General features: G+C 40.8%; 5 protein-coding genes and 5 long non-coding RNA genes across 25 annotated transcripts; 5 read left to right on the top strand and 5 right to left on the bottom strand.

The window, feature by feature from the left end:
- Positions 1-18,053: 18,053 nt before the first annotated feature.
- LOC138757701 (uncharacterized) lies at positions 18,054-36,831 on the bottom strand. Its single transcript, XR_011353839.1, has 3 exons — positions 35,436-36,831; positions 21,379-21,449; positions 18,054-18,951 (listed from the first exon to the last, which is right to left on the bottom strand). It is a non-coding gene; the product is annotated as an uncharacterized lncRNA (long non-coding RNA).
- Positions 36,119-42,704, top strand: hnrnpd (heterogeneous nuclear ribonucleoprotein D). Of its 3 annotated transcripts, XR_011353838.1 has the most exons (9): positions 36,120-36,667; positions 38,765-38,933; positions 39,051-39,209; positions 39,544-39,675; positions 40,009-40,126; positions 40,203-40,355; positions 41,133-41,229; positions 41,533-41,639; positions 42,320-42,704. XR_011353838.1 is itself a non-coding variant. In XM_069925414.1 (8 exons), the coding sequence occupies exons 1-7, from the start codon at positions 36,456-36,458 to the stop codon at positions 41,198-41,200; spliced, it is 1,011 nt and encodes a 336-aa protein (XP_069781515.1). In that variant the 5' UTR covers positions 36,121-36,455; the 3' UTR covers positions 41,201-41,229; positions 42,320-42,704. The 3 variants fall into 3 exon arrangements, 2 of the variants coding, with proteins under 2 accessions (XP_069781516.1, XP_069781515.1); XM_069925414.1 differs by lacking the exon at positions 41,533-41,639 and having other exon boundaries at positions 36,121-36,667; XM_069925415.1 differs by lacking the exons at positions 41,133-41,229; positions 41,533-41,639 and having other exon boundaries at positions 36,119-36,667.
- Positions 42,705-50,001: 7,297 nt separating this feature from the next.
- LOC138757698 (vesicle-associated membrane protein 8) lies at positions 50,002-110,832 on the bottom strand. Of its 2 annotated transcripts, none has more exons than XM_069925413.1 (3): positions 110,813-110,832; positions 56,444-56,602; positions 50,002-50,288 (listed from the first exon to the last, which is right to left on the bottom strand). In XM_069925413.1, the coding sequence occupies exons 2-3, from the start codon at positions 56,525-56,527 to the stop codon at positions 50,145-50,147; spliced, it is 228 nt and encodes a 75-aa protein (XP_069781514.1). In that variant the 5' UTR covers positions 56,528-56,602; positions 110,813-110,832; the 3' UTR covers positions 50,002-50,144. The 2 variants fall into 2 exon arrangements, with proteins under 2 accessions (XP_069781514.1, XP_069781513.1); XM_069925412.1 differs by lacking the exon at positions 110,813-110,832 and adding an exon at positions 91,512-91,642.
- A 924-nt stretch (positions 110,833-111,756) lies between these two features.
- Positions 111,757-122,467, top strand: ostc (oligosaccharyltransferase complex subunit). Of its 2 annotated transcripts, XM_069925410.1 has the most exons (4): positions 111,763-111,954; positions 115,476-115,569; positions 116,977-117,174; positions 122,332-122,467. In XM_069925410.1, exons 1-4 carry the CDS (start codon positions 111,816-111,818, stop codon positions 122,348-122,350), a joined length of 450 nt encoding a protein of 149 aa, XP_069781511.1. In that variant the 5' UTR covers positions 111,763-111,815; the 3' UTR covers positions 122,351-122,467. The 2 variants fall into 2 exon arrangements, with proteins under 2 accessions (XP_069781512.1, XP_069781511.1); XM_069925411.1 differs by lacking the exon at positions 116,977-117,174 and having other exon boundaries at positions 111,757-111,954.
- An 11,261-nt stretch (positions 122,468-133,728) lies between these two features.
- Positions 133,729-134,339, bottom strand: LOC138756272 (uncharacterized). The gene is made up of 3 exons (XR_011352936.1): positions 134,226-134,339; positions 134,036-134,137; positions 133,729-133,908 (listed from the first exon to the last, which is right to left on the bottom strand). It is a non-coding gene; the product is annotated as an uncharacterized lncRNA (long non-coding RNA).
- Positions 134,340-189,863: 55,524 nt separating this feature from the next.
- LOC138757693 (ethanolamine-phosphate phospho-lyase-like) lies at positions 189,864-240,520 on the bottom strand. 2 transcript variants are annotated; one of them, XM_069925407.1, is made up of 13 exons: positions 240,255-240,520; positions 233,554-233,672; positions 227,800-227,959; positions 226,881-226,955; positions 223,491-223,581; positions 222,652-222,768; positions 213,592-213,674; positions 212,613-212,838; positions 201,555-201,709; positions 200,777-200,866; positions 198,643-198,773; positions 195,030-195,121; positions 189,864-194,302 (listed from the first exon to the last, which is right to left on the bottom strand). In XM_069925407.1, exons 1-13 carry the CDS (start codon positions 240,311-240,313, stop codon positions 194,195-194,197), a joined length of 1,506 nt encoding a protein of 501 aa, XP_069781508.1. In that variant the 5' UTR covers positions 240,314-240,520; the 3' UTR covers positions 189,864-194,194. The 2 variants fall into 2 exon arrangements, with proteins under 2 accessions (XP_069781508.1, XP_069781509.1); XM_069925408.1 differs by lacking the exon at positions 233,554-233,672 and having other exon boundaries at positions 240,255-240,519.
- LOC138757696 (uncharacterized) lies at positions 201,561-236,639 on the top strand. Of its 2 annotated transcripts, none has more exons than XR_011353836.1 (3): positions 201,561-201,724; positions 234,259-234,401; positions 234,611-236,639. It is a non-coding gene; the product is annotated as an uncharacterized lncRNA (long non-coding RNA). The 2 variants fall into 2 exon arrangements; XR_011353837.1 differs by lacking the exon at positions 201,561-201,724 and adding an exon at positions 233,648-233,711.
- An 11,834-nt stretch (positions 240,521-252,354) lies between the features above and the next one.
- On the top strand, positions 252,355-294,055 carry LOC138757694 (uncharacterized). Of its 3 annotated transcripts, XR_011353832.1 has the most exons (4): positions 252,355-252,601; positions 257,647-257,713; positions 267,784-267,924; positions 293,679-294,055. It is a non-coding gene; the product is annotated as an uncharacterized lncRNA (long non-coding RNA). The 3 variants fall into 3 exon arrangements; XR_011353831.1 differs by lacking the exon at positions 257,647-257,713; XR_011353833.1 differs by lacking the exons at positions 252,355-252,601; positions 257,647-257,713 and adding an exon at positions 257,746-258,054.
- Positions 272,453-292,279, top strand: LOC138757695 (uncharacterized). 2 transcript variants are annotated; one of them, XR_011353834.1, is made up of 4 exons: positions 272,453-272,511; positions 284,876-285,062; positions 290,258-290,318; positions 292,093-292,279. It is a non-coding gene; the product is annotated as an uncharacterized lncRNA (long non-coding RNA). The 2 variants fall into 2 exon arrangements; XR_011353835.1 differs by having other exon boundaries at positions 272,503-272,573.
- On the bottom strand, positions 284,968-458,590 carry LOC138757692 (collagen alpha-1(XXV) chain). 7 transcript variants are annotated; one of them, XM_069925400.1, is made up of 33 exons: positions 458,503-458,580; positions 458,345-458,371; positions 434,068-434,145; positions 433,689-433,805; positions 432,738-432,773; positions 422,831-422,857; positions 413,397-413,441; positions 409,005-409,049; positions 399,483-399,509; positions 399,334-399,369; positions 377,492-377,524; positions 377,351-377,386; positions 372,618-372,662; positions 359,545-359,607; positions 359,042-359,110; positions 356,544-356,588; positions 346,148-346,192; positions 345,976-346,053; positions 341,905-341,949; positions 340,977-341,021; positions 340,790-340,861; positions 337,699-337,770; positions 330,176-330,226; positions 326,350-326,376; positions 324,156-324,236; positions 312,821-312,856; positions 311,829-311,882; positions 305,397-305,450; positions 295,675-295,701; positions 294,484-294,528; positions 291,126-291,212; positions 286,510-286,548; positions 284,968-285,300 (listed from the first exon to the last, which is right to left on the bottom strand). In XM_069925400.1, the coding sequence occupies exons 3-33, from the start codon at positions 434,143-434,145 to the stop codon at positions 285,298-285,300; spliced, it is 1,563 nt and encodes a 520-aa protein (XP_069781501.1). In that variant the 5' UTR covers positions 458,345-458,371; positions 458,503-458,580; the 3' UTR covers positions 284,968-285,297. The 7 variants fall into 7 exon arrangements, with proteins under 7 accessions (XP_069781501.1, XP_069781500.1, XP_069781506.1 ...); XM_069925399.1 differs by lacking the exon at positions 284,968-285,300 and having other exon boundaries at positions 286,433-286,548; positions 458,503-458,582; XM_069925405.1 differs by lacking the exons at positions 284,968-285,300; positions 434,068-434,145 and adding an exon at positions 436,534-436,593 and having other exon boundaries at positions 286,433-286,548.
- Between the last annotated feature and the right edge of the window lie 4,384 nt (positions 458,591-462,974).

Here is a 462,974-nt window from a genome sequence, read left to right as displayed (position 1 = left end):
GCCTTGAATTTATCAATTAGCAATTTGATGACTAAAAATCTTGAGGGAATTATAACTCTTAATTTACAATTGTGAATGACCTTGAATTTTATATTAAAATAACTTTATAGGCTTGAATGTTAACTAGTGAAAAATTTGTTCTGATGAATTGGATTCCCCTTTCAGTGATTGAATTAACCCAAGTCATTGATACTGTCTTAGACAGGGTTGGTTTATAATTGTTAAAATAATCTGCATACCACGTGTGACAACAGAATTACTAAATTTCATTCACAGCCTTGGTAAAATGGAAGCATTATCAATAATGTACTATAAACGGGCATAAATGCATTGATAATAAGAAAAATGTTTTCTATAAGTAACTATTCAGCATATGAAACCTTCACTATGGAGCTGATCTGCAGTGAAAATGTGCTTCTGGTAAGTGAAGGGAGGTGAGCGCAAGGAATTAAAAAAAATTTAAATGTGACCTCACTTTTTTTAAGATGCAATGGACCTTTATTAAAGGCAGATGAAGTAAAATTGCAATTCATTCACGTACTTTTGCAGAACTGTCAGTCATTTCATATGTTTTAGGATGTATTGTAATTAGGAAAGCTTTCAATAAGGTTGCATACAGCGGTTGATCAATATACTACACTGAAGTAGGGATAATACTAAATATTGATCTAGATTGAGAATGTTATTGGACAAGAGGGAATAAATCTTGGATTGGCATGCTGTGGTATAGGATTGTTTTGTTAAATTGAAAAATGGCTTTTATATTATAAATTGGATACAAGAACCCCCAGCAGTCTGACATTGGTAGGGAAGAAGGAAGGACGTCGAGATGATTTGAGTCCTTGGAAAGAAAGGGTCTGAAACTTCTGTGTCATTGATTGAGGACAAGGTGACTTTATCCAGTGAGTAAATTTTGACCCTCAGCATGAATCACCAGTAAGATATTGGAGTACCTAGCATTTTTTTTGATTCATCAGATACAATTTCTTTGAAGTGGAATTGTAATATAACTTGGTCCAATCTTGCACACAAAAAAATGCTGAGAGCACGTACTTTAACATCATGGCCCAATTTTTTCTAATCTTAACTGGAGGCTACTGTTTTATCTGATGGCTGATGGGCAGATAAAATAAGAATTTTCAAATCTACTTGGAGATTGGGTAAAATAATGTCAAAAATATTTTAACTTGGACATGCAATCAATGGTCATGACCAGCAAAAACTTGTAGGAAGTGATGGTGAAAATACTTAAAGATCAAGGTTTGGATATAATCATTCAATTTCAAAGTAAATAGTGAAGTTTTAGCCTCACCAAAGGGAAAGAAATTCATTTGGAACCAATTGGTACAAATCATGCATTTTGTCTTTGTGAAATTGGATGAAGTGCTATTTAACGGTTTGTAAAAGGACTACAAGAGTCAAACACAGCTTTTATCTACTTGAGCTAAATGTTGTACCTGTTCAGAAGAGCATAGATGTAGAAGTAATTTGATATATATAATTATAAATATAATAAAAATAATAATAAATGCTGATGTATAAATGCAAGTGATTATAAAAAGCAACCCCTACCCCCCACCCTTTCACAGTATAAATCCACACACTGTCAGAGCTCACATTTATGTTGATCATCAAAAATTCTATATGGGGAAATCACTTGCATTTATACATCAGCATTTATTATTATTTTTATTATATTTATAATTATAATAGGGCCCCTATATGATCCAAATATGGCTGCCAATTCTTAATAAATGTCATATTTGTTCTTTAAGCTGTGTGTAATTTTTTTCCATAGATATACAATTATTCATCTCAGTGGTCCATCATTCTAGATTTCCTAATAATTGCAATACATTACTTGGCCGCTGCTATGGCTATTTTAACAAATGAAATTTAGAATTTAGTTAGTTTATTACTTATTGCAATGAAGTTGTCCAAAAGATAAAGCTCGGGGTTGCCAGTAAAGGCCTCCCCAGTTATTGTTAATATTTCAGTAATATCCTTCCAGAAAGGTCTCACCTTCTAACATGGCTACGTAGTATGTAAGAATGTTCCTATTACTATCCCACACCTAAAACATATTTCAGATTTTTATTTATGCAACTTCTGTGGTGTGATACAATTGGTGTAGGAAATTATATTGTGCTAATGGTATCTAACATTTATAATTGATGTCATGTTATCCAAACTCCAATCAGACCAACATCTTTACATTATTGCAATGCCTAGATCCGGCTCCCATCTCGATCTCTGTAAACCTTGTTTTGCACTTCATTCTGGAGAGCCTAGTACGTCTTGGTTATAAATGTAGGTGCATTCTCTAGCCAAATCATGCATTCCGTTTCACTGTTTTCAAATGGGGCCAGACTTGGCCCCCATTTTTCTCTTGAGAATGATCTTAGCTGGAGTAAACAAAAAGTCCCATTAGTTACTCCATATTTATTTCTTAATTGTTCAAGAGACATTAGATTCCTCCATATAATAATCATCAATATATCTTTCTTTCTCTACCATTAATTAATAATTTTGTTACTCGGATTCATAGGCAGCAGTACATTGTTACATAATGGTGTTCTTAATGATGTACCTGCTTTTTTCCAATACACTTATTTCTTGCCATATTCTAATCAAATGTTCTAATATAGGGTTATCTGTCTTTTTTGTTACTAACATTCCACTTACAAGTAAAGTCCTTTGTTTCTTCTATTGAATTCAGTCCCATTTGGATCCATGAAAGGAGACTGTCTTCAAAAAAGAATGATAAAAATCTTGCTTGTGCTGATAAATAGTATTTCTTAAAGTCCGCAAGTCTTAAGTCCTCCCAATTTATAGTCCCGTGTTAGCTTTTCCAATAAAATTCTTGGCACTTTGTTATTCTATAGGAATGGCCTTGTAATAATTCAAAAATTTAAAGAAAATTTTAGGTAGTGCAATAGGCACTATTGAAAAAGATACTGTAATCTAGTCATCACCTTCATTTTAAGACTATTTAATCTTACCACTCCAGTAATCAGCAGGTCTTTCCATTTCTGTAAATCTTTTTTTCTAAACTAGGAGTGTAATTAAATTTATAAGTTCTGTTAATTATTTGTCATTATTCCTAAATATTTGATTCCATCTATCTTCCATTTAAATCTACTACCTTTTTTATATCCTTCATAGTTAAAAAAACATTAAATGGCATTATCTCATTCTTGTCCATATTTATTTTATAACCTGATATTCTTCCACATTTTTCTAATGTTTATGACTTTATCAAGGATTCAGTCAGGTCAGACAAATTAACGAATTTTATGTTCTTCCTGTCCATCTTTGATCTCCTTATAATCTCCGCCAGAGGTTTAATAGCTAGAATAAAAAGTGGCAAAGACAGAGGACATCCTGTCTGCTCGGACGACTCGAAGGAAAACCCGCTGACATCTGATTATTAGTTATCATTTTGGCATGAGGTTTATGATAAGAGTTCTTACCCAGTTTATAAACTATGCCTGTACCAAATGTTTCCATTGTTTTAAATGAAGACCATTCTAATCGGCTGAATTTGCATGGAGGAAAATGATTATACTTGGATTCAACTTTGATTTTTGCCATTTGTATTGTATTAAACAGTCTACTTGGACTATTTGAAGAGTGTTTTCCTTTGACAAATCCCATCTGATCAGTATGTATTAATTTTGGTAAATATTGTCCCAGACTATTAGCTGATGCCTTTGCCAATATTTTATAAACGGTGTTGAGGAGTGATACAAGTCTATATGATGATGTTTTTAATGGGTATTGCATAGGCTCCTGACTCCCTTGGTTAATTAGTTTTTAAAAAGTGATAATGAAAAAGTGTTTTGAAGTTACTAATATTTTAAAGATACTTCTACTTTCTATTTACAATGCCTTCTGAAAAAAAGAAATTTCTTTACAATAGTGTCTGGTGCCCGACGAGAGGAAAAGAGACGAGGCTGATGTCGAAGCATGGACCTGGCACTTGGGCTCCACCCACCCCGATCATGAGTCTCTTGAATGGCCCTCTGTCAGCATTTCCCATCTGCAACAAAGCAGAGATGGCATCGGAGAGGAACCTTCAACTGAATCGTGCTTGTGTGAGAAGTCACACAAGCACGGTATGGGTGTGCACAAAGCATGACGGAGTAGGGCAGCAGAGTGTTGAAAAGTCTGGAACTTCTACCTCAGCTCCTGATGAAGACTCAGGCTCCAGATTGGTGGCTGAATTTGAGGAGGAAGAAGAAGAATAAGAGGGGGTAATTGAAGAAATTAAACTTATTTCACAACCTAAAGTAGAAGAATTAACCACATTGATAATGCATCTGTTTAAAGTAATGAAGGAAATGAAAGAAGGATCGAAGGCAGAAATGGAGGAAAGTAATAAAGTCCGAGATGTGAATAAAATGAGAGGTTGAAGAAAATGGATGAGTAAATTAGAAGAGTACAGTATGATGTGCAACATGTTGAAGACTACTGTGAAAAGTACAACTAATTTAATTTGTCTAAAGCTTTTAGACAAAATGGATGTATTGGAGAATTTCAGCAGCAGAAATAATAATAAAATAGTTGGCCTTCTGGAAGGAAAAGAAGGTCCTGATGTAATTCATTTTTTTGAAGATGGGATTCCTAAAGTTTTGGGAGAGCAGAATTTTGAAAATCCAATTGAAATTGAAAGCTCGTAGGGCTCTGAGACCATACCCTCTTCCTAATTAAAAAAAATCATGTTCTATATTAATTACATTTTTACGTTATCAAGACAGAGAATGTTTTAAGTCTTGCTGTGAAAGGGGTGAGGGAACAGCCAGACCCACTGCAATGGGAAGATTTCAGTGAAGATTTGTTGAAGAGAAGGAATGTAGCCTAGTTAAGAAAATTTATAATTTTTTTTATTAGTCACCATGGGAACTATGAAGACCAAAATAGATTCTTTACTAACTTTGCTCAAGCAGATGAATTAGCTCGTAGTCTCCCTAGAACGCAGCCTCGGGGATACATTGTATCTTTGATAGAATGAATTACTTCCTTTTGCTTTTCTCATTTTATTATTATTGGAAATGGGGAAATTGAATAACAATTCTTTTTCTCTTACTTTTTTAGTATGCTATTTTAAATGTGGTAAACTAATTAAATATTATGCATTGAATGTACCAAGGGAGTTGGGAAAGTGGTGTGGGGGGGTTGGTGGGCTGATTACTGTGGGATTATTTTTGTTTTTTGTGACTTTTGTCACAACTTGTAAAATGGAAGAAGGTAGTGTATAAGTATGGGATTCCATATTTGAATTTCCTTTTCTTATTGGATTACAGGAGGAAATGCGTGCTGGCACATGAAATATTACTTAATGGATAAATCTCCGGGATTGGACAAAATATTCCCAAGGACACTCAGGGAGGCTTGTGGACAGATAGTGGGACCATTAACAGAGATATTTAGGATGTCACTGGTCGCGGGGGTAATGCCAAAGGATTGGAGGGTGGCGCATGTGGTTCCGCTGTTTAAGAAAGGGTCCAAATGTAAACCTGGGAATTATAGGCCCGTGAGTCTGACGTCTGGTGGGTAAGTTGATGGAAAGTGTTCTGAGGGATGGTATTTACAAATATTTGGAGGTACAGGGATTGATGGGGAGTAATCAGCATGGTTTTGTCAGGGGTAGATCATGCTTGACAAACCTGATTGAGTTTTTTGAGGGGGTTACAAAAAAGGTTGAAGGGAAAGCTGTGGATGTTGTCTATTTAGACTTTCGTAAAGCTTTTGACAAAGTTCCCCACAGGAGGTTAGGAAAAAAGGTGGAGGGATTAGGTATAAATGAGGTAGTGCAATGGATTCAGCAATGGTTGAATGGGAGGTGTCAGAGAGTAGTGGTCAAAAATTTTGTCCAATTGGAGGCCGGTGACTAGTGGAGTTCCTCAGGGATCGGTCCTGGGTCCACTATTGTTTGTTTTATATATATATTAAAGATCTGGAAGTAGGGGTGGAGAATTGGATAAGCAAGTTTGCGGATGATACAAAGATTGGTGGTGGTGTGGACAGTGAGGAAGATTACCGTAGATTAAAAGGTGATTTAGGAAGGCTGGAGGTGTGGGCTGAGAAATGGCTGATGGAATTTAATACAGATAAGTGTGAGGTGTTACATTTTGGAAAGGCAAATCTAAATAGGTCATATGCATTAAATGGTAGGCTATTGAAATGTGCAGAGCAACAAAGGGATTTAGGAGTGATGGTAAATAATACCCTCAAGGCTGATACTCAGGTAGATGGTGTGGTGAAGAAGGCATTTGGAATGTTGGCCATCATAAATCGGAGTATGAATTCAAGAGTAGGGAGGTTATGATGAAATTGTACAAGGCATTGGTGAGGCCAAATTTGGAGTACTGTGTACAGTTTTGGTCACCAAATTATAGGAAAGATATAAACAAAATAGAGAGAGTGCAGAGAAGGTTCACAAGAATGTTGACAGGATTTCAAGGTTTGAGTTACAGGGAAAGGTTATGCAGACTAGGGCTTTTTTCTCTGGAGCGTAGAAGATTGAGGGGGGACTTGATAGAGGTGTTTAAGATTTTAAAAGGGACAGACAGAGTAAATGTGGATAGGCTTTTTCAATTAAGAGTGGGGGAGATGCAAACTAGAGGGCATGGTTTAAGATTGAAGGGGGGAAATTGTAAAGGGAACATGAGGGGAAATTTCTTTACGCAAAGGGTGGTATGGATGTGGAATGAGCTTCCGGCAGACGTAGTTGAGGCGGGATCATTGGTTACATTTAAGGATAGACTGGATAGTTACATGGAGAGGAGGGGACTGGAGGGGTATGGACCGGGTGCTGGTCAGTGGGACTAGGAGGGTGGGAATTTGTTATGGCATGGAGTAGTAGGGCTGAACTGTGCTGTAAGTGGTTATATGGAATTGGAGGAGACTTGTAGGGGGAGGTGATGGAAGGGGGGGTTGATTATATTTTACCTATATAAGTAAGTTATTGAAGTTGGTAAATTTTAATATAAATGTGTTAAGCAGAAATGTAAAAAGAGTATTAGCATATATTAAGATAGGAGCTGATGTTGCCTTTAAGAAACTAATTTAACTGAAAGAACATTTTAACTTAAAAAGGGACTGGTGTTGGACACAAAGTGTCTGTTTAATTCTAAGGCAAATGGTGTAGCAATTTTGATTTTAAAAAAAATAAAAAAATCTTCCATTTGAAATTGTTGTGACAGATTCAACAGGGAGATAATAATAGTGCAGTACCAAATGATTTCTGAATTGTGGACTTACAATTTTTTTTTTATGCTCCGAATATTGACAATGAGAGATTCATTCAAGAAGCATTTCTTAATCTAGCAGAGGCACATGACAAGATTTTAATGGGAGGGGATTTTAATTTTTGTTTAGATCCATTGTTAGATAGATCCACTTGAGTAACGACAAGAACAAAAGCAGCTAAAGTTGTATTGGTTTTGATGAAAGATTTGAATTTAATAGATAAATGGAGAAGGATTCACCCAAGAGAGAAAGATTATTCATTTTATTCAAGTAGGTATGATTCTAGAATTTATATATTTTAAATTTTGGCACAAATGAAAGTTAGGATTCTGAAGCTGATTTATAAAGTGAGGATTTTATCTGACTGTCTTTGTTAATAATGATGAAAATGCCAGATTAGAAGACTATTTATAGATGGAGATTGAATTCTTTGTTATTGAAAATATTTTTTTTGAGTTTGTACACAAATTTGGATTTTTGTAATCCAAATTTGAATTTGGTAAATGATGTTTATTATATGATGCTTTAGTATTTAAGAGGTCAAATTATAAGTTTTACTTCCAAAATTAAAAAAGAGTATATGAGAGAGATTGACCAGTTAGAACAAGAAATAAAATTTTTGGAAAAAGATCTTAAAGTCTTCTTCTGAGGATAAATATAGACAATTAATTTAAAAAATTTCAGTATAATAATTGCAAACTTATAGAACTGAGAAAGCAATCATAAGAATGAAACAAGGATATTATGAATTAGGTGAGAGATCACATAAAATATTAGTTTGGCAATTAAAGGTGGAACAGACTTTGAGAATAATCAATGCAATTAAAAAGGATACTAATGTGATTACTTATAAGCCTTAAGAAATAAGTGAATCATTAAAAAATTATTTGAAATTATATAGTTCAGAATCTTTAAAAATGAAAATAAAATAAGTAGTTATTTATTACAGATAATCTTGCCTAGATTAAATTTGGAAGAGCATACTGAATTTTATGTTCCTCTTACTGAGTTAAAGGTGAGGGAAGCCATGGGTTCATTGCAGAATCATAAGTCCCCTGGAGAAGATTGATTTCTGCCTGAATTTTTAAAGAATTTAAAGATTTGTTGACCATTCCTATATTTGTGCAAGTATTAGATCAGATCTCGGAAACTTGTACTCTCCCAGAATCTTTTTTAATGGTAATAATTACAGTGATTCATAAAAAAAAATAGAGATCCTTTAAAACATGCATTCTATTTCACTATTAAATGCAGATTATAAAATTGTTGCAAATCTTTTGGCAAATAGAATGAATAAATTGTTGCCTAAAATAATAAATATGGATCAGACAAGTTTAATTAAAAAGAAACAATTGTCAGAAAATGTAGCTAGATTATTGAGTATAATTCATCTAGCACAAAAAAAAGGTGAGTGTTGCAGGATCCTAGGATGCAAAAAGACGTTTGATAGATTGGAATGGGATTTTTGTTTAAAGTGTTGGAGAAATTTGGATTGAATTTTGTTTGGATTATGGCATTCTATAATTATCATGAAGCTAAAGTAGTAACTAATGGACAAATATCTGCACCGTTTCAATTAGTAAGATCAAGTAGGCAAGGATGTCCTTCATCTCCAGCTTTATTTTAATTTTAGAAGGACTTGCTCAAATAATCCAGAAAATTTTGAAATTAAGGGATTTGGGGTAGGTCAAGAAGAACATAAAATTAGTTATTTGTAGATGATGTTTTAATATACTTGTCTGAACAGGAGAAATCTTTACATAAATCATAATGTCCATTGGTAAAGTTTCGGGTTATAAAATAAATTGGGATAAATGTGAAATTATTCCATTAATGGAAGGTGATTATATTCAATGTCAAAGGAATACTCAATTTAAATGGGCAAAAGATGGTATTAAATATTTAGGCATACATACAGATAATAATTTGAAAAATTTATAGAAATTGAATTATTTACCTTAAAAAATTGAATATATATTTAAAAAGGATGAATTTATCTATAACTTTAATGGGAAGGGTTAATTGCATTAAGATGAATATATTTCCAAGAATACAATATCTTTTTCAAATATTACCTATTTTAGTATCTCAATTTTCTTTTCAAGAATTGAATTAAATATGAGGAAATTTATTTGGAAAGAGTAAATGTCAAGAGTTTCTATGGAGAAGTTAACATGAATTGGGAGGCTTACAGCTTCCTAATTAAAAAAAAAAATTATTGAGCAGCACAAGTTAAGGTTTTTTGCTTCCCTCTTTGAAAATGAAAAATTGGTATGGGTTAGTACAGAATTGAATAAAATAGAAAGGAAAGCTGAAGAATAAGTGGGAATCGAAAGTGATGGTTGGTGATAAGGATGCTCCCATTATTAAAATATTTAATCAATATTTAGAACAAGATGAATGCCTTTGATTCAAAATCCCCTTATCTTTTTCAAAGGATTATCAATTTTTGAATATTTGGTGTCATAAGGGGATTATAAATGTTGACGATTATTATTAGAGCAATTGAGAAATATGGCAGAACTCATAATACCCTTTTCTGCTATTTTCAATGTAGAGCATATTTGAGAGATAAGTTAGGATCAAATATATAACTGAAGTAGAACATTGTTAGGAGAGAAATTGTTACAAAGTTTACTTCTATGGTATATTGTTCATTACAAATAGGAACTCTTAAATGAGGAATTTATAAGTCCAGACAGGTGGGAAACATTTGAATATTGTAATTGATGAGCAAGTATGGGCAGACTTTTGTATGGATTGTATGACAATGCTATCAATGTGAGATATAGATTAGTTCAATATAATATTTTTTGCACCAGTTATATCTGAAATCAGATTTATCAGACCAATGCTTTGGGTGTGGTGAAGATGTAGGAACTTGCATTCTACTTGGTCTTGTTCAAATGTAAAGCCCTTTTGGGCAGATTTACAACATTTTCTGGAACAAGTTACAGAAACTGTTTTCCCACAAAATCTGGATTTATTTTTATTAGGAAATGTTGAAGATATAAGACCTAAATTAAAATGATCAATATATCAATTGGAATTTGTTAAGTTAGCATTGGCAGTGCAAGGAAATGTATTGCAATTACGTGGAAATCTGATACATTTTTGTGTATGCCAAGATGGTATGCAGAAATTCAAAGTTGTATCCCTTTGGAAAAAGTTTCATGTAGCTTGAGAAACAAATATGCTCTATTTTCACAAATTTGGCACCTGTGTGCCAAAATATAAGGATTTAATTTGTAATAATGTCCTCTATGCCTCTAGACTTATGAGCTTCTCTGAATTGTAATGAAGAATTCTTGTATATGTGTTAGATGACATCTCTCTGGGTAATCCTAAAATAATTCTTCTTTTCTATGTTTATATAGCTATATTATATCTTAACTGTTTTTTTTGGTGGGGGGTGGGTTTGGTGTAGGGGTGAATACCATCATGTATGTAACCTTAATTTGTTTTTTTTTTCTGAAACTTTTATAATTTGATTACAACATGTAAGGAAATTTTTAAAATAAAATATTTTTATAAATTTATTTAATAGTTCTCTACCTTTCTTTGGTAGCACTGTAATTATAGCAGTTGAGAAAAATTCAGGGAGGGTCTAGGTCTCTACTACCAGTTCAATACATCCATCATAAGAGGTATCTATAAGTATTTAAATCGTTTGTAGAACTCAGCTTGTAAAGTACCCTAGGCTTTCTCAATTTCTTCTCTTGTGAAGGAGGTGTCTATATCAATTTATTCTCTATCTTCTAATTTTGGAAGTTCAACATTTGTTAAAAGTTTGTCCATCTCTTTTTCAACTTCTAAAATTAATTTTTTTTCTGTTCTGTATGTTTCAAATGAGTTGTATTTCAATTTTTTATTCTCTTAATAATCTATTTATCTTGTGACCCTGTTCTCTGGTATTTTTCCAATTTTGATTTATTTTTCTATAGACCATCTAATTCTGTCAAATACTCAAGATTTTTTGGATAGTAAAAAAATTGTCCTATTAGATAAGCTTTAAGTGTATCCCTTATTAAAAAGCTATTAGCAGTAGACAAAAGATTGGTTTCACAAAATAGTTCTACCTGTCTCTTAATAAACTCTTAAAAGTCCTACCTTTTCAACAGTGTGGCATTGAGATGCCATTTGTATACATTTTCTTGTTCCATTATTACAATAGTTAGTGTGATCAAATGAAGTCTCACCAGATATTGTTTTTACTACTCTTTAACTGGGCAGACATTGAGCAAATCAATACTTGTATGTGAATCATGTACTCTTGAGTAGAATGAGTAGTCTCTATGGGGTTAAGCTGCCTCCATATATAAAATTTAAATACTTAAATTATAGTATCGCTTTTGCCCTTATCACTGTTCTGGCCTTCTGGCCTCCTCCAACCTGTATATTTTGTTGTGTTTCTACTTTTAAAAAAAAAACTTTCATAAAGGCTTCATCATAATTTGATGCATAGATGTTTATGTCCATGATTCTGCATAAATTTTATAATGTGCTATTAAAAATCTTATTGCTTGGTCAGTCAGTGTCTTTTCTATTATTATTGGTATATTTTTATTGATTAGATTAACTCCTCTTGCTTTTGAGCCAAATGAAGTTGATATTACTTGTCCCACCTATCTTTTTAATTTAGCATGTTCCAATTTGGTAAGATGTGCTTTCTGTAGAAAGACTATAATCTGCCTTTAATTTATTTTAGGTGTGCCAAGATCTGACTCCTTTTCATCTGACTCCTTTTCACCAGCCAGTTTATATTAACATTAATTAAGACTAATAAATTTTAATGTTCTATCTATATTGATTTTTGAAACAAATGTTATATAACAATGAAACCTTTTTGATTGTTTAAATGATGGTGATCTTTCCCTTTATATTAAAAAAAAACATACAATGTCCCTGCCCTGATGGTGACATAAACAGGAAACTCCAAAAGCCCGTGGGGAAAAAAGCCTGTGGAAACTCTCAAAGTTCAACCCCTCCCTTTAGTTCCATCTTTTATAGATACACTACTGTTCCCAAGGTTTTCTCTCTTTTCTGGGCTCTCTGAACATTTCAATTAAGTTTACTTTTCAATAATAAATACAAGATGTTTTCTTTTAAATACAACTTTTACTTAGTCCCATTGTAAACATTCTTCACAGCCTTCCTCTTTGCTAGCCTTAGCCTTTTCATAAGCCTTGCAGGAAATCTTCCATCTTGTTCTTAGTCTTGAAAAATTGACAATTACCTTCTGCTATTTCAACCCTCAGAGTCACAGGGTATATCATCAAATATTTCAAGTTTTTGGAATGCAGTAGTCTTTTTACATCGTTAAACTCCTTTGCTTAATCAAAGTAGGACTAAAATCTTGAAAAAGTAGCACTTTTTCATGGTCAATCTCGGGAGGACCATTATTTTGCTTGAGTATTCATTTGCTGCTCTCAGAATTGTCTCCATTTCTAGATCAGGACTGGCTGTGGTCACTGATCGCCAGCTCTCTTGGGTCCGAGGGTCTGGTGACATGCTGTTTTACTCTGATTTTGTCTTCTCCCAGCACCTGCAGGATCCATGTTTCGAAGTTCACTGGATCTCTTCCCTTGATTCCTTCTTTCAGTCCAATAAGTCGGACATTATTTTGTCTGCTAAAATTCTTGTCCCTCAGACCTTGTCTGTCTGACTTCCATTGCTTTGCATCTTTCTCTGAAAGTTTTAGCTTATCATTCAGTGATGTGATCCATCTCTCTCCTGTATGCGACCTCATTGCTGTTTGTGAGTCTGCTGACAATCTCATGAGTTTATGGATTGTATAATAGATTATTTAACTTTGACCCTTGATTAGGAATAGATTAGTACTTTTCCTAGGATTATGAACCATGGAATATGTTGACAATTTGTGCAGTCAATGTTGACTTTGCACACTACAGGAAGAACATTGTCTAGTTGTTGGCCTTTGTTCCCAATGCTCTCAGACATCAGCAAATACCATACATACAGTAAATCAGATAGGATGCATGTATACTGGCATCCTGTGATGGACCACAGGAAGAAATTTGTTCTTTGCTGCAATTACCACATTTCTTTTAACAATTCCTGCAATTGCTCAATGGTATTCCATTGACCTTAACATTGACAGTTTTTTGTTTTGTTCTGATTGCAAGACTAATTTGGAGAGGAAAAACTTAACCTCAGTTGGCTGGCAAAGCTTCCATCTAGCTGAGAGGTTTGATGGATACATATCTATCAGGAACAAAATAAAGCACCTTTACAAAGGTGGCCCATTATATGTCAAAATGAAAATGTTAATGGATATTAATGAAATTTTATAATATGATAATGTGATTATGCATTTCCAATGACTAGCTTAAAATATTTATTGTGGAGCTGTCAAAAATCACAGTGATTGTACATTTTTGCCAAACACCCAATGTTTCAATTTGCTTCTTCCATACAACTGATTGGTGTTAAATGCTTTCAATAACTTTCCATGTATTGATTGGGGCTCCCATGTTGTAAAAGGGCTGGATGGTTTAGAGTTTGTCAAATGTGTTCCGGAAAGTATTTAAATCAATATATTGAGGTACTCCAGAGAGGGTAATGCTGTATCTCATTTTGGGGAATGATACAGTACAGGTGACAGGTACACCAGGTCCTCACTTAATATTGTTCATAAGTTCTTGGAAAATGTTACTTTAAAGTGAAACTATGTTAAATGAAACCAAATTTACAATATTAAGCTTAATGATTAAAAACAAGAGTTAAGTTCTTATTGTTTATTACTGGTCACAAAAATAATCACCAGACTTTTTTAAAATCTGACCCAAAAACACTTCTGATATTGAACATTGAAATCAAAGTGCGCTATACAACATTTAAGAAAGATTAATAAAAACAAATACAAATTATTTAATTAATTTTGGTGGATCAGAGGGTGACAGTGGTTGTAGTGGTGGTGGCTTCTTTGCTGGCACTATTGGACTTGCCTGTAATATGTATGCTATGGAATTTTGAGTGATTCTTAAAACACTCAAACCAACCACAACTTGCCACAAAGGTTTCACTCTCAGCACTGGAACCCTATTCTTCAAATAAACTTAGCTTTCCTGTGTATGCCATTAGTGAACATGGAGAGTTACACTGATGCATGTCTTCCATCTCGATATTCAAAAGTCTTCCGATATTTTCCATTTAGCTGCTTCTACTCAGCTAATTTTGTAGCAGCTGAAGGTGTTAGATTTTGGCATTACTGCAAATTATTTGTAAAGTTGTTGGTTGTAGACCAAGCTCTTCCAATATCCACACCTTGCTGTTCATTGCAAATCTCCTTAACACTTCTAATTTTGTTTCCAATATAACTTTTTGTTTTTTGTGGCCACAGTCAGCAGAGGTGCATAGTGCATGTTTAGTGCTCATTGCAACAGGGATAAATCAGATTAATGATTGAAAATTTAAAAATTGTAAGAGGTAGTACCAGCATTTGGTTCAAACCCAAACAATAACAATCTGTGGTGTTCATTTTCTCATCATGTAATAACAAAACAATGTTATTCAAGGACACTGTGCAGGCAAACACTTTAGGTCCAGTGATCCTAATGGTGTTAGTTTCAAGATAATTTTGGATAAGGATAGGTCTGGTCCTCGGTTGAGATTGTAAATTGGAAAAAGGCCAATTATTTTGAGGAAGGATTGAGAAAGCATGGATTGGCCTAGATTGTTTTCTCACAAGGATGTGCTCAGTAAGTGGAAAATCTTTCTCCACTCATCTTAAATGCATGTCTTCTACCATTTTGCCCTGTGACTACCCTCTGCCTCATAATTTAATAAACTATTATCAAGTCTTCCCATATCCTCAAGTTCCAGAGAAAATCACTCAAGTGTGAGTCTGGTGTTGTAGCTAAGAAGTGAAGGTGCGAGCTGTAGTGATAAGTAATTCCATAGTTAAGGGGACATAAAAGAGCTTCTGTGGAAGAGATTGAGAATCCCGGATGGTTTGTTGCCTCCCTGGTGCCAGGGACTGAGATATCTCAAATTAAGTTCACAGCATCTTCAAGAGGGAGGGTGAGCAACCTGATGTTGTGGTCCATGAAGTGATAGCCCAGGGACTGATTAGGGATAGCTAACATGGCTTTGTGTGTGGTAGGTTGTGTTTCAACAATTTGTAGAATTGTTTTAAGGTTACCCAGGAAAGTGAAGGAAAGGCAATGGATGTTGTCTGCATGGAGTTGAGTAAAGCCTTTGACAAGGTCCCACGTGGGAGGTTTGTCAGGAAGGAAAAAAAATGATAGCATTGGTGTGGACCCATGAAAGTGGAGAGGGGAGGCAAAGCCCTCCCAGGAGGTCCAACTGATATCAGTTCTGTACAGGCTTTGAACTGTCCTTTAAAGGACTGATGGTAGTTTAATTTCCAATCCTGTTACCACAGAGCCTAAGGCCGAGATAGCATTACCTATGATCGCCAGTAGCCACAAGAGGTGGTAGACTCTAGGCAAGCAGAGGACTAATGCAGGGCATCAGAAAATGGGGAGACCACCACCCTCCCCACCCAGGTCTGAGAAGGTTATGACCCACAGGTTGGTGAGAATGGCGGCAGACCAGTGAGGGGTCCTTCTGTGGCTGAAGGACCCACACAGACAGCAGACTGCTGGTGACTTGAAGTGAGGAACCCATGGGGGCTGCAGGATACTGGTCAGGGGGCTTGCACCAGGCTGCAGACTGGCTCAAAACTGGCTGAAGGTGTACCAGGTATCTGAACCAGGATGACAGAGAGTGCCAAAGTTTAAATCTGGAACTTGGGTTGCTGATGGTTTGGACTGGACTCTTTAGCTGTGAAGACTGATGGAGCACTGGGGTGAATCTACAGACTCTCAGTGACTGGGGGAGGGGGACTCTCTTTTGTTTCTTTTTCTCTGAGGAGCTTCAGGCAATTTCTGCCAATGGCAAATGTGTCTGCCTTACAACAGACAAAAGCAATTTTGTGTGATATAACACTTCATTACATGATAATAAATTGAATCTTGAAGGTTCTGATTCTCAGTATTTATGGTAAGGTACTAAACTGGATTTGACATTTGCCTTCATAGAAGAAGCCAGAGAGTGGTAGTGGATGATTGCTTCTCAGTCTGGAGGCCTGTGACTAGTGATGTGCCTCAGGAATCCGTGCTGGGACTATTGTTTGTCATCTCTATCAATGATTTGGTCAATTGGATCAGCGAATTTGCAGATGAGACGAAGATTGGAGGTGTGTAAAATAAGGAAGGCTTTCAACACTTGCAGAGGGATCTGAACCAGATGGAAAAATGGACTGAAAAATGGCAGATGGTATTTAATGTAGACATGAAGTGTTGCATCTTGGAAGGACAAACTAAGGTAGGACATTTATTGTAAATGGTAGGGCATTGAGGAATGCAGTAGAATGAAAGGATCTGGGAATACAGTTACATAATTCCCTGAAAGTGGCATCATAGGTGAATAGGGTTTTAAAGAGAGCTTTTGGCATATTGGCCTTCATAAATCAAAGTATTGACAATAAGACATTGGTGAGGCCAAATTTGGAGTATTATTTGCAGTTTTGGTCACCTAGCTACAGGAAAATATCAAGATAAAGTGTTTAGAGATTTACTAGGGATTTTGCCAGGACTTCAGGAATTGTGTTACAGGGAAAGATTAAACAGCTTTGGACTTTATTCTCTGAAGTGCAGAGGGTAGATTTGATAGAGGGGTATAGATAGATTACATGCAACTAGGCTTTTTTCACCGAGTTTAGGTAAGATACAAACCAGAGGACATGATTAAGGGGGAAAAATCTTCACACACAATGGTGGGAGTGTGGAATGAGCTGCCATCTGAAGTGAATGCAAGCTCAATTTTAACATTTAAGAATTTGCACAAGTACATGGATAGGAGGGATATGGCAGTCAGTGGGACAAGGCAGAATAATTGGGACAAATTTAAAGGACCATTTTTCTGTGCTGTAATGTTCTAGTAAGGCTCAACTAATTAGTTAACAAAGACTATCTGGAGGCACAGTATGATTTTTAGAGTGGGAAGATCCACATATGAATTTCAGCTTCTGTTGGCTCCAGGACCATTGCAGAAAACAGCAAACACTGCTCTAACTTCCAGCAAACACTAGAATCAACCAAAGTACACTGAGCAGGATAGGTCATGACTTGATCTGAGAGAAAGTCACAATTTTTATTATAAAGTTATGATAAACCTTTAAAAAGCAATTGCTGTGTCTAAATTGGACAATTTTTTTTGGTTTGAAGCAAGCATTTTAGAAAGAATATTAAGGCCTCTTCCTTTGGTACTTGTAACAGTAATTGTAGAAAGCACAAACTTGTCCCTACATTCTCTCCCTCATCTCCATCCAGTGCCAAGACTTTCCAGGTGAGGCAGAGCTTTACCCCCACATTGTTCAACCTAATCTGCTACAATAGGTGTTCTCAGTGTGGCCTCACTGTTTGACCACTTTGCCAAACATCCATGTTCTGTTAAATTGACAAAGGGCTCCTGCCCAATACGTTAGTTACATTTTGCTTCCCTTTGGTGCTGCATGACTTTCTACAGCACTTTTGTGCTTTGCATCTATGTTGTTTGTGGATTTCTGCTTGATCTTGATCAACTCCCCCAATCATTCCTATAAGTCCAATGTCCTCAGTCTTCTCCATTGTGAGGAGCAATACATTCCTCCTTGACAGCCTTAAACCTACAGGGAAGAACAGATTTTTCCAACTTGGAGTTGCTCCTGTTTCCATTTTTACCTATTCCTATTCTTTTTTTTCTCTTCCCCCCCCCCCCCCCCTTTTCCTGGTGGTCTTTCCCTCTACCTATCTCTCTACTGCTCACATCTTCTATCTTATAACTCATTGTTTTGGCCTCTACCCCAGGTTCCTTCCCGTTTTACACATGTAATGGCATTTACTTTCTCTTTAGTTATGATAAAGAGTCCAGACCCAGAACATGGAACATTTCTACCAAATACTTTGCAAAATCTTGGTGTTCTCCAAATGTTTGCTGTTTTGATGAAAAGGCCAAATTCCCTCCTTGCAAGCAGTAATTTCAAAAACTCCAAATAGACACCTTTAACAACTCTGAGGTGATTTCTGTCTATAATGGTTCCTGAATTACACAGGCTATATTTTTCACTGTTGTTGAAACTCTTAGGGTCAAATTATTTCAGCCCTCTTCATACTAGATTGAAACTTGTACCTCCAACAGCTGTGGTCTTAAACTGGACAATTCCTTCTATGAAAATACCCAAATCTAATATTCTATTAGAAATACTGCATGATTTGCTGAGCTTCCCCAGCAATTTTGTGTGAACTCTCATTTTCTCTCATTCTTTTAAAATGTGCTTCAAACTTCTCCAAGCCTTTATTATCTAATTTGCTGAGGGGATATTATCAATTTAGGTTGGATAAACCTCTTGGAATGTTTTACAAGCTTCAATTGGGGTCTGTATATATTCACTGATGCTCCACTTCACTTTATTTTAGAGTTTGCTGAAAAATGCAACATCAAAATGAAAGTGCTATCAATCACATATGATTTAAATCTGCATGATCCACCAGAGATGAGTTTTTGACATTGAAGTTGGTATCTGGGTAACAGAAGTTCTGATTTCAAAAGTGATAGTTTCACAGCTTCTTTGTTTTCCAGGCATGTCAGCCATCCCAAATCTTTTAAATAAGATGAATAATACTGCAGGCGCTTAAAAAGAAACGGGGAAAAAAATCATGTAGGAAATAGGCATAGAAATAAAATTAACAATTCCAATGAATGACAGCAAAAACTAAGCAATTAAAGCAAATTGTAGAACAGAGAGCATAGGTTGTGCCAACCTATATTCCTTAAAATACTCAACCCTCCCTACCCTGTAACCTAATTTTCTTCCATCCATGTGCCTGTCTAGAGTCTCTTGAATGTTTCAGTCTTCACCACCATCCTTGGTATGCATTTCAGGCACCCTCTTTTTATATATTAAAAAAAACACCCCTAATGTCTCCCCAAAACTTCCCTCCCTTCACTTTGTACATGTCCTCCGGTGTTTGCTATTCTTGCCCTGGGGGAAAAGGTGTGGCCTGTCCTCTCTGTCGATGCCTATCATAATCTCGTAGGCCTCTATTAAGTCTCATCTCATTCTTCTACACTCCAAAGAGAAAAGTCCCAGCTCTGCTAACCTTGCCTCATGGGACTTAATTTCCAATCCAGGTAACATCCTGGTAAATCTCCTCTGCACTCTCTCCATAGCTTCTACATCCTTCCTAAAATGAAGTGACCAGAACTGAACACAATAAGTGCTGTCTCACCAGAGATTTGTAGAGTTGCAACATAACCTCTCGACTCTTGAAGGCAATCCCCTTATTAATGAAGTCCAACATCCCATAGGCCTTCTTAACTATCCTATCAACCTGTATGGCATCCTTGAGGGATGAATGGATTTGGACCCAAGGTCCCTCGCTTCATCCACTCTCCAAAGTAACTGACCATTCACCCTGTACTCTGCCTTCTGGTTTATTCTTCCAAAATGCATCATCTCACATATATCTGGATTGAACTCCACCTGCTACTTTTCTGCCCAACTCTGCCTCCTGTCTATATCCTTTTATAATCTACAACAACCTTCAGCACCATCCACAACTCCAACCTTTGTGTCACCTGCAAACTTACTGACCCATCCTTCTACCTCTTCATCCAGGTCATTTATAAAGATCACAAAGAGAAAGGTCCTAAAACAGATCTTTGTGGAACTTCATTAGTCACTGACCTCCAGGCAGAATACTTTCCTTCCAGTAATACTCCCTGCTTTCTACATGCAAGCCAAGGTTCCATGGATCCCATGTCTCATCACTTTCTGAACAAGTCTCATGGGGAACCTTATTCAATGCCTTGCTAAAATCCATGTAGACCATATCTACTGCCCTACCCTCATCAATTTCCTTTGTTATCTCCTTTAAAAAAAACTGAATTAAACTTGAGACATGACCTTCTCTTCACAATGCCATGCTGACTATCCTTAAGTAGATGGTATTTCTCCAAATGCTCATAGATTCCATTCTTAAGGATCCTCTCTAATAGTTTGCACACCATTGACATAAGACTCACCGGTCACTAATTCTCAGGGTTCTCCCTATTACCTTTTTAAACAAGGGGACCACATTTGCCATTCTCCAATCCTCTGGCACCTCCCCTATGGCCAATGAGGACTCAAAGATCATAACCACTACTCCAGCTATCTCTCCTCTCACTTCCCACAATAACCTTGGGATATCGCACTTGGCCCCAGGGACTTATCAGTCTTAATGTTTTTAAGATGATTGAACACTTCCTCTTCCTTAACCTCAACATTATCCAGCATACAAGCCTGTTCTATTCCAACCTCACCCTGATCCAGGTCCTTTTCTTTTGTGAATACTGAAGCAAAGCATTCATTAAGGACTCCTCAACCTCCAGGCACCTGTGCCTCCTCTATCCTTTAACCACCCCACCTTCATTCTCATCATCTTTCTGTTCTTCACATACACTTCGAACACCTCAGGGTTCTTCAATCCTACATGACAAGGCCTTCTAATGCCTCCTTTGAGCTCTCCCAATTCCTTAAGCTCCTTCCTGGCTAACATATACTTCTGAGCCCTTCCTGGTTCCTATATCTAATGCATGATTCCTCCTTAACAAAATAAGAAACTAAATGAAAATTATATTTCCTAATGCCTTAGGTCAAATGGCCTTCTATCAAATGTGTTGGCTGTCAGAAAAATCCCATTGATTTTGCATGCATCCATAATTTTTCATATATCCATTAAACACCCCACCCCCTCCTTTCTAAAATCCACAAACTTCATGAGCAAGTTAGTGTCCAGTTTGCCTTGGACCTTTTGGGATGTGGGAGGAAACTCGTGCTGTGACATGAAGTTACAAATCAAGGGGACATCATGTGATGCCATGAGAAGCAGCACGCACCCTAACAACTCCCATGGGATTAATTTAAAGTCCATTATAAGAAAAGTTTTATATAAACATTTTTCTAAAGTTAATTTAAGGTTATTAACAAGAAAAAAAAATGTCTCCTAAGAAAGAAAAGACCCCACAATTAACACTTACCAAAAAATCGGAGGAGGAGAAAGAAGTTGGGCCTACCTTGTCAATGAAACAGGCCACTGAAGTTCTCTCTGCATCCACTGACAAGGACCATGGAGAGGGACCTTCCTCTGGAGCCGAAAAAAAAGTTAAAATTATCGCAAATGCGCGAGAAGTCAGGCATGCACAGTACTGAAGGAAAAAAGTTGGGGAAAAAAGGTCTCTTAAAGGGACAGTCCATTCTCTCAACACCTGAACAAGAAAGAGATACATCTCCAATGGAAGAGGCTTCAGCAGAATGAGAATGAAGAAGAAATGTCAGTTCAGAAGAGAAATGATTTAGAGGCAAGAAAAAGATTTTTCAGAAAGAAATGAATAAGATTGAGACAAAAATAGATGGGCTTTGACTTTGGAAAATAATTTTAAATTGCTGACTGCTGAATTGAAGCAAGTTGAAACATATTTGACGGTAATAATGAATAATGCTTTAAAAGTGATAAATAATCTCTCACAAAAATTTGATAATTTGGAAAATAAGGTTCAAGATGTTCGAGAAGGAGTACAGCGTATTGAAGAGAGATTTAATATGTCTGAAGATACAATGACCAGTTTGATTTCGATGATTGAAAAATTGTTGGAAAAAGTTAATATTCTGGAAAATTTTAGTAGAGGAAATTATGTTAAAATAGTGGGAATGTCGGAAGGTAAAGAATGAGAAGACGTGATTCACTTTTTTCAAGAATGGATACAGAAGATATTTGGAGAAGAACATTTTGAGGACAAGATTTTCATTGAGAGAGCTCATAAAGCTTTGAGACCAAAGCCGGGTCCAGGTCAGTGACCTCGATCTATCCTGGTTATATTTTTGAACTACCAGGATAGAGAGAGGCTTCTAGGTTTGGCGATGAGAAGAGCTAGAGAACATGGACCTTTAAGTTATGAAGGGGATAAGATTTTTAAAAAATCCTGATTTGAACCAATTTCTATTAAAGAAAAGGAGGGAATTTGTATCACATCAGGTTTTTTTTTACAAACTGTGTATAATCCGAAGAGTATGCTCAGAATTTGTCTAAAATTCTAGTAACAGAGCATACCAATTTGTTGCAATGAATTTGATGTATAAAGAGAGGGGATGTTATTTTCTTCCCCCCCCCCCCCTTTTTCTCTTCTCTTGATGGATGAAGAATTTCTATATTGGATGGAATTGTTGGTTAGATAAAAAGCTTTTTTTTCCATGCGGGGGTCGGGGATGTGGTAATTTGATTTCTGGGGGCTGCGTGAGTTTTCGTAGTTTGGCCATGACCCGTAAAAAGGAGGGAGGTAATGCTAGCTTTTTTTTAGCACTTGGGAGGGATTTTTGTTTTGCTTTTGTTATGGACCCAGAAGACCCCAAAACCCAGCAGCAATAGAAATTCACCAAGACAAATGGTTACTTCAACAAACTTTGCTTTTAATCATCTTTAAACATGAAAACAGGATCAACCTATTTCTATGAACTTAACCTCCTTCTAATTCTAAGCACATGTGTATGTAATGATTTAGTTCAGAAAGTGCTTTGATTCACGGTTTAATCTCACTTCTCATTCCTCCAAGTTCACTGGCTGCAGTCAATTCTTATATTGTGCACAGAATTTAACATTTATGAATTTCACAAGGCTTTGGTGCTTGAAAGGTAAATGGTTACTGCTCAGGAAGATTCTTCAGTTTTCTGAGAGATTTGTTGCTTGTTGGACACCCACAACTGATCCTTTCCGATCAGCCACTTCAGTGTCTTGCTGAAGAAATTTGCCCCTTCAGGGTTTTACCTCTTTCTTTCAGGTCACCACATTTCAAGTGAAACATTATATAGCCAGCCATCTCCTCTTGTATGGAACACAAGGGCTTTGGCCAGGCTGAACAAAGACCTCACAACCCATCTTCAAATTGGGGTTTTTCCACAAGCTTGCCAGCAGAACTGAATTCTCTCTCTCACTTTCACACACTCTCACTCAGAACAGCCAACTGCACTCAGACAGACTTCAGCTCCGGACCTAATCTTCTGACTTTGTTCATCTGTTGCTTTCTGAAACAATAATTCATTACTCCACAACATGTCCAATTAATATCTACTTGTGAAGTCCTTCTAGGCATTTTTCAAAGTTTTTCAAAGGCACTCAGAAATCTGGCATTTTAAATGAGATCTGTTTTGAAGTGTTTGCATATGACACGCACTAAAAAACCTGCCACAATTTATCTCCTTTAAAACATATCTATATACAATATAAAATATAACATAATCTGTCACTTTTTTCTCTTATTTCTTTCTTTTTAGTAATTAAGTATAATATATTTAGTTTGAATAATCTTGATGTTTTGGATGGCAGATGATGGCATTCAGGACCAAATTATTTAGTGGCAATGCTTCCTGGATAGGAGTGATGAAAAGGAATTTTATAAATAAAGAAAATTAATAAAGTAATTAAGGTTATGGGTTTTAATATTAATGGGATTAATGTGAAAATTAAGAGAGCAAAAATTTTGTCTTGAGTAATTGGGAGTTGAATTTTTTTTTGTAAGAGACTAATTGAAAACACTTAAAATTAAAAAGAGATTGAGTAGATCAAGTAGTTTTTTTCTTCATTTAATTCTAAGGCTAGAGGAGTGGCAATTCCATTTAAGAAAAATCTGCCAGTTAAGATTCAAAATGCGACTACAGACCTGGCAGCTCGATATATAATGGTAAATTATCAAATATTTTCAGAGGAATGGATTTTCTTAAATATATATGCACCAAATGTAGATAATGAAAAATTTATACAAAATACTTTTTTGAATTTGGCAGATGTTCATGAAAATATTTTAGTAGGAGGAGATTTTAATTTTTGTTTGGATCCTTTATTAGATAAATCAAGAACAATAGTTAAATCTAAGACAGCTAAAACTTTGTTATATTTAATGAAGGATTTAAACTTGATATATGCAGAAAGATACATCCTTGAGATAGAGATTATTCTTTTTATTCTAATAGACGATACATATTCTAGAATTGTTTTCTTTTTGCTGTTGGCTCGAAACCAATCAAGAGTTTTGAATATTGAGTATAAAATGAGAATATTATCTGATAATTCTCCATTTTTGATTGGATTGGAATTTGCTGAAAAACAACAGTTAGTATATAAGTGGATATTAAATTCTTTATTATTGAAAAGAAGATTGTTGTACTTTTAGAAGACAACAGAATTATTTTGTGATACAAATTTACATTTAATAGATAAGTTTATTTATTTGGAATGAGTTAAAAGCTTACTTATGATGACAAATTATAAGATACACCAGAAAGGTAAGACAACATTCAAGTATAATCTAGAACATTTTCCTTCAAATTCTACTCCTTTATGTTTCCTACTGCAGGTAAACTTTTGGCAAATTCAAGTGCTTCCTTTGGGTCTGCAATAAATTTCTTGTACCCCCTGGCCACGATACCTTTAGAGTGGCTGGGTACCTCAATACACAGTTGTAATCTTTTAGTTTAACTAATCTTTTAGCTGGTTCTAATGCTTTTCTTGCCTTCAGGAGTGTCGCGCTAATGTCCAGGTAGAAAAAAAACTTTGTTGTCTTCTATCTCTAGGGGGACCCTCTTCTTTTCATTTTCATCACTACTGCCCCCAGTATCTTTTCTCTGTCCCAGTAATGTAGCAGTCTCACCAGGACAGATTGCAGCCTTTGTCCAGGTCCAGGGAAAAGAGATCCATGCACCCCCTCCACCTTCCCTCCCAGCACTTCCCTACCCAGCATCTTAGGCATCCAAGTTTGGAAGAAATGTGTCAGACAGTGCCCTTCCACTTCTTCTTTTAACCCCACCACCTTAATGTTATTTTTTTCTGCTAAAATTTTCAAGGGCATCCAATTTTTTTCCAAACATTTTCCCTTTCCTTTAATAATATTTCTACCTTATTATTTATACTGTGTATAGTCTCCTCATTCCAGCTGACCCCTTCCTCCAGCTCAGCTACCCTACCCATTAGCCCAAATAGGGTACTCTGGACCCTGTCTAGCTTCCCCACCCCCATGTCTTGGGCTCTTTCATCCACAGCTCTGAAGAGCCACCTTTCCATTTGCCCAATCTTGTCAATAACATCTTGCAGGGAGGGGCTCTGAGCCCCTCCCCCCCACCCCTACTTGCTCTTCTTTAGCAGAGTTCTCCTTCTGGGTCTCCCCACTCCACAGGCCTGTCTTCATCGCTGGAGTCTTGTTCTTGTAGATTTCTGGACCCTCTGCCGCTGCAGCTACCTGTATTAGAGATCTCTTCTAGAGCAGTGCTGCACCTGCCAGCTGGTCTGTTTGTTTCAAAGCAGTTTGCTGTCAGGGCTCCCGCAGCACCCTGGAACTCAATGCTGGACTTGCTTCTGGGGCAGAGGCAAGTATTAAACTCGCCCCTGTTGTCGGCACCGACGCCCGCTGCTCTGCGGGACTCTATCTTGGACCCGCTACTGGGGCAGAGGTGAGTATTAAACTCAACCCTGTAGTCGGCACCGACACCGATTTCTTGGCGGTTCCCCTTCTGTCGGGCCACTCTGATGTCTGCGAGGTTCAGCACTGGTGCCCCGCGACCATTGCTAACACCGACCTCTTTGCGGGCCTAGCACTCCCCACGAGCACGCCCAGTCCGACGGCCCCGATGAGGAAGGGGGGGAACCTGACCCTTTCCCCATCCTCAAGGCTTCAGGGGATTTTTCTTCAGGTACTTGCTGGCCATTTCCATCGGAGTCCTGCTCTTCCTGTCTGGTAAGCTTCATGTTTGAAATTTCATCTTCCAATTCTGGCCCCTGGACGGCCCCACCATTTTTCCCACTATGAGGCATACCTTGCTTCGTCTCTTGTTTCGGGGAAGATTCTATCATATTTTTACTTAGCTGCCTGCTCTTTTTGGTCATTCTGTGTTCTAAATACTTTCTAAAGCCCTTTCCTAGTATTTTAAATACTCAGCTGAGGATTTTAAACCCCAAATTTACTTAAAAATCCCGGGAGCTTTCGGGTTCTGCCTCCTCCTACTCTCCCCACATCACGTGACCTAATTTCCACCAATTTATAATTTAATTTTATTCCAAATATTAATCAAATGTTTCAAAAATGGAGCATCTATTATCAGTAGTCATTAACCTTGGTTCCCATTTGTAAATACATTTTTCAGGTATAGTTTCTCCAATCTTATTCAATTTCAACCCATATTGGTTTAACTTTCTCAAATAAAGAAACAAGAAATCTTAATTGTGCTGCTTTATAATAGTTCTTAAAAATTGGAAGCTGTAATCCTAATTCATATTTCCATGTTAATTTTTCTAATGATTTTCTTGCCATTTTCCCTTTCCCAATAAATTTCCTAACTTGCTAATTTAAATATTTTGAGAATATAGAGATGGGTAAAGTTTGAAATAAATATTGAATTCTTGGAAAAATATCCATATAGATGTTGTCCACTGCCCTGCCTTCATCAATACTTTTGGTCACTTCAAAGAACCCATCAAATATGAGAGATGATTTCCCATATACAAAATCATATTGGGCTTTGCAAATTAGTCCTTGCCTATCCAAATACTGGTGGACAAAATGTCCTTCAGAATCCTCCTCAGTAATTTGCCCACTGGAGGTGTCAGGCAACCAGCCTCTTGTTCCCTAGCTTATTCTTGCAGCCTTTCTTAATTAAAGGCACAACATTAGCCATCCTCCACTCTTGACACTTCAACAGTGGCCAAAGATCCAAAAATCTCTCCAAGATTCCCGACATTTTCTTCCAAGCTCCTCTCAATGTCATTGGATACATTTGGTCAGGATTTATCCACTTTAATATGCTTTTACTGCTAGTACCTCCTTTTCTGTAATGAGGATATGTTTCAAGACATTGTTGCTCATTAGCCTCACTTGGCTTCCATGACTGTCTATGAAAAATACAGGTGAAACCTATTCAAAACGCAATCCATTTCTTATGGTTCTGTATATCCACATTGATCCTTAATGGGACCTGCTCTTTTCCAATTTACCCCTAGTTATCTCAAAAAGAAAGTATATTGATCTTAAAATACCTCTATTGCCTGTGATTATCCTTAACTTTGTGTGCCAAAATCTCATGTCTTTTTGCCCTCCCACTTTCCTTCCCTCTTAATTGCACGTTGCTATATTTCTCAAGGGATTCGCTTGATCCGAGCTGATGATATCAAGCCAGCAGAAGATTGCTCTCAAAATGCACTCCCATAAAAACAATTTTAAACTGATAAAGCTGATGTGTTAAATTGTGCTTGATGTCTCCTCTTACACAATCTGACACTGCATCTGTTCTTTAAAAAAAAATTAAAGAGACAGATCTATTTCGATGTTGTGGCTCTGTCACTGAAACACTTCACACGATATTTTATTTTTAATTATCCAGGATATTTGGTAGATGACTTTTGCCATTTAGGCCCCAACATCTGAGTTTCTTTACTCTATTTCTTGCTTCTCCATTCAAGATGCTTTAAGCCAAGCACTTGAAGCAGGCTTATAAATCCCTGTTCTTATGGATTTGGCTCAGTGCCAAATTTTGTCTGATTATGTTCCTGTTGTCTCTTTAGCTGTCTTACTGCATTAAAAGGGATAGATAATTTGAAATTGTTGTAGCTGAGCAATGGTTGCTGACCAACGCTATTGCTGTGATAAAAGTGTGTACATCCTCAATTAATAACCCAGTTTCCACAGGGATGGCAGTTTCGCTTAAATTTAGCCTAACTACCAAGATAGTAATAATTGAAAGCGACCATAATACATTAGTTAACAAAAAAACAATGCTGGAAGTTCTCAATGGGATTTTCTCTTCAATGCATTTGTTAAATATGCATGTTAACTATTTAACTTAAATAGTAAGATGAAAAGAATTGAGGAGTTGCAGTAAGACCTTTACTTGCCCTTTGGGATACTTTGCTGTGGAATCTAGTTGCTGTTTTTGCCCACAATTCCAACAGGATCCAAATGAACTGGGAAAGTGGGCAAAGGAATGGCAGATGGGCAAATGTGAGGTGTGGCGTTTTGGTAGGATAAGCAAGGGTAGGATGTACACAGTAGTGGTAGGGCCCTGGAAAGTGTTATATCAGAGAGACTCGGGGGTACAGGTACATAGTCCCTGAAAGTGATAACACAGGGAGACACGGTGGTGAAGAATGTTATTTTGCATGCTTACTTTCAGTCAGAGACATCATGTTACAACTGTGCAGGAAGTTGGTGAGACAGCACTTGGAGTATGGTGCACAGTTTGGCCACAGCAATGAGAAAGATGTCATTAAGTTGGAGAAGGTGCAGAAAAGATTCACAAGGATGTTAGAGGGAACGACAGGCTTTAGTTATCAGGAGAAGTTGGATAGATTGGGAGTTTTCCTTTTGGAGAATTGGAGGCTCATAGAGAAATTAGCAAAGATTTATAAAATAATTTCGGGCATGCACAAGGTAAATTGTCATTTTTCCATAGGTAAGGGAGTTCAAGCTGATAGAGGAAAAGGTTAGAAGGAAATGAAGGGCCTTTTTCTCACTAAGGACAGTAGGTATGTGGAATAAGCTGGCAGAGAAAGTGGTAGAGTTGTACAATTGTAACAGTTAAAACACATTAGGAGAGCCACATGGATAGAGGTTTAGTGGTACACGGGCCTCATGCAGACAAATGGGATGAACTCAGATCAGCAACTTGTTTGGCATGGACATTGGGCCAAAACTCTGATTCTATCATTCACAACACTAACTATACCTTGAAAATAATTTATTTTAAAATGGTTCAGGACATGAAAATTTTATTGTTATCTCAATAAATGCTCATCATGCCAATTATTTATGATTAATGAGCTGTATTCAGTGTGAGTTGCTTTGATGGAGGGAGTACTAGAATCAGATAGTTGAAAATCATGCCAAAATTAATAAAATGGCAGGACTTGCACAGTTCAAGCCTCAACCACATAACTGTTTGACTTTCCTGTTAACTCAGTCAAAAATAAATTTTTCTTCATGCAGCCGCTTGGAGTTTCTGCAGATTGACTAAAATTATGGAAAAATTGTGCAATGGCTTTTTCCAATGTGTCTGAAGAGTTTCCAGTACTCTTTCATCAAAACCATCTCCAGATCTTAAAAATGTAATAATCTGATTTAATGCTGGATATGCAAATTACAATGCATGTTAAATAGATATTTATGATGATATTCCTTTAACAATTGAATAGGCTTCCATTGATCATGCAGTTTGAACAGATAATGGGAAGCACTAGTTATTAGGCTTTAGTTATCAGGAGAAGTTGGATAGACTGGGAGTTTTCCTTTTGGAGAAATGGAGGCTCATAGAGGAATTAGCAAAGATTTATAAAATAATTTCGGGCATGCATAAGGTAAATTGTCCTTTTTCCCTAGGTAAGGGAGTTCAAGGTGAGAGAGGAAAAGGTTAGAAGGAAATGAAGGGCCTTTTTCTCACTAAGGACAGTAGGTATGTGGAATAAGCTGGCAGAGAAAGTGGTAGAGTTGTACAATTGTAACAGTTAAAACACATTAGGAGAGCCACATGGATAGAGGTTTAGTGGTACACGGGCCTCATGCAGGCAAATGGGATGAACTAAACCATTTAGCTAAAGTGTAAAATACATTTCTGCATGACCTGCAGAGACTGAGGGGGGGAAGAGGATAGTTATTGAATTTATCAAATTCTTTAATGTGGGATGTGGGCTGCTGAAGCTCAGTTGCTGACTGAGAAAGACATGGTATATTAGATAAATGAATTAAGAGAAGTAGAGTTCGTACAGGAAAGAGACCCTGAAAGGGTAGCACAGTGTAGCAGTTAGTGTAATGCTATTACAGTGCCAGCGACCCGGGTTCAAATCCAGCACTATCTGTAAGGAGTTTAAACATTCTCCTAGTGACTGCATGGGTTTCCTGTGGGTGCTTCGACTTCCTTCAAAAAGGTTTGGGGGTTGTAGGGTATTTGGGTGGCACATGCTCAAGGGCCTGTTATCATGCAGTCTGTCTAAAAATTTTTATAAAGTAGATCATCTGAATGGTGGAGAAATCAAAGAATAAATTACCTATCCTTGCTTCTCTTTCTTGTATTACATTCCTAACTTTAATGAGGAAACAAATATATTTTAAGCAAAGAGGATTAGAGTAATAATCCTCAAACTGCATGAGATTCAGTCTATTCCACAGAATTGGGCCCTTTGGTCCAACTTGTCCATACAGACCAAGTGAGTGTCATTTATCTCTGTTCAACCCTTATCCCTCTAAACCTTTCCTACCCAGATATCTGTCTAAATCTAATTTAAATGTTCCATTGGTCACTAATTGACCACTTCCTCTAGCACCTTGTTTCAAACAACCATCACCTTGTGTAAAGAAAGTTCCCCTCAGTTTTTAAAATCTTTCCCCTCTCATCTTTAATCTATGCCCACTATATTTTGTTACATCTGCCCTGGAAAAAATAGATGGCAACTATTTACCTTCTCTATGCCCCTCAGGATTTTAGAAATCTCTAAGCACTATCCTCCCGTTCAGCCTCTTACATACCAGGGAAAACAGCCCCAGCCTATCCAGCTCCTTGTAATTAAAGGTTCCCAGATTAGATAACATTATTGTTGATCTTTTAAGTTCCCTTTCCAGCTTAATGATATCCTCCCTATAGGTGGGTGAGCACGGTGCACAATATGCCAAATGTGGTCTCACCAACGTCTTGTACAATTGTAACATTCAAATTCCTGGGCGTCAACATCTCTGAGGATCTATCCTGGAGTCTTCTAAATCAAGGGCACCAGACTTCATTCCATCAAGGACATCTACAAGAGGCAATGTCTTAAAGTAGCCTCTATCTCCACCACCCAGGCCATGTCCTCTTCACTCTGCTACCATCGGGGAAAAAGATACTGGGGCTTGAAGACAAGCACTCAGCAGCCAGCACAAGGACAGCTTCTTTCCCGCGGCCATCAGACTTCTGAATGAACAATGAACCACAGATACTGCCTTTCTTTGACTTTTTCTTGCACTTTGAAAAAAAATTGTAAGGTAGTCTACATTAATGTTTACGCTATGATGCTTCTACAAAACAATGAATTTTATGACATGTTAATGACAATAAATTGATTCTGTCATCCCAGTTCCTGTACTCAGTGCCTTTCTAGCTGAAGGCAGGCGTAACAAATTCCATCTATGTCATGTCCACCTGTGCTTCTGCTTTTATGGAACAATGTACTAGCACTCCAAGGCATTTCTATTCCACAACACTCTTGGAGCGCCCTACCATTCACCATTGAAGTCCTGGGCTGATTAGAATAACACCACACTTGTCTGAATCAAATTCCATTTGCCATTCCTTCATCCACTTTCCAAGTTCACTTGATTTTGTTGTAACTGTAGGTAACTTTATTTTTGACTATTTTACTGTCAATTTTGGTGTCACCCACAAACTTATCAATCATGCTAACTTCATTGTCCTCTCTATCAACAACTTGAATGACAATGGACCCAGCAGAGATTCCTGTGGAACATCATTGGTCACAGGCCTCCAATTTGAGGCACAGTCCTCCACTATCATTCTTTGTCTCCTTCCAATTCACCTACTGCACAGATGCAATCTCTCTGCCTCTCCACTCAGTCCTGGATCACCTGGACAACAGCAACATATACCTCAGGCTGCTTTTCATCAATTACAGGCCAGCTATCAACACCGTCATCCCTTCAGTACAGGTCAACAAGCTTCAAAACCAAGGTCTCTGCACCTCCCTTTACAACTTGATCCTTGACTTACTCATTGAAAGACCAGTCAGTGTGGATCGGCAACAATGTCTCATTCTCACTGACAATCAACACGGCCGCACCTCATGGATGCATGCTTAGCCCACTGCTCTACACCCACGAATGTGTGGTTAGGCACAATTCAAATGCCTTCATCAGGTGGCAGTTAGTGTAGCAGTTAGTCCAACTCTGCAAGGAGTTTGTACGTACTTTCCCATGTATTCATGGGTTTTCCCCGGGGGCTCCACTTTCCTTTCCACCCTTCAAAACGTACCAGGGTTGTAGGTCAATTGGGTGTAATTGGGCAACACAGGCTTATGGACTGAAATGGCCTGTTACTGTGCTGTAAGTGAGATAGATCAGCTAGTTGAGAGGTCACAACAACAACCTTGCATTCTAGGAAGTTCACTAAGGAACTGACTGTGGACTTAAGGAAGGGAAAATGCAAACCAGTTCTAGTCGAGGGGTCAGCAGTTGAGAGGGTAAAGAACTTCAAATTCCTGGGCTTCAATATCTCTGAAGATCTTCCCTGGGGCCACCATTTCAATGCACTTATGAAGAAGGCTCACTAGTGCCTATACATCATTAGGAGTTTGAGGGGATTTGAGATGTCACCAAAGATGCTCAAATTTCTACAGGTGTACCAACGTTCTGACTGGTTGCATCACGGGTATGAAGATGCTAATGCACAGGCTGGGAAAAGGCTGTGAAGGTTGTGAAATCAGCCAGCACCATCATGGGCATCAGTCTTCACTTCATCAAAGAAGCTCACCACCCATGCCATGTCCTCTTATCACGGCTACCATCAGGAACAGGAGCCTAAAGACGAACACCCAACATTACAAAAAACAGCTTCTTCCCCTCGGACATTAGATTTCTGAATGATCAATGAACCACAGACACTACCTCACTTTTTTCTCTTCGTTTGCACTAATTACTTAGTTTTAAATAGTGCATTTATGGAAATGTAATTTAAAGCTATTTTTGCATCTGTAATGCACAATACTGCTGCGCAAAACAACAATATTCATAACAACACTCCTGATTCTGCTATCATCACGTGAACTGATTTTACAAACAGCTATTTCATCCTGGATCCTGTGCAATCTGACCTTCTGGACCAGTCTACCAAGCAGAACCTTATCGAAGGCCTTGCTAAAGTCCATGTAGATAATATTTACCGGCCTGCCCTCTTAGTCACCTCTTCAAAAAAGCAAATAAATTAAAAAATATTGTATAATATTCATCAGTCTTACTGCAGTTAAAATACATGGTAGGTAAATTCAAATATTATGCAATTATATTATGACTGTATATAATGCAATTAACCTGCATTGTTCAAGGTAAAATTGTAGCATCTGCTATGGCAGTGCTACGGAATAAAGAGATGTCCACACGGTGTGAGGTGAAACAGTAAACTGATTTTATTGTTTGAATTCACCATGTTGTGCGAAGGGGACGCCCACTTCCGGTCACTCCTTGGCCGGTCAGAAGCGGAAAGTTCCCTTAGTCCACATGTAGTGTCAACCTTGGGCCTCTAGGAAGTGAAGGAGTCCTGTGGAATCTTGGGTTGGCCAACTGGTGCGGCGATTCGGCCTGTCTAACTGCACAGTCGCTCGGCCTCCTACAACACCTCCCCCTCCCCCCAGAATCGCCACTGCCACCTGAGCAGGTTAACTTGCATTCTCTGGTGTTCGGCCTCTGGGTCAGGCAGGTTGGAGTCCAGGTGCACTGCCTTGAGGCGGTTGATAGTGAACCTGTCCTGTCGGCCGCCAATGTACAGTGTAAACATAACACTGTCTCTGCAGCAACTTGAATGGGCCTTTGTATGGACACTGTAGGCATGTTCCTTATTGTCCTTTCCGCATGAAGACATAGTGAGTGGACTGCAGGTTTGTTTGCATCTTTACCTGATTCAAGGGAATTCAATAGCATTGTCAGAAGCTGGAGGGTTGATGTGGAGTATCCAGATGATCATTTTTGTTCCTCATAGTTACCAAATTTTTTCACATAATAACAAGGACTATCAGAATTTTTTTATCTTGAGATCTTTCTAAAGAAAAATTCAAAAAACAGTCAAAATATGCTCCATATGTCATTTTTCACCTGTGATTTTGAAACTTCTGGAGTGCTAGTTTCATGAAGAGGTTACATCACTTGGTTGTGAATAACTCAAAGGACGTTCTGACACTGAAATTGTATCTGTGCTGTAATGAAATTGAGGTATGAAGAGATTAAATGCATTCCACTGGGTTTAACCTCTCAGAAGTATCATTCTGCTTGGTGGGAAGAGGCAACTGTGGAAATCATTGCAATGTCCAGGTACAAGAGAATGGGTCTCATCACTAACCAGGACTTGTGGTCCCAAAATTTAAACTAAAGCACTAGAAACTCTGTAGCTTATCTGCTGGCAACAGGAACCTGTTGGTGCTAACTCGAGTCACAGATTAACACAACATGTACCCGATTAAACGAATATTTACAATGACTTGAAAACCACTATTTACAATGCATTAAATCACTTAATGTTTACTCTTTTCAACTCTGCACTGCACCCAGGACATGCTGAAGGCTATTACAGTGGCATCAGGACTCTAGATTGTGGACTGTCTCCCTACAAGACTTTGTTTTCCATGCACAGAGTTTCAGTGCGTCGTTCAGAACCTATTTCTGAGCCAGTGGACAAGATTATGTTCCACTGAAGTTTCAAAGTGCGTTTTTCACCAAACTGATCTTTCCGTTTGTCTGAGCATGAGAACCTGGGAATTGCCATGTTATAAGAGAGTTCTGTATTATGCCAATAGTCAAGAAAATAAAAACTTTAACGAGGGCTTTCTTAGGAAATATACACTTGGATTAATGTTGAAGGAGTGGCGATGCCGCGGAGGTATTCATGAACGTGAGTCAGTCAGAGACCGAGCTCATTTGTCTGTCCAACATCAAGTATCTGAAGGATACCAGCACAGCAATTCAGGCACCCGTTTGCTGTTTGCTCGAACCTTGATGAAGGGCTCATGCAAAAAGTTAGTTATTTATCTTTGCCATCAAGACCGCTGCAGGACCTGCTGAGTTCCTCCAGCATTTTTTTTGTGTATTTAAACTACAATCACAGCGTCTGCAGCAGACCTTGTTTAACAACCATGTAAAGTCATCACCACCCACTATGTGGTCTGGAATGAGCAGTTTCAAACATAACCACCTATAGAAAGTTTTGAACAATTGGCGAAAACGGCATTAAATTCTCTGGTAAATTTAAACTGTAACAACAATTCTCTACCATGAGGTACTCGAAGTGAGAGTCAAGAAAAGCGCTAAACATTAAGTCATGAATGCCACTGACATGTGAAATACAGACCTACCTCCTTGGAATTCCTTACGAAACCATCGCGGAGAGATATAGTATCACCAGGGCAACATCGTATCTGCAGCGCGACGAAAGCCCCACGGCATGAAGATAGTCAAGTCTTTCTGAAGACGTCAATGCATCTAATTCCTTTCCCTCCGTTATTTGAGGATCGGGGTCGATATCAGACAGACTTCACAAGGTAACAATTGGTTAAAATGTGTCTGACATTATAATGCTGTAGTTGCAATCACCACAGTTCTGCACGAATTCTAAAAGAGGTGAGCCACCGATCACTAGGTGGGCATGAGTTGAGAGTAAGAAAAGATTGTAAGCACAAGATACGAGAGGAAATTGAGTTTTGTTTCCACGGTAGGGAAGTTTAAAGCTAGACAGTCTCTTGTCTCAGCAGGTCCAGATCGGATATATTGGGTTGCAACATCTCAACTTGATATCTTGAAGATTGTGAGCAACCCACAAAAGAAATTTCTGAATGTTGCGATTCTCCACATTTCACCCGGCAACACACAGATACTTTATTCCTCCCCCTCCCTTTCGCCTTCGACAGGGTTACCTCTTGACCACAGCCACAATCTCACTGGTTACATTCCAGCTCCTCCCTCCCCCTGACTTGGGCGCCGGCGCCATCCGGCCTCCTATTGGTTAGAGCCCGATCTCACGTGACCCGCCTTTGAGGCGGGGAGGGGGGGGGGCCTTGGTCCCGGCAGCCATTTTGTCGGGCCACCATTATTCCAAGGAGAGGAGCGTGCGCTGCCGCTCTCCCTGCCCGCTTCTTTCTCTCTCTCTCTGCATCCGCCTCGGGCAGAGGGCCCCAGCGCGCACTCCCCCCCCCCCCCCCCGCGGATCCACGCTCGGGCTCCCGCCGTCTCTTCTTCAGCGACCGAGCATCGTCTTCCGGCGGCGCAGCGCCAGGTGGCTCCCTTCCTCGCTGCGGCCTGCGTGCGCGTGAAGCTCTCCTCTCTGTTCCCCCCCCTTGGTCCAGGGCGGCGGCGGCGGGTTCCCGGGTTGCACCGTCATGTCGGAGGCCGTGCAGTTCTCCGAGATAGAGGCCGAGGCTTCCGAACAAGGCCTGGGAGCGGCCACGACGGCGGCGACCGACTCGGCGGCGGCGGCTCTGAGCGATGCGGTGTCGGACGCCAAAGCGGGCGAGGGCGGCGACAGCTCGGCCGCAGTCATCGAGACGGAAGGGGCCAAGATCGACGCGAGTAAAACGGAGGAGGACGAAGGGTAAGGGAATCGGCGGCGGCCCCCCGGGCTAACAAGGTTAGGCTGTCTGTGCCCCGTCCCCGCCAATATGAAGCGGAGGTATTGTGGCCCGGCCTGACTCCTCTCACCGCTGGAGCCTTGACTCCCGCCGGGACGGGGGCGAGATAATTGATGTGGAGCTCTCCTGCCCGGGCCGTCTTCCGGTGGCGGCTCTTTGTGATCGGAGGCGCTTCTTGCGGGCCAGGGAGTGGGGGGTGGGGGGGAAGGACCATTGTGAGTGGCGGGAGGCTTGGACCATGGGCTGGGGATAGGCAGAAAAGAAACAAGCTGGCGGGTTCCCTGCTGTTGGCCGCGAGCAATCCTCAGTAAGTTGCATTTCCGCGTTTGCGCTGCAAATTTCCGCCTGAATTAGTCCCTCTCCCATGTGCTCGTATCTTTCCCGCGGATACTTTTTATAATTAGTGGGAAGTGGATCTGGTACTTTTAATTGTTTTTGTTTTAATCGCCTGAATCGGTGAAGGAAAATGTTCTTGGGGTAACTTCTGCAAAGTGTTGCTTTTTTAAAAAAACTTTAGTTGACACGATAAAGACAGACGCACATCTGAGTGGTTACATGTCACATTTTTAGTTGTAGTATTAGGTAGATTCTGAGTTTTTTTAAACGGGGTGGGGTGATAGCCAGTCTGGGCACTTGAGTGATCTAACACTATCTATATTACCCTTGTGAATAATCTCAGGCTTGTATTTAAATTTTACCTATTTTATGTCCCAACTCACAGATTGGAAGTTTTACTTTTGATTTGTTTCTTTTGGACAGCATTAGAAGTTAATTGTAACGTCTGAACTTAATCTTGTATAAAACAATCACTAGTGTGTCTAGTGTGCACTACTAAGTCTTGGATGTGTAGTTACTTTCTTGTCATTTCTTTTGTGGTACTTGAGAGAATTGTTTCACATGTTGGCAAAAACTTAAATCCTGCTTGTATCTTGGGACTAAAGTTTCTAGGGAAAGCCTATAACACATTGTGAGTCCCACAAACCAGAATTGGCCATGCCATATTTCTGCTGTTTGATAAGTTAGGTTTCCATAAACAGGATAGTGGTTTGTGTGTTCTCTTTGAGGTGTGGCGAAAAATGAGCCACTGTTTCAATTCCTGATCCGTGACTCCTGTTAAGTTTGACCAAATGTTTAATGTCAGGATGTGGTGGCACAAATAAAGTTTAGACTTTGGGGAATGGTCATTGGAACCGAGCTTGTAGGAACAGATCAATTTTAAAGAGAGAATTAAATTTGGGCGTTAATTTCCCCCCCGCCTCACCCCATGCCTCGTTTTTTTCCCTGTTACCATTATTGTGGACAGCTCGTGGCCAGAACCACCATCATGCATTTTTTTGGCAGAAATTAGTGTAAAGTAGTGTGTAATGACTTTCAAGTGCAGTTTAATGTTGGTTATTATAGTCCAGTGCAGATATTTAATTTTGGTGTTTTTGATCAGATTCAGTAAATTTGGAACAAAATGTAATTTTGTTTTGGCTAAGTATGTGGTCATAGTCCTCCATTTGACACTCAATTATGGTGTTCTCTAAGCATCACTTTCCAAACAGCAAGTAAATTAATCTTGGTTGAAGCTAAAAATTCAAGATTTGTAGATGCTTCCCTGGAAATTCCAAGATGCTCAGTGTTGGAGGAGGTTATTCTCAATTGTAATAGGTGGGGTGAGTCAATCATAGCCAGGAATTAATATTGAGAGTTTCTTAGAATAGCTTCAAGTCCTGAGGCAGGTAAACAATCCATTATGGATGCTATTTAGACTTTTGAGAAACTCTGGACTCCAGGCTAGAATTCTGATTATGAATATTTTGTGTAGACTTGTATCTTGATTTGCTTTGGAATACTTGACTGTAAAATGCAAGGCCCTAATCTTATGAACCAATTGCTTAAAATTAATCTTGTGCATCTACTGTAATGTTGTCTTGAAAAATAAAATTGCTGAATGTGCACACTAAATGGAGTTTTGCATGTACTCTTGAAGGTGCACCAGGGAATATGGTTATTGTGTGAGGCAGCTTAAATTTTGATTTGGCTACTGATGTGTATATACTTCACTGTTTCTGCAGAAAAATGTTTGTGGGTGGCCTCAGCTGGGATACCACAAAGAAAGATCTGAAGGACTATTTCTCTAAATTTGGAGAGGTGGTAGATTGCACATTAAAGTTGGATCCCATTACAGGGCGTTCAAGAGGATTTGGATTCGTCCTGTTTAAAGAGGCTGACAGTGTGGATAAGGTATTTGATCATAAAAACTTGGGCTTAAAAAATGGGTAAAAATAGATAATGGCTTAATGAAATTTGCAATATTTTCTTGGAGTGATATTTTGAATATTTTGTTCCATTTCCATGCAGGTTATGGAACAGAAGGAGCATAAATTGAATGGCAAGGTGATTGATCCCAAAAAAGCCAAGGCTATGAAAAAAGAACCCGTAAAGAAAATTTTTGTAGGCGGCCTTTCACCTGATACAGCTGAAGAAAAGATCAGGGAATACTTTGGAGCTTTTGGGGAAGTATGTACCTCGTGTTGTAATCTTTCCTGGTTGAATGATTAAAAAGTCTTTTGCCTCAAATTGTTAGGCCTTGAGAAGTGTGGTGGAGGGAGGGATTGTTGTGATGAATGGCATGCAAATACATCCTTCATGTGAATTATTCATGCACAAGGATGAATGAGACTTGGTTGTTAAATTCATGGTCGAGGTTTGCAGATTATAGGTATGGATGTCAATGTAACTTCCTAATGTTCCTGTAGTCGGTGATGTGAGGATCTGCTGGTCTGATGTCACTATTTAGGCTGATGGAATAGAACATAGTTATGAAGTGTTAATGATGTCGCATTCAATTTAGGTGGAATCCATAGAACTTCCTATGGACAACAAAACAAATAAGAGGCGTGGTTTCTGTTTCATAACTTTCAAGGAAGAGGAGCCAGTTAAAAAGATTCTTGAAAAGAAGTTCCATAATGTTGGACTCAGTAAGGTACGCTACCATGAAATGCATCCAGTTGGAATAACCTGGTTGTATGAAATCTAATGCAGTAAAATGATGGTGTTTATTTTAATTGTAAATGCAGAATTAGTGTGTTTACCAATTAGCCATATCAAAATGTAACTGTGGTCTTGATCAATATTGTTTTGGGTGCTTGACTATCCTGTGTTCATTGGATTGCTTATTTGCAAAACAAAATGCATGGTTGTTTAAGTTGTCCTTTGATCCGTGAGGAATGAATTTCAGTTAGTATTTTAGCTAGATTTAGATTCATCTTTTTGTTGAAGTTGGGTGAAAAGCTGAAACTGTTCTTCTGTTTGACAGTGTGAGATCAAGGTGGCAATGTCAAAGGAAGTCTATCAACAGCAGCAGCAGTGGGGAGTTGGTCGAGGTACTTTTGCAGGCCGAGGCCGTGGGAGAGGAGGAGGGACAGGTGCTGGAGGTAATGTATGTTTTTGATCTTCAATGGGGTTGTTGTAAATTTTCCAGTTGCTGAAAATCTTCTTTGCGCTTTACAGCCCCAAGTCAGAACTGGAACCAAGGATATAATAACTACTGGAATCAAGGCTATGGCAGCTATAACTATGGCTACAATAGCCAGGGTTATGGAGGTTATGGTGGCTATGATTATCCTGCTTATAATAACTACTATGGATATGGTGACTATGGCAGTAAGTGCTTGTTCAACTTTTTCCAAACACAATTGCATGCATTGAACTTTTAATTTTAACTTTAGATTGTTAAAGTGTTTGTTTTTGAGCACTGCATGACCTGATGAAACAAATTGGCATGATATGCAAAGGCTGGATTACTGCATGTTCCATCTTAATTTTTCTGCTGCTTCTCCCTTCCATGCTTTTTTCTTGCAAAGAGGGTGGGGCAATCATTGAAGGGGTTGGGGGGGGTCTCTCTGGTCCGCTGATCAGGATGTGCGCTCCTGTGGGATGGAACTGGCCTACTCGTTCCTGCTGTGGGCCCCTCTTTCCCATTGTGGCAGGAGTGCTCTGTGTTAGTGCACTGTTCCCACTTGGAGGCCTGGCCAATAACTTGAGAAACCTAACACTGAATATGAACTTAAAAATAATTAAACCACATATTGCACCATCCAAAATTAAAAATAATCAAAATCAGGTATTTTTTAGACAGGTTGATATTCAGGTGTATGCCATCGAGAAACTAATTAAACCAAAGGGCGAGATGCAAATCCCACAATCAGTGATGTAGTGCTTGAGTGATTGTGTTTCATCTTAATGGATTATTAAAATAACCCCATATAACCCAAATGGATTATTAGTAATCGGCCCAACTAAAGCCTGTCCAGGATGAAGATCTTTTTGATGAGAGTTTTTAAACAAAATCAAGTTTTCCAGGATACATTTGTGAACTTTTTTTGGATGAGTGTGAAATGGATCATTGAGCATCTTGTGTAAATGCTAAAAATGTTACAGATCAACAGAGTGGTTATGGGAAAGCACCACGACGTGGAGGTCATCAGAATAGCTACAAACCATACTAAGATTTGTCCCTGCAGCCCATTGGAAGCAGGTATGTTAGCTATTCATTTAAATTTCATTTGAACATTATTTAACTTTTGTTAAAATTATATTTATAATTAATTTACATATTTAAAAAATTTACAGCACTCATGTGCTTTTTTTTAAAAAAGTAGACACTCGGAGTTTTGTAATGCAGATGCTGTAAGAAGCTTTATGGCTTTTGCCCTTTTTTAACAAGTTTGTAAATTTAAACAGGTAAAGTACTGCTAATGGGTACAAATAAAGGACACTTCAAGACAAAAAGAAAACCATTGTCTGCTAACTGACATTATACCTTGTTTGTACCCGCCAGCGGGAACTTCATTGCAGGCCATGTGTCACCCTGACCACACGATTCTCACAGGCCCGCTCAATGCGGACAGAGTACGAGACGCTCGCGCTCTCGAATGCTGCCGTTTGGTATGGTCTCTTCCAACATCCTGTATCAGCATTAAAATAAAATGGATACTTCAAGCTTTGCCTTCACTTATTTCTTGCTTATTATATTAATGTAATTTAATGCATTTTTTACAGGCCCCAGTAATGGTTTAAATACGACTGCTTACAGAATAATTCATTCTTCTATGGATACAGCTTTGTCTTTGGACTTTCCAAGTGTATTAATATATATTTTCTAAATCCAGTTTATTAAATGCTTGCTTTCCTCCCTACCCCATTTTAATAGTCCTGTAGTCGTAATTGCAAATAGTCCATGTGCTAAACCCAGATCATTCCTGAGACTGACATTAGCTGTTCACTGGGGAAACCTACACTAATGCACACAGTACATTCACCATCTGAGAGGATTTTTAATCTCATGCTCGTTATTCACCTTTTTAAACATATGTGGGTGTGGAAACAATTTGGAATACAAGTTTTCAAGTTTCTCTGGATTGTTAGTTCATGGACTATTAAGCATTTATCTATAGATTTACGTAGTAAATATTTTGGTGGTTGAATTAACTGTTGAATTTAAAGCTCTAGGTTTATATGGGTGGGTATTTGAGTTTTGTAAATCTTGTTTTCAATGATTTGCTGATAATTTAATCTGTTGATTCTGACCTTCTCCCAACATCCATTCTCTGTTTGGTTTCTTTTAGGTGAAGGAACAGTATTTTACTCCAGATAGAAGATTCATAGGAAGTGGTGTTTAGGCCTCTAAAGCAGCATTTAACTATTCAGTACATTTTTTTTTTGTTCTGTATCATTCGCCAACTCCCCACCTCTGCTATCTCCACAAGAACTGCTGCCTCCTGTCCCCTCTCATTGAATTCGGTTTTGATTTAAAAAAAAAAGTATATTGCTTTTATTATTTTTACCTGGTAGATGTGTTTTCTGTGACCAACCATTTTTTGTACATTTTCTCCCCATATGGATTGTTACATTGGATGCCAATGTGCTCAATTCATTGTGATGACATTTAGATATGGTACATGTACCCTATTGGATTGTTGGTTTTTTTAATAAAAATTTTTGTATAATAAATGTTGTCTCTTCTGTATAGTTCAATGTGCTGTAATTTGAGAATATTTAATTCTAAACATCAGCTTTCCCAAAGTTATCTAGTGGTATTTGTCCTTGATTCCTTGGCAGATATCACTTGACATTTTATATAAAATACATACCTATTGTAATTTCTACTTTGGCTGCTTTTTTTTTTAAACTCTTTGAATAATTTGAATGTTGACTGTCGAGCACCTTTGAATGTATTTATCTCAAATTTGTTTGTTCTTTTTGACCACCTGTCCATATAGGACCTATATAGGAGGCTGGAGTCTAGAACCAAATGCTGGATGAACTTGGCAGATGAAACCTCTGTGGAGGCAAAAGCTGTAAATGGATGTTTTGGGTTGAGAACCTGCATCAAGACTGATGGGGAGTCTTGATCCAAAATATCGACTTGTATCTTGCCTCCACAGAACTGTACAGAGTAGGTACATTTCTCCAAAGCAAAATGTTACTATTGGTTTAAGGTGGAGTTATGCATTTTCATTGTCTGTCAACAGCCTGACTTGTATCTCTGATTTTACATAACAGGTGTCGATCTGCATTCGTCACCATCATCAAGTCGTTTATTGTCATCTGATTGTGCAAGTATCACCTGATGAAATAGGGTTCTCGGTCCTCCATGCAAAACACGTAGACATGCAGACAAAGTTAATATATATATTCAGGAAGAGGAAAATTTGAGGCATTTACCATAAAAGTTCTTAGCAATGCATCTAGGTATTCATATCTGGTCAAAGGCCACTTCCTTTTCAGTACAAAGTAGAATAGCTCTAAAGTTGTTACTCAGTTGAAATTGACATTGGTAACACAGCATGCAACATCTCCATTCTCCTTCAGGAGAAACCAGATCAATATTTTCAGTAAATTTTAAACTGATCACTGGTTTCTTGATGCTCTGTAACTTTGTGCCTAGTCTTGAGTCTGGATGCCAATGGTTGCCTGCTTGTGCTTTGCTGTCAGATTGCTTGTTCAGCCACTCCCAAGATGACTTGGCAGTTTTGTTTCTGGGGAATATGGCCTTGTCTCCAAATTGGTGTAACAAGCAAGAGCTTTGGGATTTATTCATCTTTGAGTAATAGAGAAACGCCAGCATGTCCTTTGAATCACTGCCATCAGCAGACAGACATCAGTGATGTAGTTGCAGCTTTTGTTAACTCTCAGCTCTTGAGCTTTGAGACACACCACACTAACCCCACACCCATAATTCATTTTGTGTTCCATTTGTATACGCATTAGTGGACATTTCATTGATCCTTATGAATTGGTTACAGGTTTTTATCATTTCTATTTCCTGTATTGATCCCTTTAAGGAAGTTGCAAAGGAAGCATGCGTGGTAAATGCAGGTCCATATATCTTGCTCTTAATGTTACAGAAGTCCAAAAATCCAGACCACCTGACAATCCGGACTTTTCAAAAACTCAAAACTTTTAAAATTTAGCAGTGGCAACAAGAGGCCACTTAATTTTTCTTTAAAACTTATTTTGATCAATGAAGCATGCTGTATTTGCCAATGAATAAACTATCAAAATTTACCTGTTCATCTCTTTACTACTTAAATTTGAATTTTTAAACTACTGCCTGAGGACCTGGAAAATCTGAACGACCCAATCCCCAAGCAGTCTGGATTTTTGAACTACTATAATGTTGAGATCTTGGGATTAAGGAAAAGTCATCAATGGGAGATTCAAAGGAATTGCAGAATGATGCATTAAAAGGAACACCAGATACTAATTTGTGATGAGGCAATTGAGTGTTCACAAGCTTGGTGACCTATAAAAGGGTTGAGGAGTAAAGATAAGCTTTTGACGTCCTGTGCCAGCCGCCCTGCCAGACATTGGTGAGTGGCTGCTCCTGCCCCGACTCGGGAGCTGGCATTTGCTCCGCGGCACCTCTCTCTGCTGCGGACCTTTCAGGTGGCAGAACACCGCCTTCAGCGCTGCCACCTGAATGTCCCTTCTCAGACACCGGGAGCCGTATTCTCCCGGCGATTCCACCTGAAAGTGGCCAAGTTGGGATGTGACTAAGCAAAGAAAAATGGTGAAATATTTCATTCATGTGTAGGCAAAAACTCAGCAGATCAGCAGTGTACTTTAGCAAAAATAAAGAGACATTGCCAAAGTTTTGGGCTTGAGCTCTTCAAAATATGAGCAAAGTATAGGCGAATATCTAAACAAAATAGCGGGGGCAGAAGGGGTAGGGGTTTGGTTTATGTATAGAAAAGGGAGTCATATCTCAAGTGCAGCGTAGGTGAGCCTGAATGTGGGGTGAATGAGGATCAAAAACGGCTGGCATTATTGTCCCACTATACTTTTGAGTGAGAGGCAACTCGGAGCAGGTGTCATGAGTGCTGCCTCTTTCAAATCCTTTGGAAGGCCAAATGCATTAATGTCCGTGTCCGTTAGGCCAATGACCTCACAACCCACAGAATCTGAGAGTATATCAGTCGTCCTCTCTTTCTTTTTCAATCTTTTTATTATTATTATAATTTAAAAACACATACAGTTCAAAGAAATATAAAAAATACATAGTAAGTAATGAATTAATACAGAGATATTAAACAATAATATTACAGAATAAAAATATATCATAAGAAAAAAATTTTAGATCAGTTTAGGGTGTGAACTATCTCTAAAAAAAAGATATAATTAATAACAATATATGAAAAAAGAGAAAAAAAACCCAAAAAAGAAGAAAAAACAAATCTGAATTAAAAAAAACCTACAGATATAGCTAAACCACGCCGATCACTCCGATCTCATCTTACAGCCCAATTATCATACATAATCATAGAAAGAAATCAGAGCCAGATCAACTCACCACAAATGAAAATATTGAATAAATGGTCGCCAGGTTAACTCAAACTTAGAAGGGGATTCATAGACAGAGTTTCTAATTTTCTCTAAATTTAAACATAGTATAGTTTGGGTAAACCATTGGAAAGCAGTGGGAGGATTAACCTCTTTCCAATTCAATAGTATAGATCTTCTAGCCATTAGTGTAAGAAAAGCAATCATACGATCCGCAGGAAGAGATAAATAAGTCAAATCTATCATAGGTAATCCAAAAATTGCAGTAATGGGATGTGGTTGTAAATCAATATTCAAAACAGTAGATATAATGGAAAAAATTTCCTTCCAATAATTCTGTAAAGAGGGACAGGACCAAAACATGTGTAAGGGAAGCTATTTCCAATTGACATTTATCACATATAGGATCGATATGAGAATAAAAGCGATGGAGTTTATCTTTAGACATATGAGCTCTATGAACAACTTTAAACTGTATTAGTGAATGTTTTGCACATAAAGAAGAAGAGTTTACCAGTCGCAGAATTTTATTCCAATTTTCATTGGAAATATGAAGGTTGAGTTCTCTTTCCCAATCATTTTTAAACTTTTCAAAAGTCCCATAATTTATTTTTGTAATTATATATAATTTAGATATCACACCTTTTGGAGGGAATTTTGAATATAGTATATCCTCTAAAACAGTCGTAGTCTCCCGATTGGGAAAAGAGGGTAAAGTCGAAACTAAGAAACTCCTAATCTGCAAATATCGAAAGAAATGAGATCGAGGTAAATCATATTTCATGGATAATTGTTCAAATGACATGAAAGAGTTATCCAAGAATAAATCCGAAAAGCATGTTATACCTTTAACTTTCCAGGTAAATAAGCTTGATCAATTAGAGAGGGATGAAAAAGGAAATTTAATACAATAGGAGTTTCGAAGATAAAATGACTTAGGCCAAAAAATCTCCGGAATTGAAACCATATACGTAGTGTATGTTTAGCCATTGGATTATCAATTTGTTTATATAATTTAGTAAGAGTAAAAGGGAGAGCAGCTCTCAAAATAGAGCTAATTGAAAAATTTTGTATCGGTTTAATTTCTAAATTTACCCAATGGGGATTTAGAGATAATTCTGAATAATTCAACCAATACCTTAAGTAACTAATATTAATTGCCCAGTAATAAATTCTAAAGTTGGGTAATGCCAACCCTCCCTCTAGTTTAGATTTCTGTAAATATTTTTTCCCCAATCTAGGATTCTTGTTAGTCGTCCTCTCTTGAGGGACTGCATGAGAAGGGGACACTGGCTGTTGTGAGATTTTTGAAGTCTTACCTTCTCAAATCCTCCACAATTTTGTCAGGTTCCACACTCCACTTTGCCCACCTCCCCTCCAGCACCTTGGACCTTGAAAATGCCTGCTTTTCTAGCTGGTCTCTTGTTCATCTGCTAAGATTGTATCCCAACCCTTTCTTAAGCAGTTCAGTTAAAGCAGGTTCTTACCTCGAGTGATAACACGTGAAGTGTTTGAGACATTTAATCTGTTAAAGATGATAGTGGTTAGTGTACTTGATTTATTCTTTTCATCAGTGCCACCCTGCAGCAAGAAAAGTTTGAGCTCCAATTGAGAAAATCAATCCATCGTTGGTTTGACTTCTTGTCCTGTTCACCTTGAGTTCAGATAACAATATTTGTACTACATTTATGTAGGGAGCTTGTGTTTACAACAAATGCCATAAAATGTTTGATAGCTGGTAATCTGGAATGCTCTGCTTGAAGCTATGGTGGAGGCATTCAATAACAAGATAAATTTTGATATGCATGAAGCAAGAATTTTGGAGAAAAGATTTACTAGGTAATTGGAAAATGGCAAGGACGTTGAGGCTTTTGGAGAAACCAAGGGCTAGGTGGTCTCTTAATCAAACATTTTACATAATTATCACCTTAACAACATTGCAGAACAGTTTCTTTTGTATGGGACAAAGAATTGCAAGCTCAGCTGAAATGCAAAGATACAATAGCGCAGGGTGACCAAACCACAGCTCTCGATCCACATGCAGCTCTTTGACATAGCAGTCATTCGAGCCAGTCTCTCACTGGTAGTTTTAGTGAGCATAGCTTGTGATTGAAAATAATTTGGTATGTGTACCATGTATGGGAGTAATAGTCGATACCATGTAAAAGTCAACCCTCTATTTTTGGCCCTGGTCACTGCCCATCTGAGCTCCCGACCACCATCTCCTGCCTAGGCTGCCTGCCCTCCAAGCTCCTGGTGCCCCGACCACAGACTCACATCTAGGCCCGAGGCCACCTGCCCATTGGGGCTCCTAATGACTCACACATTGGCCCCGGCCTCCTGCACATCCGAGCTTCCGACCCCTCCCTGAATGATACAGGTACTTAGTATAGTCAAAAGTAAGTAGTATGTGTGTAATAGCTGACCCAAACTTTACCCTAAAAATTGGTCCACAAAATTCAACTTGCACGTGCATATTTGTGATGTGCACTTATTGAAACTAATACAAATGAGCAGTTTAAAAACTACAGGCATAAATATTGCATGCATGTCTTAATATTTATATAACATATTTGTAACAATGTTCACGCAAGTAAAGACATGTATGTATTTTTCATATCTTGTGGCTCTCAAGCATCTGAAGTTTATAATGTTTGGCTCTTATGTTAAGCAAGTTTGGCCACCCTGCTTTAGAAATTTAGCACCTGTGTCCTTGTTATTTAGCAAAGGAGACTGTTTTAGGTTCAACATAATACTGCTGCGATAGTTCTGCATTGCTATTGTGAAGTTTGAGCTAGCGTGTGATGCATGTGTTTTTGGATATCTTTAATGTGGAGTGGCATTTTGATCTAGTGTTTTATATATCCTGCTGCTGCATACACTTTACATTTTTATTTAGTAGTTCTGTACTGTATTTCCTATATATATATATATATAGGAAATACAGTACATATATATATAGGAAATACAGTACAGAACTACTAAATAAAAATGTAAAGTGTATATGAAATACAGTACAGAACTACTAAATAAAAATGTAAAGTGTTTGAAGCAATATGCAGGATCTATAATGACTTTACAAGTGTATATATATATATAAATTGAAAATATCTTTCAATCCTGATAGGGGATTCAACACTTGGTAAAGTCATTATAGATCCTGGAGATGTTGGGATCCACAAGAAACTAACATTGTGTTTAGACATTTCTGACAATGAATTATTTTCTACATTAATATCTTAGAAACTCGGGCAGCTGGACAAGTAGCCCGAATTGTACAATAATGTATCTGTTTAAAATAGTTCATATTCTTTCTGTTTTCTACCTCCTTACTTATTCTATTTTGCTTACACCAAGAAAACTATAGAAACAATGAAGCCAAGTTCACATTTTTTTGGGTGAGTTCTTACATGAAGTTTAATTCAAGGTTATAATGTATCATTGCTTGATATTTCCTTCCTTTGCTACTCTTGTTTCTTTCTCTTCCTCCTCCCACCTTATGTTACAGCATACTAGAAATCCCCTGTTATATCACCAGGTGGGTAGAAAAAGAAACAAACTATACATCAACTCATTGAATGGTGCTTCATCTACAGCAAGACAATGATCTCAAACATACTGCTAAAGTAACAAAGGAGTTTTTCAAAGCAAAATACTGCAAAATTCTTGAATGGCCAAGTCAGTCACCTGGTCTAAATCCAATTTCATGTGCTGAAAAGAAAACTTACGGGGATTAGCCCCCAAAATAAGCAGGAGCTGAAGATGGCTACAGTAAAGGTTTGACAGAGCATCACCAGTGAAGACACTCAGTACCTCGTGGTGTGTATGAATCACAAACTTCAAGCAGTCATTGCCATGCTCCAAACATGGTGCCCTGAAATGAGGGAACTATGTATAAAAAGTACTGTAATTTCTACATGGTCAAACTAAAATGTACACAAATACTCCTTAATAAAATCTGGATTGTGCATTTTAAACGGGAATTGGTTGACTACAAATTTAAAATGAGCACAGTGACAAATAAAGAAAAAAAAGTGGCTTTCATTTAACATTACAGAGGGCACTGTATATGTGTGTTTTCCCTCCCTAGACCATCAAGAAATAAGTTCTACAAATTCATTTGATTTTATCTAGTTTAGTTATTTGGCTGTTGCAACTGGTCTTGACTCCCAGCCTACCTGTGATTTTGTGTATTTTTGAATGCCCCATGCTGTAAAGTACTTCACCAAGGGGCATCACGAGGATCAGTTAACTTTGGTGTTGGCAGAGTTCACTTGGTTTTGAAAAACAATAGTGTTGCAATTGGAAATAAGCTTGTGAGGAACTATCTCAACTGCACTTGAATCCCTTAGTGAAATAACTTGATTCTAGGAGAGAAGAAAATTTAATGCAGCGAGAGGGTAAAATATTTCTAATGAAAATTCTAGTTGGCACAAATCTAGAAATAAATAATTCAAATAATAGCTTTAGTACCCATTTTCTAACATTTATTTTAAATATTTTTGCTTGTAAAGCTTCCTCATTTAATATGCATTTCTAGAGGAAGAAAGCTTTATATACATGGAGATGAAATTAGTCTTAACTAGTTCTATTAGTAGGTCGATGGACTTAACTTGGGATGACATCAGTAGCAAAGAGAATGATGAGAATGACGACTGCAACCACAATTACTACAATAATGATAATCATTTTTTTGTTTCTCCACCACATCTTTCTTGCAATTTTTGTGGATGTTTTCTGAAAAGAATCAGCCTGAAACAAACCGGATAAGAGAATTCAGAATGTGCCAAAAAGTCATCCGTCGAATAGATAAAAATCAGCAAAATGTCAGGCTAGCCAAATCCTATGAGTAGCCTGTCGATGTTAAATGTGCATTTATTCTCATTAATGTAAGCACAATGTACAGAAACGCAAAGTTTTACTTCAGCCAAACATGTGCTGGTGAATAAATCATTCCCAAGGAATAATCAGTGTTACTGTGCCTATTTTTGATTCCCTGGTGAGTTTAGTGGTGTCATTTGTAAATCCTCTGATTTAATGGGCCTTTTTCTCTGCAGGAAATGAGGCCATCTTCAGATTGGTATGACCAGTATTGCTACAAATAACACCTGTCTAGGTAGGGACCCTTGAAATGAACTTCTTGCAAAGAGCAATTTCATCTTAACAGCACACTGGATTCCTTGCACTGTGAATGAGTACATGCTGGAAAGTATTTTAGTAAGGACCTTTGAAACCATCTGTACTGGCTCAGTTGTGCTCTTAAACATGCTTAAAAATGACCCGCATCCAAAAATAGCATTTCCAGAGATTTAACAACTATATAAGAGTTATTCATTCATATAATTCCATATTAAACAATCTGAGTCTGATTCATTGAATTGTACAGCCCACAAATGGGCCATTTTGCCCATCACGGTCCTACTGACTCTTCCCCCATCTACATCAATCCCATTTGCCCAAATTAGGTCTGTATCCTATTCCTTGCCTAATTAAGTGTTTAAATACCCCTTAATTTGTACCTGATTCTACCAAGTCCTTTGACAGTGTATTTCAGATATCAACATTCTTTGGGTAAAATATTTACCTCTCAGGTTTCCTTTAAAACTCCTTCCTCACTTGGGTTTAATATCCCTACTATCGACATCTCTGGAGTTTTATACACTTCCATCAGCTCACCCCTCAGCCTCCTTCATTTGAGGGAAAACAAGACCCAATTTATCTAATCTCTCGATAACTAAATTCATCCATTCCAGGCAACACCCCCCAGTGAAACTCCTCTGCATTCTTTCCAGTGCAATGACATCTTTACAATTCCGTTGAATTAAATCGTTTAAGTAGGAATCACAGATGAAACCTATCCTGATAACTAACAAGAAATAAGTGGAATAATTTCCATTGGGATTTACTGGCAAATTCATAAATCATTATTTTTTCTAAATGACAACACATCCTGTTATTAAATGTATAATGGTGTGGCGGCGCACATGTAGTGAACCGGCCCCGCTGGTACCGCTGCACTGGCGGGCAGCTGCAAGTACATGGCGCTGTCGGGGGACTGCCTTGAATTGAGCACGTGCCCCAGGCAGTGATGATGTCACTGCTCACGCTGCCTTTAAAGGGGCATGCGCATGTTTTGAATTAAACTGCCATTGAAACTCCCAACGTGGTGGTGGAGAGACTTTCCTCTTGGCTCCTGCTACAATGGCATAATCTTAAAGTTTAATCCCACATCTAACTGGAAAGCAATATTTATTTTCTATAAGGCTTGATTTTATTTTCCCAGTTCAATGTATGGAGGCAGTGGAAAGGAGGAGCGGCAAGACTTTAGCTTTTACGCTGACAAAATCTTGACCCCAGAAGAACATGGAAGAAGCCTAATTTTAATGGGCTCAGCACATATCACAGTGTATGAAAGGGTATCTGCTAGATTGCTGCAGAAAATTTGGATGTCTATGGTCCTCATGGTGTTACATACATATATATATAATGTATGTTTCAGCTTGATTGGTTTATGAGATATGAAAATAGAATGTTGTTTACTCTGTACCAACCTCCCCAGGGGAATGCAGGATATTTTGTAGGAGGCGAGAGGAAGCAGGCGCAACAACATATGGAATATGAACAGTAACCATAATCCTTTGTGCTTGCCCCAACATTCACAGCTGATCTGATTCTTGGCGTCAATTTCATTTTCCTCCTTCAATATAATTTAATCCATTGCTGTAAATCCCACATGTTTAGGGAAAATTTGCGTAAATATTGACTGAAATGTTTGTTGAGGTGGGGAAAGCATGAGTGGAAGGGCCATCTTCAATGCAGGAGAATATTTTGGTGCATGCTTGAATATGTGACACATGGTCACAGTCTTGATTAGGGGTCTCCAAAGTGGTCAATATTGACCAATGGGACCATCCAAGGGGTTGATTGAAAATGGCCCTTATGGTAGTGTTGGCCAACTTCTCATGAGAGTGGGTCTTGGTGGCAACCATGTTGTAATTGACTTTGACATTTAAATTTAGAGTAAATGGGAGGATGGAGGATGAGGTATGTATTCTATGTTGGGGGGGGGGAAAAGGGGGGTGGTCGACTTACATAGGGCAAACTTTTGACCTCTTGAATACCTGTGTCGTTCAAGGTGTCAGGAGCTCTGATGGCTGGGATTGGGTGGTAAGTTCATGGTTGGGGCATAGGTAGCTCAGATAGGTGGGTGGCCAGAATGAGGATATGTGGTCAGGAGTTTGGATGTGTGGGTGGCTGAGGCCAAAAATGGGGGGGGGGGTTGATTTTTATATGGGATTGACTATTACTTGAATATATACAGTACCTATGTTAGTGCCACCACCCCCCATCCAGTCCAGTGCCAGGATTTCATACCTGGGAGTTGATAAAGGATCAAGTATTTCATGAAGGGGGTCAATGGTCTAAAAGGTCTGGGAGAATTTCTGGTCTTGATGAAGGGTTTCAGCCCCAAACATCAACCATTCCTTTTCTCCCACTGGTGCTTTGATCTTCTAGTGTTCAACAGGGCAGGTTTATTTTTCCAAAAATAAACTTTATTCACAATAAATTACAAAATAAAATAGTTCAAAGTCCTTTAACATTCTAAGTGCGACATACATTTCCACCAATGTATATTGTTACATATGTTCTCTATTTTGCACCATTGCCCCCTCTGTGGCCTCTTGTAGTTTCTTCAGCCCCTTAATGCCCAATGTCGATAGGACTCTAGACTGGTCATTCCCTACAGCATCCTCCCATTAGCTGCACCAAGGATCAGTGCATCCTTCAGTATGTACTCCTGCAGTCTGGAATGTGCCAGCCGGCAGCATTCCCTCACTGATATCTCTGTGCTGAAAGACCATCAAGTTTTGGGTAGACCAAAGAACTCTGTATCTTCCAACTGTTCTGGATATCTGTCTCTGCATGAATCCCTGGGAACAGTCCATAAATCAATCACCATGCTGGTGTGGATGAACCGTGGCAAGGACCCTGGCATCCTTCGAAACACACCTAGTAAATCTGCATTCTGCATTAAGGTGGGTGATTGTCTCTGCTCCACTGCAGTCATCTTAGGGACAATGTGATAAATCCTGTCATACAAAAAGGATCTGATGGGGAGGGCTCCTCTCACTGCTATGTCCTAGTGCTTTTTCATGAGGACTGCTGATGAGGCCTTCAACCAGATGACCAGGACCATTTGCTCAGGGAGCCACCTCCCACCATCAATTGAGTCCTTGTCCTTCAGTAACTATAAGACATTCTCTGCTGACCACTGCTGCTGAATTTGTGGTCAAAGGTGTTTGGAAAAACAATGTCCAGCTGACTGGATGGAGTCCGTCAAATCCCCCAGAGAAATTGGCTGGTCCAGACTCTTCCGCTTGCTGTCTTTTAAGACCTGCATCAGGAATTTCTGGAAGGTCTTTGATTTCAATATTCCTTTATTGTCATGTAATAATACAGAAAATGTAATATTACACAAAATTTTCTTCTGCCTGCCATCAGTAAGATAGAAAGAGTAGCAAAAGCTTGTCTTTCAAGAGGCCCCGAAAGTCATTGGCTTTGCTAATTCCTGCAGCCTCTGCAAGCCCACAGACCCCTGTTCAATCCATCACAACCCAAGCTCCAGTTCCAAAGCTCTGACACAATCAGAAAGCCTTCAGTGACTGATGCCCTTTGGGAGCCCTTCTCTCTCAGCACCCTCACAAAACCCAATTCTATGAGCCTTGGACTGCTATTTGCTGACTGCCTGTGGCCTGTGTGGGTCCTTCAGCCTTGGACCCCTTGCTGGTACTCTGCCATGGTTACCGTCCTGTACGGTCGTCTCCTCTGCTTCTCTTTTTCAATAGGGGGTGTTCATCTATTTGTGATGTTCTGTGCTGGTCTGCTGCTCCTTCAGAGTCTGCAACTCCTTGTGGCCACTGCTGTGAATAGGAACTGCCATCCTGGGCATAGACCCTGTGGTTGCAGTATTTTAAAACACCATCGGCTCCTTTAACAGGCCATTTAAAGCTTGTACAGAACTGTTTTCGTTGGGACCAGGTGGTTGGACTCTGCGGAGCAGCACTGTGTCTCTGCTCTCCACTCTCCTGGGTTCACACCAGGTAGAGTGCTGTTGTTACAGCCTATAAGGTCACCATTGTGACTACCACTGATGGTTCCTGAGATGCAACAGTGCACACTCCTGTATGATTATCACATCTACCTTGGCAAGGTATTGTAAGGCATTAACACATCATATAGTGTGTTTGACACCATGCACGGTGAATGTTGCTATTTTAAACTCCATTGGGGTTTATTGGGGTTTCAAGTTGTAATCCTTACAGTCTAATGTCAAGGAGCCTAAGCCCTTATGCCCAACGCTTCGGCATTGAGACACACTGGGAACCCAAGCAAGAAGAAGAGGTGTTCTCTTCTGTTTCAACCAGATTCCACACAAATTTAAGGAATAGAAGAGCTTACATTATCAGTCTGTTTCTATTCTGCATGCAATACCTAATCCACATCCCAGTTTACCATTTCCATGAAAGTGCTAAGCTATCATGGTACCCTGCACTCAGGGCTTAACGGCAGCTGAGGTGGATACCTGTCCCACCAAATTTTACATAAAACTGTGCAATCAGGTCCAGTTTATTCCCTGGCTTCACCCTACTACAAACTTGGCGAAGCAATGTAGATCTTGGGCCCTTGCCAGTACTCACTCCCCCCTCCTCCCCCCACCCCACGCTTCTTTTACTTGCTATCTTCACTTTCCACTTTAGTCTCTGTTTTCTCATTGTTCACTGACTATTTTATCTGCAACCAATGGATGTCTGAGATTTTGGAGATGACTGGAAGCTGGATCTGTTTCAGTCATACTGGATCATGTACCACCACAAGTCTGTTGAATAACCCCTATTTAGATATCTGATGATTATTCTGCAATTTGCATTATCTGGAGAAACACAGGAACTGCAGATGCTGGAATCTTGAGAAAGGAATGGGAAGCTGGAGAGAGAAATGATCCATCTGAGTTTCAGCTTAATCATTTCTCTCCATGGATGCTGCCTAAACTGTTAAGTCTTTCAAGTTTCTCATTGTTTGCAATGTTTAATTAATCTGAGCCAGGCCCTTTTTCTCTCTCGTTACACTGAATTAATTTCTAGTTAAAAAGAATGTATCACTTTTCAATCTGCATTTAATAAGTAATGAAGCCCATCGTCTATATCCCGTATGTTATCCTGACACAGAACACAACTAGCATTGCACCTTGCTTGTTGATTATGCAACACACAGTTCAAATGATACCGAAGGAGCTTGAGAACCCATTCCCTGATTTTTATTGTGAAAAGTTTGTTGTAACTTGTCACCAATTATTCATTCTGCTCATATATATGGAAACTTTACTTCAGACAAATGTGGTCAGACAAGTTTCCCTTGTACATCTAGCAAAGGGAAGGAGATTGGTGGGAATGCACTCAATTATTGGGCTTTTTGAATTATCAAAACATTTATTTCAACACCAATATGACAAAACACAAACTATACACACAACTACATCTAACAAACTACTTGCAGTAATAGAGAGAAAACTTCCAATCAGCAGTACCACCCTCTAACACGTACTTTACATTTCAAATTAAAATCCCATTATTCTTATTTATGACACACATGATTCCCTGGGGGCCTACTGTTTGTGAAACTTGGCCACCATCCCCTCGGATACCCCATATTCTAATGACACATGGGCCCGGACATTACCCCAAAAGAGGGGCAGGTAGTCAGCTTGTCCTGAACCCTCGACTGCCCATTGTCTCTACCTGTGAATGGCCAGTTTGGAAAGGGCCAGCAACAACCCGACAAGAAGATCCTCTCAGTGCCCAACCCCCTCTGCACCAGGAAATGCATTGATAACAATCTTGGATACTTACTGTAGCTTGAAGATCATCTGTTTTAATGATGAGATCGTCCAGCTTCTCTCCTCTGTCCAGAACCTTCTCAATATTTTGTGTCATAATTCCCTTTACATCATCCACCTGACATTGTAGGTTAGATAATTTATCTGGCCCCGGATCCAAATTGTAGCTGGCCTGAAGTGGAAAAAAATCTCATTAAAAAAAAATCTAACTGATTTTTCAATCACTTTTCAGAAAGCCCTGTAAAAATATGAGAGAATAGTTTCAAAACTATCAATGCTGATTGGTCATTTTAAAATGGAGCTATGTGCATGTTGAGCTTATAGCCCAGGAATGTTGATAAAATTAAACAAGAAAGTGTGCGGATGCTGTGATGGTAGTTTAATACACAAAATTGCTGGAGAAACTCAGCAGGTCACATCGCATCCATAGGAAACAAAGATATTCAACAATGTTTCAGGCCTGAGCCCTTTGTCAAGGAATGAACATTCAGCAGGTAAAGCACTGGAATAAAAAGATAGGGGAAGAAGGAGCAGGGAGAGGAGTGCAGGCTCACAGCCAAAAAAGATGGATAAGGGTGGGAGGGCACAAGAGTAAAAAAATGCTAGCTGAGAAGTGATGGGGGCAGGCATAGCTCTCTGAATGGAGAGGGAAGGGGGTGGAGAGCTGGAAGAGAGAAGTCAGAGGGATGGGGAAGAGAGAGAGATGGTGGATGGGCCTAACAGAAACCAGATAAGTCGATGTTAATGCCATCCAGTTGGAGACTGTCCAGACAGAATATTGGGTGTTGTTATCCAATCTGCAGGTGGGCTTGATTTGGCAGTGCCCGAGGCTATGGACAGACATGTCGGTATCTATATGGGTAGAACTGAGGAATAGCAAGGGGCGGAAAACGTTAGTGGGGGTGGTATATAGGGCTCCAAATAGTAGTGTAGAGGTGAGGGAAGGCATTAAAAGAGAAATTAGAAAAGCGTGCAATAAGGGAACAGCTGTCATCATGGGAGACTTTCATTTGCATATAGATTGGACTAGCCAAATTAGTAAAAATACTGAGGAGGAGGAATTCCTTGAATGTTTACGGGACGGTTATCTAGACCAATATGTCGAGGAACCACCTCGGGAGCAGACCATTTTAGATTGGGTATTATGCAATGATAAGGGGCTAATCAACAATCTTGTTGTACGAGGCCCTTTGGGTAGGAGCGATCACAATATGATCGAATTCTCACTCGACATGGAGAGTGATGAAATTAAAACTGAGACTAAGGTCCTGAATTTAAATAAGGGGAATTATGATGGTATGAGATGGGAGTTGAGTAAGATTGATTGGGTGGTGTTTATGGGGGAGTTGACTGTAGATAGACAATGGAAAGCATTCACAGATCTAATGGAGAAATTGCAAAAATCGTTTATACCGGTTTGGCATAAAAATAAACCAAAAAAGGTGACTCAACCGTGGATAACAAGGGAAATTAGAGACAGCATTAGGTCCAAAAAGAGAGCATATCAATTGGCCAAAAATAGTACCACAACTGAAGACTGGGAGCAGTTCAAGATGCACCAAAGGAGGACAAAGGGATTAATCAAAAGAGCAAAAATAAATTACGAAAGTAAGCTTGCGGCAAATATTAAAACCGACTGCAAAAGCTTTTATAAATATGTCAAGAGGAAAAGATTGGTGAAATCCAGAGTAGGTCCTTTGCAGTCGGAATCAGGGGAATATATAATGGGGAATAAGGAAATGGCAGACCAATTAAATTCTTACTTTAGTTCTGTTTTTACAAGAGACGATACAAATAACCTCCCAAGGATGTTGGGAAACATAGAGACTAATGCAAGGGAGGAACTGAAAGAAATCAGTATCTCTAAGGACATGGTCTTGGGGAAATTGATGGGATTGAAGGCAGATAAATCCCAAGGGCCTGATAATCTACATCCTAGGGTACTTAAGGAAGTGGCCATTCAGATAGCAGATGCTTTAAGAATTATTTTCCAGAACTCGATAGACTCAGGATCAGTACCCATGGATTGGAGGGTAGATAATGTTACCCCACTATTTAAAAAGAGGGGTAGAGAAAAAGTGGGGAATTATAGGCCGGTGAGCCTTACATCAGTAGTGGGCAAAATGATGGAATCCATTATTAAGGATGTAATAGCGGAGCATATGACTAGCAGAGAAGGGATCGGACAGAGTCAACATGGATTTACAAAAGGTAAATCGTGCTTGACAAATCTATTGGAATTCTTTGAGATGGTGACAGGTAAAATAGATGGGGGAGAGCCAGTGGATGTGGTGTACCTGGACTTCCAAAAGGCCTTCGATAAGGTCCCGCATAAATGACTGGCTTCCAAAATCAAGGCTCATGGGATTGGGGGCAAAGTATTTTTTTTTTTTTTTTTTTAATTTTTTTTTATTTTTCACACCATAAATCACATTAGCCATGATATACACAATTTCTTTTTCACACATATACAGTGACTTTTTTTCCCCCCCCCCTTTCCTCCCAAACCACCCCCCCACCCCCCCTCTCATCCATTTTAGGTATACAATCTAGGTTGCATTAATCCAGTCAGACAATGTCATTCAACAAAATTACACCAGAAATTCTACTGAGTCCATTCTTTTCTTTCCTTCTCCTTCCATCAACTTAGGTAATGTTTGTCCCCGGTAGGTTTTCGCTATTGTATTTAATGTAAGGCTCCTATACTTGTTCGAATATTTCAATATTATTTCTTAACCAATATGTTATTTTTTCTAATGGAATACATTTATTCATTTAAATTTGGTAGTTTATTCCTTTTAATTTGGTTATGTATTCCATTAATATTTAAAGACATATAGTTCAGCGTAGCCCTTTTATATTTTGTTTATCTTCTCTTTCCGTTTTTCCATCATTACCTTTCCTCCTTTTCCATTTCTGTTTTCTTATTTTCAACTCTTTATAAGACAACATTCCTACAACATCCAACATTTTCCTTATTCTCCTATTTCTATCTTATTTATTCCCAATCTCCCATTCACCTCCTGAGTTGTCCTTTATCCCTTGTCGGACAACCACATCTCCCCTCTCCATTTGGATTTGCGAATCCACTCGCAAGCGTCAACTGATTTTGCAGTGACCGCTATTTCCCCCCACCCCGCCTCCCCCAGAAAAGATTTCACTTTTCATATGTCACAAAGGTCACTCTTTTAATTCCCTCCTTATTCTCTCTATTCCATTACCTTCCCTTATTAATTCTTGTCTATACTATCTATATTTTCCTCTAAGTACAGATACATTCACGTATGCTCCTTGTCTCTATTCACTCTTATACCTCTTTACCCGCATACATATCAATCGTGATCATTTTTACTCTCATTACCCGTCTTCTTCCCTCAGTCTATTTTTGTCTTTACCCACATACATATCAATTGTGATCATCTTAACTCTCATTACCCGTCTTTCTCCCTCAGTCTATTTTTGTAATTGTTCTGCAAATTTTCGTGCTTCTTCTGGATCCGAGAATAGTCTGTTTTGTTGTCCTGGAACAAATATTTTCAATACCGCTGGATGCTTTAGTATAAATTTATACCCTTTCTTCCATAAAATCGCCTTTGCTGTATTGAACTCTTTTCTCTTCTTTAGGAGTTCAAAACTTATATCTGGATAAATGAAGATTTTTTGCCCTTTATACTCCAGTGGTTTGTTGCCCTCTCTTACTTTTTCCATTGTCTTCTCCAGTACCTTTTCTCTTGTAGTATATCTTAGGAATTTTACTACAATAGATCTTGGTTTTTGTTGTGGTTGTGGTTTAGAGGCCAATACTCTATGTGCCCTTTCTATTTCCAATTCTTGCTGTAGTTCTGGACATCCTAGGGTCTTAGGGATCCACTCTTTTATAAACTCCCTCATATTCTTGCCTTCTTCATCTTCCTTAAGGCCCACTATCTTTATGTTATTTCTTCTGTTATGGTTTACCATTGTATCTATTTTTTGAGCTAGTAGTTCTTGTGTCTCTTTAGTTTTTTTATTAGATTTCTCCAATTTCTTTTTTAAGTCTTCTACCTCCATTTCTGCTGCTACTGCCCGCTCTTCCATCTTGTCCATTTTCTTTCCCATTTCTGTTAAGGTCATCTCCATTTTATTTATTTTCTCTTCTGTGTTGTTTATTCTTTTTCTTAAATCCTTAAATTCCTGTGTTTGCCATTCTTTAAATGATTCCATGTATCCTCTAATAAGAGCAAGTATATCCTTTACCTTGCCTCTCTTTTCTTCTTCTATTTCACCATACTCTTCCTCTTCTTCTTCCTCTGGGTTGGCCATCTGTTGTTTCTTTGTTGCCCTTTCCTCCTCTTCTTTCTTGTTTCTGTTGTCTTCTGTGGTCTCTTCTTGCTGCAGGTGTTCTGCAGCTGTCGTTGCCGGCTGTGGAGATCGACTCCCCAGCTGGTCCCCCCTCCCGTCGGTGTGTTTTTTTTCATTCGCATCGCGCATGCGCGAAACTTCGCGCATGCGCGGTTGCGCACTTTTACTCGGCTCTGCGAGCCATTTTTGTAGTCCATTATTTACCGACCTGAGGGAGCGGGTTTCTCTCTCCGCAGCGGGCCTCTTCGGACAGGTAAGGCCTTCACCTTTTTCCTCCTTTGTCTTCTCTTCCTCTCTTCTTACCGTTGCTTTCGACTTTTCTTTTTTTGTCGCCATCTTCTTTCCACCTTTATACTCACTTTTCTGTAACTTTTATTTCTGTGCCTTTGTGTTTTCTTTTGTTTTTCCCGACTTTTCTGGAGAGGGCTGGAGTTCACCGTCCGGCCACTACTCCATCGCGTGACTCCTCTCTGGGGGCAAAGTATTGATGTGGATTGAGAACTGGCTGGCAGGTAGAAGACAGAGAGTTGGGATAAATGGCTCGTTTTCTGAGTGGCAGGCGGTGACCAGTGGGGTGCCACAGGGATCTGTACTGGGACCCCAGCTGCTCACAATTTACATTAATGATCTGGATGAGGGGATTGGATGTAATATCTCCAAATTTGCAGATGACACTAAGCTAGGAGGGGTTGTGTGCACGGAAGAGGGGGTCAGGAAGCTCCAGTGTGATTTGGATAAACTGAGGGACTGGGCAGATACATGGCAAATGCACTACAATGTAGATAAATGTGAGGTTATCCACTTTGGTAATACAAACCGGAGGGCAGATTACTATTTGAATGGCAATAGATTAAGAGATGGGGAAGTGCAGAGAGACCTAGGGGTACTTGTTCACCAGTCTCTGAAGGCGAGCATGCAAGTACAGCAGGCGGTTAAAAAGGCAAATGGTATGTTGGCCTTCATATCAAGAGGGTTTGAGTATAGGAACAAGGATACCTTACTGCAGCTGTACAGGGCCTTGGTGAGACCACACCTGGAGTATTGTGTGCAGTTTTGGTCACCTTATCTAAGGAAGAATGTTCTTGCAATGGAGGGAGTGCAGAGGCGATTCACCAGGCTGATGCCTGGAATGGCAGGAATGACTTATGAGGAAAGATTGCGCAAATTGGGATTGTACTCGCTGGAGTTTAGAAGATTGAGAGGGGATCTCATAGAGACATATAAAATTCTGGCAGGACTGGACAGATTGGATGCAGATGGGATGTTTCCAATGATGGGAAAATCCAGAACCCGGGGCCATGGTTTGAGGATAATAGGCAAACCATTTAGGACCGAGATGAGGAGGAATTTCTTTACCCAGAGGGTGGTGAATCTGTGGAATTCATTGCCACAGAGGGCAGTAGAGGCAGGTTCATTAAATATATTTAAGAGGGAATTAGACATATTTCTTCAGTATAAGGGTATGAAAGGATACGGAGAGAAGGTGGGGACGGGGTACTGAACTTTAAGATCAGCCATGATCTTGTTGAATGGCGGAGCAGGCTCGAAGGGTCGAATGACCTACTCCTGCTCCTATCTTCTATGTTTCTATGTTTCTATGGTATGGGAATGGGGCACAGAGTTGAAATGGTTGGTCATTTGGAGGTCCCTGCTATTGCAGCCATTAGAGAGAAGATTCTCAATGAAACAATTTCACAGACTGCTTCCAGTATTTTCAATGTAGAGGAGGCCACAACAGGAGCACTGGATACACTTCACTTGAAAGGACTGTTTGGGGTCCCAAATGATGGTGAGGGAGGAGGTGTGGGTGCAAGTGTGGGAAGGCATGAGTGGAGTCATGGAAGGAGTCATGGAGGAACCAGTCCCTGCATAAGGTGGAGAGGGGAATATGGATCTGGTGCTGGGATCATGCTTTAGGTGACTGGTGGGGTGGGAGGTGAGAACAAAGGGAATTCTGTCCTTGTGTCTTGGGGTGGAAATGTTGATGGACTCATTCAAGGAAACTGGGATTTCTCACAAGAAAATACCCCTCAGTAAATGCCTATGAATGTTAATGCAATATTTCAGGAGATTTGAGCAAGTATTTTGTAGTTTTTGATTTCAGAATCTGATTGGTGCTTTTGAGAAGTGAATTATGATATGATTATGAGCATTTATTATTATAAATATAAGTACAATAGAGAAGCACTGAAAATGTTACTTGCTGCAGCCATAGGTACATAAAATAAATTAATACCAATGATATAAATTAAATTGCCATGAGACAGAAAAAAGATAATAAGTATATAGATAAATAAATATTTGCAGTTATAGTTTATGCAAAAAAGTGACGTTTCAATGTTCAGACAGATTTTTCGGTTGTCCTGATGCAGTTTATGGTTAGGGGGAGTTTGGGGAGATAGTTGTTGGCAAAAACTGCCTTTCAGATCAATAAAGCAGAAATTAATATTACACAAAGTTGCCATAAAATTCGCCATTAGCATTAGAATTGTCTGGTTGCCTTACAGTCAGAGAAAAAGAAGTTAAAAAAAATTCCTCCCCACCACCCCCCACCACCACCCCAGAGTCACTGAGTGTCTGAAGATTTTCTTCCAGACTCCAGTTCAGTTCACGTCATTGGCAATGCGAGCCTACATCCAAACCTCCACCATGATGAGGAAGTCTTCAGCAACCAGGACCCTCATTGACCTCAGCATCCTTGTTACTGGTGCCCTGCACCAGACTGCTGCTCCCGCAGAGTCTGCAACCCATCAAGGCTGCTGCCAAACAAAGATGCCACTATTTTTTTGGCCCAGACCCTGCAGTTGGAGGCTATTTAAATAATGCACGATTTTTGACTCCTTTAACGAGCCATTTAAAGCCTGTATGGAGGTGTAGGCAGTAGGACAGGGTGGAAGAACACCACAGAACAGTGCTGTGTCTCTGCTCTCCACTCTCCTAGGTCTGTCTCGGTGGTAGTGCTGATGTTACAAGTTGTCAACTTTATTTATCATTCATACAATGTTCTCACGGTCAGACTATATAGCGTTTCTCTAGGACCATATTTACATAAATATAAGTTAGGAAAGCAGTTAATACATTAAAATATTAAGGTATACACTGAAAGTCCAGGGTGCTCTATGCACATCTGTACTGGGAGTTCAGAAGCCTGATGGCTTGGGGGAGAAAGCTGTTTCCCACTCTGGATGTAAGGGCCCGAGTGCTTTAGTACCTCCTGCCAGATGACAGAAGGTAGAACAGTTTACATGTGGGATGTGTGGAGTCTTTCACAATGTTTATTGCTTTCCACTTGCATCGAGTGTAGTAGATGTCCTTCATGCTATGAAGAGGTTCCCCAATGGTCTTTTCTGCTGACTTCACTGCAGGGATTTATGGTCGGAGGTTCCAAACCAGGTGATGATGCAGTTGCACAGGATGCTCTCAATACATCCTCTGTAGAATGTAGTGAGGATGGAGGATGGGAAATGGACTTTACTCAGCTTTCGCAGGAAATAGAGGCACTGCTTGGCTTTCTTAGCTATGAAGCTGGTTTTAAGGGACCAGGAGAGATTTTTCTTGATGCTCTTGATGACTTCAACAGAGATCCGTCGATGGTCAAAGGAGTGTGGTCTCCCCGGGCCCTCCTGAAGTCGACAACCATCTGTATTTTTTAATGTTCAGATACAGGTTGTTTGTTCTGCACCAGTTTGTTAGTATCTGCACTTTATATACTGCCTCCTTGTTCTTACTGATCAGACGTGTCGTCAGTGAACTTGATGATGTAGTTTGAGCTGTGTTTGGCTGCACAATTGTGGGTCAGTAGAGTGAACAGCAGTGTACTGAGCATACAGCTCTTGGGGGGGGGGGGATGGGCGTGTGCTCAGTAAAGCTCACAAAAATTCCAGCAGGGCCATCATTTTTTTTGACACTAGAGATGGCTAATTTTAGGCTTTGGTACATTCTGGCTGAAAGTATCAGTGAGAAGAAGTTGTGACCAGAGTAGGGTTAGGAATCCTTTTCGATGTTGGCCACTTTTTTGAGACACTGCCTCACATAGGCTCGCCAAATGGAATTAAAGGAAAAGATGGTCAATACAAAAATGAGTTTAGTCAAATAGAGGAGGGCAGTGGTGGAAAAGGTGAGATTGTAACTCTGCTCAAGGGCCACCAAGCCACCCTAGCATTGGTTATGAAAACAAGCCAGTGGGAATCAGAAAACTGTAGACTGTCAAAGTTAAGGAGGACATTAGAGGTGCCCCATAAAGAAAAATGATGATGAAGGAAGAAATAAGCCCTGTGGGAAAGAATAGGCTGAAAGGATTGGTCACCAAGGACATTCCCCTTTGTGGATCTCGAGGTGAGGGTGGAAAGAGGAAGCTGGGAAGATCTCCAGTGGAAATGAGGCCAGTGACTGATGTTCATTGGATATGGTCCACAGGATGTGTCAAAGTGCTGACATTCAGTCATGAGGAAGAGGTTGGTTCACTGAATCGAAACTGCCACAATCTTTGGTGAAAACGCCAAGGTTGGTCCTTGGTAAGCAGATGGATGCCAATTCAGAGGGGGGCTGGGGCTGAGGGAAAATCGAGATGGTGAACATCACACTGGCAATTAGCAATGAATAGATCCAGACGTGAAAAAATGGCAAGAAAAAGGTTCCAGGTGGAGCAGAAATTCTGAAGGTGAGGGAGATATTCCGCAGTCTGGGATGATGATTTCAACCAAAGGAGATTGAAGCAAAGGCATTAGGAGAATACAAAATCATGTGAGGAATAGATCAGGTAAATGCAGAGAGTCTTTTGCCCAGAGTAGGGGAATCAGTAACAAGAGGACAGAAGTTTAAGATGAGGGGAAGAGATTTTACAGGAACCTGGGAGATAACTTTTTTTTAAACACTGAGGGTGGTGGGTATATGGAATGGGCTGCTGGAGGAGGTGGTTGAGGCAATGGCTATGTTTAAGAAAAATTTGGATAGATACGTGCCTAGGATGGGTTTAGAGGGATATGGGCTAAACACAGGCAGGTGGGAGTAGTGTGGGTGGGACATTTTGGTTTGGACAGTTGAAGGGCCTGTTTCCACATTGTTTACTCTGTGATTCTAAGAAGAGCTCAATATCTTGCTGGTGTGCATTGTTCTAAGAAAGGCCAATGTTAGCTTGAACAGTTCCTTATTCCAGACAAACACTTTTCAGCCTCAGGACTCAACACAGAATTATAATTTCAGATAACAAGCTTTTCTAGTCTGTCAGAACCACCCAATTCTGATGAAGTAATTTATTCATAATTTATTCATATTTCTTCCTCTACCAATGATGGCCAAGCTCTGAATATTTGCTTTTCATATTTCCTAATGTCAGAGATGGAGCCCATTCTGCCCATATATCAGTTCTCAAAGTAATCCCATCATTCCCAGAGCCCTGCTAATTTCCATTAACCCCATCCCAATTTCTCCTGCAGGGCAACTCCAATGCTGCCCGCATCATGCGCCCTCTTTTCGCGCTAATCACGACAAAAGAGAAGAGCCTGGCCTGGTCGGGGAAGGTGGACAAGGCCTTCGCTGCAACGAAACAGGCTCTCACAGAGGTGACTTTGTTGGTGCACCTGAGCCCGGAAGCACACACGGCATTCTCGGTTGACGCTTCTGCCATGGCTGTCGGGGGAGTACTGGAACAATGGCTGGATGGGCAGTGGTGCCCGCTGGCCTTTTTCAGTAAGCATTTGCGGCCGCCAGAGCTTAAATATAGTGCGTTCGACTGGGAGCTTCTGGCACTGTACCTGGCCATCCGCCACTTCCAATACTTCTTGGAGGGCAGAACCTGCACCGTTTTTACCCATCACAAGCCCCTCACCCAAACACTGGCTATGGCCAAGGACCCGTGGTCAGCCAGGCAACAGCGCCACCTGTCCTACGTGTCCAAATTCACTACAGACATCTGACACCGGGCGGGCAAGGACAATGTAGTCACAGATCCTCTCTCCCGCCTGGCCATCAGCACGCTAGCTCACGGCCTCGACTACGCGCAACTAGTGCAGGCCCAGCAGCATGACGCCGAAACTCAAGCTCTCCAGACCGCCATCTCAGGTCTCCAGCTTGAGGATATCCAGCTTCCTGACTCCGCCCAGTCGCTGCTCTGTGACACCTCCACTGGCTCACCGTATCCGGTAGTCCCACAGGAGTGGTGGGCTAGAGTCGTCAGATCATGGATCAGTCCATGATCTCACCCACCACTCAGTAAAGACTACCGTGCATATGGTGGTGCAGCGATTGGTCTGGCATGGCCTCAAGAAGAAGGTAGCAGTGCTAACCTGCAACTGCATCAGGTGCCAGATGTCTAAAGTCCACAGGCACACGCAGGCTCCTGTTCAACATTTCAACTCGGCAACGTGGAGGTTCCAGTATATCCACGTGGATGTCGTGGGCCCCTTGCCAGTGTCCAGGGAGTTGCAGTACTTGTTTACCATAATGGACAGAGAAACCAGGTGGCCAGAAGCCATCCTGGACTGTGAGGCATCAGCGGAGACCTGTGCTAGAGCCCTGGTCAGTCAGTGGATCGCTCGTTTTGGTGTGCCAGCGCACATCTCGAGTGACAGAGGTGCCCAATTTACATCTGCACTATGGTTGCAGCTGGCAAGGCTTTTAGGGGTAACACTGCACTACACCACGGCCTACCACCCACAGTCTAACGGTTGGTAGGGAGGTTCCACTGACACCTAAAGTCCGCTCTGATGGCAAGACTTTCCAGCCCCGACTGGGTGGACGAGTTGCCCTGGATTCTCCTTGGGATTAGGACAGCATCCAAGGAGGACCTGCAAGCCTCGTCAGCAAAAATAGTTTACAGCGCAACACTCTCCCTGCCAGGTGAATTCTTTGGCCCGGAGGCTGAGACGACACACAACGAAGGTGAGCAGCTCACGGACTTCCATAAACGACTGGGCAACCTAACCCCACCGTCCCCATCGCACCACAGCACCTGACCATCCCATCGACCGAAAGATCTAGATGTGGTGCAATTAGTGTTCATCCAGAGAGGACCTCAGAGGGCCCCACCACAGCGCCCATACGAAGGGCCGTACAAGGTTCTCCGGTGGTCTGATGGGACTTTTACTTTAGATGTGGGGGGCAGGGAAGAACTGTTTATTGTGGACCGGTTAAAACTGCTCATTTAGACTTATCACAGCCGGTGCAGATGGCTGCACCCAAGTGCCAGGGCTGGCCGCCAAAGCAACAGGATGCGTAGCTGGTTGTGGTGGGGGTGGGTGTTGTGTGGCGGCACACATCCTCATGGCGAACTGGCCCCGCTTGTATAACCACATGGTGGGGCAGACATAGGGAAATGGCGTCGTCAGAGATTTTTCTCTGACTCTAGCATCCCTTCCAGCGCGCGCTCCAGGCAGCGATTATGACGTCACAGTGCACCAGGTGACTGAGCTCATGCTGCCCTTAAAGGGGAGCGCTGAATTTGAATAAAAACAGTTGCTAACAACCTTCAGTGTGGCAGCAGTGATTTCCTTCAGCTTCTGCAATTGCCACAATGAACTTTTTTGCTGCTGCAAGCGTAGTCATAGTTAATCTTTTCTGAGCCCTATCTAATTTTAGACCAAATTCTTTGTCTTTTTTTGTTGTTTAACAGGAAGATTTTTGGGTTTTTGGTATCCTATTTTTTGTATTTCTATTTACTATTAGGTTTAAATTCTCCCAAAATATTTTCACTTTCGTACATGTCCAAATTACGTGTACTGTTGATCCAATTTCTTGTTTACAATGGAAGCATCTGCCCGATATTGTTGAATTCCATTCTTTTAACTTTTGAGGGTAACATAAAATCTATGTAGCCGATTGTATTGTATCATACGAAACCAAGTATTTATTGTATTACTCATGGTCCCTGAACATCGTTCCTTCCATGTTTCATTCTTTATTTGCATATTTAAGTCTTTTCCCAACCTAGTTTGGGTTTATATATTGCTTCATCATTATCCTTGTATTGCAGTTTGCTGTACATGTTTGTAATAAAAAAAATTTCTATTGCAGTGTCTGTAATTAAGTATTCAGAGCAGCTACTCTCAGGTAATCTTAGACTAATTCCCATCTTTTCTTTTAAATAAGTTTACACCTGATAGTATGAAAATATTGTACTATGTGATCTTCCGTATTTATTTTTTAACTGTTCAAATGTCAATAAATTATTTCCCAAAAAGCAATCTTTTATTCTTTTAATTCCTTTTCTTGCCCATTCCTTAAAAAATAAATTGTCTACTGTAAAAGGAATTAATGAGTTTTGCGTTAGTAGCATTTTTGGTATTTGATCATTTATCATCTTTCGCTACAGATGTATTCTCTTCCATGTTTTTAGTATGTGATGTAGTATTGGTAGTATCGGATGCCCCCCAAAGTTCCTCAATATGGTTATCCAACTGCACGAAAACCAACAAGGTCGGGTCAGATACAGCAATGAGCTCTCTGAACCCTTCTCCACTAACAATGGCGTGAAGCAAGGCTGCGTTCTCGCACCAACCCTCTTTTCAATCTTCTTCAGCATGATGCTGAAACAAGCCATGAAAGACCTCAACAATGAAGACGCTGTTTACATCCGGTACCGCACGGATGGCAGTCTCTTCAATCTGAGGCGCCTGCAAGCTCACACCAAGACACAAGAGCAACTTGTCCGTGAAATACTCTTTGCAGACGATGCCGCTTTAGTTGCCCATTCAGAGCCAGCTCTTCAGTGCTTGACGTCCTGTTTTGCGGAAACTGCCAAAATGTTTGGCCTGGAAGTCAGCCTGAAGAAAATGGAGGTCCTCCATCAGCCAGCTCCCCACCATGACTACCAGCCCCCCCACATCTCCATCGGGCACACAAAACTCAAAATGGTCAACCAGTTTACCTATCTCGGCTGCACCATTTCATTGGATGCAAGGATCGACAATGAGATAGACAACAGACTCGCCAAGGCAAATAGCGCCTTTGGAAGACTACACAAAAGAGTCTGGAAAAACAACCAACTGAAAAACCTCACAAAGATTAGCGTATACAGAGCTGTTGTCATACCCACACTCCTGTTCGGCTCCGAATCATGGGTCCTCTACCGGCATCACCTACGGCTCCTAGAATGCTTCCACCAGCGTTGTCTCTGCTCCATCCTCAACATTCATTGGAGCGACTTCATCACCAACATCGAAGTACTTGAGATGGCAGAGGCCGACAGCATCGAATCCACGCTGCTGAAGATCCAACTGCGCTGGGTAGGTCACATCTCCAGAGTGGAGGACCATCGCCTTCCCAAGATCGTGTTCTATGTCGAGCTCTCCACTGGCCATTAAGACAGAGGTGCACCAAAGAAGAGGTACAAGGACTGCCTAAAGAAATCTCTTGGTGCCTGCCACATTGACCACCGCCAGTGGGCTGATATTGCCTCAAACCGTACATCTTGGCGCCTCACAGTTTGGTGGGCAGCAACCTCCTTTGAAGAAGACCGCAGAGTCTACCTCACTGACAAAAGACAAAGGAGGAAAAACCCAACACCCAATCCCAACCAACCAATTTTCCCTTGCAACTGCTGCAACCGTGTCTGCCTGTCCCGCATCGGACTTGTCAGCCACAAACGAGCCTGCAGCTGACGTGGACATTACCCCTCCATAAATCTTCGTCCGCGAAGCCAAGCCAAAGAAGAGAGTATTGGTAGATTGTTGTGTTGCACTAGTTTCTCAATTCATTTATAGAGTAAATGTTCTGGGACTTTTTCTTCTAGTTTGTATAAATCCATCTTGAGCCAGTCTGGTTTTTCTCCCATCTGATAAAAATCTGATAGATATCTTAATTGTGCTGCCCTATAATAGTTTTTGAAATTTTGTAGCTGCAATCCTCCTTGTTTATACACCCATGTTAATTTTTCCAAAGCCACTTGATTTTTTATTCTTCCATAAAACTTTCTTATTAATTTATTTATTTTCATAAAGAATTCCCCTGTCAAGGGAATCAGTAGCATTTAGAACAAATACTGTAGCCTTGGAAATACATTCATCTTGATGCAGTTTACTCTCCCTATTAATGTTAATGGTAAATCTTTCCATTTCTCTGTCTTCCTGTATTTTTTTTAATAGCGGTTGTTAGTTTAATTTATACAAATTGTTATCTATTCTGATACCAAGGTAATGTATGGCCTGTGATTGCCATTTTAAAGGGGATTCATTTTTACATTTTGTACAATCAATTTTGTTCATTGGGCATCACTTCCACTTTTATCAATATTAACCTTGTATCCTGGCATTTCTTTTTCAGGCTCTGCAAGCCAATGTTCCAGACTGCCCCAGGGGACGTCACCGCTGAGCTGCCTGCTTACCGGCTTCACTGCTGGGCCATCCTCTGTGGGAGAGTTCCCTGCTCATGGACAGTGGTGAGGCTTTCCTCATCTCTTCTTGTCATTGTAGTCTTTTCCTTCTTTTGGAGTCATCTTCAAGTTCTTATACTTTTTATCTTGTGACTTTTTATGTTTTTCTTCTCTGCCTTGTTTTTCTACTTTTTTTCCAACTTTCTCTGTGGAGGGCTAGTTTTCCCTAAACAGCCACTACTCCATCATGTGACCCCCCCTGTGCTCATGTTTCATCTAACCTGAAGTTCCCTGGATGAGTGGATGGGGAGAGGGGCTTTGGGCACAGAAGACAATGAGCCAAATATTCCTAGTACCATTGGGTTTGGTTGCTCCTTTACTTTGAGGGGGCAGCATTTCTAATCTGGACTTTGCCTGATGTGGTGGGAGGCTACAATTCGAGCTGGAAGACATGACAAGAAGATGGGGGCCTAATGTGGACAATTGGTAACCATTATGTTAGCCAAACTGAAAAGAATCATTAAGTGAATTGCGTTTACATCAGGTAACAAGGTCCTAATATTTAATTCATGCTTCACATCTCCCAGGAATCACTCACCAACATTGATGTTGATAAATTGCATTGTCAACTTCACTCACATTCATTGGATACATGAATGAAGCAACAAAGGTTTCCCACATCTGTGGGGTTATTCCATGATGAATCCAGTATGGGAAATAAATAGGAGAAAATAAATGAGCAACTGAGAAATTACCTGGCACATTAATCAGCAACTGGCTCTGAAGTCTTTACAACTTTAATTGACAATGTTATAGAATTAACTTTGTGCACTTTCTTTGGTCATTGTTTGCACTGCACTGCATGATGTGGAGCCTGATGCAGGCTGAGGTTCCACAATGCTTGCACGGACTGCAAGTTCTCTTTACCAAATGAAGCGCTGTGCAAGTCCCACTCATTCTAAACCCAATATAGAATTCTATGAATCACCATCCAAGAATGGCTACCCCTCAACATTCAGCAGGTCAGGGAGCATCTGTGACAAAAAGAAGCAGAGTAAGTGTTTCAGATGCAAACCTATTATCAGAACTGGGAAAGAGATTAAATAAAACTGTAGTGTACCAAGATACAGTGAAAAGCTTTGTTTTGAGTGCTACCCAGATGATTCAGCCTGTATGGCAGGTAGTGCAAAAATAAAATACAGTGCATTGTATAGTATCAGCAGGCCAACATGCAGGGTTGATAACAGCAGGTGAAAAATAACTTGTTAGTTTTCAGTTGGTGAGAAGGTAGGGAAAGAGGTGGATAGGACAAAGGGAATATCTGATAGGATGAGGCTAAGGTTACCTTGATGATTAGTTGCCAAGATAATCTGGTAAATGGGTTAATGGTGGCAGTTAGAGAAGGACAATTCAAGCAAAGGAGCCTAGTGTGTTACAGAGTGAGCAGGACAGTGAACATGCTCTGCAAGACAGTCTGTGCTAACTGAGAGAGGAAAACTGAGCCAGTATCATGGATACAGGCAAAAAAAGCAAGTTACCTAAAGTTGGACGATTTGCGATTAAGTGCAGAATGTTGCAGGATGCAATGTCAAAGAGGAAGTTACTCCTTGAACTTGCACTGGGCCTTGTTACAGCAGAGGTCAACAAAGGAAGGATTGGTGTCGGGATGGGATGGGAATGATTGAGTCAGGGAATAGGCAGCTCAGGGTCACTCCTGTGGACTGGATACAGGAGGTGTGCAAAGTGATGACCCAATCTGCCATTGCAGAGAAGACTGTGGCATGAACAATAAATGGAGTTCACTAGACTGGATGTGCCAGTGAATTGCAACTTCACCCGGAAACACAGCTTGGATCCCTGCGTGAGAGAAAGAGAGGACCCAAAAGAAGAGGGGTTGCAACTTAAGCATTCGTCAACACACTCCCTTATGTCTTGCAGTGGGAAATAATGCATACTCATCAGCAGTAAACCATTCGCTGTCTCACAGAGGTGATTTCAGGCCAATACTATGGTAGCTGTAACTGAGCCCGGTGCAGAGACACCACACAAATGGGTGTCTGCTTGCTTCCCATCTTTATTCTCACATCTGGCTTTCTTCTTCACTCTCGATGCCCTCCAATTTACATGCAAGCTGCCGATGACGTAGGCACTCATCATCTGAAGCCTTAACAACTTTAATTGACAAGGTTATAGAATTAACTTTATTTCCCACCCTCCCTCCCCATGATTAACCACTCTTGTGCCAGCCTCAAAAATTTGACTTTGCAATTGAGTTGAGACTAAAAACAAATCTATTCTAGGAAAGGAATCATGGTGTAATGAATAAAATGAAAAATCTTTTTCCTTAGGATTCAATTTCCTCCATATATTTATAAAAATTTATGTCTTTCATTAACACCATCAACTGCTTAGCCATTTTAGTTTTAATTACTGATTTGGGGGATTAATCCAATAATGGATCGAAACAACAATTAAAATCACCTCATACCATAATTTTTCATAAGCCTGATTCAAATTAAGAAAAGAGTCCACCATAAATTGTTCATCATCATTATTAAGGTCCAACACTCAGAAAAAAAGTGTACAATTAAAAACAAAATTCTACCAGTTGCTGCAAAAACTGATTCCAATTTAAAAGGTAACTTCTTATTCATCAAAATGGCAACCCCCCCCCTTGCTTCAGAATTAAAAGAAGATGATATAACCTGCCCAACCCAATCTCTTTTTAATTTTTGATATTCTTTATCAGTCAAATGGGTCTCCTGCAAAAAAACCCACATCAACCTTCAATTTTTTTAATATAAGCCAATACTCTCTTTCTCTTAATCAGGTTATTCAGCCTGTTAACATTAAAAGTAGTAAAATTTAAATTAGCCATAAAGTATCTCTATAAGCATCTCACCATAAATGGTGAAGCACCTCCCTATGACATCAATACACTAAAAAACTAAAGATCTCCTCCAAGAAAGAACAAAAAGGAAACCCCATAGAGAAAAAAATAACACAAAAAGAATACTCAATTGTATTACCTCTCTCATTTACACAGGAGTGACAAATGCCACAAAGTGGCCAACGATTTCAAAAGGGGTCAACAGTTGGACCACCCCCTCCCTGAACAAAATAATCAAAAATAATACAAAAAATTATCTCAAGTGTGAAATACTTCTTCTAAATCTCAATTAACTTGATCATCATCAATGCCAATATCAATCAACTGCTGAGATTCCATCTCTCGTTTACCATTCTTCCCTTTTAGAATAACCACAAGCTGCTGAGGAAATTTATCTGAATTTTGACCCTGCTTATTATCGGGTAAAGAATTAGCAAAATCCAAAGCTTCAGCATCATCAGAAAAAAACTGAGACTGATAATCTCCATAAAAAAGTTTTAACACAGCAGGGTAACGAAAAGCAAATTTATAACCTTTCTTCAAGAGAACATCTTTAGCTGAATTAAATTCTTTATGACGTTTAATTACAGCTTGACTCAAAATAGCACAAAAAAACACCCTATGGGCAATGGGCTCTGATTATTTCTCACATTCTGTACCACAAGTCTCAAAATCAGTTCTCTATCTTGTTAACGCAGATCATATAACCATATAACCATATACGGAGCAGAAACAGGCCATGTTGGCCTTTCGAGTCTGCACCAGTTCACTGATTTTGTGCGCCCTCTTCAGGCATTGATGATTTTAAGTGTAGTGTATCTTTGAGAATTTTAACATCTATCCATAGGTACTCTGTACTTTGGATGTGAAATCTCATATTAAAATATTCAAAAACATTGGCTGTGTGGGAGAAGCCAGTGAGTGGCCGTGGACAATAGCTTCTCAGACTGGAGGCCTGTGACTAGTGGTGTGCTGCAGGGATCGGTGCTGGGACCAGCGTAGCTTGTCATCTAGATCCACAATCTGGACAACAATGTGGTGATTGGATCAGCAAGTTTGCAGACAATACTCAGATCAGAAGCAACGAATCAAAATAGACCATGGTGCTTGGCCAGGAAATGACTTCCTTTGCATTGCTCGATGTGGACTAATAGATTGTAGCAAAGGTTCTGGCTAATAGATTGGCTAAATGTTTACCTGATTTGGTTCATGTAGATCAGGCAGGTTTTATCAAGAACCGTTATTCAACGGACAATGTGGTAAAGTAGATTTCTTTAATTAATATTTCTTGGCAGCAATCTGACCAACCAATGGTAATCTCTTTGGATGCAGAAAATGTCTTTGACAAAATGGAATGGAGTTTTTTGTTTAAAGTCTTGGAAAAGTTTAATTTTGGGCCTCTTTTTACTGGTTGGATTAAGACTTTGTATAAGAATCCCACTGTGAGAGTGCTGACAAATGGACAGATCTCTTTACCATTTACATTATCTAGATCAACCAGACAGGGCTACCCTTTGTCACCAGCTCTGTTTGCATTAGTCATTGAACCTTTGGTGCATAATGATTTGGCAGGATAGTCCTATTAATGGTATTAAGGTGAATTGTGATGAATATAAGATAAACTTGTTTGCAGATGATGTCTTGATATATTTAACACATCCCTTGCAATCTTTGGAGATTTTGCATAAATATTTGGAACAGTATGGTGCATTATTGAGATATAAAGTAAATTGGGAAAAGAGTGAAATTATGCCTTTAGTTGATTTGGACTATTCATCATGTAGACAAGTTGTAAAGTTTAAATGGTCTGATTGTATTAAGTATTTGGGTATTATTATTGATAGTAACTCCAATCATTTATTTGCATTGAATTATTTACTCTTATTGACTAGGATTAAATGTGATTTGAATAAGTGGAAGGATTTACCTATAACATTGATAAGACAGGTGAATTGTATTAAAATAAATATCTTCCCCTGAATTCAATATTTGTTTTAATCTATTCCATGTAAGATCCCTCATAATTTTTAAAAAGATTTGAATACTTTGGTGAGAAAATTTCCGTTGAAAGATAAAATGGAGAGGGTATCATTGCAAAAGTTAACTAGGAAATATGCATTAGGAGGTTTACAACTTACTAATTATCAAAATTATTACGAATCAGCTCAGTTAAAATTCATTAATAGGACGTTTCAAGAGGACAACCCTCAGATATGGGCTAATATTGAACTATCTCAGATAGGTGAAAAGAGGATGGATCAATTTATTTATCAATGGAACTCACAGTTATAAAGTAATTATAATTTGCTAGTGCTGAAACACTTGATGGAGTTATGGAGTAACAAGAATGAAATTATAGGTACTCAAGGGAAAATTTCGGCTAAAACGCCTTTGTTCCAAAATAAGCTTTTCCCCTTTACAGTTAATAATCAACTTTTCAAGTTATGGGAGCAAAAAGGAATTAAATTGGTACAAGGTTGTTATGAGGTGAGTTATTTTATTTCTTTTCAAAATGAAAGAGAAATATGAAATATCTTTGAGTACTCATTTTTCTTATTATCAAGTTAAAACATTATTGTTAGATAATTTTGGATGCACTTTGAGGCTTCCTAGAAGGTCTAAATTGGAAACTTTACTTACCGATGGTGGTAAGAAAGGTTTTATATCTGATATTGTAACGAGTCCAGAGGACCCCAAAATCCAGCTGCAATAGATATGCACCACAAATAAGGTCCAATCTCACTGGTTGCAGGCAATTCTTATACTGTGCACAGAAGTTAACATTAATAAAGTTCACCAGGCTTTGGTGCTTAACAGGTAAATGGTTACCACTCAGAAAGGTTCTTATTGGTTTTCAGAGAGAGAGTTTTTCTTATTCCAGGACATCCACAACTGATTCCTTTTTAATCAGCCACTCCAGTGTCTTACTGATGGAACTTGTCCCCTTCAGGGTTCTCCAGATGATAACCTCTTTCTTTAAGATCACCACAGAGTTTCTTTCTTTTTCTCCTTTTCCAAGGGAAACACCAGACAGCTAGTCCTCTCCTTTAACCAGGCTGTTTCCCAAAGCTTGCCAGCTTGTGTCTCTGGAACCAATGTCTCTCTCTCTCTCTCTCTCTCTCTCTCTCTCTCTCTCTCTCTCACTCCCTCCAACTCTGAGAGCAAAATCTGTTTTTTTCTCCTCTCCACCTGCAAAGATCACAAGACCTCTCAGAGAGTAAATTCACTTTTCCAGACAAAGCTGCCACTGCATGTTGTTACATTTGTTGCCTTTTGCAAATAACAGTCCACCATGAGTCTCTGAGCATCTTATAAAAGCTCCTGCAAAAATTCTGCGTTTTAAAGTGTTTGTGTGTGACCTGCTCTAACAAACCTTTCCCAATTTATTTCCCAAACACCTCTATATACTCTGTCACAATATGTATACCTTATTGCAGAGTAAAATGCCTGAACCAGATGTTGATAGAACTAGAGTGAAATGGGAAAAAGATTTGGAAATATCTATTTCCCCAGATGATTAGATGTTGATATGTGAGGAGAGTATCACTAAAATTCTAAATGTAAGGTATAGATTAGTCCATTATAATTTTATTCATCAATTATACTTGACTCCAGAGAAATTAAAGAAATTTAAATATGTTTCTTCTGATTTATGTTTTAGAGGTCATAAGGAAATGGGTAGTTTAAATTAAAAATTCCACTTGACCCAAAGATATTTTTATTGGGTTATATTAAAACAATGAGTTTGAAAATAAAATTAGATAAATTTCAAATTGTTTTTTTAAGGCTGGCTTTAGCAGTGGCTAGGAAATGTCTTGCAGTTACATGGAAAAACGAGACCAAATTGAACATTCATTGATGGCAGGTGGAGATTAGATCATTTATTCCTTTAAAGAAGATAACATATGAGGAGTCACGTGATGGAGTAGTGGCCGGACGGTGAACTCCAGCCCTCTCCAGAAAAGTCGGGAAAAACAAAGGAAAACACAAAGGCACAGAAATAAAAGTTACAGAAAAGTGAGTATAAAGGTGGAAAGAAGATGGCGACAAAAAAAGAAAAATCGAAAGCAACGGTAAGAAGAGAGGAAGAGAAGACAAAAGAGGAAAAAGGTGAAGGCCTTACCTGTCCGAAGAGGCCCGCTACGGAGAGAGAAACCCGCTCCCTCAGGTCGGTAAATAATGGACTACAAAAATGGCTCGCAGAGCTGAGTAAAAGTGCGCAACCGCGCATGCGCGATACTTCGCGCATGCGCGATGCGAATGAAAAAAAACACACCGGCGGGAGGGGGGACCAGCTGGGGAGTCGATCTCCACAGCCGGCAACGACAGGTGCAGAACACCTGCAGCAAGAAGAGAACACAGAAGACAATGGAAACAAGAAAGAAGAGAAGAAAAGGGCCACAAAGAAACAACAGATGGCCAACCCAGAGGAAGAAGAAGAGGAAGAGGAAGAGTATAGTGAAATAGGAGAAGAAGAGAAAGGCAAGATAAAGGTTGTACTGTCTCTTATTAAAGGATACATGGAGTCATTTAAAAAATGGCAAACACAGGAATTTAATGATTTAAGAAAAAGAATAAACAACACAGAAGAGAAAATAAATAAAATGGAGATTACCTTAACAGAAAGGGGAAAGAAAATGGACAAGATGGAAGAGCGGGCAGTTGCAGCAGAAATGGAGGTAGAAGACTTAAAAAAGAAATTGGAGAAATCTAATAAAAAAACTAAAGAGACACAAGAACTACTAGCTCAAAAAATAGATACAATGGAAAACCATAACAGAAGAAATAACATAAAGATAGTGGGCCTTAAGGAAGATGAAGAAGGCAAGAATATGAGGGAGTTTATAAAAGAGTGGATCCCTAAGACCCTAGGATGTCCAGAACTACAGCAAGAAATGGAAATAGAAAGGGCACATAGAGTATTGGCCTCTAAACCACAACCACAACAAAAACCAAGATCTATTGTAGTAAAATTCCTAAGATATACTACAAGAGAAAAGGTACTGGAGAAGACAATGGAAAAAGTAAGAGAGGGCAACAAACCACTGGAGTATAAAGGGCAAAAAATCTTCATTTATCCAGATATAAGTTTTGAACTCCTAAAGAAGAGAAAAGAGTTCAATACAGCAAAGGCGATTTTATGGAAGAAAGGGTATAAATTTATACTAAAGCATCCAGCGGCATTGAAAATATTTATTCCAGGACAACAAAACAGACTATTCTCGGATCCAGAAGAAGCACGAAAATTTGCAGAACAATTACAAAAATAGACTGAGGGAGGAAGACGGGTAATGAGAGTTAAAATTATCACGATTGATATGTATGTGGGTAAAGACAAAAATAGACTGAGGGATGAAGACGGGTAATGAGAGTAAAAATGATCACGATTGATATGTATGCGGGTAAAGAGGTATAAGAGTGAATAGAGACAATGAGCATACATGAATGTATCTGTACTTAGAGGAAAATATAGATAGTATAGACAAGAATTAATAAGGGAAGGTAATGGAATAGAGAGAATAAGGAGGGAATTAAGAGTGACCTTTGTGACATATGAAAAGTGAAATCTTTTCTGGGGGGGGCGGGGTGGGGGGAAATAGCGGTCACTGCAAAATCAGTTGACGCTTGCGAGTGGATTCGCAAATCCAAATGGAGAGGGGAGATGTGGTTGTCCGACAAGGGATAAAGGACAACTCAGGAGGTGAAGGGGAGATTGGGGATAAATAAGATAGAAATAGGAGAATAAGGAAAATGTTGGATGTTGTAGGAATGTTGTCTTATAAAGAGTTGAAAATAAGAAAACAGAAATGGAAAAGGAGGAAAGGTAATGATGGAAAAACAGAAAGAGAAGATAAACAAAATATAAAAGGGCTACGCTGAACTATATGACTTTAAATATTAATGGAATACATAACCAAATTAAAAGGAAGAAACTACTAAATTTAAATGAATAAATGTATTCCATTAGAAAAAATAACATATAGGTTAAGAAATAATATTGAAATATTCGAACAAGTATAGGAGCCTTACATTAAATACAATAGCGAAAACCTACCGGGGACAAACATTACCTAAGTTGATGGAAGGAGAAGGAAAGAAAAGAATGGACTCAGTAGAATTTCTGGTGTAATTTTGTTGAATGACAACATTGTCTGACTGGCTTAATGCAACCTAGATTGTCTACCTAAAATGGATGAGAGGGGGGGGTGGGGGGTGGCTTGGGAGGAAGGGGGGGCGGGAGAAAAAGTCACTGTATATGTGTGAAAAAGAAATAGTGTATATCATGGATAATGTGATTTATGGTGTGTGTAGAGCTCGTCGAAAGAACCAAAGACTTGTTGATCCAAACCAAGGCTTTTATTAGCAAAAGACCGGAGCTCTTCACAGGTGGCCGACCAGTCCGGAATGATCCGACCTGGCTAGGGACACAACCCTTTAAGGCCCAAACAATAGGTGTGGCTTAGCTCTCAGCCAATCGCTGTAAGCACAGTCTAGATACAGTAACTATATACACTATGTACATTGGTGATAGATCTGTACTATCACAGTGTGAAAAATAAAAAATTAAAAAAAAAAAGATAACATATAATCTACAAAATAATTATCCCTTTATTATTAAAACTTGGAGCCCGTACATGGAATGGATGCGATTAAATTATTAATACTTTCTTTCCCATACATTGGCGGTGCGGTCCCAATCCATGGCATATAATTGAATGTATTGTTTTAGTAGATCTCCTCTTTTCTACTGTTATTTGAATGTATGATTTATTATTGTTTATAAATAAAATTTTCAAAATAAAATTCACTCTTGTGCCTTTCAGAGAGGCCAGGAACACTCAGACTGAGCCAAACTGTAAAGGCTCCTGATCCACACACGAGGAGTTATTGAGTAGGGAAATGTGTTTCCCCAAGTGCCAACTGTTCGGAAGCAAGGTTGCATCATGTGGCTGACAGACAGACATATATGATCCAGTGATCCTTGGGTGGATCAATGGTGGAGACGGTGAGCAAATTTGAATTCCTGGGAGTCATTATCTGGGTCTTTCTTGGACCCAACACATTAATGTCATTGTGAAGGAAGTACTTCAGAGCGTCTACTTCCTCAGGAGTTTGCGGAGGTTTGGTATGACATTAGAAACCCTGGCAAACTTCTACAGATATGTGGTGGTGGAAAGTGCGCCACATGGTCTGGTCTGGAGGCACTAATACATCTGAGCCCTGCAAAAGGAAGTAGAACAGCCCAAGAGGTCACTGGCAAAACTCTCCCCACCATCAAGAACATCTACAGGGAACGCTGCCATTAGATCATCGTGGATCCACACCACCTCTGATCTCACAGCTGTCATCTGGAAAGAGGTGACCCAAGACTCATTCTACAAGGTTCAGGAACAGGTGCTACCTCTCCACCATCAGACCGCTAAACAAAAGACTCAGAGACTACTTAAAAATTCTTCTTCTGCATATTATTTATTATTGAATATTTATTGTATAATGTACAGATAGTCTATTTATATTTCTCTCCCTATTTACATTTCTCTCTTTTGTATACAGACCTTTTTTCTTGAGTATAGTTTACAGTTACCGATAAGTAGAAATTTTGCCTGCCCCACAGGAAAAAGAATCTCAGGGTTGTATATGATGTTCTCTGACAATAAATTGGAACTTTGAACTTTAGTGCTTAGTGCTTAAGCAGGTCTGACTGAGAGCTTGTGTTAAGCATTAAGTAGCATAGCTCCCCAGTAGTCCAGCTCTGCTGTTGTGTTGGATTTGCCTGGAACCCATCCCTTCAAACGTGAATGTGGTTGCCAGTAACCTGCTGTCCACCTGGCCCTTGGGCTCTGGGTATATTCAACATCATATTTATCACAGTCATAGGGTCTTACAGCACAGAAAGAGAACCACAGGCTCAGCTCATCAATGTGACCTTCTTGCCCTCATTAGGCCCAACCTCAAACTGAATTACATTTGTGAACTCTATTGACTTGTATTATGTTTTTATAAGAATGTCACAACATCAAGGAAGCAGGAGGAAGTCATTTGGCCCATTGTTGATATTTTCTCAGTGCAGCTGACTTGCTCTAACCCCAAGTCCTTGTAATTCTTACTGTATATACGCTTGTAATAGTTTAATTTTGTGGACCAATTTTTAGGGTAAAATTTATGGCGCCAACAATAACATGCATACTATTTTTTTACCACAGTAAGTACTTTCGTCAATCAGGGCGTCAGGAATTCCGATGAGCAGGTGGCTGGCTGAGACCGAGTGCTAAGTTTGCGTTCAAGGTCTCAGGAGTTTGGATGGGCGGATGGGCAGCCAGATCGGGTGATAAGTCTGTAGTCAGAGTGTCAGGAGCTCCGGTGGACAGGCGGCTGGGGCATAGGTGAGAGTCTGTGGTCGGGGAGTTGGGAGCTTGGATCAGCAGACATTTGGGGTCTAGGCAAGAGTCCATGATTGGGAGGGCAGTCAGGGCATCAGGAGCTTGGCTAGGCAGGCAGCAGGGGCTGAGGAGAGAGTCTGTGGTCGGGCTGACAGGAACTCGGCCGGGGCCTAGGAGAGAGTCCGTGATTGGGAGCTCGGATGGGAGGGTGATCAAGGCATCGGGAGCTCCACACAACCAATGTTTCAGGCTTGAGCCCTGCATCAATATACATAACCACATTTCAGGCTTGAGGTTGTATCTTTATCTTTGCTACATAAAGTACACTTTTTGACCTGTTGAGTTTCTCCAACATTGTGTTTTTACTGTTAACATAGTGGTTAGCGTGCTATTACAGAGCTAGCGACCTGGGTTCGAATTTGGCGCTCCCTGTAAGGAGTTTGTATGTTCTTTCTGTGACTGTATGGGTTTCCTCTGGGTACTCTGGTTCTTTCCCATCCTCCAAAAAACACCTACTGAGTTTGTAGGTTAATTGGTATATTTGGGCAGAATGGTCTTGAGGAAAATTGGGTGAGTGCCTACCACACAGTTACTAAATCATAGCAGTATAAGGTCAAGTAGAGCATGGTTTTCTGAAAAATAAGAATTGTGCAATGAATGTTAATCTCTGGAAGAAAGGCTGACTTGGCCGCACAAGCTACACATCTCAGGTTGTGAGGTAATGAGAGCAGCCTTACAGGAGGTGGCGCTACACCTCCCCATTGCTCTCGAGTAGGGAAAGCCAGCAGCAACCAGAGCAAAGGGGACAGTGAATATGTGCTTACTTCCATTCTTCATGACAGGGCTAATTGTACACCACTTCCTTATAATGTTGGATGAGATAAAAATGTAAGCAATAGAGATTCACACAAAGAAGGCATTGTTTCCTCTGTAGGCTGTCCCTCCAAAACCCTCTCCCTCATTTCAAGCCACATCTCCAACAGTGGCTCAAGGTCCAGTTTACCAGGAGGAAAGGTACCATTTCCCCGACTTCCAGCTGAATCTCAAGCTGCTTCTTGCACCAGGGATCCACTTTTCTTTTCTGTAGCCATTGCTCTTGTGTGACTATTGTTCTATCTCGGCTGCCACACCAACATAACCAATTCTATACATGATGTGACCCTCTCACTCCCTAACTCTCATTCCCACTTAGCTGCAGCCTGATACAGAACATTGTATTGTCTTCATTCACATTTGCTTCCAATGGGCCAACATGTCAGCAATTCTTTGAGTCTCAAATATTCCATAAATGATAAACTTGAGAGGTTATTAGGCAGAGTCATATCCCTTAGAGTCAGGGCCTGAGCTCTTCCACAGGTAGGCACCTGAAGAAAATGGTGGGAGTGGGGTGAGGAGGAAAAAGCACAGGATAAAAGGTCATAGGTGATACAGGTGAGAGGGTAGAACCATAGAAACAGGCTTTTTGGGCCTTTGTACCAAACTTTTAACCTCCGTAGTCCAACTGACCTGCTCCCCGACTATACCCCTCCACATCCATGTACCTGTCCAAATTCTTCTTAAAAATTAAAATTGAGCCTGTATTCACCACTTCAGCTATCAGTTCGTTCCACACACCCACCACTCTCTGTGGGAAGAAGTTCCCCCTAACTTTTTTCCCTTTCAACCTAAACCCACATCATCTGGTTTGTATCTCACCTCAAGATTCAATTTATTGTAAAGGGGATTAATGGGTTTTGTGTCAATAACATTTTGGGTATTTGATAATTTTTTTTTTCTTCCAGGTGTATTCTTTTCCATAATTTAAGTATGTGATGTAATACTGGTGAATTGTTGTATTGCACCAATTTTTCATCCCATTTATGAAGTATATGTTCCGGGATATTTTCTCCCAATTTGTCTAATTCTATCTTAGTCCAATTCAGTTTTTCTCCTCTCTGATAAAAATCTGATTATTACCTTAACTGTACTGCCCTGCAGTAATTTTTGAAGTTTTATAACTGGAGCCCTCCTTGTTTCTAACTCCATGTTAATTTTTCTAGCGCTATTCTTAATTTCTTACCCTTCCATAAAAATTTCCTTACTATTTTCTTCAGTTTTTCAAAAAAAAATTCTGTCAGGGGAATTGGTAACATTTGGAATAGATATTGCATTCATGGGAACACATTCATCTTAATACAGTTTACTCTCCCTATTAAAGTTAATGGCAGTTCTTTCCAGTTCTCTAAATCTTCCTGTATTTTTTAAATTAATGGTTCATAGTTTAATTTGTATAAATGTTTTAGGTTGTTATCTATTCTGATATCAAGGTTATGTATCACCTGTGATTGCCATTTAAAAGGGGTTTCTTTTTAAAATTCTGATTAATCAACTTTGTTCATTGGCATCACTTCACTTTTATTAATGTTAACCTTGTACCCTGATATCTCTCCATATTCTTTTTTTATTGATCTATCTGGCTCTGTTAAATATACTATGATGTCATCTGCAAATAGACTGATTTTATATTCTTTCTCTTTTATTTTCATTCCTTTTATCAACTCCACCAATGGTTCTATAACCAAAGCGAACAGTGAAGGGGATAATGAGCATCCTTGTCTTGTTGACCTGCTTAATTTAAAGTGATCTGATACATATTCATTTATTATTACCTTTGCTAATCCAGTGAATACATTTTTCTGGTAGTTTAAATTTCTGTAACATTTTAAACAAATAATTCCACTCTACCCTGTCGAAGGCTTTCTCTGCATCTAGCGTAACAGCTACCATTGGTGTTTTATTTATTTGTGCCGTATATATTAAATTAATAATTTGCAAACATTATCAGCTGCCTGTCTTTTTTTTAACAAATTCAGTTTGGTCTTGCCTTACTAGTTTAGGTACACAGTCATTCAGTCTGTTTGCTAGTAATTTTGCTATTAATTTATAATCTGTATTCAATAATGATATTGGCAATATCAGTATGATGTTGGCAATAACGGGTCTTTTCTCTCTTTCGGAATTACTGTGATTATTGCTGTTTTACATGATTCTGGTAAGTTTTGGGTCTCTTCCACCTGATTCATTACTTCAAGGAGGGGCGGGACTAATAGATTCCTAAAAACTTTATAAAACTCAATAGGGAATCCATCTTCACCTGGTGCTTTATTGTTTGGTAGTTTCATTAATATACCTTGTATTTCTTCAGTCTTAAAAGGTTCTGTCTATTTATTTTAATCCCCTTTACAATAGATAATTTATCTTTCAAGGAATGGGCTAGAAAAAGAATCAAGGAAATAGAAGATTGCTTTATGGGAAATAATTTATGAACATTTGAGCAATTAAAAGGAAAAATATGGAATAATACAAGGTACAATGTTTGCATATTACCAGTTGAAAAGATAAATTGGGAAATAGCTTGAGATACCAGAAAGTAGCAGCTATGAATATTTAATCACAGACACAATGATAATTAAAAAAATATAACCAACATGTACATCAAACTTCAATATAAGGAAGAGGATGAAACAAAGTATAAACCAAAACAAAGTTGGGAAAAACATTTAAACACAGAGATAAAGAACGAAACATGGGAGGAGTTATGTAGAGGAACAATGAGGAACACGATAAATACTAGATTACTTATGATACAATATAACTGGCTACATAGATGATATGTTACTCCTCAGAAATGAAAAGGGTGGGACCCAACACCATCGGATCGATGCTTTCACTGTAAACAAGAGCCTGGAACAACATACATGCAATTTGGACATGTTCAAAAATGAAAACTTTCTGGGAAGATCTAAACCTAATATTAAACAAAATCACAAAAAATAATATACCAAAAAATAAAAAAAAATTCTGTTAAATAATATGAGACAAAAAAATTGGACTAAAATTAGACAGAGCCCAGATAAGATTTATTATGATAACACTAGCAGTAGCAAAAAAGTGCATTATGACAACTTGGAAAATGGAAGCAAGCCTTAAACTACAACAGTGGTATACAGAAATGAACACGTGTATTCCATTAGAAAAAATTACATACAATCTGAAAGACAAATATACATATTTGAACAAATTTGGAACCATATATAAAATATGTTAGACAATAGAGACCACAGACCTCCATCTCTTAAAATGACATGATAGAAACATAGAAACATAGAAAATAGGTGTAGGAGTAGGCCATTTTGCCCTTCAAGCCTACACCACCATTCATTATGATCATGGCTGATCAGTACCAGGTTCCTGCCTTCTCCTCTTACCCTCAATCCCCTTGGTCACAAGGGCCAAATCTAACCTACACTTAAATATTGATAGAGAACCGCCCTCAACTACTTCCTGTGGCAAAGAATTCCACACATTTACCACTCTCTGAGAGAAGAAATTTTTCATCATCTCAATCCTAAAAAACTTCCCCCTTATCCTTAAACTATGGACCCTGGTTCTGGTTTTTCCCAGCATTGGAAACAATGCATCTAGTCTGTCTATACCCTTAAGAATTTTATAAGTTTCTATAAGATCCCTCCTCAATCTTCTAAATTCCAGAGAAAACAAGCCTAGTATTCTTCATATGTGAGTCCTTCCCTCCCCAATATCAGCCTAGTGAACCTTCTCTGCACCCCTTCCAAGGCAAGGATATCCTTCCTCAGATAAGGTGACCAAAACTGCACACAGTACTCCAGGTGTGGTCTCACCAAGGCCCTGTACAGCTGCAGTAGGATCTCTCTACTCCTCTACTCCAATCCTCTCGATATGAATGCCAACATACCATTCGCCCTCCTCAGCGCCTGCTACACCTGCACCCCCACTTTCAACGACTGATGCACAGCCACACCCAAGTCTTGCTGCATCTCCCTTTTTCCTAAACAGATACCATTTAAATAATAATCCTCTTTCCTGTTCTTACCTCCAAAGTGGATAACCTCACATTTATCCACATTATACTGCTTCTGCCATGTCCTGGCCCACTCGCCTAACTTGTCCAAATCACCCTGCACTCTCCTAGCATCCTCCACACAGCTAACCCTGCCACCCAACTTCGTACTGTCTGCAAATTTCAAGTTACTGCTATCTATTACCACATCTAAGTCATTGATATATATCATAAACAACTGCGGCCCCAGCACAGAGCCCTGCGGAACCCCACTAGTCACTGGCTGCCATTCTGAAAAGAACCCATTTATTCCTTCTCTTTGCTTCCTTTCCCTCAACCAATTCACCTTAATACCATACTTCCTATACCGTGCTCTTTAAGTTTATACGCTAGTCTTCTGTGTGCGGAACCTTATCAAATGCCTTACTAAAGTCCAGGTATACCACATCCACTGGTTCTCCCCTATCCACTCTACTGGTTACATCCTCAAAAAACTCTATTAGATTCGACAGACATGATTTCCCCTTCACAAAACCATGCTGACTCTGTGCGATGATACCACTACTTTCCAAATCCCTCCTTTCTTAAAGAGTGGGGTTACATTGGCCACCCTCCAATCCTCAGGAATTAATCCAGTATCCAAAGAGGTTTGAAACATTATCACCAACGCATCCACTATTTCCTTCAGCACTCTTGGATGCAGACTATCTGGCCCCAGGGATTTATCTGCCTTTAATCTCTGCAATTTAACTAATACAACTTCTCGACTTACAATTGTTTCCATTAGTCCCTCTGTCACAATAGATCCCCAATCCTCAATAATTTCCTGTAGATTAGTTATGTCTTCCTTGGTGAAGAGAGAACTAAAATAGTTATTCGAACAGTCTGCCATACCCTTGTTCCCCATAATCAACTCACCCGTTTCTGTCCTCAACAGACCCACATTTGTCTTAACTAACCTCTTTCTCTTAACGTATCTATAAAAGTTTTTACAGTCATTGTCATTTTTTTATGTTCCCTGCCAGCTTCCTCTCATAATCCCTTTTACCTTTCCTAATTAATCCTTTTGTCCTCCTCTGCAGAACTCTGAATTTCTCCCAATCATCAGGGATATTATTCTTTTTGGCTAATTTGTAAGCTCCTTCTTTGGATTTGAAACTCTTTCGGATCTCCCTTGTTAGCCATGGATGCGCTACCCTCCTCGAGTTATTCTTCTTTCAAACTGGGATGTACATTTTCTGCACTTCTTCCAAGCTATCCTTAAATGATTGCCATTGCATTTCTACCATTAGTCCTTTAAGTACCATTTGCCAATCTATTTTAGCCAATTCACATCCCATACCATCAAAGTTATCTCTCTTCAAGTTCAAAACCTTTGTATCCGTATCAACTCAGTCACATTCCATCCTAATGAAGAATTCCACCATATTGTGGTCACTCTTCCTCAAGGGGTTCCTCACAACAAGATTGCTAATTAACCCATCTCCATTACTTAATACCCAGTCTAGAATGATTATGAGAACAATAAGATTTAAATATGTGAAAGTGGACGATTCGAATTCTTTGTTTTTTGTTATTTCTTTGTTTTATGTGTTTTATTATTTATTGGCTTTTGAAGAGGGGTGGAGGAGGGATGAAAGGGGAAAAAGAAAAAAATGTCACTGTATGTATTAGTGATGATTATTTGTGAATGTTGTTATTGATATGATTCATGGTGCAAAAGTTTTTAAAAAATTTAAAAAAGATTCAATTTATTATCATGCTTTAAAAAAAAGTGTCATAATACACGGAATTGCTTTTGGCTGCTGTAAGGCAGATAGATTGGTCTTCGGCAGAAATTGCCTGAAGTGCCTCTGACAGTTAAAGAAAGAGAAGCTAAAGAGAGTTCCCTCCAGAGTCATCAAATATCCATGGATTCGCCCCAGTGCTCCTGCAGCCTCCACAACCACACTGAGTCCAGTCCAAACCTTTTGATCCCTTTTCTCTCCCATTCTCTAAAGGAAAGGTTATCTATTGGGAAAGAGATTAGTTGATTTTGCATCAATAATAATTTTGGTAGTTGATAATTTGTTTTTTTCCTTTCTACGTGAATCTTCTTCCAAATGTTGAGTAAATGATGCAGTACTGGTGAACTTCTATGTTGCACCAAAGATGCACTCTTCCTGAAGAAGGTTTGGGGAAGCAATTTTGTTTGCTTATTCACAAACATACAGTGAGGTAATTGGACAGCATTGTCATTGCTACATGTATCTGTTCCCACTCTTTAAAACTCTTCAAGTTTTCCAACTTGTTTTCAGGCAGACTCTCTTGTTTAAGCACCATTCTCCCTTCCCACTCACCTTGGCCCACCCAACATTGTTTCTCTTTGCAGTCCGGTGGAACTTCAATGGCAAGAAGAGAATGAATAAAACCTCCTGAGTTTATTCACTGATTTGGTACTTCTTAACTTCAAGGTACATGTACTTTGTGAGAAGGCAAGAAAATGGAATATTAATCAGCTTAAGTACACAAACTTCTTTGTTAGAAGTGTAAAGAATGATGGAGTCATAGAATTACAAAATTATATAGCATAGAAAATGGTCCTTTGTCCCATCACTTTCATGCTGACCTTTATTCCCAACACTACTAACTTCATTTTCCCAAATTAGGTCCTTATCCTTCTATGCCTTGTCCATTCAAGAGTCGGTCTAAATGTCTCTTAAACACAATGATTATATCAGACTCCTCCACCTCCTCTGGCAATCACCCTCTGTGTTAAATATCAAACCCCCTTTAAGACTAATTTCTCTCATTTTAAACCAGCACCCTCTTGTTTTTGACAACCTATTATGGTAAAATGCTTCTAACTTGGTGAATTTCTCCAGCGCTTTTGAAAACTGCACCAGTCCCCAGCATCTGCAGATTTTCTTGTTTACCTCCTTCTGACTCTCTATCCTATTTATATCTCTTTATGTACCTTTCATTGGTTGCCCCCCCCCCCCCCCCCCCACCGCAACAAGACTCCTTCGTTCCAGGAAAAAACAAGCCTTGCCTACCGCATTCCTGGCCATAACTGAAGTCTTTCACTGCAGGTAAATTCCTGGTGAATCTCCTCTTGCCATTGCAACCACATCCTTCTGACAACAGGTCAAATAGGCAACTACTATGTCGCACAGAAATATATGGAGGAACGGCTTTTGGCACTGCAGCACATACAAATGTTTTAATTTTTGTTTTATGTTGATATTTTCTGCAGCTAAAATGAATGACAAAGTGACCAAAATAGAAATGAAATGCAGACAAAAAGGGAGGAATCCTAAAGAAAGGGGCTCAGAATGAAAAATAAGTTGAAATAGTTCATGTGACACTGAAGTTTCCTGGGTTGATCCAAATGTGAAATCCATATTTGTAATCCATTACTTGTATTTTGTTTATCAAAATCACAAATAAGTGTTTAGTCTCCAGACCCTCTGCTTTGGCTTTCAGGTAACTTCATCTTGTAACAGGATACCATACGGATCAGAACGATTTTTGTATCAATCTGTGCTCTGACTGATCTAACTGGGCCACTGCATGGGGGAGGGGAACCACTAAAAGCCACACCAATGTCTCCAGGGATGGGTAAAGAAAACAAATTACTAGCAATCCCTGCTCCAAAAAGATTCAAGTTTTTCCAACAAGAAACCAGGTTAGTCATGACTCCCTGTCAGCAAGAATGCCCACTTAGACCAGGTCTTGGATGAAAATCACTCCCAACTTAAAGCAACAGCCTCAGGAAGCACAATTTGGGAAGAATAATTATTCTTGAAGCAGAGAAAAAAATGGAACAGCATCTGCTGTGTTAATAGTTTCTGACATTTGAATAAAGGGTCAATAAACTCTGCTTGACTTGGTGTTTCTGAATGGGCAAGGGTGAGCTGTAAACACTCATTATTGCCTGGGCAGGGAATAGAGGGGTTTGAGTGGCAGCAAGCAATCTTTCGGTAAACCACCTTTTCTCAGCCAGATGTTTGCTAACTTATTTGTGCAAGTCATGGCTAAATATCTTGTACAAGAACTTTACATCTGTGTTCCTAAAATAAGAATGAAAGTGGTAACTTTTTTTCTGAACAACGAGTAAGACTGATGTCGAGCCTGAAACGACCATTTCAGACCACAACCTAGTTACTGCACCCAGCTTTACCATATTCTTCTTCAATCTCATGAGAAAATTCACTGCTTTCTGCACACAGCATTGTAAACCTCATCAAAACACTTGCAGTTCAAAATTATCCACGTATGGAGACAAACCTTTTGATATTTAACAAAAATAACCCATATACTTACCATTGCTGCCTGTGAAGCAGTCCCTGCTCTTGCCAATGAGTGCAATTAATGACAAAATGTTGAAACCTTTGTTTAATATTTAACTCATTACAAAATACTTAATCGAAAGCCAGCCTGTGAGCAGTTGACATTGAACTCTTTCCCCTCCTCCTTTCACTGAACCTAATGGAGCATAGATATGGGTACAGCCTGTCAATGAGTGGAACCATAGCAACGCAGAAACAGGTGAGGCTCTTCCTGCTTGGCAGGTGTTTACATTACTGTATAGGTTTCGCTACATGCTGGAGTGTATCCCATCCATACTTCAAATGGCCTGTCGTGTAGTGGGGCAGCTGATTCTAATTGGTCATCCCACATATTAGAAATCTACCTGAATGAAAAGGGCAGGGCAAAGTTTGCCCTCCAAGGTTGGGGATCACAGAGAGGCAGCAAACAAACCTAAGGCAACAAAGAAATGTGAGTCATATGACAAATTCCAAGTGAAGGTGAAGCTGAGAGAGGACATCAAAGGGTACATCATCCACCCTCCCCTCAGTGTTTGTGACTGGAGTGAACTGTGGGCATTTGGTCTATGGTGGACAGCCCAGGGTGTGCAAGAAATCTAGGCATCTGGCAGCCCAGTGCAGCACTGTTATCTGGAAAAAATGCAAGCAGGAAGGGCTGTGCAGAGAGTAAGTACTGTAATTTGTGTGGGGAAATAGGCCACCTCTAGGGAGCCAGTCCAAAACAGGTAGCCACCTCTGCACAGATGACAAGAGGGGAAATGGCCAACATACTATCCCAAGCAAGATCAACACCACTTCAACTTCAACTGACAAAGACCCCGGTAGAGACCAAGGTGACCGAGGAGACCCTAAACACGTCCAGCTCCAACCCCCAGTCACTAGGCTGGAGGCCCCTTCTGAGCTGGCAGAGTCGATGGAGGAGGGAGCTGTGGAGTAATGGCCGATGGTGAAGAAAAGAAAGAAAACCCTAAAAGCCCCACAGAAGGAACTGGCAACCGACATTGTAAACAGTGGGTAGAAAAGGGTTAAGGCGCAACCAGAAGCCAGCAACCTTTTGTTGTCTGAGGACGAAGCCAGACTGAGTGCCGGACGAAGGCAGAGCAAGTCAAATTTATTGTCATCTGGGCGTGGCCATGCGAAGGACTTAGACAGACATGTTTAGGTTGAGCTCTCCGTGAAGAGTATCAAAAAGATGGTTAACATTTTAAAATTAAGAATTTTTCACTAAAAAATTGACAAAACAAATACTAATAAACCAAGGCAACCGAGAACAAAAAATGAAGAAGTTTCTACTCAGCCAAAGCTCGAAAGGGAGCGGCGCAAGAGTGGCCTCTGGACCTGTGGACCACAGCAGAGCTGGGGCGTCAGGACAAGAACTAAATATTATTCTGGAGAAAATGAAAAACTTGACCAACCAATTTGTTGGTGTTGAAAATGTCATGAGAGACATGACTGAAAGGATGACTGAAATTAAAGAAATCATTGAAAACAATGAAAAGAATAACCCAAGCAGAAAAAGAGTTAGTAAAAACACAAGATCAGCTAAAAGCTTTGGAGGAAGATGCAAAGCAATAGGAGTCGGACAGACAAGGTCAACCACACAGAGAATTTTAGCAGATGAAATAATGTCTGAATTATTGGACTGAAAGAAGGAATCAAGGGAAGAGATCCAGTGAACTTCTTCGAAGCATGAATCCTGCGAGTGTTGGAAGAAGGCAAATTTAAGAAAAACTGCAGATTGAAAGGGCTCATCTGGATTTCAGACCTAAGAGAGCTGGCGATCAGTGATCATGACTGTTCCTGGTAAGACTTTTGAGTTACCAGAATGGGAGACAATTCTGGGAGCAGCATATGAATACTCTAAGAAAAATAGTGGCCGACCTGAGATTGACCAAATAAAAGTGCTTTTTTTCAAGATTTTAGTCCTACTTTGATTAAGCAAAGGAAGGAGTTTGATGATGTAAAATGGCAACTGCATTCCAAAAACTTGAAATATTCAATAATAAACCCCTTGACTCCGAGAGTCGAAGTACCAGAAGGTAATCGATGTCTTTCAAGACTAAGAACAAGATGGAAAATTTCCTATGAGGTTTCTGAAAAGATTAAGGTTAACAAAGAAGACTGTGAATAATGTTTACAATGGGACAAAATGAAAGTTGTATTTTTAAAAAATCTTGTATTTATTGTTGAAATGTAAATTTTATTGAAATGCTCTCAGAGAGCTCAAAAAAGAGAGAAAACTGGGAATAGTAGTAGCAAGGTGGAGGTTCCGTTCTAATGGGGAGAATGCTGCCCAGAGAGGAGGGGGGAAGATTCCATGGACTTTATTGAGGGCTTTTGGGGTTTCCTTTTTATGTCACCTTCAGGGCAGGGACTTTGTATGTGTATTTTAAAGGGGAAAGATCACAATTATTTAAACAATCGTACAGGTTTTATTGTTAAACAATATTTGTTTAAAAAATCAATATGGACAGAACGTTAAAATTTATTAGTCTTAATATTAATGTGATAAATGGGGTGGTAAAAAGGAGGTGGGTCTTGACATACCTAAAAAAAATTAAAGGCAGATTAGAGTCTTTCCACAAGAAATGCATCTTCCCAAACTGGAACATGCTAAATTAAAAAGAGTTTGGGTGGGACAAGTAATATCATCTTCATTTGGCTCAAAAGCAAGAGGAATAGCGATTCTAATTAATAAAACTATATCAATAATAATAGAAGAGACACTGACTGACCAAGATTTGTAATGGCACGTTGTAAAATTTATGCAGAGTCATGGATGTTTATGAACATCTGTGCACCAAATTATGATAACGAAGCCTTTATGAAAAAGATATATATATTTTAAAAGCAGCAGAGAAAAGACAAAATATACTGGTCGGAGGAGACTTCAATTTCTGTCTAGATCCAATACTGGATAAATCAGCCAGAACAGTAACAAGGGCAAAAGGTGCAAAAACAACACTTTCCTTTATGAAGGGTTTAAATTTGATTGACATATGGAGGCAGTTTAACCCTATAGAAAGATACTATTCATTCTACTTAAAGGTACATGATTCACATACAAAGATTGATTTGTTTTTAATGTTTGCCCAGTTAAAAAGTAGATTGGTAAAAACAGAATATTTGGTGAGACTTTTATGAGATCATTCGCCATCAACTTTAACTATTACAATAATGGAAAAACAAGAAAATGTGTACAGGTGGCATCTCAGTCCCATACTGTTGAAAAGGAAGGACTTTTGTGAGTTTATCAAGAGACAGATAGAACTATTCTGTGAAACTAGCCTTTCTTCTACTGATAATAACTTTTCAATATGGGATACACTTAAAGCTTATCTAAGAGGACAAATTATTTCTTATACAAAGCATCTTAAGAGAGAATATGCTACAGAACTGGATGGTCTTGAGAAACCTATAACAAAATTGGAAAAAGATTATCAGAGAACAGGGTCACAAGAAAAATATTGACTGTTAGAGAATAAAAAATTAAACTACAACATATTACAAATGTAAAGGATGGAAAACAATATATTAAAAACCAAATAAACAATATCATGAGTTAGGGGAAAGGGTGCATAAAGTTCTATCTTGCAGTTAAAGGCAGAGGAGTCATCTAGAATGATAAATGCAATAAAAACAGAGGCCGATATTATACCATATAATCAAAAGAAATAAATAATTTTAGACAATATTATGCAAAACTAGATAAATCAGAAATATTAGGAGAAAATGAGATGGACTAATTTTTAACAAATGTTGAACTTCCAAAATTAGAAGATAGAAAACAAGTTGATTTAGATGCCTTTCACAACAGAAGAAATCGAGAAAGCCTTGGGTACTTTACAAAGTAACATAACTCCAGGGTTTCCCCCTGAATTCTACAAACAATTTGAAGATTTATTGATACCTCTCATGATGGATGTTCTGGACTGGGCATTGGAGACCCAGACCCTCCCGGAATCTTTCTCAACTGCATTAATTACACTGTTACTGAAGAAAGGTAGAGAGCCATTAAAAATGTCATCATATAGACCTATATCACTTTTTAATTGTGATTATAAAATATTGGCAAAGACTTTAGCTAACAGACTGGGACAACATCTATCAAAATTAATACACATGGACCAGGTGGGGATTTGTCACAGGAAGACACTCTTCCCTGTCTACCTAGGTAGACTATTTAATATAATACATATGGCAAAATCTAAGTTGAATCCAAGTATAACCATCTCCCTAGAAAAAGCATTTGATTGATTAGAATGGTCTTTCTTATTTAAAACACTGGAAAAATTTGGTACAGGCAGAACATTTATAAACTGGATAAGAAGTCTTTATCATAAACCACAAGCCAAAATTATAACTAACAATCAGATGTCAGCAGGTTTTCCCTTGAGTAGATCGAGTAGACAGGGGTGTCCTCTGTCTCTGGCACTTTTTATCCTAGCTATTGAACCTCTGGTGGAGATAATAAGGAGAGACCCAGATATTAAGGGCTTCTAAGTTGGACAGGAAGAACATAAAATTAGTTTATTTGCTGATGATGTGCGATTATATATGTCTGGCTCAGCTGAATTCTTGATAAAATCACAAACAATATTAGAAAAATATAAAAGAATATCAGGTTATAAACTGAATAAAGACAAAAGTGAGATAATGCCATTGAAAAATTTTGTTTATGAGATATCAAAAAGGTAGTAGATTTAAATGGAAGATAGATGGAATCAAATATTTAGGAATAATGACAGATAATTTACAGAACCTATAAATTTAATTACATTCATCTTTTAGAGAAAAAAAAGAAACATTTACAGAACTGGAAAGACCTGTCAATTACTCGAGTGGAAAGAGTAAATTGACTTAAAATGAAGGTGATGACTAGATTACAGTATCTTTTTCAATTGTTTCCTATTGCACTATCTAAAAATTTCTTTAAATTATTGAATAATTACACAAGGCAACTCCCATGGAATAACCAAGTACTGAGAATTTCATTGAAAAAGCTAATTTGGGACTATAAATTGTTGGGAGGACTTAGACTTCCAGACTTTAAGAAATATTTATCAGCAGAAGCAAGATTTTTATTATTCTTTTTTGAAGATAGTCTCCCTTCTTGGATCTGAATGGGACTGAATTCAATAGAAGAAAAAACAGTGAGGGATTTTATTTATGAATGGAATGTTAAGTTAATAACAAAAAAGAAGGATATCTCTATATTAATACATATGATTAGAATATGGCAAGAAGTAAATGAGTGTATTGGAAAAAAAAAAGCAGGTATATAATTAAGAACACCATTATGTAAAAATGCGTTGTTAACTATGAATCTGGGTAACAGATAGGTTGTCGGGTCCCATTGCGTGCATTCACTTTGGATAGGGTTCCTCTCACCTTGGTCACAGCTATGCAGGGGACCAGTTCATCAGGGGGACATGGAGCTTTTTTTGGCATCATTCTGTTCTTCTCATCAAACCGTGCATAGAAGTTGTTTAGTCTGTCCGGAAGGGAGATGTCATTGTCCTTAACTCACAAGGTCGACTTGTGATTTGTAATAGTCTTGATCCCTTGCCATATGTGCCTGTGTTGCCAGGATTGCACAGCTGTCTGTGGATCTTCTATGCATATCCTCACTTAGCCTTCTGGATTGCACAGGAGACTTCACCCCTGGATGATTTTAGTGCCATCCTATCCTCTGTCCTGAAGACAGCATCACAAGCTCTGAGAAGGGCCCAGACCTCTGTATCCAACCATTGTTTCTCGTTAGCCCTGGTTGTGAAGCATTTGATTACAGTAACACCCTCAATACACTTGCTGATGAAGCCACTCACTGAGCTTGTGTACTCGACCGATGTGGGTAGCGGCCTCCCTGAAACAGCGCCAGTCCATGGTCTCAAAGCAGTCTTGTAGCGCTTCTATCCACTCCCTCCCCCCACCCAGCCACATCCTGATCTCCCTGCGAACTGACCTAGTTTGCTTTGCCAGCTGTCTGTATGCCGGGGTTAGCAGGACAGATATGTGATCCGAGAAACCAAGTGTCAAGATGAAGTGGAAAGAAAGAAGAATAATGGATTATGAATAAGCTGTCAGTGGGAAACCCCCAGGTCCAGGAGACTGGGAGTAGTGCAGAGTCGATCAACCCCACCCCCAGCTCCAGGAGAAGAATACAAGCCAGCCAGGTAACAGAGAAGCAGCATCACAGTCGGATCTCTCCCCAAGTGACACCACCAGCTTCACCTGAGGAAGCCCCACTCCCAGAGGAAGATCACCCCTGTTCTTGAGCCCAAAATCAGTGCTGCGGTTCACCAAAGCAGTGGGAATGAGGGCTCAGTCTGATTGACTCTGGATTGTAAGAATTGCAAGTAAAAATACAAAACTGGAGAAACTCAGCAAGTCAAACAGTGACCTTTACATAGCAAAGGTGAAAATACATAACAACATTTTGGGCTTGAGCCCGTCAAGGTATGGAAAAATGTTGGTAGGCATCCGAACAAAAAGGTAAGGGGGGAGGTGTGTCGCAAAGGCAGGAGGTGATAGGTGGTGAAGGGAGGGAGGGCACTGCAGCAAGCAAGGGGAGGAGGGATGGCTGAGTGAATAGAGAGGGAAGGGAGGTGGAGAACTGACAGGGTGAAGGGAAGGGCGAGAGAAAGGAGAGCAGTCTAGGAGAAACTGGAAAAGTCGATCTGGAGTGTGCCCAAATGGAAAATCAGGAGTTGTTCCTTCAATTTACAGGTGGTCTTGGTGGGATAGTACACAATCAAATGAGTATGGGAGTGTGATACAGAACTGAAATGGTTGGCCGCTGGGAGACCTGTGTCACTGGTGTGGATAGAGCAAAGGTGCTCAGTGAACATCTTCCAAGCAGTAAGAATTGCAAACTGGAGACTCCTATAAACAATAATGGAGATTAAAATAGCAAACCTCAATGTATACAGTGTCAAAAGCATTACCCAATGTGAAAATACTTTGCAATACCTGGCCAAGGTCAAGTCAGATGTAACTTTCATACAGGAGTGTGGACTGCCACATCTCAGGAACTATTAGAGATGGTCGTGATGGTGGCCCCATGAGTGGTCTATATGGTCAGGGGGAATGATTGTTGCGCATCTGGTCTGGATATCTTGCTGCAGGGAGGCAACTTTGTAATCACTGAGGTTAAGGAGGTGGTTGGGGGAATCTCTTCATGGTGGATCTAACCTACTCTGACATCTCACTCTGGCTGATCAATGTGTGCACCTGAGTGGAGTGAGAGCTGGCTGTCTTCCAGCAGCTCCCACCATTTCTGGTGACGTTCAAGTCAATTGTTCCAGCTGGTGACTTCAAATGCATCATCAATGCAGCTGAACAATCTGGTGGTGGTGGACAACAGACTGGATGGCTCTTCCAGGCTCCTGATAGAGATGGTAAAGGACACGCAGCTATGCAAAGTCTTCAGCAACCCAGCAGGTGAGGCACAGCTGCAGCCAAGATGGTTGAAATCAGACAGTCTTAGATAGACTTCATCTGTGTGTCAAAGGTCATCACAATCAGAACCATCAATGTTATGGCGGTGTTCTTCTCTGACCGCTCCCTCCTTTGATCCTCTTGTCTTTTACAGGAGGACCAGAGGGCAGGCAGGGGAACATGGAAGCTGAACGTGAAGTTGTTCACTCCTGAGTGCATAGAGGACCTAAAGAAGGAAAATATTATTTAGAGACCAATGAAACCCTTCTTTGACTCCCCAGTGACCTGGGGGGAAGTGACCAAGGAGAACATCAAGAGGTTCTTTATCCTAAAAGGTGTTTAGAGGGCAAGACAGAGGCAGAGGGCACTGAGCCAATTCCAGACCTGCAGCAACTCCTCCTTCTGCAGTTGAGAGGGGTGGAGAATCTCCAAAAGGCAGAGGCAGCAAGCCTCATCTGGATCATCTTCCAATCCAGTGTCTGCAAGGTGGAGGAGAATGGTCCTTCTTCTTCCAAAAGGCTTACAGATGGTTCTCTGAGATCCACAGCCTGAAGGAAGAGGATGACTCAGTAACACCCTTGCAGATGGGCAGACAGAGGATCGATGGATCCTTTTATATCAAATTGTACGACAGTAAGGCTACAGACAGAAATTTCCCAAAACTTCTTGACTTTTTATCACGGGGGACTTAGCTGACAGTAAGTGGGAAGATCTGGACCAGCTAATCATACTGGAGGAGCTGATGGACTCCAATCATTCCTTTGGGTCAAGTAAGACACCTTGCTGAGTTGCACATGGCTCTGTGGAATTGGATGTGTCCAGATGTGCTGGAAGTACACAACGCTGGCAGGCAGCATGCCAGACTCCATGAAGAAAGGCATCATCACCCTCATTTTCAAACAGAAGGGAGAGAAGGAAGATATCATGAATTGGAGACCCATATCATTGTTATACATTGACTACAAAATCCTGTCCAAGGCCATCACTAATTGAGTCAAGTCTGCCCTAGGAAAGGTGATCCACCCAGACCGAAGCTGCACTGTTCCAGGCAGGAAAATCTCTGACAGCCTCATGCTGCTCAGGGATACCATTGCCCACATGCAGGTTGGGGGATAGACACCTGCCTTGTCAGCTTAGACCACGAGAAGGCTTTTGACTGGAAAATTATGTGATGGATGTGCTCTCCAAAATGGGGATAGAATCAAAATTGGATTAAATTACATGAACATCTGCAGCGCAATCCAAATCAATAGTTGGAGAACAGATAGATTCCCCATCAACCCTGGAGTCAGGCAGGCCTGCTCCCTCTCTCTGGTCTTACTTGTGTGCTACACAGAACTTTCACTGAATTCATCAGGAAGGACAACAGCATAAGGTTGCCAGGCAGTGGAAGCACCCAGATCAAGGCCTCCTTGTACATGGATGATGACACTGTCTTCTGTTCAGATACACGATCGTTCCACAGACTGATTGGCATCTGCAGTTTGAATCTGCATCGGGTGCCAGGGTAAACCAGAAGAAGAGCAAGGCAATGTTCTTTGGTAACTGGTCCAACCAGTCCACCATCCCCTTCACAATCAAGTCTGACTACCTGAAGGTATTGGGGATCTGGTTTGGAGAGGCTGAGGTGTGCAATAAGAATTGGTTGGAGACGATTGCAAAGGCCAACCAGAAATTGGGTCTATGGGCATAGCGCTCCCTCTCAATAACCGGGAAGAACCTGATTATCAGGTGCGAGGGGGTTTCAGTTCTCCTGTATAGGGCGCTGGTGTGGACCATCACCTGCTCCCTGTCACCAGATCAGGTTTCTGGTTCATACAGGAAACTGGAGCACCCAGAGGAAACTCACATGGTCACAGATAGTTTATGGCTACCAGCTCACTATTCTATAGTTCCCTTATTGTTATTTTTAAAATAATGATAGATTAGCCACTTCTCAGATTTCTGGTGCTTAACCTGAGGCCAAAGATGATGCAAATAGGGGGAGCAAATTGGCAGCGGTAGAGCAGTAGAGGGTTAGGAGAGCTCCCCATGATGAGATTTAGGAAAGATAGTAAAAATAGATAACCCCCCCCCATAGAAATCAGCAGAATACAGACCAGAGAGTAAAGAAAATATAGAGAAAACAAGAAGATGGGAAGAAAGGAAAAGCAAAAATCAGCACGAGAAAAGGACGAGAAAACCTAACCTCGTGAAAAGGGCTTGCTGAGTGGTGTGTGGGAGAAGGACAGGCCTAACACATCGGTGGAAATGGTGGCGATGATGGTGGCACTGATGGAGCCTGGACCCCCCACCCCCCCCGAGTGAGCAGAGGTCCCTGAGGAGATCAAGGTTGGATGGCCCCAAGGTGGCAGGATCGCAGGGGTACCGTGAGGAGGCCATGAGGGAAAAATCAGGAGTGCCAGCAGGCATGAGGAAGATGGCAGGAGAGGCCCACGATTGGAAAAGGGACGTGGAAGCAGTGGTGGCAGCAACGGAGATGGGGGCGGCAGCAGAAGAGGAGAAAAGAATGCTTACTTGGTAGGGGAGTGCCGAGAGCATTCTGGGTAGAGAGCAATGACGAGGCGCTGTCAATGGACAGAAGTGTTGGACCCGGTAGTCATCGGGGTTTGTGGAGAGCGGGCTGGTTGGAGGATGTGCACTTTGGATACAGAGAGAGCCCTCTGGTCTCTAATCCCCCACCTGGCCCCAGGTGAAAGGCCCTCTCAGTCCTGGTCAAGCTTCTTTGCTACCAGGATAGAGAGCAAATTTTATGGGCAGTGGCTGAGAGAGCTGGGGGTGGTGGGGGGGGTGGGGGGGAGAAGGAAACAGCAGTGTTGGATGGGGATAAGGTATTCTTTTCCCTCTTATTAGCGCTGCGCTTCTTAAGTGCAGGAAATAATTTGATCCAATAAAAAGTGTTGAGACAAAAAGGGATAGAGTAACCCTCCTCCACCCTGCCAATAGTAAGACTGGGAAGGGATAAGAAATTTTTTAAGGATGCAAGGGAGGCGATGGAATATGATAAAATGGGATATCCTCATGGAACTAAAAGAAATTAAGATTGGGGAAGAAAGTAATGGATTGTGGGGCTGTACATATTGAATATATTGTGTAAGAAATTGATGTTTAAGTTAATTTAGGAAGTGATAAGGAGAGCTCGAGGTGGGGGGAGGAACCTAGTAGGAGGCAGGTGGGTGTATTGGGCACGCATTACAAGAAGGGGGTAGTTGGCACCAGTTGCATGGATATGGATGCAGGGAAAGGAAGGGGAAGGTGAGATGGAGGGAGAGGAGTGGAGGGGTATTGAAGATTTTTTTTTCTTCTTTGGTTTTAGCTTCTTTAGTTTGTTTAAATTCTATGTTGAGCACGGATACCAGCATTGGAGGCCCATGGAAGAGAAATTGGACAAAAGTTAAGTATCAAGAGAGGAGAAGGAGGGGGGAGAAAACAATGGAAAGTCTTTGGGTAATGGATAAAACAGTCAAATTTGTGAATTTTAATGTAAATGGAATAAATTGCTAAATAAAGAAAAAGAGAGTCTTGACAAACCTTAAGAAAATGCAGGCCAACTCAATTGCTGGAGACCCATCTAACAAAACAAAAACACCAAAAGAAGGGATGGGTGGGCCAAGTGACAATGTTCTCCTTCAACTCCAGAGCAAGGGGAGTGGCTATCTTGATAGGGAGAAATGTTTCAGTGAAGGTCCTGGAGATGGTCGCTAACAAGGTGGGGAGGTTTGTGCTGATTTATTATCAAATATACTTGGAACCTTGGACACTCATCAATATATATGCCCTGAATTTTGATGACGAAAAGTTCATACAAGACATATTCTTGAAAGTAACCGAAGGATGTGAGAACATCTTGATTGGAGGCAATTTTAATTTTTGTCTGGATCTGGTCATGGATAAATCAGCAAAGAAGATAACAAGGGCCAGGGCGGCTAAGTCCACCCTGTCCTTTATGAAGGAACTAAATCTCATAGATGTCTGGAGGAGGCTGAATCTGAGAGAAAGGGATATTCCTTTTACTTGAGACATGATTCCTACACCAGAATTGATTTATTTTTGGAGTCAGCCCAATTAGAGGGTACAATAGTAGAAACTGAGTACATGATGCAGCTATTGTTGGATCATTCACCTTTGATTTTATCTATTATAATGCCATGTAAACAGGCCTCAGTGTATAGATGGTGCCTGAATACATTGTTGTTGGGAAAACCATAATTTTGTAGCTTTGTTGGAGCTCAGATGAATTTGTTCTGTGAGACGAACTGCCGCTCTACTGAGGATAACTTCCTAATATGGGACACATTGAAGGCTTACTTAAGGGGCCAGATAATTGGATACACCAAGAACATTAAAAAGAAGCACATGAAGAAGATTAATGATTTGGGACAGGAAATAGCCCAATTGGAAAATGAATACCAAAGATCGGGCACAGAAAAGAAATACAGGAACTTGGTGAATAAAAAGCTGAAGTGTAATGCACTACAAACATATAGGACAGGAAGGTTGATTTTAAGACATATTATACATTTAGAAGGTTTTATAAAGAATTATATGAATTTCTTGCTCCCATTGAAACTATCAAATTTGGGACAGGAGGAACAAGAGGGGCTGAATGCCCCTTTCACCGAAGATGAGAAAGCAGGCTGGCAAGTCGCTGGGAGAGGATGGTTTCCCTGTTGCATTTTATAAGGAGTTCAAAGATCTCTTAAAGCCCCTCCCTTTGAAGGTGATGGATCAGGGCGGTGGAGACGCATACTGTCCCAGAGTCTTTCTCAACAGCGATTATCACAATGTTTCCAAAAAAGACAGGAACCCATTTCTTTATTGAATAAAGACTATAAAATTATTGGAAAAGCTTTGGTTGGCAGAATATTTGCTGAGATTAACAAACCTGGATCGAGTAGGTTTTGTAGAAAAGAAGCAATCAACATAGCTAGAATGCTAAATCTGGTACACCTTGCATAATCAGGGGCAGATCTCAGAGTAGCTGTAGCTTTAGATGCGGAGAAGACCTTCGACAGATTGGAGTTGGATTTTCTGTTCAAGGTACTGGAGAAATTTGGATTGGGACAAACATTTATTAATTGGGTTAAGGCACTTTATCACAAGCCCCAGTGAAAATTATAACAAATGGGCACATATCTCCAGTATTTCCACTGAGCAGGGCACGTAGGTAAAGTTGCCCATTGTCCCCAGTGCTGTTCATATTAGCCATGGAGCCACTTGCGGAAGCCATTTGGTGGGATCTAGACATAAAGAGATTTAAGGTGGGCCAGGTGGAATATAAAATCTACCTTTTTGCTGATGATCTGTTAGTATATTTGATGGACCCCAGGGGGTTGTTGGCCAGAGTAAGGATTACTGGAAGATTTCAGGCTATAAGGCCAATTTGGATAAAAGTAAGATAATGCCTTTGAAGAATGGTGATTATGAGCAGTACCATCAAAGACGTCAATTCAAATTGCCACAAGAAGGCATTAAATATCTGGAGTTTAAAGTAGATAAAGATTTACATTACTTATACAAAATTAATTATCTTCTTTTGCTCTGGAAGATTGAGGACCTGGTTTCATGGAGGACTATGCCCATAACATTAATGGACAGATTCAAGTGTGTCAGAATGAAGGTGATGCCAAAGCTTCAATATCTTTTCTAATCATTACCCATTTCATTTCTGGCGAATTTTAAAAAAGTGCTTAATGAGAGGATCCTGTGGAATGGGAAAGTGGCTAGAATCTCCATGGAAAAGGTGACAATGGGATTACAATTTGGGGAATTTAAAATTACCTGATTTCAAAATATATTACTGGGCAGCCCAGACGAGATTTATCATCCTACTTCCCTTCATGGGAAGAAATTGGACTACACTTGGTAGGTGAAGTGATAGTCGAAGAAATTATATATAAGTGGGATACCAAATTACTCTCAAAGAAAACAGATAGCCCCATCCTAAAGCATGTACTCCAGACATGGAAAATAGTAAAGCAATGCATTGGATGGAAGGTGGGGATATTCCCCAAAACAACCTGACCCAGAATAATTTAACTCTGGGTAATAAAATCCTGGACACCTGGTGCCAGAAAGGGATCAGATGTATCGAGGATTGTTACAAAAGGGACAGCTTATGTTATTTGAGCAGTTGAGATTAAAACATGATTTGTCCAACAGAACATTCTTCTGCTATCTGCAAATAATATCCATCTTAAAGGAAAAATTGGGATAATCTCTGACCCTACTTGACTGTGATGACATGGAGATTCTAATTTGAAAGGGGAATTTGTGTAAATTTATCTCTAAGATCTATTACAAACTGAGGACCCGAAGCCAAGCTTACACAGGTTGAGGGAGAGATGGGAGTTGGATTTGGTATAACAATCAATGAAGTGTGGTGGTAGGACCTGTGTCTGGACAGTGTGATGGGGGTTATCAATGCCAGATACAGGATGGTACAGTACAATTTCTTGCACCAATTATATCTCACACCACAAAAATGACACAAATCAAAGCCAGAAATTTCAGAACTGTGCTGTAGGTGTGGGGAGGATATTGGAACTTTTGTCCACTCCATGTGGGACGCAAGAAGGTGAGACCCTTCTGGGAAGACCTGGGAGACATTCTGAAAAAAAAATGACAAAAGTGGATTTTCCACAGGATCCAGAGTTGTACCTTCTGGGAGATATTGGGGACATGAGTTTTAGATTTACCAAAGATCAATTTCCGTTCATGAAGGTAGCCTTGGCAGTAGCCAGGAAGTATATACGAGTTTCATGGAGGTCTGACTCCCAACTAAATACCACGCAATGGAATGTGGAAATGCAGAGTTGCATTCCCCTGGAGAAAATCACATATGAAGGAAAATGACAGATTCGTTAGAGTGTGGCAACCTTACTTGAAATATATTGGCACACAGATTGATTAGCTCCACCCCCTTTGAATTTGGAGTATGACAAAAGTGATGAAGAAAGAGGGACATGGTGCAGGCAACGTGCTTTTTAAGTTTAGTTTTAGGAATAAGCGAGAGAGAAATCAGAAGGGCATAAAAATGACATGAGTTGGAGCTGGTGGGGAGGATAAAATAAAAACTCAAGAAATTCTGTACATTTATTAAGAGTAAAAGGGTGGCAAAGGAGAAAATTGGTATAACTGAAAATCCACATGGCTGATTTCTATGTTTGTGCAGGATGCACATCTACCAGAACAATTTTAGTATGTCCAACTCATCCATGAATAAATGGAAATAAATGCTTTGAAGATAAGCTCTACTCAAACATGATGATATATGGCATCCACCACATATACTGGAAGACAATATCCTAGAACCGAACCAATTGCCAGAGATGCTGTCACTTGTTTGCATGCTTAGATATTGAATGGTTTAGTAAAATCTTGTCATAGGAAATGAGGGGGGTTACTAGTGGGAGTAATAAGAATATGAAGATCTGCCATTCATCATCCAGATTCTGTTTAATGCTTCTTGTGGTTCTTTTTTTATTATTTACATTGTCATTATGACACAAGGAAGGGTGGTGATGTTTTCCATGAACAACTTACAAGCTGCAGCATTTTTGCAGCATATTCAACTTTACAAAACAGGAGGTAACCCTTCTCCATTCCTGAGAGGTCATTTTTCCAAGGCTGATAGGCATTGGTTATATGCATTAATAATTCAAACCTTGAAATTGAATTAAATACCAGGTCTAAGTATCATCCTTGGAAGATTCATCTGCACTGAGCTATCCTTTCTTTCTATCTTCAACCGTGACAAAATTGTAAAGTCTAAACACTACTTTCATCAAAGAGAAAAATTATAACAAGAGTGAAGGTATTTGCAAATACAAGAAGACATTGACCATTTCAAACTGCAATATTTATCCTTTGGTGTTTTTCTTTTCATTGCTCAGTGATATGTATCTAATGAATGGCTGCTCACCACCCAGACTTTTCCTTGATTTTTATTTAATGTTCCCTTGGGTAATCCGTAGATTTACCCAGTTTAAGATTATTTTTAAGATTGGCTTTTAGAACATAGGTGAACTTGATTATTATATTATATACATATATAATTATAAATATAATTATAAAATCTAATTGTCGAGCAAGAGTCTGTACAACAGTAAAACTAATTTTTTAAAAGTACAAAGGTTAACAATGGGGAAAGATTTCTTTCATTACTGATAAGTAATTCTCTTCTTTTGCTCTGGAAGATACTTATCAGTAATGAAAGAAATCTTTCCCCATTATTAACCTTTGTACTTTAAAAAAAATAGTTTTACTGTTGTACAGACTCTTGCTTGACAATTAGATTTTATAATTGAAACCTTGAGGTTTCTGAGGTGCTGAATGTTACCACAGGGCTATCATGGACTTCATTAAAACAGCTGTGGATGAGTGTGTCCCCACCAAATCGTTCAGGGCTTTTGCTAACCAGAAGCCCTGGATGAACAATGAAATGCTGAGAGCCAGATCACAGGCATTTAAGTCTGGAGATCCACACTACACAATGCACAACACAAATCTTAAGAGATAACACTGGATTTGAACATGGGTCGCTGGTGCTGTGATAGCATTGAGCTAACTGCTATGCTAACCGTGTGGTCATTATGCTAACTGTGCTGTCCTGGATATATGTTGATAGTTTCAAAACCCCACTCCAGCAGGGCTTGGTACCCACCTGTTTCAAACAGACCTCAATTGTACTGGTGGCTAAGAAGAGTGTGGTATCCTGCCTAAATGACTACCAACCAGTGGTACTCACATCTACAGTGATGAAGTGTTTTGAGAGGCTGGTGTTGTATATCAGCTCCTAAGTGGTGTTTCAATATGCCTACCATAGCAACTGGTCTATGGCAGCTATCAAATCACTGGCTCCACATGAATCACTGGAATACCTGGCGCATAAAGGATGCTCTTTATCGACGACATTTCAGCATTCAACATCATCCTCCCCCTCAAAACTAATCAGCAAACTCCAAGATCTGGGCCTCAATACTCCACTGTGTTATTGGATCCTGGATTTCCTCACCTCAATCAATGTGAATTGGCAAGAATGTCTCTTCCACAAACTCCACCAGAGCATTGAAGGGCCACATACTTAGCCCCCTGCTTTACTCGCTCTACACTTGTGACTCTGTGGCTTGATATGACAATGCCACCATTTACAAATTTGCTAACAATACCACATTAGTGGGCTGGATTAAAAAAAAGAGGGGATGAGTCAGCATACAAGGGGGAGATTGAAAACTTGGCTGAAAGGTGCACCACCACCAACCTCGCACTCAATGTCACCAAGACCAAGGAGCTGATTGTAGACTTTAGGAAAGGAAAAACAGAGGGGTATGATCCAGTGATCTCAGGGGGATTAGAGGTGGAGATGGTGAGCAGATTTAAATTTCTGGGAGTCACTATCTCAGAGGACCTGTCCTAGACTTATCATACCAATGTCATCGGGAAGAAAGCATGTCAGTACCTCTACTTCCTCAGTTTGAAGAGTATGTCATCAGAATCTTTGGCAAACTTCGACAGATTTGTAATGGAAAGTGTGCTGACTGGCTGCGCCACAGCCTGGAATGGGGGTGCCAATATTGCTGAGTAGAAAGTTCTGCAAAAGGTACTGGACACACTCCAATATATCAAAGTCAAAACTCTCCCCACCATTGAGAATATTTACATGGAACATTGCTGTTGGGCGAGCAGCAGCAATCAGCAAGTATCCTCACCACCCAGGACATGCTGTGTTTTCACTGCATCCATCAGGAAAGAGGTACATGTGCCACAGGACTCATACCACCAGGTTCAGCAACAATTGCTACTCCACCACCTTCAGATTCCCAATACGAGACTGCATCAGTGACTCATTTAAGGACTCTTATAACTTCAAATTATTTATAACTGAATATTTTTTTCTGTATTTGCAGTCAGTTTGTTTACATTTCTTTCCTTGTTTACATTTCCCCCTTTTGTATACAGATCTTTCTTTTTAAATAGTTTGCAGTTACCGATAAGTTGAAATTCTGCCTGGGCCACAAGTAAAAGAACCTCAGGGTTGTATGTGATGTCATGTATGAACTCTGGAAATAAATTTGAACTTTGACTTTGATTTCTGATTATTCCCAACTGAATATTCGGTGCACAAACTTTCTGTGGATTGCATCTCACAGCTTTATATTCTGAAAGATATGAAGACAGAAATTAGAGTCCATTGTAAGCCTATGAAATGGATGTGCTGGTTTGTAACATGAGTAGAAGTTTATAACTTCAGGATTTTTTTTCAGAAAGCACCCATGTTGCATATCCCATAGGAGATGGCTATTAAGCTCGTGTCTATGCTTACATGTTTCAAAGCTTCGGAATAGGTGCAGAAAAAGATATTCTTAAAAGAATTGCCAAGATCTCGGCATTCAGTTGTACCAGGCGGTTAGTTCAAATAAACATTGTTGGTGTACATTTCATTTTACATTTATTGATGGTACTCACAAAATCAATGGGTGATACAAGTCTTTAATTACTGAGCATGCATACTTTATGAGGATAGACATTCAAATTCAAAGTGGCGTCAGAACACTTGCTTCTTAAATTCAGAAAGTTGTTCTAATTCATACCTTTCACTGAAATCAAGTCAGTTATCCAGCAACGTCTGCCATTGCATCTTGCAAGATGCTTGGGAAATGATCTAGGGAAAATGTCATCACTTACAGGACAAACCTGGGGATCACTTCCTGGACTCAGTATCTGTGTTACCCTATAGGAAGATTTTATACTCGTAAATATTTAACTGCTAAACATTGAGTAAAGATGATAGGACAAGTGACTACATTGAGATTGTAATCAAAATCTAATTTAGAGGAAAATATCATGTACATTTTGTAACAACTGTATTTTAGGCAGGCAGATGCTCATGTAACTCAACATTTAATTAATGCAAAAAAATTAAAAAATGCACTCAGTATAATCATAAAGATGTAGACCATGGTGTTACAGTAATAGTGGAATTGTCTGGATGGCACTCTTAAGCATCCCCTGTACAGGACTAGAATATGCAATTATCCACGACGGTTGCTTTCAATGCTTTTCCTACAATTATTTAAATGCTTAAAATAATGAGCTGAACGTAGTCCATCAAATAAATAGATTTTACATGACACTGCAAAAATACCACCTCCAATATATTCTCACCTTCAACAACAGAAAAACATTAATAGATTTTCACATTCCATTAAGGCAGTATTGCCTATGTGGTTAAAAACACCTTTGTAGCATTAAAGTGTATGGCAGGAGAGCTTTACATTGTTCCTTGATAATACCGAAAAAGGCTCTCACTACTCCTCCATTTGTGGTTAAGTGTATACCTGGAAACAGAACTTGTGCTCAACCAATTGGCTATGAACGGAATATTCACTTTAATTTAAAATTAATACGCATTTTTTCTGAAATTTCAAAATGTGCACAAATATTACTTTTGATTAGATTACACACTTTACAGACTAATTCCACTGTCCCCAACGAGTGACTCCAAACATTGACTGGCAACCTATGCAGAATATTCAAGCAAACCACTGACATCTTAACAAAAACCATTGATTCGAAAAATCAGCATAAACATCTAACCCGGCCCTGCTGCCCTGATCATGGGCATTAACACTGGTGTTGAGCCAAATCTATGATCACACAAACCGTCCTCATCACCAACACAATCATTGGCTCTGGCCAGGTATTGAAGACAGATGACAAATCTTGGCTGTAATTATAGACCCTAACCAAATTCAATGATCTCATTCACTGGCCCCCAATCATGGCCCTCCAGTACCAATAATCTCACTCACTGGCCCCTAATGACTGGCCCTGCAGCCCAATGATCTCACTCACCGGCCCTCCAGCACCAATGATCTCACTCACCGGCCCTCCAGCACCAATGATTTCACTCACCGGCCCTCCAGCACCAATGATCTCACTCACCGGCCCTCCAGCACCAATGATTTCACTCACCGGCCCTCCAGCACCAATGATTTCACTCACCGGCCCTCCAGCACCAATGATCTCACTCACCAGCCCTCCAGCACCAATGATCTCACTCACCGGCCCTCCAGCACCAATGATCTCACTCACCGGCCCTCCAGCACCAATGATCTCACTCACCGGCCCTCCAGCACCAATGATCTCACTCACCGGCCCTCCAGCACCAATGATTTCACTCACCGGCCCTCCAGCACCAATGATTTCACTCACCGGCCCTCCAGCACCAATGATCTCACTCACCGGCCCTCCAGCACCAATGATCTCACTCACCGGCCCTCCAGCACCAATGATCTCACTCACCGGCCCTCCAGCACCAATGATCTCACTCACCGGCCCTCCAGCACCAATGATTTCACTCACCGGCCCTCCAGCACCAATGATCTCACTCACCGACCCTCCAGCACCAATGATCTCACTCACCGGCCCTCCAGCACCAATGATCTCACTCACCGGCCCTCCAGCACCAATGATCTCACTCACCGGCCCTCCAGCACCAATGATCTCACTCACCGGCCCTCCAGCACCAATGATCTCACTCACTGGCCCTGCAGCCCAATGATCTCACTCACTGGCCCTGCAGCCCAATGATCTCACTCACTGGCCTTGCAGCCCTATGTTCACGTCCACCATGTGCCACCCATTGGCCCCATCCCTCTCTGCCATCAACATTCGCCGCTGAGCACTGCTGTGGGGCACGTCAAGTGGTGATGTCATCATTCGCCGGGAGGCCGTTGAAGCACGTGAGCCTATAAAAGAGGCCAATGACTGCAGGACGAGACGTGGCGCGGAGCGCCGGAAGTGCTCGTTGGTGTTTCCGATACACGTCGCAGTCGTGGTGGCTGGTTGGTTGACGATGGAAGTGGTGTTCGGGCTGCTGTTTGCGCTGCTTGAATGTCCCAACATCAAGCTGAAGAAGCCGGGATGGCTCCACATGCCGTCTGCCATGACCGTATATGCGTTGGTCATCATCTCCTACTTCCTGATCACCGGCGGTGAGTGAGCCGGCTCCGGGCTTACCATTGATGCCCCCTCCGCCCGGGACGATGGGCAGTCTACTGTCTGTCTGTCTCTCACTCCCACACATTCTCTCCCCTTCCTCCCCCCTAGGAAAGGAGAGATTGATTAGGTAATGAGAGGCTGGGGGCAAACTGAGGTCCATGCAGAGATATGGGCAGTCAGTGTTTTGGATGATGGCTAATGTGGGGAGGGACCATAATGAGCATAAAAAGTGGTGGGGAGGGCAGGAGGTGATGATGCAAAAACGAAGGTAGTGACTCGTTGTTTGCTCAAGATTGTTCTCCTGTTTGATTAACGTTGATGGTGAGTGGCCATTCTGCTTTTTGAACCCCCCCCCCCCCCCCACCTTTTCTGAACCTGCATTTTTTTTTGGAGTGAAACACAAAAGTCTGATCTTGTAATTGTAGTAAAAACACACAGAAATGTTGAAGAAAATCAGTGTCTATAGGAGGCAAACGTATATAACTGACATTTCAGGCTGTTCTCAGAGTTTGAGGCAATACCTTGTCTAACTTATCCACCTTTCTTTGCCTTAAGACATCAATCATTACCTCTTTATATAGGTTCCATGCCCTTACTGCTTGTTTGGCTCTCTTCCTTAGTCTCTGTGCCATTAAATACTGATGAGAACAGCCCATTTAATATCTCCTCTGACTCCATACATGGTCAATCTCTCTGAACTTCAAGAGGACCAATTGTGTCCCTTACTATCCTTTTGCTCTTAATATGTTTGTAGAACCCTTTAAGATTTTCTTTCATATTATCTCCCAAAGCAACCTCATGTCTTCATTTAGCTCTCCTGATTTCCCACATTTTTTTTCTTGTATGCTTCTCAAGTACCTCATTTGCTTTTTGTTGCCTATACCTGCTACCCTGCTCTTTTAACCAAATCCTCAATATCCTTCAAAAATCAAAGTTCCCTATGCCTGTTAACTTTGCCTTTAATCCTAACAAGAGCATAGAACCTCTGTACTCTCAAAATGTCACCTTTGAAGGCCTTCCACTTACTGAGCATATCCTTACCAGAAATCAATCTGGCCCAAACCACTCTTTCTAGATCCCTTCTCATTTCCTCAAAATTGGCTATTCTCTAATATAGAATCTCAACCCAGTGGCATTAATGTGATTGTACCTTTCCCATTCCTCAGTTCCACCCATATAGCCTCAGTACATAAGCCCTCTGGTCTGTCCTGTCTGAGCACAGCTGTGTTATTTTCCTTGACGAGCATCACTACTCCTCCCCTATCATCCCTTTATTGTGGCTGAAACAACAGAACCCCTGAACATTGAGCTGCCAGTCCTGCCCCCTTCTGCAAGGAAGTTTCACTAATTGCCACAATGTCATAGTTCCACATATTAATCCACACTCTAAGCCGGGGTGGGCAACCTTTTAATTTTTAATTTAGACATATAGCTTGGTAACAGGCTGCTTCAGCCCATGAGTCCATGCCGCCCAGTTAATCTACAGCCCCTAGTGGGCTGAAATGGCCTGTTAACATGCTGTATGTTTAAATTAAAAGGTTGGCCATCCCTGCTCTAATCTTGTCTATGTTTTGTACAATACTCCTTGCAATCAAATAGATGCACCTGAGAACATTTTTTCCATCATGCAAACTCTTTGATTTCTGCCTTTATGCAATCTTTATACATTGTCTTTTTCATCCTCGACTATACTATTTGCTGTGGCGTTCTGATTACTATCTCCCTAAAAATCCAGTTTGAACTCCCTGGAGCAACACTAGCAAACCTTCCCACAAGGATATTAGTCCCCCTCTAGTTCAGATGTAAATTGTCCAGGTAGTACAGATTCCACCTTCCCTGGAAGAGAGCCCAGTAATCCAGAAATCCCTCCTGCGCCATCTCCTAAAAGGACAATCAATTCTGTTGAATAACCTTTGAACTGGAGTGTTAACTATCTGTTTCCACAAATCCTGACCAGTTTGCTGAATGTTTCTAGCATTTTGTTTTTATTTCAGATTAAAACTGCATCTGGGTTTTTTAATTTATCCTCAAAATGAGACTAGGATTTATTTAAATCGCACTGCAGTGTGCATCCTGTAGGCATCTGAGCATGAGCCTGAATAGTTAATATTGTTAGCTTGCGGCTATTGTACTTGAGGAGGGATAGTTTGGAATGTTTCCAGTCCTTTGAGCCTTTATCAACTTCACTTTCAGCTGTTGCTTGATAAGAACTTGCCTTTGGCTTTAAATCTGAGGGAAAAAAAATTATAATTGGACTAATCAATCATGCTGAATATGTCTGGAAGGTATGTTGTGTTCAGAATAAGCTCAACCGGTTCAAAGAGAATCAAGGCCAGAAATGTGTTATTAATGAACCGTGGGCTTTATTTGTGTACAGGAGAATTCACAAAAGGGCATACTCACACAGACCACATTGGGTGCAAATAAATCGCTGCTAAACATTCTCAACTCCTGATTGGGAAGGCGAGCGTTATACACACACACAATACCCACTACCTCTCTCTGTCTTCAGCAATCACAGCGTACTAATAAACAGTAAATTAATTACAACTAACAAATACATCAAATGAAACTGGTCTTCAGCATTGCCCACAGACAGGGATCCAAGACTGGCCCCTCAGTTGCTCTCATGAGTTGGCTGTTGCCTGGAGTTCAGTGATGGTCTCCATGCAGCAGCAAGAATGGTGAAAGTGAGAAACTCCACGTGCTGTTTATTCAATCCAGGGTCCATCCACGTGACCTGTGAGGACCAATTGTGCATCAGCCTCACCTGTGTGCTGCAAGGGCCAATCACACAGCATCCTCAAAGGTGGGCAGATCCAATCACTGATTGACAGTTGAGGTGACACTCTGCAATCCACATTCTGACCAGGGTCCAGAGGTCACTTGATCACAATCCAAACAACAAGGTGAAATATTTAATTAACAGAAATGCTGGAAAAATTCATCAAGCAGCATTTGTGGAATGACTAACCTGTTAACACTTTAGATCAGGGACCGATCCTAAGAAAAATGTAGTAAAACCCATGTTGTCTGGAATTCAAGTAAATGGCAGTCTCAAGCAACCAGCAAAAAATATCTAAGTTTAAAATTGGTGGGTCTCACCATTAGTTTGCCTATCATGCAACATTCAATATCATGCAGCAAGAAAATTCACATATCTGGCATCTAACAATCCCAAATGGTGCCAGATACCAGGAGTTTTATTGTAATTAGCTTGGCTGCTATCACTCTGTGATAGTATGTATGTGCACTCAGACATAAGACTTATGTTAATGTAAATAATTCCTGACATAAGAATATCTGGTACTTGTAGAAAGAAGCATTTTCATGACTTGAAATGGTCAATACTGCAACTCTGAATTGTATTGTAGTTTCTATGATAAAATGAAAATTTGGTTTGATCCTTCCAAGATAATTTGTACATTGAGTGAAATGTTTGTGCAGAAAGCTCTATGAAGTGTGCTGGAGAGGTTTTATTTATGGTGTTCATAAAGGTCTTTGATATTTGCAGGTATCATTTATGATGTAATCGTGGAACCTCCAAGTGTTGGGTCAATGACAGATGAACATGGTCACCAGAGGCCTGTTGCCTTCTTAGCGTACAGGTATGACTAGAAAGCTACTATCAATTTGATTTCTCTTGTGTGTTTACTCCTTATTCTCTCTGTTAATGACTTTGATTTCTCTTCTGGGTTATGGTTCCATGGATGGTGGATGCCCTCCAGTTTATGTACCAAGTAGACATTCGTGTGTAGGTTTTTCTGACTTCCGCTCTATTAGAATTGAATTGCGTGTTGTTGTGCTTTTCTCTGTGATTATGATTGCCTCGATATGGAAAATATTCATTATACCTTAATTGGATTAGATTTCTACTTAAGATTAAGTTATTGTGAATAAGATGAGGGTACTGAGCCCTACTGATCCAGAGATAAAATCTCAGTCTATTTCTGGTTTAATGAATTAACAACTGGCTCAGTAGGACGAAACCTCATTGCAGAATCAAAATTTGGCTGATTTCTCTGTCCTTACACATTGGTGTATTGCTTACACATCTGTTTGGTTGTGCTTTCTTTTTTAGAATCTGTTTAGTTTTAATGCTTGATGAGTAAGATTCAAATGAGAATAGTGGGAGAGAGATTTATGACCTTGTAATTTTTTTTCGTTCAGTATTCACTCAACTATGGGGAGTGACTGGTTGCATGAGAATTGCACAAAAATCACTATTTTGTTTGCTATATTTCAAAATTTTAATGAGAGAGAGAGAGCGCATGCTAGAGTCTTTCACGTGAAATGAGGAAAACAGAAAGGAGCTCTGTGGAGACCTTCAGAAAAAGAGGTTATCATTTGGAAAACCCTGATGAGGCAAGTTTCTTCAGCAAAACACTAGAGTGGCTGATCGGAGGGAATCCATTTGTGTGTGTCCAATGAGCAACGAATCTCTCTCTGAAACCAACGAGAACCTTACTGAGCTATAACCAATTATTTTTAAACACCAGAGCTTGGTGAAAATTCATAAATGTTAAATTTTGTGCAAGTACAAGAATTGCCTGATACCAGTGAACTTGGAGGAGTGAGAAGTAAGATTGGACTGTGAATCAAATAGCTTTTCTGAACTTGTACACATTACATACACGTGCACTTAGAATTAGAAGGGGGTTAAGTTAAGGTAATAGTAATAAGTTAAAGTTTGATTTTTTAAATTTATTTAAAGAAAATTAAAAACTTCTTTTAAGGAATCATTTGTTTTGGTGAATTTCTATTGCTGCTGGGTTTTGGAGTCCTGTGGGCCCATAACAGTACCTGTGGTTAATGGATGGAATTAACCATATAAGATCTTTATAGTACGAATTCGATCTGAATCTACTTTTTAAAAATCAAATAGAGAGCAAAAAATCCTTTCATTAAAGTACCTGCAATGCTCTAATGTTTGTGGTGATTTGTATCCATGTGTTCTTTAATTTGGAACCACAGCAAATTGGAACTGATGTTATTTTCTTTATGCTTTTGTGCAGAGTGAATGGACAGTACATAATGGAAGGTCTTGCTTCTAGTTTTCTGTTTACAATGGGAGGTCTAGGGTTTATAATCTTGGATCGCTCAAATGCACCCAATATTCCAAAACTGAATAGATTCCTGCTGCTGTTCATTGGTTTCGTCAGTGTCCTATTGAGCTTTTTCATGGCCAGAGTGTTTATGAGAATGAAATTGCCGTAAGTAATAATCTTTCAATCTGTTACAAATATGGACCTTATTGATTTATGCTTGAATGTTAAATACTGCTGGTTTTTTTTTTAATTGTCTTTAACTTTAATAGTTAACAGTTTGACAATTTCCATCCAAGAAGAATTATCCAGCTACTTTGTGAACATTCTCAACATAAGTGTATCTCGATACGTTGAGAATGCTTAAATGGAAATTACATACAGCATATTGATAAGGTCTTATTTTTTAAGCCCTACACCATAAGACCTGGAAACTATTTTCCATCTGAGGAGATTTCTCTGATCCCATTGAGTCTAGGAACACTTATGTTAATGTAAATAATTCCTGTCTGTTAGTATGTTCCCAAAATTCTCAAGAAAATTATTCCCAAGTCACTGGTTAGAATATAAACTTTATCTAGATTCCTTGACCTTGTGTAGAATGGCAGTTACTGGAGGACTAGACCTAGAAGTGCTAATTGAAATGGTTACTTTTTGAAATGTTTAGTTACGTAAGGAGTAGGAGGGGTTGATTATTTCCCCGAGTGCCTGTCACTGAGATCATAGCTGATTATTACCTCAGTGCCACTTACCCCACACTAACTCCATTTCCCTTGATTCCTTTAATATCCTAAAATATTATGATTTCTTTTTTGAATATACTTCTCAACTTGCTTAGAGAATTCTAAAGATTCTCTACTCTGGATAAGAAATTTATTCATGTCTTTATCTTGAATTCCTGACCTCTTTGTATACCATGGTAACTACATTGACCCTGTCAAGCCCTTAAGAATTTTTATCTTTCTGTTTGATCACCTCTTGAGAGGTAGTCCAGCTATTCTCAAAGTGGCTGCAGCGCATTTCGGGGGGGGGGGGGCGTTGGGGGGGGGGGTGCGGGGGAGGTTACAGACTGAAGGGGGCCCATAAACTTTGGGCAGAGTCATAAGGGGGAATGGCTGGTCTCGTCCACTTCATGTATGAAACTTGTTCTAGGCATTAATCTTGTAAATCTTTGTGGCATTTTCCATGTTACAGGTCACCCTTCAGTAAGAAGTTCAGACGTGTATACAGTATTCCAGATCTGGTCCTATTAGGACTGTATATAATTTGATTGATACACATGCACTCAGATTTTTGTCTTGTTAATTGCTTACTGAATCTGCATGTTAACTTTCAGTGATTTGTGTACAAGGACACCCAAATTCTTTTGAAGATTAACACCTTTCAAACTCCATTTAGAAAAATATCCTGCCTTTTTATATTTCTTCTAATGCGATTTTTCACAAAGTATCCCAGTTGCTGTTCATTTACTGATGTTTGCCTGCATCTTCCTGGCAGCCCACATTGCTACCAATTTTTTGTGTAGTCAGTAAATTTGAACACAGTACCCTTGATTACCCTATCCAAATCCTAGATTGTGAATTGCATTGATCTCTGTGACATCTGTCTGCTCATAGCATCCTAAACCAAAAATAAATTGTTTCCTTTTTGTTTTCTGTAGCATGTAACCAATCTTTAATGCATGTTGATATATTATGCCCAATACCATGCATTCCAATTTTATTTGGTAATCTCTTGTGATGTTTCATCAAAGCCCTTTTGAAAGTACAAATGGCCCTCTGGTAAATGCACTAATGAAATAAAGGGCAGCACAACAGGACAGGTGGGAGCTGATGGAATCTAACCTGATCCAGAGCAATTAGTGTGCAGTCAGTATGTGTAGCTTGAGCTACTTTGGTTTAGAGCTGGTCAGAGATTTAGATTCATGTGCATCAGAGAGATTGAGAATTATCTCGAAACTTTACTCCAAGTTGAAGTAGAGGAATTGCTGTAATGTCAGCGCTGCCGCTGGTGCAGGGCTGTGGGGAGCAGAGACACAGTGCTCCCCTGTGGTGTCCTACTGCCTAGTCCTCTGCCAACAGCTCCGTACGGGTTTTAAACGGCCTGTTAAAGGAACTAATGGTGTTTTATTTAAATTCCTGCAAATGCAGGGTGTGGGCCCAAGATGGCAGTTCCTGTGCATGTTTCCTTTTTGTTTTCTGTAGCATGTAACCAATCTTTAATGCATGTTGATATATTATGCCCAATACCATGCATTCCAATTTTATTTGGTAATCTCTTGTGATGTTTCATCAAAGCCCTTTTGCAGATTTTGGGAGAATAGTGGACTGGTGCAGGGCACCAGTAATGGGAAGAACAAACCCACTTTGAGAAGGAGAGGCAGAGGAGACTAACCCAAGAATGATGACCATGGTGGTGGACCAGCAAAGGGCTGTGTGGCTGAAGGGCACACACAGGAGGCGAACTGTTGGTGACTTGTAGGCAAGAAACCCCCACAGGCTGTTGGGTGTTGGCAGCTTGAGGTCAAAGGACCTGCACCAGCCTGGGGGCTGCAAGAGACCTGTTCATGAGAATCTGGTATTGGAACAGAGATTCAAGAAGGTGCCGAGGGCAAGAAGGGCCCAAGGTGCTGATGACTTCCTCATCGTGTCAGGTTTGGATCTATGCTTGGGTTGCTGATGGTTTGAACTGAAATGGAGTCTTGTGTGGTTGCAGGGGAGCTGGAGGTGAATCCATATAGTGACTCTAGGGGGACTCTCTTGCTTCTTTTCCGACAATAAGGGACGCCCAGCAATTCTTTGTTGGACTTGTGCAAACTTAAGGCAATTTTGTTCAGTATTACATTTCTGCTTTATTACATGACAATAAGAGTATCTAATCTTTTGCAGGTATGGGAATCTAGAAGGTAGTGCTGAAGTAATCTCAGACCTTGGTTGTTCAACAGATACGTACTGTAATTCTTGCAATCTTTGTGGTCAAGGGCAGTGATTGCAGAGAGGATGAGCAAGCTCATTTGGGGGGGTGGGGGAAGAGTTGGGATGGTGGTATATTCCAGTTGGAATTGAAAAGGAATAAATTAGTGGCAGTATAGTTATACGGATAGAAATTGTTCTCTGTAAGTTTGAAAGTGATTCCTGAAGGTTGTGTTTTCTGTCAGATTAATGAGTTATTGGGGGGGGGTTAAAGATTCATACCCAAGCTTCTACAAATTGCATTGTTGGATTATATCATTGAATAACTAAAAATAAAATTTGATAACATATTTTGTTACTTTTGTATTTTGTTTATTTTTCCCCCACGTAGAGTAAGAGCCATTTTATTTTTCATCTCCAGTGTTTTGAGTGATTGAATTCCACAATAGCAAATTTCCGTAATGAGGGGGTTGCTTGTAGTCTCCCCTAGAGACTTATGAAAGCTATGTTGCTGAGTAAATCCATGTTAGCAGTCGATTGACATTTTGTACAAGGAGGGAAATCAATGGATAAAAGTTGGAGGGAAATGATTAATGGTCTACTTTTTCTTGTGTTCTACCTCTGTTATTTAAATTGGTTATTATAAGAACACTTTGAAGGTGGAGAAAAGCAATTTTATCTTTACTCTGTCCTGATGTATCTTGTATATTTAATACCTTGACATCCGTCTGGAGCCTTGAGGTTTTTGATAATGCTGGAAAAGCAGATTTTCTAGGCTATTGAATAGCCAACGCATTTTCACTGCAGTTTTTCTATCTTGTGCAGGGTGTAACAAATTTTCCAGTGAACCCAACTGGTTTAAAGGGAGAGGGAAATGTGCAAGCAGTCCTATCTCCAGCTCCAAACCATCTTGCAGTCCTACCTCCAGCTCCAAACCATCTTGCAGTCCTACCTCCAGCTCCAAACCATCTTGCAGTCCTACCTCCAGCTCCAAACCATCTTGCAGTCCTACCTCCAGCTCCAAACCATCTTGCAGTCCTACCTCCAGCTCCAAACCATCTTGCAGTCCTACCTCCAGCTCCAAACCATCTTGCAGTCCTACCTCCAGCTCCAAACCATCTTGCAGTCCTACCTCCAGCTCCAAACCATCTTGCAGTCCTACCTCCAGCTCCAAACCATCTTGCAGTCCTACCTCCAGCTCCAAACCATCTTGCAGTCCTACCTCCAGCTCCAAACCATCTTGCAGTCCTACCTCCAGCTCCAAACCATCTTGCAGTCCTACCTCCAGCTCCAAACCATCTTGCAGTCCTACCTCCAGCTCCAAACCATCTTGCAGTCCTACCTCCAGCTCCAAACCATCTTGCAGTCCTACCTCCAGCTCCAAACCATCTTGCAGTCCTACCTCCAGCTCCAAACCATCTTGCAGTCCTACCTCCAGCTCCAAACCATCTTGCAGTCCTACCTCCAGCTCCAAACCATCTTGCAGTCCTACCTCCAGCTCCAAACCATCTTGCAGTCCTACCTCCAGCTCCAAACCATCTTGCAGTCCTACCTCCAGCTCCAAACCATCTTGCAGTCCTACCTCCAGCTCCAAACCATCTTGCAGTCCTACCTCCAGCTCCAAACCATCTTGCAGTCCTACCTCCAGCTCCAAACCATCTTGCAGTCCTACCTCCAGCTCCAAACCATCTTGCAGTCCTACCTCCAGCTCCAAACCATCTTGCAGTCCTACCTCCAGCTCCAAACCATCTTGCAGTCCTACCTCCAGCTCCAAACCATCTTGCAGTCCTACCTCCAGCTCCAAACCATCTTGCAGTCCTACCTCCAGCTCCAAACCATCTTGCAGTCCTACCTCCAGCTCCAAACCATCTTGCAGTCCTACCTCCAGCTCCAAACCATCTTGCAGTCCTACCTCCTGCTCCAAACCATCTTGCAGTCCTACCTCCTGCTCCAAACCATCTTGCAGTCCTGATCCTTAGTGTCCAAACCCCAACCTTGCTCCTGCTCACACTCTGAACCCCTGGCTCACTTTCTAGTCAGTACTGAATTGTCAGGATTTCCAATCAATCAAATTATTGGAGGTTTACTGTAGATATGTACTTGTCTTACCGAATGAAGACTGATGGATAAGCATACATTTTGGGAGTATACAAACGGCCAGAGGCCATCAGTTTCTTCAGATTGTGGTAGCCAATTGGAATCTAACTATTAGGCAGGCATATCTGCTGTGCAATCCTTCATTTCGCAGTTTCTCCTTTGAGACCAGTGCAAATTTTGGTGGGGCAACATGGATTAAATCATTCTTGTGTTTTGTTGTGAATGTATACTTTTTTTTCATTCATACTGATGTTCAGGATATTTAAGCATTTGATTGGCATGGTATGTTTATGGGATATAATTTTTTCTTTTTCAGAGGTTACTTGATGGGCTAATTTCAAGGTGAGAGTCAAACTTGCAACTCGCAATGGAGGAAATGGACTCACAACTGTAATTAAAAAATAGTGTGATATGAACATTTGTAAAGAAAACAATAAATTTTTTTACAAGAATTGTGTTAAATATGGTGGTGTAGCTTTATTAGCTACTGAGAATCAATTCAAAGAATACCACTATTTGAAGAGTAGTTGGGAGAAGAGTGTATATACTCAGTCTGTGGCTGTGCAAGTACCAACTAAGAAAGAGTTATTTGTATGGTACCCTTCCTTAAATTAGGATGTTCCAAACTTTTTTTTTAGAGTTTGTCTGAAGAGCTGACATTGTTCTAATGCAAGAAAACAGCAGCTAATTTCTTCACATCAAGAGCACACAAATGGCATCATATAAAATAATAACTGTTTTGGCTTGGCTACCATTGAAAACTTTTCCAGCTCATAAGATTAATGAGGGCTTGTGCGTCCAGCTAAGAGTTAACTGCCCCATATCAAAAGATGATGACACCAATAGCACAGCTCTAAAGTGTAAGCACATAGAACATGTTCTTGTCACTGGGGTGGAACTTGTACTTGAATGCTTCTGGCTCTGGAGTAAGCATGCCATCTGCTGACCTACAGTTGATTGATAGACTGAACCTACAATGTTGAGGAAAGAATATGACTTCCAATGTTATGTTTCTTTTACTTGAATCACCTATTTTGCTAGGATTGTTCAAGATTTTAAAGAAAGGATTGCATGAAATTGTAACTTGTAATTGGAACTTGGTGGTGAGGCAGACTAGAGAATTAACATTATACATTTGTAATGAAATTGCAGAGTTAAATTCTGATCATAAATCTGAGTTTTTGATTTTGCGAATCTGCATTGAATTAAGTTTAAAAATGTTTGGCTTGAATTGGTTGCCATTCAATTTCTCTAAAAACACTGGTTAGATTTTCAGGAAAGAATGCAGGCAGGTGACATCATTGTTGAATTTGCATGTTAAATTCAAAGAAGTCTGTCCAAACAAATGATCAAAAAGGTCAAATTAAATTTTTGACTATATTTACCAGTATTTGGTGCAGAAATGAATTTTGGAAATTTGGTTGCTTGAATTTAAAAAAAAAAGATTGCACTCGGCCTGTTAATGAAAATGGTAGAGAAAGTAATACAAAGGATCCTTGCTGAAACCTCCTGGAAAGTGAAGCAATTGCTTTTCTTGGCTGTCTCACTTCATAGTATGTTTCAGGTTTGAAGTTGAATGATTCAGTGCATTTAATAATTTTTTTCTGTACTATAATTTTCCTTTTGGAAAGGGAAATTAATCTTTTTGAGATTGTAACAATGTAAAATTGAAAACTAATCTTTAATGTGGCTTTGGTATATATTTTGGTGTACAATTTGAGAACACCCTAATACATAAAATGCACCAGCATGTGTTTTGGGATGCTTTATAATTTTAGCAGGTAAGTACAGTTTTTGCAGTGTTATTTCTCAATTTCACCAGATGATATGCTTCCTTAACCTCTTATTGGGCATTGCTGTCCAATACATTATGCAGTAGAAAAGATTTTAATTTAAAATTCATGGCAGTTGCAGTGTTGGGGAAGAGTGAAAACCATTAAATGATGTGCTGCTGTTCACAGCTTCAGTATCTCTGGTTCAATCTTGGGTGTCTGTATGGAATTTACCTGTTTTTCATAGAATACTGTACAGGACCTTTGGCCTTCGATGTGGTGCCGACCTATATATTGCTACCAAAAAAATGAAACCTTTCCCACCTCATCACCCTCTATTTTTCTTTTATCCATGTGCCCATCAAACAATCTCTTCAGTGCCCCTAATGTTTCAGCCTCCACCACCACCCCTGGCAAGGCATTCCAGGCACCCAGAACATTGCAAAAAAACCCACAAAAACTTGTGTCTGATGTCTCCCCTAAACTTCCCTCCCTTCATTTTGTACAGATGTCCTCTGGTGTTTGCTAATCCTGCCCTCGTCCTTCTTCACTCCAAAGAGAAAAGCCCTAGCTCTGCTAACCCAGCCTCAAGATTTATTTTTTAAATCCAGGCAACATCCTGGTAAAACTCTCCATAGCTTTCACATCCTTATAATGAGGTGACCTGATCTGAATACTATATTCTAAGTGTGATCTCACCAGAGGTTTGTAGAGTTACAACATGACCTCTCAACTCTTGAACTCAATCCCCCTACTAATGAAGTCTAGCATCCCACAGGCTTTCTTAATTATCCCTCAACCTGTGGAACAACATGAGACATGTATGGATTTGGAACCCAAAGTTCTTCTGTTCTTCCACCCTGTACTTGGCCTTCTGGTTTGACTATCCCAAATACATCATCTCACAATAATTCAGATTGCACTCCATCTGCCACCTTTTTGCCCAACTCTGCATCCTGTCCATATCATTTTGTAACGTATAATAACTTTCATATCCTCTGCAAACTTGTTGATTGGGACTAGGGTTCGAATCCTGCGCTGTCTGTAAGGAGTTTGTACATTCTCCCAATGTCTGTGTGACTTTTCCTGGGGGTTCTGGATTCCTTCCACTGTTTGAAATGTACCAGGGTGTAGGTTAATTGAGTATAAATTGGGCAGCCTGAAATGGCCTGTTACTCTGCTTTATGTCTAAATTAAATTTTAAAAAAAATTAAAATATTACTTCCAGGACAATGATGTTTAGGGATTTCATGTAATTTTTTTTGAAGGGGGAACAAATTATGCTGATTGTACTTAGAAGTTGAGGGAAGTTTGAGGTGTAAAAACATCAATGTGAACCAATTTTACTCTGATAATACAGGAAAATTCAATTGTGTGCATCAGACAAACCTTGAAAAGACCAATGTGTTTCATCTTCTCGCCTCTGAAAGGCAAAGGCCTCATCATAGGGAATACCCTCAATGTTTTTTGACAAACATTTTGCATAGACTTTCCCTTTTATAATGAGTGCAGAAAGCTCACTGCTGTCAGCAGACCCTGCCCATTTTTGTCTTTGATGGAGCTGGCTATGTTTGCTAACTTCAGCAGCCTTCTGTATTTCTGGGCAGTTGAATTTCCAAATCAGTTTGTGACGTAGCAAAGTTGTAATGCAACCAGTCAACATATTTTCTTCAGTTCTCCTGTACAATATGTTCAGCAACATGACAAATCTCAGACTCCTTAGGGTGTAGAGGCATAGGTGAGTTTTCTTCACAGTTGGCTCAATCTACTAGCTCCAGGAAAGGCCATCTTAGCTATAAAGTCCGCTGTTTGACTTGCTGAGTTTCTCCAGCATTGTGCTTTTACTTCAATCGTGGCATCTGCAGACTTCCGTGGTTTACTCCTCTCTTTAAGGTCTTTGGTAATGTGGACTCCCAGGATCTTTGTTTCTGACTCTCTCCACCTCCTTCCCATCAATGCAACAGATATGTGGTCTCTTGGCCTCTCCTTCCCAAAATTAATTCACTGTAATTCTGCAATGGCGATCCCCACCATCCTTCCAGGGTATTACTGATAATAATGCAATGGACAGCCAAGTACAGATAACTAAAGTCTCTTCTTTTGGAAATGATCATTTGCTAGTTATCAACCCAGATTTATATGTGGCCTATATCTTTCTACTTTGGCTCGAATATCTTATGAGAGAAGGAAGGACATTGATGAAGCATTCAAAGATGAGGTTATTTATCTTCCTTTATTGAATGTAACAGTATATATAGATATGTTTTTGGGAGATAAATTGGGAAAGATTAGATTAGGTTACATACAAGCACTTTAAAATTGATCTTATTTGAAATACTGGAACTCTGCTAATGCTAGACATGTCATCTCCACAGCTTTTGCAAAAGCTTTGGAGAGTGTCCAAGAGACTTCACTAACGGGTTATTGTTTACAAAAGGCAACACTTGAAAGATCTTGTTGGAGCTGCAGATTGGAGTTGTTTACAGGACAAGCTGGCAAGCTTGTTGAAAGCGTTATTTGGAAGATGGGTTTGTAAGTGCTTTGTTAGCCTGGTCAAAGCCCTTGTGCTTCATGCAAGAGGAGAGGACTGGCTGTTTAATGTTTCACTTGGAATAAGTGAAACAAAAAGGAACTCTGTGGTGACCTGAAAGAAAGAGGTTATCATCTGGAGAACCCTGAAGCAGCAAGTTTAGTCAGCAAGACACTGAGGTGACTGATGGAAGTACATCAGTTGTGGATGTCCTGGAACAACAAAAATTTCTCAAAACAGACAAGAACCTTCCAGAGCAGTAACCATTTACTTTTCAAGCACCAAAGCCTGGTGAACTTTATAAATCTTAAATTCTGTGCACAGTATAAGAATTGCCTGCAACCAGTGAACTTGGAGGAATGAGAAGTGAGATTGGACTGTGAACCAAATAACTTTTCTGAACTTACACACACATTAAATATGCTTAGAATTAGAAAGGTGTTAGGTTAGTTAAGTTAAAGAGTGTGATTCTGTTTTCATGTTTAAAGATAATTAAAAGCAACTTTTGTTTAAGTAACCATTTGTCATGGTGAATATCTATTGCTTCAGGGTTTTGGGGGCCTCTGGGCTCAACATGATGCACAAGCCACATCAATAATAAGAACTTCCCTTTAACATAGAAAATCTTCAAGATCATTTGAAAGTGGAGAATGCTTTTTTTAAAAAACAAACAAAATGAAGGAATAATTGCCAATGTATGATAGGTACATTGGGACCAGGAGGATGGGTGGTGAGCTTAATTTTGATCGAAAAATGTGGGTCTGGAGAGCTTTATCAAGCAGCAAGGTTTTTATAGAAGAGGAATGGAGGCTTTGTGCTCTTTTTATTCAATGGAACAACCATAGTTCAAGAGGCATAAATGGTGAACAGTCTAATCCAGTCAAAAGTAAACTGTGGGTAGGAATTGATATTGTGAAATTGGCTCCTGACTGAAAAGGGCACCAAGATTTTCGACTATCTGGTCTAAGATTCTGGTTATGTGGGGCAATTGAATTTTGTGACAAAAGATTTTTGTGTTAGAGTTGAAAGATGATTGCTTTAGAAGAATGTTAAATTTGAGAATATTTTGCTGTCTTTGGCTAGATGGAAGGTAATATGGTTCATGCTTTGAAACTTGGTATATAGATGTGATAGTTGAGAAAGGTGATGGGCAACATTCTGAAATGACACTGTGAATAACAGGATTCATTGTGTATTGCAGTGGAAACCAGAGAAAAAGTTCAAATACTATTTAAGGAGAGATTTGGGATGCATTGGATGGGTTGCAGCAGAAGAATTGAACTTGGAGAAGAGCTTCAGAGTTCAGAGGGAGTGTGGAATACCTGCCAGCTGGAGATCCTGGTTACCAGGCATTTTAATTCCTCTTTCCATTCCAACTGAACTGTCTCCAGAACTATAGCTCTAGTCGAATAGTCAGACCCTTGCCTCACATTATAGACTAGTGAGTGAGCTAGGTACCAAGACACCACAATTACTAATCAGATGTTGGATTATTAAAGGGTACTGTAGAACCCCCTCCATAAATCTTCGTCCGCGAAGCCAAGCCAAAGAAAGAGAAAAGAGAACCCTTTAATAACTGAAGCCATGGTTGCGACTTATCTGACCATTTGCACTTCCAAAACCATAGATGGCAGCACTATATTAACATAACATATTTTTTTAGTAGCTTTAAAACAGCTTTCAGAATTGAAGTATCAGTGACTTCAGGGCAAGGTGTTTTACTAAGATCTATCTTTTAAAGCTATCCTGTGTCTGATCCAGACTGTATTGCTGCTGCAGTGGCTGAGATGAAGTTTAAAGACACATTTTGACATGGTGAACATGTGAACCCACTTGCCTATTCTGCACGGCCACTTCCAACAGGTGACAAGATTATTTTTTCTGGGTGATTAATTTTATTTCTTCATCAAATAGAGGCAGCAAACAAAATAGTTTGATCAGAAGCAATACTACTGTGTTCTTAGCACAAGCATGAGAAAGGCATTACAATCTTCATAAAGCAAGAAAAAAAAGCTAAGGGTTATATGTGATGTCATGTATGATGATAAATTTAACTTTGAACAATCTACAAAGGTACTGGAGAAACTCAGTCGGTAATGCAACATCCATATGAAGTAAAGGTTTCAGACCTGAGCAGTCAAGGCATGTTTGTGTATTGCACTGGACACCAACACCTGCAGATTTTCTTGTGCAAGATCTTCATAGAGTTAGTTAATGGATCTCCTTCCCCATTCTTTCAGTTAGGTCTACAGGGAGGAAACATTTTTTACAGATGTGAAAATTACATATCACCAATTTTAGAGTTGGAATGAATATAATTTGGTTCAGATTTTAAAGTTAATGCCCAATCATGAGGAATTTTTTTTTTTTACCCACAAGGAAAATGGAATGTCTGAAGACTACAGATGCAATTTTCAATATTTTGAAGGAAAATTATGCTTGGATAGTAGGAGCTTTGAATATGGAGAGAATATTGAGAAGGATGGATGAATCAAAGTGCTAAAGGAGATGTGAACAAATTGGAAACTACCCTTTTATGTCTAAGGTACCCTTGAGCCAGGTGCCTAGTGCCTCACCACAAGCAAGCCATGTGGCAGTGCTGTACTCTAAATGATAAGCAATGTCAGTGCAAATGGCTGCATGGGTGAAACTGCTGGACATTCATTCTATTTTTGGGCAAAAGGGATGTGGATATGAGGGTGTCAGGTTGCAGCTGGAGGAAAGTAAGTGTCTGCTGACTCCACTCGCAGTCCTGCTGTTCAGAATCTTGGCATGTGGTAGAAATAATGTGAAGGAGGTAAGATTTGGCACATGGATAGTCATCTCATCAGAGGCCTCTTAACTGCGGGGCCACCAGCCTTCCCATTGTGTGCACCAGAGTTAAAAAATGGGAGCTTTCTATCTCATTTCAATGTGTGCTTCCCCAAAATACTAACTTGGCAGCTTAAAACAGAACAAGCTAAAAGATTGGTATTGGCATCAAGGAAAAAGGACAAACAAATTACATTATAACCCAACAGAGATCAATGAAAACTTTAAGGAATTCAATGAACAATTATACCGAACTGAGAACGAAGGGAAAGAAGACTAAATAGATGAGTTTCTAGATAAAATTGATCTACCAAAATTGCAAGGAGGAGCAAAACAAATGGATAAAACCATTTGAAATAGAGGAAATACAAGATATATTAAAAAAGCTACCGAACAATAAAATGGCTGGAGAGGATGGACTCCCAATAGAATTCTATAAAACATTTAAAGACTTATTAATTCCTCCTCTCCTGGAAGTAATGAACCAGATTGAAGAAACACAAAACATAACAGATTCATGTAAAACAGCAATAATTACAGTAATACCAAAGACAGGGAAAGATCCACTAACACCAGCATCATATAGACCAATATCTCTACTTAACTCAGATTATAAGATAATAACAAAACTATTAGCAAACAGATTGGCTGACTCTGTACCAAAAATAGTAAAACTGGATCAAACTCGATTTATTAAGAAAAGACGAACAACGGACAATATCTGTAAGTTCATTAACTTAATCCATGCAGTACAAGGAAATAAGAAGCCAACAGTGGCGGTTGCTTTAGATGCAGAGAAAGCCTTTGACAGGGTAGAATGGAATTATTTATTCAAAGTATTACAGAGGTTCAACCTAGCAGAGAAATATATTAATTGGATTAAAGCATTATATAAGGGACCATTGGTGAAGGTGACAGTAAATGGATATATATTGAACCAATTTAAATTAAACAGGTCAACTAGGCAGGGATGTCCACTATCTCCCTCACTGTTCACTTTAGGTATAGAACCCTTGGCAGAACTGATAAGAAACAAGGGATAAAAATAAAAGAGAAGGAATATAAAATCAGTCTATTTGCAGATGATGTCATAGTATATGTAATAGAACCAGAATTACATAAGAAATTGAAGGAATATGGAGGTATTGGGGTACAAAATCAACGCAAATAAAAGTGAAGTGATGCCAATGAATAATGCGGATTTCATAAAGTTTAAGAAAGAATCACCATTTAAATGGCAAACACAAGCAATCTGATACCTAGGTAATAATAGACAAGATAATAATCTAGGCCATCTATACAAATTAAATTATCAGCCATTAATGAAATTACAAGATGACTTTTAGAACATTGGAAAGATTTACCACTAACACTGATAGGAAGGGTAAATTGCATTAAAATGAATATCTTCCCAAGAATACAATACTTATTTCAATTGTTACCAATTCCCTTAACAGAGAAATTCTTCAATGAGCTAAAGAAAATAATAAGGAAATTCTTATGGAAAGGGGGGAAACCAAGGATAGTGCTAGATAAATTAACACAATGGTACAAACAAGGGGGCTTACAGCTACCAAACTTTAAGAATTATTATAGAGTAGCACAATTAAGATCTATCAGATTTTTATCAAACCAAGGGAAAAACCAGATTGGACCAGGTTAGAGCTAGATAAAATAGGGGCGAAGGTACCAGAACATATACTTTATAAGTGGGATGAAAAGCTGGTGCAACATAGAAGTTCACCAGTACTGCACCATCTGCTCAACATTTGGAAGAAGATTCAGTAGAAAGGAAAAAAAACAAATTACCAACTACCAAAATTATTATTGATGCAAAATCAACTAATCCTTTTCACAATAGATAATCTTTCCTTTAGAGAATGGGAGAGAAAAAGGATCAAAAGAATAGAAAATTGTTTTTTGGGAAATAACTTATTATCTTTTGAACAAATGAAGTACAAATATGGTATAACTCATGGTACAATGTTTGCATATCATCAATTGAAAACCTACTTAAAAGACAAATTGGGAAGCAGGCTGAGGTTACCAGAAGGAAGCAGCTTTGAATATGTGATTATGGACACAATGATAATTAAAAGATTTATAACAAACATGTACATCAAGCTGCAAGAGAAAGAGAAAGATGATATAAGCTGTAAACCCAAACAAAAGTGGGAACAAGATCTAAACAAAGATAAAAAATGAAAAATGGGAAAATCTATGCTCTGGAACTATGAGAAATATAAACACGAGGTTATGCATGATACAGTATAATTGGTTACACAGGTTATATATCATGCCCCAAAATAAATGTGACCCAACAGTATCAGATAGATGTTTTCGTTGTAAGAAGGAAATGGGAACAACATTACATGCAATTTGGGCATGTGAGAAAGTGGAAAAGTTTTGGGAAGATCTAAATCAGGTATTAAAGAAAAATCACAAAAATCAACATACCAAAAAATCCAGAGACTTTTCTTCTAAGTAATATAAGAAGTAAAGAACTAGGCCTCAATTTGGATGAAGCACAAAAAAGATGTATTATGATAGCATTAGCTGTAGCAAAAAAAATGTATAATGTCAACCTGGAAATCAGAAGAGAGCCTGACAGTACAGCAATGGTACATAGAAATGAATAAATGTATTCCATTGGAAAAAATAACATATAATTTAAAAAATAATGTCACAGTATTCGAACAATTTGGGAACTGTACATGGAACACAACAGAGAGGGCCTACTGCGGACCTCCACCCCCTAAAATGACAGAATGAGAAGAAGACGAAATGAACTGATCCAGTATGTAAAAGTAGATGACACAATTTTCTTCTTTATTTTCATTGTGTGATGACATTGTTTAATGGGTTTATTGTACTGTATATGTTGAACGTTTAGTGGGTAGGAAGGCGGGTGGGAAAGAGGGAGGGAAGGGAGGGGGGAAAAAGGGGAGAAAATGATACTGTCTTTTCAAGAGGGAAATGTTTGTGTGTATTTTGGTTAATATGGTTCATAGTGTGAAAAATAAAAGAATTAAAAAAAAATGTATGCTTCCTTGTCCCAGAAACAAAAAAAGTGTAATTGACTTGGTTGAATAGCTCCAAGTGGGGGAAAGCTGTGATTAGCACATGCAAGGCTTGCAACTATGTTCAGCATGAGCGTTTAAAGGGAAGCACATAGGTGTTGAGTCTGGATTGAGATATTTAGTGGGTGGATGATGTTTGGATATGGAATTCATGGGCCTTGGTCCCTATTTAGAACTTCCTTTTTAGAACTTCATTCAGATCCTTGGATCCAGGACCTGGCACTCGTGTCTGCTGTTGTCCAGCTCTCATGTTTGGAGGTCTCCCAGACAAAAGAACATGGATAAAAGGACAATGCAGAACCTTCCTCCACCAGGTTTGCTGGTCCTTGTGTTTTAAAACCCTGGGTGTTTCTTTTCCCTCCTCCCCTCTTTGGCCACCATTGTTCAGACTTTTCCCAGATCTGTTGCAGAATGGCCAGAGTAGGGAGTGGCGATTAAGGTGAACGTCCTGTTTAAGTGATGCAGGCAAATTCTGTGAAGTGGCTATATTATTTCCTTAATTCCTTGTGATATAATTTGGCTGAATGTGCTCTTTCTGAGTCCATTCCAGTTCTTAGAGCAATCCCATTAAACACACTCCCCCAATTATTTTCTTTCTCTCTCATGCTCAACAACTTGGGACTGATTCTCTGGGCACCCACCTACTTGAAGGTCAATTCAGCCATTTAACCTACCAACAAGCATATCTTTGGGATGTGTGAGTAAACAGGAGCACTCGTGGGAAGCAGATGGTGCGAGTAGTTAGTGAATGCTGTGGTTAGTAGTGGTCTTGGAGGGCGGGGGTCGGTCATTGAAATGAACAGGCAATAGGAGGTTGCAATGCTGCTCATGTTGCATCACAAACACCACCAGCAAAGTTTTAGTTCCAGTATATACCTGAGTTATCAGACAGGCAGGTAGCTTCCTGAACTTGGTGATTGTGAGCACGTTAATTGACCTCTGAAATGCCAGTACACACATGGACATGACCTGCTTGAGTTGGGTCAACTAAACATCAGTAGGAGGCTGGGCCACGACATTTTTGGGGGATCTCTTTTCTGGGCCAAGAGGAGCAAGAAAGTGAATGCAGTCCCATTTAAAACAGAATGCGTTTCAGCTTGCCGCACCTCATGATTTGCCATCTATCTCTGATCGGTAAACTGCTTTGCAGTCAATTTAGACAAATAGCATGGTAAAAGCCTTTCTGGCTGCCAAAAACACTAATTAACCTACAATTCCTGTACATTTTGAAGGGCTGAAGGAAACCAGAGCACCCAAGGGGGAACCCACATAGAGGAGAAAGTAAAAGCTTACAGACACTGCTGGATTCAAACCCAAGTTGCTGGTGCAGTTTAACCGCTATGCTAACTCTTCCCCCATAACTGTTCAGCTGAAGTCTGAAAATTTCTTCTAAAGTGGGTACAGAGCGAATCAGTTTTATAGCAGGAGAAACAAGATGCATGATTTTCTTGTGATGTAGGCTGACCAGATGAAATGGCCTACTTGTAGCCTGGACACTCTAGGGAGTACAATACCTGACTGACGTTTAGCAGTTCTTTCACTTCTTTGCCCAAGGTTTGTTTGAGGATGTTTAGTCACACCAACTTCGAAGAGGCTCTTTCATAAATAGCACATCTGTTGGTAATTTAAGACTGCAGCTTACATTTTGCCCTCTTCTCCTTTTGTGTGCTTTACTGAGATTTACTTCATTACATCTAAAGCTTGAAAAACACATTGCACAATTTATTTATTAATTTCAGGGCTGAGAGTGTGTCTGACAAAGTTAGAATTATTTCAGGATTCTTGGATAGCTGATGAGGCCAGAATTTATTGCCTGTTCCTACTTACCGTTGAGAAGGTGGGTGAGCCAACTTCTTGAACTGATGCTTTCCTTCATTTGAAGATGTTCCTTACTTGCTGTTTAATAGGGAATTTCAGGATTTAGGCTCACTGGCAAAGAAAGAATGGTGATATATTTCTAAGATAGAAGAATGTGTGATGAGAAAGCAAACCCTACAGTGGTGGTGCTCCCATGTACCTGGTGTTCTTGTTCTTGGTGGTAGAAGTTGAGGGTTTGGTTGTTTAACATCAATCCATCTTGCTTCTCCAACTATTCAGCTGAGGATAATACATGGAGTCCAATTTGCCTACCAATCCACCAGTCTTTGGGATATGGGAGGAAAATGGAGACCTTGGAGGAAATCCACATAATTATCAAGAGAAGCTGGAAACTTAACACAGATAGAACCAGAGGTTCAAACCAAACCAAGGCCGCTGGAACTAAGAAGTAGCTGCGTACCAGTTGCACCAACTTGCTACTCAAAAGCCAATGCTGGATTAATCCCATTCAATGGAGAAAATTTTGGTTTTCTACTTCAAAATCTTCACACTGCTTTGTGTGGCTCAAAAGGGAAGGATGGAGAAAAGGAGAGCAGTGGTGATAGGGGAGTCAACAGTTAGAAGGGCAGATGGGAGATTCTACAAACACCTGGATGGTTTGCCACCTCCCAGGTGCTAGGGTCAGGGATTGGATCCTGAAAATGAATGGTGAGTAGCCAGACGTTGTGGAACATATTGGTATCAATGTCAGAAGTATGAAAAGAGGTCGGAAGAGAGAATACAGGGAGCTAGGTAGGAGCCTGAAAGATAGGATCTCAAGGGAAGTAATCTCAAGATTTCTCCTCTGCCACGAGCCTAATTTACCTACTACTGATGTCAAGATCACCAGCCTATAATTTCCCAGATTATTCTTAGAGCTTTTCTTAAATGACGGAACAATGTTAAGTGTCTTCCAATCCTTTGGCACCTCACCTGTGGCTGATGACATTTTAAATATCTTTGCCAGGACCCTTGCAATTTCTACACTAGCTTCCCTCCAGGTGTGAAGGAATATCTTGTTAAACTCTGGGTATTTACTTGGCTCAAGACAGCAAGCACCTCCTCTGTAATCTGTATAGTCCATGGGCTCACTTCCTTAGACTCTTAATCCCTCTCTCAAAGAAATACAAATGCAAAAAATGTATTTCTCTCTCATCACTTTGGTCCCATACATAGATGACCACTCTGATTTTCAGAAGGACCTGTTTAGTACCTTGCTATCCTTTACTGTAAAAGTTCTTGGGATTTTCTTTCATCTTGCCTACTAAAGCAATCTCGCGTCTCATTCCAGCCCTCCTCATTTCTCTTGTGTTTTCTTTAATTTCTTACACTCCTCAAGTACCTTGATTGTTCCTTGCTGCCTATATCTGCTACACACCTCCTCCTTCTTAACTGGAGCCTCAATAGCTTTGAAAAACCAAGGTTCCTTATTCCTGTTAATTCTGGCAGGAACTCTGTACTCTCATAATTTCCCTTTGAAGGCCTCCCTCTTCTCAAGCAGAAAACCTGGCCCAACCCACACATGCCAGATCCCTCTCCACCATTTCTTCCCGTGGCAGCACTTTAACTTCCATGTGGGCACGTCACAGCTTTCTAGACGATATCCAAATCTGTGATTGCTGTTGGTACCAGAGCTGGTCAGTTCTGCAACAAGGTTATATGTTATCCATCTGTAATATTGGCTCTGTTTTTCTCTCTCTGTTAGCACCACCTAATCTACTGGGCATTTCTTGGAGCCCTGAATTTCATAGCTTCAATGTTTCTTTGTTCATGTTCTCTTTTGAATAGGCTGCCTTGACCATTCAACCTGCACCCTATTCCCCATGGCAACCCTGACCTCACTCATCCATTTTGTTCTAGTCTTTGTTCTAGTCATCCCTCCCCATCTTTTCTGCAACTTGTAATTGACTTGTTTTCTCCCCTTCCCTTCAACTTGCAACAGAGGTGACCGGAGCTGCTGCATGTTTGCCACGTTCCCCAGTTATATTTCATTATGAAGCTAGTGCTGGCTGTGTAGCTTATGGCTGAAACCAGGGAGTACCACTGAGCTTTGAATAGCTCAAGTATCCTTTCATGAAGAGTTCTGCTAGCCAGGTTTCAAAGATACTTGATGCTGGGGGCATGGCATGATGGCGTAGGAAGAAGATGTGTAATTCCTCCTCTCCCCAGTTGGACTAATTAATGCCCGATTTATATTAAAAAAAGTTTTAGGAAAGTTTTAAAAAGAATCTTTAAAGGTGTCAAGATTGAAGGAAGAAAATGGCTACTAATGTGAAGAAACCAAAAGCTCAATTACAGAAGAAACTACCTTACAAGAGTGCTGAAGAAACAGGTCCTTCTGAAAATCAGAGTGGTCATCTATGTATGGGACCAAAGTGATGAGAGAGAAATACATTTTTTGCATTTGTATTTCTTTGAGAGAGGGATTAAGAGTCTAAGGAAGTGAGCCCATGGACTATACAGATTACAGAGGAGGTGCTTGCTGTCTTGAGCCAAGTAAATACCCAGAGTTTAACAAGATATTCCTTCACACCTGGAGGGAAGCTAGTGTAGAAATTGCAAGGGTCCTGGCAAAGATATTTAAAATGTCATCAGCCACAGGTGAGGTGCCAAAGGATTGGAAGACACTTAACATTGTTCCGTCATTTAAGAAAAGCTCTAAGAATAATCTGAGCACCAAGCTGAAACCAGAGTCGACGGTTCCAGCTTCCAAGGCACAACGAACTCCTGGTCGGATTAGTATGACACCAGCGCCTACCTTGTGGTCGCAAGATGGCGCTGGCACTGCTGTCGGCCCGGCCGACTCTAACACGGGCATGCGGGTGAGATGGCCGAGTGATGTCTTCCGATTACACTGCGTGACCCTGCAGCTGTGCCTGGCGGCCCTGAAATGTGCAGAGGCCGGTCTGAAGACACGCCTTCGTGATCGGTGGTGCTGCTGGGCATGCACGGTGCATCAACAGGTTCGCGACTTGTTGGATAGGGTCTGGGCTATGGGGGGACCCGGCTGGCAAGGAGCTGAGGAACTCGACCCTGCGTTGGTGGGGTTCCAGACCCGCAGCCGAGCAACCCGGCCAACGAGGAGCTTTTGTTCACTTAGCATGAGCAGTAGCATGGATTACTTGGAAAGTTGATGTAGAAGTAAATATAAATCGATGGCACAATGAATTGAAATCTTATATTTAGATGGAAAAAATAACATAATTTGCATGATAACTATTTTTTTTTGTTCAAATGTGGTCACCTTATTTGGAATATATGAGTTTAGAAATATCTTAAGATATTATAAAATCTATGTTTGTAGCTGGTTGATATGTTTTTTTTTGCTCCCCTTGCGGGGCATGCTGAGGGTAGTAGGGAGGGTGGGGTGGGTTTATATTGTTTTAGTTTAGTTTATTTTGTTACTATTTTTATGTAATTTGAAAATCTTAAAGTTTTTTTAAAAAAAGATACTTAATGCTGGCTCACACAACTGGTGATACTCATAAAGTACTGGTGGGGAAAACAGAAGAAAGCAGCTTTATTTATCATTTTGTTAGATTGTTGCTCCTGTATTTCCAACTTCTATCCACCAATGTTTCACACTGTTTTATACACCTACCAATCAAAAATCTTTCATTTCCTGTTTTGAAAGTTTGTTTAGACTCAGATTTGGATTTCCTTTCTTTTGAAAAGTGCTTCCTGATGTCTCCCTTCAACAGGCCAGTACTTATTTAAGATGACTCACCTTGCCAGGGGAAATAGTTTATGCCTAACCTCTCAGTCCCTTTAATACTTTAATCCATTGCATCCAAATGAATCTGTTCTACCCTTCTCCATGCTAATATCACTTATTTTCTTTTATTAGGTATTCTGTTTGGTAACAGGCCCTTCTAATGCACGAGTCTGTGTCACCCAAATATACTAATCAACTATAACCTTCATATGTTTTGAAAGGTGGGAGGAAACTGGAGCACCCAGGGAAAAGCCATGGATACACGGGACAAACACACAAATTCTTTACGTAGAGTGCCTCAAACTGCAGGCATTGTTTTAGAGAGTGGGGGTGGGGGGTGGCGGGGGAGTGTCAGACGATTGATTTGTCTGCCTCCTTTTTTTTTAAACACCAACTTCCTTATTAAACATTTCAACATCCTTCCTCAATGTTCTTTTGAGTTTTATATGCCTGCTTTTATTTCTTCTAGATTTTCAGTTTTAGAAATCTGTACTTAAGAAATAGGAGGAGGCTGCATCATGGAAGTGTGTCAGAAAGAATGATTAGATCAATTAAGAAAATTCTTAATTCCATTTTGAATAGTCAAATACTCAATAGTGACAATGTTCAGACAGTTTTGTGTGAAATCGAAGCTATTTTAAAAAGTTGTCCAATAATGAAAATTTCTGTTGATTCAAATGATGTCGAGGCACTTACACCGAATCATCTTACAACTCAAATCAAAACCTTTAATGCCTCCAGGTCAAATTCAGAAAGAAGATATTTATGCAAGATGCAGATGGTGACAAGTGCAGTTTATTGCAGATTTATTTTGGAAAAGATGGATAAAAATATCTTTCATTATTACAAGAAGGACAAAAATGGTCAAAAACTAAATGAAATTTTGTATGTGGAGACATTATCATGGACGATTCTGCACCAAGAAATTCTTGGTTGCTGGGGAAAATCATGGAAACAGTTTTGAACAAAAAAGGTTTTGTTTGGCAAGTACGTATTAAAACCAAAACTGGTTACTTAAATTGACCTATAATTAAAATCTGTCTTTTACAAGAAGCAGAAAGTTTTGATTTCTAATCTTGTATTTACCATATTTACTTTTATATCTGTAATAGTAATTATTATATATTGGTCATTTTCTTCTTTGGCTTGGCTTCGCGGACGAAGATTTATGGAGGGGGTAAAAAGTCCACGTCAGCTGCAGGCTCGTTTGTGGCTGACCAGTCCGATGCGGGACAGGCAGACACGATTGCAGCGGTTGCAAGGGAAAATTGGTTGGTTGGGGTTGGGTGTTGGGTTTTTCCTCCTTTGCCTTTTGTCAGTGAGGTGGGCTCTGCGGTCTTCTTCAAAGGAGGCTGCTGCCCGCCAAACTGTGAGGCGCCAAGATGCACGGTTTGAGGCGTTATCAGCCCACTGGCGGTGGTCAATGTGGCAGGCACCAAGAGATTTCTTTAGGCAGTCCTTGTACCTTTTCTTTGGTGCACCTCTGTCACGGTGGCCAGTGGAGAGCTCGCCATATAATACGATCTTGGGAAGGCGATGGTCCTCCATTCTGGAGACGTGACCCATCCAGCGCAGCTGGATCTTCAGCAGCGTGGACTCGATGCTGTCGACCTCTGCCATCTCGAGTACCTCGACGTTAGGGGTGTGAGCGCTCCAATGGATGTTGAGGATGGAGCGGAGACAACGCTGGTGGAAGCGTTCTAGGAGCCGTAGGTGGTGCCGGTAGAGGACCCATGATTCGGAGCCGAACAGGAGTGTGGGTATGACAACGGCTCTGTATACGCTTATCTTTGTGAGGTTTTTCAGTTGGTTGTTTTTCCAGACTCTTTTGTGTAGTCTTCCAAAGGCGCTATTTGCCTTGGCGAGTCTGTTGTCTATCTCATTGTCGATCCTTGCATCTGATGAAATGGTGCAGCCGAGATAGGTAAACTGGTTGACCGTTTTGAGTTTTGTGTGCCCGATGGAGATGTGGGGGGGCTGGTAGTCATGGTGGGGGGCTGGCTGATGGAGGACCTCAGTTTTCTTCAGGCTGACTTCCAGGCCAAACATTTTGGCAGTTTCCGCAAAGCAGGACGTCAAGCGCTGAAGAGCTGGCTCTGAATGGGCAACTAAAGCGGCATCATCTGCAAAGAGTAGTTCACGGACAAGTTTCTCTTGTGTCTTGGTGTGAGCTTGCAGGCGCCTCAGATTGAAGAGACTGCCATCCGTGCGGTACCGGATGTAAACAGCGTCTTCATTGTTGGGGTCTTTCATGGCTTGGTTCAGCATCATGCTGAAGAAGATTGAAAAGAGGGTTGGTGCGAGAACACAGCCTTGCTTCACGCCATTGTTAATGGAGAAGGGTTCAGAGAGCTCATTGCTGTATCTGACCCGACCTTGTTGGTTTTCGTGCAGTTGGATAATCATGTTGAGGAACTTTGGGGGACATCCGATGCGCTCTAGTATTTGCCAAAGCCCTTTCCTGCTCACGGTGTCGAAGGCTTTGGTGAGGTCAACAAAGGTGATGTAGAGTCCTTTGTTTTGTTCTCTGCACTTTTCTTGGAGCTGTCTGAGGGCAAAGACCATGTCAGTGGTTCCTCTGTTTGCGCGAAAGCCGCACTGTGATTCTGGGAGAATATTCTCAGCGACACTAGGTATTATTCTATTTAGTAGAATCCTAGCGAAGATTTTGCCTGCAATGGTGATGCCACCATCATCACCCTGTACAAAAACAAAGGCGAGATTGGTCATTAATGTCTATAATAATTATTAGGGGCCGGAATGTTAAGGTTAAAACCTTGTGTTTTTACTTAGTTAATTTTGTGCCTTTCCCTTTATGAAATTGTTGTTTGTAATGTTACCATTAATTACTCTGATGTCCTATATTATACAGAGAGCTTGCATCTCATTCTTTGAAGAATGATGGAGGAGATGTAAGCTCGAGATACTTTGAATTCATCTTGACTCATCTTCATCATCTTAATTTTGGCTTATATCTGTTTAAAGTGGAATATCGTTATATTATTATACAGTATGCTTTGTTTATTCATCGTTTTGAAAATCTCAATGCAAAGTTATGCAAAATGTTTATTTGTTTTATCAATGAATTAAAGCTACTTACAGCTGCAACTACAAAGTTTGATTTATTGAATTAATAAAATATTAATTCAGAATATCATTGCTCACATTTCCTTTAAGATGACATGTTTTGACATTGGAAAATATTAGAACTTGGAAAGTGTCACTTATAGCAGTATCATAGTGCAAGTATTGCTATAAAATTACATTGAAAAATAAATAAGTGGGGATGACATGTGATGACACGTGACTCTCATGGAATTAACTGAAAAAAGTACATCTTGAAACATTTTTTAAAATAAAAACTATTTTAAAGTTATTCTAGTGATTAACAGAAGAAAAACAGATGTCACCAAAAAAAAGCTACAAAGTTACACCAATGAAAAAATCAGAAGAGAAGAAAAAGAGAGAAGTTGGGCCTACCTTGTCAATGAAGCAGGCCACTGAAGATGGTTCTGGATTCACTGGAGGTCCCAATGGAGGGACCTTCCTCTGGAGTTCTCTTTGCAGTGCCTCATAGAGATTGTGCTGGAGGAAAAGTTAAAACTGCATCATGCATGCGCGCTGCAGAGGGGAAAAAAATGGGGAAAAAAAAATCAAGACTCTTAAAGGGCTTCTCCAGCGTTTCCACTTCTTAACAGGAAGGTGACACTCTTCTAGTAAAAAAGGACTCAGAAGAGTATGGAAGTGAAGAAGAAATGTCAAGTTCAGAAGAAGAAAGATTCAGAGGCAAGAAAAGGATTAAAAAAAAAGAAATGAATAAAATTGAAACTAAAATAGATAGAATTTCTGATGCATTGGAGAGTAATTTTAAAGTTTTAACTGCAGAATTGAAGCAAATTAGAACAAATATGATGAAATTGATAAAAAATGTTTCACAAATAGTTGATAAAGTGGAAGAGAAAATCCAAGTTGTGCATGAAGAAGTACAACATATTGAAGAAAGGTCAAATATAAATGAAGATACAATGACTGGTTTGATCTCTATGAATGAAAAATTGTTTGAGAAAGTTTACATTTTGAAAAATTACAGCAGAAGAAACAATCTTTAAATTGTGGGGATGTCTCAAGGCAAAGAAGGTCAAAATGTGATCCATTTTTTATCAAGAATGGATACTGAAAATATATGGAGAAGAATATTTTGAGGATAAGATTTTAATTGAGAGAGCTCATAGAGCCTTGAGATCAAAGCTGGGTCCAAGCAAGAGACCTTTATTTATCTTGATTAGAATTTTAAACTACCAGGATAAAGAGATGATTCTTCGTTTAGTGATGAGAAAAACTAGAGAAAATGGATCCTTGAAATATGAAGGGGAGAAGATTTTTTCAATCCAGATCCAAGTCAAACTCTACTGAAGAAAAGAAGAGATTTTAATCTGGTCAAGAAGGTCCTATATGATAAAGGTTATAGATTTGTTCTCTGCTATCCAGCTACTTTGAAAGTATTTCTACAAGATCAGCAGAATGTTATTTACAACTTGTGTACTGGATGAAGAGTATGTGGAGAGTTTGTCTAAAATTCAAGTAACAGAAGATACTGATTTGTTGCAATGAATCTGATGTATAAGAGAGGGGATGTTATGTCCTCTTTTTTCTTTTTATCTTCTCCTTGATGGATGAAGAAATTTCATATTGGGAGGAATTGTTGGTTGAATAGAAAAGTTTTTTTCCCTCTCATGGAATCATTGATTTCTGGTGGTTGTATGTGTTTTTGTTTGACTACAACTCAAAAAATGGAGGGTGGTAATCTCTAGCATTTTGGAGGGTTTTTTTGTATCTTTCTTTTATCTCTCTTTTTATATATAATAATTACTTATGATGTGCTTACTTTGAATAACTTTGATGTTTTTTGACTGCAGATTAATTTGTGGGAATTCTTCCTGGATAGGAGTGATGGAAAGGAACTTTCTAAAATTTACAGATATTGAAAATGAATAAAGCAGTTAAGATTATGAGTTTTAATATCAATGGGATTAACAAGTCAATAAAAAGAGAACATTTTGTCTTGTATTAAGAAATTAGGAGTAGATATCTTTTTTTTTACAAGAGACTCATTTAATTGAAAAAGAACATTTGAAATTAAGAGATTGGGTAGATCAGGTAGTTTTGCCTTCATTTAATTCTAAAGCTAGAGGAGTGGTAATTTTATTCAAGAAAATTTACCAGTTAAAATTCAAAATGTAATTACACATCCAGCTGGTAAAATGGTAAATTGTCAAATATTTTCTGAGGAATGCACTTTGTTAAATATATATGCACCAAATACAGATGATCAGAAATTTATACAAGACACATTTTTGAATTTAGTAGATGTTCATGAAAATAATTTACTAGGAGATTTTAATTTTTGTTTGGATCCTTTGCTGGATAAATCATCAAGAACAATAGTTAAATCAAAAGTAGCTACAACATTGTTAAATTTAATGAAGGATTTAAACTTAATTGATATATGGAGAAAGATACATCCTAAAGAGAGGGACTATTCCTTTTATTCTATTAGATTTGATATATATTCTAGAATTGATTTTTTTTGTGCTTTTGGCTCAAAATCAAGCAAGGGTTTTGAATATTGATTATAAAACAAGAATATTATCTGATCATTCTCCATTGTTGATTGATTTGGAATTTGCTGAAAAACACAGTAAATGGATGGAGATTGAATTCTTTATTATTGAAAAGGGAAGATTTTTGTTCTTTTATAAGACAACATGTAGAATTGTTTTGTGATAAAAATTTACATTCAACAGAAGATTAGTTTATTATTTGGGATATGTTTAAAGCTTATTTATGAGGACAAATTACAAGTAATACTTCAAAAATTAAAAAGGAATATATGAAAGATATAGATAAATTAGAAAAAGAAATAACAATATTGGAAACACCTGAAAATGAATAATAGTCTTTGGAAAAATGTTCTTTTTGGGATCCGCAAGCATCATCTGAAGCAATCCAAATTAATATATAGTTATGTTATTATGTATTTTAGATTTAGATTCTAGTTATTGGGGTTAGTAAGGGTTGGGAGAAGGGTTTTGTTGGTTTTAAAGGGTTTTCATTTTTTTTCTTTTTACTATATATCAATCAACATATATTTGTAAACACTGTAATATTGTCATTTGATACTAACATGGTCTTTGCCTTCAGACAGCTCCAAGAAAAGTGCAGAGAACAAAACAAAGGACTCTACATCACCTTTGTTGACCTCACCAAAGCCTTCGACATCGTGAGCAGGAAAGGGCTTTGGCAAATACTAGAGCGCCTCGGATACCCCCCCCCCCCCCCCACGTTCCTCAACATGGTTATCCAACTACATGAAAACCAACAAGGTCAGGTCAGATACAGCAATGAGCTCTCCGAACCCTTCTCCATTGACAATGGCGTGAAGCAAGGCTGCGTCCTTGCACCAACTCTCTTTTCTATCTTCTTCAGCATGATGCTGAAACAAGCCATGAAAGACCTCAACAATGAAGACGCTGTTTACATCCGGTACTGCACGGATGGCAGTCTCTTCAATCTGAGGCGCCTGCAAGCTCACACCAAGACACAAGAGCAACTTGTCTGTGAACTACTCTTAGCAGATGATGCTGCTTTAGTTGCCCATTCAGAGCCAGCTCTTCAGTGCTTGACGTCCTGTTTTGCGGAAACTGCCAAAATGTTTGGCCTGGAAGTCAGCCTGAAGAAAACTGAGGTCTTCCATCAGCCAGCTCCCCACCATGACTACCAGCCCCCCCCCCCCCCCCCCACATCTCCATTGGGCACAGAGAACTCAAAACGGTCAGCCAGTTTACCTACTTCGGCTGCACCATTTCATCTGATGCAAGGATCGACAACGAGATAGACAACAGACTCGCCAAGGCAAATAGCGCCTTTGGAAGACTACACAAAAGAGACTGGAAAAACTATGTACAAATAGGGAGTGATCTCTTTTTTTTGACAACATAATCATTGATTTGTAAGAATAAAGTCAGCACTATGAAGTATTATGTAGTTAAACCATTTTTCCCAGTATGGATCAAATTGTCCCAACTTATGATTAACAGATGCTGTTATCTTCTCCATTTTTATAAATGTCCATTATTATTTCCTTTCATGCACTTAAAGTTGTGCTCTCCTGTGATAACCATTTCCTGGTAAGGGTCTTTTTTTTAACCAGCCACCAGCAGCATGTTCATTAAATATTTATCTTTTTTCAACCATTTTTGAGGTACATAACCAAAATATATGGTTTCACTTTCTAAGAGTATTTCACCCACTCCAATAATCTTTGATAATATATGGTAATGGTTTGTACATTGATTGTCACAATTTCTCCAGCAAACAGGGATTTCTGAGAAGGTGTAATAAAGTATCTTATCAGGTTTCTCCATGTCTGTGAATTTATCACATTATTGTTTATTCCCCCTCTGATATAGTTATCCCTCCTTCCTTTTCCCATTTTGTTTTAATGTATGAAGTTGAGTGTGTTTTAAGATTTAATAGACCCTTATAAACACTTGAAATGATTTAACTACCATTTTCTGAATTATGTGCTTTACCAGGCAGTTCTATCAAACATGTACTTCCCTTTGTTGCATTTTTAACTCTATTAACATAATGTTGCGTCTGCAAATACCGATAAGTCTTGTTTTTCTACTAAGTGTTTCTGTTTAAGCCTTTCAAAACTGAACAGTCTTCCTCCTTTCACTATATTACAAAGAACTATTATTCCTTTAGCTATCCAGTCCTTAAATCTACCATCCAATTTATCTGGTGTGAAATCAGAGTCACATGTACACCATTACAATATCTCCCTTTAGTTTATATTCTTTTATAGTATTTTCCCATATTTTAAGAGTGAGGTAGGGTCCATCGTTCATTGCCCATTCAGAAATTTGATGGTCGAGGGGCAGAAGCTGTCCTTGTGCTGCTGGATGTTTGTCTTCAGGCTTCTGCAAAGTAGAGGGCATGACCTGGTTGGTGGGGGTCCTTGAGGATAGAGGCTACTTTCTTAAGATGCCACCTCTTGTAGATGTCCTTTTTTTTAAAATTTTTTTATTTTTCACACCATAAACCACATTAACCATGATACATACTTTTTTCCTTTTCAAATATATACAGTGCCATTTTCTCCCCCCCCCCCCTCCTCCCATCCCACCCTCCCTACCTCCCACCTCCCATCCATTTAAAGTACAAAATCTAGGATGCATTAAACCAGTCAAACAATGTTGTCATTCAATAAAAATAAACAAGAAATTCCACTGAGTTAATTCTTTTCATTTCCTTCTCCTTTCGTTAATTTAGGTAATGAATGTCCCCGGTAGGTTTTCGCTATTGTGTTTCATGTAAGGCTCCCATATTTGTTCAAATATTTCAATATTATTTCTTAAACTATATGTTATTTTTTCTAATGGAATACATTTATTCATTCCTATATACCATTGTTGTATTTTCAAATTATCTTCCGATTTCCAGGTTGACATAATACATATATTTGCTACGGCTAGAGCTATCTTAACAAATCTTTTTTGTGCATCATCCAAATCAATTCCAAATTCTTTGTTTTTTATGTTACTTAGGAGGAAGATCTCTGGATTCTTTGGTATATTGTTTTCTGTAATTTTATTTAATATTTGGTTTAAATCTTCCCAAAATTTTTCTACTTTCTCACATGTCCAGATTGCATGAATTGTTGTTCCCATTTCTTTTTTACATCGAAAACATCTATCAGATACTGTTGGGTCCCATTTATTTAACTTTTGAGGTGTAATGTATAGCCTGTGTATCCAGTTATATTGTATCATACGTAACCTCGTATTTATTGTATTTCTCATCGTTCCAGAACATAACTTCTCCCATGTTTCCTTTTTTATCTTTATATTTAAATCTTGTTCCCATTTTTGTTTAGTTTTACCATTTGTTTCCTCATCTTGCAGTTTAATATACATATTTGTTATAAATCTTTTGATTATCATTGTATCTGTAATCACATATTCAAAGTTACTTCCCTCTGGTAAACTCAGTCTGCTTCCTAATTTGTCCTTCAAGTAGGATCTCAATTGGTAATATGCCAGCACTGTATCTTGAGTTATATTGTATTTATCTTTCATTTGTTCAAAGGATAATCTATTTCCTGAAAAACAATTTTCTATTCTTTTGATCCCTTTTTTCTCCCATTCTCTAAAGGAAAGGTTATCTATTGTAAAAGGGAGTAACTTATTTTGCGTCAATATTAGTTTTGGTAATTGATAATTTGTTTCATTTCTTTCTACATGAATCTTCTTCCAAATATTGAGTAGATGATATAATACTGGAGAACTTCTATGTTGTACCAATTTTTCATCCCATTTATCCCATATGTGTTCAGGTATCTTTTTCCCTATTTCATCTAATTCTAATCTAGTCCAATCTGGCTTTTCCCTTGTTTGATAAAAATCTGATAGGTATCTTAATTGTGCGGCTCTATAATAATTTTAAAAGTTTGGCAGTTGTAAGCCTCCTTGTTTATACCATTCTGTTAATTTATCTAGTGCTATCCTCGGTTTCCTCCCTTTCCATAAAAATTTCCTTATTATTTTCTTTAACTCCTTGAAGAATTTCTCTGTCAAGTGTATTGGCAATGCCTGAAATAGGTATAATATCCTTGGAAAAATGTTCATTTTAATACAGTTTATCCTTCCTATTAGTGTTAATGGTAAATCTTTCCAGTGCTCTAAATCGTCCTGTAATTTTTTCATTAGTGGATAATAATTGAGTTTATATAGTTGGCCGAGATTTTTATTTATTTGTACACCTAGGTATCTTATTGCTTGCATTTGCCATCTGAATGGTGATTCCTTCTTAAATTTTGAGAAATCCGCATTATTCATAGGCATTGCTTCACTTTTATTTACATTAATCTTGTAACCCGACACTTCTCCATATTCCTTCAATTTCTTATATAATTATTTTATTGATAGTTCTGGTTCTGTTAAGTATACTAGAACATCATCCGCAAATAAACTGATTTTATATTCCTTGTCTTTTATTTTTATCCCTTTTATATTATTTTCTGTTCTTATCAATTCTGCTAGTGGTTCTATAGCTAACACGAACAATAAGGGTGATAGTGGGCATCCCTGCCGTGTTGACCTGCTTAAGTTAAATTGCTTTGATATATATCCATTTACTGTCACTTTCGCCAATGGTCCCTTATATAATGCTTTAATCCAATTAATATACTTCTCTGGTAAACTGAATTTTTGCAATACTTTGAATAAATAATTCCATTCTACTCTGTCAAAGGCCTTCTCTGCGTCTAAAGCAACTGCTACTGTTGGCGCTTTACTCCCTTCTACTGCATGAATTAAGTTAATAAATTTACAAATATTGTCTGTTGTGCGTCTTTTTTTAATAAATCCAGTTTGGTCTAGATTTACCATTTTCGATACATACTCTGCTAATCTGTTTGCTAATAGTTTAGCTATTATCTTATAATCTGTGTTAAGTAAAGATATTGGTCTATATGACGCTGGTGCGAGTGGATCTTTCCCTTGCTTTAGTATTACTGTAATTATTGCTGTTTGACATGAATCTGGTAAGCTTTGTGTTTTATCAATCTGGTTGATTACTTCCAGGAGGGGAGGAATTAATAAATCTTTAAATGTTTTCTAGAATTCTATTGGGAATCCATCCTCTCCTGGTGTTTTATTATTTGGTAATTTTTTTATTATCTCTTGTATTTCTACTATTCCAAATGGTTCTGTTAATTTATTTTGTTCCTCAATTTGTAGTTTTGGTAGTTCAATTTTAGTTAGAAATTCATCTATTTTCCCTTCTTTCCCTTCGTTTTCAGTTTGGTATAATTGTTCATAGAATTCTCTAAAGTTTTTCTTGATCTCCGTTGGATTATATGTGATTTGTTTGTCTTTTTTCCTTGATGCCAATACCATTTTCTTAGCTTGTTCTGTCTTAAGCTGCCATGCTAGAATTTTGTGCGTTTTTTCCCCTAGTTCATAATATTTCTGTTTTGTCTTCATTATATTCTTCTCCACCTTATATGTTTGTAGTGTTTCATATTTTCTTTTTTTATCTGCCAATTCTCTTCTTTTAGTTGTATCTTCCTTCATTGCTAATTTTTTTTCTATATTTACTATTTCCCTTTCCAACTGCTCTGTTTCCTGATTATAGTCCTTCTTCATCTTGGTTACATAACTTATTATTTGCCCTCTAATGAACGCTTTCATTGCATCCCATAGTATAAACTTATCTTTCACTGATTCCATATTTATTTCAAAATACATTTTAATTTGTCTTTCAATGAATTCTCTAAAATCCTGCCTTTTGAGTAACATGGAGTTTAATCTCCATCTATACATTCTTGGAGGGATGTCCTCTAACTTTATTGTCAATATTATGGGTGAATGGTCCGATAATATTCTAGCTTTATATTCTGTTTTTCTTACTCTATCTTGCATACGAGCTGATAACAAAAATAGGTCTATTCTTGAGTATGTTTTATGTCTAGCCGAGTAATATGAATATTCCTTTTCCTTTGGGTGTTGTTTCCTCCATATATCCAAAAGTTGCATTTCTTCCATCGATTTAATTATAAATTTGGTTACTTTGTTCTTTCTGTTAATTTTTTTCCCAGTTTTGTCCATATTTGAATCCAAATTAAGGTTGAAATCCCCTCCTATTAATATGTTCCCTTGCGTATCTGCTATCTTCAAAAAAATATCTTGCATAAACTTTTGATCTTCTTCGTTAGGTGAATATACATTGAGTAGATTCCAAAGCTCCAAATATATCGGACATTTTATCATTACATATCTCCCTGCTGGATCTATTATTTCCTCTTCTATTTTAATTGGCACATTTTTACTAATTAATATAGCTACTCCTCTTGCTTTTGAATTATACGACGCTGCTGTTACGTGTTCTACCCAATCTCTCTTTAATTTCTTGTGCTCCAATTCAGTTAAATGTGTTTCTTGCACAAATGCTATATCAATTTTTTCTTTTTTCAGTAAATTTAGCAGTTTCTTCCTTTTAATTTGGTTATGTATTCCGTTAATATTTAAAGTCATATAGTTCAGCGTAGCCATTTTATACTTTGTTTATCTTCCCTTTCCGTTTCTCCATCATTACCTTTCCTTCTTATCCATTTCTGCTTTCTTGTTTTGAACACTTTATAAGACAACATTTCTAAAACATCAAACATTTTCCCTATTCTCCTATTTAAAACTTCTTTAACCCCATTCTCCCCTCCCCCTCCTGATTTGTCCTTTATCCCTTGTCGGACAACCACATCTCCCCTCTCCATTTGGATTTGCAAATTCACTCGCAAACGTCAGCTGATTTTGCAGTGACCGTACTCCTCCCCACCCAGCCCCCCCCAGAAATGATTTCAATTTTCATATGTAACAAAGGTCACTCTTTTAATTCCCTCCTTATTCCCTCTATTCCATTTCCCTCCCTTATTAATTCTTGTCTATACTCTATATATTTTCCTCTAAATACGGATACATTCATGTATGCACACTATATATATATATATATATATATATATATACACACATATACCCCTTTACACACATACATATAGATCGTGGTCATTTTTACTCTTATTACATGTCTTCATCTCTCTGCTTGTTTTGTAGTTGTTCTGCAAATTTCCTTGCTTCCTCTGGATCCGAGAATAGTCTGTTTTGTTGCCCTGGAATAATTATTTTAAGTACCGCTGGGTACCTTAACATAAACTTATATCCTTTTTTCCATAAGATCGTTTTCACTGTATTGAACTCCTTCCTCTTCTTCAGGAGTTCAAAACTTATGTCTGGATAGAAAAAAAATTTTTGACCTTTATATTCCAGTGGCTTTTTGTCCTCTCTTACTTTCTTCATTGCTTTCTCCAATATATTTTCTCTTGTTGTATATCTTAAGAATTTTACTAAAATGGATCTTGGTTTTTGCTGCGGTTGTGGTTTCGGGGCTAAAGTTCTATGTGCCCTCTCTATTTCCATTTCTTCCTGTAATTCTGGTCTTCCCAGGACTGTGGGGATCCAATCTTTTATAAATTCTCTCATATTCTTGCCTTCTTCATCTTCCTTAAGGCCCACTATCTTTATATTATTTCTTCTATTATAGTTTTCTATTATATCTATCTTCTGAGCTAACAGCTCCTGTGCCTCTTTAGCTTTTTTATTAGATTCTTCTAATTTCTCTTTTAAGTCTTTTACTTCCATATCTAAAAATGTTTCTCGTTTTTCCATATTTTCCACTCTTTTTGCCAATTCTGATATGGCCACTTCCATTTTATTCATTTTTTCTTCTGCATTCTTAATTCTTCTTTTTATCTCATCAAATTCTTGGAATTGCCATTCTTTCACTGATTCCATATATTCTTTAAAAAAAGATACATCCAGTGTCTTGCTTTTCTCTTCTTCTTCCACTTCTTTCTGTTCTTCTTCTTCTTCCTCTGGGTTGACCATCTGTTGTTTCCTTGTTTTCTTTTTACCCTCTTCTTTCTTGTTGTCGTTATTGTCTGTGTTCTGCACCTGCTGCTGTGCTGCAGGTGTCTCTCTCAGCTGTGGAGATCGACTCCGCAGCTGTTCCCCCCTCCCGTCAGTGTGTTTTTTTTAATGCGCATCGCGCATGCGCGACTCCTCGTGCATGCGCGGTTGCGCACTTTTACTCGGCTCTGCGAGCCATTTTTGTAGTCCCGAGCCCGGGACCTCCACTGACCTGTGGGAGCGGGCCTCTCTCTACGCGGCGGGCCTTTTCGGACAGGTAAGGCCTTCACCTTCTTCTTCCGACGTCTTTCCTTCTTCTTTTCTTCCCGTTGTTTTTGGTTTTTCTTTCTTCGCTGCCATTTTCTTCACACTTTTACTTTCACTTTGTTTTGGTTTTTAAGTTTGTGCCTTTGCTTTTTCTCTATCTTTTTTTAACTTTTCTGGAGAGGGCTGGAGTTCCCCTACCGGCCACTACTCCATCACGTGACTCCCCCTCTTGTAGATGTCCTTGTTGGAATGGAGACTGATGCCCATGAAGGTGCTGGTGAGTTCACAACTCTAGTTTTTTTTTTGCCCTGTGCATTGGCACCTCCATACCAGGTAGTGAAGCATGATCAGTCTTTTTACTGATGCTGAATTAAACATTGGAATAAAAGAAAGTTTGTGGTTCAGCATTTACGTGGAGTTTAAATTGATTTCCCAAACTAAAGGACAACTGTTCTTAATGACACTTCTAAGTAGGTTTCTCCAAGAGGTGATGACAATAGTATTAGAGATTTCTTGCTTTTGACACATACTCAGAACACAGTCATGAATGTCACTTAGAACTTGGAACATCACTGTGGTGCAGTGTTTAAATCTTACCAGGGCATCTCCTGGTGGAGCACACAAAGTGCTATAGGAATAAGTGGCCTCCATGGAAAGCAATAGATTGTGGACTTCTCAGGCTGAAAACACTTCAATCAGGAATATGGGGCCTTGTTTGGTTTCTCTGCCACCTCTTTCAGACCATTTTGCTTACTCCCCTTTCAATTAAATTCTCCATTTCTTTGAGTCCAGGTTCTTCCTTCTTTCCTTCACCATATCTTAATTGGCTCTCTTTCAGTATCCAGAACCTTCACACTAAACCTTTGTTTCTGTCTGTATCGGACTGAGAGTCTCCTTGGAATACATCTCTCAGATTAAGGTGAATGGTGACCTTGTAGAGATCTAACCCCCCCCCCCCCCTCTCCAATCTCTCCTTATTTAGTTCATCTATTTTTTTCCAGATAGTTTTGTAAATAACAAAGTTGTGACAGATGTCATTTAATGTGTGAGCGGTGTTGGAAAAAGGTTCAAGTTACAGTGAGTCACTCTTGAACAAGATAAAGGAAATGAAAATGTAAGTACCTCATGATTTAAGAGTCAGAATGTAAGTCTTAGACTAGTTTGACCCACAGTTGTCACAGTTTTGCGCCCTTTTACTTGTGTTTGAAAAGAATTACTGACAGTAATTGTACTTTGCCTTTCTGCATGGCAGCAATGCCATTGTGGTGGTTAGATTTGTATAACATTTTTCGTGTCATAGTGTAATACAACACGGAAACAGACCCTTCAGCCCAACTCTTCCACGTTGTCTACCCAAGCTGATCCCATTTGCTTGTGTTCTCCCCATATCCCTCTAAATCTTTCCAAGCTTCCTTTAAATGTTGTAATTGTCCCAGCCTCTATTGTTTCCTCTGGTTCCATTTACCCACCACCCTCTTTGTAGGTCCCCTTTAAATCTCTCTCATCTCCCCTTAAACCTATGCCCTAAGTTGTTAGATTCCTCTATGCAGGGTAAAAAGGTCATGACCATTCACCTTCTCTTGCCCATCATGTTTGTAGAAAGCTCAACAAGCACCTCTACTGGGAAAACTGCCTATTCAGTCTGTCTTCTTAACTCAAGATGCCAGTTCAATCCTGACCTTGAATGCCATTTGTGTGGGGTTTACACATCCTTCTGGTGACTATGTGGGTTTCCTCTGGGTGTTGGCTTTCTGCTACGTATCAAAGTTGTGAGATTGGGGGATTAATTGGCCCCTATAAATAGTCTCAAACTTGTGGGTGAGTGGTAGAATGAGTATCAATTGGTCGACAGGAGAGCCTGTAGATTTTGGAATCTGGAGCAAGGCACCTCTGCTGGAGGAACTCAGTGGGTCAAGCAACATCAGTGGGAGTGAAAAGATGCTTGAAGTTGTGAGTTAAATATTTGATGGTCAGTGGGGACTGAAGGGTCAGATTCAGTGCTGATTTACTCTGTGATGTCACTGTCCTTTCTTCCAAGATCAGTTTTGTTTTCTCCACTCAAGCAGTTTACCATGTGCTCCTTTAAATTACTCTTGGCAGAAGCATTGGGAGTTCTGGTACTGATCCAGATAAACTGGAGGTTAGATAATTATTTAGTGAATAGATGCCAAGGTGGTTTTTGCAATTGCTTCACCAACTCCCGTACCAGACAACAAAGGAAATCAGTCAAGGAGCCAACTGCTCACCTCTGATCAGTGGTTGGTGGGTGTATGTGTCTGATTTAGGTTTGATAACAACATCAGTCTGAATTTTGAGTATAGAAGTTGGGAGTTCATGTTGCAGTTGTACAAGATGTGGGTGAGGCCCTGATATTGTGACCTGTTTTGGTCACCGTGCTGCAGAAAAGATGTTAAGCTGGAGAGGTGCTGGAAGGATTTACAAGGATGTTGCCAGGACTTGGGGGTCAGAGCTATAGATAGAGGTTGAGCAGGCTAGGGCTTTATTCCTTGGAGCACAGGGATGAAGGGTGATCTCATAGAGGTATATAAAATCCTGAGAGGGATAGAGACTTTTGTCCAGAGTAGGGGAACAGGTAATGCGGGGACATAAGTTTAAAGTGTATGGGGAGAGATTTAACGGGAACCTGAGGGGTAACTATTATACACAGATAGTGCTGGGTGTATGGAATGAGCTGCAAGAGGAGGTGGTTTTTGTAGGTACTATTGCAATGTTTTAAAAATAATGAATAAGATGGGTTTAGAAGGATATGGGCCAAATGCAGGCAGGTGGGACTAGTGAGAATGGGACATTTTGGTCGGCATAGGCAAGTTGGGCTCTAAGGCCTGTGTCCATTCTGTATGACTCTTTGACTTACAAGATCTGTCTTGGTTGAGATGGCCCTTCCATGGTAGTCAACACATGGGCATGTGGAAGTGAAGTAGTTAAACAAGCAAAAAGAATATGACCACTGTTGATGCATGTTCTTGAATTTTAATGACCAAATAGCTTCAATGACATTTATCATTCCATCTGAGATCCTGATCAGAGCTGAGCAAGAAGGTAATAAAGCCCCAACTGTATTTCCAGAAATAGTAATTATACTATCTGTTTAAAAACTGTTGTTTATCTCTGGACCTTAGATACATGACTTGACGTATCATAAGTGCCTCAGCTGTTGAAGTGCGCTGCTGGGTCAGATTACATCAAACATCATGCTGTAAGTCCAAGGCTCATTCAAAGGAGCTTTGCAACAGAAGACTTTCTTACGTTCCCATGCTCCTGTGTTTTGAGTCCCAATCTGAAACAACTTTTCAGCTATTTCACTCTTGCTGGGGATTTCTCCCACTTCCAGAAGTTAGGCAATGAGAGTCAGCAATTAGACTGTAGCAGAGGATATTGACATAATTTAATTCAGGGCAGCAGTGTAGCTATTAAAAAAAAAAATTAGGGATGAAATGCAAAATGTGATGCAGTTTGCTGTGGCCCATTTTACTCCACTTGCCCACTTTATTTAGAGTGATGGAGCTGACAAGGAGATATTTGATTTCATGAATCAGTCTCCTGATGGAGTAATGCAGTGTTTTCTTTTAATGGGAAGGCCAGATTGATAAAGTGGATCGCTTTTTAAAAATTAAAAAAAATTTTTTCACACTATGAACCATATTGACCAAAATACACATAAACATTTCCCTCTTGAATATACAGTGTCATTTTCTTCCCTTTCTCCCCCTCCCTTCCCTCCCTCCTTCCCACCCCCCTCCCCACTCACTCAACGTTCAACATATACGATACATTAAACCCATTAAACATTAAATTACTCTTGGCAGAAGCATTGGGAGTTCTGGTACTGATCCAGATAAACTGGAGGTTAGATAATTATCTGTTTATAATAGTTACCCCTCAGGTTCCCGTTAAATCTCTCCCCATACACTTTAAACCCATTAAACAATGTTATCACACACTGGGTCAGTTCATTTCGTCTTCTTCTCCTTCTGTCATTTTAGGTGAAACTGGATCACTCTTGAGGGTCACCCAGCTGAATGTTGAAGTCCACACTTCCTGAGAGGCTGTAGATTCAGTGTTAGACTCCCCTAATTCAGTAGAGTGGCAACATTTTCCCCTTACTTATAGCAGCATTCTGATGTCTGGTTACACTGGTGGATTAGGTTACGCAATTTTCAACAGAGGTATGACTACAAGAGGGAAGGTTCTCCAAAATAACTCCATCTCAAACCTGCCCTGCCATTCAATATGATCATGGTTCATGTACCCTGGTGTTAACTCCTGTTTTGTGCCAGTTTTCAATTTCAATCTCAGCTTTCAATTCCCTGAGATTTAGCTATTTTTTAAAAAACACCTCTCTGATCAAGACTCCACAACCCTCTCGGCCAGAGAATTCCAGTAACTTACCACCCTCCATGCCAGTGATTCTCAACCTTTTTCTTTCCACTCACCTACCACTTTAAGTATTCCCTATGCCATAGATGCTCTGTGATTAGTAAGGGATTGCTTAAGGTGTTATGTGGGTGGAAATAAAAAGCTTGAAAACCCTTAATTGTACCTAATTGACTCATTATGTGCATGGTTTCATAACTCCAAAGGAAATGGGCCAATGACCATTTCTCTCAAGCAAAATGTTTCAGTAACAATTGGGTCTAGAGCAGTGATTCTCAGCCTTCCCTTCCCACTCATATAGCACCTTAAGCAATCTCTTTCTAATCACAGAGCTCTGATGGCATAGGGATTACTTAGTGGTACGTGTGGGGAACAAAAAGGTTGAGAACCACTGCTCTATGCATTTCTGTTCAAATTGACTCTATATACCCAGCTCCCTGCATGAATGAGTGGTTAAATACAAGTCTGTAGTTGACACTATGGTAGTAGATGGATTTCAAACAATGACAAGCATAATCGAGAGCCTAGTGGCATGGTGTAAGGGCAACAACCTTTCCCTCGATATCAGCAAAATGAAGGAGTTGGTTATTGACTTCAGGCAAAGAAATGGAGCTCAGTTCCCAGTCCATATCAATGTGCTGAGGTATAGATAACAGGGCTTTAATTTTTTAGGTGTAAATATCACCAGCAATCTGTTCTGGACCACCAACGTTGATGCCACAGCCAAGAAAGGGCACCAATGCCTCAACATCCTTGGAATCTGAAGGAAATTGGGCATGTTCCCAATGTCTCTAAACAGTTGTTTTAGATGCATCATAGAAAGTGTCCTGGTAAACGAGAAAATCAGCAGATGCTGGAGCCTTGTGCATTACACAAAGGTTCTGGAGTAACTCAGCATCCATAGGAAGTAAAAGAAAGTTGATATTTCAGGCCTGAGCATTTTTTCAGGTGTGTCAAAAATTAAGCAGATACCCGTGTGATAGTACAGATTCTATCACCAATGTGTATATGTACAGATTGAAGTGTAGGATGACTGTGATTGGCTGAAAATGTAGCCACGCCTACTGGCAGGTCTTAAAAGTGTTGCTCCTAGCCAGACCAGGTCATTCTGGACTCGTTGACCTACATGTGATATGCTCCAATCTTCTAGTTAATAAAATTGTAGAGTGCGTTGAAAGAATCAAAGCCTTGGTTTGGATCAACAAGCCTTTGATTCTTTCGACGCGTTCTACAGCCTGAATAAATAGGTTTTGGAAAATGGAGGAAGAATGCAGGCTAATAGTAAGTGGTAATATAGATATAAGTGGGTGGGTTGAAGAGAAAGAAGCTGAGGTGATTGTGGGGGGGGGGGGGGGGAGAGAGAGAGAGAGCAGAGGGCTAAGAACAGTAGTTTTCTGATAGAAGGAAAGGAGGGGGTGGGAAGCTGTAAGAAAGGGATGCTGAGGGCTGAGGTAAAGACAGAGAACAGGGGAGGGGGTTAATGGAAAGTATTCTGTCTGGAAGCATCACAGCATGCTTGGTTACAACGACAAATAGTTGGGACTTGTGTGTTCCCATGGCTGACGTTCGGAAGTGATTCTAATTGGCCATCTGGACCCATGAAAGAAGCCCGCCCTTCTGCAGTAACAGCTGTGCTGCACAGATGGGCTCGAACTCCCTTGCCAGCTCCCTCCCATTTTCTGTATAAAGATATCAAGATCAAATGACCTTTGGAAACATTGATGGAGTTTTAATTTCTTTGGGAAACAGAGGACCTGGGGATGGTGTCTCAATTGGCTGTCAAAGCATCATGAGGTCAGGGCAAGGTATTTCCAGCAGCAGGATACCCTGCACAGTGCAAGTTCTCATCTGTCAGGAACCTGTTTCAGCACTAAGATTTTTCTGCAAACAGTTGCTGGAAATGGAGGAGCAATTCGGCAGCATGTTGCTCATTGGCAAGGCATTTCAAGCATCCCATGGTCCATACATGTCTGTGTAGGTGAATGAAGCAGCAAGAAAGTGAAGGAGGCACTGAATAGGTCAAATGAAAATTGGGTTGTTGTGTACACTACTAACAGTGGCAGAGACCAGTTGAACAAAAAGGTTGTGTGTTATTGTTGCACATTCCATGGCATTATCCAATAGGACCTTGATGCCCAATACATGGCCTGGTATATGGAAGGCTTTGTTCAGCCACATTGAGCAGTGCGCTTTTGACATTTGTAAATCCCCTTCCTGCGCTTGCTGCCGCAGAAACTTGGCCCTTCAACAGGCTCCAGCATTGGGTTTCCTAGTGAAAATACCCTGTCCCATCCTCAGAATGCTTTGGCAACTGATGAAACCACCCACCCTGCAAGGCTCATTGGCTGTCAAGCTTTAAAAAGCCCAAGGAGCAGTAAAAAGATCGAAAACTTAAGCCTTTTACAAAATGTTCCAAATTAAATATAGGACAAAGTAATTTGGATTCTACATTTAGATCCAATGAAATCTGAACATTAGAATCCAAGTCAAGTTTATTGACATCTGAATGAACAGGTGCAACTGGATGAAACAGTGTTCACCAGTCCTTGGTGCAAAGCACGCAGACACACAACCAGACATAATTTACATACAAGCAATACATATGTAGGACAAGGATTTCATATATACCATATAACAATTACTGCACAGAAACAGGCCATTCTAGGCTGCACCGAACCAAGTACTCTCCTCTAGTCCCACCTACCTGCACCCTGCCCATAACCTTCTATTCCTCTCCCATCCATATACCTATCCAATTTTCATTAAATGACAAAATGGACCCTACCGCCACTACTTCTCCCGGAAGCTCATTCCACACAGTCACCACTCTCTGAGAAAAGAAGTTCCCCCTCGTGTTACTTCTAAATAAATAAATATTGTTTCATGAATGTTAGTCTCAGATGGTTAGTGTGAGCAGTTCCTTTGGTCATTCACCATTCTCGCTGCCCTTGGGAAGAAACTGTTCCTCAACCTGGTGGTACTGGCTCCAATAATCCGAGCGCCAGTTATTCCTACGATTGTGACTATGTCTGGTCTTCCACTGATCCCAGTGCCTGACCTCATTGTTGTTCCCAGTTTCAGCTAAACTGTATAATTATCTGGAAGAAAAGTTTGGGTTAAGCAAGTACCTGGATAATTATTTGCCTACTGAACTGTTACTTTTTCAACTGTTGGTCCAGCTGAAGAAAAAAGAAACATCATGGATCTACTGAAAGGTTGCTTTATTTGAATTGTGTATTACCAGGAGCCTGCTCTTTCTCGTCAGTGCTATACAATTCAGGCCCATGAAATTATGAGTTCTTAATCTGTATGATTTAAAAGCAGTGTGATCTTTCTGGATTAATATTTTGACATGAATATTTTCCAGCTATTAGTATTCAGCTATCAGTCAAATATCTTTCCTCATTAGTGGTGTGCCAAACAGATAGTTTGAAACTACAAAATATTACATCAACTATCTGAATTTACATTCCAGAATTCCAACACACAAAATATTAAACTTGTTTTGCAAACATCCCTCTTGTAATTTTGTGGATTACTTAAAAAATAATTAATGCCTTTGTGGATTATTTAAAAAATAATTAATGCCTTTGATTAACATTACAAGCTAAATATGTAAGTGTTTCTTAAGGCAACTTTGATTTCAGAGCTTATGCCTTTCAACATGTATGATAAGCAGTGTTGAAACTTTACAGCTCATTGCTTCTTTATAATTCTTTTGTGGTCCAGAGCTTTCTGACAATGTTTATCCTTCCTTGTTTCTTTTTTGCTAAACCTGGCAAAATGGTCAGAACTTCATTTTAAAGTCAGCTGTCCTGACTACTGGACATTCAATATGCCAAACAGATTGAAAGATCCAATCATAATTGGATATAAATGTCCTTATGAGTGAAACACAAAAGTCTGCAGACACTGTGATTGTAATAAAAACACATTGAAATGCTGGAGGAACTCAACCAGTCTGTCAGTGTCCATATGACTGTGGCGGTGTGAGCAGTGGGAGAAACACAGCCACCACGTTGAGGGTCGTTAACGGCTGTTTTTATTCAAATTCATCGCGCCCCTTTAAGGCAGCATGAGCTCAGTCACCTGGTGCATTGTGACGTCATAATCGCTGCCCAGGGTGGGCACTGGAAGGGAGGCTGGAGTCAGAGAGAAACTTCTGACAACGTCATTTCCCCATGGCTGCCCCACCATGTGGCAATACAAGCGGAGCCGGTTTGCCATGAGGATGTGCGCCACCACACAACCTCCCCCAGAACTGGCTACGTGTCCTGTCGCTTTGGCGGCTGGCCCCGGCGCATAGAAAGTTCCTCTCTCCCCCCAGCATCTAGGGTGAAAGTTCCTCCGGACTGGTGCACCTTGTGGTCTCCTCTGCACGAAAACGAACTGGGCCAATTTGAGCTCTTTGGGGAGATGAAACAGCTGGGTGCCATGGCGTGCTGGGGGTGGGGGAGCTAGGAAGGCCAGTCACCTACATAGGTCCGACAGCAGGTTTTTGTCGGTGGCCGTGGTGTCAGGGCCAGGGCCGAAAATCTCACCTGGCAGGGAAAGCGGTGCGCCATAGACCATCTCCGCTGCTGAAGCCTGCAGGTCCTCCTTGGGTGCCGTCCTAATCCCAAGGAGGATTCAGGGTAGTTCGTCCACCCAGTCTGGTCCAGAGAGCCTGGCCATAAGTGATGCCTTCAGGTGCCTGTGGAACCTCTCCATCAACCCGTTGGACTGTGGGTATGCTGTGGTTTGGTGGAGCTTTACCCCCAGGAGCTTTGCCATCTGAGTTCACAGGGCAGATATGAACTGCGCCCCTCTGTCGCTAATGATATGCGCCGGGATTCCGAAACGGGCGATCCATTGGCTGACCAGAGTCCTGGTGCATGTCTCCGCAGAGGCCTCCTTAATCGGGATGGCCTCCGGCCACCTTGTGGCCCGATCCACCTCCGTGAGGAGGTAACGAGCCTCTTTGGACACTGGCAGGGGTCCGATGACATCCACATCGATCTGTTGGAATCTGCGAACCGCTGGGTCGAAGTTCTGGATGGGGGATCGCTGGACCTTGGAGGTTTGGCACCTGGTACAGTTTCTGGCCAGTTCTGCCACCTCCTCCTTCAGCCTGAGCCACGCAAACTACTCCGTGACCATCCACACGGTTGTCTTTACTGCTGGGTGAGCGAGGTCGTGGATCAGACTGAAGACCTTCACCCTCCAGTGCGGTGGGACCACTGGGCGTGGCGTGCCTGTTGAGATGTTGCAGAGTAATGTCTCCGGGCTGCTGGGCACCCAGACATCCTTGAGTTTGAGGCCCGAGATGGCGGTCCGCAAGGCCTGTGTCTCTGCATCATTCCTCTGTGCCTGATACAGTTGCTCATAATCCAGGCCGGGTGTGAGAGTGTTGATGGGTGTATGGGAGAGCGCATCCACCACTACATTGTGTCGGATGTCGGTTGTGAACTCAGACACGTACAAGAGGTGGCGCTGCTGTCTGGCAGACCATGGATCCTTGGCCATCGCTAGTGCTTGAGTGAGGGGCTTGTGATCCGTGAAGGCTGTGAACGACCTCCCCTTGAGGAAGTAGCAGAAATGGCGGATGGCCAAATACAGCGGCAGGATCTCCCAGTTGAAGGTGCTGTATTTGAGCTCCGGCGAGCGCAGCTTGCTGAAAAAGGCCAGCGGGTGCCATTGTTCATCGAGCCACTGTTCCAGAACCTACCCCCCCCCCACTGCCGTAGCTGAGGCGTCCACAAAGAGCACTGTGTGTGCCTCCTACTGCGGGTGCACCAGCAGCGTGGCGCTGGCGAGAGCCTCCTTTGTTGCGATGAAAGCCCTGTCTGCCGTCTCTGACCATGATGAAGTCTTTTCTTTGGTGCCATGAGCATGAACAATGGGCGCTTGGTGCACATGGCTCCAGGGATGAAATGATGGTAAAAGTTCACCATCCCCGCGAACTCTTAGAGGCCTTTCAGGATGGTTTGGGGAATTGTTGAACAGCCGCTACCTTCTCCGGAGCGAGCATGGCCCCAGCCACCGAAATGGTGTGCCCCAAGGAACTGGAGGGATGCCTTGCTGAACTGGCATTTGGCTACGTTGATCATGAGGCCAAAGTCCGCCAGCCGGACAAAGAGTGTGCAGAGGTGGGCTTTATGTTCATCATGATTGCGACTGGCAATGAGAATATCGTCCAGGTAAATGAAAACAAAGTCGAGGTCTTTTCCAACCGTGTCCATGAGGTGCTGGAATGTTTGGGCCATGTTCTTTAGACTGAAGGGCATATGCAGGAACTCAAAGAGGCCGAAAGGGGTGATAATGGCCATCTTACCCATGTCGTCTGGATGCACCAGGATCTGATGGTATCCCCGCATGAAGTCCACTTTGGAGAAGACCCGTGCGCCATGGAGGTTAGCGGAGAATTCCTGTATGTGGGGCACCCGGTACCTGTCAGGGTGGTTGCATCATTCAACTGACAGTAGTACCCGCATGATCTCCAGCACCTGGACAATTTTGGGACCATATGGAGCAGTGATGCCCAGGCGCTGTCCAAATGCTGGATGATTCCCAGTTCCTGGAGCCTGTAGAACTTTGCCTGCTGGAACTTCTTGGGCAGCAGCCATCTGGGTCTAGCATGCAGCGGGGAGCCATGTGTGGCAATGTAGTGGACGACCCCATGCTGGGGCAGGGCGGCATTGAACCGTGGATCTAAGATGGCAAGGAATTCATGGAGGATCTTGTCGAACTCATCCCTGACGGCAGCTATGGTGGTGATTTTGGGCCTGTCGGCTTCTGCTGTGTCTAGTCAGGTGGAATGGAACAATTGGGCGTTGACCAGCCTTTTGCCCTTCATGTCAACCAGTAGGCCATGAGCTCTGAGGAAGTCAGCCCCTAACAGTGCGGTGCCCACAGAGGCTAGGAAGAACCTCAAGTGGAACTTCTCCTTCCTGACCTGAATCTGTGCCCTGCAGGTGCCGTAGGTCCTAATGGTTGAGCCGTTGGCCGCCCGCAGGGTTGGACCTCGAGATCAGGTGCTTCTAATGCTGTGGGGGGAAGAACGCTGAGTTCAACCCCTGTGTCCACCAGGAATCGGCGGCTGGTGGATCTGTCCGTCACATGAAGGAGGCTGTTTGTGTGGCCAGTCGTCGCAGCCATCAACGGTGGCTGGCCTGGTCGTTTCCCTGAAACTTGCAGGGCTGGCGGCACTTACGGGCTTGCGCTCCCCAGCGCTGGTGGTAGAAACACCAGGTCAACTGGCCCTCCTCTGGTTTGGCCTTGAGAGTGGCTTGTGGTCGGCTGGCTTCTGGTCGTGCTACCTGGTTGAGGGCTGCCTTGTTCTCCCTCTTCGTGTGCCAGAGGGCATCCGCACGGTCTGCTGCTCTCCTCTGGTTCGAGAAGTCTTCATCTATGAGGAGCAGCTGGATGTCCTCCGGCATCTGTTCCAGGAATATATGGTGGAAGAGAAAACAAGGTTTGTGGTCTTCTGCCAGGGCCAGCATTTCGTACATCAGCCCCGACAGATTACAGTCCCCAAGCCCATCTAGGTAAAGGAGCCTGGAAGCCCATTGCTGGGGAGTTAGCCTGAAAGCTCCAAGCAGCAGGACTTTGAGGGCGGTGTACTTGCCCATAGCCGGGGGAGTGGTGGATAATGTCATCCACCCTCGCTGCCGTATCTTGGTCCAGAGCGTTCATGACATGATAGAACATCTTGGCGTCTGAGGAGATGTTGCAATGTTGAAATTGTGCTTCTGCCTACTTGAACCACGTTCTCGGCCGGTGGGTCCAAAAAGGGGGAAGCTTGATGGAGACAGCGTTAACCTCTGCTGAATCCATGGTGTTTTGAGTCCAGAAAAATGTCTTGGCTCATTGGAGTCATCACTGTAGCGGTGTGAGCAGTGGAAGAAACACAGCCACCACATTGAGGGTCGTTAATGACTATTTATTCAAATTCAGCATGCCCCTTTAAGGGAAACATGAGCTCAGTCACCTGGTGCATTGTGACATCATAATCGCTGCCCTGGGTTCACGCTGGAAGGAAGGCTGGAGTCAGAGAGAAACCTCTGACAATGCCATTTCTCCATGGCTGCCCCGCCACATGGTGATACAAGCAGGGTCGGTTCGCCATGAGGATGTGTGCCGCCACAACACTAAGAAGCAGGACACAGAATGATTTTTAATAACACACAAGATTTGATATCTGATGTTACTCTTTATTTTTAAAATTACAAGACAATTACTCACAGGAAATTTGAGAAATCATTTGAAAAAAGTTGAGGTAATGCTGCCCCTTTGTATGAATGGTCACTGGTCATTTATAAATTTGGAGGTGTTATGGGGGATCAGGAATGAATGGCAGATTAAGTGTGCATAGTGAATTATTTATTGATCTTCGTGACACCTTTGTTCAGACTTTGTGGTGGCTTCTAATAAACTATAGTGGTCAAGTTCAATAAGCCAGAGAGGACAGTTTTGTTCCTCAGATGTCTGAAACTAGCTGGACTATGTGCAACGGTTGTACAAATCCATGTGGATAAATAGGTGCCTTGCAATGTGCCCAGCCAATATGCCTGCTGCAGTTGAATAGCAGTGAGGGTATTCTTTCTTACACACACAAAACCACAGTCACCCACCAATGTGCACATCTGCATATAACCAAAGCATTGTGAGATGTGCTAAAAACCCAGGAATGCTGAAGGAACTCAGCAGGTCTTGCAGCATCCATAGGATATATAACCAATATTTTGGGCCTGAACCCTTCTTCAAGGTATTAGCAAAAAGCAGGTAGGCGTCTGAATAAAAAGGGCTGGGAGAAGAGGGAAGAAAGGGCAGGGGGAGGAGCTCAGGCCCACAGGCAAAAGGCCATAATTGGACATGGATAGGAGAACAGAAGAGCCAAAGTGAGCATATGAGTTTTGGAGAGCTGTGAAATGGTGGTGAGCCACATAATGTTGGGTAGGAGGCTTCAGAGAAAATTCATGATGTTTATTTTACTTTTTTTTCCACTTTTGAAAATTTATTTTCCATGGTTTTTTATGCATTAACAACAACTGTGATTATTTATTAACTTTTTTTTTGCCTCCTGACAACTGTGGTAATTTATAGTATTGTTGCAGTATCTTGTGTGGCCACAGCAAGGAAGTGTTTTGGTTCATCTGTACATTGTACTTTTGTATATGACTATAAACTCTTACACTTGCATTGCTCTTGTCAAACATGGATCCCTGGCTTTTCATCTTGACATCTAAAATGTTTATTCATAAAGTCGTGAGATATACTTTTAAAAAAATTATTTTATTTTCAAGACTTGTTCAAATCCAAGCAAACAATATAGTACATTTTCATTCCGTACAATATAATTCAGAGTCCAGCATTTTCCTCCCCTTTTCCATAACTTGTACAGATACTCATTTACATAAGAAAAACAACTTGCTATTGGACCCCTAGTATTAAATAAACCATAAAAGGTAGGGGATAAATAATGAAAATGAGAATTAAAATTAAAACTAATGCCCTCCTGTTCACACTCTCCTTTATATACTTAGTGGGACAGTTTTTCCCCCACCTCATTACTCAAAGCTCATGGTGGGGGGTGGTGGTGGGGGTGGACATGGTTCATATTTGCACACCTATGTGCTTCAGATACACTTGTCACACTTCAAAGAATGTGCCATACTTCTTGAGTTGTAAGTAATCTTCTCCAGGGGAATGCAACCTTGCATTTCCACATTCCATCGTGTAATACTAAGCTGAGAGTAGGACTTCCACACAACTGCTATATATTCCTGGCTACCGATAAGGCAACCTTCACAAACTGAAGTTGGTGTTCAGACAGTCTAAAACTCACATCCCCAATATCTCCAAGAAGGTACAACTTCGAATCCTGTGGAAAAGCCACTTTTGTAATTTTTTTTCAGAATGTCCCCCATGTCCTCCTTGAAGGATCTCACCTTCGGACATAGCCGGGTGGAGTGTTCAAAGGTTCCAACCTCTACATCACATCTAAAGCACATTTCCAAAATTTCTGGCTTTGATTTATATAATTTTGTCATGAGATATACTGAACACCAATCCATTCAGGGACAGGTCACATCCCATTAACTTCAATGCCTGGCTGTTATTCCTACAGTTTGCCTTCTGCCTATCAGCTAGCTTCATATCAGACCAGTAATTTATTTTCTATTCATTGCTGGTCAACTTGAGCCAACCATTTCCAAAGGAGGACCACATCATTTTCCTTGCAACTCAATCCAAATAATATCTATGAACATTTCCCTACCCTTTACTTCTGTCATTGCTTCAAAATATTGAGTTCAACTCAGCATCACCCATTTTTCCCAAACTCGTACTTGCAACTCTGATGACTGAAGTATTTGGAGATGCTGAGTTGCTCTCTATTTATCAAGATTACCAATTAACGAACAATAGATTACCTCTAATATATCATCTTAAACTGCTGCAAATTTAATTTTCACTTCATAATATGGTAATAAACCTTTGAGAAGTTACACATTGGTACAAGAAAGGAATTTAGTGTGGCTCAATATAGTATGAGTCGGCAAAATATTGTTTTGCCTTTGGGCCATGCCCATCCCTAATTGTCTTTGACAAGAGATTGTTCAGAGCAGCTGCATCATTGCACAATACCTTTTCTGACTATGTGCCAATTCTTCTTTGGAACAATACAACAAATCATTCACAACCTTGTAGCGTGAATAAAAGTTCTTACGACTGGAGGAAGAACAAACATTTTTCTTAGATTATTACTAAGGGTAGGGTCTCACAGTGGTCTTCAGAAGGCTTTTGGGTTTAGGTGGGAAACCAGGGATATATGTGAGCAGATGGGGGAAGAGCTGGGAGGTGGGGCCAGCCATCAGTACAACACACTACCAGTGAATCCCAGTTCACTGCAAGCCTCTATTTAAAAAAAAGACACTTCCAGCCATGTGCTATTGCAATGATAGGTCAGCATAAATGCTTTCCCTGGAGTAGACTAAGAACCCATGATTTCTCTCTGCGCTTCTAACTTTTTCTAGCCTGATTGGATTTAAATGGTGGAAATATTTTGTGGTCCCAAAAAAGATGCTGTCAACATGTAGATAACATGTCACAAATTATACCTAGCAAGTGTCTTTCAATCTCAATTTTATAATCTTTGCAATACCATATCATATCAGAGTAGGCGGTTAGGAACAACTACCCTAACTCTTTGAAATTTCTTTACTTAATTAGGGAAATATACAGTGCCCTCCATAATGCTTGGACAAAGACATTTTTTACTTTATTTTCCTCTGTGTGCCACAGTGTGAAATTTATAATCAAACAATTTACATGTGATTAAAATGCACATTCCAGATTTTATTCAAGGTTGTTTGTATTGACCGTGTAGAAATTACAGCACTTTTTAATACATAGTCCCCTCATTTCAGGGCACCATAATGTTTGGGACATTTGGCTTCACAGGCATTTGTGAGTACTCAGGTATGTTTAATTGGTTCATTGGTGCAGGTATAAGAGAGCTGGGCTTGCTTCTAAGTTCCTGATAATCTTTGGAGTTCGTAATTGACATTTTTCAATACGAGCACCAGATCTGTGCCAATGAAAGTCAAAAAAGCCATTATGAGACTGATAAACAAAATTAAACAGTAAGAGATATCGCCCAGATCTTAGGATTACCAAAATCACGTTTGGAACATCATGAAGAAAGAGTGTACTGGTGAGTTTAATAATCACAAAGGGACTGGTATTCTAAGGAAGACCCCCCCACTGTTGGAAGACCAGAAAAATTTTCATCATAATGAAGAAAAATCCTCAAATGTATGTCCAGCTGATCAGAAACACTCTTCAGGAGACAAATGTGGATGTGTCAATGACTACTGTCAGCAGAATACTTCATGAACAGAAATGCAGAGAGTGCACTGCAAAATGCAAACCACCATTTAACCACAGAAACAGGATGACCAAATGACAGTTTGCCAAGAAGCATTTAAAAGAGTCTGCAGAATTCGGGAAAAAAAATCTTGTGGACAGATGTGACCAAGGTTAACCTGTAGATGGTTCGAGGAAAGTGTGGAGGTGTAAAGGCCCAAGTTCCAAAACATACCTCCTTTGATATGGTTTGCATCTTGCAGTGTAGCCTCTGTATTTCTGTTTTTGTAATGTTGGTTGTACGTTTTCGGTCTCCCGTACCTCCTTCCTCATGGTAGCAGTGAGAAGAGGGCATAGCCTGGGTAGTGAGCGTCTTTGATGACAGATGCTGCTTTTTCTTTGAGACACTGCTTCTTGGAGATGTCCATAATGAAGTGAAGACTAATGTCCATGATGGCACTGGCCAAGTTCCCAACTCTCTGAAGTCTCTTCCTGACCTGTTCATTGGCACCTCCATACTAAATAGTGATGCAACATGTCAGAATGTTCTCCATGGTACACTTGTAGAAATTTACAAAAGTCTTTGGTGAGGTATAGCCACTGGAGAGCCTTCTTCTTGATTGCATCAACATGATCGTCAGAGACATTAACACCCAGGAATTTGAAGTTTTTCACCCTTTCCACTGCTGATCCCTCAATGGGGACTGGTTTGTGTTCTCTGGGTTTCCCCTTAAGCCCACAATCAGTTCCTAAGTTTGCTAATGTTGAGTGCAAGGTTATTGTTTTGACACCATTCAACTAGCTGATCTCTCTCACTTCTGTTTGGTTTCTCATTGTTATCTGTGGTTCTGTTCTGCTGACAACCATAGAGTCATTGGCAGATTAGTTGATGGCAATTGAATTGCGCTTAGCCACGCAGTCATGGGCGTCGAGTGAGTAGAGCAGAGGGCTAAGTACATATCCTTGAGATGTGCCTGTGGAAGGAAAATGCTGGTGGCCACCTACCAGTTTAGTTCAGTCTGCCATGACACTTGAAATTTACTGAATGAATAGGAGGAGGCCGACAGGAAGGATTGTGGTGATATGTAATTACACCACTAGGTCACCAGGGGTCATCCCAGTGACCTTGTGTATAAAGCAGTCCAGAGCAACAATCTAACCTTCCAGGTTTGTCTTGCAGAGAGACAAGACCTCTTAGTGTACGTATTAGTTTATTAAAGTTGTCTGATACTCGCATTGCTGGTGTGGTTATTGTTAATACAAGGATGTGATGTGGAAGTGTTCGGTATAGGATTCACATAGTGAGGATTATCTGGTAGCTCAGGTGATGAATTCACAGATGCAAATAACACATCATAACTAAGCTGAACATTTAAGATAAATTACGAAAAGCATTATCAAGAGGTACATGGCTGTTACTATGCTCTCCTTTGAAATGATCCTTTAATTTTAATTTAATTTCTTTGTTGTAGCCTGGAAGGTCTGATTCTAAGTTTGAACAATTTTTTGAATCATGCACTTTTGAAGAACAAAGTTTTTGAATTCATTCTTTCCTTGGAAAGAATCAAGAAAAATAATGACATGTTAAATGCCTGACTAATAGATTGCTGACAACTGCCATTCCAGCAGCCAGTTTCTGATGAAATGTCAAAGAGCTGCAAGGTTAAGTATATTTTCTTCACTTTGGAAATTCCCTGACATGTTGATTGTTTTCAGTTTCATTCAGATCTCTACATTGCACAATATTTTGTCTTTGTATTCACTACTGTCACCTGGTTTAATAAATCCACTAAAATGGAAACTACAGGCCAGGTAGTGTCTGTGGGAGGTGAGATAAGCTATATTCATGCTTCAAGTCGACAATCTTTAACCAGAACATGAGAAGTGAGAGAACAAGTGTGTTTTAACATTATTGGGGAAAAGCTGGAGATTGAGACGTGGTGGAAATAGCACAAATATGTTTGGTGCTGTCTGGACAAGGTGGTGAATGCTTGTACATATCAGCTGACCTATCAGGAAATGGAAGGTGAGCAAAAATTACAAGATCTGCGAGACACAGAACACAGTTCCATGGATCCAGCATTTCTCCTTCTCTCCACAGATGCTGCTTGACCTGCTGAATGTCTCCAGTATTTTCTACTTTGACTAGATTTCACACATTTGTAATTTTTTTTCCACATTGCCATATCCATTACATGATTTTCTTTCAATCAAAACCCTGCTCTTTTTGCTCCCTCAGTACAAACAAAAAATTATAAAATACAGGAAGAAATAGTATAGGAGGTCAATGCACTGGTCTTTTCACCTCAAACCTAGGCTCGATACTAGCAGAGACAGTGGGAGAAGACTTTGTTTGGCCTTACTTTAATCTCCGTTTGCCCTTTTTGCCCTCCTCATGAGAATCCTTCTATTTTATGTCCTTTTGAAGGCTTATACACTTTTAACTGAAATAACACACAACTAGACGGGTTGAGCTCAGTAAGCAGAATTGATTTATTGCAGGCTGTCTGGCTGGCCTTAAACTCCCAGCCCGGACTTGGCTGAGAACCATGCTGGGAGTGCTTACATCACCAGGGCGTCACGTGGGTCCCCAAGCGTGGGCTTCTGAGCTCGGTGCCGAGGTCGAAGGGGAAATCCCCGATGGCGCCATTTTGGCTGGCTGCCCCGCCGCATGTGTTACAAGCGGGGCTGGTTCGCTTCCTAATGGCGTGCCACTACACAGCACCCCCCAGAACCGGCGCCGATTTCCTTTTTAGTTGGGCGGCCTCGCTTCTTGGGCTGGGCCACAACTACTGGTTCGGTGGGATCGAGGTGTGCTGGCTTCAGCCTGTCCACCATAAACAGTTCCCTCCTACCGCCGATGCCCAGCGTGAACATGGACCCTGAACACTGGACAACTTTGTATGGCCCTTCGTAAGGCCTCTGTAGAGGTGCTGTGGACTGGGCTCACTGAATAAAAACATACTTCACGGATTGCAGCTCGCTGGGGACGTAAGAGGCCCAATGTGCCGTGTCTGGGCGGTGGTAGGGGGTGCAAGGGAGCCCAAATGGGCCCGGAGGTTTGGGAGTAGTTCATGCAATGACTGATGGGGGTTGTGAGGTGAGTTGATGAACTCACTGGGTGGCGCTAGCGGTGCGCCATAGACCAGCTTGGCTGATGATGCCTGTAGATCTTCTTTGTGTGTCGAGTGGATGCCCAGGAGCACCCAAGGCAGTTCGTCCACCCAGTTGGGACCGATGAGGCGGGCCATAAGTGCCGACTTAAGGTGGCAGTGTAGTCGCTCGACCAGCACATTAGCCTGCGGGTGATAGGCCGTGGTGCAGCGTAGCTCGATCCCCAGCCTGTTGGTGAGCTATGCCCAGAGAGCAGAGGTGAACTGGGTGCCCCAATCACTGGTGAGGTGATTCGGGATGCCGAACCGAGCGACTCAAATGAGCAACAGCACTCGGGAGCAGGAGTCCATGTGGTGCGGTCCACCACCATGAAAAGGTAATGGTTACCCCGGGAAACAGGTTAGGGCCCAACGATGTCCATGTGAATGTGGCTGAACCATTCCCAGATGTGCTCGAACTCCTGTACGGGCGCTCTGGTGTGCCTGTGCACCTTAAAAAGCTGGCAATGGGTGCAGGTTCCGGCCCAGCCCGTGATCTGCTTCCGCAGCCTGTGTCAGACGAAATGCTCTGTCACCATATGGACTGTGGACCTGATGGAAGGGTGCGAAAGGTCATGGATATGGTGGAAGACTTGCCTGCACCACTGCTGGGGAACCACTGGTCATGGGGTGCCCATGGAGACATCACACAGGACTGTGCTCTCACCATTAGGAGTCGGGAGATCCTGGAACCGTAGGCCTGTTATGGCAGTCCTGAAGGTTCACGTCTCCTCGTTGGACTTCTGGTCCTGGGTGAACTGGTTGAAGTCGAGGTTGGGTGTCAGCGCGCAGATGGTTGGTTGTGAGTGTGCATTGGTGACTACATTGTCCTTCCCTGCCTTGTGCTGAGTGTCGGTGGTAAACTCCAACACGAAGGAGAGGTGACGCTGCTGGCGGGCCAACCAGGGATCCTTTGCCATGGTGAGTGCCTGAGTGAGGGTTTTGTGGTCAGTAAAGATGGTAAAAGTCCTTACCTCCAAGAAATAGCAGAAATGCCGCACTGCCAGGTATATGCCCAGTAACTCACGGTCAAAGACGCTATACTTGCACTCTGGTGGGCAAAGAAGCGGCTGAAGAATGCCAGTGGCTTCCACTGACCATTCACTTGGTGCTCCAGGACGGCACCGACGGCTGTGGCACAGGCATCGACAGAGAGCGCCATATGCAGGTCGGTGTGTGGGTGGGCGAGCAGGGTAGCCTTTGTGAGGGCATCCTTCGTGGCCTCGAATGCCCTGTAGGCCTCTGGAGTCCAAGCAACCATTTTGTGTTTGGCGGCGATGAGGGTGAAGAGCGGCTGCATGATGCACGCAGCTCCTGGGATGAAACGGTTATAGAAGTTGACCATACCCACGAACTCCTGCAGCCCCTTGAGGTTGTCTGGGCGTGGGAACTCCCTGATTGCAGTGACCTTCGTAGCAGCGGGCATGGCTCCTTCGGCCGTGATGGTGTGGCCCAGGAACTGCATAGACTCTTTCCTGAACTGGCACTTGGTTGGGTTGATTGTGAGGCCGAAGTCGGCCAGTGGGGAGAAGAGGGTGCGCAGGTGGGCCTTGTGTTGTGCCCGATCTCAGCTAGCAACAAGGATGTCGTCCAAGTAAATGAAGACGAAATCCAAATCCCTGCCCATTGAGTCCATAAGGCACTGGAAGGTCTGGGTGGCATTCTTGAGCCCGAACGGCAAGCGAAGGAATTCGAACAAGCTGAAGGGAGTGATGATGGCCGTCTTGGGTATATCCTCGGGTTGCACCGGGATTTGGTGATATCCGCACACCAGGTCGACCTTGGAGAATACTTTCGCACCATGTAGGTTGGCCATAGAGTCCTGGATGTGAGGGATCGTGAAACAGTCAGGAACTGTCACCTCATTGAGCCGCTGGTAGTCTCCGCAGGGGTGCCAGCTGCCGGAGGCTTTTGGGACCAGGTATAGCGGTGAGGCCCAAGGGTTGTCGCAGCGCTGAATGATCCCCAGCTCCAGCAGATGCGAAAACTCTTCCTTCGCCACCTGGAGCTTATCCGGCGGGTGCTGGCGTGCTTTGGCATAGACCGGTGGGCCTTGGGTGGGAATGTGATGTGGCGCGGTGAGGCAGTGGAGAACTGTGGCTTGAGGAGGGCTGGTAACTCATCCAGGATATGCTGGAACTTGTCCTTGGGCGTACTGATCGTGGCTATCTGTGGTTGCTCTGCAGGAGGCATTGAGGCAAATGGGCTGGAAGATACAGGCATCTACCAGGTGCCTACCTTGAATGTCAACCAGGAGTCCGTGGGTGAGGAGGAAGTCAGAACCCAGGATGGCGGTTGGAAAGGACGAGGTGGTGAACCTCCACGAGAACTTTTGCCACCCGATCTGGAAGTGGACAGTCTTGTCTCCATATGTCTGGATCTGTTGCATTGGCTGCACGGAGGGGAGGTCCTTGAGGCCGGTTCCTGGACTCGATGGCTGTGGCCGGAATGGTCCTGCTGATCTGGGCCCCAGTGTTGATAAGGAAACATCGGCTGCTGTCTAAGTCCCGCAGGCAGAGAAGGTTGTGTACCTGGCCAGCCGCCATAGCCATTAACAGTGGCCAGCCTGCTTGTTTCCCTGGAGTGAGCAGGACTGATGACACTTCCGAGCCTTGGCTCCCCAGCATTGGTGGTAGAAGCAGAAGCCTGGAGCCTTGCCTCTGGTTATGCACTTTGTGGCCCCTGTAGGGACCGGGTGTTCTACCGCAACGCTAGAGGAAGGCTTGGAGTAATCATCCCCGTGACTCGTGACCTGCTGGACTGCTGAGCCCTCTGGGAATCGCTCGAGCCATAGCTCTTGAACCTTCTGAGCAACCTTCCTCGGGTCAGCAAAGCTCTCTTGGGCCAGTAGCGGCCGGATGTCCTCAGGCAGGTAGTCAAGAAAGATGCACTCAGAAAGTGGGCAGTTGGTTTGATCGCCTATGAGTGCGAGCATCTCGTCCATTAGCTCAATTAGGGACCTGTCCCCCAAGGCGTCGAGGTGCAGCATCCAAGTGGCACGCTGGTGCTTGGATAGCCCGAGGGAGCCGGTGAGCGCCCACTTGATGGTCCCGTATTTATCTTCCGTGGGTGGGTGTTGAACGAGGTGCAGCACATGTTTGGCGGTGGCCTGGTCCAGGGCGGCGACCACATGGTAGAACCTGGTCATGTCTGATGAAATCTGGCGGAGGTGAAACTGAGCCTCTGCATGGCTGAACCAGGTCTCCGGCTTCTGCACCCAGAAGTCAGGGAGCTTGACGATATAGCACTGATCGAAGAGTCGCTCATGTTGGTTGGGTTCAAAGGCTTTTGAACCTGTCGGGGTTACCAATTGTAGCGGCAGCTACACTGCTAACTGAAATAACACACAACCAGACAGGATGAGCTCAGTGAGCAGAACTGATTTATTGCAGGCTGCCTGGCTGGCCTTATACTCCCAGCCCGGACCTGGCTGAGAACCGCGCTGGGGGCGCTGATGTCACCAGGGCGTCATGTGGGTCTCCAAGCGTGGGCTTCTGAGCCCAGTGCCGAGGTTGAAGGGGAAACCCCCAATGGGGCCATTTTGGCCGGCTGCCCCGCTGTGTGTGTTACAAACGGGGCTGGTTCACCTGCCTAATGGCATGCTGGCACAAGCTTTCCATTGTTCAATGCTTGTTTTGTTTACCATTTTAAAAATCTAATTCTTCTTGACCATATCCTGCTTCATCTTCCATCAGATAGAAAGCAAGCAAAACAATTATGGTGGGAGAAACAGAATTTCTCTGTTGAGATGTCATTTACATGAATCACTAAGTCTATTTCTCTCTTCACATATGCTGCCTGACCTGAGTATTTCCAGCATTTGTTTCCATATTTCTATCATCTCCAGTTTTGTTTTGGCTTTTGAGCATTCACTCTCCTCTGGTTGATGCTTAGTTGAATGGTCTAATTAAAAGTTACCGTTCACTCAGACTCCACAAACATTTGAGGCAAAAAATGAACGCTAAGAGGGACACTTCACGATGACTGGGGGGGAATATCTGTTCTTCTGAAACATACCTTTCTCTCAATGGGGCAAACTCTCCCCAACTAGGAAGCAGGACACATTTGCTCAAGGACCATTGTATGACATAAACCTGCTGGAGAAACTCAGCATCCAGTGAAAGTAAAAGATAACCAATGTTTTTGGGCCTGGGCCCTTTATCAGGAACGTATGGCCTGTTGAGTTTCTCTGGCTCTTGACCCCAGCACGTGGAGATTTTCTTGCTTAAGGTATATTGGACATCATGGCATGAGCTCCATTTGGGGATCACTCCACTTTGTGCTCATGTCTGTCTCTGACATCTGGGATGGAGCCTAAGGGAAGGATAAATCTTGCTGCCTTTCTTCCTGTTCCAGCTCTTTGAGAGAGATATTTTTCAACTCACAGAACCAACAAGAGGCTTGTTGGTTTAATCCATCATATTACATAGTGACAGACCCATGCTGACAGTACAGTGCCCAATGTAACACAATGCTAGACCTGTACCCACTGGGACTCTACCCCTAATCTATATAGTGACTGACATACCCACCAGCATAAGCACCCTTTTGTCTCGATCTAATTTTCTTCTTTGACAAAGAAATTATGGGAACAGCAATGTCTTTCCAATATGGCACTTGTTTGATTTTTGTCTTGCTCTGAGAGATCCATATCTTGTAAAAATGTAAATTACAAAGAGGTGCTGCCTCCACTGGCATACAACCCCAGCCAGATGCTCCAAGCATCCATAGTGGATAATGGTGGAAATGGATTGACAACTGGTTAAGAATGTCTGTTTCCTCGCCTCAAAGACACAAACCATGACTCCCACCATCTCAGGAAAACAGCCAGCTGATTGTTGGGGCTCAGGCACTTGAACTCCAAACCAGTCCATTCTGGTTGATGTTTATAGATGGTTAGTACTCCTAAGCCTGCAATCACTCAGAGCTTCTCTCAGCATAGGCTACAGGCAGGTAGTCACCGATGATCTTGCACCATTAGGTGCAAGAGCCTGCTCAGGACAGAGAAGGGTGAGCATCACCTGACAGGGCACAGTGATTGCCACTACTTGTACCTCTCGGATTACTCAGGATTTCTTCATAAGTGTTGCTTCTTAATGTGGCCAGGTGATTGTGCAGACTCTGTGCTTATAATGTTGACATGGCTGTGCTGGATGCAGTCCTAGGTTTTCACCTCTGGGGTTTGTGCATTGTCTGTATAGCAGAATGAAAACCAGCACAACGTTGCTTCTTGAAAAGAGAAAAAGATGCTTCAATGAAGTACTTTAAAACCAACAATGTACTTCTGAGATGGATTCTTTATGGTAATGGAGGAAATATAGTGTTTAAATCCACACAGCAGGATCCCATTACTGCAATGAGATTTTGACCAAATCATTTGTTCTGATGAACAGTATCCAATAGTAAGCTTGAGGAGCAGAATCCCACCTTCCAAACTACAGCTCTTGGGATTCAATAATATATTTACCAATTTCAGATAACTACTTATTCCCTTCCAATGGACATTGGTGTTTCTTTCTGTCTCTATAGCTTTATGCTCCTGTCAGCTTGGCTTGGTTAGTGGAGCCAATCTGATACTCAAGCTCAGATATTGTAACAAATGAGTAGTGATGTCTTGAACCATGTAGTTGGAAAAGAGGAGAAGAAACAGTTTTGAAACACATTAAGGTGGATAATTCCCCAGGGCCTGACCAGGTGAGAAGCTGAAGAGGATATTGCCAGGGACTAGCAGAGAGATAGGTGCATCATTGTTGGACACGGAAGATGGTTAATGTTGCATCTTTTTTTTAAAGAAGGGCAACAAGGACAAGCCTGGGAAGTCCAGGGCAGTGAGCCAAACATCTGTGGTGGAGAAATTACTGGAGGGGACTCTGAAGGACAGGATCAAGGAGTATTTGGACAGGCAAGGACTAAATAGAGAAAATCAGCAGTGGTTTGTGTGTGGGAAAATATGCCCCACAAATATAATAGCTTTTTTCAAGCGGTCACGAAGAGGATTGATGATGGCAGCATGGTGAAAGTTGTCAACATGGACTCCAGCAAGGCTTTTGACAAGATAGAACATGGTAGGCTGGTCCAGAATTTTAAATTGTAAGGAATCCAGGGTGAGGTAGTTGTTGTTTTTCTGATTGAACACCTGTAACTATGGTGCCCTGCAGTGATTTGTGTTGAGTCACGGCTGTTTGTCATCTAGGTAAACGATTTGGATGACAATGTCATTCTCATGGTTATTAAGTTTGAGGATGACACCAAATTAATGAGTCAAGTTGTTTAAGTTTTCAAAAGGATCTAGATCAGTGGTTCTCAACCTTTTTCTTTCCACTCACACAACACTTTAAGTAATCCCTATGTCATAGGTGCTCTGTGATTAGTAAGCTATTGCTTAAGGTGTATGAAAACCCTGTTTTAATCGTATCTATTTAATTCGTTATGTGGATGGTTTCATAACTCCAATGGAAACAGGCCAATGACAATTTTTCTCAAGCAAAATATTTCTGTAACAATTGGTCTAGAGCAGTGATTCTCACCCTTCCCTTCCCACTCACATACTACCTTAAGCAATCCCTTTCTAATCTCAGAGTACTTATGGCATAGGGAGTACTTAAAGTGGATTGTGAGTGGAAAGAAAAAGGTTGAGGACCACTGTTTTAGAGGTATATAAGATCATGAAGGCCATCGATAGGTAAATAGTCATAGACTTTTTTCCAAAGTAGGGAAGTCCAAAAAGAGAGGGTATAGATTTAAGGTGAGAAGGGGAATATTTTAAAGAGATGTGAGGGGCACCTTTTTCACAGAGGGGGCAGTGAGTTTATGGAATGAATTGCCAGAGAAAAAGGTGGAGATGGATATAATTGCAACATTCAAGACATTTAGACAGATATGGTGATTAGAATGGTTTAGAGGGGATGTGGAGCAAACACAGGAAATGGGATCAGTTCACGTGGGCCATTTGGTCAGCACGGAGGTCAGGCTGAAGGGCCTGTTTCTGTGCTGTAAAACTCTGATTCTAATTTTTTTCCTCCTTTCTTTCTCCACCTAACAGCTTTTAGGATCATTGTTACCGTCACATATTTTATGTACAACAAGTAACAGGCATTCTCTCCACCCTTCTCTTCACTGCATTGTAAGAGAAACCTAATTTCCCAGGATTCTTGAGCTGAAACCTTGACTCTGGTTCTCCTGATTGATGCTGTTTAACCTCCTTCCAACATCTGGAAATGTTGCTTCAATGTGTTATTGATGATACTGGTTTGGTTTAATCATTAATCTGGACAGTGGGAAATCTTTTATTTTCTCTGAAATATGGACTGGAGGATCTTTACTCTGTTTGCAGTACCTAGGAACATTAGTTTAACATTATGTTTCAAAGGTGGCATCTCTGATAATGTAGCATTCCCTCAGTGCTGGATTGAAGTAGAAGTCCCTCTTTGGTCCTCAAGTATTGAATTGTGTACTCAGAAGTACATTTGTTACAACAGAACTACATGTACTGTGTAAAACCTTCATAGAAGTAGCTGGTGGCTTCTGTAATGTGTTATACCGAGCTCCAGGTTTTCTTTGCTCTCACACCAGATGAAAAAGTAGAGCCGATGTTGGTATTTCAAATGGTTGAACTGCTTAAGCTATCTTCTGTTGAAGAGGTGAACGCCACCAAAGAAACTCACTGCCTTGCACCTTTACGTTGCAATTTTGGGTTTTTGAAAGATCTGCATCATGATGTTCCCATCAGTTCGGCTTGGTTGGTGAGGTTCATCTTGAACCTTGGATAGTTGCTTATCCAAGGCTGACCAGTGGAGTTGGGCGCATGGTCCAGGTCAGCAGCAGGTGAGTGGCACAGCAGGTGGAGCTGCGGCCTTGCCACTTCAGCGGTCTGGGTTCAATCTTGTGTGGAGTTTCCACGTTCATCTTGTGATACACCCACTGCATAGGTGTATCCCAAATAGCAAAGATGTGCAGGTGGTAGGTTAATTGGCCACTATAAATTGTCCTCAGCGTGTAGATGAATGGCATAATCTGGAGGGAGTTGATGGAAATGTGGGGAAAGCAAAATTAGTTCAGGATTAGGAGAAATGGGTATTTAATGGTTGGCATGAACTAAGTGCACCAAAGGGCCTGTCTCCATGCTGTATAACTTTCTAACAATGATTGTGCTGCACAATTATGTTCTGAAGAAATGTTATAGTAATTAAGATGTTTTATATTACTTTCTCATGCAATAAAATGGCCCAAGTCACATAATCAAACCTCAGAAGTGAAAAGAGACCTGGGCGTCCTCGTGCAGGGAAACCTAAAAGTTAATGACCAGGTGGGATTGGTGACGAAAGTGAATGGTGTGTTGGCATTCATTTCAAGAGAAATAGTGTATAAGAGTAAAGAGGTGGGAGTATTTAAACAGGAAATGGTTAAGCATCTCATTAGTAAGGGTATCAAGTGATATTGGGAGAAGGCTGGGAATTGGAATTAGGTGTGAGCATAATGATAAAATCTATGGCAGAGGGGTAGGCTTTAAAGATAGGGGAGGGGAGGGGGTGACAGCAAGGGAAAAATATTTATGTAGGGAGGTTCAGAACTTAGGTCTTGCTTCACTTTTATACAGAGCACCCTTCAACAAGGCAGATGATTTGCAATAGGATTTCCCATCACCAAATGTTAATTGAAGGCCTCCCTGCCACAAACTCTGGTGGAAGTCAAATAGGCCATGGATGTTGGACAGGTGGAGGATGGGGCTGAGATCATGGAGGATTACAGGATGAGGTGGATGAGCTGGCTTGGAAGGATCAGGAGAAGGGAGCACCTTCCTTTCTCCAAGTGCAACTTTGTCAGCTCTATCCCTTCCCACCATCTCCTGTTCACTCCTTTCTTATTTTTTTCCCTCCCGCCTGTATATATCCATCACCTGGAATCCCATGCTCCTCCCTCACCCCCTACCCCACCCTTTTATTGGGGTTCCTGCTATCCCTGAGGAAAGGTTTTTGGCTCGAATGGCCAACTTGCTTTCCTTGGATGCTTCCTGACCTGCTGTTGAAGAGGCCTGAGCAGGTGAAATAAAACTTCAAGCTGGTACAGGAGTGGCGAATGAGGGTATTGAATGGGGGTGACAGTGGAGGGTTAATGGGTGGGGTGGGAGGAATTGAGTTGCTGGGCCAGGCACAACGACGGTGGATCATCGGTGGGTGGTATTGCTGGCAGTGAAACATGTACAGCAGGAGTATTCTGCCCCAATGGGGAATCAGGAAAGGTCAGGCTCACTTTAGCTTGCACCTTCAGCAGGATTGGCTTATATCATCTGTTGGCCTCACCTGCCCAGAAGAATTTTGGGCAAGGGACTTCAAATTGTGTTGCATAGGATTTGACAACAGTGCGAATTCCCAGTGGCACAATGTCATACACATGAAGGAACACAATTGACATTCAAAAATAACATTTGGATTTCATATAGAATTCAGTTGTTTGTGCACAAAGCCACTTGCTGAGCAAAACAAAATGTTTCCAACTCAGCAAGTAGGAAAACTGTGTAAACTCTATAGGCCACTCATTAAATCTATGCACAGCTGGCTTTGGTGCAGAACTAATCCGTTCCACATGGTTAATGTCATCATTTCAAATTCAAATGTTTTGTTGTTTGGGCCCTCTCTTCCTGCCAGATTACTTTGTGTCAATCTGGCCAATTTTATCTTGGGCCTTTTGTGAATTAGCTGTGTACTGACAATAACCACACCAGCAGTGAGAGTATAAGACAGCTTTAATAAACTAATATGTACATTAAGAGGTCTCATCTCTCTGCAAGATGAACCTGGAAGGCTAGACTGTAGCTCTGGACTGCTTTATATACAAGGTCATCGGGATGGCCCCTGATGGCCTCGGGGTGTAATTGCATATCACCACAAGCTTAACACTGAGGTTGCTGCTTTGGTATAACAGCTTGATCCTGTTGCATTTCTTTACTAATTGTTGACTGTCGTTCTCAGGCAGTCCCTTGAAGACCAGTGAAACAAGAAATTCTACAGACACTATGACTGTAGTGTTGGGTGCTACCAGTTGCCCCAATAATCACAGAGACAAAGACTGAGGAAAACGTTAGGCTTTAATTACACACGAGACTTCTGGCCCGGGTCCAAGGTAGAGAAACTGAGGGGAGGGAGAGGAGACTCGACTTTTATGGCCTGGGTCACAGGGGAGGAGTCCAGGAGAGGATGCCATCAGGAAGGCGAGCCAGCCTGTGCCTGTAGTATGTACAACCATATCTTTACATGTAGTTAATCAACAAAAGTGCATGAGGAACTCAGCAGGCCCTGCAGCGTTCATAGGAGGCAAAGATATATAACCAACATTTTGAGCCAGTCCTTTGACAAGGCCTGAGCAAAAAGCAGACGGGTGTGATAGTACAGATTCTATCACCAATGTGTATATGTACATATGTTCAGATGGTAGTGTAGGATGACTGTGATTGGCTGAGAGTGTAGCCACACCTACTGGCAGGTCTTAAAGGATTGTTCCTAGCCAGACCAGGCCATTCTGGACTGGTCGACCTACTTGTGATATGCTCCAGTCTTTTAGTTAATAAAAGCCTTGGTTTGGATCAACAAGTCTTTGGTTCTTTTGACGTGCATTACAGCGGGCGCCTGAATAGAAAGGCAGAGGCAGGAGGGAAGAAAGGGCAGGGAGAAGGTACAGGCCAACAACCAAGAGAGGAAGGACATGGAGAGGAGGGCAAGAGAGAAAAGCTGAATGCAGAACTGGAGGAAAGGAGACAGACAGAGGGGCAGGGAAAGAGAGAGGGAAAGTCAAAGGTGGGAAAGGAAACCTAGGGATAGGGAATGAGACTGATGTTGGCTGGGGTGGGGAGGAACCGGAGAAGTCGATGTTAATGTTCATTCCACACACCCACCACTCTGAGTGAAGAACTTGCCCTAATGTTCCCCCTAAACCTTTCCCCTTTCAGCTTAAAACTCTTGTATTTATCTCTCTCAATTTAAGTGGAAAAGTCTACTTGCATCCACTCTGTCTATACCTCTCATAATCTTGTAAACCTCAATCAAATCTCCCCTCATTCTTCTATGTTCCAAGGAATAAAGTGAGAAAGGAATAGAATCTTTACAGGGGACAGGGTGTAGTCAAGAGTCAAGTGCCCCTTTCACATTGCAAGTGGTCCCAGTTGGCCTAAAATGGTTTAGTGTGGAATGAAAATCGTCTCAATGCTGGCGTGAGATTATGTTATCTCAAGCTGGGGATAGACTGCCTTGACCCCAGTACAATCTCCAGCATATGCAAATGGCAGTGTTGCAATCATGCAAATGTCAAATGGGCAGTTGTTTTCAAACTTTTCTTTCCACCCACAAATGGGCAGTTGTTTTCAAACTTTTCTTTCCACCCACAAACCACCTTAAGCAATCCCTTACTAATCACAAAGGACCTATGGCATAGGGAATACTTAAAGCGCTATGTGAGTGGAAAGAAAAAGGTTGAGAACCACTGGGGTAGACCCATTGTTTGCGCTTGCTCTCACCCCACCGAACTAGTTTAATCTTACCTGAACTTTATCTTTTCTTCCCTGGTCCAATCTCTCCTCTCCTATATATGCGATACCTCACATGCCCTCCATCTCTTCAGTAACTTCAGATTCCCTGAACTGGATTGCTTCCTCTTCACAATGGATGTCCAATCCCTTTATACCCCCATACAGAAGATCTTAAAGAACTTTTCTTCTTTCTGGACCAGAGACCTGACCAGTCACCCTCTACCACCACCCTCCTCTGCCTGGTAGAACTTGTCCTCTTTCTAAACAACTTCTCCTTTAACTCATCTAACTTCCTGCCTGTTTGTGGGCTTTGTGGAGCAATCCATGCTGCAAGCCTAAACAGGCAAGACTCCTTCCAACTCTTCCTCTGCTATAATGATACTACATCAGGGCTGCGTCATGCACATGCGATGAGTTCGTTAACTTCATTCATTTTGCTGGCAACTTCCACACCAGGGTTGGTGCCAAGGGGGGCATCTACAGGCATTCCCTCCAAGCAAGGTGTGTGGCCCCCAATACAATCTCAGCCATCGCTCACCATCAGACCTGTCCCCACCCCCTCCAGCATCACTAGCGTGCATCAAGCATCACACTCCCCTTCCTGAATATCTCTGTCTTCATCTCGGGAGACAAACTTTCCATTGACATATATTACAAACCCACTAACTCACAACTACCTTGACTACTCGTCCTCACACCCTGTCCCCTGTAAAGATTCTATTCCCTTCACTTAATTTCTCTGTCTCCAAGATGAAGTCTTCCAGTCCAAATCATCTGAAATGTCTACCTTCTTCCACAAACATGACTTCTACTCCACCACCATCAACTCAGCCCTCACCTGCATCTTCTCCATATCCTGCTTATCTGCCCTGGCCCCCTCTTCCCCAGACGTAACACAGGATTTCCCCTTGTCCACACCTACCACCCCACCAGCCTCTGCATCCAACATGTTGTCCTTCTGAATTTCCAGCACTTACAACAGAATCCCACTACCAGACTCATTTCCCGCTCTCCTCCTCTCTCTGCCTTCTGTAGAGACTGCTCCCTCATTCACTCATCCCTCCTCACCAATTGCCCCCCTGGTACCTTCCCCTGTGGTTGCAGGAGGTGCCACACTTGCACCCACACCTCCTTCCTCACCACAGACTGGGGCCCCAAACAGGCCTTTCAAGTGAAGCAACACTTCACTTGTATATCCACAGGATTAATTTACTGCATCCGGAGCTCCCTTTGTAGCCTTCTCTACATCAGAGAGACTGATTGTAGATGGGAGATTGCTTCACTGAGCACCTTCACTCTGTCTGCACCAGTGACGGGGACCTCCCAGTGGCTGAGCTTTTCAGTTTTGTGTCCCACTCCCATACTCACATGTCTCTCCATGGCCTCGTTTGCTATCCCATCAAGTCCACCCATAAATTTTGCTGGTCTGACCTCCCAATTGTATGAGCCATACAATTTAATGTAAGGTATAGGCTGGTGCAATATAATTTTTTTGCATCAGCTGTACATTACTCTTCCAAAATTAAATAAATTGAATTCCAAACGATCCAATTTATATTTTCAAATGCGGTCAAGATATCAGGACAATTTTTGCATTTGATTCATACCCTAAGGTGAGATCCTTCTGGAAAGATTTAGGGAATCTCCTGGAACAAAATTCAATACCCTCAGGTGCCAGAATTGTTATTTAGGGAATCTCTTGGAACAGAATTCAATACCCTCAGGTGCCAGAATTGTTATTATTTGGGAAATGAGGCTGTCAAAATATCAACTGAAATTTGTTAAACTTGCTTTAGGGGCAGCCAGGAAATGCATAGCCATTACTTGGAATCTGCCAACTGAATCTGACCCATAGGAAGTCAGAAATGCATAGTTGTGTTCCCCTGGAGAAGATTACTTACCATGTCAAAAATTGTTACTTTTTTAAGAATATGGGACCCATATTTAATATATACAGGGGTTAATTTTTGATGATCCCCTCCTCCCATCTTCAATGAAACTATTTCCAGTATTCCTCGTGATGTCTATGTCAGACTTAAGAGAGGAAGTAAGCTCTGGATGAATGATGTAATGTTTCATCTGTATGTAATTAATGCTTTTGGAAAACAGATGATTTTGTCACCACATATGGGAGAATTACCCCTTCTTTTTACCTTTTCCTTGGGGGAGGGGGGATCTTTCTCTTTTCCTTTTTTTTCAGTTTCCTACTTTGAAGGATCGGCACGGTGTGTAACTTTGTATTTATAAACAATAGTGTATAATTATGATAATGTGTTGATTCTTTTTTTGTATATTAACATGAGGTTTGGTTTTGGTATTTTATTGTATATATCTGTGATGTTTCTTTGATTTCATTTGTTTTGTAACTTCCTGTTGATTGAAAATACTTAATAATTTTTTAAAAATTGGAGGAACACCACCTGAATTTCCATCTGAGCACTCTCCAGCCAGATGGCATTAACATCGACTTCTTTGGTTTCTGATAACCTGTTCTCCTTTCCCCCTCCCTTCGCTTCCCCATGCCTTCTTTCCCTCAGCTCTCCATCCCCTTCCTCTCTATTCACCTAGCCATCCCTCTTTCCCCTGCTTGCTGCTGTGCCCTCCCTCCTGCCTTTGCAACCACACCTCCCCCACTTACCTTTTTATTTGGACGTCTGCCAACATTTTTCCATACCTAGATGAAGGGCTGAAGCCCAAAATGTTGGTCATTAGAGGAAAAATAAAAAAATACACTTTGACCTGCTGAGTTTCTCCAGCAATGTGTTTTTACTGGATGATCTGTTGAGTTCCTTCAGTGCTTCTGTGCACTGTACATAGCAGTCCTGGGGGGAGGAGTCAGAAAAGACCAAAACACCCACAGGGGGAGAAGAGGTAGGTGATTTTACTATTGGGAATGAGCCAGCAGAGATCAGAACTGGAAAAGTGAGAAAACAAGTGAATTTTGAGTTGCAGAGAAAGGGAGGCAGTGAGGATAAAAAGGGTGTGTTGGTGTTTAGGTGCAAATCAAAGTTGCCAAGGTAAAACTATTTAACAGTCAACAATTAGAGGAGGAAGAGAAACCACACAATTTGAATGGAAAGGTGCAGTTACTTCTATGGAAAGAGTATAACTGCCGTGTTGTGGTTTTTGGGTGGACATGGTGGGATTTTTAAACCCTTTGCCTTCAGAGATTTTTGAAGGTTAGACATTAGGTGTGTGAAACCAGAGACCGAGAAAACTATTGTCAGGCCAGCAACTAAAAAAAAACCTCTGGGCTGAATGCTAAATGGCAAAGGAGGAAAAACCCAACACCCAACCCCAACCAACCAATTTTCCCCTGCAGCCGCTGCAACCGTGTCTGCCTGTCCCGCATCGGACTTGTCAGCCACAAACGAGCCTGCAGCTGACGTGGACTTTTACCCCCTCCATAAATCTTCGTCCGCAAAGCCAAGCCAAAGAAAGAAAAAGATTGTCACTGACTGGAGGCAATACTGAAAATGTTTAAAACAGCTTTGGCCAGGATTCATTTCTATGGCACTGGCAGGAAAGAAATCCACAGAAATAATAATAATGGTGTGACCATCTTCCTCATGGTCTGGTTGCATGGAAGCTACAAATTGGTTCAGTGGGAAATCATCAGAACATGTGCTCTTAAAACTGGAAGTCTGCAAGACATGCTGAATTTGAAAAGCAAGCCTCATGCTTGTTTCAGACGGTCCAAACTTTAATTGTCTCAGGTTAACACCAATGAGGTAAAACTGAAAAGTACATCTCACACTCCCCATTTCCCCACTCTTGGATCTGGAGATGATATTGTCTAGAATGTTCTTTGGAAGTCAAGAATGAGACAAAAATCTTCTGGTTGTAGCCATTTCAGTAAATGTTCATTGGCTGTAGAAAGCCAGGCAAGTAAAAATGAACCTAACCACATGCTTCCCTATTCATAGGACAAACTGTTTAGTTAAGAAACCTGTTGAACAGGTACTGACTGGATCCATTTCAGTTTGCAGACAACAGGTGATTATACAAATATATGCATAAACATGAAGGCTAAGACTACAAAGGAAATTAGCATAAAACAACAATCTAGACCTTAGTATCAACTCCATCTACATGCTTGTGGTCCAGGAAAAACAAACTATTAAAAGGCTAGTCCCACTCCTGCCGCACCCCTTTCACTCCCCTCCCGAGCGTGATTCGCCATCAGATTCAGACATTTCTTTGCTGCCTTTATCAGACTCCTGAATGATCCCACAGTAGAAAAATGATGTTGTCTTTGCTCTCTTCCGATGGATCTCTCTGTAACTGTACGTTTCTGTTGTGCCTTACATGTTGCACTATGTAAGAGATGTATAGCAAGACTGTTCACAAAACAAACTTTATCACTGCACTTTGGTACATGTGACAATAAACTTGAACTGGCACTCAACCCAATCATATCTCAGAGGCTGATGGATAAACTATCCTCGCCCCTCAGTGCCCCTCTTTGCAACTGGATTCTGGACTTCTTGATTGAAATATGACAGTCTGTGGGGATGTGTAAACACATGACTCATCCTGATGCAGAGACAACCAGCTTCCCCTTTTGGATTTTGTTTCCAAGCTTCAGCAGTTGCTGCCCAGCAAACAAGCTATTTATGGAACTTTATCTCCGATCTGCTACAAGGTGCAGGAGCTGCAACAGGTCATGTTTTCTTACTCGTGACATGCCCCTGCTGAAACAACAGATCATTATTCCTCCTGCACAGCCCTAAACTTAATGTCATGAACATTGTTTTTTCTAATTTTAGGCAACCCTCATCCCATCTGGTTCCCTTGTATTTATCTCTACTTGCTCTTGTACTAAATTTTCCCCTCTAATTTTTTTCCCCTTTCCTAGAGGCCTCTCCTTCTACCTCTCACACCTTCTGAACTTTACCTTATCACATAGAACACTACAGCACGGTCCTTCAGCCCTCGACGTTGTGCCAACCCATATATTCCCTGCCAAAAAAAACTAAACCCTCCCTACCCTCAATTTTTCTTTCATCCATGGGAGTCTCTTAAATGCCCCCAATGTTTCAGCTTCCACCACCATCCCTGGCAAGGAATTCCAGGCACCCATAACTCTCTGTGTTAAAAAAAACTTAGCCTTGATTCTCCCCTAAACTGCACTTTGTACAAATGTCCTCTGGTGTTTGCCATTCCTGGCCTGGGAAATGGGTACTGGCTGTTCATAATCTTGAAGACCTCCAGCAAGTCTCCTCTCATCCTTCTGTGCTTCCCCCAGTCCTTTTCCCCTTTTACATATGTAAATTCACTTTATAAAAAATCTTTACCTTGATAAACATTGACTGACCATTTTACCCATGAATACTGTCTGACCTGCTGAGTTCCTCTAGCAATATTTGTTTGCTCTATTAGCAGTTTTCTTTTCTTCTTGCTCTTGACTGAAGCAAACAACAATGGTAGATAAAGCCAAATATTAATTATTTTGTGAGTAATTAATCTTATTTTCAGTGGGGATTGGTCTTCCTGCACCAATCTGGTGATCTCTTGGGGCCTGCAACCATTTTGGGCACAGGCCTCCATGGTTTCAAAGATCATAAGAAATAGGAGCAGAAAAAGGCTATTCAGCCCATCGTGTCTACCTCGCCATTTAATCATGAGCTAATCCATTTCCAACTCACCCCCATTTCCTCATCTTCTCCCATAACATTTGATGTCCTGGCTAATCAAGAACCTATCAAGATGTTAAAAATGTCACCCCTTTCTAACAGGCTGTTTTAAAACCTGTTTGGAGCTGTGGCCATCACAAATGGTCAAAAATACCCCATGGAGAGGCACCGTGTCTCCGCTCCCTCAAGCCCACACCAGTGGCAGCATCACTATTTTAGCATCGGTGGGTGAACAGACTAGTTTATCCCTTGGATGGCAGTCTTCCAACTGAACTATAGTGACTACCAATATTCCTAGGTGTTGATTTACCTGTTGAGTGTTTCTGATCTTTCCTACTTCTTTAACTATGTTGTGCACCTGGAGGATTTGTCTTTTTCATTATGTATGCCTTCTGGAGTCTGCTGACAGAAACCAGCAGTGTTGGTTCAACCACCAGGTTCACATTCCAACTTCCATCAAAGGAAATTTGTTTGAGATGTATAAATAGCCAGTTAATTTACTTCCAACAAACAAGAACATCTAATTCTAGTCTAATAGCAACTGGCCTGATTGTTGGCAGAACTTATAAAGTCTTACCTAATCAGATGATGAATTATTTACTAATGCTATCCTGGTTAGAACTATTTTATTGTATTTTTATGGTTACAGTGTGATAACCAACCCAAGGCTGTTAATGTCATAAATTGCCTTGTTCTTTTTATCTTGAAACTTAGGTTGAAGTTCCAACAGGTGCAGGTGGAATAAATGCTTATTTCTCTGCCAGTTGCAAAGGCTTTTATTAAAATGAGTTTGGGAACTCTTAAACTGCTTCTAATTATGCCCTTTCAAGCTGCCGTGTAAAATGGGGTTAACTGGACAATTTACCCAGTTAGTGCCCCACTCAATGTGGTCCAAATCCAACCGGGTCCCTGACCTACCTCAGAGGTAGTCAGGGAACCCAGTTAAACTTAACTAAGTTGTGTCCACTGGTGACTTGAAAAGGAAAATGGCTGACCCTGTTACTCCTGTGATGTCAGCGCTTGTGTGCTGGCATCACAGGGAAACCCCTGGCTGAAGTGTCTGCCATGATCGGGGGGGGGGGCACAATCGAGGGGAGTGAGGTTGTTGCGATCGAGGGGGGGGAGAGGGGTCGCTGCCGCAGGGGGAGAGGAGTCTCTGCTGTGGGGGGGGGGGGAAGAGTGGGGGGCCACGAACTGCTGCTGCTGTGAACGCCACTCCAGTTGTGACAGCTCAACATTCACAGCAGTGGGATGTTACTTGGTGGGGGGGGGGGGCTTGATTGACAGTGGGGGTTGTGACTGATGGGGGAGGGTGACTGACTGGGGGAATGGTGATTGATGGTGGGTGGTGACTAACGGGGGGTGGGGGGGGAACGACTGACCGATAGTTCCCGTGAGTGCATGACGTGTAACTTACAGAGTCATCGCGGGGGCAGGATCCTTCTTAAATTGCCGGTTTGGCAATTTAATTGGTTGATCCCTCTGCAGCTTAAAAGGTGCTGGAAGCACCTTTGCCCCAGAAATCGCACCTGGGTCCCAGGAGGGCTACCCAGATCCTGCAGCTTAAAAGTGCCTGTTGATTCAGAATGCAATGCTGTTTTTAAAAGAAGTCTCTGTCCAAAGGCTAACAGCTAGTACTAGTAAAACAGTAATTCCAAGCCTGCATCATTTCCCCTAATAAAGCAAACACTTAATTAATTGCTAGTTTTGTTTTTGAAGAGGAGAATTAAGTTCAGCACATATTTCTATGTAGCTGTACCTCAAAGGAGTCACGTATTTTATTTGTACAAATTATTTTTAAGCTACTGCCATTACAAAGTGAGGAATAACCGCCTGAGGAAAATTAACATTATAGCACGGTATCAAAGAAAATTTAAATTATCTTGCATAGTTCCACACAAGAAAGACCGTTACATTCAAGCTCCTATTACTTACATTTAGATGAGATAGTAGAGATAGAAGGTTGGTAAGGAAGGTTCAGGCACTAGGTATTAATGTTGAGATAGTCAGATGGGTTCAACAGTGGCTAGAAGGTAGACGCCAGAGAGCCATGGTGGATACCTGTATGTCGGGATGGAGCCAGTGATGAGCGGTGTGCCTCAGGGATTGGTGTTGGGTCCCTTGTTGTTTGTCATTTACATGAATGATTTGGATGATGGAGTGGTCAATTGGCATAGTAAATATGTGAATGATACAAAAATAGGGGGAGTTGTGGATAGTGAAGATGGTTTTCAGAGACTGCCGAAGGATTTGGACTGCTCAGAAGAGTGGGCTGAAAGATGGCAGATGGAGTTTAATACTGATAAATGTGAAGTGCTTCATATTGGGAAGAATAATGAATACAGGACATATGCAGTGAAGGGGAGGGTATTGAGGAATGCAGAGGAACAGAGAGATCTTGGAATAATGGTTCATCATTCATGTAGATAGGGTGGTAAAGGTTTTTGGTATGCTGGCCTTTATAAATTAAAGCATTGAATATGGGAATTGGGAAATGATGTTGAGACTATTCAAGGCCATTGGTGAGCCCAAATTTGGAATACTATGTGCATTTCTGGTCCACAAATTATAGGAAGGATATCAATAAGATAGAAAGGGTACAGAGAAGATTTATTAAAATGTTGCCTGGATTGCAGAATCTGGAATACAAAGAAAGATTGATTAGACTGGGTCTTTATTCATGGGAGTGCAGCAGGTTGAGGGGGGATTTGATAGAGGTATTTAAAATTATGAGGGGGATAGATAGAGTAGATGTGAATAGGCTCTTCTCCTTGAGGGTAGGTGAGAATGGAACACGGGGTCATGACTTAAGGGTTGGGGGCAAAAGTTTAGAAGTAACAAGAGAGGGAGCTTCTTCACTCAGAGAGTGGTGGCTGAGTGGAATGACCTTCCGGAAGAGGTAGTTGCAGCAGGGTCAATTTTGTCATTAAAAAAAGTTGCATAGGTGCATGGGTGTGAGGGTATTGGAGGGTTACGGGCATGGAGCAGGTAAGTGGGATTAGAGGAGATCATTTAAATCGGTGCAAACTAGAGGGGCCGAGGTGGCCTGTTTCCGTACTGTGATTGTTATTGACAAGCTTACAAACTATATATATGATATTAGTTAAGTTTGAGCAAAATAGTCACTTATGTGTGGGTTGGAGAGGGGCTGATGAGTGCTGACCAGGAAGGCCCAAGTAAAGATGGTGGAACCAGGTGAGTGGATTCATTCTTTGTTTAAAAATATTTAGTTGCCTAGTTACACTTAGAGAGATGGGCTGTTTCACCACAGAAAAGTATCCACTTTGGGGTGATTTATTTCAAAGTGAATGTACTGCTGTCAAGGTGGATTGATAATTTGAACTAAATTGGTTTGGGTAAATGTTAATAAGATGAGATGACCAGGGTTTTTGTTGTTTGTTCCTGTAATCAATTTTTAAATTTAGTTTGTAGTTCATGAGGGTGAGAGTAAATTCACCGCCACACTTCAAAGAACAGCTGGATGCAATCATTATCATGGTGCAAAAATACCACCCCATATTGGATAATGCATTGTCTGGGGGATGTGGTCTAGGACACATTTTGCTGGAGTAGTTTGAGAAGAATTTTAAAGGTTTTATTTCTCTGAATTGTCACGGGCTGTAATTCATTTTTCTGCCGCTGGAAAATTAGGAATGGAGAGAATGCAATTCAGCATCATCACATCTTTTGGCTCAGTGTCCATTGAGAATGTTTGTGTGCTCTTCTGTCTCTGGTTATCACCGCCATTCCTTCAAAATTGTTTTGCTAAATAGGTATGAATTGGCAGAAATAGAATGTGTTTTTGTTCTAAATTTTATATATTTTCTTCATAAATTATTGATCTTGCTCTGTAGTTCAAAGGTCATTCTATAAATAGAGTTCAATTACTTTCTGGTCAATAAACAAAACATTAGTAGAGGTTCTTGGGTAAAGATTACTATTTGTTAAAACAGGAGGATTATAGGTATATTTTTGAACTGTATCTTTATACAAATGAAGAGCAAAATATCCTTACTCTCCACAATCTTTGCAGGCAGTTTTATGATTATCTCAAAGGGAAACATATTTCCTATTATATAGAATGACAATTGACCAGAGATTGTGTTTGCAAGGTGAGATGTTTACAACCAAGAGAACAGTGGGAAACCATGAATAATAGTATGCAAATGATCGCCGTACAAGCAGGGAAGCTGCTTGATCGTACATCTGCAGAAGAGAGGTCAGGTATATCTACTGTGGCAGGCTCTGATTGATTCAGGAAAGTGCAGATGAATTTCACCAGGAAATTCACTAGGATGGAATGTTTTAGTTGCAAGGAGAGACTGGAGAGGCTGGACTTGTTGGAGCAGAGGAGGCTGGATGCGAGAAAGGTGGGAGGGAATGGTGAATTTGCTTCAGGTGTTCAAAATTACAAGTAGTAAATACAGGGTAGTAAGTAAGAGACATTTCCCATGGTAGAGATGTCCAAGTTTAAGCTGAAGAGCAGTTGGCATGGATCTTGGATAGAGTTCTTTCGCCCCATGCATGTTTGGAATCTGGAACACACTTCTTATGTGAGTCTTGGGGAAAGACTCTCATAAAATGTTCACAGCATCAGGAAGAACCATTCAATCACTAAGGCCACAGTCCAATGCTGGCAAATGGGATTAGTATGGGAGGCTGTTTGATGCTTGGCATGCCACAGTGGGCTGAGGTGCCCATCTCTGTGCTGCATGGCACAATGACTGAAAGCTAAGCTGGGTGGTGACTCAGAGCTAATTCAGTCCAGGCCATCATCAGTCTTCAGTGCTTTTTGCATTGGCAGTTCAGGAAAATTGTTGTGGTTAAAAAAATTTTTAAAAGAGGGGAAAAAAAACCCTTTAAATTTAAAATACACTCCAGCCCATTCATGGAGTGGAGGGAAAAGAGGTTCAGGGGAGGGGCTTAGGTTCTTCCCCCACCCCCCCACCCCCAACTGAATGCAGATGGCCAAATGTTGTCGCATATGTACATTGAATGATATATATGATAATAAACAACAAAAAGGCTACTAAGATACACTACATCAAAGCTGGCCAATGAAAACTGCACTAAAGGTGATTTTAGTACTGAATAATCAACATGCAAATTAATTAAAATTAATCCATTTTTTAAAACCCTTCAGATTACTGAAACTCAGATAAAGTATGGCTATATTATGCAAAATTCTTCATGTGCAACTCACTTGTGACAAAATGCACGGAACTCGGTCGGTCTCACAGTGTCCATAGGAGGTAAAGATATACAAGGTATGACCAACATTTCAGGCCTGAGCCCTTCTTCAAAATATAAGCAAAAAGCACGCAGGTGTCTGAATTAAAGAATGGGGAGAGAATGGGAGGGGGAGGGATTCAGATCAATAGCCAAAGGTGATAACTGGATATGATGAGAGGAAAGGTGAGAATTGGTTTTGGCTTTGTGAAAGGAGAGATAGAGAGAGAGAGAATTAGAGGAAAGGAGACAGGGGTAAGAAGATGGAGAGGGAGGGGCAGGTTTAAAGGGAAACTAGGGAAATTGATGATAATGCCATCCAGTTGGAGGGTAACTAGATGGAGGATGAGGTGTTGGCCCTACCATTTTCAGGTGGTCTCAGTCTGAAAGTGCATGAGTGCACAGACAGACCTGTCAGCAAGGGAATGGAATGGGATGGGGAATTGAAATGAGTGACCACTGGGAGATTTACATTATTGCGGCAGACAGCGCTGAGGTACGTGGTCTTGTGCACTGCCAGACTTCTCTTCCCGAGTCTTTAATTCAGAAACCTGCCTGCTTTTTGCTTATACTGTAGCTGGAAGAAGGGCTCACACTGAAAGGTTGGTAATATAACTTTAGCTCCTATGGATGCTGTGAGACCGGCTGAGTTCCTCCAGCATTTTGGTGTGTTTTTACTGTAATCACAGCATCTGCAGACTTTTGTGTTTCATTCGATTGTGGTAAGACAGGAGGAAAATCTCACTAAAACAGAGAGGCAAGCAGATCATGTCCTAATCCTTTGTGTTACACAGTGCCCTGTTTGGTGGCACAGGAACTTGGTTGTTGACTGCAAGCAATTCTATTAAAATGGCAACTGTCCATCTGGACTCTCTCCATTCAGTATGGTCTCAGTCCGTCCAACTTTCTTATGCAGTTTCTTGCCAACTTCAGTAACGTGGTCAGGAGGAATCTGTTTTTGAAAGATAAAAGCAGCCAAACAATGAACCAATGTGCTTTTATTTCTTCACGGCTTAGTTGGGGACAAGAAAACATATGAAAATAAGATTGGAGAGGAACTAACACTCAAATGCTTCATCAGAAGGGAGATAAATTTTATGGAGAAAGCTTCAGCCGGACCCAGCAGGGAGGGATAACAAGATGATATTGAGTCAGGACAGTAAGCTATAGCTTATTAATGAATCAGGAGAGATAACCTGTACACAGTTTGATAACCGAGCTACAATAGTGTGTGGATTTAATTTGGGGAAGGATAGATGCAAGATGTGGGCTAACGGAGTCTGCAGGAACAACTGTGGTTTTCCTATTTCCCTCATAATTTAATTCTCTGATCAGTGTCCTAACCAATACCAATTCACATCATGGAGCAAAGAAAGGCACCCTGGGTTCAGTACTGCATTAAATGTATTTTGCTGTGTGGTAGGAGTTTTAATTTCCAATGTGCATCATACAAATTGTAGCTTCATTTCTCATCAAGCAAGGAAATTTAACCTATTAACTCTGAAAATACACAAAATAATCTTTATCTCCAAGGAGATAAAATGAGAATCCAAATTTCTTATATCTAATGACTAAAACAAGTTTGAATGTGATTAATTTGGACCAACTGGCAATATCCAAAAGGATTTTAAGGAACATAAATTCATGTTGACCAAATACCTAAGAAGATTTCCACTTGCCTTTTTCTTGCCAGCGAGTGCCAGGGAGTCCCCATTTTCCATTGACTTTGACTCTTCTTGTGGAACTATTGCACTGGTTTTTCTCTCAAGATCTACAAACACCAACAGAAGACATCATCATCATCTAATTTACAAGCATTAGAGGGGAAAAAAAAACACAGGGAAAGACTTACTTGTTCATAAAGCCACTGTTTTTTTCTCCCCAATTTTGACTCTGCATTTTATAGTGAAGTGAAAAATTTGCAAATACACATTCAATCTTTAAAGATTGGTTCCTGAAATTTCATTCAAATTTTTGAGAGTATCTTTCTGCCTCAATTTGTTAAGACAAATTTGTTAAGACAGCTTGTTTAATTTTATTATTCAGTATTGCCCATTTGAATTGTCACTGGTTCATTTGTTAGCTATTCCAATTATACCCCATGCTACACCTTTTCCAGCATTTCCATCAGTAACACTTCCTTCATTTTCACCTTTACCCAGATCATCTTCATTTTCAGTGACCACCAAAGTGTGTCCAATGATTGAATAATTTCCTGCCAAATAAATGAGTCCGTTGTGTATTTCAAACTTTGCAACCCCATCATCATCAGCTTCAATGTTACCCAGGTCACCAACATGTCTTTCATCATCTTGTGGTCCACCATGTTTTATTTTAAACAGGAATTATAATGCATTCCTGAACTACTGTAGCCATTAGAAATATTTCCCTCAATTGTCTCTTTTATGACCATTTTCACCCCATTCGAAAGTGACTATACCCACGGACAGAACTATCCTGTTCCACATCATTGCCCCTTATGAAGCAGGTGCCCACTGGGATCATGGTGTCACCAACTCTCTCCACTGGTACCAACTAAACTGTTCACGCTAGTGACCTATGAATGCTCACCAGCTGCAACAGAATCATCAAGTTTGTAGATGACACAACAGTTGTTGGCCTCACCAGCAACAACAATCAATCACATTACAGAGAAGAGGTGGAAAATCTTGTGAAATGGTGCAAGAGTAACAACTGGACTCTCAAGTGGACAAGATGAAGGAGATGATTGTGGATTTCAGGAGGACCAAGAATGACCATTCGACACTACTCATTAATAACGTCATATTGGAGAGAGTAGAGAGCACCAAGTTCCTTGGAGTTCACTTAATTAGTGACCTATTATGGACACAGCATCTCTTCACTTGTTAGGAAGGTGCAACAACGACTGCACTTCCTGAGAAGACTGAAGTGGGCAAGGCTACTGGCCACTGTTATGTCAACCTTCTACAGGAGCTCTATTGAGAATGTTCTGGCCGGCTGCATCACAGTGTGGTACGGTTGCTGCAGTGAAATAGATTGGAGATCAATCCACAGGACCATAAGTGTGGCAGAGAGGATCACGGGAGTCTCCCTCCCCCAATCAACATGATCTCCTAGGATCATTGTCTGAAGAGGGAGTGCAAAATCAGTTTGGACCCCTTCCACCCACCCACTGCATCTTTCAGCAGCTCCCATCAGGAGTATCAGAGCCAGCACCACCAGGCTGAGGAACAGATTCTTCACACGATCAGTGAGAATGCTGTCCGACCAAAGGAACTGCTCACACAATATGAGACTCTCATATTTATGAAACAATATATTTTTATTTGCATATATGAATACTTGTCCTGCATATGTATTGTTTGTCTGTATGTGCGTTACAGTATGCCTAGTTGTGTGCTGCATGTTTTGCACCAAGGACCGGAGAATGCTGTATCATCCGGTTGTAGTTGTGCAATCGGATGATAATAAAGTTGACTTGAAGATATCAATGTAAAGATGCAACTGTAGAATTTTCTCTTTCTGATCCAAGGATTGTATCGATCAATGTTGCCAGACTTTTAACCACCTGTTCCTTGTAAGTTGAGATTTTTCCCTTGTCAGCAGAATCACAAGTGGCGATGAGGAAGCATACAGGAGGGAGATAGATCAGCTCGTTGAATGGTGTAACGACAAACAACCTTGCACTCAATGTTAGAAAAACAAGGAAATTATTGTGGACTTCAGAAGGGAGTCAGGAGAACATGACTTAGTCCTCATCAAGGGCTCAGTAGTGGAGAGGGTCAAGAACTTCAAATTCCTGGTTGTCAACATCTTTGAGGATCTGCCCTAGAGCCTCCATGTTGATGCAATCACAAAGAAGTCTTGCCAGGCTCTTCTTTGTGAGATGCCTGAGGAGATTCGATATGTTACCGAAGACTCTCATAAACTTCTACAAGTGTAATGTGGAGAGCATTCTGGCTGGTTGCATCACTGCCTGGTATGGAGGCACCAACTCTCAGGACAAGAATAAACTCCAGAGGGTTGTTAACTCAGCCTGCGACATCACAGGCACCAGACTTCACTCTATTGAGGACATCTACATGAGGTGGTGTCTTAAAAAAGCAGCCTCTATCCTCAAAGACTCCCACCACCCAGGCCATGTCCTCTTCACTCTGCTACCATTGGGAAAAAGGTAGAGGAGCCTGAAGATGAGTACTCAAGGTAACAAGGACAGCTTCTTCCCCACCTGCCATCAGATTCTTGAATCATCAGTGAACCATAGATTCTGCCTTACCTTTCATGCACTACTATTTTAATTGTTTATTTAAAGACATGTTGTAAGATGGTTATAATATGAATGTTTGCTCCATGATGTTGCTGCAAAACAATGAATTTCATGACAATAAATTCTGATTCTGACCCCTTTTTAAGACTTGCACTTTTTCCACATTCATTTTGTGCAGTCATTCTGCCCCATGGATCCTCCCTCCATATTAGGTCAGTGTTTTATCCACACTTCAGCACTTGGACTTATTTTTACCAACTTTTAAATAATAAAGAATTATTTACGTCTTAAAAAGTACAGTCTCCCTATTGAGTGAAAGGAGACCCTCTATTATGCAACACAGGGGGAATTTGTATGATATTAGTTAAGTTGGATAATGAAGTTGGATAATGACAAAAGACAAAGGAGGAAAAACCCAACACCCAACCCCAACCAACCAATTTTCCCTTGCAGCCGCTGTAACCGTGCCTGCCTGTCCCGCATCGGACTTGTCAGTCACCAACGAGCCTGCAGCAGACGTGGACATTACCCCTCCATAAATCCTTGTCCATGAAGCCAAGTCAGATAATGAAAGAGAGACACCATGAGGGAAAAGGTCAGTGTAGCTTTCCTGCCCTGGATCTGGGGGCTGCAGGGAAAAGCCAGTGGAGTGTTCAGTATGCTAGGACATGAGCTGGATGCCAGTCAGAGTTTATGTCCTTGACGCAGATTTCAGCAGCTGTTATTTTGTCGAATAAATGCAACTCAAACATAAAAAAGAAGAATGAGGCTAAGATAAGATGAAGCAGTTTCCAAAATCCCACCACCATGATCTTGGTGAAAACTCCACCAGGGTGGATTTCCTCGGGGTGTGTAGGTGCCAGGAGCAGCACCCAGCTATCCTCCACTCTCCCCACCCCACATACTGATGACAATTATTCATTTTATTGTCATTGTACCAGTAAACCAGCCAATGAAATACAATCAGCGTCGACCCGAAATTTAAAAAATGGTACTGGTAACTCTGGAGGTGCATGTACCGGTATTCTGATGAGATAGTGTACCTGAGAGAATTTGATCCATTTCTTCTACTACAAGCTTGGCATCCTCCATTGAGAAACACATTGGTGGTTTGAATTTCAGAACATTCTGATATGGACCATCAGTACTCAGTAATATATGATGCTCCTTCAGGCTGCAGCAGAAATGAAAAGGTAACCAGGTTTGATGTGTTGAATAGAAGAAACACTAATTTTGCACTCTCATATCCAACTATGCCAGACTTCCCCAGTGCAGTCTTCAAGCTCATCATCTAGCCGCAGGGGTGCAGATGAATGCATCTGCTTCACCTGTGGTTTATCCATCTCAAGATGCGAATGGACAACATCACAATCTCCCAGGTCTCAAGTAGTTGCTCAAAACAGCTCAGTATTTCTGGGAGACAAATTTAACTCCAGCCTGTTTTTCTCGAACAAGCAACTTTTATAAAAATTGATCTCCCCTTCAGCTTCACTTCAAGAGAATGAGGAAACTGTGTAGGGCTCAAACCGTTGGGTTCTGGAAGACGCCATGTCTAGAAAGGATTTCAAATTTTAATCAGGCACTTCAGACATCTTAAATACTTCCCCTTCCTCACTTGCTGATGTGAAGCAATGTTACATAATCATTCAGTTGTATCTGACAATTGTTCCTGAAACTTCACCTGATTAGTTGTTGAGGCTGCTTTACATTTTGCGGTAACTTTAATTGATTTTATTTCATTTCAGTTTTTAAAAATGTAATTTAGAGATCCAGCATAGTAATGAACCCTTCTGTCCCATGAGTCCGTGCTACCCAAATTCACCAATCAACCTACAAACCCTATACATTTTGAAGACTGATAGGAACCCAGAGCACCCAGCAGAAACCCATCTGGAAATAAGGAGAACGTACAGACTCCGGATTCAAACCTGGATTGCTGCACTGTAAATAGTGTTGCACTAACCACTACACCAGTGTTCTCAACCTTTTTCTATCCACTCACATACCACTTTAAGTAATCCCTATGGCATAGGTGCTCTCTGATTAGTAAGGGACTATTTAAGGTGGTATGTGAGTGGGAAGGGAAGGTTGAAAATCACTGCTCTAGACCCAATTGTTACTAAAATATTTTGCTTGAGAAAAATTGTCATTGGCCCATTTTCTTTGGAGTTATGAAACAAGTCAATGAGGTACAATTAAAACAGCGGTTTTCAAACTTTTTCTTTCCTCCAACATACCACCTTAAGCAATCCCTTACTAATCACAGAACACCTATGGCAGAGGGAATATTTAAAGTGATATGTGAATGGAAAGAAAAAGGTTGAGAACCACTGCACTACACTAATGGCAGCTAACTTTCCATGTGGCGCTGGAGGTGTGTGGAGGAATCAGTCTCTAGTTTCTATCAATAAACATGCAAGAGAGTCAGTAACCAGTCACATTCACCTCTGCAGAGGAGATTCACCCCAAAACAGGATCCCAGTCTGTCGGATAAATGCAACTTGAGATTTGTCCAGGATCTAAGTTCCAACAGGAAGTTGGCTCAACAAAGGCAGAATTCCCTCCCCAACTGAAGATTCTGGAGAGGATCCCATTTGGCTCCACTGTTTGGCAGCACCATTGAAGTGGAGATGAGAAGCTGAATTTGGTTTTACATCAGCAAGAATGAGCATCAGGAAGTGGCCACCTCAAACGCTGCATTTTCAAACTTTATCCCCATGACAACTACTGCATATTTCAAAATATTTTTAACAGCATCCTGGATGGGTACTACAGTAAATATGTTAACATTGCCAGCAGTGCTTACAATATCTGAATGAGGAAACAAATTTTGGATGCCTTGCAGTTTTTAAGCATGGTACTCTTGTTTCATCCCTTCAGCCATAGGAACTATAGGAGACGCAAAGGAGACTGTAGATGCTGGAATCTGAAGCCCAGTGCAATCTGCTGTAGGAACACAGCATCAGTGGGAGAAGAAAAAGAATGGTTGTCATTTTGAGCTGAAATCCTTCAACGAGATAAAGGGATTCAGCTCAAAATGTTGACTATTCCTTTTCTCCCACTAATGTTGATTGGCCTGCTGAATTCCTCCAGCAGATTGTTTTTAGATTACTAACTGCTTGTTGCTTTGGGGCTTTCATTTAGCACTGAACTAAACAAAAGACTTTGACTTGTTACCTGTTGATTACGTGCTGTGCCTCTGCCTTGGCTGGGGTTCTCTTCCTGCGGTCTTTAACCAGGTCGATGCCAACAAACAAGCCCACACCTCTGCCACAAGAAAAAAATATTAAGATCATTACAGCAGCTACGTGAGAGTTGCACAGATTATCCTCCTCGGTATAGGGCTAGTAATCAAAATTGAGGTCAGTAAGTTTATGGAGACCACTGGACCCTCATGAAAACTATCCCAAAACATTGGCTTTTGTAGAATTCTGCAGGACATTCAGCTTCTTCACCAATCTACCCTCAGCGAAAAAGATAGAAGTGGGGCTGGACTGGGATTATTCCAGTTTTTAAGTCTATTCACAGCACCTGTGAGAATATGACATCCTGCCCCCCCCCCCCCACCCCCCTAAAAATGGATGATTTACAGGCCTGGATTGGGCTAAAGCCACATGAAACCATCGATAATGGAAACAGATATCAAAGGCAACTCCTGGCACTACACGGCTTTAAGATCTGAGTCTCGGGACAGCACTGACCAGTTGCCTATCAACAAAAGTAGATACTGTGCATTAAGTCCTGATTTACTGTCACCAATTAGATTTTGTTAAAAGTATTTTAATGACATTAAGCTTTATTTTAAAATTAAATTTTAGAATTTACAGCATGGTAGAAGCTGATTCCAGCCTTTTAAACCCATGTTGCCCAATTACTCAAACTTTCACACAACCCCGTGTGTTTTGAGAGAATACGTAATGGCAGGTTACTGTCGTGTTGTCTTAACAAATATTACCTCACATCCCCAATGAGTTCATGTTTGGTTTGTTGTTCTCTCAGTAAATCCATCAAGTAATTTCCTACTCTTGTTGCATTGCCGCACAGATCCTCCTCCTCAATAATGTTCAGAACTGCCAGACCAATGGCACATGAGACTGGGTTACCTCCAAACTGAAATAACGACAGGTAGGTTAGAAGCACGATATCTCAACCTCGAACAGCTGTGTTTGTTTCTTTTTCTGAGAACTGTTTAACATTTTAACATAAAACAACTTAATAATGTATCCAATTGCCTAATCACAATTCTAAACTTCACCAGTGTGAAAATGTTAGTTAATTTCTTACCCTTTTGTTTATTTTGAATATTTGTTATTTGTGGTTGGGGAGTTGATGGAAAGCTAATTGCTTCAACTTGGTGAATCAGTTTGGTAAAATATAGGAAGGATGATGTTGCTTTACTAGAGTTTGACTTTTTAAACTGCCAAACAATTTTGTCAAACAACAAAGGAATAAACTGCTGATAACTTGCTTGGTTAAAAGTCTTAGTTGCCATTAACAGGGTGATACATATCATGTTATTTGACAGCACAAAAGCAATCTCTATAGCACACAGTTCTTGCTGACCAAGTACCCATTTACACTAATCCTATTTTATTCTCCTCACATTTCCATCAATTCTTTCAGATTCTACCATTCACTGATGCACAAAGGGCAATCTACGGCAGTCAATCAACTTAACAACTCACACGCTTTTAGAAAGTAGGAGGCTGTCACGTGAAGGTCTCACATAGACAGCACAAGAGATGGGCAGCAGATCTACCCACTATGTCACTGTCACCAAAGAGTGGTCATGCAGCATGCTGATCATCACTTGGCTGAGCATCTGCTCCTGCAGTAGCTCCAGTGCTTGTCCACTGGACTTTCCATTGTGCGCTGTACTGAGTCACAGGGTGGCATTTGGGAAAAGTGGATCTGGGGAAAGAGGGCCAGCAACCAGGGTGTCCAGTTGGAGCCTGTCTTGCATGGGTTGCCTGAGTTTGCTCCCAGGACTGGTGTTTGTGGAGGTTCGAGTGATAATGCTTTAGAAACATGTTGACTGAGATGTTACCTAGGAAAATGGGTCACATTGTTTGATAAAATAGAGTTATTGTTTGCTTCTGCAAATTTTAAGGGAGCCTCCTGAAGCAAATCCAACCAGGTCATCCTGCACCACTCGAACCTCCACAAACCCCAGTCCTGGGAGCAAACTCAGACAACCCATGCAAGACAGGCTCCAACTGGACACCCTGGTTGCTGGCCCTCTTTCCCCAGATCCACTTTTCCCAAATGCCACTCTGTGACTCAGTACAGTGGCACAGCAGTGAACTGATGCAGAAATTGTGCTCTTAGCGCATTGGTGATTTTTGACTTATTTGAGATTTAGATGCAGAGCCCTAAAGAGAAATGCCACTGTGACAGGATGTTTAGGTCAGTTATGCAAGGTCATGGGCATCCATATCATTGAAATATCAACAGGGACCATTTGAAGAGTCAAGAAAGAGATCCTTACAGTGGCTGCTCCCAAGCTTTAGCTTGGTCTCTTCCTCCCCAAATGGTGACTGTGTACCCTCAGCTTCACTTGAACTGGAAGGCTTGGCCACTTCCTTGGATACCAAGTTCGGCTAATTTTCTGTGAATATAACTGGTTTTGAGCAATAATAACAAATGAGACAGAACAATAGTTCTCCTTCTCTACCTACCCCTTGGTTCCCTTAGAATTGACGAAGCTTTTGATCCCAGACAGTGATTAGGGGAGGGAATACCAAAGATTTACAACCCTCTGAATCCCAAGCTGACCCATATGTGGAGATAGTAAAATCTCCCCCTCCACAATGCTAATTCTGATTCCTCAGATGATAAAAAGTTTCTCAGCATCTATCCTTTAAGAATTCAATAGACCCTTCTAGTCTGTGTCAAACTATTTTTCAGCCGTGTCCCACTGACCTGCATCCAGTCCATAGCCCTCCATACCTCTCCCATCCATGTATCTGACAAATTCTTTGTAAATGTTAAAATTGAGCCCACTTCCATCACTTCACCTGGAAGCTCATTCCACACTCCCACCACTCTCTGTGTGAAGAAGTTCCACTAATGTTCCCCTAAACATTTCCCCTTTCACCTTTCACCCAAGTCCTCTGGTTTGTATTTCACCTACTTTCAGTGGAAAAAGCCTATCTACATTTACTCTGTCTATATCCCTCATAATTTTGAATATCTCTACAAACCTCCCCTCATTCTTTTACACTCCATGGAAAAAAAAAGTCCTAACCTATTTAACATTTCCCCATTACTCAGTTCCTGAGTCTGGGCAACATCCTAGTAAATCTTTGCTGCATTCTTTCCATCTTATTGATCTTTTCCAGTAGTTAGGTGACCAAAACTGCACACAATACTCCAAATTTGGCCTCACCAATGTCTTATACAACTTTACCATCACATCCTAACTCCTATACTCAATACTTTGATTGATGAAGGTCAATATGCTAAAAAGCCTCTTTATAACCTTTCTACCCGTGATGCTAGACTCAGGGAATTATGTATCTGTATTCCCAAATCTCTCTGTTTGACCACACTCTTCAAGGCCCTTCCATTTACTGTTCATGTCCTTTCTTGGTTGGTCCTTCCAAAATGCAACTCCTCACACATGTCTATATTAAATTGCATCTGCCATTTTTAATCCAATTTTTCCAGCTGGCCTAGATCCATCCATCTGCACACTTAGAAAAATGTCCGCAACACCCAATTTTTGTGTCATCTGGAAACTTGCTGATCAAACATACCACATTATCATCCAGATCATGGATATAGATGACAAATGGTTCCAGCAGTGATCCCTAAGACATACCACTCGTCACAGGCCTCCAGTGTGAGAAGCAATCATCCACCACTAGACTCTGACTTCTCCCAATGCCAATTGTCAAATCCAGTTTACCACCTCTCCGAGCGTCTGAACCTTTCTGATTAGCTTTGCATATGGGACCTTGTCCAAAGCCTTACTAAACTCCACGCAGACAACATTCACAGCCTTTCCTTCATCAAATTTGCTGGTAACCTCCTTGAAAAATTCTATAAGATTGATTAAACATGACCTACCACACACAAAGCCATGTGGACTATTACCATTCAGTTCTTGACTATCCAAATACTTGTATGTCCGATCTCTGAGAATACCTTCCAATAAATTACCTACTATTGATGTTAGGCACATTGGCCTATAATTTCCAGGGTTACTTTTGGTGACTTTTTTAAACAAAAGAACAACATGAGCTACCCTCCAATCCTCCAGCACCTCACTTGTTGCTAAGGACATTTTAAATATTTCTGCCAGAGCCCCTGCAATTTCTACACTAGCCTCCCTCAAGGTCCAAGGGAATATCACGTCAGAACTGGGGATTTATCCATCTTTATTTGCTTTGAGAAGTACCTCCTTCTCTTTAACCTGTATCAGTTCATGACCTGATTGTTGGTTTTTCTAACTTTCCTCGACTCTGTACCCATTTCCTGAGTAAATACTGATGCAAGAAAAAAAAAATTTAAGATCTCCTCCTTTCTTTGGCTCCATACATAACCGAACACTCTGATCTTCAAAGGGACCAATTTTGTGCCTTACTATCTTTTTGCTCTTAATATACCTGTAGAAACCCTTCAGTTTTTCCTTTACATTGTCTACCAAAGCAGCCTCATGTCTTCTTTTAGCCTTCCTGATTTTGTTGAATTTTTTCTTGCAATTTTTAATACTCCTCAAGTACCTCATTTTCTTCATAATGCCTACACCTGCTATGCACCTCTCTCTTCTTCAGAACAAGATCCCCAATGTCTCTCAAAAACCAAGGTTCCCTATGTGACAGATTATGTTGTGTTTGTACTGTATATAGATATATTTTTGGGAGATAAATTGGGGCAGGTTCTTTTTAGTGTAGGTCACATACAAACACTTTAAAACAGATCTTATTTAAAATACTGGAGCTCTACTCGTGCTGGACAGGCCAGCGCCAAGAACCTTTGCAAAAAGTTTTGGACAGTGCCCAAGAGACGTCACTAATGGATTGTTGTTTATAAAAATACAACAGATGAAAGAACTCTCAAAGCCACAGGCTGTCTGGAGTGGAACTGCTGTTCTAAGAGGGTCATGTGGTTTTGTAAGCAGAGAGAGTCAAACAGGCTTTTTCTCAGAGAGAGAGAGAGAGACAGACAGACAGACAGACAGAGAGAAACAGAGAGAGAGAGAGACAGAGACAGAGATCAGTTCTGCAGTTTGACAGAACAGCTGTCAAACAGCTGGAACTGGAACACGAGAAGCTGGAAAGCTTGTGGAAAACCTCATTTGGAAGGCAGGTTGTGAGTGCTTAGTTCAGCCTGGACCCTTAAGGTCCACACAAGAGGAGAGGACTGGATGCCTAATGTTTCACTTGGAATAAGTGAAACAAAAAGGAACTCTGTGGTGACCTGAAAGAAAACCCTGATGGGGCAAGTTTCTTCGGCAAGACCCTGAAGTGGTGGTTACAAGGAATCAGCTGTGGGTGTCCAGCAAACAATAAATCTCTCTCTGAAAACTGAAAAGAATCTTCCTGAGTGGTAACCATTTACCTTTCAAGCACCAAAGCCTGGTGAACTTCATAAATGTTAAATTTTGTGTTCAGTATAAGAATTACCTGCAACCAGTAAACTTGTAGGAATGAGAAGTGAATCAAAGAACTTTTCTAAACTTACACACACATTACATACACGTCCGCTTAGAATTAGAAGGGGGTTAAGTTAGGTTAGTTAAGTTAATAGTAATAAGGTAAAGTTTGATCCTGTTTCCATGTTTAAAGATAATTGAAAGCAACTTTTGTATAAGTAACCATTTGTCTTTGTGAATATCTATTGCTGCTGGTATTTGAGGACCTCTGGGCTCGTAACACCTATGCCTTTTAATTTTGCTTTTACTGACAGGAACAATCAAACTCTGTACTCTCAAAAGTTCACCTTTTATGGTCTTGCAATTACCTCACACATCCTTGCCCGAAAACAACTTATTCCAATCCAGGAATTCTAGATCCTTTCTTATTTCATCAAAATTGGCTTTTCTCCAATTGAGAATCTCAACCCAAGGCCCAGATCCATCCTTCTCCATAATTAACTTGAAACTAATGGCATTATTTTTTTTTTGTTAATGGAGAAGGGTTCAGAGAGCTCACTGCTGTATCTGACCCGACCTTGTTGGTTTTCGTGCAGTTGGATAATCATGTTGAGGAACTTTGGGGGACATCCGATGCGCTCTAGTATTTGCCAAAGCCCTTTCCTGCTCACGGTGTCGAAGGCTTTGGTGAGGTCAACAAAGGTGATGTAGAGTCCTTTGTTTTGTTCTCTGCATTTTTCTTGGAGCTGTCTGAGGGCAAAGACCATGTCAGTAGTTCCTCTGTTTGCGCGAAAGCCGCACTGTGATTCTGGGAGAATATTCTCGGCGACACTAGGTATTATTCTATTTAGTAGAATCCTAGCGAAGATTTTGCCTGCAATGGAGAGCAACGTGATTCCCCTGTAGTTTGAGCAGTCTGATTTCTCGCCTTTGTTTTTGTACAGGGTGATGATGGTGGCATCACGAAGATCCTGAGACAGTTTACCTTGGTCCCAACAAAGCTTAAAAAACTCATGAAGTTTGGCATGCAGAGTTTTGCTGCCAGCCTTCCAGACTTCTGGGGGGATTCCATCCATACCTGCTGCTTTGCCACTTTTCAGTTGTTCGATTGCCTTATATGTCTCATCCAGGGTGGGAACCTCATCCAGCTCTAGCCTTAGGGGCTGTTGAGGGAGCTGGAGCAGGGCGGAATCTTGGACTGAGCGGTTGGCACTGAAAAGAGATTGGAAGTGTTCTGACCATCGGTTGAGGATGGAGATCTTGTCGCTGAGGAGGACTTTGCCGTCTGAGCTGCGCAGCGGGCTTTGGACGTGAAGCAAGGCTGTGTTCTGGCACCAACCCTCTTTTCAATCTTCTTCAGCATGATGCTGAACCAAGCCATGAAAGACCCCAACAATGAAGACGCTGTTTACATCCGGTACCGCACGGATGGCAGTCTCTTCAATCTGAGGCGCCTGCAAGCTCACACCAAGACACAAGAGAAACTTGTCCGTGAACTACTCTTTGCAGACGATGCCGCTTTAGTTGCCCATTCAGAGCCAGCTCTTCAGCGCTTGACGTCCTGCTTTGCAGAAACTGCCAAAATGTTTGGCCTGGAAGTCAGCCTGAAGAAAACTGAGGTCCTCCATCAGCCAGCTCCCCACCATGATTACCAGCCCCCCCACATCTCCATCGGGCACACAAAACTCAAAACGGTCAACCAGTTTACCTATCTCGGCTGCACCATTTCATCAGATGCAAGGATCGACAATGAGATAGACAACAGACTCGCCAAGGCAAATAGCGCCTTTGGAAGACTACACAAAAGAGTCTGGAAAAACAACCAACTGAAAAACCTCACAAAGATAAGCGTATACAGAGCCATTGTCATACCCACACTCCTGTTCGGCTCCGAATCATGGGTCCTCTACCAGCACCACCTATGGCTCCTAGAACGCTTCCACCAGCATTGTCTCCGCTCCATCCTCAACATCCATTGGAGCGCTTACATCCCTAACGTCGAAGTACTCGAGATGGCAGAGGTCGACAGCATCGAGTCCACGCTGCTGAAGATCCAGCTGCGCTGGATGGGTCACGTCTCCAGAATGGAGGACCATCGCCTTCCCAAGATCGTGTTATATGGCGAGCTCTCCACTGGCCACCTTGACAGAGGTGCACCAAAGAAAAGGTACAAGGACTGCCTAAAGAAATCTCTTGGTGCCTGCCACATTGACCACCGCCAGTGGGCTGATAACGCCTCAAACCGTGCATCTTGGCGCCTCACAGTTTGGCGGGCAGCAACCTCCTTTGAAGAAGACCGCAGAGCCCACCTCACTGACAAAAGGCAAAGGAGGAAAAACCCAACACCCAACCCCAACCAACCAATTTTCCCCTGCAACCGCTGCAACCGTGTCTGCCTGTCCCGCATCGGACTTGTCAGCCACAAACGAGCCTGCAGCTGACATGGACTTTTTACCCCCTCCATAAATCTTCGTCCGCGAAGCCAAGCCAATGAATGGCATTATTATCAATGGACCCAAAATGTTCCATGAAAGGAGATCCAGAATTGCATACTCTCTAGTTGGCACCTCTATATATTTATATAGAAAACTTGTCTGAACACATTTGACAAACTGTAAGCCATCCAGCCCTTTTACAGTATGAAAGTCCCAGTCAATAGGTGGAAAATTAAAATCTCCTACTATCACAACCTTATATTTCCTGCAGTGGTCTGCTATCTCTCTACAGATTTGCTCCTCCAATTCCCATTAACTATGGGACAGTCTATAATACAACACCACTTGAGTGTGGTCATACCTCTCCCTTTCCTCAGCTCCACATATAGAGCCTCAAAAGACGTACCCTCTGGTCTGTCCTGCCTGAGCACGGCTGTGATATTTTCCCTGAAGAACAATACCACTTCTCTCCCCGTTTCATCCCCCCCCCCCCCCACCCTGCTCTATCACATCTGAAATAACGGAAGCCCAGAACATTGAACTGCCAGTCCTGCCCCTCCTCCAACCAAGCTTCACTAAATGCCACAATGTCATAATTCCATGTGTCAATCTATGCTCTATGGTCATCTGCATTTCCTACAATACTTCTTGCATTGAAATAGATGCACCCGAGACAATTTCCACCACATACAACCTGTTGACTTATAATGATGCAATTTTCACATCATTATTTACCACTTCCACTCCTCTATCTGTTCTGGCACTCTGGTTCCCCTTCCCCTGCAAATCTAGTTTAAACCCACTGGAGCAGCACTAGCAAACCTTCCCACATGTTAAGCTGCATTATTCTACTATTTCCTAGCAATGTGGCACAGATAGCAATCCGGAGATCACAGCCCAAGAGGTCCTGTCCTTCAACTTTATGCTAACTCCCTGAACTCTCTTTGAAGTACCTCATCACCCTTCCCACCCATGTCATTGGTCCCTACATGCACCATGACATCTAAGTACTCATCCTTCCTGTGAACTCGATCTGAAACATTTCAGACCCTGGCACCAGGATGCCACATACCATCTGGGATACTTGATCTCTTCCACAGAATCTCTGCTCCCCTAATGAAGGAATCCCCTATCACTAAAGTTTGCCTCTTCTTCTCCCTTCCCTTCTTAGCCACAGGACCAGATTCCGTGCTAGAGACCTGATCCTTGTGGCTTATCCCTGGTAGGTCGACACCCCTAAAAGTATCCAAAGTTGTATACTGTCCTTGTTATTGAGGCAAATGGCCACAGGGGGTCCTGGACTGCCTGCTTGTTCCCTTTCCCTCTCCTGACTGTCAACCAGCTACCATTCTTCTGCCATCCCAATTGCTCTAAATTTGGCATGTCTTCTTTTCAGCTACAGTGTCCTCCATAATGTTTGGAACAAAGAACACTTTTTTCCTTTATTTGTCCTTGTGCTCCACAGTGTTAAATTTGTAATCAAACAATTCACATGTGATTAATGAACACATTCAAGATTTTATTTAAGGTTATTTGTATAAGGGTTGGCACCAGAACGTGGCACCAGAATGAGTATTAGAGGAGGGCATTAAGGTAACCGGGGCACAGTCGGACAGTTGTAAACTTGCTTAGTGGGGTGTGGGGGGGGGGGGGGGAATGCTGGTGCAGCTTACCTGCCTGAATGGGGCACAGTCTGGCAGTCATAGACTTGGTCAGCGGTGGGGGTGCTGGTGGTGGCCCATCTGCCGAGCGGATGTAAACCTCCTCTGACGTAGCAGCCAAAATCGCTGCTTTTATTGTATGAGAGTCACTAGCATGTGTCAAGCTGAATGCTAATGACGCTTGACGCATGGTAGTGACTTGGGCGGGGGCAGGTTTGATGTAGTGTGTGTGGTGTGTGGGGGCACAGGTGAGGACCATGAAGCGCAAGGGATCATGGGCATAACACCTCGCAAGGGGGAAGGCCATGCCATGAATGCCCCCTCTTGGCACCAGCCATGTTTAAATACATCTTGATTTGACCGTGTAGAAATGACACCACTTTTTATACATAGTCCCCTCATTTCAGGGCAGCGTAATGTTTGGGACATTTGGCTTTACAGGTGTTTGTGATTACTCGGGTATGTTTAATTGCTTCATTGGTGCAGGTTTAAGAGAGCTGGGCTTGCTTCTAAGTTTTTAAATTGCCTTTGGAATATTTAGTTGCTATTTTGCAACAAGGACGAGTTGTGTCAAAGAAAGTCGATGAAGCCATTATGAGGCTGAAAATCAAAAATAATACAGTAAGAGACATTGCCTCAACCCTAGAATTACCAAAATGAACTGTTTGGAATATTATTAAGAAGAAAGAGTGCACTGGTGAGCTTGGTATTCCAAGGAAAACGTCCACTGCTGAAGATAGAATTCTCATAATAATGAAAAAAAATCCCCAAACGAGTCCAACAGATTAGAAAGACTCTTCAGAAGGCAGGTATGGATGTGTCAATAACTACTGTCCACTGATGACTTCATGAACAGAAATGCAGAGGCTGCACTGCAAGAAGCAAATCATGGCAAAGGTGGTATGCTTTGGATTTTGAGCAGATCCTTCATGCCCTCCACACTTTGCTCTTGCCATTATTCTGATATAGGTTAATCTTGGTCTCATCTGTCCATCAAACTGTAATCAGTCTATCTTTTCTATGGTTAACTAGAGGTTTGAGTTGTTGCCTCTGTATTTCTTTACATTAAGTCTTCCTCATTACAGTCCAGGGCCCCAAACAGACCTTTCAAGTGAAGCAACACTTGTGTATCCGCAGGATTGATTTACTACATTCGATGACCCTCTACATCTGAGAGACTGGACACAGACTGGGAGATCACTTTGCTGAGCACCTTTGCTCTGTCTGCACCAATGACAGAGACCTCCAAGTAGCCCACAATTTCAGTTCTGTGTCACACTCCCACACTCATGTCTTGTCCATGGCCTTGTGTACTATTCTGACAAGACCACCCAAAAATTGCAGGAACAACACCTAATTTTCCGTCTGGCCACTCTCCAGCCAGATGGCATTAATGATTTTTCCAGTTTCTGCTTGCCTGCTCTCCTCTCCCCCCCTTCCAGCTCTTCTTTCCCCTTTCCTCTCTATTCACCCAGCCATTCTTCCTCCCCTTACTTGCTGCTGTCACCTCCCTCCCTTCTCCACCTATTACCTCCTGCCTTTGCGACCACACCGCCCCCTTAACTCTTTTATTTGGACACCTGCCGATATTTTCCAATACCTTGATAAGGGCTTAAGCCCAAAATGTTGGTTATGTATCTTTATCTTTGCTATATAAAGGACACTGCTTGATCTGCTGAGTTTCTCAAGCATTGTGTTTTTAATTCAACCAACAGTGTCTGCAGACTTGTTGAATTAAGATGGTTGACCACAGGGAGGTCCTTGCTGTTGCAGCAGACAGAGTGAAGATGGTCAATGAAATGATCATCCAATCTACGTCCAGTCTCCCCGATGTAAAGGACGCTGCATCAGGAGCACTGAATGCAGTAAATGACCCCTATAGATTCACAGATGAAGTGTTGCTTCACTTGGAAGGACAAATTGGGGCCACAATTTGTGGTGAGGTACAGAGGCTTTTCCTCTGGTGTCAGGAGTGGGTACCAAGAGTCAATTGGTGGCAAGGGCTGATTGGATGAGGGAGACTCAGAGGGAGTGATCCCTTTGAAAAATGAGGAGGGGATGGGAAGATGTGACTGGTGATGTGATCACGTGGAATACGGTGGAACTTGTGGAGGGTTATGTCACTGCTGAATTTTTGGTTTCCAAGATCCCTGATTTCTCCTTCTCTCATCAAAGGATGAAAACATATTTGAGATCAATGGTGACATACAAAACAGCAATCTTGTGCTGCCCTGTCCAATCCTCGAGGATATTTATGGTCAGCATAACACTTGATGTGCTACACTATTTGTATTCAACTAGAACTTTCAAACACTCACTGTGTTAAAATATTCAATTCCAGTTGCTTCAAATGCTTCTGCGATTTCCTTGGTTGTTACCACGCAGGACATGGGATGTCCATTTCCAATGGGTTTGCCCATGGTCATAATGTCTGGAACAAAGTCCTCTCCCTGCAACTGGAAGGCCCAGAAATGCTTCCCAACTCGTCCAAAGCCAACCTGGACTTCATCAGCTATGAACACTGCCCCAACATTATGCACGTATCTGAAAACAGAAGCAACCATGCAGAATGACAAGTAATAAGCAGCAAAAAGATCCTTCCATAACCAGTCCACACACTGGAAAGTATTTCTGCAGATCAACAACATGCTGCTAATTTCAAATGATCATTCGGTAATGTTTGGACTACAAACTGTGACTGACATTTTAACCATTGAGGATCACAGTACAGGATTTAGAACTGGTATCTAAGAATGCCAATGCAAAGTTAAAATGTGGGAGATTTTCACTTTGGTTCTGCAACATCAATGGGCATGCTGTGGAACTTATCACTGAAATAACTCTCAACCAGTTATTCATACATTTCTACATATTAGAAGAATCAATGGATATGAAAATCAGGCAGCAAGGTAAATAGATCATCGTGATTCTGATGAATTGATGGAGCAGGCGTGAATGGTCACAAGGCCATAACATGCTACTAATTTTTTTTTAAAGAGTACTACCCTTGACACCATTACTTCCTCAGACAATTTTAAAATGGCATCAGAAGGCATTGGTTACCGGCGCACTCTTGCTTCTTAAAAGGCAAAAGCTGTGAGGTTACATTCCCTGCAAAATACCTTAAGCATAATCACATTATGACACTCTAACACATGCATTAGTGCTTGGGGAAGTGCTTTTTAATCATCCCATCCACACTTATTTTAAGACAAAGAGAGGATTTTAACTACAAAGTAAATTGAAATTTTTAAAGAGCCTTCTATCCTTAAAGAGAATCACAAACTATGTACCTACTGTGCCACTTTTTGGAAGTAGCCAGGTGGTGGGATTATCTGACCTCCGCAACTCTGCATGGATTCAGCAATAAATGCAGCCATCTATACAAAAGAAGATGATATGAAAACCACACGTCTCCAGCTTTCACTGTACAAAAAGGAACCAGTTGGCCCAGCCATTCAGTTTTAAGCCATGGGACAGAATGGTTAATCGCTCCACAATCTCTATAAAAGAAGCAAGGTATTCTGATGGCTCTGTGAATCTTCAGCAAACTCTGGTCACCAGGATTTTCCACTGTTTCTTCAAAGTTGTAGGACCATTTGAAAAGAAAATTTCGTAAACAGATTTTCAGTCCCAAGGGTTGAAATCCCGGATTCCTGCTACATTCAAGGCATCGGTTAACAGCTCCAAGCAAAATTTCTTTGTGTGCTGGTTCAACAAGGTTTTTAATTGGCTTTGTTTGTTGTAATGGAATTTCAACCCTGGACTGGTTAGGCTAAGGAAAGGCTGTCAGCAATTGGGTAAATATTTAATAATTGACAAAAAATGTTATATGAAACCTGTTTCATTCGAAGCTCCTTGGCAGAATCCATTCTGGTACATTGTACCTGCTCACATTCCAACATTAGATGGATTCCCAACTCATCTGTCTGTATTTAGAAAGTTATCAAATACCAGGCAAAAGGTTAAGAGGCCTCCCTGGATATCAGAGTTCCACAGCAGATGGTCCTCCTGGAAATAAACCACGTCTCTGGCCTTGATCAGGTAGTTAGAGAGTAACAGAGCAAGCTGGTGCTTCAAGTGCACACCAGAGATGCTACTGACACATGTGGCATTAGTCGTTACCCTCTCTGTGGCTGGCCAACATCCTGGTTACCTGTGAAAATATCCAACAAAATGGGAAGAAAAAAAGAAAAAAAACTATCCATTAGTAAAGAAAGACAATAGTCATGATCTACTTAACCTTAGGATGGACAGCTGGGACAAGTGATTTGGTGAAAGGGGAGATACCCGATAAAATTTTGTAAATATTATGCTGGAAGAATCAAAATACTTGTGTTGGAGTGTGTTCAACTGGCAAAATGTAAACTGCCACAAATCACTTGCCTCATATTTAAGTACAATCAATACCTCAAGATATCAAATTAAAATTTCCTCAGAGTTCCTCCGATTCTCCAGTTGTAACTTTGCTGGAATATGTGACTGATATTCAAGGAGCAGGCTCTGAGGTAATTTCAAAACACTAACTCATTAACAACAGAGAAAATCAAAAGCTGCAGATGCTGGAATCTTGAACAGACAAAGAATGGCTGGAGGAACTCAACAGATCAGTCAGCATCCGTGGGTAGAAATGGCGAGACAGCATTGCAGGTCTAAACTTTTCAAGCAGAAGTTGATGAAAGCGTCAGAGAATAATGTGTCAGATGTGGAGGTAGGTGGGGGTGGAAATTCAGGACTAGAGGAACTCTGTCCTTGTTCTGTGTTGGGGGGAAGGTGGTGAGAAAGAGGAAAATACTTGTGGACATCTGAAATGCCCACTTTCTTTATCGCAAGAAGAAGTCTTCCTCTCCAGGACATATGAAAAGTTTCTTTAATAAAGATAGTTTGTCCTATTTGTCATTGATAAAGCATGCACCTGTATATCCACCATTTCTCATAGTTCTGTTCTTACATCATGCCCCCCAGGCAGAACAAGGACAGAGTCCCCCAGGTACTCACTCTTATACCCCACTAGCCTCCACATGATCCTCTGACACTTCCACAAACTTCAGCACGATCAATCTACCAGCAACATCTTCCCTTCTCCACTTTTCACTTGGGATTGGCTCTTCAAGATTCTCTAGTCCACTCTTCCCTCCCTTCCACCCACTAATGTGCTTCCCACTGTAACCGTGGAAAGTACAAAACTTGTCCTTACATCTCCTTCCTCACCACCATCCAGGGCCACAAACAGACTATGGAGCATTGAGACCAGTTTTAGTCACCAACTACAGGAAGGCTATCAGTAAGATTGAAAGAATGCAGAGAAGATTTACTAGGATGTTGCTGGGTCTTCAGGTGTTGAGTTACAGGGAAAGTTCTATACCTTGGAACATAGAAGAATGAGGAGCGATTTCATAAAGGTTTACAAAATTATGAGAGGTATAGACAGAGTTAATGTGAGTAGCCATTTTCCACTTAGATTAGGAGAGATGAAAACAGGAGCACTTGGCTTTAAGGAGAAAGGTGAAAGGTTTAGGGGGAACATTATGGTGAACTTCTTCACTCAGAGAGTTGTGGAAGTGTGGAACGAGCTGCCATATAACGTGGTAAATATGAGCTCACTTACGTTTAAGAATTCATTAGATAGATACATGGATAGGAGAGGTCTGGAGGGTTATGGAATGGGTGCAGGTCAATGGGATTAGCAGAATGATGTTTTGGCACAGACTAGAAGGGCTGAATGGCCTGTTTTCCACGTGAAAGGTTCTATGGTTCTCTATTCCTCCTGGACACCCTTAAACCCAATGACATGAACGCTGACTTTTCTAATTTTAGGTGACCCCCACCCCCATCTGATTCCACTGTTCCCATCTTGTATGTACCCACACATATTCTTTTTCTTCCTCTCTCTAATTTTTCTTTCCCTTCCCTTAGTTATGGTTTCTCCTTCTGTTTCTCCACCTCCCATACCTTCTGTTCTTTATCATCTCTGGATTGGATGCCCCCCTTTCCCCTCCAGATTCTTTTCCCCTTTCTTCATCCAATTTTACCTATTTTATCTTCATCCTGACAAAGGGTTCAGATCTGAACTGACCATATCTTCCCAGGGATGCTGTCTGACCTGCTTAGTTCCTTCAGCATTTCTTGGTCAAATCATTTAGCACACCAGTAACATGCAGTGACAGGATTAGGACCATTTATTATTTACACTTCAAAGCCTATGAATGAAGCGGAGCTTTTGAACACCTCTGTCCTGGTTTCCCCGCTGCTTCTGCAGTACGAGGAAGAAATCAGTTTGAGTTTCATGATGTATCAGATGGCAATGTCATATTTAGTATGAAGCCTATGGGAATGAAATTCCAGTCTTTGCCATTTCTCTGAGGGCACATTGGAAACATTTACAAAAGCATGTATCCTCTCCACTTGGTTTTCCATCATTCCCCAATTTGCAGTGGGAATAAAACAAATTTTATTTCTGGCCCTCAATGAAAAACATGTATCCTGACAAAGAGCTTGACAAAGAGTAAAGATCACTTGATTGCTAAGCTCATAAAAAGAGCTTCCATTATGACATTTGTTTTAATCTTTTTTTTTAACATCCAGTGAAGTTGGTTCTGTCCAAGTGGTCTTACCAATCAACACTGAATGAAGAACTATTTTGTACTGGACTAAGATTTTCATTTCACTCTCATCCCAAATCTCTTAACTAAAAATTACTTAGATTACGTAAAGGCAGCAAGTTGCATCTTTTCTGAAGCATTTTTACACTTTACTATGCCTCCCCCCCCAAAAAAATGAAGTGACTTTTAATCAAAATACTTGACATTGCTCAACTGAATTTTTCACTTTCTCAGACCCATTTCAAGTTATAGCATCTTTGGTAGTTGATCAGATCATAGAAAATAATGCAAGCATGGGATAAATCTTTTTGCAAAGAAATAAAGGTCCATACATCCTATTTCAAAAACATCAAAACCAGATCTGGTAGTTAAAAAAAATTGAGACAGATTTTTAAGACTTCTGTTACGCAGGCAATTTTGAATTCATTCGAGGAGTCTCCTGCGGGCACAGCATGGGTTAGATTGCTGAAGGCACCGGTCCAATCTTTAAATTTTTTTTTCCCATTTTTAAATAATCTTTATACTTCTAACTTTTGAGCAAAAGTGGACCTTTTTGTTTTATGGTTTTATGACCTCTGAGGATGACGACGAGAAGTGGAGAACCTTTTGTGGAAGGTAAAAATGGGAAAAAAAGATGTGTTTGAAGCTGTTATCAGGGCTGTCTAGGCTGGAAATGAAGATGGAACATGTACCAAAATCAAGTCAGAAGTTGGAAGGAATTGTATCAAGTATGAGAGATTCACTTAGAGAAGTTGATAAACAGCTCACTGATCTTAGGGGAACTGTGAACGCTTTGATGGAAGATTAATCAATCTGGAAAGAGGAATTGGAGTTTTACGCTTACAGGTGCGATGGAAAAATATAAAGAAAAGTCTATTGACTTGGAAAGCAGAAGTTGAAGACAGAATTTTGTATTTTTGAATTGTCTGAAGATATAGAAACATTTGATGCAAGCAAATTCTTTAGTAACATGTTGGCTGAGATGTTCCAGAGCGTTTTGAATAACCCCCCACTTCTGGATCGAGCACATTGAGCTTCAGAAAGGAAATCTCTGCTAAATGCAGAGATGTTATGTCTGAGCTTTAAGGTAAGCAATATCACTCCTCCCTTCAGTATCCTTTCCAAAGGATAATCTCCTAAATGGCTTGTTTCTTCTGATGATGCATGGAAATTTCTGCAAGATATTTCAACTACTTCGCAATCAACACAAACACTTTAACCTGGCTGTGTGGTTGATACAGCTGAAGAAATCTTATGCTAAAATCTGCAATGTAGTTTGATTGAACAATGGTTTGAACTGATTGAATATGTGTGATTCTTCTTTTCCTCCTTTTGGTTTTTTTTTAATATAGACTTATTTAACAGGTTTAGCTTTGTTTCAAACTTTGCTATGTTTTCTTTTTTTTTGTATAGTTTAATTTAAATTTTTTTATTGAACCTGATTTAAATGTAGTAAACTTTGTTTGAGTATTTTTTTATTTATGATATTTGTCAATTTGTTGGATTATGGTTTCTTTTACTCAAGTTTATTCGATGAATTCAAAATGGAAGCTGTGTTTCATCATCTTGTTTTTTTTTAAGATAGTCCATCCTGTCTTTTTCTTATTTTTAAATTTCATTAGTTTGTTTTATCTTACTGTTGAGGGAACAAACATTACTTTTAATCTTGGACTCCTGCCAGATGGAGACATGGGTTCTGGGTTAATACCTGTAGCATATTGTCCTTCTCCAGGACAGATTTTTATCAGGGCTTGGGCGAAGGGGGGATGGGCTATTTAGAGATTTTGTTTCACTGGGCAGCCTATTGATACAATTCCTTTCATGTTGCTATTTGCATTGTTTCAATATTCTGGTCTTAGCCACACTTTGCTGTCTCCTTTCGAATGTAGTCCACACATGTGCATCAAATATGTTTTTTTAAATAGTTATTAAAATAATTTTAAAAGATTTAAAATTTAAAATTAAAGTTAAAAATTTGGTTTCTTTTAATATTAATGACAGGAATAACCCAGTTAAATGTAAAAATGTTTTTAAATGTTTAAAATGTTCCATGCTGATGTTATTCTTGTGCAGGAGACACATTTGTAAAGAGGACGAGCATCATTTTAAAAAAATTTGGAAGGTTTTGCAATTTCACTCTTCAACTCAGTCTAAAATTAGAGGTGTATTGATTTTTATTGGCTTTAATGTTCCCTTTGTACATTTTAATGTGACCACAGATCCTACTAGTAGATTTTTAATAGTTATTGGTGCACTGTGTAATCAGAAAATTGCCCTAATTAATATGTACACTTTGAATGTTGATGATCCAGAATTTTTTAGGTGGGTGTTTGCTTTCCTGTTGAGTTTACTACTTATGGGTGGAGACCTAGATAGCTGCCTTAACTCATTAATTAACAGATCCTCTTCAAATCCAATGCTGGCTAATAAATCTGCTACCTTTATCAATTCTTTTTTGTTAGATTATGGACTTGTTGATATATGGCACCCTAATGATAGCATTTTCTTTTTTTCACATTTATCATCAATATTCTAGGACTGATTATTTCTTTGTTAATAATCGATTAGTTCCCTTGGTAACAGATTGTGCCTGATGCAATTGCTGTATATTCAAGGATATTTAATGCAGATCTTTATAAGGAAAGGGTAGAATTCAAAGGCAACCTGATTACTTTAAACATACCCTATTGAAAGCCAACTTCTTAAACTTAAAAGTCAGTTTTATGTACATGGGGATAAATCAGGTAAATTGTTAGTTGGTCAATTAAAATCAGATGTGGCTAATAGATTACTAAAATTCGTAAAAAAGACAGTAGCACTGTGTTTGATCATGTTGAAATTAATAAGACATTTAAAGAATTCTATTCTGATTTATATAAATCAGAATTTCCTGACAATTCTGTATCTATGGATAGATTCCTGCCATGGTTGAATATCGCTAAAAATTTTTTTAATAATCAATTTTTATTGGAAGCTCCATTTTCAGAGATAGAAATTTTTAAAACAACTTCCTCCCTTCAGTCTGGAAAAGCACCAGGTCCGAATGGTTATACCATTGATTTTTAAAAAAAATGTCTTGCTAATACACTTACCCTCCCCCTAACGTTGTAAGTAATTTAGTGATTCTAATGTTTTTAGAACCTTGCCACGGATATTTTATAAAGTGAAAATTTCCTTAATTCCTAAAAAGGATAAAGACCCTCCTGATTGTGCTTCCTATTGACCAATATCGTTATTGAATGTGGATTCTAAAATTCTTTACAAGATATTAGCTAATAGATTTGAAAATGTTCTTCCTCAGATTATCTTTATAGACTAAACAGGGTTTATAAAGAATTGATATTCACATTTTAATATCCAGAGATTAATTAATATAATTTATCCCCATCACTTAAAACTCCAGAATATGTAGTGTTGTTATATGCTGAAAAGGCTTTTGATAGCATGGAATGGAAATATCTGTTTGAAGTTTTAATTTAATTTCAGCCCTCGTTTTATCTCTTGGATTAATTTGATTTAATCAAACTCCAGCCGCTGCTGTAATCAAAAATCTTCACTTTTTAGATTATTTTGAGAAACTAGACAGAGTTGTCCTCTTAGCCCTTTATTATTTAATTTAGCTTTGGAATCCTTTAATTTAGCTTTGGAATCCCTAGCAATAGCACTTTGGGATTTCTGTGACATTCGGGGAATTAATAGCAGAGATGGAATTCATAAAGCTTCTTTATATGAAGATGATCTTTTAGAATATATTTCAGATCCTGAGAAATCTATTCCTCCAATGTTATCTTTGCTTTCCCAAAATGGTGGTTTCTCTAGATATAAATTGAATCTTTTAGGAGTGAATTATTCCCAATAAATATGCATGCACCATTTTATAATCATACACCTTTTACAGTAGTTAAAGATAATTTTACCTATCTTGGTGTTAAAACTACCAAAACATTTAAAGATCTAGATAAATTTAACTTTCTTCCTTTGATAGATTATGTGAAACAATCTCTTTCTAAATGGTCTCCATTGGTTTATCTTTAATAGTTTGTATTAATGCTATTAAGATGATAATCTTACCTACATTTTTGCATTTATTTTAAGCAGTCCCAGTTTTTATTCTAAAATCTTTTTTTGATAATATTGACACTGAAATACCTTCTTATATTTGGAATAAAAAGAATGCCAAATTGATTAAATTCCATCTGCAGAAATTGAAGAAAGATGGTGGTATGGCTTTACCTAATCATTGACTCTATTATTGAGCAGTTAACATCTGCTGTATTATTTTCAGAATCTACTATTCTGATAAATTTGAATGGGCTTATTGGGTAGATTTGGAATTGAATTCCGTGTAGAGGTATTCAGTAGCCTCTATATTGGGAACAGCTCTTTCTTTTACGCTTTCCAGATTTGTTTCAATTTCAAAAGTTCTTTGACTTGAAATTTTTTATTTTATCTAGTACCATTTCTCTTAATTATTTTCTTCAATTGTCTATAATTGATCAAGTCTCTTTTTGAAGAGTTAAAGGAATATTTTTTTCAGATTTGTTTATAGAAGTCATTTGAACAATTATCCAATAAATATAATATACCTAAGTCACATTTTTAATATACTTCCAAATTAGAAATTTTCTGAATACTTTACTGCCTAACTTTTCAACATTGTAGCAACCGGATTTGATTGATACTTTTTTTTCATTTGAAGCCTTCTCATAAGTGTTTAATAGGTAACATTTATAATAAGTTATTAAGATTGCAATCAAATTCTAATGACAAAATTAAAAGGGCCTGGGAAGAGGAACTTCAGTTACATTTTCTAGAGGAATCATGGGAGAAGATTTTTGGATCGGTTAATAGCTCTTCAACATGTGCTCGTCATTCTTTGATTCAGTTTAAAGTGACTCATATGTCAAAAGATAAATTGACCCATATTTTTTATAACATTAGTGCTATTTGTGATAGATGATGGCTTCTCTAACTCATATGTCTTGGTCATTTCCTATGTTGGAGAGGTATTGGATAGATATTTTTAAGACTTGGTCAGCTATACTGGATATTAGTTTGCAACATAACCCATTAACTGCTATTTTTGGAATTATAGATCCAGAAGTGGATTGTAACCTTTTCTATATTGTTAGCTAAAAGAGCTACCTTATTTAAATGGAAAGATTCTAATCCACCTACTTGGACTTAATGGTTCTCTCAAATTATGTCATAGAGAAAGTTAGGATTTGTACATTTGATACTTCTGTTAAATTTGAAGAGACTTTTATAAATTATTTCCACATGACTTAGTATAATTATTTTCCTGTCTGGACTACATTTAATTTTATTAATTTTCTCTTTGTTGGTGATTAATTTTTATTAATAAATTCTCAGGATAGGCTGCCTAGCATTTTTTTTTCTTAGATTCGGAGGTGTTTTACGTAATAACATTTTTCTTTTTTCGAAGATTTCATTTTGAGGAGATCTGAACGTATTCCTTAATTGTGGTGTAATGCAATATGCTATATCATATGATGTCAGATAGCGATTTTTTTTTCCTTTTTGATTATGTATCAATAATAGTAAGCCATTTTTGGCCTACTCCTGTTCCTACTTCCTATGTTCCTATGTATCCTATTCTCCTCATGTATTGTTTACCTATAATATGATTAATAAAAAGATTTAAAAAGAAAGTATTTTGAATTCAGTCCTAGAAAAATAGATAGACTGTTAATCCCACAATGGTAGAAATAATGTTTTTCAACTGGTTACAAACCTTGCGACCTTTCTTTTTGGCTTCTTGAATCAGCACTTTTACTTCATCTGCATAAGCTGAGGCAGGATCAGGATGGTCCTCCTTGTACTTTCCTCTGTAGATATCTGGAGATGGTGCCTAAATAAGGACAAACGCAAATCCTCTTTACCAACCCAAAAGCGGCAGAGTCTCAAAGAGTTTCAACAGTTCATGTGTCTTGGCTGTCCAAGCTGCATGGCATTCAACCTCTTAAGGAGTAAGATTGTTATATATATTTTCAGCGGCTTACAGCAGAATAGAAATAAAGCACTTTTTCAGTAAAATATGATTCGCAAAATGAACAAATGTGTTTGCCTTGGCTTACTTTTCAATTCCTTCAATGTTTTTCAAGGTGCTGGTTAATTTACTAGCATAAAGATTAACTGCACTGAGCATGGCCCAATTACCAGCCATCTCCCCTCCCAAGATCATGTTCCATGTGTGAACTTGTGGAGTCACGAGCAAAGCCCAACTCTAGACCGAATCTGTGTTTCTTCACAATCCAGTGGGCTACAAATCAAAAAAAGTAAGTTGTCTGAGATTCTTTTTGCTCAGCATAGGTAAACTAAAGGTAAACACTAACATCACTGTAGCTGCAACTGCTACTTAGCAGATCAGCAGTAAGAGAGGAGACCCGTCTTGCATATGTCTCAGTTCTCAACTATATCTGGAAGGAGCCTGGCATGACTAAGTTTCCTAAGTTTCTGTTGTAAAAGTAGAAGTAATTAAATACTTATTCAAATGAATTACATGTTACGACTCTATTTGTTCACTGACACATTTGCAAACAGCTGGAATGTTTAACTCTTACCAATACTTACAACATGGACAAACTCCTTCTGACCTGCGTGAAGTTTATGGAATTTGTAGGGACTGATGTCAATCAAAGATGTCACATGTCCATGGTAAGCACTGCATAAAAATGAAAGAAGCCCAATTTCAGACCAAGCATTTGTCATTTGAATACTCAGGTCTGCTCCTGCACCAAAGTTGTTTGTAAAGTTTACAGAAAACCAAATATTTTGATGTTCACCTTTAATGGAACTTATTTTTTTCTTAAATCTAGATGCAATTATTTACTTGAATTCAAACTCCTCGGCCTTTATTGTGGGGTTGAACTAATTCTGTAGGCCTCTGCATATTAATCCTATAAATAAACAAATATGCTGCCTAATCCGCATTGCTTTGATCACCTCTTCTTGCTCATGTTTTGAAATGTTAGCATATTCAGCTATATCTCTGACTTCAGGTGGGATATGGTTTAAAGTGAGTGTATATAACCAAACCAGCCTGAAAATGGTGTGGTGATGTGATGAACTAACACTACACCCCAGCTTTCACCCCCTTCCTTGGTCTCTCCATTCAGAGAGCTACCATCTCCCCATTTCACCTCAGCTTTTTCTCTCCTCTACCCTGCTACCTGTATACACCAATGCCCTCTTACTTATTAGCCTGGCTAATCCCCCTGCTTCTTTTTCTGTCTTCTTTGCTCCTTCCCCATCTTTTCATTTAGGCACCTGCCTGCTCTTTGCTCATATCTTGACAAAGGTCTAAGGCCCGAAACGTTGGTTAACCTTTACTTCCTGTGGTGGAACCACTGAATAGCTATTAGCACTGTCTGTATGAATGTACCATATGGGCTAGCCCACCCTTGTACCTGTGACTCCTCTCCTCAGAATTCCCACAAAAGCTGTTACACCCAAACCCCTCCCTCAGTACCTGCTTTGGAACTGGGCCAGCAACATATGAGACATGCTGATGTTTTATGGTGATTAAAGCCTATTAATCCCAACTCTCAGTCTAATGTGGTATATTGGTAGTGCAAACACTTCCTAAAGATGCTGTGTACCTTGTTGAATTTCTCCGGCACTTTTGTGTATACCGCCCCATGCAACGGATTTGTCTGTGCAATAGTAACACTCAATTAAAATGACATTGTAAATGACCATCAGTCAGCATCAAGACCCTTTTTCAGGAGTAAATCCTGTCTTAGATCATCTCTGTTCTGATTGTTTGAGAGGTGTGGTACGCTTAGCGCGACACTATTACAGCGCCAGCAACCCGGATTCAAATCCGGCGCTGTCTGTAAGAAGTTTGTACGTTCTCCCCCTTGTCTTATGGGTTTTGTCTGGGTGCTCTGGCTTCCTCCCATTTTCCAAAACGTATGGAGTTGTAGGTTAATTTGAGTGTAATTCAGTGGCACAGGTTTAAATGGCCAGAGTCGGCTTCTGCCATGTGGTAAATATTTTATTTAAAAAAATCACATTTAAAAAATAATGTCATCCAAAATGTATGGTACCATCACTGCCTTCAACTGAATTTGCACTTCTATGTTTAGGGAACTTGCAGCCGAAAACTTCAGAAATTAATGTATGCAATATGCAGAGAACTCAGTCAGGGGCACTTACAATCTGCATTTGAGTAGGAAAGGCAGAGAATTACTCCAGGGAGTTTCACAAGTGCTGTGCCAAACAATCTCCCAAAACCTCTCAATCATTTTTCTTCTGGAAAGAGAATCCAGAGCTGAACTCTGGCAGTTGTGAGCATGATTGCCAGTGGTGCAACAGGATGAGAGATGTACAAGAAGCTAACATTAACAGAGTTCAGATATGGAGGATGGGCTTTGTTAAGTGTAATATTACACAATTATATCAGTAAATTAAATGCTCCCCTTCAGAATACTTTCAGTAAGCATCCTGTCAAACACTGGCAATTTCAGATAAAATCTCAAATTATGCACCGAAAAATGAGTGACCCTGAAATGTTAACAGATTACATTTATATACTCCACCTTTACTGAAGGAGATGTCCAAAGGCATAAGAGGTGATACTAGGACCACTGACCAAATGTTTGATGGGTATTATGGGTGTAAGTGGAGGAGAGCAGTTTTGGGAGGAAACAATGATTCGAGGACTAGAAGTTTGAAGGCACATCTATCAATGATGTGGCAAAGTAAGTTGGGGATGTACATGTAAAATAAAAAAAAACCACAGCTGGAGAATCCCAGATCTTTAAGAGGGTTGTTCGGCTGGAGGACATTGTAGAGCTCAAAAGGATGAAGCCACAAAGGGAATTTGTTTAGCCAGATATAAAGGAAGGTCATTCTCTACTGGGGAATATGTTGCTGGCACTTCTTGCTGCTGCTGAAGTTCAAGTTTGTGCCAGATTGAAGATGGAGGGCCAGCCTTCCATGAGAGTCAGCATCAAAACAGGCCCTCTACCTGAGTCTTCACCAACCATCGATCGCCTACCATCAAAAATCATTTTTAATTCTCCCCACATTTCCATCAAACTCTTTCCTCCTCACCCAATTCTACCAAATAGCTGCCTACTGGAGTAATCTCAAAGTGGTAAATTAACCTATCAACCAGCATATCTTTGGGATGTGGTAAGAAATCCAAGCAGCTGATAGAAACCCATGCATTCACAGGCAGAAGCCACACCGACTATACCAGAGGTCAGGATTGAACCTTGGCCACTACAGAGCAGCAACTGCACCACTTCACTATTCCAATGGAAGTATTGCTTCTGCAAGTAATGAAAGCAAGGAACCAACATAGCTAGTCTTTCTGTTACAAAATCTCAAAATATAGCAACATTATAATCACAACAGGCTGCATTTCAATCCAGGCCCTAGAAACAGAAAGGTTTTAGACACAAGATGTAGAAGCAGAATTAGGTCATTCAACCCATCAAATCTGCTTTGCCATTCAAATCATGGATGATACATTTTTTTTCTTTCAGCCCCATTCTCCTTCCTTCTCCCCTTAACATTTGACACCCTTACTAATTAAGAACCTATTAACCTCCTTTTTAAATGGACCTACTGGCTGGTTTCCACAGTTGTCTTTGGCAAGAAATTACCCACATTCACCAACTTGTTCAAATCACTCTGTTATTACAGGTGGCAGATGCTACAGATGTGCTCGATGTGAATCCATGGGCACTTAGTGTCTCTGATGGGTCACGCCTTTGCTTCTCTTTCCCTCTTCCTGTAGGGGCACCAGGCAACACTAATGGCAACTCTTTGCCTGTCTTAGAGCATGTAGAAGGAAATTTTAGGTAATATTCCACATTCTGTACTCTTACATGACAATAAAGGAACCTTTTTAAACCATATAACAATTACAGTGAATCTAGTTTAACTCTAAGTGCCAGGATTAAAAATATTTAGTTTGAATATGTGTATTCTTTAATTCCTGCTACTTACTGGTTGAGGGTGATGATGTCATCATGGCCAGTATATTGACGAGCCAATCGAAGAGCAAGGTCATTAGCTTCAGAGCTGATTAGAGAAAAACACAAAGGGTCATGAGGGTAGATACTATAAGTGGATAAAAGCAATTTTGCAACATGACAAATAATGTGCAGCTCTATATGCTGCCATGGTCACTACAAGGACAAAGTGTGTTGGGTTTCCCAGAAATGTTCAAGTTTGATTTTATACAGGGAGACAGGAGGGAGCTCATTCTGATAAAGGGAATGTGACCTGAAAGGTTAACTCTAAATCGCTTTCCACAGATGTTCGCTGTGTTTCAGATATTCTCTGATTTTATCACAGGAGTATGTTAAATGGAAACTTCAAGGTTCATATTATTTTTGAGTAAACATTTATGAATGCAGATAAAAAAAGAGAGTGGTTTGTGAGAAAAATCTTAAAGCTGAGTGAACACAAAGTCTTTCTAGTACTCCTTTCAATGTGCACATTGAGGAGCATGGTTCGCTCGCTTCTTTCAAAGGACATTTGTCATACAACTTGCCATCATTCTATTTATTGAGTTGTTTTTCCCTTAATTTGTTGCCAGTATGGCATCACTGTTTTATTTTTAACTATAACCCCTCCAGAGTTCACTAATGCTGGTGCACATTCTTGTTGGAGAAGGCACAATAATGACAAGATATATTCCAACAACTTTAGTTCCTTTTCTTAGAAAGCCTCTGTTCTGTCATTTCCTCTTCTCATAATAATTTTTCCCCTCATCAAATAACATGCAAACAGGAGTCAATAATGTTGAATCAAGATACACCACTTAAACTAAAACAAAGAAACATATTCACATAAATCGAGCAAAGACTGAGGAAGTACTTTAAGAGATCTTATGAAGAGAGATGTACTAGATAGACATTACCCTGAATTGACAAAGTAGCAAACAGATAGTTGAGGTGGGAGGGTCTCAGTGAGCTTCTTGGCGTACTGTACCAGATTGTCATGTAGAAATCGTGAGTTAGTATTCAGCAGTTCCATCTGCCTGACAGCAGCTTGCACCACAGCTGGATGGCAATGCCCCACTAAAAAAAGGTAAAAGGTTATTCAACTACAAAAACAACAGAGTCATGCCAAAGGGTGACATTCCTATTTGGATCAGACTGTTTAATACCACCAATCATAACCAAAATTACAGGAATGAAGTGTCCAGATTAGCCAACACATCATGCAGCTGTGCTGACATTTGCCTTTTTTCTAAACTTCTCTGCATTTTTGCTACAAAAAAAAACACCCTAAATTTTTTGCATAATGAGTACTTGCTACAATGAATGGTTTTAATTTATTCATTTGGTTTTAATTTATTTAATTTGCTTAACGAAAATTTTGACCACTGAATGAAGGGTCGGGGATGTACTTGGAGAGCTTCTTTCAAACACAGATCAGTAAAAATCACCAACTTCGGGTCAATGGAAGAGTCTGAAATAAATAAGCAATTGTAAATGTGCAAAACCTCTTGAGCACCTGAACTCTTTCATCTGGAAACACTGGCTTTTCTCTGAATAGCTTGTAAGCTTCCACTTGTATGTTTCAGCTTAACAAACGAAGCCAGCTTGCTTTTGATTTGCTGCATCTTTACTGAAAAGAGATTCAAAAACTTCGAATTCCTTTCCCCATCATCCACAGCAACTGATAACCCAAGGGTTTACTGCACTTTGTGCTATATAATTTTATTTGCACAGTAAAGGGGTATTTAGGAATCTAATCCCTTTGTTCGCCAGGGAGATGTGCAACAATCTTGCACACTCTGCTTTACAAAATAGTTAAAGGAAATAGGTTACATTTTCCCTAAACCTGATAAAAACAAGTTTAATGTGTTTTAACGCAGAACAAACTGCTTTCACTCTCTGGTATCTGATGGTACATCCACAATATGTTGCAGCAAATACAGAAACACAAAACTGCATATGCTGGAATCATTCATGGATATAAATGACTACTTCCATCAGTTTCTTCAGATCCTTGTCAGTTTCCCAAAATGCAGGAGTTCTGACTTTCAGAACAGAGAAGACATAGAAAAGTACAGCAAAGGAACAGCCCTTTCAGCCTATGTATCTGTGCCAAACATGATGTCCAAAACAAACTAAGGCTCTTCTGCATGATATCCTCCATCCCTGAATATTCATGCATATCAAATAAGGTATTTTCTATGGGTCCAAGTATGGCCCTACCTCGATGCAGTAACATAGAGGCCTTGATTCAAAGGGGAGTGTCAAGACATTTATTCTGGCAATGTATTGCCTGTTCCAGTTAGAGGGACCCAAACCGGGCCTTCATCGATTGAGAGAAAGATCGGAGTCGGACTTGGGCATTGCAATTGATGAGAGATGCTGGTCTGACTTGTGCCGGGAAAGCATGATCACAGTCATCAATGCAAGGTACAGGCTGGTCCAGTATAACTTTTTGCACCAGCTGTATCTAACACCACAGAAAATAAACAAGTCAAAAACAGAACTCTCAGACCAATGCTTCAGATGTGGCGTTGCAACTGGGACATTCGTGCACACAACCGGGTCATGTACCAAGGTGAGACCCTTTTGGGTAGATCTAGGCCAAGTCCTGGAGAAAATTATAGGCAAGTGATTCCCACAGGCCCGAGTTGTTCCTGCTGGGAAACATAATGGACATTAGGCTTACAATGAAGTTGTCTAAATTTCAAATCCAATTTGTGTTAATCGCATTGGCAGCGGCCAGGAAGGGCATTGTGGCAACTTGGAAGTCTGACTCTAGTCTTAGTATCGAAGGATGGAACAAGGAAATGCAGAGCTGCGTTCCCCTGGAGAAAATAACATAACCTGAGAAACAAATATGGTACCTTTCGTAAGATCTGGCAGCCATATATGCACTACATAGGTGCATGGCAATGACTGGTTTCCCGTTCCTTGCTGCAGCTTCTTTTTCCTCACACTGATCCCAATCAAGGAAAGTCAGGAATGAATATTGGCCCAGAGGTCATCCACTGAGCTGCGACAATCCCTGCCCCTTACTTATTATTTATTTTCCTGATGTTAAAGTTTTGTTGTAGTTGATTGAAACCTGAGTGAGTCGTCTTGTTTTATGTATGGGGAGGGGTGGTGGAGACATGGGCTTGTATATATAGACATAAAGAATGAATATATGTATATTTGAATGTGAACAGCCATTGTTGGCATGACACTGTGTATGGCTGTACAAGCTTGTGTGAAAATATACATAAAATATTAGAATAAAAGAATATTCATGCACATGTAGAAACCTCTTAAATGCTATTATTGTGTAGACTTCCATCATTAGTCCTGGCTGTCCACTCCAAGCACCGACTGCTCTATATTAAAAAGAGTTTCACTAGATTCTCAACTCTTACCGGGTCCTAATTTGACCAGTACACTGATAGGAGTCTTAACTAGATATTTGTAAAGAATTTGCAGATATTGAAGCAATGTTCCACCAGGTGAAGGTATCAAGTGAAGACTGTGACTTGTTACGATTCCTTTGGTGGCCTGATGGAGACTATGGTAAGAACATGGTGGAATACAGAATGACAGGGCATTTATTTGGAATGACTTCATCACCAAGTTGTGTGAATTTTGCCCTTAGGAAGTGTGCTGAGGGCAATATGGAACAATTTAGCTCTCAAGCTGTAAGCACCATCAAGAATAACTTCTATGTGGGTAACTGTCTTGTGGTGATATGTAATTACATCACTAGGTCACCAGGGGTCATCCCGGTGACCTTGTATATAAAGAAGTCCAGAGCTACAGTCTAGTCTTCCAGGTTTGTCTTGCAGAGACTCAAGACCTATTAGTGTACATATTAGTTTATTAAACCTGTCTTATACTCGCACTGCTGGTATGGTTATTGTCAGTACATGTCTCACTTCTGCAGCTACAGTTAAAGAAGCTATAGCTCTTTATCAAGAGTTAAAGGTGATGTGTTACAAAGGAGGCTTTCTACTTATCAAATGGACAAGTAATAGTTACCAGGTATTGTCTGCCATACCTGGAAAGGAGAGGATAAAGTAAATGAATAATTTGGAGTTAGATCCTGACAACCTTCCTGTCGAAAGGGTGTGAGGAGTATAATGGTGCGTTCAGAATGATGTTTAAAAGTTCAGAAATAATTTTGAAGGAATAACCTCTCACAAGGGGAATTCTTTCAGCAATCAGTTTGATACATGATCCTCTAGGAATATTGGCACAAGTTGTATTGATTGCCAAGAAGATCCTGCAAGATTTGTGTAGGAAGAAAATTGGTTGGGAGGATGAAATACCAGAATCCATTATAGAAAAATGGACATGTTGGAAGCTGGAAGACTTCAAGGTTGACAGACGCTTCAAATCTACAAATTTTGGAACTGTGACATCTGCTCAATTACATCATTTTGCAGATGCATGTGAAGACTGTTATGGAACGGTTAATTATCTGTCACTGCATGATAACAAAGATCAGGTACATTGTGGATTTGCACTAGAGTGGCTCCATTGAAATCAGTGGAATTGAATGGAATTGACAACTGTTTCTATGGTGAGCAGGATGGACCCAATGTTGAAGAAAGAGTTGTAGATGAAACTAACAGACTCCATATTTTGGACTGATAGCACTTCTGTGCTCAAATACATCAACAATAAAACCACCAAGGTTTTGAAGTTTTGTGGCTAACAAAATCACTGAAATTGATAAAAGTCTCACATCCAATTCAGTGTATTTTAACGCAGTTAACAATCCAGCCAATCTGGCTTCACGGGGTTTTAAAGTCAAGATTTTTCTGAAGAATGAAATATGGGTGTCAGGGCCTCAGTTTCTTCTACAGCCTCAGAATGAGTGGCCTCAAAATCCTGATAAATTAAAAGAAATTTTACCAGAAGACCCCAAAATCAAAAGAGAAGATCCTGTAATCATAGGTTAAACTGCAAATGCTATTGAGATAATATCTGAACCAATAGATTTAGTTATCCACTTAATCCATTACTTTTCATCCTGGAATAGTTTGAGAAGAGCAACAGCATGGATGCTCAGATTTAAAAGATGGTATCTGAATCGTAACAAATGAACAAGCGATGTTCCTGAGACACAAGAAGGAGGACATCTCACAGTTAAAAAATTAATTAATGCTGAGATGGAAATAATCTGCTTTTGCAGAAGAAATTTCAAGTCTGATAAAAGGAATGAATGTCAAAAGGACAAGCCCCATTGGTAAACTCAATCCTATTCTCGAGAATGGTGTTTTAAGAGTTGGTGGGTGCCTTGGTAGAATTGCAATGCCAGAGAGATAAAACATCCTTTCATAATGGTCAAAGATTTTTGTATTTCAGAGCTAATTCTTCAACATATTCACAAAGAGATAGGTTATGTTGGTTGTAACCATATGTTATCCTGACTACAAGAAAAATATTGGATTGGTTCCACTAGATTAAGCAGAAAACCTGTAACAAAATGTGTAGTTTTTCAGCATGTAAATACTCCTTCAGGATGACAGTTGATGGCAGATTTGCTTCTGGACAGAGTCACTTCAGATAAACCTCCATTCACATCTGTTGGAGTTGATTATTTTGGACCCTTTGAACTGAAATGAGCACTAAGTGCTGTGAATCCGACTACTCCTTTCCAAATGTGCATAAATTCGATACCTACGTTTCCTCTCCAATAGTTTCTTATTACTGTTGTGAGGCTCACTGGCCTATAATTTCCTCACTTCCCTTCTTGTACACAGCTATAACATTTGCTATTCTCCAATCCTCTGGAGCTTTGCATTTGTGTGACAGAATATAAAGAATTTCACCAAGGCTCTCAATCTCTTCGTTTGCCTCAATAACCTGGGATATGTCCCATCAATCCCTGGAGATTTGTTCACCTTAATGCTATTTAAAAGAGCAGCACCATGTATTTCTTGTTGTCAAAATAACAACACATTAACATTCTCCACACTAAACTTCCTTCCACTATTTTCCATGTTCTTGATGAACGTTGATACCAAATACTCACTTAATGCTTCACCCACTCCCTCTGACTCCAAGCAATATTCCATCCTTTGACCTTGAGGGGACCTATCCTTTCATTATTAACCCTCTTGTTTTTAAAGCAAGTGTAAAATGCCTTGAGATTTGCTTTAATCCTGCTCACCCTCAAGATTTTATGGCTTCTTCTACTCTTCCTAATACTTTGTTTGGGCTCTTTCCTGCAATCTTTATATTCTTCAAGGGATCTGTCAGATTTTAACTTCCTAAACCTTGAATATACTTATTTTTTATTTTTGAATTCTTTTGATTCATTATCCCTCTTGTCATCCAATGTTTTCTTACTTTGCCATCTTGGTGCTTCTTCCCTAATGGAACATGCCAGTCCTGGACTATAATTAGCATTTCAGTTGTAGACATGCCAATAACAGTTGCTCCCAATTAACTACCCAAGCTCCTGCCCAATGACATAATTTGCCCTCACCCAGTATCCTATTTTCCTATGAGATCCAGGTTTATCCTTATTCATCATATGATGAATCATGGATTTAATAGCAGTTCTGAGCTGAAAGGATGTCTGGCTTATTCATCTCATTCCTTTGAATTTTAAAATAGGTTCTTGAACACCAAACTGAACTTCATATCTCAATTTACAGTGTATAGAGTTTCAGACAGAGGATTCATACCATGAGCTACGTTGTTAATGCAGTCCAAATACTTCTTGTTATTCTCATCATATATATACTGGCCCTGGCCACGGACTATCTTGAGTGGGTTGTTTGAGAAGAACAACTTGCATGATGGCCTGAATAGCAAAAAGAAAAGGTTAAAAAGCATACTTACTGTAAGTGTTTTGAATTTAAAAAAAATTGGTTTGAATGTAACATGACACGTTACATAGCATGAGAGACTTTTCCTGGTACGTGGAGTCTTGAGAATGAGTCAGCTCTTCTTAAAACAAAACAGTTATTGAACTATATTTATGAGAACTGTGAGGAACCCTAGACTAATTTGCATTTATTTTAATCAGACTAATAAGGCAGATGGGCAATGAATGGGAATTATTATTATCATAGAAAGATAGGTATGCAAATCACCATTTCAGAGTGTAGAAACCAGGCTCAACAGGGGAGATGCAAAAGAAGATTTGTAATATTTATTAAGGAGTCTAGTACTACTGTAATCAAGAAGGACATCCGAGAAGGCTCTTTAAATGAGGGCATACAGCTAGAGCTCAGGAACAAAAGGGAATGATCACTTTGCGATAGGTAAACTGCAGGCCTCCTAAAAGTCAATCAGAGAATAGGCTGTGTAAATAAAGCTCAGAAATCTTAATTGGGCTGGGGACTTCAATTTCCCCAATATTAATAGGAATTTATTTAATACAAAAGGTGGAGAGGTGCTGGAATTTTTAAAGTGAGTCTCGGAGATTTTTTTGAGCAAGCGTGAAGATACGCAAGTAATTGAAGTGTCTGCAGGAGAGTGTTTTGGAGACCAGTTAAGGATCGAAGTAGCAATCTGTGCATGGAACCAGGTAAGTGAGTTTTTTTTTGTTTATTTAAAAAAAAATTAAATTGAATTTTATATATATATATTATATACATGCACACACAGCAAAAAGTGTAATAACGAGAAAAATATGCTGCACAGGTACAGAGTAATTATGATGTATCTTGGAATAAAAATGAACATCACAATTAATAATAAACAGACAATTGAATATTATATCTCTTGTTCCTGCAGAAAAGAAACAAAAGAAAAAAGTCTGTAACTAACGAATCCTATATCTATAACCCCTAAACTAAAAAAGGAAAGCCACTGGGACGCCTTAAACCACCAAAAGGGAAATTGCCTTGTATGTAAATAAGTAAGTTCAGGAAGAGACTACAAACGGTTCGTATGTTGCATACAAAACAGTAAACCACTGTATTATTCATTAAACATTAAAATATTCCATAAATGTGTGCCACATTTTATTAAACTTAACTTCAGTTTTCAAAACATTACATCTAATCTTCTCGAGGTTCAAGCATGATAAGGTTTGGGTCAACCATTGTGCATAACTGGGAGGGAGTTCTTAGCAAAATAGATCTTTTAGCCATTAAAGTAGCAAAAGCTATCACATGGCCACATTAAATAAAGCTGTAATGGGATGAGGTTGAATAGTAACTGAGAAAATACAGGAAAATGCATTAAAAATTTCCTTCAATAATGCTGAACAGGACCACAACATATGAAATAAGGAAGCATCCCTATTACAACATCTGTCACAAAGGGTTGATAATAGGAATAACCTTAGTTAATTTATCTTTGGATAAATGTGCTCTATGTACTAGCTTGAATTGAATAAGTGAATGACGAGCACAAATTAAAGACGAATGGGCCAATTTTAAACACTTGGTCCATATATCCTTAGAAAGAATAGTTTGTAAGTCACTCTCTCAAGCACTCTTAATTTTATTCATAGAAACGCAACACAGATTCAAAATTAAATCTTTTGACAAGGATTTAACAAAAAAAAGTGAGGTAAGTGAGTTCTTGTACGAGTAGAAGGATATTGAAATTGGAAAGTTCAGTGAGGGGACCGTGAAATTTTGGGATATGTTATTAAAAAGGAGGTATAAAATGTCAGTGCATTTTAAGGTGGATAAATTCCCAGAGCCTTATGCTACAGAAGGGAAAGAAGGACATTGCTAGAGCTGTGATAGTGAACTTTAAATAATTCCTGACTGTAGGCAGAATGTCTGATGACTGGAGGGGAGGAATAATGATCATCAAGGCTAGCAATGGCGATGAAAGCTGCAAGGCTGCAACCCTACCAGCTGTGCCATTGTGCTGCAATGTATGAGAGGGCAGAAGACAGGAAACAGTGAAAAGAAGTTAATAATGAGAGAAGCTTGTGTACATGTTTTAAACCTATATTGTGATGTTGGGGGAAGGGGATGTGGAGAGTCTGAAAACTCTAGCAAACTGAAGTTTGGACCCATGAACTAGAGGAAAATCACGAGTGGAACACACAGACCCATGGCCAATGGATCTTGCCTGAGTAAATGGTTACCTAGAGCACATCATTGCTGCCTGTATCAAACTGGCAAAGCTTTTGAACTCACACTGCCTCATAAGATGACATCGGACCTACATTACAGGAATTGCAGTATGGCAGCTAAAGCACTGGCATCACGAGGAGTGTGTGGGGGTAGGGCGAGGGTGCAGACCGCACAGGGTGACACCATCAGAGTGGGTGACGCCAAAATGACTGCCTATCAAATTCTGGTGCAGTGTTTAATCAGAAATTTTTAAAAAATAAAAATATCCCTGTAGTTAGTTATAACAACAAAAAATATTTTTCATAAGCCCAGCTTACATGTATTAATACACCTACAAAACTCTATGCTAGTTTACTTTTTGTAAGTTCTAATGCGCTCCAGTCAGAGCTGTTATTTACTACACAATTACAATGAGATGGTTTCATCTGCACATGCTATAAGCACGCACTGTTGTTTTCGTTGCTCTTGCTGGTGTTTTTATAGTCACTGCTTTTGTCAAATTTTCTGGTGTTTTAGCTACAATATTGTGGTAATTAATGTTTGTGAACCTCTATCAATAACTGTTTGTGAATGAAGTAGTAATTAAAGAAAAAAGAGATAAATCAAAAACGGGCTTCTGCTCAGTTATTAATAATGTTGCAACTAATAATGTTGTAATTCAATGTAGAAAGATTTTACAAAACAATTTTGTTGTTAGTAGTCATATAATCTCAGTATTTGTCAACAAGTTCTACATTAGGCCATTATTGATTATGCAAACATAATCCATTAATGTATCTTATGTAACAATAAAGTTTTAACATTAAAATCAGCATAATTTTGATGTAGATCTTAAACGTTTTTATTTCAAATTCTATTGTTTTCTTACTGACTTTTCACTTTAGGCACATAAAACGATGCAAATGCAAATACATTTAGGCTGTGTGAATGATATTGTAATTTAGAGGTGTCATTTGAATTTTGCTAGTTGTTTATCTCACTACCATTGCCATTACACTCAGTGATTACACAGGAATTACAATTTACTGGTAACACTAGTACAAAAAAACATTACTTACGATTCTGTATGGGTCTGGAACAGGAGGAGGTCCGTTGGGGGGGTGGGTGGGGGGGGGAGGTGATACCAATCCTAGTGATACTACTGAGCTAAAGTAGAGCAACATTTATTCTAACTGAATAAATAATTCAATTCTAATTAATTCCAATTCTGATGAGGGGACTTTGACCTGAATTGTTAGCTTTGATTCTCTTCCCACTAATGCAGCTGCTATTTCCAGCATCAGCGATTCTTAACATTTTTGTTTATTTGAATTGTTTTGCTGCATATTTTAATGAATGATAAATAACAAAGAAGTCAATTATAAAATTAAACAATCTGGTTATGCTGTAATCTGTCAACTACAGCCACTGAGCTGGGCTGACAAGTTTTGTGAGGAACCTTCAGGTCTATTCAACAATATCTAGTTAACCGCACAACAGATAACACATGAGGAAAGTGTTGGGAGAAAATATGCTGGATGTGCCTTTTAATGAAAATATCCAACTGGAAAAAATACACCTGAAGAAAGAAACTGAAATCCTCCCTTACAATTTTCATGCATATCATTAACACTAAAAAGATAAATTTTGGATTTCTAAGCATCAACTCCTTCCAAAATTATGGCAGATGCAAAGTGAGAGCTAATGATTTATAGGTGATCAGGGTGTCTGGTTACAAAAAATATTGGGTGTCCTTTATGTATAAATTGGGATCTTAATACCAATTCAAAGTTATTCGCCAGATGTGCCCCTGAAGTAATGTGTGTCTTCAAATTTGTTCAGCATTTTTAATGATCTAATCAACATATTTAACTGTTTCTCTCTTGCATCCAAAATTGTACAGGCTGCAGGGTACATGTTGGCACATCCTGGGTGTTTTGTACATTATGGTATGTGTGTCAGGGTACTGTTGTGTGCTTTTTCACTGCCACCCAGTCCTCAGGCATTCAGAAGTAAACCTCAAAGAGTCATCATTATCTTCCTCAATGCAAAGGTCATGTGAAATGAAAGGATCAATCCTTGGGGGCAGATGGCATCCCTACTGAAGTTCCAAAATTTAGCAGAGAGGGTCTTTGGACATATTCACTGGTTCATCTCTCACATCTGAGAAGAAGAGGGAATGCCAGGGAAATTGACAGATGATGTAACAAATTCCACAATATGACCTTTGGCAAAAGGAGACATTGGTCCTCTAGTCCACAATGTTCTGCTGTCTATGGAAACCTAATCCTGAACAATCTAACATTTCCGTACCTCACACCCATAATCCTCTATTTTTCTTATCTCCATGTGCCTGTCTAAGAGTTTTTAAAAATGTCCCTGTTGTACCAGCCTCCACCAACACCCCTGGCAATACGTTCCAGGCACCCATAACTCTCTGAGCAAAAAACATACATCTGCCATTTCCCCTAAACTTTCCTCAACTCACCTTAACTAGATATCCTCTGGTATTTGCTATTGTCACACTAGGAAGTAGCTGCAGGCTGTCCACCCTACCTAAGCCCCTCACAATTTTATATACCTTGATTAAGTCACTTATCATCCTTTGTTGTTCTGAAGAGAAAAGCCCTAGCTCTGTCCACCTTCCTTCTTATGACATGTTCTCCAATTCAAGCAACATCTTGGTAAAATTTTCTCCGCACTCACTCCAAAGCATCTACACCAGTGGTTCTCAACCTTTTCCTTTCCACTCACATACCACCTTAAGTATTTCCTATGCCATCAGTGCTCTGTGATTGTGATTAGTAAGGGATCGCTTAGGGTGGATTATGGGTGGGAAGGGAATCACTGCTCTAGACCAAATTGTTACTGAAATATTTTGCCTATAAAAAATTGTCATTGGTCCATTTCCTTTGGAGTTATCTTTGGAAGAGTGGTCTGGTATGTGTGTTGACAGTGTTACGAAGTTAATTAACGTATAATTTTGGTTAAGTATAATTTTTTTGCATCAGTTGTACTTAGCCCCTGAAAAATTGAATATGGATTCAGTTAATCAGATGTGTGTTTTCGGTGTGGTGAACAGACAGGCACTTTTTTTTACATACAGTGGGGGAATGTACAAAAGTTAGACCTTTTGGGGAAAAAATTATTAAATTTTTGTGAGATTTATTCAAGATAGATCTATATGTTGATCCATGGGTATGTTTATTGGGATATATGAATACATTAATGACAGGTTTGCAAGTGGAGAAACCTCAAATTGCATATATACGTTTGGGGCTGGCAGTAGCTAGAAAATGTATAGCTGTCACTTGGAATAATGATGTGGAATTGGGTATACAAAGACGGCACAACGAAATTCAATCATGTATTTATTTGGAAAACTTATAATTTGTGGAATAATTATTCTTTTTTTGTTAAAATGTGGAGTTTGTATTTGGAGTATATGGGTTTGGATGTTAAGTAAAAGGATTTTTATAACAAAAGATGTAAAGAGATGGCACACCACGCAGCAACCTGTTAAAATTGTGTTTTTTTAAAAAAACTCTGGGGGTGAGGGTTGTTGAGGGTGGGTTAGGTGGTGGGGGTTGGTTTTTTTTAGTTGAGTATATTGTATATGTTTACTTTGTAAAATTTTCCAAAAAAAAAGAAACGTGCACATTACGAGTCAATGAGGTTCCATTAAAATAGTGGTTTTAAAACTTTTTCTTTCCACCCACATGCCACCTTAAGCAATCCCTTACAAATCACAGAGAACCTATGGCACAGGGAATACGTGAGTGGAAAGGAAAAAAGGTTGAGAACCACTGATCGACACCTTTCCTCTAACGAGGAAATGCATGGTCTACATGGTATACTGGAGTACTCCCTCCAGTCTATGTCTGAGTCATGTTACCAGCTCCAGGGAACATAGAGTTGCTACCAATCTCCAAATCCATTGGCAGAATAAGCAAGGGTGGCTTTCCTGGGGTCTCTCTCGCAGCAGCAGATTAATAGATGCACAGAGGAAAGACTTGAAGGACGTTCCCAAAGCCTTCCCGAGAGGAATGGACACGATATCACGATGGGAATCGCTAGGTCATCACGGCTGAATATGGAGGGGGAGAACAGTGCAACCAATCCCGCAATCCGTTCACTGACCGGGGACATGGTCATGTCAAGGGCAGAAGCGCGTCCACCCGACCAGTGGTCGGACCTCCGCTGGTCGCCTCAGACGGGCAGTGGAAACGCCACCATCCACCCCTTCCCCAGGCTCGCCTGAAGGAAGGGAGGTCGCAGCTCCCGCAGCCACCACCCCCGGAGAGGGGTGCGATCGGGACCGAGGAGGTGGCGGCGATGGGGCCCCACTTCTACACACTCACCCGATGTGCCGCCGCCTCAGCTCCAGGGTGCGATCTTTGGTGAACAGCTCCGAGGCCATCGCGCCGGCTCTGCGCGCCGCCACTGCGCCCACTTCGCGCTGCACCGCCGCTCCGCCCGGACACCTCTCGCCGCCCTCCGCTCCCCTCCTCTTTAGCCTTGGGTAAACAGGTCGGTGACGTGTCGGACTCGGCCACCGGCTCCCAACCGCGGGCTGTCAGCTCCTCCTCCTTCCACCCGCGCCCTCGGCTGGGGCGCCTCCCTCCCCGCTTCCCCCGCTCGCTTCGGCACAATTCTGTGGGGCAAAGAGAAACCTTAATCTGAACGTTATTGCAGCCACCTAAGGGGTTGAAGCAAACAAAGCAAAGCACAGTGAATTGACAAATAAAACGTCACCCAAGTTTACTACTGCACTAATGGGATCCGTCCAGTCCACTTCATGCCTGCATCTCGAAGCATCTCCTTGCCCGCTCACTCATCCTATCCCTGCCTCATCTTCCCCTCCTTCACCCTCCCCTCCCTCACCCGCCACTCCCTCATCCTTCCCTCCCTCATCCTTCCCTCCCTCACCCTCCCCTCTCCTCCCTCAACCTCGCCTTTCTCATCCTCCCCTGCCTCATCCTCCCCTGCCTCATCCTCCCACTCCCTCATCTTCCACTCCCTTATCTTCCACTCCCTCATCCTCTCCTCCCTCATCCTCCACTCTCTCATCCTTCCCTCCCTCATCCTCCCCATCTCTCATCCACCCTCCCTCATCCTCCCCTCCCCCATCCATCGGCATGGGTCTTGTAGTCCATACAAAGGTTCAGCCGCTCTGGCAGTTTTATTCAGCGCTGAGATCTCCAAAGTACTGCTGGCTGTATCGTTGGTTCCAGTGGTACGATGGCTTATTTGCTTGGCTGGGTGTTGGAGGGGTGAACAGTGTCTGTGTATACCGGGTCCTTTGAGGGGTGGGGAATTTGTTTGTACCAGTAGGGGGGGGGTGGGGGGTGGGGGGAACATCCCAGTGGGGGGAACGCTTGGGGGGCTGTGTTGGACGTGTGATCACTACTTTACCTGTCAGGGTGATCCCTGGAGCCAACTAGTTACTGCCCAGGGATATCAGGTTCACCTCCTGTGCTGGGGTCCCTGCTCGTGCCAGGTCCCGGATGGACACTAGATTGTTCCATTTTTCTGGGTACATTACCAGCACATACTGGGGGTTCACATGCAGGAGGTCCACTTCCTCCACCAGTGGGTCCACCTTGTGGGTTCTAACATGCTTCCAGAGAACCACTGGCCTTGGGGTCGTCAGCCAGACTGGCAGTGTGGTTCCCAACACCGACCTCCTAGGGAAAGAGAACAATTTTTCATGGGATGTTGCATTAGTTGCCATGCAAAGTAGGGGGCTGATGTTGTGCAGTGCTTCTGGAAGGACCTCTTGCCATTGGGATGTGGCATCCCTTTCAACTTGAGGGCCAAAAGGACTGTCTTCCAGATCGTATCATTCTCCCTCACCACCTGCCCATTCCTATGGGGTATGTAGCTGGTGGTTCTGCTCGTAGCTATTGCCTTTGGAAAGGAAGTATTGCCACAAGTCCTCACTCATGAAGGCGGATCCCCGGTCTCTATGAACATAACTGGGGTAACTGAACAGAGTGAATATTGTATGGAGTGCTTGAATGACCGTGGATGTGGTCATGTCAGTGCAGGGGATGGCGAATGGGAAATGTGAGTAGTACTTCCTGAGCATTGTAGAAGAGATGTTCTGATTCGTGGACAGGAGGGCCCCCTTGAAGTCCATGCTGAGACATTCGAAGGGGTGAGTGGCTTTGATGAGTTAGGCTTTCTCTGGTCTGTAAAACTGCAGCTTGCATTCTGCACAGACCCAGCAAATGTGAGTCAGCTCCCTGACTTCCTGCACGGAGTACGGGAGGTTACAGGCCCTCACAAAATGTGACCCTAGGGTGGCCAGAGGCTATCATGGATGGCATAGAGGTGATCAACCTGCACCCTAGAGCAGGTTCCCCTGGACAGGGCATCAGGTGGCTCATTGAGCGTACCAGCTGGTACAAGATCTCATAATTGTAGGTGGACAGCTCAATTCTCCACCTCATGATCTTGTCATTTTTGATTTTACCCTGCTATATATCATTAAACATAAAAGTAATGGCTCTCAGGTCCTTCAGCAGGGTGAATGGTTTGCCGGCCAAGTAGTGCCTCCACTATAGCGTATGCATCCTTCTCAATGGTGGAGTGGCTGCATTCAGGGCCTTGGAGGGTGCCTGTCTGCTTGGTTCAGTGTGGCGGTTGGAGGCAGCACTTTCCACTTGGAATGGGACGGATTCATCAATGGCGTGCATCCCCGCCTTGGTAATCTCATCCCTCATCCTCGAAAGCCTTATGGGCCTCTGCCGAAGGGGGGGAAAGGTCATGGTTTTCACTAGGGGTTGGGCCTTGTCTGCATATTGGGGATCCATTGGGCATAATACAAGAACCCCAGGCACCTTTTTTAAAGCCTTGGGGTTCTGTGGCAGAGGTAATTCCAGAAGGGGTTGCATGTGGTCAACATGCTCCACCAAGAACCCCAGGATTGCCAGCTGCTTGGAGCTAAACATACACTTTTTCTTATTGTATGTGAGATTGAGGTCCTTTATGGTGGCCAGGAACCTCTACAAGTTCTCGTGTGTTCCTTCTGGTTATGGCCGCTGATGGTGACATTGTCCAGATATGGATACGCAGCCTTTAGTTCATTGTTATCCACCATGTGGTCCATTTCCCTTTGGAACACCAACACCCCATTTGTGAGGCCAAATGGAACCCGTAGGAAATGGTAGAATTGGCCATTGGCCTCAAACACTGTGTACGGCTGGACTTTTGGGTGAATCGGGATTTGGTGGTACACCGATTTGAGGTCTATGGAAGAGAAGACCCTATACTTGGTGATCTCGTTCACCATATCAGCTTTGCGGGGCAAAGGGTAGGCATCCAGTAAGGTAATGGTCTGATTATAGTCTATCACCATCCAGTACTTCTCCCCTCTCTTCACCAGAATTACTTGCACCCTCCAGGGACTATACTTGGTTCTATCATGTCCTCCTCCAGCAGCCGCTCCACCTCCATCTTAATGAATTCCCTGTCCTTGGGACTGTATTGCCTGCTCTTAGTGGCCACAGATTTGCAGGCCAGGGTGAGGTGTTAGAACAGCGGCTTAGTCTGCAAGTTGGGAGCTCGGCCCAGCGTTTGGGAGAGTGATTGGGCATCTTCGGGGGAGAGGAGGGATGTCCGGAATTGGTTATTACTGATGGAGAGGGGGGTGGGGGCCATCAAACTGCATCAGTACACCCTTAAAATAGCACTGGAAATCCAGCCCCAATATGACGGGTGCACAGAGGTGGGGCATCACCAGCAGTCTGAAGTTCTTATATTTGGTGCCCCCCACAGTTAGGGTCACGGTGCATCTCCTGCAGATTTCTGCAGAGAGGGATTTGGAGGTTAGTGCTACCTTGCACTTGGCTGGGGACATGGTCAGGGAATAATGTTCGGCCATGTCTGGGTGAATGAAGCTCTCAGTGCTTCCCGTGTCAAACAGGCAGCCAATGTTTACCTCAATGTCCATCATCAATCATCCTAGCTGGTGTGGTCTACTCTGGTTCAGCACAATGGAAGCTAACGTCAGCTCACTGTCCGAATCACTGCTGCCATGTCATTGGGTTGGCTGACTCCAAGATGGCCACCAGGAGATTATGAAGATGACCGCCCCCATGGATCGCACACGGTGGAGTCCAGAAGTGAAGCTGGATGTAACATCCTTCCGTGTCGTCACGCCCTTGGCCCTGAAGTTCGGTTCTCAGCAACCTGAAATGTCGATGAAAGTGAGTCCACCCAAGATGTCAACATGCGTCATGGTCCACATGTGGCACTGCTAGAGAGGGGCTTAGAACGATATACCCTGGAATTGTGTCCTTTCCTCTGGCAGTTTGAGCAGGTCACACTATGAGCCTGGCAGTTCTTTCATGGGTGCTTGCTTTGGCTGCAGTAGTTGCACCTCGTGTGCTCGCCCGTGGCAGTAGCAGTCAGGGGCTCCGAGTCCCAAATTGACACCATCCGTTCTCCCCACCTGGTGGCCGTGTGGTCTGCTGAGTAGGCCTCCATGTTCTTTTGGGCAGTTTCGGGCCATCTGCACCACTTCCTGTAGTGACCGATCGCCTTTCTCCAGGAGTTGTTCCCATATTTGATGGGAGCAGAATCCAGCAGCTAGCCTGTCACGGATGAGCTCCTCCTGGTAGATTGCCGCAGTCACATCCTGGCACTCGCAGTCTCATCCTAGCTCCCACATGGCTCTCACAAAATCATTGACTGACTCACCCAGGCCCTCGCATTGGGAGCCAAGATGGAAGTGTACATGCATCGTGTTCCTTGGGGCTCCGGAGTAGGGCCATTAGCTCTTTGTATTCAGTGCAGTCATGAACTGTGGTGCACTGAGCTAGCAGCAAGCAAACACACACTCAGAAAAGACTGAACAACAGGCCTTATTCCAGTAAAAGTCTGAACACCAGTTCAAGCCTTGGTGGCTCCCTGGGTGACTGACTCATTTGGGGCTAGTTCAGGCCGCTAGGAAAGGGGCTCTCTGGAGGGGTGGAGGGAGGAGGTCAGCTCCCAAATTCTGGATGGGCCAAGGGTACCCATGGTAGGGAGGTTGGTTTGGGTAGTCATGATGCTGGGGGGTGGGGCTCCTGCTGGTGCTAGATCCCTGGTCAAGACGGTATCCTCACGGCCACTGGGGTACCTGATGTTGGTGTGAAGGAGGAGCACCTGCTCGACCAGTGGGTTGGACTTGTGGGCCTGCACGTGTTTGTGGAGGAGCACCGGTCCCGGAGATGTGAGCCAAGCTGGGAGTGAGATTCCAGTCGCCGATTTCCTGGGGAATGAGAAAAGGTGCTTGTGAGGGGTCTGATTGGTCACCGTGCATGACTCGGTCATGGTCCAGACTTCTTGAACTGTGAAGGAGGGGTTCTGGGACTTGATGAAATGGTACAGGTGTGTGACGTCTGGGTGACAAAGGGAGTCGTGTAGCACCTACAATTGGTTGGACTGCACGCCAGCGCAGGTCCAGGACAGGGCATCGGGGAAGTCGTTAAACTCCTCAGTCTGTACTGGATGTCATAGCTCAACGTAGCCAGCTTGACTTTCCTGCGCAAGATCTTATTGTTCTTGATCTTGCCCTTATAGGTGGTGCTGTACATAAAAGCCACTGCACATTGTTTGGTGAGGAGGGTGAACCTCCTGCCTGCCAGGTAGTGGCGCCAGTGGCGGACTACTTCCACGATCGTCTGGGCCTCCTTTTCAATGGCGGAGTGCCCAAATTCGGAACTGTGGAGGGTCCTGGAGAAGAAGGCCACAGGTCGCCCCTCCCCACTTGGTTGAAGGTGGCCGTGAAGGAAACATCAGAGGAATTGCACTCAACCTGGAATGGGGGGTCCTCATCCATGGCATCGTGGCATTGGTGATGTGAGCAAAAGCTGCTTGCGCCTCATGGGGAGTGGAAAGTTGGTGGCTTGGGCCAGTGGGTCGAACTTGTCCAAAAAACAGGGTCCCACTGGGAGTAATAGGAGAAAACCCTAGGCACCTGTGTGGGGGGTAGGGACAGTTCCATTAGTGGACGCATGTGTTCTGGGTTTGGACCAATGTTCCACAATGTACCCCAGGATGGCGAGGCGGGTGGTGCTGATCACACACTTCTCTTTGTTGTAAGTGAGGTTCAGCTCCTCGGCTGAATGGAGAAATCTCTCCAGGTTGTCATCATGGTCCTGCTGGTAGTGAACGCTGATAGTGATATTGACCAAGTACGGGAAAGTCACTCTACGATTGTGCTGGTCTACCATGTGGCCCATCTTCCGCTGAAAACAGAGACCCCGTTAGTGACCCCAAATGAGACCCAGTGGAACTGGTAGAGACGCCCATCTGCCTTGAAGGTAGTATATGGTTTATCCTGGGTGTGGATAAGAAGCTGGTGGTAGGCTGACTTTAGGTCAATTTTCAAGAAGACCTTATAGTGGGCTATCTTGTTGACCACGTCAACTATTTGGTGTAGACATCCAGTTGGGTGTACCGGTTTATGGTCTGGCTATAATCGTTTACCATCCTTTGTTTGCTACCCCCTTTTACCACTAGGTCTTGTATTTTTAATCCCCCTCCCCACCCCAATACACCAGAAACACCAGTTGCAAACTTCACAAAATCCATTGCATTTGGAAAGCATAACTTTCCTTTCATAAACCCATGCTAACTTTGCTCAATTCAATGAATGTCTTCCAAGGTTCTACTATTGGATCTAATGTAATGGATTCTATCATTTTCCTTATTACTGACAGAAGACTTACCAGTCTATAATTTCCGTTTCCCCCCCCTACAAAGCAACACCCATGGATTGGGGTGTGGCAAAGAAAGCAAATCATAACCAAATAAAATAATAAAAAATTCCCCAAAAGCACTGTTCGCAATTTAATACCATACATATATATCTTCAGTAAATCAAATCTTGATTCTGAATTATTGCCAACACACAAAAAATCCAAAATATTCTTTGTAACTCAATGTTATTTATAGATATATAAATATATCCCTGAAAGAATAGCCAACATAAAGAGTAAACACCCAAAAGATAGAAATTATTAATATTACTTTAACAGACGTAAGACCTAGTCCAAAATTGATATGTTTTTACTTTCAGCCGAAATACAAGGTAGAGTCCAAGATGTTGAATATAAAACAAGATTGTTATCAGATCACTCACCCTTACGGCTAACAATTGCATTGGAGGATACTCCAATTGAAGGATATAGATGGAGACTTAACCACATCTTGCTAAAAAGACAAAATTTTAGGCAATTTATAGAATAACAAATTAAAATATATTTTGATATGAATGTAAATTCTGTAACAAATAAATTTATATTATGGGATGCAATGAAAGCTTTTATTAGAGGGCAAATAATGTTATACAACTAAAATCAAAAAAGAATATTACCAAGATATAGAAAAACTAGAAAAAGATATAGTAAGTCTAGAGAAAGATTTAATGAAAGGAGAAAATATAGAAAAAAAGAGAATATTTTCCAGTGTCCATGCAATTCTGTTAGAATTTTATAGACATTTTATGAGATTCCCACTCATTCTTCTTACTCCAATGAATGAAGGTGTAACCAGCCCAACGTCCCCTCACATATCAGTCCTCCCATCAAGTAATCACATGAGAAAAACTTTCTTCCATCCTCTCCAGCATAAAAAACATCCTTCCTCAGACAAGGGGACCAAAATTGCACAAAACTGACGTTCCCCTAAGGCAGTAGACATCTGCAGTAAGATATCCTTGCTGCTCTGTTCAAACCTTTTTTACATTGAAGCTTTACTTATAATTTGTTTTCCTGCAGCTTGCTACACCTGAAATGTTGCTTTCAGCATCTGGTCTCATCCAAGTATTATTGCATCTCTCCTTTTTTCCAATTTTATAATCATTCTTTCTAATTTTGGAACTCAAGTGGATAACCTAACACAGTGGTTCCCAACCTTTTTATTTCCACTCACATTCCACTTTAAGTATTCCCTATGCCATAGGTGCTCTGTGATTAGTAAGGGATTGCTTAAGGTGGTATGTGGGTGGAAAGAAAAAAACACTGTTTTAATTGTACCTCATTGACTTGTTATGTGCACAGTTTCAAAGGAAATGGGCCAATGACAATTTGTCTTGAGCAAAATATTTCAGTAATAATTGGGTCTAGAGCAGTGCTTCTCAACCTTCCCTTCCCACTCACATACCACCTTAAGCAATCCCTTACTAATCACAGAGCACCAATAGCACTGGGATTACTTAAAGTGGTATGTGAGTGGAAAGAAAAAGGTTGGGAACCGCTGGCCTAACATTTATCCACATTCAACTACCTCTGGTGTGCATGTCTACACATTCAACTGGTTAATATCACCCCAGAGGTTCTTTGCAACGTCCACATCTCACATTTGCTTTCCCTTTACCACCCTCAACTATTTCATGTTTTTAAAAAGTTGGGGATGTTATGTTTTATTCCCTTTTCTGAATCAATGATATAACTTATGAACTGCTGGGCTCCAAACACATTATTATGATCTCGCACTAGTCACTGCCCAGTGAAGATACACATTTATTCCCATTCTTTGCTTTCTATCTGAGAACCAGTGATCAAAAAGGGTATATTAACCCCAATGCCATGTGCTTCTTGCACATGATGTGGGACCCGAGTAAAACCTTCTGGAACACCAGAAACACCACATCCATTTGTTTCCTTTTCTGTTTTACCAGTTGCAAACTTCACAAAATCCATTGCATTTGGAAAGCATAACTTTCCTTTCATAAACCCATGCTAACTTTGCTCAATTCAATGAATGTCTTCCAAGTTTCTTCTATTGGATCTAATGTAATGGATTCTATTATTTTCCTTATTACTGACAGAAGACTTACCGGTCTATAATTTCTGTTTCCCCCCCCCCCCCCCTTACAAAGCAACACCCATGGATTGGGGTGTGGCAAATATATCCCTATTATTTACAAAAAGGATGAAGTAATAGGGGTATATTTGCCACACCCCAATCTGTGAGTGTTGCACTGTAATCTGAAGAATTTTGGAGGATGATCACCAAAGCATCCATTATTTCCAGAGCCAATTCCTTGAGTACCCTGAGATGTGAATTATCAAGCTCTTGAAACTTGTCAGCCTTAAGTTTCCCCGGCATAATTTCTTACTGATAGTTATTTCCTTCAGTTCCCCCTTCTCTCTTGACCTTTGGCTCATGAACATATTTGGGAGGTTATATTTGTCCTTCTGAAGCTAGCCAGTGTGTCCCATTGGGTGCTTTGAATGGGAGGTTTCTGAGTTATGCGGAGAATGTAAAATACCCTGGCTAGAGAATTATTTGTGGAGTGGAAAAGGGCAGCATTGACAGCGATAGCTTCCTGCCCTATTAGATTCCTCTGATGTGCAGAATGGGCAGATATCCTGGATGACTGGCCCATGCCCAATTTTCTGAATGGACCCTAGAGACTGGGTCAACGTTGATGCAGTAAAATCATTAGCTAGGAGAAAATTAGATTCTCAACATCATGCACAAAGCAAGAGAGAAAATCAGATGCAACATTTAAGTTTGATGAGGCATTGGGAGTGAATTTCTATTAGAGATGAAAGTGTGGATGTAAGGTGGATGCTTCCATAGTTACCTTGACGATCTTCCCACCCTGACGCCTGTAAGGATACCATTTGATTCTCTCAATTCCTCCATCTTGGTCGCATTTTCCCCCAGGATGAGGACTTCCATGCAAGATCATCAAAGACATCTTCCTTCTTTAAACAATGTGGCTTTCTCTCTACCACCATCAACTCGGTACTCACCTGCAAATCCTCCATTACCCACATATCTGCTCTGTGCCCCTCTACCCCCACTCACAACAAGGACAGGATTCCTCTTGTCCTCACCTACCACTCTACCAGCCTCCACATTCAACACATCCTCCTCTGCCATTTCTGCCACTTACCACATGATTCCCAACACTAAACATATTTCCCTTTCCCGCCCTCTTCACTTTCTGCAGGGACTGCTCCCTCTGTGACTCCCTTGCCACTTCTCCCTCCCCACCCATCATCCCCTTGGGGCCTACCCCTGTGAGCACAGGAGATGATCCACTTTTGCTTATATCTTCTCCCTCACCACCATTCAGGGCCCCAACACTCCTTCCAAGTTAAGCAACATTTCACTTGTGAATCTGCAAGGGTCATCTACTGCATCTGGTACTCCCATTGTGGTCTCCTCTACATCGGGTAGACTAGACACAGACCGGGAGATTGCTTTGTTAAGCACCTTAGCTCTGTCCACCACAATAGCATGGATCTCACAGAGGCCACTCATTTCAATTCCCCATCCCATTCTCTTGCCGATATGTCTGTCCATGGTCTCATGCACTGCCAGACTGAGACCCCCTGCAAATTGAAGGAACAACACCTCATCTTCTGACTGGACACATTCCAACTGGATGGCATTAATATTGACTTCTCTGGCTTTCATTAAACCCCCACCCTTCCCTTCTTCCCCTGATGTATCTCCATTCCCTGTCTCCTTTCCCACAGATGTAATAAATTCTTAACTCAACCCAATTAATCCAATTAACACCTTTTGTTGATCTAGATTCCTCCCTATTGTTTGAATTCTGAGACTTTCTGCTTCTAGTTTATTCTGCTTAGTCCTTTTTTTTAAAATTTTTTATTTTTCACACCATAAATCACATTAGCCATGATATACACTTTTTCTTTTTCACACATATACAGTGACTTTTCCTCCCCCCCCCTCCCTCCTCCCAAGCCACCCCCCACCCCCCCCCCCTCTTATTCCTTGAAGAAGGGCTCAGGTCCAAAATGTCAGCAATATATCTTTATCTCCTATAGAGGCTGAAAAGAACAGCTGAGTTCCTCCAGCATTTCAGTATGTTTTTACAGCAATGAATATCAACCAAATAGAATTTGCACATACGTTCATTTTCTTTCAAAAATGTTACAAAACTGGCTTTCAAAATGCCCAACATCCATTGAGCTGCCCCATCTGCTTGTGACATGTGTGTCAAACGAAGTCAAGTTTATTGTCATGTGATTGTACAAGTACAACCTGATGAAATAATGTTCTCTGGTCCTCTGTGCAAAACATGCAGATACACAACCTGCCATAACACACTTACAGGCAAATGATACATATGCAGAACGAGTATTTTATCTATAAAAATAAATAAATGAATATTGTTTTGTACAAAATAGCATCTCAGATGGTTAGTGTGAGCAGTTCCTCTGGTCGTTCAGCATTCTCAATGCCCGTGTGCAGAAGCTGTTCCTCAGCCTGGTGGTGCTGGCTCTGATACTCCTGTATCTCTTCCTCGGTGGGTGCAGCTGGAAGATGCCGTTTGTAGGGTGGAAGGGGTCCTTAATGATTTTGCATACCCTCTTCAGATAATGGGGGGGGGGGGTGGAGAAGGGAGGTTCCAGTGATCCTCTCTGCCACTCTTATGGTCCTGTGGATTGAACTTCAATCCATTTCTCTGCAGCAACTGTACCACACTGTGATGCAGCCAGTCAGGTGCGATAGAGCTCCTGTAGAAGGTTGACATGATGGTGGTCAGGAGCCTTGCGCACTTCAGTCTCCTCAGGAAGTGCAGTCCATGTAATGAAATTCTAATAAGGTGACATGACTCTGAATAGGCAAAGGTCAGTTTAAATGAAATTTACTGAGAAAGAGGCTTGATGCATCCCTTGACCAACTTTTATTTTTAATAACCAAAATAAATGCAACTGATACCCAAATTTAAAACCAAAAAAAAACAAAAGATGTTGGGAACAATCTGCATGTCAGGAGCATCTGTGGAAAGACAAAAAATTACCAGAGAGGTGGTGACAGCATTGCATAGTTTGCCAACTTCAAACCACTAACTTCAGGAGGCTAGCTCTTGGGCAAAGGCAGGGCGTGCATGTCAATTTGTCTCTCAATTATAGAATTCAATAGCCGAGTTGGAGGCCATTCAGTGAAGACCAGTGAAGTCACTCAGCCTTTATTACACAAGGGCATCAATTTATGGTGCTTCCATCTCCTTCCATTTTTGGAAGCACCTTGGAAATACCTAGTTGTTTGGCTGGCTCTTGGATGTCACTTTGTTACACCCACAGAGAGCTGTTGGGGATTTACCATGACTATTGACCCAGGTTCCCTTCAATTCCTTGAGATCTAGATCTCCAATGAATATGGTACGTTCACCTCTCAGGAGCAATCAATCAAGTGTTACAGAGTTCTGTGTTGTGTTTTGGCCTATGTTTTGTGTGGTTTTATGTTAAAAAGTGACAGTTTGCTTAGAGAGCCAAGGTGAAGGTGGACTTCTGAGAGAATGGGAAACGGACTGAGCATGTGCAGAAAATGATTTAAAAATTTCTGGACTTGGATGATAAACCACCACTGGGGGTGCTGTGGAGTGGAATAAGGCCCAAATCATGAGTCATTGTCTGGAAGACAGTTTAGAATGTTGGGATTTCAAAAAGGGATGAACATTCCAAAGGCAGCCAGGAGGATTTGGGCCAAACCATTGTTCCTCCCTCTGCAAGCAACACGAAAAGACAACTTCAAATTTTGTGCTCTCTCTCTCTCTCTCTCTCTCTCTCTCTCTCTCTTTCTCTCTCTCTCTCTCTCTCTCTCTCTCTCTCTCTCTCTCTCTCTCTCTCCCTCTCTCTCTCCCTCTCAAAGATCTTTTGGCTTTAGTTTACCAAACAAACTGAATTTTGTTTATGATCTTTGCTTCAGATGAGATCGAAGTTTTGTGAGTCGTGTTTGTTTTGTGTCAAAGTTTTTTTCTGTGGGCTGGTTGGAAATATAACTTAGACTTTAATTACATATGTTATATTTAGGCTGGGGAATTTATTAGTTTTACACTGTTATAGAAATTTGCATAGTAACCAGTGGCCATTGTTATAAAAGGGGGGATTTTGAATTAAAGTTTGAAGGTGAATTTTTGTTTATAAAGTAATTGTTCATCTTTACCCCTGTGTGATATGCCTTCATTGTGGTTGCTGGTTTGATCTTGTAACATAATTTGGGGGATTCGGCTGGGATCAAACCAATTTGGAAGCTTTAGGGTGATTGACTTATGCTTAGTTATCAGTCATCTAAGTGTAACTCAACCTCCAGCTTGAAATTAAAAATAAATGATGGTTGGGTCACCCTCCGGGGGTCTTCCTACCTTAGCTCCTCCCTTGATCCTTCCCATGTGAACCCTGGCCATAAAGGTCGAGTCCCCTCTCTTACCCGCTCATTTTTCCTAGCCTAGACCCAGGTCAGCAGTCTCTTGCTTAATAAAGCCTATGGTTTCCCTCAGTCTTCTGTCTACATCATTATTGAGGTATCGATAGCAACCAACAATTTATTAAGCAAGATTTTAGAACTCTTCAGATATAGAGAAATTGCTGCACCCCAAAAGGCTTAAAGTAGACCCCCAAGTCCCGGGTGAATCAGTACTCTTCGAGCAGTGGGTGAACTGTTTTAATAATTTCCTTGATGCTACTGTGGAGGTGGTCGACTCAGACGAGAAGAAGCTCAAGATCCTTCAAGCATGAGTCAGCCAGAAGGCCTACCTGACCATCTTAGGCTGTCCGACCTACACTGACGCAATGGCTGTGCTGCGAGCGCTCTATAAACCCAAGGTGAACTCAGCCTACTCCCGTTACCTGCTGGCATCCCGAAAACCACAGCCTGGTGAGTCTGCTGAAGAGTTCATCCGGTCCTTTGTCACACTGGGAAAAGATTGTTTGGGGGATCTCACGGGCCTGGGCACGATATCGCTGAACTAGTGTGTGGAAGAGCTGATCAGAGATGCCTGTGATTTGGGGTTGAGGTCGGACTACATCCGGCAAAGTCTCCTTGAGGAAGACCCGCTCCCTCTCAAAAATGCCATTAAACTGGTCAGAACTCTGGACTCGGCCCAGCACCAGGTGGTGTTGATCACGGGCAGAAGCGGGCCAACCATATATGTTCCACCACAAGGGCCATCGGCCTGGAACTCAGCATCGGGCATCAGCGACCCAACTGTGGCTGCAATCATACCGACCACGTCGTTGAAGTGCAACTTCTGCGGGCAGGCCAGGCATGTGAGGCACCTCTGCCCCGCAAATGGAGCGACGTGCTCAGGCTATGGTCAGAGGGGCCACTATCAAAGGGTCTGCAGGTCCTGATCGCAGCCAGTGAGCAGTGCAGCAGGCATTGCCGAAGAGCTTCCAACGCTGACCGTGTGCAGGGTGAGTGGAGCGCCATCTTACCGGTCACCGCTCCCAGAATCGGTACCTCGGCCTACCATGCTAGCGACGTCACTTACCGCCACCTCGACTCCACTTCTGGCTTCTTCTTCATCCGATGCTGTGTGGCCAACATGGAGGTTGCCATCTTGGGAAGGCCTCCCTACTGACGATGACGATGAAGAAACGCCACTCCTCGCTTCAGTGACACTAAATCAAGCCAGTCCTCTCATGATCTCGAACTCAATGATGCAGATCAAGGTGAATGTACATAAAATTAACTGTCTTTTTGATAGTAGCAGTACGGAAAGCTTCGTACACCCTGATGTGGTCCAGAGACTCTCCCTCCCAGTCCGACCCAAGACCGGGATTGTTTCACTGGTGGCCAGGGACAAACAGACGAGTATTTGGGGGTTCTGTATAGTGTCACTGACGGTGGGGGGGAAATGTTATAACAACTTTGTTTTACTAGTCATGCCCTACCTCTGTGAGCCGATCCTCCTAGGCCCTGAGTTTCAGAGTCAGTTTAGGAGCGTGATGATGGCATTCAGAGGCCCCCAACCACTGTTGACCATTTGCAGCCCTCAGCATTCGGGTGACCATCCCCGACCAAATGGCCGGCCCCTATTACCGTCCTGTGGCCCCCAACACCCAATCCCGAGCACCTTCCAGTGGTGGGCACTCGGTCCTCGCCACCATCCAGCGGACCCGGCACTCGGTCCCCGGCTATGACCTGAGGCCTCACTACCTTAAGAGTTCCCCCTCCATTGCTGTTCGCGAACCTCACCCCAGATTGCAAATCTATAGCCACCAAGAGTCGGCGCTATAGTTCGGAGGATATGCAATTTATCCGGGCTGAGGTTCACCGACTCCTGACGGAGGGGTTCATAGCCCCTAGCACCAGTCCCTGGGGAAAACAGGTCCTCGTGGTCAGAGGGGCAGGAAACCCCGGGATGGTAATTGACTATAGTCAAACCATCAACCGCTTCGCCCAGCTGGATGTGTACCCGCTGCCCTGTATAGCTGACTTGGCCAATAAGGCCACCAAATATAGAATTTTTTCGACCATTGACCTCAAGTTGGCTTACCAACAACTTCCCCTTTATCCGAGCAATCGAATCTATACAGGATTCAAAGCCAACGGGACACTTTTCCACTTCCAGTGGATATCCTTCGGTGTTACTAACAGTGTCTCTGGAGAGTGATGGACTGGATGGTGGAGGAACACAGGCTGACGGCAACATTCCCCTACCTCAACAATGTCATAATCTGCAACCATGACCACGATGCAAACCTCGCCAAGTTCTTGCATATGGCCAATAATGATGCAGACAGAAGACTGAGAGGAACGATAGGCTTTATTAAGCAAAAGACTGATGGCCCAGGTATAGGCTAGGAAAATGAGGGGGAAGGAGAGGGGACTCGACCTTTATGGCCAGGGATCACATGGGAAGGATCAAGGAAGGAGCTAAGGTAGGGAGACCCCTGGAGGGCAGGCCAGGCAGTACATACAGCCATATCACCACACTGACTTTCACTCAAAAATAGTGTGAAGGCCTAATGCACTGAATGGCATTATATACAGACAATATAATACCTAGAAATTTAAAGCATCCTACTGGTGCCTTCAGGTTTATGTCATGATTTGTGAATACCAGATTTCACTGAAATAAAAACATTCATCTTTCCCGTCTCAACTAACACTTTTTATATATTAGATTCAGATTTATTGTCAGGGTACATACATGACATCACATACAACCCCGAGATTCCTTTTTTCTTGCGGGCACATCAAAATTATCACTAAATGGTAATGTTAAAAAATAAACTGTACAGAATGTAAACATGTAAACAAATAAAAGAACTGTAACCAGATAAGAATGTAAACAAACTGACTGTGCAATACAGAGAGAACAAAAGAAAATAAATAAAGGGCACAAATAAGTGTACTTAAATATGTCCCTGACTGAGTTTGTTGTTGAGGAGTCTGATGGTGAAGGGGTAGCAGCTGCTCCTGTTCTTGGTGGTGTGAGTCATGTGACACCTAGACCTCTTTTCTGATGGCAGCAGTGCTAGATGGTGTGCTCCTTTCATGATGGCTGCTGCTCTTTGATTGCAGCATTCTATGTAGATGGACTCAATAATGGGGAGAGTTTTGCCTGTGATGTCCCGGGGCTGTGTCCACTAACTTTTGGAGGACTTTATGCTCAGGGGTATTGGTGTTCCCATCCAGACCATGATGCAGCTGGTCAGCACATTTTCTACCACACATTTGCAGAAATTTGCCAGGGTTTCTGGTGTCAGTCCAAACCTCCACAAACTCATGAAGAAAGAGAGGAAATTAACCACAAATTCAACTAATTTTTGATCAGTGTATAATTCAGATGATTTTTTTCTTTTGTTACAGTTTCAGTGGAGAGTTTTCCACATTTCAACCATCTGTTTTTCCAGGGTTTTTCCCCCACTTTAGCCAGGGTTTTGAAAAGGTCCCACATGGTAGACTGGTCCAGAGAGTTACATTGCATGGGATCCAGGGTGTGTTGTCAATTGGAGGAGCCAGAGAGTGGTAGTAGAGGGTTGTTAATCTTACTGGTGATACAATGCATAGATCTTAAGAGGAGAGCTTCCTTCCGAAAGATTCTGCACTAGCTCAACATCCTCCTGCAGTGTATGGTATTCCTTCATTGTGTGCAGAAATCAGTGAATAAGCTGAGATGGATTTGATGAAATCCTGTGTTATTGAGCAAGCATCTGATAGAGAAAGGAATGGTGATTTAGGTTGCAACCTTAGACAAGGAAAGCTAGGAAGAGCCGTGAAAGGAGCAGCATGAACTTGTGGGACTGAATAGTCTTCTCTGTCCCACACGATTGTAATCCCGTGTCTGCCTCAATCTACTTCTCTAACAGGTTGAATTCAGACCACATGGTCAGTGACATTTAAAAATGAACATACCTCATTTCGAATGAAACACCATCACCACCCAGGCCATGCCCTTTTCTCACTGGTCCCATCAAGGAGGAGGTGAAGACACACTCAATGTTAGAATGCCATCAGAATGGACAATGACCAATGGACATTACCTCACTTTTTCTCTTCTTTGCACAAATTTATTGCTTTTTCCTTTCTTTTTAAAATATTTTTATTGATTTTAATAAAGAACGTACAAAAATATAATTCAATAAATTAATATGGATAATTACAGAAACTTCATAAAACATTCAAAAACATACTGGTACATAAATTGCAAATCATATCCCCATAATTCATATTCCAAATGGTATATATTTAAAAAATGTAATAACAAAAAAAAAGAAAGAAAATAAAGGATAAGAGGAGAAAAACTCAAAATCCCTGCCTAACAGCATTGCCAGATGCTGTATATTAATGAAAAATGAAAGAAAAAAAAATCTAAAAAGTTGGAAAAAATTTATTGTTTTTTTAAAAATCTTGTATTTATGTAATTGTAATTTTATAGTCATGGTTGCACCTTGTTCTGCATTATATTGCTGCCGCAAAACAACAAATTTCATTGCATATTTTCATGACAAAAACTCGATTCTGATTCTGTCTGGCAAGTGAGCAGATGCTGTGTTTGTAGCAAAAACGCTGGAGGACTCATCAGGTCTTGCAGCATCAATAGAAGGTAAAGATATTCAGTATGCTTCGGATTATCTGAAAACCACTTAACCAAAATTCTCAGCTATCCAAAATTTTTTCCATTGGAAACATGACGTCACAAGTTGAAAAAAAACTTTTCACTCGATGTGCTCATGTGGGGCTCTGAGGCACTGTTGGCACCAGTTTGGTAAGATCAGTGAGGGATTAGAGGAAGTCGGCGGGTCAGGCAGTTCATAGGGAGATTGTTCTTGTTTCGGGTTACTCCCTCCCCTCTCTCTTTCCGTTTCTTCTTTACACTTCACTGCATTTGGTTCTCCGGTGTCCCCAGAGTCAACATCAGAAAATAACTAATTGTGGGGAATTAGGGTAAGTGCAGGGGAGCGAGGGGGGCACTGATTTTTTGGCAGTGTTGGACCTGGGGGTGGGGTGGTGGCAGCAGCATCAGACCGGGCTGGGGGTGGTGGTGGCAGGAGTGGGAACCTTGGGCTCCGGGCAAGGTTGGTGACAGCAGTGGGGAGGTGTCTGGGATCAGAGCCAGGAGCATTGCTGAGGGAGTGGGGGAGAGCAGGAGGAGTGAAGTCTCCCCTGCCTTTTCAGCCTGGCAGTGCCATTGACCCCATGGCCCTCTGTACCGCACCACATATTTTTGAACTGTCCTCTGAGACTATGGTTTCTGTGGCAGATAACTCACAGTTCAAAAACAGGTGCAACTGAATCCCTTGGTCTACACCAGAGCTCCCAACGCCCATTCAGTGTGTGTGTGTGAGGTAAGCCAAGGTAAAGGTTTGGTGTCGGCATTGGGAGCTCTGGTGTAGGCCGAAGGGAGGGTTCGGAGTCAGGCGATGGGAGCTCCAGTCCCCTCCCCAATAAAAGACAACAAACCAGCAGTTGTGTAGCTGAGTTCGTTTATAAATTATTGTTTTGACACTCTTGTGTGTGCCCCCATGCAGTAGGATGGTCTGTCGCAGCTTTTATTTTATATAGCAAATAATTGAACATGGCCTGGAATATTTTTTCCATTTGTATTTTAAAAAATCGGAATTCATAGTACATTTCATGAAAGTCCATTCTTGGGTGGGGTGGATTTGATTCTGTTTGTAAGCCAATTTATTAACTGCATGGTGGTGGATTTAACTCCCTTTTGAACATTAAGATGTAAGATTTTCTCAGATGCTGTGTTGGAAAAGTGTCAGATTTATTTCATAGCTTGCCTCCTTCCCCACAGTCTGCTGCATGACATTTCCTAAAAGGTTATAATGCTTTTTTATGATGAAAAATACAAACCTATATTTTGTTTTGAATCAAGGTAACATTGTTGTTCATTCTATCAATGTGGCCAGGCCTTCAGGAATATAATAGGCCGCAGCGAATTGAAATGTACAAAGGAAATTCCTTGCAAAGCCCATTTTGTTTTATTATTTCGGCCAGTTTAAGAAGCTGACAGAGTCGAGACGTATGCCTTCATGTTGTCAGGTTATTTCCATCCCCTCCTTCCTCACTTCCCCAATCAGTACTTACAATTTTGCCTTGTAGGAGATTCTCAATCTGCAGTAAGTTGTGTTCCTGCAATCTACTCTTCATCTGTTATTGGTGACTTTTCACTGGGAAATACCCATTTTGGTTTTAAATTCCATAAAATAAAAACACATTTTTAAAAAATCTTCATTCCTATCTCTGTTTTATAAACTTAATTTTAATATTGTATTTGGAGTTGGGTTTTTTTTAAGAAAGGATGGAAGGGAGTTTCAAATGCCCACTGTTCTCTATCTGAGGAAGTATTCCCCGACTTCACTCCTGAAAGCCCTGTCTTTAAATGTTGGATTATATCTGCTAATCTCTACACTTGGACCAGAATTTGTTGATCTTTTCCCTTCAGTATTTAGAAACCTTTCATCGGAAGTGAGAATAAATAGTTTTATTTTAGTAGTAGTGTTTCTAAATTAGACCAGTTAATTCTGAAGCTAGAACATTTGTGTAGAACTGTTTTCGTGTTGGCAGCAGTGAAACTGCAATTCTATTTATTATACCTTTTGATGATTTGGATGCAGCTTTTCTCCTTGCTTAAGGCCTAATCATGGAGCCATCTTATAAACAGAATAAACAATATGCATTATCTTGTGTCATTTGGATTCTCACTGAGAATGGGTGTATTTGAGAGAGAGAGAGAGAGAGAGAGAGAGAATGTGTGTGTGTGTGTGTGTGTGTGTGTGTGTGTGTGTGTGTGTTGTGGCACTCCCCCTATCGTTAAAATCCGGTTCTGCCCCTGATCAGAGCAGGGACCTCGGGCTCCCTGGTAGGTTTGGCAATGGCAGTGGGGAGGTTTCGGGGATCAGAGCAGGGACCTTGGGCTCCCAGCCAGGTTCAGCGATGGCAGTTGGGAGGTGTCAGGGATCGGAGTGGGGACCTCAGGCTCCCGAGAAGGTTCAGCAGTGGCAGTGGGAAGGTTTTGTGGATCAGAGCAGGGACCTTGGGCTCCTGGGCAGGTTCAGTGATGAGAGTGGGGAGGTGTCGGGGATCGGAGGAGGGACATTGGGCTCCCTGGCAGGTTCGGCGATGGCAGTGGGGTGATTTCGAGGATCAGTGACAGCTGATATCAGTATCTGCTGATGTTACTGGACTGCTTAAAGCCATTTCTCACTTATCTGAAAAATGCAATTAACTGATGCAGGTCCAATCCTGAGCTTTTCGGGTAATTGGTAACCCTACAGTATTTCCAACATTTTGGGTCTAAGCCCTTCTTCAAGGTATGAACAAAAAGCAGATAGGTGCCTGAATTAAAAGGCTGTGGAGAAAAAAAGAAAGGACAAGGATGGGAAGGGGGTGTGTGGGGGAGAGCACAGACCACAAGTTTACTTGACTATCAGGAAAGCAAAATTATAAATTCTACGAAATGTAGATATTGCCTGAAGAAATGTAGATATTCAGGTGCCTGTCTGTCTTTTGCTCATATCCTGACAAAGGGCCCAGGCCTGAAATGTTGGTTACCCTTTACTTACTATAGATGCTGCATGACCTGCTGAGTTTCTCCAGAAATTTTATGGATTGCATTTGACCCAGCGTCTGCAGACTTTCTTGTTTAACTCAAAAGTAAATGTGCTGTAATAGGTGTTACAGAAATTAAATGGCTCACATTAGAGTATGGCATTTCTACATATAACTAAACTACTGCAATAATACTTAGGTTGGTTATTATCTCACAGCCCAAGTGTTCAGCATTACAAGAGCAGGGTGATGGTTGTATAAGTTTGTTATGAATAACTATGTCAGTGAGGCACCAGGATTAGATATATGATATAGTTTTTTAGCCTTGAAAATCATAAGGAAATAAAAAAATAACATGAAAGACAGGAATGTACCTCTTCTCCTCTGCACCTATGGAGAATTGAAACCAGTCCAAAAGGTTTCATGAGCTGTCATGTTGTTTGCTGATCCACTCATTTTTTTCTTGGCCAGACAAGAACTTATCTCTGCCATCATGAAGGGAGTGGATGCAAACCAAACAAAACCTGTACCTGCACCAGTCTATATTAATTTCCAAACTGACATGCCCAGATAATTAATCGTCTGGAAAAGTAAAACAGACCAATTTCCATCGAGACCTGAAAGATGATTAGAAAAAAAAATAGAGAAATAAGACAACTGAAAAGAAGCTTAAAATATGTAGTTATGGGTTTTTCATGGCAAGAAATAAAAGGTTAATGTTTCAGGTGAAAGACAGATCTGGAGAAGTGAGAAAATAAGTTGTTTTTAAATTGCAAAGAGGAGTAGTGGAGGCAAATTTTCAGGAAATGAGAAAGGATTTAGAAGGTGTGGATTGGGATAATTTATTTTAAGGGAAGGAAGTAACAGATAAATGGAGGATATTCAAAGTGGAAATTTTGAGAGTACAGAGTTGGTATGTCCTCATGAGGATTAAAGGAAAGGTTAGAATATGGTTTTCAAAGAATATCAGGAATTTGGATGTGTACATAAGTATAGACAGCAGGGAATAGATGAAATGCTTGATGAATATAAGGAGTGTAAAAAAATCTTTCAAGATAAAAAATAGAAAAGCTACTTTGATAGGCAAGGTAAAAATAAATCCAAAGAGTTTCTATAGGTACTTTAAAAGAAAAAGAATAGTGAGGGATAAAATTGGGCCCCAAGGATGGGTAGGCTGTGTGAGAAATCAGAAGAGAAGGGGAAATTTTAAATGATTTTTTTTCTTTAGTATTCACTAAGTAAAGGAATATTGAGCCAGATGAAGTAAGGAAATCTGATAGTGAGGTCATGGATAATATACTGATTGATGAGGAAGTAGTATCGGTTATTTTAAAGAGAATAAAGGTGGATAAATCTCTGGGTCCTGACAAGATGTTCCCTCGGACCCTGAGGGAGGTTAGTGTACAAATATGGGGGACTCTGACAGGAATATTTAAAATATCACTGGCTAAACGGGAGGTGCCAGAGGATTGGAGGGTACCTTATGTTGTTCCACTGTTTAAAAAAGGATCTAAAAGTAAATCTGGTAATTATAGGCCTGTGAGTCAGATGTCAATGGAGGGCAAATGAATGGAGAGTGTTCTTAGAGATGGTATATCCCACTGCCACTGCTGAACCTTCTCGGGAGCCTGAGGTCCCCACTCCGATCCCTGACACCTCCCAAGGGTAGGCGGCGGCGGCCCCGATCCGGGCAGGAGCAAGGGGGAGACGGCGGCCCCGGCCTCGGTCGAGTGAGGCAGGCGGAGGCCCTGGTCCGGGCAGGGAGTGGGAGGCGGCGGCCCCAGTCCGGGCACAGAGAGAGCAGCAGCGGCCCCGGCCCCGGTCCGGGCGAAGGGTAGGCGGCGGCGGCCCCGATCCGGGCAGGAGCAAGGGGGAGACGGCGGCCCCGGCCTCAGTCGAGTGAGGCAGGCGGAGGCCCCGATCCGGGCAGAGAGTGGGAGGCGGCGGCCCCAGTCCGGGCACAGGGAGAGCAGCAGCGGCCTCAGCCCCGGTCCGGGCAGTATGGACCAACCTAGGAGGGGAGGCAAGCCCCTCCAGCCCGGGTAAGAAACCTGCATAGGAGAAGGCCACTCCGATATAAAACCTACGACCCAAGGACCTCGCTGCCACGTCCCAGCTTGCTCGGCCACAGCACACGAACCATGGGTGTAAAGGGTGGGGCCAGTACTGCGCGCACTGCACTCCACCTAAAAGCTCCTTTGCGCAGGCCCGAGGACAGGTCCACGTACTCCCACTCCACGTCCTCCCCCTCAAAAGATGCTCACAAACTCAAGCTAGCATGCTGGAACATCAGAACCATGCTAGACAAGGCTGACAGCCACCGACCTGAACGTCGGTCTGCCCTCATTGCACATGAACTCCTCAGACTTGACATCGACATAGCCGCTCTCAGTGAAGTCCGCCTGGCAGATGTAGGCAGCCTCCAAGAACGCGGCGCGGGCTACACACTCTACTGGTCTGGCAAGCCTTCAGATGAACAACGCCTATCTGGTGTAGGCTTCATGGTCAAGAGCTTCATTGCCTCCAAACTCGAAAACCTTCCGACAGGCCTCTCGGACCGAATCATGTCCATGCGACTCCCCCTTCAAAACAAGCGTCGCATCACCCTCATCAGTGCCTATGCTCCAACCCTCCAGGCGGAACCAGCAGAAAAGGACAAGTTCTACACCGACCTGCGCAACCTCATCCAACGCACCCCTACAGCCGACAAGGTTGTCATCCTGGGCGACTTCAACGCTCGCTTCGGCAAAGACTCAGAAACCTGGCCAGGAATCCTGGGCGAGCATGGCGTCGGCAAGTGCAACGACAATGGGCGCCTCCTGTTGGAGCTCTGCGCAGAACAGCGGCTTGTCATTACAAACACCCTTTTTCAGCAAAGGGACAGCCTTAAGACCACCTGGATGCATCCCCGATCCAAACACTGGCACCTCCTGGACTACATCCTGGTGCAAGAAAGTGACAAACGAGATGTGCTCCACACCAGTGTCATGCCTAGCGCAGAATGCCACACTGACCACCGGCTGGTTCACTGCAAGCTCAACCTTCACTTCAAGCCAAAGCCCAGGAACAGTAAAGCCCCCAGAAAGAGGTTCAATGTTGGAAACCTGCAGTCAGACGAAGCGAGAGGAAACTTCCAGGCAAACCTCAAAGCAAAGCTCGACGATGCAACCCGCCTCACAGACCCGTCCCCTGAAACCCTCTGGAATCAGTTGAAGACTACCATACTGCAATCCACTGAAGAGGTACTGGGCTTCTCCTCCAGGAAAAACAAGGACTGGTTTGATGAAAACAGCCAGGAAATCCAGGAGCTGCTGGCAAAGAAGCGAGCTGCCCACCAGGGTCACCTTACAAAGCCGTCCTGTCCAGAGAAGAAACAAGCCTTCCGTCGCGCATGCAGCCATCTTCAGCGCAAACTCCAGGAGATCCAAAATGAGTGGTGGACTAGCCTCGCCAAACGAACCCAGCTCAGCGCGGACATTGGCGACTTCAGGGGTTTCTACGAGGCTCTAAAGGCTGTGTACGGCCCCTCAACCCAAGTCCAAAGCCCGCTGCGCAGCTCAGACGGCAAAGTCCTCCTCAGCGACAAGATCTCCATCCTCAACCGATGGTCAGAACACTTCCAATCTCTTTTCAGTGCAAACCGCTCAGTCCAAGATTCCGCCCTGCTCCAGCTCCCTCAACAGCCCCTAAGGCTAGAGCTGGATGAGGTTCCCACCCTGGATGAGACATATAAGGCAATCGAACAACTGAAAAGTGGCAAAGCAGCAGGTATGGATGGAATCCCCCCAGAGGTCTGGAAGGCTGGCGGCAAAACTCTGCATGCCAAACTGCATGAGTTTTTCAAGCTTTGTTGGGACCAAGGAAAACTGCCTCAGGATCTTCGTGATGCCACCATCATCACCCTGTACAAAAACAAAGGCGAGAAATCAGACTGCTCAAACTACAGGGGAATCACGTTGCTCTCCATTGCAGGCAAAATCTTCGCTAGGATTCTACTAAATAGAATAATACCTAGTGACGCCGAGAATATTCTCCCAGAATCACAGTGTGGCTTTCGCGCAAACAGAGGAACTACTGACATGGTCTTTGCCCTCAGACAGCTCCAAGAAAAGCGCAGAGAACAAAACAAAGGACTCTACATCACCTTTGTTGACCTCACCAAAGCCTTCGACACCGTGAGCAGGAAAGGGCTTTGGCAAATACTAGAGCGCATCGGATGTCCCCCAAAGTTCCTCAACATGATTATCCAACTGCACGAAAACCAACAAGGTCAGGTCAGATACAGCAATGAGCTCTCTGAACCCTTCTCCATTAACAATAGCGTGAAGCAAGGCTGTATTCTCGCACCAACCCTCTTTTCAATCTTCTTCAGCATGATGCTGAACCAAGCCATGAAAGACCCCAACAATGAAGACGCTGTTTACATCCGGTACCGCACGGATGGCAGTCTCTTCAATCTGAGGCGCCTGCAAGCTCACACCAAGACACATGAGAAACTTGTCCGTGAACTACTCTTTGCAGACGATGCCGCTTTAGTTGCCCATTCAGAGCCAGCTCTTCAGCGCTTGACGTCCTGCTTTGCGGAAACTGCCAAAATGTTTGGCCTGGAAGTCAGCCTGAAGAAAACTGAGGTCCTCCATCAGCCAGCTCCCCACCATGACTACCAGCCCCCCCCCACATCTCCATCGGGCACACAAAACTCAAAACGGTCAACCAGTTTACCTATCTCGACTGCACCATTTCATCAGATGCAAGGATCGACAATGAGATAGACAACAGACTCGCCAAGGCAAATAGCGCCTTTGGAAGACTACACAAAAGAGTCTGGAAAAACAACCAACTGAAAAACCTCACAAAGATAAGCGTATACAGAGCCGTTGTCATACCCACACTCCTGTTCGGCTCCGAATCATGGGTCCTCTACCGGCATCACCTACGGCTCCTAGAACGCTTCCACCAGCGTTGTCTCCGCTCCATCCTCAACATCCATTGGAGCGCTTTCATCCCTAACGTCGAAGTACTCGAGATGGCAGAGGTCGACAGCATCGAGTCCACGCTGCTGAAGATCCAGCTGCGCTGGGTGGGTCACGTCTCCAGAATGGAGGACCATCGCCTTCCCAAGATCGTGTTATATGGCGAGCTCTCCACTGGCCACCGTGACAGAGGTGCACCAAAGAAAAGGTACAAGGACTGCCTAAAGAAATCTCTTGGTGCCTGCCACATTGACCACCGCCAGTGGGCTGATATCGCCTCAAACCGTGCATCTTGGAGCCTCACAGTTTGGCGGGCAGCAACCTCCTTTGAAGAAGACCGCAGAGCCCACCTCACTGAAAAAAGGCAAAGGAGGAAAAACCCAACACCCAACCCCAACCAACCAATTTTCCCCTGCAGCCGCTGCAACCGTGTCTGCCTGTCCCGCATTGGACTTGTCAGCCACAAACGAGCCTGCAGCTGACGTGGACTTTTACCTCCTCCGTAAATCTTCGTCCGCGAAGCCAAGCCAAAGAAAGATACAATTATTTGGAAAGACAAGGACTGATTAGGAGGAGTCAACATGGTTTTGTACATGGTGGATCATGTTTAACAAATCTTATAGAGTTTTACGATGAGGTTACTTAGAAGGTTGAGGAGGGGAAGGCTGTGGATGTTGTCTAATAAGACCTTTGACAAGGTTCTGCATAGGAGGTTGGTTAGAAAGGTTCAAGGATTAGGTATTAATGTTGAAGTAATGAAATGGATTCAACAACGGTTGGGTGGGAGATATCTGAGAGTAGTGGAGAAAAATTGTTTGTCAAATTGGAGGCAGGTGCCTCAGGGATCGGTATTGGGCCTTCATAAATCAGAGTATTGAATACAGGAGTTGGGATGTCATGTTGAAGTTGTATAAGGCATTGGTGAGGCCAAAATTCTAAGATGCATTTTTGAACATGAACTCATCTATGCAGAAAATGAACATAAGAATATTAGGTAAATGGAAAGTATTCCCTGAAAGTATTTTGAACAAGATTAGGGAGTTCTCCCCATTTTTCAGGTCAATCATTCAAACACAGCCAACATCATTGCAAGTCATCATTTGGTTAACCTTCTAGTAAGGGATGTATCTCTCCTATTTTCACTGTGTGTGGCTACCCCTTTAGTTTCAAAATGCAATTTTTTCTGTGAAACGTTGCATAAGTGCAAGATCTTTTCCTTTCTAGTTGGTGGGATGAGGAGCGTCAGAAATGCCAGTTTCTCTGGATGAAACGCAAAAAAGATTTATTATGATAGCCTTAGCTGTAGCAAAAAATGTATAATGTCAACATGGATATCAGAAGAGAGCCTGAGAATACAGCAATGGTACATGGAAATGAATAAATGTATTCCATTGGAAAAAAATAACATATAATTAAAAAATTAAAGTCACATTATTTGAACAAATTTGGGAGCCATACATGGAACACAACAGAGAGGGCCTACTGTGGACCTCCATCCCCTAAAATGATAGAATGAGAAGAAGATGAAATGAACAGATCCAGTGTGTAAAAGTAGATGACACAGTTTTCTTGTTTATTTTCATTGAGTGATGACATTATTTAATGGGTTTATTGTATTGTATATGTTGAGTTTGGAGGGGGGTGGGAGGGAGGGGGGAAAAAAGGGGAGAAAATGACACAAATGTTTGTGTGTATTTTGATTAATATGATTCATAGTGTGAAAAATTTAAAAAAATTAAAAAAAGAAATGCCAGTTTCTTTTCAAGTATTTAATTTAAAAAAAAATTGAAGACATACAGCACAGGCCTTTTTGCCCTATGCTGCACAATTACACCCAATTGACCTACAACGCCTGATAGTTTTGAACGGTGGGAGTACCCAGAGGAAACTCACGCAGACATGAGGAGAATGTACAAACTCCTGACAGACAGTGCAGGACTTGAACCCTTGTCCTATTCACTGTAACACTGTAAGCACGAATCGTGCTTTCCATCAGATGAATTTAAATTTGTTGAGAGGTGTTGGAAAACAGGGAGGCTGGTGAGGTGAGATGATCTTTCAGAACCACTGGAATATCAGTACAAAATGACAGCCTACTCCCTTCTGTTCTGCTGTGAAGAGTTTTTTTTAATCTGAACAGGTGCTCCAGACCACCAGGTCAACACACACAGCAGAGAAAGCTGGAAAGTGCTACTTGGTTCGGCTGGGAGTCGGAGGAGGAGCTCGGAGAGAGTCGGGCTATGAGTTGGAGGAGGAGGAGCTTGGTGAAAGTGACGAGAAGGTAAGCTGTAAAAGTCGAGGGCGTACCGAGGCTTGGGCCTACTTGGTTCGGCTGGGAGTCGGAGGAGGAGGAGCTTGGTGAAAGTGACGGGGTTAATTGGTCAAGGGGCCAATAAAAGGAGTGAAAGGGGAGGGAGCGGCCAGTGAGGAGTGGGGGAGTGAAGGAGTGGAGACTTGGGACTTTGGCTTGAGGGACTTCAGTAAGAAGGAGCTCCCTATGTGGTAAGGTGTCCTTTTTGGTTAGTCTTTTAGTATTATTTGTTTAGTTTTTCTTTTTAAATAACCTAAATACATTGAGAAGGGAGGAAATGGAGTCAGCTGGGGTAGTCAAATGCTCCAGTTGTGGGATGTGGGAAGTCAGAGACAGCACAGTTGTTCCTGACGACTACACCTGCAAAAGGTGCATCCAATTGCAACTCATGAGCGACCGTGTTAGGGAGCTTGAGTTGCAATTGGATGAACTGAGGGAAGCAGAGGCAGTGATAGAGAGGAGTTACAGGGAGACAGTCACCCCTAGAAGGCAGGAGTCAGGGAATTGGGTGACTGTAAGGAAAGGAGGGAGAGTGCCAGTGCAGAGTACCCCTGTGGAAGTGCCCCTCAGCAACGTATTCAGCATTGGATACTGCTGGGGGCAACAGCCTACCAGAGACGTCATGGGGGGTCAGGTCTCTGGCACAAGGGCTGCCCCTGAGGCTCAGAAGGGAAGGAGGGATAAGAACAGGGTAATTGTGGTTGGGGACTCACTTGTCAGAGGGACAGATAGGAGGTTTGTTGGATGAGATCGGGGATCCAGGTTGGTCTGTTGCCTCCCTGGTGCTAGGGTCAGGGATGTCTCTGATCGAGTTCACAGAATTCTGCAAGGGGAAGGTGAGCAGCCAGAAGTCGTGGTCCATGTGGGGACCAATGACTTTGTTAGAAGTGGGAATGAGGTCCTGAAACAGGAATACATAGAATTAGGCAGGAAGAAAAAAAACAGAACCTCTAAGGTAGTAATCTCTGGATTGCTGCTGGTCCCGTGCTAGAGAGGGTAGTAATAGGAGGATGTGGAGGATGAATGCGTGGCTAAAGAGCTGGTGCAGGGGGCAGGGGATAAGATTTTTGGATCATTGGGATCTCTTCTGGGGTAAGTCAGACCTGTACAAAAAGGGACGGACTCCACTTGAACTGCAGGGGGACCAATATCCTGGCAAGCAGATTTGCTAGAGCTGTGGTGGAGGGTTTAAACTAATTTGGCAGGGGGGTGGGGAGCAGAGTTTGCGAGCAGTGTCTAGGGTGCATGGTCCCTAGTTAAGAATGATAAAGGTAACAAAGGAAGGATGGAGGTTAAGTTAAAGGGTAGAATAGAGAATATATGTGAGGGTCATTCTCTGAGGCGTGTATTTTAATGCAAGAAGCATAGTGAACAAGGTAGATGAGCTTAGAGCATGGATTGGCACTTGGAATCATGATGTTGTGGCAATTAGTGAGACCTGGTTACAGGACTGGCAACTAAATATTCCAGAATACAAATGTTTTAGATGTGATAGAACAGGGGGTAAAAAAGGGGGAGGAGTTGCTCTGCTTGTTAAGGAGGACATTACTGCCGTGAGGTGGCAGGATGGTTTGGAGGGATCATCCAGTGAGGCTGTTTGGGTGGAATTGAGGAGTGGATGAGGCATGAGAGTACTAATAGGAGTGTATTATAGACCACCAAATGGGCCAAGAAAATTGGAAGAATAAATTTGTAAGGAGATAGCATATATGTGTAATAAACATAAGGTAGTGATGATGGGAGATTTTAACTTCCCTCTCATTGATTGGGATACCCATACATTAAGAGGGCTGGATGGGCTAGAGTTTGTCAAATGTGTGCAAGATAGATTTTTTAAATCAATATGTAGAGGAACTGACTCAGGACGGTGTAATGCTGGATCTCCTGTTAGGGAATGAGATAGGTCAGGTGTCTGAGGTTAATGTTGGAGAACAAATTGGGTCTAGTGATCACAACTCTATTAGTTTTAGGGTAGTTTTAGGGAAGAGCAAAGAAGGGCCTAAAGTTGAGGTTCTAGATTGGAGAAAAGCAAATTTCGAAGGAATGAGAATGGATTTGGGGAGTATTGAGTGGGTCATGATTTTTTTCAGGAAAGGATGTAAATGAAAAATGGTGAATATTCAAAGAAGAAATTTTGAGAGTACAAAGTAGGTATGTCCCAGTGAGGATCAAAGGAAAGGCTGGAAGTCATAGGGAGCCTTGGTTTTCGAGGAATATTAGAAATTTGGTTAGGAGAAAGAGGGAGGTGTACAAGAGGTATAAACAGCAGGGTGATGAGAAATTGAAAGAGGACTACAAGGAGTGCAGAAAAAATCTCAAGAAAGAGATTAGAAAGGCCAAAAAGAGGCACAAAGAGGCTTTGGCAGGCAGAGCAAGAATAAATCCAAAGGATTTCTGTAGGTACATTAAAAGTAAAAGATTAGTGAGGGATAAAATTTGACCCCTTGTCAATAGGGAGGGTAGGCTATGTGAAAAATCAGAGGAGATGGGGAAAATGTTAAATGATTTCTTTACCTCGGTATTTACTAGGTAAAAAAATATTGTACCAGTTGAAGTAAAGAAAAAGTGGGAGGTCATGAATCATATAAGGATAACTGAGGAGATAGTGATGGCAGTGTTAAAAAAGATAAAGGTGAACAAATCTCCGGGTGCCAACAATGTATTCCCAAGGACACTCAGGGAGGCTAGTGTACAGATAGTGGGGCCATTAATAGAGATATTTAGGATGTCACTGGTCATGGGGGTAGTGCCAGAGGATTGGAGGGTGGCTCATGTTGTTCCGCTGTTTAAGAAAGGGTCCAAATATAAGCCAGGAAATTATAGACCTGTGAGTCTGACGTCTGTGGTGGGTAAGTTGATGAAAAGTGTTCTGAGGGATGGCATTTACAACTATTTGGAAGAACAGGGATTGATAGGAAGTAGTCAGCATGGTTTTGTCAGGGGTAGATCATGCTTAACATACCTTATAGAGTTTTCGAGGGGGTTACAAAAAAGATTGATGAGAGAAGGCTGTGGATGTTGTCTATTTAGACTTTAGTAAAGCTTTTGACAAAGTTCAGCACAGGAGGTTAGGTATAAATAAGGAGGTAGTGAAATGGATTCAGCAATGGTTGGATGGGAGGTGTCAGAGAGTACTGGTAGAAAATTGTTTGTCAAATTGGAGGCCGGTGACTAGTGGAGTTCCTCAGGGATCAGTCCTGGGTCCTCTATTGTTTGTTATATATATTAACAATCTGGAAGAAGGGGTGGTAAATTGGATAAGTAAGTTTGCAGATGATACAAAGATTGGTGGTATTGTGGACAGTGAGGAAGATTACCGTAGCTTAAAAAGAGATATAGGAAAGCTAGAGGAGTGGGCTGAGAAATGGCTGATGGAATTTAACACGGATAAGTGTGAAGTGTTGCATTTTGGAAAGGCAAATCTAAATAGGTCATATACATTGAATGGTAGACAATTGAGGAGTGCAGAGCAACAAAGGGATTTAGGAGTTATGGTAAATAGTACCCTCAAAGTTGATACTCAGGTAGATAGAGTGGTGAAGAAGGCATTTGGAATGTTGGCCTTCATAAATCGGAGTATTGAATTCAAGAGTTGGGATGTTATGATGAAATTGTTCAAAACACTGGTGAGGCCAAGTTTGGAATACTATGTGCAGTTTTGCTCACCGAATTATAGGAAGGATATAAACAAAATAGAGAGAGTGCAGAGAAGGTTCACGAGAATGTTGACAGGATGTCAGGGTTTGAGTTACAGAGAAAGGTTGAGCAGCCTGGGGCTTTTTTCTCTGGAGCATAGAAGATTGAGGGGGGATTTGATGGAGATTTTAAAAGGGACAGAGAGAGTCAACATGGATAGGCTTTTTCAATTAAGAGTGGGGAATATTCAAACCAGAGGCCATGGTTTGAGATTGCAGGGGGAAAAATTATAAAGGCAACATGAGGGGAAATTTCTTCACGCAAAGGGTGGTTGGGATGTGGAATGAGCTTCCGGCAGAGGTGGTTGAAGCAAGTATGTTATTTACATTTAAGGAAAGACTGGATAATTACATGGAGGGGACAGGATTGGAGGGGTATGGACCAGGTGCTGCTCAGTGGGACTAGGAGGGTGGGGATTTGTTCTGGCATGGACCAGTAGGGCCAAACTGGCCTGTTCTGTGCTGTATTTGGTTATATGGTTATAATTGGTACTGTCCAAAGCTTTTGCCCTGGAACTCAATACATTACCACGAATCTATACAATTCATCATTGGGACATTAGTGCAAATTAAGTAACTCATCCCCTCTTCATGTAATAGTTTAAGCCCTGTAACTCTAGCAGGGATCAAAACCAAGCTTCATCTGTGATCACAACTGGAAGCTAGACTTTTGGAACCTGATTTTTAAATACACAAATTTCATAACCTTAGAACTATGTACTTGGGTACATCTGGAATAAACTCTCTTTGCATCACAGGGCATTAAACTATTTCCAAATGCACTTCATTTACAACAAACTAAGCACAGCATAGTTAACCCAGGATGGCCTAGTTAGACTGTCCAAGCTGCAGCCAAGACACGGTAATCTGCAACTGGGCCTCTTTCATGCTCTTGTTCTCGGAAGTCACTCTACACACAGAGTGGTAATTGGCAGACTTTCCCCTTCCATGCTGTAGTAACTGGGATAGCTGGTGCGGGGGGGGGGTTTGCGTCAAGATCACTTTCAATTTTCACATTTTGCATCTAATTTTTTAAAGTTACTTTGACTTGTATTTTGTTTTCAAAGATACATGACATGATGGAAATACAAATGTGATTGTTTAAATTGAGAACATTTAATTTGAGGATCTTAGCATCGAATCTAATGGTAAAAGCAGTTGTTGATGAAAATGGGAGCTGTGGAGACTGGTTCAGCCTGATGACTGGGTGTACAGTACTGGTGAGCTGCACTACTCTTCCACACCCCCATTTTCACTGTTCCATCTGCTTCTCTACAACTTGCTCGGTTGGAAACTCCAAGGCAGGTCTGAAGATGGTAAGGTCTACTTAGCTGGATGCTGCAGCATAGACATGCAAGTAATGGTTTTCTCTGCTGTGTAAGAGGCGGCACGGCTGGTGTACTGGTTAGCAAAGTGCCTTTACAGTGCCAGTGATCGGGACTGGGGTTCCAATCCTATGCTGTCTGAAAGGAATTTGTACGTTCTCCCCGTGTCTGTGTGGGTTTTCCCTGGGGGGGTGGGGGTCTAGTTTCCTCCCACCATTTGAAATGTACCGGGGGATGTATGTTGATTAGGTGTGAATTGGGTGGTACAGACTCGTGGGCTATTTGTTTAAATTTAATTTTTAAAAAATTTAATTGGTCTGGGCACAGGTCTTATTGAATTACTCCTTTGGGGCAGCACACTGACAGGTGTCATGAGTCACATGCTCAGGATCATTCCTGGTCTCTAACTGGCCAGCATGACACCATAAGGGGAGTGTGGAAGGAGTTAAGTCCAATACTTATAACATAGAACAGCACAGCACAGAAACATGGGGGGGGGGGGGGGGGGTGGGTTTGCATCAAGATCACTTTTAATGTTCACATTTTGCATCTAATTTTTTTGGTACTTTGACTTATATTTTGTTTCAAAGATAGATGTTGTGATATGGAAATACAAAAGTGGTTGTTTATATTGAGAACATTTTGAGGATATAAGCATCGAATCTAATGGTAAAAGCAGCTGTTGACTGGCTCTTGATGTCGGAGCCAGCCATGACTCCAAATTGAACATCTACATGCACATGATCCATATTCCTCCTTTCCAAGCCTGTTTATAGGCCTGTATAAATGCCTTTTAAATGGAACTACTGTATTTGCTTCCATATTCTCAAGATCCATTTATATATGTTCCAAATGGTCCTGCCATTTGCTGTATATCTGACCTTGCACCTTGTAACACCCCACATTTGTCTGGATTAAACTCCAACCGAGATTTTCCCCTCATTTCTCCAAATTGATGTACATTCTGCTGAATACTTTGATAGGCTTCCTCTCTATCTACAACTCTATAAATATTCTGGTTCTTCTCTCATGAGATCACAGATAAGACAGTGATGGATCTTTTCATGGTGATGTTTTGTCGCATTGGCTTCAGCCATCGATTGACGACCAAATGACCCAGACCTTCATCAGGATAAGGAGTTTATGATTTGGAGTGAGGAGCATATTTTTGCTACATGACAATCACCACATGCATTTGACCCCACTTTCCAAGTCTGAACATTGTACGCATATTTCAATGTAAGTCTTTAGGATGCTGTTGGGGGGTGAAGTGAAAAGTGCATGGGCCAGGCTTGTCAATCCATCCAATATTTCTTAGTCTGCACTGGCCACGTTGAAATGATTCAATTAAACAAATAATTTGGTACACCAAGATTTTCTTTTATTCTGGCAATACCATTAAAAGACCAAAATACTGATGTGGTTCACAACTGAAAAAAATGTTAACATTTTGACTGCTGTTAAAATCATATACTGTATAATGAAGAAAAATTTTCTCCTTCGAACAAACTGACAGAATTTGGCTTTAGCTAATCTTGAGGAGTGCATTCATTTCCCATGAAAGAATTAAATTACTTGCAATTTCCTGCTCTTTTGAAACTGCGATCAAGTATCAGTCATAAGGTGACGTAATGGCACTTGCTTTCTCTGTGAGATTTGTTTGTGCAAAGCGAGCACGATACTGTCAAGGGAAAAGACTATGCAATAGACAGGATCAGTACTCCTTTTACTTGTCTCTGTTGCTTTACTTTATTCTCTGCTCTCTCCCTACCATGCACGGTACTGAGCCAAGGTGACACTTGCTCTCAATATTAAAATGTTTTGAGGGCACTAATGTTCTTTCCCAAATGAAGACCAGAACAAAGCAGGTAGTACGAACCATCACTGTTCTGTTATATTTACATTTAGAAGAAAATAAAAACACACAAAAAATGGCACTGATAAATTTTGTGATTCAGCTTGATAGCATCTACTGTGTTGATAATATGTTGATAATGAAACTGGAGAGCTGGTCGCTTCAGTGTATAGAGCCAACCAAAAGTAACTCTTCAATATGCCACTAAGGGATAAAAAAAATCCGCATAAGTGACCACATAGTGGTCAGAATATTATTAAAGACAATAGCAATTTGCACCTCCTGTGTTTGTTGTAACAATATTGAAATAACAAGCAGCAAAAGGGTAAAAACGAATGTACTGCACTTTTACAGCGAGTTACGGCAGGTGGTGGCAATGAAACAAAAGGCATAGAAATATCAGAAAAGAGATGGCTATGATTCATGTCACATATAATTTATGCCAGAAAATCATTTTGTAAAAATAGTTCTGAAGGTCAACTTCTTAATATTAAAACAAGTTCTTAGAAATATACAAAAACACAATTGATGTAAAATGAAATCAATCATATATATGGTTCAAGCATAATGATATAAAATGATTAAAAACTAAATTAATAATTGCAATTCCTCATCATGTCATCAGAGTCAAATCACACAAAGAGCAAGATGTTGAATTTATTAAGTTGCTTTTGAAATGACCAAAGAGCCACACTTTAACCTTTTTTAGACCTGTATCTGTTGCGCTCAAATACATGACGCCAATTTCACCTCAGTCAAAGCAGCAGGAAGCAGCGTCTGAAGTTAAAAACTGACATTTACTTCCTGTTACATTAAAAAAAAACAGAAACAATTCCTGTCTTTTAGACAATACTAACTGTGGAAAAATTTAAATGCTGCAAAAATAAAGGAAAGCAAATAAAAATCATGCCTATATTATGTATCTGAAAAATACATAAAAACACATTAATTTTAAACATTTCACCAAAATGTCATCCAACTATAGTAAAGCATGTATTTTACTAACATACTTGCACTGTTTGAGCAGATGGGCTTCCCAGCAAAGACATAGTACAAGCAGCAGGAAACAGCTTTATCTGTGTCCCTGGTTTAATAGGATTGGAGATAGCACTTCTTTCATCTGTACTTTTTGCAAACTTTTTGTTGTTGTTGGAGTAGCAGGTGGACGAGCCCTAGAGCACGTTAATTAAAAAGTCTGCATCATAAACATTTCATAAAAGGGGTTGCTGAATGATATTTAAAGGAAGGTTGAAGTAATAATATTGTGTGCAATTCCAATCAGGAGTCATGTGACATAGCAACTTAAGAAATGGTAAATTGGAAACAGTATATACAGTATCTATAATAGGACAGTATATAGGAGGAGGTTAACTTGTAAACTCTTGGCATTTCAGAGAGAGAGAGAGAGAGAGTTTACTAATGATTGTGAATGATTACAGGGTGGTTTTAAGTATCATCTTCAGTTCAAATAATTTACTGAGTGGGAGCACCAATTAATCCCTAAAAACACCAAGAACTGAAGCAATAGCAATGCTTCTGAGCACAATTTAACCTTCAGTGAAAAAAGTTATTTTTATTTCCATGAGCATGTCTGAACTCCAGTGTGGTTCATTGGATGCAAAGGTGGTAGTGGCTGTGTGGACACAGCAGAGCCTGGATGTGAAAAGCCATCTGGGTTACACAAGTTACCCAGGGCCAATCCTGCCCAATTATTGGACAGAATGAGTAAAAAATGCAGGAAAGACCTGAGAGTAGTTGCTGAGCTCTTCCACTCTTCCATCAGACTGGATGGAGCATTGGCTGATAGTCACAAAACAAAGGGTGAGAATAAAGGGATCCTGTTCTGGTTGGTTGCCAGTTACTAGTGGTGTTGGGGCCGCTTCTTTTTACAATGTATATTGATGATTTAGATTATGGATTGAAGGGTTTTATGGTTAAGTTGCAGACTGCAATTCAGAAATCTTGATTCCCGCTAACATTAACAATGAACCAGTTCGGATTGAACTGGACACTGTGGCCGTGGTGTCCTTAATGCCAAAGATTTAAAAAACTAGAGTATTACCCAATCTCAAGGTGGGACAATCCAACATGGTGTTGAAAACAGTCACCAGAGAGAAAATCAAAGTACTGGGAAAATGCAAGGTAAATATTGAATATAAGGGACAGACATTGTGGACAAAAAGAGGCCCGCTTTGTTTAGAAGAGATTGGATGTCACAAATCCAATGGGATTGGAAGGACATTGGGGCAATAAAAAATGTAGACTGAGCAAGAACAAAAATCAAAACTGGAGCAAATGTTCCAAAAGTACCAGATATTTGGAAAAAACCTGGGGAAAATCCAAGGACTCCAAGCCAGACTTTACTTGAAACTGGAGGCCAATCCCAAATTCTTCAAACCAAAGATGGTTCCTTTTGCAATGAAGAAGGGAATCGAAGCTGAACACAACAGACTGGAAAATAAAGGAATTATTGAGAACAGTACAGCGATTGGGCCTCCCAAATAGTTCCTGTAAGAAAACTCAATGGTGAAATTCAAATTTGTGGTAACTATAAGGTCACCATTAATCAGGCTCTGCAAGTACCCCGACATCAAATTCCCAGAACAGAAGACTTGTTTCAATCATTGAATGGTGGTAAGAATTTCATGAATCTGGATTTATCACAAGCCTATCAGCAAGTTGAATTGGATTCTGAGTCGAGAAAATATGTGGCAATCAATACTCATTTAGGATTGTTCACATATAGCAGAATGTCATATGGGATATCAGCTGCACCCACAATATTTCAATCCATAATGGATAAGTTGTTGCATGGAATAAATATGGGAGGTTACCTAGCATTATCATTACTGGTCGCAACAACACAGAGAACTTGGCAAACCTAGAAAAAGGTACTAACTCGACTGAAGGAAGCAAAGATCAGACTACATCAAGACAAATGTGTTTATGGTACCCTCAGTAACATATTTGGGTTTACAATTGACAGTGAAGGAGTCTAGATGAATACAGTAGGAACTGAAGCCATCTGCGGGGCATCTTGCCCATAAAATTGAGTGGAATTACAGTCATTCATAGGTTTAGTGAACCATTATTGAAAACACATCCCCTGCCTGTCCATATTGAACAACCCACTTAACCAACTACTATAGGAGGATCAACAATGGTGTTGAAGCATAGAAAGAGAGAAAACTTTCAAGCTGTTTAAGATAATGCTTACTGCTAAAGATAATATTCTCCTTCACTACAACCCAGGCAAAGAAGTGACCTGGTGGTCAATGCATCACCAGTGGGTATAGGAGCAGTATTGTCACAGGTCACCGAAAGAGAACAACCTGCAGCTTACGCTCCTCGCTCTTTAACACCCTGAGAACAGAATTATGCACAACTGGAAAAAGAAGGACTGGCCTTAATTTTTGGTGTCAAAAGATTTCATCAGTACCTATATGGTAGAAGGTTTACCTTAGTGACAGACAACAAGTCGCTGAGTTTAATCTTGGGCCCGAATAAATGCATTCCGGTACTAGCAGCCACAAGAATTAAAAGATGGGAAATGCAGCTCGCAGCATATGATTACGATTTAAAATGTAGTCGAGGGAAGGAAAACTACAACGCGGATGCTTTGTCTCGCCTACCTCTACCCCAGACAGACAAATAGAAAGATTGATCAACTGGACCGCAGAGGCCACAACCATTAATCAAGAGCAATCTCGACATTTACCAATTACAGCAAAAACTATCAGTAAAGCAGTACAAAAGGAGGTGGCCTTATCAAAGATCCTGGACTTTACGTTAAAGAGATGGCCTGAAGCCAAGAGGATTAGGCCCGACTTAAAACCTTATTATATGCGCAGTAACGAGATTGATTGAAGAGGGTTGTTTATTATGGGGAACAAAACAATCATTCTGAAGAAATGGCAACCAACCATGTTAGCCAACTCCACAACAATCATCCAGGGATGGTCCGAATGAAGGCGCCTAGCAAGCATGCATTTCTGGTGACCATCAATGGACATGGACATTGAACAGAGCATGAGAAGATGTCACATTTGCCAAAAAATGCAGCCTAAATCACCCCAAGTCGAAGCTAACCCTGGAAATGGCCTTCACACCCTTGGCACCGAATTCACATTGATTTTCCTGGTCTATTTATGGGGAAAAATTTTCTGATTGTGTTGGATGCACACTCCAAAAGGCCAATGGTATCCCAAATGTGGATAACAACAGAAGAAAAAAACAATTGATAGACTAAGGAGTACTTTTGCAATGTACGGTTTGCCAATAAAACTGTTCTCCGACAATGGACCACAATTTGTGTCTGATGCTTTCAACCAATTCTTGCAAAAAATAATATAAGACACATGTTATCAGCACCCTATCATCCGAGCAGAACACTTTATACAGTCTTTTAAAAAGGCCATGAAGGCCCAGAAATCATCGAACATAATGTGGCATCACAGGATCGCAAATTTTCTCAAGACAACCCCACACTCGACAACAAAACACACACCAGTAGAACTGATGTTTGGACCCAACTTTATTCTCCATGGTACACCCAAACACGGGTTTCGTATCCAGCAATCTGCATCTCTTGGTAAACCAACCAGAATTCTAGAAGTTGTACAACAAGTATTGGTGAGAGATTACCGAGAGAATAAAGAAACATGGATAAGAGGAGTTCTTCTGAAAAAAAAAGTGAGCCCATGTTCATATTCTGTACTGTTGGGAGAAATGATATGGAAACGACAGATCGACCAATTGAGAGCAATAGATACTCCAGGGTCCATTTCCAAGGTACATGATCTCTTTGACACACAAGATGCAGAGTGGGTTTATGCCAACGAGGACACATTGGATCTTACCCCATTACCTGTTCCAGAGATACCCTCACCGTTGGGTACATGGAAGACCGATGAGCCGCCACCAGACATCCCAACAGTAACTACTCAATCCCTAGGGTCAGCCAATGAGGAAATGGTACTTTCTCTTTCAAGATTGAAAGTTTCCCCAGAAAGACCAAAGGTTTCTCCGGAGAAGACAAAAAGTCCTCCAAGCCTTCCATTGCTGAGGAGATCTAAATGTGAGAAGCATCCTCTGTTACATTTTAAGGACTACATCCCATGATTGATTGAGAAGTACTGTGCTTCGAAATGTGTAGTACTTGTTGCCACAGACTTATGTTATTGGTATTCTTAGTTTAGTTATAGTTTTTTTTTGGGAGGGGAAAGAGTGTTATAGAATACAGATGCATGTGATGTCAGATAACAGATGTGTGTTGTGGGACACAGTAAAACCATTTTAGATTAAATAAAGAACATAAGGGATTAACCATTTCTCGTGTGAGTGTGTTTTACAGTGGGAGGAATATACAACAGACACCAAGAGAGGTGGTGGAGTAGGAAGTATTGAAGAAACTGAAAGGTTGCAGAGACTTGGACAGCTTAGGAAAGTGGGCAAAGAAATGGCAGATGAGATACAATGTTGAGAAATGTACGATTGTACATTTTGGAAGAGGAAATAAAAAGGCAGATTATTATTTGGATGAGGAGAAAATTCAAAAATTGGAGGTGTAAAGGGACTTGAGGATCCTCATACAGCATTATCTAAAGGTTAACCACAGGGTTGGATTGGCTGTAAAGAAAGCAAATGCTATGTAACCATTCATTTCAAGGGTTTTAGTGTATAAGAGTAAAGAGGTGTTGATGAGGTTCTATGGGGCACTAGTGAGACCTCATTTGGAGTATTGTGTGCATTTTTGGGCCCTTTACCTTAGAAGGGATGTAATGATTTTGGAGAGAGTGCAGAGAGGATTTACCAGGATAATTCCTGGAATGCAAGGGCTAAAGTATGAAGAATGTTTAGTGGCTCTTTGACTGTATTCATTGGAGTTTAGAAGAATGAGAGCAGATCTCACAGAAACATTTTGAATGCTGAAAGGATTGGACAGAGTAGATGTGAATAAGATGTTTCCCTTGGTGGGTGAATCCAGGATAAGAGGGCACTGTCTTAGAATTAGAAGGTACCCATTTAAAACAGAAATGAGGAGCAATTTCTTTAGCCAGAGGGTTGTGGATTTGTGGAATTGGTTGCCATATACAGCTGTGGAGGCCCGATCATTGGGGGAGATTGATAGGTATTTAATTAGTCAAGGTATCAAGGGATATGGGGAAAAAGCTGGAATTTGGAACTAGATGTGAGAACAGTTTAGCTCAGGGTGGATTTGCAGAGCAGACTCGATGGGCTGAATGGCCTACTTCAGTTCCTCTATCTTATGATCTTCTGAGACATAATCTGGTGAATTTCAATGCCAGAAGGCCAGAAAGATGTGCCAGGATTTTGTAACAAGCCTACACTTTCTTCAGCTGCAGCCACACACAGATCCTTTGGTCTGCAGGTGTCAGAGAGCAGGTGGTGACATTTTTTTCCCTTACAAACATATAATCACGACACTAAGTATTCATAAGTTTCCAACTGGGCAGAATTCCAGGGAATAAGCTGAGGGGCTTGAATCGCTCTATCTTGCTTCCTGATACTCATTGTATTAGGTTTGAAACAGGTTTGATAACCTAACAAAGTATTGAAATACACCAGCAACATATTGGGAGTGCAGATCAACAATGATGGCTCTCATCCACTTTTCCTCTGCTATTACTCTGTAAAATCTATTTCCCATGGTGAAGGGCACTCTGATCGTTCTCAGATTAAACTAACGTAATGGAAATGTTGTTTAATGGGAGAGTTAAATTGAAACAAAATATCGCTTTTTGTCCATGTTATATATTGCATTGATATTAAAGCTCTGTAAGAGGTCATGGGTGAAAGTAGCTACATTATTTGGAATAATTGTTGCAATTATTTTATCACTTAATATTTTTAGTTGCCATAAATAATTATTTTTTGCAATTGACAGCATGGATTCCTTAAAATGACTACTTTTCAACTAGTTGGGACATGTACCATCTTTCTGTCACCTATTCAAACCAGGACAGTATTTTGCATTTATGAATTCAGATGTATTATTTTATTGCTGATTCAAAGGCCAAGTACTATGTCTTTGCGTTGATGGTACATTCAGCAGTAAGTGTACAAAACTTGACCATTCGAACACCAAAAGCACTTTCATTGTTTAATAAGAATTACTACCATAAGAACTGAAGTGAGTGGGCATACATAGTTTTGTTAAAGTTGGTATCTCAATCTAAAAATGTATCAGGTCAATTGTTGCGCAGAGTGAAATAAATAACTGTACTTTTCACAATATAAAGTAATACTTTTGCAGTAAAAGTATATGTAAACAGGGATTTTTACAGCTTTTAAGCCATCATTGGAGACCTTTTCTGCTTGTATCAGATTGCCAAATTGTGGAAAGCTCAATAGAAAAGAAAGGATAAAATGAATGACTAAGCCCTTTAAAATGGATTAATCAACAAACTATGCATGACATTGCTTTACCTTCAACCCTCATGGTAATTTTTTAAGCATCTACCTTGTTGGATTAGAAATGTAAAACCTGTTGTGCAAGGACTAGATTATAAGGCTTCACATTGAATCTTTATGTCTACTGTTGTGCCAAGCCCTATAATAATTATTTAATGCAATCAAACAGAGGGTGATCTTTTGCCCACATTGAGTTTTTTTTTATGGTACCTTGCTGTTTGTTGACTCATCAAAAAGAATTGTATGCATTATTCTGCAAGTGGAAAAAACTCCTAGAACGCAAACTCCTGCCTGACTTTTGTTTCTAACTTTCAATAATCAAGGTGGACATTTTACAAAAACATGGGAACAACTTGGCAATATTTGGGGAAAGGAAAGGATTGATGAATAACACTATCTGGATAAAATTCACACCATTCTGCATGGAGAATCAAGCCACAAAATGATTCCATGCGCGATAATTTATGAAAAAAAAAACCAGAAAGTCTGCATTTTAACATATTTTTCATGAGCTAAGTTGATAGCAACATAAGCATTTGTACTGTGAATTTTGATGTGAATTTAATTCAGGAAAAAAGCTTGAAGAATGTGTTAATGTGAATTAACAACAGTTCACTTGCGCATTTGAGGATTTAAGCGGGACAATAAGAACCAAATATATATATTTGTATATATAACAAGAAAGATTGCATAAAATATTCCCATCATCTGACACTAAAAAAAATTGCTGGTTTGATGAACCACTGTCGTGACTGTGCATTTTACAATAAAACGCTTTAGGAATATGCGGAATGGTTAAAGTTAGATAATAAAACGTAATTAACATTTTATACATAATAAAGACATATAATCATACCTCCCATATATCAAAAGATAAACACTTTGCAACTAAAGCAGCGTTATTATATTGGTGACAATATGAGGACTTGGTCTTAGCATTAAAAATATACAGTTGCCTCAACTTTTGCCCACATCAATAAAAGCAAATTGGATGTTTCAAACTAATAGGATGTTAGGTCTCTATCCTTTTGTCAAAATAGACATAAAATGGACATATTATTCAACAGTTCATTAAAAAAATAGAACTGGGGGGGGTCAAGATTTAGTAAAAAATAATGAGAAGATAGGGACAATATATCCATTGGTTACTATAGGGATCATATTTCCTTTTACTTAAAGCTCAATGCCAAATGTTGAGCTTTCCATATAATGAATAATACTTGTGTACATTAACACACAAGGATTGAAATACTACTTTTAGCATTTATATCCTCATAAAATGTGGATACTAAGTAGAAGAAGGCTTTTGTTAAGAAATAAACAAGATTTTCATTGCTTGCTTTCAATCTCAGAAACATTTGGACTATTAAAGGACCAGGTTTTCTGATACACAATTGGGCACTAACAGGTGTGTGAGAATCAACAAAAGGATACAGAAAAAAATATAATACTGGGTTGATTCCAAGTTTTAAATCAGTAGGTGCAGTTGCTCAAAAAAATATATGCAAAATTCCATAAAACCTAAACTGCTTGCAATAGCAGTGTCAGTGGGAAGGGGATGCAGTAAAACAATCTTCAGGGAGTCCTGTCTTGAATCAAAACAAAAGTTATGTCCACAGCAAATGTGGACATAAAGGCAGTAAAGAACACACCATTATAATTAATAGTTGAGAAGGGATTATCATAAAATGCCTCAAATGGAAGCATTTCATTTAAATATAACACCAGGGCTTTGCATTTATATTATGAAAGATAAATGTATAAAGTAATGAATAGTTGAGGCACAAAAGGTCTTGTTATCGATGCATTAAAATCAAGGTTCTGGGACGTATGCTTCAGAGAGCTTTTCAATTAAAATCCAAAACACTCTTGATCTTCCATGCTGGAATCTTCCTAATTGTCATGCATAAAATCTTCAGCATCTCTCCACTGTTTGGCAACAGAAGCAAAGTGTTACCAAGATGCTTTAGATGTGTGATATCAGTCCTTTCAATTCAGAATCAACTCCAGACTATCCATTGGAGCCAGTTTAAATTTCCCATTTAGGTTGAAAAATCATGTGGCCAGTGTCAACCTCAGTCAAAAGCTATTTCCTTTTTCTTATTCAGGATTGACACCTCTCTCTCCATGAAGAAGTTCCTTGTTCCTTTATGGAATCATTTAAATCCACTTGTTCTTCCAAATCCTCTGAAGGAAAAACTTTCCATGCTGTAGCCTGGCCACGCAATGCTGTCAGTGCTGACTGTCTGTGCATCAGCCAAAGACTGGCCCTTGGAGCACTGAAATATGTACTCAGCCACTCTATCATCCATTTGAACTGGCTTGCACAAAATAAAAAAAAATTGATGCTGCCATGGTTACTTCATCCACAACACAAGATGTAGAATAACAGAAGGTTAGGCATAATTTTTTGAAAATTCAAACCCCTTTTCCTCTGCATTTCAATTATTTCTTTCTGGCAATGAGCCAGGGGTTTCCTCCCTTTAGATGGAGAAAGAAAAAAGACAGTTCAGAGGCTTTGGCTACAGGTCTGATTGCACAGAATGCTTGTGTTTGAAGTGGTCACACATCTAGCACTGGTCAAATGTTTCATGCATTTCTCTTTTGAACAGATATGACAGCTGGAAATCAGCAATGGGACCTTAGGTGGAGATTGCAAGCAATGGCCAAGTTATTTACAATGGAAACAACCAATGACATTCCACAGTATTGATTGGCTTTAGTCTATTTGGTCACAATTATATGTCCGAACTTGGTCTGGAAAGTATGAATGGCATTTGCCCATGCAAAATACATGAGGTGAGACAAAGCTCACTCAGAGCACTGGTAAACAACATTCCCACATTGTTTCTTTGTGTCACAATGAGTTGCCAACAGAACTGCTCTGTCAGTCAATCTGTGATATGTGACTTCATACTATAAGTAGAAGCAGCTTATGTGTGAGCATTTTCTTGACTTTTTAAAGCCATTACAACTATATAAATACAAAATACGGAGCATTATATACAAACTTCATGCTTTCGTGTTAGACTCATCACTGCAAAAAAAAAACAAAGACACACAAATGTTAAGTAAAAAGTACATGAGCAGTTAGTAATTACAAATGATTCATTCCTATTCAGCAATGCATATTACGAGATGAACAAATAAAAAATGGCTTCAAAGAAAATTATTCCTATAATTTGACTTAAAAATTGATAAATTACATCACTCTGCCTGAAAAGTCACTTTGGCTTCCAATTATATTGCTGCATGCCACAAGTGTGGTTTCTGCTTTAACAAAATCATGTTCTAGTAGCATTTAGATAGAAATGTATCTCTCTAAAATCCTTGGATTTGGACAAAGATCACATGGTGGTTAATCCACCAGCAACCTGATTTCAAAACGCAATGATTTTTAAAATCCCTATCTTTGTTATTTCCTTTGTCTCAATATCCTCAAATGAACTCTGCATTCTGTAATTTCTGGTGTCTTGCTCTTTCCCCACAGCCTGTCATAGTCTTACCTGCCAAGGTAACGTTGGTTGAGTGGAAGGATCCCTGAAGTCACTTGCATTCAGGATACATCTGCATTGCTAGATGTATTTGCTGCTTTAACCCACTTGCACTCATTGCATTTGACCATTTTCCCATACTGGCCTACACCACCCTACCTTCAGCTCTGCTCCCAGTTCAATTTTGCATAGGCAGGTTCTCGAAGTATGGTTCTAATCAAGGGTGCATGCAAGAAAAGGCAAGTAGTAATGCAGAATTCTGGGATGCCCAAGCAATATGCCACATACAGGTGAGGCACAGGTGAATGTTCCTTTCAGCAAAAAGGTTTCCCTACAAATTTTTGGACTGAAACATGTAACATGTTTGTTACACCAGCTCCACTTACATTTCTTAAAACTGAAGTCAAGGGACTAACTGTCATTAGGATCATATTTTCATTGGAAAGAGGCTACTGTCTGTTTCATGGTGATTGGCTTCTTTAAAAATGTCACCTGTCCATTCAGTGGAGTTAACAGAATGGTGATCAACTTCTTAAAGAAGCGCACGCAGCCAAAGTAACATGATAGAACAGAATCTACTTCAATATACATAAACTAATATTACCTTCCTCACTATAATTTTGCACAGTCAAATCTTCTCCAAAATTATAGGTAATAGGAATAATAGGTCTTAGTTTTGGGGTGATAATTGTGGTTAATGTACAATTGATTATTTCACTTAACATAATGTAAAGCTATCAGGCATTTCTTACCTTCTGCCAACATCCTGGCATTGGCAATCCATCTGGACCCTATTGTAATCAAAACATAATTCTTTGATTAGTACATAGGAAAACAAGAGTAGCAAGGGCCAGCATTCCTGCCAGGTACTCTTTTACAGCTGAACTATATGCAGCCATTGCCAGTAAACACAACTTTATTAACCCAATGATTGCTAAAAGAGTTCAGTATTTATGCACAGTTGTTTCTAACAATAGAGCCAATTCAATAACTTCCACATTGCAGTGTTAACAAATCTGAATGGATGGTTCAGTTAGTTAACCAATATAGAGTTGCTCTTTAATCTTGGGAAGGGGCAATGGCTTCTGTCATTCCTTTTTGTCATCAAAGCAAAAGGTATTTTATTTACACAAAGATATCACAGTAAGCTGGAAATATTTTCATGGAAAATTAGAGGCTATAAATTTGAGCAGAAAGGAGCAGACTTGTACCCATTTATTGGTACATCAATAGCTCCTTAGACTGGGATTTGGGGCTGTACGGCAGCATTTGCACCCATTTTTTTGAAGTACATCCCACTGGAAAATTGTACAAGGCACTCGTCATGTTTCACCTGTGTCACTTTCCTGTTCCATTTTGTGCACATGATGATGACAAGTTAATTATTCATCTGCAGAAATAGAATCAAAATTTGTGACTTTCATTAGTACAACAAGAACAGTGAAAGCAATGAATTATTCATGATTTAAAGTATCAACTGAAATATAATTTTTACATTGTGTAAGTAATCCCTGAAATATTTATAATAAAATGTCATTGTTTGCAGGACTTAGTGCAGATTGAGACAGTGGTAGTAATAGTCTAGTACTTCCTGCAGACAAGGGTGTGATTAACCATCACCATGCTTTGGTGGTGCGAGTAAGGGGTAAGGGGGGAGGGGGCAGTGGGTGACTGGGGTCAACAGCGTCATCGCTGTCTGTGTATTTCTTCCTCCCACGCGTCTTTTCTCAATTGTTCCCTATTAACACCCGCTGGTCAACATGCTTTCTTAGAGCTAGCTCTCTCAATTTCAAATAGTAAGTCTGATTGAAGGGTATCGGAAGCTTTGCAAAAGTGGCAGGAGATTCAGATTCTCCATGTGAAATCACATTAAGGTAATGCAATGTTCTCTCATTGGGAATATTGGTTTGTTTCTCCTCCCGCTCACTTCTCCTTGGCATAAATTGGACAATGCACTTTCCTTGAGCACTCAGATAGATTGCTTGTTGTGTTACTTGAAGCATTGCTGCATGTCTTTAGTTTAAATGGCTTGGATGTGTGTTACTTAATAACAATAACAAATAGAGGCAGGATAATTTGATTAACATTTATTAAGATCAGGGCTGACCTTTCACCTCAGTGTTGCTTTCCTACATTCACCTCATTACCCCTCTCTTCCTTTCATATTTAAAAATATATCAACTATTTTCCTGAACACACAGAATTCCCTCTGCCCACTTCCAACCATCTGGATGAAGAAATGTCTCCTCTTCTCTGTGCTGGGCAAAAGCCTCACTTTAGAATAGACTTTTCAAAGCGAGGCCGAAATGTTACACGTCCATTAACGCCTAGAGCAGCACAAGTCTCAAGCAGACTTTGTGTGTGTTAGAAGGTCAACTAAATAGCAGCCACTTCTACATTTCTATCTGATTACCAGAGAGTTTCTTCACTCGAATTTATGGCCTGCCTCTTTGAAGATTCCCATTTCCCAAGAGCTCCTTCCTTGAATAAATGGAATTTATTCCAGGCAGATAAGAAGAATTAAGAAATCCATGGAAAGTGTTACAGGATGCTTTAGTTGGCATTATTCAGGAAATTCCCAGATACGGATAGAGACTCGATGATTTAGTTCCTAAAATTTTTGAGTCTGGCACATGCGATGTTAAGCAGAGAAACATCTAGCTTTAATTATCTCCACAATCACATTGCTTCTTGAGAAATTGTCATAATTTGAGGATTGATCCATACTATCCTATTATTCTATTTGCTACATGTATTTAAAAATATTTTTACATGACTTTTAACACTGCAATGTAGAACTTGACATCTTCATATATTATGCTTCATTAAAGATGGTTATCATTAGTAGCCCTTTGTTCTGTCATTCATGAAGCAGCGTGGTTTGAGAACATTACAAGGCGCTATTGCTATGCAGCTAAATGTAATTTATAACTTTAAGAGAATCACGTTTAGCAATCATGATCAATAGAACTCTGTGAGCTCATTGCCAGCTGTCACTCAATGCAAATTTCTACATTGAAATCAAGTATGATGGCTACACATGGGAACAATGGCAATTTCAGGATTTCGTACAAAATTAAAGTTCAAAGAGAATATAACCATGCATAGTAATATATTCCATTTAATATTTTTAACTTTTTTCATGAGCCTGAACATGTCTGAACAGTGAAAGAACCAAAAGAAATATAACAGTTTTCATACTGTATATACACATGCACCTGTCTATACTCAATTTTCATTCTTGTTGATATAATCCCGCCAAAATTATATAATTAGTCATTGATCAGTTGAAAACAGTTTTGTGTTAAAATTTACATCAATACTAATTACTGTGTTATTTATATTTTCCCACATTATAAATTTGCCGTTTTGGTACAATGGAGGTATAGGGTATAAATGGTTATGCATTTTATTTCACAAATGAAACAGAGGTTGTATTAAGAAGGGTTTTGGAAGCAAGATGAAATTCTAATAATGAAAAGTTGAGGTTTTTTTGGAGTAAACTGCAATTTGTTAAGGTTGCCTGGCAATATGTTAATAACCAGTGAAGGGTTACTCGTATAAGCTTGGAACTGCTGAGTTCAAGGAAGGCATTGTTTGTTATAACTGGTACTGCCAAAGGGTAGAGAAGTGTTAGGTAAGCAAGATCGATCTAATACAAGTAAGAGGGAATATTATGTCAGGACACAAATAGATGCTGTAATGTTTCACATTACTCATAGCCCTTAATGTAAAAATGTTTTGTTTCTCCAACTTGTTCCCTGACCCTCATTAATTTTCCAGGGGTTTAACACAAATTGGACTTCCTCATTAAAGCATTTTGAAATATTTATGGACAAAACTGGTTAGAACAACATGGATTATATTTTACTCAATCCTTTGAAAACTGTATTTCTACTGTTACAATGGCAAATACTGGTTAAATGAAAACACTTTTCCAGGGGATGTTTCAACCATCTGTGCCTTGGTTTATGAATTTGACTGGTCTGTGAAGGAGAACTTTGTTTTGGTCTGTAGTGAATCTAACTAGGCCTTTTGATTGACCATTCCTTAAAATGAAGGGCCAGACAACTCTGTGTGTGTGTGTGTGTGTGTGTGTGTGTGTGTGTGTGTGTGTGTGTGTGTGTGTGTGTGTGTGTGTGTGTGTGTGTGTGTGTGTGTGTGTGTGTGTGTGTGAGAGAGAGATATTTATAATGGATGGACAGAACATCCCTCAGGTGGGTGAATTTCACCAGTCTACCAATTTAACTACCAGCCCTCTTCTGCCAATCAATGTGAAGGATGGCTAAAGTTCCCCCTTTAGGTCATGAAACGGAAGAAAAAAACATCTTGTAGCTGGGACAAAAGTTATTGCTGGGAAGAGTAACTGCATGACCAGTTCTTGCATTCATCTGAATTCTGCATTAATTATATTTTTAATAATGAAGACAATTCTGAGCTTCCTAATGCAGTGCATGTATTGATTTTTCATTGTCTCTAAGTTTCCTATTTCCTCCTTAGTGATGTACAAAGGAGAATTCAATACCTCACACAATATACAGCAAATGACACTTATTGTTCTGTAAGTAAGCAAAAAGCACACTCCTCTTGCATTGGGGTTTGTTAGCTGAAGGAAGGTACTGTATATTCATGCACGTGCATTACACTAATGCAAAGAGAATCAGACTATAATGTTGCATTTTTGCAGATTGCCTAATTAAACAATGCATGCAGGGTTGGTAGGAAAAAGAATACTGTACCAATTGGCAAGGGGCATCCAGCCCATCCAGGCCAGGTTGGCCTGGCTCCCCTTTTTCCCCCTTATTGCCGCGGAGTCCCTGTTTATTGAAATTAACTTGCATTGTTATTGACAATGAAATGCTCTGCCTGCGGAGAGGCCAACACTTGACATTTTATAAACAGGAGAGAGAAGCAGCCACCGATTCCAGAGGCAGTGAGTGTAGAGAGGGATTTCTCTAACTTTTTGTTAAGATTAAATGACTGAGCACTGTTTTAGTTTTGCACGTAATGTCTCAATGGTGCCTGCTTTCAGAAACAAATATCATTTTGTGAAGCCTTTTCCAAGTGCAAGTCTGAATCTCGCAATAAAATAGCAATTTTGGAGTGCTTTTCACCTCTAAAATCAGGTACCTTGTAGCTGTATAAATATTGAAATATTTGAAACCCTCTTTACACACACAGAAAAATATCTTGTGAACCCTGTGACCAAATTGCTAGAGGGCACGGTCAGTTCAGTTGATGCTTTTGTAAAATCTTCAAATAAAATATTGAAGTAGTTTTGCTTCTTAGAATGACTAAGTTGGAACAGAATCTGCCTCTCTCTTTTGTTTGGCTTTTCATCTGATACCAGTACACAGCAGAGACATACCAATGGGCAAGGTGCATCTAATCCAGGGGCACCCTGTTCTCCTTTCTCCCCCTTAGGCCCTTTTTTGCCTTTCTTTCCCTTTTCCCCCTGCGGACACAATGGTTTGGTCAAAAAAAAGCTTTGTGAATTCAGACAATGCTACATGTACATGATGTCCACCAACTTGAATGCTAATAATTAAACAGTAAAAATAAGAGTGTTTAAAGCCAGAAATATGCTTGCCAGTTATAAGGAATAAAGGGATTGCAGTGAATATAAGGGATGCCATTAGAAGAGGAAATTAGTGAGGTTGCAGGAACACGTAGGGGTGAGTTATATTCAGGAAGAGGTAAAACTTTAACTCTAATTTATTAGAGTGGTCAAATTAATGAGTAAAAAGATAAAGGATGGGGCAGGTCCATAGGAGGGAACCAATTTGCTGGAGTATCATGGAGGAGAGTGGGAAGGAGAAGGGTAGGCCTCCAGGAATGAGAAACATGCTTCAATCAACAAAAGGAGTAAAAAGCATTTGAAAGTATAGAGGAAGTGGTCCTTTACGTTTACCTAGGAATGCCTTTTGTAACCCGACAGACAAAAATCTGCCATACAGTGACTTGGTAGCTCGCTGCTTCAATTATTTATGCTGCAGCCAGTGATCACTGTTCATATTCAAGAGTTCTGCCTAGGTAAAGGGAAATGGACACTACCTCGAAACACAAGAAACAACACAATTGGATGCAAAATAGAAATCAAAAACAGTTATTTAGCAAGACCTCCTTATGCTATGAGATATCCAACCAAAGTGAAAAATTAACCTATTGTGGGTCCATACACATCCTAAAGGAACACAGTGAATGATCCTTAGTCATGTAGTTTTTAAACCTTAATTATCCCATTTTATTTTATTTGTAAAATGATTTTAAAGCATATGAAATATTCAGAAGTTGCATTTACTATGCTATATATGTTTGTGTCCACACTGCTGAAGATCCACCACGTCTCCAGAATGGAGGACCATCGCCTTCCCAAGATCGTGTTATATGGCGAGCTCTCCACTGGCCACCGTGACAGAGGTGCACCAAAGAAAAGGTACAAGGACTGCCTAAAGAAATCTCTTGGTGCCTGCCACATTGACCACCGCCAGTGGGCTGATATCGCCTCAAACCGTGCATCTTGGCGCCTCGCAATTTGGCGGGCAGCAACCTCCTTTGAAGAAGACCGCAGAGCCCACCTCACTGACAAAAGGCAAAGGAGGAAAAACCCAACACCCAACCCCAACCAACCAATTTTCCCCTGCAACCGCTGCAACCGTGTCTGCCTGTCCCGCATCGGACTGGTCAGCCACAAACGAGCCTGCAGCTGACGTGGACATTTACCCCCTCCATAAATCTTTGTCCGCGAAGCCAAGCCAAAGAAAAAGAAAAAGAAGAAAGAAAAGAAAACCCATTTTCTGATTTGGAAACTTTTAGCTTTTCGGATTAATTATGTCAAGAGTTTAATAGTCTGATAGGGATACAGCCTGATTATGTCCCCAGAAATATTACTGTAGGATAGCTCATACATTTAAAAAGGAAGGCAGTCAATGAAGAACACACAAAGGCCAAATTTCTGATGAGACAGTCACAATCTTGCAGCAAATATCACAAAACTAGGGCAACGCTACCCACGAGCCTCTAATGAGCTACCAGTGGGTGGGGCTCCATGCCAGAGACATTCAATCAATCAGCCTACACAGTTAACAAAAGAGGCAGAACTCATACACTTTGAAAAAGAGATGTGCTTGATAGATCATTTAGTTTACATCCTATAAATTATGCATAGTTTTGCAAATGTGGCATTCCTCTCCACAAATTTTTAATGGAGCAGCTAATTATTTAAAATATTTGAGCTAATATTGAGTGTATAGAGGAATACCTTATGACTGTCCATTCAAAAATAGGTTTATATAAATGGATTGTATGGTTGGTACATATGGTTTACACAGCATAGACAATACATGCAAGTTCTGGATGAGTTCTGGATGGCAAGTTCATACACTATAAGAAAACTGAATCAATGATACATGCAGTTCATTGAAGAGGTCTGGATGGACATAGATTATTCAATCAATTGTGTCTTTCTAACAGGAGGGAGGTGAAAATCTAACTCATACCACTACAGATCTCAGTGAAAGAATGAATAGATATCCCGTGCAGTTAATAAATGCTCTCCAAATTAATATTTCTGTCCATTTTTTAACATGGGTGCTCAAAATCCAAGGACGAGCTTCAGTATTCCTTATTATCTGGCCTAGTTAACCACTTTCCAACACTGAATTCACTTTTTGTTTGCTATTTTCACCTTCTCACATGCCCATCAAAGTCAGATATTGCTCTTAACAAATCAAAAGCTGCAGTTATTAAATGGTAAGGAAATCAAATTGCTCCAATGAATAGCTTGAAATGACTGAGTGCAGAAGCATTATAGCTAAGATAACCAAGGACAGGTTATGCACCTTCTAGTTGATGAGATGCGTGTTTTAATTTATTGGGGACATAATTTCTGACCTAAATTGCTGCTCCTTCTTTCTTCTAGGCTCCTCACCCACCATCACATCTCTCACATGACCCAAGCTCCAATCCCCAAGCCTCGGCGATCAAACTCCTTGATGCGCTCCTGCTGCCTGACATGGAAAGTGTTAAATCTTGTGGGTATACTGCTGACTGCAAAATCCAGCACAGTGGAATTAACTACATCATGTGTCCAATCTAAAAGTTCAACAAAACATGAAGAGTTGTCCACAACTCTGTCTAGCAGGTGGAACTTTGGAATATATGTCCGAACTCTATCGACATCTTGTACATTAAATAAAAGTTCATTAACTGTATTAGATAATTGGCACAGATAATTTAATAACTAACATCAGTGAACTGCTTTGTTCAATAGACAAATAAAGCCTGGCTTTCCCACCATAGATGTTCAGCTTATGCTTCAGGTGAAAAAAGGAGTAAAATTATGAACCATTTGATCATTATCACTGCCTCCAGTGAACCTTCTGCTTAATGTACTGAATTTAATGTGGATTTTCCCCAAATTTTATCTGATTATCCACATGGCATTGCAGATGACCTTAAAAATTCTGGGAATTAAATGCTTTGAAGAAATTAACTGATGTGAGCACTATTTATGAATTTCAGCTCTCTGTATTTTATTGCAATTGCAATAAAGACATGGAGTAAATCAAAGTTATTTCCATCTTGGTATTACACTATACTCAAGGGAACTTTGGAAGGAATACTGGAGCTCTATGCATCTTGGTTTCATGCTCACAAATCACTTCAATCAACAACATGAGCAGAGATAGGATGACAGGCATAAATAAACGTATCTGCAACAACACCTTTTCTCCCCTCTCTCCTCTATCTCCTTTAGGACCAGAAAACCCCTGAAATACAAAAAGAGTTATCAAAATTATTGGAAAAATAATAAAATACAGTCACAAATTTGTCTATTTAGATTATTTTTTAGGTCAATTCATTGTTTCATATGCAAAAGAGTTTTCCCATTTTCTTCTTCCAGATGGTATCTAACTTCCTTTTTTTAATTGAATATGTCATATTGTACTTTAAATTCTGAAGGAAACCATTTGGTACTTCGATCCATGCTGGCTCCCAGAAGAGCAATCCCATCAGCCCTTCTACTTATTACACTGCTTCCATAGAACCATGGATAATTACAGCCCTTCAGTCCATCTAAACTCTAATGCTACCTAGTCCCTCCAAACCCCACCCATCCATGTACTTACCCACATTTTTCTTAAACATGAAAATTGAGCCTGCATTTACTACTTCAGCTGGCAGCTCATTCCAAATTATCACCACTCTCTGCGTGAAGTTCCCCTTATGTTTCCTTTAAACATTTTACCTTGCAACTTCATTCCTTCTTTACAACCATCAGCTCCTCTTTGATTGTTTAACCTACACTATGTAGTAATTTACAATAGTCAATTGACATACTAGCACAGTTTTGGAATGGGAAAGAAACTGGAGAACCATGCAGGCAGAGGGAGAATGCACAATATGTAAACTCCCCACACAGAGCACCCAAGGTTAGCAAGAAACTCAGGTCTCTGGAACTGAGCTCCAGCAGCATTGACTGTAATGCTATCCAGCAGGTTTTCAACAAAGTTTATTGACATATACGCACATATGTACAATGCACCAATGCAATGAATGTCTTACTTTAGAACTTGGAACATCTTGAATGATTTTGCAAGAATGATTTTTTTTCCCATTCAGGACAACTCACCAAATATCCCCTTTCCAGTGGGAACAAAAGGATTTTTTTTTAAACGTATCGTCACTGGTAAAAGTTTTGATACCTAGATTCGTACATGTTGCTTGCCCCTGGACTTACACAATGACCACAGAATCCAAAAACGGTATATTTAAGACATTTAAAATCATCTAATAAAATAATCAAAATTTAAAATGAACAAATAAAAACAAATTCTGATGCTCTCATTAACTTAATAAAATTGGTATTCCACAAAAAGATATTCAGAAATGAGTATAAAGTAAATAACACTTACATCTAACCCTGGGTCTCCATCAATGCCCTATCAAAGAACAACATATACATGATGATTGACAAGGCAGCTTCCAAATTTTGTTCTTAGGAATGCAATTTTCTGTGGGTGGATGCTTTTGAATTTGCAAACCCCTAAAAACTCCAATAGGAATATTTTCTGTGATGGTCTAACCATCTTTTTGAGGGCAGTGGTAATAATCATTTGTCGCTGTTTAATTTCAAATAAAAGATGATTCTTCCCAGGAATTTATTTCAGTTGGGTGAAAGAGCCAGGGAATTTGGATAAACGGGACAAATAATCCTCAAAGGTTACATAGGGGATTCAAGTTACGTGTGTGCACCGTGGTCCAGAGAAACATTGTTTTGTCTGGTTCTAAATGCAGTGAGATGATAATAAACTTGAATTTGAAATGGTAACAGCAGGTATCTGATACAAAATGATGGGAACAAGGACATCAATGTTTATATTTCAGGTTTGGAATAGGAGAAAACAATTGTTAACTCTAAATGTAGCCAATCAAGGCTGATTTGTTTTCTATTACATCTTCCACAATTTAAACCCTGGAAAAGGAGAAAGAAGCTATATTACATTTAAAAAGCAGGTAAAAATAGAGTAGGAAACCATAAATGAATACAATGACCAAGATGTAAATCATAGCGAGTATATAAGAATAAGGAGAACATCAAAAGGGAAATTTGCTTAAGTGTTTCTATTTATTCTAATTTTCAAATGCTTTTTTGAGTGACTAGGTTTTCGATTGTTGATGATCTAGGGATGAATTATTAAAAAGCTAGTTAAATTGTGTAACCTTAGCATGGTGCGACTAAGCCTAAACTATAAAAAGTTGGTGCTATATGTGGTTGAACACATAAATTGCTAAAATAACAGTATTTCTTTTCATGATTGACTAATGGTTAATAAATGGTTAATTACCGACTTTTCATAGTTCCATGCTAAGGTTCTACAAATTAACGAGCTTCATGACTGTTTTATTGAGGTCCAACAACTTTAGGAGCTGAGATGTGAAAATAAAATTGAAAGCAGAGTACTTTAGTTTTAACAGGACTTGATCGTTGAACTAAAGATTAATTATCAGAAACCCTTTCCACAATCCACCACACACCTTCAATCTTTTTCACGTATTGCTCACAATTCGTCCTGCAGAGAGCTACAAGTATACAATTTATAGGATTTGGTGAGAAATTAAAGACTACTGTTTTATAGTACAGAGATCTATACATTTACAGATATGATTAAAAGCTGGGCGACACCATTGTCACATTCAAAGGCCTATTGCGATACTGAAATGTTGTTCCTGTATTATCTCCCACAGTCATTTCTCTACATCCTGCAGTCATTTTATTACCACACAATGCTCTCAATCCCCTCCTCCCCCAGACAGTCCATTTACACCCCCCACAGTCTTTTATCTACACCCCACACTCCCCCTATCACCCCAGTTTTCTCTCTAACCTCATGATTCCCACAATTTATATGTCCACATACTGCCATAGTCATCTCTGACTTCCAAATTCTCATTTATTACCACATGCAGTGACAAAGTTTATTTTGTAAGCAGTCCGGCTGGTCTTCCCAAACATACTGCAGCGTCAGAGGTAGTATGCATGTCAAGAATTACAGAGAGAGGTCAGTTAGCACAAAGCAAAGGCAACATTATTTTACCATGGTAGAGTTTATTCAGGCGTCTGATAACATCTGGAAAGAAACTATGCGTGATCTCATATTTGTGGTTCTTCTTGATAGGAGGAGGGTGAAAAGAATGTGGCTGAGGTGGGATTTGTGCTTTAATATGTAGGCTCTTTTTCTTCGGCAGTGGAAACTATAGATTGGTGGGGGGAGGGGGGTCGGTGCGCAGAGGTTTCTTTGATGGTCTGAACTGTGTTCACAACTCTCTGTAGTTTTTTGTAGGCTTGGGCAGAACAGTTCCTGTACCTCATTGATGCACCCTGACAGGATATTTTTCAATGGTGTACCTGTTAAAGTTGATGAGGGACATGGCAAACTTGCTAAATTTCATCAAGTTTTCAGAGCAAGTAGAGTGCTGATATGTTTTCTTGGTTATCATCTTGATCTAGCTGCTCCAGGACAGTAACTGGGGATGTTTACTCCAAGGAAATCAAAGCTGACTAATATCTCCACATCTGCACTGTTGATGTGGACAGGCGAGTGAGCTATACCCCTCTTCCAGAAGACTATCACCAGATCTTTAGTCTTGTTTGCACTCGAAGGAAAGGTTGTCGTCCTGGCACCAAGTCATTGCACTGTCTCTAACTTTTATATCCTGACTCATTGTTGTTTGAGTTGCACCCCACAGCACCTCTCTCTCTCTACACCTTCTAGACCCTCTACACACCCACAGTCCTACACCCCTTAGATCCTCCATACATCCCTCAGTCCTCTCCAGATGCACCCACAGTCCCCTCTACATCTCTCAGTCCTCTCTACATTCTCCACAGGCTTCGCTTTCATGCCCCATCCTCCTCTTCCCTATCTCTGGTTGCCCTCTCTATCCACCCAAAAATATCTCACACACGCCTCACAATCATTCCTCTACACATAACAAAGTCTTCTGCACCCATCTCTTTTGGTCCACTCTCTCCATATTCCACTGTTCTTTCTCCCATTTCTCCTCCATGTTTCCACAAACCTTTGCCTAGCCCACAGTTCACTTTTTGCTTCCTCTATTTTTGCTCCCTTTCTCTAACCTCAACCACTGTAAGCAGTCTTTTTTCCACTGACACTCCTCTCTCTCTCTCAATCCTCTTTCTCTACTGTATCCTCTATCTCCACCACCACCTTATCACCTCACTATTTTCTCTAATCCTTACTTCTGATTTTCTCCCTGACTCAATTTCACTACCCAAAATATTTCCTCCATACATGTCTTTCTTCTCAGAGGTGACAAGATGATGGATGCAGCATTATAAAACTGTAGTTAGATAACACTTAAGAGTTTTGTGTTCAGTTCTGATCGCCTCATTATAGGAAGGATATGGAAGCTTTCGGGATGGTTGTTACGAACTAACAAACCTTATTAGTACTAACAAAGGAACAGCAATGGAAAATTCACCAGACAATGATAAATTAAAAACAATAGTTTTTATTAAACTATTAATAACATTTCTTGCTTACCTCTAAACTTAACTCTAAATTTAACCCACTAAGCAGAAATGTAAATGTGTGTGTGTGCTAATGTCCGAAACTATTTCCGTTTAAACTTGAGTCTGAAAAGTCAATTTTAAAGTCCAATTTCAAATTTCTTGCTGAACTTCAAGATCTTTTTCAGAAGTAATTATAAATCATTTTTAAACATTAGATGTTCAGATCTCTTTAAACCCACAAGTCACTTGATGAGCTGTCTTTCAGAGATATATTTTTCATGAGTGTTTTGACAAATTTCCCCCATCTTCTTAGGGTTGCGGAATTACCCAATGAATTATTTTTCAAATAGGAGGGTATATCTTCTGGGCTGCCTCTCTTTTCTTAAAAGAGCAGTCAGAGTGTTCTTACTTATTTAAAAGCCACCCATGTGGTGTATCTCCTATGATAAGGATAATACAAATAGAACAACATCTCCCTTTCTTTCTAGAGATTACTGGCCTAGTCCTGTTTTTCCAGGAGATCAAGTGTTTCTTCAGTCTTTTCAGTCTTCTGATTCAAAATGTCTTTCTGCCTTCAGTATATAGTTTTCTGACATCATGTGACATGACATAACCACAGTTTTAGTTTCATTTCTGAAAAACCTCCTGCCTTTCTTGAAAACCACTCCATATCCATAACAACATCTGACCTCATCTTAGTCCAAGAGGCTTAAGTGCTTTACGATGCCAACAAGCCTACACAAGTCATTCCAGATAATACTTGAGGTTTGAAACAGCTGCCAGAATAATGCTACATAGAGCTGTACCTTCTGTACAACCTTATGGTCATGAGCAACATTAACTAAATTTCAAATCTGTTTTGTTAATGTAGTCCTGGCTGTGACAAAGAAGTGTATAGCAATCACTTGGAAGTCCAATTCTCCCCTACTTATTGTTCAATGGGCCAGAGAGATGCGTCATTGTATACCCATGGAAAAAAATCATTTATAACTTAAAAAATAAAATGACATTTTCATTAAGATATGGTAACCGTACTTAGATTATGTAGGGGTCCAATTGTAAACCTGATCCTTCAAGGTATGTAAAGATGTGATATCCCAGAAAAAAAGAAAATGAGAACTCTGACAGTACCAAAAGTTGTATTATTTTATTGGGGAGTGGGGGGTGGGCGGAGGAAAAAGGGAGGAATTTTTTCTGTTTTGTTTTGTTTGTGAATATTTACTATACAAGCTTAAAGACTGTACGAATATGAAAAAATAAAGTATTTTAAAACAAGAACCACTCCTGGAACTTGAGTTTCAATTAAGAAAACTTCAGTTTTATGGCTTTGTTTTTTTTCACAAATGCATGGACTCCAACTGAACTCTTTTTCTTATTGCAATTGTGTTTCTGTAAAAGTGTGTTGTGACCTGTGTATGACCCTGTACCAGCCCACAACTAACTTACCAAGAATACATATACAATGTTTTAACTCTAGTGGTTCTCAAACATTTTCTTTTCCACTCACATCCACTTTAAGCAATCCTGATGCCATCGGTGTTCTGTGATTAGTAAGGGATTTCTTAAAGTAGTATGTGGGTGGGAAGGAAAGGTTGAGAATCACTAGCCAAGATCCAATTGTTACTGAAATATTTTGCTTGAGAGAAATTGTCATTGGCCCATTTCCTTTGGAGTTATGAAACAGTGCACATAATGGGTCAATTTGGTACAATTCAAACAGTGGTTTTCAAACTTTTTATTTCCTCCCACATACCACCATAAGCAAACCCTTACTAATCACAGAGCACTTATGGCATAGGGAATACTTAAAGTGGTTTGTGAGTGGAAAGAAAAGGGTTGAGAACCACTGCTCTATAACTTACATTACTAAGAAATATATATTTATAACTAAAGATTTTAACTTTAAAGATTAACACAAATCCTTTACATGGTGTATGGGAAATTTACCAGGATGCTGCATTGATTGGAGAATGAAAAAAGGTTGAGTAAGCCAGGGCTTTCTTCTTTGGAGCAAGGGAGGGTGAGAGATGACTGTATAAGATAAAGAGAGTCAAAGACTGGACTGACAACCAGCAGCTTTTTGCAGGGCAAAAATGGCAACACCAGAGGACATTCAGTTAAGGTGAGTGAAGGAAAGTTTAGGGGAAATGCCAAAAGCATGTTTTTATACAGAGAGTGGTGGGTATCTGGAATGACTACCAGGGATGGCAGTGAAAGGTGGTAGAATAGGTACATTTTAAAAACTCTTAGATAGACATATTGATGTAAGAAAAATGGAGGGCAATGGGCAGTAAGGGAGAAAAGGGTTTGATTGATGTGGATTAGGTTCATATTGGTCAGCACAACATCATGGGCCAAATGGCCATACTGTGCTGCAATGTTCTGTGGCGTAATCTCTGAGTTCCAGAGTCTGAAAATAGTTCTGTTATGTACGAACCTCTAGGTTGAATTGGACAGGTAGAGAGAGTGTGAGATAATGTGAATTGATATCTGAATGGTGATAGTATGGAAAAAGGGGAGTTGCAGCAAGACTTGGCCATATGCATCAGTCAATGCATGTAGATTGAGTAAAATGGTAAACTGTCATTCACAGCAAAATGGTCCGAGTGTAGATGCAGGGAACTTTGTTGCAGTTGTATAGGACCTCCTTAAATTTTGTATGCAGTTTTGGGTTCCTTATTTAAGGATGAAGGAAGTTCTTCAGAAATTCACTGGATTAATTCCATGGATAGCGGGGTTCATGTATGGAAACAGATTGCATTAATTCAGTCAAATGTATAAGAAAAAAATTGGATCTCATCAAAATCAACAATTTGAACAAGGCTGGACAGATTACATACAGCAGGAGGCTTGCAATGGTGCTGGAGGTCATGACCAGGAGTCACAGTCTGAAGATAATGAGTGGAATATTTAAGACAGAGATGAAGAGTAATTTCTTCTCCCACAGAATGATAGGCTGTGAAACTCTCTACCATAGAGAGCAATTAAAGTCAACTCAATCAATATGAAGGAGTGAAATATTGTTACTAGAATGAGGGGATCAAGGTGAATGGGGGAATGCTGGGACAGGATTCTAAATCTGAATGATCAGCAACAATCACGTTGAATGGTGAAAGAAGTTCAAAGGGCTAAATGAGCTGCTCTGCTCCTGCTCCTTTTCCATGCAGTTTTATCTGTCAAGAGCTTTGATAACAGAAAAATAATAACCGTTAAGGTCTTTGCCCAGAACTGTGGCAGGTCTATTTGAGAATTGTTACTATTTCTCCTCCAGTAAGTTTCCATTCTTACATTGCAGTGGTTACGTTCTAATATGAAGGGCACAAGGAGCCAAATGTAATTGCCCCATAAACAGTTACAGAAATCAGAGTCCAAGGTTGGTCGATGCAGGCTGCTTCTGGTTGAGAGGGTCAATATCATGTTGGTTGCTCATTTCCACGACAGCTGCACACAGTCTATGCTCGCTGCACTGCTCATTGACCACACCTCTCAGCAAGTCGACAAAGCCACACAACATTAATTACCTGTCTAACCCAAAAAAAATTCTGTAGTGCTTTAAAGGTAAGTCAGTTCCCTTGGGCTGTGATGGACATTGGCAGACGAAAGCTTGGGAGGTTCTTGGAGGCACTGAAGAAAATTAATATGGGGAGAGATCGGGCTTCAGGATTTACAACAATGTAACGAATACACTGGTGGAAGGAGCAAAGAGTGGGCCAAGATATTGTTCTCCCCACCCCTCCCAGATATAGTGTGAGCAGGAAATGCCAGGAACCCAGATTTTGGGGACGTGAATGCAGAATCCAAAAAGTTCTACAAATGGGAATAAACACTTCTTCAAATGTAATATTTCACCAAATCACCTTAAGTTTTAGCCTGTGATTTATCCATCACACCTCTTCATTCACCTATCAAAAACTTCTTTCAGTCAGAACTGCAGCCAAATGTACTTTGCCGCATGGTAAACTCCACACTTATATTTTACAGCTCACATAAGTTATCAGTTATTCAACCATGTCAGGCAATCACCCAGACACTGCTCACTGACACAAATCCCTCCCTCTTGCAGGGCCAGGTGACATTGCAGAGAAATGGCAGTGTCACACATAACTACATGACCTTACCCCAAGGAAAAGGTATAATGGGAGGTTGCTGGATTGGTAATTAAATGATGTGCTGGTGATTGACAATGCCCAGAAACCATTTTCTGTTTTAATGTGATAGCATACACTTGAATAGCACAGTGATCATGTTAAAGATTGAAGACTTAATGATTGGATCAAGAACCTGTGTATAATTCAACTTGATGCAGAGCGTATAGTGACACATCTGCACATTGTAACAAGAAACGCTATTTATCCTCGTGTTTGTTGGAGTTTATAAATAATGCTGGCAAATTGACAAGTGAATGGGAAAGAATTCAGTGGATGTTTGTTCTGCCTTCAAGCCTGGACATGTAGGGTAGAATAGCTCATGGAGCTTTAATAGTAATGGATCTTCTACATTTACCCTCTTTTAAAGTCCACCCTCATGTTATTTTTCTCCTTCCAAAACTCCTTGCTTAAATTGAGCAGAAACAGGCAAATCTGCCACATCATCTGCATATCCACAATCTATGCTTCACAGCCACTTTCAGCAAATAGATGAAAAATTGCCACCATGAACTGAGCCAGCTTCAACATGTTTTTCAATTTTGTGTTAGCTTAACTCAGTTGCAGCTCTAAACAACCTGTACTTCACTGGCCCTTCCTGTTATTATTAGAATCAGAACTTATTGTCATGAATAAGTCATGAAATTCATTGTTTTGTGGCAACATCACAGTGCAAACATTTTCATAAACCACCTTACAAAAATAAATAAAAAGAGCGGACGAAAAGTCAAAGTCGAAGTAAGGCAAAGTCTCTAGTTCATTGGTCACCCGTTCCAGAGTGCTCTGGTACCTGTATTTGAGCTCTTTATCATCCAGACAGATTTACAGTTCAAATTAAAAATTCTTCAGCCTGACTATATCCTCACCACAGCCTCCCCTTTACATCTCTATGTTACATGAGTCATGCATTGATGTTAAACTGAGGCTCCATCACCTCTCCAAGGTGGATGCTCAAGATTCCATATGTGGTGGAACACAGTAGTGCAGGTGTGACCTCACACTGTGACTGTACAGGCTGGCCTGCCTCCATCCCTGTAACTCCTCCCTATAAGATACCCAATAAACGTTGATAGTCCTCGTCTCCTCCCTCCATACCAGCTTTGGATCTGGGCCAGCAGCATGTAGAGGCATGCCTGATGTTTCTGGATATTAAAGCCTTTAACCACTTGCTTTGTGTCTGCTTGTGATAAATGATCAAGCTACACTCTGGTAGCATTTTGCAAATGAGCAGGGAGGTATTCTATCCTGTCCTGGACAATGCTATTGAGTGTAAGGTTTGGTAATTAGCATCTTGGCTTTTGTAGGATCTTACTACGTCCAAACAGCTGCTGTGCTAATTACATTACCACAGTGACTATGCTTCAAAGGTACTTCATGGGTTTACAAAAGCACTGAAGAATATTAAGAAAGTTGTTTTCTGAATCTAAATCTTTTTTACCATTTAAATATCAAGAAAGTTAGCTTACAATCTTTCAATTACCGAATCCTGCATTATATTGCCAATATGAAATTAGTGCATGCCTGAGTATGACTTAATAAAATCTATCACGCTATTAAGTATTCAGTTTGTGCTAAAACTAAATAATTCCTTGATTTAAATCTCTGGCCAGTTGTCTTTAGTGATTACAGCACAGCACTGTCAAACTATCAATAAGGGTAAGTAAAGCCTCTTTTATCTATCAGTAATTGGCACACTTCCAGTTTAATCAGTGTACATAATGGTGACAGTGAGTTTGCGTCTGTGATTTACGCAGATGAACCATGAACCATCAAAGTTTTGACAGCTGAGTCAGGATTGTTATCATGTAAATTCAAGCTAGAACACAGATGTGTGCAGTTATGGTTGCCGAGCTACAGGAAATGTAGCAATAAGATTGAGAAGAGTGCAGAGAAGATTTACTAGGATGTTGCTGGGTTTTCAGGAGTTGAGCTACAGGGAAAGATTAAACAGGTTAGGACTTTATTCCTTGGAACATAGAAGAATGACGGGAGATTTAATAGAGGTTTACAAGATTATGAGAGGTATAGACAAGTAGGCTTTTTCCGCTTAGATTGGGAAAATAAATAGGAGGGGTCATAACTTTAAGCTGAAGGGAGAAAGGTTTGGGGGAACAATTACAGGAAAGTTCTTCACACAGAGAGTGGTGGGAGTGTGGAATGGGCTGCCACCTGACGTGGTGAATGCAGGCTTGATCTTGAGTTTTAAAAACAGACTGGATAGATCGGGTGAGGTCTGGAGGGTTATGGAGTGGGAGCAGGTCAGTGGGACTGGTGAAATAATGGTTGGCACAGATTAGAAGGGCCAAATGTTTTCTGTGGTGTAGCGGTCTATGGTTGTATAAAATGGCCTTGAACTCTATTCCCAGCCATTTCTAATTCTGACATAAATCATGCCTGCACAATTTGACATTTATTTCCTCTTGGAATTTCACATACTGGTACTGCATTTACTTACAGGCAGACCTGTAGGTCCTCTTGGCCCAGGGTTACCAATTGCTCCCTTTTCCCCCTGCAATGACAAAAAATTAAAAATATAAAATGGATCATTTACTGTTATAAAAAAATATTACAGTAGACTTATAGTGTTACAGAGCTGGAAACTGACAAGTGTGGCAAAGTTGAAACAGTGCGTACACAGAGTTTACAAGAAAACCTCAATGTTTATTGGAAATTAAGTACTGAAATGAAAACAATCCATAACATTTCAGCATCGCAGAAAAAACTAATAATTTGAGAATAATGATATTGGGATGCTGCGCATGCACTGGAGAGGGGTGAGTATAACCTTTGGTTTATCCTTTATCCTTTGCTCCAATTTGTAGTTCAACCAAGATTGGAATTTCAGTTTTGAACTAATTATAGCCCCTTTCACACTTGCATCCTACTAAATTAGCCATTCAGTGCCCTGAGATAGGAATGGGGGTTTGGCATTTCACACTTGACCACTCCTAACTGGGTCATTGAATGCTTTGACACTTGCAAGGAGCCATCCCCGAGGTTAGGACTGTTCTACCTTCTACTGATGATGTCATGACGCATCGAGTGATGGTCTCTGATCTTATATTTGAACAAAATTAATCTTGCATAATTATAACATAATTAAGCTTTATCTATAGCACAGTATGATCCTGATGTTGTTGCGCCAACCTAGATAAACCTTTATAAGGAAACGTGGGAAAATGCGAGCAATAAATAGCAATAGCGGATCATTTCTAAATAGGGTGGGAAAGTAGGTAGCGTTATAGTGTGGAAAGATTTGTAGCGCTATGGTGCACAATTTATATAGTATGGGAAAGTTGGTATCATGCACAATTTATAAATACCATGGGAAAAAGCGATGGTGAACGTTCCCTGCCAGAATTCCATGCGGCAGAGAAACGGCTGTATGCCTGGCTGCATTCATGGACCATTCATAGAGGGGTTTCTCTCCCATACAGAATTCTGGGAAGTCAGGTCCGCCATTGCTTTTTTTCCCCCACGGTCTTTATAAATTGTGCACTATAGCACTACCAATTTTCCCACACTGTTTAAAATTGTCTGCTCTTGCTATTTTTTGCTATTTATTTCCTCTCTCTCTTCCACTGTGACTTTTCCATGGCAAAGTTTAAACCTTCATCTTAATTTTTTCTTCCTGCACTTATGCAAAAACTTGGATCATTTCAATCCCACAATGCAATTACCCTTTTCACACTTGCCTGATTGCAACGCCGCCGACTGCAGACGCCAGGGATTGTACTAGGGGTCGAGGCTGTCACTCCCCAATGTGAGATGACGTCATTTGACGCTGATGTTGTGCTGAGTTTGCTTTCACACTTGATAATTTAAAGGCCGATTGGCGGTTAATTCCTGGGATCACTTGTAAGTGTGAAAGGAGCTTATGTTTTGCATTCTGTCATCTTGGATATGGTTTAATGTGACATAGAAGACCAACCTAAAGAAAATGTTTGAAAAAAAAGTGCAGCGGTGGTTCAAGGACAGACTTTCTGAACCTTCAGGTAAGAGAAAGACTGCAGGTGTTGGAAAATGGGAACAACACACACAATGCTGGAAGAACTCAGCAGGTCAGGTATTATCCATGGGAGGCTATCCATAGATAGTCAATATTTCAGGCTCTAACTTCAATAGGAAGAATAAGAAACAGGCAGAAACCCAAGAAAAGGTTGGGGTGGTGGAGGTGGGAGGGAGGGGGAGGTGCATAGGCTGGCAGGTGATGGGTGTGTATGCGTGGGAGGGTGAAGAAATGAAGAAAAAAGTTAAGAAGCTAGGTGATAGGAGAAAGGGACTGAGGAAGATGCACTCTGTAAGGAGGAAGGAAGGGAAGGGGATGGGAGCTGGAGGAAGGGAGATTTGGGTGATGGGCAGGTAGAGGAGGGGAGGGAAAAGAAAAAGAGAAGAAGAAATGGGGGCAAAGAGATATAAATGAAGGAGAAGGGATAAAATGAGGGGAGGTTACTAGAAATTGGAAGAATCAATATTGATGTTGGAGATTGGTACTGTTCTTTCAAATCACATGAGACCTCAACGGCAGTACATTAGGCCATGGGCAGTTGGGTTTGTCAGTCTTGGCTTGAAGGAAGAATTAGGCAGTGCAGGTATGGGAAACAATGAGGTTAGAAGCTAGAAGGCGTGATGATATCGCCGATGGTGGAGGAGACAGTGGCCTTATGATTCACCCAATCACTTCCCCCTACCCACTCTCACCCTTTTATTCAGGGTTCTGTCTGCTTCTTGCAATTCCCACTGAAGGATTATGGCCTGAAATGTTAACCATCTAACGCCTTCCATGGATGTTGCCTTACCCCCCCCCACCGAGCTCCTCCAACATTGAATGTGTTGCTTTCTGAGATTTTCATTCTGTAAGGTGCAGGTGAGGAAGCATTGAGTTTATCACTGCAGTTTAAAGTCTCTATTTCCAATGGAGCTTGTTCCAAATGCCCAAATGTCATTTTCAAATTTTATTTTTTAAATTTTAGTGTTACTGCACGGTAACAGACCCTCAGGCCCCAAAGCCCGTGCTGCTCAAATACGTAATTAACCTACAAATCCCATACGTTTTGGAGTGTGGGATGCAAACAGAACTCCCAGAGGAAACCCAACCAGACACGGGGACAATGTACAAGCTTGTTATAGACAGCAGCATTTCAAACCTTGGACACTGGCATTGCAAAAGCATTGTGCAAACTGCTACACTAACTGTGCTGTCCGTTAGGAAAATGCTCGGAAAAAAATTAAACTAATCACTATCACTTTGCATTATATGCCAGTATAGGATGACTCAGTATTGGACAACACCCTTGAATTTCCACCTAAAATGTAGGTTTTGAGCGATACCCTTTGTATAAGATGACCCCGAATCTGGCACTTACAGCTGACCAGTGGATGCAGTTAAAAAGCAAATCGCAATATTTTAAAAGCAAATGACCATGTAAAGGTTTTAATTCTATTTTATTTGCATATTTTAAGATAAACCACCGTCAGCTCCTGTAACAGGCTGCTTAAAGCCTGTACAGAGCCAACGGCAGTTGAACTGGGTGGATGGACTCCATGAGGGACTTCACAAGTAACTAGCAGGGAATGCGCAAGATTGCGTCAAAGCTAGTGGGAAGATGGCTCCAGCATTGAGTCTTCATTGGCAAGGGTTGGATTTTTGACCCGGCGTATAGGACGACCCATTTTAAGGTGAAATTTCGAGGACCATTCTATACTGGCATATATGGTAATGCAGCAAATGAAGTTCACTAAATTTCCTATTGTTTTCTATTGAGAGAATAAGCTGCTAAAATGAATATGTTTTTCTATTTGCTTACAAGACAATAATTGCTATTGATTGCATCAGTTAACTCTGAACATTCTTTAAATTTGATGCACAAACAGGAAATTGATCTGTTTTGGAAAAAATCCATTTGCATTGGATCGCACTTTGTAAATTTCATTGTTTCCGTCACTATTGCATTAGATCTTGTGTATGCTCAAGGTACAATGCAGTACAAACAGGGATATTTAGGATTATGGAGAATATGTAACTAAAGATATTTGTTGTTACGTATGGTACTGCTCTTGTATGCTTTAGAAACTTCAAATCAAACATTGTAGCCTGAACTTCTGCTCTGGGTGAGGCCAGCCAAACATTAGCTCAATGATTATGGAATTTTAAACACAAATTATGTCAAGCACAAATAAAGTTTCTGTAATTATTAACTCCAGTAAAATTCTGTAAGTGGAGGGCCAAAGGGACTTGGGAGTCCCAGTGCAGGATTCCTGAAAGGTTAACTTGCAAGTTGTTACTAGTAAGGATGGCAAATGCAATGTTAGCATTCATTTTGAGACGACTAGAATATAAAAACAAAGATGTAATGATGAGACTTTAAAAGGCTTTGGTCAGATCATCTTTGAAGTATTCATGAGCAATTTTGCGGCCATATCTAATGAAGTGCCAGTGTTGGAGATGGTCCAGAGGGATGATCCCAGGGATGGGAGGGTTATATGAGAAGAGTTTGATGCCTCTGGGACTTTACTTGCTGGAATTTTGAAGGATGGGCATGGGGGGGAGATATCATTTAGATATTCTGAACATTGAAAAGCCCAGCTAGAGTGGACATGGAGAACTCTTTTCTAGTAGCAGGATAGTCAAGATCCATTGTTTGCAGCCTCAGATTAAAAGGATATCTGTTCAGAACAGAAATGAGGAGGTCTCTTCAGGCAGAGGGTAGTGAATCTATGGAATTCATTGCCAGATGGCTGTGGAGATAGATTTAAAGCAGAAGTTGATTGCTAGTTAAGGTGTCAAAGATTAAGGCAAGGAAATGGGGTTGAAAGAAATCGTACATCAGCCATGTTTTGAATGGCCTCTTGTCCCTTATGGACTCCTAGTGAAACCTGGTCCTGCTTGAAGATTGACATTGGCTCCTGCCTGAAGGACTGAACATACCATGTTTGACCCAGTTGGTGCTGTCTCGAGAGTCTTTAAGTTGGGCCATTTTTTTAGGTGCACAGCCAAAGGCAGGTATTTCAGGCTTGAGCCCAAAACATGAGCTGACTGAAAGGGCTATATCTTGTCAGAATGCAGCCCCTGAGCACCACACACTTGCTGATTGGAGATAAAGGTTTAAGAAGACAATTGAAGAAAGTGGATGAAGGTTTAATTTACTTCTCCACTATCTTCCATCAAATTCCATCAGTGAAGCTGCTTTCTGTCATTCAATTGTTTCTAGCTGTCTGCTATATCCATTCAAACCCATATTCTTGGAATTGAAGGGTGGGTGATAATGGCAATGTGCTCCAGGAACTCAGCCTGAGTTGGGGAGACTAATTGTTTGAGAAGGAATTAGGACCAAGGTTTTGGCTAATGGATCAGAAGTTACAGATGTATGTCAGATGAGAGCAAACCGTCATGATACTGAATGTGTCAGAGTGAGTGAATATGCAGAAGGATTCAGCTGGAAATGGCTACAGAAGGAATTAGAGTGTGGGTGAGGGGGAAGTGAGTGGAGAAGAATGCAAAGACTGGATTCAATACCACTGATAGAGGATATAAGGTGATAAGGACACAAGAGATGGGATAGTCAGGATGTGACTGTAAACATTGATTGGAAGTTTGAATAAATGAAAGAGAGAGTAAAGGATGAAAAAGAGGCTACCCTGCTGTTCTGAATGTGAAACCTTATTTGGGTCCAGATAGGAAGTAGGTTCTCAGCAGGGAGGAGTGGTTGGAAAAGAGGAAGAGGACAAAAAGCAAACACTATAAAAGATCAGGGTAAAGAAGCTGTTGTGGAAATGTTACTGTTGAGAAATATGCCATGCAGCTGTCAGGCATACCTGTGGAGGATTGGTGTTAATCCTCAATCTACAGCAGTGGTTCTCAACCTTTTTCTTTCCACTCACATACCTCCTTAAATATTCCTTCTGCTGTAAGTGCTCTGTGATTAGTAAGGGATTGCTTAAGGTGGTATGTGAGGTGGAAAGAAAAAGGTTGAAAACCACTGTTTTAATTGTACCTCATTGACTCGTTATGTGCACGGTTTCATAACTCCAAAGGAAAAGGGCCAATGACAATTTTTCTCAAGCAAAATATTAACAATTGGGTCTAGAGCAGTGATTCTCAACCTTTTTCTTCCCACCCACAGACCATCTTAAGCAATCCCTTACTGATCACAGAGCACCGATGGCATAGGGACTACTTAAAGTGGGCTGTGATTGGAAAGAAAAAGGTTGAGAACCACTGCTCTACGGTCTGAGGTTAGATCCTTCTCCTGAAGAATGAAGGACTCAAGACTCTTCTTTAGCCGATTCCCTCATTTGTTCCACAAACCTGTGGGAAGTCAGTCACCTCTGCAGAGGATCCCTGAACATATGAAGGCATGGGTTTACATTGTCCAATGCTATCTGACAGTAACCAATCTCAAAATAGTCTCCTTTCTGGCAGCAAGCATTATCCCATCAGCATTAAGCTATGTAATATCCATCCACACGATGAACCATATTGTCGACCAATCATGCAGATGTGTCCCCCTCCTATTCCCCTAATCCTCGTAAATCACATGTCCCCAGAGAGAAATCAATCAAGTCAAGTTGTTGTTACCAGGCAACCCACATGTCCAGGGCTTATGGTATTTCAGGTTGCTCTCGTTGCCAGGCAGCACACATCTGAGGCCACCTTTATTGTCTTTTAATTATTTGCAATGGTCCCAACATAAGCATTAACCAAGTTGTATTTATGGATTAATATTTTGGTTAATTAATATGTTAATGTATTTGATGTGTTAATCAACACCAATCTACCTCTACATAACTGAGAAATGCATTCCTACACTATAATTTGCACTGTACATTACACACACACACATCGTACTCATTTAGACAAGGGATTGTAAACATTGAGACAACTTACTCTATCTCCCTTTGGGCCTGCTGGACCTGCTAGTCCCATTGTGCCATCGATTCCCTTTGAGGACAAAAAGAGCAGTTAGTTGTGGTCAACGTTCCCTCAACACATTGAGAAGCTATTAGGTCTGTCAATACTTCCCAGATCCATATAATGTAATGTAAAATAAAACTATCTCACAGTTCTGTCCTATCAACGGCACAAAAACATTTCTAAATAGGCAGAAACTGTATAGAGACTTACTCTTACCATTTTCACTGTATTATTTTTAATTTCCACAACTTGTGATGGCCTTATGCATGCAGCGCTTGTGGAAAATACCTTCACAGTTAAGATGATCAGAGCTGCCTTGCAGACGCAACATCCACCAATCTGGCAACAACATTCTCCCGCACATTCGCCAGGTGACTGCTCCATCTGGACTGCCAACCTGAACAATTACCAAAGTGAGGCCTTCACAAATTCAAAACTTAAATCCTAGGTTTTTTAAAAAAAATTGCTTCATCTGTTGAAAACCTAATTTAGCAGCAGAAACCTTCAATTATGGGGCACCCATGATTTTGTTTCAGACTGTGATATTAATTACCTCCCACCGAACCTGTTGAGAATCCACACAAGCACAAATGTGCTTGCATTTGGTGAAATAAAAATGCTTGGGTACCTTCTCTCTGCATCCACACTTGATTTATTTGGAACAGAGTGTAGTTTCATGGGCTGCAAACACTGCTCAGAGGATTTAAAACACTGACACTGTCAACCTTTCCCACCTTGACTCAGGGCAAAGTTGGACAGAATGGATAGTGAGAAACAGCAAGTTAGTCAAAGGGATGAGCTAGGGTTTGACATTGAACAGTGAGCGATGCATGCACAGAGAGTGGAGTGAGTGTGAAGGAGGGGATTATGAGCACAAAGCGTTCACCAACTCCAGTGGACTGCCAACATCAAGCAGAAAGGAGACAGTCAAAAGGAAGGACAAAGTACAAATGCGACTCACTCACCCGCTGTCCTGGCTGTCCATCTAAGCCAGATGCACCCTGCATAATTTGTGTCATTAGAGGGGTGGGTAAGAATAAGACGATTTTAGTGTATGATGGTTAATGATCATAAACAAATTTACACAATGAAGATGGGAATTCCTGATTCACTTGCGTATTAAATATGAATCACAGACATGAATCAAAATCATACATGGAATTTATAAATGATAACAGGGAATAAATGATATGAAGTTATATAACACTACAGTTAATTCTCCTAAAACAGTTATGGGTGAGAAGTGCGCAACAGTCTGGTTTAAATCCAGGATATCCTACCTATCATGGTTGGTTAAATGAAACAAGTACAGGGAAGACTTCCTCAGCACAACAGATGTAACTACATTGTTCAGAAAGAATGTTTTTAGGGTGGATGGGACAGTTATTGTAGTGGTTAGTGCAACACTTTTACAGTGATAGCAAACTGGGTTTGAATCTGGCGCTGTCTGTATGGAGTTCGTACATTCTCCCCTTGTCTGCGTGAGTTTCCTTTGGGTGCTCCAGTTTCCTCCCACCCTTCAAAATGTATGGGAGTTGAAGGTTAATTGGGCTATTTGGGCAGTACAGGCTTGTGGGCTGGAAAGGCCTGTTGCTGTATGTCTAAATTTAAATAAAAAATAAATGTAAACTAAATTTAAGGTTTACAATTTGATTGACAAAAGATGGGAAACCTCTTCACATTCATTTCCTTCATTGTCTCTCATCAACTGCTGGAATGCAGACATTTTCCTGCATAAGTGCTGTTTTCAACAATGAAATGAAATAAAATGGTGAACCTGCCCAATAATATGCACTAAAAAAAACCTCTGAGAATTCAAAAACACTTTAATCTTCAACCTTCAACCTCACCTTGAGAGAGTTCGTGGAAACAAACCATTCCCAGCTTATCATAATGGGGTGCCTCCACAAAACAAATGTGATTTTCACCAAAACGTTCAGCAAATAAATAAAACAAATCAAAAGGATTGGCTGATAAATTTGATTTTGTAGTACAGTCTAGTTGAAAACGCATATTTTCAGAGATAAAGGTGTGAATCAATATTTCCACAACATTCCAAAAATTCAACAAGGTGCTTCGCAGGAAGACTCACACTGTTGTGAATGACCCAACATCAGCATCAGACAAATATTAAATTCATACTAATGTTTCTTTTGCAAGATTGTTTGGAAAACTAAATCCACAAGGCCCTGATCTCTTCAATTCACTGAGGCTACAGTTCTGATCAGTGCTCCTCACATCACCGGCAGCCCCAACCTCAAGCTGATGGGAACCCTGTTCTCCAGCCTCACTGCCCTTTCCTTTTATTCCCATCGTACTGTTTTGTCTCTGAATATTGCTCCAGTCCTCAATCTACACTTGAAAATATGAGAATGCTTCTATTCAGACCTCTACTGTATTTCTGACATGTTTCTCATTTTCCTAAACTTCTCTTTGACAACATTTGGACTTTCCACAGACATCTGAAGTGTTCTACTGTCTATTTAGATCTTCTTTCCTGCCACAATTCATCCCCTTCTCTCCAATTCCCTGTCCATACTGCAGTTTCTCCATTGACTGCACTTTCTACAGCAGCCCTTAATTTTTCTTCCCCTTCCTACAACCACCCCACGCTTGGGTCTTTCACCTCTTCTTTCCCTTCAATTTTATCAGCGCCTTGACTTGTCACAACCCCACTTTTCATTTCACTGGCTCCTACACTTGCAAGTCTATTTTCCACTGCTCTATTTGTTGATAACATAATCCTACCACTGTACACACCGGCACGTGCACTTGCAAGAACAGTTTTTTCCCTCACTAAATTGAGGTGGCATGGTTATTGTAGCGGTTAGCACAATGCTATTATAATGCCAGTGACCCGATTTTGAATCTGGTGCTCTCCTTGTGATCTGCGTGGGCTTTCCCTGGGTGCTCTGGTTTCATCTCACCCTCCAAAAAACATATGGGGTTGGTAGGTTAATTAGTTTTCAGGTGTCGGAAGGACCTTCTACCATGATGTATCGTTAAAATAAAACAAGTTCAGGTAGTTTATATTTCAATCCCATTTTTCTGTTTATTCTTCTTCCATTACATTCTCTTCCATTTTGCTGTCTTCTTTCTCTCATCTTTTTGATGCATTTTTATTGATAAAGTCTATTTTTGCACAATAATTCAAGACATTTTGCCTTTCTTGTCAAGATGTCAGAATATCCTCAGGCTATGATAACCCCCACCACTAGCTTTCCCTCTTCATTTATATTTAAAATAGTTCATTCTCAACTTATTGTTAGGCCGTTAAATTTTGGTTCTTCTTTTACAGATCTTCTTGTTTACGGTTCTGATCAAAGTTCAGAACAGACATGGTAATGTACAAACTGCTTGCCTGTTTGTCTGGTATGCTCAGGTTATTTGTTTATTTCTTTATTTACACATTGTTTAATTTCTACTTAATGACAAAATAAGAATGCTTCCTCCTAAAATTAGATCATCACCACACATTTAGTCCAAGCTTTCCATATCTTCATGAAATTAGGGACCCAGAGCAGAATATACCTCTGGCCTTCTGTCTGAATTTCCTCGGGGGGACAATTCTTTCATCATAAGAACAATACACTACACTCAAGACATTTCTTAGCCAGGGAAAGTAAAAGGGCCTACACAAGTTCAGGAGTGGAGCCACCCTCTACAATTGTCATTTGTGCCAGGGAAAGTAAAAGGGCCTACACAAGTTCAGGAGTGGAGCCACCCTCTACAATTGTCATTTGTGCCAGGGAAAGTAAAAGGGCCTACACAAGTTCAGGAGTGGAGCCACCTTCTACAATTGTCATTTGTGCCAGGGAAAGTAAAAGGGCCTACACAAGTTCAGGAGTGGAGCCACCCTCTACAATTGTCATTTGTGCCAGTTCAGAAATCCACGGTGCACATGATCTGGGTTTGGGCCAAATATTCTTCCTCGTCAGATGTTTATTTTTCCTGCCTCTATGGAGTTTGTATTTATGTACAGGTGTCTAACTTTTTATCTGGAATTCCAAAAATCAGCAACCTTCAAAAACCAGCACACTTTTTGTAGATGACTGACACATAAATAACATTAATTTCCCGTAATAAATTCTCCATTTTCAGAGGGAGCACCCCCTTCAGTCCCTGTCATCCCCAACCCCACCTCCTGTGGGTGCCCTCTCTTACCTTTGGTGGAAAGATGACTCTCAGCTCCGAGCACCCACTGGGAGAGAAGGCGGCAGCGGCTGGCTCAATGCGAGAACAATGGCTGTCTTCATTACCCATAATCTCCCATGCAGCTGGAACCCTTCTGCCAGTGCCAAAGCGGTTCCAGCAGAGTGGGGGATTATGGGTAATAAAGACGGCTATTGCTTCCTCATTGAGCCATCGCCGCCATCTGGTGCAGCACTATGTAAACTCTAGGCTCAGCAGCCCTGCCATGTCAGGAGTTAGATGGGGACGGGCGACGAATGGTGTTGCGCTGCTGGGGTGTGCCTGAGGGCCGTCCTGAGAAGCTGGTGCAGCGCCTGAAAGCCGAAGGTGCTCAGCACCACTGCCCCGATGGCCCGCTCCTCCTGCAGCTCTGCACCTCATGTACGGCTTCTGCCCTGAATGGCCGCTGGCTCCGAGTAGCTGACGCTCACTGCCTTTTTTGCTGAGCTCCCGGGCCACCCTGTCACCTACGACCTCAACCTGACTGAAAACTGGACGAGACCCTCCTGTATGGCATACGTCGAACCCCAGCCTGGCCGAGGGCGCAAAATAGTCTGGCACTGGCCCTGGGGTGGGAGGACCGACTGACAGATAGATGCTGGGGTGAGGGAAGCAACCGACAACTGGAGGGGGTGATGGATGACAAGAGAGGGCAGGGGGGGAGGGGGAGACGGACAGAGGGGGCTACGTGCAAGGCATTTGCTTAAAGGGACCGAAATCAAAATGATTTTGAAATCCTGAAGATTCTGAACAACGGCAAGTGTCCGGTCCCAATGATTCCAGATAAAAGGTTAGACATCTGTATGGGCGGGAGGCAGTGGGGAGAGAGCATTGTTCTAATAAATTCAGTTTGCTGCTTTTTATTGGAAGTAAGATTATATAAAAAATAAGTACAAATCACCAACTATATCCAGCCATTCACAAAAATGTTTTTCACTCTTTGTGTGACTGGGAACTGGTGTCCCTAAATGTTTTTCCCTGAAGCAGTTTTACAGCATCACGCTGGTGTAAAACAAACCAATTTCTGTGCCCAAAACATGAATGTGATAATAGCTGATTGGAGACTTGAAATGAGTGCCATCTGCTGGCATTTGATGTGCAATGCAAATAACTCAAAGGAGCATCAGGATACATGGCCATTTGAGTCTACTTTGCTGTTCTGTCCCGGCAGACCCATTGTGTCCGTGTGCTCCTGCCCCACCGAATTGGGGTCTGCTTACCTTGTCTCTGTTTTGTCTTTCCCCACCTACATCCGGGACACTTCACACACCCTCCATCACTTCAACAATTTCCAGTTCTCTGAACCCAAACGACTCGTGTTTACCATGGATATCTAATTCTTTTCCATCTCCATTCCTCATTTGAAGACTTCAAAGCCCTTCGTTTCTTTCTGGACAAAAAAAAATGAGTCACCCTCCACCAAGGGCCTCAGCTATGCCTCTCTTTTTTGATGACTACATGGAGTAATCCATGCTACAAGTCTATCCAGGCAAGGCCCCTCAACTCTTCCTCCACTACATCAATAACTACTTTGAGCTTGTTGACTTCATCCACTTTTCTGCCAACTTACACCCTTACTTCAGATTCACTTGGTCCATCTCTAGCAACGCTCTCCTTTTCCTTAATCTCTCTGTCTCCATCTCAGGAGAAAAACTCTCGACAGACATCTTCTATAAAAACTCACCAGCTCCCACAGCTACCTCGTCTACATCTCTTCCCACTCTGTCCTCTGCAAGGATTCCATTCTCTCAACTTCTCCAGCTCAATTGCAACTGCACCCAGGATGAGGACTTCCATGCAAGGTCATCAGAGATGTCCCATTCTTCAAACAACTTGGCACTCACCCTCATATACTTCATTACCTGCACATCTGCCCAGGCTCTCCTCTGCCCCCACCTGCAACAAGGACAGGATTCTTCATGTTCTCACCTACCACCCGACCAGACTTTGAATCCAACAAATCCTCCTCCACAATTTCTGCCACCTATTACGTGATCCCACCACTAGACACATATTTCCTTCTCCTCCTCTCTCTGCCTTCTGCAAGGACCGCTCCCTCTATGACTCCCTTGTCCATTCCTCCCTCCCCACAAATCATCCCCTTGGGACATTCTCCTGTGACCACAGGAGATGGTGCACTTGCGGCCCCACTTCCTCCTTTACCACCATTTGGGGCCGCAAACAATCCTTCCAAGTGAAGCAACATTTCATTTGTGTATCTGCAGGGGTCATCTCCTGCATCCAGTGCTCCCACTGTGGACTCCTCTGCATTGGAGAGTCTGGACGCAGACTGGGAGATTGCTTTGTTGAGAACCTTGACTCTGTCCACCCAGCATGGATCTCCCAGTGGCCACCCATTTCAATTCTCCTCCCTTGCTGACATGTCTGTTCATGGTCTCATGTACTGCCAGACTGAGACCACCTGTAAATTGGTGAAGAACACCTCATCTTCTGACTGGGCACCATCCAACTGAAGGAATTAATATCGACTTCTCTGACTTTCGTTAACCACCCCCTCACCCTCTTCTTCCCCCGTCATCTCTCCATTCCCTGTCTCCTTTCATACAGACATGATAAATTCAACCTAGCCCCTTATCATGTCCAATTAACACCTTTTGTTGGCCTGGATTCCTCCCCATTGTTTGAATTCTGAGACATTATGCTATATCCTGCTCCTGCCTTTTCTGATTTTTCCTTGAAGAAGGGCTCAGGCCTGAAACATCAGCAATGTATCTTTGTCTCCTATGGATGCTGGAAAGATCAGCTGAGTTCCTCCAGCATTTGGTATTTTTATTACTTCAGCGTTCAACAGGATCACGGATAATCCTGCACTCCAAACATATTTTCTTGTTTGGTTCCCATGTTCCTTGATTTCCAAAATGTTTCCAACGATCTATTGGCCTTAGTTGTAAACATATTTAACATACAAAGACCACTGGCACCACAGAACAGAACCTGTGTGAGGAAGTTTTTCTTCCCTAGATCTCTTTATTTGGACATACAGCTTCTTGATATCTTAGTTCCTTGCAGAATCTGACATACTTCAATGAGATTACCTTCTTTCTTTGACTATATGTCAAAATATATTTTGATGATATATGGTTTTTCTTTATAGGGTAATTCTCCTAATGCAGGAATTGATCTAGTGATGACTTCACCACAGGTTGCTACACACTGATTATTATGCAAAAGAAGGGTTTATGGTCTGGCATGATTGGAGGAATTGTCTGCCTCAAAATTTCCATTCGTTTAAGTTATTAATACATTTCACTGGACATCTCATGGGGTTGATTGGTATGGGCATCTATCCTTGCCAATTCCATGAGCTATTGTTTTACACATACATCTTTATATTTACCCCCACAGGATCCCAGTACAGCCACAGCATCAGCAACTAAATGATACATTTAGAAAATTTCCAAAAGTTTTAAAGCTAATGGAAACAACTTTCCTGGTTCGCATACCATTAATTTCATAATTTTATGTTTTCTATTAGATCCTTCCTCATCCTTCTAAACTCCAATGAGCACAGTCTCTCCTTATAGGATAAACCCATCGGTTCTAGTATCAACCTGGTAAGCATCCTTCTCACCACCTCCAAAGCCAGTCTATCTTTTTCAAGTAAAGAGATTAGACATGGGACACAGAATCATGTATTAGGCAGGAAGGTAATGGAGGTAGGGTAGTGCTCTGAATTAAGGATGCGATCAGGGTGATGGTGAGAGATGATTATAAGCTCGAAGGAGCAGAATGTTGAATCCATCTGGGTAGAGATTAGGAATAATAAAGGCTGATTAAAGAAAAGAAATCACTGATGGGAGTTGACTATAGGCCACCAAATAATAGAATTACATTTGCACAGGGAATAAACCGAGAAATGTCTGACGCATTGGAATGGCAGTTATCATGAGAACATTTACTTGCACATAGATTGGACATATCAAGTTGGTTGAGGCAGACTTGAGGATGACTTTGTAGAATGTACCCGTGTTAGCTTTCTTGTACTACATGTTACAGAATCTAGGTAAACAAGGAGCCTGCAAATGCTGGAGAACTAGAGCACTACACAAAGGTGCTGGAGGAACTCAGCAGATGCTTTATATTGCTCATGTTATTGAACTAAGAAGTAAACATGGGATTTTAGATCTGGTCCTTTACTTTCAGCAGGTACAATTAATGATGTTTTAATTACAGATCCTCTTGGAAGGAGTGTTGAGGTAAGGACCTTGACACAAACACTATCACCAAAGAGAACCTGCTGAGCAAAGATAGATAAGACCCCTGGTCCTGATGGAATGCATGTAGGCTACTGAAAGAAATTACAGGTATAGTGAAGTGTTTGTCAAAATTTACCAAAATCTGGGTTGGCCCTGGCAAGTTGGAAGATGGAAAATGTCACACCGATCTTCAAAGAAGGATGTTGGCAAAAGGCAGGTTACTAGAGGTCAGTTAATTTAACCTCTGTCATTGGAAATAGGCTTAAAACTATCATTAAGGAAGAAAGGCTTCCTTCAGGCAGGCACAACATGGATTCAGGAAGGAACGTTCATGTTTTATAAATTTACTAGAGTTCTTTGTGGAAGTAGTAAGTGTAGTGGATAGAGGTGCATGTTATGGATTTTGAGAAGGCATTCAATCAGGAGCTGCATGAAAAGTATCCATAGATAAGGATAATAAGAGTTGGGTCTAATGTATTAGCATGAACAGAGGATGGTTTAATCAATAGAAGGCAGACAGTTGGGATAGATGGTGTTTCTCTGCTTGGCAATCAGTGGTGAATGGAGAGCATCAAGGGCCAGTGCAGGCTCTGCAACTTTTCACAATATATCATATATATTTGTATAATCATCAATACTGTGTAATAGTTGATCCCCCTCATTTTTGGCCCCCAAATCAGGTATTTTTGACTGATCTGTGTAAAAGTCAACCCCTCCACCATTTTTGGAACTGCCCACCTGCCCAGATGAGCTCCCAATCACAGATCCTTGCCCTGGCCACCTGTGCATCTGAATTCCTGACAGCGGATCCATGCCCCACCTGACCATGCATCCGAGCTCGTGACTATGGATCCATGTCCCGGCTGCCCACGCATCTGAACCCCCGACATCCCGGCCGCTTGCGCATCCAAACTCCTGATGCCCCAGCCACCCATGCATCTGAACTCCTGACACCCTGGCTGTCTGTGCATTTGAACTCCCATTGCCTGGATGCAGACTGGTCCTAGCCATCTGAGCTCCTGATTCCTTGAACAAGGCTGGTACTACCAAGGTCAATAGTTTGACCCGTGTAAAAATTGACTCCCCCTCCCCCCCCCACCTTCTCTTTTTTGGCCCAAAAGATAATTTAAAAATTTGACAATTACATGAGTATGTATGGTACATTAATGGTTTAGAAGAGTGGGCTGAGTGCAGCATATCTAGTTTGTTGATGACACTAAATTGAGTGGAAAAGCAAATTGTACAGAGTCTGTAGAGAGATATAAATAGATAAGTGAATGGGCATGGTTCTTGCAAATAAAGTACAATGTTATTCACTTTGGAAAGAAAATTAAAACATCAGATTTTAATTTAAATGGTGAAAGATTGCAGCATGTTGTGCAGAGAGACTTGGAAGTGCTTGTGAATGAATTGCAAAAGGTTAGTTTGGAAGTGCTGGTGAAGGTTATCAAGAAGGTAAATGGTCTGTTAACTTTCACTCTAGAGGGATTGAATTTAAGACCAAGGAGGTTCTGCTCCAACTGTACAGGGTACTGGTGAGGCCGCACCTACTGTACTGTGTGTAGTTCTGATCTCCTTGCTAGAGAAGTGATATATTGGCTTTGGGGGCACTGCAGATGGGTTCACAAGGTAGATTCTGCAGATGAGGGCTTAGCCTATGAGGAGTGACCTGTGTCTATATTCATTGGAATTCAGAAGAATTAGCAATGATCTCAAAGAAACCTATAAAATTATGAAAGGAATGGATAAGATAGAGACAGGAAAGTTGGTTCACTGGTAGGTGAGATTAGAATTAGGAGTCATACCAAGGTTCAAGCGAGTAGATTTAGGATGGAGATAAGGAGGAACTGCTTTTCCCAGAGAACCTATGGATTCTCTATTGAAGTAAACAGTAGAGGCTTCCTCATTAAATATAATTAAATTCAGTTGGAAAGATTTGTACATAATAAAGGAATTATTGGTTCTGCAAACAGATAGTTAAACAAAAAAATTTGCAGTTGCTGGGGTTCAGTGCCATACACAATGTGCTGGAAAAGTACATGTTATCTATAATTGTTAAACAAGAGGTATAGGCAACAAAGAGCAAATGTGGTACTAGAAAAGTATAGAAAATGTAAGAAAATAAGAAGGAAATTAGGAAGGCAAAAAGAAGATAATGAAAAGGTAAACCTGAAGGGTTTCTACAAGTATGTTAAGAGTAAAAGGATAGTAAGGGATAAAATTGGTCCCCTAGAAGATTAGAGTGGCCATCTATGTGTGGAGTCTCACGAGATGGAGGTGATCTTAAATAGTTTTTGCATCAGTATTTACTCAGGAAACTGGCATTGTGTGTAAGAAGAGAAACAATCAGTAAGGAGGAGATGCTTGCTGCCTTATAGTGAATAAAGGTAGATAAATCCCCGGGGCCTGGCATGATATTTCCTCAGATCTTGGGGGAAGCTAGGGTAGAAATTTCAGGGGCCCTAGCAGGAATATTTAGAACATTCTTAGTCACGGGTTTGGTGCCGGAAGATTGGAGGTTAGCTCATGTTGTTCCGTTGTTTAAAAGAGGTTCCAAAAGTATAGACAGAGTAAATCGAGTAGGGTCTTTCCACTTAGATTAGGAGAGGTAAATACAAGAGGACATGGCTTTAGGGTGAAAGGGGAAAGGTTTAGGGGAACATTAGGGGGAATTTATTCACTCAGACAGTGGTAGGAGTGTGGAATGAGCACCTATCTGATGTGATAAATGCAGACTCAGTCTTGAGTTTTAAGAATACCTTGGATAGATGCATGGATGGGAGGGGTCTGGACGGTTATAGAAATGGGTGCAGGTCAGTGGGAGTTGGGGAATATTTCTTTGGCACAGACTGGAAGGGTTGTATGGCCTGTTTTCTGTACTGCATTTTTCTATGGTTCTTTATGGTATGTAGATGCTGTGATTGTAGTTCCACACACAAAAAAAATTACAATAACAATTTCTATCTGCAAACATGTAATTCACTATCTCACATCCTGCTTCACTTCATTCCTGATTCCATTATCACCCCTTCAGAATGCAATTGTATGCACTTTCAAGTTCAGTTAACCCACTTGAATTCCTGTCGACAGATTGATATTTGTCATTTGGGATTATGTATTCTACACCAGCTGAGTTGAATCCAGGATCACAGCCCCATATTAGAAACCCTGTATAGATGTTACATGAATGGTATCTGTCTGTTTAAATTCCAACTTAAAATCTGCTTTTTTGCTTCATAACCGCTGCATCTTTACACCACAAAATGCCCTTGCTACATGGCCATGCACTGATGGGAGCTGAATATCTTGTCAACTGAATTGAAATGAGTATGATTACAATGCTAAAGGTGGGTTATATTTATCCAAACCACTTATATACAATGTTGGGAAAAAATGAAGGCTTGCCACTTATTACAGGACACTTGTTAGTATTTTCCTTCATATACTGGTATGTGTTCATATTGGCCTTTCCATTAAAATTAGCAAAAAGGGCTCTAAATCTTTTAAAATTAAATATAATGCATCTTCACAGTTTGTGAAATGTCCTCAAAATACTTTTAAACAGTTTAAATGAACAAAATCTGCTAAAAATAAGATAAACCTAAACAAGACCTCACAAGACAAGACATAATGTACATACAATGACAATAATAACTGTTAATATTTTAGAATTATCATCTACATCCCGCAAATCTGCTTTGCAAAATGACTGATTTGCAATTAAAACAGTTAATAGATCTAATAAGACAGCGCACAATGTAACTGGGTGACAGTGAGTTAGTGATTTGTTTCTGCTCCAGCATTGTGCATCTGTTCTCCAGTGTTACTCACAGTAAACTAGAGATGTTGGCACTCTTCACGATTTAAGCTGTATTAAATGTTATCTACTTACTGGGAGACCAAGGGGTCCTCTGTCACCTTTTTGACCTGGTTCACCCTTCCCTCCTTTAACACCATTCAACCCTGGTTCACCCTAAATGTAAAAGTAAAGTCCACCTTTTTTTTGCTACTTTGAAGCTGGGACAGAAATGCATTTAAATTAATCACAAAAAGCTACTGCAAAGACCTGTGCATCCATCAAAGTATTATTTTCCTCATAATGATCAATGCTCTTTGCAATCTCTTCCTATTATATTAACATTACTGAGCCTTCACTGACACAGTGTGAAACAGCAGAGAGAATAAGAGCTCATTTCTTTTTATTGGTTTGATTTTGTGATTATTTTTTAATATATACAGTATGGGTAAAATGTCTTTTCATTGAGGGTAATTTAAAAAAAATACTGAGACTCTCTATATTGGAGGCAAATTAAAATTTCTTCCCCTTCTATTAAACTGAGCAACATAGGAAAAGATCTCCAAATGGATCACACATGCTTCATTGTAGATACTTTTAACATCTACATTGATTATATCTGAGAGTATACATGATTTCATTTGGCTCAAGATAGTATTATGTTTATTCCTGATGAAATAATTGGGACGTCCATATTTCTGGTTCTTAAGTAGATATTTTTTGTGAGCATTTTGACTGCGGCCGATTATTTTCCTCTGAGCCTTGGAGATTGGGTGCAAGAATAGAAAGAGCAAGCTTACTTTTGGCAATAAAAGAAATTAAAATTTAAAGCATTCATTTGAAAATTTTCAATGTGCTGTATGAGATGAGCTATTACCAAATTTAATATCAACAGGTGATATCCATGTTAAAGTATCAGAAACTGAAAACTGTTACATTAAAGCCATGATTTGGTCCTTTTGTTAATGGCACAGTTCCTTCTGGTTCTCAAAATTCCTGCTAAATTTCCTTTAATTTATTCTATGAAAGCCCTCAACACAATTATCAACATTTAATTGATTTAGAAATATATCAATGTAGCATGTTATAATGGATTTGTAATAGTGATCAGTCAGATTAGAGGCTCAGAATCCAGTACCTACAGAAACAAATTTTAAAGAAATAAGAGGGGACAGTTCCACTGAAAATAATCGTTGCTAACAAGACATTCATATAAAAGAAGGTAAAAATCTTAAGTATTGTTTGGATATTCTACTATTCACAAGGGACACAATTTTTTGGTTAAGCTCTTCTGTGCCCTGATCCAGGAGAGCGCCTGGTGAAATTACACACTGACCGATGCACAGAAATCTTCAGTAATACCTTTTGTGTGGTGATCACTTTAAACCTATAAGTTCATCAGCTATGACAGTAATATAAATAAGGGAACCTTTTGTTTTTAGGGGTGTTGTATTGGAAGAACTGACACCCAGTTAACAATGCAGTGTGTTCTCAGAGAAGACTTGTGCCAGATGTAAGGCAGAACTCTCTCAGCACTAACATGACACAAGTGACTCCGTACAACACTCAATTTGGATCCATATTACCTTGCAACATTTAGTGGTAATGGTGTCTGTTGCACAGGATTAAAAATAGTTTTATATATGTATAATTATCAGGGGCCATGATAAAAATGATCAAACTCTTGATTCTATGGGCATTACTGGTTCTCAAAATATAAGTAGATTTTAATTATCTGCCAGAACTGCAGCTGTAGATCCCAGGAATGAGTGGTTGATCTTTTAACACAATGTGTAACTCAATCTTATTGATTGAATACTATGAATTATACAGGATGCAAATTTTGCTCACACGATTCTGTGAAGTTTGCAAATCTGCTGAACCTGACAGAATTCTCCATCTTGGAGTACACCCGAATGAAATGTGATGGCTTTTTGGCTTTGAAGTACTTCAATGGTTTGGTTTTCAACTCCTTCTCCATGAAATGCAACAAATGTTCTGTTGATATTGATCAATTAAAATTGGAACCCTAACCTTGAACTTGTATGATGGCAGCTTACATTGTTCTTATCAAAGTTCTGATTAAATATGGAAAAGCGTATAGGAAACACTTGTTCTGCAGCTATAGAACTTACAGGTTTAAAGATGCTACAATGTAAAATCAATATTAATTAGTCAAATAGGTGACACATAGCATGCATAGCTTATTTTAACAAAGAGAATGGAGACAAATTTAAAACATTATTATTGTCAGTTTACTCGATCTCCTGAGACTTTGTTGAGAATTTACCTTAGGTCCTGGAAGGCCATGTGGTCCCTAATAGAACAGAAAGAAGGAAAATGAGTAACTATCTCACCATGAATTTGCACAATAATTCTCCAGTGTTAAGGCAATCAAGGCCAAAATGTTCACTGCTTTCATCTTTTCCACCTTTGAAAGCAATCTACTTCAATGCAATTATATTTATTTTTTCCAAATGTTTATCCAATTTTATTTCATATATGCCTATGAGACAGAGAAGGTCAAGGATAGATCCTCAGGTAACCAGATTTTAACTTGCTGGTTAGAGTGATATCTTACTCTTTCCAAACCTCATTTACTTGTGGAACCAGTAGGGAGCCTCACTGAGGTTTATAGGCCTGGAGGGACAGGCCTGATCATACCCAGTTTCCCTGTGATTCTTGTCTGGTGTCCAGCAGCTCACTAGTTCCACCTCTAAATTACATCAATCTCTTCATTACCAGTGGTCCCCTTCACACTACCCACCCACCAAATACTAAAATTGATCTCCAGCTCTTCCATTCACTTGGCTCCCTGTTTATGAAGAAACTAATGAACTCACCACATTATTTCACAATGATGAATCAGGGTTAGGGTTGACAACGTTCACTTATTTTCTTAAGGCTTGTTCTGTTCTGGCTACTCTTCCCTTCCTTTGGCACTGTTATCTCACTATTCTCTAATATGCTGGACTTTGCATCTGCCTGCTATTTCACAAATCTAACCCTATCCTTCTGTTCATCCCCTCAATTCTTCTTCCCAACTTGTTGTAACACCTCCTTCTATATCAAAGGTACAAAATCCTCAATAGCTTTCCACCTGCACTTACATCAATATAATTTACATTACAGAAAATAAAAGAGGTTATGCTACAAATTCCTTCATAAAAACATGTTCCATCATTATTCTTCTTGTTGACATGCTCACTCACAGTCTTTCAATCTCTTGGTTTTTTTTGCTTCTGTACTTACATCTTTAAGTTTCTTTTATACTGTCTGCATGGCATTCATGGCAAACTTTAGTTATAAACCTTGCGGTTTGCTCCTGGTTCTGTTTTCCTGCAGATAATAGCTTTTGAACCATCACTTCACTCATAGTTGAAATACATTTTATAATTGCCCTGCAGCTTGAATTCAAAATCTCTCACAATTCAGCCTCTTTATTTTACCTAATCAACTGAGCCTGATCAGTCTCAAAACTGTTAAAAAAGCTCTCATAACAATGGAGTAGACAATATTAATCCATACTGACCAACAGATCATACTCCAGTTGTAAACTGTGGAAATGTCTCATGAATATGGTGAGAACATGTTGAGTTCAAACTCAATTATAAACACTATAAATTCACAAATGATTAAAATGTGAGATTATGACCAATGAAATTACGAGCATTTTAGTTCCTGTTTTCTTGATTTATTTTGAACCTGAAGGCCAGGGACCATGCTTTTGATATATTCTAATTCTCAACTACCATAAAGCCAAAGTCCATTCAATCTACTCAAGATGCAAAACTATGCCTGATGAAGTTCAATAGATGAGGTTGAACCAAAGAAATATGGATCAGGATACTTTCTAAATGGAAAGAAGTTAGAAATAGTGAATCAACAAAGATATTCGAAGGTCAAAGTATGGAAATGGATAAAAGAAAGTAAACAGGAGCAAAATAAATAAAGGAACTTCCAGAGGAAAAAAATCTAAATGCTTTGGCAGTATTTCTAAATATATTTTACATCAAGTCATCTGTTTTTTTAAATTCCTTCTTTCTCATTGAGTAGGATTACCAGAAATCTAGGCTCCAATATTAACAGATGGGCTTCGTTGCAGCTGGGCAGAGGTGGTGTTGGACCCCATTCGTAAAGTAAGGTTGAATTCTGGACGCAGCACTCAGCAAGAGCAGATTTGTGAAGGTGATTAATTTGCCAGAATAACAGCAAAGTTTAGAGGGTAGTTTCAGTATAGTCTGTGCAGATCAGCTTGTAGCAGGTCAATTCAAAGTCAGAGGGTTGCGGCCTCATAGTCCTTCTATAGAGATGAGCAGAAGGTCAAATTCCAGTGCAGCAGTGGAATTACAAAAGTTTGTCTTTTGCAAATGTTGTCAACTGGGACCAGAGCTGCTCTCTCATAGGTATATCCCAATACACTGCTCCAAAGAAGAAGGCACCATGTATTCCAAGTCCTGTTTAATAATTATCTTTCAACAAACACCTAAACACGTTATCTATATATTTATTTATGGGATCTCACTGTCCTGTCCATAAATTGTCTGCTGTTTTTCTTACATAACAGAAGTTACAGCTGGCTTCAAATCTTTTAGGATATCCTGAGGCAGAAAAAGTGGCTACATAAATGCAAGACTTTAATTATTTTAGAAAGCAGAAAACTGAAGGAATGGTCTGGTCAAAATGGTTTCTAATGATTAAAGACATTTTAAGTGTAGATAGAATAAAAGTATCTCCTCTCATGAGACAGTCCAGAAAAGGAGATGATCATCACATGGGAACTTGGCTGTTCAGATGTTGTCCCAGAAAACTTCTTCAGAAAAAGGAAATTCTCAGACAACAGGCTGTAAAAAAAAACTTACATAGCAATGCTGGTACAACAGAAATTGTGAGAAAACCTTCTCCCAAAGGTTGCTGTGGCTGGATCAGTTAGAAGTATCATTTTGGAGCCAGGTAAATTTTGTAGCCAAGGCTGCCAGTTGTCACCAAATTAAGATATGGATCAGCACAATCCATCTAAATAATGGAACAGGAATGTAGAAAACAATCAACAGCCCAGCAGCTTTCCTTCCCAGAATGGTAGCTGGGAATCCCTTACTCTATTCCAAAAAGAGAATTATGGCTATTCTTACTCCAATCCTCTCACCTTCAGACCAGATTTTTATTAAAAACACACACACACACACACACACACACACACACACACACACACACACACACACACACACACACACACACACACACACACACACACACACACACACACACACACGTCTAGCTGTCACCTAAACTCTTATTTCCGTGATCTTCAGCTTGGTTGAAAGGAATCCACAAGTTTGGATGTTGTATCCTGTTTTAGTGAGTATTCTGTTCTTCTATTAACAGGTGATTGTTAGATTTCCACTTCTGAAATAGTGAATTAACTTTCACTTCAACAACACATCAATGTAGAAATGAGATTTCTATGGCAGATTTGGTGAAAACAGTATTGAATACAGAAAACTGAATCAAAATGAAAAGTTTATAATGAAATTTACAGATACAATTGTCTAACCATTTTTCTCTTCTACCCTTCAAGCTGTGTCCACCTGTGACCTCTTACCTTTTAGCCTGTGCTCCTCTCCCTGCCCCTCCTCTCCTCTCCCCTTTCCCTACCTTATTTCAGCTGCCTGCTTCTTTTTGTTTATACACAGCGAAGAGCCCAGAGCTGAAACATTGGCTACCCTTTACTTCCTATCAATGCTGCATGACCTGCTGAGTTTCTCCAACATTTTCATGAGTTGCACATGACCCAGCATCTGTGGACTTTCTTGCTTAGCCATTTCTAACTGTTTTTCTCAAATAGAATTACAGAGTGAAAGAGCAGAGAACAAACTGTTGGAGAAACAGCAGGACAGGCAGCGTACACAATGGCAAAGAGATGATCAATGTTTTGGGTTGAGACCCTTCAGGGATTTGTAAGTTGTGCAAACATCAGGGTTCCATTTCATCTAAGAGGTCAAGTTCCCAGCTCTGAGACTAAAGTCAGGTAGCATGTGTGTGTTTTTAAGACACTCTCAGGCTTCTCCCCAAATGGAATGGAAACAGGATGTTGGAAGATTAACGAACGAACTTACCATTGGACCTGGAGGGCCTTGTGAGCCAGTGGGTCCTGGTGGACCTGATATCTGTAGAGACAAATAATGTAAAGGTAAAGATTCCATTATTGTCTCGTACTCACTGCATTTAGAATACAATATACATGAAATTCTTTAACTTTTGTCTACCATAAGGCAGACAGAGAGTCACCACTTTGTACAGCACCCCTCACAGAAATCTACAGCACTTGGTTTCCCTAGATGGTCACCCTTCCAAGTACTGACCAGACTTGAGCCTGTTTAGCTTCTGAGATCAGACAATCTCAGACATATTCAGGCTATTAGGTGCTGTCATGTAAGGCAGCGATTGGCCTGACCACAAAGAAAGCCTTCAATCTCACATGAACAATTGCATTGTTATTCATTATTAGAATGATAGAACAATACAGCACTGAAATGGGCCCTTTTTCCCATCTAGTCTGTGCCAAACTATAATTCTGCCATCTGTGATCTGAACCAAATCCCTCCCATCCATGTACCTATTCACATTTTTCTTGTGCCAAAATGGAACCAGCATTTATCACTTCGGGAGGTAGCTTGTTCCACATTCTCACCACTCTGTGTGAAAAAAATTGCCCCTAATGTTCCCCTTGATCATTTCATTTTTCACCCTTAACCTTAACCTTTTTCTTGTCTCACCTAATTTACATGATATGTAATTTGATATTATCCAGAAGGAATATAGAAAAGCAATCTCCATTTATATAGCTGAAAACCAAAAATAAAACTGGACGTGCTGGAAATCTGAAAATAAAAACAGAGAATGTTGAAGATAGGCAGCATCCATGGAGGGGGGAGCAGTCATGTTTTAGGTCGACGGTCTTTAGTCAGATGTTTCAGCTGACACAAGGTCATTGATCTGAAATGTTAAATGATTGTGCCTGCAGTATCTGAGTATCTCCAGCTTTTTCTGATCTTTATCCCATTTATATTGTTTTTCTCATTCCAGAAAATGTCCCAAAGTGCCTGAGCGATTAGAAGATACAATCAACAACTGAAAGGGACAAGGGAATTAAGTGTGAGTGAAAAGCATTTATAAAGAGAGTAGGTCTTTGAAAAAGGAATAAAGAAGGTTAGATTCAGTAATCTTAGGAGGAAGCACAGTATGGCATCTGACAATCAATAATTTTCTCGATGATGAAAATGGAGGTAAAGGTCAATACTGCTTATACAACATCTTAATAAGGATATTAGAATGTCTAAAAGGAGGTACGAGATATGCAGGGTTTGACCTACAGGGAAAGGTTAAACTGCCAAGGACTACTCCCTGGAGCATAGAAGATTGAGGGGTGATTTGATGGAGGTATTTAAAATTATGAGGGGGACAGATAAAGTAAAATGTGGATAGGATTTTTCCATTGGGAGTGGGGGGAATTCAAACAAGAGGTTCATTGATTATTCAGGAATCTGATGGCAGCGGGGAAGAAGCTGTCCGTGTGCTCATCTTTAGGCTCCTGTACCTTTTAATTGATGGTTGCAGAGTGAAAAGGGCACAACGCTAGTGTTGTCAGTCAATCTGTAGATTGAGTTGGAGCTGAATTTGACCAGTGCACAAGGAATAAAGTGGGGAACTACACACACAGCTTTAGGGTGCTCCTGTGTTGATGGTCAGATTGGAAGAGGTGATGTTGCTCCTCTACACTACGGAATCTTCCATTAAAGAAATTGAAGATTTCGATGCAGATGAATGAACAGAGACCCTTTAGTTTGATCATGAGTTTTGTTGGTGTGATGGTGTTGAAAGCCAAGCTGTAGTCAATGAACAACAGCTTGACAAAAATATTCCTGTGGCCTGGATGATCCACCAGTGAGATGGCATTTGCCATTGACCTGTTGTGATGATGTGCAAATTGAAATGGGTCCAGATCCTTCTTGAGACAGGAGTTGATTTGCCCCAAGTCCAACTTTTCAAAGCACTTCATCATAATAGATGTAAATGCCACTGTCCAATAGTCATTGAGGCAGATTGGCTTAGTCTTCTAGAGCAATGGAATAAATGATGTAATTTTGAAGCAGGTGGGGACGTCTGACTTGTCGCGAGAGGTTGAAGATGTCTGCAAACCTCCAGCCAGTTAGTTTGTACAGGTTTTAAGGATGCGGACAGGTATACTGTCTGGGCCAGACACTTTTTGATGATTCACACTCTTAAAGGATATGCTTGCATCAGGCTCTGAAACTGGGAGAACAGAGTGGCTGGGGGATGTGGGGTTGTGATAGTACAGATCTATCACCAATGTATATAGTTACTGTATCTAGACTGTGCTTACAGCGATTGGCTGAGAGCTAAGCCACGCCTACTGTCTGGGCCTTAAAGGGTTGTGTCCCTAGCCAGGTCGGATCATTCCGGACTGGTCGGCCACCTGTGAAGAGCTCCTGTCTTTTGCTAATAAAAGCTTTGGTTTGGATCAACAAGTCTTTGATTCTTTCGATGAGCTCTACAGGGGTACTTGGAGGTTCTTCATGTTTTCCCTTCTCAAGTGAGCATAGAAGGTTTTGAGCTCATCCAGAAATGATGTATCACAGTAAATGATAGTGCCTTGCTTTGTGTTACAGGTTGCAATGATATGCAAGCCACCTATAAATGGATTGTGGAGGATTGATGTGAAATAATTTTTTTATAATTAGACATACTGTATTGTAACAGGTCCTTCTGGCCTATGAGCCCTTGGCCTCCCCCCCCCCCCCATACACCAATTAACCTACAACCCCCATACTTTTTTGAAGGGTGGGAAAAAACTGGAGCACCTGGAGGAAACCCATGCAGATATGGGGAGAATGTACAAACTCCTTACAGACAGCACCAGATTTAAACCAGGGTTGTTGGAGCTGTGATATCATTGCACCAACCGCTATGTTAACCGTGTTGCTCCAACTAGCTACAAAATAAACCCACATTCTTTTACTGACCTCTGTGGAACTACATTTTTCATGTTGTTTCCTGTCATGCAGTCAATTTCTGCTGCTATAGTCTCTTTTATTTCATGGCCTTCAGTCTTCATAATCACACTGTTATATGTTACCTTATCAAATGCATTTTTGAAGTCCATATTTACCACATCAACTGCATTTTCATTATTAACCTCCTATATTTTTTCATTAAAAACCACTGTTGAGAATTGCATTCAACCAATCCACATCAGCTTTCTCTCTATCCACACTACTCTAAGTAGCTGTTCATTTTGTGTGATTATTGATCCTCTGTATCCTTTGGCAACCATACTCGCTGTCTACAACTCACCCAATCTTTGTGACATTACCAAACTTACTTATCCTACCACAGGCATTCTCATGCAAGTCATTTATAAATATGGCAAACAACAAAGATGCAAGAACTGATCCCTGGAGTATACCACTAGCTTCAGATATCCAGGCAGAAAAAAATTCCACAATTAACCGCTGCCAGTTTGGATCCAATTTACCGGACACCTTGTGCCTGAACTTACTGGACCACCCTACTACGTGGGACCTTGCTAAAGTCCATGAATACCATTTACAGTCTTGCCTTCATCAACTTTCTTAGTAACTTTCTTTTTAGCAGCTCTCTCAATCTACTTTCCCCAATTTTATACCAATGAAGTCAGCTCTCTCCTCATTTAAGACTGTAACTCTACATCAGTGGTTTTCAGACTGCCCCCATAAACTGCTTAAGGTGAGTAGAAAGGGAATGTTGACGACCACTGCTCTAGACCCAATTGTTATTGAAATAGTTTGGAGTTATGAAACCATGCACATGATGAATCAATTAGGTATGATTAAAAAAGTAGTTTTCAAACTTTTTCTTTCCACCCACATATCACCTTAAGCGATCCCTTACTAATCAGAGAGCACTTAAGATATAAGGATTGCTTAAGGTGGAATGTGAGTTTAGGTGGGCAGTTTGAAAACCACTGCTCTCGATCTAACCTCCTTTTTCAAGACTACTTTAATGCTTACTGAATTAAAGTCACTGTTCCCAAGGTTTCCTTTATAGACTCTTTTACCACTTGCCCATCCTCTTTCCCTAAAATAAAGTTGAGTACAAATCCCTCTCTAGTAAGAGTGCACTGGTTTAAAAGCCCTTAGTCACCAATAAAAAAGCTGGCTGTTTTAAAAAAAGTAAACAATTAGTCCTGAATACCACTGGATACCATTATTCAGGAAAGAAAATGAGGGGAAGAAAGGATAGGGAATGGAATATTGGTAAAGGAGAATATTGCAGGACTCTGGAGGACGAAGTCTACTTATTCAGCATGAAATATTAATTGAGATGTAATTACACTACTCAGAATCCTATAGTAAGTCATGTATATTATGTGGAGGAGTACATTTGCAACTTCCTTGATCAGTGTATTTCTTACTCCATACAGAGGGTGACATTACTGGACTTGGTTCTGGTAGATAAGTAAGGCTAAGATAAACAAGATCTCGAGGCACATCCAAGGATCAGTGATCATAATACTATAAGGTTTAGAATAATGATAGAAAAGAATATGGCAATTCCAAGTTAAAATAGTTCATTGGAATAGTCCAATTTTAAAGAGGTGAGAGCAGACCTGCCTCAGGTAAATTGGAATCAAAGCTTGGCAGGCAAAATTATAATTGGATAATTGCAGGATTTCTTCACAGATGATCCAGAAGTCATAATTTCCCTGAGGAAATTTGGGAAATTATGCTTAGAAATAATATGATGAATGCAGAAACATTAAACATGAAACCTCAGTTTTTAAATATTCATAAAAAGGGAAATTTAATAAAAGATGCACTCACACACCCCTTTCTTAAATAGCCTCAGTAAGTCCTATATTTGATTCTATTTATGGGCATATATATACTTCAGTAAAAGTTTGTTCCAAATGACACCCTAAGGAATTCATATACAGCTGAAAACACTCATATCATTCCCTGAGTTAAAAATCTCATGGCTTTGCAGTTCTAAGTCATTTGCCAAAATAAATAGTTAATTTAGTTGTGTTGAATTCTTTCCATTAAAATTGGTGTAACAACTTCATTAAGTGTCTCCTTTAACTTATTTCAAACATGAAATCTAACCAAGCCCGTCAATATCCAAGTCAACTTGCTGGTCAGATTTCAGAAAGTTTACCTTGGACGTCAGATTTCAATTGCCATTTTTCTGCCAAAGTCAACAAGATATTCAATCCTGAGGTTTAGCTCTTAATGATTAACACTATGTATTTTGATCTCTCTTGTGGTATGAAAACAAAATAAACATATTTTAACATATTTTTCTCTGTTTAAAAAAAATATTTATAAAGACCTTAATGCACTTTAGTTTTATTTTTAAAAAAATGAAAGGGACAAATTTCAGATCTAGACCAGACCTCCTCTTGGATTCATATTCTTTGAAGATACTGAGGTAGACTTTGTGACCTTTTGATTTGGAAACCACCAACTAACTGGCCTCCAATGGATGTAATATTAATGACCTTCATGGTGCATTCTGAACCTTTGATCTTTAACATTAACAGAACAAGAATCTGGGTCAACATTTGTGATGAAAAGAATTTTCAGTGAATTTTCCTTGCAAGTTGGAAAACAACATAACCTGCCAGCTGCCTATATTAATGGACCAACCCACTTGATAGAACATCAATCCTTCACTACCTTTCTTCAGAAAGGCAATGAGTCCCCATACTCTACCTCGAACCTTTGTTTGGTTGGCTGTGAAGAAACCAGTCAGTAGACTTTCCACTATATTCTTGTAGGAGTTTGATAGAGTATCTGCTGACATGCCAAATTTCCTCAGACTCCTTAGAAAGTAGAGGCATCAATGTACCTTCTTCATGGTTGCCAAGATGTGCTGGCTTCAGGAAAAGTCTTCTGAAATACGACTCCCAGGAAGTTGAAGGTTCTGACCCTCTCCACTTCCTTCCCATCAATACAGTAAGGCCTCTCTTTCCTAAAATCAATAATAAATTCCTTGGTCTTGGTGACCTTGAAAGCAAGATTGTGGTTCTGGCACCACTCAACCAGGTTTTTGATCTCAATCCTGGACTCTGACTCATTACTTCCAGTTATTAGGCCAACAATGGTGGTGCTGTCAGTGAATTTTTAGATTGAGTTGGAACTATGCACATAGCCTTGAAATGCCCCGGTGTTGATGGTCAGAGAGGAGGAGATGATGTTGCCGATCTGCACAGATTGTTGCCTGCTGATGAGGAAGTCAAGGACCCAGTTGCAGAGGTTCTTTAGCTTGGTCATGAGTTTTTCTGGCATGATGGGGTTGAACCCTGAGCTGTAGTCAATGGACAAGAGCTTTACATGTTCTAGGTGATCCAATACACAGTGGACAGCCAGCAAGATCACATCTGCCATTGACATGTTGTGGTGATAGGCAAAGTGAAATGGATCCAGGTCCTTCAATAAGTCAAGAGTTGATTCCGTCCAAAACCAACTTCTCAAAGCACTTCAATGTGTTAGTCATCAGTGCCATAGGCCAATAGATATTGAGGCATGTCACCTTGCTCTTGTTGGGTACCAGAATGGAGGATGCCCTTTTGAAGCAGGTAGACGTCTGAAAATGTCTGCAAAAGCTCCAGTCAGTTGATTCACATAGGTTTTAAGGACAAGGCCAGGTACACTGACCAGACAAGTCTCTTTCTAAGAAATCACCCTCTTGAAGGTTCTGTTCACCTTCGGGGATAAGTGAGGTCCATGATGAAAGGGAGAAGCAAAGCTGGAGGATCGGAGCAAAGCAACTTGTTTGAGCATGAAGTCCACAGAATGAGTCCTTTTAAAAACAATAATAACTTACCTGAGTGATTAGGTGGCATGTGTCAGACAGATAAGCTAGAATTGAAGCAGGAATACAGACTAGAGCTGTATTTTGCTGATATTTGGAATTGTTAATGACAATAATGATTGAATTTGAGAGATTAGTTGATAAGTACTGGTTAAAACGTAAACTATACTGGTGTGCAAACTGTTATATCCCAATTTATGCTTAGTTTGGGGAACAACATCAGAGAAATATGGTTCCATTTGGTGATTATCTAGTGAACAATTGTAACATTTTTATGTGTTCTTCATAATTAAAATCTTTAAAATCTTCATGCTGTGTTTGTTTCTGTCAGTTATGACCACATTCCAGAGTTATTTTAATTATTACACTTTGGGCTATCACTTCATATTGGTCGGGGACCTGGGCCTGCAGCAACCCAACACTGGAAAGTAGATCCAGTTCAGACAGAACACTCACAGTAAATTGACTTTTGCAATCACTTACAGAGTTTTCTTGCCACTGGAACACCCTGGATTTACTTATGGTATCCTTGAAGAATCCAGTTATTCCATCCTCAGTTGTTGTGATTATGTATAGAAGCAATATTAGTAATAAGAGAATGTCTCATATTAAAATAGTTATTAAATTATAAATAAAGAAGAACATCCACACAATTCCATCTTGTTTGGTGATAAAGGGATAAAACGGTATCCTGGCTGACAATGACATGTGTTGATCTATAAAATGAAATAATAATTAGGATACCTAATTTTGGAGAACTTACAGAAGAACCTTGTGGACCAGTCAACCCCTGGTCGCCTTTCTCTCCCTTTTCTCCCTTTTCTCCATTAAAACCCTGCATAATCAAAAAAGATGAGTTAAAACTAAATAGTGAATTAACATGTCAAATTACTGTTCTAGGTGCCTTTATTCAACTTAATAGTAAGTAGTTTCAGTTCTAGTTGGAAAATGTTTCTTCTTTGTTACTAGTACATAAAATCTTTCATGTTTATCTGAAACATTAAAATGCTAAAACAGGAAGGTAAGACCAATCGCCAATAATTCAACACTCCTTTAATATCATGCTGAAACATTAATGTACGCTGAGTTCTGAATTTTCATTTTTCTGTTTTGGAGATTACGTGCCACTACATGAACGTAGCTGAACGGAACTTTGTTTCATTATGGAATATTTCTTGGCTTCCTGTTTTAATAGGATGCTGGATTTTACCAGGGGAAGTTCAGAATGTGAAAACTAGAAAAGTCTAAATGCCAATTAGATTTGAATCTCTTTCAGCCTTGGAAGTGGTATTTTGAAAGAGTATACGGGCCTTATATGGAGTAATTTACAGTGTGGATTCTCTTGAGTTATTCCTGGAGTAGGGTTTTAGCTATAGCAAACTACCCATCTAGCTTCAGAAGAATAGAAAAACATAGAATTAAAATTAGGATCACATATTTTAGTTGAATTCAGAAATATTTTCTTCTGCTGATTACATTGGTCAGAACTCAAAGTAAAAAAAAACTTTATTTCAGAAGTAGGAAATGTGGAAATTGAATTGAATAACTGAACATTGAATGATGACCTTGGTAATAAAATGATGGAGAAGGACTGGAGGTTTAAATAACTGACACCGACTATTATGTTTTGTAATGTTTATATAATTGAGGATGTTATCACTAATAATAAGAGCTTCAATATAGAAGCTGTTCTTGAATAAATGATCTTTATTTATTTGTTGAAATGACATCTAAGTTTGATTCTTTCTACACTGATGGGATCTTGAATTTCCAACTGTGCCACAGAAGTAGAGTCAAAAGAAATGATCATTTCTTTACTCATACGACTTGACTAATGGAGCATTTCTGTGTTTGCTCTTTTGAAATCAACTAAAACAAGTGTTTTGTTTTAAATTTATCTGTGTTACAACACAGGAAGGAAAGTAGTTAACTGTACCCAAATTAGTAGTGCTGAGAAGCTGACTGATCATCTGTTCAGGTCAATGTACTGATGGTACACTCTAATTCCAGAAATTAACCAGATGTGTAGTACGTGAATGAATGTGCCAGTTCTGTGATAGGGAGAGCTATACAGTATAGATGGGGTGGTGGGAGGGGGGGGAGAGAGAGGGAGAAAAGAGGGAAGAGAGAATGTAAGAGTGGAAAAGGAAAGGGAGGCAGAGAAAGAGGGAAAGTGAGTGAGGGATTTATGTAGTGAGAAAGAAACACATAATTAGCCTCCTGTATTTTTCATTCTCAAGGGAGTTATGGGATTGATTGTAAAATTGGTCACATGTTTTGGACTTGTCCTATTTTAGAAACATTTTGTAAATATATTTTTCAAATATTATCTGAGATTCTTAAGGTTAAATTGGAACCTTGCCCTTTAATTGCTCATTTTGGACCATTTTAAGATGATGACATTTTATTGACTCCCACTCAAAACCAAATTTTATCTTTTACTTAATTGATTAAATGGAAAGATAATACTCCATCTACACATGCACAATGGTTAAATGATATTATCTCTTAAGTTTAGAAAAAAATTAGATATGCCATTAAAGGTTCAAATATTAATTTCTTAAAGACATGGGACCCTTTTATGGTTTTATCATAATCTAAAGTTTTAAGGATGTCATACTCTTCGATGCTGTGCTGCCTGTTTCCAGCTTGTCATCACTTGTTGTCCACATGTGAGTTATTTTTTTACAACATTGTAGTGGTAGGGGTTTTGAATAAATGGTTTTACTTTCTTTTTCTTGTAATTTGTATTTCATTATATAATAGCATTGTTTAATTTTTGTATTATTGTAAACCTTAAATAAAATATCTAAAAAAAATTGTGGCTCTGTGTCTGAAATTCATCATAATAAACTTTTAGAAATATTAATGTGCAGGAGTGTCTATTTACACATTTCATTTTAAGTCACTTTGGGATAGCTTGATTCAACAATAATAGAATGTTTCAGATCTTTGAACATTTTTTATTTGCCCTTCTTTAAATGTAGCCCATTTTGAATGTGTAATTCCACTGATATCTTATTGAAAAAAACCCAGTGAAACCAGAAATTATGTTTCATTCCCTGGGAAGTAATTTACAATTGAAACTTTATAATATTAATAACTCTATCAATTTGCTGATGTAGTTAGCGGACAGTAAAAGGGAAAATAGGTGAACTACTGTTTGTTCTGCCCAGATAGGAAATGTTTGTTTCCGTCGCCAGCAATCGGGACCAGACTGGGGCTTAAATCCAGTGCTGTCTGTAAGGAGTTTGTACGTTCTCCCCGTGTCTGTGTGGGTTTTCTCCAGGGATTCTGGTTTCCTCCCACCGCTCAAAAACATACTGGGGGTTTTGGTTAAAAGGGAGTAAATTGGGTGGCACAGACTCATGGGGCGAAATGGCTCTATGTTTAAATTTAAAAAAAAATAAATGTAGGATGACTCAGCCAAAAAGATGCTATAATTGAAGGGGCACCCTGTTCAGTCATGAGAAATCATGCCTCACTTGGATTCACCCTTTCATGAAAGTAGTGAGTATACCCAAGGTTCAGCTTGTGGCACAGAGGGGTAGAGAGAAAGTAAAGGGTATCCTATTGTCAGCAATCATATTAAGAATGACTATAACCTCTCAATCTTAAATAGAGATAATTTACCGCCAAATAAGGTTTCCTGTTCCTTTGGGGTTTACTAATATTCTCCAGTCAGGACTTCTGCACAATTCAAATTCATTCTGTTATAAGCTTAAGGAGCAGACAGGTGCCAGAATGGCTTAGGCTTCACACAATACATTTGTTAGGGGGCTTTTGCGATTCTTTCTCAGAAGAAAGTATCTGAGGTATGGGCAAAATTTATTCAGGTCACCTTCAGCACTTACAGATAATCCAGGTAGGCCGATGTTTCCTTTGTCTCCCGGGACACCAATGTCACCTTTAAAACCTCTAGGGCCCTGAAAATAAGCACAATATGTATAGGAAAAGATTCAACTTATTGAACTTTTTAATGACAGGTTACAAGTATTGAGAAATAATTTAAAATCATTTTATATAAGATGAATGCAGTACCTGCATTCCTGGAGCCCCAGGTGATCCAGGATTCCCCATGTCACCCTGTGATGTGGAAGTAAAAGGGAGACAAATAAACATCTCTGGTTTAGTCTCATTCGGTCTTTAACGTGAAGGAACATTCTCATGCACTCTTACTCTGTCTCTCCATTTCAAAATATAACAAGATTTTTCGTTTCCCTGTCAGTCATGGCCGCAAAGGACACCATGGTATAAAATCAAAGGCATATGCTCTGAAATTCATCCAACCCAAGTTTATCGCTAATGAACCGTGATGGTTTTAGTAGTATAGAGGAGGTTGTGAGTTCATAGTACTCACCCCACCCAGACAGTTGGTTGAAAAGTTGCAATCAATATATTTTATTTATAATTGAAGATACTTCATTGTTCAAAGATCGCCACTAAACCTCTACCCTCTTCACCAAAGATAACCAACTGCTCCAATATTGCCCGCCTTTAAGTTCCACACAATACAATTGACAAAGAATGGAATAAATATTGATATCTTAAGAACAAACTAGTTCAGTTTAAATGACTATATTTTTCTTTCCTAAATTGAGGCACCTCCTTTTTCTCATTACTTTCAAAGTCTCCAGCTTCAAGTCAGAACATTCCATTTGATTGTAACTTTGACCCAGGGTACAATGATGCAGCAGTCGTACCTCTTGGGAAGAGAATATGTACTGAATTTTAACGTATTGGAACCAAGTTATTAGGATGTTTTATCATTGATGAAAAAGACAAATGCTACAAAACAGAAGTATAGGATTGTAACCAAAGAGTAATGGTGAAAGGAATAGTATTGTCAGGATGGCACCAAATTTTGCTCTGACCATCCTTTCAGTCCGCGTCGTTAATATGAGACACCTCTCAGTTGCTGTTGTGAAGGTTCCCCCTTGATGATAGAAAATAGTCCAGATGTTTATACCTTTGGTCCTGGGATTCCTGGAGACCCTTGAGGCCCTGGTGGACCCTAGTGACCCAGAACAAAAAAAATTACTTTGGCATGGAAAGAATTGGAATATTTTTACTTCGTAAATATTTTTACATTTAGAAATCGTGCAACTTGCCCTTTTTTTAAAAATAAAAATGAAAACAAAACACTACAGACAGACTTGTTGGCTACAGGGTCACAATTTCTATGGAAAAACTCATGAAAGTGATAATGAAGAATGTGAACATCAAGCAGTTCACTGATATTAACATATGAAGCTTACATTAATGGTTGGTTATGTGTAGGGGACATCTTTGCTCCACAGTCACTTTCACTGATTTAAATTACAACAAGTCACACAATTAGTCTCAATAGCTTGAATTCACAAGAATACAGCCACAAGCCACAATAGCTCATGCAGTCGCCCTCAGGACCCCATTCCAATTACCGTGACAGTTAAGGTGGTGATCCTCTGTTAGAATGCCAAAATTAAAGAAAAAGAAATGTAAGAGCAACCATGTAAACCAGTTGTATTCTGCAATTTCTCACAACAAGATAAATTTTCCCCAAGATATTGTACGTTGAATTTTTCTCCACCATTGAATTGGTGGAACAGATCGCCTGCCTATTATGGAAAATGCCTAACTCTGTTCAAGTTAATAGAAAGAGAAGTTGGATGCTTTCTGTAACAGATGGACAATCCACTTTATTGACCATGCAATGAAAGTGAATAACCACCTTCCTCCCTAATAATGCAACCTCTAACTCAATGGATTGGAAGGGCAAATCTCATCTCATCTTGAGATTTTCGTTTACTCATGCATGATTTATAAGGATGAACTGTACTTAGAAACTTTGGTCTGAACTCTCATTGCAGTGCAGCAGAACACAGAGAGAATGAGAAGGCTTTAAACTTGTCACGATACCTGTACATGAAAAAACACAATGTAAGACCTTTAAACCAATAGCTTAGGAGTATCTACAATAAGTTCACTGTAAAAAGTTATTTGATTAATATGTAGCTTTGATAATATGTTTCAATATTTGAAGCAATTTAAAAAGGACTAACTGGCCTTAATAACACATCTGGTACCTATATCTACAGCTAGGATTCAAGGTCAATGGAAAACAAAGTAGTGTTTATAGTCACACAACTATCCTTTAGAAAATACTATTATAGAGAGAATAAAATAAATGTTCAGATAAATCTTCTCCATTTAATGACGTGAATATATGGATTCAAATCTTATTGTCTTTCATGATCCCAATCTAATATTTGTGTTTTGAGTTCAGTTTGCCTTTAAAGCTAAATCAATCAAATAAAAGCTTTGAAGACTGAGACAAAAATAAGTTCTTCTGTCAACAAATTTTTGAGGCAAATAAACAAAGAGAAGAGTCAGAAATAAAATTAATATCCAAGCTGAGATACAATTGCTCATGAATGTCATGAGTGATTTAACACTCAAGATCCTTTGAGTTCAGAGTGGGGTGGGGGGGGAGGGTCAGCTGATGTGCAATATTGACCATCACTTGTCCCAGTTTGGACTGAGGAGTAATCCCATTGCTTTATCTAGTGGTTATCGGATGTGCACAAAACTGCTTCTTTCTTTTCTTTGGCTTGGCTTCGCGGACGAAGATTTATGGAGGGTTAATGTCTACGTCAGCTGCAGGATCGTTTGTGGCTGGCAAGTCCGATGCGGGACAGGCAGACACGGTTGCAGCGGTTGCAAGGGAAAATTGGTTGGTTGGGGTTGGAGTTGGGTTTTTCCTCCTTTGTCTTTTGACAGTGAGGTGGGCCCTGCGGTCTTCTTCAAAGGAGGTTGCTGCCCGCCGAACTGTGAGGCGCCAAGATGCACGGTTTAAGGCGATATCAGCCCACTGGCGATGGTCAATGTGGCAGGCACCAAGAGCATTCTTTAGACAGTCCTTGTACCTCTTCTTTGGTGCACCTCTGTCTCGGTGGCCAGTGGAGAGCTCGCCATATAACATGATCTTGGGAAGGCGATGGTCCTCCATTCTGGAGCCGTGACCTACCCAGCGCAGTTTGATCTTCAGCAGCGTGGATTCGATGCTGTCGGCCTCTGCCATCTCGAGTACTGTATGAGGACTGTAGGGAGTGGAAATGCCTTGCTGATGTAGGAAGGAGCTCTCTTTGATAGTGGGGGGAAAAAAGACTACTCGTTGAATTTTCTTGGCATTTTGCTTGGTAAAAGGGTGACTCATCATCAACAGGAGAAATGTAAAAACTGCCAATGGAATCATGGGTGAAGAAGAAACAGCTGGAGGGACTTGATGGATCAAGTAGCATGTTGGTGAGAAATGATCAGTGATCATTTTGGATCAGAAACCTTTATCAAGACTGACAAGCAGCCACCATGACAGTGAATCACAGTGGGGGCCAAGGCAACAAATATTCCTGAAACAGAAGGGAGGTCTTGCCTTTGATTCCTGTACCGTCAAAGCATGCAAAATAAATCAGATGAGGTGGATATGGAGGGGTCTGTTCATTGCCTGGTAGGTGGGTGTTGGATGATTAGTTCATGGGATATGGAAAAATGGATGGATGGTTGGAGATCACCAGCCTGGGATCAGTATCTTAAAGAAACCTACCCAAGTTGGATCCTGAAATCTATACTGAGTCCAACTCAGTGAGCTTCCTAAGTCACAGGTAATCTGGAAGCCTGCTTCTGAATGAGAGGACCCTGACTGCTGTGAAACTGAAACATAAACCCAGATCCAGTGTCCCAATGTATGGCCAAGGTCCTCTGTGTATTAAACACTAGACACAAGGCAGGAACTGTTATATAAATCACAGACCCATTGAACCAAACTGAAGCCCCCAAATTTCATTCATAATTTACTTTAAATGGAAATTTGTTGAGCTGAGCACAAAAACATATGGCTCGACAATCTAATATCCAGCCAACATTATGAACGCAGTGTAACCGAGCTTATCATATATTGCCTGATCCAGCAGATGGTGACACTGAATATGTAAAATGAGATCATGCTCACTTTTACTGAACTTATTCCCCTTATCCTGACCATTTAACTATTGGCCAGTCATTAGGACAGAGAGTCTAATATAAGATTGAACTATGCTTCCCTGAAACACATCTCCCTGGAAATTCCATCTGCATAATTTTCTGTGCTCTGCAAGATTAAAATTTTACAAAAATAAATTTGCTAAATGCAAACTTAATATCTGAGAGCCACATTCAGGGAACTAATTTTGGATCATCTATGGATGTTCACCTCAAACACATGGAACCCAGGGGACCTTTGCAGTGATATCAGTGTGTAACACATACTTTAAAGCTGCTTGCGCAAAGTTTCCTCGATGCTCAAGAGGTAAATGGCAGAGGCATCAGAAACGGAAGCAGGTCTTCACTAAATGGTTGGATCTTGCTTCAGCATCAATTAAAGATCCCCCAAGATTACCTGCCAGGGAATCCAAAGTGTTCACAATCTTCGTCCTCCTTTAACCGCTTTTCTTCATTCTTGCTCCCACTTTGCTGCTGAAGTCTTTTGCGTTTTCTCAACTGCACGTCTAACTGATCCTCACTCTTCACCACATGCTGCTCTGATCAGGTATTAGCCTAAACTACAGCATAATTTTTGACGCCAATCTTTTGTTCCATCCAGCCAAGTAAACTTAGCCTCTTATCTCTATTTCACCTGATCCCATCCTTAACCCCTTCCTGAGTGACCTTTATCTGATCCCTTTTACAAGTCACTTCCACCTCAACAGCAACCACCCCTTTCTCACATCTCCATTGCATTGACTATTTCAACACCCTTTCTCTTGCCTCAACTGACAATTGCCTCAACAGCCCACTGTGGAGCTAATGGCTTATATGTCACAAGGTGTTCAACAGCTGCCATTTCCTGCATAGTAAACCCTTTTTGCTTGGATCCTCACATAAAATCTGCCAGCACTACCTTTCAGGCAGCATAGAATCTCTCACTGGTCAGGCATCAGTGTTTTTTTTTAGCAAATATTTAAAGCAGCATTGACCTGCAGTATGTGAGAATGGAGAGTGGTGTGGTTTCTGCAAAACCCACCTGTAATGCTTGATGGATGTTGCCATTGTAGTCGATGATCTCAGTTATGCCTTGTTCACCTTTCTGACCAGGTGGACCCTGAAAGGACATCATTGCATTCACAGTTAAATGAGACAAGCAGATGAGAAATTTATGATAATTGAGCAAAGTGAAAAACACAAAAGTGACTTACTCTGGGTCCCATAGGCCCCAATTCTCCATCATCCCCACGGTCACCCTGGAATAAAGATAATCTATTTATAAAAATGTGCATAACAGTAGCATGAGTGATGTTTAAAAACCTTCCTCAGTAAAACAGTCAGGAGAGGTTTAAGAGGGAAGCGGACCACATGCAGGCAAATAGAATTGTGGTAGTTTGGTCTGAATGGGCAAGTTGGGCTGAATGGCTTGTTCCCATGTTGTAGAACTCTATGATTCTAAAATCACTGATACTATTAAAGGAGATCAAGATTTGGATACCAATTATGACACCTATCAGAGAATCACACTAGGTATAAGGTACAGTAGACATTGGCTATCAGAAAGCAAACCCATCTAGGGTTTGACTAAATGTACCGGATAGATTTAATTTCATCACAAGGAGCAGGTCCTTAATGTAAGAAGTAATGATTCTCCCAAGTTTAATTATGCATAATACTTCATCAGCTGAACACTGGAACTGTCATAATTTGTTTGGTTCATGTACAAAGAGTGATACTGTCTAGCCTGCAACACATGCAGAAGATGGAAAGCTGGTGAAGGACAGAGAAATGGCAGGTGAAGTTCAACAAAGTGAAATGCAAATGCAGGATGACAAACAAAATTTCAATGAGGAAATCTTAATTAAACAGAAAAGATGGTTTTAGGTAAAGATTAATGGGTCCTGAAAGGCACTAAAATTGTTTGTGCAAAAATACTCAGTGGCAGGATCAGAAGGGATAATGGGTTATGTTAAAAGGACAACATTGAGTTAGAAGGTTGAGGTACCCTTCTGCTATTGAAGGGACCTCCATTATTGAGACCAATCTTGTTACCATAATAGACAAGGAATATTGTAATGATGAGAGAATATAGTGGAGGGAACACAGATAAATTGAGGGGGTGGAGGAACTGAGTTACTTGGAGCCTTAGAGCGGGCACATTCTCCCTGGAAACTTAAATGTGAGGTGATGTAAGAGTGATTTGAGTAATGTGGATCTTGATATCCTGTTCTGGATAAAAGATCTGGAGCAAGTCCTGCACTAGGAGATGGTAATCTGCTTTAATAATACTTCAGTGAGCAGTACATTGATGGGGAGCATCACCAGGGAGGGAGCAATAAATGAATTACTTTCTGATACTTTACTGTGCACAGGGTCTTTCCTCGCTGACCTCCGTTCTCCACAATGCTGATGTTTTGCAGAGGAGTCATGCAGGGTGTGGAAAGAAGGAAGTGAGGAACGAGGAGTTTGCGGATTTTGGACGCAATGGAGAAGAGGGTCTGGTCCAGTTGGAGAGTGGCAGGATTGGTGAGGTCATCACGGGGTTAGTGGGTGGGGGGGAGGGGAAGTGAGTCAGGGAGATGGTTTGGGAGGAGAGGAATGGGTGTGAGAACGATCAGGACTTGACTACATCATCAGGGAGTGTTGGTGCAGTGACTATCAATGAAGGTTTAAAAAAGAGATTCGCTTGGAGAAGGATGGACACCAGACTCCCAACTGCAGCACTGGTAAGGCCATGGAACCAGGGCTCAGCACTCCCTTTAATGGCTGACTTGGTGTTGTGGGCCAAAATGGAGCAGGAGAATTTCATGCCAATGGCAGGTAGTATGTTCATTAGTGCTTCTGTGGCCATCCACCAGACTCTCTATATTTAAATTTAAACATACAGCACAGTAACAGGCCATTTGTGCCACCCTATTTACACCCAATTAACCTACAGTTGGATATCTGGAGCTCTGCACGTGAACCAAGTTACATTCAGTGCCGTTTTTAATTTGGAAAAAAAATCTATTGCTTTGGGGATAAAATATTGCAATATGCTATAGAACTTTGATAAACATGCCATGTTGATTCAACAGCACCTGCCCCTTGAAATTGACCATTTATCCCATCTAAGTCTTGAGTAAATAGAGATGATGGCCATGATTTGGCGTCAACTTCATTGCCATTAATATGGCTGTCTGAACTTGAACAGATAATGAATTGCTGGAATAACTCAGCAGGTCAGACAGCATCCATGGGTAGTAATGGTCAGTCAACGTTTCAGGCCTGGAGCCTTATCGAATGGATCTCTCTAATTCTGTGTTTAGCAAGTCTTGTACTTTCCTTAGTTGCTGTAACACTTTTCACCATTTGATGATGCTATTTCTTGCTCTCTGTTTTGTAGATTGATGACATTATTTTGGCAGTGGCTCGCTGAGATGAAAGAACAAACAGAGAGAATCGTGTCTGTGGGAGAAAATGCAACCTAACACTCCACTTGGGACTTAGATTCGCTTCCCCCAGACACAAAACTAACTTGCTACCAGCTTCATTGAGGTAGCAGCTGTGAAATACCATAGGTTTGCGATTGAGCCTTGTAGCCTCCCTATTAATATGCATCAAACACATCCAGGAAATAAAACTGGGAGAAAACCAGGCATATGTGCCAAAAAGCAACAACAAGAAAGAAAAGTGTGAATGACTGTGGGACATGGGTCTGAGAAAGAATGCAGCCTGCTTCGTTAATTGAAGCTGTTAAGTAAACATCCGTGTGCATTTTGATGAGTTACATGTGCACCATATGCACAAAATAACTGTCTGCTTCAGGGCCCACTGTAGAGATGATAAATGAGTCAGCCCCAAGGAGTTAAAAATAAACTATGGCTGTGTTTAACTATGGCTTCGTTTATTTAATGGTTTCACCCTTATTGGGATTTTACTTCAGTTCCTTTCAAGGGCCTTCTTTTTCATCTGAACTGGATTGTTTAGGATAATGTTTTTTTCCAGTTCACTGACACAGTGATTCTAGTAACATCTCTGAACACGTTCTGAATTGCACTGAACCAGATTCTATTCAGTTGCTCAGGTGCCCTGAGTTGAATGGACGAGGTGGTGATATGTTGCGAAAGGGGACCAGTGAAGTTCATCAGCCAGTTCCAGATGCTGCTTTCCCTGTTGTCCTTGCCCAATAAGACAATGCTCTCTCCAGCCACTCTAGTGTGATACCCTAGACTTGAACTCCTGACTTTATTTTAGTTCTCCATTTGTTTTCCTGACCTCCCCAAGCTTACCTCACTCATGAAAGACATTGCCAACTCCCTGGACTTCCTATTCCCAACAAATGTCAAATCATTCAGCATCTTCACGCCAGCTGACATTGCAAATGGCACTCTCGCAACAGGGACCAGTCCAATCCCTTTGAATCTGCCACCATGAATCTCCTCAAAATAATTTGATAATTAACCAAATGTCGTTAAAATCCCTTTCCTCTCCATTCTTCTCTACTTTTCTGCAGCAGTATATTGAATCCCATCCTTCTTCCCATCTCAGTGCACCGTCCCTAGTAAAATTGTTAGTGGCTTTCACTTTGATTGTGGCCGTGGTTCATTGTTGTTTTTCATCCTCCTTGAATTCTCTGTTGTCTTTGCACGATGGTCCATACCATCCTCTTTACACATCTGGCCCAGCGCTCCAAGATGTCAGATGGCCCTCACTAAGCTCCACTCTTACTGACCTGACCTTGGCTACAACATCTTTTCCTAAATGTTCTTGCTTCAAACCATACAAATTAAAGAGTTAGACCCACAGACCATAAAATTTTGGAACAGAATTTAGGCCATTCAACCCATCAAGTCTGCTCTGCCAATCAAATCATGGGTGATATATTTTTATTCTCAACCCCATTCTCCTCCCTTCACCTATGTCCTTTGACATCCTTACTAATTAAGAACCTATCAACCTCCACTTTCAATATACCCAATATCTTAGCCTCTGCAGCTATCTGTGGTCATAAATTTCACAGATTCAACACCCTCTGACCAAATAAATTTATCCTTATCTCTATTCTAAAGGGACATCCCTTTTATTCTCAGGTTGTGCCCACTTGTCCTAGACTCTCTCATTATTGGGGACATCTTCTCCACATCCACTCCAACCAGCCCTTTCAATATTTGGAATGTTTCGATGAGATCCACCCTCAACCTTCTAAACTTCAGTGAGTACAGGGCCAGACCCATCAAATGCTCCTCATATGTTAACCGTCTCATCCCTTGGATCATTCTTGGATACCTCCTTAGAACCCTCTCCAATGCCAACACATCTTTCCTAAGACATGGGGCCCAAAACTGCCTGTAGTACTCCAAAAGTGGTCCGACCAACACCTTGAAAAGTTCCAAGGCCCCCTTAAGCTCTTTCCTCATTTTATCATTTTTATGTTGCCTTTTGGGAACATTATTCATTGACAAGTATCCAGTGTTTGAACATACATCTCTTGTTATCCCCTAACATGTCAGATAGCTTATACGATGTTCTTTCCTGAATTCATTTGAATTTTCTCCAATTAAGCATTATAGATATTATGCTTCATAAAGATGCAACCTGCTTGCCATTAAGGTTTCTCTAACACCCTCTTCAGGAAATGGCATCAGGCAGAACCAGAGTACTTACACCCAACATGTGCTTTTTTAAAAATTCATGCTGAATTCAGCCTGTATAACATTGCCTACCTTTACCCTTGATTTATTTCTAGAATATTGACTCAAAAGCATCCATATCCTTCTCCACCCTACAACCTGATCATTCCCTTCATTCCTTGCCACTATCACCTTTAAACAGTAATGTAGCTTCTACACATAAACTAATGACACCCACCTTTACTGCCTCACCACCCCTAATACTACCTACTCTGTCAGATTGCTCACCAAGTATCTTGGTCTTGGATGAGTGGTAAAGGAAGAGAGAAGTCAGAATCTTTCAGTCATCAACTCTTTAATTTTGCAATTTTTATAACCCTTTTGAGAGGTACTACCCAAGGCGGAGCCAGACAGTGTATGATTGGATTCCCATTTGACCTGAGTTTTTCTGAGATGTCCATGCTGCTAAATCTCCATTTGGGAAGAGGCAAACTTCTACCATCTAACACCATCCATATCTCATGCCTTTATTGATGAAATCTGCATCCATGCAAATTGTCACCTCAGGACTAAACAGCTTTATTTCCTGGTTGGCAGTCCATCTTCTCCCCTTTGGGAACCCCATTTCAGCAAAATGCTCTGCTCTCTTCAAACAACTCCACAACAGTGCACCCGATTTCTCACATTCATCCTAACTGGCCTACATTGGCTCTTTTATTTTATAAAATGTCTCTGGTCCCTCAATAAAAGCATTTTGTGTTGAGAAATAAAATTGGCCAGTGCAGTTTGTTACAGTAGTCCATCTGGTTAATAGTAAAAACTATCAGTTTAGAGTAAATATGATCCAACAAACCCCCCCCCCCCCCCCACCCACCAAAAACTATAAAGATTAACCTGCTCGATTGAGAAAAAGCTGAAGTTTGGTAATTTCAGAAGCTGAAACATAGCTTTGGGCCTTACTTCCTAAGTGAAGATAGACCAGAAAGGGCATGAAATAGGAAATAATCAGTGGAAAGCAGTCAACAAAGAGATAGATTTGCTAAACACTTAGAGATTGTGCTGAAGGGGATTGGTAAAGCAGCCAAAGCTACTGTGTCCCAAATGACAGAAAATTTATCATAAAGAGGAGGTCAGAAAAAAGGGAGGTTACAACAACTGTCAAGAATAACTGTTCAGTTATTAATCAGGAGGAATCTAAAAAAAACAGGAAAAAATAAATATGCAGGAAATAGAGAGAGAGAGATTGATGAAATTACATTGAATCTTAAAACTTTTCTTTTCAATAAGCAGGGGCTTGTGAACTTTGTGAGATGCTGACTATTGCAGTCAATCGAGGCTCTTGTTCAGTTCTTCCACAAATAAGATTTTTCATTAACAAGCAAATCTGGCCAGTTTTATATTATTTTATATTTTCATTTAAGGAGCCAGAGACCAGAGGATCATCTTCCTTCATATATTTAATCGTAACAGTTTGATTAACTTGGGTAAACGTAGATTTTTCATTAGGCTGTGCACATTTTTAATCAGTATCAATCCAATTTTAAAGGACTAAAAATTAATCAACAAAAAAAAAATTACAGATCTATTCCTGTTTCCACTGGAATACTTTTGTGGGTTGAGTTGTAAATTAAAGGAAACATTGATATGTTTTTGATGGTGATTATTATCATTGTTCCCCAAGTATTTGTGTGCAGTTGAGGAGAAACTCCCGATTGTGATTCATTTATCTCTGGAGAGTCATTTGCAACTGAGCAGAAAACTCTGTGATCTTTTGTGAAAATTATGCTACATTTAATTGAATTACAACCCAACGGAGCTAAAACTTCAGGCCAAAAAGTGGAAAATATGAACGATGGAAAAAGCTGTAGATTTGGCACATTAAGTCTTCAGAAGCAGACAACGTGACTTGTTTTGAGAAGGAATCATATGACTTGAACGCTATGTTTAAAAGAGAGGTTATAAACTGGTGATAATATTTGTATAAGATGTACTAAAATTATGACTCCTTTCTGAAGTTTGATATATCATCTGTGTCAGATGGAATGTATCTTGCATTGCTTAAAGAATCAGAGGCAGGAATACCAAGGATAATACAGGATGAACCTTTTTAATCTGGCGACGTTGGGACCTGGCCATTGCTGGACACAGAAAATGCCAGAAAATAGAAAATAACAGTCAAAGGTGTGGTAGGTGCCTCGATCAGACCCATTTTCTGAGCTAAAGGGATCAAATATGTCACAATTCAAATCCCGGTTAGTGTAGCAGTTAGCGCAACACCTTTACAGTGCCAGCGATTGGGACAGGAGTTTGAATCCTGCGCTGTCTATAAGGAGTTTGCATTAATGGCAGCAGTTTCACAATGTGATGAACCACGGGAGTTGCTGGATCACAGAGCACCAGATAATAGAAGTTAAACTTGTAGTTACGATGAAGTAGATGTTTGGATACTCTGAAACTGCCGGCTTCCTAGACTTTAATGTTTCTTTTACATGTTATGGGTAGTCTTCAAAAAGCCAATAGAGTCAGAGAGGCTCAATGGTCTCATTCCATGCTGAGGGTAGAAAACTACTTTCACTGTTTTCAACAGTAAGGAAACATGGATAATTTCTATAACCTTTACTTGAGTTCTAGTTTAATTTCCACAGCCTGTAATTAAATGATCTATGCCAATATCATAGACAGTTTGAAAATTAGTATTCCTCGGGAGTTATGCTTGGCTTTTAGACTCTCTTCCTTTATGTTTCGATAAGAAGCTACTGACAAGACCTCATCTCTCAGACAGTTGGTGGGAGGCTCTGCTGTAATTCTTAAACTGATCACCCTTCTTACAGAATGATATAGCAAAGGTTGCCTTGGTTAGCACTCTCTTATGTGGTACAGACACTGTCTAACATTTTTCCAAGATGTGAGGCAATTGACATCAACTGAACAATTCCCTTCAGGGAGAGTTGAAGCACACAGTAAAAATGGGGATCACAAATTTAAAATATTGTCTCTTGCTAAAAGGCAAGAAACTTATTATCAAGCCTTAACCTGGCTTCATTGGGAGAATATTTCATTCTGAAAGTACTACCTTTCCATCACATGTATCTTTGTTTTCTGAGATATCTGTAATAGAACCACAGGGGAACTTCAGTGACGAGGTGTGAAAGACCTAGTCTTCCTTGAGTTCAATGCAGCTTCCATCAACCAGGATACAGAATTTGATGTTTTCCTTATGATACTTTTGTGGATTAAATTAGTCCTTAATATTTCCTCTGGAGCTGTCAAGTCTAGACTGTCTGGAAGTTGTGACATCACGTCCGACAGGTGTGAGACTAATCACTGACCAGGGTACACCTGCCTCTCTACTTTAATGGTTTAAAATGTTGGCCATTGCTGAGGAAACACAAAACCCATGGGAACTTAAGCTCAATCTATTCAAAAAGGAGAGCTGGATTGCTTCATGTTGTCATTAGAGTCTAAATGGAACGTATGGCAGAAAGGTACTGAGCAATTCTGCAGGCTGTTTCAAAGTCATGGAATACTTCTCTTCACTAAACAATTGTGTAGTGATGCCATGATCCCAGGTAGTACATACCCCTTTGTAATGGTCTGCTGACAGCTTTTGGATTTGGAGCTTTCATTGTTTGTTACTCAGTATGAATTCCAGCACTCAAGGTGGAGTATTGTTGGAGAGTCATGCAGCATTAACACATTTTCTTTGTCAACCCAATCCGCACCAATCACCAGTCCACATTGATCTCATTTTATTTTCTTCATATTCCCATCAACTGTGCTTTGGATACCACTCCTCATTTGCAGAATTAAGGCAATTTAATGCAGCAAATTACCTGCCATTCTATACACTTTTGGGATGCGAGAGAAAACTGGAGCAGCCTGAGGGAACCCATAGAGAGAACATATATACTCCACCCAAAAAAAATGCTTGACATCAGGATTGACCATGGGTCACTGGGTCTGTGAGACAGAGGTTCTGGGAACTGTGCCACCATTTTCTCTTCAATTGGTTATCCAAACTTCAAACTGTCTGCTACTTCAACAAACTTCCATCTTCCATTTCAACAAATTTAGAGTCATGTGGGTTACTTTTCCTTATTGTTCACATTCTGCAGTCAGGGAGCAAGTCATATGTGTACTTGCTTACAGAATCAAACTTCTGCTCACAAGTACACAAGCTATAAGAGAACTGACCTACTTTCAACTCTATCCTGACAGTTGGAAATTAATAATGGTGCACTAATCAAATGGACTGCATCAGTTTGGTTTCAAAGTTGAGACAATAGTAGATTTGAACTGTTGCTTTAAAAGTGTTTGACATCACAATTTTGCCACACAACTTGCATAGATATAACAAAAGCCTTTACGCCAGTGAAACCTGTGTAGTACACTCAGCCTCTGCTGAGCCAATTGAATTACATACATAAACATATGTACACCAGATGAGAACAATCTTGTGGGCAGATCATCAACATTCATTTACTGACATGGATGACTCGTAATTCCACCCTTGAAGGCAAGGACCTGGATTTAGTGGTGCAGTTGCTACTGGAGACTAACATTTCTGAATCCTTGTCAGATGGGATGAGAGTATATTGTCATACAATGTACAAATACACTGAACTTCTTGCTTACTGCATTTAGATAGGTATGCAAAATACACTAACCAGCAATAAGAATAAATTAGATTACCCACGAGAATAAAATAGACAACTTTGAAGAACGTATGGGATGATATTATACTCCATGACAAGATACCAGGTAAAAAAGTTAAAATAAAAGGGAAATTGGACAAAACAATTTTGCCTAGAAGCTGGAATTCACACTCTTTTGGTCTGATAAGATGTTTTGCAGATGTCAATACCCACTCGGAACATCGCAAACAAACCACAACATTGGTTAAAGTATTTAATTGACCAACCATTTCATTGTTATCTCACTCCCAGGGCTTTCTGGTTTTCTTTTCCCCAGGCCAATTTCTCCATGCTATTTGATCCCAAAATGACTGCACAAATTTTCTAATTTGCACAAAACAGCTTTTATGTGTAATCAAGGTAAACAAAAACCTGTAAATGGGCCCAGTTTCTGAACCATTGAATTCAGGCTCAATAGGCATGTAATGAATTACAAAGGAAGGTCATTGATTAAATGATTGGTTTAGCAATGAAGGAGGTACATTTAGAAGGAATTTGATGTGTCAGTAGGCGTTTATATGGTGTAACACTGCCTAGAAGGTGGTTAAGCGAAAAGAAAAAATTGTTAAACTTATTTTTATGAAAAAAACCTACAAGGCTGATCCAGTGTTGCTTTTTCACTGAGCAGCATCTGGAACTGTCTTCTGGAGCTGAGGGAGGAGGGGTGAGTGGTGCAGTAGCTCCGCCCATCACCGTGATGTCATCCATATGCACCGAGAAGGGAAAGTGGGCTACACCTGAAATGGCGACCGAAGAGCAGGTAAGAGCGCTGCTGGAGATCTGTTCAAGGAGTCTGAGGACTCAGGCAGATCTCCTGCGCAATGTAATTAGCTATATTATGGCATACGGGATTTTAAAATTCCTGCTCCTGGTCGCGGGTGGACGACGTCATTGTGATGTCATCAGCCCACCCCTTCACAGCTGCTTTCAGCGGCATTGCCTTTATGGAGGAGGTAGAGAGAGTTGCTCTACCTCTGATTCTACCCCCAATCCCCCCAGGCAGATTGGAGTCCACTTTCTGAATCTGTCCTTGAAGCTTTCAACAAGGTTAGTTAAACAAACTTGAGAATAACTGCCTTTACATTCGCTGTTTTTCCACGATCAGAAGGCCTAGTGTTGGGTGGCTTTGGCAGACTCTTAAGCCTTCTGCAATTATCATAAAAGTACAGCTTTTTCCTCTGAGTGGACATGACATTCTTTAACCAAGAACACCCAGGCTAATTTCAACTCAACTACGCTTTTGATGTCATTCCTGATGACTGCGATAAAATAAGAAGCTCGAGAAGTGCCAATGGACTGACCTTTACTCCGTGTCGCCCCGGCATCCCCAGATCACCTGGCTCGCCCTGTTCCACATCACGGCAAAGAATAGCAGGAACAGGAAGGGAAAATGAGGAGAAACCATTAAAGCAACTCCTGAACAGAGAGAGTTAATAAACTCAGTTTATTGTGCTTTCACATGTGCAATCTATATGTGGCATTCAGAATTTCTCCAGATTCAATCTGCAGATCAAAATGAGAGGATTTAATCTTGATCTATCTCATTTTGATTTCTATTTGGAGGAACGGTATTCATTTAACTAAAGCTGTTGGCAGGGAATCTGCTAATATTGGAGAAGAATTGTAAATAGTTGGAATTTTTCTGTTTTTTTAAATTCTATCATCAACAGTCTGCAAAGTATAAACTCAATAACTTGAGAGGCACTTTTAATATCTTCCAGGTCCTCCTCAGGCTCCAACCAGATACATTGGGCTCCAGTTTCTGCGATTATGGTGGGAGACAGTCCAAATCCACTCAGGAGTTCGAGTGAGTTACAGAAATAAGTACCTCTACTCCAGGGATAAAGTGATAAACAGATGGTCCAACCCTCACCCCAGGGTTACAGTGAGGCCCAGATCAACCCACCCACCCCTGGGCTGCAATGAAGTACAGACCCAGCCTATCCCTAGGTTTCATCAACATAGAGATGGTTTTGCCCCCTACCCCGGGATTACAATGCGGCATAGAAAGACCCCAGGGTTATAGTGAGGTACCTTAACCCTGGGTTTCATTAACATGCAGGTAATTCTTCCCCATGCCAGACTTACAGTAAGGTATAGACAGATCCACCCCACTCCTTAGTTTCACGAATATACAGATGGCTCTACCCTCTACCCCGGGATTACAGTGAAGCATAGACAGACCCAATTACATCCCGAGAATATAGTGGTGAACAAGTGGTCCAACACTTACCTCAGAGTTATACTGATTTACTGACAGGTCCACCCCAGCTTGAAGTTACGATGAGGAACAGACTGTCTCAATCAACCCAAGGGCTATAGTGAGGTACCGATGGTTCCAACCCACCCCCAGGCTCAAGTGAAGTACAACCTATTCCCTCTCCCCAGAGTTCCAACGAGGAGCAGTCATCATGCCTCTTTTGGGAGTGGGGGGTTATGGTGAGGAATGTCAACCAACTGTCTCTCTCCCCCCCCTCCCCCCCCCCACTACTTATATCTTATGCTCTGGGGATACAATGAGGTACCATCAACCACTTTACCTCCAACCCCTTACCATGGCTATTATGAGGTACAACTGATATTCCTAGGATTGATGCGGTTAAGGAGGAGGTCTCCGCACCACCCTAATACCCCCTCTTGCCTCTCACTGGGCTCCAGGTGTTTGTATATCTTCACCAAACTTACTGTGGCTTTAGGAAGTTGAAGTACTGTATTAGTTCACCGAGCAAACCCTTTCTTGAGGTGCTTGCATCTTTATGTTCAGGTGGATGACAGCTAATCAAGTCACAATGTACAAGCCTGAGTTCAAACTTGGAAGGGACAGGCCAAGTGATGACATCGCTACAAACTACTTCATGCTCCCATGTGTGCTTACCAATAATTAAAATTTATTGGAAAATCTGACTTCATTAGTCAATGGATACACATGAAACAACACAGATGGAGTAGTTGGTCTCAGAAGGAAATTTCTGTCCTTAAATGACAGCTTTCTGTGCACACTTTTGGCATATTAAGTAAGTAGAAAAAAAGAACACCTTTGGGTGAATCACAACTTCCTCAAATTGGAGGCCACTCTTCTTGCAGCCAAATCTGTCCGCACTAGAGCATTGCAAGGAAACATGCAGAAAACTGTGCTGGCTTGCAGATTCCTCCGTCCTTAGTACAATCAACTACATCCAGAGAAACAGAACCATAGAGGCCAATTGTCTCCTGTGTCATTTTAATAGTGGAAAGTGTTTTCAGGATGAAGGCATGTTAATCCTTTGAGCATACAGGACAAAAAGGTTGAAAGAGATACGACTTAATAGAGGTGCATAAGATTACGAGGGACCTAAATAGGGTGGGCAGCCAGCACCATTTTACTGGAGTGACAAAAGCAAATACGAGTGGACATCTGTTTAAGGAGGGTAGAGGAAAATTCAGGGGAGATATCAGTGGTAAGTGTTTTTTTCACAGAGCGTGGTTGGAGCCTGGAATGCATTGCCAGGAGTGGTGGTGGAGGCTGGTACAATAGGGACATTTAAAAGATCTTAGGCACATGGATGAAAAATAAATAGACAGTTTGTGGGTGTGAGGTTGGGAAGGGTTAGATTGTTATGGATTAAATTTATATAGATTGTCAGAAATTTGTGGGCAGAAGGGCGTACTGTGCTATCCTGATCCAAAGCCACAGTATGTTCCCCATATAGAACTAATGGAGCCCGGAGTGGAGTGTAAATTGAGGCAGATGGATTGAATACAGCATTGCATGGCAGTGAGAGCATAAGGAAATCTTTTCTGCTTGGGAACCTCAGCTGACCTTGGGGCCTGAAGGGCCAGGTAGTCCGATTTCTCCTCTTCCAGGTGGCCCTCCATCTCCTTTCTCTCCCTGTTGGAAATAAGACAAAACAAGCAGTAATAGATACGCAGACTCCGACTTTGGGTAACAAGAAGATTGAAAATCTGCTGATTTTGCCACTGGTAACTGAATTCATGTTTAACTCCACTTCCCTGCAGCATGTAGCACTCAGATGATGTTAAATTCACCAAAAAGGACTCTGATTGTGTATATTGAGCTTGGATTTGAGGCATTTTCAGGCCCGGGGCATAATTTAAAGGTAAAATTAGCTGCTCTGAAAACAATTTATATTGTGCTATTTGATAGCAACTTTTATTTTCAACTGAAGTGCACATCTTTTCTCTTTCCCCCTGATAATGGGCATAGTGCCTTTTCTATGTAACAAGTGGGTCATGCTCCCATAATGAGCACAAGACCAGTGACCTCAGATTGTGGGCTTCTGAACATCATTTCAATGACCTTACCTTTGTTCCTGGTAAGCCAGGCAACCCAGGTTCTCCCTGAGGACCCCAAAAGCCAGGTTCACCCTAAAATACAAACAAAAAAGTTAACAATATTTTCAATCGTAACGTACACTTAAATATTTAGCTTGCTGGAAAACATTGAATTTAAATTAAGCAGTCACCCGTGTGGTTAATGATAAGTGGATGCACCATGAGATTTATATGCAAGAATTGCATTTTGAAGAATAACACCACTTCAAAGAGATGCATGTTATTATCTCAGCCAATTATAAACAGCCTTAAAGACTGAAGCAATGTCATGCACAGCAGAAGGTGGGAGAGGCTGCACTTCATTACACACCTAGCATCAGGTCACAATTATCTGAGCAACTTTGCAAGAGCTGCAACCAGGGCAGTTATTTTTGTTCAGCATGGACCCCAATTGCAAGACGTCATTGAATTCTAAGATCTTATAATTCACATAGAAGTAGTGAAGCAGTTTCATGTGGAATCAGAATGGCTCCCAGGGCACAGGGCATGAGATGAGTAAGAGAACTTAATTTCTTTACTGCACCCAGTACCAAGATTAGATTACTTCTGGCACTGGGTTCTCTTTGACCTCAGTCCTATGGAAAACAACTTGTGGTGCTTGAGTGCTAGAGCACAGCTCCAAGGCAGGCACTGCCAACTTGGTTTTATACTCCACTTGCAAGAGGCAGTGCTGTGTGAGATCAGGTAGAGAAGGTGGGAATGGTCAGAGAGTGTTGGGGGAACAGCATTTTGCAATGTAATCAGCAAGGGGCAGAGACACATTTGAAATTTGAAATGTACAAGGTCATCAGTTAGAATTGAACTAATAGCACTGTAATGCACCCTTTTGATGAAACAACACCCTTTAAGGCCTTTCTTATCCTCATGGTTGCATTTTTTTCTGGCCACAAGCATTGTGCCATGAAGACAAAGCAGTGAGAAGATTTGGCAGCACCCTGGCCACAGGCTTAAAATCTGCCAGGACCACTTCAGTGAACGAAAGTGAGCTCCAGTTTCCTGGGGCTATCCACTCCACATACCAAATGACTTGCCTGAAATATGGGATCATTTTCCACATTGTAACTGATCCCCTTGTGATCAATGGCTCCAAATGAAACAAAGCATCTTAAAAAAGGTCAGTTTGACTGAGGAGCTGATGAAATAAATATTCATTTGCTACCATCTTTTTATCATTTGGAAAATTCTTTTCTTTTTATGTAATTCATAAAATTTTTCCCCAGTGCATCAGAAACCTTTCGTTAAACATTGGCTTCCGTGTTTGCTCTTCCAGACTTGAGGCTACGCTTTATTGATGTAATTCTATTGCCTTGGCACATCGAGTGACAGCACATCCTTCAGTGTACACTTTGGATTTATTCTGAAGCACACAAAGTTTTGTTCAATCCAGATGTGTACATACAAAATTGCAAATGAAAACTCCATGATGTCTCTTTTTCTTCCAAGTTCTTCATGAAATATCCCAAACAGCTCATACCAATAACAGACGGCAGCAACAGCTGGCGATGTACCCGCCATTGGGAAAATCCATTATTGCCATCCTGTCAGTCCCATGTGTTTTGTGCTCCCTCGAGAATGAGACGAGTATTTCAAGAGAGGGTACACACACATAGTAGCTCACACAGGAAGAGAGATACGAATGAGATGATGAGAAGAAGGCATTGAGTTGCATAACTTAACAGATGAAAAATGAATAATTGATTGCAGCCAGTGACTAAAGACTAACTGCAATTGTTAACCTTCAATTTGTTTCCACTCATTATTTAATTATCTTCCCTGTCAAGAAGTTTATTTATACGATGTGGTTTATAGATAGAGGACCAAGGTAATTTCTTTTACACACACACAGTAAGAAGGTTATAAGTCCAAGAAAAGCTTGCTAGAACCATATTACCCCTCATCGTGCTCCTTCCTTACACATAACTGTGGTTTTTCCTTTCTTTCTTTACCTCTGTTCTTCATAACATCTTCAGCTTTTTGAAAACCAGATTATTCCTCAGCACCAAAATCATTGTGTCCTTGTTAACTTTGCCTCTCACTTGACTCTTTTCAATCCCACCACGTCCTTGCATCATAAATCTTATTCATCTACTTGTTAAGGTACATAAAGAGGCCATTGGGTCCATTAATCCATGCCAGCTCCCATTTTTCTCTCCTCATTTCTCTTGAGCTCTGCTACTTGTTTTCTCACACATTCTTATCAACTTTTCTTTCATTCTTCTACAATTATATATAAAAAGGGACAATTTACTTTGACCATCCAGTACATAGGACATCAGGGCAGAAGCAGGCCCTCTGGCCCATCGAGCCTGCTTCATCATTCAATAAGATCATGGTTCATCTGGCCATGGAATCTGATTTACCTACTTGCTTTTCCCCATCACCCTTATTTCTGTTACTATGCAAAAGTGTATCTAACTGTGTCTTATATATATTCAATAAAGCAACCTCTGCTGTTTTTATTGGGCAGTTTATTTCACAGATTCACTAGTCTCTGGGAAAAGTAGATCCTCCTCATCAAAAACTGTGGTGGAGAGAGTAGAGAGCATCAAGTTCCTTGATGTTCACTTAACTAGTGACCTATCGTGAACACACATCTCCTCACTCATCAAGAAGGCACAACAATGACTGCAATTCCTGAGAAGACTGAAGCGGGCAAGGCTACCAGCCACCATCACGTCAACCTTCTACAAGAGCTCTGTCGAGAGCATCCTGACTGGCTGCATCCTTGTTTGGTAGAGATGGATCCGAGGTCAATCCACAGGACCATGAGTGGTAACGAAGATTACTGTAGTTTCCCTTCTCTCCATTAACATGATTTATCAGGATTGTTATCTGAAGAGGGTGCACAAAATCATTAAGGACTCTTCCACCCCACACGCAGCAAATTTCAGCTGCTCCCATCAGGAAAGAGATACAGGAATATCAGAGCCAGCATTAACAGGATGAGGAACAGCTTCTTCCCACAGGCAGTGAGAATGCTGAATGACCAAAGGAACTGCTCACACTAACCATCCGAGAATCTCATATTTATGAAACAAAATTTATTTATTTGTATATTTGATTACCTGTTCTGCATATGTATTGCTTGTTTGTATATGTGTTATGTCTGGTTGTATTTCTGCATGTTTTGCACTGAGGAGCTGAGAAAACTGCTCGTTGGATTGTACTTGTGCAATCAGATGACAATAAACTTGACTTGACTCCATCCTAAATCTACTCCCCCTGAATTTGAGGCTACGTCCCCTACTTCTAGTCTTATCTACCAGTAGAAACAACTTGCTTATCTCTATCTTATCTTTCACTCTCATAGCTTTATATGTTTCTATAAGATTCCCTCTCATTCCTCTGAATTCTGGTGCATATACTCCCAGGAGACTCAGTCTCTACTCAGAAGCTAATTCCTCCATCTCCACAACCAAGTTGGTGAATTTCTTCTTCGCTACCTTCAAAGCCAGCATATCCTTCTTCAAGTAGCGAGACCAGAACTGTGTACAGTACTCCTGGAGCGGCCTCACCACTACCTTGAACAGTTGAGCAGAATCTCCCTGCTCTTAACTTCAATTCTTCGACAATGAAGGCCAACATTCAATTTGCCTTCCTGCATGGTAACATGTTACCATTCACGCACAAGCAATCCCAAGACCCTTACACAACAGCATGCTGCTCTCTTTCATCAATTAAATAATAAGCTGATTCATTTTCCTTTCCAAAGTGAATGACCTCGCATTTACCAGGATTGTACTCCAACTGCTGGAACCTTGCCCACTCACTCAACTTGTCTAAATCTCTCTGCAGACTCTCTTACTCTCTCCTATTCTACTTAATTTAGTGTCAAATTATTAATGAATATAGTGAAAGGTTACAGGCCCAGCAGCAACTCCTGTGGCTCTCTGGTTATCACTGATTGCCAACCAGAGAAACATCCATTTATCCCAAATTTCTGCTTTCTATTAGTTAACTAATCCTCTATTCATGTTAATACCTTACTCCTAACTCCACGCATCCTTATCATATGGATATCTTTTCTATGGCACCTTATCAAACACCTTCTGGAAATCCAAGTACACAGCATCTACCTATCCACTGGGCTTGTTTTGTCCTCAAAGAACTCCAGTCAATTTGTCAAAATCTCGAGGATATGGGAGGAAATGGCAACATGCAGCAGAAGCATACATCTTCATGGAGAAAAGATACAAACTCCACACTGACAGCACCGGAAATCCGGATCAAACTAGGGATGTCACAGTTGAGAGACAACAGGTCTGAATGACGTGTCACTGTGGCATCTGTCCCTTGACCCTTTGTTCAACCTGTCCCTAGGATCAACATTGCGAACCAATTTTTAATAGTTCAGTGGCATCATTTCCTTCAGCAGTGGCTCATTTTAGATTCCATATTTAGTAGAAACATTGAAAGTGCCATGCTGATACTCTGTTTCAATGCTGAAAATGTCAACAATCCCACGCCTTCCAGCATTTAATCAGGAAAGATATCAACAATCTCCATCCATATTTGATCAGAAGCAACTCCAAGTGATTTTTAGATACTATGCAGTTGAACTGTGAGTGGCTCCAATCAGTCAAATACATCACTGAGGCCATTAATGAAAACTATTGCAAGAATCACAAAGTTTGCTATTCCCTACATCATACTTTGCCATCTTTTTGAAGGAATAATCCCATTAATCTCACACTCCTGTTGTTTTCATAATTTTATTTTTCCCTTCCAAATATTTATTCAGTTTGGTTTTGAAAGTTAATTCTGATTCCTCTTCTACCACTTTCTGCAAAACAAAGTGAACTCAAAAAGTTAGATGTGGACCAGACAATTTTAAGTAACTGACTAACTTTTACTGTACATCGGCTGGGTGGTCTGTTGATCCTTTGGAAGAATTTGCTTAAGTTTTGCAAGCGCTCTGACATTGTATTTCGGGCTGTTGTATCCATGCGGCTTGAATACAGAGAGGAAAGTGCAGCCATCCACCAGAGAGTAATGCAGCATGGCCCCAGCTGATGGACCTGTCGCACGAGCCAGCAGTTCACTTGCACAAGTGCGCGCGCACACACACAGCCACGGGTGTAGCATGAAAGAGTGAGGGCTGCATACAGCTTTGATTATTTTTCATGTTAAGTCTTAAATGGACTAAAGTAGCTAATCAGTATATAAAATAGCATATTCACAAGCACATGCCTAGCCAATGAGTTCTGTACATCTGCATGCTGTGTTTTACATTCATGTCATCAATGCGTCTTGTAGTTAACATTTCATTTGTACTGCCCCAGGAGGGGTACTGCCAGCTGGAAGCATTTCTTTTATTTTTGTGCGGAATCCTAGACCTGCTTCTGCATGTAGTGGGGATAATCTTTACTGGGTTTTGTCTGCATGCAGCGGGCCCAAATTCTAGAGTATGTTCCAGGATCCACCCACTGGCAGTGACACATGCAGAACTTGTAGGACCAGGAGAAGACCATAAGAAAAGAAGAAGAAACAGTGGCAAGAGTTGGCTATCTGGTGCTTAGCTTGTTCTACAATCATTAAGGCCAAGGGTGATCCGAATGTTGGTGTGAACTCTGCTTTCCTGCCTACTCCTCCTTAAACCTTGGTTCCTCTGCAGTCCAAAAATCTATACATACAAGAATATACTGAATAGCTTAGCATCCGCATTTCTATGGGGTAGAAAATTCCAAGAATTCATAATTTGTGGGAGAAATTTCTCCTTAACTATTCTTAAATGGAGATTTTATTTATCCTGATGTTGTGTACCCTGCCACCCCCCCCCCCCCCCCCCCACAAGTCCTTGGTTTCACCTGTCAGGGGAAACATTCTCATATCATCTAACATGATCACCTCTTATTCTTCTGAACTTCAGAGCACATGCGTCTAATCTACTCAATAGTAATGGGCGACCATGACTGGAGAACTATAAAGAGGACTGATTCTTACAAGCCATTACTCAATCTCCATAGCATATTTAATAGTGAGCTTTTTATAATAGGGCTGTTGAGTGATTATAAGAATTAATTCCAAATGAACGATGATTTTAATGGCATGGCTAAATCATAGAGTACTAATTTTTGAAATGGTTCAAAGAAAAGAAAAACATGTTTGGTTTTCATTTTTAAAGGTGGATTGAGACGTGCTTTGCATTTGTAACTTTAAATAGGATCATTTAAAGAAATGCTGCTATCACAATAACCCTGTTAGCCCAATGCTCACTGGATATTTATAATTCTGTCTCCTTGTATCTTTGACATTCTTTGTACCATTATTAGCAAAGGACTGTTTTCAGATGATTTATTTACACTCATTTCAACCCTAGACATTAAGAAAACCTTTTTTGAGTCGCGGTTGAAATGGGTGGGGGGAGAGTGGGAAAGTGAGGACCCAGAGGAGAACAAAGCAATGAGAAGCTGGATGGGTGTATTCAGTGTGGTTTGAGAGAGAAGGATGTATAGTGAGATATGAGAGCTTAATGATTCTCTCTCCCTTATACTCATTTCTCCCTCACCCCAATATCTTTCTCCTTTTCTTTCATATATACAGTCTCTCCTCATTTCCTCTGTCCCACTCATACTTCCCTCTCCCACTCTTTTCTCCATACTCTCTCTGTCCTCTTTACTCCTTTGGCCTTGCTCTCTCTCTCCCCCATGTACGTCATTCCCCCCCCCCCTCCCCCCACCTACAGATAGTTTCTCTCACAAATGCACCATTCTCCTAAGACAGTTAGTTTCCTTATTGAGCTTGGAGTGGGAGGGTAGATAGGCATAGTCTGTTCCTCCTTTCATTGGTGCAGGAAGGAGGAGACAAGGCCATTGGCCTGATCATATCTCCCTTCTGCTCCATTGAGATCTGAAGATTACACCAAATGTGAGGATCCAGGGATCTGACCTAACATTTCATGGGATGGATGAAGGCCCGATAGGAGATTGGGTGTGGAGCTAGACAGGGACGAGTTTGAGAAGACCCAGCTCAACTTTTTATGGCAGGATGGAGGGAGTCATATGCCAGACCCAACACCAAAATGGTCATGTATTGGATCCGATTTGAAGTGAAGTGGCTGTTCTAAGGTCCAATGTCCAAACACTATAGTAGAGCGCTAAGCTGAGGGTGGCTCATGGAAGCCACGGATGAATTTACCAGCACTTTAATCATTAATAAACCTAATAGATATAAATGGAACATTTGCCATATGTATGAGGATAAATGAATTAAATAGTTTAGGTTTTCTTTAGACTGTCCTTGCTCCTTCAGGCTTCACCACATTGAGCAGTACTGTTGTACAGCAGTCTACTGTGCTGTCTGTAAAATACATTGTCTGAAATGTGAGATCTAAAAGATCTCACATTTCAAGCCAGGATTACTGGAAAATTATCAAGATTGGGAACAGAGGATGACTTTTCTCTGCCGGGTAAAAAATTGAGGGTGTCCAAAAGAGCACAATCTTTTCCCCCTTCAATATTTCCACGAGCAACTGGATGGATCAATATTCACAGGCAGAGATATAGGGACTACACTGGCATCCATTCTGAGCCAATGAAACCCAACACAATGAATAGTGACATCTAACATTCTCGTGATCATTGCGCAGAAGAGCTCTCCTGTGGAAAGTGAGTTAAAATCCAAATGCTGACAGCATGATGTTTCATCCTGGAAAGGAGAATTCCAACTGTGCCAGCATATAATTCCCCCATTATATTTCAAGCCAGAAATGTCCAACCTTGATACTTGGAGATCAAATTTACATATCTGCTATCATATTCAATTCCCACTCCTACCACAGCATTCCAATATGGAGGAGAGAGAATCCTACTGGTGCCATCATATTACATGCATAGAGATTTCCCACTCCTACCATGATGTTCCTTAAGCAAGAGAGAGTATTCCCACTGTTGTCAATGTATTCCATGAACAATGAATTCCCAGTGCTACCATGACATTCCAGGCAGATGAGAGGGAACTTCCACCGCTGCCATCACAGGAATGAAGGTCCCACTGTTGCCACCAAGCTAGATGTATGAGAGGTCATATTCCCACTGCTGTCATTACAGACCTCGCACAGGAGAGAATTCTTACAGTTGCCATGAGAGTTTTTGTAGAAACTGCAGCTCATTTCAGGGGCTTAGCTCAGAACTGAATTATTACCCGTGATGTAATTGCTTTAGTCCTGACTATCATATTTTGTTGCTAAGATTTTATCTTGTCCTCGCTTTTTTAAAGGTTGATATAGAACTTGAAATCTTAATTTTCATTACCACTAAATTCAATGGAAAATTATATTGAGAAATTTAAAAAATAGGCATGTGAATTGACATTACACTTTTTCCAGTAAATTTCAAAGTTAACTTCAAAGATGATAATAAATAGAATTTCTATAAAGGAAATGAAGTGATAGGAATGGGAGACTGTCAAGAACATAGTTCACAAGTCTTCTGGGAATGAAACAAATACATGTTATGAATCCATTGAAGCCTCACCACAAAGCCTGGGCACCTAGTTATACCTTTCTGCCTGGGATATTCCCCACACAGCAGGTTAAAAAGTGCTATTTTCAAATGGTCACCAAGTACCGTCAGTGACCCTCGGAAGCTCATGGCATTTTTGCAGTTGGCTGGACAAGACATGAACTTGGAGTGTCAGGTACGGTTCAGCACTGGTCTCTGAGGATATTAAAATTAATTCTAATAATCTGGCAGTTTTATATTGGAGAAAAGGCAAGGCCATGAATACATTTCTTTGTAGTGATGAGGAAGTAAAGCAATGAATGGAGTTAAATAAGAAAGTTCGCAGTTGCTGGGGTCGAGTGAAATACATAAACTTGTTGAAGAAACTCAGCAGATAGAAAACAACTGATGTTTTAGGACTTGGCCCTTCGTCAGGTACAAGCAAAAATAGACAGGTGCCTGAATAAAAAGGTGAAGGGGAGGGAGAGGAGGGAGACAGGAGCAGGAGGAGGAGCAGAAGCTAACAAATACAGGTGGGAGGGTACAACAGCTGAGAAGTAATGGGGAGAGGGTAGTTTTCTGATGGGAGAAAGAAGAGAGAGGGGAGTTGGAGGAAAGAAGACAGAGGGATAGGGAAAGAAAGAATCTCAGGGCAGGGAGGGGGTGTTAATGGAAATTGAAGAAGTTGGTGCTAATGCTGTGTGGTTGGAGAGTGCCTATATAGACTATAAGATGTTGTTCCTCCAATTTGCGGGCAGCCTCAGTTTGGCAGTGAATGAAGCAATGGAGAGAAATGTTGGTGTGGCCATGGTGTATGGAATTGAAATGGGTTGTCACTGGGACATCCTTGCTGTGGATGCTCAATGAAACAACCTCCTAGTCTACATGCAGTGTCCAAAGTAGAGGAGGCCACAACGGGAGCACTGGATGCAGTAAATGACCAATACAGATTCCCAGGTGAAGTGTTGCCTCACTTGGAAGGACCTCAAATGGTGGTGAGTGAGGAGGTGTAGGTGCAACCGTAGCATTTCTTATAGTCACAGGGGTAGGTACCAAGGGGACTATTGGTCGGGGAAGGGGAGGAGCAATGAGTGGAGGAGGGAGTCTCATTGGGAGCAGACTCTGCAGAAAGCCAAAAGAGGAAGATGCATCTGGTGGTGTGATCCCATTGTAGGTGGCAGAAAATGTACAGGATAATATGTTGTACGTGGTAGCAGGTGGGGTAGTATGTGAGACATACATACAGACATAGAGACATACAGCATGGTAATAGGCCATTTCGCTCCATGAGTCCATGCCACCCAATTTATACCCAATTAACCTACATCCTGGTATGTTTTGAATTGTGGGAGGAACCAGAGCCCCCAGAGAAAACCCACACAGACATGGGGAGATTGTATAAATTCTTTACCAACAGCATGAGATTCGAACCCAAGTCCCGATCACCGGCATTGTAAAGGTGTTGCACTAACCGCTACATCAACCGTGCTACCCAAGGAGAAACTTTGGGGAATCCATGAGGACAAGTAGCATCTTGGGGTGGAAGAGGCCAGGGTAGATGCGCAGGAAATAGAGGAGATGAGGATGAGGGTTCAGTAATGAACTTTAAGCTTACAAACTTAAAGTAGCAAATTACTTTATTTTGCAGTCTTAAGTAGGTAGGTTTATGTGGATTAATGTTGCCCTGTCTCAATTTTTATTATTGACCACAGATAAAATTTAAAAAAAAGATCCAAATGTACTTAACTCCTGGAATGATATTGTCAAGACTTTTCTGCAGTTCCTATGCTGAACCTATTGGGACCACAATAAGTATTAACTGGCAGGCAGTAGACTGTGTATTGCTGATTTGTGAACAGGGCTAAAAAAAAAATCCAAAATACTTTTGGCCAATTTACTGGGGTACAGTAACTACAAGTCTGAAGAAATTTAAGTCACAAGTTTTTAAAAATAATTTCAGTGAATTAGGAAAGCTAAAAATGGAAAAAGAAAACAGTTCCGTGGGCTTCATATTTCTCTAATTTTACCTTTCAGGTCTTAAACTTGAAAAAAATTCTCATGATTATTTTACAGGATGGAAAGTAGAAGCTGTAAAGAACATCCTTGTTCTTGATATTGGAAAGTGCAATACTTTATGTTGAATTAATAGATTGTATTTCACTGGAGAAAAATATGTCTGGTCCAACAGCCAGATTTTGTCATTTATTGGGACATAAAATGAATTAATGGCTTCATTGAAGGGATATTGTCTTTTACACGGATCGTCAGGAACAGCTTAAACACCAAAGGAACAAGCAGATGTGCCACTATTCACTTTCTATCAAAGGCTATTTTTTCACAGCAAACAGAGGAAACAATTTGTATATTCTGCAAATTTTTAAAATTGCGTCCTTGCATTATTATTAATAATTATTGTAAAATGGATGTGTGGATTTGTTCCCTTTGAGAATTGTTCCTGCAGGACTTCTTTGCTAAGCTCAGTGTGTCTCAATTGTTTAGTAGTGTAGTCCATGCAAAGCAAGCAATGCCTACACAGACAGAAGATGGCAGTGGTGTGGAAGGCAGAAAGAGTTTTTATAGGTCCAGCAAACTATTTTGCTGGGATTCGAATGAATATTTTCTTGCTTAGTTTCAGAACAGAAATGGTCCCAGTGAAATCCAAACATTTTGCATCCACCTGGGCTCCGATATGATTTATATTGTTAACTATTGTAGGACTGGTCTGTCGGAGTGACATGGATAGGTGAATTGTTCACGCAAGTGTGATCAACTATCTTTTTGTCGGGCAGAAGGCCTGAATGTCACAGTGTCCAAGAGTGAAGTGAAGCATGTTTGATTCTCTAAAAACATCTCTATTTATAAATTGACAAACTAGGCTGACAAGATTGCATGTGCACTCCTCTCAATGTTCCTATGTCGTGAAGTACCCTAACTACAAAACTCTCAACCCTACCAACATCTTATATAGCTCTTGTGATCTGGCCCTCACTGGGTTGTTATAATCATCTCGCATGTATCCCACATGTTAGAGACTTACTCGCCTATGACAGGTGGAAATGTTATTGATGCATAGACAAAGAGCAACCTGCTAAACTTATTGCTGTCACTTTTATTTTGATGATCATAAGGTTAATTTGGATTAAACAGATGATATTAGAGCACCTGCCTTTATTCTCCTCAATATTTAGTTATACAAATTATCCATTTCCCCCTTTTTACCAAGTCTACCGATTGAATGGGTTTTCAATATTTTTCGAGTAGGTATTATTTTTATTCCTGCAATGTGCATGTTCCACTGTGCAATACTTGCAGATATTGATAATACTGGAGTGTGAACAAATTTATTTTCAAAAATAAAGCTCATTTGACTTGGCTAATCGCTCCTTATATTGCCCAAGAACAAATATCCCTATTGTCGAACCTATGTACTCACTTCGTTTGCTGTACAAAGGCTTAATGCATGTTTTTATGCCTCAAAGACAAGCATTACTACCTGTAGGTGAATTAGAAATATATGCTGATCCCTCTCCACCCAACAATGGTATTCATTGTTATTGGAGAAGATTAGTCATTTCTGGAGTATGACAGCATGGAAATAGAACCTTTGGTCCACCAAGTTCATTTCAACCACTGGGTTCGCATTTACACCAATCCCATTTTATTCTCCCCATATTCTCCAGATACTACCAATTATATGCACATGAGGGGCAATCTAACATGGCCGGTTAATCTATCCACTGCCACTTCTTTGGGACATGGGAGGACATCACGTGGTCAGAAAGATGTGCAAACTCTACAGGGGCAGGACCGGAGGTCAGATTGAACTTGGACCTTTGGAGCTGTGAGACTGTAGGGAATTGAGTTATGCCACAGTGTGGCTGAAAGGCTACGTTAGCAACAAAAATCTGTTTTTTGATACATCGACAAACAAGATTCATCACTGTGTGGTTTGGATGTTGCCACTGTAACAAAAATAAGTGCAACCAGGTCAATTTCTCTTTCTTCTAATAGGGAAAATGTTATTATTCCAGAAAATGACAAAATGATTAATTGTAAATGTTGATGGATCATAAGTTTATTTTAGTAAGACTGTCTTAAATTACTAACTCCAAATAAATAAGTTCCATAATTGTGTAAAATGAATTGCATGAGAAGATCAAAAGGAAATTTTTGTTTGCATCATGTTCAGGATCTAGTGACTTCATGAAAATATAACAGTAACTAACATTTACAGTCTTTAGTAAGGGTTGCAGTTTTACAATGCAACAACCAAGGGTGCATTGACATGACATTGTGACTTTGCAAAATGCTCTGTTCATTAAGTCCTTTTTTAGGCAGATTTCTGCAGATGCACAGAAATGGGTCATCTGGTGTACACCAATGAATAAAATGCAGAAAATGTAATAAAACACGTACAAAATCCAAACCATTGACAATTTTCAAAATTTAACCAGTGAGGAGGGATTAAGAATCTTAAAATGTAAAAAAGTAACAGAGGTAACGCTGCAAACAGAAACAAATGACAAAGTATCCGACGCCAGGCAGGCTGATGGCAACTTGACTCCACATCTATCCCTATATACAGGCCAGAGCAGTCATTACCTTTATCCCAGGGAGTCCAGGAAGCCCCGGAAGACCTGGTTCACCCTATACAGGAAAATTACAAAACATTATAGAAAAATGTTCAGCTCTCAAGAGTCTTGTTTATCTCCACCTCAATGGTAGCTAAACAACATCCCAAATCAATAGTTAGCGAATGCAATGGGCCTTTTTTTTTTTCCCTTTCCACGCAGCATGATTTAATCTGCTCAACATATAAATATTTTAGTTTTTTTTCATCAACCAAGTATAAACATGCACGGAGGCAAGACTGTCATAAAAATGTCACATTGCTCCATGTTCACGAGAAGTAACTGTATTGCAGCACTAGGTGGCACAGTGGAGTAGGACAACCATTCACATCTGGGGCTTGGATTTAAATGCTGCCATCATGGAAAAACTGAAGTTTTCTACTTATGATTGTAATTAGGCGATTTTACAGTAAACAAGCTTTGGCAGTCTTGATCTATCTCCCACTGGACATCAACTCCCAAACATACAATTGCCCCTCATTGTGGAACTAATTGGCATTGAGTAATCTGGCATCATAATCCAACAATCACATCATGCTCTGAAATACCTGATCTTGAGGCTTAACCTTATGCACCACTGCAATTTTGTCAGGCTGTACAACTTGAAGGGTGCCTGATCAAGGATTAATACCAGGTACTGTTATTTGTTCTCTGTTGCAAGAAATTTAATCACTTTTTAGGTGCAAGATTTATTTCACAGCTATGTTTCCTTTCATTGAATAAGAGTATTTATTTTCTTTCCCTTTCTCCCTGAAAGATCTTGACTCCTTATGACACCTATTTTCACCAGGACTTACATAGCCCAGTAGTGGGTCCTCCATATGGTCGCACTTTACATGTGAGATTAGATCTTGAGAGTATTGTAAATTGAAAGTGCAGGAGAGAGTGGCACATCTTGATCCATTCCTTATCTGAGGCCTGCTGATCTACAGAAGAAACTGGCAGTGATAAGTAAAAGAAAAGATCTAATTTTTCTGAACTTTTGGGCCAAGGAAGTAAAGGCCATTGGTAACATTTGACCAGAACCGATGTAAGGAAACTCAGAGTAGATATGGCCTCAAATTTGGTCCCCCTGAACTGCATGGTGTTAAATTAATACTTAGTGGCAAGTGTATTCACTGAGTGAACAATACTGCCTGCTTTATTATTATGTTACTGATTCACAGTATTTACTGACCACAGATATTCATCACAGTAACATGATCCTGCATATGAATTTTGAAGGGATATCACCAGTATAAGAAGGTATTTCTTTTAAAAATGGTAAGAAAATATTTTGTTGCCTATGCATCAAAGAAACAAACTCCAAGCATTGAAATAAAAATACAATTCTAAGGTTCAACAAGATCATAACACTACTGCTTCTTACTCAAACATGTGCTGATTTCTATAGGACCTGTGGAATGCCATGCATACCACATTGATTAGCTGAAGTGAAAGTTCACAGAGGTTTAATGACTTGGCCCTTGACTTTTTTTTGTTGTGATCACTCCCATGTTCAACTTCTGAATACCTTCAGCAATGATGTCACTAATGTGCATTTCAACCGATATCAACAATGTACTGTTGCAACAAAATTGCAAGTACCATATACCTGCATCAAAGAGCCAGTAGGCAAATGTCTTAGATAGGATCTTTTATCACAAGTGGTAAAAAAAATCTCACCCAAATTCATTAAACTCACTTTCCTGTTTCATTTGCTGAGTGAAGTGAACTGATTTTACAAGGGTTTCTGTTTCTGTTAATTTCAGACTTACAATTTTTTAAAACTCTTATGCATAACCTTATTCATGACACTTCAGCTATTTCTGTAGTAAAAGCGTGCTGGGCAAAGGCAGGGAATGACTAGACTACTTTGGTGTGTTTCTATGTACTAAATCACACAAAGACACAGAAACACAGACACATGAAATACACAGGGAGAGGAATGGATGATCCCTCCATATGGAATGGCGTCATAGGTTTAATACATGTTCCTTGCCAAACAGGTTTAACAGCTCAGTCATAACAGAAAATATTGGAAAAGATAAGCAGAAGGTAATACTGTATTAAAATAGATCTTTGGGATTGGCCACAAATACAATTTTAATGCAATCATGTATTGGGAAGAAAGAAAGATGGTGAGCATTCAAAACGTTCTTTCTATTGAAATCTTGCTTACAAAGCACTTGCTATCAATTTGTCAAATTATCTGACAATGAATAAATTTAATCTCGAGATAAATTTGGGCAAGAAACACTAATCAATGGCATGGTGTCTCTTGTGAATCTAATTAAAGTTGTACACAATTCACAGGGTGATAATGAGATTCCAAATTCTTTACTGCTGATGAACTAAATCAGTTTAGCTGGATCCTTAGATGGGAGGAAGAATAATGAAAATGAGGAAATGCTGGTGAAAGTCTGAGACTTGGGGAAGGTGAAGTGTCGACGACATAGCCCATGCCAAATTAAGGAATCAGTCATGCTCATAGGGTCAATTTTTACCTGTTTAAATGACAAAACTCATGGCAAAGGTGTGTGTTATGGTGCAGGAGGACTACAAATTACAATAAAGTAATAAAACTAATGCAACAGGGTCTGGCATGAATTGGCATTATTTGGTTGGCAAGATGTAGTGAGTGGAGTGGCTTAAGGATTAGCACTGGAGCCTCAATAAGTCCTATAAATGAAGGCATTCACTCTGAGAGATAGCATTGACTCAATGTCCTGAATGACCTCAAATATCAGAGGGAAAATGAATTTGAAATATGAAAAGTAAGATTGCAAAATTAGTTGATGAGATGAAGACAGTAAGGTAAGCAAGTTGAGATAATGAGGTTTGATAGGATATTGATAGAAGGAGTTGGCAAAGGTCTGGGAAATGAAGCACAAGAGGGAACATGTGCAATTACCTATCTTGGTAAGAAATATAAAAAGGCTTCAAATTATCTAAATGTTGAGAGATTGCAGAGCTGTGAGATGTGGAATTATCTGATTGTCCAACTGCATGAGTGGCAAAAGGACAGTGCGCAGGCATAATGACTATTTGAGAAGACCAAGTGAGTGTTATTTATTGCTATGGGCAACTGAATACAAAAGAAGGTTATGTTTTGGATGAAAAATATCTGAAATTTTGTGTGCAACATTGTCCTTTTTATTTAAGAATGGAATTTAATGCATTAAAAGAATGTCATAAATTAACTAGCCAAAAAAGCCAGGTTGTCTTTTGAGGAACAGTTGGAAAAGCGAGGCTTGTATCTGCTAAGATTTATAATAAGAACGAAAGGAACAAGATTCTGAGCGGTTTCCAAGATGAATAGGGAGAGGACGTTTACTCTGGTGGGACAATCTAGAACTAGGGGCCACATTTTTAAATAAGGGTCTGCTCATTAAAGACAGAAGTGAGGTGAATTTTTTTTTTTGCAAGTGTCTTCTTTAGAAGACTGTTGAACAGAGGCTTTGGATGTTTTAAGGCAGATTTTTGATAAGCAAGGGCTGAAAGGTAATTGCAGATTATCAGAAAAACAGAGTAAAGGTCAGCCATGATCTTATTAAAGGGTGAATCAGGCTTGAAGGGCCTGCTCTTAATTACATGTTCTTATGAATGCGTTTGGTACAAATATATACAACAAATGTATTGGTCAAAACACAGATGCTTAAAATGAATAGGATAATTTGGCCTTCCTGCAAAAGTCCAGATAGGCAATTGTGAATTAGGAGCTTGATTTTGGTTTAGTCATAATGTAAATTTCATTGACTTCAATGGAAAAAAAGATGTGAAATTGTGTGACTAAATCACTCTCAGACTCTTTACATCAATGCAACAAGGCAAATTGATTCTCAGTTGCTTCTTCTGAAGCTGCAGCGGAATAATTTTGAAGAGAATGTAGAAATCGATTTTTCTGCATCAGGTTGTTCCCAGAGTCTAACTTCAGGCAGGAACCGCTCTTTGAAATAGAGCGGGCCTCTAATTCCTTGTCATTTCTACATATGCGTGATTTTTCTTAATAAAGAAAAAAATGAAAATTGATGTACTATTTGAGGCCCATATGTGTTGAGCACACATTCATGATTGTGCCGTCCATTGTGGATCTGATAATTAACCACAGTGTCAAAGGTCAACCTCATTTATTCTCCATGCAATTGCTTCAGGTCAATATCAACCCTAATCACCAAAAAACATTGAAAATGCTGCAATCGGGAGAAGAATTAAAAAGCAGAATTTTATTGACACAAAGATTTCAGGACAGATTTGAACTTTTAAAATGGAATGTACTTGGATTCTCCCTCTTGAAAGGTTGAGTAACTCCAAAATTGCAAAGAAAAAAAAATTGTAAAGTACAAAATGTACTTCATAAATTTAAGCTCCATCATTATCATAATCTCATGGGATATGAAGTTTAGTATTTTAGTCAAGCATTCAGGATTCGAGCGTGTTACAGCAAACACAATCAAGTGTGTTAGTTAAAGCATCACAATCTTTTAATTGTTATATTCTGACTGATTCCTTACTATAGTATTTGTCTGAAGGTTTGTCAGTTTGTGTATCAGATGAAATGCCTTTTCCTTTCTCAATGTTAATTTTTCCTCTTGTCATTTCTTACTTCGGTAATCAGCAGATGCAAGAGCAATGCAGAAAACCAGAACATTTCTGCCCAAGGACTAACCCATTTGCAAATTCATATAATTGAAAAATATATCATGCTTTCCAGCTCTTCCTTACCTTTTGTCCATGAAGTCCAGTTTCACCTGGCTCTCCCTGGAGAGGAAAAAGGAAAAGAAAGATGCAATTCACCAAATGGTCTGAGTGAAAACCAAAAAAAATAACAGAACCTGGAACTTCAGTGACAAGGTCCAAACTAACCTTTATTCCTGCAGCTGATGATCCTGGGTCACCCTAAGCATGATCAGAAGGAAAAGAAAACGGACATTAATCATATAAGTGAGTAGAATACCACAGCACAGGTTTTGCAGGTAATCTGGTCATTCATTTCATTATTTTGGATATCTGCATTTGTTTATATTAAACCTGCCATAAGTTATATTTCAAATGCAACTTGTTGCCTTAGCATGTGCTGGAAGCATAATGGGACCATACAAGTGCAAGCCTTTGTTCTTGTCTCTTTAGCTCCATCCGTTTCTATCTTTCGTCAGCAGAACATTTGGCTCTGGGTTAAAGCAAGTCTATTTCTGATTATATTTCTTCATATTAATCCTTGGAAAGTGAAGCAAGATGGATAACACGTGTTTTGCTTTTGATTCTTTGGTTGTGCACCTGGTGGGCCCAAATGTGAGACGATACAGAATAATAGACAAGGGGCGGCAGATGCTGGAATCTGGAGCAAAAAAGAAACTGCTGGAAGAACTCAGTGGGTTGAGTTGTTTGACCTGGAGATTTCCTTCTTCATTTTTTTTTAAAATACAGGATAATGCTTGACAGACAAGTGTTAAACATATGGAAATTTCTAGTTTCTAGATTATGTGCTATTCTTGACCAGATTTGAGGGGGGAGAGAAAAAGCATTTCTCTGAAAATAAACTATAGATCTTTACTAATTGAATTTCTGGGAAGTGAGTTAATTCTGTTGTGGATCTTTAAAGCAAGAGAATTTAGGAAACAGTGCAGCACGATCAATTCTGCACATCATTACCATCAGAATCTGGTTTGAAAATGTTAAATAAACTTTGAGCAAATACCCACTGTAGGCCAGGCATATAAAGGCAGCATGGTGAATGAAACAGTTATTGCCAATAAACACGTCACAGTCATATCAATATCCTTTCACTGTACTTAATTTTTGTCACAGAATTTTCAACAGGTCCATCATTCTTTTGTTGAAATTAATAGTTTTCCCTGAATATCTTATCTGCTCATCACAATACAGACCTTAGCATGATAAATGTCACCTTGTCATCCAGTCTCAGTACGTAACAGTTCAGATAAAGCACAGCCAGAATCCTCCTTCCGATGTACTTTAATGCTAACTGCAATCGACCCAGGAAAAATAATAATTTAAAGTTCTTGATGTCAGTCAATGTGAAATTAGGTTAGCCTTATGCTGTGAAAATTTATTTAAATAATGGTTTAAAAGTTCTTAGCTCCACTTCATTGGAGCTGAGAGAGGGACACTATTTGCCTGGACTGGATTCCATTCCAAGTGCAAGAGTTGAAAGATATGGTGCCAACCCAATGCTTACGCAAATAAACAATAAGTAATATCACACCGAGAAGCTAATATTTCAAACCTGGCAGTTGTTGGAATTAGTGGTTGCTGATTAAGTTAAAATTAACTTAATTAAGACAATTCAAACGCTTTATCTGGAATAACTTGATTTGGATGGACTGAAATGCAGATTTAGGTCTTGTGCTTCATAGCTTGGAATGTTAGGATTTTGTCATTCATAATAGATTTTGACGTTTCATTCAAACTGTGTCCTACAAAGCAACTCTCTTCAAACAATTTGCATTTGCCAGCGGATAGTATATTTAATGCCTTTGCCATATTCCAACAATTACCTTATAGTGGTCAAACAAGTCGAGAAATGTGCTGTAACGCTCATGGCTGATTTATCATGTTGACTAAGCCTCAAGGATGAAGCAAATTCAAATCGAGAGGCATACAGTAGCAGACTCAATGAGATGTAGGTGTTAATTTCCCTAAGAAAGAATTAAGATCGTAAAGGTTTCCTGGCCAAATGGGCTTTCTCCTTCTGCACACGACATGAAATTTACTCTTCAGAATTTAATCTCTGAAGGGAAAGTTCAGGATAAATATTCTCAGAACTCCAAACATAGAACAAATGAATTCTCTTCTACCATTCAGTCCTGATCACTTGTTATCCACAAGTCGTATTTCCAGGATGCTTGAAGTATTAGAACCGGAATGCACATGGAATGTTTGATCCATGTGGACCTGAATTGCAGGGGGATTTTCTACTGATACCAGTGCTCATTGCCAGGTAGTACAGAACATTTGGGGATGGACTTACTGAGTTTTTTTGCTCCTTTTCCTTATTCAAAAAGACTGTGAAGTCCTTATTTTTTTGAAAGAATGAATACACCATCAAATGCATCAGATGGGAGTCTTTTCTACCTACTTACTCTCACTTTACAGTGTGAAGATTTTGCTAACAATGTTCTGTTGTCTCGCATTCTTATTCTGAAACACTCTCGCATGTAAAAATGTAAAAAAAAAGCAAATGCTGGAAATAGTAAATAAAAAACTTAATTAGATGGAAATACTTAGAAAATCAGGCTGCATCTGTGAGAAGAGAACCAGAATGAATGTTTCAAGCCAAACACCCTTCATCAGAACAGGGAAGGAGACACGAGATTTGTTGCAGTGCAGGGCAGGTGGGGGGGGGGGGGTGGGGGGAGTGCCTTTGATCGTGTTAATCCAGGATGACTATAGAGGCAAGGCTGTTTTAACAATATCATGTAGGTGAATGCGTGGGAGTTATTAACGAGAACAAAGACAAAAGAGCATCGACAAAGAATTGTTGGAGTTGTAGAATGCAGAACATGTCTGGCAGATCAGGCTGGCTAGGTTGCAACTCCCAGAGGTTTTAGAAAAAAAGGATAAAAGTCATGAGTTAATCGGGACAACAGATACATCCAGAGAAATTATATGAATTTAACATCATATTCAGAAGGCTGCCACATGCCTAGATGGAAGATGAGGTGCTGTTTCACAGCCTCCAATTACCTGGTCCTCATTACAGGGGAAGCAACTCTGGTTGTTTCACCTTTCCATTCCCCTTTGGGAGGACCCAGTCTTTCTGGGTGAAGTGACGATTCACTCGCACCCCTTCCAATCCTACTCCTCGATACTCCTCTATGCTGGGGACACCAAACGGAGGCTGGATGATCGCTTTGTGGAGCTCTTGGGTTCAGTTCACCATGGCAATCCTGAGCTTCCCATTGATTGTCATTTTAATTCTCCATCTTATTCTCACTCTAATCTGTTGCCTCCAGTACTGCTACAACGAGGCCCATCACAAACTCAAGGAATAGCACCTCACCTTCCACGTTACAGCTGCACATTCTATATTTTGCCTACATTCTCACACTTTAACCATTCCCATTTTCTCATTGACCACATGACCTCACTTACACCTTATTGTCACAGCCTCTCCATTGAAAACCCTCTTCCCTTACCCTCTCAGCCCCTTAATGAGCTTCCTTTGTCAGTCTGTGTAAAGGGTTTTGACCCAAAACATTGACAATTTTATCCCCCCCACAGATACTGCCCGACTAATTGCTTTTTGCTTCAGATCCCAGCATCTGAAATCTCTTGTGTCTCCAGCTTCTTTCGCCTCCTTCTCAGATCTGATACTGGGTCTTTGACCTCTAACAGTGGTTCTCAACCTTTTTCTTTCCACTTACATATGACTTTAAGTATTCCCTATGCCATTAGTAAGAGATTACTTAAGGTGGTATGTGGGTGGAAAGAAAAAGTTTGAAAACCCCTGTTTTAATTTTACCTAATTGACTCATGTGCACAGTTTCATAACTCCAAAGGAAATGACAATTTTTCTCAAGCAAAATATTTCAGTAACAATTGGGTCTAGAGCAGTGATTCTCAACCTTCCCTTCCCACTCACATACCACCTTAAGCAATCCCTTACTAATCACAGAGCACCGATGGCATAGGAATTACTTAAAGTGGTATGTGAGTGGAAAGGAAAAGGTTGAGAACCACTGACCTATAACATTAACTCTGCTTCTCTTGCCACAGATATGAGGTATCTGCCGATCAGCTGAGATTTCCCATTATTTTCTTATTTTAGATTTTTGTACGAAGACATGGCAGTTTTTATTTTATGCTGTTGCTAATTCGGAGTCACAGTAAATGAAATTTACTGTTGTGTTGATTTTGTGATACAAGTCTTCTCACTTGTTAGTTTTTTCTCCGCAAAACCCTCTACAACATAATATCCAAATACTATCTATTAAAAAAAACCTATATTTTGTGTGTGTGCGTGCGTGTAAAAAATATATATTCATAATATGAATATTTATCATAAAACTAAACCAAGGTATATGATGTCCATTGAAAATGATCAACATTTATTTGGACCAAACACAGCAGGGATTAATTACACTCAACACAGACATATGGGTTCATACAGGTCATAGGCTGTGAGCAGAGAGCTGCAGGTCAAAGCTGTAAAAAAAATTCTTAATGATGTTCTATTGATACAAGACAGCCATCAACAAAATATTGCTGATTGAGTCTGGGTAATTGTCCGCATGGTCACTAACACACAGGCACGTATTTAACCATACTGGCATCCTGTAACTCATTTACAACAATCACAATGGAAAATATCGTAATACTGAGAATAAGTAGGAAATATATCATTAAAGAAATGAGACCATGGAAGTTTTCCTGATCTTTGTTGTGACTTCAGTGGGAAGTAGCCAGACGTCCACACAACTGACCAGATTTGCTATTTTTCTGAGATATTTTGGCATCAGGGAGAGGGGGATGGAGGGTTTCAGAAGGAAGAGGATTTAATCTGTCTTCGACTGGTTTGCACCTAGTCACAGAGAGCCGGTCGGAAAAGTGACAAAATGATAATTTTGTTTTTGAATTTTAAAATCATATTTTAAACCAAATCATAGAGTCAGGGAGAAATACAACAGAGAAGCTGGCTCTTCAGCCCATTAAGTCTGTACCGATTCACCCATTTTACACAAATCCTACATTAATTTGATGTTTTTATTCCCTGCATATTTTATTAAATTCTTTTAACATTTCAGCCTGCATGTCTTTGGGATGTGGGGGAAAACCAGAGCACCTGAGGAAACCCACAAAGTCACGGAGAGGACTTGCAAATTCATTACAGACAGCATCTGAGGTCAGTTCACAGTATTAAATTCTGACTCAAACCAGGATGGCGTACCTGGCAGAGTACTGAAAATCTGTACCAACCAACTCAGCAGAGTGTTCACAGATTTTTTCAACCTCTCATTAGGGCAGTCAGAGGTCCCATCAGCTTCAAAAGGGCATCAATCATCCTGGTACCCAAGAGTAGTACCATGGGCTGCCTCAATGACTACCCCCAGTAGCACTAACTTCTACTGTGATGAAATGCTTCGAGAGGCTGGTCATGGCCAGAATTTACATGTACCTAAGTAAAGATATGGACCCACTGCAATTTGCCTATCGTCACAATCGCTCGACAGCAGATGCAATATTGCTCTGGATCACCTCAAACAGCAACTCATACATTCGGCTGCTCTTCATCAACCACAGCTCAGCCTTCAATACTATTATTCCCTCATTGATGGTCAAGAAGCTACAAACTCAAGGCCTCTGTACCCCATTCTGCAACTGGATCCTTGACTTTCTCATTGGAAGAACAGTTAGTATGAATTGGAAACAACGCTTCCTTCTCACTGATCATCGACACAGGCGCACCCCAAGGATGGGTACTTAGCCCACTGCTCTACTCATTATACACCCATGACTGTGTGGCCAGGCACAATTCCAAAGCCATCTACAAGTTTGTCGATGACACCACAGTTGTCGGGGGAATCACAAATGGCAATGAGGAAGCATACAGGAGGGAGATAGATCAGTTTGTCGAATGGTGTAACGACAACAACCTTCCGCTCAACATCAGCAAAACCAAGAAAATGATTGTGGACTTCAGGAGGAAGTCAGGGGAACACAACCCACTCCTCATTGAGGGCTCAGTCATGGAGAAGGTCAAGAACTTCATATTCCTGTGTGTCAGCACCCTCCGAGGATCTGTCCTGGAGCCTCCACGTTAATGCAAACACAAAGGTGGCTTGCCAGCAGCTATATTTTGAGGAGATTCAGTATGTCACCAAAGACCCTCATAAATTTCCACAGGTGTACCACGGAGAGCATTCTGGCTGGTATGGATGTGCCAACTTTCAGGACAAGAATAAATTCCAAAGGGTTGTTAACTCGGCCTGCGACATTACAGGCACCAGACTTCACTGCATCGAGGACATCTACATAAGGCAGTGTCTTAAAAAAGCAGCCTCTATCATCAAGACCCCCACCACCCAGGCCAAGCCCTCTTCATTCTGCTACCATTGGGCTGAGGTACAGGAGACTAAAGACAAGCTCTCAGTGGCACAAGGACAGCCTCTTCCCCACTGCCATCAGATTCCTGAATAACCAAAGACACTGCCTTGCTTTTCATGCTCTATTATTGTTATGTTTTCAATATATAGTAACGTAGTAAGGTGTGAATTTTTTCACCAAATTTCATGTCTTGTTCATGACGACAAATTCTGATTTTGATTCTGACAATCCTGAGATTTGAGAATGATATCCCTGACAGGGCACTGCACGGCTGGAAGAGCTGTCTTTGGAAGAATTGTTAAATCAAAGACTTGTCTGCTCTCTCTGATAGAAAGTTAAAGATCCAATGGCACTTTCCAATGTGATCAGAGGGGTTCTGCTGATGTCCTGGCTTGCATTCATTTCTTCGACCAATACACAAAACTCCTTAGGTTTAGAATATTTAGCTCTCTTTGCCAGCTAGAGAATCCCTTCCCTGGTCAGGGATGAGTCTGAACTGCTCTGATGCCCCACTCATCCAAATGGAAGTCAATGGTTAAATAAGAAATTCTGCAGATGCTGGGAGTTGAGTGCAATACACAAAAGTGCTGGAGAAACTCAACAGATCATGTAGCATCCATAGGAAGTAAAGAGTAACCAACATTTCAGGCCTGCACCCTTGGGGAAAAGAGTCATCATGATGTTCTGGAGTTACACCTCTGTAGTGTCTGGGAGACCATTTGCCTTTCCCCAGATTCCATTCCAGAGTTGTGGTTCTCTGGAAAAATGACCATAAGCTTACTTTTGAGTACAAATGCCAAGAAGGAATGATGGTGACCCCACATTATGATATGCAGATATATTGCTGCAACAGATATAAATCGAACCGCTAAGGTGCGCTCCTTGCTTAATTTGCAGTGACATCAGAAATTACAGACGATAGTGATATTGGGCAAAGGAATGAAAAAGGCACTGCCAATGACAGCAAGCCCATCCCATAACCCAACAGATTACCACAGAAGGACAATGCATGATTCTCACACCAAAGTGGCAATTCGAAGGAGCACTGGATCAGGAAGAAACTAAAAACTAAACTGGAGTTTACTTTTAAATGCCGAGGCTTGAAGTCTGAAATGAAAAGAGAATAATATGCAAAAATACTTGGCAGGTCAGACAGCATCTGTGGAAATTAATGTTGGCAGGAAACTGAAAAATACCCATGCAGTACCCTTATTGCCAATGCATTGGGGACAATTCAGGCAAAGCTTCCTCAATTTGGATTGGGCTGCTTGTCTAATGAATAAAAGTCAGAGAAGCTGGGGTTGTAGCTGCTGAGTTTAGAAAGGAAAGACTTAAAAGGTCCTAGGGGGCAGTGAAAATGTGAACGTGGAGAGGATGTATCCGCTTTTGGGTCAATCTACAACTAAAAGCTACTCATTAAGATTGGTATCATTTAAAATAAATCTACAGTTTAATTGGTGTATTTGGTCATCACGGTCCAGTGGGCTGGAATAGCCTGTTACCATTTCTGTATCCCTAAATTAAAATATTTAAGACAGGGATGATGCAATATTTCTACTCCAAGGGTCTCAAGACTTTGAAATTCTCTTCATCAAATGGAGGTGAAAGCAGAGCCTGAGAATAATTGTTAGGCAAGAGGGAAACAGATAGTGGAGTCAGGCCAGAGGCAGCATTCATGGAGAGAAATGTTTCAAGGTTTCAGGTCAGGGCCCTTTATCGAGGTTCAATCTGACCACAGCCCTCCAGCTGTTCTTTATTTGATCAAGATCCCAGCATCCACCGCTTTTGTGTTTCCATAGGTAGCTACCTGTTGAACAAGGCATGAAAGGTTACAAAGGTTGAGGGGAAATATGGAGTTCAGTTTACAATCAGATCAGCCAAGATGGACTTAAATAGCAGAGCTGCCTTAAAAGGCTGAGCATTCCTGCTTCAGGTCTCAGTTTGTATGGTCATAAATTCCCACCCACTTGTCAATTCCCTGTAAACAGACTGTCAGATGAAGATATGGCAGCTGCTGATTCACCTGTATTATTTGATCTCGTGGTTCAAGCTCACCAGTACTTTGATAGAATTTTTAAAAATCTCTTCTTGGTGTTATTACTCAGGAATCTGCTGACAACGTAGCTTCGGACTTCAGGAAAGCCCACTTCCAACAGGAGTGAAGGGTGCTTTCTGCCGCCTTCTCTTTAACACGGGGAAAATGACTCCTCTGCGGAACCCAATTTTAAATGGCAAAAGATTACCACGTGATGTGCTGCAGAGAGACCTGCGAGAGCTTGTGCACAAATCTCAAAAAGTTACTTCATCAGTGCTGCAGCTAATCAAGAAGGCAAATTAAACGTTGTCCCGTCACTGCTGGAGGGATTGAATTTAAGAACAGGCAGGTTCTGCTGCAACTGTACAAGGCACTGGTGAGGCCATACCCGGGGCACTGTGTGCAATTGTAGCCTCCTCCTTAAGAAAATATAAGCTGGCTTTGGAGGAGGAACGAAAGAGGTTCAGCAGGTTGATCTGGCAATGAAGGGGTTAGCTTATGAGGAGAGATTGAATAGCTTGGGACCACAATCCTTGTAGTTTCAATGAGAGGGAGTCTTATAGACCCTATGAAATCATGAAAGGAAGCAGGGAGGCTGGTTCTGGTAGGTGAGACGGAACCAGGGGACATGAGGATCAATATTCAGGGGAGTAGATTTAAGACAGAGATAAGGAGGAACTACTTCTCTTGGAGAGTAGTAAATCTGTGGAATTCTCTGCCCAAGGAAACAGTAGAGATTGTCTCATTGAATTTATTTAAGACCACCGATTGTTAGATTTTTGAAGAATAGGGTAATTAAGGGTTATGAGGCTAGCAAGTCGAACTGAACCCACGCCAGATCAGCCTTGATCTTATTGAATGGTGGAACAGAATTGAAGGGCTAAATGACTGACTCCTGTTTCTATTTCCTCTGTTCTTATTTCTGTGATCTCCCTAGTGCATTGCTGGTCTGCAGTCTGTCTGCAGTGGCAACCTCACCTGCTGTAGCTCACTGCACTGACGCCCACAACAGTGGGTTAGGCTGTCCGTCTGTAGGATCACATCTGAAAGTCATTTATTTTCCAGTGGACAGCTTAAGTAACAACAGACTCCTCAGAAATGTAAACAGCAAAGACAAGTCTCTTCAGACATTGCCGGTAGCTGCTTGATATGTTGGTGACGTGGAATAATTTTATTTCGATACCAGTTGCCTTAGACACAAGAGGATCAGTTTTAATTGCATCTGGATTCCTTTTCCCCAGCCTTTTATATGAAAACTGCTGTCAGAGCACATTGAAGGAGAGCATGATGATGGTTCAGGGCCATGGAGCTGCTGAGAGCACCAGTGTTTCCAGCTAAACTCTGCAAAATGTGTCCCTGTTAAAAAAAAAGGCAATAAACAAAAAAAAAAGAGAAAGGAATGCAGAAGTTGTTTTGTGGAAACAGCAGAACCAAGGCTGGAAAAGCCAATCTGTGAAAAGATATTCCGACCCCATGACCTTGAATCAAAGAGTAATGGTGGCAGCTGGTGTTGTAGACTGGGAAGTGGCTAGCAAGTGGCAAATATCTGAGATCACACAGAGCTTGGTCATGTGACTAATCAACGCCTGGGAAAATTCAGGGAAATATTCAGGCCAGAACAGCCTCAATGCATCCTGCCCATGAACTGGATCAGAAGGAATCACTGCTGCTACTCATGTCTGCCTTTATCTGATTTGGTTTTGCTAGGAGAGTACAGATTTCTGATCTCTATTTCAAACCTGTTCTCACACAGCTCCAGTATTTACTCTGGATTAATTGGAATTCTGAAAAATGCAGCTCTGAGAAAGGGGCTTCAAAGAACCGTAAGAGGCTACCACATCACCCACCACAAGCCACTCCTGTCATAATAAAAAGATGCCAACAAATCCACATTCTGCAGAAATACTTCGAACCATTTCACACAATTAATTACACTGGACAATAATTTTTTTTCCCCCAAATGGTTTTCTTCCTGAAAAAAAAATTGGGGATTACAATAGACAACTTCAAGCTCAACACAAAGATAATTTCAGATTTGCTGCATCACTTAGGAAGTGGGAGAAACATTAAAATGACTTTTATTGAATTCAGCAGGTTTAATTGCATCATGATGCTGACACGTTGCGTTAGTTCAATTCACCTAAAAATGTTTTGCCGATGATTTTTGTTCATATTCAGCATCTGATGCCTCTCGTGTCAGTGTCCAACATTAGTCAGCCAGCATTGATGGATTCCAGTTGCCCTGATACCACTTTTGCATGGTCGCAGTGTCCTGGTGAAACCTTTCACCATGTTCGTCACTGACTGCACTAAGATAGCAGGGAAGACGTCCAAGTGCAAACGCAGAAACTGAATTTTCAAGGAAATGCTGCACTTCATGGTTTTCTCTGCTTGAAACATGTTATGAATCAGCTGGCCTTACATGCACTGAGTGCATGCCCAGGCTTGCTTGGACAGGGCAATGTACTAGCAGACTTAAAATATGACAGAAAATCACAAAAATAGGTTACATCTAAAAAAAAAAGTACTCGGTAGGAGAATTTTAAGGTGATTTTCGTGATTAGCAGCCCAAAGTCCATAAAATACACCCAAAAGTGTTCAGCAAGCAAAATTTATGATCTCCAGTGTTATTGGAAGATAATTGTTAGCAGTGTTTGTTACAGCAGCCATTCTGGGTAAGCAAGATTTCATCAATGGAATTAACATGAATCTCCCACTGTAGTACACAAAGGTGCTGGAGAAACTCAGCAGGTCACATAGCATCTACAGGAAGTAAAGGGTATCCAATGTTTCAGGCCTAGGCCTTTTGTCAGGTGTACCCTTCACACCTATGGATGCTGTGTGACCTGCTGTTTCTCCAGCACATTTGTGTATTCCACTGAACCTCAGCATCTGCAGACTTTCTTGTTTAACTGAATCACCAACTGGATTTTCATCTGGCTGTGTTGAATTAGGTATGAAAACATAAGGATTGGGAGCAGGTGCAGACCATCTGGATCCTCAAGTTTGTGCCACCATTTATCAAGATCACTCGAAGTTATGAACCTAAGTATTAGGAACAAGAGTTGGCCACTCGGTTCCTCTTATTTGTTCTGCCACTCAATATGCTTCATGCTGATCTGATAGCAACCTCATCTCCACATTCCTGCCAACTGGTAACCCTTCACCTCTTGTTTATCAAGAATCTATCAAACTCTGCCTTTACACAACACTGCTTCGACCACCCTTTTCAAACAGTCATCATCTTCTCAGAGAATTAAAATGATCTCATCGGTCTTTAATTGTTGATCCCTTATTTTTAAACAGTGATTCCTAGGTTCTATATTCTCTCCTAGAAGGAAACATCTTCCCCACATTTCCCCTGAAGATCCCTCGGAGTCCTCATTTCCTGGTCTAAATGCCAGCAGATACAAACCAAATCTGTTCATGAGGCAACTTGCTGTTTTCAGACATCAGTGCAGAAAATCTTCTCTGCACTGTCTCAACTCATGTACAATATTCCTTCAGCAAAGAGACCAGTTCACACCATGTGGTCTTAATGATGCCTGCCTTTTGTGGATTAGGACACCTCGATCCCTCTTCATCCTCTTACCATTTAGATGATATGCCCCTTTTGAATTTTCCTGACAGAATAGGTGCTTTCACATTTTCACACACAATGTTCTCTTTACCAGATCTTTCTTCCTACCTCTATACTCCATCTACATCTCATTGTATCCTCCTCATGCACTCTCGGACCATCTTCTTCCTTCATTTCATTTCCTTGATTCCCCCAATATCCACAAATCTATTTATTTGTCTTTTGAATAAACTCAACGACTAAACTTCCTCTACACCAAACATTTGCAACTCGGTGATTAAAAAAATCTTCATCTCAGTCCTAAATGTTTGAGCCTTTGTACAAGACTACCAACAATTGGTTCTAACTCCTCAGCCAGGGGAAACAAGGTCCCTGCATCCACTCTGTTAAATTCTGAAATAATTTTGTAAATTTTTATGGTTAACTTCAATTTCTTCTGAACTTTACCCTGATGAATTTCTCCTCCTATTGCAAATATAGCTTCACTCTGATGAATCTTCACTCTACTCCTTTTATGGAGACCAAAGCTGGGCACAGTACTCCATGTGTTCTCACCAAAACCTCACATAATCACAAAAAGCCATTTCCCTTCAGTTCTCAAATTTTTTCATAAAAAGACCAACATGCCATTTACGTCCATAATTGCTTGTTTCACCTGCATTTTAGCTTGATATTTTTTGCAAAGATGTCCAGGTTCTGTTGAAAATCAACACTTCCCATCTGTTGGCATTTAAAAAATACTGCCTTTCTATTTTGTGCACCAAAGTTGATGACCTTACATTTTTCTACATTATATTCCATCTATCATGCATAATTTTGGCCAGGTCATTTATAGAGATTCCAGCTTTTTCTCATGACATCTTTAAACCTGCATGGGGCAAACAGGACTTCATTGGTTCATCCAAAGCAAGGCATATCCAACAGTGCAGCTCTCTCTCTCAGCACTCCTTTTGATCTTAAATTATATGCTCACTTCAAGCCTTATCCCTTGAACCAGGGATGATGTTGTTGCAAACAATACTAACTTGCTTAAGGTCCAGACTGCAAGTAAAAATAAGGATTATTAACTTGTAATTGAAAATGTTCCCCAGTACCTAAACTGCCTGATTACTTTTTTCTGCAGCACTTCTGCATTGTATAAATTAATGCAGCTTTTAGAGAAATATTAATAATGGGCAAATCTCAGTTAGGTTTCTCTTTGTATCTGACAAAATAAAAGGTGGACTTCTGTGAAATTTGCAGCATTTTAACCACGGTTGAGATGGACAGTGAAGAAAGTATCTGTAGTAGTCCCCCACTTTATTCAAAAAATCTTTTCTTTCAATGAAAGATTTAATCTGCAATGCTGGACTGGACTCTGGATACAACCGATATTGTAGTTAGCTGCAATGGTTGCTTATGGATATTCTCAAAATGATCTTCAGAGCTAAAATATTACAAATGTATCTGTGAAGACCTGCTGTAGTGTGCACGGGTGGGGATAAACACCCTGTACTCAATCCACTGAACATTCAGACACTTTCATTAAAAACAGGCTGGTTTTACTGAGAACATTTGCAATATTATATGTTCACATAATGAATATCACCTGTACCTTCTTTTTTTTAAGATAATCTCAATAGTTTCTGAAGGCAATGATAAAACTATATCCAAATAATTTGTAGTCTTTACCCTCTCTGTGCTAAATATTTAATTTCACCTTTCAAAAAGACATACGGCACAGATCCTGGTGTCCTTCCTTTGTCTGCTAAAGAGAACCATTTCTTGTTCCCAAACCTCAGGGATAGAATCATTTTAGCATTTGGGGAATGGATTGTTTTGTATGTAAATGTTGTATGAGTAATGTGATCTAATACCGTCGACATATATGTGACATTAGCACAGGTGGTAGTTGTTAGGCTACAGTAAGAGTTAATGTGTTCTGAAACTCCTGGTGTCTGCTGGAGATTATTAAAAGCAGTTCTCACCAGTTATACATTAACGGCTCATTGAACACCACCCCCTGAACAACAAGTGCTGACAAGAATAGTCAAAGCAACTGTCATGCTTTGGGTTCAGAGAAAAAAACCCGTGTTCTGAGGAAATACTTCGAAGCACTAGCTGAACGTTGCTGATTGATGATGCTGCCTATGAGATTTCAAAAATCTAGAACTGGGGAAAAGGAAGTAACCCCAGAAATGCTTGGGCGTTCCGTGAGTCAGTAAATCTGCAACTATCAAGACAGCAGCCATTAAGGTCAATCATACCATGAGGGAGAGAGAAAGAGAGAGAGGTGCTGATAACCAATTAAACACACAAGAAAACTGGCCATTGGAAAGAAACTATTGGTTAGGGTGTGTTACAGTTTAGGTGGTAAATGGGACAAAATATATGCAAATCAAGGAATATGCAATTGAGACTGTGAGTTCTTCAATGTTTTTTTAAGTGTGAATAAATTGTGTAGCAGAAGGATCAATTGAAAATACATCGGAATGAAATACTGCCAAAAGATAGTACAAGAAGGCTGTTCTATTGATGGATTTAGCTCTAAAATTCATAATTTGCTCCTTAATCCAGTAGCCCGCAAAGAAGTCCACAGAAGTAGACAGAAATTGGAATATTTTTCAATCCACAGGCATTAGGACTAGCAAAGACTGAAAGATAGGCATGAAGAATTGAACACTGGAAGTAACGGTCAAGGTCTATATTGTTGATTTAAAAGCTTCATCCAAGTATACACAGCTTGAGTTGATTCTTGAATTCTTTGCTGTGGGATATATTTTAATGTGACTTAAATGATAAGTGGATTCAGCCCAAATTGTTGGGCAAGTAAAAAAAAAAAAATCATGTGACCTTACTAGTAAAATAGGAAATGCCATGGAGTAACAAGACGAGGCAACGAGTGGCTCAGAAAGCTAAAGGTGATCAGGGATATATGTTTTATAGTCATGCAGATATGTTAAATCATGCTTTGAAATCTTACAAATTATACAAACATGAAACAGTCTATTCCCAGCTACATAGCACACGTATGCCCCAAGCCTGATGCCAAAAAAGCATATTTAGAAGGTAAAGATATTTTCTAATAACCAGGTGTCTCGTGAAAACTGTCATCATTTTGAAGGGCCCATCCCACCCTGGTCATACTTTCTTCTCTTCCCCTTCTATTGGGCAGAAAATATGAATTTGAAAACATAAACTTCCAGATTCCAGATTCAAGGATAGCCTTTCTCCTGCTGTTATCAGATTCTTCAATGGATCTCTCATTGATAAAAGGCAATGTCCTTGCACTGTTTAATTGTAGTTTTGGTATAATTAGCACATTCTTTTATTCTACCCTGCATGCTTTACTATAACACTACACCCTACATTTTTGTTTTATTAGGCACTACCTGCTGAATTTAGGAATGAGTTGGATTGCCTGGATAGCATGCAAAACAAAGTTTTTAAAATCATAACATAGTGCACATGACGATAAATAATTTAATTAAATTCAATTTAAATTCATCAGAAGAAATTCGCGAAGTAAGTATTCCAGAGCTCAGATCTGTTTTTGGGTACAGAACAGTATTATTCCACATAGCTACCAGATTTAGAAATGGCTTTCTAATCACTGAATCAAAAGTAATGGTAAATGGAGGCAGAATGAACATGGACAGAGGGCACATGATTCATGCAAAAAGCTTAATCAACATTCAACTGAGCAACCATCTTTGTAAATCTTTCCTGGACCTGCTCTAATACCCTTTACATCCTTCCTATCATATGGTGACCACCATTAATAGTTTGGCTGAGACTGGATTGGTGATTTATAAAAGTTCATCCCAAAATCCCAGCTTTTATACTTTATGTCTCTATTGATGTCTCTGCTACGTCTTTTGTCAGGACTTGAAGATCTGAATTTCAGGGAGAGGTTGAGCAGACTAAAGTTTTATTCCTTGGAGCACAGGAAGATGAGGAGTAATCTCATAGAAGTATATAAAATCATGATAGGACTAGATTGGATGAATGGGTGGGATATTTTAGTCAGCATGGCAAGTTGGGCTGAAGGGCTTGTTTCCATGCTGTTTGACTCTGTGAAATCCTTCTTGTTTATTGTGACATGGTTAGCATAGCAGTTAGCAGTTTGCATGTTTTCCTTGTGTCTGTGTAGGCTTTCTCTGGGAAGATCTTGTTTCCTCCCACCCTTCAAAAATGTACAGGGATTGTAGGTTAGTTGGTGTATGTGGGGGTCATGGGCTCCTGGGCTAAAAGGGCCTGTTACGTGCTGTAGATCTCTTAAAAAAATGTAAATGAAGAACATTTAAGCTCAAGCAATAAGATTGGGTCCTGGAAGATGGCCAGGAGAGATGAACAGATTGAGATGAAACACTGGCCACTGTGTTTGAAGTTCTGACATTTTCTTTTGGGGAGATCATCAAGGATCACAAATCCGTACTGACTGTTTTTAATCCAAAATTCTGTCCTTGGAATATCACAACCTCATTGTGTATCTGTCTTCCCATCAGAGTCCTATTGCTTTATACAGGTTCTCATATGAAGATTCTGATGCAGGTGGAGAATAGGATCTTCACCTCACAGCTATGACTTTCTAGCTATAGTGGCAGAAGTTGCTAAGACAACTCAGAAAGAAAAAAACAAAATGACAAGCAGACTCTTAAAGATTGGGCCAATTCAGTCAAGTGCTCAAATGTGCATGGAGGTCCATTTTATAATGGAGAATTTGAGTTATCCATCAATCATGGATTCTAAATTCCAGGGAATACAAACCGAGCTTGTCCAATGGTTCCTGATGAGACAACCTGCTTTTTCCAAGCATCAGTCTGGTAGCCTGCTTCCAATGTATTTACATCCTTCCTTCAATAAACTTGATCACTACTGGGCAATCTACTCCAGATGTGCTCTCACATGCCAGGTAAACCTAAAACACAACCTTTGAACTTTGTGTAAAATTCCCCAAGCAAAAGAAGACAACATTCTGCTGGCTTTACTAATTTCCCATGGTTTCTGCACACCAGCTATTTACATATCATGCTTTGGCATCTCCAGGCTCTGCAAGCTCTCACCATTTGGGTAAGATCCATCTTTTTAGTAATTACTGTCAAGGTGGGCAATTTCAAAATTTTGCACTCTATAAACCATATGTAAGCTCTTCACCCAGACACTTAATTGATCAAATTTGCTCTGTCATGTCCTTATGTCCTCTTGTCAACTTACTTCCCAATCAACCTTTGTCCCATCATCAATTTAAGTAAACATAGCTTGTGTGCCTTCATTCAACCTATTTATAAAATGCATTAATAACAATACTGTGGGGACTCCTTCTAAATTGTACGATTTACAATGGGGACTGCACAAAATGTTCCCCTGGTTGAGTATCTGCTGCTGATTACTAGAAAGGGATTTTGAATTCAAAGGAACTCTTCCAAGGCAACTGCAGATTAGCTATCTGAAAGGCTGCCATAGAGTTGAGGGTTAATGGATGGAAGGATGGCATCTGTGCAAGTGGCCCCACACTGTTAATTTGAAAAAAAATTCATTTACAGCATGGTAGATTCTGGCCATTTAAACCCATGCTGCCAAACCTACAACTCCATTTGTTTTGGAGGATGGGAGGAAGCCAGAGCGCCTGGAATAAACCCGTGCAGACGTGGGGAGAATGTACAAACTGACAGTGCCGGATTCTAACCGGGTCGCTGGTGCTGCATTAGCGTTGTGCCAACTGCTACACTAACTGTGCTGTCCCTGTGGGATAGCCAATAAGGCAGAAGTTACAGTATGCAGCTCCAACGTGATTTGTATTGAAAGGTTCCAATTAAAAATAACTGGGGATGAGGTTCTAGGTCCCTCAAGGCCAGCAGATGCTGAATGCAGGATGTCCATGTCAAACTAAGGACTTTCCAGGTGATGCTTCATTGAATATTTCAGAGCAACGTGGTCCTTGCATTTATGTCAAAATTCAACAATGATCTCAGCCTTCATCCAAAAAATGTCAGTAAGTGAGAAAATACATGTCATTTGTTGTCAGAAGCACCTCATGAGTCGTACACAGAATGTCTGCTCAGTGAGCACTGTTTTGTCAAGAAATATTCCCTCTTATGTGTGATTTAAACAGATGTTAAATGATCCAATTTCGAGGCTCCAAAGAAATATTTTAGCTAAATGCACAAATGAGTCACAAACACGCCTGACGCAATGATGGTGCTCAAAGATGCTGGAGGAAAGAAGTAGGTGGTCGACATTTTGGACCTCAGGCCTTCTTCAGCTGTGTTGGAAATCAGTCAGATGCCCATAGAAGAAGTTGGTTGGGGTGAGGGGAAGTGGGGAGGAACACAGGGCAGCAGATGATATGTTGATACCAGTGGGAGGGGGAAGGAGCTGAGAGAGGATGGGGAGTGAAAGCAAAGGGCTGAGAAAAATGCTCTCTGATAGGAGGAAAGGGGTTGGGGAACTCAAGTTATGGAGTCAGATGGATGGAGAAAGAGAGAAAATGGGAGGAAGGGGGTTTCCTTAAATTGGAGAAGTTGATATTGAAGCTATTTGGTTGGAAGTTGTTGAGACGGAATATCAGGTATTGTTCCTCCAATCTATGTGTGGTCTCAACCTGGCAGTACACGAGGCCATGGACAGAAATGTCAGTGTGGCAATGGAGTGTGGAATGCAAGTGGTTAGACTCTGGGAGGTACTTGCTAGAGCAGATTATTGTTCAATGAAATAATTTCTCCATCTGCGTCCAGTCTCCCCAACGTAGAGGAGGCAGCATCGTGAGCACAGGGTGCAGTTAATTACCCCTATAGATTCACAGGTGAAGTGTTGCTTCATTTTAGATTGTTTGGGATACCAAATAGTAAGAAGGAGGAGCTTGCAGTCACAGGGGTAGGTTAAAAGGGAATGATTGATGGGAAGGGATGAGTGCATGAGGGAGTTGATTAGGGAGTGATCCCTATGGAAAGTGAAGAGGGGAGAGGTAGGGAAGATGTGTCTCATGGTAGGATTTTTTTCTAGGCAGCCCAAATTGGGGAGAGTGTTATGTTGAATGTGGAGGCTGTTGTGGTGGTAGGTGAAGACAAGGGGAACCCTGACCTTGTTATACCTATGGGAGGAATGAGCCAGGGCAGATGTGGGATACTGCTAGCACTGGGTGGAAATGGCAAAGGGAAAATATTTAAAATAGACAGGGCTAAATCTGAATTAAGGGCTCTGATCTGAAACATTGGCTGATCATTTTTATCCATGCCTGCTGCCTGACTCACTGAGCCCCTCCAGTTTCTCTTTGTTCATTCACAGAGGATACATTTCAGACCTTGAATATTATTCTATTGAAGGAGGTGGAAAAGAACTTTCCTCCCATCCACTCTCCTTTTGTCTTGTGGCTTGTACTCTGGGTGGCAGGAGTTGACCCTTCTGTGAAACTGCAAAATGAATGATAGCACGTTCCTTTTTTCATTTCCAGCTTCATACCATTCAATCACAGCTTTGTGGAGAATTTTGATCTCCAGGGTCCTCTCTTTGCAAGACCTGTGTTCGGGAATGATTCCGTAAACTGAACCACAAAAGATGGAATGCAGTTCTTGGTAATTTTTCACAAAATGAGCTTCCAATTTCTAATACATTACTGTGGCTATTTCTGAAGGGGAAGCCAGGCACTTCTATGTCGGAAATGGAATATAGAAAAAATAACAAATGTTCCAGAAGCTCTTGGCATAGTTTTTAGAATAATGAAGGGGAAGGTGAAGTGAAAGTCAATATTACATTCCAATATGTATACGAATTCTCACATAATTGTGGGTATTATTCTCCTGTAAATAATTATCTTGAGATATGATGACCTGGAGCCATAACAAATAGAACTTGACCTTAGACTGGTTTGAAGAACCAATTCTGAGCATTGTGAGGCTTCATTTTCACATCTCTCCATTCATTAAAGTGAAACGGAGCAGAGTCAAATTTTGCTTTGACACAAAATTAGAGGAGCAGATTTTTTCCCCCTATAAAGATTAGATTTTTAGAGAAGTTTCTTGTTTATCCACAACGAAGAGATTATATCATGACAACAAAGCCTGCACAAGGGTAAAAAGAAATGATAACCTTCATTCATCAAAAATAATTTCCCTTCACTCCAGGAATGATCTTTTGTAATTTTTCACTCATGGTTTTTAGACCATAAGCTAAACTTGAAATTGCTCCCGAAAGCCACATCTTGAAATAAAATATCCAATAATCTATGGCAAATGTCGATATTTTTGAATGCACTTACCAATATGCAGAGGAAATGTGCTGGCTTCAGATTTTTTTTAAAAAACTGTGGTGTGAGGAAAAATAATATTCCGGCATTTGGCTTATTGGAGTCTCCTAACCTCTGAAACTACAGGAAAGGCTCAGCCTGTCTAAAGTTGGATTAGTCAACGTGTCCGTCAATTTAAGGATTGATACAAGCCTTATACAATTAGTTCAAAGCTGAACCTGCAAATGTTCATCAGTGCATCTTCGAGCAGAAAGTGGTCAATGTCTGGAATTTTCTTTAACGAGAGCAATTAATCTGGAATTCTCTGACCTGGACAGTTATGGGGTGTTGATCATTGGCGGAATTTAAAGAGGAAGCAGTCACATTTTTGAAAGATAAGGGAATCATGGTGCTGAAGGGATGAAGCTTCAGTATTGCAGATCAGTCACGGTTATATTGGAACACACAACATGCTGGAAAAACTCAGAAGGCGCTCAGCATCCATAGGAAGTAAGGGGTAACCAACATTTCAAGCCTGGGCTCAGGCTTGAAGCATTGGTTATAACTGATGAACATCCAGACCCGAAACATTGGTTCCCTTTTCTTCCTATGGATGCTGTGTGACCTGCTGAGTTTCCCCTGCACTTTGGCAATTGGACTTGGCTCCAGCATCTACATACTTTTTTGTTTAACTTCATGGTCATGCTGGATAGCAACAGAGGTTTGAAGGGCTGAGTGGTCTACATTTTATCCTATTTTCATAATCGATGGCTTGTTTAAAATCATGAAAATTAACTTTCGTGTAAATGTACCAAAAGTGAACTGAACATGGGCAATCCTTTTGACTACGGCAAGTATCTGTGTCATTCAAGATGTTTGGATGGCTGGAACCGGGTGGTAAGTCCACATTCGGGATGGGAGGGCAGTCGGGGCAAGAATCCACGATTTGGGTATTGGGAGCTCAAATGGACAGAACATCACGATGTCAGGAGCTCGGATAGGTTGGCGGTTTGGACCAAAAATAGAAGAGTCAACTTTTACATAGGTCATATGAAAAACACAACTTTTGAACCAAAAAAAGGGATTGACTATTACACAGAATTGACTATGATACAAGAACATATGATGTGCAAAGCAGGTCTAACTAGACTGCAGGTAAAACAAACTTTCTTACTGCACCTTGTCACGTGACAAAAGATGAACGTGAACTTGGACACAGACAATGTACTTGGGTATTTTGCCAAACACATTCAGCTGGTGTAACTCAGCAGGTTGAGCAGCGTTGGTCAACGTTGTGGGCCAGAACTCTTCATCAGGACTGAAAGTGTGGAGGGAGGGCTGGAATAATGTCAGGCTGGGAGGGGTGAAACTGGGGGTGGGGTAGCGATTGGTGGACCAGGTGGTGAACGACGACATACAAGAGGCCCTATCCTTTCTTTTTCTCTCACTGATATTGCCTGAACTGCTCAATTCCTCCAGTAGATTGTGTTTAGCTTGGATATATTGATTTTTCAAACTTCCTTTCAGTTCCTGTGTTTCTCAAGGCCCTCAGATATTATAAATAAGACAAAAGCATCTAAAACAGAGACAGGCAGACTAAAGATCCACGGTGAATGGATTAGCCACCAGGAAAACCTGACAAACTTTGTGTATTATATACATGACAATAAAGGAATCGTGAACACATTTAAAACTCAGGTGGAGTCTTGTTTGTTGTTCAGCCTCTCAATCCCACCCTTCTGTTCCACAGCCATACAGTGGAGTTAACATGATCCCTCGCTCTCCCCTCACTTCCCCACCCATCCTGTTCAGCAGAGTGTTACCTTTCCTCCTTTGTCACCTTTTGGACCAGCATCGCCCTGAGCAACAGAGGAACAGGAAAAGAGAGACAATTTAACAGTGCTCTGCCTAACAGAAGTATACATGATTTAAAATTGTGCAATGCATATAATAACCAAAATGGAGGACTCACCTTCTCACCTTGACTTCCAACTTCACCCTGACAGAAAGGGCAGAAAATTTTTTTTTTAAAAGTGAATGTCAACAAGAAAGATGAACATTAAGAATTTCTGCCTAGAAACTGAAAGCTAAATTCACTTTTAATGACTTGATCGAGCGGTGATGAAGGACAGAGTTGTTGATCTGGACTAAATTTTATGGATACACTATAGAAAGGATCCTGTCTGGATGCATCACAACTTGAAATGGTATCAACTCTGCCCAAGACTGAAAGAAATGGCAGAGGGCTGTGAACACAGCTTAGACTATCACACAAACCAGCCTCCCCTCCATTGATTCCGAAGACACTTCTTGCTGCTTCGGGAAAGCAGCCAATGTATTGCAAGAGCCTCCCACCTCTGGCCCCTCTCACCACTCCTCTGTGGGGCAGAAGATACACGAATCTTCAGATTCAAGTGAAACAAGAAAGTCTGCAGACACTACGATTGTACTTAATGCATAAAAGGGCTGCAGAAACACAGCAGGCCCTGCTGTGTTCATCTTCTTCTTTGGCTTGGCTTCGCGGATGAAGATTTATGGAGGGGGTAAAAAGTCCACGTCAGCTGCAGGCTCGTTTGTGGCTGACAAGTCCGATGCGGGACAGGCAGACACGGTTGCAGCGGCTGCAGGGGAAAATTGGTTGGTTGGGGTTGGGTGTTGGGTTTTTCCTCCTTTGCCTTTTGTCAGTGAGATGGGCTGGGGTGACCATAGGGCAAAGATATATCACCAATTCAGCCCTGAGGCTACAAAACCTGCTGAGGGACTTGTGGAACTTCTCTAGCACTTTTGTGTATTAACCAGATTCCTTTCTTCCCTGCTGACATCAGACAACTGAATGGACCTCTTATTAGTAAAATGATCCTTGCCATTGCACTGTATTAACCAAACTTTTTCTCTGTAACACTATGCTCTGTACTTCTGGTTTATTTTGAATTACCTGTATGCAAGGATCTGCTCACTGCCTGGATATCACACAAATTTTTCACTGACGATAATCAATTCAATTCATTTCAAATTAATTAAATTCAATTCACCGAACAAACACAATTTCTTGTCCTTTCCCATCTTGTTCCTGGTGCTCCAACAAGTTCTCTGACAATAAAGGTTCACAATGAGGTGCTAAAAACACTGACTGCTTTCCCTATTTAGGGAGCCACCTGTCTCAAGGGCACTAGCACTGTCCTTTGTTGAATAACGAGAAGGGTAATTAAAGAGCAAGACCTCGGACATGGACTCAGACATAAGGCCCTTTCAGGCAAGGAAAATGCCCGACTGTAAAGGCAGAGATTCTCTGCCCTTATGTCTAGAGACTTTCCTCTCTGAATGTGCTGCGGCCAGCACTGAGGCGCCGAATCTAACCCTTCTCGGGGAAGGATAATTGGCGGAACACAGCACTCTGCTGCCCCATATGAATGTGCAGCCACTGCAAACGACTGGTTAGGGGTGGGCTGATGACCCTGTCAGCCCGCGACCCATCTCCCCACTCACTCCTCTCCCTCTATGACCCCCCTCAAGGCAGGGACGGCAGGTGGGAGCTGTCAGGGCAGGGGGGTGGCAGATGTGGGCTGTGACAGCCTCACCGGGCCGCTTCGGCCTTCAGGGGCACTCAATGCAGCTCAAAATGCAGCAAAGCAATGGCTGCCTTCCCTACCCATAATCTCGCATGCAGCTGGAACTGTTCTGGGAAACAGAGCGGTTCCAAATGCATGGGCGATTATGGGTAGGGAAGACGCCGTTGCTCTGTCGCATATTTATGACGGGTGGTGCTACGGCACCAGTTTCCCCACCTCCATCGGCTCTGGAGGGCGCTACGAGGCACTGCTCGACATGAATGTGACGCTGGAGTAGCCTTTTAGGGCTGCTCCATGAAAGGCAAGTTTTATGTTTCATGCTTGTAGCCGACCTCCAGGTAGAGGCCTGGCATGAAATGGCCTATTGACTACCAGGCAGCAGTGATCTTTGACCTCCTACCTGCTTCTGAGTCCTGGGCTACCTACAGCAGATGGCCCAAGGAGCTAAAATTCTCCAAATTCACTGGTAGGACAAGTGAACCAACATCAGCATTAGGCCTTTTCCTCATCGTTACCCTTAATTCCCCTACTCGGCAAAAATCCAACTCCATCCTAAATATATTGAATGAGGTAGTGTTTATTGCTTCCTCAAGCAGAGAATTGCGCAGATTCACTATGCCCTGGGAAAAGCAGTTCCTCCTCATCTCCGTCTTAAATCTACTCCCTGAATCTTGAGGCATTATCCCCTCATTCTAGTCCCACCTTCCAGTGAGACTGGTGGGATTGCTTTGCAAGCTGGCAAAGATTTCTTGGACTGAATGTCCTCCATATGAAATATGAATCTATGAATATACATCTCTCAAAATATATTTGTGTGAACGCAGTCCATTGTGAAGGCAACTGTATACATATAAAATTTTCACATGCATATATGTAAAAATAAAAGCATTTCTCCTAATTGCCAGAAAACTCCATTGCATGAGCATTTCAACATTCAATTCTTGGCAACTTTCAGCAACCAAGGTTAAAGAAAGAAATATCAGTTCCAAAACAACACAAGGCCCTCCACTTTAACTCAAATGATGCCCCAGGTCCTCTTGCCCTTCCTGTGCTGAAACTCCATGGCCATTGTTACCTTGTTGATTACATGAAAATTACTTTTAACTTAGAGACAGAGAAAGATATTTCATACACTGTAATCCAACATTTCAAGACCCATGATATTTTATGTCAATGTAATAATCTTTTCCTTCTTTCTTGGCACATTTTTCCTCCTTGCCACCTCCAATTCAGTTGAATGCATTTCGCTGGCACAGTTCATGCCTCCACTGGTGTCATACTGTAACCCACTGTGAACCAACTTTCTGAATCTTCTGTCCTCCCTTTAAATTCTGGTTTAAAGTCAGAGATGAAAATGAGAAGGATCTGCTGCACATTCAAAATGGAGCAAGTTGATTTGTCCTCGATGTAGTGACTACTATCCGTTAAAAAGCCGCTCGGAAGCCAAGTAGACTCTTTACTGTGATGCATTAGAACGAATTTATATCAAAGTCCAAATGCATTTTAAAACTGTTTATAACTGAACCCAAAAGGACTCATAACATGGTAATTATAACGTCTAACAATAGCATTCCTGTTAACATTGTAAAGTCCTTGCGAAGGTGACTAACGACCATGAATCCATGGTAGCATAACAGAAAATATTCGAGCCCTACTCACCCATTATCTATCCTGCCATACCAGTCAATGCGGGCTAAATGCTACTCCCCCGCCCCTGTGTATATGCCACAACCGAAGTGAATAGCACGTGTGCACTGGAAGAAACCGAAAGCATGCCGCCTCTGAACCCTGGAACACCGCCGATACCCGCAGCCAAACCAACGACAATAAACAATGCACCTTTGGCTCTTACACTCGATGTTAAACTTAATTTCAGCCATTTAGTTCTTCATTCCAGACTGAACAAGAGCATGTATTGGGCTGAATAGCACCAACTGATGGCTAATGTTTTAAAGAAACCTGCCTATATCAGCCACTTGCTCCCAAGGAAGACGACAATTTCCACACGAGCGGCCAAAGTCAACCCAGCATCATTCCCACAGTGCTGGTAGACTTGGATGCACTTCCTATTTGCTGACTCCAGAAAGAAAGTATGTGTACTTAACTTATTTTGCTTGTTGGTACTTTATAACAGTTATTTATTTAAAGAAATGCATTTTACTTTTATTGAAACTATTTAACATGTTTTTACAGTTTAAATGCTTTTTTGTGAAGCAGCTGTTGAACAGTCAAATGCCATAAGTGGTTCTGTGGAGGGACGTTAATACATGACGGCAGACTCCAGTCACCACTCAGAATGCCCCTCTTCACAGGATACCTGCAGAGTGAGGTTAGCCTTTCCCATCTCCACACCCTGCAAAGCTGTGGGTTGATGAGTCTGGGCAGCAGGCAGGATCTATGGTGATTGTAGTGCCATTAATTATAGACTTGATTTCCAAACTGTCAGACATGTTTGCTGGAATGATAAGTGTTGTGATGTCAACTCTATCTTTAAAAATACTGCAATAGGGAGGAGGGCAAATAATATAACCTAGAAACATAGAAGATAGGAGCAGGAGTAGGTCATTCGGCCCTTCGAGCCTGCTCCGCCATTCAATGAGATCATGGCTGATCTTAAAGTTCAGTACCCTGTCCCCGCCTTCTCTCCGTAACCCCTAATTCCCTTATACTGAAGAAATATATCTAATTCCCTCTTAAATATTCAATGAACCTGCCTCTACTGCTCTCTGTGGCAATGAATTCCACAGATTCACCACCCTCTGGGTAAAGAAATTCCTCCTCATCTCGGTTCTAAATAGTTTGCCTATTATCCTCGAACCATGGCCCCGGGTTCTGGACTCCCCCACCATCGGAAACATCCCTTCCGCATCCATTCTGTCGAGTCCTGCCAGAATTTTATATGTCTCTATGAGATCCCCTCTCAATCTTCTAAATTCCAGCGAGTACAATCCCAAATTGCGCAATCTTTCCTCATAAGTCATTCCTGCCATTCCAGGTATCAGCCTGGTGAATCGCCTCTGCACTCCCTCCATTGCAAGAACATCCTTCCTCAGATAAGGCGACCAAAATTGCGCACAATACTCCAGGTGTGGTCTCACCAAGGCTCTGTACAGCTGCAGTAAGGTATCCTTATTCCTATACTCAAACCCTCTTGATATGAAGGCCAACATACCATTTTCCTTTTTAACCGCCTGCTGTACCTGCATGCTCGCCTTCAGTGACTGGTGCACAAGAACCCCTAGGTCTCCCTGCACTTCCCCATCTCCCAATCTATTGCCATTCAAATAGTAATCTACGCTCCGGTTTGTATTACCAAAGTGGATAACCTCACATTTATCCACATTGTAGTGCATTTGCCATGTATCTGCCCAGTCCCTCAACTTATCCAAATCACACTGAGGCTTCCTGACCCCCTCTTCAGTGCACACAACCCCTCCTAGCTTAGTGTCATCTGCAAATTTGGAGATATAACATCTAATCCCCTCATCTAGATCATTAATGTAAATTGTGAACAGTTGGGGTCCCAGTACAGATCCCTGAGGCACCCCACTGGTCACCACCTGCCTCTCAGAAAATGAGCCGTTTATCCCAACTCTCTGTCTTCTATCTGCCAGCCAGTTCTCAATCCACATCAATACCTTGCCCCCAATCCCATGAGCCTTGATTTTGCATGCCAGTCATTTATGTGGAACCTTATCGAACGCCTTTTGGAAATCCAGGTACACCACATCCACTGGCTCTCCCCTATCTATTTTACCTGTCACCATCTCAAAGAATTCCAATAGATTTGTCAAGCACGATTTACCTTTTGTAAATCCATGTTGACTCTGTCCGATCCCTTCTCTGCTAGTCATATGCCCCGCTATTACATCCTTAACAATGGATTCCATCATTTTGCCCACTACTGATGTAAGGCTCACCAGCCTATAATTCCCTGCTTTTTCTCTACCCCCCTTTTTAAATAGTGGGGTAACATTAGCTACCCTCCAATCCATGGGTACTGATCCTGAGTCTATCGAGTTCTGGAAAATAATTCTTAAAGCATCTGCTATCTGAATGGCCACTTATTTAAGTACCCTAGGATGTTGATTATCAGGCCCTTGGGATATATCGGCCTTCAATCCCTTCAATTTCCCCAAGACCATGTCCTTAGAGATGCTGATTTCTTTCAGTTCCTCCCTTGCATTAGTCTCTATGTTTCCCAACATCCTTGGGAGGTTATTTGTATCCTCTCGTGAAAACAGAACAAAAGTAAGAATTTAATTGGTCTGCTATTTCCTTATTCCCCATTATATATTCCCCTGATTCTGACTACAAGAGACCTACTCTGGATTTCACCAATCTTTTCCTCTTGACATATCTATAAAAGCTTTTGCAGTTGGTTTTTATATTTGCCACAAGCTTACTTATGTAATTTATTTTTGCTCTCTTGATTAATCCCTTTGTCCTCCTTTGCTGCATCTTGAACTGCTCCCAGTCTTCAGTTGCGGTACTTTTTTTGGCCAATTGATATGCTCTCTCTTTGGCCCTAATGCTGTCTCTAATTTCCCTTGTTATCCATGGTTGAGTCACCTTTTTTGGATTATTTTTATGACAAACTGGTATAAACGATTTCTGCAATTCTTCCATTAGATCTTTGAATGCTTTCCATTGTCTATCCACCGTCAACCCTCCCCATAAACACCACCCAATCAATCTTACTCAACTCGCGTCTCATACCATCATAATTTCCTTTATTTAAATTCAGGACCTTAGTCTCGGTTTTAATTTCTTCACTCTCCATGTCGAGTGAGAATTCGATCATATTGTGATCACTCCTACCCAAAGGACCTTGTCAACAAGATTGCTGATTAGCCCCTTTCATTACATAATACCCAGTTTAAAATGAGTATTTTCTCACACTGGTTCTCTGGATCGGGGCATTGTTAGCATCTTTTGTCAGTCTCTAATTACTATTGAGGAACAGACATTTTATATGTCCACACCCCTTCTGCTGAAGATACACTCTCAGATTTGTCATTTATGGAGTTCTAGGATATAGATCCAGCAATGATGAAAGATTGGCAAAGCACATCCAAGTCAGCAAACTTTGTGACTTGGAAGGGAACATGAGAGTGGCGATGCACTTGCTGCCCTTGCCCTTTTTAGGGCAAGATGGTGGATTTGAGGGATCTGTCAGAATCGTCTGGTGAGAATATGCAGTAAATTCGGTAAATATTGTGCGCTGTAGTGATTGTGTGTTGGTGATGGAGTTAATGAGTGTGTGTGTTGGTGATGGAGGCAGTGTGGGTGTGTTAGTGGTGGTGTAGGCAGTGGGTGTGGTGTTGGAGGCAGTACGTGCTTTTAAGCTGCAGCACCCGGGTAGCCCTCCTGGGTCCCAGGTGGGATTAGTGGGCAAAGATGTCTCCAGCACTTTTTAAGCTGAGGGGGATAGCCCCAGCAAATCGCCACCCTGGCAATTTAAGGGGTATCCCGCCACTGCGATGATGTGGTAAGTGACGCGTCACGCAAACTAGTTCTCCCCCCCTCCCCACCACCTGTCAGTTACTCCCCACCGGCTGTCAATTTCCCCTCCATCGTCAATCATGCTCCCCTCACTCTACGGCAGCCGACCCCTCTCCCCACCCCAGTAGCAGCCAACCTCTCTCTCCTTCGCTGGGATAGCGACCCCCCCTCTCCTTTCCTGCGATAGTGACCCCTCTCCCACTGATCGTGGCACCCCCCCCCCCCCCCACCCCGGTATCACAGCAGCAACCTCTCTCTCCCCTCCTGTTTGTGGCAGGCACTACACCAGGGGTTTCCCTGTGATGCCAGCGCAGCGAGGTGTGGCAGGGACCTGGTCTGATTGGGACAACCCTGAACGGGTCGGACCCTTTCGACCTGCCGCGTGAGTGGGGCAAATCAACCCCACTTTACACGGCAGCTTGAAAGGGCCGAGTGGGTGTGTATTGGTGAAGGAGGGAGTGTGGATGTGTTAGTAGTGGTGTAGGCAGTGGGTGTGTGTTGGTGGTGATGGAGGCAGTAGGTGTGTGTTGGTGCTCGAGTGAACTGGAGGTCAGGTGTGGAATGGGTAAGGTGACAGATACACCAACTGCACTATGGTTTAATTTTATGAGAACATTTCTATTTGCAAAAAGCATAGAATCAACAGCAAAACTGCAGCATCTGGAACGTAAATGGCTTTTGCAAAACATTATGAAAGAATTTGATGTAAACTCTGATGTCATGCAGATTAACACTTCTACTAAAATGGAATATGCTTTGAACACTTCAGAACATTTGTTTGCAATTTTGAATACATCCTTTCAAAGCAATATGTGGCCCAGGAAATCATCGGAACTGACTTTTCAGCATTGAAACACTGAAAGCAGCCTCTCTCAGAACTTTTTGAAATGCACTGGAAAAAATACAAATTAATCAGTGCCTTTTGGGCTCTCTCTCATAATATCATACTGTCTTAGGAATATCAGTTAATATTAAACAGGCTTCTGGCATGAGGAGCCGAGTTTCCTCATCGTTCAAACTCAGAAAGTATACATAATATGATCACATCAAAAACAAGCAATCTTCATCTACTGATGAATGGAGATTGCTAGAGGAACTTAGAGAATGCACAGTGCTGTAGAGGAGGCACTAATGGCAATAAGCTGCCAGGATAGCATCTAAAAGCATGTGTACCCACAAAGAATGCCTGGACTTTTGGGAGCCCTACTATGCAGTCAAATGCCTTTCGAGGCTTGAATACAAAAGGCAGAATCAAAATCAAAGGATCTTATTGTGTTGGTTGAACTTCTGTGGACTCCTGCAATGTAACAGTGTGTACCAGAACACCAAATATGTCATATCTGAGCAGGGACAACCTTACATGATCCTGAGGTGAGGTTTCTGAGACTGACGGAGCATCTGAGTTTGACCTCTGTTTATGCAGGATTTGTTCTGGCATGACTGGTCACTGATGTTTAATGGGAGATCTGCTGAAGCCACCCAGGGGTTTAGTGATGGGCTGGCAATTTGGACTAATCCATCTGAAGTTGGTTTTGCAGCAAGCATTGCTACACTCTCCCTTAGAAAGGTGGAGAAGGGCAACTAGACCTCAACATCGAGTGTGTGCCTCGACATTAGAAAAGCTGCTTTCTTTTGATTTGACATGAGCTTTATAAATATCTTAAGGTGGAAAACCTATGAAAATGTATTTTAGGTGTTGGGGCTGTTATTAAACAGAAGAACAGCACATAGGAACATTTATTTCTTGCATCTTTAAGCATCTTTTTAATGATAGCTGCTAGTTCCCATTGATATTTATTAATTTCTCCTTTGAAAGAGAAGCAATAGCCTTTATTTCAGTGTCAAGGTACTCTGACCAGAATATCAAGACATTATTATTTTGTTCATATCAAACACTTTGTTCACATTACATAATGTAGTCCCCCAACCCCCCACCCACCCCACCTTCCATGAATTGTCAGTACTTTATCCCTATTGGTCCATGTGTATAATTTTTAAATAACATAATACAGTGAAACCTCGTTAGAACGCAATTCGTTAATCCGTGGAATCGCTTCTAGTGCAGGTGTCTGTGGACCCCAAAATGCTAAGGAACAGGCTGATGACAATCAGCTGGTGACCCAATTCCCCGTGCCTGACAGACTCCCGACGTCCCGCGGCGGCTGCCCCTGCCCTGAAGTCCTACACCTGCTGCCCCAGCCCCGATGTCCCACGGTGGCTGCCCCTGCCCGAAGTCCCACGCCTGCCGTCCCAGCCCCGATGTCCCACAGCGGCTGCCCCTGCATCTGTTCTGCAACTCAGCTGTAACGCGGTATGAAATCTTGGACCCCAACTACCGCGTTCTAATGAGGTTTTACTGTAGCCACACTTTTGCAACACCTTGCCTATAGTATTTAAATATTCCGAAAAAACAGACTAACCTTGGGCCCTGTTTCACCATCCTTCCCAGTCAAACCAGGTTCACCCTGAAAAATATGATTGAATTTAAAAAAATGATGAATACAGATTTATGGTGCTTTAGATTATGGACATTAGAGCTTCTGCCTCATAATACAGCAGGTAACATGTCACTTGATAACATTGTCACTATAGAGAGATGTTTGCACAAAGAACACCATATAACAAGTACACTGCAGTTATTAACACAAAGTGGATCAGCTGATTCAGTTGGGGGAAAAAAAACATAGGTACTTGAGAAATCTTTCTTTCTTCTTTGGCTTGGCTTCGCGGACGAAGATTTATGGAGGGGGTAAAAGTCCACGTCAGCTGCAGGCTCGTTGGTGGCTGACAAGTCCGATGCGGGACAGGCAGACACGGTTGCAGCGGCTGCAGGGGAAAATTGGTTGGTTGGGGTTGGGTGTTGGGTTTTTCCTCCTTTGCCTTTTGTCAGTGAGGTGGGCTCTGCGGTCTTCTTCAAAGGAGGTTGCTGCCCGCCAAACTGTGAGGCGCCAAGATGCACGGTTTGAGGCGATATCAGCCCACTGGCGGTGGTCAATGTGGCAGGCACCAAGAGATTTCTTTAGGCAGTCCTTGTATCTTTTCTTTGGTGCACCTCTGTCACGGTGGCCAGTGGAGAGCTCGCCATATAACACGATCTTGGGAAGGCAATGGTCCTCCATTCTGGAGACGTGACCCATCCAGCGCAGCTGGATCTTCAGCAGCGTGGACTCGATGCTGTCGACCTCTGCCATCTCGAGTACTTCGACGTTAGGGATGAAAGCGCTCCAATGGATGTTGAGGATGGAGCGGAGACAACGCTGGTGGAAGCGTTCTAGGAGCCGTAGGTAATGCCGGTAGAGGACCCATGATTCGGAGTCGAACAGTTGAAGAATGACAAGACATGTTGCTCATCATACACAACATCTTGTGGAAGCAAGTTTGATTTCATTGACTTCTCCACACTAAAGACACAATTGCAGCTTGACATAACTTCTGTTTGGCCTGAAGAGATGGTCCTGAGTCTTCAGTCACCTGCCACATTAATTTTCCATCCCACTACCCCATTGATCTCTCTCCATTGACTTCCAATGTTGTTCTAATAAAGTTCAATGAAAGTTTGTGGGACAGCACATTGCAGCCTTTCTCTGCAGATGTTGCTGGGTACCTCAGTTTCACTTTGTTATTTTGAATCTTTTCTCTTCTATCTTTAAATGTTATCATCCAACCTTGGCACCCTATCATGATGGCTCTCTTCTCTCCATCCTTCAACATCTCTGCAACTTAAAATAGGATTGCTTTTTCCATTTTCTGCTTCAGGTGAAAGGTCAGCGACCCTAAACGTAACCCTGTTCCACCATCTGACCTGCTAAGTCCTTCTGGCATCTTTTAATTCTATATTCAGTCTTCCAGCATCTGAAATTGTTTGTTCCAATTAGTTTTTGAAACTTATGAAATAAATGACTAGTTTTCAATCTTGAGCTTGGAACATGCTCCCTGGTAAGGAATTTTTCCAAACTTCTTATGTATTTGTCCAGATGACAAAATTAGAAGCAACAGTGGAAGACATTGCTTTTTTTCTGATGCTGCCTGTTGTACCAGATATTACCAGAAGTTTCTGTTTTCTGTCCGATGGAAGACAAAAGTCCTTGTGTGATTTGATGAACATTGCAATGTGTACCTTCGAGCACAAGTTTCTGTAATAATGGGATTGAGCTATTATTTTACATTTCTGCGATATTGTGCTGGAACAAGGCAGACATCCTCTTAAAGCTGCAGAATTCTGTCACTTTTGGGATATATTTTGGAATAAATACATAAGAGAGGACTTTCATTTGTATGATATAACATGATTCATGTAGGCAATGAGATTGATGTTTTTAGTCGCCTAAAAACTGAGTCCATCCGTGATACAGTACAAAGACTTGAGTTTAAGCTACTGTCTCAAGACTTCAACGTAAAACCTTGCAGGATGCTGGTTAGCAGAACCAACTGAAGTGGAAAAGGAGCACATTATGGCTTTCACAACAAAGATTTCAGCTGGGTAAGTTTAAAGGAACCCTATTGCGGCAATACTTCTGCCAATTGTTTAACATCAAAGTTTGTTAATGATAAATGACTGTATTTTTCAATTGTCCAGACACACTCATCATTCATGGTTTCCTGGAATAAGGTCATTGTGGTGAATCCCGACTCAATCCTTTTGATCCAATCGCTTAATCATTTAATTTGTTGGGACGGTTATTTGCAATTCCGTGTCTTGTCAGATTTAACACAAACCAGATTTGATCTTTTGCCAACATGAAACAATTATTAACATTTATCTCTGGGTGAACTTATCAGTGATTCGACATTGCTTAAATCATTCCCAAGTTAGTGAGGTCAAGAAACAACTTAATTTCAGGTATTTTCCCTGGAAAATTACACATTGGACACCACTCTATCACATTTTGTGCAGCTCTTCCTCTGGTTACGTTACTATGGACTGAGTCACTGGCCAGCCAATAGGTTCTGGTTTTATTCAGGTGAATTGAATGATTGCTTCGATCAAACATTCCTGGCAGCTTTGGGGTTACTATCGCTCCATCAGGAGTACATGCTTGATGTGTGCAACTTTCCTCTTCTGAAAACTAAGTCAAAGGAATAACATTTTCAAAGTGAAACAGGAAAGTCTGCAGACACTGTGATTGTAGTGAAAACATAAGAATGCTGGAGGAACTCAGCAGATCTCCAAAGGGGATAAAGTTACATAACTAATGGTTCAGCCCTGAGCCCTTTCTCAAGGTATGAATAAAAAGCAGGTGGGTGTCTGAATTAAAAGGCCATGGAGAAAGAAAGAAAGGGCAGGGAGAGGAGCACAGACCAACAGACAAAAGGTTAGACATGGATAAGACAGGAGAGGAAAGGTGAAAATTGATTGGGGGAGGGGGTGGCTCTGTGAATGCAGAGCTGGTGGAAAGGAGACAGAGGAGGAAAGAGAGAGAAGGAGAGAGCTAGACAAAAAGAGAAATAGGAATAGGGGAAGGGGAGAGACAGGGAGTTGGGGGCTAATGGAAATTGGACAAGACAATTGGAGGATGCCAAGAAGGAATATGAGATGTTATTCCTCCAATTTACGGGTGGTCTCAGACTGGCAGTGCATGAGACCATTGATGGGCATGTCTGCATGGGAATGGGGTGGGGAATTGAAGTGGGTGGTTACTGGGATATGACCTCTGTTGGGGTGAAAAGAGCAGAGTGTTCAACAAAGTGATTTCCCAGTCCGCGTCCAGTCTCTTTGATGAAGAGGAGACCACATTGTGACTACTGGATGCAGATCAGTGGTTCTCAACCTTTTTCTTTCCACTCACTTTGAGTAATCCCCATGCCATTGGTGCTCTGTGATTAGTAAGGGATTGCTTAACGTGGTCTGTGAGTGGGAAGGGAAGGTTTGAAACCACTGCTCTAGGCCCAATTATTACTGAAATATTTTGCTTGAGAAACATTATCATTGGATTATCTCCTTTGGAGTTATGAAACTGTGCACATAATGACTCAACTAGGTATGTTTAAAACAGTCGTTTTCAAACCTTTTTCTTTCCACCGACATACAACCATAAACAATCTCTTCCTGATCACAGAGCACCAATGGCATAGGGATTACTTCAAGAGGTATGTGAGTGGAAAGAAAAAGGTTGAGAACCACTGCAGTAGATGACCTCTGCAGATTCACAAGTGAAATGTTGGAAGGAGTGTTTGGGGCCCCGAACGATGGTGAGGGAGGAGGTGTAGGCGCAAGTTTAGCACTTCTTGTAGCCAATGGTGTAGGTGCCAGGAGGGCGATTGGTGAGAAGGGAGGAATGAATGATGGAGTAGCAAAGGGAATGATTCCTGCAGAAGGTGGAGAGGGGAGGAGAGAGCAAGACGTGTCTGGTGATGGTATTTAGAAAGAGAGTTTAGTGTGCTGTTGAAACCATGGGAACCTTTAGTACATGTGAGTTGGGAACATTTTCTAAGCCTTGGAATTGTATAAGAAGATGTTTAGAATTGTAGAAATGATGATTGAAGATGGTCCACTTTCAGTGTTGTGATTTAGCAAGGGAGGACTCAAGGCTTGGGATGGTGCTCACGAGGGATGCAACTGATGAAGTTTATATCACCTACAGTGAGGAAATGCTAAGAACAGGCAACAAAAGCGGATGAAGAAAACTAATACAATGCCTCACCCAAAGCCCTGCTCCTTTACTGAAAAAGAGCTCAACTAAACACCTCAAAATTTAAATCAAAGAAGTTGATACTGACTTTGGAAAAATAATCTCCAAACTGCAGCAGTTTCACTGAATTGCATGTATCCGGTGTGAATGGAACATGATAACAGCATTTGAGAGCTTGCTTACCTTTTGCCCATGAAAGCCAGATGCACCTGTTAATCCCACAGAGCCCTAGAAATATATGTGAAATTGACAAATTAGATTTCAAAATGACAGAAGTCACATTAAGTTTTGCGTTATTGATCTGCTGTATACCTTGTTGAAGTGCTCTAATATTTCATTTATTTTTAACATTATTTTGTGATTTGCAACTTGATTTAAGTTGCATCATGGAATGCACTTTTGTCAACCATCCAAAGATGGCATGGTATGAATCACAGAGTCTAGAACACTTACAGTGCACAAGGAGGATATTCAGCCCATGTGAGTCCATGACAACTTAATAAAATATATATAGTCCGGTTGTATGGTTTGCTATATTGACTTCTGGACAAACTGAGAATTTAACCAGCCAGATGAGAGCTTAGTCCACGCCTCAACCTCCCACTGTGGGGATGGGTGCAGATCCCTCTCTTCCACTGTGGGGATGGGTGCAGATCCCTCTCTCCCACTGTGGGGATGGATGAAGATCCCTCACTCCCATTGTGGGGACGGTTGCAGCTCACTCTCCCCCGTTGTGGGGACGGGTACAGATCCCTCTCCCCTGCTGTGGGGATGGATGCAGACCCCTCCCTCTCTCCCACTATGGGGACGGATACAGTGGGGGCGGATACAGATCCCTCTCTTCCACTGTGGGGATGGATACAGATCCCTCTCTCCCACTGTGGGGACGGATACAGTGGGGACAGTTACAGATCCCTCTCTTCTACTGTGGGAACAAATGATGATCCTCTCACATTTCTTATTTTCTGCTACTTTATAACTTGGCTGTTTGCTCCCTTGATGGCCTTCTCTCATTTTTCAGAAGGACTAAAGGGTTTCAGTCATGAAATTCAGACACCAACAAAGCACTTTATCATCAATTAAAACCTTCTGCTATAGCCACCATTGTCAGGCAGGAAAAAACAACAACAGTCACTGGAAGTACCTGGACCTGCAAAATGCAGTAACCACTGCATGTACACGGTCCTGCAAAATGCAGCAACCACTGCATGTACACGATCCTACAAAATGTAGCAACCACTGCATGCACACGGTCCTGCAAAATGCAGCAACCACTGCATGTTCACGGACCTGCAAAATGCAGCAACCACTGCATGTACACAGTCCTGCAAATTGGAGCAACCACTGCATGTACACGGTCCTGCATATTGCAGCAACCACTGCATATACACGGGCCTGCAAAATGCAGCAACCACTGCATGTATGCGGTCCTGCAAAATGCAGCAACCACTGCATGTACACGGTACTGCAAAATGCAGCAACCACTGCATGTACACGGGCCTGCAAAATGCAGCAACCACTGCATGTACACAGTCCTGCAAATTGGAGCAACCACTGCATGTACACGGGCCTGCAAAATGCAGCAACCACTGCATATACACGGGCCTGCAAAATGCAGCAACCACTGCATGTACATGGTCCTGCAAAATGCAGCAACCACTGCATTTACACGGTCCTACAAATTGCAGCAACCACTGCATGTACACAGTCCTGCAAAATGCAGCAACCACTGCTTGTACACGGTCCTCCAAATTGCAGAAACCACTGTATGTACACTGTCATGGAAAATGCAAGCAATGCATGAGTAGATAATATTTCAGTATTTCGCTTCATGTGTGCTGGTGGAACTCATCTCCATCTTCACCATTTCTTCCTATGCTGGTCAAACACAATTTGGCCCAGAAATATTGGATCAGTGACTTGTTACACAATTGTTCTGATTTCCTTTTGAGTTCCATTCGCTGGAATGGAGTGATCAGGAGGATTTCAAATTTACATGGAGAAAGTGTATACCTGAACACCTCCAGTAGCACCTGTGGTACTAGCCCATTCCATGAACTGAGAAAATCTGCTCAGCATCAGGCAAGAGTTACCTTGTACCTTTGATGATCTGGGCTACTTGGCTGTGGGAACATATTTAAGGCTTAAACCCTTTGCTTCCTCAAACATTTGGCTTGAAGGTTCTAAATCAGACAGAGTGAGGGTTTTCTGACAGAGCTATGCCTTTTCTCTTTGGGGTAATGAAGGCTAAGAAGTGACTTAATTGAGGCAAATAAGATAATGGTATAGATAGGGTGGACAGCCAGCATGTTTTCCCCTGGTGATGATAGTAAATACCAGAGGACATCTGTTTATGGCGAGTGGAGGAAAGTTTAGGGGAGATGGCAGAGGAAAAGATTTTATGCAGAGAAAGGTGGCTGCCTGGAATACATTTCTCGAACAGTGGTGGATGTCAGAAAAATTGAGGGTTATGAGCTGTGAGTTTGGGAAGAGTTTGATTTTTGCAAAGTAGATTAGCACAACATCATGGGCCAAAGGGCCTGTACTGTGTTGTACTTTTCTATGTTCTATGAAAATAACCTGGAGAGATGGGACTTCCACAGGTTTTGTTTAATGATTTCATCAACTTCTTTACACCACATTTACCTGTTCGATGTAACTGGGTTTTCAGAGCACAGATCAGAATATCCAGGAGATGATGGGGAGTTGACAAAGATTGATTTCGACTGGAGTTCAGATCAATTTGGCTTGATTAACAAATTTTTTTCCCATCACCAATAAGTGGTAATTCTGCCTGGCCCGCAGGAAAAAGTATCTCTGGGTTGTATGTGATGTCATGTGTGTACTCTAATAATAAATCTGAAATCAGATCTGAAATCAATTCCCAGAAAAATTATTATTTGTTCTTCAATTATAATCCATGTCTGGCCAAAAGAGGAAATCTTATTCCAAGAGTTACATATTTTAATAATATACTAAAAACTTGTAAAGCTAATTATGTTATTTTGATACTTGGAGATTGTTCTTGGGGGAAGGAGAGATCATATCCACACTTAAACCAAAAGCAAGAGTGAGATTTATTTTGCAATATTGCTATGATCCAAATAGCTGGAGTGGTTGAATGGTAGGAAACTGGTTTCTTGATAATGTTTATCAGAGTGGTAAGGAGGCAGAATATCTGAAAAGTGTTACACAGGCATATATACAGTATATCACATTATGTAATTCAATAGAATAGATTGAATCAAAACAAGCTCTTTGGCTCCCTTAGCTTTTGCTTGCGTTTACACTCAAGTTGTCACCTCCCATTCCAGCTACCTCATCTCAGCTTTTTACATTCTTTCCCCATTTCTTTGCACTTAAGTACCTGGTTAGTTTCCTTCTGAGAACCACCCAAGATGTTTGCCTGCATACCACCAATTGAAAACCTACTTGAAGGACAAATTGGGAAGCAGGCTGAGGTTACCAGAAGGAAGCAATTTTGAATATGTAATTACAGACACAATGATAATTAAAAGATTTATAACAAACATGTACATCAAACTGCAAGAGAAAGAAAATGAGGAAACAAGCTGTAAACCCAAACAAAAATGGGACCAAGATCTAAACATAAAGATAAAGAATGAAACATGGGAAAAGCTATGCTCCGGAACTATGAGAAATACAATAAACATGAGGTTATGCATGATACAATATAATTGGTTACACAGGCTATACACCATGCCCCAAAAGTTAAATAAATGGGACCCAATAGTATCAGTGGATGTTTTCACTGTAAGAAGGAAACGGGAACAACAGTACATGCAATTTGGGTATGTGACAAAGTGGAAAAGTTTTGGGAAGATCTAAATCAGGTATTAAATGAAATCACAAAAAGCAACATACCAAAAAATCCAGAGATCTTTCTTCTGAGTAAAATAAGAAGTAAAGAACTTGGACTCGATTTGGATGGAGCACAAAAAAGATTTATTATGATAGCCTTAGCTGTAGCAAAAAAATGTATTATGTCAACCTGGAAATTAGAAGATAGCCCGAGAATACAGCAATGGTACATAGAAATGAATAAATGTATTCCATTGGAAATAACATCACAGTATTCGAACAAATTTGGGAGCCGTACATGGATCACAACAGAGAAGTCCTACCGCGGACCTCCACCACCTAAAATGACTGAAGGAGAAGAAGACAAAATGAACTGACCCAGTGTGTAAAAGTAGAAGACACAAATTTCTTGTTTATTTTCATTGTGTGATGACATTGTTTAATGGGTTTAATGTATCATATATGTTGAACGTTGAGTGAGTGGGGAGGGGTGGTGAAGGAGGGAGGGAAGGGAGGGGGAAAAAGGGGAGAAAATGACACTGTGTATATTCAAGAGGGAAATGTTTGTGTGTATTTTGATCATAGTGTGAACAATAAAAAAAAATAAAAAAAAAAGGAAAACAAATTACCATTAAAAATAAAAGGACACAAGTGAGGAGGTCAGAGTGCAATGCACAAAAGTGTGGGAGAAACTTTGCAGGTCACAGAGCATCCATAGGAAGTAACCAATTTATCCAGCCTGAAGCATCAACTGCCTTTTACTTCCTATAAATGTTGCATGACCTGCTGAGTTTCTCCAGAACTTTTGTGTATTGCACTCAATCCCAGCACCTGCACATTTCTCTTCTAGGAGGTCAGACTGGATAATTGCAACTGAAAATCTGGTGCAAAAATAGGTAGGAGGGGTCAAATAGCCTATGTCTTTGCTCTACTTTTGAAGAATTAATTTCAACTCAGGATGTAGCCTAAAGAATTAATTGACTATGATTTATTTTCCCATTGCTGTGGGATTGCTATCAAACTATACGGAGTAATTTCAGTTTTTAAAGGTATAGTTTAAAACTCCCTTGCCACCATCATATTTGATAGTGCTGTGTTTATGAATGATATTGCAGGCAATTCAAAACATTTCAATAACAAAAATGACAGGATTGAGTGTATTTTTTACACGAAATTGTAGTATTTAAAGGAGTTAAGGCAGCATGGTTGGTGAGGTGGTTAAGCGCAACACCTTTTCAACTCCAGCTATTGAGACTGAGGTTTGAATCCGGCACTGCCTGTAAGGAGTTTGTACGCTCTCCCCATGTCTCCGTGGTTTCCTCCCACTGTTCGAAATATACCGGGGGTGTAGGTTAATTGGGTGTAAATTGGGCAGCACGGACTCGTGGGCTGAAATGGCCTGCTACTGTGCTGTATGTCTAATTTAAAAAAAAATTATAATATATTGAATGAAGCCCAATCCAATTTTATTGGTGAGGGAAACCAAGCTAAATCCAATCTTTACTTTACTCTGTTGATTGTCAATGCATTTCAAATCAAAGAAAACCTAGAAAATGTCCAAGTGAAATAAATATGGATATAAAATGAAGCCCACAACAATGGTTGAAAAGATAAATAAGCTCTAGTGGAGATGGGGAGGGGAAAGAGCTGTAAGGAAGAGTTAGGGAGAAATGTGAACACTCTGGTGTGGGATTGATTTGATTTGGAGTGAGGAAAGGTAAGATGCCAATGTTCAATTAAAGGAGTTCAGTTCAATAAATCGGCATTCAGATCTAACCCACTTTGAAATGTTAAAAGCTATCGACCAATTATCACACGGAGATTATTCCATTTACAATGGCACTTGGTACTCAACCCAAGTTCCTGACAGATCCCTTTAGATTTAAATGGCTTTTTAACTACAGTACTTCCACTCTCTTCCACCAATATTTCTCATAGAACATTTTCTTGCTGTTTGCTGTATTCCTACTTGCCTCTTCTTTTTCACATGTTTATTGACATCATTTGATATAATAACTCAACTCAGTGAATAGGCAAAGATTTAGCAAATGGAAAATGAGAAATTATCCATTTGTCAGGAAAAAAAAGCAGCTTTTCTAAATAGCCGAGAAAGGCTCTTTGGCCCATCTACTCCATGATGAACTATTTATTCTGTCTAATCCCATTGACCTGCGCCCAGGTCATAGCCTTCCATACCGCTCCCATCCATGTGCCTTCCATTCAATATCGAAATACAACCTGTGGTAACATTTAATTCCACACTCTCACCACTCTCTTCATGAAAGAAGTTCCCCATAATGTTCTCCTTCACACTTAACCCATGCCCTCTTGTGTGTGTTTCTCCCAAGCTCAGTGGAAAAAGCATTGTTTAAATTTACCCTATCTAGATCCCTCATAATTTTGTACACCTCAGCCAAATCTCCCTCATTCTCTGACAGTCCAGGGAATAAAGTCCTAACCTATTCAACCTTTCCTGTAACTCAGCTATTCAAGTCCCAGCAATGAAGAGAGACTGCAGAGGCCTGTGACCCACAGCAAATCTGAATGTTCTTGTGCATGATGCATAAGATCCAAGCATGCAGATTTAATAAGCAATTTGGGAAGCCCACAAAATGTTATCATTTATTGTTAGTTAGTGTAGTACTTAGTGCAACACTATTAAGGCACCAGAAATCCAGGTTCAAATCTGGCACTGCTAATAAGGAGTCTGTACATTCTCTTCATGTTTGTATGGGCATTCTCACACCCTCCAAAATGTACTGGGTTGGCAGGTTAATTGGTAATATTTGGGTGGCACATGCTCGTGGGTTGGAAGGACCTGTTACTGTGCTGTATGTCTAAACAAAAGTGAGATTATGCTGTGGCTTTATTGTGTAATTGGGGAGACCAGGTTTGGAGTATTGTGTACAGTTCTGGTCTTCTTGTTTTGCTCAGAGAAAGTTAATTTGATTATTACTGAGAATGAGTACAGGCTGCATACTTACTCCCCTGGCTCTATTCCCTGTACACTCACAAGTAAAGTTTGACTCCAATTTCATCTATAAATTTACTGATAACATCACTATTGTTGGCCAAAGAAATGGAAATGATGAGTCAGAATACACGATAAAATCAAGAGCCTGCTAGGGTGGTGCCAAAACAATAATCTTGCTCTCAACCTCATTGCGTACAAGGAGCCGATTGTGGATCTTAGGGAGGGGAGGCTGAGGGACTTAGAATTGTTGGGTCAGAGGTAGAGGGGGATAGAACCTTCAATTTCCTGTAAGTCTATATTTTGGAACACCTCTCCTGGAGCCAGGAAATTGAGGGAACCATGAAGAAAGCACACCAATGCATCTATTTTCTGATAAGATTTGGCAAACTTCTAGAGAAGCACAAGGAAAGTATGCTAACAGGTTGCATCATTTGAATGCCCAGGAATGCAGAATGCTAGAGAAGGTAGCAAATGTAGACGGGTCCATCACTGGCTCAGACCTCCCATCCATTGAAAACATCTACATGAAGCACTGCCTCAAGAAGGCAGCCAATATCATAAAGAATCCCCATCACCCTGGTCACAGCCTCTTGTCACTGCTACCTTTCAACAGAAGGTACAAAAGCCTGAAGACCAGCACATCCAGGTTCAAGAATATTTCCTTTCCAACAGCCATCAGGCTCTTGAACTTCTCCTTGGTACACTAATCAGGGACTGGTCTGACTATATGGTCAAGTCACTCTTCTGGCATTGGGTATTTATTATCTATACATTTTTTGTTTTTTATTGTCTCTTTTTATTTAAACATGTCTAAGATTGTAGATTTTTTAATCACGTACCTGTATGCCTGCATAAGCAAGAATATGTACATTGTGATCTCAAGCGTTTTGACAGGGTGGATGTAGAGAGCAGGTTTTCTTTTGTGGAACAATGCAGAACTAGAGCTTACTTATCAGCCATTTAAACAGAGATTATGATTTTATTCCCTCAGAGGTAATAAATCCTGTGGACTTTCTTCCTCAAGAAAAATGGGAAAGAACATCATTGAATACTTTTAAGGTAGAGGCCAATGGATGCTTACTAATGGGATGAGATGTTAGCACTGATAGATGGGAATGCAGAGTTGAGGTAACAATCAGATCAGGGCAGGTCATGCTTGTGGAACTGTGTGGTCTCATTCTGCTATCAGTTCACACCTTTATATGTTATATATTTATATTTACTGCAGGAAATTTACCAGCCAATCTGCAGACAGGAAACTCCCATGAATAATACCATGATAATTCTCAGATAATCCTCTTAATGTGATGTTTTATGTGTTAACAAATCTGGTGCTATACATTCTTCCCATGCCTGTGTGGGTTCCTCCAGGTGCTCCAGTTTCCTCCCATATTCCAAAGATGTATGGGATTAGTAGGTTAATTGGTCACATGGGTGTATTTGGGCAGGGGTGGACTCGTGGGCCAGAAGGGCCGGCTACTGTATCTCAACATTTTTAAAAAAAATTAAATTAAATTTAGAGATAGGTAAACATCACTAGCAAGTCACAAATTGATTCTTGTGTCTCTGTATGTGAACGAGTCTGGTTTAAGATTCGTCCTGGTGAACGCTCATTGACCTGAATTAAAAAGGACAATAGTGGAAGTACTCAGTAGGAAGGAGTAACAGATTTAGTGCTGCTTCAAGCTGATGAATGTTCTCCAGATCTCTGATGCCTTTCCCCCCATTTTTCCCCTCATCCCTTCCTCGCTGACCCACAGTGTTCCACATTTACTGCTGTTATCTCAGCATCCACTGCAATTTTGCTCTTGAATCTGAATGAGTACTTGGAACAGCGCCCTTCTTCAAAAGACTGGTGTGGCTTCACCACAATGTTTTATCTAAGAAGAGGCACATCCCACAGAGTAGCACCCTCCAAGTCATCTGCCCCTCAGGATCAGCCTCGATTTTGTGCTCATGGCTCCTCATTCAACAGGTTTGGGGAGGGACGAATGTAAATACAAAACACCCTATTGTTTGTTTAATACTCTCTATATATCCTTTTGAAACCACCTTTGCCATGAAATACTTCAATCCTGCTATACCTGAACAAACTAAACAAAGAGCAAGGCAATGAATACTGCTTTTAACATTTTTTGTTTGTTGTTTGGTTGGTGCTTCCATGACATCCTTTCAAAGGCTGGTGACAGACTGCTGACTATCAATATGGCATTGATGTTCTTTACTATGTGGTAACGAAGAAATCCCATAAATTGTGTGTTGAGCTTATCAGAAAAAGTAACCTGGCAGCCGATTCTGATAACTGTAAAAGGTGCTGACTGAAGGTTCAGGAAGTCTGTCGTCGAATTACCTCAGAAACAGGAAAACACCAGCAGCCCCTGATCACAGCAAAAGCAAAACCCATTCATCAGTCACACTTCCAAAGTTTTGCTCAGTATCAATCATGTGGCAGTGATCTATTAAAGCTTTCTTTGGGTTGTAACAGAAACTGTAACCTTACATGTTTCAAATTTAAATTCCAGAGTTTTGCCATCAGTGGGGTAGGAACACCAGTAACTTTCTTTCAAAAGAAAAACTTTTCTCGACATAAAATTTCTGAAGGAAAAAACTTAAACTGCCCTATTATTACAAATGCCAAATTATTTTAAAGTAGAAATGAATGTTGCTGTAGATGATGCATTCTTTTGAAAAGTGTTAAAATTACAGAGAGGATCATGTATTAGTCCCTGAACTACAGTAGCCAATTTCCTCCAAATCTGGGTTAAGTGCTGGTAATAAGGAGCGTAATGACTTTTCCAGTATTGTTATAGTAATATTGTACCTTTTGTCCTGGTGGCCCCTGCGGTCCCTAGAAAAAAAAGCACATGGAGTCATTATTACTGGACTGACTGATTTCTAATTTTGTAAATGCATCAGTCAAGACTTTTTATGCTAACTAGCAGTTTACAGGGACAGAAACATATACATTAAAGGTCTATTGATAAAGTCACTGATTTTGGTTAAAATTTTGCCTGTCTATTGTCATCTGATTGTACAAGTACAACCTGATGAAACAGTGATCTCTGATGCAAAACATGCAGACACACAACCAGACATAACATACTTACAGACAAACAATACATATGCAGAACAAGTTTTCATAAATACAAATAAATAACTATTGTTTCATGAATATGAGAGTCTTGGATGGTTAGTGTGAGCAGTTCCTCTGGTCGTTCAGCATTCTCACTGCCCGTGGAAAGAAGCTGTTCCTCAGCCTGGTGATGCTGGCTCTCATACTCCTGTATCTCTTCCCTGATGGGAGCAGTTGAAAGATGCTGTGTCCAGGGTGGAAGGGGTCCTCAATGTTTGACCATCCTATTCAGACAATGATCCCAGTAGGTTATGTCGATGGGGGGGGAGGGGGGGGGGGTTGGTGAGGGAGACTCCAGTGATTCTCTCTGCTACTTTTATGGTCCTGTGGATGACATCTGATCAATTTCTCTACAGCAACCATACCACACTGCTAGTCAGGCCACTTTCAATAGAGCTCCTATTGAAGGTTGGTGTAATGGTGGCCAGTAACCTTGCCCGCTTCAGTCTTCTCGGAAATGCAGCTGTTGTTGTATCTTCCTGACAAGTGAGGAAATGTTGTGTGTCCACAATAGGTCATGAGTTAAGTGAACTCCAAGGAACTTGGTGCTCTCCACTCTCTCTACTATAGAGCTGATTATATGTAGTGGAGGGTGGTCATTTCTGGTCCTCCTAAAGTCTACAATCATCTTAGTCTTGTGCACATTGAGACTCAGGTTGTTAGTTTTGCACCATTTCATGAGATTTTCCACCTCTTCTCTGTAGTGCGACTCATCGTTGTTGCTGATGAGGCCAACGACTGTTGTGTCATCTGCAACTTTGATGACACTGTTGGAGGTGGATCTGGCAATGCAGTCGTGGGTCAGCACTATGAACCTGGACAGACTGTGGTCTTTCCATGAGGAAGTCCAGGATCCAGTTACAAAGAGGGGCGTTGAGTCCAAGTGATGACAGCTTTTTCACCAGCATCTGGGGAATGATCAGATTAAACACCAAGTTGGTCAGTGAGCAACAGCTTGGCGTATGAGGACTTGTTCTCCAGGTGGGCCAGGATGGAGTGAAGCGACAAGGCTATAGCATCGTCTGTAGGATGGTTTCTTCTATAGGAAAATTGAAATGGGTCCAGCATATCTGGAACATGTGGTTTGGTGCGTTCCATCACCAGACCTTTGAAGCATTTTATAATGGTGGAGGCCTTTGAGGCCTGTTATTGTCACCCTCTTGGGTACCAGGATTCTGATGGCTATCTTGAACCCTGCAGGAACAATGGACTGCTGCAGCGAGGTGTTGAAGATGTCAGTAAAGACTTCTGTCTTCATTATCTGATTGGAGGAACAGGCTTGATTCTCATTCATTACACAAGCATGATCATGTAAAATATTATTCTTATGTTTGCCTAAGTGCTGAATAAAGCTTTGTTGCACTCCTTTCACATTAATAATAAAAGCACAAATGCTATTTCATTAATCATGAACGTAATACATAAAAGTGCTCGAGAAGCTCAGCAGGTCATACTGCATCTATAGGAAGTTAAAGGTGACCAATGTTTCGGGCCTGAGTCCTTCGTCAAGGTATCTTGGAGACCCTTTACTTCCTATGGATTTTGCGTGATTGCTGATTTTCTCCAGCACTGCAATCCCAGTGCCTGCAGACTTTGCTGTTTAACTTCATTCATCCATCAGTTGTACCTACTTTGGTTTCAACTCAGAGGTAAAAATCAATTCAAAAATAATAGATTCTTATTTATCTAAAGGCCAGTTATTTGAAAAAAAATCCTGGTTTTTTTTTGATATGGCACTAAACAATTCGCAAATGTCTGTAAACTTACTTTTAAATTCCAGGCTTCATGGAACTAACCTTTTTCCCAGATCGTAAATTAACTTTCATTAACTTTGCTACTTCTGGCAGAAAGAATCCAAAAGCCTAATGAAAACCTCTCCCTGTGGTCCAATGATCACTATCCACCTGTAGCACAATTTAACTTTGACTCCCCAGAATGACAAATGTTATCCAGAGTTTGGAAATTCAATTGTGCTGCTCCAAAACTACATGGACAATCTCGAGTGTGAAAACAATCCTACTTTAACCCCCAAAAGAAAATACTCTGAGCATTTAATTGTTCTTCTTTATCCAGTTTGACAGGTGTAGCTAAAAAAAACAGCAAAGAAAATGATCTGAACTCACTGGAATTCCTTTAAAAAGCATTATCTGATGAGCAGGCATCTGTTTTTGGCTAAAGTAAGAGAGTTAAATGGCTACACCAATATTACAGAAATAAACAGAAGCTTGATACATTTGGCAACTTTTCTTTCAAACCACTTCCTTCATCTTCTGTCAACTAAGGGGCAATTTTTAATGTGCAATGAGGTCATTTTGTGAAATGCTTGATTCAGAAAGCAAAAGGAGTATTGATCAGCTGCAGCTGTGTAACGCCTGGAACCAGGTGTTTGTTCAATTGATCACTGGCACAACATTATTACCTTGAAGGAAGTCTCTCACAATTTGGGTTCCACTGGATTGACCCTGACGTTGATACCCAGAAAAAAATAATAGCTTGGATCATTCTACGGACAAGATGGCTAGTGTTCTTAAATTAGATGCAACTCACGGATTTCCTTGCATGTGTTGTTAAATTTGAAAATCCTGAATCATCTGACAAATTTGAAATGCTGAATGGAGACCAATATGAGAAAGTTAACTTTGATAAGATTCTCCAGTATTTATGCTGGGAGTTGTCTCGGAAAATGTATCAGATTAGACTATGTGCACAGCCCAAGAATCGTAAGGCTGCAGGTAAAGAGGAAAGGAAGTTCTTTTTTAAAATAAAATGTTTCAATTTAACTGAGAACCAACAACTAAATAGAATGATGGGTCAGATCTTGAGTTATTTTTCAATTGCTTTTAAATATTTCTGAATATCAGAGACATTTAAAGTCAGAGAGGTTTGACAGCTGACATTACTGACAGGGGTAGGGCTGACTGCCAAAGCTTTCAGTTTGTATCAGGGAGAGGACATCCTTGAAGGCTCTACTGCTCTAATGGCTGTGGCTCTGGAGTCTAGGAAGGAAGCAGGATGCACAGAATTAGGATCTTGTACAGACGTGGGGAGACAGAAGATTTGGTCAGTAAGACTCTACTCGGCAAGGCAAGAATAAAATACTTTAAAATTTTCAAAGATACGATAATAGTATTAAACCTAGATGCTGGAGGTTGTTATTCTGACATAGTAATGTTTAATAATGATAATAATAAAATATATTTGTAGCTTGTGATTTGATATGGTTTTGGAATATAGAATTCCAGAACCAACTTTACTTCTCAGATGGAGCCTGAAAACAGAGATTCCTCCTGAAACATGAGAAGCAGATGCCAGGAGACACATAGGAATTTGCAGAAGCTGGAACCTGAAGCTAAACAAACTGATGGAGGAATTTGATGGGTCAAGCAGTATCAGTGGGGGAAAAAGAACCATTGAAATTTTTCGAACTATAGAACATTACAGCACAGAAACAGGCCTCTTTGGCCCTTCTAGTCTGTGCCGAAGCAATTTTATTTTGTTTAGTCCCACTGACCTGCACCCAGCCCATAGCCCTCCATACCTTTCCCATCCATGTATCTGTCCAAATTTCTCGACTGTTAAAATTGAGCCCGCATTCACCACTTCACCTGAAAGCTTGTTCCATACCCCCACCACTCTCTGTGTGAAGAAGTTCCCCCTAAACTTTCCCCTTTCACTCTTAACCCATGTCCTCTGGTTTGTAGCCCACCTATCCTCAGTGGAAAAACCTATCTACATTTACTCTGTCTATCCCCCTCATAATTTTAAATACCTCAATCAAATCTCCCCTCATTCTTCCCTCTAGGGAACAAAGTCCTAACCTGTTTAACCTTTTCCTGCAACTCAGGTCCTGGAGTCCAGGCAAAATCCTATTAAATCTTTTCTGCACTCTTTCTATTTTATTGACATCTTTCCTGTGGTTAGGTGACTAAAATTGCACACAATACTTCAAATTTAGCCTCACCAATGTCTTATACAACTTTAACATAACATCCCAACTCCTGTACTCAATACTTTGATTTATGAAGGTCAATACGTCAAAAGCTCTCTATACAATCCTATCCACCTATGAAGCTAATTTCATGGAATTATGTAACTGGATTACTATATCCCTCTGTTCCATCGCTCTCCTCAGTGCCCTACCATTTACTGTTTATGTCCTTTCTTGATTTGTCCTTCGAAAAAGCAACACCTCACACGTCTGCATTAAATTCCATTTGCCATTTTTCAGCCAATTTTTCCAGCTGATCCAGATCCCTCTGCAAGCTTTGAAAATCTTCTTTGCTGTCCACAACACCTTCAATCTTAGAGTTATTTGCAAACTTGCTGATCCAATTTACCACATTATCAACCAGATCATTGATATAGATGACAAACAACAATGGTCCCAGCACAAATCCCTGAGGCACACCACTAGTCACAGGCTTCCAGTGTGAGAAGCAATCATCCACCACTACTCTCTGGCTTCTCCTGTCCAGCCATTGTTGAATACATTTCTCTACTTCACCATGAATACCTAATGTCTGAACCTTTCTGACTAACCTCCCATGCCAGACATTGCCAAGGGCCTTACTAAAGTCCATGTAGACAACATCCACAGCTTTTTCTTCATCAACTTTCCTGGTAACCTCCTTGAAAAACTCTATCAGATTGGTTAAATATGACCTACCACACACAAAGCCATGTTGACTATCCCTAATCAGTCCATGGCTATCCAAATAATTGTATATTCAATCTGTTAGAATACCTTCTAATAATTTACCTACTAATGATACTAAGCTCACCGACCTATAATTTCCAAGGTTACCTTTGGAGATTTTTTTAAACAATGGAATCACTCCTGTGGCTAAGGACATTTTCACCATTTCTGCTCGAGCTCCTGCAATTTCTTCAGTAGCCTCCCTCAAGGACCAAGGGAATATCTTGTTTAGCCCTGGGGATTTATCCACCCTTATTTGCTTTAAGACAGCAAGCACTTCTTCCTCTTTAGTTTGTATAGGTTCCATGACCTCACTGCTTGTTTTCCTTACTTCCCATGACTCTGTGCCCTTTTCCTGAGTGAATACTAATGAAAAAAAAATAAGACCTCTCCCATCTCTTTTGGCTCCATACAAAGCTGAACACTCTGATCTTCATAGGGGACCAATTTTTGTCCCTTACTTTCCTTTTGCTCTTAATATACCTATAGAAACCATTAGGATTTTCCTTCACATTGTCTTCCAAAGCAACCTCATGTCTTCTTTTAGCCTCCTGATTTCTTTCTTGAGGTTTTTCATGCTTTTTTAAATGTTCCTCAAGCACCTCATTTGCTGCATGTTGCCTATACATCTCTCTCTTCTTCCGAACTAAATCCCCAATATCCCTCAAAAACCAAGGTCCCCTATGCCTTCTAACCTTGCCTTTAATCCTGATAGGAACATACAAGCACTGTATTCTCAAAATGTCACTTTTGAGCATCCTCCACTTACCTTGCACATCCTTGCCCAAAGACAATTTATGCCCATCCATGCATTCTAGATCCTTTCTCATTTCCTCAAAATTGGCTTTCTTCAATTTACAATCACAACCCGAGGCCCAGACCTATCCTTCTCCATAATTAACTTGAATCTAATGGCATAATGATTACTGGCCCGAAAATGTTCCTCTATATATACTTCTGCCATCTCTCCTGTCTTGTTCCCTAATAGAGATCCAATATTGCACTCTCTCTCTCATTGGTACCTCTGTAAATTGATTTAGAAAACTTTCCTGCACACATATGACAAACTCCAAGGCATCCAGCCCTTTTACAGTATGGGAGTCCCAGTCAATATGTGGAAAATTAAAATCTCCTACCATCATATCCTGATGTTTCCTGCAGCTGTCTGTTATTACTCTACTGATTTGCCCCTCTAATTCTTGCTGACTACAATACAACCCCATGCAAGTGGTCATACCTTTTCCGTTTCTCAGGTCCATTCATGTAGCCCTAGTAGATGAGCCCTCTGGTCTGTGCTGCCTGAGCACAGCTGTAATAATTTCCCTGACAAGCAATGCCACTCCACCCCCTTTCATACCAGCTGTTCTATCAGATCTAAAGAAATGGAAGCCCGGAACATTGAGCTGCTAGTCCTGCCCCTCCTCTAGCCAAGTTTCACTAATGACCATAATGTCATAATTGCAGGTACAAATCCATGCTCTTAGCTCATCTGCCTTTCCTACAATACTCTTTGCATTGAAATAGATGCACCTGAGAACATTTCCTCCACATTCAACCCATTGACTTCTAACTGTGCATGCAATTTCCTCATAATTTTTTCCCTCCTCCTCTCCTCTATCTGCCCTGGCACTTTGATTCCCCTCCCCCTGAAAATATAGTTTAAACCAACTGGAGAAGCATTAGCAATCCTTTCTGTAAGGACATTAGTCTCTTTCCAGTTAAGATGCAAACCATCCTGTTGAAACAGGTCCCACCTATCCTGGAAGAGAGTTCAACGATCCAGAAACCTGAAGCCCTTCTTTCTGGCCCAATGTTTTAACCACGTGTTAATCTGCATTATCCTCCTATTTCTATCCTCACTAGCATGTGGCACAGGCAGAAATCCTGAGATCACTACTCTGGAGGTCCTGTCCTTCAACCTAGAGCCTAACTCTGTTAACTCTCCTCACCTTTCCTCCCCATGTCATTGATCCCTATATGGACCATGGCATTTGGTTCCTCACCCTCCCTCTTGAGAATGGCATGAACTCGATCTGAGATATCTCGGACCGTGGCACCTGGGAGGCACCGTGCCATCCGGGATACTCGATCTCATCCACAGAACCTCTTAGCTGTCCCGCTAACTACGGAATCCCTTATCACTACAACTGGCCCTTCTCCTCCCTTCCCTTCTTAGCCACAGGACCAGTCTCCATGTCAGAGACCTGATTGTTGTGGCGTGTCCCAGGTGGGTCATCCCCGCAACAGTATTCAAAATGATATTGAAGGGAACTTTTGCTGGAACTCTATCACAATGAACTCAGTTATAATTTGCAGCTGTTTGTGTCTGTAAAAACATGTCAACATAATCATAATCGTGATATGCCAACAAGTCAAGAAAATAAGCTATTCGTCTCTGGTTAACTTGATCGTAATCACTTTATTTCTTGACACTTCTGATTTCAGCAAATATGTGAAAAGCATAATTAAGTGTCACTGCCATGACCTTAAGATAGGCATTTCCAATTAAGAAGGATAACACTGAACAAATGGGCTATTTTGCAACACTACATTAAACAGAGAACAGGCCCTTGATGTTGTGCCGACCTATATATTCCTACCACAAAAAAAGTACTAAACACTTTCTATCTCATAACCCTCTATTTTTTTTCATCCATGTACCTATCTCTCTTAAATACCTCTTATGTTTCAGCCTCCACCACCATCCCTGGCAAGGCATTCCAGGTACCCACAAATCTTTGTATATAAAAAAAAAACTTACGCTGATATCTGCCCTAAATTTTCCTGCCTTCACTTTTTTTTTAAAAAAAGGATGTCCCCTAGTGTTTGGAATTCCTGCCCGAGGTTAAAAAAAGGCACTGGCTGTCCACATTATCAATGCATCTCAGAATCTTGTAGACCTCTGTTAAGTCACCTCTCATCGTTCTATGCTCCAAAGAGAAAAATTGCAGCTCTGCTAACCTCGCCTCATAAGACTTGTTTCTCAATCTAGGCAACATCCTGGTAAATGTCCTCTGCACCCTCTCCATAGCTTCCACATCCTTCCTGTAATGAAGTGACCAGAACTCCAAGTGTGGTCTCATCAGAGATTTGTAGAGTTGCAACATGACCTCTTAATTCTTGAACTTAATGCCCCAATTAATGAAGCCCAACAATCCATAGGCCTTCGGAACTATCCTATCAACCTGAGCGGCAACCTGGAGTGATGCATGAATTTGGACCCCAAGGTCCCCCTGTTCCCCCACACTATTAAGTATCCAACCATTAATCCTGTTTTCAGCATCTGGTTTGACCTTTCAAAATGCATCACCTCATACTTATCCGGGTTGAACTCTATCTGCCACTTTTCTGCCTAACTCTGTATCTGGCCTATACCCTTTTGTAGCCTACAACAACAACCTTTAGCACTATCCACAACTCCTCCAACCTTCATGTCAACCACAAACTTACCGACTCGCCCTTCTGCTTCTTCATCTAGGTCATTTATAAAAATCACGAAGAGCAGGGGTCCCAGATCAGATCCCTGCAGAACTCCACTAGTCACTTACCTCCAAGCAGAATGCTTTCTATCTACTACTACTCTCTTCTTTCTACCTGCAAGGCAATTTTTAATCCATATAGCCAAGGCTCTATGGATCCCTTGCCTCATGACTTTCTGTACGAGTACCTTGTCAAATGCCTTACAAAAATCCATACACACTACATCTGCTGCTTTACCTTCATCCATTTCTTTTGTTCTCATGCCCCCTTTGAGCTCTCCTAAGTTCTTTCATGGCTAACATATACTTCTCATGAGCCCTTACTGTTTCCTGCTTTCTAAATCTAACATTCTTCCTTCTTTTTCTTAACAAGTTGCTTCACCTGTTTTGTCAATCACAGTTCTCTTTTCTCTGTCCCAGTGGGTTAAACCTATCCTGAACCCAGCACAGGTGGTCCCCAAACATCCTCCACATTCATTTTGGGCTTTCTCCCTTGAACATCTGTTTCCAATTTACTCTCGCTACTTCCTGCCTCCTCCCATCGTAATTAGCCCTTCGCCAATTAAACACTTTCTCATTTTGTCTGCTTTTATCCTTGTCCATAGCAATTAATAAAAAAAAGGGAAGAAATGTAATCAATAAAAAAAAAACAATGCTCCTGTGAATGATTTCCAATCAGCCTATAAAAACTGGGGAATATTCCTCTGAAGAATTTAACAAACTAATAAAATAAAAAGGCTTAAACTTTGATTAAATTGGCATCTAATGACATCTAACTACCATATAAATTTCTCGCCATTTTTTGTAATAAGTTAAAGCAGCCTACTATTTCAATTTGTTTGTGTAAATTGGCTACATTTTCCACTGTGGCACAATCAAATGAGGTCATTGGGAAATTTGTACTGCATGTGGTTACTGCAAAGTAAGCTGATTCTCAATTTGTGCCCTTTGGATCAATTGACACCAATTGTTCTCAAGGGAGACATGGAAGGATATTAGTCTTGAAAGAAAAATGAGGAAAACTTACATTATTTACAAATGTATAAATATAAAAGACAAAGTGCTTGCATCTCAAAAAATATGACATTTTCAAAAGGAATATGTGTTATCAATGATGCTAAAATGTAATTACAGAGTCAGGTGGCTTTATTAAATCTACCAGACATTGAAGATGAAGCAGAGCCAACTGGGTAGCTGAGACTTCAAAATCATCAAAAAACATTTGCAACTCATCCAAACAGAAATGTAGCTCATGCACCACTAATGTGTCGGCTCATGGAATCCACTCCAAGTATTTAATCTCCAGTTAGGAAGACTGGGAGTGGTTGGCTGGGAGGATGTGAGGGGAAAACCTCAGTTCCCAACCAGAATCAAGCAGAAAGATCTGAAACATCTTCCAATAAATTCATGTTTTACTCACCACCAATCCAGTTTCGCCTCTTGATCCTGTTTCTCCCTAAAACCAAAGAACATTTGTTCAGCAAACCTAATAAATATTTATATTTGATAAACCATTATCTTTAAAATTTAACAGCCATCTGTAAAAAGTAGTAGCTTGTTTATACGATGTATCTCAGGATCCACTGCCTCTAATTCATTGAAACTCGGTAAAGAAAGTGTTACCATAATTTAAAGAATCAGGGGGCTTGTACACTCCTGAGTGCCACTGACTGGTTTCCGAATGTCGTCCTTTGTTTCCTATATATTAGATTTACAAGTTTACCTTGTTTAGAGGGAGGGGTTTGATTAACGGGGGAGGGGCTTTTTCTTTTTCCTTTTTTTGTTTTTTTTCTTTTTCAATATTTTTATATAATTGGTTTGAGTGGGAAAGATTCTCATAAATTGTAATATGTATAATCGAGGTTTTATTTGAAATGAACAAATTATCTGTCATACGGTGCGGATTCGAAAGGCCAACATGGCCTGTTTCCACTCCGTAAATGGTTATATGGTTATGGTTATATTCTAGCTTATGTATTGGATCTATATGTGTATCTTTTTTTATTAAACTCAATAAAGATATTTGAAAAAGAAAGCAAGTGAAGGGCGTTAGAGTTTCAATTGTTTTAGAGGCAGTGGATCCAGAGTTTCTGAGTTTTGCACAATGCTGTTCTGAATCCATTTGCTAAGGTTTACAGAAGAAGGACTCAGGCAATCCTCCATCATATTCCCTTTCTACAACTTTGGAAATATCTGAACATTATATGGTTCCTCCATGTCTCTATGTACCAAAGTTAACTCAATGTGTTGAGAGCATACAAGACTTAAACAGAGGCACTGTTGTTCCATGGTACAGTACCTATAATTTGTGGCCATGCTTTGAAAAGAAACTAGAATACAATGCCCCAAAATAAAGTGGATGAATTCTTACAGGTGCTCCTGGCATTCCTCGAGGACCATCCTTTCCTGTGTCACCTGGAGGACCACGTGGCCCTGGAGGACCAGGAGGCCCTGGAGGACCAGGCGGGCCAGTTTGGCCTTGATCACCCTATAGAGCAGTCAGAAAGGGTGTGAATAAAAAAAGCACTGTAAATATTGTGATGTACAATGGCAATGTCACATTGCAAGGCATTTTTATTTGTTACAACCAACTACAAATAAATACAATTAGTCAAAATTTCAATCGAGTGACAATGTGGAGATAATTGAAGTCAGCACAAATTGTTTTCTAATTTTAACGCAGGCAAAGAAAATAAAGAAAAAGTGAGAATAATATTTACAGCAAAGAATTCTACAAGCGCAAGCACTACCTTCATGAGACGCCGCTTAATAAACTGCTGATCAGCCGAGAGGAACCCATGATTGACTCTTGGGTATGGAAACGCCATCTGATCAGGCAGGGAAAGTCAAAGTTTGGAGGTCAGAGGTCAGAAAGGTGAAGGAGTGGCAAGGGAAGGTTTCAAAAGAAGGAGGAGAAATAGTTAAGAACAGCAAGTTAACATATCTACCAGCTACATACAGATCTGGATTATGGCTATGGAATATATGCCATGTTATATATCAGCACAATATTTTGCAAAGGAAGCAAAACTTAGTTTGATTGGTAACCTTAATTTTGATCTGTCATCAAATTTATTGAAGGTTTGGCTGTATGTTATCAATGCATTCATTTGTCTGCCTATTTACCTGTGTTATTGAACTCATTTACCATCAAGCCTGAACCCTCCGAGATTTAAAATGGATTCCAAAATGAAGCTAATCATTCCACATATATGGCATCTATATTAAATAGATTGAAATAATGCCAATCAGAAAATCTAAGTTTGATGTATCCTAACTATAATCTCTGTAAATAAAATATATTCAAAACTGGAGCATTCAATCAAAATATTGATCATCAAAAAAAGTTTCTGCTTATAATTTGTTAAATGGTTATTGTTCACTTCCAGTTCTTTCTTATCTCATATCTCATTCTTATTTCTTACAGAGTAAAATGAATCTATTATTTTCAAGTATAATAATGTTATTTTATTGGTCTATTACTATGTGAGATCCCACTGTGAAATTGCACTGTGCCAATTAACTGGCAGATTGGCATGAATTCCATAGACCAAACCATGAGGATTTACAGAGATGCATTCAGTCAGACATTGGTCCAGCATACTAATTCTGTGTTTAATTAAACAAAATGATGAACATGTTTCTAAATTATATCTAACTCTTAAACATATATCAGCTACTCAGTTGAACATTTTGTGCTGTTTGTTAAGTTCAACATTTTAAGAGAAAACTTTGTTTTTAAAAGTCCAAGAATACTTTAAAAATTAGGCACTAAATTGTAAGATTTCTTCTTTCTCCCACATGAATTTAAACATTTTGAATTAATAGTTCTTCGTTATTTGCTTGATTTGAAATCAAATGCATTCGAGATCCATTAACTACATTCAAATTAACTTAGCAAACAGAACCTTTTAGGAAGATCACTGTTTATGAAAAAAATCCCATTTTTGTTGAGACAGATAAATTTCAGTTTATCTCAAATTAAATTGCTTTGAAAGTGGACCCACAGTGCCCATTTTCTCATGTATAAAATCTATATAAGAACTATTTTGTGCCTGGTTTAATGTTATTGGATCTATTTCCACTGGAAGCCTTGCCAATCAGTATCCTAGTGCAGGTGTCATTTTAAAACATCATTGGAGTGCACAATACTAATTTCAGCCCTACTCGCCGAAATTGGGCCAAAACTCACCAATCCACAAATGACATTTCTTACTCAAAATAAAACATGGAAAAACCCATCTGTTCACTGCACTACTTGTGCTGGAGATCATTCCGGCATATCACAGCACTTACTGCAGAGACCACTGCTGTTGATTACTAACTGAATTATGAGTTTGTGGATTGCAGTAACCTGAGGCCATTCATGACACAAGAATCAACCTGTGGGGGCTATTATTGACTGGGCAGGTTGTTGGCAGTAGCCATCAACATTAAAGATTTGAGTCTCCCAAACTAATAACTGCATCGTGCACCTCCGTGCCAAGGCTCTCTTGCAGTATATTGTGGTTGCCCTGGTAAAACACTTATGGTCACTCTCTTGCTTCCCAGCAGGCAATGCTGCTGCGGTTGGGGGGGGTGGGGGGTGAGGGGAAAACATGCTGCATTTTAACAAAGGAAATTACACACAAACTACCTGACTGAGTTTAAAAGTGAATTTCATAAATTTAGCAGCCTTAGGATATTGTGGGTAAATGTAGCTGCCATTTATTGCAACAAGAATGGGTGATATCCAATTATTAATTTAAATACTGTGATATCTTTTGACCTCCTCTCATCTGGCCAAATCCTAACTATACACTTTCTCATCCCAATATAATTCCCTCCAAGTTAAACCACCCTGTTCTTGGTTTGTATGGAGACATCCAATTATATTTGTAAAATCACCTATCAGTTAAAAAATTGGGCAGTCACAGAGAAGAGTCTTTGTTGGCCACATTTCCTTTCTTTCAGAAGAGGTGAACAGAAAGTCATAGTAGAGGTGAGGAAGCAACTGTGCTTTACATTTCCCGATTTAGCTCAATTAAACAACGCATCTGTTGTTAGACATAAGCCAACAATAACAGATAGTTTATCTCTTATGTTGAAGCTGAAATGTCCCCTCATTTTTAATAGCAACTACAATTTGTTTCAAAACATTTAGATTCGCCAAATCAAACAGTAACAATAGTATGCTGGTTGAGGTCTGACTGAGCACGCATACATTATCCACAAACCTTGACAGTGAGGATTTGATTACTGTGCAGAGCCGCCACTGTGGGGGACCCCGGCAAACCCTAGGAACACAACACAACAAAGGAACAAACAAAAAAAAAACACAACAAAACAGCACAAGATTTTCACTTTGCCACGTGAAACAGGGCTTGCCACCTTATTATTATTTCTCTCTTTACGAATGGATATGTCACACTCACTTACATTAAATTTGTAGATGTACCAATATTCTGCAATAATTTGCCATAAAACAGTAAAGAAAATTTTCAGTTCAATGCAAAATGTTGGTGAGTATTTTGGTGAAGCTTTCTAGCATATTTTGGTTCAATTCTGTGCCATTTTATTATATTGAGTTCAAATAGTGTTTGGGCATACAGAAACATGATTGCAACACAGTCAGCTAATCTAATTTTTGTCAGTTTCCTGCTAGGTAAGATTGTTTTAAATAAGTCTAACGTCTTGGGTCACACATGAAAAATAACCACAAGGCACAGGGAGCTGGAACATACAGGCAGGAAATGAGTTGGATCTAAGTAATTCAGTGAGTACAAGGCGGCAGCGGTCAAATAAGTCTGTGGGAAAAGAAGGTGCAGGCAAATAAATCTGTTTGATTGGTAGCTTATATTTGCTGAAAAGTAAAAAATGCTAAATAAAAACAATACATAAGAAAATATATTGTTTAACATCTCTCTTGTACAAACAAATGACATGATGGCAGAGATTCCAGGGTTTTATTCTCGTGAAATGCAAGAGCTGCAGATGCTGGAACCTTGAACAAATGATGAGAAGCTGGAGGGACTCAGCGACTCAGGCAGCATCCAGGAAGAAAAATGATCGGCCAATATTTTGTTTGTGAGCCTTTATCGAGTAAGAAGGGGTGCTATTAAGTATAGCAAAGGGGAAAAAGAGGGAGTAAGGAAGCTGCAGCGGGGCTCAGATGTGAAAGGGTATTGGACAGAAGGTCGGACAGGTGGTGAAACAGGTACATGGAGAGACCACCGGAAGGTGGGGGGGGGGGAATCCTTTCCTACCTTCTGTCCAAAACCCAATGACCTCTTAGCCCCTCCACAGCTTCCTTCCCCTCCTCTCTTCACCCCACCCCCACCCACTTTGTTACATGCTATCACTCCATCTTATTTTAGGCTCAATAAAGAATCCTGTCTCGAAACATTGACTGACCATTTCTCTCCATGGATGCTGCCTGACCTCCTTGAGACCATCCAACCTCTCAGTTTCTAATGAACCTCAAGTTAATTAAATCAGTTTATAGAATTGTTTTCCAAATAAAATCAAAAGAAAGAAATCACCAAATTTTTTACATGATAGAGGAATTAGGGGATATGGGGAGAAGGCAGGTAGGTGGAGTTAGGCCATAAATTAGATCAGCCATGATCGTATTGAATGGTGGAGCAGGCTCGATGGCCCATTTTTGACCTACTCCTGTTCCTACTTCCTATATATTTGGAATTATGCTTATTTCAGAGTTTCAGTACAACCACCATGAAAGTTGTTCCTCCAAAAGCTTTAAAAAGATGCTATAGACATCATATCACAAAAAAATGTTGATCATGATCCACTGGTGTCAATCACACTTTGATTGGCATTTGTCCACTCATGTCAAGATTGTTTGCAGTCACTAACTTAGGAAATGCTTTCCAGAGATCCAGCAGTAAGTCAAAAGTCCAAAGTTAATTTGTATTTTATGAAAGTAGTTTTCTATTGAGACATTTGTTCATAATCTGCAAGTAATTATCTTTAGCATTGATCAGTTAGGTTGGCTTGTCATTACAAAATACTACAATATATGATGTTTTGCACAGGATTTAATTTAATGTTAATTATTTATAATTTCGCTACAAAATATTAACAAAGGCATTTTGACATATGGGCATTTTATCATTTTGGTTTCTTAAGCTTGTAAGGACCAACACTTGGCTGAAAGGATTTTGCCCCTAAAACCATAGAACATTACCACACAGAAACAGACCCCTTTGGCCCTTCTAGTCTCTATTGAACCATTTTTTTTTGCTTAGTCTCACTGACCTGCATCGTCCACAGCCCTCCATACCTCTCCCATCCATGCACCTGTCCAAATTTTTCTTATACATTAACATTGAGCCCACATTCACCACTTCAGCTTGCTGCTCATTCCACACACCCTCACTACTCTCTGTATGAAGAAGTTCCCCCCTCATGTTATCCCTAAACTTTTCCCCTTTCACCCTTAACCCATGTCCTCCGGTTTGTATCTCACCTACCCTTAGTGGAAAAAAACCTAACCACATTTAATCCATCTATGCCCCTAATTTTTAATACCTCTATCAAATATTCCCTCATTCTTCTACACTCCAGGGAATAAAGTTCTAACCTGTTTAACTTTTCCCTGTAACTCAGGTCCTGAAGACTGGCAACATCCTAGTAAATCTTCTCTGCACCCTTTCTATCTTATTGATATCTTTCCTGTAGTTAGGTGACCAAAATTGCATATCATCTTCCAAATGTAGCCTCACTAAGTTTACCATAACATCCCAACTCCTACACTCAATATTTTGATTTATGAAGGCCAATATGCCAGAAGCTTTCTTTACAACCATATTCACCTGTGACATTAATCACTTTCAGGAAATTGTGTATCTGCATTCCCATATCCCTCTGTTTTACCACACTCCTCAGTGCCCTACCATTCACTGTGTATGTCCTTTCTTGGTTTGTTCTTCCAAAATGCAACTCCTCACTCTTGTCTGCATTAAATTCCATCTGCCATATTTCACCCATTTTTCCAGCTGGTCCAGATCTCTCTGTAAGCTCTGTAAACCTTCTTCACTGTCCACAATGTCTCCAATCTTAGTGTCATCTGCAAACTTTTTGAACCAAACCACAACATTACCTTCCAGATAAATAATATAGATAACATACAACCATGGTCCCAGCTCCAATCCCTGAGGCACACCACTGGTCATAGGCCTCCAGTCTGAGAAGCAATCATCCACCACTACTCTCTGGCTTCTCCCGTCCAGCCATTGTCGAATTCAGTTCACTACTTCACCATGAATACCTAACGCTTGAACCTTCCTGACTAACCTCCTATGTGGAACCCTTGTCAAAGGTTTACTAAATTTCATGTAGAGAACATCCCCAACCTTTTCTTCATCAATATTCCTGGTAATCTCGTTGAAAAACTCTATAAGATTGGTTAAACATGACCTACGATGCATAAATACTTGTTGATTATCCCTAATCAGTTTCTGCCTATCCAAATAATTGTTTATCCAATCTCTTAGAACACCTTCAAATAATTTACCTACTGGCCTATAATTTGTAGGGTTACATTTGGAGCCTTCTTTAAACAACGTGAGCTACCCTCAAATCTTTTGGCACCACACCCATGGCTAAGGACGTTTTCAATATTTCTGCCAGAACCCCTGCAATTTCTACACTTGGTTCCCTCAAGGTCCAAGGGAATATCTTGTCAGGCCTTGGGAATTTATCCACCCTTATTTGCTTAAAGACAGCAAGCGCTTCCTCCTCTTTAATCTGTATAGGTTCCATGACTTCACTGCTTGCTCTCCTTACTTCCCACAACTGTGTGTCTGTTTCCTGAGTGAATATTGAAGAAAAAAAAATTAAGATCTCCCCTATCTCTTCTGGCTCCATACAAAGCCAAATATTCTGATCTTCAAGGGGACTAATTTTTGATCCTTACTATCCTTTTGCTTTTAATATACCTGTAGAAACCTTTAGGATATTTCTTCACAATTGCTGTCAAAGCAACCTCATGTCTTCTTTTAGCCTTTCTGAGTTCTTTCTTGTGATTTTTCTTGCAATTTTATACTCCTCAAGTACTTAATTTGCTCCATATTGCCTATACCTGCTGTACACATCTCTTCTTCCGAACCACCTCCCAAATATCCCTTGAAAACCAAGGTCCCATATGCTTTTTAACCTTGCCTTTAATCCCGAGAGGAACATACAAACTCTGCACTCTCAAAATTTCACCTTTGGAGGTCCTCCACTTACCTTACATATCTTTGACCCAAAATAATTTATCCAAATCTACGTATTCTAGATCCTTCCTCATTTCCTCCAAATTGGCCTTTCTCCAATTTAGAATCTCAACCCAAGGCCCAGATCTATCCTTATCCATAATAAACTTGAAACTATTGGTATTATGTTCACTGGACCAAAAATGTTCCCTTACACATACTTCTGACACCTGTTATGTCTCGTTTCACAATAGGAGATACAGAATTGCACTCTCTCTAGTTGGTACATATGAATTTAGAAAACTTTCCTGAACGCATTTGATGAATTTCAAGCCATCCAGCCCTTTTACAGTTTGTGAGTTCCAGTAAATATGTGGAAAATTAAGATCTCCTACTATCACAACCTTATGTTTCCTGCAGCTCCTCCAATTCTTGTTGACTATTGGATGGTCTATAATACAACCCCACGACTGTGGTCATACATTTCCATTTCCTCATCGCCACCCATATAGCATCAGTAAATGAGCTGGTCCATCCTGTCTGAGCACATTTTTAATATTTTCCCTGATGAGCAATGCCATTCCTCCCCCTTTCATCTCAGCTGTTCTATCGCTTCTAAGGCAATGGAAGCCCGGAACATTGAGCTGCCAGTCTTGCCCCTCCTGCAACCAAGTTTCACTAATGGACACAATGTCATAATTCTATGTGCCAATCCATGCTCTAAGCTTGTTATCTTTCGTACAATACACTTGCACCTGAGAATATTTCCATCACGTACAGCCTGTTGACTTCTAACGGTACATGCAATTTTCAAATCATTTTTATCCTCCTCCACTCTTTCTACTCTGGTTACCTTCCCTCTGCAGATCTAGATTAAACCCACTGGAACAGCACTAGCAAACCTTTGAGCAAGGATATTAATCCCCTTCCAGTTCAGATGCAAACTATCCTGTCAGAACTGGTCCCACTTTCCCAATGAAGCAGAAATCTGGAGTCCTCCCTCATGCACCATGTCTCTAGCCACATATTATGATGGATTATCCTTCTATTCATAACCTCACTAGCACGTGGCACAGGTAACAATCCTGAGATCACAATCCTGGAGGTCCTGTTCTTCAACCTAGCACCTAACTCCCTGAACTCACCTTGTAAAACCTCCTCATTCTTCCTTTACATGTCATTTAAATTGGTAACAGGCTGTTTTGGCCCGTAAGTCCGTGCCACCAATTTACACCCAATTAACCTATACCCCAGTATGTTTCAAACAATGGGAGAAAACTGGAGCCCCTGGGGAAAACCCATGCAGACATGGGGAGAATATACAAACTCCTTACGGACAGCATGGGATTTGAACCCTGGTCCCGATCGCTGGTGCTGTAGTCATTGCGCTAACTGCTATGACAACCATGCTGGCCTATATGGATTGCCACATCTGTCTGCTCTCCCTCCCTTCTGAGAATGCCGTGAACTTGATCTGAGATATCCTGGACTCTGGCACCAGGGAGGCAACATACCATCCGGGATACTTGAGCTCTACCACAGAACCTCTTATCTGACCAGCTAACTATAGAATTCCATATCACTACAGCTCACCCTTCCCTTCTTAGTCATAATGATCAAACTGTGAGCTTTCTGAGGAAAGGAAATGATCAAACACTGATCATTGTGGCTTGTCCTCCTCAACAGTATCCAAATGGTATGCTTGTTAGTGAGGGGAACAGCCTGCCTGTTCCCTTTCCCTCTCCTAACTACCCATCTACCCTCCTCCTGCCTCCTAATTGTGCTAGTACCCCTATATCTCGTGTCTATCACCACCTCTGCCTCCCAAATGATCCGGAGTTCATCCAACTCCAGTTCAAATTCCTTAACTTGGTTTGTCAGGAGCTGCAGCTGGATGCACTTCTTGCAGATGAAGTCATCTGGGAATCTGCTGGCTTCACTGATGACCCGCATTCTGCAAGTGGACCATTCCCCTGCCTTGGCTGCCATTCTCACTCTTTACAACTAGAGGGAAAAAATATAGCTAAAACCTGCCCTTACCTGTGCATACTTGCTGAATCCTTTTTGTTCCTTTAAAAGTATAGCCCTTTCTTACTTCAACTCCTGCACCACTACCTCAGAGTCCCTATTCACTAAATCCCTTTAAGCCAAAGCCTTTCCACTCTGACTCAGCCCACTCCGCTACACAGTTCCTCACTTTTATCGTGTTGTTTGGGCTTTCTGGACTCGATTGCCCTTCACCTGTTGAACTCGATTGCCCAAACAACTGCTCCTCTGTCTTCAACTGTTGAATTCAATATCTCAATCCTCTACAAGGATTCTTGCAAAAGGGAGGTTGCTGAAGACCAACTTGGTTGTAAAGCTGACCAGAAAAATGATAATTGTGATTGTTTTTACAAACTATTTCTAAATTTTAATCTGCTCTAAATATTTAAAACTTTTGAAGACATCACATAGGCCTAGATTTTAATTTTTTGACATGCTTGAGAGGATGGTCCAAAATTTTCTGTCATGCAATCTGACCATTGCATTAACTACTTAAGCTGAGCAAGCGTGAACAACTCAGTTCAACAGCCAGTGCTTAAGGGTGCACAGCATGCATGGTACTTGATGGCTTTGGCTCTCTGCCTCATGTCAGCAATCTGTAGCTAATTGAAGGTCTTGGGTAAGTCTCCAATCTACAGAGACAGACATTATGCTATTGTAAGATCATCAGTTCAGTGAAAGATGCTCTTTGTTCTGCCAGAAACTTGTTGGTCTCCAATTACAATGAGATGTCCAAAAGGGAATGCTGCTGATTGACAGATTACAAGCTGGAGGAGGACTTGCTGACAGGCACTCAGAAGCATGGTGTATCCAACACCAATGCTTTATAGGGAAGGTCTGCAGTCAAACATTGAGGAGCAAGTCTGGTGCGGCGGCTTCTTATACACGATCGTCCCAGGAGGTCACAAGAGTTAAAATGATGCCGTGCATAAAAAGTCTGTGAACAATGCCAATGCACAGGACCGATAAGACTTTGAATGAACAATGCTGTGAATGTAAAGAATCTAAGCACTGCGCTTTTTGTACTTGATAAGTATTTTTGAAATAAACTACATGTCTCCGATGTAGCCCCAGACACAGAGGAACTAAGAGACTGAGGGTGGTGGTCACCTCCCCTACCCACCACACTGACTGCCTAGTCAACAGCAGCTCTTCTTCAATTGGAACATTGAACTTTGTGAGGCACTGGTGTTCATACCAGCCTCTGCCTGTGGAAAATGCAATCAGAATATGGGGTCCTGTTAACTGTGCTTTCCTGTTGACCCCTCTTTCCCTCCGAAGCTTCTCTTCACCTCCATGAAGCTGCACCACAGAGAGAGGTGTGAGCAGGGACACCTTGTGTCCACAGATAATACATGCAGGCTGCTTGTAGGCTGGGTGCCCATGTCTGAGGCTCGTGCTGTCCCTCGGGTCCACCACTCATTCACTCATGATGGAGTGGTTGGGAAAATATGCAAAGTGCAGTGACCAAGTAGACAGAATAGCTCACTGAGCATGGAAATCCAGCAAAGAAAAAACTCAAATCTTCCCTAAACGAAGAATTAACGGAACTCCTGTGAGGAAAACATTTCAAAGATTCATTCAAAAAAGCAGCTAGGGCGATTTATTACCAGGTTTGTCTGTCAACTCTGCAGCCTCCGTGCTCTCATCCTCATTCAATGGTAAGGTCCAGGAAATGTGGGAACTCCGTGCATATCAAGTTGCATCCCAAAACTACTGTTCAATTTCACTCTCAATGAGGGATTAATGTGTTTAAATTGCCAAACCACTTCTCTCAGTGGGATTTCCTGAATGCAGCCCTAAATACACTCAGGTTAAAACAGGAAGCTGGCACATTGAAATCAGGTTTCTGACATGGCATCCCTTTTCGCAGGCTTCACTTTCTACCTCCTCCTGAATCCATCAGTTCACAGGGGCCACAATTCCTTCCACCGTTAGAACTGGAGCTTTGCAGGTCATGAGGCTCACCCATTGAAAATCTATTTTCTGACTTTATTGAACATTCAGGATTAGCTCAACACCATTGGGATTAGCATTTATCTATAATTTCCTTCAAGGCAGTTAAAGAAGCAACAAGCCTCTATTGAAGTGCTGAGCCTCTGGTGAGCTTTCAATGTGAGTCAGTACAAGAAAGGTTTGGTTATTTTTTTCTTTAAGGGACTGCTCATTTTACACAATTCTTCCTCCCTTTCCTGCATCCTCTTGATCAAGAGGAACCAACTCACTAGCTGCCAAACCTTTGGCATGCTCCCATCCCATTTAATAGGAACATGGGGGTTTTGATGGTTTATGATTTTCAGTATTTTCTTCCAAAATAACATTTTTTTTCTTGAAAGCCCATCTGGCACCATGGCCAGAAGCCTATGCCCCATGTGGTGATATATCTGCTGGTACGACAGGCCATGGGTGATATTGAATTTTAAAAAAATAAATGTAGTTAATTATCAATTACAAGATGCTATGAAAGGGAATGGTTCAAGGGCCAAACAATTTATCCTTCAAGCAGTTATTTATCAAGTGAACAGTTATTTTTCTTTGTGGAATCTCAAAAGTAAGTAATTTCCCCCCCCCCCCCCCACCCCACTGATGATAGAATTCATAGGATATAACCAATACTCAGCATAAAGTCTGGATTGAACTGACTTCACCTGGGAACGATTCATTAGAGACATTGAACTTCTTCTATTACAATGTTCATTTAAAAACTACACTGAGACCATAAGACCATAGACGTAGGCTATTCCGTCCATCAAGTCTGCCCCACTATTTAATCACGAGCTGATCCATTATCTCACTCTGCCCCACTGCCCGGCCATCTCCTCATAACCTTTGATTCCCTGGCTAATCAAAAACCTGGGTAATCAAGAGCTTAAAGAATTATTTGAAAAAAGTAATTATTGAGTTTATAAATGATTCTGTGCCTAATTTATTTTTCCAAGTTTGGCATTGTAGGGGTGTTCAGGGAACTGCTTGTCTTCTTTGGCTTGGCTTCGCGGACGAACATTTATGGAGGGGGTAAAAAGTCCACGTCAGCTGCAGGCTCGTTTGTGGCTGACCAGTCCGATGCGGGACAGGCAGACACGATTGCAGCGGTTGCAAGGGAAAATTGGTTGGTTGGGGTTGGGTGTTGGGTTTTTCCTCCTTTGCCTTTTGTCAGTGAGGTGGGCTCTGCGGTCTTCTTCAAAGGAGGCTGCTGCCCGCCAAACTGTGAGGCGCCAAGATGCACGGTTTGAGGCGTTATCAGCCCACTGGCGGTGGTCAATGTGGCAGGCACCAAGAGATTTCTTTAGGCAGTCCTTGTACCTTTTCTTTGGTGCACCTCTGTCACGGTGGCCAGTGGAGAGCTCGCCATATAATACGATCTTGGGAAGGCGATGGTCCTCCATTCTGGAGACGTGACCCATCCAGCGCAGCTGGATCTTCAACAGCGTGGACTCGATGCTGTCGACCTCTGCCATCTCGAGTACCTCGACGTTAGGGGTGTGAGCGCTCCAATGGATGTTGAGGATGGAGCGGAGACAACGCTGGTGGAAGCGTTCTAGGAGCCGTAGGTGGTGCCGGTAGAGGACCCATGATTCGGAGCCGAACAGGAGTGTGGGTATGACAACGGCTCTGTATACGCTTATCTTTGTGAGGTTTTTCAGTTGGTTGTTTTTCCAGACTCTTTTGTGTAGTCTTCCAAAGGCGCTATTTGCCTTGGCGAGTCTGTTGTCTATCTCATTGTCGATCCTTGCATCTGATGAAATGGTGCAGCCGAGATAGGTAAACTGGTTGACCGTTTTGAGTTTTGTGTGCCCGATGGAGATGTGGGGGGGCTGGTAGTCATGGTGGGGAGCTGGCTGATGGAGGACCTCAGTTTTCTTCAGGCTGACTTCCAGGCCAAACATTTTGGCAGTTTCCGCAAAGCAGGACGTCAAGCGCTGAAGAGCTGGCTCTGAATGGGCAACTAAAGCGGCATCATCTGCAAAGAGTAGTTCACGGACAAGTTTCTCTTGTGTCTTGGTGTGAGCTTGCAGGCGCCTCAGATTGAAGAGACTGCCATCCGTGCGGTACCGGATGTAAACAGCGTCTTCATTGTTGGGGTCTTTCATGGCTTGGTTCAGCATCATGCTGAAGAAGATTGAAAAGAGGGTTGGTGCGAGAACACAGCCTTGCTTCACGCCATTGTTAATGGAGAAGGGTTCAGAGAGCTCATTGCTGTATCTGACCCGACCTTGTTGGTTTTCGTGCAGTTGGATAATCATGTTGAGGAACTTTGGGGGACATCCGATGCGCTCTAGTATTTGCCAAAGCCCTTTCCTGCTCACGGTGTCGAAGGCTTTGGTGAGGTCAACAAAGGTGATGTAGAGTCCTTTGTTTTGTTCTCTGCACTTTTCTTGGAGCTGTCTGAGGGCAAAGACCATGTCAGTGGTTCCTCTGTTTGCGCGAAAGCCGCACTGTGATTCTGGGAGAATATTCTCAGCGACACTAGGTATTATTCTATTTAGTAGAATCCTAGCGAAGATTTTGCCTGCAATGGAGAGCAACGTGATTCCCCTGTAGTTTGAGCAGTCTGATTTCTCGCCTTTGTTTTTGTACAGGGTGATGATGGTGGCATCACGAAGATCCTGAGGCAGTTTACCTTGGTCCCAACAAAGCTTGAAAAACTCATGCAGTTTGGCATGCAGAGTTTTGCCGCCAGCCTTCCAGACTTCTGGGGGGATTCCATCCATACCTGCTGCTTTGCCACTTTTCAGTTGTTCGATTGCCTTATATGTCTCATCCAGGGTGGGAACCTCATCCAGCTCTAGCCTTAGGGGCTGTTGAGGGAGCTGGAGCAGGGCGGAATCTTGGACTGAGCGGTTGGTACTGAAAAGAGATTGGAAGTGTTCTGACCATCGGTTGAGGATGGAGATCTTGTCGCTGAGGAGGACTTTGCCGTCTGAGCTGCGCAGCGGGCTTTGGACTTGGGGTGAGGGGCCGTACACAGCCTTTAGAGCCTCGTAGAAACCCCTGAAGTCGCCAATGTCCGCGCTGAGCTGTGTTCGTTTGGCGAGGCTAGTCCACCACTCATTTTTGATCTCCCGGAGTTTGCGCTGAAGATGGCTGCATGCGCGACGGAAGGCTTGTTTCTTCTCTGGACAGGACGGCTTTGTAAGGTGAGCCTGGTGGGCAGCTCGCTTCTTTGCCAGCAGCTCCTGGATTTCCTGGCTGTTTTCGTCAAACCAGTCCTTGTTTTTCCTGGAGGAGAAGCCCAGTACCTCTTCAGTGGATTGCAGTATGGTAGTCTTCAACTGATCCCAGAGGGTTTCAGGGGACGGGTCCGTGAGGTGGGTTGCAACGTCGAGCTTTGCTTTGAGGTTTGCCTGGAAGTTTCCTCTCGCTTCGTCTGACTGCAGTTTTCCAACATTGAACCTCTTTCTGGGGGCTTTATTGTTCCTGGGCTTTGGCTTGAAGTGAAGGTTGAGCTTGCAGCGAACCAGCCGGTGGTCAGTGTGGCATTCCGCGCTAGGCATGACCCTGGTGTGGAGCACATCTTGTTTGTCACTTTCTCGCACCAGGATGTAGTCCAGGAGGTGCCAGTGTTTGGATCGGGGATGCATCCAGGTGGTCTTAAGGCTGTCCCTCTGCTGAAAAAGGGTGTTTGTAATGACAAGCCGCTGTTCTGCGCAGAGCTCCAACAGGAGGCGCCCATTGTCGTTGCACTGCTTGTGAAGTGCACTCAAAGGACAACAGCAGTTTTAGGTTCTCACATCATCAATGTTCCAGGTACCCCACTCCACTGGCTTTTCATTTGCTGAATTATCCTGTGAGCTGCCTTATTCTTTCTCAGTCCAAAACCTGAGTTAAATTCATAAATTTCAGCACCATTTGTGATTATTACCCTCCATTTACTTTGACTCTAATGGAATTGACCAGGCATGTGATAATGTTTCTGTTTAACATATACTTCCTGTACAGATACCTCTCAAAAGAGGCACAGTAATTCAGAGGCCATTAAAGCAACAGGACATTTCCATTATCTTGCACTTACCATTCATCATGAAAAATCCAATCACTAATGGGAGTCAGGAATTTAGTACATTTGTTTCCTCTACACTTCAGTCAAAAGTTCTGTACCTATTTAGCTTGATACTCCACCTCAAAGCATAATGTTTTAATGCACTCTGTGAGAGAATTTTATCAGAAACACAGTCATTAATCACGATGGGGTACTTTATGAATGCATGCTGCACATCCACAAGTTACAGTTCTCCCTGTGGAGGCCTCGTTTGTAGAGGCTCCAGGGAATGCTCAGTATTATCAGTAGCTGCACAATGGCCTCTTTGTGTTCACTGCGAGATATTCCACAGCGTGTGATTGGATTGTCAACAGCACAGCATTCAACTTCGGGAGCAGATCTCAGTGGCACGCTGATACAGCCTGTAGAGCTGCTGCCTCACAGCTCCAGTGATCGGACTTCGATCCTGGCCTGCAGTGCTGCCTGTGTGGAGTTTGCACATTCTCCCTTTGTGCTTACTTCAGGTGTTCTGTCACATCCCACAGTCGTGTCAGCTGGTAGTTTAATTAGCCACTGTAAATAGCCTCCTTTAGTGGAATCTAGGGGAGTAAATGGGAATGTGGGGAAAGGAATAAATGGGATTAGCATTGGATAGTGTGGGTGGGTGCTTGGTGGTTGGTATAAACTCTGTGGGCTGAAAGGTCCATATGACTAATAAATGGGTGGAACAGTTAGCTTAGTGGTTAAGGCAACGTTCTTACAGCACTTGTGCCCCGGGTTCGAATCTGGCACAGTCAGTAAAGGGTTTGTATATTCTCCCCATGTTTGCATTGGTTTTTGTCACATCCTCCAAAACATACTGGGTTGTAGGCTAATTTGGGTGTAATTGGGCATCACGGAATTGGCTTCTACCATGCTGTAAATAAAAAAAATTGAGGGGTAAAGGCTCCTCCTGCATATGTCAAAGGGCTACAGTTGGTTTTGAGGGGGTTGTGGGAATACTGACAGGATGGCTCTCTCTCTACATCAGGCTAAGCTCCTGTCTGCTTTTTAATATCCTCAGAGATTACTTGGACTTCCTCAGTCAAAAGTGAGACAGGGCCTCTGTGCTGTACCTCCTCATTTTATTAAAGCACACTTGTTAGAATATCTACCCCATTGATCATTAAGCAATGGATCACCAACATTTTACTGGCAGGTCAAGGACTTGTGTTGGATTTGGATTTGTCCAGCAATGGCTGCTGGCCTCCCATGGCTGCTCCCATGGGGTATGGTGAAGGGTTCTTTCTGCATGCAATGCAGCTGGTGGCTTATGAGGCAGCTCCAGGTTGCCCTCACCAACAGCACTGTACAGACAGCTGGAGCTCCAGGGCGGGACACGTGCTACAAGGGTTGGGGCACCTATGTTAAGCTGCAACCCTTGCATTGCATTGCTACTGGGTCCAGTGGACAATGGTAGTGGAGGAACGGTGGTGGAAGGGGAGGGTGGGGCTGGGTAAATAAATAATTCTGGTTGTGACCTTCCTTCCATAAAGAAAAAAAACAAGAAGCTGGTGGCTGGAAAGTGGAGAGAAAGTTGGTGCATTGTGAAGGAGGGAGAGAGCGTGTAGTAGCGGGATTGAGTGAGATTGGGGAAAAGACAACAAGATTAAGGGATGTAGGGGAGGGGTTGTTGAGGAAGAGCATGTTGGCAAGGTTCTACATGTGTGTTTCATCTATGTGTGCATGTCTGTGGGTGGTGAAAGTGCATTTGCACCCCAGAACATCCATACAATTAATGGTAATCAAGGCAATGAAATCTTGAAATGGAACCAGAAGCCATGGTGGGTCACCAGGAATGGGAATGGGAAATTTGGATCTCAAACACAAGATCCATTTGATTGAACAAAGCATTTCCCGAGAATATTTTGTCCTGTAAGGCACTCCATTTTATTTATACATGACTTCAAGTCATAATTCAGAGTTCAGTCCAAAGGAATGAGTTGTGAATTTTCCTAATTTTTGACTTCAGACCATAAGAAGCAAGAACAAGAAGAGGCCATTCAGCCCTTTGAACCTGAACTATCATTTAATGGGTTCTTGGTTGATTTGACAGTGCTTAAGTCAACTTTTCTGTTCTTTCTTCATATCTTCTATTGATTTGAAATCCATTTCAGCCTTAAGTGTGCACAAGGACTCTATCCCCATGCTGTGGCAAGGAATTTCAAAAACTCACAGCACTCTGGGAGAAGAAAATCTTCCTATTTTAAATCATTAATGGGTCGCCCCCCCCCCCCCACCCCCCACCCTCCCTCTTATTCTGACACTATGTCCTTTGGTTCTGGAATTTCCCACAAAATGAAACATCTTCTCAGTATTTACCCCGTTTAGCTTCTGAAGAATGTTGAGATATTTCATTAAGATCTCATTCTTCTGAAGTCCAATGAGTAGAGCCCCAACCTATTGAAACCTTTCCTTGAATAATCCTTCCACCATCAGGACCATCCCATTGAACCTTTACTGAACTGTCTCAATGAAATAATCTTTCCATAAATAGGGGGAACAAAGATGTTAGCAATATTACTCTCACTATAGCCTCACTTTCTTCATCCAACCCTCATGAAAGAAGGACCAAAAATCCATTAGCTTCCTGTTCACAGGCTTCGCTCAGCATTCAACACAATCATTCCACAGCACCTGATTAGGAAGTTGAACCTGTTGGGCCTAAACACCTTCCTCTGTAACTGGAAGTCGAGTGGAAGACCTCAGTCAGTCCGGATTGGAAACTGCATGTCCAACACCATCACACTGAGCATTGGAGACACCCAGGTCTGCGTGTTCAGCCTACCGCTGTTTACCCTGCTGACTCATGACTGTGCAGTGAGATACCGTTCTAATCACATCACCAAGTTCATTGATGACACAACCATGGGGCAGGGGGGGCTCATCAGCAAAAAAAAATGAGTCAGCTTACAGGAAGGAGGTGCAATCACTAATGGACTGGTGCAGAGACAACAACCTACATCTGAACGTCAACAAGACAAGGGAGATCGTGGTTGACTTCAGGAGAGCCTGGGGGGGTCCACTCTCCACTGACCATCAATGGCTCTACTGTTGATGTAGTCAAAAGCACCATATTCCATGGCATGCACCTGGCAGAGGATTTCTCCTGATCTCCCAACACCAGATCCATTGCCAAGAAGGCCCAACAACACCTTTACTTCCTGCGGAGGTTGAGGAAAGTTCATCTTCCACCCTCCACCCTCACTACATTCTACAGGGGATGCATGGAGAGCACCCTATGTAACTTCATCACTGCCTGGTTCGGGAACTGCACCATCTCAGAACACAAGTCCCTGCAACAGATGGTAAAGACTGCTGAGACAATTATTGGTGTTTCTCTCTTTGCCATGATGGACATTTATAACGGCCGCTGTTGTTTGCATAAACATTGTGAAGGACTCATACACCCCTTCTGCAATCTATTCTCCCTCCTGCCATCTGGGATTTGGGCCCTCACAACTAGATTACTAGACAGCTTATTCCTTCAAGCCATGAGGCTCTGAACTCTGGGCACACAGGGCTAGCATATGTAACATGATATTTAATAAGTGATATGTTATTTATGATTTGACATTTATGAAAAATGTTTCTGAGGTAATTTATCCATGTAAATAACCAGCTTCAAGGTCTCGTTTTCACTGTAAACTGCAAGATTTATGATATGAAAGACAAATAAACACGATTTGACTTAATTTATTAACACTGCTTTATTACCCATTATGAAATGCAAGATAACCATTTCTCTGGTTGACTCCCTGACATTTGCTCTCATATAATTATTTTCCTGTCCTCTGATAAACCTCTATTATTTGGTAGTTTATATCCTTTGTTACAATGAGACAATTTGGGGGATTAGGCAATATTTAACAATCATTTATTTCAACTCTGTGGTGCTCTTTCAACTCTTTCAACGGTGCTAACCCATCATCTTTTGCTTCCAGCTTGCTCTTACTAAAAATCACATATCCATTTGTATTAAGTTCCCACTATCGGTCCCCTCACAGGTGCATTTTCGTAATGGTTAGCAGATGATACCCTTTTACTTCTATTTGTGCTGTTTGTTCATCTTGCTTGGGCGGCATTTTTAGCATAGCGGATAGAGCGATGCTGTTACAGCGCCAGCGATTGGGACCAGGGTTAGAATCCCGTGCTGTCTGTGAGGAGTTTATGCATTCTCTCCATGTCTGCGTGGCTTTTCCCCGGGGGCTTTGGTTTCCTCCCACTGTTCGAAATATACTGGGGGTTGTAGGCCAATTGGGTGTAATTTGGTAACACAGGATCATGGGCCAAAATGGGCTGTTACTGTGCTGTATGTCTAAAAAATGTTTGATGCTTTAAGATACAACTTACACCGGGATCTGTGCTACAGAGTGTAGCTCCCTACAGCGTGTGAGACTCTGGTAAGTGAGGACATGGTGGAGGGGGTAGGTGTTGCACTCTTGGGAGTATATAGCAGGATATTTGGTACAGTTAACGCGGAGGATAGTGCAATGCTATTACAGTGCCCGTGAATCTAGTGCAGTCTGTCAAGAGTTTGTACATTCTCCCCATGTCTGTGGGGGATTTCCTCTGGGTATTCTAGTTTTCTCCCTCATTCCAAAGAAGTACAGGGTTAGTAAATTGGTCACATGGGTGCGAACCCATGAGTCGGAAGAGAATTTATGTCTGCTGTATCACTGAATTAATTTTTTAAAAAGTTTAAATAATCTGTACAATATCTTCACTGAATCAAGAGATAGAGCACAGGATGGACAGCAGGATCCAGGCAGCTGATTGTAAGTAAAATCAGGTGGATATTTCTATTAGATTTATTGTGCCTACATTTCACGATCTTAAGAAACACTTTTGTAATTTGGGCTGGAGTGGGGCATAATTAATATTATTTAATTAAGTGAGTAACAAAGGAGTTTATTTTGAGTGTAATATAGGGCAGGATAGCTTGGACCTGTGGAATGTACCTCCTGTGCAAGCTTCTCAATAACAATAGCAAACATCTCCACAAAAGACATGCATTGGTATCAGTCCTGTCTGGGTGTAGGCTACTTGGCTTCTACAGGCCACACTGTCTCCAGGACTAGTTCAAGTGTTCCTTCGTCTTGCACCATCTCTTCTGATACACGCTCATATGGGCTATTTCCCTAGTCCCATCCTCAGTAGCATCAATCACTGAAAATAACCCTGCACTTAACCTACTCCAGTATTTACTTTCCTCTTTAACATTTCCCCCTTCCTACCCTTCCCAATGGTCTCTGCCTCTACCTGTTTCTCCATCTCTCACCTTTTGCCTGATACCATATGAACTCTTAGCTCCTCCCCAGATTCTTCCCCTCTCATGTACATAATATCATCCCCCTCTCCTTTTACCTCTGTATCAATGAAACATTGACTGAATATTTCTCTCCACGGATGCTGGCCGACCCGTTGAGTCCCTCCAGCAGATTATTGTTTGCTTAAGATTCCAGCATCAGCTGCCTTTGTGTTCCTCTTCCACAATAGCTCTCTTGCTTTTGCTTTCCATGGAGGTGTCAATCATAGTCACAAATGCAGGCTTGCCACAAGAACAAACTTTAAGAACTGAAGACAATGCACTGTTATGTTGAAAGCCTGAAATAAAGACAGAAAATGCCAGAAATACTCAGCAGGTCAGCAAACATCCATGGAGCGAGAATCAGGCTATTAACTTCTGGGACTTCATGTGCTGCTTGACCTACTGAACATTTTCAGTATATGTTTTATTGCAAACTTAATACATTTTCTGATCAAAAGGATTTCACTTTCCATACAAAATATTACATCTTTTTTGATGATCCAGTTCTTGAACTGCAGCATTAAAAACGAACTGCCTATATTCCAGGGATCCAGACAGCCTGAGCCCTGGAACCAACGTGACTGATAGAAACAGGCTGGCTCTCACAATAAATTTGTAGCAAACCTAGGCATCATGTGTCTGCCCTCACCTGAAATATGACCATACAAGCACAAAGAGGATAAAAATGGCCCATCATGCCTTTCCTCTCTGTCTAGTGTCACAGAAATAGGCACAGATTGATTTAGTGTGCAGGGGAATTTGCCACTTTATCACTCAGCAGTATAAGGAAATGGAACCTGTAGATAGCTTTTGTACTCTCCACAAGGCTCTACCTAAACAGCAGGAAGTTTTCCTCAAGGAAGTCCCTTTATAGCTGTTAAGATGGTATTATTAATAGGAAACCATTCCCTTCCATATTACCTTGTACATTATGCATCATCTTATATAACCCTTCTGCTCTATGAAAGTCTGAGGCAAAAATGTTCAGCAGCTCTAATGTGACAAAGTGAGTGAAGCTGAATTTTGCTCCTGGATCTGTCTGGAGCCAATCCAAACAGATGTTGGTGTCAGAAAAGATGAATGCTAGGAGCCTAGGGGATGCAGGAGGAGGGCGGGATATTGCTGATATGGGCATGAGTGCTCTAAGCTTCACAGAATGTGCAGAATCAAAAATGAGCTCAATCAACTTCTCTCTTCCTCCATCACGGAGACTCTGTGAAATGCTCAGCATCAGAACCTCATGGGTTGAAGCCAAGAAAGAGCAGCAAGAACACATTACATGGACTGATGTTATGGGCAGCAATGAGGCTCTGTTGCACTGTCAGACATGGCATCTTTGGATGAGATGGTAAACTAAATCTTCATAACCTGTTGAAGTCAACTCCACATACCCATGTTTCCATTCAAAATGGAAGGACCACTCCTAGTGTGGTGAACAACATTTACCCCTTATTCCAATCAATAATAAATGTTAATTGCTCATGATATCTCTGATGTTTGTCGGATTTTCTTGTGTACAAATTGCTGCAATCACAGAAGTACATTTCAAAAATGCTTCTGTGATAAGGTGAAAAGCATCCAAAATGTTTACCATCCATTTCTCCCAATGTTGTGGCTTGGCCCTCCATTTTCTTATTGTTTGCTCAATGCTAGAGCATCAGCGGTTTCTTTTCATCAGCTTACTGCTCCACTAAAAATGTGTTTGTAAAAGGGTCCCTGTGGACCCTGAACGATCAGCTGAGTTCCTCCAGCATTTCAGTGTGTTTTTATTACCTGAAACAATGCCTGTCTATATCCCTCCATGGAGGTTACCCATCCCAGAGTCCCTCCAACTTCTTATTGTTTGCTCAATTATCTTCCAATTTTCCTTCCTTCTTTCTGTTCTCTCTCCCCCTTACTTCCCTCTCTCCCCCCTTTCCTTTCTTAACATCAAGCACTGCAGTCAAGCAGAATACCTCTCTGAAACCAACTTAAAACTTGACACCCTATCACTTGTTCAACACTTGAACTTAGTCAACACTTGTTTTTGAACCCTTCCCGTCACTTGGAAACCCTATTTGCAAGCTGCTTTTGGGAATCAGGGTTCACATACTCTTTGCATCACAGGTAGATGAAGGCAGCACATATCTTGTTTCAGCGCTGACTGCATAGATCTCTGTCAATAGTGGCTGCAAGCTGACAACTGTCACTATGTCAGACAGCAAACCTTTCATTCAGTCTGGAGATGAAGGCTCCATCTGAGGTAATCTTTCCTTTACCAGAATATTTTCTTGATGATAACAGCACTGTACTTGATTAGGAATGCATGAATGACTGCCAATAAGTAACTGATCACTGCTTGCAATGTCTGGTTAGCCTTTGAGATTTTATTGACGCTGACTTTTGCACGAGAGCAGTTTAACATCACACTTAGTTCTTGTCAATATGAAAGTGAGTGTTGATTACAAGCAGTTGGTTTAATAAGATAATTCAAGTGCCACTTAAGGGAGGGAAAGATGAGGAGATAGACCAATACCAAATGTTATGAAAAGCAACATTTGTTTTAAATAGATGTCCCTTAGAGAAAAACGTAACGTGGTAAAATGTAAATGCATAAAAATCAGTGATCTGCAGTTAGATTCCACATTGTGCCATTGTAAAAAAAAGCAAGGACCAGCTGTCTTTTTGAAGTCATATTAAAAAGTGCTGGAAGACACTCAAAATCAGAGCATTTGGTGGTGGTAGTTAACAGATCCAGTAACACCCAGAAGTTCTTAATTTTAGTGAGCTGACATCTCAGAAGAATTAAAACCATCTTTTGACATTGATATAATCAGACACATATGAAAATGAATGAAGGTTGTTCTCCAACTCACTTGCACGCTCTGCGTGTACGCACATAGTCACCAACAGAAGGTGGTTTCCCAGAGATCCAAGGATTTAGAAAGAGACAATTTAACCCACTCCATCCCTCTTGGCAGGAAATGGATTGAAGAGGCATGGCGGGGAGATCCCAAAAAATCAGTGTCATGATCAGAGGTCATTGCAGATCAGGGCTAGGAGGGGCCACCTGGAAGTAGTGTTAAGATATGAGGTGTGGATAGTGGTAGGTGAGGGCTATGAAAGCAGGGATTAGAGGTGAAAAATTGCTCTGAGCCATATCCATGAGGGAGCCATGCATAGAGCTTCTTTAGAGCAGAAATATGGCAAAAATCCTGCTTGTTGCAGGACTACCCAATGATGGGTGCCCCTAGAACAATGTTGACTAATGTCCTGGCTGCTCAATGAGTGGATCGGATACATGACATGACTGAGCCGCACTATGACACAGTGCAGTGTGCTTGGCTCAGTTAATATCCAGGGAATGTGGCATTAGCACTTCACCCCAGTGACTCTGTGGAGTTTCCTCAAGACCCTCCCACATCCCCAAAATGTGCTGGTCATTAGGGTCTTCTTTAGACATAGTTAGGTAGTAAGTGGGGGGGGGGGGGTGGTCCGGTCGGACCAGGTGAAAGGGGAGTTGTTGAGCATGTGAGATAGATTAAAGAGCAATAAGTGGGGAAATGGGAATGATTTGAATGATCTAAGATCTAGTATATACTTGATAGGCTAAACAACCTCTTCCTGCATCATATTAAGATATGAAAATATAAAAATCAAAATACGCGAGTTGCCTGTTGTATATCTGGAGTGGCATGGTTTGATGCAGAAATTATCATATTCCACTCCGAAAATAAGCAGTTTTCAGATCTATGGCTGAATTTCCAGGGCTGGGCACAACGACACGGAAACCCACTGGCCATTAAATTTGACACTTATAGCATTACTGTACAAATGCGCCTTCACTCATGAATGTTATCACAAATTTTGACAATGACTCCATTGATTGTTTAGGTATGATTCTCCAATTTGCAAATCAATTTTTTACTCTAATGTCTTGTACTTTCCTCTCTCCGATAACAATGTGCTCCACCAAAATATCCAGAGACATTTTGCCCAGCCTCCTCAATTTATGAAATTTCACTAAATGAACCTTTTCCAGAAAGGCATCTAATTTGTCAATTGAGGACTACCTCTACATTCCAAGATACCATTGTCTTTAATGTATCCTCATTTATTTTTACACCATGCATTACAGACATTAGAGCCATCATGCGTTGGTGGGAGACATTCATTCCCAAATACTAATCATGCCAGTAATTGAGGAGTGCAGCAGAAAAAAAAACATCTTGCGACATTCATGCAGATGTCTACCCCTTAGCACCAATTGATTCCAAAACTAGCCCAATGACACTGCCCTGATAGACTTAGCTCAACTACTCTAATATGTCCTTGAATATACCAGGATGTGTTCTGTTCGATAAAACTGACAAGTCATTGAAAGACTTGCTGTAAAAAAAAAGCCATCATCTTTTTAAAGACTGCACTCAAGTCTGCACGCCATGCAATTGGAAAAGCTTTTGTTGAAAACTTACCCTTGGCCCCTGGTCCCCTTGATCACCCTGAAACACACAGACACACTCCATTATTGGTGATACAAAAGTAATGAGCAATTAAGAGTTTTGTTTTAAGGAGGATATTTCTGGAAAGTAAAATATATTTATGCAAATCTGAAAAATTTGTTTTCACGAACCTTATCACCTTTTGGACCAGGTGGACCCTGCAAAAGAATAATTTAAATTAATTATTTCTTTTCCTGAAATTTGCAACACGTTTGTTTCATTACATTAGTTTCAAAGTAAAGAAAAACTATTTCAAATCAAAATACATTGTGCCTAATCACTGCAAGTATTCTTATTCCCACTTCATTTTCCTGTTTGTGTTAGGGGTCCAGCCAGCTCAGAGACTAAGATTATGGGGATTCTTTCCCTCACAGGGCCACTATACCCAGGCTTGATAGGATGGCCATTCCAAAAGGACGATCTGGTCATATATACAGTGTTTCAAAAAATTTTTTTTACTTTTTATTAAGATTTAAATTACATTGCAAATAAACAAATGTAAACACACTGTGTGTGTATATTCTTCAGTAACCTATGACCATGCCCGCCATTTTGAATGGCCCCCTATGTGTGGAGCTCTAATTACTGTCAGGAGAAGGGTAAAATAAGGCCCAAAATATGTACCAGCCTCCATTGCTAATTGATCTGCTGTACAATTTCTGCATATTATGCATTTTACTCTCATACCATTTTGGTTATCGAAGGCTTTGGTGAGGTCAACAAAGGTGATGTAGAGTCTTTTGTTTTGTTCTCTGCACTTTTCTTGGAGCTGTCTGAGGGCAAAGACCATGCCTTCGACACCGTGAGCAGGAAAGGGCTTTGGCAAATACTAGAGCGCATCGGATGTCCCCCAAAGTTCCTCAACATGATTATCCAACTGCACGAAAACCAACAAGGTCGGGTCAGATACAGCAATGAGCTCTCTGAACCCTTCTCCATTAACAATGGCGTGAAGCAAGGCTGTGTTCTCGCACCAACCCTCTTTTCAATCTTCTTCAGCATGATGCTGAACCAAGCCATGAAAGACCTCAACAATGAAGACGCTGTTTACATCCGGTACCGCACGGATGGCAGTCTCTTCAATCTGAGGCGCCTGCAAGCTCACACCAAGACACAAGAGAAACTTGTCCGTGAACAACTCTTTGCAGACGATGCCGCTTCAGTTGCCCATTCAGAGCCAGCTCTTCAGCGCTTGACGTCCTGCTTTGCGGAAACTGCCAAAATGTTTGGCCTGGAAGTCAGCCTGAAGAAAACTGAGGTCCTCCATCAGCCAGCTCCCCACCATGACTACCAGCCCCCCCACATCTCCATCGGGCACACAAAACTCAAAACGGTCAACCAGTTTACCTATCTCGGCTGCACCATTTCATCAGATGAAAGGATCGACAATGAGATAGACAACAGACTCGCCAAGGCAAATAGCGCCTTTGGAAGACTACACAAAAGAGTCTGGAAAAACAACCAACTGAAAAACCTCACAAAGATAAGTGTATACAGAGCCGTTGTCATACCCACACTCCTGTTCGGCTCCAAATCATGGGTCCTCTACCGGCATCACCTACGGCTCCTAGAACGCTTCCACCAGCGTTGTCTCGCAACATCCTCCACATCCATTGGAGCGCTTTCATCCCTAACGTCGAAGTACTCGAGATGGCAGAGGTCGACAGCATCGAGTCCACGCTGCTGAAGATCCAGCTGCGCTGGGTGGGTCACGTCTCCAGAATGGAGGACCATCGCCTTCCCAAGATCGTGTTATATGGCGAGCTCTCCACTGGCCACCGTGACAGATGTGCACCAAAGAAAAGGTACAAGGACTGCCTAAAGAAATCTCTTGGTGCCTGCCACATTGACCACCGCCAGTGGGCTGATATCACCTCAAACCGTGCATCTTGGCGCCTCACAGTTTGGCGGGCAGCAACCTCCTTTGAAGAAGACTGCAGAGCCCACCTCACTGACAAAAGGCAAAGGAGGAAAAACCCAACACCCAACCCCAACCAACCAATTTTCCCCTGCAGCCGCTGCAACCGTGTTTGCCTGTCCCGCATCGGACTTGTCAGCCACAAACAAGCCTGCAGCTGACGTGGACTTTTACCCCCTCTATAAATCTTCGTCCGTGAAGCCAAGCCAAAGAGAAGATTTTGGTTATATAGTTATCACAATGCAACAGAGCCATAAGTTTCACAAATTCAAAGGTAAAACAAAAAGAAATTTTCTGAACAGATGAATTCCACTGCAGATGAGTGGCTTGTGTGGTCCTGAAGACAATTGTCCAATAAATCTGTGTCAATAAATGGGATTACCTTCCTTCTGCTCTCTGTATGTGTTTAATTATGGCATTATCTTCAGACATGTGGTATCACTGAATTATTGAAGATTTGGAATTCCTTCATTGACATAGAGAACTTTGACAGTGTCAGGTAAATTTATTGTTAAAAAATGATGCCAAAATATGTGACGAACAGCTGTGAACTGCTGTATTTTTTGAAGATAGATCCAAATTTTTCTCTGTGTGTTGTGTAAATAATCTAAATAATTTGAACTCAAAAACAACATTTAAATATTTTCAAGAAATTTTAGAATAACTTTAAACTGTCTTAATGTAAAAATAACAGCATGGCTCTGACACATGGCATAAGTAATATGCAAATTTGCCTGCAGGGTAAAGACAAAGGATGAACTGAGTTGTTAATCTCTGCGTATTTGGTTAATTAATGACATTCTGCCATTTGCTTTGTACATAAGTGACCTCACTCATAAATACACCTTTAATTCCAACAGGTTATTTTGCAAAACATTTTTCTAGTGGATAAAGCAGGAAAATGTCTCACAAGTGGGATTAAATTCAAACATCCTTGCTGCTGGAATATTTTGCATAATGCTTTTTCAATGTTCGTTCAGTTAGTGCTCTTGGGCCAGCTATATGATGGAGTGAATGCATGGGATGAAAGTTACATTGTCACCCGGGTTGGGGCAGCAAAGTGGTAGTGAAAGCTTGAAAAGATTTTCTTTTTTTCTTTCAAAAATATTTTTATTGAGTTCAATACAATAATCTCATATGCATGTTGTATTAACATAACAGAAGGAATATCAAAATGCATACATAATATCTTTCTCTTTGGCTTGGCTTCGCGGACGAAGATTTATGGAGGGGGTAAAAAGTCCACGTCAGCTGCAGGCTCGTTTGTGGCTGACAAGTCCGATGCGGGACAGGCAGACACGGTTGCAGCGGTTGCAGGGGAAAATTGGTGGGTTGGGGTTGGGTGTTGGGTTTTTCCTCCTTTGTCTTTTGACAGTGAGGTGGGCTCTGCGGTCTTCTTCAAAGGAGGTTGCTGCCCGCCAAACTGTGAGGCGCCAAGATGCACGGTTTGAGGCGATATCAGCCCACTGGCGGTGGTCAATGTGGCAGGCACCAAGAGATTTCTTTAGGCAGTCCTTGTACCTTTTCTTTGGTGCACCTCTGTCATGGTGGCCAGTGGAGAGCTCGCCATATAACACGATCTTGGGAAGGCGATGGTCCTCCATTCTGGAGACGTGACCCATCCAGTGCAGCTGGATCTTCAGCAGCGTGGACTCGATGCTGTCGACCTCTGCCATCTCGAGTACTTCGACGTTAGGGATGTAAGCGCTCCAATGGATGTTGAGGATGGAGCGGAGATAACGCTGGTGGAAGCGTTCTAGGAGCCGTAGGTGGTGCCGGTAGAGGACCCATGATTCGGAGCCGAACAGGAGTGTGGGTATGACAACGGCTCTGTATACGCTTATCTTTGTGAGGTTGTGAGGTCCTGCTTTGCGGAAACTGCCAAAATGTTTGGCCTGGAAGTCAGCCTGAAGAAAACTGAGGTCCTCCATCAGCCAGCTCCCCACCATGACTACCAGCCCCCCCACATCTCCATCGGGCACACAAAACTCAAAACGGTCAACCAGTTTACCTATCTTGGCTGCACCATTTCATCAGATGCAAGGATCGACAATGAGATAGACAACAGACTCGCCAAGGCAAATAGCGCCTTTGGAAGACTACACAAAAGAGTCTGGAAAAACAACCATACATAATATATAACTGGTAAAAATGCTCTAATTAAGTTTCTCTTTTTCTTTATTAGTTGTTAATTAATATGATTTGAATAAAAATGAAAATCACATGAATTACTTTGCTCATAATTGGTAAAATATCAATTAATATTAAAATTATAGTCTCAGACCATCATATATATAACTCCAACTAATCAAATTGTATCATGAAATAAAGAAAAAAACTAAAAACTAAACTAGCACTAATCTAACCCCTCCCTCAAATCGAGGATACTGACAAAAAATAACAAAGAAAAAAGAGAACAAAAAAAAATGGATCGGATCGTTACCTCCAGATACCAGACGGAGCATCGCCAGAGCAGCCCAACTGCCCAAAACTGCCAACCATAATAATATTCTATGAATGAACCCCATATCCTTTCAAATTGGAACTTGTTATCTTTGATAATATATCAAATTTTTTCCAAACTTCGATATGCCATTACATCATGTAGGCATTGCCCATGAGCCAATGGAAGTTCATCTTTCTACTTCATTAAAACCCAACCGTCTGGCTATCAGCATACTAAAA

Source organism: Narcine bancroftii, chromosome 3 (genome assembly GCF_036971445.1).
Source record: "Narcine bancroftii isolate sNarBan1 chromosome 3, sNarBan1.hap1, whole genome shotgun sequence".
Classification (NCBI taxonomy): Eukaryota; Metazoa; Chordata; class Chondrichthyes; order Torpediniformes; family Narcinidae; genus Narcine; species Narcine bancroftii.
Note: the sequence above shows the minus strand (reverse complement) of the source record. Positions and strands in the feature narration are given on the sequence as shown.

Excerpts from the sequence above, each read along its gene's own strand:
- LOC138757693 (XM_069925407.1), bottom strand. The coding sequence starts at position 240,313 with ATGGCCTCGGAGCTGTTCACCAAAGATCGCACCCTGGAGCTGAGGCGG. Across the intron at positions 226,956-227,799 it reads TGCTACTTTGTCAATTCAGG|CTCTGAAGCTAATGACCTTG; the intron begins GTAATGTCTATC and ends TTCTCTAATCAG. Across the intron at positions 198,774-200,776 it reads GCACAGCACGTAATCAACAG|CCTGAAGGAGCATCATATAT; the intron begins GTAACAAGTCAA and ends TTTCTGCTGCAG.
- LOC138757692 (XM_069925399.1), bottom strand. The coding sequence starts at position 434,145 with ATGGCGTTTCCATACCCAAGAGTCAATCATGGGTTCCTCTCGGCTGAT. Across the intron at positions 305,451-311,828 it reads CAGGCCCAAAGGGAGATAGA|GGGGAAAAGGGAGCAATTGG; the intron begins GTAAGTTGTCTC and ends TTGTCATTGCAG. Across the intron at positions 295,702-305,396 it reads GAGGACCTACAGGTCTGCCT|GGCATTGATGGAGACCCAGG; the intron begins GTAAGTAAATGC and ends GTTCTTTGATAG.
- ostc (XM_069925410.1), top strand. The coding sequence starts at position 111,816 with ATGGAAGTGGTGTTCGGGCTGCTGTTTGCGCTGCTTGAATGTCCCAAC. Across the intron at positions 111,955-115,475 it reads CTACTTCCTGATCACCGGCG|GTATCATTTATGATGTAATC; the intron begins GTGAGTGAGCCG and ends TGATATTTGCAG. Across the intron at positions 115,570-116,976 it reads GTTGCCTTCTTAGCGTACAG|AGTGAATGGACAGTACATAA; the intron begins GTATGACTAGAA and ends GCTTTTGTGCAG.
- LOC138757698 (XM_069925412.1), bottom strand. Across the intron at positions 50,289-56,443 it reads CAGATGATCTTCAAGCTACA|GCTGATTCTTTTCAGAAAAC; the intron begins GTAAGTATCCAA and ends GGTTTGTTTCAG.
- hnrnpd (XM_069925414.1), top strand. The coding sequence starts at position 36,456 with ATGTCGGAGGCCGTGCAGTTCTCCGAGATAGAGGCCGAGGCTTCCGAA. Across the intron at positions 36,668-38,764 it reads AAAACGGAGGAGGACGAAGG|AAAAATGTTTGTGGGTGGCC; the intron begins GTAAGGGAATCG and ends CTGTTTCTGCAG. Across the intron at positions 39,210-39,543 it reads ACTTTGGAGCTTTTGGGGAA|GTGGAATCCATAGAACTTCC; the intron begins GTATGTACCTCG and ends CATTCAATTTAG.